This window comes from Chrysemys picta, chromosome 1, assembly GCF_011386835.1.
Source record: "Chrysemys picta bellii isolate R12L10 chromosome 1, ASM1138683v2, whole genome shotgun sequence".
In the NCBI taxonomy this organism is placed as follows: Eukaryota; Metazoa; Chordata; order Testudines; family Emydidae; genus Chrysemys; species Chrysemys picta.
Window position 1 is genome coordinate 7,091,720 of NC_088791.1, and position 574,495 is coordinate 7,666,214.

A 574,495-nucleotide genomic window follows, 5' to 3' on the forward strand; every position below is an offset into this window, starting at 1 on the left:
CATTGAGGCCAAGAAACTAGTAGGATTCAGAAAAGCATTAGACATTTATATGAATAACATCACAGTTATGTAAGAAAGGATAACAGTATATAAAGGATGTAAGCACTGAATCTTTTCGGCATAAGTCAACCACTAATGAAAAGATTAGGAAGAAGCTTCCCATATGGGCATTTGATTGCTTAAAGGTCAATTATAGGGGTTTTACACTTTCCTCTAGAGCATCTGATGCTGGCTGCTATGGGAGACAGGAGACCAGATAGAGCTGGGTGACTAATGTATTGCAGGTATTTGCAATTTTTTTCTTTTCCCTCTCCCACGAATAATTATTAGTAAATAATTTTTCCATCATTCGATCAGCTCTAATATGGCAACTGCTATTAATAATTATTTTATTTTTTATTATTTGCATTGTCGTAGCCCCGGTCATGGATGAGGGCCCCATTGTGCTAGGCACTGTACAAACTTAGAACAAAAAGATTGGTCAGGCAGCTGCTATGATCAGACCTATACTATGGCCTACACAGTATGCACAGAAACAATGGTCTCAAGTTGCAGTGGGGGAGGTCTAGGTTGGATATTAGGAAACACTATTTCACTAGGAGGGTGGTGAAGCACTGGAATGGGTTACCTAGGGAGGTGGTGGAATCTCTATCCTTAGAGCTTTTTTAAGGCCCGGCTTGACAAACCCTGGCTGAGATGATTTAGTTGGGGTTGGTCCTGCTTTGAGCAGGGGGTTGGACTAGATGACCTCCTGAGGTCTCTTCCAACCCTCATCTTCTATGCTTCTATATCAGTGGTTCTCAAACTTTTGTACTGGTGACCCCTTTCGCATAGCAAGCCTCTGAGTGCGACCCCCCCCCCCCCCATAAATTAAAAACACTTTTTTATATATTTAACACCATTATAAATGCTAGAGGCAAAGCAGGGTTTGGGGTGGAGGCTGACAGCTCATGACCCTCCCTCTAATAACCTCGTGATCCCCTGAGGAGTCCTGACCCCAGGGAGAACCTCTGTTCTATATGAATAATAACCACCAGTGGTATTATTCATATAGAATATGAATATGCATCCGACGAAGTGGGCATTCACCCACGAAAGCTTATGCTCCAATACATCTGTTAGTTGTAAAGGTGCCACAGGACTCTCTGTTGCTTTTCACCAGTGGTATGGTGGCTTCCCTCTGCTCAACTACTGCCACAAGGCAGGAGGGGACCCCATGAATGCTGCCCTAGCAGAGGTTGGTTTGGGACATGCCCCCCGCCTTACCACCCTAGCTCTAGATAGATACCAGCCTCACAGCTGAACAGAAGGTTCTATGGTTGTTGAGAGTTCAGGACTCGGCTGCTGATTGCTCCTGCCTGATTCCGTACTGGCGCCCGGAGGACCAGAAAGAGTCGAGCGGGGCGGTTCGAGGACCTCGGGTATCCATTGCTCACGTCTGTCTCTGCCCCTCTCTTTGGTGACGTCCCCCCTCTTTCTCTCCACCTGCCAAGAAGTCGGTCTCCTATTGGCTCTGACTATTGAAGGCCGCTGCTGATTGGCCTCTCCGTGGGAGCAAGCGAGCGAAGCCCTTCCATACTCCCCCGGCGGCGGCGGAGGGAGCGGGCCGGGGGCGGAGTCGGAGCTGTGGGGGGGAGCGGAGTCGGTCGGGCCATGTCGGCGGCGGAGGGCGGCTGGGACGGGAACCGGCGGCGGGGGGGCGCTGGAGGCAGCGGCTCGGGCGGAGGGTGCAGCGGGGACGGGCCCGGGGCGGCGCCGGCCGGGGGGCTCCTCAACCGCTTCGTCCAGCTGCCGGGCAGGCCCCACCTGGCAGGTGAGTCCGCTCCGGCCTCCGCCACAGCGCCTGGGGCCGCTCCGCGCCCAGGGGGTAGCGTCATACCCCCTTCCCCCCCGAGCAGCTCCGAAAGGGGGAGGCCTCTAGGGGGGGGGGCGACCCCATCTGGGGGTCCCTGATAATGGGGAGGGGGCGCCCCACTGCCCCGGGACTGCCCCGCCCGGGGGGTGTCTCTACTGCCCAGAAAACGGGGTCACGCTGGGGCGCGATCGGCTTGAAAGGGGCTGGGTCTGACCGTGCTGCCCTCATGGGTCCCTCCGTCCTACAGCGGACCCAGGCCTCCCATCCTCCCCCCTGGGCGCTGTTGGGGTCCCGGTTTCACAGCCGGGTCCAGGGAAGTACTGAGAGGTCCAGTCACTTGCCCAGGGTCTCTCACAGAGACGGAGTCAAGCCCTTTAATTGCACAAGCTGTGAACAGTGTGTGTCTGATCTCGAAGGTGCTTCGCTACTGTAGTGATGGACCAAGGGAAGTACCTGGTTAGGAAACCAGACACTGAAACTGCCCAGCTGGAAGTAGAATCTATAAACCCTGACTTTAAGACTGCTCTGTCTTTGGCTACAAGATCATTCTTCCCTTGTATTTGTTGTTAATGTAATTGACATTGATTTTGATGATCTCTTTCTGATGCCAGCAACATACAATAGTAACATTGCGACAGGGTTGTGTGATCTGCAAATTTACGTGTAAAGGATGTTGCATCTACCAAAGGATGAGTAAAGCTGCTGCTAATACCTTCACACATACTACCATCTAAAAGGCCAGCTCTTGTTTTTCATAAATATTTTATTAAACTTCAAAATCAGCTGTACCAAGTTTGTCTTATAAGAAAATCACATAAATTTGGTTCCCTTTAGGAAAAGGAAGAGATAATATACTTGTTTGTTTCAGTTGAAACCAATTTTGCCTAATAATATGAAGCCACTAACTTCCATTGATTTCAGTATCAGGGGGTAACCGTGTTCGTCTGTATCCACAAAAACAACCAGGAGTCTGGTGGCACTTTAAAGACTAACAGATTTATTTGGGCCTAAGATTTCATGGGTAAAAAACCCCAAAAGCTTATGCCCAAATAAATGTGTTAATCTTTAAGGTGCCACTGGACTCCTTGTTGTTTTTATTGATTTCACTTAAATGCGTTGGGAACCCTTGAGATACCGTTTGGAGGACAGTTGTGATAACCTACTCAGTGTGATCCCTATCAAATGTTTCCATTCACAGATCTCAAATGTTGGCGGGAATGTAACTATTTGCTTTGAGTTATTTGTCCATCCACCCAATTTGCATCTTCTCTCTCTACCATGACATCATTGGCCCTGCTTTAACTGCCCTGGATTTCCATTAAGTATGGTGTGATCCTTTTTGTGCAGAGATCATTGACATGAATTTATGCCAAAGAGCTCTTAGAACACTGTGGAAGGTGGCACATTTGCTAAGGCTTTGCAAACCTTTCTTCACCTTCAGTAAGCCTGGTGTTCTGTATTATTTCACAAAAAGAACAGGAGTACTTGTGGCACCTTAGAGACTAACACATTTATTAGAGCATAAGCTTTCGTGGACTACAGCCCACTTCTTCGGATGCATATAGAGTGGAACATATATTGAGGAGATATATATACACACATACAGAGAGCATGAACAGGTGGGAGTTGTCTTACCAACTCTGAGAGGCCAATTAAGTAAGAGAAAAAAACTTTTGAAGTGATAATCAAGCTAGCCCAGTCCAGACAGTTTGATAAGAAGTGTGAGAATACTTACAAGGGGAGATAGATACTCCTGTTCTTTTTGCGGATACAGACTAACACGGCTGCTACTCTGAAACCTGTATTATTTCATACAGTGTGTGTGGTGGGTGTTTTTTTTGCTGGGGGCGGGAGCTAAATTTCAGAAGTCAAACTAACATAACAAAAGTGAAAGTGCCCTGGGCTATTTTCTATTCCTGGCTCTGCTGTTGACTCACTGTGACCTGTGGAAAGTCTTAACCTTTGTGCCAGTGTCTGCACCTATAAAATGGGGATGTGTTTCTCTGTTGAGATCCTTTCAGGAAAAGACTGGGGGGAGGAAGATGAAAATTGTACTTCTAAAAGTAACTTGTTCAACAAGGGAAAAACTCTTTGAAGTAATAAAGTAAAAACTCTTTAAAACATATTGTAAAAGGATTAGAAAAAGAGTCCTACTGTCTACAGAATCTGTGCGCACTCCGGCGGATCAAAGCAAGTTCAATATAACCCGGTTTCACCTATAACGCGGTAAGATTTTTTGGCTCCCGAGGACAGCGTTCTATCGGGGTAGAGGTGTATGTCAGAGAAGCAAAAAGGATTCATTTTTCAAGTCAGCTTTAACTGTTAAGCTACGAGTACAGCTTTTGCAGTTGCTGTATGGACTGAAATATCGGCTCTCTTAACACGGGCCCGATATTTCAGTCCATACAGCAACTGCACAAAGCTGTACTCGTAGCTTAACAGTTAAAGCTGACTTGAAAAATGAATCCTTTTTGCTTCTCTGACATACACCTCTACCCCGATAGAACGCTGTCCTCGGGAGCCAAAAAATCTTACCGCGTTATAGGTGAAACTGCGTTATATCGAACTTGCTTTGATCTGCCGGAGTGCACAGCCCTGCCCCCTCCCCCCCCGGAGCGCTGCTTTACCACGTTATATCCGAATTCGTGTTATATGGGTCGTGTTATATCAGGGTAGAGGTGTATAAAGAAGGCCTGAGGTCTTAAAAGGAGGGGGGTGGGTGAGGGTTTGTATGTATGTGGGTTTTTTTTCTTGGAGGATTTCTTTGTTGCGGGTGGGGAGTATGAGTTCTTGCATCTTAACTGAATGTTTGGCACATGGAGAAAAATTGTCTGTGTTAAAGATTCAAGTTTTCGCTAGGCATGGGAGATTGAGATATTAACAAAGAAGAGTTTTAAATGGTCTGATGAAAACGTCTTCCCTTCCTCTGACTTACTTGGCTTTCACTTTCTTGTGATGACACTTCACTAATTCAGTAGTCAACATAGTCTTCTGTGGCAGACACGATCTGAATGTCTAGTGTGTCTTAAAAAGAAATGTCAAGCCTTTCAGACTCGCTGTATATGGCATAAGGAAGGAGGAAAATACTTGTTTGCAGGTCAGGTTTAACATTCACGATACAAATTCTTCCCTTTCCCTCTTTTTAGACCCTAACTTTACTCCTGCTTATTACTGTATTTACTTGGTCATTCTTTTTGTAACTAAGCATTACATATACTGCCGGACATGCTTTATGACAGGATGCAAGCAGTAACCTGTATGATCTGAAGTTTATTTATATTTGGGCATTTGCAGGTGGAATGGGATTATATAAAATTTGTGGAAAGCAACTTAAAATATTCTATGCAATGTTGCATTTTTTTAAGCAACACAAACACAAGCTTTGGGTGAAAAATTTTCCTCTTTCATGCACTGGTATTCTGAAAAAATGCAATTCATACATAATGAGAATTCTGATCTAAATATCCTATTAGAAAGATTCTTGTGTGTGAGGCTTATGGCCAAGCTGATCAGTCAGTCAACGTTGTTTTCAGAGGTTTCCTTTACTCTTAATGCTGGGATATTGTGTCCCCTATAGTCATGTAACTGTCTCACTAATCGTGGATCACTACTCAATGATCAACTGCACAACTTAAAAGTTGCCAAGGTGTCCAGCTGTGATGGAAAGTTTGGAAGATGAGAACTTTGAGGACCAGAATGGAGAAATAAACATGTTCACCAAATCTTGAAGTGCTGCTTCTGCAGCCTGATCTAATTCAGTGGGGATAGACATCTTAGAAATACCATAAACAGAAGAGACGGTTACAGTTTCTTAAAGGCATGACGTATTGAAGCAGGAAGGAGAGGAAGTTGAGTCTTAGGCCTTGTCTGCATGGGACTTTTGAACATGTTTGAATTCTCTTGAATGGATTTTAACTAAAATAGTTTCAAACTTGGTTTGTCTGGCCACTGTTGAAACTGCCTTAAAAAGTGAAGGTGGGATCTAAAAGTCAGTATCAATTTGCCCTATAATTGGTGGTTGGGAGGGCTAAAACTTTGGATTTGTCCTCTGTAGGGGTCCTACTCCAAAGACCTTGCTGATGTCCTCCAGCAACAAAGAAGGAAGTTGGAAATTCCACATTTTGAAAATGTGGGTGGGGAAAAGCGTATTGAGGGCATGTTTATGCAATGTAAAGAAGCAGTAAAGAGCACAAACAATTTTTACTTTACAATTCCTTTTCGAGAGGATACTACAGCTGGAAGACTAGGATGAGCAGTGATGCAAGTTGTGAAGGGAGATGGTGGAATTGCCATCCTTGGAGCTATTTGAGGCAAGCCCCAGACAATTGTCTGTCATGCTCTAGGAATAATTATATCCTGCTAGGCTGAAGGCGGATTGATCTAAATGATCTCTTAGATGCTCATTCCATCCCAGATGAATCTGAGACTTGCTTGTAAAGTATAAAGGATTCATAGTTGTACTTGGAAACAGTTTATCCATAGGAAACCGTAGACTGACATGACATAGTTGGGGATCCATATTCGAATTATCTTAATATATTTGGACATTGGTCCCTCACAAGAAAGCCTTCAGATGTTTCAGATATAGCTTAACTCTCCAGTTAAATGTCCATATTCCTCATCAGTATCCAGTTGTTTGTTGGATACAACTTTAGGCAAATGGGAATGAAGTGGAATGTGAATACTGAAAACATTTGCATCATGTGACACTTACTAGGCCTGAAAATGAGGGTTTAATGCTCTTTATCAGTGTGTGCTGTCTTTAGTTGGGAGTCCAGCAGCCTCTTTTTGAATTCTTGTGATCTCAGTTTTGGCAGTCTTCCCATTCCAGGCTGGCAAAGTGTGAAACTTACTTTTTATTTCACTGACCGCTCTAAATGCTTCGACTGGAATACATCCTGGATGTTGATCCATTTCAGCTCAAATGCACGAGACTCTTGTATTCCATCAAAGTGAGGAAACATTTGTAGCTTTGTTTAAAGCAACTAAAACAGATTAGAAATTTCACTAGCTTATACAATACTGAGAGCCTGTATCTGGGTTGCTTCTCTTACAGCTTTTGAGTGGCTGCCCTCCCATGCTTCTATTTCATCATGGAGTTGCTTTAAGAAACTCTCCATTTCCTGATAGTTCAGTCTCTGGATATACCAATCTTTTACTTTTGGGGCAAGTTATCGAACAGTCCATCATCTAATAGTGGAGGAGTCAGCTAGACCTGGTCTAACTGAAGATCATAGTGCAGCACTTCAATTTTATGTTAGTTGGAACAAGTATGATGGCACCTGGGGTCCATTTATGCTAGTGTCTTTGTCACAAGCAGGCAACACATGTGGTAGAAATCAGCCTAGAGCTGTCTGTGTGTTGTGACTGCAGATAGCAATCAGTGGGATACGATTGCATAAAGTGGTGCAGTATTGTTTTTCTGACCTAAGTACACCTCTGCTTCGATATAACGCTGTCCTCGGGAGCCAAAAAATCTTACCGCGTTATAGGTGAAACCGCGTTATATCGAACTTGCTTTGATCCACTGGAATGCGCAGCCCTGCCCCCTCGGAGCACCGCTTTACCGCGTTATATCCGAATTCGTGTTATATGGAGTCGTGTTATATCGGGGTAGAGGTGTATTGCTCAGTTTCAACAAGCCATTTACAATGCTGGGTGGGACAGATTAGTGGTTTGAACAGCTCGTCTGGAAAATAGTGTATTTCACCACTAATAAACGGTTCCGATGCCTTTCGTGAACTTAGTTAAACTGCCATGGTCATAATCCTCGATTGCCTTTTTACGTGTCCGAAGAGGTTTTGTTCTCTACCTATAATGAATTCATAAGCATTTGCAAGTCCCATACTGCACCCCAGCACTGTTTTGTGCTAACTTTCTAAGCGTCGTGATATTTAGAGCACCCACTTCTGCCTGCTCAAGCCTTTCAGCCTTGAAAAGTTAATTGAAAATAAGCATGTTGCACGTGTACAACATGCCTTTGAAATGCTTACCTTGTTCAGATCTAATGAAGCCATAGCTTGTCCTCGAGAGTTAAAGACAATGACAGCTTGCGTTGGACGCACTCTTCACTGCAAAGTTAACTTTAGTGTTGCCTCAAACTACAGTCCTGTCGACACACACACAAGCCCTTAACTCAGGCCTGGTGGTGCTTTTAACTTGATTTGGCAGGCCCCAGAGGGAGGATAGGCTAAAATATCAGTGAACACAACTTGTCGGCTGATAACATGACCACTCTGTAGTGTAGATGCAGGCTACTGCTGCTCATCCTCCAGCGCTTTCCCACGCTTTCCCCCATGTGCTCATAAAAGACAGACCAATTCGCTCATGATTTGCGGAGGGAGAATTCATTGAGTAGTAACGTTTATTGCAACACACACAGCCCCGGGATGTGCCCCGAGAAGTCGCACATGAATGAGTGCAGCGCTGGTGGAGATGCAGCAACTTGAGTGCTGTAGCAAACAGTGTGGTTGCTCTGACTCAAGCTAGATAAGCTCAAGAGGAGTAACTGGAGTGTAGATAACTTGAGTTAACTGCAGTGAGTGAAGATGTGCCCTACGAGGGAGTTGGTCGCATGTGTAGAGAGAGTTCTTGTGGCCAAACTTGACGCAACTTAATGGGGAAGATGTTTTTCAAATGCGCAAATGGTAGCTTGAAGCCTAAGTGCTATTGACTTTGAAAATCTCCCTCTGTCTTTCTGGGACTGTAACTACGGTGATCAGATAGCAAGTATGAAAAATGGGGACACTTTTTTTTTTCCGGGCGGGGGCAGTATAGATACCTATATAAGACAAAGCCCCTGTGTCATAACTATAAAGGGAAGGGTAACAGCCCTCCTGTGTACAGTACTATAAAATCCCTCCTGGCCAGAGACTCCAAAATCCTTTTACCTGTAAAGGGTTCAGAAGCTCAGGTAACCTGGCGGACACCTGACCCAAAGGACCAATAAGGGGACAAGATACTTTCAAATCTTGGGGGGGGGGGGGGGGGAAAGGCTTTTGTTTGTGCTCTTTGTTTTGGGAGAGTTCGCTCTTGGGACTAAGAGGGACCAGACATCAATCCAGGCTCTCCAAATCTTTCTGAACAAGTCTCTCATATTTCAAACTTTTAAGTACAGCCAGGCAAGGCGTGGTAGTTTTATGTTTGTTTTCTCAACTTGTAAATGTACCTTTTACTAGGGTATTTACCTCTGTTTGCTGTACTTTGAACCTAAGGCTAGAGGGAGGTCCTCTGGGCTCTTTAAGTTTGATTACCCTGTAATGTTATTTTCCCTCCTGATTTTACAGAGATGATTTTTACCTTTTTCTTTAATTAAAAGCCTTCTTTTTAAGAACCTGATTGATTTTTCCCTGTTTTTTAGATCCAAGGGGGTTGGATCTTGAGCCACCAGGAGTTGGTGGGAGAGAGGAGGGGGGATGGTTAATTTCTCCTTGTTTTAAGATCCAAGGGGTTTGGATCTGTATTCACCAGGGAATTGATGAAGAGTCTCTCAAGGCTACCCAGGGAAGGGAATTAGCACATTGGGAGTGGTGGCAGCGGACCAGAGCTAAGCTGGTAGTTAAGCTTAGAAGTTTTCATGCAGGCCCCCACATCTGTACCCTAAAGTTCTGAGTGGGGAAGGAGCCTTGACACCCTAATATTGGGATGTCTGCTCAGCCTAACCATAACAGGTAGACCTTACTGGCTGCTACTGACTCTTATCTCGCCCCTATTCTTTTCTTTTTACATACTGTAGCTTCTTTCAAAGGCGTAATGAACAAACTGTCAAGTGAATTGTCTGAAACCTACTGTCTATGCAATAGATCAAAGCAAACCACAAGCATTTTGTGTCACGTACACACAGATCTGGATAAACTCAGTGGATTGTAGGGAGAGGATGTCGAAACTTGAGAACTAGAATTCCAATTTCGGGAACTGCTTCTGTACCACAATCCTTTCTAGGCCAGTAACTGAGTATCCAACTAGAGAAGGTGAGTGAGGTAAAATTCTAAAATGCACACGGGAGGGGTTGGAAATGAAACTGGTGTGATTTGTTTGCAGGGGAAACGTCTTTGTTTAAGCCTGTGAAAATAAAACAGAACAAAAAGCATTTAAACCCTCCGCTTTTGCTTCCACGTTCAGAGGAAAACTGCCCCCACTTTGATCACCCCTCTGGTAAGAGTGCTCACACAACAAGCCCTTTTTACTATGGTGTGGCAGTTATTTTTTTAAGCAGGTCTTCTTAAAATGCATTTAGCACTTCTGAGCCTAGAGCTGTGGGCAGCCATCTTGCTGAAAAGAATGTCACCTGTGACTGGCATCCTGAGGGCCCTATGAAAGAGACACTAAACCAGTCTCCATCCTGCTTCACCAGTCGGTTCTGACAGCTTAAACCATTGCTACTCGGTGTTCAAGCGAGTTTAAAAACGGATTTAGCCTCGCCTGCCTGCCTGCAGCTCTAGGCTCAGAAAGAACTGTATTGAGAAGCCTTGAAATGGGTGTTATTTGCCGTGACAAGGAGTTCTTACCATGTGAACAGAATGAGTGCAGCTTTCCTTTAAAATTGGACACCTGTGGAAGTTCCATTTGCGTGTCTGTTCTACTTCGGGTTCCAATAAAACCTGATAATTTAGAGCAATAATATGGCTGCCTTTGCATCGCTCTTAGGCCTATTTTTTATTCCTATTCTGGGATTAAACTCCACCACACTGCATTAGAGTTTGCTTGTTGACTAATTTCTAATCCACAAGACTCTTGATCGGGAGTATTTTTCATTCTCTGTTTACAGGGCTGGTAAATTGCCCAGACACCTGATAGCTACAGGGTAGTAAGATGTAAGTAGAGTGTCCATCTGTGAAGCTTGGGTAATAACCTGCTGAGAAGCTTATCCCTCTGGCTGATGGGAAGACAGTGTGTGTTGAGACTCCTATCAAGGTGCTGTCCCCTGGACCCTGCTCAGGGTCTCCATCTTCTCTATCTGGCTGCAGCTAGTTGCTGGCTGGGGATGAAGAAGTCACATTTCTGGATTGGACAGAGCTTGCCGGAAAGAGCTTTATTCCTTTCCCACATCGTGCCTCTTTGGGGAGAAGGGGGTGTATCCTGTTCCCCAGCAAATAGCTCCAGCCACTTGCACCTCGGCTCTTCCCAACAAGGGGATGAAACAGATGTGATCCTTATCCGTTTCACTTCTGTCCACAGGGTTCTGAATAGCAGCCGTGAAACTGACCAGGTTCTTGTCTGCTTCAGTCTGCTTCTTGGGACAGCTAAAGCACAGTAGCCATCTCGAGTCGTCTCTCCACAGATTTAGGAAGAAAGCACTGCATCAGTTCCCCCTGTGACGATAACTACCCAGGCACTAGGCTTCGTAATTCCGTTTAAGAACAACAAAACTTAAATTCTGCCGAAATTGATGGTTTAGGCCCCTTTCACTCACTAAGAAAAGTTGAATTTGATGGTTGGTTAATTATTGTTGTGTTTCAGTTAAGCTCTGCTTTAACAACTCAGCCCTGATAAAGGGACACTGACTGGATTTCAGGCACTTGGTCTCAAAAACTAGATTAAAGTGGCCTCTCTTTTGAAAATGAAAATCCTAATGGAAGAGTTAAGGGATACTAGGCAAACACCATATAGTACCTCTTCCTAAATCCTAAATAGGGGAGAGAGCGTTAGCTTATGTGGCACTTATACAATACTACTTTATTGTATAAGTCGGGCCAGTGGCAGGATGCCAGCGTTTCTTTTCCTTAGATAAAAAAGATGATAAAATGGAAGGCAAATTCCTTTGTCCACTAAACTTGTCTTGCTGCTCTGCCTGAAGTCCCTCTTACCGTACATTTTTGCTGCTTGTCTTCAGTGGCTGAGTTGCTTTCTTTGTGCCTTGCAGTTCAATTATATATGAGCAAAATTATATAGCGCGGTTGAAATATGGGTGGGAAAAAATCCAGTTGACTTTAGATTGCAGTCACGTCATGGAGAAGTGACTTGATTAGTCCTATCTTAGAACCCTTTTGAGGTATGGCCATGTGGCAGTGTTTCAATGTCACGCTGTTTGCCTGGATTCTTCTCCTCTGAAAGTCCCTGCTGCCTTGCTTGGTTTTATGTCAACCAAATTAGCTTTGGAGCCTTAAAACTGGGAAAGCAGAACTGACAATCTGCTCTGCTGTGCAGAACTTTGTACTTTGAAGCCATTTTGTGTAGCTGACTCTTCTTCCTCCCCCTCCCCCAAGTGCATAACATTTCAATCACTTCCTATTCTGATATTCATTGCATTGAAACTAGCAATATGCTTCATATACTCCTTGCATAATGCAGGTGACGGGGTAAAAATCAGTAACTTTATATCCGACATCTCGTACTGGAGTTTTCCCCTCTCTCATTCTCGGGTGCAAATTGATCTAAGGCTTAGCAGAAATGGTGTTTATCAGAGGGGTATGAGTCAGTTTATAACCCATTGTATTGTAATATCATACCATCTTTTCCCGGACTTCTGAGAGTAAAAAGGGCTAGTACAGTATGAAGGATTGGTTGCCTAAGGAGCCCAGGCGGGGAACATTCTTCTCTCCGAAGCCTTTGGCTTCTCATATACTTGAAGCAGACTTCTAAGCAAAGTAAGAGGCGCTCCGGGTTCCCCAAGCGTTACCTGTTTGCATAGAGTGGAAATCCTCCACTTTAGCTTCCAGACTACTGCTCTAAGAGGATTTGCTAAAAGGAGCAAAGGAGATGGTGAAGTGGCTCTAGTGTAAGTTTCAATTATTGTCAGCTGGTGGGGTGGGGGTTATATTACTAGAGTACCCAGAGGAACCAGTCTGAATGGAGATCCCCATCGCAGTGGACTCCATCAATGTAGTAAAAGGAAGTGCTCTGCCCTAAAGAGCTTTCTAACTCCTTCACAAAAGACAAAGCAAACAGGTAGATACTGTCCACAATGGAGAGGGCGTGGGTGAGGGATAATAGGAATGGGAACGCAGTGGTACCCAGATTAGCAATGTGTACCACAGATAGGAGTCAGGGTGATTTAAAGATGCAAATGAAAAGTTTAATGAGTAGCTGTATAGTCTGAAATGGAACTGGCAAGAACCTATTTGGATGGTAATGTTGGCTTCTGATGTCTTTTCCTGATTATCTTGGCAAATGAATCACTCTCTGTTTTTAATCTCTTTATGAGAGTGAGATCTTGGAATGACTCATACAGATACACCTCTACCTCGATATAACGCTGTCCTCAGGAGCCAAAAAATCGTACCGCATTGTAGGTGAAACCGCGTTATATTGAACTTGCTTTGATCCGCCGGAGCGCGCAGGCCCGCCCCCCCCGGAGCACTGCTTTGCCGCGTTATATCCAAATTCGTGTTATATCAGGTCTCGTTATATCGGGGTAGAGGTGTATGTGGATCCAATCCTGCTGTTGCTTATTTATGCAGAATTCCCATTAACTCCATTGGGTTCTGCATATGCCTAACCAAGGATGGAATTTGGACTCCAGTCTATTTGTATCTAAGCACTCCCTTGACTTCCTGGTTGATCTGTAGTTAATCCGGAGCTTTATTATGTGTTTTATCTTACTAACTTTAAAGGTGACCTGCAAAGAATGTTTGCTTTTTTTCGTGATTGCTTTATGATAGTCAAAAGTTTGAGATTTTAAAATTTTTTCTTTTCTGCTTGTCTTTTACATACAAATACAGGTGGTTTATCTTCTTATTTTCCCTGGAAGACTCTATGGACAAATGGAGAGATGGTAGGATTATGATATCAAAAATACCAAAGAAGTAAAAGGGGAAGTGATATTTATTCAAGCGCCAAAATCAATTTAATTCAATGCCTGACAAGCAGTTGAAAGACAAGTTTTTTTTGTTGTTGAAAAGATTCCATGCCCTGGACCTTCCAGTTGAGGGCTGAGAACTCCCATTCCAGTTCTGTGTCCTCTAAAGAAACCTCCAGCAAAAAAGTGAACAAGGAAGAGAAGATGCTTCTGACATTAAACAAATGAATCAAACTCCTGTTAGACTGTATTCAGTATAAGCCAACCAAAAAGGATCGATGTTTCAGTTTTTCCCTTTGCAGATCACCTTTAAAGCATCAGATAATCTTAATTAAATAAATTAATGTAGATTTGAGGCCAATAGCCTTTTGGTTACTGACTTAACACATGTATCAGGTGACTCTTGTTTGTGCACTAACATTTGGTATAGTTTCTTCATTGGCTAATAACATTATATTGAACAAGGACAGCAGTATTGTACAGGAGGCCAGTCCTGGTAGGGAATTATCTTTCAGGTTAATGATGGCCAAAATGCATCCTGTATGCAATTTTTAACTTACCACTGTTTCATGCAAACCTCTTACTTTATTCAACACACATGCTGGTGTATGTTACTCAGCTCTGCAAAGCATTGCAAAGTTACTGTAAATGCTTTCTTTGCAGTTCCAGAAGCATGAAACCTTGTCAGCAATGCAGAGTAAAATGTTAATAGTGGGGGGGAATTGAAAAGGGAAGTTGGTCACATTTGTTGTATTTTACTCAAGTTTGGGTCTCAATACCTGGAAGAGATCTGACAGATGGATAAAATGGGAGCCATGTCTGTATCAACAGAATTTGAATGAATTTGGCTTGATGTTTATTTGGTAATATTTGGTTTTGATGTTTATTTGGTAATTGATAATAAGTGTGGATCAAATCCACTTTTTCTTTGAGCCATTCTGACTCCAGTGCTGAGATCACGTCGCTAAACCTATATGTTCACTAAACCAAACTTAACCAGTTGACCTGGATGAGCGTCACACGTTAATCCTGTTGGCGCTGTAACATAGGGCATGTTAAAAATACATACCTGCATCAAACCATTCCAATGATTTGCTGTAGGGATACAAAGGGATCTTTTAACAAACTGTCACATCTTATGTTAATTTCCATAATGCTGCCAAATTCATGAACACATTGGAAAGACAATTGGGGCTGGTGAACTTGAGATGTATTCCAATAACTGTAGTCCATTTCTGATGATTTCTCCCTGTGGGGAAGAGATTGATTAATACAGATAACTGAAAAACATGATTCAGAATAGTATCACCAGGATCTCTCTCATCAGTCTCATACACACTTTAAAATACACGTGCCACAGATGGAGCTAGTGACAAGATTTTTTTTTACCAATTCACTGGGTTTTATCCCCCACTTGCTGCTCATTGGCTTTGTGTGAGCGATGACTGCTATGAAAAGCAGTTTGATTCCTAAAACCGCATAAAACAGCTGATGAGTTTTAGCCACAAGGTGGCAGCACTCCACTACTGATTACTGAATTTGATCAGAACAAGTGTGCACAATAGTTGTACCTTAATCTGTCAGACTAGGAACCAGTTTAAGCACATCTGCTTCTTTTGGGTGTTAAAACCTGTTAACCTTTCTGGGCTGATAGTTTGCACCATCTTTAGTGATAATGCTTTATATTTTTCTTGATGCTTAACTTGCTGCTGCTACTGTTATTGCTGTGTGTATGTATCTGACTCATTGCTGGTAATTGTGGTAACAGGCTCTAAGAAGAAAATACGATTGGTCCTAATTAGACGCTTCCCTCGGTCTCGTCCCATCCTAAAGGTCCGTAAGAGGTCTTTCAGAGCAGGTGGGTGGCGCTGATCACAGATCACTGTGTGGGTGATGGGAACCTCTTCTAAATTCTGCGCTTTCCAAATGCTGCGTAAGGAGTGCTTGTGGTTTTGGTGTGTATAAGCACAGGTGTTTAAAGGTGTGCTTGTCCATATCTGTATGTTGCTTGTTGATCTGACTTTCTAAAATGGGGAATTTTGTGAATTGCAACTTCAAAACAAGAGCACTTTTGTACTCTTGCCAAATCACCTTGTATGTGACATCTATCCTGTGTAGAAAACTGATCATTGAAACACACTAGGTGCAGGTCTCATGATGACTCGTACATGTGCCGTAGGACCCCTGCTTCATTCAGCAAATGGGCAGTTATTCAGTGTTTCTCTTTACTCTCCATATTCAGTATCAGGCCCCCGGTCTCATTTACTGTACACCATCCAAAACCTGCACTGAATACAAAATTAGTAATTTCCTCTTGGGCATTTCTGTGTCGGTCTCCCCATAGTATTTGTGTTTCAACTTCATTAGTGCTTATATCCTCATGATGCTCTTGTGAGATTACATGGTGACATTCCCATTTTGCATGTGGGAAACTGAGAGATTAAGGCCAAAATTGCAAAATTTCCTAGAAGCTGCTAGAAAAGTTCAGCCCACAGATGGAGCATCTTCAGTAAAGAATGTTTGGGGAGTTTAGCTGCTAAACTCTGACTCTCTGAGCATGTGTGAACTGATGTTTTTTCAGTTTAACTTGGTCAGATTTGGGCAAATTCTCACAGGCACGGAAAAAGGCACATGCTTGACCCCAGGGTGACCCTCCTGCCAAACGTCATCTCCCTGTGCCAAAAGCATGGCGGCACTACAGCTTCTCAGCGATGGCTGGAAGAATTTTTTTTTTTTAAGGATCAAACACTTCCCCTACTCTTTTTCTTGGAAACAGCTGAACTGTTCTAGCTGAAACTTACATATAGAAAAGCCCAGAGGCGAACACCTAGCGTGGGAAATTTCAACTTGAATGGCTAAAATTAAGTAAAGTTATCAGACCCTGGTTTTTCTTATTTATAAAGGAAAGTGTCAGGCAATCTGAGCTATAGGTGATGCTATCTTCACTGCCTATACTAGTTTCAGCACGCTGGGACTTGGCTCTTATATGGGTGTGGTTCTTGTATGTTCAGCTCCAGAACATCTGACTGCTGGAATAAACTGGTCCACTGAGTTAGAAATGCAAATAAAAGTCTTTTCCCTGAGTAACAGCCCTTTGCTTATCCAGAGTGATGTTGGAAGAGGGGCTCCTGGGAAACTCTTTCTGCTGTTAGCTTTCCTAGGATACGTCTTCACTACCCACCGGATCGGCGGGTAGTGATCGATCTATTGGGGATCGATTTATTGCGTCTAGTGTAGACGCGATAAATCGATCCCCGATCTCTTTGCCACTCCACCGTGGCGAGAGGCGGAAGCGGAGTCGACGGGGGAGCAGCGGCCGTCGATCCCACGCCATGAGGACGCGAGGAAAGTCGAACTAAGATACGTCGACTTCAGCTACGCTATTCTTGTAATTCTAGGGATTACCCCCCTCCCCCCCCCAGTGTAGACCAGGTCCTAGAGACAGGTGGCTCTGGGGATGTTTTGAAAGCAGCAGATGGCGATGCTTACCAATGGGCATTTCAGGAAAATGGTGGAGTTAGAGAAGCACAACTGGCTATTTTAACCACATCGTCTGTGGCTCCAGGTCATGAAGAGGAAGCATCCTGTCTGGTCATAGCTGCAAGACTGGGCCTGATTCTCCGTGTGTATTGAACTAAAACAAGCTGAGCGTTATGTTCTGATCGCTTGTCCATGGGCAGTGACGATTTCAGGTGTCACTCTCCAGTAAGAATGTGGCTGTCCCAGGTCTTAGCCTGTGGTCTTTAATCTATCAGGAAGACGTAAAATTGCTGCTGTCTCTGCCACCGAGCTTATTCTGTTTGGTGCTATCCCTCCTCACCCCCACATTTTAGCCCCTAATCTGAGAGGGATTCATGTGTTGTCCTGTGCTGGGGTTCCCTTCCGTGTGAGCGTGGAGTGATGCACAAGGGCAAAAGGGGGAGCACAGGAGAGTGACTCTGAACCGGCGTTAATGACAGCTCTGCTGCGTGGTGGCAAAGTTGTTGCTGCCTAGTAGTAGGAACGAGGCCTACGCAGAGCATGTAGATCCAAATTTTATTTGGCACCAGCATGATCTTCAGTATGTGGGGTCATCTTGGATTTGCCCGCACCCTGCCCTTTTTACCTTCTGCTATAGGGAAGGTGCAGGCATGCGAAGATCTTCCAATTGGGGAGGTGCGTGTCAATTGCCTACCCTCTCATGTAGCCTGTGTTCTCTTGGGTTCCCTACTGTGCTCCAGGCAGTATTAAGGCCTTTGTGTTGGTCTATCAGGAGATTATTACTGTGCTGTTCTGAAGCTTAATTGACTACTGTTTAACTTAGTTCCATAGATGTGCAAGGTGCTTTCCAGGCACACACACAAGCGACATCACAGACACACACAAGCGACAAGTCCCTGCCTGAAAGCTTGCAGTCTAGACACAGCCCCGCAGGAGCTAACGATAAAGGGTAGTGTAGGAATTAAAGAAGAAGTGAGGCTAAACCATGGCATGTTCACTGTTCCCTCTCAGCATTTTAATATAACCCTTTGGGGCAGTGTCCGGAATGAAACCCGAAAAAGGGAGCTCCGAGGAAGGATTTGAAAGATCATGGAGGATGTCCGATGTATAACAGAGCGTCTGAATAGGCAAGGTCTGATTGGACGAATAGGGTAGTCTAGGATGAGGTGTAACCTGCAGGCCCTTGAAGACAAGGTGTTGAGAGAAGACCTTTGCAGAGAGACGGAACTTCTCGTAATGGAAATATCAACTCCTTAGCATGTGCATGCACACAAAAAAATAATAAAAATTGCCGTTTAACTCTAGCTGTTCCAGTTGGAAGCTGAAATTTCATCCACTGCAGCGTCCGCCTTTGATCCCCCCAAAACGTTCAAACCTAGCTCCTTCCTTCCTTGGCTCCCCAAATCTTGCTGACCCTGTTTTCTCCACTCTGTGTATGCTTAGTAAAAATAACTTCCTCCTGCTGCAGGTCACCGAGCCCCACCAGCAAGGAGCGGCCATCGTTGTGTAGCAGATAACGCCAACCTGTACGTGTTCGGAGGGTATAACCCGGACTACGATGAGTCTGGCGGGCCAGAGAATGAAGACTACCCTCTCTTCAGGGAACTTTGGCGATATAACTTTGCTACAGGCGCATGGCATCAAATGGGCACCGAGGGCTACATGCCTAGAGAACTAGCATCCATGTCACGTGAGTACGGGAATTCAGTTACCATGTGTGAAATCTGTTCTAGCGGAATGCCCTAGTGCTGTGCAGATCCATCTGTGTAAAGACCACGTGGTGTAACTAGAGCACGAGAGAGAGAAGCGAGAGAGCTGTGCTCTGTTTTGACTCTCCCACGGACTTGCTGTGTGTCTGTGGGCAGGTCACTAGTACTGTCGCCCTCTTTCATCTTACCCACCTGCTTCCTAAAGGGCCTGCCATAAATCTAAAATGAGGAGTGATTTCTGGGTGCCCAACTTGAGGCAGCTTGACAGGGCGTGATTTTCAGAGGACTGGTGCCCAGCGCTTGCTGAAAATCAGCCCTCTTAAGGCATCCAAAAATTGACCTCCCAAAGCACTAGCTGCCCTTGAAATTGTAGGCCCCTGTCACCATAGCCTCCTTACCTTTCTCCTGTGCAGCACTCCGAGATCTGCAGGTGACGAGCACTCAATTCTGCCTTCCCTAAACGCATGCCTGAAATGTTAGCTCTTCGTCCTCTCAACAGAGACAATAATAGCGCAGTCCCTTTCTGTTCTCCCGGCGCGGCACGTGACCCAAACCTGTGCTCCTTTTTCCTAGTTGTGTTGCATGGGAACAACCTGTTGGTATTTGGCGGCACCGGGATCCCATTTGGGGAGAGCAACGGCAATGACATCCACGTCTGCAATGTGAAGTACAAGCGATGGGCCCTGCTCAGCTGCCGAGGGAAGAAACCCAATCGAATATATGGACAGGTACCAAGGGAAACCTAGGGTGCAAAAGGCAGCCCTTATTAAGTAGCCTTCTAATGCCCCAAATGGATGGGATGCAACTCTGCCCCACTTCGCTTAGAAGATATGCATGTGCTAAGCTACCTGTTCATTGGACGTTCAGTGGTTCTTTGTCTAGTGCCTTCCCCTTCCCCTCTGCTTGTGGCCAGGACTGTTGTCCTTCGAAGGGTGTGTCTACACTTAGAACACTACAGCAGCACAGTTTCAGCGCTTCAGGGTAGATGCTCACTACAGCGACAGGAGGGGTTCTCCCGTTGCCATAGGGAAATCCACCTCCCCAAGAGGAGATGGTGTGAGGTGGACAGGAGAATTCTTTCGTCGACCTCGTTGTCTACACCGGGGGTTAGGTTGGCATGGTTACGTCTTTCCGGTGTGAAAAATCCACCCCCTGAACGACAAAGCTATGCCAATGTAAGTTCCCAGTGCTGACCCGCCCTTACATTTTGTCAAAGATCAAAAGTCTAACAGAAGCTTGTCGGTGGTAGAACAATAGGAATCGATGCTTGGAAGTTTTTAATGGAAGTGGATTGGCCAATGCAGTGTTAGTGCATCAAAGTCGACCAATGGAAGGGAGCTTCTGTGGCTGTTCTTTGTCAGTTTCTGTGGTATGGAAACTTCAGAAGATTTAATGCTCACAAACCACAATGTCAGATAGTAAAGTCTCTCTGTAACACATCTAATATTCTTATTTGTAAGCCACTCTTGCGGTACCACTCGTGAGAAATCTTGAGTTAAATAGCCTGGTATAGATGAGTACAACCTATCCCCTTATGCACACACATAGCAGATGTCATCTCCGCTTGCATCTAGGTACTGTCCCCAAGTGAGGGATGTAGAAAGCGTATTCACCGTCCCCAGCTCGGCACTCGCTGGGCTGCAAGATACTGCCTGTGTGCCAGAGAAGTGTCCACATCTCTGCTACTGCCTGGGATCATTTGTGCTACCTCCTTCTTGACCGCACCTTTGCCCAACACTGTAAATGGATGGACATTTAACACTCTGGAATTGTAAAGGCTGCCTTGTCTGCCATCTTGCATGCGTCGTTTGCCATGCAAAGGGTTTTCATCCTCTTCACTGATACGTGCTAATTATATGTCTGTGATAAAACGCTCACCATTCTGGTCTCTGGTCATCCCAGTACAGATTCACAAGGTTAATTGTGGTTGGACTTCAACGTTCAAACAGCCCCTAGTGCACTGATCTGTCTTTTTGTGCATTCAGAACTCAGCAGCTCTGAGTGCCTTGCTTGCTATTCAGACTGTCGCTTTCCCTCTTTGAATCCTTCCACATGCTTCATTTTGCCTCTCATATCAAATTTAAGCTTCTCGATGTGACAGTGGGAATGTTCTGTAATATTTTTTCTGAAGCTGGTGTGTACCTCAGTTTCCCCTATGCACTGCAGGGTTACCTGGGGGTAGAAAGGGTGGTTTGCTCTTTGCAGAGGCTCAGAGAGACAGGTTGGAATGGCTTCTAGCTGTCTGAACTCTAGGTCCCATATCAGTGGAGTATCTGAGAAGACTGGTAAATCCAGTCATCAGGACTTTAATACCTAGCAACCAATGACCTTAGATGGCCCATCTCTCTGCAGGAAGCCAAGCAGTGTTTGCCCAGCTGGAGAACAAGGACTGGGAAGGCGCTAGGGGGTGGTTAAGGGTTGGCTGCTGAGGGCTTCTGGGGACACACACCTGAACTGAGACAGAGAGAGGTCAGATGGACTGTGCAGGAATTTGCTTTTCTCTGTGCTACCCAGTGACTTCCCTATGCCATGTTCCTATCGACTAATAAACTCTTCTGTGTTACAATGCCGGGTTAGTGACACTGCAAATGCTGATGGAGGAGGTGCTTTGCTCCCTACAATTGTACAAGTCTGCCTCAGTTGGACTCACTAAACGGAGCTCCCGCTGTGCAGCAGGGCTGCTGATGGCCCCGATGTCCAGTCTAAGGAGGCGGGGAAGCTCTGGAGCAAGCGAGAGACCCCGGAGGTCTGGCACACTCAAGGGGTTCTGCCTAGAGACTGTTGGGGCCGGAGCACCAATCTTGTGGATCTGTGATACTCTTCTTCCCTTTCATATTCTATCGCTGCTCTCATTTCTTACCACTCTGCCAGGAATCCTGGCTCATGCGGGAGGGAGACCTCAATGGTTTGAGCATTGGCCTGCTAAACCCAGGGTTGTGAGTTCAATCCTTGAGGGGGCCACTTAGGGATCTGGGGCAAAAATCTGTCTGGGGATTGGTCCTGCTTTGAGCAGGGGGCTGGACTAGATGACCTCCTGAGGTCCCTTCCAACCCTGAGATTCTATGATTCTATGCTCCCCGTCGCTCATCTTTGCCTTCTCCCATGCTGCGTCATAGGCTCAGAACTCCTTTATCCTCCACGCGCCAGGTGCCCCTCTCCTTTCAAATCCCCTTCAAACTCCCTCCTGCTATAAAGCCTGCATATGATAACGTCGCCCTAGAGTGCGCTTCCGGATAGAACCAGTGCAGTAGGGGTTGCCTATTTAAAATGTAAGCGCCTCTGGGTAGGGCTCGGTATGTTGGTGATTAACTGCTGCCGAGGGACAAGTCTGGAGGGCCTTAGCGCTCCTCTAAATTGAAAAACCTTGTTCTAAAACAACTTCTTAGAGGGTTGGGATAGCTCAGTGGTTTGAGCATTGGCCTGCTAAACCCAGGGTTGTGAGTTCAATCCTTGAGAAGGCCATTTAGGGAACTGGGGTAAAAATCTGGGGATTGGTCCTGCTTTGAGCAGGGGGTTGGACTAGATACCTCCTGAGGTCCCTTCCAACCCTGATATTCTATGATTCTGTGATCTTCTCTCCTTCCCTTTGTTGGGACTCTTCATGCAAAAATGTCATTAGTCCCCATTCTGCAATGACTGACTAGTACTGAGCAAGTGACCTGCTGGGTTTATGTGGCTTTCTCCAGGAAGGGGCCCTCATTTCCCCATGGGGAAGCCACCTCCACTTGCTTTTATCCTACCCCCATTTTATGGGAAGTAGCTACCTGTCCACATCTACAGTGACTCCATTAGGCTCTGGTGAGCAGCTCCTGGCTGCCTCTTCCCCTCCTCTGCTGCATCCCTTCTGGAAATGTGGTTTTGTAAGTGATAAAAGGCCAGTTTTCTAGCGTATGCGTGGGTCATGAAGAGCAGGAAATCTCACCTTCCTTCGCTCACTGAACTAACACGTCACTTCTAATAGGCCTGCCTTCTTTCTTTCCTTATCTTCCAGGCTATGGCTATCATTAATGGATCCCTATATGTTTTTGGAGGAACAACTGGTTACATTTATAGCACAGATCTACATAAATTAGACCTTAACACTAGGGAATGGATACAACTGAAACCAAACAACATGCACTGTGACATGCCAGAGGAGAGGTGAGACGCTGCCGTTTTTATATTCCCTGCGAGCTTTCGTTTGTTCCAAGATGCACATTTTGAAAGGAAATAGATGATAGACTTGATATGAAAAACTACTCTCTGCTCTAATGGCAAATGCATGATCTCAAGAGGGCTTTGTGACTAGGGAACACACTGTAACTTGTCTGAAGTGGGGAAAAATGGAAAAAGCTAATGGACGTGTTTATTAGCAATAGTCGTGTGTGTCTGAAGACTTGCACTTCTGGTGTATGGATCCCATGAAGTATGTGGCAAACGCCTCAATCTTGACACTAAAACTGGACTGCACAACACTAGAACAGTTGCAGGGCTCTGTGCTGGCTGATCGGTGAAGTGTGGGGGAGGAAAGGAGGCTGTATGTGACCCATCTCTCATCTGATCCTGTAATGTGATGTCAGAGATCAGAAGAAGATCAAGCTAGTTTTATGCAGGACAGTTGCAACAATACCTTACTTCTCTCAGGGTTTGGGTTTGCTGCCTGGGTTGCTCATGAAAGATCCCAAAGCACCCAAGTAAAACTTCTGCCACTAGAGACTGCTTTAGGACAACAGAGCTAGGTTGTATCGGCCTAAGCCACTCAAGCTAGTCATGTTTAGAATAGCTTTCAGTTCTGGACTGCAAGGGTGTTATTAACTTCTTGTGATGCTGGCTTTGCACCCTCAGGTACAGACATGAAATTGCACATGATGGTCAGAGGATTTATATCTTGGGAGGTGGAACTTCCTGGACTGCTTATTCCTTGGATAAGGTAAAGAGATCAAAATAAATAAATGAAAAGACCTAGGCATTTGGCAGTGGAGGGGTTGAGACAGAGCAGAGCACAGTCAGCACTCTCTCTTCATCCCCAGCATGCCATCCTAGTTTGACACTAGGGAAGGTGATAAGAATTGGGATTACCAGAAGAAGGGAGAAGAGCCTGTTATAAATGTACTCCTGGGGAAATTCGGCGCAACTATGCACATGCAGAATTCCTGTCCCGCGCAGATTTCTTTGCTTCCCTGTGGAAAAATGTCTTTCTGATGGGGAAGCAAAGGGAAGCCACAAGAGCGGTCACACGCCCTTCCCCAGCAGCACAAGCGCGTTGTTTCGGGCACCCGGAGCAGCCCACAGATTGGTAAATCATTGCGGGGGATGCCCTGCTGCTGGACATGGACCTCTGGGGCAGGCCCGGCACTTGCGCTGTGTCAGGATCGGGTGCAGCCTCACTGCCGAGTCCATGTCCTGGGGGGCGGAGGAACTGCAAGGTGATCTCCCACCTCTGTGCAGCCGGTCGCCTGTGTTCCCCACTGCCATGCTGGAGCCTCCCGAGTTTATTTATCGACAGATAAAATTTGCAGAATTTTTCTTTCTTTTGGGCGGCGAATTCCCTCAGGAGTATAAATGTCTGCATAATTTAAAATATTGAATTGTGAAGGAATGAGTTTACTACCAATTTGTTGTGGTGAATCCCAAATTAAGAAGTCATTTGGTAGATTCTCAGCAATCACAACAGTTTCCCAAAGTAACTTGTAGTTCTGTTGATAAGGATCAACTTCTTGACATGGTTAAAGAAAAATGATGTTCTGCTAGAACAACTTTCCAGATGTACTATATGTGCCAAACTAAGGCGGCATTGATTGGAATCATTAAAAGGAATTGAATGATATTGGGATTCAGGCGTGTGTCTGTCTGACTGTCTCCTGTACTCCTTCTGCCCTCTGCCCCTGACTTGTGCTCAATTTCTAATGGTAAATACTTTGTCTTCACTTCTTCCTCTTTTTGTGGAGGAAATAGGTTTTAGATGCCAAGACACTTAATGGACAGGGAGAGGACTTTAAATGATGCTACATTTTCAAAAACTTCATATTTGTCACAGTTCAAATGATTTATCCTCATCTCCCTGTTCTTTGTGCTTCGTATCTTTCTTCCTAGATAAGTATATCTTGATGCAACTAACTACTGCTGGGAGCGGGGAGAAGGGGAAATTGTTTTTAAACAATAGAAATGTAAGACTGATGTAGTTAAACTCTGTGCTTCTTTCCTTCAACCGTGGGACTCTTTTTTCAGACTAGATACAACTATTACAGACTGTCAAACTTGTGTGTTGTGATGATGCTTTTCTGCCTGGATTTTATTGTGGGCACTGTTTTGTGATATCTCTTTGTGTCAAAACCAGGGTGAAAATTATTTATAGTGGCTGGCAAAGATAAACCATGCTTGGCACTGCGTATGGCAGCTGAAGATAGTTTCCTGATGCTCTAACGTGTTGCGTACCCTCAATTCTTTCTGCCGGCAATGGGACTGAAGGGTGCTCAGCACCAGACCAGGATTGGGTCTCGTGCCGGTAGCTCCCTCTCCCTATTAATTTTATCCTGACAGCACCGTATGAGCTAATGTGTCACCTTTGTCCTTCTTAAGATCCATGCATACAACCTTGAAACAAACACCTGGGAGGAAATTGCAACGAGACCTCATGAGAAAATAGGTAAGTTTGGGACTGCAGACTTCTTACTCTTTTATGTAAACAGGACGGCAGGGAAGATTGCCTCCTAGTAGCAGATGGCACTCAGAAGTTCAAAGCCTTTTGTAACGCTGCCGTGTACGAACAGGCCTGCTGTACCTAACTCCGCTCACGTCCTTACTCCAGCAGCTGGCACGAAGCGTTCTGAAGTCTTTTTAGCAGTTTTAACCTTGTCGTAAACTGGTAGAGTTGTAGTGGGCAACCCATCCCCAGAGCCAGAGCGGCTTGTCATTTTCCCCACTCCTCCCAGAAAAAGCATCCCCCCAACTTCTGGAGTCTCCCAGCCCCTTTAGCAGTAGGGATGATCCTAGCTTACAGATCCCTGACTCCTGTCATCCAGAGATCACAGCTGGAGGTGGGGATCTGAGAGATCTTCTCCCCTGCCCCTGGAAAGTGGATTAGACTCACATTAACCACATTGGCCCTTGTGGGGGAGGGAGAGTAGCTACTGCTGAAACCTGAAAAGTGGAGAATTTGGAAATTATGAACATGGCAGCCATGTGGTGGGCATTTTAAAAGAAGGGAGAGGAATCTTTTTTTTTTTTTTCCTCCCCCAAGTGAAGGAACTGGCTTATATCTGTATGACCCAGCACTGAGCTGTTCCGTGGCATTTAGATTTCTCAGTTTTGATATTTATGACCATGCTCTCTTTGCAGGTTTCCCAGCAGCCAGAAGATGCCACAGTTGTGTACAAATAAAAAATGGTAAGAATAGAAATTGATCTGTTCCCATGCCTCATGTACACTTAGAGAACTTGCCCCAGCAGTGGTAAGAAATGGGATGGCCTGGTCTCTGTAATATGGGAAATGCTGTCTCAGATCCTACAGGAGACCCAAAGAAAAGCAACATTCAGATCTGTGTGTGTGTGTAATAAAGGGCCCAATTCAGCAAGGTATCTACCATCTTCTGTGGGGTTGAGGACACAGCACCTCGTGGGATCAGCACCAGAGACTACAGTTTATCAAAAACCTTAACTTTCAGTGTCAGTGAAGTGCCACCAGCAGGAAGCAATACTACACATAGTAACTAAACTCTCTTGTGAACATCTTTGCTCAGTGGAGCCAGTTGGATGCAGCTTAAGGAGTGTCTCTTACTACTTCCGGTCATTTAATTTCTGGAAAAGAACATACTTCATTTATTAGGAATATGATTCTGAAGAGTCCAGAGCTATAGTGCAGCATATAAACTACTATCTTAGGCCTGGTCTACACTGCGGGGGGGGGGGGTTTCGATCTAAGTTACGCAACTTCAGCTATGTGAATAATGTAGCTGAAGTCGACATACTTAGATCGACTTACCGCGTTGTCTTCACTGCGGTGAGTCGACTGCTGCTGCTCCCCCGTCAACTCCGCTTGTGCCTATCCCAGAGTACAGGAGTCAACGGGAGAGCACTCGGGGATCGATTTATCGTGTCTAGACTAGACATGATAAATTGACCCCCGCTGGATCCATCACTGCCCGCGGATCCAGCAGGTAGTGTAGACGTACCCTTCGGTGGTGATTCGTCTTTGACTGTATTACAGCCTCGATATAGAGCAACACGTACGGTAGCCTTGAATATATACAGCACTTTACAACATAGCCGATAACATGATCCACGCTTACAAATGAGAGTCCTGCCTCCCATCTGTCATTAACCTCTCTGCCCCAGAGTCAGAACTTTGAAATGGAATCCTTTAGTGGTAGAATCATTTTGGGGCTTATTGGGCACAGGGGCCTTTTCATGAAATCTGTGTGCGGTGAACGGATTAGATTAGATTAACAGACAGTAGCAGAATTGAGCCTGGAACTGCTCATGCGGTAACAAATGAGAGGCCATTTTATAAGCTTGCAAAGAAAACGCATAGAGCTTTCTTGGCTTGTGGTGGTGGAGGTTTCTGTTCTCTTCTCCCAACGCTCTCCAGGTGATCTCGCTACAAATCTTACTTGGCTCCATTGCGGAGTTTGCAAGGTAGCCTTGGCGGGGGCGGAGGGCAAGCATATGAGATCCATACTCACTCACTCCGTGATGAGCGTTGGCCTACAGCCTGTGAATTGCCTCTGACAATGTTTAGATCCTTTCTGTAGCCCCAGCAGTCCATGTAACACTTCTGCACTCCTAGTTCGGCAGCCACACAAGCTGGTTAAGTAATGACTCACGTGCAAATTCTGAAGAAATTAAAGTCAAAATAGTGACCTTCGACTTCCAAATCTTTCAACCGAGGCTTACGTGTTAAAAGAAATGGGAGCCAAATCAAACCACACAAATAACCTAGTCTCAGGTTGATTAAGCCTTTTTTAAAAGCAGCAACCCTTGAGCATGGGTGCTGCCCTCACTTTGCAGGCAGGGGTGATTCTATCTTGTACCTCACCACGTAAGCAACTGCTGTACTTGCCGTCTGGCTGTTGGGGACACACGTGGGCTGGGAGGTGGTATGTGGATAAGTGAATGGGAGGGGAGGTGTCCACGTTGATCTGTTAGCTCTGGTCTCTACTGGGATTGTTCTGAGAAGCTCTTTATTGCTCACATTGATTGTAAAGTGGATGTTCTTTCTAGAGGACCAGTTGCTGATTTCAGGTAGTGTGTGTACCGTAACTCTTAAATGAATTAGCCATGGCCGATCATCATGCTAGATTGGTCTCTAAGCATTGTGCGGTTGTTGTCCCTCTTCTATAGATGTGTTTGTCTGTGGGGGATATAACGGAGAAGTGATATTGGGAGACGTCTGGAAGCTGAATCTTCAAACTTTCCAGTGGGTGAAACTCCCAGCTGTCATGCCTGAACCAGTTTATTTTCACTGTGCTGCTGTCACACCGGTAAGTGGCTGTAGTCTCTCCCTCCCCTAGGCCTTGTTAGATATAACTTAATTCATGCACTTACCTATTCGGACACTTGTGTGGGTCTGGAATATAGATTCCAAGGCGAGAAGGGACCATCGTGATCATCTCGTCTGACTTCCTGTGTAACGCAGGCCAGAGAACTTTCCTGCTAAATTTCCTAGAGCAGAGCTTTTAGAAAAATATCCCGTTTCGATTTAAAAATAGCCAGGGATGGAGAATCCACCACAACACCTGGTAAATTGTCCCAATGGTTAGTTACCCTACTGTTAAAAACATACACCTTTATTTCCACTCTGAGTTTGTCTAGCTTCATCTTCCAGCCATTGGCTCATGTTATGCCTTTCTCCGCTGGATTGAAGAGCCCGCTATCAAATATGCGTTTCCCATATAGGTACTTCTAGATTGCAATCCAGTCAGTCCGCAGCCAGGCTCTGGCCTTGACAGGATTCTAGCTTTACAATGCATGGCATGGAGCCATTGGCATCAGTAAAGAGGAACATATTTAGAGGCTTAAACAAAATCCAGTGTACAGGGGAGACTAAGGCCAGAGTTGAGTTCCTGCCTTTTGAACAGGAATTCCCTGTCATTCTGACCGTATACCCAGCGGGGTGGTCTCTGGCTGCCACGGCACACAATGCGGTGCTTCCAGAAAGCAGCGATGCTGTTCTAGTCTTCAAACTGCGTTAGCCCAAAGTAATGATTCTTCTCTGCAAAAAGAAGAACAGGAGGACTTGTGGCACCTTAGAGACTAACAAATTTATTAGAGCATAAGCTTTCGTGGACTACAGCCCACTTCTTCGGATGCATATAGAATGGAACATATATTGAGGAGATATATATACACACAGACAGAGAGCATAAACAGGTGGGAGTTGTCTTACCACCTCTGAGAGGCCAATTAATTAAGAGAAAACAAACTTTTGAAGTGATAATCAAGCTAGCTCAGTACAGACAGTTAGATAACAAGTGTGAGAATACTTACAAGGGGAGATAGATTCAATGTTTGTAATGGCTCAGCCATTCCCAGTCTTTATTCAAACCGGAGTTGATTGTGTCTAGTTTGCATATCAATTCTAGCTCAGCAGTTTCTCGTTGGAGTCTGTTTTTGAAGTTTTTCTGTTGTAATATAGCCACCCGCAGGTCTGTCACTGAATGACCAGACAGGTTAAAGTGTTCTCCCACTGGTTTTTGAGTATTTTGATTCCTGATGTCAGATTTGTGTCCATTAATTCTTTTGCGTAGAGACTGTCCGGTTTGGCCAATGTACATGGCAGAGGGGCATTGCTGGCACATGATGGCATATATCACATTGGTAGATGTGCAGGTGAACGAGCCCCTGATGGTATGGCTGATGTGATTAGGTCCTATGATGATGTCACTGGAATAGATATGTGGACAGAGTTGGCATCGGGGTTTGTTGCAAGGATAGGTTCCTGGGTTAGTGGTTTTCATGAATAAATTGGAATATGACCAGGAGGCTGCTAGACAGCTCTCTAACACCACATTCTACAGGCCATTATCCTCTGATCCCACTGAGGATTACCTAAAGAAACTACACCATCTGCTAAAAAAACTCCCTGACAAAGCACAGGAACAAATCTGTACAGACACATGCCTAGAACCCCGACCAGGGGAATTCTATTTGCTACCCAAGATCCATAAACCTGGATATCCTGGACGCCCCATCATCTCAGGCATTGGCACCCTAACATCAGGCTTGTCTGGTTATGTAGACTCTCTCCTCAGACCCTACGCTACCAGCACTCCCAGCTATCTTCGAGACACCACTGACTTCCTGAGGAAACTACAATCCATCGGCGATCTTCCAGAAAACACCATCCTGGCCACTATGGACATAGAAGCCCTCTACACCAATATTCCACACAAAGATGGACTACAAGCTATCAGGAACAGTATCCCTGATAATGTCACAGCTAACCTGGTGGCTGAACTTTGTGATTTTGTCCTCACCCACAACTATTTCACATTTGGGGACAATATATACCTTCAAGTCAGCGGCACTGCTATGGGTACCCGCATGGCCCCACAATATGCCAACATTTTTATGGCTGACTTAGAACAACGCTTCCTTAGCTCTCGTCCCCTAACGCCCCTACTCTACTTGCGCTACATTGATGACATCTTCATCATCTGGACCCATGGAAAAGAAGCCCTTGAGGAATTTCACCATGATTTCAATAATTTCCATCCCACCATCAACCTCAGCCTAGATCAATCCACACAAGCGGTCCATTTCCTGGACACTACTGTGCTAATAAGCGATGGTCACATAAATACCACCCTATATCGGAAACCTACTGACCGCTACACTTACCTACATGCCTCCAGCTTCCATCCAGGACACACCACACGATCCATTGTCTACAGCCAAGCCCTAAGATATAACCGCATTTGCTCCAATCCCTCGGATAGAGACAAGCACCTACAAGATCTCTATCAAGCATTCTTAAAACTACAATACCCACCTGCTGAAGTGAAAAAACAGATTGACAGAGCCAGACGAGTACCCAGAAGTCACCTCCTACAAGACAGGCCCAACAAAGAAAATAACAGAACACCACTAGCTGTCACCTTCAGCCCCCAACTAAAACCTCTCCAGCGCATCATCAGAGATCTACAACCTATCCTGAAAGATGATCCTTTACTCTCACAGATCTTGGGAGACAGACCTGTCCTCGCTTACAGACAACCCCCGAACCTAAAGCAAATACTCACCAGCAACCACACATCACTGAACAAAACCACTAACCCAGGAACCTATCCTTGCAACAAACCCCGATGCCAACTCTGTCCACATATCTATTCCAGTGACATCATCATAGGACCTAATCACATCAGCCATACCATCAGGGGCTCGTTCACCTGCACATCTACCAATGTGATATATGCCATCATGTGCCAGCAATGCCCCTCTGCCATGTACATTGGCCAAACCGGACAGTCTCTACGCAAAAGAATTAATGGACACAAATCTGACATCAGGAATCAAAATACTCAAAAACCAGTGGGAGAACACTTTAACCTGTCTGGTCATTCAGTGACAGACCTGCGGGTGGCTATATTACAACAGAAAAACTTCAAAAACAGACTCCAACGAGAAACTGCTGAGCTAGAATTGATATGCAAACTAGACACAATCAACTCCGGTTTGAATAAAGACTGGGAATGGCTGAGCCATTACAAACATTGAATCTATCTCCCCTTGTAAGTATTCTCACACTTGTTATCTAACTGTCTGTACTGAGCTAGCTTGATTATCACTTCAAAAGTTTGTTTTCTCTTAATTAATTGGCCTCTCAGAGGTGGTAAGACAACTCCCACCTGTTTATGCTCTCTGTCTGTGTGTATATATATCTCCTCAATATATGTTCCATTCTATATGCATCCGAAGAAGTGGGCTGTAGTCCACGAAAGCTTATGCTCTAATAAATTTGTTAGTCTCTAAGGTGCCACAAGTCCTCCTGTTCTTCTTTTTGCGGATACAGACTAACACGGCTGCTACTCTGAAACTGATTCTTCTCTGAACATCAGTCGCCTAGTCTAGAAAAACCAACCCACTGCTGTGGGCTTGCCCCACTGAGGGACTGCAGGGAGTTGAAGGCGAGCAGGTGTATAAGTGTCTTGAGGGGACATTCACGGCGTTAAGTGGGAAAGCATCAGAACGCAACCTCCAAACCTGTTGGGCAATCCAGGAATTAGAAATCCTGGATCAGCTGTAGGATCCATTCCTAACGAGCTATTGCACAAGGATGATTTGGAATCGTTTAAATGACTCACTGTGACCAGGGATTTGGAGCAATCAAATTTTTGAATTGCTATGCTCCGGCTCCGCTCCAGCTCCGGGCAAAAACCTACTGGTCCGCGCTCCAGCTCCGGGCTCTGCTCCAAAGCCCTGACTGTGACACAGTCTTAAAGGGACACTCTCGGGACTTCTGGTGATATTAATACATGTTATTGTATTTGTAAGATTCTCTTACAGGCTTTACCTTTCTAGCTTGTCTCTCTCACCAATAGAGGTTGGTCCAATAAAAGTACCTCACCCACCTTGTCTCTCTAAGCTTTACCTTTGTCCTGGTCATTCATCCCTTAGGGTACGTCTACGCTTTCCTCCAGGTCCAGCGGCAGGCAATCGATGTTCTGGGATCGATTTATCACGTCTGGTCTAGACGCGATAAATCGATCCCGGATCGATCCGTCAACGCCGGTACTCCGCTCGGCGAGAGGAGTACGTGGCATCGACGGGGGAGCCTCCCTGCCGCGTCTGGACCCGCGGTAAGTTCGGACTAAGGTACTTCGAATTCAGCTACGTTATTAACGTAGCTGAATTTGCGTACCTTAGTCCGAAGTGGGGGGTTAGTGTGGACCAGGCCTTAGACATAAATCTGAGTGACTTTAGTGGGACATTTGGGAATAATGGTTGCAGGAATAGGCTCCCCTATACGTAATCTGACAAGCTGTCTCTTCTAATGGTCCTCAAAATTACATCGCTTTTCTAGATCAGCAACATTGGTGTCCGTCCCATCCCCGGAACAGGGTAGAAGTTGTGCTCTCTCTGCTGGCTCATCAGTAGCACAGCACATTATAACTTTCCTTGAAATCCGAATGACTCCTTGGTTCTAAAGATCAAATAGAAATGTAGGGCTGGAGCAGCCCGCAAGAGGTCAACTAGTCCATCCTCTCACACTGAGGCAGGACCAGCTATGCCTAGACCATCCCTGACAGGTGTTGGTCCAACCTGTTCTTAAAAACCTCCAATGACGGGGATCCCACAACCTCCAGTGCTTAACTAACCTGATAGTTGACAAGCTTTTCCTAAATCTCCCTTGCTGCAGAGTAAGCCCATTGCTGCTTGTCCAAATGCTTGGTTCTCTCCAGATGAGGATGGCAGGGTTCTTCTGAGAAGCACATGAGCTTCAGAAGTGTAGCCCCACACGTGGTAAGCTTAGTTCTGTGTGTGAACATGAGTAACTTCCCTCTTGTCCTGTTTCCACCCAGGCTGGCTGCATGTACGTCCACGGAGGGGTGGTCAACATCCACGAAAACAAACGGACTGGCTCCTTGTTTAAGATGTGGCTAGTAGTCCCCAGCCTCCTGGAACTGTCATGGGAGAAGCTGTTGGGATTCTTCCCTCATCTAGCAACTCTTTCCAGATCGCAGCTTTTGCACCTTGGCCTCACACAGGGACTCATTGAGCGATTGAAATGAGAGCTCTTCGCTGTTCTCACTCTGCCCTAGAAACACTAAAGAGACCCCCCTCCCTCCCCCGCCCTTTATGGATGCCGCTGCTAAGGAGACGGGAGGACCCTGCTCTCAGCGCCTTACTCAGCAAATACATCGGATGCCTTTCTGTGAATGTTCATTTGGCGTTTATGGAAATTAGCTTTTTATTTATGGATCTCTCTAAATACATCGGGAACGAAGATGCTGTTCAGAACTCGTTCAGAACGTCCAGCCACCAACCTGCTGTTAGCACATGCCTGTAGCCTAATAAATGCGGGGAAGGGGCTTAGAAATTGTCACCGCTCCTGCTTACACATGGTGTTTAACTGATTGTTTCTAAAGATGCATTTAACTGAGTAGGAGCCGCTGATGGCAGCAATTCGACCACATGCTGAACGAACAGTCCAATTCCCCTTTGCTCACAGCAGCATCCGTCCTCTGAATGCCCAAACTGGCTCTGCCACTGTATAGCATTCACTGCCTGAAGACTTGCATGTGTGTTGTGGGCATGTGATCATCGTCTGTGAGTTCTGGGAGGTGGCTGGCACGTGGGAGCAGCAAACAAAGACGGCCTGCAGAGTTTAAAATTTCGGCGCAGGGTGTAGTGGTTTGAAGCAACAGTGTAATTGTTCCTCACCTTTTCATATTGAAACGTCTGCCTGGAAGGGTGGTTAAAAATCGCCGCTTACGGACTACTGTGTAGTTTTCTCTAAACAGGTGGTGGGAAGGGGCAGTGTGTTCTGCTGAATCTTCCCATGTTGCACTCTGAAAAAGCTAACCGAGGAAACTTACCACATCGATTTTAAAGCTGTCTTTATCCTTAAGTATGTCATGCCCTCTGTATTCAGGGGCTAGTCCATCTGTGCCAACTCAACATTAGTTACCTAAGCATAACTTGGTAGCCTGTTTGGTTTTTTTCTCTCCGGCATTGGAATTTTCTCTGAGCTGCCTGTCCAATGCTTTGTTTTATTCCTTTTGTGTGGGGCTTTTTTTTTTTTTTAAACTTCTGTTGTTTTAGAAACGTGGGGAGAGGAATAGCTTGTCTCTGGCATTGCTGTGAATGCGGTTCGCCTTTCTACAAAAGCGGGAAAGGAAGACAGGTCGATTTCCTGGGCGGCTTTCTCTTCGTGCTCCGTGTGACTGTGAACCCAGCTCTAGAGCATGTACATAACTGGCCATCAAACGTGGAGCAGCTGAACGAGGCTGAGGCATTGGGTTTGAACAAAACAAGTGTATTTCTAAGACCATTTTTGTTAAGTGCCTTTTTTTAGTAGTTTTTCCAAATGACTCTTCCCCCCCTCCAATGTCTAAAGCCAATTGTAGAGGTTCTGCTTTTCTTTTAAGAGGCTGCGGTAGTTAAATAAATCCCAAGAGCAAACCCCGCAGGATGGATCTGAAGGCTGATGAGTCTCTGTAGCTACTGTTGCACTCCCAGCTCCACTGCTCAGTAACTACCTAATATCTGTTGCATTGCAAAGTCCCTAAGTTTCCTTTGCTGATTCCCTTGCCCCGTCATTTTGGGTCAGGATTTTACCATAATTTAGCTTCTTCCTTTCATGGGCTCAGCGAAATAAGGGACGTGGTAGCTTTTCAAATGTAAACGTCTTTCAGTGCCTTGTAATTCAAACCCTGTTTGTTTGCTCTGTGCTTTTAATGCTGTTAACCATGCTGTATGTCCGCCCCCTTTAGTGCAGTTTATCAGGATTCTATCAGCTGCAAGGAGAAGCTAGATGTCTTCTGAGCCTGCAGGATGGCTGATAATATCCATGCAGAGACCTGCTTAAGACCCCCTATGTGGTTTCTCCTTATGCCCAGGTTGGATGCTGCTAGCGTCACTTGATGGCCAGCATGTTGGCCTCACGGTCTCCTAGATTTGTTCTAGTCTCATCAGTCTTCAGAGGAGGATCCCCATGGGCAGAATGTGTTCGTCCAGGGCATGCAACGGCGTTTCACTTCACTTTCTGTCCTCTCTGCGGGTACCAGTCTGAGCGACAGCAGCTGACGCTTCCACCCACTGGCATTGCTGCACGCTGCTGTCTGAACTGAGAGCTCCTGATGGAGCTGGATGTCAGGGACCAATAGCCAGATAATCTCATCGGTATCTAGCCGTACAGGTTCTGTGTGCAGGTGGCTGTTTTGTAGTAATGTTGCCTAAGATGTCGAGCTGGTGAGCCCTCAGTTCCTGAGCTCCCAGTCCCTTTTCAGTGACCAAGGCTGCCGTGTGTGAGAGAGCTCACAAAGACGTTTGAGGCTCTTCTCCTAGCCCCACTCCAGAAAGCTCTCTGGAGGCCTGACCCAATGCTTCCGTTCAGCTTCCATCCACTTGAGACTTTCCCTTTGGCCTTATTCTGGTGGCTCTCGTCTTCTCTTGCAAAGATCTCACGTCTACACCAAGCCTTAGGGTCTCCCGTTTGACCAAGAGCATCGTGTTCGAGTGGCTACGTAGCACAAGTGCTGGCTCCTTCTTCCCCAGTGCTTCTTCGCCTGAGCGCTCTTCCACTCCTCCAGCAATTCCAGAGGCAGCGTGAAGAGGGATGTAGTGGATCTATATACACGCACACTCCTGCTCTAGTTGCTCTTGTCAGCTGCTTTACGTTGGCCTTCCTAAGAATGTTTGTGATGTGCCTTGCCGATGCCGTTACTGACTTAAAGCGCCACTGGAAGCAACACAAATCTACCCCTGCCTCTTGCAGTCGTTGTAATCGACTTTCACTACTGCAAGCTTCTTTTACCGCAGATCTCGAAGCGCAATACGGTCAATGCGACCAGATGGCGTGTGGTATGTAGCGTTTTGGTGAAGCTAAGACGTAGGTCCCTACTGCACTTTGAAACTTGGGGTCATGTTCACTTACCTCTTCTACACTAGCTCCCGGGGCTACAGCTGAGGACCCTCCTCTCCCAGTGACTTCCGTGGGAGTTGGCTCATGCTAAGAACATCAGGGATTGAGCCCATATCCTCCTCTCCATCGCAGACTGATAGTCTGATCTGTTAATGCTTTGATGGTCTCCCTGCATCTCCTTCCGCTTCCTCAAAATAAAATGAAGCAACAGTGATTCTCCACTTGAGAACAGTAGTCTCATCTGAGTTGCTGAAATCGGAGAACTGTATCCTTTATTAGCACTGTACTTTCCAGTGAGCTCTGAAATGTGACTGGAAACCCACCCTGCAATACTGGGTATTTCCAACCATAAAACTAGTGCTTGTATGTGAAGGGACAGGGTTAAGACGAGTCCTTTAATCTGCTGAATAAGAGGACTTGAAATACTGCAAAACTAGCCGCATACTGCCGAGAAACATTTTTCCCGCATAGTAAAATAATTGTGGTTGAAACACTTTTATATCAAACGGTTTCAGCTCCATTTTCCTCTCCCTCCTATTGCTGCTAACTTCCTTTGCTTGGTCCTGCTGCTTGTCAGGAGAAAACCTCCTTTCCTGTAACTGTCAACAGAACAGGCTCTCTTCCCAAATTCCAAGCCTCGTTTGCCGCCTTGATGGGTGAGCTGTTTGGAGCAGTTTTGTGTAGTGGCTTAAGCGTTTAAAAGCGAACAGCAAAGCTTTACCAACCAACCGAGTCTGTAAAGCGGGCCTGCGCAGGCTTAAATAGAGACCTTGTGTTTTATAATCACAGGTCAGTAATTCTTGCCTGGCATTTCCACGGTCCAGGGTTCGGTTCCCCTGTGGTAATTGACAGCTTCACTGTGCTGCCTGAAACAGGTGACCCTGTTCTGGGACAAACACAGACTCTTGAACTCTCGCCACCTCCCGATGACTGTTTTGCTTTTTCGACTGTGCCTCTTTAAAGACTCGCCGTTCCCCTGTGAGCTCCTGCTTGTTTTCAGCTTTTCTGGTTTATCTGGAGGATTGGAGTAATAAAAGCCATCATTGTCTCTAAGCAATATGAACTTTGTCACATTAGAAAACGGCCTGGTACCAAACGCTGTGAACAGCTGGAGCAGGGCCTGTTTTGGGGGGAGTTCTACGGAGCCTGATAAAGAGTTAGTGGCATTGTACACGGGGAGGATACGTTCCTGCCACATCTCCGTGAAGAACAGATTCCAAGCACTGCTCTTGCTCTTCCTTCCCAGGGAGGTGGGACAGTTTCCCAGTTTGCTTTGTTTCAGGAGATAAGTATTGCTGCTAGGCCAGCGGAGGCAGATAGACTGGCTAATTCAGTCTCCGGTAAACGCCAGTTGGTTGGTGCTGTTTCTACATGTTAGGAGCGAATAACCCCCAACTCCTGGGCTTTGCCATTGCTTAAAGAACCAGGGTTGTAAGCGTTGCAGCCTATTTCTTCCCCCACCCCCCTCAAGTGATGCAGAGTTCCCCCAGCTAACGGCTTGAGTGTGGATTGGGACTCAGCACCTCTGAAGCAAGCCTCTGATGTGTAAAACAGGTCCAGTGTTGAAGTCCTTACTTGGCTTTTCCTGCGGGAAAAAGCCCTGAGTAATGACCGCAGGGTTCGGTCTCCTGTGTAACTAAAATAACCCAAGTCCTAAGCATAGGTGACCGTATGCCAAAGACTTTCTCAGAGCCGTGCTGTGACCATTACAGCTCCTCTGAATGGAGGTCTCCTGGGGAAATAACGAGAGATGCTGTCATGTCGATCTCTTTACATTCCAAGTGTGTTGCTTCAAATCCTGTAGGTGGTTCCCTTGGAGCCAGGCTGACTAGCAGTTACTGCTCTGCTCCAAGCAGGCTCTGCCTCGACTTGCGTCTCTGGGCAGAAACAGTCGAGTACCAGAGCCCTGGAGAGCGCTGGGCCAACGTGCATTCAGCTCTGAGGGGATTGCTACACAACCCAACGCTCTTCTTTCCTGCACTGATATTCCAAGCCTAGAACAAGGCAGGATGCAGGAGCTGTTCTCCTTCCCCCCCCCCCCCCCATGTTTACAACGCGTGCTGGCCATAGCGCTCTTGCTGTAAAATGTCTTGAGTTCTCATCACCCAACACGAACTCAATTGCATGCTCCCTCTCTCTGCCTCGATCCGTTTATTGCCACTTTAACTTGGGAACTGAGCCTCGTGGGTGAGGGGGGAACTGTTAATGTGATTTTTTTTTTTAATCAAATCTGATGCTTTTTAATCGTCCACTGCATTGTCCCTGTCCCCCCTTTGATCAAAAGCCATCGGCAGCCAGTTCTAGACACTAGTAGACCCAAGGGCAATGTTCTCGTGCTATTCGGGATGGATGCAGCGTCCAGTGTGAAGTTCCCCTCGCCGTAGGGGACGAACAGGGGGAAAGTCTGCTGTGTAAATGCAGTTTCTTTATGTGGTGTTGAGGTGTGAACTAGTGCCCTCTTTCCGGGGGGGGAGCGTTTGGCCAGCCTCTGTGTTTGCCTGACATTGTTGGTGCACCCCAGTCCTGTTCATGTGTTTAGTGTGGGAGTCTGCTATGCATGCAGTAATTGGTGATCACCCCTTCTTTCCCCGTGCCAACATCCTGTGCTGTGAAGCTGTGCTGGGTTGGCGGGAGGCCGAAGGGCTGACCAAGAGATGTACTTGCCTGTATTTATGGACCTTGTCAGTGTTTTGCTGTTTTTTTTTTTAAAGATCCAATAAAAAAAAACCTCTGTCCAAATCACATGTTTTGTCCCTTAGCCTCTCCTTTTCCTCTGGTGTTTGCCATTTGTGTTGGCTCTGTCTCTACCCTGGCCAAGTGTGCAGCATTCAACTCAATCGCTTCACAGCAATGGACCCGTCGTTGCTGTGTTGAGGGAGATGGGGTAGATGCTAAACCCATTTCTTACTGAGGGATTTTACGTGCCCTATAGCACCTTTTTATCCAAGGATCTAAGCACACAGCTCTTGAGAGTAGGGTTAAAGTGTGTTACTCAAGGACAGCTCTGAAAGCCGCTTCCTATATCCCAAAGTTTGGTTTCCTACTTTGGTTGAAAACCTAATATGAAACCCCCCCATTGCCTGTCCATAGTGGCCCCAACCCTCCTGGTATTACCCTTTTATTAAGTATGCTACTAGCATCCATTACGGATTTAGGACAGAAGCTAGTGTTGCAAGATTAGAAATAATTCTGCATTGTTTAAAGTTGCTTCTAGTTTGAACCTCATCAGTCTGAGTCCTGATGCAGTCTTGCTCCATCCCACTGTCTTGCATGCTAATATCTGCACCTGCTAATAAATATCCTTTTAAAAAAATCTTTCAGGGCTATTGCATTAATAGCACAGTCCCTTGCAACCAACCCTCTGAATGCGCCTGTGAGGTAGGTATTGTCCCTATGTGGCTGAGACGTAGCCTGTGTGAAAGCAGAATTGGGAGTGGAGGAGTCCTTGTCTTTAAATCCTTTAAGGCCTCACCCTTGCTGAGATCTAGAAGCTACCAGGGCAGAACTCAACTACTCTCTGGGAACGAATCAGTGGTTTGCAGTCAACCTGGAAGGGCATAAGGAGTGGGGTCTTGCAGGAATTGGTCCTGGGTCCGGTTCTCTTCAATATCTTCATCCATGAGTTAGACAATGGCACAGAGAATACGTGTATAAAGTTTGTGGACAATATCACGCTGGAAGGTTATAAGTGCTCTGGAGGACAGGATTAAAATTTAAAATGATCTGGACAAACTGGGGCAATGGTCTGAAGTAAATAGGATGAAATTCAATAAGGACAAAGGCAAATAACTCCACTTAGGAAGGAGCAATCCGTTGCCCACATACAAAAGGGGAAATGACTGCCTAGGAAGGACAACTGCAGGAAGGGATGTGGGGATTACAGGCTAAATGAGAGTCAACAGTAACGCTGGTGCAAAAAAAGCGAACCTCCTTCTGGGATGTATTAGCAGGATTGTTGTGAGCAAGACACAAGAAGTCATTCTTCTGCTCTACACTGCACTGATATGGCCTCAACTGGAGCATTGTGTCCAGTTCTGGGCGCCGCATTTCAGGAACGATGTGGACAAATTGGAGGAAGTCCAGGGAAGAGCCACAAAAATGATCTAGAAAACATGACCTATGAAGGAATATTGAAAAAAATTGGTTTTAGCCAGCAGAAGCAAAGACTGAGAGGGGACATCCGTTTTCAATACATAAAAGGTTGTTACAAGGAGGAGGGAGAAAAAAATATTCTTAACCTCTAAGGCTAGGAGAAGCAGCAGGGGGCTTAAATTCCAGCCAGGGAGGTTGAGGTTGGACATTAGGAAAAACTTCCTGTCAGGTGCTTAAGCATAAGAATAACTTGCCTAGGGAGGTGGTGGAATCTTCATCACTGGAGATTTTTAAGAGCAGGTTAGACAAACCTCTCGGGGCTGGTCTAGAGACTAGTCCTGCCATGAGTGCAGGGAACTGGACTAGATGCCCTTTTGAGGTCTCTTCCAGTCCTAGGATATTGCTTGTGTCACTGAAGCATATGCTTTAGTAGTCAATGCAGTTATCTTGTTTCCTGAGTCTCACCAACATTACACTAGATCACCCTAGTTTTCCATGCATGTACTTGTGCATTAGTGCACATGCAGAAGTGCTGGCAAGGCTTGTGCACTACTCCATGGGTGTAGCCTGTGCTGGGCCACTGCACCCATGCAGCTCCAACGTGGAATGAAACTGCTGCAAGTCCGGTTCCACTCATGCAGGGAGCCCTACAGGGCCCTCCCCCAATACTGCTGCCCATGCTACAGTGACAGTTCTCACCACTAGTGATCCCCTGTCACGCAGAATTCACGCAAGCCTGACAGGTGCCTTGGTTCTTTAATCCCCCTGCCAGAGCAGCAATGGCAGAGACCCCCTCTGAAGTGAACTTTGGGTAAGCACTACAGGAGCAGGGAATTTGTTTGCAATAAAGCAAACTTAGTGCTGGAGGTTGCACTAGGAAAGTGCTGGCTCTAGCAGCTGGTAATGCCACTGAACTAGCCCCTGGCTCCCTCTCTAGGGGCTTTAACAAAAAGCCTCAGCCCATGAAAAAAGGAGACCTTGGGATGGAGAGGTGGTGTTGTGGCAGATGCTTTTTCTCTTAGAGAACAGAAGACTTGCTAACAGCTTTGAAGAGTGAAGGCAAATCCTCTGTTGGTTTGTGGGTGGGAGACATTGACCTCTAGTGTTACCTTGCTCATTCACAGTCAAGCCTAGAACTTGAGTTAAGTGACAGGCTAAATCCAGCCCCTGGTTGGTTTGTTTAAGGCAACAGCTGAGAGGATGTGGAGTGATTTATAGCTGCTGGTCTGTACTTCCAGTTCACTCAAAGGGGCTAGAGCTCATAGCCCTGTAAGCCAGCCCTGCTTTGTCCCACAGCAGCCCATGGAAGGCAAGAACCAGCTGTGTAACAGCAAATCAAAGCCATGTATCTTCAAAGAGTCTCTGTACTGAGCATGCTCTATCCTAGGGCAGCAGGGGGTGAACCGGACATTCCCTGCACTTGCTTCTGCCCCTGGCCCTAGGAACTGAAAGCGATTACTGTCTCTCCTGTGCTCAAGGCTGCCACACAACATGGAGGAGGGGAGGGAAGAGAGCTAGCAGCACAAGCCTCCTGTAGTAAGATGAGGCCCTGAAACACAAACTCTTGTGTCTGAGGCCCGAAGCCTGAACCAAAGTACTTCCAGGCATTGCTAAGCAAAAGCTGGGCTGTGAGCCAGAGGCAGGCCCCGCTCACAGAAGTTGGAGAGAAGAGGGTTGTTAGAAGCAGGTGCATTCACACGTAAGTGCTAATAAGAGGAACTTGTGCCAAGATGGCATCAGAACACTCCACAGAGATAACAAGGAACAGGCAGGTGCATCTTAAAGACGGGCAAAAGGACAGCATGATGGATAGATCTGTTTGAAACATGATCAAAGGGGAGACAGCACCCTAATGAGCCAAGGGGCTGTACCTCAATACATCAGTAGGGATGAGTAATCTGTCCTGTAACTGTATAAAAGTAGGTCCCGGAGTGCGCATCTTTGTCTGGCCTACGGAGCAGTGGATAGTCCCACCACTGACTGAGCTGGTCCATTGCCAGGGGGCACAAATTCGTAGTATGTCTTGTAGAGTCTACAGGAAACTATTACTGTGCTTCGTTGGACAATAAACCTGGCTTGGTTCCTTCGTACCTTACTAGAGTCTGTGGTCTTTGGAGGTTCTCTCGGGGTCTGCGGTGTCAGCGATCTGCGCAGAGCCGGGGCAGCACACAGAGGGAACACATACGCAGCTGACTGTTATCAGCATCGAACAAGAGCAGAGCACCACAGCAGTAGCTACTGCCAACAACTCCTTATAGAACATCAACATCTCCACCTTCCTGTCAAACCAACATCCCAGTCTTGTGGTTGATCCAGAGGACATGAGCCTGCTCCTCTTACCAGTACTATTAGGGCAAGGGTGAGTAAGGGTGTGTTGTGCATGTAAAGCCCTGAACAAACCCTGATGATCGGGGGGGGGGGGGAAGGAAAGGGGTCAATCTGATTTTTTCAGATGCTCCAGGGGAACCAATTGGGGAAATAAATCCTTTTAAAGGAGCAATTTGGGATGTAAAGTCAAGTACCCCAGAGAAGGAAGCTTTGGGTGCCCAGACATTGAGTGTTCTGGACTGGAGCCCGCTGCACGGGAGTAGTGTTTTGTCCTCATTCGGTGAGTAGGCTCAGGACTTATTTACCACCCGGTCTCAATACTGCACTGACTCATTTCCTTCCCAGGGTGCTCTAGCACTCTGACCCCACGGGCCCTGCTTCCAACATTATCTTCACCTTAGCCCAGGGAGGTGGCAGTAGCCACATGGTAAACCTAGCGACCGACACATGAAGGCCAAAGGGTCCATTAACTGCAGGCACCCTCCGGAGACACCAAGAGCCTGACGTTGCTGCATATTTAACCCAGGAGGGCTAAATCCCAGCTTCATGTGCTCGGAGCGCTCAGGCTCTGTGGAAGTCTAGCCCCAGCTGCTGCTGTTCAGTTTCAGCGTCTAGCATCCTGCAACAGCGTTCCTCGAGAGGCACGGATAGACGCTCCCTGCCCCAGGTCGATAGGCACAGTGGAAGGCCGGGAGGGTCTGATTTGAAGCAAGCCAGGCTTGAGGTTGTGGCCCAGTTTTGAACTACAAGGGAGCAACTCGTGTCAAGCATGCTCTTAAAACCGAAGAAAAGATACCCAAAGCTTAAGAGCTACAGCAAGCGCTGGGTTATTTACCCCCCAGCCCACAGCTTTAGTGCTAACGCAAGACAGCTCTGCCCAAGCGTTGCTGCTGCAGTTGGGGCACAGGCTAGACCCACCTTGCTAGAGCAGGGAGGGAAGGTTTAAGAAAGGGCTCCTCACAGAGAAGCTGAGTAGGAAGCAGTAGATTGGAGCCAATTGGCTCCAGCAACAGAGTTTAACTAGGACGCACATGACAGAAGCATCTGTTCTAGCCCCTTCTGCCTTCGTCTGTACTAACAGAGGAAGAAGAGAGACTCCTAATAGAGGACAGAGGCCTTGATTGATGGAGGGATATTTACTCCAAGGAAAGGGTCTCTTACCCGTTTGCTTCTGCAACCTCACATGGGTCATGCTACATGGAGAAACTGTGGGTACGGCTTCACTACCCACCGTATCAGTGCGTAGCAATCGATTTATCCGGAACTCCACCAGAGCGAGCGGCAGTAGCGCAGTCGACGGGGGAGCCGCGGCCGTCAATCCCGCACTGTGTGGACCCCAGGTAATTCGATCCAAGATACGCAACTTCAGCTACGCGAATAGCGTAGCTTAGGGTTACCATACATCCAGTTTTTCCCAGACATGTCCGGCTTTTCGGCAATCAACCCCCGTCCGGGGGGAATTGCCAAAAAGCCGAACATGTCCGGGAAAATGCCGGCCGGGCACTTCCCCTCCCACGGCTGCTCTGCTCCTCCCCTGACTCTTCGGCTCTGTTTAAGAGCCGAGCGCTACGGGCTTTAGGCAGCCCCCATACCTCCAGACCCTGCGCCGCCGGAGCCCGGGAGGGGAAGTGCCCGGCCGGGGGCGCAGGGTCCGGAGGCATAGGGACTGCTTGAAGCCCAAGCGCTACCGGCTTCATGGTTTGCTGGGCAGCCTCCAGACCCTGCGCCCCCGGCTGGGTGCTTCCCCTCTCGGGCTCCAGCTGCGCTGGGGAAGCGCCGGCCGGGGGTGCAGGGTTTGGGGGCTGCCCGGCAAACCGTGAAGGCGGTAGCGCTCGGGCAGCCCTTTTCGCATGGCTGGGAGTGGGAGGGAGGAGGGGGTGGAGTTAGGGTGGGGCTGGGGTGGGAAATGGGCAGGGGCAGGGCCAGGGCCCCGTGGAGGGTCCTCTTTTTTTATTTGTTAAATATGGTAACCCTAGCATAGCTGAAGTCAAAGTATCTTGGATCGATTTCCCCCTCCCCCCCCCCGTGTAGACCAGCCCTGTGAACATCAGGCCTAAGAACCTGTATTGTCCCTGAGTAGGGTAGTGGCATGAAGAACTCAGATAGGTCAGTCAACTACAATTTCCCACATCCCTGCATGTGGCTGGCTGCAGAGACCCTTGTTTGCCCCTTTAGACACAGGACCAGACCAAGCTTGTACAAAACTGCTTTAATCAGTACAGTTGGGAAAAAACAGGGTTCATTTCAAGTTACAGCAAAAAACCACCTGTGTTATTTGTACAGGCCCGAGTTAGAGGTGGCCATGTCCATGACAATCAGGTAGCATTCTATCCTGGGAGGACAGGAGACAGCTCTTTTCAGGTCTGTTTCAAGACTGGTGCCCTCTCCAAGGCGCTCTTTCCCAGCAGGAGAACAGTGCATCCTTCGGAGTCTAAAAGGAGGACTCTTCTGTTCCTCAAAAACCTTTGCCAACAACAGATTTCCCTCTAGCCACACTCCCACACTGAGCTGCACTTTGGTACACAAGGACGCTTTCTGGCATTAAGGCTTCTTCTTGGGTTAAGAAGGAGTGACCAGACTAGCAAAACACCCCCCTTTTCCAGTGCTTAGCAATTCCCAATTCAATCCCATCTTTTAAAACAGCTGTTGATGGAAAAACAAACTCCGGTGGCAGGTTCTTTAGCTTCATGCAACAAAATGGTTTTAGAGTAAAACCAGACCAGCCGAGTCCCTGAGAAACACTCCACATTTCTTAACAGAAGCTGCCCTGGCAGGGGAGCCTTCTCCCAAGATGAGAACACAAGGTCCATGGAGTCAGGCCTCAGCAGCCAGCAGGGGAAGGAGCAAAGAAATACACAGCTAGGAGGATGAAGTAGACCATCACCAGCACTGTACCTGGGGGAGTGAGAACCGCCATGGTTAGGAGCTAGAGGGCTGGAATCACACACACACACTCAGCAGTGAACAAGATTTGGGAAGGTGGGTTTTGCACTAGATGGAGCAGCTGCCAGTCTGCTCAGGACAGAATCTGGAAGTTCACACTGGGACAAGTGCTCCAGGTGGTGAAACCACACTGCATCTCAAAGTTAAGGGACAGTTTAAGCCCACATTTGGGAGCCAGGTAACAGCAGGTCATGACAAAACCCTCTTTGGAGCGGCTTCCTGTGGGGATTGAGTCATCTACCAGTTAGAAGAATCCACTTTGCTCCTGGATTCTACCACTCCTGGGACAACAGACATAAGTTCCAGTTACTGGGCCAGTTAACTGCGGACACCCACCACATCATGAATGATCAGGTGGTCTGGAACTTCTAGTGGGGAGATTAACACGAATGAAAGGGCCTCTCTTGACTCTGCTCCCAGGGTGAGATTGCAGTTAAGACTTTTTAAGCTTAGAGCAAATTGGATATGGAGTCAGAGACAGACATGGGACACAGCAATACCCCTTCTACACTGCCAACCCCTGTCCCTGAAGGAGACTGCTCAGGAAGCGTGGAGACGTTTGTGAGCGGCTATGGGAGGAGTTGTATAGGATTAAAATTCTCACGGGAGGAGAAGACTGGCCCACATGGACGGTTACCTTGGAAGTAGTCACACTTGCCATCCATGAAGATGTAGTTCATGAGAACCACGCTGAACATGCTGGAGTAGACATGGAGGTCACTGAAGACCAGTATGAAACCGGTAGGCTGTGGAAAGGTAGAGAGCAGCTTTTAAACCCTTGGCATGTCCGCCACGGTTACGCCCTGCAGGGACAGTCGCAGTGAATTCAGAAAACTTGTTCTGCCCATTTAGACAGTCCCAATTCCTTACCCAGAGACTCTTGAAAGACTGTTTTCCACCCACGGGCTATACACTCCACCTGCAGCGGTGTGGACAGCTATGCACATAGTACAAAAACCCTCACAGGAAGCTTAGTATTTTAAAGTCAATGATCAGGATAAAAAAAATGTATTAACCTGCCACGTTCCCAATCCCTGTTGGACAGGGGGGAAAAAGCCAGGTTTTCATCACTCTTGCTAATACGTGTGAACCAGAATCTCAGCTGTCCCATCTGCTCCCCTTTAAAAAGCTAATGAGCATGTTAGAGACAGTGAGGGAGTTAATTTGACTGTGCAGTCAGCCCACTGCTTGCGACACTGGGGACTAACGACTGGCTCTCCAAAAAATCAGAGATGCTGGTGGGGGGAACCACACCGTTCCTGCGCTAAGGCTCGCGTAGCTCAGTCGCACCATTTCTCCAGTACCTTTCGCCAACACTAGCACGATGTTCCTATCTGAGTGACCGTCCCAGGCGTGCAACCGTCCCGAACCCCTGCAACCAGGGGTACTTCCTCCTGCCCCAAAGCCCCAGTGGCCACTAGCAGAGTGGAGAAACCAGTAGGAACCATGAAGTCTGGCTCCAGCTCCGTTACTTACGTAGAAGATTGTGAAGAGCACCAGGATGGGTATCTGCAGCATGCAGACCTGGACAGCAATACAGCTCCCAATCTCAATACTAGGGAGGAGGAGCAGACACACCATCAATTAACCTGCCCTCGAGGCTTCTAACACAGCATTAGAGTTGTACCCCTCTCCAAGAGGAGGGGTTAGACCGCCCGCAGAGCCCCCCGGATCATCATCCAGTGCAGGCACCTTAGTTCAAGTGTGATAGCACCCGGCATTTCACAGACTGGCTCTTCCAACACCAGAACAGCAAAGATTTTTTTTGCTGAAGTGTGATCTTAAAGTAACTTCTCGCAGAAGTTTTTAGAGCCCAGCGTGGAAGAGGAGGATCCGTTTCATTATATTGCACTCTGCCCGCTCTGGTCGCAAGTTTGAGGGGGCCCAGCTTTCAGGAAGGGGCAGCGCTGTGTACCCTTGAGCAGTGCGGGAGGGGCATGTTCGATTTCAATAGGAAAAAAATGATTTTTTGGGATCAGTTTCCAACATGGGCTGCAGGCCAGGTAAATCCTGTCCCACGGACTCTACTAGGACACCTTCCCACCAAGGGACCAGTATGAGATGCAGTGCACCAAGAAATACCCAGCAGCACCTCTCAGGCTGGCCCTGCTTCGTGCATCTCCAATTGCTGGGAGGGGGAGATCTGGGATACTTCACCCTGGAGTTTGTAATGGGCCGTTTTAGACATTTAAGGCTCTAGGAAGACTGGACCCGCTCTGCTTAAATAACCTGAGACAAGGAGCAGATGGCTTTCCCCTAGATACCCTCCTGAGAAGCCAAGACTTTATTACAGCGAGCAGTGGAGAGCTACCGACACCTCCACGTGGAAATCCACTGCTGGCCAACACTGGAGAGTCACTTGGTGCATCAGATTAAGTGGTCCCCACGGTCAACTCCGGACAGGGGCAGCTCCTGGGTGAACTAGAGCACTAGGCACATGTCCCAACCTCTCAGATCATTAAAGGGAGTTTCCTGCTAGGGAACACGGTGACCAGTTCAGCATCTATCCACTTGCTCTATTTGAAGCCATGGGCTAGGACTAGCCTCTGGCAACTCACGCCAGCTACTGCAGAAGCCCTGCCAGGTTCAGGGGACTCACTCACCTCAAGCTTAGGTTGTTCTGCAGGGCGAACTGGATTCCATTGACTAGCTCAGGGAGCTCGGGCACCATAGCCAGCACGGTCACCCCAATGAAATACTGCCAAGGAGAGCAAGAGAGTCATCACAGAGCTAGTGAACGCCACAGCCACGCCAGGGCTGCTCTCTGTGGAGCAGCGAGCTCCCGTTACCTGTAGCTATCCCTCACCCATCCCTTCCTACAGAGACCGATTTCACAGCCTTTCAGAACATTAGCTCCTTGGGGGAGTTGCTATCCTAGAGTGGGCATAGAGCCGAAGCAAAGGGCCCCCAGGGGAACAGGGCATGAAGTCGTGTCTCCATGGGGTTCTACGGAGCATCCTCACATGGCAAGTGCACCCTTCAGAAATGCATCCAACCGGAGGGGATACTACATGAACAATGGTGACCAGCTCGAGTCCCCCCCTGCCCTCCAGGGGTGAGAGCACAGACTGCTATCTCTAGAGGCTATTTCCCCCTCCCCACCTGGCAGGGCAGGCACTCTGGTACAGAAGAGAATGAGATAAATTCATGGAAGATGGGTCCATCAATGGCTACTAGCCAAGACAGTCAGGGATGCAACCCCAGGCTCTGGGTGTCCTAAGCCAACGGTTCTCAACCTTTCCAGACTCCTGTTGCTCCACCACCTATGGCGGAAGCCAGAGCCCCACCGCCTGCAGCGGAAGCATGTAACTTAGCTTTGCGGGGCCCTCTGTGGTGTGAGGCCCCAGGTAATTGCCCTGCTTGCCACCCCCTAAGGCTGGCCCTGCACTTGCAACCCCCCTAAATCGGTCCCTTGACTTTCCTGGGGGTTGCAACCCCCAGGTTGAGAAACACTGATCTAGAGGAATTGCTGTACCCCTGGAAGACCTCTGCGTACCCCTAGAATCATAGAATATCTAACTCCCTGCTCAAAGCAGGACCAACTCCAACTAAATCATCCCAGCCAGGGCTTTGTCAAGCCGGGATTTAAAAACCTCTAAGGAAGGAGATTCCACCACCTCCCTAGGGAACCCACTCCAGTGCTTCACCACCATAGAATATCAGGGTTGGAAGGGACCTCAGGAGGTCATCTAGTTGTACCCCTGGTTGAGCGCCATCGTCCTAAGCCTGACTGCCAGAAGCTAGGAGTAGACACCAGGAGATGGATCACTTGATGATTACCTGCTGTGTTTCAGAGGGAATGAACATCTGGCATTGGCCACTGTCAGAAGACGGGATACTGGGCTAGATGGACCATTGGTCTGACCCAGTCTGGCCGTTCTTATGATGAACTAGCCTTCCTGGTCCGACACAGAACATTCAGTGCACTCGCCCCATTCAAACCCAGTCATGTGACTAAACGCTGTCAACTCTCCCGTGACGGAGCCGGAGGCTTCCCCTTCAGAAGTTCGGGCGTCAGCAACCCCGGCTTGCCTGCCTGTCAGGGAAGGGGCCAATGCAGGGAGTAGAGACTGAACCTCATGGGAGCCTCATGAAAGGGAGCTTGAAAACCACCACAGCCCAGCTCTCTGCAGAGAGAGAGAACTTGTTGGTTAAGGCCTGTATTAAGTCCAGGTTTTTCCTGGTAGTCACGAAGCAGCCCCAGATCCAAACCTACCAATCAACCCGGTTACATGGCCCATCGGCCGAGTGTCTGGCAAGTCCTTTAACTGGGGCCGTCGGGCTGGATTCCAAAGGAACGCCGTTCATCGTGAGATCGGCATCGGGCCCTAGAGCCTGATCTGGGTTTGAGGCTTAGCCCCATGTATTCCAATCCAGGCTTTACGGGGCTACTTCTCCATGCCGCTGTGGTTCCCTGCAGGGTGGTGCAGCACCACAGGCCTGTGGACCTGGGCAGGCAGAAGGCTCCTTACCTGAGACACGGTGGAGTTCGTGAGGATGGGGCTGATGTGCTCGGTGGCTAGGTCAGCGCAGGCGGACATGCACAGGGTGGAGAGCAGGAGAATGATCAGGGCCCTGCAGCGGGACCAGTGGACCACGGCGCTGTGATGGTGACCGGGCACTAAAGAAAGCCAAGAGGCATGTGAGCAGAGACCCCCCTAGGCACAGACCTGGGCTCAACCATAGGAACAGGCCCCATCTACCCATCCCCACTCAACTGCTGCAGCCTCTTGACATGATCAGCTGTCCCTGGGTTGGTCCTTCCAGGGAAAGGGAGACATTACTGCCCAAGCTTTGCTCCCCATGGGTCTCCAGTCTGCCTTCAAGGTCTGGGGGTTAAAGCCCCTGCATCCACCCACTGCGCTACTGAGGCACTTCCACAGCACCCCAGGGCAGGTTCCAGATACCAGGTCCCACCCCCACCTTGTGCACAGAGCCAGCGGCCAGGCCAGGAATAGAACCCAGGAGTCCTGGCTCCCAGTCCCCTGCTCTGGACAGCAGAGCGCACAGAATCCATCTCTCTGTACTGGGCCAGAGGAAAGGTCAGCCCAGCGCTCTGGGCCGGCCGCGGTGGGGACTTACTGTGGCAGTCGCTGATGTGAATGTCGTAGATGTGCGAGTGAGTCTTCAGGGTGAAGAAGAGGCCGATGAGGTAGGCGGCAGGAAGCACGAGGGACACCGTGTACACCAGGGGCCTGCAACACACCAGAGCTGCAGGGAGCTGGACGGAGAACCCCCTGCTTCCCCCCTCCCAGCAGCTCCTGGGAATTCGTCTCTGGCCCTTCCCCAAGGGGGGGCGGGGGGAGGGGCTTGCTGCCTTTGGCCAGGCTGGTTTCAGTCACTCTACAATGACTGGGGGCGGGGGTCAGAATATCAGGGTTGGAAGGGACCTCAGGAGGTCATCTAGTCCAACCCCCTGCTCAAAGCAGCACCAATCCCTAACTAAGACGGGCGTTACTGTCCGTGCCCCCCCCCGGCTCGAGGTGCTCAATCCTCAGGGCTCTGGCAGCCTCCAAAGCCAGTTGGCTGCTAGATGGTTTTTCCACCTGATGTCCACCAGAGGCCCTTCCCCGCCCGCTTCTCTCCACTAACCCTTGGTGTGCCAGGCCTTGCTTTTGCAGCCACCCAAGGGGATGCAGCAGATGGGGATGGACCTCATCTCACACAAGCGGCCCCCGAGGGGGCTAAGAACACCCTCCCTGGCCAGGAGCCCTGCACGCTGAAACAACTTGCTGGAGAAACCCAGGGTCAGAGTGGCAAGTGCTTTACACAAAGGAGTTGGCAGAGCAAGCAGCAGTCAACAGCTGAGCTGGGCCATGGGGAGGGAGCCCTAGGAAGGATCAAACCTTCCTCACCCACAACGCCCTGTAAAGAGCCCCCCTCCCAAGTACTATCCGATGGGAATCGGAAACTTGGCCATTACATTAACATCTCCATGCGGCACCGGGTCATCCTGCTCTAGCATCAATGGCGCTGCAGAGATAATCGGGCCCTGTTGTGTCCATGGCTGATGGGACTTAGGGCTGGGGGTTCAGCTAAGAAGAGAGCAGCACGTGTTCCCCAGACACTGGAGACAGTCATTTCCCCCCAGGAGACAGGTATTAGGCTACAGATGAGACTGAGACCACATGGGTAAGCCAGTGGCAGAGCCCAGGATCAGCCCCTGCTCCCGTAGGGGAAGCTGGCTTGGACCTCCAGACAAAGCACCGAGAGAAGCATGAAAGCAATGGAGCGTGGAAGGTGCTTGGGCATCCCATTAGGGATCATCACAGCTCTCATGTGCTTCTTTAGTGGGGCCAGGGCTGATCCACTATGTCCAAGCAACAGGACAGACGGTGAGGCACTTACTGGACGTGTTTGTAGTACAGGGTGCCATTGTTCTCCATCTGAAAAAACAAGAACCACAGGACCGTTTGGTTGGTTCCAGCAACACACTGATCTAGTCTCACATGCTCAGCGTAGGACGGTTTATGAATGGAGATGATACACCGAAGCCATGATCTCCACGCTCACCCCCGTCTCCCTCCCCACAGATGCTAGGGAACAGCAATTCGTTCGTCAGACTGGAGCAGAGCCCCACGCAGTGACCAGGAGAAATGAAGGTTACTTACCTGTAAACTGGTTTCAGAGTAGCAGCCGTGTTAGTCTGTATCCGCAAACAGAACAGGAGTACTTGTGGCACCTTGGAGGCTAACATTTATTTGAGCATAAGTTTCGTGGGCTACAGCCCACTTCTTCGGATGCATAGAATCTCTCACACACACACACACACACACACACACACACACACACACACACACACAGTTGCCCTACCAACTCTAAGAGGCTAATTAAGATGAGCTATTATCAGCAGGAGAAAAAACACAAAAAACACTTTTGTAGTGATAATCAAGATGGCCCATTCCAGACAGTTGACAGGACGGTGTGAGGATACTGAACATGGGGAAATAGATTCGAGTGACTGATAGGAAAGACAGAGGTACTGCTGAAACTACCCTGGAGACGGGAACAGAGTCCTAGCTGAACAAAGACTGAAGCGGTGCCTTGCCAAACCCTGCATCCACCAGCAGCCAAATCCAGAGCCTAGTGCTGACTGGAAGCGGGCACTGAAATCCAGATCTCAGCAACTGGTGCCCACCTCAGCTGAGTGAAGGAAGCAGCCACAGCTCTAGTGGAATCTGGTCCAATTGAAGCAGGGACGGGAACTTTTTCTAGCGTGTAATACTCAGCAGTAGCCTCGGAGGAAAGCGTGTGCCCTCTGTCCTTAGCATATGAAAAACTGAAACAGTCTTGAGGTTTTATGAAGACTTAGCAAGAGAGGCGTCTGACGAAGTGGGCATTCACCCACAAAAGCTTATGCTCCAATACTTCTGTTAGTCTTAAAGGTGCCACAGGACCCTCTGTTGCTTTTTACAGATTCAGACTAACATGGCTACCCCTTTGATATATGAAGACTTAGTTCTGTCTGAATAACAGGTGAGAGCCCTTTTAGCATCCAATGTATGGAGGACAGATTCTCCTTAGAATGTGGCTTGGTTGTAGGGAGTGAAAGTGAATACAACTGACTGATTTAATCGGAGGGGGAAGAAATCTGATGTCATCTTTGATAAGACCAGGTCTAAGGATCAGGTCTAAAGATTACCTTGTCCTTGTGAAAGGTGGATCAGCCATGAGTGCATTCAGTTCACTCATTCTCCTGGTGAACTTAATGGCAATAATGAAGGCCTTGAGATAGTTAAAATGATGAAACAAACACTCCGCCAATGGTTTGATCAGAGATTGTTTCAACGTGGTCACAACCAAACTGAAGTCTCAAGAGGGCAGGGTCTAACAGGAGGCTAGACATTTGATAAATCTCTCAAACTTTTTAACCAAAACATGAACAAAGCAGCCATCTACAGTCAACTAAGTAAGATACATGGAGATGGCTGCAAAATGGACCTTTAAATTATGAGTTATGCAACCCTTGATTTTTTTCCCTTTTCAAAATACATTAAGCATTGACGAAATGAAAACAGAGCTAGGAGAATCAGGACTTCCTCTGCATCCTTGCCTGAAATCTGGACCACTTTAGATGGTAGCAATTTCTGGTGGACCATTTTTTAAGAGTTAACTAGTATGTCCTGCACAGATGAAGAACACAAGTACAGACTGCAGGTCCAGGTGAAAAAAAATCCTGCTCCCCAATTGGGACAGGAGGCAGAGGGAAGTGCATAAAGACTGCCAGATAGCTGAAGGAGATTGTTAAACCACCTGCCGAGAGGCCAAACCAGTGCAATGGAGTATCATCCTGGCCCTGTCCTGACGTGTCTTCTGCACCAAGGGAAGTCGAGGAAAGGCATACATCAGACACCTCCTCCAGTGCAGCAGGAAGACATCAGAGAGAGAGATGTTCCCATGACTACACTGTTGAACCTTACTGCGAACAGGTCCACAACACCTAGAAGATAAGGTCTGAAACAGCTGATCCTTCAGGAGCCACTCATGCATTTAGGAGCGGTCTCTGCTGAGGCAATCCCCATTTGTTCTCCCCAGCCAGATATAGGGCTACAGGACAAATGTTGAGGCAGAAACACCTCTGCGCACAAGGGGGTGGAATGAGCACCCCCTGCTTGTTGAGATGTTGCATTGGCGGTGTAACGCTCATGACTGCCTGCACACCCTTCCCTTGCAGATGAAGAACACACTGAGACAGATGAACTGCTCTTAGTTCCAGTACACTGATGTGCAATGTTCTTTCAAGACGACCAGGACCCCCAAATTGTTAAGTGACTCAAGTGCCCCACCCCTGACCATTGATGCAGCTGGAGTCAACGTCTGGGATGGACCCATAGAACTGAACTGCACACCCTTGAGCGGGTTTGTCCTGGCTGGCCACCAGTCTAGCAAGACCACGACATTCCAAGACATGGTGATCAACTGAAGACTGTTCCGACTTGAACTGTAGGCCTGGGACATCCAGTGCTGAACAGGTCTCATTCTCAGACAGTCAAATGGAGTCCTGTAGGTAGTGGCTGCCGTAACCCCCCATGAGACCCAGGAAGAACTTTATCAAAGATTCAAAGTTGCCCTACACAGAGGATAGACATTTCTCAGAATGAGACAATCTGTCCCCAGAAAAAAACTCTCCCTTCCGAGTCCAGTATGGCACCCATAAAAGAAATCCTGTGTGTAAGACAGGATAGTCTTTGGGAAGTTGAGGAAAAATTCTAGGTCTAAAAGGGGGGGGGGGGGGGGGAAGTAGACCACTTGTGGTGATTATGGGGCTCAATGGGCCCTCGCGCACAACAGCTATCAGTAGCCAACTCTCCAGGTAAAGGTAAACAAAAATACCCTGATTCCTCAGATGTGCTACCACCACAGACAGGCATTTTGCCAATACCCTGGGTGCTGTGGAAAGGCCAGATGAGAGCACCCTGTACTGGAACTGGTGCCCGGCCATCACAAACAGAAGACTTCCAATGGTTTTGTCAAATCATGACTGGAAATATGCATCTTTTAGACAGAATCACAAGCCAATCCTTGACCAACAGGGAACGGATTATGGAGGCCAGAGTCAGCATATGGAACCAAAAGCTTCTAGATGCTCTTAAAATTGGGAATTGGCCAAAATCTTCAATTCTTTCTTTTGCACCAGAAAGATAACCTGGAGTAAAAACCTTGACCCCTCTAGTAAGCGAGAGCCTCCTTGACAGCTCCTACCAGAAGCAACTTCTCCATGCCTGCGAGGATTGCCTTGTGAAAGGGGTCCCTGCAGAGGGATGGGTAGGGGGAGTTGGGAGGAGGCAGTCTTTCCAGTTGAATGGCATAGCCCTTTTCCATGATCTCCAAGACCTGTTGGTCTGATGTAACCTGCTTCCAGGTGTTGATGAAGTGGGCTAGCCTGCCTCCAAAGGAAACGGTAGAAGAGAGCTGGTTGGTTGGTTCTTGACTCTCAAAGATCTCACCAAAACAGAGGGTGGACTTGTCTGGGATGAGGATGCGGGGCAATTTAGATTTGGAACCTTGTTTGAAAGGCCTCTTTCCAGAATGGCTCTGTGAGGCTGCACATTGTTGACATGTGACTGGATGACTGAAGGTTGGGGTAATGCTGCCTCCGGTATCGGCAAGAGGACTGGAGGGCCTCCTTCGAGTAGATGGCATCGACCCCAAAGATCGAGCTGTTGATCTCATCTCCTTTAATTTTTCCAATGGTCTTTTCACTGAAGAGACCCTCCACTCCAGAAGGAAGCTCTCCCAGCTGACTTTGAGCGTCCATAGGTAGGAGGGGAGGATCAAAGCCATGCATGCCCCTGATGGTCACAGCTGACGCCAATGCTCTGACATCAGAGTCCAAAGCATTGAAGGAAGCCCTGAGGGAGTGTCTAGCTACATTCTGACCCTCCAATAAGATGGCGTCTACCGGCTGTGTCCTGCCATCAGGCAAGGCCTAGAGAAAAGCAACACTTCCTCCCCACATAGACTGAATTGGTAATGGGCCAGAACTGTCAGATAATTTGCCACCCTAACACTGAGGGATGAGGAGAAGCACCACCTTTCTCCCACTTCCCCCACTGTAGCTGTCCAGACCTCCTGTTGCTGGCAGCAGCCACCACCAATGAATTCAGCACAAAAGCAGGTATGGAAGTAAGATTCCCTTCAGAAATATAGTTAATTTGCTTTTAGAGATGGGCTGTCAGTGGGCCACGCAGAGGTGGCTGGCCCTCATAACTCATCCAGGATGGGCAGCAATATCCTACTCTTGGCAGTGGCACGGAGGATGTAAGATATGGAGAAGTCTCTTCCTCCAGTACTGCAGGGAGGTTCGAGTGGACACCCTGGGATGCTTTAAGTCATAGAAATGCATAGCATCCCCAGAAGGCGAAAAGGCTGATGCCACCCCCACATAGGTCACAGCCTCACGATTAGGTCCTAAAAGCTCCTGTCCAAAGAGAGCAGCTCTCTCTTCATCCCCCTCAGACTGAGTCCCAGCTCTCACTGTAGCGTCAATGGAACTGGGGGAGCAGGATCGGAGGATCCTGGGCTTTCAGATTCTTTGCAGATGAAGTGTCCCCTCTCCATCCACGTGGAAGATAAGCTGGAGAGGACCTGTGGTGGTCCCCCACTAAGGCCCCAGGACTGCCAAGTCTGCCCTACTATTGGGTGTCAGGAACATGCCAATAGGGGCTGGACCAAAAGGGTGGTCAGAACCTCGCTGCAGGTCAGTTCTTCCTCTATCCTCCTCCGGGAGAAGGTCCAGGTCGGGACCCGAGAAAGCGTACCAGGGATAGTAACCGATGCAGAGGGAGGAATGGGGATCCTGCTCTTTGCTGAGGCCCTGTTGGAAGCCTGAGAGGAGGGATGAGAAAGGTCCAGGGAAGAGCCAGCGGGATCCAGTCTCTTCTTCCTAGGAAGTGACGAAGGACAATCTTGGAACCAAGGATACATGCCTCCTTTCAGGAGCCATGCGCCTTGCACCAGGATCCAAGGCATGCACCAGAACTGTGCGGAACTGACAGACTGGATCAGGAAACGACTGCAGAGCCAAAGGTTTGGCCACAGTTAGATCCGATGGCCCATGTGAGCTCCTCTCTTCAGTGACTGAAGCTGGAGGTGGAACAAGTCTCTGCTTTGGAACTGTTGTGGCCTTATCAAAAATCAGATGGAATCTGCTAGCAGTTCTGGTTCCCACGTATCAGAGTTCATGCTGGCTGTCTTGCTCCTATGTGGCTTTTTCCTCCGTCTCAGATGCTGCGGCACCGAAGACACTGATGGTCCTAATTCAAAGGCACTGCTTACACCCATCTTCCAGGCAACTGGGACAGACTCCAGTCCTGCAGCTGCAATGTTAGGGTCAGATTGCTGTGAGGCAAGTGGTACTGAACTGGTCCTCGACCTTTCTTCTGGAACCAGAACAGTGGGATCCAACCACCCAGCCCTCAGTTCGGCCACACGACGCCTTGGGGCTTGACTGAGGGCTGCCGGAACGGAGTCCAGCCCAGACAGGGGCTGTTGCTTCTTGGAACCCTTCAGTCGGCTGGAAGCGGGAGGAGGCCACCAGGACAAAGGCTGAACATTTAGACTGTGAAGCTGAAGTCTGAACGGATGCAGAGGGTAGTGTCGAGGACTTCCTGAAGCAGAAGGAGTTGCAGATGAATTTGAGGAACTATTGTGGTCCTCAGACCCTCTTTCTGGAGATTGGGCACAAGATGGCAATAGCATGGGATCGGAGACTCAAGCTGGGTTGAGTTTGCAGTTATCAAAAGGATTATTCTCCCCTAAGTTAGCTGGGCAGGCTGGAGACACTGATCTGGAATCTCACAGAGCCTTTAGAGTCTTACAGAACACTTAGCTCCCCAAGAGGAAGCAAGGAGTCTGGGTGCATGCAGTGGAGAGAAGTGATCAGATTAATAAGAGACCTCCCCATTCCATGTGATCTCAGTATATTCTTTCCTCAGCAGCCTCAGGATGCAAGCGAGGAATTAGGAATGCCAACTACCAGAAGCTAAGAACTGGACCAACCTGCTCTGTAACTCTGGCTGGCACACTGGAGTGTTTTGAGTCCTGAAGGTGCACACAGAACACCCTCCACGCACAGCTCAGTCCTCAGTGATTAGTTACCGCCGAGCACAGGAAAGTCTAGTCAGGAGTGACCACCAATGCACCACAAGGAGTTGGCCTGTAAAGATGCAGACCTCCAAGATGCCTCCACCCTAGAGGTGGCTGCATTTTGGTGTACAGGACCAGTAGTTTTGTACAGCATTTGTGCTGTCCAGAAAAGCAAGGCCCTCCTCTTCTTCTTGAGCAGCTGCCTGCTGATCAGGAGTGCAGGTTTTGCTAGTTACTTGAATTCAGAACATACCGTACACCAGGCATCACAGAATGTCATGGCCTAGCAGGGGACACCCCACCCCCAACGGGGTCCTTCCTGTTCCCAACCCCACCTGGAAGCCTCTGTAATGCACGAAGACCACCCATGTTGCAGCAGCCACCAATCTCACCTGGAGGAGTCACTGATTTGCAGAGAAGTCTGGCCCTTGTCGGCTACACCCTGCCCCCATCAAGGGGACAGGCACTGCTAAGCAGTCATGGGCACTGCAAGCATGAAGAGGCCAGGGGTCAGGCGGTAGATCCCCTGTATGGCTGGGCAGTGGTATCTACAGGTCACCAGGCCCATGAGATGTGGCCTGTACAAGAGCGAATACATGTAGGTGTCCAGGGTTCCACCTACCAGGTCAAAGTGGCAGTTCTGGCAGAGGTAGTGTCCCGCTGGACTCTGGGTAATGTTCTGGCATTCACCACAGACCAGCCTCCCATAGACTTTGGAGAACAGAGTTGGAGCAAACACACCTGTCAGGGGAGAGAAAGGTGGGTTGGAATGGATCCGGGGGGTTTCACACCACACCGTCGGCTAACACTGGCGACGAGACCCAGGGCAAGAGGAAGAGGGTGCAAGAGACACCACACTTCCGCTGGGAAGCTGATCAAGACTTTGGCCACATCCGGCTGCAGAGACTGAATGAACTGCAGAGCACAGAGTCCCACTTCGCTGCGGGCCAAATAAGTGCCGATTCTCCTCTCCAGCAGCTGGCTAAGAGGAATTCCCGCCTATCCCCCCTCCATCTGGCCACCATGCCTGGAGACGGGCCATTAGGGAATAACAGTCCCTTTAATAGGTTGTTCCCAACCCACCAGAGCCCAAGAACACACATCCTCTGTCCAAGGAACAGTACACGCTTCCCCACCAGTGTGCTCTGACCATTCCCCGAGGGCCCCACTCCCTACACAAGAGTAGAGTTTGTGTCTATTCAATCCCTGGCTTTTTGATAAAAGGCAACACATCCTGACTGCATGGCCACTCTGAAGTGGACACCTGTCCGCTCCCAGGACCTAGGCAGAGCCAAACCCATTTTATGCCAGCCAGCTGGATGGAAGTAACCCCCCTAGGAGTCAAGGTGTCCAGTACCCAGGGGAAGTAAGAGGGGCGATACGTCCTGCTCAGGGCACCCCACCTCTAGCTCGAGGAGCTGCTTTATGCACAGGAGGGTGTCCCACGCAGCTCCCTGGAACTGTGGGCACCTCCCTGCAATGATGGGCTGTGAGCAGTGTGCAACTCCAGACTGTCCCAAATTTGCAATGGGCGCTGCCAATCGAAGGGACGGAGCAGAGATGGAGCGCCACAAAACCAGCCTGAACCTAGGTCATAACCCCCAGGGGATGTGCACAGGGTACATTTATCCCTCAAGGCTGGAGCCCTGCAGCAGAGCCAGGCTTCACTGGAGAGGCCTTGAGATCGGAAGATGGGGACAGCCTGTAAGAGACAGGCATGGTCAGTGCATGTGGCCAACACGTTCAGGTTAGGAGACGGTGCATTTCTGTCTCATTTCTGTACCCAGGACTTCAGCACATGGCCAGTTTCTTGCTTACCTCCCACGGAGAGGAAGAGCAGGGCAGAGCTGACGCCTGCCGATCTGCTGTTAAACCTCTGCTCCTGGTGGCGGATGCCTCCAATCACCATGCACAAGCCCTTGAAAGGAACAGGGGACGCTCAGTTATCACGCCTGAGCCTTGGGCCGCTTCAGCTGAGGTGCATTTCAAACGGCAGAGGTGGGCAAACTACGGCCCACGGGCCACATCCGGCCTGCGGGACCGTCGTGCCCGGCTCTTGAGCTCCCGGCCGGGGAGGCTAGACCCCGGCACCTCCCCTGCTGTCTCCCTCCCCTGCAGCCATGCCGCCGCACAGGCTGCGCTCTGGGCGGCGGAGCGGTGCGCTCCTGTCGAGCAGAGCGGCAGCGTGTCTTGCTCCGGCCGGTGTGGCAGCCAGACATGCTGCTCTGAGCAGCATGGTAAGTGGGCCGGGGGGGTTGGATAAAGGGCGGAGGGTCCCAGGGGGCGGTCAGAGGACAGGGAGCGGTTGGATAGGGCAGAGGTTTGGGGGGGGGGGGTGTTGGATAAGTGTGGGAGTCCCGGAGGGGGCCTGTCAGGGGGCGGGGCAGTCAGGGGACAAGGAACGGGGGGGAGCTGTGGATTGGCTGGAGGTTCTGAGGGGGGCAGTGATGGGGTGGGAAGTGGGAGGGGGCAGATAGGAGGCAGGGGCCAGGCTGTTTGGGGAGGCACAACCTTCCCTACCTGGCTCTTCATACAGTTTTGCAACCCCAATGTGGCCCTCTGGCCAAAAAAAAAGTTTGCCTGCCCCTGTTCTAAGAGGAAAAAGGTCGGCCGGGGGCGGGGGGGCGAGTCTGATGGCAGAACTACCAGAAGCTGCCCGCTCCGACAGCGGAGCCCGGAGCACAGCCCCAGGCCACGAGCCTCCAGCCAGACTCACCGGCACGAGGAGGACACAGCCCAGCAGGGTCCCCGTCAAGGCCGACTTCACAATCTCCTCGTAACACTTGTTCCCTTCCCGGGAGCCCTTGATCAGCGCCGTGATGTAGAAGGTCAGCTCTATGATGGAGCCAAAGGAGGCATTCACCACAGCCCCCACCGCAAAGTTACTCTGAGCTGAAATACTAAGTCACACGAAGGCAGGGGGTTAGTGAGCAGAGGGAGGCTGGAGACAGATCCTGGGTGGAGACAATCTGATGGATCATTCAGCGTGAGCAGGAGAATTCCGGCTACTGGTGCAACCTTCTATATTGGAGCCACCTGGCTCCCAGCCCTCACAAAGGGACTTTAGGGCACGTCTGATTGTTTTAGGGAGGGTGCCGCCGTCCTCTACAAATCTGTTCCCCAGCAGGGCTGTCGTTACGCCCCTTTGTGCTGCACGCTCAAGCTAAACAGGGCAGCACTGAAGTGGAAACCCGAGGACCAGCCAAGAGCTGCTGGAAGTGGGGTCACGTCAGTGGCTCTGCCCGGTGCTGGGGGTCCTGGGCTACTGGCTGTGCTGCCGCACACGTGGCTGGACAGCTTAGCGTCATCTTGGCAAGCTTTCCTGCCGCGGATACCGCATGCAGCCGCCCTTTCTAGAACAGCCTGTGGGGTTAGTGTAGGAGCAGATTAGGGTATTATGGGGCCCTGGGCTAGAGCAAGTGGGGGCCCCTCCCCACCCATTCCGCCTGCAGTCCCCCCCCTGCTCTGTCTGGCACTCCAGCCGGGGCTTGCCCCACTCCGCCTGGAGTGCTGGGCGGGGGGGTGGAGTGTGACAAGCCCCTGCACCCCAACTGGAGCAGGTCTGGGCCCATTTTTCCAGGGCCCCCAGGCATGGGCCTTGTTGGCCCAGTGGCTAATCCGCCGCTGCGTAGGAGGGCTCCATATTCCACCCCAGAGACAGCAGGGGCAGGGCCTGGATACAGAGCGATGAGCCAGCTACACACAGTGACATTCCACCGGGAGTCCAAGAATCCCACGGGGAGCTCATGCCTTCAGCTCGATTGCACAGCCTGCTTTGCCACAAGAAGCCCATGGCCTATCACAGGAATGATCTGCTCAAGTAGCAACCAGGACCCCTCCCAGCAAGGAGGGTGTGAGATTCGGGGGGGAAGGGGAGGGGGAAGAGAAGACAAGGAGAGTCACGTTTTGCCCTGTTACGCCGTTCGCCGGCGAGATGTCACAATACAGCTTCAGAATGGGGAAGGAGGGGAATTACACAAGAGAGATTGTTTTGAACCCCAGCCCCCTGCCGGATGTGGGAGAAGGCGTGGCCTCACCTGGCGATGGCCATGCCGATGTAGTACGAGAGGGGCATGATGGAGAGCAGCGAGAGGGTGAACTTCACAGGAGAGCTGGTGAAACGATTGTGGCTGTCGACGTAGCCCAGAACCAGAGTCACGATCACGAGCGGCAGCAGGTCTGCGCGGCGGCCGGTCAAGGGGCACTTCCCGGCAATGTTGGGGCACCCATCACGAGGGCCAGAGCGCCTCGCCCGGGGATGTGCTTTGCCTCCACATCCCAGGAGGCAGGTTAAATAACCTGGGCAGGAGAGTCCATGTAGATGGACTGAACCCAGATCTCCCAACACCCAGGCTTGGTCCTTAGCCATGAAGCCAACGCTCACGTTTTTCCTACTACCTGGCCATGCCTCATTGTCAGAGAGCGCAAGTGTCTGCTGAGCACATGTACAACGCTCGCACCTCTGCCAGCCTCCATCCAAGGCAAGGTCCTTCTCCCCTAACCCCGCACTAGGCATGCCAGCTGCTGAGAGCTGGCTGAAGGATTGCCTTGAGCTCATCAGGGATGTGTGGAGAACACCAGAGCACAGAGGCTGCATGCACGCCTCTGCAGGAGGTTCCTGTATGTTCTCAGGGCCTCCATATCCCTTCTCCGCCCCAGGGGAGCCCTGGGCCGCCCAACCCGCGTTACCCAGCAACACCGGCGTTTTCCCAATGCTGGCACTGGACCCAGGCAGCCGTCTGAAGGATACTGACAGCGAAGACGTTGATCCCATCCACGGCATATTTGTAGTAATAGGCATTGACGGCCCGGTAGCAGCACAGGACCACTTCGGCCTCCAGCGGCACTTCTGTCTGCGGGGTCAGAGAGCCCAGGCGTTAGGGTGGTTTCTAATCTGCAGCCAACCTCACTATTCTCGGCAGTGCTGGGAGAGATGTCTCCAGCTGAGGCTGCCGAAAGCTTCCCATTTCATGGCGTCCCCCAAGGAGGGGAGGATTGTTCGGACAAGGGGAAATGTCAAAGGATTTGCTGGGCTCTCCCCTGCCCTCCTTTGTGGGATGGAGGCACCTTTAGCGAGGGTCTTATCAGAGCCGCTTTACTGCGCCAGCCAGAGATCCGGAGCAGGTTGGTCTGGAACCCTCTGTGCTAGGCACGTCCACTGGCTCAGCCCTGCGCTCACCTGCACCAGCGTTGGGAAGGGGACACTGCGGGTGGCTTGAAGCCGACCATCCTCCAGATCGCCCTGCTGGCTGCTTCCCCACCAGGCCAGCCTAGCTCTGCACGAGAAGAAGCCAACCCACCCAGCCCTTCCGCAGCTGCTCTGCCCGCTCCTACGTCCAGGAGGTTGGGAAGCGGGGCACTGAGCTAAGATGAACGCTCCTCCCATGCAGATGGTGCTGTGGGCAGACTGCTCTCCTCACCCAAGTCTTCCCAGTCCAAACCCCCCCGGTACAGGGATGGGAAATGTTAGCAAGTAGTGGGCCACTCTCCACATGCCAGGCACCCCCCTCCCAAGGGGCAGGCAAGAAACCTGTTACAGTCACTGTGGAGCCAACCTTCCTCATCTGCTGGATGTGCACGTGCTCGGGGGCCAGGAGCAGGACTTTGGTGATGGTCCGAGCGTTCATCTTGGCAACGGGGATGATGAACACGAAGAGCCAGGCGATGAAGCAGACCAGGCCGTGGGCAAGAGCGAGGACCGGGTAGCCCAGCAAGAGCCAGATATAAGTGTTGACACGCCGCTGGTGGGAAGAACGAAGGAAGGGCTGCGTGAGCGGCCAAGGGGAGTACCAAGCCAAGGGAAGACGCTTCCAATCAGAAGCCGTCGGGGCTGCCCAGCGGATACTCGGATCTGCTGGGGCATCAGCACAGACCATTATGCCCATGGTTCAGTTATAGGGACCGTACAACTGGAGACCACCTACTGGCATCCTGTTCCTCCATCTCCTGGCCCGGGTAGTATTGGGGCCAGAGATTCAGAAGCCAGAGACGTTTCCCTGCTGGTTCTTTCCCATTCCGAGAGGGTATTCGGAGTGCCGTAGGACTGCACTGATAGGGACCCAGCAGCGTGAGCCAAGCCACAGCTGATCCAGAGTAGGAAGGGTCATGCCTATCTCCCATCCGCTTGTGGGGGCATTTAGAAGAGGAAGGGGACCCCAGCGCCTTCTGGCCTCTCTGCTGAGGGAGTCAGAAGCAGGCACCTCCTGGGCCGATCGCTGGGGAGAGGTTTGTGCCAGACTGAGCTGTCCACGCCAACAGCACAGGGAGCAGCTAGGGATGGAGCGTCTCCGACTCCTCCCTCCGCCCCATGCGACACAGGCGCGGGGTACACGGGGAAGGGGCCTTACCCAGTGTGTGGCGTCCGCACGGCTGCCGGGCTCCTGCGGAGGGCCGGGCGCCATCTCATGGCGGCTGAGCAGAGGGGTGCTCTCCTTCGCCTCGTTCACCTCCGAGATGACTTCACATTTGTTGAACTTGATGCTGCACTTTCGAGAGTACGTCCTGGTCTAGGGGACGGGAGAGCAGGTCTTCAGAGAGGGGCAGAGATTTGGGGCCGGGGGGAGAGTATGGGAGGGGACATGGAAGGAACCTCCCCCGAGAGGCGGAGATGACTCCGCCAGGAGCAGAGCGGCTTTCACTTCTGCAGAGGCTGGTACTGGAGGCCGAGGCTCAGGGCCTGCTCCAGCTCCCTTTGCCGTTTTACAGTCGTTCTCTGCAGGTCACTGGATTGCTGCCTCATGCCCCGAGCTGCATTAGGCACCTAGGCAGGGGGATCATTCCCAACATTGGCCCCTTTTCTGGCCAGGATGTACGGGGCAAGCAAGCCAGCTTCCCCTGGAGAGGGAGGGGGCAGGGAAGAGTCTATGCTCCTGCAGTTTTGTCAGCCAGTTGGCTGGGGATCCCCAGTTCAGAACTGGGCAGCGACAGGAAGCGGGTTGCTCATTTTCCACCCCGCCGCGCCCCTCTACCTTCTGAATCACTTTTCCAAATGGCCAGAGAAAATACCCAGCGAGGTCCCAGCACAGCTTCCCTGTGGGGAGAAAGGAGACGGCAGTCACCCCCGGAGCTGGGACGTTTCCCCTTGCCCGGCCAGGCGCTCCCTCTGAGCCAGAGGCAGCGGAGGGGGATTATGGAGGCTGTCCTGGGGGATGGGATTTGCCCAGGTGGAAGGGAAGGTGACCTGCCCTCAGTCACCATGATGAGTGCTGGGTGGAAGGAAGCTCACGGCTAGCTAGGAAGCGCTCCTGCACTTTAGCCTGGCTGTTTCTGGGGAGAGGCGAGGCAAGACGGACAGGGTCCAGGAAACAGGATTCTTGCACCAGAAGCAAACTCCCTGCAATAGCTGCAGAGCTCAAATGGGGGCAGAGCATCCTTCAGGTCTTTGGTCAGGAAACACCGACTCCTTCCCCCAACAGTTCACCCTGGGGCTCCTGACGCAGGGCCACCAACAGCCTTTAGGTCAGGGGGTCCTACTACCCACCAAGAAGGGAAGAGGAGACCAGGCATCCAATGGAAACGAAGAATTACCCAGGAAGCCCATCCCATCCCTTCTACCGCCCTCCCTTGTTGCACTAGGCTGCCTAAGCCTTTCCGGGGCCCTTGAGAATAATAAGTGAAGTCCCAGTGGATGGTGGCCCTTGGCCTTTTCATCCACACAGTGACCGATTAAAACTAGCCACCCCAGAAGAGAGGAAACACCATTTTACGGAGGGGGAAGATGAGCAGGGTTCGGTGATTTGACTTCATGCCACAAGGAAAGTGTGATCACAGCTGTCGGAGTAGAACCCAGGAGTCCTTGCATTCAAGTGGTGACATACAACTTCTCACACATCCACGAAGAGAAGATAGAGGTCTGGAGGCAGGTTTGGGAAGCAGGCTTTGGGGGAGAGTGGTCTCACTGCAGCAGGGTAGTGAGATTTGTCCCCTGGATGTTTTAGGTAAGAGTTTCACAGCAAGTTCTTTTTCTGCCTACTTATCATTTGAGAGGGATGAATCTTGGAAGTTGTGCTCACTGCCTGAAGAATTAGAGGGAACTTTACATTTCTGCTTTTAGGCAGCTGCGTACCTTAACGTAGGAAATTTCACCAATACAAGGTTCAGGCCAGCCAGCCGGCCATTAGATCAACTAGTCTGACCTGCTGCACAACCCAGACCAGATTTTATCCAATACACCTCTACCCCGATATAATGCCACCCGATAGAACACAAATTCGGATATAATGTGGTAAAGCTGCGCTCCGAGGGGGGCGGGGCTGCGCACTCCGGTGAATCAAAGCAAGTTCGATATAACGCAGTTTCACCTATAACAAGGTAAGATTTTTTGGCTCCCGAGGACAGCGTTATATTGAGGTGGAGGTGTAATTCCTGCATCAAACCCAGGAACTTGTCCTTGAATTAAAGTGTCTCTTTTAGCAAGAGACTCAGTAATGAGTTAAAGACTAAGTGATGGAGAATTTACCACATCCCCAATAAATCTGTCCCCATGGTTAATTACCATATATACTCGATCATAAGCCGGTTCGTTTATAAACTGACCCTCCCCAAGATGGATAAATAAAAATAGCAATTTTTTTTATAACCCGTTCATAAGCCGACCCTATAATTCAGGGCTCAGCAAACTTTGGCTCCCAGGCTATCAGGATAAGCCGCCGGGGGGCTGAGATGGTTTGTTTACCTCGAGCGTCCGCAGGCACGGAGGTAAACCTAAGTAAACAAAGTGTCCCAGCGCGCCAGCTGCTTGCCATGACAGGCTGGGACAGCAACTGGTGGGGAAATTTTTTGGTGGGGGGGAAGAGAAGCTGGGAGGTCAGGGGAGTAACCCCTGTGACCACCCCCCACAAGACCCCACCCCTAGCCAGGGACCCTCACACTCTCCCCATTCCATCCCTTCCCACCTTATCTGGGGAGGGCCAAGGGAGATGTCTCCGGCCTGGCGGGAGCTGCTCCGGCAGGCTGGGCAGCACGGCCGCAGCCGCTCCGGCGGGCCAGACCGGACAGCGCGGCTGCAGCATGTTCCAGCGGGCTGGGCCAGGCGACACGGTCGCGGTGTGCTCCGGCGGGCCGGGTGGCGCGACCACAGCCTGCTCTGGGGGGCGGGGCCGAGCGGCACGGCTGCAGCTGCTTCGGAGGCTGGGGGGAGAGCAGTGTGGCCAGAAGCGGAGAGACTCTGGCCCCACCTCTTCCCTTCTCGCGCTGATGGCTGGGCTGCCTCTCCTTGCTCCCTTTGTCAGGGGGAGGGGCTGTGTCCCACCTCTCCCTCTCTATAACCGTCCATAAGCCGACCCCTTTCTCTGGTGCTTCCCTTTTTTACTAAAAAAGTTTGGCTTCTGAATGATTATATACGGTACTAAAGGGCTGCAAGTTCTCAATCACCCGGAATCAAAGTTATTGGATGTCTTACGTTGCCTCCCTATACCTGGTGTTGCTCTTGTTTTCCTCCCACAGATGTGATCGAACGCTCTAAGGCGTGGGAAGAATTCCATTTTCGTTGCGTTTCTACAGCAGCTAGCACAACAGGGTCTATGACCTGGGCTCCTAAGCACTGCGGCAATACGTTATTAACCTAACACGCGGTTTATTGTAACCCAGTGTTCCATGAGAACCGAGCTGGGTCTAAGAAATGAAACGGCTAGCACAGATCACTGGCAGGGATCGCATTGTGTGTGTCCGGTGCACAATGGGCCCTGGCTTCTAGGCCTATGATAATACACCTCGCAGTTCAAGAGTCTCCGCAGAACGCACCGTATGGAGCTCCCAGTACTGTGAGGAACATCAGGGCAGAAACCAGGAGATAGAGGAGGGACAGCCACCATCCAAACAGCAGCAGGTAGAGGATGTTCCCACACGTGACTGTGGAACCTGGCAAAGAGAAGATATAAGGATTGAGGGAGTGACCTGTGGAGAAACTAAGGGGTAAGTTCTGACGAGCCCAACTGAAGGCTAGCCCAGTTGGTTTCGGAGTCATCAAGTCTAATTCACCAGGACAAAATTCTGGGTAAGGAGCTGGATTAGTAGCCCTAGAGACTGAAGTCCTGCTTATCTGCTAGATGTGTACAGCTGGGCTTGGGAATCCAATCACTCCCTCCCCACAAACAAGTGAGGAACACTGCCTGACGGATGAGGCGGCTAAGCCCCCACGCTGCAGAATTTAAGCACTCCCTTTTGGATGTTCCCACTCTTGTATCTACAAAGCTAAAAGCCTGCAACTGTGATGTGATGCCGTGCAGTTTTCCAGAGTCTGCAGACAGACTTCTCTGGTACCTCGGCTGCTGCTCAGCTCAGCTTTGCCCAAGCAGCCGCAGGACATTAACTGGACTCGGGTCTGTTTGACTGCTGCTATTCCAGAGCCCTTAAAGCAGCAGTGGAAGAGTTGTGTGGATTTCACTCTGCGACTGAGAAGAGGTGGGAGACAGACAGTGGCAGAAGTGGTTCATGAGTAAGGAGGATTCTTCCCCACCCCCACCCCAAGGCGGAGAGGGGAAGTTAGGGTAGCTGGGATGAGAGGAAGAGCTCTCTTCCAGCATAAGAACGACCATACTGGATCAGACCAATGGTGCATCTAGCCCAGGATCCTGTCTTCTCATAGTGGCCCATGCCAGATGCTTCAGAGAAAATGAACAGACCAGGCAATCGCGTGATCCATGCGGTCATCCACTCCCAGCTTCTGGCAAACAGAGGCTAGGGACACTCTGAGCATGGGGTTCCATCCCTGACCATCTTGGCTAATAGCCATTGCTGGACCTATCCTCCAGGGACTTATCAAATTTTTCGAACCCTGTTACAGTTTTGGCCTTCACAACATCTCCTGGCAATGAGTTCCACAGGTTGAAAGCAGGCAGGCTTTGTATTTCAGACACCTGATAGCCACAGGCAACAAGGGGGGAAAAAGCCCCTGATTAGGATGCACCAATAGCACCCCTCTTTCTCTGTAGCTGGGGGACTTTTGTGGGGAAGAAAGAGGGGTCTCTCCTGGGCGGTGACCTCTATTTCTGCAGATCTCTGCTGCCCTCTTACCATTTTTGTATCCTCCTCTGGCCAAGGAACTTAGCTCCAGGCTAGTAAGCCCCCAGGGAGTTCTTCTGAGCTCCAAGGTACAGCATGGGTAGCACCACCACCTCCCCCACAATCCCTGCCACTGTCTTCAACCCTGGCCCAGAGGGAACTCCGCTAGGACAGGAGAGGTGGCCATCTGCCCATTCCGTTCTTGGCTTCTCTGCTGAGACTGCCAAGTAGCACCAGTTTTGGGGACTCTTATTCACTAGGAGAGGGACCAGGCTCATTCCCAGTTCACTGTTTGACTTCAGAAACAGGAACCGCACGAGTGACGACGCTCGTTACACGAAATTAAAGAGAACAGTCACCAGAGGGAAATGCCTGCAAGTTACATGACACTTTTAAAATAGCCACCATGAGAAAGGATCAAATTAAACGTATACCCCAAATTAACAAACAGTCAGAAGGCCAAGAAATGCCACCATGGCTAAACAGAGGCAAAAAGGCATCCTTTAAAAACTGGAAGTCAAACCCTACTGTGGAAAATAGAAAGGACCACAAATTCTGGCAAATCAAGTATAATTAGGCAGGTAAAAAAAAAAAAAAAAAAAAAGAAAAAAAAAAAAGAAAGTTGAAGAGCAACTAGCAAAAGACTAACAGAAAAAAAATAAAAAATTAATTACATCAGAAGCAGGAAGCCTGCCAGACAATCAGTGGGGCCACTAGACAATGGAAGTACTAAAGGAGCACTCAAGGAAGACCAGGCCTTTTCGGAGAAACGAAATGAATTCTTCGCATCAGTCTTTACTGCAGAGGATGTGAGGGAGATTCCCACACCCGAGCCAATCTTTTTAGGTGACTAATCTATCGATCACTTCAATCTGGGACAGTTCCTCAGAGTGGTCTTGGAACAAATTGATAAATTAAACAAGAAGAAGTCACCAGGACCAGATGGGATTCACTTAAGAGTTCTGAAGAAACTCCAATATGAAACTACAGAACTACTAACTGTGGTATGAAACCTATCACTTAAATCTGCCTCTGTACCAGATGACTAAAGGATAGCTAAATGTAATGCCAATTTTTAAAAAGGCTCCAGAGGCGATCCAGGCAGTTACAGGTTGGTAAGCCTAACTTCAGTACCAGGCAAACTGGCTGAAACTATTGTGAAGAACAGAATTAATCAGACACATTGATGAACACGATTTATTGTGGAAGCGTCAACATGGCTTTTGTAAAGGGAAATCATGCCTCACCAATCTACTAAAATTCTTTGGTGGGGAGAGTCAAACATATGCACAAGTGCAATCCAATGCATATAGTCTACTTGGACTTTCAGAAAGCCTTTCATGGAGTCCCCTCACCAGAAGCTCTTAAGCAAAGTAAGCTGTCATGGGATAAGAGGGAAGGTCCTCTCATCAATCAATCACTAGTTAAAAGATAGGCAACAAAGGGTAGGAATAACTGGTCAGTTTTCAGAATGGAGGGAGGTAAATAGTAGGGTCCCCCAGGGATCTGTACTGGGACTAGTGTGGTTCAACATTCATAAGTAGTCTAGCAAAAGGGATAAAACAGTGAGGTGGTAAAGTTTTCAGCAAATACAAAATTACTCAAGATAGTAAAGTCCAAAGCAGCCAGAGAAGAGTTACAGAGGGATCTCACAAATCTAGGTGACTGGACAACAAAATGGCACATGAAATTCACTGTTGATAAATGCAAAGTAATGCATATTGGAAAACAATCCCAAATATACATATGAAATGGGGTCTAAATGAGCTGTTACCACTCAAGAAAGATCTTAGAGTCCTTGTGGATAGTTCTCTGAAAAACACCCATTCAATGTGCAGCGGCGGTCAAAAAAAGCTAACAGAATGTTAGGAACCATTAGGAAAGGCAAGACAGAAAAATATCAGACCATCTCTATATAAATCCATGCTTTGCCCACACCTTGAAGATGGTGTGCGGTTCTGGTCACCCCATCTCAAAAAAAAGCTGTATTAGAAACGCAAAAGGTACAGAAAAAGGGCAACAAAAATGAGTAGGGGTATGGAACAGCTTCCCTGTGAGGAGAGATTAAAGAGATTGGGACTGTTCAGCTTGGAAGAGATGATGAAGGGGAGATGATTGAGGTCTATAAAATCATGAATGAGATGGAGAAAGTAAGTGTTAGTTACCCCTTTGTTTAACACAAGAACCAGGGGTCACCCAATGAAATTAATAGGCAGCAGCTTTAAAACCAAACACAAGGAAGTACTTCTCCACACAATGCACCGTTAACCTGTGGAACTTGTTGCCAGGAGATGTTGTGAAGGCCAAAAGTGTAATTGGGTTAAAAAGAATGAGAAGTTCCTGGAGAAAAGGTCCTTCAATGGCTTTTAGCAAGATGGTCAGGGATACAACCCCATGCTCTGGGTGCCCCAAGCCTCTGACTGCCAGATTCTGGGACTGGATGATAGGGGATCGATTACTTGATCAATTCTGTTCATGCCCTCTAAAGCATCTGGCCACTGTCAGAAGACAGGATGCCAGGCTAGATGAACCACTGGTGTGGTCGTTCTTATGTTCTTAGCCACCAGGAGGAACTTGGGTCCCGGACTTGAGCCAATGCTCTGGCTGGGTAGGTGTTCACAGGCACGCACTGCGCTGTTAGCTGAAGTGAAAAGCTCTTACCCTGTTACTCCAAGCAGTGGGATCCATGACCCAGGAGCTGACCTGCACTGCTCAGCTCAGAGCCAGATGCAGACAGCTAAGGCCCTCGCTCCCAGCCTTTAAAGGAACACTAAGCCCAAAGGGCAGCATGCCCTCTATTTCCAAGACATGGGCAAACACTCCCCTAAAGTTACATTGCCCAGTCAGGGAAGCAGTCACGTAAGCAGTGGGAATGCGGCACATTAGCTGATTAGTTAACTAATGTCTCGTACAATGCAGAGAAGAATGTGGGGGGAAAAAAATCCCACCGTGTTTAGTACAAACATTCTGCTGCGGTCTGTAAGTCCTTGGAGGTGCCATTTCTACTTGCTACGAGAGCCACAGACATGCCCCATTTCCTTTGGGGGCCCAGGACACCATCCATCAACAGAGAGCGAGAGTCTGTCAGAGTTGCAGGGCAGCGGTCACCCTGCTGCTGGTCTTGTGGGCAGGCCTGGCATATGGTACGTTATGAACGCCGACATGATGGCCACCACTGCCTTCTGCTGAGGGCAATCAAGTGCTTCCCTTTGGCGGGAGGTGGTCTTAAGGAGGGTACGCACAGAGGCCTGGATTTGGAAGCAGCGGCCCCCACTCGATGGGACTTTAAACATGAGGGCCGGGTCAGTCTACAGGAGTTTGCTACTATCACCTACCAGATGTGCTGACCAGTTAGAGGCTTGATGGATTCCAGACGCCCCGTGCTGGCCTTGCAGATAAACAGGATCAAAGCAGAACTCTCAGAACTGCTAGCTGCCAGGGAGTGGGGGGATTTAGAGATGCCCTTACCAGAAAGGGGGAGGGCAGGCAGGGCATCATTTCCTACCTATGGGGCTTTTCACGACGTTCAGATCGGAGTAGAGCTCTTTCACGATTTCCGACCGGTCTTCCCAGGGCCTGGCTGTCACGTGGCTCTTCCATTTCTTAAACCCAAACTGCGAAGCAGAGAGAGACAAATAAGTCAGACCCCAGGCGACGGCACCTGTCCGGTGCTGCCGTTCCAGAGAGCACGTTCCACTCCTTCCAGCTAGTGGAAGTGCTGCAGGTGGTTTCACAAGGAAGCTACCAATAGGAATTTTTAGAAGAGGCTCTTCGGTTGGTAGGAGGTTACTTCCCCCCCCTCCCACTGGAGACCATGTTATTGTGTCTGATCAGCCCCCGCCCAACCTCAGCACACATGGGATGTGTGCAGTCACGTGACAGTGAAACTTGCTATTACATTGCAGCCATAACAAACACAGCTACGTCTCCTCTGCTCCCTAGGAGGCGATCATACAGGAGCATACAGCTGGCGCTACTCGGACTGACTGGGGAGCCGGAATGCCAGGCTGACTCCAGAGATCAGGATACAGAGCTGGGGAAGGACTTCTGGCTGGGGTCTCATTTCCATGAGGGCAACCAAACATCAGGATAAAGTTGTCTGGGACTAGCAGACTGAGACCAGCCACCAATCTAGTAGGGACAACTCCCCTCTGCTCACACACCTGATGGCACCCCAGAAACCTCAGTCAACTTCTTTACTGCCCAGCCTGGATGAGAAAGGCAGTGAAAGATCCTGTGTGTGGTCAACACACAACATCAACAGTGAATACCAGAGCCAGTTAATCCTCGCTAACGAGGACAGACAGGGTATCTCTACACTGCAAAGCGCCTGGGTCCACTGACCCAGACTTGTGGGGCTCGGGCTGTGGGATTACAAACAGTGCAGATGTTCCAGGTGAAGGGAAGAGGGTCTGAGCCCAAGTCAATTGAGCTGGGCTCAGACTCAGTGCCGGGGGTTTTTCTTTGCAGTGTAGATGTACCGAAAGGCATTTAGCCTTCCTGTGACATAAGGGGGGGGTGTGTAAAAATCCAGACCCCAGAATTCCCTGGAGAAGGGCAAGGGGGGGGGGGGGAGATTTTCCCCTACAGAAAATTTGGCCAGTTCCAATTTGGACTCCGTGGCCTGAGTTACCTGTATTGTCTTTTGGTAAGCGAAGGCAGCGAGAGGTTTTAGAATTGGAGGGAATTTCAAAGTTCCCCACAGCACAGCAGAAGGATGGCCTAGTGGCTAGAGCACGAGCCTAGGACTTGAGACCCGGGTTTAATTCCCTGCTTCGCCACAGACTCCCTGCGTGATCTTGGGCATGACCTTTACACTGTACCTCAGTTCTCATCTGAGAGATGGGGGACAAGAGCCCTGCCCTACCTCATGGCGCATTGTGAGGATAAGCTACGCAGTGAGGTGCTCGGGCACGAAGGTAACTCGGGGTCAGAAAAGAACCTCATGCAGAGAACATTGGTGCTGTCTCCCAGCTGCTGGTATTAGACACAGGTTACATGCATTTCCCACTCCTAAACTTCATGCACCCCCAACCTCCTTCCAGCTGTCGTTACTTCCCCATCTACAGCCATCAGGACACAAGACCTTGACCCCCTCAACTAAAAGGGGGACAAAGGCAAGTGAGAACACCCAGATCTTCAGTAGTTTTTGCTCCCCAGTAGCAAACGGACTACAAAGTGACATTCAGTTGCCTACAGGTCCTTAGCTTTGGGTCAGACTTTATAAACCCAATGGAAATTGAACATGATGTTGCTTACACCCATCTAATAATGTGCTTGTAGCCAACATATGCTGATGGGGGAGTAATGGATGGCGTAAGGCCGGGCCTACATTACCGACGTAGGCAAGTATAACGCCATCATTCAAGGGTGTGAAAAATCCACACCCTGGAGCGACGTAGTTATAATCGGCCTTACACCGGGTGTAGATAGCGTTCTGGCAATGGGAGAGTGTCTCCCGTTGACATAGCTACCAGCACTCGGGGGCAGGAGGGAAAGAAGGGGTGGAGGACCTACGTCAGAGGTGGGCAAACTACGGCCTGCGGGACCCTCCTGCCCAGCCCCTGAGCTCCTGGCCCAGGAGGCTGGCCCCCCGGCCCCTCTCCTCCTGTCCCCCCTCCCCTGTAGCCTCAGCTAACTGCGCCGCTGGTGCAATGCTCTGGGCGGCCGGGCAGCATAGCTGCTGAGCCGTGACCTGACCTGGTGCTCTGGGCGGCACGGCTGTAGCGCTGCCAGCCACCAGTGCTCCAGGCAGCGTGGTAAGGGGGCAGGGAGCAGGGGTGGTTGGATAGAGGGCAGAGGAGTTCTAGGGGGTGGTCAGGGGTGGGGGTGTGGATAGGGGTTGGGGCGGTCAGGGGACAGGGAGAAGGGGTGGTTGGATGGGGCAGGGGTCCCAGAGGGGCAGTCAGGAATGAGAGGAGGGGTTGGATGAGGTGCTGGGGGTCTGGGTGTGGTCAGGGGACAGGGAGTGGTGGATGGGACAGGAGTTGCAGGGGGTCTGTCAGGGGGTGAGAAGCAAGGGGGGGGGGGTCAGATAGGGGTTGGGGGCCGGGCCACAGCCTTCCCTAACCGGCCCTCCATACAATTTTGGAAACCCGATGGGGCCCTCAGGCCAAAAAGTTTGCCCGCTCCTGACTTATGTCAATGGGAGAGGTTCTCCAGTTGGTGCAGTAGCATCTTCACCGATATAAAATGCTGCACTGTGGCAACTGTAGACCTGCCCTAAGCACGCCCCATTTATTCAGGCGTATTATTTTATAAACAAAGCATGCCCCATTTGTTGTTTTATAAACAACGCTTCTGTATGAAGCGAGAGAACTGTGTGAGGTGACGGCGTCTCAGAAGCCAGCTCCTTTCAGTAACACTTTGGCACCACCAACATTATAAGACTGAGGCCAGAGCATTGTCACCCATCTGAAGTACAGAGTGCCCAGAACAAGCCTTTGGAGTGCCCGCCCTGGTGTTGATTTGTTCCCATCCAGTCTGGAGCTGGTGACTGGTTGCTATGGAGCATGCAGCAGATTCCTCACTCACGGCTTTTTGATGAAACACCTATTGGTCATTCCCAGCTAGCTACCATCCCAGATGAACCTTACCCATTCAGTGCAGAGGCAGCGTCAGCAGCTCTAGACCCACCCAGGGATCAGCAGTCAGGGCTACTTTGCTGAGGTCCTCCAGATTATGTTCAACTGAAATCAATCCAGATTAACGAGCAAAGGGGGTGAGAAAATTACGATTTTACAGAACGAACAATGGTTGGTTTTCAGGCGCATGACTCGCCCGTTCTGCAATTTAACGCAAGTCAGAAGGTTTTATCATAAGATCGCTGCTTCCCCAATGGAAGGGCCATCAATTTGCACAAAGTGAAGGCTCTGATCAGAGCTCCGTCATTCATCAAGATGTGGGGGGTGGGAGGATTTGGGGGGGATGGGAGGGGAAAGTAGTGTTTTGCTCTGACAATCCTAACCTTTGCCACACCTAGGGCATCTACCCTTCTGTTGTATTCTGCGTAGGTTCATACACCCCCACACCCCACCACAGCATCCAAGCAGCTACCAGCAGGCCATTGAACATGACTAGTGTGTCCCGTGTGGTTTGTTCTCTCCCCCAGGGGGAGAATTGTGTGATCAATGCAGGGTTGGGAGAAGTTGAGCCATTCCCAGATCCAGGGTGGTTTTGTATTTTATTGGCCAATGGGTGGCTTTTCTCTACACCCGGGAAGGCAAAGCACCATTGCTGTCGAGCCTGGGAAGGAAGAGAGTGGCCCCCATATCCACCACTGTGAGGGAGATCGCCTTTGCATGCATCTCAAGCCCCCAAAGTTTCTCCCAGAGTCCGCACTCTCCAGCATGCTCAGACAGAGTGGTGACTGGTTCCATGAGTCCCTGCACAGAAGGTCCTTGCTTTTGCTCACCAAGTGACCTTCTTTGCTCTTCGTCTATAAGCAAAGATGCAGATGGGGTGGAGGTCAGAGCAGGACAATAAACTCTTCCTTTGGCCGGTTGGCCTCTGCCTCACCCCTTTGGCTTCCCACAGGGTATGAAGGTTTCCCCGTCACTGCCAGGCACCAGCAAGCGCCTAACCCCACAAAGGGCGTCTTTGCTCCCCTAGGTCTTCTCTCAGTTAGCACGCTCCTACCGTCCATTAGCCTGGGGCAGCTAAAACCTTGATCTAGACAAGTGAATTTAGTTATTGACTATCTGGAGAAGCTATTGTCCTGTGCAGCTCTTGGGCTGATTGACTTGTCCAACCCATGGCTGAAGAGGAGAACATGCCTCCAACTTCAGTTTCCGCGTACAAGGTGACCGGTGCCGCATGTTGCTTTTCAGAGCCCTCAACGTGCCAGGCACAATGTAGGAATATAGGACCATGTTAGATGTGGGTGAACTATGGTTTTAAATTGAGGTGGGATATTGGCATAAGCAACAGGCCCAAAGCATGTGACCAAAATGGCCAAGGTCATGAGAAAGAAGAGGTGTTACACTTGTTGTGACCCTTAGAAAGAGAAGAGAACTGATTTAATTTAAGGTTCAGGCTAAGGTAACCGAATTAAAACATGGTTAATTGGGTACCTGGTTCAGTAAATTGACCAAATAAGAAATGCCTTCATCTTGCTTTAGCTAAGGCCCAAGGATTGGCAATGACATCACTTGTTTGTTAACAGGTACAGAAAAGTAAACTCTTAAAAAGGGTTCATCGCTAAATACCCACCTGACCAAGTGGAAGCCAAATGTTTCTAAGCACTCCTGGGGTTAGCCCATTTGTAAGTATCTTGCAACAGAAGCATTTGATCTAGTTGCATGTAGTGAATTGCTTATTAGTTAGGCACATTTAGAGCAACTGTATGAACAGCTTTCGGCCTTTGGATTGAACAAAGAAAATATGGTTAAATCGGTGTTGCAGCGATACCCTCCATAAATAATCATCATAGTAATAATTGCAACACGTGATCTATGGGAGAGAGGCAGGTGATGCGAGTCAGAAAAGGTATTTAGCAACGCTGCAGGCCCAACATGCAGGTCATGGCCACTAACAGTAGAAGAAACATTTAGGAGAGACACTCAGGCAGGAGGCCAGTTTTCAGCCTCAGATCAGCCAGATGGGCCCCTGGGAGTCACGGTGAGATCAGCAGCATGGGCGTAAGGGGAGCAGAGGTTTAGAACCATCAGATCACCCCGATGAGGCAGTGCTATTATCCCCATTTCACAGATGGGGAATGAAGTTTAAAATTAGAGAATTAAAGTTAGCTTGAGTTTGGTCAAGGAAACGTGTGTGTTGTAAAGAAAGGCCCTGACTAGCAAGACGCAGGAAGGCTTTGATAATAGTTATAAAGCCAGAAAGAATGAAGTAGGGTGGATGTCTGGCTCAAAGAATAACTAATAAGATAAGGGGAGGTTTCTAAAAAGGCCTCTGACGGATAGGGTTAACTGCAAATGATTTAAAATCAAACCAAGAGAATCGGTCTTAAAATGAGCCAACATGGCCCTCCCCCAACCCACACACCAGTGTTAAAGCCGATGTGACTCCAGGTGCAATGGGAAAACTGGTGAACAGCAAGAAGGAGGGGAGGAAAGACCTTGGGAGGAATGGAGGTTGTAAATCTTATCTGGATTAAGACTGGAAATCAGAGTGAACGGTCTCAGATTGGTTTTTAGCTGAAGTGAGTCATTGGCAATGACATCACTTGTTTGTTAAAGGATATACAAAAAGTAAACTGAAAGGGTTCATTGCTAATACCTGCCTGACCACACTGGAGCCAACCAATATGGGTCAGAACAACCCTGGTTTTAGCCCATTCGTCAATCTCTTGATCAAGTACTTCTAAATATGTTTTGTTACTGTCTGGATGTAGTAAGTTGCTTAATAATTAGGCTTTTTAGAGCACCTGCAGAACATACCATTTGGCCTTTGGATTTAATAAAGAAATTTATGGTTGGCGCTTTCCCATATTAATTTCAATTATAAATAATTCCAGCAGATGGGGAACTAAGGCACAAAGGTTAAGTGACTTGCCCAATGTCACAAGAAGAAGTCTGTAGCAGAGCAGGGAATTGATACCAGGTCTCAAGGCCTAGGCTAGTGCTCTAACCACTGAGCCACCCTGCCTCTCAGACACCAGAGTAAGATAACCAACCCCAGTGCTAGAGCCTCGTTGCAGGAGGGGGTTTTTACAGACTAGGCCCCTCACAGAAGCAGCTGACGCAGTGGCCACACTTCTGTAAGGAACAACTGCACTGAGCGAAGGACAGAGCCCAGTAGCCACAGCGGAGAACAGAGAAGCACTTTCTGTGCCTAGCTTGAGAGCATATGTGCCAGCAGAGAGGTTGCGGCACTCATGGAGATTCTGTCTTTCAGCCACCAACGCATGACCCCAAAGGGAGGGGGGGGGGGGAAAAACGACACAGAACAAACCTTGTAGTTGTTGGAGAGTTTGTTGGCTTCCACCTCGTTCTCTGCCGTGATGGTGGTTTTCACCAGGCAGCCGTCACAAATTTGCACCTCGTCAGAGAGGTGCTGGCAGCAGGCGGGGGTCGAGATCACTGCGCAAGAGATCAGCGAGGAGAAGCACAAGATTTAGACACACAGCAGCCCCAGCCAGCGTAGAGCTGCCCTGTAAGGATCCTGCAGAGATCAGGCATGTCCGTCCTGTAGGGAGCTCAGAGCTGGTACAATATTATTTCTTTGCATTACCATAGTACCTATGGAGTCATGGCCAGGACCCCATTCTACCACATGCTGTACAGACACAAAACACTAAGACAAAATAAATTTGCCAGTCTCAGCAAGAAGAATGTGCCAGCATCAGTCTGCTGCTACTTGAAGGGTGAAATTAGTCAGTCAGTCACCCTGGGAAGACGGCTGATGGGTATTTGGGTGGGTGATTCTAACCCACCAGTCTCAGCACATCATGATAGTCCAAAACAGGCATCCTACCAAGTACGGTGTATTCGATCCACCTGTTTAAGACGTTTACCACGTCTACTACTTCAATCAGGGAGTAGAAGCAGTGCCATGTGTGGTAGACACTCAAACCACGCAACGCTGTTCTTCCAAACCAGTGGTTCCCCACGCTGTGCCCTGCTGTACATCAAACAACCCAGAGCGCTTGCTGGGGGTGCGTGGAGAGCTGGCAGCCCACCAGGTGCTGGCTCCCACAGCTAAATTGGATAAGAGATGATGAAAGAGCCATTCCTCAGACTTTAAGGCCAGAAAGGAGCATCAGGATCATCTAGTTTCACCTGCTCAGTACAGGCCACAGAAACCCACCCATCCTCTCCTGTGGTAGGCCCCTAACCCTGCAATTTCATGTGCCGGTTCCTTTAATATTCCTGGATGGAGATTTTCCAGGCCCCCCAATTTGATCCCATAAAACACTTTTTCTATGAATTGCTAGAGTTGTCACTGAAACTAGCAGGAGAGGGGGTCCCTGAGCCCCATCTCTCTTGGACAGGCGGTTCCCTGCTATGGTGACGTTTGAGGACCCCCCGCCACGACAAACAGTTCAACACAGCCACGTTCCCAAAAGTCACAAGTAGTTTGGAAAACATGTAACAGAAACGATTCATAGCCAGTCCTTCCAGCCAGTCTCAGGAGTGAACGAGAAGGGACAGGGGAGCCCAGTCCCCCTCTGGGGCTTTAGTGAGATGCTGCTGTGACCAGAGAGAAGGAAAAGGACTAAACCAAGCCGATATGAGAAACAACAAAGAGCTGATGATGCATTTGTCAAATTCAATATGCCCCGCAGGGGAAGTTACCAAGAGAGAACTGCGGGGGGTTGTACCCAAGGTGTATTATTATTATTAAATCGCAGACCCTAAACACCCCCTGAATGAGGTCAGCATTCCCATGGTGGGCACAGGAATGGCAGGAGAGAGGTAAAGCAGCCATGGCCGAGCGTTCTTGGCGCAGACTGTGCCTCGAATAGCCGCTTTTAACGTAGAACTGTTTAACCCTTTCATTGCTGCTCCCCCTGTTCACTGAAATCAAGGGAATACCACAGTGTTCTCCCTACAGCATTCGCAAGTAGTCCCTTGGCAAGAGCATTATTCCTCCTAGCTAGATGCAGGTCATGAGAGCACTCCTTGTCTGAAGTCTGCTCTGGCCCAGCCTCACACTCACTATTTAAACATTGGGGTTTTTTGCAACCAGAGACCAGTCTCCGCCCCCCAGTAGTGCTAGGTTAGCCTGCCAGTAGAGGAATGCGTAACAAGAAGTTTTATTTCAAGATCTTTGATGTTAGAAAACCCTGAAGTTCTTGCTATTACAAATAAGCTATACTCAGCACCACCATGCTAATATAACCCATCTACGACAGTAGGATTTCAGGGGACCCACCCATATAATGAGCCCAGGACTCCTGGGTTCTGTTCCCAGCTCTCCCATCCACTTGGAAGTCACTCTATGCCTCAGGTCTGCTCCTCTAAGAGAGGGCAGATTGCCTCTCCTCATGCCCTGAGAGGCAGGCATCACTTGTATTTGCCAAGCACTTAGATCCTTCAACCAAAGGTGCTAGGTGAGTGCCACAAGGTTTTGGTGTGTGACCCAGAGCTGGAGAAGATGGTCACAGACGGACCCCTTTGCACTTGGAGTCTCCCTGGCATTCCCTGGGCTATCTGCACAGTTTCTGTTGCAGTGCATTTCTTAGCTACGGCGCATCAGCCACCCCATCCTCTCCTCTTAAGAGGGACTGAATGAAAAAGGCACCAGCTAGAACCCTTTCCCATTGCCCCCGAGGCCAACTCCGTGCAGTAACCCCAGCACCACTCCAGGTGACCCTTTCAGCTCCGCTCACCTGGCAGTATCCTGGGGGTTATTATGCTGTGCTGATGGGATCCCGAATGCATGTCCCCAAGGTCTCCATTGTTGTTAATGGCAGCACAATGCCGGTCACACAGCGACCCTCGCCGATGAGGGTCGACCCGGTGCTCAAATTCCTTGGGGAAATCTGAAACGGATACGGTAAAGGGAGAGTGAGCGAAGGAGCCAGTCCCCATCGGGGTGCAGTGCTTCTAAGAGGGAGCAGTTATGGATGCCAGACTGGCAGAGTGTCATTATTAGGAACAGGCAGGGTGGGGAGAGAAATGCTGAAGGTGAGACACATGGACAGAGCGGGAAAAAAGGCCAAATCCGAAGAGACGATGGAGGAGTTTCTCTATGACAGCAAACACCTGAGGACTTTTTCCAATGCTGCATTCTGTCTGGCTCATCTTGCTTAGGGCAGCCTTGGGGAAGGCACCCCATTTTTACAGCTCTGTGGACTAACACAGCAGCCACTAGATGTATCAAGGAGGAAAACTCAAGTGGGAGGCAGGATGTGTGTTACATGGAATGTTTGCTTCCTGCTGGGTTAGAGTGTAGCAGCCGTGTTAGTCTGTATCCACAAAAAGAACAGGAGTACTTGTGGCACCTTAGAGACTAACAAATGTATTAGAGCATAAGCTTTCGTGGGCTACTGCCCACTTCTTTGGTAGCCCACGAAAGCTTATGCTCTAATAAATTTGTTAGTCTCTAAGGTGCCACAAGTACTCCTGTTCTTTTTGCTGGGTTAGAGGCAATGGTGGACTAGCTGTTTCTAGACAGGGGTAATCGGAAGGTTACCTTTGGGCAAGGAAAGGGGTCCCAGATTCCACCCCTCCCCGCAGACATTATAAAGCCCCCTTGTTTTCGTTCAGACCTTGGCAGGTTTGGCCTAGATAGATCTGTTTCAGGGTGGGCCGGGAAAATTCGACTATTGCTGCCACCCGAGCAGAGGACCGATCAAGCAATACAAAATTTCCAACCAAGTTATACTCTCACCCAACGAACAGTCCCAGTGTGAATCAGATGACAGCCAGGATAACAAAACACAGCTCACAGGGCTGGTTTGGAAGTGGCTTCACATGATCTTCACCAAACTAATCAATTATACCATCAAGGTTACACCAGTTAGACAGATACAGTCCTGGGGCTTCAGAGACAGCGCCTGGAGCTGGTTTAACCCATTGGTCACCTCCAACAGCGTATGGCTTTCAAATCGTTTCAGTTTCCCCTTTATGTTTAGGGTATCGATCCTCTTCCCCCACCCTGTTTGTTGGCGAAAAGTGCTAGGTAAAATCAGTTTCCAGGGGTGTCAAAGGGCAGATCGGGCTCCTTTCCAGCATGCACCCCATCTACCTACCTTTAGGTGCCAAAAAAGGAGACCCCAAAGTTGGCATTGTCTGAACCTGCCCTGGGTCCCCAGAATCTCTCTACACACAGAAATATTGCTTGACTGCCCTTTGCAGCGCCTAGCTCTATATTGTACAACACTGACCCGTCCTCCTAAGCCCTACTGGCGCCCCTGCCTTCAGCCTAATAAAATCTGACTACACATCTGGTCGTCTGAGTCAGAGCTATTCATGCTTTATAACCGCTTCTTTCAGGCGCTAATACAATAGGGCAGCTTAGCCGGACAAAGAAGGGGCACGTCCAAGATAAAGCCATACATTTAAAGCTTACTTGTGAATGGGTTAGATAATGGAACCGAAAGAATTTTTAGGAGTCGAAGCTTATTTTTCCACCAGTGTTGCCAACTCTCACCATGTTATTGACGGTCTCACCGTTTTTAGATTTTTTTTCCTTAAAGACCCAGCTGCTGGAATCATGCTATTGCCCGAAAAGATCAGCTTTCATTAAAGTTTCTGGTCCTTACGGTTGCAGATAAAAACGTGCAAATTCGGAGCTTGTGCACCCTAGAGACTGGGGGGAGGGGAGGAAGAGAGGGGGCGAGAGAACTAGAAGGCAATTGAATAACTACAAAATATTTTTAAAAATCTCACGATTCTTAAGCCAATGCCAGGATTGTTGGCTGTTTGGGGTTGGCAATACTTCTGCGCTCATCCTCAAGTCTCCTAACTAGAGGAGCATTTACATTTCTCTTACAGACACAGTTCTGCTTAGACTAGGGTCACAGCAAGCACCACACCCAAGTTATTTGTTGTTCCCCAACCGCAGTACTCCACGGATGGACCATACACTAAGCTCTCCAGGACTAGGCCCAGCCCTTGCACCTAACAAGGGGGGGAAGGCGGGCTACCTACCAGATGCAAACAGGTTTCACTCAAAACACACAGCAAGATACACTCGCTCAGCCCAAATATTATATTCCAGGAAGGCTTATGCACCCCATGCACAAACACAGCCTCAGTTCACGGTTCTCCTACACTAGCAGGACGCCGCGCTAGCATCCAGCACGCTGCAGGGGAATCGGCACCTCATAGAACTTTTCACCGGATTTCAGAGGTTATTATTCAGGGTCTGTAAAGCCTCAGACACGCCGGAGATTGGGGACCTGAATGAAGCCAGCGTCAGTCACTTTTCTAGGGCGCAGGGATTTATTTATACATTACAGAGGCTGGCCAGCAAATAGAAACAAGCCAGAGAATTTTTTTTAAAGCTAGGGCCAGCTGTTTTCCGCCTTGCTCTGCCCAGGAGAGGCTCTGGGCGGCATCACTGGAGCCAAGATTTAGCCTGGCTTGGCCTCAGAGCCCCTTGGGCCGGGGCTGCAGCAGCCCTGGTTTTCACACCCCCCTGTTTTCACGCACACCGGCGGGGGGGGGGGGGGTGCTGGGAATAGGAGGCAGCAGGTGCGGCCAGTGGCCAGCTCGGGGGCCGGCTAGTGGGAGCTGGATTCCCCCCTCGTGCACCTGACAGCGGCTCGCCGCTTAGAGGCCGGGCTCGCCCCGTGCTTGCCCCACCCCAGCGCTAGCTGCAGCCAGGGGCCCTTTGGGGCGCCCGGCACGGGGCGGGGGAGGCTCTAGGGGCGCAGCGAGCTCCCCGCGGCTCGCACCCAAACACCCGGCCCCGGCGGAGGCCTTTCGCGGAGCATCCCCGGCTCGCAGCGCCGCCCTGCCCCGGGCCAGGCAGCCCCCGCCGCTCACCGAAGGTGTCGTGCGTGTAGCGCCGGCGGCGGCCGGGGTCCGACTCGTGGGACATGGCAGCGCCCGCGCCGGAGAGGAGAAGGCGGCTCCCCGGGGATCAGCACGTGCGGCGGCGGCCGGGCCCGCAGCGGGGGATTTAAAGGGCAGCGCGGAGCATGCGCCTGGCACCGCCCCCCCTTCTCCGTCCCCGGGATGAGAGCGGGGGGGGGGGGGGGGGGGGAGAGGAAATGTTTGCACCCAGCTCGGCCCACCGGGGTGCGGAGTCCTAGGGATGCATGGACCCTGTACTCCGCTGCTGGGTGCACGGAGCTGCAAGGGATGTGTTTACTTTGCACACACCCCCCGCCGGGTGCACGGAGATGCAAGGGATGTGTTTACTTTGCACACACACACCCCCGCCGGGTGCACGGTGCTGCAAGGGATGCAGGGACCCTGCACTCCGCTGCCGGATGCACGGAGCTGCAAGGGATGTATTTACTCTGCACCCCGCGCCGGGTGCACAGAGCTGCAAGGGATGTGTTTACTTTGCACCCCCCCCCCCGCCGGGTGCACGGTGCTGTAAGGGATGCATGGACCCTGCTCCCCGCGCCGGGTGCACGGAGCTGCAGGGGATGCCTGCACCCCGCCCCCGGGGTTCACTGACTGGAAGATTGCACTCCCTCTGCACCTCCCGCCGCGGGCCCGGAGCCCCAAGGGATTGCATGCACCTTGTGTCTGCCCCGGGTTGCAGAGCTGAAGGGTTGCAGTAAGGTAAGGGATTGGACTGGGCCAGCCCACTCCCCCGGGGGCATGAGCTCCAGGGGATTCACGCACCCTGCACCTCCCCCTGGGGTGCGTTCCCGGGGGTCCAGCTGTGCAGGCACCTTGCACCTCTCCCTGGCAGGGAGGAGGCCCAGGAATGCATGCATCTTGCACCATCCCCAGGAGCGCCTTCCTTGAAGAACACAGGGCTGTTGCCAACCCTGGGCCTTGGAAAATCATGAGTCAGACCACCACCACCCCCCAATAATGAAATTAGCTTAAAAATCATTAAGATGTTTTTAAATGAAACGTGGGTTCTCTTATTTCCCTTCTGGTTTCTGAGCCTTTAGGGTGCTCTCAGGGCATACATCTGGCTGAGGGAAGGAGCCTCTCCGGGGGGAGGGGCCCACAAGGAGGGGCTCCCCTGTCCTCCCCAGGAGCTGGGGCTGCCCCTGTCCGCCCGCCAGGGCTGCCAGCCGGAGCCCAGGAATCAGCACCGACAGCAATTTCTTAGTAAAGTTTTTAAGCCTAACTCATGATCGTGACTCAGGCTTCATTCTATTTAGAACTGGAGTGACCACCCTTTCGAAAAGCAAAGCGGGACACATGAAGGAGCCCCCTGCATGGGCGGCATGTATAGTAGGCTGGGGGAGGCTGTGCCTCCCCAAACAGCCCCGCGTGGCCCCGCCCGTGCTCCACCCCGAGGTCCCCTCCTGCTTGCCACTTCCCCCTTGGCCCCAGCCCGGGCAGGCGGCTACTCTTCTGGGAAGCGGGCTAGGGCTGGGGCTAGGTTGGCTGGTCTGTGGTGGCTGGGGTTGCCTGCCCTTTGCTCGGGGGGTTGGGACTGGGACTGGGGGGGCGGCACTGCCTGCCCAGCGCTCTGGGGCTGGCGGTGTTCAGGCAGCCCGGCGGGGTGGGAAGGGCAGGGCCTTGGGCAGAAGGGGCTAGCCTCCCCGAGCCCATGGTTCACCCACTGCCCATAGGCCCCACCCCTCTCTGTGGCTATGCCCCCTGCTCCTCCTTGACTACTGGAGCCCCCACGCCCCAGCTAGGCTAGGAAGTCAGAGCCGCCCAGGATGCTGTGGGGAGCCCCAGACCCTCCACCTGCTCTGGGCAGAGACCAGGGTGCCCAAGAACAGCCGCCGGCCTGTGCCTTTGCCCCACAGGACATGCTACCAGTTTCTGGCCTGGCAGGAAGAGAAGGAACATGGGCTAATACCCCCCTACCACCACCACCACCAGGAAGCATGAATTTGGGTAAAATCTGAACTATTCATTCATTTGGTGGATAATGTGTCCAATCCTTTGGGATTGGTAGAACTTTTTATATGATGAACAAGATTTTCAGTAATACTTATATTTGACTTGGTTGTCTGGGTGGAAGCCCGAGGCTGGGTTGCTTGAAGGGAACTGTGTTTTGGCATCTGGGTAACCAGTAGGGTGTTGTAGAAGCTGTTTTGTTGCTGGTTTGGCAAATCTAAGTACAAGAATAACCACTGGTTTTGGGGATTGTCTGCCCCATTCTTTGCAGGTTGCCCTAATTGAACAAATCAGCGTGGCCCCCCTGGGACTCCAGTCAGAGAGTCAAGTATCAGAGGGGTCGCCGTGTTAGTCTGAATCTGTAAAAAGCAACAGGGGGTCCTGTGGCACCTTTAAGACTAACAGAAGTCATAGACTTTAAGGTCAGAAGGCACCATTATGATCATCTAGTCTGAGCTCCTGCACAACGCAGGCCACAGAATCTCACCCACCCACTCCTGTAATAAACCCCTAACCTATGTCTGAGCTATTGAAGTCCTCAAATCATGGTTTAAAGACTTCAAGGTGCAGAGAATCCTCCAGCAAGTGACCTGTGTCCATGCTGCAGAGGAAGGCGAAAAACCCCCAGGGCCTCTGCCAATCTGCCCTGGAGGAAAATTCCTTCCCGACCCCAAATATGGCGATCAGCTAAACCCTGAGCATGTGGGCAAGACTCACCAGCCAGACATCCAGGAAAGAATTCTCTGTAGTAACTCAGATCCTACCCCATCTAATATCCCATCACAGGCCATTGGACATATTTACCTGCTAGTAGTCAAAGATCAATTAATTGCCAAAATTAAGCTATCCCATCATACCATCCCCTCCATAAATTTATCAAGCTGAGTCTTGAAGCCAGATATGTCTTTTGCCCCCACTGCTCCCCTTGGAAGACTGTTCCAGAACTTCACTCCTCTGATGGTTAGAAACCTTCGTCTAATTTCAAGTCTAAACTTCCTGATGGCCAGTTTATATCCATTTGTTCTTGTGTCCACATTGGTACTTAGCTTAAATAATTCCTCTCCCTCCCTTGTATTTATCCCTCTGCTATATTTATAGAGAGCAATCATATCTCCCCTCAGCCTTCTTCTGGTTAGGTTAAACAAGCCAAGCTCTGTGAGTCTCCTTTCATAGCACAGGTTTTCCATTGCTCAGATCATCCTAGTAGCCCTTCTCTGTACGAGTGCCCATTTGAATTCATTCTTCCAGTCACAATGAAACAGTCAGAAGAGTTTACAATCTGAACAGACAAGAGAAAGGAGAACAGAAAGGGACAGAACATGACAGCAGAGCAATCAATGCTTGCCGTGGTATGGCGTCTGCACTGTTCACCCAGGAAAAAAGGCGCGAAACGGTTGTCTGACGTTGCTTTCCCGGAGGGGGAGGATATACCCAGAACCACCTGCAACAATGTTTTTGGCCCCATCAGGCATTGGGATCTCAACCCAGAATTCCAATGGGCGGAGGAGTCTGTGGGAACTATGGGATAGCTATGGGATAGCTACCCACAGTGCAACGCTTTGGAAGTCAACGCTAGCCTCAGTACATGGACGCACACCGCCGAATTAATGTGCTTAGTGTGGCCGCATACACTCGACTTTATACAATCGATTGCCAAAAATCGAATTCTGTAAATTCGGAGTAATCCTGTAGTGTAGACATACCCAATGTGATGGAGGCAAAGTTGTCTTGTCTGTTTAGTGGACGTTCTTATCTCAATTAAAAAGCAACAGAGGGTCCTGTGGCACCTTTGAGACTAACAGAAGTACTGGGAGCATAAGCTTTCGTGGGTAAGAACCTCACTTCTTCAGATGCAAGACTTGCATCTGAAGAAGTGAGGTTCTTACCCACGAAAGCTTATGCTCCCAGTACTTCTGTTAGTCTCAAAGGTGCCACAGGACCCTCTGTTGCTTTTTACAGATTCAGACTAACACGGCTACCCCTCTGATACTTATCTCAATTGGTTTTAGCAAGGGGCATCAGGACTCTAGTGAACATATGGCCATCAAGGACATGATTGGTTCTTTACTTTGCACACTAGGCCATCTGGAATGTCGCAGTGACCGCAAGGAGAGGTCCAGATGCTCCTGTTCCAAACACACAGGTGCCTATCACTTGAGCTAAGGAGAGACTCCATTAGTTGTTAGCAGTAGCGGTGCTAAGGCACTGCATGATTATTTTGTGGCTCTCTGCAACACCAGTTAGGAGCTCACCTGCACTGCTAGGAAGGCCTCTGCATTGAAGAGGGGAGGGATAGCTCAGTGGTTTGAGCATTGGCCTGCTAAACCCAGGGTTGTGAGTTCAGTCCTTGAGGGGGCCACTTAGGGATCTGGGGCAAAATCAGTACTTGGTCCTGCTAGTGAAGGCAGGGGACTGGACTTGATGACCTTTCGGGGTCCCTTCCAGTTCTATGAGATAGGATCCTTAGTTATATGGAGATATACCTTTCTGCCCGCAGCCCTCTCTGTGATCAGAGTTCTGATCAAACTGATGGGGCCAAATTCGCTGGTATAATGCCACTAAAGTCAATGGATAAACTCGGCCTGTGGACTCGCTGAGAGCCACAGGTGGGTCTGCAGCCCCAGCTGAATCTCTCTGAGCTAGGAAGACTTTAGAGCAGCCAGTAACCTGCCAAATTCACAAGCTTCTGTCTTAAGAAAGCAGAACTGGTTCCAAAAGTTGGCTCATGCAATCTGCAAAGGGGCTTGCTCCTAATGGCAGGCACTTTTGGTGACCATGTTACACGTCCCTAACAACGCTCTAAAAAGCCTAGAATAATACATACCCTTGGCCAATAAAAAGGGCTCTCTATGCAAACTGCATTTTAATTAGTGCCTACCTTGTTTTTATTCCTAAACAGGACAAGATGGAGCACGGAATCAGATGTTAAGAGAAGGAAGATTAGGGTAGCTGTTCCATCCCATTGGCAATGTTCAGATTACCACTAAACCAGCCATCAAATCATGTATTCCACTATTGCCCACAGCTAGTTCATGTGAGTTCATCCAGATTAGATTATAGGTGTTCCCCATAGCTTCTGCTGCCTCCACTATAGGGGACATTCAGCGCATTTTGTTTATGAGACAGTTCCAGGTGTACCCAGGAAATACACATGGATGCAGCAAATACATTCAAGATCGTCGCACATCAAGTCAATAAACAAAAAGTCAATCCTGCAAAACCCTACACTTCCACTTGCTTGGGAGGAACAAGTTATTAGTTTTTCCAGCATGATGATTAGGGAAGTTGATAGACATGGCCTAAAACTCCAGATCTACACTACATTTATGTCAGCAAAACGTACGTTGCTCAGGTGTGTGAAAAAAAGCCACTGTGTGCACTACCACCAAAATAGCTTCTCCCGCCAACATAGCTACCGCCGCTCATTGAGACAGGTTGATCTGGTTTTATGATGTCAATGAGAGAACTCCCCCCAGTCAGCATAGAATGGCTACACGAGCGATCTTACAGTGGCTTGCTAGTGTAGACATGGCCTAAATGTTCATGAGACTATTGAAAGACTAAGGTAAGGAAATCAGTTACTTCATCTAGGGGAAAATGACTAATCCTCAGCATATGACATTAGAGAAGGAAGAATCAAGTCCCATTCAAGTACTTTAAAGCTCCATAAAGACCGCTCTCCAGTTGTAATCCTAAAATGAGGCTGTGTGAGAAAACCACTGCTAAAGAGTGGAAGTGTCAGGTTAGCAGTAGAAAGCTATTTGAAAAAAGTTAATGCTTGAAATGCAATATGAATACAGGTGTTTTGAGTACTCACGAGCCATTCTAATTGCAGTACAAGAAATTGGCTGGTGAAAAATTAAAAGGAAGCCTATGTTTGGAGTAAAAACAGATGGATTATTAGCAACCACCCAACTCTCTTCTTGCAAAGGACTGAGTCACACCTGTGTACAAAACACTGGGTATTTGTGTATGAAAGACTTGTTTGCAACTGCATCTGACAGGCTCTGCTCGGACCCACACCTGTTACTTTGTAATGCAAAGAGAAGTTTAAAAACACTAATCATAGTGTTTTTAATAGATGATGTTTTAATAGTAATAAATGATCAAATTAAATGTATACCCCAAATAAAAAAATAGGAGGACCAAAAAATGCCACCATGCCGAAACAGAGTAAAAGAGGCGGTTAGAGGCAAAAAGGCATCCTTTAAAAACTGGAAGTCAGATCCTGCTGAGGAAAATAAAAAGGAGCATAAACTCTGGCAAGTCCAGTGTAAAAGTATAATTAGGCAGGCAGAAAAGAATTTGAAAAAGCAATTAGGGCCTTGTCTACACTACCGAGTTTTGTCAATGCGAGCTACGCCGATCAAAGAGCGGGGTAATTACATCGCTTGTGCACGTTCACACAATGTTCCTTCTGTCAGTGGAGCATGTCCACAGTTGGTGCTCTAGCATTGACAGTGAGAGCAGTGCATTATGGGTAGCTATCCCGCTGTGTAACTCGCCACCTTCTGCAGCTAGAAGTTGTGAGAAGGTGGAGTGTATCGCAGTGCATCCTGGGTGCGGGCTCAACATCCCATGATGCCATTTTTTCTGTCCCATCATTCCAGGGGTTTCGGACTGTGTTTCGTGGCATTTTTCAACGGCCCATTTATTGTGTGCCAGCCATCTTTGTCTGAAAGGATGGCTCCTGCATTGCTCTCTACTGTTGTGGTCCCTGTTATAAATACATGGCAGCTGGTCATGCAGTATATAATGAGCACCCAATATGAACAGGAATCAGAGTTGCCTGACCTGCTGCATGCCACGGAAAGAAACACCACCAGATTACTTTTGGCATTCATGGAGCAGTTGCACACAGTGAACTGTCACTTTGGGGCTTGGGAAACAAGCACTGAGTGGTGGGATTGCATTGTTATGCAGTCCTGGGATGACGATCAGTGGCTACAGAATTTTCAGATGCGGAAAGCCACCTTCCTGGGACTGTGTGCGGAGCTCGCCCCAGCACTGTGGTGGAAGGACACCAAAACGAGAGCTGCCCTCTCGGTGGAGAAGCACGTGGCCATCTTCCACATGGCAATCGCAACTCCAGACTGCTATCGGTCAGTCACAAATCAGTTTGCAGTCATGAAAGTCCACTATTGGGGCTGCATTAACGCAAGGGTGCAGGGCCATTAATTGCATCCTGCCACAAAGGACTGTGACTCTTGGAAATGTCCACGAAACAGTGGATGGTTTTGCGGCAATGGGATTCCCTAACTGCAGTGGGGCAAAAATGGCATACATATCCCTATTTTGGACCAAATATTGTCTAGACCATACTCTTAAATATCTCCAGAGATGGAGATTCCACAACCTCTCTAGGCAATTTATTCCAGTGTTTAACCATCCTGACAGTTAGAAACTTTTTCCTAATGTCCAACCTAAACCTCCCTTGCTGCAGTTTAAGCCCATTGCTTCTTGCTCTAGCCTTAGAGGCTAAGACGAACAAGTTTTCTCCCTCCTCCTTATGACACCCTTTTAGATACCTGAAAACTGCTATCCTGTCCCCTCTCAGTCTTCTCTTTTCCAATCTAAAGAAACCCAATTCTTTCAGCCTTCCTTCATAGGTCATGTTCTCAAGACCTTTAATCATTCTTGTTGCTCTTCTCTTGACCCTCTCCAATTTCTCCACATCTTTCTTGAAATGCGGTGCCCAGAACTGGACACAATACTCCAGCTGAGGCCTAACCAGAGCAGAGTAGAGCGGAAGAATGACTTCTTGTGTCTTGTTGCAACACACCTGTTAATACATCCCAGAATCATGTTTGCTTTTTTTGCAACAGCATCACACTGTTGACTCATATTTAGCTTGTGGTCCACTATAACCCCCTAGATTCCTTTCTGCCATACTCCTTCCTAGACAGTTTCTTCCCATTCTGTATGTGTGAAACTGATTTTTCTTCCTAAGTGGAGCACTTTGCATTTGTCTTTGTTAAACTTCATCCTGTTTAACTCAGACCATTTCTCCAATTTGTCCAGATCATTTTGAATTATGACTCTGTCCTCCAAAGCAGTTGCAATCCCTCCCACTTTGGTATCAGCTGCAAACTTAATAAGCGTACTTTCTATGCCAATATCTAAGTTGTTAATGAAGATATTGAACAGAGCCGGTCCCAAAACAGACCCCTGCGGAACCCCACTTGTTATGCCTTTCCAGCAGGATTGGGAACCATTAATAACAAGTCTCTGAGTACGGTTATCCAGCCAGTTATGCACCCACCTTATAGTAGCCCCATCTAAATTGTATTTGCCTAGTTTATCGATAAGAATATCATGCGAGACCGTATCAAATGCCTTACTAAAGTCTAGGTATACCACATCCACAGCTTCTCCCTTATCCACAAGACTCGTTATCCTATCAAAGAAAGCTATCAGATTGGTTTGACAAAATTTGTTCTTTACAAATCCATGCTGGCTATTCCCTATCACCTTACCACCTTCCAAGTGTTTGCAGATGATTTCCTTAATTACTTGCTCCATTATCTTCCCTGGCACAGAAGTTAAACTAACTGGTCTGTAGTTTCCTGGGTTGTTTTTATTTCCCTTTTTATAGATGGGCACTATATTTGCCCTTATAGTCAAGAACAGAATTATCAGACACCGAGATGAACACAATATGTTGGAAAAGAGTCAACACAGCTTTTGTAAAGGGAAATCATGCATCACCAATCCATTAGAATTCTTTGAGGGGATCAACAGATATGTGGACAAGGCTAATCTAGTGGATATAGTGTACTTGGATTTTCAGAAAGTCTTTGACAGGGTCCTCACCAAAGGCTCTTAAGCAAAGTATGCAATCATGGGATAAGAGGGAAGGTCCTCTTCATGGAACAGTAACTGATTAAAAAACAGGAAACAAAGGGTAGGAATAAATGGTCAGTTTTCACAATAGAGAGCGGTAAATAGCAGGGTCTTCCAAAGATCTGTACTAGGACCAGTACTGTTCAACATATTCATAAATGATCTGGAAAAAGAGGTAATCAGGTGGCAAAGTTTGCAGATGATACAAAATTACTCAAGATAGTTAAATCTAAAGCTGATTGCGAAGAGTTACAAAGGGATCTCACAAAACTGGGTGACTGAACAACAAAATGGCAGATAAATACAAAGTAATACACACTGGAAAACATAATCCCAACTATAAATACAAAATGATGGGGTCTAAATTAGAAGTGAGGTTCTGACCCACGAAAGCTTATACTCCCAGTACTTCTGTTAGTCTCAAAGGTGCCACAGGACCCTCTGTTGCTTTAAATTAGCTGTTATCACTCAAGAAAAATATTGGAGTCACTGTGGATAGTTCTTTGAAAACATCTGCCCAGCATGCAGCAGCAATCAAAGCAAACGGTGTTGGGAACCATTAGGTAAGGGATAGATAAGACAGTAAATATAATGCCACTATATAAATCCATAGTATGCCCACACCTTGAATACCATGTGCAGTTCCAGTCGCCCAATCTCAAAAAAGATATTCGAATTGGAAAAGGTACAGAGAAGGGAAATAAAAATAACCAGGGGTATGGAACAGATTCCATACGAGGAGAGATTAAAAAAACGAACTGTTCAGCTTGGAAAAGAGACAACCGAGGGAGAATATGACAGCAGTCTATGATATCATGAGTGGTGTGGAGAAAGTGTTATTTACCCGTTCACGGAACACAAGAACCAGGGTCACCCAATGAAATTAATAGGGAGCAGGTTTAAAATAAACATAACCAAGTTCTTCTTCACATAACACACAATCAACCTTTGGAATTCATTGCCGGGGATGTTGCGAAGGCCAAAAGTATAGCTGGGTTCAAAAAAGGATGAGAAGTTCAGGGAGGATTGGTCCATCAATGGGTATTAGCCAACATGGTCAGGGGTACAACCCCATGCTCTGGGTGTTCCTAAGCCTCTGACTGTCAGATGCTGGAACTGGACGACAGGGGATGAATCACTTGATAATTGCCCTGCGCTGTTCATTCCCTCTGCAGCATCTGGCATTGACTCATCAGAAGACAGGATGCTGGGACAGATGGACCATCGGTCTGACCTGTTATGGCCATTCTGATGTTCTTAAGTCAATAACAAAGGCTATGGAGAGGTTTAGGAAGAAGTGAACAAAATGCTTTTTAAATGTAAAACCATCATTGACAGACTATTGTGACACAAAGTAAATACATTTTGAAATACGGTAGTTGAAACTCAGTACCTTTGGAGAATTTGAGTATCTCCTCCAAGAGTAGAAGGCATTACTAACATTTAATGCAAAACCCTGCACCACTGCAGGCAATAGAGATGTCTTATGTGATGTACAGGAGATCCCAAAGTCTAGGTGGATTTTCAAACATACAAGAAACAGTGCCTGTTCTCCAAAGAGCTCACACTCTAGAAAGGCACTTGAAACATGTATTAACCATCTCATGTCTCAAACCAGCCATTATTAGCAGTTGGTTGTTGGCATCAAGTTGTGGGTCTTGAGAAGTGACTTGAAATAAGAGACGTGGTAATGGTCTCGCAGAGCCCCACCTACATAGGGCAGTGGGAAGAACGCACAAAGGACAGCTGTAGAAGCAAGCAAAACAGGCAGTTGACACTGGAATCGTCCATGTAGCAAGAGAAATGCTCTTCAGCTACTGAAGGAGAAACGCCTATGTTCCAGTTAGATTTTGTAAAAGTGAGCTCTCTTTTAATTATAAATATAATTTAAAAGCAACAGTGGAAAGTTAGTGCTGCTGAAAGGTGTTGGCTTGAGATCACTGGGGCCTGAGCCCTCCCTTTAGCCACACAGCAGGCAAAATAAGCAGAGTGAGCGTTCCTCATACTGCCCGATTCCTGCTTTAGCGGGACCTCATTTAGGGGTAAGAGGAATTCACTCTCCATAGCAATTCATTTGTTGGTCTCTCCTCTGAGGTTGCCAACAAGGGGTCAATTAGCATTTACTTTTCTGTGGCATGAACACTCATTCTCTAAGAACTAGACTGAGGTCATGTTTTTAATTAAGGCTACCAGAATTTTATTAGCAATCTCAGCTTTTTACTATCATACTTCACCTTTTAATTGGAACCCTCCAGTGGCTAGATCAATGGTTCTCAACCAGGGGTACGCATACTCCTGGGGGCACACAGAGGTCTTCCGGGGGTACATCAACTCATCTAGCTATTTGCCTAGTTTTATAACAGGCTACATAAAAAGCACTAGCGAAGTCAACACAAACTAAAATGTCACACAATGACTGGTTTACCCGGCTCTATATGCTATACACTGAGTACACTCTTTATATTCCAGTTGATTCATTTTATAATTATATGGTCAAAATGAGAGTCAGCAATTTTTCAGTAAGTGTGCTGTGACACTTATATTTTTATGTATGATTTTGAAAGCAACTTGTTTTTAAGTGAAGTGAAACTTGGGGTACACAAGACAAATGAGACTCCTGAAAGGAGTACATTAGTCTGGAAAGGTTGAGAGCCACTGGGCTCGACGACTAGGCTACACTGCCTGCATAATATTTGCACTCGGGACAGTAGGCGCTTTCAGTGGAACAGTGGCAGGCTGCAAACAGTTAAACAAAATTTGGTTGAGCGTTCTTCTATAGTTTGATCACTAATATTGCCTTTGCATAGCGTTTTTTTTTTTTTAAATACTAGATATAATACTGGATATAATATCCAGCCCTTGGATATTACTCCTGAAGAACTTATTTGCTAACTTTGTTCAGATTTCAGACCAAAAACCCAAGTGAATTTTGAACTCTGCACTTGTTGTTTTTTTAAGAAGCTTCTACAACTGTGTCTACTTCTCTCTTCTGTCCCCAAACAAACAATCTGAAAGTTCATAAAGGAAGAAGCATGTGATATATTTTAGCACTAGAGGTGTTAGAATTGTAATCGTTGAGTTTCCTGCTGCTGGGCTGTCTCACCCACAAGGTATGTGCAGTCTTCAGGATGGAAGACAGAGCTACGGTCTGCCTTCAGTTACCCTTGAGCTTCAATGAGAATTGCATGCACCAACATGAGAATGATTGTTACCAGACTAAACCAATTTCCTTCCGACCTTAAATAAATGCCACTCAAATAGTAATTCTGTCAGTTCTTTGCCACCTGTCCTAAGCAAAACATGCCACATTACTGTGAAGTTTAGTTACTCATTGCTACAGATAAACTATCATGCAGACCTGACAGTGAATTGTATAATGCAGAAATAAGTCTCAAACTAGATGATATGGGATGTGTAAACAGATTTGGGTGACAAAATATGCCATTTGTTATTGCACAAAGCCACACACAAATGTTTAACCAAATGAACCCATTTAATACAGGCACCAAATTAACCATTGTTAACAGTCTGATCTCCAGGAAGAATTCATACCTTCCCCTTGGGGAAGTTGTATCTTGAATAAGATGCAGTTCTGACAGACAATGGCAGTAAGTTCGGCTTATGCATTAAAAAAACCAAACAGTCCAACTGAGATAATGAATGGTAATTCTGCTGAGCATAGTAAAAAGGACACATTTCCAAACCCCTCCCCACCGGCTCTCGTCTAGATAGGCAATCCACAGTTCAGTAAAAAAATGAAAACAGTACAAAAGAGTGTAAAACTAATATAAATCTAGTGTATTCTTCACAAATCTAGCCAGCCAGCTCTTTTTTTGAATCCTGGAGGAATACTTTCAGCAGGATTCCACAGAGCATCATCGTTGGCAGTTTAACACAGTGACATCAAGGTCTCAATTTTCTGGTCATTGTGGGTTAAAAGGGTAAAATTAAGCAGGCCACTCGGCCTTAACCTCATGCCTTATGACAAGAGTCAGAGAAACAGGAGGATCCTTAACATTACCCCTACCAGAGGGCTTCTGAAATTGTCCCCACAATATTTTTGTTTTAAAAGAAGAACCTTTAGCACACATTTTTAAAATTGCCTGGTTACCAGGATTTGCAATGGATTCTTCATCCCTATAGGGAAAAACCTTGGCATACATGTAGGAATCCATTTTGTTTAAAACAAGTTTAACTCAATTTTTTCCAAGGAGCAACTAGTCTGCATTGCAAAGCAATTGCTTATATAACTGTAAAACAAACAAACAAACAAAAAAAACATGTTGGGTTATTGAGGGACACCCCATCACTATACATACTAGAGCAGAACATCTTTTTTCTCAAAAGAAGGTGTTGGCTGGTCTGAGGATCTAAAGTGACGTGCCCCCATACAGAATAGGAGTTCAAGTCATAAATTTGATTCTTGCTTTTGGGTCATTGCTATTTGCAGCAGGCTGGAAAAACCAGCAGAGCCTCAACTCCCTCCAATGACTAACGCTGGTCAGGTTTGTCCTTGGTTATAAAGAACTTCACAGCAATATGGGGGTGGAGGAGAGGATGTCCCTTTGGACTCCTAGGACATCCTGATTTAAGTGTAAAAATTTTGTTCTTTTGCAGAGACACTGAAGCTATGTTCCATTTTAGAGTAAATTTTTTACAGCTCAAACACCTCTAAAATAGGGGATGAATACCAGAAACACTAATGTGAGAACCTTTTAAAAAATAAAGGACGTTCGGGCAAGACTTCAATTTCAGTCAAGACATCAGCAACGTTTTGTTGCCCCAAACACACTCAAATTTAAAAGATATTGGGTTATTTTGTTTAAAAAAAGATTCATAAGAATATAGTCTAACTGATGTGTAGGGTCTGAAGTTTTCTTTCACTTACACCTTCAGTGCAGTCACTTTAAAAGTGTGGTGGTGCCACAAAATCCCACTACACTGGTCCTCCAATGATGGTTAGCCACAAGCCTTTCTGCATAAGCCGAAGAGAATCCTGGTTATGTGGCATTTCCTGGTGCATGTGGATCTTCTACTTGGCCACAGTGATTTTTGTACTTGGCAGTGACTGATTTTTCAAGGGGCAGCACTGAAGTAACAAGTACCAAGCAGCGGTGTACAACCTTAGTAGGGCAGTCCAAGTTGCACTGTAGTATTCGATCCTGCCATGTAGATGAGATGCGCTCCCAATTCATTCCCCAAGCTGGCAGGGGTACAGTTGAGTTGCTTCTAATTCAAGTATCAGCAGTGATGGCCTCTGGAGGGCAACTCAGCCAGAAGAATGGTGAAGGCTTTTAAAGTAGGGCTTGTGAAGGTGGGAAGTAGTAAAGAGACATCTTTGAGCAGTAAGAGCTGGTAGGAGTATTTCAATGCTGGAAGCATGTTCTCATGCGAACTGTGTATTGAATGGAAACGTATCCTATGTTCACAAGGGTATCACACTAGTACATCGTTGTAGGTTTATGTTCAAGGCACAAGGGTAATAAGCTGTTCAGTTATCTCAGAGATGCACAATTGTTTCTCACTATGTGAAGGTGGAGGCCATCCACAGTGAACCATGATGTACTAGTCTCCCAAGATCCACAGAACATTCACTCCTGATAAGCCAAGATTTACTCGCCTGCAAAGACAAAGTCATAATAATAAAATAACAATAAGCACAAACCTACATTTAAAGGAAAGTTTTGTTATAAAAGAAAGTTGCCAGGACAGGTTGCAAGCCCCTGACTCCAGCAGTTCTTTCAATCCCTACCAAAGGTTCCTTCTATTTAGGAGTTGTGCTTCACTATGAACAGAGTACAACCCCACAGGAATTAAATGGGAAAGTCTGGACTTCACTTTTATGCCAACGTAGGCACAGTTGCCCTCAACATTTCTTATACTGCTCCAAAAGCAAAGTTTAGTGGCTAATGATGGCATCTACTTATACCTATATTTCTCGATGGCAGTGGATTTCAGGCCAGGATCTAGCCAGGCAGTGACTAAAGAGACCAATATTCTACAGTTTGCGCTCCAAAAGATGGTCAGCCTGCAAAAAAATGCAACTCTTTTTATGCACCTAGAGGCTTATACAAGCAGCTTTTAAAAACAAATTTGTATTTCATTTTAGTGTGCTAACTTTCCTTGCTTAATCAATTTGATACTCCTTAGAACTCCCATAATTTAAGTGCTCCTATCCCAGATTTCTGTAGGACATAAGGGTGCGTGATTCCCCATAGTACTTTTTTTAGTGCATTTAATTGTCAGTCCTCATTTGCTGCCCTGAATTAGTCTTTTTAGGAACCGAGAAGCTTGATTTTCCCCATGGAAGTTCAGAGTAAAGCTCTTGTGTTTGAAGAGCTCATCCTGAAATGCAAACTTTTAGCTGTTCCTGGAAAGTGAAAGTGGAGTCAGGTTTTTAAGGTAGATTTATATCCTTGTTCATAAGGAGAAAAGGGCCCTCACACCTCCCTGTCTCGTGCTCGAGGAGAAAGAATATTATTCTGTATTTCTGTTAGAAATGCAAATGGCAAGGTTTAAGTTATTTAACATAAGAGTGTAGAAGGCAGTCAAAAGAGAGCATTGCGGGGAGTGAAAGAAATAGGATGTTCGCAGACCGGCAAGAAATTGCCATACAGTGAAGAATACAGATTGTTTCTACAGGAACTTACGATCAGTCTACATGCAGCTAAACTGCTTATTTACAACAGGGAATGTTACGGTTCTCAGCCTGTATTCAATGGAGGGATTCATGGCACTCTATACCTACCCGAGCATCCCAGATTCTTTTGTCTTTATGATGCACAGGAACATAAGCAAGGTATGGAACATGTTGTTTCTGCCCTGAACGCACCGGAAGAGAAGAGGGTGAAGATTAAGTAATACATACAATATTCCGTCTGAAAGTTCTGCACAATTTCTTATTTAAAAGAAAATACCCTTCACTTCCTGTCCTAAGCTTTTGTGTAATATGGCTTTGCACTGTTAAACAGCTGTCACATTCCACTCCAGAGGTGGTTGCACTTCACTGGCAAGATGTCATTATGGAGTTTGTATGCTGACCTGCAAAGTATTTTGAGATGAGAAACTGCTATAGAAGGGAAACCATTACCAAAGGAATAATATTATGGGCTTCTTCCTCATAATGAACCTCCAGGACTTAAGTTAGTTTTGGGACACTGCTTACATCCTCCAGCTGGGCAAATGCAAAAAGAGAAAATTTGTGAGGCTGGATTATGACCTTCCACTCTTAAGGACTAGAGGAATTGATGATCATTTCTGAAACTAGGGCTCAAGTTTTGACCAGGGATCCAACAGCATCAATTTAAGCTTTTGATTCTGGGAATGGTAATTTTTCCAACACAGACTTTTGCTGGTAAGAGACATGAGATCTGTGGCACCGAAGAATTAACATAGACCTCTAGGGTCTAAGTTATTTATTTTAAACACTAGCAACTTATCAAAAGAACATGCAACAAGGGGAAGATACTGCCTTCGGTACTCTACTGAGACTCTTTATGGTAATGGTGTTATTTAGTAGCAACTTATATGCCAAGGGCTATGACTAGATCAAGGTAACATGTTGCCTTGTACATTGCACTGACCGTTGCTATATTCAAAGACAATTTCCCTGTCAATAAACCTGACTGCTCAAAAAAGATAACCAATCAACATCAGTTAGAGTTTCAGAATGTATGTAGCTTCCTTGAGGTATCAGAAGAAAAGCACCATGTTCATACCTTGGGCAGATTGTAGACTTGGCACTGGTAGATAAGCTCATAGTGGGGAGGGTTGATGGTGCTCTGATGGATGCAAATCACATTCTCATTTGAAACATCTATGAATAGAAATTTAAGAGGTAATATGGACATGGAGGACATGATCCAAGCAGTCGATCCCAGCAAACAAAGGGACCAAGGATGCCAATACCTGGCTTATCTGGTGTTTGAATGAAGTGTTGTGAGGTAAATGTTTTGCCATCAGGATATTTTGGGTGAGGAGGCAGCCTGGAGTCAAGGTAAGTGCAGAACACGTGCATAATGATCTGAAGAAAAAATTAAATCAGAATTTAGTGCCCATCAGACAGATTGTAGAACCAACTGCTACAATAAAGCGGTTAATCTTTAACAGTCTTAGATACTCGTTACAGAATCCAAGGGACAGTGATCCTATTGCAGCTTTGACTGACCTCCAGCAAATTTAAAAAGGGACAAAGCAGTGGAGTGCTTTAACCACTCTCCTCGGTGGCCCAACGCTTGACATTGGCCAGAATATTTATGTAAGATGTTGACAAGTCAAGGTTCATCTGTCAGCTGAACAACGAGACGTCAGCCACAATATGGCACATTCCTTCCCTTCCAGAGATGGCTGTATGCAAAGTTGCAGAATTTAGTAGCGAACGTGGGCCCCAAACCAGAATATTTATTTTAACTCATTCCCTCCTCCCCCATTAACTTGAAAGGTTTGATTGAGATTGACAGATTCAAACCAACCATGGTTTGGCAAACTGTATACTCACACATTGAGGTTTTTGTAAAACTTAAGCCCACCTCTCTGTCTGAATAAGTACGCCCTATATACGGGGAAGGGTGCTAGAACCAGTACTCAATGTTAAGGTTCTTACAGTAACAGTCATATTGCATATACTACAATTTTGCATTTGTTGACTTTTGTCTTGAAGTTTTCAATTTTAACATTTCCTCCATATACATTTAATATATTTTAGACTAGTAACTCATTCAGGGGTTTACAGAAGTTTAGGAGGATTTGTGAGAACTAGTCTTGTTTTATTAGTATTTAGATATTCAATACAGTCTCCAATGGCATCTCATCTCGCTGTTTGTCGGAGGGGGAAACAAACGCTCAATTACAGGATGTGATGTCCGACCCCATGACTACGAGTGCTTTCCCTTAAGAACTGGTGGGTTCCTACTTGACTCAAGGCAGGACTTCAGCTATCTTTTCTTGCACAGACAGCAAGAAAAATAAATCCTCAGAATTGTGTCACTCAGCTATGTGTCATTATTCTTTGTATCTATGTTATGTCAGTTTTCTGACAACTGAAGTGATATTTTAATTCACTATTTTCAAGTACATGTTACTGTTTCTGTTGAGAAACACTTATCCTCTGACCTTTCAGGTTGCTCGGCTGAGCCACACAGAGTCTCTAACTAGATTATTTACTCCTTTGAGTTAGTCATTTAGGATTTAAACAATATTCAATTAAATGGGCACAAGGCCACTCAATCCATGTTTATTATTCTTTCATGTCTGTTTACTTTGCAATCTGCTTTGGAGAACTGAAATTAGACATTTAATCAAGGTGAAGTCATTTAATAATTTGTTCCTGTATTGGGAATTATTTTATAGACGATTCATTTGAATGCAGATGATTACTTATTTGTGTCTGAATGTAGAAAAACAACTGCAGTAGAGAGGTCAGAGCGGTTGTTTTTCTACATTCAGACACAGCTATTCAACAGGCATTTCAATTATGTCTAAATAAGAGTGACGTAAGATTAAGATACACAACAACATTATTTTTGTGATCTATATGGGCTAGATCTGGTTTGCATAATTCTACCAAGTAATCTCACTGAGTGCAATGGGATTACTTGGGTAAATGAGGCATGCAGGATTTGGGATCATGTTCCTCAAGAGATTCACAAGCTGTATCTCTACTTCGTATTCCTACTACTAGCACTGAAAAATAATGCGTTTTAAGTCTCATCAAACACAACTATGCAAACTTACAGCAGAATCAGTGGGCAAATCAGTATCCCATTTACGGCCTTTGAAGTCCCCTCCTCTGTTCCATCGGAATGAGCTCATGCATCCTCCCTGAGAAAGTTCTAAAGGCAACAGAGTTTATATGAAGTTATTTTGGGGCAAGGTTGGAGATGGAAGTGGAAGAAGGAAATCTATTATGTCTGTTTCAAACATCATGCATATTTATGGTGCTGTATACATGAGAAATGCATGCAAGAAACACTTGCAAGGCAAATTTTAAAAATCACCATCAGGATTTAAAAAAAGATTTAAATCCTAAAACTCATTTTTATTTGGAATGAAATCAGGGAGTGATAAAGTAGTAAGAGAAGAGATTGATTAAATCCAACAATAAGCTTCCAGGACACACATTTCAAAAGGTGAATGAGTGACAAAGCTTTTGTTTTAAGAGTATTGTAAATTATATTAAGATCCCACATCATTAAGTCACTTTAAACAAGAGTAGAAAATCACCAATACTTGGGTCACAGCAGGTATGAAGGAGGGGCTGCTTTTCAAGTAGTGGAAATACACAAGTTCAAAGGTCTTGTTGACAGTGTTCAACATCACTAACACTTGACGCATGAGAACTGTAATGAAGCACATTTTAAGTGTGCATAATGACCATTTACCTTTGATCCTTTCAACCAAATATTCCTGGTTTGGTGTAAGGTCCAGGTACTGCACTATAGTGTTCAGCGTGGGGATGAGTGGAGCTTTAACAAGAGCGGCTTGTTTCAGACTGCTAATACTGGCTTCTGCAATACAAAAGAGCACCAGCACATATGATCTCTGGCCATAGCAGAACACTGAACATCCTCACTTACTCAGTCTGTTAATGAGCTTCTATTACAAAGAATTGACACATTCTGTTCCGCTTGCTTGCCTGTTGCACTCTGAGAATCTGGGTCCTAGGAATAGTTGGCACACTACATCACTACTGATGTTGCCAAATACCAAATTCTGATCCTAGAGAAGTTTACTCCTACATTTACTTCACTGGGAGAAAGATTGAGTCTGTATTATTTACATCATCCTAGCATACAAAACATGCTAGGCACCACACATACAGGAAGACCGTCCCTGTCCTGAAAACCTTGCATCCTATGAGACAAAAGACACTTATACTGGTGGAAAAAGGGGATACGACAAACTTTCTAGTGTTGCATTTGACTAAATATATAGCAGATTCCTAACTGCCTCTCCATCTAGCCATTATTAGTTGGTTAATTTCTCATACATGTCACAGCAGAAGTGGGTTTTAAGGAGAGATTAAAGCTTAAGTAGCCTACAAAACAGAAGGCCAAATTCTGCTCTCAGTTAAATTGGTGCAAGTTTGATGTAACAATGCAAATAAGTGGAATTACTTCAGATTAAACACCAGTGTAACTGAAGATAGAATCCAGGCTAGCAGCTATAAGAGCATCTAACAGTCAGAGATCAAACACCAGGTTATTGTCTTATTAAGGGATTTGCCTCAGGAGGCTCAACTGGAATGAACACAGTCCTCTCACTGACGCAGCTGTAACAAGATTCCTGTGTTTCTGCAATTCTGCACCTGTAGAAGTTGCTGTATAATCCAAGCTCTCTCATAAAAAAAAAACAAAAAACTGTTTCTAGTTCTTAAGGTTGCAAAGAACACTCTCTTCTGTCTGGAAGTTTTCATCCTGAGCACAGGTACTAATGAGAACTGAACCAAATCTATTACAGTATCTCCATACAGTACCTCCAATCTGCAACTCTGGACACCCCATTCTTCTCAGCTGAGTGCTCACAGAATCAATCTCTTGCACAAGTGGCACTAAAATAGTCTCGTTAATCCACTAGAAGAGGAGAGAAAGGTAGACAATTAAAAAGATAAGCAGCAACAGGATGTCTGTGTGAAATGTTACTATACCCTAATCAGTATCTGAATTACTGTTATGACTGCAAAGTAAAAAAGGTGAACAACAAACATTTAAGGAAGCAGAAGAGATATACAAAGTTATTAAGTAAATAGACTATCAGGCTATGGTAGGATTTGAATGACTATTTTAAAAGTTCAATGAGTGAGTTCTAGATAACATTTCTAGACTATGATATAGACTTTTTGTATGGTGAGGGGAGTAATGGTATGAAGAGCAGCAAGTCATCCACAAACACTTAATTTATGCTTGCATGTGTCCATAATTCCCACAGACTGTTTTAAGGAAGAAGGGTGCCGATAGAAATATATTATTTGTGAACACTTGAGCTTTTCATGGATATTATTGGCTTAACAAACAAACATGCCTGGGGAGTGCCATGAATTCCAACAAGCAGTGTGTTGAGTAGTTTGTTATTTGATTACCTAATACTTTTACCTTGAAGTGTAGTTAGGTCTGCAATAGCAATAGCAGAAATAACAGTTCTTAAAAGTCAGATTACGTCAGGATTGTCATTCTAACTTTTCAGCCGTTCAGACCTTTTGGAAAATTTTAACCTTGGAGATGGGATTTTCCATGCTTCAGGTCAGCCCAGGTGAGTTATTTTGAAATGTTTGAGGAAAACAGAGTCAGCAGGTTGAGTTGTGGAAAAGGGAAAAACAAGTCTACCCATTTTCATTGGTATGAACTTTACAATTTGAAGTTTCCAGGATGTCATAGCACAAAAGTCAGCAAGTGCAGGAGTTAAGGTTGAACGTGTAACCTTAATATCGCCCCCTCGTGAGCATGCTTTGTGTTAGTTGCTAGTTACACAGCCATATGCTAATCCTCAAATACACTCTGTAGTTCTTTCTACAATCTTAGGTTCACATGTGGCAACTCAATTCCCCCCTGCCCCACCATTCTAATATAATACAATTAGATCAAAAAGCAAGAGTTCTGTTACAAATCAAAGATCATTAAAGTATTACACCCTACCAAGTTTATACCATAGCTGAGTTCCATTAAGGCTGAGGCAAATGATGATGTACTCATGTATTTTCCAGCTCTGAGTTCCGCAGAAATAAGGACAGGATACTAAAATATTAGATTCTAAAGAGCAATGATAGGACTTACATTTCTGAACTTAGCTGTCCATGAGTCCACATGATTGAGTAGCTGTCGATTCATTATCACCCTCAACCAAACCTAAAAAGTTAAGTAGTTTAAGAGACTTATTGCAAAGATGTAGGAACCCAGCTGAACGCAATACGGCTTTTAGAGGCCAAGCCATCTTATTGATACTAATTATATCGTGCCCATCATAAGCCCCAGCTAGGTTTTAGAATGTTCATATCTCACAGGGCATTTCATGAGGACTATATACCAGTTAGTTTAACACACCAAGTCCAGATGCACTATTTTGGTACCCATAGCTATTTGCATTAGGATAAAACTGGTCTAAGCTAATAGGATTTCTAGAAAAGGTTTAAGTTAATGGAAAGTTACACTAAATCAGTGTGCAAGGTAGAGAAAAGGGGTAACATTTAATTAAAAGACAGGCAAGTTAAGGGCTACTCCTATTGGCCACACTAAAGTCAGATGTGCAGTACTCTTCTCCATGTGTCTCACAAAATCCACTGAGCACGTACAGGTGAAACAGAGGATTTTCAATATACATTCAGCTGCTTGAAATGCACAAGATGCAGTTAATTGTTACTGTTATAAACACTTTTATCCATAGTATAAAATGGCAGAAGAGAAGATTTCTCATCACTAAGTCCAAGAACGCAGTTAAACTACTAGTTTTTGAACTCCAGCCTGAACTACTATATCTAGAATTGTTATATATTACTACATAATTAAGGTGTTTGTGAGAAACTGGTTAAGACAGGAAAAGGTTAAATCTGTGTTTATTGTTTCCCACCACTGCTCACAAAATGAATACTAATAAACTATAAAATTCTATACAGCGGATATATCCCAGAAGTGTTTGGTCAGAAGTCACTTTTTTACCCCAAACAAATTTATAATTGCCCTCTCCTGGTGAAAGTAATGTACAACGAACTAGTTCAGATTGAAGTTTGGAATATAAATTTGGAGTAAGAAAATACTTGTATAAATTATACGAAGGCAATTCAATGCTATGGGATTTATCGCCTCTCTTTCCAGTAATGTGAATGGGAGACGCATCCAAATCCTTGCAGAAGATTGCAAAATTCACAACTGTCTCTTTTTCCCTCGAGTTTTCTATTTACCTCTTCCGCAGCTTGCTTAGAGCTCAGATCAGCTTCATCTTTGTGAGCTGATGGGGCTTGGGACCTGCAGGCCAACTGGTACTGGAACTTCCTCAGCATCTGTGCGTAGTCGCCCATGGAGCGGCTGTAGTTCCAAAGAGTCGGACTGCTGGAAGGAGAGCTGGAATCTGAACTCCCTGAAATTATCCATTCAGTAAACAAATAATTACTCCGTGTTGATTGCCAAACCATTTTTAAGCAGTGTGAGGTTCCTGTACAGATGACAGGTCAGAGCATTTAGGCTTTGACTGGAGGGACGCCATCCACAAGTTGCGATGACCCAAATGCCAAACTCAGTCTATGTAAAATATTATTAGTCACTGTCATCTCAATAATAAAAAGTGTCTTCAGGACACAGGTTACCTGCAGGTTACTTGGCATCTTGATCTGAGATGCCGTCTCCACAGGCCACACCTCTTGTCAAGATGAAGGCCCTGGCTCTTTACTGTAGGCCAGTAAGTCCTATACAGATATACACCTCTATCCCGATGTATCAGAATTCGTGTTATAACGTGGTAAAGCAGTGCTCTGAGGGGGGCGGGGCTGTGCACTCCGGCGGATCAAAGCAAGTTCACTATAACACGGTTTCACCTATAACGCAGTAAGATTTTTTTGGCTCCCGAGGACAGCGTTATATCGAGGTAGAGGTGCAGTTTGTCATTTATAGACATCCATGAGTTGTCTCCAGAGTGTCAACAGCTGTACATTTCTATCTATAACACAAGGCTTTATTCTCTGGAAAGTTTCCCCAAGGCTTCTGTGTTGCAAAGGGCTGTAGAAGTCATGGAGCTCAGCTTCACATCTCACTTAGACTATTCAGTAAAAGACTTAACTTGTTCTGCATCAGTCTTCAGATTGTGCCTTCTACAGGGATTTGTTAAGAGGTGGATTCTGTGCAAATGACTTAAGTCCATGTCATTAAGATTGGCACAGATGTGCCCCTTACACCAGAAGAACTGGAGTACCATCCCACAAATGCATTTAAAAAAACAACTTTTAGACCAAACAGAGCTACTGACTTACCCAGCTGAACTCGATGTTGCTTCTCTTCTTCACTTTGAAGGAAGCTGTCCAAGGATTTTAGGTCTGTCATATAGTCTTCTTTGCCAATAGGGGAGTTATACACGGTTGGCGAAGAACGGTACCGAGACCTCAGCCCACTGCTTTCCACTGGTCCAATGCTGGTGGGGTATGGTGAGCCACCAGGAGAGGGATTGAAGCTGGATACCTGTGGGAAATAGAGTGAGTGATTGTGTTATTTTGTAAAGCTGGAATTCTATTTATTAGTTTCAATTTGGAAACAAAATGAATGTATTTATCCTCATTTATCCAACTTGTTATTGCATTGCTAGTTACTGTTCAACTAGACGCCACTTTGGCTTTCGTATGTTTCAGTTGCTGGTTGGTTTATTTAAATTCTTACTGCATCACCTGCCAGGTGGTGCAAAGTGAAAAAAATGCCATCACCAGTGGGAGACTGGAGAATTCCTGTTGGGTAAAATTTTACACCTGCTGTGCAAAAGGGGTAAATAAATACACAAGGGGAGCAAGCTACTGGAGAATCAGGTTCTGCAGTGTAGGGCACAATACAAGCAATCTAATAAGCAAATTCCAACTTGCTCCATTGGGTTATCAAGGCTATTACCTTACTGTAGGTGCTGTTTGGTGAGTAGGTCACAGCAGTGCTATAAGAACCGCCGCTGCCTGACAAAGCCTGTAGCTGAGGGCTGTACCCAGTCATGCAACCAGTGGCAAACTTTGGGCTGGTATTAGGTGAGCGGGATGGGCTGTAACTCAGCACGCTCTGACCCAGGATTGGAGGAGAAGGGGTTGAAGAAGGGACTTTCTTTGTCACTAGCTCACGGGGCGGAGTTGTTTGTACTGCTGTAATAAAAAAAAGCAGAATTAGGGCTGAAGGAGCAGCAGTCTGGATAATTTTTTTTAACTGTTATTTTATTTCTTTACTATCTTAAGAAAATCCTACACTGAGACCAGAAAAGGAGATTTGAAAGAAATCTCAGACCTATAAAATTCAGCAGCCAAGTCACAAGCATAGAAACTAGAGCTGTGAGAGTAAAAGAACGGTCTTGTGGTTCGGGAACTGCACCGCCACTCAGAAGACTTGGGTTACATTCTGCCACAGGCACACTGTGTGACCTTGGGTGAGTCACTACACCTCTGTGCCTCAGTTCTCCAGCTGCAAAGTGGGAATAAGAATACTCTTTCTTCCACCCTTTATCCTACCTATTTAGACTGAAACCACTTCAGGGCAGGGATTATCTTACTATGTCTTTATATACAGTCTAGCTCAACAGGGCCCTGATTTCAGCTGGGACCGCTAGGCACTTTACTATTACAAACATAGCAGTATACACAAATAATAGTAACACACATAATGAGAGACCTATTAAGTCACATCCCTATGGTCAAGGAATGAACATTTCCTATTCTTTATGAGGTTGTTCCTTATGGATGGACCCTGCTGTTTTAAAACCCTTGTACTGTGCCTAGATACAACAGCAAGAGAGTGCTTTGCACAGAGCACGATTATAGGCATATCTAATTTAAAATTTCTCTAGTAAGGAGCTTCAGTCAGGTTCTTTGAGAAAGTTTCCCTTTTTAACTTCATTTTATTAATCCTACCTATACACACCATCTCCAAAGAGTTTCAATACTCATGGACTGATATGTTCCCTTCAGAGTTTAGTCAAGTTACACATACTTGTTTTAATCTTTGCACATAAATCAATCACACTACGCCACAATCGTTACTGATGTTTTTCTATGCTCCTGATCTTTATTGATGCTTTCCTATGAAGTCCCTCCAACCTGATGGCATCTTTCTGCAATCAGAGGTCAGATTGGTCGAGTGTGGTAGTAGTGTATTGACATTCCACATTTGGTACATCTACTTTGTCATGTTCTTCTGTTTCTTAGAAATTTGTTTAGAAACTCAAAATATTTTATGAAGGGACTGACGTTTAGTTTGTCATTTTTAGACTTTGCATTAAGGTTTCTCTCTAACATGGCTATTTTTACCCAGTGTGTAGATTACTATGATGACTGATTTAACCATAAACCCTCCATCTGCGCCTCCTCCCCAGTCCCACACATAGGGGACTACGCCCTAGCCCATCCACGATAGAGTTTGAACTTCTCTCATTGCTTTTGTCTCCTACACTCCACCATCCACCCTTTTCTCCTGTCTTTTTTTGTTTTGTTTGTTCTTTATCATTATTGCTTCTTCTCCTGTTCCCTGATTATCTTCCCTCAAGTAATTTTTTGCTAATTCCCCTGGCTCCCCCACTCTCTACTGCTCTAGATCAGAGGTCAAAGATGGAAGAGACACTATGAACCATTTAGATATATGCATTCGTTTGCAGAAGTTGGAAGCAGTGATACAGATCCATAGATTAAGGACAGAAGGGTCCATGCGATCATCTACTTTGACCTCCTAACACTGGCCATATCATTTAACCCAATTACCCCATTGCCAGTGGTTCTCAAACTTTTGTACTGGTGACCCCTTTCACACAGCAAGCCTCTGAGTGCGACCCCCCCCCCTTACAAATTAACACTTTTAAATATATATATATATATATTTAACACTATTATAAAGGCAGGAGGTGAAACAGGGTTTGGGGTGGAGGCTGGCAGCTTGTGACCCCCCCCATGTAATAACCTCGCGACACCCTGAGGGGTCACAACTCCCAGTTTGAGAGCCCCTGACCTATACTGACCCCAATAACTTGTGTTTGACTGAAGAATATCTTCCACAAAGGCATTCTGTCTTGATTTAAAGACATCAAGAGAGGGAGAATCCACCACTTCCTTAAGTAGTTGGTTCCAAAGTCAGTCACCCTCACTGTTAAAAAGGTGCTCCCTATTTCTAAGTTAACTCTGTCTGGCTTCAGCTTCCAGCCATAGGTTCTTGTTATGCCTTTCTCTGCAAAAGTAAAGAGCCCTTTAATCACTCAATACTTCCTTTCATGAAAAGCAACAGAGGGTCCTGTGGCACCTTTGAGACTAACAGAAGTATTGGGAGCATAAGCTTTCGTGGGTAAGAACCTCACTTCTTCAGATGCAAGAAGTGAGGTTCTTACCCACGAAAGCTTATGCTCCCAATACTTCTGTTAGTCTCAAAGGTGCCACAGGACCCTCTGTTGCTTTTTACAGATTCAGACTAACACGGCTACCCCTATGATTCCTTTCATGAAGTTACTGATACACAGTAATCAAGTAACTTCTTGATCTTCTGAATTTTCATTCCACTTCACCTAGTTACCCCAGCTGTAGGGAAGGTGAAGTCAATCAAAATGCTCTCTGAATCAGCACTCCTACCCTTCAGAAGTTATTGACTGCATCTCTCTTCTTTTTCTAGACATTTGTCCTCGTTTGGAGACCCATGCGAGGTTGAGACCTATGACAGTCTGTTCAGAAGGTTAAACATTTACAAACTCAATTGTAGACACCATTTTAAAGAATACTGCCAGAGATAACTTACATGCATTCTGAAGCCCAAGAAGGGTCTGCTGTCCAGGACTCATAACTAAGCTAGTTGGTGCCACCGTGTATTTGAAATACCTCCAGAAATCAAATAAGGCATTCAGACTGAACAAAGATGCAAGTGCAAGTTCTAGAACAAAAAAACAAAACAAAACAAAAACCATTATTTTAACAAGTTAGTTCTTTATATTTTAGAGTGTTCTTAAATTGCTCACCATTTACAACATCAATAACTTAACATTTTATGCTGTATGCAGTGTTGTTGTAGCCATGTTGGTCACAGGATATTAGAGAGACAAGATGAGTGAGGTAATATCTTTTATTGGACCAACTTTTTGTCTCTGACTCTCATGTTGTTTTCCCACTCTACTGATATGAACACTATCATGGTAAAAGTTACTGTATATTCTTTGTACCATTTTGGAAAGATGAATTATTCACCAAAACTAAATTAAAAAAAAAAGTTTACTAAGTACATCAGAAGCAGGAAGCCTGCCAAACAGTGGCACCTCTGGACAATCAAGGTGCTAAAGGAGCACTCATGGAACACAAGGCCATTGCAGAGAAGTGAAATTAATTCTTTGCATCAGTGCTAACTGCAGAGGATATGGAGGAGATCCCCACATCCAAGTCATTCTAGTGAAGTGACAAAACTGAAGAAATTGTCCCAGACTGAGATGTCAGTAGAGGAGGTTTGGAACAAATTGATAAACTAAACAGTAATAAGTCACCAGGACCCAATGGTAATCACCCAAGAGTTCTGAAGGAACTCAAATATGAAATTGCGGAACTTCTACTGTGGTATATAACCTATCACTCAAATCAGCCCTGGTACCAGATAATTGGAGGATAGCTCATGTAACGCCGATTTTTAAAAAAGGATCCAGAGGCAATCCTGGCAATTACAGGCCGGTAAGCCTAACTTCTGTGCCAAGCAAACTGGTTGAAATTATAGTAAAGAACAAAATGATCTGACACATAGATGAACACTACATGCTAGGGAAGAGTCAACACGGCTTTTATACCAGGAAATCATACCTCACCAATCTATTTAGAATTCTTTCAGGAGATCAACAAGCATGTGGACAAGGGTGATCCAGTGGATATAGTGTCCTTGGACTTTCATAAAGCCTGACAAGGTCCCTCACCAAAAGCTCTTAAGCAAAATAAACAATCATGGGATAAGGGGGGTCCTCTCATAGATCAGTAACTGGTTAAAAGATGGAAACAAATGGTAGGAATAAGTGATCAGTTTTCACAATGAAGAGAGGTAAATAGCAGGGTCCCCCAAGGATCCTGTGCAGTTCAACATATGTGTAAATGATCTGGAAAAATGGGTGACTTGTGAGGTGGCAAAATTTGCAGACAATACAAAACTACTCAAGATAGTTAAGTCCAAAGTATGGATGTAAAATGTAGATTGTGAACGTAACGATTAAAACGGTTAACTAATATAATTTTAATAGTTTAAACGGGTACTTTTAAAAACGATATTTACATTCCTAGCCCAAAGCTAACTGCAAAGAGTTATAAAGGAATCTCACTAAACTGGGTGACTAGGCGACAAAACGGCAGATGAAATTAGCTGTCAATAAGTTCAAAGTAATGCACACTGGAAAACATAACCCCAACTATATATACACGAAGTGACGAGGTCTAAATAAACTGTTACGGCTCAAGAAAGATCTTGGAGTCATCATGGATAGTTCTCTGAAAATATCCACTCAATGTGCAACGGCAGCCAAAAAAACTAACAGAATGTTAGGAACCATTAGCAAAGGGACAGATAATGAAACAGAAAACATCATAATGCCACTATATTAATCCATAGTACACCAACTCCTTAAATGCCACATGCAGTTCTGGTTGCCTGATCTCAAAAAAGGTACATTAGAATTGGCAAAGGTACAGAGAAAGGCAACAAAAATGAGTAGGGGTATGGAACAGCTTCCATATGAGGAGAGATTAATAAGACTGGGACTGCTCAGTTTAGAAAAGAGACGACTATGGGGAGGGGATATGATAGAGGTCTTTAAAATCATGAATGGTGTGGAGAAGGTGAACAGGGAAGTGTGATTTACCCATTCACATAATGCAAGAATAAAGGGTCACCCAGTTAAATTAATAGGCAGCAAGTTTAAAACAAACGTAAGGAAGTACTTCTTCATACAATGCACAGTCAACCTGTGGAACTCGTTTCCATAGGATGTTGTGAAGACCAAAAGTGTAACAGAATTACAAGTTCATGGAGGATCAACAGTTATTAGCTAAGATGGTCAGGGACATATTTTATGCAAGAACTTTGGAGACAGGTTTTATATATTTGAGACTAATATTTTAATCATACAAGTGAATTAAAAAAATCACATACATAAACAAAGGGCTGCTTTATAAGCTTCACATTCTTTAGAGAAAGTAGATTTTGGAATCTAGACCAGCTGACATCTCTAAAAGTTACAAGTGTAACTCCACCATTTGAAAAAACAAGTTATGCTTAAAGGGCTGTAAATCAATACCCAAGTTAGCTTAGTTTACACTTAGTTAACGTGGTGTTATATTTACATATCAACATGCATGACATGATAACACATCACGAAGTTTAAGGAATCTGAAGCAATTTCCCCTAAAGCTGCGACATGCTTTCATTTTCATATCATCCCCAGGTTCAGAACAACCTACAACTCCCTCTCCTCAAATCCAGCCTTTTCGAAGGTTTGCGATCACTGATCTCTTACGTGTCTATTCCCACTCTTCATTTTCATCCTTTGTTAGTTTCATATCTCTCATTTAGACTGTAAGTGTCTTGAAAAAAAGAGCTTTGTCTAACTACTACAGGAAATGTAAAGCACACCTATAGCACCACGTAAAGCCTCAACACACATGCAACTTGATCTAAGATAACAGATAAGCCTTTTTTGCTGCCAGTTTGTCACAGGAGATAATCCCAGACAGATCCAAACTGGACATGGGAAGTCAAGTCCGATTTCTGTATGATCAAAAAGCGGGTTGAAAATTTTCAAATATCGACATAAAGAAAACAACTTATGTTTCCTCACATAAGTAAACCATCACCAAGTACAATCACTTACCAATATACCACAGTGGCCAGTATGTAATGTTATAATATGAACTTATCAGTTTTCCAGTCCTGAAAGAGAAAAAAAATTGAGTTGGCATCTCTCTGACTCACAGTACATGGAAATATCTAGGAACATAATGACATCCTTTTATTGATTAAGTTTTAAAACAGTTAGGGAACTTACATTTCAGTATAAATCATGCCTGCAACTGACACATTAAGGAGTCCCCAAGCCAAAACCACTTTCCTGGCTTCAGTCTCTTTCCTCATCTTGATGGTTCTGTCAATGAGGGAAGTAGTTGGACTCTGTTCCCCCTGCATCATCTGTAAAGAGAGAAGCATAGGGAAAGACAAGAATGGAGATATTTATATAGTGTCGCTCTCCTTCAGCACCAGACTAAAGAAACGTTAAACAGTCCCTAGGAAATTGCATTTAGGGAGTTCATTTCTAGTTACAGATTAATATTTAATAGTAAACAGCATTCAGAACTTTTGGGGGGAAGGAGGGGAGTTTTTTTAACATAGCTCTGTGAGCATTCTGTGAGCATTCTCTACTCATTAGGACCATAACTAACACTGAGCTACTTTTACCATTTGGGTGTGGGGAAGGAAAATCTACCCACACAGGACGGAGGGCCAGATTCTCATCTCACTCCAGTTTGATAATAGAGTTAGTCCCAATATGTACTGGGTAACAAAGCAGAATCAAGCCCAGACTATCAAATTCCTGGAAGTTAATATTTTTCACATTACAGACATGCTTAAAAAACACCTTTACCCCCAGTTTTTGTGGATAAAACATGGGGGGTGGGGGGAAGTCACATGGATTAAGTAACCATTCAGTACATTTTTGAAAGCTACTGTCCTTTAGTAAGTGATAGGCAAGATTTTTTTCTCTTCTAGTCTGTGCGGAGTCATAGGGATGAGAACTTTGTAAGATCCTGCAGTCCTTTTGTACAGACGCTTCCCTTTCACTTTAATGAGCACTACTGTACATACACTGTTGGACTGAGAACTGGCTAGTGCACTAAAATACCGCCTCCAGGGTGGATAAAAATCAATGATTTTTTTAAATCTGATTTTTTTTTATTTAAATCGGATTTTTTTGATAAAAATACTTTTTGAGGAAAAAAACCTATCTAGATACATTATAGCTCAAAGATATCTCATCATGGAATAGGGATTAGAAATTCTAATTCTATAGTATGAGACAATATATTAATGTCATGTTTAAGAAAAGTTTTGTAAATGATTTCCAGTAGTTCATGGATTAGGGACCAAATTTTATGGGGTTCCACAGGCTTCTGTATAGATTATTTAGGTTAATCTTTCTATCTACCCAATGGGACTCGGTGCTCAGTCTAGATGATACCATCAGAGATGCTTAGTTTTGCAGTTCTCAAACTGTGGATTTGTCTCTCCAGAGGTAACATGCTTGTTAACAGCAAACAATTTTTTAAAATAAATAAATAATATATAGAGGTGCGAATTAACAGACCTCAGCTCTGTTGTCCCTCTACAAATTTGTGTACACAGAGTCAATCCCTTACCTCTCTCTAAAAGTGCAAAGTTTCAAAAAGTTCAATGAATAGAAGATTGTTGGGGGTGAAATAGACCTGGACAAGGAGAAGAGGTCTGGAGATAAATGTGAGAAGCGAGGGACATATGCTTGTTTTGTTAAAATATTATATGTTTGATGTTGAAGGAAAAAAATCCAGAATACTTAATGCTGTTGTTTTAGTTAAATAAAACAATTTAAATGTCTGTCTGGTGATGTTCTCCTCCTAATACAGCATGGCAAGAAAATCCTCCAAATATTAATGATTAATCTGTTGAACTGGAGATAGTTCACCTCCCAATGACTTCATAAATATCTGCTTCAATTACCTTTGGTAAATGAAATAACCAAACAATCATTCATTTTTTGATATAGCTTTAAAACTAATCTGAAAAGTTTTCAAAATAAATCACTGTTTAAAAATGTATAGCGTGTACCTTCTAAAAAGGAAACCTACATATATCTCTGAGTTGTGAAGAATATATATTAAGGTTATAACCACCAACAAGAATGCACTTTTATGTAGAAAACCATGATTAAATCGAGTCTTCCATGATTTAAATCAAATCCACCCTGACCATCTCCATAGCTCACTATGTTTGCGCATGAGAATACTGCTATACTTTGAAAATCTGACTATTATTAACACCCATAACCCTCCACTACAGTTAACCTTCCCTCCTACAATGGCCTGCTTAAATATTTGTTATGCTCCCATTCAAAGATGGAGTATATAACATGTAGAAACTGGGACAAATGTGTTCACTGAACTGTTATTACATACCAATGAATCAGATTGCATACCAATGAATAAGTTATTACATACCAATGAATAAGTTGCAGCTTAATGGTAAAATACTTGAACATTTCAGACAAGCAGCTTCACACTTTCTCCCATGCTGCCCCTAATGCTTGGGAGCTACTCTGTATAAACATCCTCAAAGCTATTTCATTGTTCTCTTTCAAACTCTCCTTTGCCATGATGCCTACCAAACACTTGACAAGTTCGGCTGCTGGCATGCTGAGGCCACTGTACATCACACTGACCAATTTTGTCTCAGGGTTGGTCTACACTTGAAACACTACAGCAGCACAACTACAAGCTTCAGTGTAGCCACTCAGTAGAGTGACAGGAGGGGTTTTCCCATGACAATAAAAAGCAACAGAGGGTCCTGTGGCACCTTTGAGACTAACAGAAGTACTGGGAGCATAAGCTTTCGTGGGTAAGAACCTCACTTCTTCAGATGCAAGTAATGGAAATCTCCAGAGGCAGGTATATATCAGTGTGGAGATAACGAGGAAGGGCAGTATCTAGGTTGACCTAGCACTGTCTACACAGGTGGTTAGGTCTGCTTATCTACATTGCTCAGGGGTGTGGATTTTTCACCTCTGAGCGACGCTGCTCAGTTGACTTAACTTTTAAGTGTTCCCCTAGCTCACTGTTTCCTCGTACTCCCCGGTCTGTCTATATCTATATATTTTCTCTCGTCTCAGACACTTGCTACAGCCACATAAGGGCTTTTTCCATCCTTGTAGTAAACCCACTTCTCTGAGAGGCAGTAACTAGGTTGACAGAATAAATCTTCTGTCAACCTAGGAGCATCTACTAAGGGACTTAGGTCAGTTTACTTACATCTCCTAGGCGAGATTTTCACACCCTTGAGCAATATAGCTAGGTTAACTTAAGTTTTAGGTGTAGACCAGGCCTTAGACTGTAAATTCTTTGGGACAGAGACTGTCTTTTTGTTCTGTTTATACAGCACCTGACATAATGGGGCCTTGGTCCATGACTGTGACTCCTGAGCGCTATCTACAGTAATACACAAAACGGTAAGACAGTGCTTCCCGTTTCCCAGAGCTGTCAATCTGCAGGACACCCTTGGGCTGTGCAGATCAGCTGGGCCCCTCTGTACTGCACAGCTGTATCTACACTAGGGACATTAACCACTGCTGCCAGGGGGCAATGGATCAGGCCCACTTTACAGAGCGGGAGGATAAGCCAGAGATTGCATCTACACTGGGGACATTAGTCTCCACTACAGAGGAGTGCCAGCGACAGATCAGCCCCACTTTTCTGCGGGGTGCCCGGCACAGAGGCTGTGTCTACACCATGGACGTTAACTACTGCTGCCAAGGGGTGCCAGCGACAGATCAGCCTAGAGTGACCAGATGTCCCGATTTTATAGGGACAGTCCCAATTTTGGAGCTTCTTCTTACATAGGCACCTATTGTCCCCCACCCCCGTCCCGATTTTTCACAGTTGCTATCTGGTCACCCTAGATCAGCCCCACTTTACTGGGGGTGCCCAGCAGAGAGACTCCCTACACTAGGGATGTTAACGGCTGCTGCCGAGGGGCACCGGATCAGCCCCACTTTACTGGGGGTGCCCAGCACAGAGGCTGTGTCTACACTAGGGATGTTAACGGCTGCTGCCGAGGGGCACCGGATCAGCCCCACTTTACTGGGGGTGCCCAGCACAGGGGCTGTGTCTACACTAGGGATGTTAACGGCTGCTGCCGAGGGGCACCGGATCAGCCCCACTTTACTGGGGGCGCTCAGCACAGGGGCTGTGTCTACACTAGGGACGTTAACGGCTGCTGCCAAGGGCGCCAGGCACGGACCCTCACGAGGGGCCCGCACTGGCTGGAGGGGGCGTGGCCGGTGCCTCCCCCTATCGCCGCACAGGGGCGGGGCCACGCGCGGGGCCCACCCAGCGCTCCCCGTGGGGGGAGGGGCACAGAACCGACCCAGCCCCGGGGGCAATGGGGAGCGGGGGGGGAGCAGAGCCTCTCACCCAGCCCCTCCCCCTCCAGTGAGCAGCCGGCTCGTGCTCCCCAGCGGAGGAGGCGGGAGGGGCTCGCACCCCGCCGGGGAAGCGCCCCCCCCCCCCATGGCGCGAAGGGGGCCGGGAGCTCCCGTCTTCCAACACTCACCCCGTCCGCGTGAGGAGCCGCCGGCATCAGGCGCCCACGCCAGTCCCCACTGGGCTTGCGCCGACTACGCGCAGCCGCCGGCCGGAAGCGAAGCCCTTCCCAAAGGGGAGGGCGGGGCCTGTTGCCATGGGGACGGGGAGACGGCGCGCTCGCGCAGCCAGCCGTTGCTCCTCCCCTCCCCCCAGCGTCTCCGCTGTCCCGTTTCGGCGGGAACGTGTGTGAGGCGCGAGGGAGGCGGGCGAGCAGCCAGCGCGAGCCGGAGCGCGACGCCGAGGCCAGCGTACTTCCGGCCGGCAGTGCCCCCGTCCACTAGCGCCTGCGCCGCCTCCCATCCCCGCTCCTGTGACAGGAGTGAGGCGCGGGCGCGTGGCCATAACGGCTGGGGGCGGCGGCACGGTAGGGTTGCCAACCCTCCAGGATTGGCCTGGAGTGAGCCTCCCGGAATCGGCATCAATCTCCCGGTGACTATGGAAAGCGGGCCGGGAGATTTCAATGGGATATTTCAAAAAAAATGACATTGTGGCATGTTTGGGAAAAAAATCTCCCAGAATCGCTTCGGTCATCATTGGGAACCCTAACGGTGATACGTCAGCATGGCAGTGGTGCCTGGCTCTAGCAGTACGGCGCCACACGGTTGTTGCCAGCACAGGTGTGCTCGAGGACAGCAACAGCGGGTTCGTTGTCCGGTGTGCTTCGCGCCAATAAAGACACCAGGGGGAGAAGCAAACAAAGTTTATTTGGGATCCCAAAGCGGTGCAAGGAGACTGGCAAGTCTCAAATCAAGCACATTAACAGGAACAGTTTTTCTTCTTTTATACATTTTGCAGTTAAGCCTCACCCCCCCCCCCCCCTTTCCCCTCTAGCCCTCCCTTTCTCCCCCCCCTTCCTCCCTCTACCCCTCCCATCCCTGGTAATAGTTAAGTCATTCTTGGCAGCTATAAGCCTAGCTTGTTAGTAACTTCTTTAAACCATTATCTTGTCCTTTTTCCCTTCAGCCAGAAACATGCAGGCCTCATTATTACTGCTTGAGCAGGGGGTTGCACACAGATAACTGGTTGCTTACATATTCCAATTGCACCTGGCTTTTGAGGTTGATTAGAGTTTAAACATGGAAGGATAGAGTTTGGTTCACTTAGGCCTAGTGTAGGAAGGCTTCATTGACACTTAGTGGCCTTCCACCCTCCCGAGTTACCTAGGGTGAGGCCTAGTGACGTCAACAACTCCCTCCTTTGAGAATACTCAACAAGCTTTTGGCTGAGTTTTCTCATATTCCGTGGACAAGATATGATTAAGTGCTATGAAGCTGGGGTTTTCAATGAGAGGGTATGCCGGGATTTTTGAGGAACGGGGGGCACAAAGCTTACGGAGGAGCATTTTAAAACAAGCAATTAGGAGGAGGGTGACCAGGCACAATACCACACCGGTGAGGAGGAGACGCACAAGGCCACCCCCCAGTCCTCCTAGGTTGGGCAACCAACTTCAAAGGGAATCGAAAACCGTGGGTTTCCTTTCCTGGGCCTTCCACTGCTTGAAAGCCTGTTTGGCCGACAGGACGTGCTTGTTAATGTCCTGTGAGTTTTCCGGGACATAAGTACAACATTCATTCCCAATAAGGGCACACACCCCACCCTGGAGGCTAAAACATAATCTAAGGCCTGTCTGTTTTGCAGGGACAGCAACCGGAGCTGGTATAGCTCTGAGTTAAGGCTCTTCTCTATGGCCAAGGTTTCATTGGCGAATGTGGTGAGAAACACAGAGAGCCTATGATAAAATTGGGTTAGCCGTTCCACCCCATAGGATGGGAAGAGGATCATACCCAACCTGTCTCCTTCCTTAATGGGCTCTGAGGTGGCATACAAAGATTTATGCTGCCTGGGGCAGCCAGGGGTTGTCCCTTAATGCATACTGGGATTCAATGGTACAGTTTTGTGACAAGGGGGTGCCCGAGGTATTTCTTCCCCTACTGAACCATCCCCAACAGATATCTGACCAATTTTGGGGGACCACCCTCCAGGGTAACCCTGCTGCGTGGTGCAGGATTTGGGAGCATACTCAACAGTTAGAGAGGTTAAACTCTTGGGCAAAGCAAACCTTCAAGGACTCATATGTGTTTGTTTCCAAGTTAGTAGGGATCCCTTTCCAACCCACATGTGCCTGGGGGGAAAACGGGAGGTAACGAAAGGAGTGTCCCTATGGCAAAGAGTACCACTGTGGCAGACCCTGGACCTGAACTCATGCTGGGCAGGTGACCCTAGGGCCTAACAATTACAATTCCCCAAATACCCACAAAATATCAATTACCAATAGTAGGCAGATTAAAAACAAAAGGACCAGGCCACCAGGTTAGGCCGGCCCTGTGAGAGTAAACACAACCAATGCTTAGAGTTTTCACGGGGAGTGCGCTGCGACTGTCCAAAGAGACCACAGGGCATTCCCAGCAGGCCTTATTGTCTTTTGAATAACAGTTTAAGTTTCAGGTCGTCGCTGGTAGTCCTTTTCCGTAGGCTGGACGGTCCACCGTTCAGGAGCGGGCACTGCCTTCAGACGGGAGTGATTGAATCCAGTTCTTGTGTCCCTTGACCTTTGCTGCTGTGTGGGAGACCAGCAGGACGGTGTGGGGTCCCTTCCACTTCTCTTGGAGAGGCTTGTCCTTCCAGGTCCAAATGAGAACGGAATCGCCTGGCTGCAAGGAATGGACAGGGGCATCCAGCAGGAGAGGCTGCAAATCTCTGGTATACCTGTGGAGAGAACAGAGAACAGCAGACAGAGAGCACATGTACTGAGATAAAAAGCCACACCCCATTTCCCACTCCCCTGCCAGAACCGGTGTACCATTCATAGGCCATGCCCTTCCAAACATAATCTCGAAGGGACTGAGCCCTAACCTGCCCTTTGGGAGAGCGCGAATGCGGAGCAAAACAAGGGGTAAGGCATCAGGCCATCCGCTGAATCGATCCACCAAGACGAAAAGGTATTTGAATCCTTGGGTCCGGGGGAACTCAGTAAAGTCTATTTGCCAAACCAGCCCCGGGCCTGGGGTAGGTTCCAGAGTGGCTGATGGCTCTGACACTCCAGCTCGAGGGTTGTTCTTTTGGCAGACTAGACATTCAGCCTGTACCTGGGAGGCCAGGGGTGTAAGAGCCTCCCTGCCAGCGTATAATTCTTTGTTTCTTCACCCGGGTCAGTTCTTAATGTCTTTTGTAGTCAGGAATTCCTGGACTTTGTGGTTTCAATGAAGCAAGTGTTCCTTCTTCTCTTTTCCTGAAACAGTGTGGTTCAGCATCATACAGGGGAGAGGTTACTAGCACATCACCCTGTCTTTAAATAGGCTTATCATCAGTCAGAGAGTCCTCCCGAGGTGGAGGGGTCTTTTTACAGTGAGAAGCCTGGGTCCAGGTGGGCAGTCCTTGGTACTTCACAGCGGTGTTGGTGGTTAACAAGACTTGGAAAGGGCCTTTCCAGTGTGGAGCCAAAGCAGTTTTTCGTTGATGGACCTTACGTAGACTCAGTCTCCTTGTTTCAATGAATGGCAGGGCTGCTAGGGTCTTTGGGTAGCACTTCTTTTATCTGTGCGAAAAGAAACCTAACACATTTCATTAATGCCTGACAGTGTTTTGCAGATCTCATAGTTGCTTGGGCACATTCAGGCCCCCCCTTTTCTTGGCTGTCGGCCAAGTCTTAGCTCTGGGCAGTGTCCTTGGATGGTGCCAGCATCTTATCTTTGGACTGAGCTTGCTAGCTATATTTTTTCCCTCAGTTAACTCGTTCTGTTCTTTTTCCTTCTCTCCTTGGCTTCTTTTAACTTACAAAGGAAACTTCCACTCTTCACTCATACACCTTTTCCCAACAATGAACACATACACGTTGCCATTATCCAGCAAAATAACTTCTATACAGAGCTTTGGAGCAACAAACCAGGACGAGCACACCCACTTTTGAGGAGTCCAACAAAGTTCAGGAGGCTTACAGTGGCTTTAAGACAAGGGATGAGACCCACAGCAGCCATTAACAAGTCATCCACATATTGCAGGAGGAGGACCCTGTCCTCATTGTCCCACTCCTCCAAGTCTCTGGCCAGGGCCTGGCCGAAAAGTGTGGGGGAATTTTTAAATCCCTGGGCCAACACTGTCCAGTAAAGCTGCTTTTTAACCCTCCTTTTGTCTTCCCACTTGCTCCACTCTGGGGCTTGCATGTCTGAGGGCTCAATTGCAAGGGTCATTATCCAGGCATTCTCTGCAGGTAAGGTGAGGTTTATTTCATCTTGGGTGAAATGCAGGGTGGCTCCTAAGCAACAAAGCAGGTCCCGTCCCAGTAGAGGTGTTGGACAATCAGGGAGGTAAACCAGTTTGTGAGATAGAGTTCTGTTTCCCAAAGCACATTCCACTGGGGCATATACTGGGCACTTGGTTCCTTTCCCTGTGGCACCCACCACAGTGAGGGACTCTGACACAGGCAGCTGCAGGGGTTGGTTTACGGTGGTTCGTGCAGTAAACCCATGTTTACTCGGGGTTCCAGGGGCAGGATAGTCCGTCTCCCCTGACACTCCTATTCTTGATCCTCCGCTGCCATCATAGGGGTACCTTCTCTTTCGGGGCACTCATTTTTCCAATGTCCCTCCTTTCGGCATCTGGCACACTGGTTGCGACCCAGACGCCTTTCCTGTGAGCCAGGGCGCCCACGCCCATGTCCTCTCATTCCCCGGCCCCTTCCACCTTCCTGGAATTTTCCCCTGCCACCAGCCTGTACTGCTGCGACCATCATTTTCGCTTGCCTCTTTTCCTTTTCTTTAGACACAACCTGATTACTCTCCACCTCAGACAGCAGGGTCCGCATAAGGACATGACAATCATCACAGTCAGGCTTACAGCTAGCCAGGCACCCTTCAAAGACCAAGATAAACTTGCTTGGGTTCGTAGAGAATTCCCCTGCCTGTGCCTTAAAGGCTGCTAGGTCCAACGGGTTAAAAGGCACATGGGTGTAAACCTGCATAGTAGTGGCCTGATTCCTATCTGAGCCATGTCTGGACACCACGGTCTCAGTGATCAACGGATAAAATTCCACCGAGGGGGCAATCTCGGGGACCTGAGACACCTTGTCTTTATATGGTGGGGGTGTGATAGCCGAAGGGGACACCGGATCTGCCATTACAGCTGTGGGGGGGTTCTGGGGACTAACAATAGCTACTACCGAACCTGTCGGAGTCAAATTACACTTTTGCAAAATATCTAACCTATCTCTTAGCAACATAAACAACTGTACATACATATGTTCATTCCATTTACCCGTTTGCTGACAAAACAGAAGTAATTGAAGGATCGTATTATAATTAAGTGATCCTTCCGGTGGCCACCTTTCCTGGTCCTCTAGCTGATATTGAGGCCAGTCTACTGTACAGAAGCTTTTCAGTTTACTTTTAACCAACGGATCCGATCCAAACACTTTCCAGTTCACCAGAATGCATTCCAAGGGTGTACACCTTACCCTGCCTGCCATACTCTGTCCCTGCCCCATAGGGAGACACTGGGCGTCCCCAGGTCATAACAGGTAGACACTGGGCGTCCCCAGGTCAAGACAGATAAAGTCCCCACTGGACTTTTCCTACCTTATCCAAGGGTCCGGTTCCCCACCGTCGCCCACAGCTGCTTCTCCACTAGTCGAGCGCGTTGCACCGTTGTGCCCTCCGGGGTCGACCAAACCACGTCTCCGCCGAGGCCCCCAGTAAAGCCACCGGTGCGCGCTGGGCGTCGGTCGTCGCCGCAATCTGTCAACCTCCGAGAGGGGTCCGGGCAAGGCTAAATTTCAGCCTCGAGCCCCACGTTGGGCGCCAAAACTGTTGCCAGCACAGGTGTGCTCGAGGACAGCAACAGCGGGTTCGTTGTCCGGTGTGCTTCGCGCCAATAAAGACACCAGGGGGAGAAGCAAACAAAGTTTATTTGGGATCCCAAAGCGGTGCAAGGAGACTGGCAAGTCTCAAATCAAGCACATTAACAGGAACAGTTTTTCTTCTTTTATACATTTTGCAGTTAAGCCTCACCCCCCCCCCCCTTTCCCCTCTAGCCCTCCCTTTCTCCCCCCCTTCCTCCCTCTACCCCTCCCATCCCTGGTAATAGTTAAGTCATTCTTGGCAGCTATAAGCCTAGCTTGTTAGTAACTTCTTTAAACCATTATCTTGTCCTTTTTCCCTTCAGCCAGAAACATGCAGGCCTCATTATTACTGCTTGAGCAGGGGGTTGCACACAGATAACTGGTTGCTTACATATTCCAATTGCACCTGGCTTTTGAGGTTGATTAGAGTTTAAACATGGAAGGATAGAGTTTGGTTCACTTAGGCATAGTGCAGGAAGGCTTCATTGACACTTAGTGGCCTTCCACCCTCCCGAGTTACCTAGGGTGAGGCCTAGTGACGTCAACACGGTGACACGTCAGCGAGACATTGATGCATTGGCGCATGACTGTAACACAACTGTGCCACACAGTGACACGTCAGTGTGACTGAAGCATTGGCGCCTGGCTGTAACTGTACAGCGCCACTTCCACACGGTGACCCATCAGCGTGACAAGAGGCGCATTGGCACCCGGCTGTAATGGTACAGCACCACATTGTGACACGTCAGCATGACAGAGGCACATTGGCACCTGACCATAATGGTACAGCGCCACATGGTGACACGTCAGCGTGACAAGAGGCGCATTGGCACCTGGCCATAATGGTACAGCACCATGTGGTTGACACATCAGCGTGACTGATGTATTGGCACCTGGCTGTAATGGTACAGCGCCACATGGTGACATGTCAGCGTGACTGATGTATTGGCACCTGGCTGTAACGGTACAGCGTCACATGGTGATACATCAGCGTCACAGTGGCACATTGGCACCTGACTATAATGATACAGCACCACATGGTGACATGTCAGCATAACGGTGGTGCATTGGCGCCTGGCTGTAACGGTTCAGTGCCACATGGTGACATGTCAGCATGATGTTAGTGATACATTGGCACCTGGCTGTAATGTTCCGGCACCTCATGGTGATACATCCACGTGACATTAGTGAAACACTGGCATAAGAACATAAGAGTGGCCATGCTGGGTCATTTAGCAATGGTCTATCTAGCACAGCATCCTGTCTTCCATCAGTGGCCAATGCCAGATGCTTCAGAGGGAATGAAGAGAACAGACCAGTTATTGAGTGATCCATCCAGTCCCCGCTTCTGGCAGTCAGAGGGTTAGGGACACCCATAGCATGGGGTTGCATCCCTGGTCATCCTGGCTTACAGCTATTGATGGACCTGTCCTCCCTGAACTTCTCATTCTTTTTTAAATCCAGTTATACTTTTGGCCTTCACAACATCCTGGGGCAAGAAGTTTCACAGGTTGGCTGCACTGTATGAAGAAGTACTTCCATCTGTTTGTTTTAAACCTGCTGCCTATTAATTTCCTTGGGTGATCCCCTCATTCTTATGTTATGTGAAGTGGTAAATAACACTTCCCTATTCACTTTCTACACCCCGTTTATGGTTTTATAGACCTCTATCACAGCCCCCCACAGTTGTCTCTTTTCTAAGTTAAACAGTCCCAGTCCTTTTAATAAAAAGAAGAACAGGAGGACTTGTGGCACCTTAGAGACTAACAAATTTATTAGAGCATAAGCTTTCGTGGACTACAGCCCACTTCTTCGGATGCATATAGAATGGAACATATATTGAGGAGATATATATACACACATACAGAGAGCATAAACATGTGGGAGTTGTCTTACCAACTCTGAGAGGCCAATTAATTAAGAGAAAAAAACTTTTGAAGTGATAATCAAGATAGCCCAGTACAGACAGTTAAAGAGTGTGAGAATACTTACAAGGGGAGATAGATTCAATGTTTGTAATGGCTCAGCCATTCCCAGTCCTTATTCAAACCGGAGTTGATTGTGTCTAGTTTGCATATCAATTCTAGCTCAGCAGTCTCTCGTTGGAATCTGTTTTTGAAGTTTTTCTGTTGTAATATAGCCACCCGCAGGTCTGTCACTGAATGACCAGACAGGTTAAAGTGTTCTCCCACTGGTTTTTGAGTATTTTGATTCCTGATGTCAGATTTGTGTCCATTAATTCTTTTGCGTAGAGACTGTCCGGTTTGGCCAATGTACATGGCAGAGGGGCATTGCTGGCACATGATGGCATATATCACATTGGTAGATGTGCAGGTGAACGAGCCCCTGATGGTATGGCTGATGTGATTAGGTCCTATGATGATGTCACTTGAATAGATATGTGGACAGAGTTGGCATCGGGGTTTGTTACAACCTGTTCTTCTTTTTGCGGATACAGACTAACACGGCTGCTACTCTGAAACCAGTCCTTTTAATGTTTTCTTGCATGTAAGCTATTCCATGTCCCTAATCATTTTTGTTGCCCTTCTTTGTAGTTTTCTCAGTTCTGTTCTCATATATCTTTTTTGAGATGAGGTGACCAGAACTGCACATTCAAGGTATGTGTGTACCATGTATTTATATGGTGGCATTATATTTTTTGTTTTATTATCTGTCCCTTTCCTAATGGTTCCTAACATTCTATTAACTTTTTTGACTGCTGCTGCACATGGAGTGGATATTTTTCCGAGAACTATCCATGAAGACTCCAAGATCTATTTCTTCGGTAGTAACAGCTAATTTAGACCGCATCATTTGATATGTATAATTGGGATTATGTTTTCCAATATGCATTATTTTGCATTTATCAACATTGAATTTCATCTGCCATTTTGTCACCGGGTCACCCAGTTTTGTGAGATCCCTTTGTAATCCTTTGCAATTAGCTTTGGACTTAATGATCTTGAGTAGTTTTATATTGTCTTTAAATTTTGCCATCTCACAGTGTTACTGGAAAATTTGGATCTAATTTTATTAAGCCAGTGATGTTACCTAAAAATAAAGCTTTTGATTTTAAACCTTAATTTATAATTTTTCCAACCTGGTAACCAAGGTTGTGGTCCACCCTAAAGGAATTTCCAGGATATTACCAGGGTGCTTCTCTCTATTATACAGAGGGCTCCCCAGAGTAAGCTAGTCTTGCTGATCCTTGAAAGGACAAGGATACAGCCCTCCGATCAAGAATAGGCACACAAGCAGTAATTTCTTCGAAAACAAAAATAATATTTATTTAGAAAAATAATTGCAATGTTAGATAAATCAGGAAAACATAGAAATAAGTATGATAAAAGTTACAATTAAAAAAATGAAGCGGCATCGCAATAAAGACACAGACTTTATAACAGGTTTCAGGGTAGCAGCCATGTTAGTCTGTATCGTCAAAAAGAACAGGAGTACTTGTGGCACCTTAGAGACTAACAAATTTATTAGAGCATAAGCTTTCGTGGGCTACAACCCACTTCTTCGGATGCATATAGAGTGAAACATATATTGAGGAGAAATATATACACACATACAGAGAGCATGAACAGGTGGGAGTTGTCTTACCAACTCTGAGAGGCCAATTAAGTAAGAGAAAAAAACTTTTGAAGTGATAATCAAGGTAGCTCAGTACAGACAGTTAAAGAGTGTGAGAATACTTACAAGGGGAGATAGATTCAATGTTTGTAATGGCTCAGCCATTCCCAGTCCTTATTTAATCCTGAGTTGATTGTGTCTAGTTTGCATATCAATTCCAGCAGGGGCAGCAGGACAGGCTGGGACGCAGACACCTCCACCGCGCCTCTCGCCGGCCCGTTTCACTTGCCTGCCTGCCTGCTGCTTAGTCCAGTGCACGGGGCCGCCAGCGCCAGCCTGACGGAGAGTTCCGGCAGCCAGCAGGACCCAGCCGCAGCAGAACGCCCCAGCATCGGCCGGCTCCGAGCATGCACGCTCCGCCTTACTTTCACTTCTAGGTTCCGGCTGCCGGCCCCTTGCCAGCTGGGGTCCTGGTGGCCAGCAGCCGGAACCCCCAGAGCAGCGGCGGGCTGAGCGGGGCCAGCGGCTGGGACCCCAGAGCAGCAGTGGGCTGAGCGGCTCAGCCTGCTGCCGGTCTGGAGTTCCGTCCGCCAGCTCCTGCCAGCCGGGGTTCCAGCCGCTGGCCCCGCTCAACCCACTGCCGGCCCAGGTTTCCATCCATCCAGGCCAGCAGTGGGCTGAGCGGGACCGGCGGCCAGGACCCTGGGCTGGCAGCGGGCTGAGCAGGGCCGGGGCCCCGCTCAGCCCGCTGCCAGTCTGGGGTTCCGGCCGCTGTTCCTGCCAGCCGGGGTCTCAGCCGCCGGCTCCACTCAGCCCGCTACCGGCCTGGGGTTCCCTTCACCCAGGCCGGCAGCAGGCTGAGCGGGGCTGGCGGCCGGGACCTCGGCGTGCCATTAAAAATCTGCTCGTGTGCCACCATTGGCATGCGTGCTGTAGGTTGCCGACCCCTGACCTATAACATTTAATTAATTCAGCATATTATACTTAACTATTTACACTAACATACAATAAGTGCTGATCTAAGGAGGGGAAGATCTCATACACACCACAGGTATCCAGTTTTATTTACAGGCGAAACTCATACATTCTTGGATCGTAAATAAGATTAGACTTACACAAACACCACAATTCCCTCTGGATCATCTCAAGGTCCTTCTGCTCTGTCAGAGAGTGATGACTACTGGTGGCTTCTCTAGTTTCTAGGCTGAGATACCTCTCTCGCTGCTGCAGTGTCTCAACTGCTGAGGAAGAGCTAATTCCCGAGACAACCAGCAGGAGGCGCCGCGCTGGTGAGTCGTCATCCGCTACAGGTAGTCACTAAAATATGCTGTGAGTTGCGGATCGCCCAGATATTAGCTCCCCAGAAACAACAAGGGAGGTAACCCACACCTGGGCAGGTGTCAAACCAGCATCAACAGCCATTGTCCAGCAAGGGAGTTACAATTCAATGACTCACTTGTGCAAGACCACAACAGGGGAATTGCCCAACCTTGCCTGGTGGCTCAGCAATGCCCAGATGTGCTTGGACTTATGTTCTCCAAGCACATGGAATGAGGATATAAAATGGGGCAGAGGCTGCATAGTTTATCCTTTCTCCTCTCCCTCCTACACTGAAGGCAATGAGGAGAATAATGGAGCTGAGGAGACTGGTTCCCAGGCTACCAGGGAGAGCCTGCATATGTAAGACTGTAACCAACCTGCAGTATCCAGCGGGGTGAGAAAAACTGCTTAGTCCAGATATTGCCTAGTTTAATAAGGTTGAGAATTTAGACTGTGTGCTTATCTTTTATTTTCCTTTGGTAATTACTCTGACTTTTGCCTATCACTTATAATCACTTAAAATCCATCTTCTGTAATCAATAAACTTAGTCTAGTGTTTATCCTGACCAGTGGGTTTGACTGAAGTGCTTGGTAAATCGGCTCAGGTTACAAAGGCTGGTGCATTTCCACTTTCCATTGAGGAAATGGTGAATCAATTAATAAACTTGAATTGCTCAAGAAAGGGTCTGGAGGAGTTGCAAGATAATATATTCTGGTGGTACAAGGCTGGGAGCTGGGGGGATTTGGCTGGTGCCTTTCTCTGCGTGATTTGTGAGCGGCTCTGGGAGCATTCATACAATCTGGTTGGGTATGGGGCTGCGTATGTGGTTGTACTGAGTGGTAACAGCATCTGGAGGGGTTCGCTGCTTGTCACCAGTAAGTTACTGACAGAGACAACCCAGATTAGTGAGTTAAAGGGGCACAGTCCCAGGTCGCACCCTGGCAATCCTGTCACAACACCATTTTGAGGTGAGAAGACTGGGTGGGAGTGGAAGACTGGGACATTAAGGGGAGCAGCAACAGAGAGAGGAACAGTGTAGGGGGGACCCAGAACTGCAGCTGACCATCAAACACATATTTAGCAGTAGCAGCTGTGCCAGCCACCCAAAGACAGGAGCAGTGGGTGCCCACAACAGGCACATAGTAAGAAGAGACTGTTGCCCTGGGGAAGGGAGGAAAGAGAAGAAGGGAGTGGAAGATGGAGCTATAGAGCCAGCCCATCGGGGTGGTGATCAAAGGGTTTCAGATGTTCTGGAAGCCCTTCAATCTTTGATCCGTTTCCCAAACATCGGAACAAAAGCAACAGAAACATAAAAATGAAAACAGAATTATTGTGCGACATTAGGGGCCCAATCCTAGGAGGCACTGATTTTCCTGAGCTCCCATGAACTTGAAATGGAGTTGAAGGCACCCAGCACCTCACAGGAACAGGTCTAAAAACCTAAACACATAAAGTTTGGAGCAAATGCAACTTCACAACATAATACAATAGGTCTTCTTTGTGCTTAGATTACACATCCATGTTACTATGGTTTCAAGAATGTCATCAGCATGTTCTGACCACTTCTTGTGACAGCTCTTGAGACAAATAAATGTCAACAATAGGTTACCAAGGTACCACATGATGCATTAGAATCCACCCTGACCTCTTTCATCAGATTTCCTAAGAGAGAAACGACATTGTGTTGTGTCTTAATCAACTAAACTCAATGGGATTCCCTTTTCTCTATTTTTGGTGGCTTTATTTACATACTGGCCCTGTAGAGGCCATCGCCTGCCAAGAACCAGATTACAAGGAGTGTGACGGGGATGATGAAGACTTTTGTGGGATTGTGGGGCAAATCCTGCTTTCATACTGTATTGGCATTTTGTCTATAACTTTCATCAACAACGCTTATAATTGGGTAAGAGTACTATTTTTTAATTGATTTTACCGTGGCAGTGCTTTGAAGCCCCAGTCAGGGATCAGGACCCTATTATGCTAGACCCTGTATGCATAAATAACAAAAAAAACTATCCCTGTCCACAGAGTTTACAATGTAAGAAGATATTTTATTATTATTAATTACTATGCTCCATCAATGCGCTTGACATCCTCCAATGCAAAGAGAAAACATGGTCTTTGCTCCAAGGAGCTTATAATCTATTATAAACAGACAGCCCAGTTCAGACACAATAAACAGGGGGACCACTAGGCAGTTGAAGATCCTGATTCTAATTTTGCTTACCCCTGTGTAAAAATCAAAGGTATCTCCTTGGAAGTCAGTGTTGTAAAACGGGCACCCAGCAAATGAGATCAAACTGACGATTCTCCCAGTGGTGCTGATGACTCTTTGCATATAATGGGCCAAATCCTGAAGTTCCTACACATTTCTTACTCAGGACTTTTCAAAGAGGCTGTGCGAAGAAGATGCATGTGAATGAAAGCTGCACTGGGGACAGTGGAATGCCCCAATCTTTTTTAAAAACAGTGTGTTATTTATAATAATTGTTAATCATCAGTTACTACTCATAAATTGTGCTATGAGGGGCTGAACTGGATGGCTCAAAGGAGTGGTAATGGATTTTTATCCTTCACCTCCACATCATTGGTTCAAGTCCAACTCAAGTTTGTATTGAAAGATGTTGCCACCCAAAAACTATCTGGTGGCCCATGAGAAATAAATGTGGGGTCTCAGTCCAGTTTCCAGTGGACAAATGTTCTCACCACAAAGCTCATTATCACTTATTATCCCTCACCCTTATTGTCAGTCTCAGCACAAAGGCCAAAGACATTGAACACTCCTCCCATCACTAGAAGGTTTCCTCCTGGTCAGTGTTGAGGCTCAACAGCAGGGCAACATGGAGAAGTTTGCACTGCTGCTGCCACTGCTATATGTGTCCTATATGAATAATCGACTTTATTCTCCAGGACAGTCAGGATGACATCTTTCACTAGCCCACTTAAGAAACAATGTTGTACATTGTTGCAGTATCCATTGAGTAGAAATTATTAAAAATCCTTCTAAATAGCAAACTCTATACCATTTATTCATGTTTTTCTGAAACACAGATTGACCAGAAATGCCGAGATGAAGGACTACCTTCTGGCAAAGGGACTAGCAAATCAGAAGGTAAATTTGAGTTCTATTAGGCTATCAAAAGGGTTTTAAAAAGAGAAATAGTGGACTGAGGATTAAAAAGTAAATGTGATCTCTAAAGAGAAGCATTTTTGGTTGTAAGGGGGTCATAATTCTTCTGTATGAAGCATCAGTGAGGCCCCACATAGAATAATGGGAAAAATTCTCTCATTTATATATGTGTAAATCCAGAATATCTCCACTGAACTGTATGAACTTCACATGAACTCCAGCATGAACAGAGCTGAATTTGATCCAGTGTGTACAGATTTGGGTATCTCACCGTTAAAAAGATAGTGATAAAATAGAAAGAATACAAATAAATGCAAAAATGATGATCAACAGATTGGAAGCTCTGATGTAAAAGGAATCATGATTAAAGGACTTAAGTAATTGTAACTCAGGGATAGTGTGAATGTGGCCGTCTAACTCCTGGGGAAAAGAGAGGCAGACACTGCTTGTGCAGGATTCATTGTTTTATTACAGACAGGCTGTTGTTCAGCTTACAGGATACACTGCCCTCCATGCTAAACAATGATTCCCTGATGCAGGAATTGCCAAGTTTACCTGTAGCCAGCTACCATAGGCTGCACCACCTGAGTACACACAGGCAGGCTGCCTGCAAGTAAGAAATGAGGAATGAGACAAATCTAATCAAATTTGGTTTACAAGATGCATCTAAGCCTTTACTTTTACCTATCCATGATCCTCTTCAAGATCCTCCCCATATCTCTGCTTTGCCACTGCCAGTGTTATGCAATGATTAGGTATCCTGCCTTCTCCTCAGTTCATGCACAGCATCTTCACTACTACAAAATGAGAGTGGTTGCTGGCCTGCCAACCATGGGAGACTGGTTAATGTCTGGCAGCACAGATTAGCAGGCTCTGAATCCATGCGGATATAACATGGGCAATGAAGGGAGCTGTAATATTGCTCTAAGGAGACACAGGTTCTCTTGCCCTGTTTTTAAAGGAATCAAGTGAGAAGAGAAGGTAGGAGGGAAATTCACTAGTGGTGAGTTCCAGGCTCTAGTGGAAGAGCGTGCTGCTTACCTATCCTTTGGAGGGAGAGAAGGAGAGTTTGCTCCTCCTGGAACAGACTGGATTCAGCACCCAAAACCCATGATCCATTGAAGGCCAAGGCTGCCCATGTTTTGGCCATGTGTTTGCACAATGCTTCCTTGCCATGTGTCCTTGACTGCTGCTGTCCTACAAGCTTCTGTTTGGGTGTGTGGAGGTGATGGTATAGCATGGTGGGGCAGCAAGTGTACATGAATACAGACAGGATCTCTGCCTTAGGCTCCCCTTTGTCTGAGAAAGTGAAAGGGAACCTCATAAAGAGGAGACCTATTTTCTAAGTTGATTAAGGACGTATTACAAGAAGCAGTGGCCTTAAACGAAAGCAGGGCAGGTTAGGATTAGACCTAAGGGAGGTTCCTCAAGGGACGCATGGCCTACCATGTTTGGTGTTTTTTAGCTATATGGATGTGGTCTTTATCCACTGATGTAAGCTTTACCCACTGCTGCCTGTGAGGATATATTTTTATATCAGGTTTGCCTACTCTCTATCAGCCTTCCTAGCCCTTCAAAGGAAGGAGAACCAGAAGGCACTACCACCATGGAGTAAGGGTCACTATGGGGCAAAATTAGAAAGGCAAAGGCACAAAATGAGCTCAAACTAGCTACGGGAATAAAGGGAAACAAGAAGACTTTTTATCAATACATTAGAAGCAAGAGGAAGACCAAAGATAGGGTAGGCCCACTGCTTAGTGAAGAGGGAGAAACAGTAACAGGAAACTTGGAAATGGCAGAGATGCTTAATGACTTCTTTGTTTCGGTCTTCACCGAGAAGTCTGAAGGAATGCCTAACATAGTGAATGCTAATGGGAAGGGGGTAGGTTTAGCAGATAAAATAAAAAAAGAACAAGTTAAAAATCACTTAGAAAAGTTAGATGCCTGCAAGTCACCAGGACCTGATGAAATGCATCCTAGAATACTCAAGGAGCTAATAGAGGAGGTATCTGAGCCTCTAGCTATTATCTTTGGAAAATCGTGGGAGACGGGAGAGATTCCAGAAGACTGGAAAAGGGCAAATATAGTGCCCATCTATAAAAAGGGAAATAAAAACAACCTAGGAAACTACAGACCAGTTAGTTTAACTTCTGTGCCAGGGAAGATAATGGAGCAAGTAATTAAGGAAATCATCTGCAAACACTTGGAAGGTGGTAAGATGATAGGGAATAGCCAGCATGGATTTGTAAAGAACAAATCGTGTCAAACCAATCTGATAGCTTTCTTTGATAGGATAACGAGTCTTGTGGATAAGGGAGAAGCGGTGGATGTGGTATACCTAGACTTTAGTAAGGCATTTGATATGTTCTCGCATGATATCTTATCGATAAACTAGGCAAATACAATTTAGATGGGGCTACTATAAGGTGGGTGCATAACTGGCTGGATAACCGTACTCAGAGACTTGTTATAAATGGTTCCCAATCCTGCTGGAAAGGCATAACAAGTGGGGTTCCGCAGGCGTCTGTTTTGGGACCGGCTCTGTTCAATATCTTCATTAACGACTTAGATATTGGCATAGAAAGTACGTTTATTAAGTTTGCGGATGATACCAAACTGGGAGGGATTGCAACTGCTTTGGAGTACAGGGTCATAATTCAAAATGATCTGGACAAATTGGAGAAATGGTCTGAGTTAAACAGGATGAAGTTCGACAAAGACAAATGCAAAGTGCTCCACTTAGGAAGAAAAAATCAGTTTCACACATACAGAATGGGAAGAGACTGTCTAGGAAGGAGTACTGCAGAAAGGGATCTCGGGGGTTATAGTGGACCACAAGCTAAATATGAGTCAACAGTGTGATGCTGTTGCACATAAAGCGAACATGATTCTGGGATGTATTAACAGGTGTGTTGTGAGCAAGCCACGAGAAGTCATTCTTCCACTCTACTCTGCTCTGGTTAGGCCTCAGCTGGAGTATTGTGTCCAGTTCTGGGCACCGCATTTCAAGAAAGATGTGGAGAAATTGGAGAGGGTCCAGAGAAGAGCAACAAGAATGATTAAAGGTCTTGAGAACATGACCTATGAAGGACGGCAAAAAGAATTGGGTTTGTTTAGTTTGGCAAAGAGAAGACTGAGAGGGGACAGGATAGCAGTTTTCAGGTATCTAAAAGGGTGTCATAAGGAGGAGGGAGAAAACTTGTTCACCTTAGCCTCTAAGGATAGAACAAGAAGCAATGGGCTTAAACTGCAGCAAGGGAGGTCTAGGTTGGACATTAGGAAAAAGTTCCTAACTGTCAGGGTGGTTAAACACTGGAATAAATCGCCTAGGGAGGTTGTGGAATCTCCATCTCTGGAGATATTTAAGAGTAGGTTAGATAAATGTCTATCAGGGATGGTCTAGACAGTATTTGGTCCTGCCATGCGGGCAGGGGACTGGACTCGATGACCTCTCGAGGTCCCTTCCAGTCCTAGAGTCTATGAATCTATGGATTACAGTGTGGCTAAGCTATTTTTCTTCTGTTAGTTCCCAGGGACTCTGTCTGCATGCGTCACAGCCGCTTCAACGTCGGGGATTTCCCCAGCAAGTTCTTCAATGGGAAAAACAAAAAGCACACCTGCCAGTCCGCTGATCCTGCCCTCGATTCAGAGATGGCCGCAGCCTGGGCCTATTTAGAAAGCAAGCAAGCAAGGTTCGTCTCAAAGGTCAGCCTGCAGACTGTCTGTGATAGCGACTCCTCAGACATAAATAGCCAGAACTTGGATTCAGGGGCATCCTTGGGGAAGGAAAATGAAACAGAATATATCCCCACCACAGCTAGCCTCAGGCAGAGAAAGCTAGAACTACTGAAGCTCAGGAATACGGGGAGCCACTGGATCAGCGAACAACCCTGCCTTCACTGCAAAGCCAAGAGGACAAGAAAATGGCTGTCCCAGCATTTCTTTAATCCCATGCCACCTCCTCATGGGAAGAGCAGTTCCTTAGAAGAGGATTCCTCCAGGGGTATCACCATGTGACTTGCCTTCATTTGAGCTATATTTGGGTTTTCGTTTGCTTGAAGCCACTGCACTAGGTAGACAGAACCTGTGTGAAAACACAGCATGGGAGGGTTCAAGGAAATGACTCATTTCAATAAAACTTGGCTACAGACAATAAATATACCCAGCACAATGTGCTGGCTAATGTATGTATAAGAGTGTGCTTATTTAAAAATATAAATATCATTGCCTTGGCATGGCTTAGTAAAGACATCTCTTTCCACAGCAGATGTAACACAGGAGTTCCTCCATCTTAAGTACAGTTGGACAAATTCATTGAGGAACTAAGCCGAACTTCTGCTGAGTACCAGGGTGCAACAGGGCAAAATGGCAACAACCGTAGTTACAGGAACAGAGCCACTGCAATACAGAAGTGAGCCATACTTGTGAAAGGGGGTAGGGCCAGGCTGGGCAGAGCATACGGCAGTGGAGCTCCTATGCATTTCCAACAGGCATTAAGGCTGCCTCCAGCGCCCCTGGGGGAAACACCATCTCCTTCTTGAGGGCTGAATCTCCTCTAGGGCACATAGAGCTTTGCAGGCAAAGCTTTGAACTTGACACCTTCCTGTGCCAGCTTTGCTGAATTTGGCCCAGCCAGCTGCCAATTATCACAACATCAGAGTGCAAAGTACCCTTAGAGGAGAAATTACATCCTTATCTGCCCAACTACCTTGAGAGTTTTGACATATGTGGGAATTCAATCATATGGGATTCAGATACCACTTTAGTTGAAGAGGGGGGCCACGTCAGGCCCCATATATAAATATGGTCTTGCTTGCTAGATCATCGGTCTTCTGTTTCTGGATAACCCTTCAAACATGAGGCTGATTTTGTTTTTCAGCGCCCTTGCTGGGGCTGCCTGGTGCCTAGAAACATTTGTTGGGTGAGTTACATTTTAATAGAAGATCTCTGATTCAAAGGCCATGTTATTCTAAACCCTTTTTATCTTTGAGTACCTTAGTTTAAAAGGTTTGGGGCACATACTTTGCTTTTCATTAGCTAATTAGTTTTCACAAAGTACCACCTTGGCTTTTTCTGTGCATCTCAGATCTTTTATTGAGAGGGATCATGAAGCTGTTTTGACATCTAGTGATCCAGAGGAAGGACTAAAATCCGTATAATGCACTTAATTATACAGTACATCTAGAGCTGTAGAGGGCACAGCAGTTTGGTTCTCAGGGGTCTGAGGAAACAATTTCTTTAGATTGATGAGTTCACAAGAGAGTTGGGATCATGCTACAGAGTTTGGGGTGTGGATTGATCCAAATTTCCCCAATGTTTAGGTTTACCTGGGATTTTGCTTCATCTTATTATAGAGCTAGGGATCAGCCTCAAAAGTACGGATCTGGAAGTGGATCAGAATCTCACCACAAAGTTTGAGAATGTTTGGACCCATGAGTTCGGTTTGGCTCATTATAGAAATAGGATCCCTTAAGGAAAACTAGAATCAGGTTCCAGATCCAAACTTGCCCAGAGCACAGGGGTGCTGAGATTCAGGGTTCTGATTGAAGCCCATCTCTTGTTTCTCATCTGATTGAAGCCCAAACCTCCTGAAGTCCCTTGAGGTTTGCTTTGAATTTTGAGGAAGCCCAAAAATGAAAAGTTAAACTTAGTTGAAACTTCCCAGTTTCACGCGGTTTTGATTCAGAACCATCATCTGGCCCCATGTTCACTAAAAAGTGGACCAAGAGTAGCTCCAAACGTTCATGAACCTCACAAAATAGTCTGAGTTTAACCCCAATCCTGGCCAAGGGTTGTTCCTTCCAATCCCAAAGTTTTGCACAGCTGAGCTTCAACTATGTTCCTCAAGCATGAAGATTGATAGCCTCTGTTAATTTTTATGCTAGGTACGTTCCTGAAGATTCTTTTCTCTCTCTCTCTTTTTTTTTTTTTTGGAGTATAAATGTCTGATCTCTTTCAGAACCTTACTAAACAATTTGTATTATAATATTTTACAGCATGAGGTTACACAGCTTTATTCACACATTGCATTAAAATATGTGCTTTAAGCTTGTTGCCTTTTAATCTCATTAAGTGTATAAGAACTTGACTAAAATACAATACAAAATCTGATGGATGTCTGCTAGAATGTGGGAAATAGACATCAGATCCCAAGTGAACAAACATCCATACATCACAAAAGCCTGTTTAATTAACACATAATTTGCAATTTTCTTGACAGCCTAAGTAGAGTGGCCAAGGATTGCTAGAAGCCTGGATACTTCTCTCTCACATTAAGGGTGGTTCAACCAGATTTAAAGTGAGGTATATTAGCAAGGGAAACTTGCACTGCTGATGTTTTCCCTGCTGTATCTGTTCTGTATAAGTTTCTACTGTCTGACTGGAACCCAATGGACAATAGAAAAAAAGTAAATACTAGTCAAGATAAGAGCACCACTCAGCTGGCAGGTTTGCACTATCAGAGATGCAGACCTCCCAGCTGTAACAGCAGAGCTACACGGGGACATGTACTGGGCTCTATGATTATTATTATGATTTAATATTTATATTACAGTAGCTTGTAGTGGCTCCAGTCAGAGCCCCATTGTTCTAGGTGTTATAAAACACATTCAAAGATTCAGTCCCTGCCCCAGAAAAGCTTAAAATTTAAGAAGACAGATCACATACAAAGAGGAAAAGGGGGAGAAAGAAAGATCAAATAAAATAAATGCAAAATGACTCTCTTTTGGTCCATCCTGGAACCTTGTCAGCCCTGAGTTTTCATGAGATTATTGGCCTTTGGGACGCCTGTCTTTTGAAGTTGGAGACAAGAATGGAGAACTGCGTTATATATAACATCAAACTGTAGAGCTCATTTAATAGATTCATAGCTTCCAAGGCCAGAAGGAACCACTCTGATAACACTGCTCTACAGCCAAAATGCTTCTGAAATAAATGTAGTCAAACATTACTAATTCTGGGTCACTGAGATCGAAAATGATGCTTAAAATTGTTGATTGGCTCTAGTTTTCCAGATATGCTATTGGGTCAGTATATATGCCCCTTGACATGGGAATGGCGGAGGATAAGTGAGTTATAAAGGGAAGGGATCTCAATTTAAACCAGAAATCACTAAAATATATCTTTGACTGGATCTATGAATAAATCTATGACTGGGTTTGGACAGTACTTGCTTTTTAGGCAAAACAATGAATGATGCAATCTGAAGCTGGTATTGCATCAGACATGATATGAATTGCATCATGTTATTCCTAGAAGTCATGGATGATGCAATCATAACGAAGCTTACATCACTCTGCTGAACAAATTGCCCTATATCAGCTCTAGAAATCATACAGTGTCATGCTCTCTTATTTGTCAGTGTTTGATTTTGCAAAGGGACACATTTCTGTTTAGCCAAAGTGAGCAGAGATGCCTCGTACGTGTGTGAGCAGTGCAGATAACTGCTATGTTTGTGGTGAAGTGACTTTTGCATCACGAAAGCACAGTATAACCACTATGGTTAAAAAAGCCTATCACCTTTATTTTGACTGCAAAATTGGAGATCAGGACAAGAGGTGGGCCCCACACATATGCTGCAACACTTGTGCAACAAATCTTCACCAGTGGTTGAACAGGAACCATTATCAGCCACATTTGTAATCTCATCAAAAAATAACAGCAAATTAATCTGACAAAATCTATTTTCCACAAACCCATTTGGTAAGATTTATTTCATTTTTTGTAGCGACCAGGTTCTTCGGGTGAAGGCAAACAGTGAAGAAGAGATTAACAAACTACAGCTGTTAGAAACACTGGAGCATCTTCAGGTGTGTCATTACACTTTCTACAGGCATTTGTTAATCTTTCCGCTTGTGAGTTCTTCAGGGCAGGGATTGTGCCTAACTTTGTTTGTTTGGAAATTGTTTTCACAATGTGGGAACTGCCATAAATAAATAAAATAATAATAATAATAGTATAGAATAATAAAAATGTCAGGCTGTAGGGGACCTCGGGTGGTCTAGTCCAGACCTCTGCACTGAGGCAGGACCAACATCCCTGACAAGTGTTTGTCTAACTTATTCTTTAAAAGTTCCAATGATCGGGATTCTACAACCTGTCCTTAGTCCAGTGTTAACTACTCTTATAGTTAGAAAGTTTTTCCTAATATCTAACCTAAATCTCCCTTCCTGCAGATTAATCTGATTACTTCCTGTCCTACCTTTAGTGGACATGGAGAACAATTAATCACTGTCCTCTTTACAACAGGTCTTAACATATTTAAAGACTGTTATCAGGTCCCCCCCTTAGTCTTCTTTTCTCAAGTCTAAATAAAAGCCCAGTTTTTTTTTTTACCTTTCCTCATAGGTGAGGTTTTATCATTTTTTGTCACTCCCCTCTGGACTCTCTTCAATTTGTCCACATCTTTCTTAAAGCGTGGGGCCCAAAACTGAATACAGTACTCTAGCTGAGACCTCACCAGTGCCAAGCAGAGTGGAACAATTGCCTCCCATTGTTACATATGATACTTCTGTTAATTTACCTCAGCATGATATTTAGTCTTTTTCACAATGGTGTCCCACTGTTGGTTCATGCTCAATACAAGAGGCATGATCTAGTAGTCTTAGCCCCATCCTGGAAACAGGAACTCCTGAGTTCTAATCCTGTGTCTGATTGTGCCTGACCTAAAGCAAGTCACTTTAAACTAGGGTGACCAGATGTCCCGATTTTATAGGGACAGTCCCGATATTTGAGGCTTTTTCTTATATAGGTGCCTATTACCCCCCATCCCCTATCCCGATTTTTCACACTTGCTCTCTGGTCACCCTACTTTAAACCTCTGTGTTTCAGTTTCCTCCTTTTAAAACCGGGATGATAATATTTATATACTGGTCTTCTATTGGCATTATGATAATTAATGAATGTATGTATTGTGTTATGAGGAAGATAAGCATGATGTGAAACACTAGGCATTATGAAGAACAGGAGTACTTGTCACTACACTTGGACCACAGCTCAAAGAGCCAGGAAGTACTTGTGGCACCTTAGAGACTAACAAATTTATTAGAGCATCAGAAGTTCAGAAGTGGGCTGTAGTCCACGAAAGCTTATGCTCTAATAAATTTGTTAGTCTCTAAGGTGCCACAAGTACTCCTGTTCTTCTTTTTGCGGATACAGACTAACACGGCTGCTACTCTGAAACCTGTCACTAGGCATTATAGATTTTATCACCATTGATGAGAACTTCTCTTAAAATTAATCTATTGTATTTATTTGTATTATATACATGCAAGATAAAATAGGCAACACTATAAAAGAAGCAAAAGCAACACTCATAGTATCATATAATCATCTATATATGGAGCATTTCTTGAAACTATAGCTGGTGAGGGGAAAATACAAGACCGTCATAATAGATATGGTACTAAATCTCCTGTCACTTATGCTGCTGAAGGGCTGTTGAAATCAATGAAAATGCCAGTTTTTGTCTTTCCAAGGTCCTCTGTTACCCTATTTGTGAAGTGAGGACAGTAATACTTATATGTTGCAAGGGTGTTGTGAAGCCCAATGATGATTAGTGATTTGAGAGTCTCAGATAATAGAATATGCTAAAGTGTGAAGTGGTGCAAAACCAAAGGTGTTATCCCAACTTGGGGGAGTTAGAGATTTTCAGGGCTTCTTGAGAGATGTTCCCCAAAGTCCATTTTTCTGAAATGATTCCCTGATCTGTATTGTTTGTCTTCTCTTCAGCTTGATTTCTGGCTACGCCCCTCAAACCCAGCACTTCCTGTGGATATTCGAGTCCCCTTTCCCAGTCTCCAAGCAGTCAAAGTCTTCCTGGAGTCCCACCACATCGAGTACTCTATCCTGCTTGAAGACCTGCAGGTAGACAAAAGTACTTCACTGATGCGTGATTTATCTCCCTAATCCCTGCATTTATCCTCATTGATGTTATTTATAATAAAAGCAATACACAGCACTAAAGATTCCTACCTCTCATAAGCCTACCTGTACCAATGCAGGTTTCCCTAAATCTTGTGAAAGCCAACTACAGCTCTCACAACAGGTACCAGATCAGTGATGCAGGGTCTATTTAAGTTCTTCCTTCCACATGGATAGGCTTCCTTTTATTATTCTTTGTAGACCCTGTATTTAGCTATTAAGAGTCTGACTACATTTTTCAAGAACGACGTTGGCTCCCCTCAAGTTACTAGAACCCTACATCCCAGTGTGAGAAAAACATCTCTGTTAGGCGTTGAACCGCGGGACTCTTGACAAGCAGTATTTCCAACAGACCAGCTAAATCACTGTTAACTCTTTGCAGTAGCAACCTTGTTCCTTTTTCAGGAATTCTGACACTATCCCCATTCAGCTTAATGAAACTTAATGTTGACCATTTAAATGCGAACAGTGTGACCTATTCCACTGCCGATGAGTTTAGTGGAAACATCCAGCTGTTCTGCAGTTGTGTCTGGAGTCTGACACCTGGGACACAGCTCGTGTGGAGTGCTGCCACTTCATTTCCCAATTCTGACACTTGATTAAAATCCTACCGAAGAAGTTGGCCTTCCTCACAGATTTGAATTGCTTGGTTTAGGTCATAATAGAGGAAGAAAAGCAAGAGATGGTCAACAATCAACGAAGGGAACGTGGCACCAGTAATTTCAACTATGGAGCTTATCACCCCTTAGAAACTGTAAGTATTTCAAGTTCAGCTCTTTGGGAGAGAGATTATTTAATTCTGTCCTGCTTTTGCATGTTACCTCCACTCAAACATTCTTTGTAAGTATGTTGAATTCCTTCTTGGCTTCCTTTCTGCATTCTCCACAGCAGTTTTAATATCTCAGACCATTGCAAGTAGGTCAGTTGTGTTTTATAATGGGTTTATTTAGGACTCATCGCATTGAAGGATTACTCTCAGTTGCTAAAAGGTAGGAATATTACAAGCAGGTGCTCAAACCTCTCCACACAGCTCTGCCAATACTTTGCATTTCGTTACCCCTGTTATTCCAGTCCAGGGCCCACACATAGCTCTATCAATGCACTTTAATCCAGGCCTGCAGCATCTCCATTCCAGCGCTGGGCTTCCACATTGTTGGGCTGGATCTAGTTGTATGCATGGTCTGTTTTGCTGCTACAGGAACCAGGGTACCAGACTAGATGGAGCAATGTCTTGCAGGTCCTATTTTGCTACATTATGTGGCCTCCTCTGTGTTGATGTACAGCTATTGAATGTCACACTTATTTTAGACAATAAAAATGCTAGGTGTACGGTCTCATCAAATTAAAATGTGTCTGATTTGGATCTCACGCTGTTTTGGTTTTTTTTACCAGCGTAACTCTATTGACTTCTGTGGAGTAACTGCAGATTTACCTTGGGATGAATGAGAACAGAGATAGGCCCACTAAATGCACCAGAAAAGTGATTTTATACAACTTTCTTCCATGTGACGTTGGTTGTGACTGGCAGTGTGCGAGTTCAGTGTCAGAGATGACAGACTATCTTCCACGTTGCTCTAATGATCAGTCTGGAGGTAGAGTGTTAGCCCAATACCAAGGAGTGAGGGCTCAGGTCCCTGCTTTGGGAGAATGGCATCAAACAATACCCTACAGTGAACCCCCTTTTCTGGCCTACACACAGAGCAATGCTGGGGGCTTTAGAGGAAGCCAATTCTAGCCCTTCTCAGCTAAGAAAGGTCTGCTGTGATGCAGAGCTTTTGAAGGCAAAAATTGGGAAGTAAGGGGGTGAAGAACGAGGGGATCCCCTTCTCAGAAATATGTGGTCCAAATTGCTTTTGTGTAGGATCTTTTTTATAAACTGCACCCCAAAATGCTTTGCAGAATTAGATAATTTCACATCAGAGATAGATAATAGCTGAAGGAGAGAAAAATGAAGCTGTACAGGCAAGAGAGAAGAGAGGCGTTTTGTGACGGTGGAAAGTAAATGGGAAGTAAAGTGGAGACATCCAGGCAGGCAGCAAGCACTACAGAGGAGAAAGCTCTCGCATCAACACAAGGATTAGCATTAAAATATTTGATAGCATATAAACTCTGTCATTATTTTAAATTTTAGATTTATGCAGCATTGGACGACCTTGCAGCTGAGTATCCCAGCCTTGTGAGCAAACAGAAGATTGGAGAGTCTTATGAAAAGCGGCCCATGTACGTTCTCAAGGTATTGTTCCTGTGAATGTAACAACAACTTTACATTTCTCTAGCACCTGTCTGTACAAAACGTCCCAGAACATCTAGAGAGAGAAATCACTCCACCCACCACTACATTGCCACCACTGCCGGTCGTTAATGGGACAGCTGTTCAGCAGAACTGAGCAACCTTTTCAAAAATAACTTTGCCAAGGTGCTACTGCAGAAGGCGGCTTTATGGAATTAATCACATTTGAATTTGGCCAGGGCCTTCGGCCAACACCCTGACTCTTGCAAAAAAGTATTATGGGATCTTTACTCACTGCAAATAATGAGAACTTTGTGTTTATGCCTCAGGGACTTCAGTACCTTTGAAAAACTGGAGCCTTGGTTTGCAAAAATAGAAAAAAACCTGACTCATTCCAGATGTTGGCTTTGTTCAATTTATGTTGGTCCAAATGGGAAAGCCACTGTCATGGGTGAGACTGAGTCGCTTACTTAGCTCTTAGGTGGCACCGTGCCAAAGATGCTCATTTAGAATAATGATACATATCCTTAATTTTTGGAGGATCCTGGCTGACTTAACAACAGATATGAATAATGGGCACATTTGGGGCTGGTGAAGATATTATGTGTATACACAGCGGCTTCCTCATCAGAAACAGAGGAGGACAGGGAGCAGATGCTGTAGCAAAAACTGCAAATGACAAAGTTAAGTCAATGAACTGGTAAATCTGGCAAGTTTACCAGCAGCATTAAGGCAAATATCCCATCACGGGGTCTGATTCTCCACTCCATTACACCAGTTTTATGCCACACAACTTCATTCAGACCCATTGCTTTTCCATCATTTCCAATATTTCAGATGGAAAAAAGAGTGGGATAGGAAGTGAGAGGACTCGCGCTAGTGAGTGTTTTTAAAGTTTATGTTTCATTTTGCAGTTCAGCACTGGAGGAACCAACCGTCCTGCCATTTGGCTCGATGCCGGTATCCACTCCCGAGAATGGATCACCCAGGCAACTGCACTGTGGACAGCTAAAAAGGTTAGTGGATTGACTTTCTTTTCTCCTGGGATGGCTACTGACTATTATTGATTGATAAAATATTTAAAAGAATACATTGCCTATATACAGCACCTTTCATGAAAAGATACCAGAATGGTCTACTGTATATACTTTACCAACCAAGGTTTATAGGGATTGCTTCACCCACCCATGAAATACACCCACTTCTGGGGTGGAACGTGGCAGCTGTTTAACACTGCACCGAAATTTAAAACAGGTAGTGAAACATGCTATATTCAATTGAAACTGTAAGGGGAATTTTAGGTCAGAAAAATGCAATTTGGTCAGGACATCAAATTTAATAGCCCTACTCTTGTGAAAAGACACATGGGATCTTTAACAGCAAATGTCAGTAATTCAGTTTTATGTCTCATCTGCACTTCCAGCAACACACTGACTCCTATCACTACATTGAGACATTAATTCATTATTGCCTCTGAGAGAAAAAACAACACAGAAAAAACTGTGAGAAAACAGCTTATTCATAAATCTGCAGTATATTTTACACAGATCAAGGGCTTGATTCTCCATTCTGACTTCTCAGTGTGTTACAGCCATTTTGCACTCGTTTTGCACAGGAATAAATGATTACGTGGCATGCAAGGCAGAAGAGAATCAGGCCCTAGATGTTCTTTTGTAGATACATTTTTATTTCCTTTCTACTTTGAACTTACTGTAACCCAGCCAGAATTAGGTACAGTATTAGCATTGCAAGTATTCTATAATGATCTAACATAACCCAGAATCAATTATATTGATTTTTACATAGTTAATAATGCTTTACTTGTCTGTAGCACTTTTTATCTAAAGATCTCAGATGGCTTTACAGCAATTTATTTTAGTCTCATAGCTCTTCTTTGCGGTAGGTCAGTCTTACTAGCCTCATAACTAATGGGAAACTGAGGCACAGAGAGGTTAAATGACTTGCCCAAGGTCTCACAGTGAATCACTGACAGGGCTGAGAATAGTATCCAGGAGTCATGACTCCCAATGCTGTGCTTTCACCACTACCTTACATCTGTACAATTACATATTGTTTAGAGACAGTCACACCAATATGATAGATGACGTACCAACAAGACAGTAACTTTTAAAGTGTCTCTTATTCGTCATCAAGTTTCAGGGCTCACCTTCCACTGAAATGAATAAGGGTGGTTCACACCCCTCAGAGCTATTGTTTCAGTCTGCGGTCTCAGAGATAAAGAGTCACACTGGGAAGGTTATCTTTGCCAACAGAAGGGCCAAAAAAATAAATTATTTTAAAATGAGAGCATAAATTCCGCTGAAAATGACTAAGTCACCAGAGAAATGCAGCTGTATTGTACACCCCAACCCTGCTTACCCCAACCCCAGTACATAACTGTATGAGCATTTGGGGAAGAAGCGACTCTGATAAGCATGTTGGAATGTATTTTATCTCTGCTTAGATTGCGTCTGAGTATGGGAACAATCCATCTGTCACCTCCCTGTTAAACAGAATGGACATTTTCCTGCTGGTTGTCACAAACCCTGATGGATTTGCATTCACTCATACCAATGTGAGTAACCACGGTGTGATTACATCCCCATTTCCAAACCGAACCAGGCACTTCTGGAAGCTGGGCGGTGATCGGCCATGCCATCAAAAAATGGAAAGTTTTGTTTTAGAAAAACACGTTCAGCAGATACATATTTAGCCTTGTAAAGGTAGATCACAATAGGGTAGCGTCACCACAGAGACCTACTGAGCCATCTAATCCATCATTGTTCCCTCCTGGATATTCACCAGTGCTTCCACTGCTCCCCTTGGTCCACCCCCCGAGCCAGTCTAGCAGAAGTCACGTTAGGCTTCTCTCTTGCACTGATAGATTCATAGATTCCAAGATCAGAAGGGACAATTGTGATAATCTAGTCTGAGCTTCACTTACAGCTGAATGGTTGCTATTTCTGACTGGAAGCTTTAATGAAATCACCAAGCTTTGCGCCTTTTGAATCCATTATGTTTCTTTATTTCAGAATCGTATGTGGCGGAAGACACGTTCTAAGAATTCTGGGAGCCTGTGCATTGGAGTTGATCCAAATAGGAACTGGGATGCAGGCTTTGGAGGTAGAAGAAGAGTTTTCATCTACAGTTGTCACTACCAAAGCTGTTTCCCTTCCATGTACCTAGTCACAGGGGAACGAACAATCTAGGGCTTTTTAAAAGTGACATGCAAAATATAGGCATCTGTAGCATTATAGGGCTGAATGCCCAGAGTATGTCAGGCTAAACAGGGCATCTACACATTTACTAGTTCAAAGGAGTTTTTGCTTCGGTTTCAATATGGTCTAGCTCTGCTTGGATCAATGTCTCCTTCGTCAATGTGACATCCCTCCCAGCATGCACTCTGCTGAGGGATGTCACATCAATCACTGACTCCCTCTACTATTGGCCTCTAGACAGTCAGGTAAATGCATTACACCTCTACCCCGATAGAATGCTGTCCTCAGGAATCTTACCGCGTAATAGGTGAAGCCGCGTTATATCGAACTTGCTTTGATCCACCGGAGTGCACAGCCTTTCTCCCCTCCCCTCCTCGCCCCAGAGCACTGCTTTACTGTGTTATATCCGAATTCGTGTTATATCGGGTCGTGTTATATTGGGGGAGAGGCGTATTTACCTGGAGGCCTGGAAGGATTCTATTTGTTGCTGTTTTTTATAAAATAAGATGGATAAGATCAACTATTTTCAATTTTCCTCCTGTTATTATTGACTTATATTTCTACATCAGCTTGGAAGAAAAAAGTCTAACAGCTCACATGTTGTATGGATCAGATTCTGATCTCTATTATACTAGTGTAAAACCAAGGTAAAACCAGTGGAAGTACTCCAGGTTTACAATGGTGTTACTGAGATCAGAATCTGGCCCAACGGATGTAGAAGCCAACATCATGAGAGATTCAGAAATAAAATGGTAAAAGCTGATAGTAATCGTATTTCATAAGAGTAATTTCTTGATGGATTGCCAGGGAGCAAAAGAAGGCCTGAGTTATCTATCCATCGTAACAATGTGTCTTTTTCTAATGTTCACCCTCTCAAAATACTTTTCTATCATCTATCAGTCTGTCAGGCCTTGTCCCTGAGAAAAGATCTGTTGCTAGAGTTTTCACTGTACAGTATTAGGCACCTTCATCTTTGTGTCAATCTGCATTGAATTCCCTTGAGTTATCGTTTTACAGATTTACCTTTGATCCTCACTTGCACCAACAGGCCCTGGAGCCAGTACCAACCCCTGCTCTGACTCTTACCATGGACCCAGCGCCAACTCGGAAGTGGAAGTAAAAAATGTTGTAAACTTTATCAAGAGCCATGGGAACATCAAGGCCTTCCTCACCCTTCACAGCTACTCTCAGCTTCTGTTGTTCCCCTTTGGGTATAAGTGCACCAACCCTGCTGACTACAAAGAGCTGGTGAGATACAGCAGCTTCTTAACCCTAAGCCTTTCTCTGTCCTGACTGAGTTGTCTAGGATGACCAGACAGTAAATGTGAAAAATCGGGACGGGGGGTGGGGGGTAATAGGAGCCTATATAAGAAAAAGACCCAAAAATCAGGACTGTCCCTATAAAATCGGGACATCTGGTCTCCCTAGAGTTGCCTTTCATATTTTGAGTGTTAGCCAAGTATTAAAATGACATTTTTAAGACAATAATCACGGGCTAACTTCTCCCTTACATGGACCAGAGCAACTCCATTAAACTCAATGTGGCTCCTCAAGTATGAGTGAAATGAGAATCTGGCCCCATACACTATCTTTAAAATCTGATCCCTCCCTCCTTCCTTGTTTTGCTTATGGTTGTGACTTTGAACATGTCTCTAACATACACATTCTTCAGGTGGTCTTTCTTGCTTACACCGCTCGTCCATCTCAACAACCGATCATTTGCTCATGTTTCTTCTTTGTTGCCCAACACTCAGTGCCATAAGTTAAAACTGGACGGACCACTGTTTTATAGACTTTGCCTCTTAATCTTACTGGTATCTTCCTGTCACGTACTACACCACTTATCTCTCTCCATTTGATCCTAGCTCTAATTTCAGCCTCCATTTCCCCATTTTCCTGGATTCTGGAACCCAGATACTTCAAACTTTGCATTTTTGGTATTGTCTGACCATCTACTTTCAAGGATAATTCTTCAGTGTTCACCTGATTGAAATCACATACCACCCTATTCCCAACACAGAACACTCACACACATTGGGTCTAGTCCCAACTTCCTGGTTCTCTTTAAGTATGAGAACATCCTCAGTTCCATTAGATAGGATAAAATAATATCAATATGAATATTTTTAAGAACTACACACCGCGTATGTGTCAAACCATGCGCCAACCACTAACTCATGGGAATTTGGAAGAAACTTTCCCGATGGGGAGATTATACTATAATTATCCACGGGGCTTTCTTGCACTTTCCTCTAAAGCACATAGTACGGGCCACTACCAGCCATGATACCTCCCAAAATATTGTAAACATGGTGGATGCTGTAGCTAGTGTCCCGCTATACAGCAATTCAGACTTTAATAGATTCAGTACCACTAATTTTTGGTGGGTGAGGGTCAGCTCTAAACCAATTTGGATATTTTCTTAAATGAGGCTTGGGGTAGAAACTCTCCCCTGTTTTAGTTTGAACGTTTAATCTTCCTAATCTGACTTCTTCCTGACTCTTCCATGATCCCTCTAGGACACCATGGGGAAAGCAGCTGCCAGTGCTCTGGCTTCACTGTATGGCACGACATATAAAGTTGGGACCATTTGCTCAACTATTTGTAAGTATTGAGCAGTTCTGCATTTGATGGGCTGTAGTGGGGAGAAGGGTCCACTCCTCCCTCCTTAAGGTGGGGACTTCATCCCACTAGAAGGTCCATCCTTGTAATGATGGGTCAATGGGATCCCTCACTAATTGCCAACTGATCCCCCACAGGCTGACCTAATGTCTGACCCACACCAACGTTACCTTTATAGGGCCCACTCCCAGAAATTCAGTGCAGTCTGAGTAGTGCACACCCAGCCCTAGTAAGCCCCTTTGCTTCCTCATAGAGGACCCAATCCTGAAAGGTACCAAGCATGCTCATCTCCAGTGGACTCCATCTACTAGCTAGCACTGGTGCACCTGGACACAAACCAGCTCACCTAGTGTGGTTTCTCTCTCTCTCTTCCAGACCAAGCCAGTGGAGGCAGTATTGACTGGTCCTATGATTATGGCATCAAATACTCCTTCGCCTTTGAGTTGCGAGACACAGGTCGCTACGGCTTCCTTCTGCCAGCCACTCAAATCATCCCTACTGCAGAAGAGACCTGGCTAGGTCTGCTGAAGATCATGGAGCATGTGCGAGACAATCAGTAATAGAAGTGGGGAGGCAAATCAACAGTATAAAAAGGATGAAGCCAACCGTCATTTAGAAAACAAACCCCAAATCTGATTCCTTTGTACTTATGTAGTAGCATATTCAGCTGATGAAAAGCCCTGTGTATGTTCAAACTACTGTGAGATGCATCTGTCTGTAAAGATTCCTTGCTGCACATCTCTTGTCCCTGCCTTTGCTTTTCCATCTATGGAATTCTTACACAGTGTTAAAATGTTAGGACCAGGCCAATATTCTGTAACAGACCCTTTTGTGGTTCTTCAGAAAGAAACACAGGTAGCAGCCTGTGATTAAAGCAAGAGTAGACTCGTAGACTTCAAGGTCAGAAGGCACCCTCAGGATCATCTCGTCTGACCTTCTGCACATCACAGGCCACAGAACCTCACCCACCCACTCCTGTAACAGACCCCTAACCTCTGGCTGAGTTACTGAAGTCCTCAAATCATGGTTTAAAGGCTTCAAGTTACAGAGAATCCACCATTTACACTAGTTTAAATCTGCAAGTGACCCAGGCCTCATGCTGCAGAGGAAGGTGACACCTCCCCCATGGTTCCATCAGAATAGGGTGAAAAATTTGACTGCCATTATTATTGGTAATTGTGCCCAGTCGGGCAAAAATACAGGCCATTTACCAGCTAGGTGAAGAGGCCGGTGGGGAGACCTGCACTGGGGTGGAGACAGGAATGTGGTGGGACAGTGACAATGTGGCGGGAGGAGGCTGCTTGTGGGTTCAGAGAAGATGGGAATTATTTGCCTTGGAGAGGAGGAAACATACGTCCTATGGGCTGTGCGTTTGGCACAGCATCCTGGTCCGGGTTCCAGCAAATCTGTCTCTGTGTAAAACAACTTCAATCTAAGCCTCTATCAGTTACTCCCAGGATCTGAATTTTTAGCTCATGTCTCCCAATTGCTAAATCCCCAGCACCAGTATTAAACTGCCTTCCTACCCATGTTGACAATCCGGTTTGTACTTTTCACCTGACCTTTCTTAGGTTTCCTCAACGTTTCTTCTTTTGCAATGAAAATAAAACTAACTTCCTTCACCTGCGTTCAGAACTGCGATTCTGCAGACCCGGCACCATCTCTCCTGCTGATATCCCGTCTATGGGGCAGCAACGAGCACTGCGGCTAGTATCCCAGACAGGTCTAACAAGGGCCTTATATTTGAACTGAATGACAGCAGTAATTAGCACTTATTCTTTGTAACCAGCTAATCAATCCTCACAACACCCTTGTTACACTTGGGAAACTGAGGCTTGGGAAGGTTAAGGGCCACATTTTCAAAAGCAGCAAAGAGTCCTGTGGCACTTTATACTTTTCAAAAGTATCTTCTACCTTTGGGGTCCCAGTTATAAACACTGCCTGATTTTCAGTGCTGATGCGCACTTACAATTGACGTCAACTTATCCAGGGGCCTACATTTAGATTTAGGGGCCTAACTTTAGGCACCCAGGTTTGAAAATGTGGTCTGGGTGATATCACTTATCCATCACCGAAATGCAGCTGCATCTGAGGTGGAGCGTGATGGATATTCTTACAGTCTGGCAGTGTATGGGGCCATACAAAGACACAAGGGTCTGGGGAAGAATTCCCTAGACACAGGAGTATGTGTACAGGGCACAGTGTATGGCTGACCTGCACTGCCCAATGCTACTCCCCCTCATAAGCCCCAGGGCGGGGGCAGGTTAGGGGCACAAGGGGATGGTGTCAGGGATGAGAGGGGGAGTAGCCGTATCACTGAGTACTACTGGGGTTGCTGTGCAGACCATAGGCAGCCTGGGGAAGCTGCTGTAAGTCAGAGAAACAGAGACATTTGTTTTCACTTACAACTTAGTCTCGTCAGCAGCTCAGAATGCGGAGGGCACAAAGATTGTATATTTACACTCTCTCCATGAGCAACACCTTTCAAGAAGCACAGCCTAGTATCTAGCCCTTCACATCTATAATCATGACAGGAATATGGTGCTAGCTCTCCCAGCCTTCTGAGCTAAGAAAAGAAAATCCCCCAAATCTCTACAGAAGTTTAAAAGAACCAGAATGCATTACGCATCCAAGATCTGTACATAGAAACCACCATACTCACTACTGAAAAAATAAACACTTATACAAGCTTCCAGACTTGTGGGTCCCTCCATGTGATTACAGGTATTTAGAGTTAAACCAAACCTTTTTGCATAACCATCCCTTATATTTCTATAACCCCTTATCTAGAAGAAATGGGCCCTCAGAGACTTTACAGAATGCATATAAAGAAGAAATACAGCTGTTTTGGGGTTGAAGCAATGCACACATTTATCAGCTGCAATGACACTGCACAAGAGCTTAGGTGGGAAAACAAACTCTTCTCCAACCAAAATTGCAAGAGGCCAGAATGTAAATATCCTCTATGGGAATGTGATAAGACAATGCTGCTAACATTTGTTCTCTTATGGAACTCACAAAGGCCCTTTAACTGTTCCATGTGGTTGCAGGGTGGATTTATGTCCTAGCAGAAAGACAAATGAGAAATCTTCAGTTTATGGTCTTATGCCCTAAATTTATCCTCTCTGGTGAGAACTGGGTATAAAATGCCACATTCCTCAAATGCGACTTAGCATTTAGATTATATTAAATCAAGCTTTTACAAAACCTAAGGCCAATAGCGACGTTTCAATGAAATTTAAAATAAAATCCAGTGGAAATAGTTTTCTTTTAAAATAGATATAGACTCCTGTGCAATACACTGGACTGGTGTATGTGTGTATGTGTGTGTGACCCTCTAGTGGCTAACACACCTCAAGAATAAGAGCTTCCTACTTCCCCACCAATGGAGTTACTCCTTCAATTCAAGTGCCAAGGGGCATGTGCATTTTGTGTTGAAGCTCCAGTGTCGTCCCCTTGCTGATTGCCACAGGCCTGGTCTACACTACGAGTCTGGGTCGAATTTCGCAGCGTTAAATCGAATTAACCCTGCACCCGTCCACACAACGAAGCCATTTACTTCGACATAAAGGGCTCTTAAAATCAATTTCTGTACTCCTCCCCGACGAGGGGAGAAGCGCTGAAATCGACATTCCCGATTCGAATTAGGGTTAGTGTGGACACAATTCGACGGTATTGGCCTCCGGGAGCTATCCCACAGTGCACCATTGTGACCGCTCTGGACAGCAATCTGAACTCGGATGCACCGGCCAGGTAGACAGGAAAAGCCCCGCAAACTCTTGAATTTCATTTCCTGTTTGCCCAGCGTGGAAAGCTGATCAGCACAGGTGACCATGCAGAGCTCATCAGCACAGGTAACCATGCAGTCCAAGAATCAAAAAAGAGCTCCAGCATGGACCGTACAGGAGGTACTGGATCTGATCGCTGTATGGGGAGATGATTCCGTGCTAGCAGAACTACGTTCCAAAAGACGAAATGCCAAAACATTTGAAAAAATCTCCAAGGGCATGATGGAGAGAGGCCACAATAGGTACTCGCTACAGTGCCGCATGAAAGTTAAGGAGCTCAGACAAGCGTATCAGAAAACCAAAGAAGCAAACGGACGCTCCAGGGCAGAGCCACAGACATGCCGCTTCTATGCTGAGCTGCATGCAATTCTGGGGGGGCCGCTATTTACCCCACCCCTGACCGTGGATTCCAATGAGGGGTCAGTCTCAGCCATGCCTGAGGATTTTGCGGACGGGGAAGATGATGATGAGGATGAGCTTGCGGAGAGCACACAGCACACCGTTCTCCCCAACAGCCAGGATCTTTTTCTCAGCCTGACTGAAATAGCCTCCCAACCCTCCCAAGGCAGTATCCCGGACCATGAAGCCGTAGAAGGGACCTCTGGTGAGTGTACCTTTGTAGCGGGGTGAAAGCCCGCTTCAGCCCTGAAGGGGTTGGAAAAGCCCTGCAGAGGGCTGGGGCTGTGTAAAGGGGCAAAATCCTGGCTGATTGGGGAAGTGGCTGCAGCTGGGGCCACACCCCAAACTGAGCCATTCAGCCTTATAAGAAGGCCAGGATAGCCAGAGCAGAGGATTCTCCCTCTGACAGGAGAGAGAGACAGGCCTGGCTGCAGGGAGCTCACCGGGAACCTAGAGTGAGGCAGGGCTGGGGAAAGGCCTTGGGGGCTGGGAAGCCCTAGGCCAGCAACTCCCCAGGCTGCAGGGCCTGGTCCTAGGCCCATATAGGTATTGGGGTTGCAGAGGGGCAACCTGAGGGTGGGTGAAGGCAGCCAGTCCAAACCCCTTGTTGCCGGTGATGATTGGCTGATAGACGGCAGTCTGCCCCAGGGTGTGAGGGCTAGATGGTGACTGGCAGTAGGGATTCCCCTGGGATAGGGGGTTGGGGTTCCCCTGTGTGGGGAGACCAAGAGAGAGAGTGGGATACTGCCGGGGGGCAGCACCCAAGCCAAGGGCACTGGGGTCTGGGAGGGACACAGGGGGCCAATGACAGGTGGGACACCTGGCCTGCAGAGGGCGCTCTGGATGCTGGTGAGCTAATTCCCGAGACAACCAGTAGGAGGCGCCGCAGGGGTGAGTCCGTGCCTGATTACAACCTTTGTAAATATAAAATATGATATAAAAGCAAGCGTTTTTTAATGATTAATTTGCCCTGAGGACTTGGGATGCATTCACGGCCAGTACAGCTACTGGAAAAGTCTGTTAACATGTCTGGGGATGGAGCCGAAATCCTCCAGGAACATCTCCATGAAGCTCTCCTGGAGGTACTCCAAAAACCTTTGCAGAAGGTTTCTGGGGAGGGCAGCCTTATTCTGTCCTCCATGGTAGGACACTTGACCAAGCCATGCTAGTAGCAAGTAATCTGGTATCACTCCATGACAAAGCCTGGCAGCGTATGGTCCTGGTGTTTGCTGGCGTTCAGACAACAGCCGTTCTTTATTTCACTGTGTTATCCTCAGGAGAGTGATATCGTTCATGGTAACCTGGTTGAAATAAGGAAATTTAATTAAGGGGACATTCTGAGGTGGCCGTTCCTACTGGGCTGTTTGCCTGTGGCTGAAAAGAAATCCTCCCCGCAGTTAGCCAAGTGGTGGGGGGGCCCATTGGCCAATATTAAGATGCAAAATGTGACCTTGTACTGAACGTGAGGACAGGAGGGACACTTGAGAGGAGAGGTGGCGGCAGGAAGATCAGAGGAGGCAGAATGCAATGCTGGGGCTACTGCTGGATCAAATGGACATGCTCCGGTGTCTGGTGGAGCTTCAGGAACGGCAGCAGGATCACAGAGTGCCACTGCGGCCCCTGTTTAACCACCCTCCCCAAGTTCCATAGCCTCCTCACCCAGACGCCCAAGAACGTGTGTGTGTGGGGGGGAGATGCTCCATGCACCCTGCCACTCCACCCAAGTGGACAGCCCAAGCAACAGAAGGCTGTCATTCAACAAGTTTTGAAGTGGCCTCTTCCTTCTCTCCTCCCCTCCTCCCACACCTCACCCGGGCTACCTTGTCAGTTCTCTCCCTATTTTTATAATCAATTAATAAAGAATACATGTTTTTTAAATGATAGTGACTTTATTTCCTTTGCAAGCAAGCTGTGATCGAAGGGGGGAGGGTGGGTGGCTTACAGGGAATAAGTCAATCAAGGGGGTGGGTTTTCATCAAGGAGAAACAAACAGAAGTGTCATACCGTAGCCTGGCCAGTCATGAAACTAAGTCTCTGATGTGCAGCACTTCCTGGTGTGCTCTTCTAATCGCCCTGATGTCTGGCTGTGCGTAATCAGTGGCCAGGCGATTTGCCTCAACCTCCCACTCTGCCATAAAGGTATCCCCCTTACTCTCACAGAGATTGTGGAGCACACAGCAAGCAGCAATAACAATGGGAATATTGGTTTGGCTGAGGTCTGAGCGAGTCAGTAAAGTGCGCCAGCGACCCTTTAAATGTGCAAATGCACATTCTACTACCATTCTGCCCTTGCTCAGCCTGTAGTTGAACAGCTCCTGACTACTGTCCAGGCTGCCTGTGTATGGCTTCATGAGTCATGGCATTAAGGGGTAGGCTGGGTCCCCAAGGATAACTGTAGGCCTATCAACATCCCCAACGGTTAATTTCTGGTCTGGGAAGTAAATCCCTTGCTGCAGCCGTTTAAACAGATTAGTGTTCCCGAAGATGCGAGCGTCATGAACCCTTCCCGGCCAGCCCACGTTGATGTTGGTGAAATGTCCCTTGTGATCCACCAGTGCTTGCAGCACCATTGAAAAGTACCCCTTGCAGTTTATGTACTGGCTGCCCTGGTGGTCCAGTGCCAAGATAGGGATATGGGTTCCATCTATCGCCCCACCATAGTTAGGGAATCCCATTGCAGCAAAGCCATCCACTATGACCTGCACATTTCCCAGAGTCACTACCTTTCGTAGCAGCAGCTCAGTGATTACTTTGGCTACTTGCATCACAGCAGCCCCCACAGTAGATTTGCCCACTCCAAATTGATTCCCGACTGACTGGTAGATGTCTGGCGTTGCAAGCTTCCACAGGGCTATCGCCACTCGCTTCTCAACTGTGAGGGCTGCTCTCATCTTGGTATTCTGGTGCTTCAGGGCAGGGGAAAGCAAGTCACAAAGTTCCATGAAAGTGCTCTTACACATGTGAAAATTTTGCAGCCTCTGGGAATCATCCCAGACCTGCAACACTATGCGGTCTCACCAGTCTGTGCTTATTTCCCGGGCCCAGAATTGGCGTTCCACGGCATGAACCTGCCCCATTACCACCATGATCTCCAAAGCTCCGGGGCCTGTGCTTTGAGAGAATTCTGTGTCCATGTCCTCATCACCACCTCCTCGCCTAGTTTCGCAGGTTCTGGTTCAGCATAAACTGCACAATAATGTGCGAGGTGTTTACAATGTTCATGACTGCTGTGTTTTAATAATATTTTAAGATATACCTATTTCATAGAACTGGAAGGGACCTTGAAAGGTCATTGAGTCCAGCCCCCTGCCTTCACTAGCAGGACCAAGTACTGATTTTTGTCCCAGATCCCTAAGTGGCCCCCTCAAGGATTGAACTCACAACTGTGGGTTTAGCAGGCCAATGCTCAAACCACTGAGCTATCCCTCCCCCCACCCCCGACGTTGAGCTGAGTTGAATGGGTTCCATGCTTGCCATGGTACGGCGTCTGCACAGGTAACCCAGGAAAAAAGGTGAGAAACGGTTGTCTGACGTTGCTTTCATGGAGGGAGGGAGGGAGAGGAGGACCTGACGACATGTACCCACAACCACCTGCAACAATATTTTTTGCCCCATCAGGCATTGGGATCTCAACCCAGAATTCCAATGGGCGGGGGAGACCGCGGGAACTATGGAATAGCTATGGGATAGCTACCCACAGTGCAACACTCCGGAAGTCGACGCTAGCCTCGGAACTATGGACGCACACCGCCGAATTAACGTGCTTAGTGTGGCCGCATGCACTCGACTTTATACAATCTGTTGCCAAAAATCAAATTCTGTAAAATCGGAGTAATCCCGTAGTGTAGACATACCCTTAGTGTCACTGTAAGTGTCTATCTACACTGGAGCATTAAGCTAGTGCATGAGAGTCTGAGAGTGAAACATATCCATCGGTTTTTGAGTGAAATGTAACAACTAAACAAAGAGCAGAAATGATAAAAAGTAAGTTAGCTTTTAAAAATTTGTTCCGTTTTATTGTTCTCCAGTGTTGTTAGTAGTGCAGGGAAGGAAATGTGTTTATTATATGACAGTGTCCCTTCAACCCGAATGGGACAACTAAAAATGTAGGGACAAATCTTGGCTCATGCAATCGCATTGACTTCAGTGGAGGTGCAACCCCTTTTCACCAGAGCTGAATTTGTCCTGAACACCAGTAATATAACTAAGCCATATGACTGGCACACTGCATGCTCTGCTCCCACCTCAGACTCATTTGGAGCAGCTGCTTGGTGGTGGCCCTGTTTAATCCAAGCTTATTTCTCCTGGCTTGAGAACAATCTGAGGGCAGCTCATGGTCATGGATCCAAGCCACATTAAGGACCAGAGATTAGTGTTTTCTTCCTCTGATGTAACAGTTTGTCAATCAACATGTATCAGGCTTATCTGTGTGTCCTCCAGCGTTCCCAGCAGCTGGTGGGTTACTCACTCCCTTCCCATGTTGGACTGGAAGACAAATTCATGTTTTGTGAAAGAATGTAATATTTATTCAGATTTAAGGGACATAAGACCAGTGCCTGGAAATTAATCAGGTGGCACATTAGATAGACAGATAAAGGGATTCACTACTGGATTGGTAAAGGATTTTTTGCCCATCAAGCTGTGGCTACATTAGGCTCATCTCTCTGCTTGGCTAGTACTGCAATCTCCAAGCCTGGTTGTGTTCTTAAGGTATTGTGACCCTTGGGACTGCCACCTGATGTGCTGAGATTACCTCTGAGCCTGTTTTCTCTGCCAGTTTGGGCCTCCAGAACCCTGACTGCTTGAGCCAGACATGCCAGTCTGCTCCAACACAGACTCAGGGTCTGAACCACGCGCCCCAAAGCTGCAGACTGAATTGAAAACAGCTTAAGAAGTGTTCCTGTCTCCAGCACCCAGATACCCAGTTCCCAATGGGATCCAACCCCGAATAAATCCATTTTACTCTGTATAAAGCTTATACAGGGTAAACTTATAAATTGTCCGCCCTCTATAACACTGATAGAGAGAGACGCACAGCTGTTTGCTCCCCCAGGTATTAATTACTTACTTTGGGTTAATTAATAAGCAACATTGATTTTATTAAATATAAAAAGTAGGATTTAAGTGGTTCCAAGTAATAACAGACAGAACAAATAAGTTACCAAGCAAAATAAAACAAAAACACGCAAGGCTAAGGCTACTACAGTAGGAAACTAAATGCAGGTAAATCTCACCCTCAGAGATGTTCCAGTAAGCTTCTTTCACAGACTAAACTCCTTCCTAGTCTGGGTCCAGCAATCACTCACACCGCCGTAGTTACTGTCCTTTGTTCCAGTTTCTTTCAGGCATCTCTTTGGGGTAGAGAGGCCATCTCTTGAGCCAGCTGAAGACAAAATGGAGAGGCTTCCAGGGCCTCTTATATTCTCTTTCTTGTGGGCAGAAACCCCTTTGTTCTTCTGGGCAAAGTCACAGCAACAAGATGGGGTTTGTAGGCACCTGGGCAAGTCACATGTCTATGAATGATTCAGCTTTTTGCAGGCCAATGCCATTGTTTACATGTTAGTTTGAATGTTCCCAGGAAAGCTCAGATGTGGATTGGCATCTCCCAAAGTCCATTGTCAATTAAGTGTTTCTTGATTGGGCACTTACTGAGAATAGTCCTTTCTCAAGAAGCTGACCAAATGCTTCACTGAGGCTACTTAAAATCAAACACATCGAGATACCAGTACCTAGCCAATAGTCATAACTTCAAATACAAAAATGATACACACATACAGACAGCATAATCATAACCAGTAAACTACAACCTTTCCATAGACACCCCACTTGACCTCCTCTGTACAAGATCTGGTGCAACTATAGGACCCTGATTGTAACAATGATCTATACGGTCACAATTCATGTCAATAACATCACAAGTGTATCTGTCCCTCTCCCACTTGTGTATTCTGTGCTTGTACAGCACCTAGAACAGTGAGGTCCTTGTCCATGTTTAGGCTCCTAGGTAATACAAGTGATAAGAAGGTGCCATTTTTACACTGTCACTCTTCACAACCAAACTTCACTTTTAAACCTTCAAAGTAACTCTTGTAAACAAGTATTGTAAAGGACTGGTGAGTGTGTGTGTGTGTGTGTGCGCGCGCACCACCACCCACTTGTGAAGTGTTTCTCAACCTTTTTGATACCAGGGACAGTGTTTAATTTGTGCCAGGGCTTGCCAGTGTTGAGCGCTGGCACCTCTAGGCTTGGCAGTTCATCGCCCCGGCACCTCTGGGCCAGCTGCATCAGTTCTGAATGTAAAAAAATTGCTTGAGCCCCAGCACCTCTTTCATTACAAATTAAACACTGACCAGGGTCCGGCTTGCTGCCTTCCTAAACTGTGTCAGGGAGATCTCAGGGACCAGCGCCGGTCCACAGACCGGTCGTTGAGAAACACTGCTCTGGGAATGTAATCTGAACTGTTCAGCTGTGTGTCACAAACCTTCTACTATCAACAGAGATCCTTGAGTAGCAGCACCATGAGCCTTTGTTTGGAGCAGGATAGTCTTGACGTGAGTTCTATCCCTGCCCTGGCCGTGAAGGTCCAAGTGGCCACAGTGACAATGATGAACTTCTAGGTGGGTGTGATGTTGTTACAGTGTGTGCAGCACACGTGAAGTCTTAGGTGGCGACGGATTTGTTATCACATCAATTTTAAGCCACCAGACTTCTGTTCTTGAGCATGAAGAACTGTGTCTGTGGCACTCAGCCTGCAGTCCTGCCCCTACTGATGGGAGTTAGGGGAAACAGCACCTCAGAGAATGGGCTGACCTTGCACTATCTCAAAAATAACATTGCAAATACCCACGGTGATGACTGGTGAGAAAACATGCAACAGTTACATCATGCAAAGCTTGTTTTAGGAGAGCTTGTCACAAAGTCTGAGGAAGGTGTTTGTTGGCTCAGGTGTGCAAGTCACATGCTTTATTTTCCTCTCCAAACCAACAAACACATCCGTCCCTGGGAAATGGTTTTGATTAATTTGTTTGCCGCATTATCGCTGCCTCTGTGCTCAGAATGGAGCCGAATAACAGCCCCTGAAAGGAAGGGTCCTTGAGAAAGTATAGTTGGAAAACCACAATATATAGGAAGTGGGGCTGAGCGACAATCTCTCATTGCTGACCATGAGGGGGCTTCTGGTTTTTGGTGTTCTTTTCGCTGCGGCCTTCAGCCAAAAGCTCTTTGTGGGGTGAGTACAGAGCGACTCAGGGGACTGGATGGTTCAGAGGATTGGTTATGAGCTTGGAAGCATTTACCCATGTGTCCGAACCAGCCTGTGCAGGAAGTGTTTATTTCCTGATGACTACTTGGTGGTCTTTGTGGTCTCACCCCATTTGCTAGTGGGCAGGTGCCCACACTGCCCTGTCGGTCTCATCAGAAAAGCCAAGAATTGAAGACACCATGGAGAACCCACTATCCTTTCCCCGTAGAAGTGGAACCTCCAGGTCCTGTCTGAAGCACACTGGCAGAATGATATAGGGATGTCTGCACTCCCCTGGCCTGTGCTGTACTTTTCCTGGAGGTAAACAGACAATTGAAATCTCCAGGGATATATATTGGTCAGCTTTCCCCAGCACTAAAAAAGGACAATAACACGAGCTTCCCCCACACCTCCCTCTGATAGTTATGAGCTGGAAAAAGGCTTTGGGTGGAGGATTATCAAACAATGTTTCTGACTCTGAATGTAGGGAACAATTTCGTACTTGCTAAGGAATAGGCAATAGATTAGATGACCCATTAGGTCTTTTCCACCTCTAATTTTCCCTGGCCAAATATGGCAGACCTACCTCAGGACTTCAGTGGGAGCCTTGTCTGAGTAAGGACTGAATAGAGACTTCTGGGAAACTGAAGAAGCGAAGATCTGTCCACATGGCCTCTGAAGCCTGAAGGACCCTTCTAATGGTTCTTCTGATGGCAATACCTAGGTTTGCTTTTTCAGGTAAAGAAAAGTTTATATACTCAAAGGCTCTTCTTATGTGTTTTGCACACGCAATGCTGGAGTGGACAAGGTGTTTTCTAAAATACCTTTCTCCTGGCCATGTCATTCAGATTTAATTTGGAGCTGAGATCCTCTAAGAACAATTTGGAACTAATACCTTCTTTTAGGATAATAGAAATTAGAAATGAAAATGACCTATGGAAAACAACCTTAGATAATCTAGTCCATCTCCTTGTGGAGGCATAATTATTCCCTTCAGTGTAATCTCCGGTGTTTCACAAAGTCCAGTTTTAAATATCTGGAACAATGAGGTTTCCACCACTTTCCCATGGGAGATTATTAGGAAGACATGGTTTAATTTATCATGACATCTATGCGCCATGAGATCTCATTGGCTGTTTTAAATCAGCCTGTTTTTTTACTACGTGCCCTTTAAAGATAATCTGAAATAACTCCAAAAATATTCTAGGCAAGCAAAGTTATGATGGCTGATTTGTGATTAATCCTGTTGTCCCTGAGTCCTAGTAGATGTCAGCCACCTGATAGATACTTTCTAGCTTTCTGGGAAGGTCTCATGACAAAAGCAAAGATTTCAATGCCCATTTGAACTGTATCATTTCTGGGCCATGAGGGTATGTTGTGATCACTTTTGTGATCAAAATTGTGAGTTCGACTAAAAACTGAATGTAAGTTCATAAGATGTCACAATAACTGGTAACAAAGAAAGTTGATGGGAAAAGGTATGGAAGGGCGACAGACTGAATTAGTCCAAACAAACAGGACTCCTGATATAACTCAAGGACTGTGTGAAGATCTTGCTTGGTAAACAAGAAAAGTGTAGAACCAGATACCAGCGAACCAAAATTGTTGTGTTGGAAACTAGGCCTAATTGGTGGACAAAATGAGGGGGATGGGCTATTCTGCCCACCATGCCCTTTGTGGGGCCTTAAAGAAAGACTTAGAGAGAAAAATTGGCTATTGGAGCATCATATTCACCATCATGGCAGCCACCTCTGGGACCCTGGGCCTTCATCATCCTAATCCTGAGGGATGTCCTGACCAGCTGGGGCCAGAGAGACGACCCAGATGACATCACCACCTCTATTGGTTGAATCCCAACCACCACCTGAGATGAAACGGGACTGGACTTTAACAAGAGCAACAATATCTCAACCGCAGCCCATCTCAACTATCTTCTCCTTTCCCCCAAAAGGACAGTTATCACCATCTTTGATACCGTCTAAGACAGTGGTCTCCAAACTTTTTTGATCGCACACCCCTATCAGTTAAAATTTTTTGAGCACACCCCCCCTGCCGCGCCGAAGCAAAAAAAAAACCGCTCAGACTCCCGCCCGAACTGCTGAAGCAAAAAAAAAAAAAAAAAAAGCGCTCCTCCTGCCGCACACCCCCAAGGATCCTCTTGCATACCCCCTGGGGGGCGTACACCCCACTTTGGAGACCACTGATCTAAGAGACTGTCAAACAAGGGGGATTTTCTTTCTAAAAACTCTCTCCAGCTAAATGGGAAGGAAACAAGGGATGTTGTTAAAATGAAAGCCTTACTTAATACTTTACGTTTCCAAGTTTTCCCTTCTTTTCTGTATCTTTATTACAAGGTGAAAAGGATTTTTAATTATGTGTTTGCCCACCCAGTAACAGGCCCACTGACGGGGGGAGGGGAGAAAGGGGGCAATTGCCCATGGGCCCAGGCGATTTAGAAGGGCCCGGGTGGGCCGCAGGGCTCCTAGGCGCATGCGACCGCTCTCGGCCCTGCGCTTTGGGGTGCCCCATGGGCCAGTGCGATTGGACAGCACAGTCGCTCCCGAAAGTGATGGATTCGTCATTTCCACCCCAGGCCCTGCCCCCCCCCCCACACACCCAAGGACGGCCCTGGCCCTGGCCCTAGGGCCCGGAATTGCTGTGGGCGGGCCTGCCCGGTAATAACCAGACTGAAGTCTCTGTATACCAAACTTTGTTTAACACTGTTAACATTGGACAATGACGAGGTTATCTTAACACCTTTGGCCCATTTATTCCATCTAAATTAATACAACCGGTAACCCCAGCAACTGTTCTCTCTCCCATCACAGCCCTCTTGGTCCTCATGCCAGACCTCTAATCTGCTTGTAACATTTTAAAACTTCTGTACATGCCTTAACTCCTCATCATCTGACTAAGCCTCCAGACCTCCTCACATCAAATCCCACTGTAAACTTCAGCACGCCACTCCGATACCTTTGCTGTTAGCCCATCTGATCTGTTGCTGGCTCTTCGTCATCATTCTTGTCATCTTCTGTCTGTTCTTGTTGCTTTGTCTTCACCAGAGATCAGGTTCTCCGCATCAGGGCCAGCAGCGAAGAGCAGATTGCATTACTCAAGGAACTGGGGGAGCTGGAAGACCTTCAGGTAAGAAATGAGGGAGACACTCTCTGTAATTGTGAGCTACAGCCATACCACCTTGGGCTGTGATCTCCTCTACTGTCAGGTGGTAGGAGGGTCAGAACTTGCTCATACTTGAGTAAGAGCATCGCTAGAAAAGCCAGAGCATTGCTGGAAGTTAGTGATTCTGTAGACAGCAGCCTTGCCCCCTCTATCAATGCCCCTTTCCAAGGCTGAAAGAATTGGGCTTGTTTAGTTTGGAAAAGAGAAGACTGAGAGGGGACATGATAGCAGTTTTCAGGTATTTAAAAGGGTGTCATAAGGAGGAGGGAGAAAACTTGTTCACCTTAGCCTCTAAGGATAGAACAAGAAGCAATGGGTTTAAACTGCAGCAAGGGAGGTCTAGGTTGGACGTTAGGAAAAAGTTCCTAACTGTCAGGGTGGTTAAACACTGGAATAAATTGCCTAGGGAGGTTGTGGAATCTCCATCTCTGGAGATATTTAAGAGTAGGTTAGATAAATGTCTATCAGGGATGGTCTAGACAGTATTTGGTCCTGCCGTGTGGGCAGGGGACTGGACTCGATGACCTCTCGAGGTCCCTTCCAGTCCTAGAATCTATGAATCTATGAATCAATGCCTGAGCATGCAATTAAGGGCAACATGATGTAGCAAGTGCCATCTTACAGATTTAAAATGGAGATCCTGGCCACTTGTGGTTGCTAAAGACCTGTTGTCACTTTTCTCAAGAGCTGGGGAACTAATACCAGTGGTTTACCAGGTAATTCAATTCTGCAATCTCGAATTCCCCCTCTTCACTGAGATATTATTTGTTCTTCTGCACTTTAAAACCTCAATTGTTGTGCAGTGTTTAGAGCTGGACTAATGCTGCCCAAATTATTTTGAATTTTAGAATCTATTTGCTTCTTCTGTGTTGACCCTTTTTCATGTTGGCTTCCTGAGACTATTCTAGCAGACAAGTTTACTGGCTGGAGCAGCATTCTGTGAGCAAATATTGCAGAATATTCGTACAAAGCAGATTTTAAATTTGGAACTATGAGCATTTGCACTGGAAACCTGATCTGAAGAGTTAAATAAATCCAATCAGGGAACAGAAACAACACCCAGTGGCCTGTATGTCCATTCAAAACAACTCAAGTCCCAAATAGTGACTATTCAAAGCAACCTTCACAGCAAATGATTCAGAAGTGACTCATAGGCCAAGATATGTGTATATAAAACATCCATCGAATAATAGTGAATGAGGAACAAATTTGTAAAAATCTTGATCTGTTCATGAGCAATTTGCAATTAGAAAAAAGGGCTAAAGTAAATGAATACATTATTTGGGAATAACTCACCTAGCCCTAGTAGTGTTGCTATGTTTTGTTAAACAGCTGCCATGTTCCACCTTAGAGGTGGCTGCATTTCAGTGGCAACTGAAGTCATGTGTGTGTGTGTGTGTGTGTGCGCGCGCGCGCACCACTTTGGGATCCTTAAGGATAAAAGGCACTATATAAATACAAGATATCATTAACTAACATGACTGGCTGTGTTAACTAAATTCACTTGTATCGTTCTGCAGTGTCTGGAGAGCTCTAGGTAGAGCAATACAGAGCCTTGGATGGAGTTAACCTTGCTTTTCTTTTCTAAATCAGATTGACTATTGGCTTAGCCCTGCCCAGCCTGGTCTCCCAGTGGATGCGAGAGTCCCCTTCCGTAGCCTCCAAGCAGTCAAAGTCTTCCTGGAGTCTAACACCATTCCGTATACAATCACGGTAGACGACGTGCAGGTAGGGACTCCTACAGCGTATAGGGCCATGTGCAAGAAAGTAACCTCACCACCCTGGGTGTGGTCTGAACTGGGTGTGAGTTAGGTGAGGAAAGACAGACAGAATAAGAAAAATGCTGAACTGGAAAAACAGAATCTTGTCACTAGACAGGTGTCTGCATCACAAAAAAATGTCGCTGCTCCTGGAATGAAGTGTCCCCTTTGGGGGCGGAAGGTGTTCAGCAAAGAGGACAAGGAGTGAATGAGATGGAACTACCATCTCATCCCTGAAACTAGCCCCTCCGGTTCCAGGGTCTAGAGTTCACCCCCAGGGTATTGGGAGGGAAGCTGCTGCCCTTGCTGTTCTTGCTCTGTTGATATGTAGGGGCCTTCATTCTCCAGCACTTATCATCAGCATTAAATTCGTCAACACTTTTTTGTAGGGCGGAGATTTGATCTGAAGGGCAATTGAACACCGAGTTTTAAACTGAATGTTTAAAGCTGTTCTTTGTATATACGTGTACTAGTTTAAGTACATGTGATAGCGCCCACTAGTGGTTGACCTCACTGCCTATAACAGCTTACTAGACAGACTTCAAGGAGGTAATCCGTGAGCTTAACTGCTAGGGGCCTGTGCCTCTAATACTGAAGGGCTCAGGTTCAGTTCCCTCTGGTGTCTGTATTTATGGGGCCATAATACATTCCATGTGGGAAAACATACAAATGCTCCCCTCTTCTCTGTACATGGTTGTGTTTTTTTAAAAAGGAATTACTGGATGAGGAAAAAGAGGCCATGATGGTGTCCAGGAAGTTCGAGAGAAGCAGCAACAGCTTCAGCTTCTCCTCCTACCACACCATTGAAGAGGTACTTTCCTTTGCAGCATGTTCTCTTCGTTTCCTTCAGGGAATGTAGACAGAAGGTCAGGCCATATTGTGGTCGATTCTGTGGCTATAAATACGGCCTCCTGCTGTAGGCGTTTAGTGGAGAATTTTGTTGGGAGATCCTCTCGGGGGGGTTACCCTGAAGATATTCTTTTCTTCTAGGTCCCTTCTGCCCAGACTGGAAGCAAAACTTCCAGCCAGGAGACCCAACCATCATTCCTTTCTGCCTTTGTAGCTAGCTACTTATTCTCCCAGCAGTTACCTTCTCTGCCGGGAGACCCATTTTGCCTCATCTGTGGATCCAAAGTTCAGGTGTAATCAGAGCACCGGCTTCATGGTGGAGGATGGAACCTTGTGTGACATCAGTGTTCTCACCAATTGTCATACAGTGGTCCTCAGAGGCCTCCCGGAATCCTTCAAACTGGCTCCCGTGTTGCTGTGTGGGAGGACCCAGGGGAATTAATACAATGGTGTAGGGGGGCTTCTGGCATCCAGGTATAAGAGGCAAAGCAAATCTAATCTAGTGGAAGACCCTTGATGTGTAAAAGATCAGGGTCTCAATGGCTGTGGGCACCTGCTGCTCACCACACGAAGGCTGGGAACCCCTGTGTTACCTGAGAACAAAGAATGAAAACTGTGACCTACCGGGGGACAGTTCAACCCAGTGGGGGGCTGTGTCACCCCTGCCCTGCAGCCTTGCGTGCCTTACAAGGCCTTGCTGAAATAGCTCGCACCTGGGCTGCTCACAAACAGCCTTCCAACATGCGAGTCACACCCTGAGTGTCTGTGTGTAACTGCAGCCTGCCAGCCATACTTTGGCCCTCACCAGCCTGGGTTATACTGCAGGATGACCCCAACACACCCCCAGACCCAGATTTTTGCCCATAAATGTATGTCCTTATTGCCCAGCCCTCTCCTGGACAGCTAGGAACTAGGAGACAATGAGTCTGTGTGGAAGGATGTTCCCTGCTGTTTTTTCCCACTTGTTTGAGATTCCTTTGTTTTTCCTTCCTGCTTGATGATTCTGTTTACTGTTTAAATGCAAATTAAGGCAAACATACACTCCTTTGGTCAAGACAGGCCTGTTTGACCAGTTTGATGCTCCGTGAGTTTTGAACATCGTACAGGGAAATCTTATAACTTCACATACAATGTTGCCACGTATATTTTATCAGGACCATCCTGGCCAGCAAATTATGAGTTTTCCAATTATACCTTACAAGGCATACCTTATACAAAGATAAATACACTGGTGTGTAAGGTGTGACTGCAGGGGTGTATTCTGTCACAGAAACCCACAAGGCCGGTTTAATGTGCATGCACTGACTACTCTTCCTTTTAGATCTACAGCTGGATGGACAATCTTGTGACTGAAAATCCAGACCTGGTTAGCAAAATTCAGATTGGGCAGAGCTATGAAAAGCGACCTCTTTATGTGCTAAAGGTAGGTAGTGCACGTAACGCTGATCATTCAATATGACAACAAAGCCCCTCAGAACGAGTAGTCCCATGGGAGTCAACAGAGCCTACACACATGCTTAAAGTTAAGCATGTACTTTAGTGCTTTGCTGAATTGGAACCAATAGCTCCAGGAAAACGTATTCGTACCACACAGTGGATGGTACATCCATCCTTCCCCTTACTCAAATATCTCACTAGCACAGTTTAAGAATTTCCAGCAAAGGCAGAGAGTTAACTTCACATAGATTCTGGCGCAGTCTGTCCACAGGATAAATCTGTAATAGGGCAAGGGGGAGCAGCAATGGATGGTATATAATGAGGAGCAATGGAGAGACATAACGGGCAGCTGAAGCACTTTTTCTTAAAACCAAAGTGATCAATGTCAGATATGATTTAAAACCCTGAATCAATGAAAGAATCTCTGGGTTTAATAATCATCAGGAGACTAGGGAAAAGTTACTAAAATTACAGCTGACTTTGACGGAGAGATTAATCCAGGCGAGCTCAGAAGAAACTGCACCAGCAATCCAGAGAGGGAGGGATTCTCTGATACCTGGTTCCATAAAATCTCGCCAGCCAGATATCAAATGATAGGCATTTACACTATCAGAGCAAACGCCTGACTCCGTATGTAACATATATGCATAAGTGTACGTACTAGCCGATGCCTAGACTGCGGTTAATATAGGCATGTTCTGTTTGCTGACTTCTCCTGCAGTTCAGCACAGGAGGCGTTAACCGTCCTGCAATCTGGATTGATACTGGCATTCACTCTCGAGAGTGGATCACCCAGGCGACCGGAGTGTGGACTGCCAACAAGGTAATCATAGAACCATAGACATGTAGAGCTGGAAGGGACCTCAAGAGGTCATCTAGAACAGCCCTCTGGCACTGCGGCAGGATTATTTATACCCGGTGGGATTATGGATACTAGTAATACTAAATATATCTAATGCCCAACGAGTTGAGAGATGGCAGAGTCAGACTGAGGGTCAGTGAGAACAGAGCAGATTCATAAACTCTTCATAATGACAGAGCTATATGGGACCAATCTCTAGGGGTGAGAGGACATAACTGAACTGCCATCTCGTTCACTCTCCATATCCCACTTGATCTCTTTGCTGAGATGGCAGACAAATGGGTCAATTAGCACCTGCTGGTGATTTGGCAATGTGGACCTTTGTTCACTAGAAAGTGGACTGAGACCCACCAGCTAATTCATAGATTAATAGAGAAAAATGCCAGAAGAGACCATTAGATCATCTCATCTGGTCTCCTGTATATCACAGGCTGTTAAATTGCACCAAGTTGCCCCTGTATTGAGTCCAAAAGCTTGTGCTGCACTAAAGCATAACTTGTGTTTAGATAAATCATCTCTTCCACAAAGGCAACCAGTATTGACCTGAAGATATCAAGAGATGGAGAATCCCCCACTTCCCTTGGTAGCTTGTCCCAGTGGTCCCCATCACTGTTAAAAATGTGTGACTAATTTCTGATGTGAATTTGTCTGAAGCTGGGAATTGGCAACAGGGGATGGATCACTTGATGATTACCTGTTCTGTTCATTCCCTTTGGGGCGCCTGGCACTGGCCACTGTTGGAAGACAGGATGGTGGGCTAGATGGACCCTTGGTCTGATCCAGTAGAGCCATTCTTATGTTCTTATGTCTGGCTTCAGCTTCCAGACAATGGTTCTGCCATTTGTGACGGGTTGGATCACAGAACCCCGCTTGGGAGAGGCCAAGTGATGTGCCAAGACTACCTCTGCCCCTGCTTTCCTGCCCTGCCAGCTTGGGACTTCAGTGCCCTGCCTGGTTTGAGCCAGACTCGCTAACCTGCTGCAAACCCAGACCCAGGTCTGAACCACGTCCCCTAACAGCTGTAGGCTTAACCTGGAAGCAGCTAACAGAAGTGTTCTTGTCTTTAACACTCAGATGTCCAACTCCCAATGGGATCCAAACCCCAAATAAATCCATTTTACTCTGTATAAAGCTTATACAGGGTAAACTCATAAATTGTTTGCCCTCTATAACACTGATAGAGAGATATGCACAGCTGTTCCCCCCCCCCCCATGTATTAATACAGACTCTGGGTTAATTAATAAATAAAAAGTGATTTTATTAAATACAGAAAGTAGGATTTAAGTGGTTCCAAGTAGTAACAGACAGAACAAAGTAAATTACCAAGTAAAATAAAACAAAACACGCAAATCTAAGTCTAATTCAGTAATACAACTGAATACAGATAAGCTCTCACCCTCAGAGATGTTTCAATACGTTTCTTTCACAGACTGGACGCCTTCCTAGTCTGGGCCCAATCCTTTCCCCTGGTACAGCCCTAGTTCCAGCTCAGGTGGTAGCTAGGGGATTTCTCATGATGGCTGCCCCCTTTTCTCTGTTCCACTCACTTATATATCTTCTGCATAAGGCAGGAATCCTTTGTCCCTCTTGGTTCCCACCCCACCCCCTTCTCACTGGAAAAGCACCAGGTTAAAGATGGATTCCAGTTCAGGTGATGTGATCTCATGTCACTGTAAGACTTCATTGCCCACTTGCCAGCACACATATATACAGGAAGACTTACAGGTAAAACAAAGCCATCTGCAGTCAATTGTCCTGGTTAATGGGAGTCATCAAGATTCCAAACCACCGTTAATGGCCCACACTTTACTTAATTACAATAGGCCCTCAGAATGATATTTCATAGTTCTAGTTTCAGATACAAGAGTGGTACATTTATACAAATAGGATGACAACACTCAGTAGATTATAAGCTTTGTAACAACACCTTACAAGAGACCTTTTGCATGAAGCATATTCCAGTTACGTTAGCATATTTTCATAAAATCATATAGAGTGCAACGTCACACCATTCTCCTAATGTTATGCCTACTCTCATATAATCACTCTGTTTTGTACTGTTACCCTTAATAGATCAACTCTGGTTAGTTGTTAGGACCTCACTCTGTGAGAAATGGGAATTCAGGGTAACTCAGACCTTCTCTCCATGCAGATAGTCACTGAATATGGCAAGGATGCCTCGCTGACTGCCATCCTGGACACCGTAGACATCTTCTTCGAGATAGTCACCAATCCCGACGGGTTTGCTTATACACACAGCACAGTAAGTGCCTCTGGGGGAAGGAGGAAGGAGTGGAGGGAAGAGGAGTTCTCACTCCTTGTCTGCATGATGAATACACGCAGGGCTGCTTTCAGGCACCAGCCATCTCAGGCCCTTCTTGGGGCATCGTGGTTTTTTTGGGCAGGGTGGGCATCTCTGTGGTACTGCGCTGAGTCAACGACCCTTCTGCAGGCCCTGTGTATCTCCTTCCCACCCCATCAAGCCCTCTCTGTGGTTTCTGCACGTTGAGATGAAGGCTGAGCATGGGCTGTGCAGAAGAGCAACTGAGCCAAATTAGGCCTCTCTGAGGCCTACCGGCTCGTGCCCCCAAGTGAGGTAACTGCTTCACAGTCCAAACCGCATCCCATTGATTTAACCGGCAAACTCTGCTCCCTTCTGCTCTGTTGTGTAATAACTGAGCAAAGATGAAAATGACTTGAGACTCGAGTGACCAGATGTCCCGATTTTATAGGGACCGTCCCGATTTTGGGATCTTTTTCTTATATAGGTTCCTATTACCCCCCACCCCCATCCCGATTTTTCACACTTGCTGTCTGGTCACCCTACTTGAGACCCACCTGTTAACATCTTTCCATTAATCAAACCACACGGTCCCCCTTGCTTTTAGAACCGCATGTGGCGGAAGACCAGGTCCATCAATGCTGGATCTTCCTGCCGTGGCGTGGACCCCAACAGGAACTGGGATGCAGGCTTCGGAGGTACAGAACGGTCATGGGCATGTCAGATAGTTATTAATCCCTAATGTCTGTCTTTTTACTGGGAGCACATGGAGTCATAAAATCATGGGACTGGAAGGGACCTCGAGAGGTCCCGTAGTCCAGTCCCCTGCACTCAATGCAGGACATGCGTTGGGATTATCATTAGAGCTCACAAGACTCCTTATATTAAAGACATGAAATATGTATTTATTATTCTCTATTTCAGTGGAGTGGTAAGTTCTGCTCTGTTCAGGAAATGGAATCATCTGCTCAGGTTTCTGTCGGACAGGAAGTCATTATTAGCATAGGCGCCGACTCTGTGGGTGCTGCGGGGCTGGAGCACCAATGGAAAAAAAATAGTGGGTGCTCAGCTCCCACTGGCAGCTTCCCCGATCAGCTCCTCTCCCTCCCCTTCCAACGCCTCCCACCCGCCAGCGGGCCCCGCCGATCAACTCCTCCCCTGCCCTCCCAGCGCCTCCCACCCGCCGCGGATCAGCTGTTCAGCAGCGTGCAGGAGGCGCTGGAGGGGAGGGGAGGGGAGGAGTGAGGGTGGGGCTTACTCGGGGGAGGAATGGGGTGGGAAGAGGCGGGGTGGGGGTGGGGGGTTGGGGAAAGGGAGGGAGTGGGGGTGGGGCCTGTGGCGGAGCAGGGGTCGAGCAGCCCCCGGCAACTCAGAAAGATGGCGCCGCTGACAACTTTCCAATTTTTCAAAACTGGACACTGGAGGTCTCTCCGGTCACTCCTTGCCTCCCTCCCCCGTCGCTCCCTTGCTTCCCACTTCCCCAGGGACTCACCTGCCACCTGCAGACCTGGCTGGGAGGAGCTGTCAAGGAGCCTGCCCGCCCAATTAGGGTACAGAGGAGTGTGTGGGGGGGTCAATCCCCAGAGCGAGGGGTCGGAAAGAGCTGTGGCCCTGGGAGGCTGAGAAGCCGCGCCGGGCCATCACGGGCAGCGAGCCCGGCTGCCAGCCCTGCTCCCCGAACACTGTCAGGATCCCTCCCGCTGGCAGCACCACTACCTATCTCTCCGCTCGAGCCGGGAGCCAGTCCCTCAGACTAAGCTTCTCTCCATCAGCTGAGCTCCTCCAGAAGCAGGTATTCTTCCTGCCCTCCCGGCGGCAGAAGCAGGTTACTGCGGTAACCGGATTTTTGGTGTCCAGTCAGCAGTACTGACCGAACACTGCACAGGTCCCCTTTCGACCGAACTTTCTGATAGAAAACTGGACATCTGGCAACCCTAGAATATGGATTCTCTAATCAATTTGTTCTTAAAGCCACGTACTAGTATATGCTACATATGAGTTACCTAGATCACTACCTTAGTACCACAATAACACACAATTCTACCACCGCTGGTGACTAATGCAATATTGCATTATTTTGCAGGACTCACATAATCTTATTAATTCCTGTTTTCTGAAGGGAGTTTAGTGGCGTTACATTAGAGGTGATTCATCACTGCGCCGTCTCTTTAAAACGCTGGCACATTGTCTAATGAAGTGAAACAGATTCCGGATTGTTTGCAAATATCAATTAGAAACCTGGGACTTGTCCCGTTTATTACTGAGGAAATAATCTTCAATTCTGTTGGGTTTTTTTCCCCCTTAGAAAAACGAATGTTTTACTCACCCATGCAAATGCCCATTTTTCACAAATCTGCTGTCTTTTCATTTGCCACCCCATGTGTTTCATCACAGGCCCTGGTTCCAGTAGCAATCCCTGTGCAGAAACGTATCACGGACCCTCCCCTCACTCTGAGAGCGAAGTGAAATCCATTGTAGACTTCGTCCTGAGCCATGGCAACGTGAAAGCCTTGCTCTCCATCCACAGCTATTCCCAGATGCTGTTGTTCCCCTATGGCTACAAGGCAGAGCCTGCTCCTGACCACCAGGAACTGGTGAGAACAAGCTCTCATGAGGGCTAAAACAGCTGAGTGCGAGGGCCTGGTGGCTCCGGGGCTTGGATGGATACAAGGTACAGCTACACTGCAGTTGGGAGGTGTAATTCCCAGCTCGGGGCAATAGGTACGTGCGAACTTTGATTGAGCGAGCATGTTAAAATAGCAGTGTGACCACGGTGGCCCTGTCTGAGATCCTAGGTATCCACTCAGGGGGGTGGCCTATGCTGCCACGGTCACACTGCGATTTTTAGAGTGCTTGGCCCCAGCAGAGCTAGCACTCCTACGTCTACCCAAGCTGGGAATTGCACCTCCAGGCTGCAGTGCAGACGTACCCATCGAGCCTAGCTTCAAAGCTGGACCCTGGGGGTGAGTGAAACTCACGGCCATCTGGAAGCTGATTCTGAAACGGGTTGGCGCTCTCAGCCTCTTCCTAATGGACAGGAATCCCTGTCATCAAAAGCACCAGCCTGGTTGCCCTCTCATCAGCCTGGCAACAGAACAAACGGGCCTGGAGGCTGTGCTTACCTCTCTGCCAGAGGGGTGGCCCACCCCACACCCCCTCCAGCTCTGCACTCAGGCCCAGATCCACAAACGCTTTTAGGCTTCTAATTTAATGGAAATTAGGTGCCTAAATACCTTTGTGGCGCTGGGTCTGAGCCCCTTGGACAGGGCAGGGTGGGAGAAGCTGTCCATGATGCACCTCTTCTAAGGACAGATATTGGACTTTGGTCTTCAGGGCTAGATTTCCTCTGGGTGGCATCCACTGACTCCTTGGATTCCTTCTGGGAGCAATGGGCATTGTCCAGGCAGGGCCGGCTCCAGGCACCAGCCTACCAAGCACGTGCTTGGGGCGGCACCTGGAGAGGGGCGGCGCTCCAGCCGGCCAGGAAGAGCGGGGCCATGGCCGGGCTCTCCGCCCTCCTCTTGGCGCTCCGGCCGGTCGGGGAGAGCGGGGCCCCGGCTGGGCTCGCCACCCTCCCCTGCAGCGCTCCCCGCCGTGGGGCCGGGGGCGGCAGGAGGCTTTTTTGCCTAGGGCGGCAAAAAAGCCAGAGCCGGCCCTGTGTCCAGGGTTCTGTGCTCGGTGTCCCTCATTTTGACTCTAGGGCCTGCACCCCCATCTCTGTATGTTCATTTTTTGTCCCCATATTCAGTTCAATTCTGGGTTCTGTGGCCCCTCTCTCATCTGGGGGGGCGGGGCCCTTCATTGCTTTGATGAGCTCCGCCCCCCATCCCAGGATTTAAATAGACTAATCCCATTCACTAAATGTGTGTGGATGCTGCTGTTCCATGAAGGGAGGGAAGTATTCAAGAACCTCCCAGCCTTTCACCTCTTACTCTCTTGTTTGCAGAATGATCTAGCCAGAGAGGCAGTGGCTGCCTTAGCTGAACTACATGGGACTAAATACACCTATGGGAGCACGATCGACACCATCTGTAAGTGGTTTGTCAGTCAGGCAGGGCTGGGCAGAAGACGACTCATGTTCTTCTTCACTTTCCGTCACCAAATAACTAATGATGCATGGTTCCCAGCAATAGTATCTCGGACGGAACTATTGTGAACTGTCTGCCCACAGCACATGCCTTAACTGTAGTTGTACCTGTGAATTCTGGGACTACTGAAGCACCAGGGCTCAGAATTCGTGCTGGGACCATGTGCACCTGGGTGACTTTCAATTGCAAAACACTGCATTGGGGAGCGGGGAGGGGGGAGGTGAACCAGAGCAGTTCCAAGGCATGTGGCTTTCTGTTCACACTGGGACTGAATGTTTGTAGATTGCATATATTCAGGGGGACCTGAGACCAAGACCAAGACTTGCAACCCACAAGTACCGTGGATACTTGTGCCCAGGGCCGGTGCAAGGAAGTTTTGCGCCCTAGGCGAAACTTCCACATTGCTCCCCACCCCCAGCCTTGCGGCAGCTCCCCACCCCCCCCTCCGCCCTGAGGCACACCCCCCCACGCCGCGGCAGCTCCCCCCCCCCCCCGGGAGCCGTGCAACAGCTCCCCAGCTCACCTCTGCTCCACCTCCTCCCCGAGCACGCCGCCCCCGCTCTAATTCTCCTCCCCTCCCAGGCTTGTGGTGCCAAACAGCTGATTGGCGCCGCAAGCCGGGAGAAGTGGAGCGGCTACTGCGTGCTTGGGGAGGGGGTGTAGCAGAGATGAGCTGGGGTGGGGAGCTGCCGCACGGCTCCCCGGGCTGGGAGGTGGGGAGCTGCCGCAGAGGGGGTGCCTCAGGCTGGGGGGGGTGGGAGCTGCTGCAGGGCTCCCCACCCCAGCTCACCTCTGCTACGCCCCCTCCCCGAGCACGCCGCCCCCGCCGGCAATGACAATAATTGCATGGAGCGGCCACTGCGCTGGGAGAGGGAGTCTGAGCCGCACGTGTCAGCGCGCCGCCGGCAGCCCAGCCCAGAAACGCTGTAAAAAAAATATTGGGGGCACCGCTTTTTGGCACCCCCAAATCTTGGCGCCCTAGGCAACCGCCTAGTTTGCCTTAATGGTAGCACCGGCCCTGCTTGTGCCAGGCCAGGTCTGTTGTGAGCAGAGGAAGGCAAAGCATGGCACACACCACCGCAGGCCCAGAGCAATCATTCCTTGCAATCCCTTTACACCTTGTATAAGCAGAGCCTGAATTTTCCCGCTTTGTTCACATGTCAGTCTTGGTTCCAACGCTATGTCCTGGGTTCTGTTTCTTCCAGACCAAGCTGATGGCACCACTATCGACTGGAGCTACGACAACGGGATCAAGTACTCCTACACCTTCGAGCTGCGAGACACTGGCCGCTACGGCTTCCTCCTGCCAGCCAGCCAGATCATCCCAACAGCTGAAGAAACGTGGCTGGCTCTAATGAAGATCATGGAGCACGTCCGGGACAATCCCTATTAATCTAACACATCATGAACAACAGCGGCAGAGGGCAGGTGGTTAAGCCAATGCATGGGGGTTAGCGTCACATTAAATAAAGGATTCAGCCTTGCACTAGATAGTTACACACTTTTTTTTTTCTATTAGGAAGCTCTTATTACCAATGAAGAATATCCCTTGCCCAGGTCTCTTTGTGAGTCACCATCCCAGAGTGTGTTATAGGCTTGCGAACCATCCCGGTTTCACCGGGAGACTCCCGGAATCAGGCTCTATCTCCCGGAGGCTAGTGAAGCCAAACTGGGAGATTTTAGGTGCTAAAACTCCGGCAGCACAGCGGGGCTAAGGCAGGCTCCCTGCCTGCCCTGGCCCTGCGCCACTCTCGGAAGCAGCTGGCATGTCCCTGTGGCCCCTGGGGGGGATAGGGGGTCTCCACGTGCTGCCCGCGCCCCAAGCACCGACTCCGCAGCTCCCATTGGCTGGGAACTGCAGCCAAAGGGAGCTGTGGGCATGGTACTTGTGGGCGTGGCCAGCATGCAGAGCCCCCGCCCCTCCCCAAGGGGTTGGACATGTCAGCCGCTTCCGGGAGCTGTGCTGGGCCAGGGCAGGCAGGGAGCCTGCCTCAGCCCCGCTGCACCACCAACTGGGAGCCGCCTGAGTTAAGCACCTCCTGGCTGGAGCCTGCACCCACACTCTCTCCTACACCCCAACCCCAGCCCAGAGCCACCTCCTGCACCCAAACTCCTTCCCAGAGCTTGCAACCCACACCCTCTCCTGCACTCCAATCCCCTGCACCAGCCTAGAGCCCCCTCCTGCACCCAAACTCCCTCCCAAAGCCTGCACCCCAACCCCCCGCCCCAGCCCAGAGCCACCTCCTGCACCCAAACTCCCTCCAAAAGCTTGCACTCCTCACCCCAACCCCCAGCTCTGAGCCCCCTCCTGCACCCCAACCCCAGTCCAGAGCCACCTCCTGCACCCAAACACCCTCCCAGAGCCCACACCCCAACCCCCTGCCCCAGCCCGGAGCCCCCTCCAGCACCCAAACTCCCTCCCAGAGCTTGCAACCCGCACCCTTTTCTACACCCCCAACCCCTTGCCCCAGGCTCAGCCTGGAGTTCCATGCCACACTCCGAACCCCTCGGCACCAGCCCAGAGCCCACACCCCAACCCCCTGCCCCAGCCCGGTGAAAGTGAGCGAGGGTTAGGGGAGAGCAAGTGACGGAGGGAGGGGGAATGGATTGGGCGGGGCCTTGGAGAAGGAGCGGGGCCTCAGGGAAGGGGCGAGGCAGGGGGTGGGGCAAGGGTGTTGGGTTTGTGTGATTAGACAGTTGGCAACCCTACTTCCATAACGGCCGAGACGAGGCCAGGACTTAGGGTGACAGGAGAGGGCTCTGGGCTGGTGCAGGGGATTGGAGCCCCGTGCTGCAGCACAGGCTGTTATTAAATCTGGGAGCTAGCAAGCCGGAGGGAACCCTAGGGTCTGTCTGTGTCCACCTGCCTCGATAAAAAATCCTTTATATATAACGCAGTCCTGGCTCATTTTTTTCACAAGAGCACTACAAACATGGGGGGAAAGTTACCCCCGCTGGAGCAATCGCCTAGCTAAATTACTCAGACTATAATTAATATAATAATCTCAAATGACAATAATAGGGATTGGCCAAGTTCTAATTTGATTTACGCTGGTGTAAATCTGGAATAATGCCATGGCAGCAACCCTGGCTGAACGCTGATAATGACACGGGAGGTAGGTGCCGTGTGCTAGAGATCAGGTGTTCCCCAAATGTGGGCCTCTCACAGGGGAGGAGAAGAACCACTCCAAAACACATCTGATACCGGCCATTCACCTTCCCTTTGGGCTCTGCCACCGGATATGTCTGGACACAAAAGATTCTGTTGTGTTCCCCTGATCGCAGGGTGATCACTGAATAAGCACCACGAAGTCTTTGGCCTTGGCTAGACTTGCAGATGTACAGCGCTGTGAGTTAAACCTGACTTCGTGCAGCTGAGTAGGGAGAGCGCTGCAGTCTGTCCACACTGACAGCTGCCCAGCGCACGGTCGTGGCCACTTGTGCGGCAATTGCAGCGCTATTGGGAGCGGTGCATTATGGGCAGCTATCCCACAGAGCACATTTTCCCATTCTGGCGCCATGGGTTGTGAGAAGGGGGCGTGGGTGCGGGGGATTCTGGGTCCTGTCCCAATGCCCCGTGATGCATCGCTTCACATCCCAGAAATCCCTTTGTTTCCGTCCACCTTTGGCGCCATCTTTCAACGGTTTCTGTGCAGCGCGATCTGTCTGCGGGAAATGGAGTCCGAACTGCTGAGGCGTATGCTGACGAGTCTCGCCAGCATGTCACGTCTGGCTGTCGAACTATTCCTTAAGATCCAAAGTGAGAGTGAGGGTGAGAGTGAGGAGTCCGACGATGCTATCGAGCCGCGTAACGCGTACGACACAAAATTGCTTGTGGCATTCACGGACATGCTCAGCACCGTGGAACGCCGCTTTTGGGCTCGGGAAACAAGCACCGAGTGGTGGGATCACATCGTCATGGAAGTCTGGGATGACGAGCAGTGGCTGCAGAACTTTCGGATGAGAAAAGCCACTTTCATGGGACTGTGCGAGGAGCTCGCCCCCACCCTGCGGCGCAAGGACACGAGATTGAGAGCTGCCCTGCCAGTGGAGAAGTGGGTGGCTATGGCAATCTGGAAGCTGGCAACTCCAGACAGCTACCGGTCGGTCGCAAACCAGTTTGGAGTGGGAAAGTCGACCGTTGGAATCGTGTTGATGCAAGTTTGCAAGGCCATTAATCGCATCCTACTCATAAGAACCATGATTCTGGGTAACATGCAGAAAATAGTGGATGGCTTTGCACAAATGGGGTTCCCTAACTGTGGAGGGGTGATAGATGGGACGCACATTCCTATTCTGGCTCCACCCCACCTAGGATCCGAGTACGTTAATCGGAAGGGGTATTTCTCTATGGTTCTCCAGGCGCTTGTGGATCACCGTGGGCAGTTCATTGACATTAACACAGGCTGGCCCAGAAAGGTGCATGACTCATGCATCTTTTGGAACACTTGGCTGTTCAGGAAGATGCAGGCCGGGACTTTTTTCCCAGAGCGGAAGATCACGGTAGGAGAAGTTGAAATGCCCATTGTGATCCTTGGAGATCCCACTTACCCGTTAATGCCATGGCTCATGAAACCCTACACAGGGAGCCTTGACAGCAGCAAGGAACGGTTCAACTACAGGCTGAGCCGGTGCCGAATGACTGTGGAGTGTGCCTTTGGCCGTTTAACGGGCCGCTGGCGATCTCTGTATGGGAAGCTGGACTTGGCCGAAAACAGCATCCCCGCGGTTATATCCGCGTGCTGTGCCCTCCATAATATTTGTGAAGGGAAGGGTGAAAGCTTCACTCAGGCATGGACCTCCGAGGTTCAACACCTGGAGGCTGAATTTGCACAGCCAGAGAGCAGGGCTATTACAGGGGCCCAGCGCGGGGCTGCAAGGATTAGGGATGCCTTGAGGGAGCAATTTGAGGCTGAAAACCAGCAGTGATATCTGGTGCCCTGCACGGGAGTGAAGTGCAGTAGTTCCAATCTTTAGGAATCAGTGACTGCTTAGCAGACAAGCAGACTTGCAGTGCCTGTTTATTTCCTGGGCTAAGGAGTCTTTTACTTTATGCAATAATAAAGAATGTTTTCAAAGCCAAAGAATCCATTTATTGACAAGAAAAAAAATTATTTATTGAAAAGAAACAAGGGGGTGGAGTGGGGAACAGTGCAATCACAGATTCGCGTATGTCCTGTCTGGTATGCTGTGCAGTGAGTGCTGCACTTCAGGATAGCTATACTGCATGGTGATGGCGGTTGAGTGCAGAAAGTAAGGGTCGTGGTTTTCAGGGCTGGGTGGTGAAGATACTGGTGTTGGAGGCAGCGGGTGGCGTGAAGAACACGGAAGTTGGGGAAAGTGGGTTGGAGGTAACAGTGGGGCACAACGGAAAGAGCTTTGGGATAAGGGCTGTAGGAGGGGTGGCGTTTGCGTTTGCGGTACTGCTCCTCTTTCTGCATGGCTACCAGCTCCTGGATAGCGTCTGCTTGGCGCTCCAGGATGCTTATGAGCCTATCAGTGCTTTGCTGCTGGTGCGCTGTGTTTTCCTGGCGGATCCTGCTTTCTCTCTCCCTCCAGTCCTGTGCTTTCTCATTCTCTTTAATAGATTGCCGCATCACTTCTTGCAGCATGTCTTCTTTGCTTTTTCACGGTCTCTTCCTGAGTCTTTGCAGTCTCTGAGCAGGCGATAAGAGGGACGGCTGAGGTCTCAAGGTTGATGCAGCTGTATAGGCAAAATGCAACATTTAACAGAGGCAGCATTGTTTATACCAGTCAGAGTAATGATTCCCCCCGCACTTAAGGAGTAGAAAACACACAGGGTCTACATAATAGCATAATTTTCCCATCCGAAACAGAGCACACACATCCCATGGGAGCCTCAAAATGGTGAGTAAGGGGGACTGATTGTTTCAGGGCTGCACTGTCCTCTGGGTTTCTGTGCCTTGGAGAGAGCCAACAGCTTCAGGGGGCACCTACACTGAACACTGTCCCAACATTTTCCACAGGAGTTCGTCCTGGACGATATCTCGCTGCTGAGGGTGACCTGGGAAGCAAGGGAGGGTCTTCTACTGCAATGCGGCTTCCGCCCTGGCCCATATGCAGCTTGCCTGTGTGCAGCAATGGTCCCCCCGCCCCTCACGGCACAGTGGCGCGGACACATTAGCCTGGCTGGGACAAGGACAACGGCGGCTCTCCCGATAAACCTGCACAAGCGCATTGCACACGTTCTGGATGAGACATTCGAGGAGATTACCGAGGCCAATTACCGCGATGTGATAAACCACATCAATGCACTATTCCGCATCTAGGCATGCATGCCTAACCCTCCTCTCCCAAAGAGCCCGCTCCGAAAAAATTCCTTCCCGAAAAAAAAACCCGCTTACCGGGAACCTGCTCTTCTGTTTGTCCTCCACCAAGTACCGGCCGCTGCGACTGGCTACCTTCCTCCTGGCTCGAGAAGAGCTCCTGGCTGCATGGCTCCAGGGATTCCGGGGTGTCTCCATCTGGCCCACCACCATCACTCCCGTTTTCCTCCTCCTTCTCCTCCTCCTTCTCCTCCTCTTCCTCCCCCCCCCACTGGCTCTGAAGTGTCCATGGTGGTGCTCGGAGTGGAGGTGGGGTTAACCCCAAGTATCGCATCCAGCTCTTTGTAGAATCGGCAGGTAGTGGGGGGAGCACCGGAGCGGCCGTTTGAGTCGCGGGCTTTGCGGGAGGCACTCTGCAGCTCCTTCACATTAATCCTGCACTGCAGGGCGTCCCGGTCATGGCCCCTTTCCATCATGTCCTTTGATACCTTCCCGAAGGTATCGTAATTCCTACGGCTGGAGCGCAGCTGGGACTGGACAGCTTCCTCCCCCCAAACACTGATGAGGTCCAGCAACTCGCCATTGCTCCATGCTGGGGCTCGCTTGGTGCGTGGAGGCATGGTCACCTGGAAAGATTCGCTGACAGCACTCCACACCACGCCGGGCTGAGCAAACAGGAAGGGGATTTTTAAAATTCCCGGGGAATGTAAAGGGTGGGTCACATGGTTGGTTACCTGAGGCCAGGGCAGTAGAGTTTGAACTGATGACCAGAGTGGCTAGAACAGGCATTGTGGGATACTGCCGAATAATTCTGGAGGCTGTTCACAGCGCATTGGGTGGCCACACTGGCGCCAGAGCGCTGCAGCGGCAGCGCAATACTCGCTATTCCTCTCGGAGAGGTGGAGTACGTGCAGCGCTGCAATCACGGAGATACAGCGCAGCAAATGCCTTGCCAGTGTGGACGGGGAGTGAGTTACAGCGCTGGGGGCGGCTTCACAGCGCTGTAACTCGCAAGTGTAGCCAAGGCCTCAGTTAACTGAATCTAGTAAGGCTTTCTGGAGCTGACCATGAACCTGTAATGCCTCCATCAGAACACCAGAGGACCTGCCAGACTTGATCAGACCCGAGGTCCATTTAGCCCCCAGTACCCTGTCTCAAACACTGAGCAGTACCAGATGCTTCAAGGGAAAGTGCAAAAAAACCCTGTGTTATGATTGCAGCACCCACATAGAAAGTTAGAAACAAAACATACAGACTTTTCCCAAAAGGTTGCAATGTGACACTATTTCTAAGAAGCTAGCACTCTAAAGCACAACAACCAAATGCAGAGAGAGAGAAAACAGGCTGCTTCCCAAGGCTGAGAGCACAACTCAACCCACTTTGCTCCAGTCTGGCTCTTCTGCAGGCTGACTGGGGAGCCAGACCCAGACCACACGCTTCCCTACAGGGCCCCCCCAGCCTGCAAGCAGGACCAGGAAACCCCTTAGAGCTTAAAGTGATGGCGTGTAATTTTAACAGTTTTCAATACACCACACCTGCAGTCAGAGGGCCCAATTTCAGTAGAGACTGGTTTAAGCCCAGAAACACGAGCTTTTATATCCCTCCATAAACTCTTCATTTTAGTATGAACTATTCTAACTGCATAGTCATAGACAGTGTGTGACTGCTGCATTTGGGGAGGCCTGCTCCCGCTCAACCTCCTCCTCTGAGACCCCCCCAAGCTCCACCTCCATCCTGCCCCCTCCCCTGAGCCCCCCCGCCTACTGCTTGCACCTCTTTGTCCCCTCCCCTGAGGGCCTCCTTCACCTGCCCGCGGGGGGCGGAGAGGCGTGGGCAGTGGGGGCCTCGATGGAAGGGGCGGAGCGGGGACAGCAAGAGACAGAGTGAGGGCGGAGTCTCAGGGGGAAGAGGTGGAGCGGGGGGTGGGAAGAGGAGCAGCAGGGGCGGGGCCATGGGAGAAGAGGACGAGCGGGAGTGGGGCCTCGGGGCAGAGCGCAGCCAAGGCCACGGCCCTGGCACCCTTTTAGTGGCATCACTCCAAAGGTGGCAGGCCAACGCGCCTCCAAAGGGCAGTGCACCACATCCTGGTTGGGGAGGCTTAGCTTCCCCTGGCCTCATATACCCGCCGCCACCATGTGCATGTTCTTGCTAGCCGTATAAATGTCCAGTCCCTCTTTCATTCTTGCTAAGTTCTCGGTCTCAGTGACATCCTAAATCACGACATCCATTTTTCCTTCCCTACGATTAGGCTGAAATATAAGGCAGGTTTCTGCAGCCCATCCCTGCCCCTGTAAAGCAGACGTCTCCAAAGCCCTCCTAACTGAAAAGCACAATGGTGCCCAAGCATCTTGATTCTGCGTATTGTTTCCCTTTCATGAGGGGCTTAAATGAGACCCTTACGGAGCCTTTCTATTGTTTCGGGCTGCCTGCAGGCTCCAGAAGGTAACCCTGCATTGCTCACATATGGGTCATGGCAGGGAGGTTTCCTTTGCAACCAGGAGATTTTTTTTCCCAGTGGAAGTTTGTGTTCTGGAGCGCAATTCTGTGGCAAATTGCAGAATACGAGGGACCTGCACATCGGTTAGTGAATTACGGGCAGCACACATCTGGGGAAGGGGGGCGGGTGGAGCAAAAGGGACAGTTTCCCCTGGGCTCCCCGTTTCAGAGGGACCCCCCCCACAAATGACGGAGGCGTGACCCGGCCAAATTTGAGCAAGAGTTATTGTGACCGGGCACACAGGGTTGCAGTGCCGTTCAGGTTTGGTGCCCTCCATGGATAGTGCGAGGAGAGACTTGACTGCCCCAGATCCCCTAGTCACTGCTGCTGGTATCATCACACCAGGCCCAGAGCCCAGAGGTTACTATGGAGATATAACTATCTCATAGAACTGGAAAGGACCCCGAAAGGTCATCGAGTCCAGCCCCCTGCCTTCACTAGCAGGACCAACTACTGATTTTGCCCCAGATCCCTAAGTGGCCCACTTAAGGATGGCTCAGAAATACCGCTCCACCAGCAGTAGGGCTCAGGAAGAGGTGGGACCGAGAGTGCCCCTTGGGCAGAGCCACCCCATCCCTGCAGGGAAGCCAGCGACCCCACAGTCTTGGGCCTTCTCTGCCCCTCCCAACGTCTCTGCTCTTCTTAAACACTTTCATCTCCATGGTCTTTTTTTTGGAAAGGGGGGCCTCAGTTTCAGATTTTGCCCTGGGCCCCCCCAAAACCTCTGTGCAGCCTGATGAACACCCCCATTGGACTAGCACTGCCCCATTAGGGTCCCTCCGTAATGAGTAGTACCGATGATTTTTGACTCCAGCAGCACCGGCCTCCTCCACTCAGTGAGCTAAAGAAGACAGAGAATAAATTGAACCTCTGGAGAGAATGTACATGCAAATTGCAATGGGTGTGTGCGTGTGTGTGCATGTGTGTGTGTACATGCAAATTGCAATGGGCTGTGTGTGTGTGTACCCATGCAAGTTGCAGTGGGCTGGGTGTGTACTGGGTGTGTGTACGTGTGTGTCAGTGAGCTGCTGCCCTCTACTGGGAGAAACACAATATCAGAGCTGACCAAGGCTTTTCAACGAGCTGGCCGGGCTACTACAGGGTTTGAAGCAGAAGGTGGTGATTTCTGGTACTGACCACCACGCCGAGGCAATTACCTGCTGCCCATAGGGCCTGTCTGTACATGGCCATGGACTGATACAATCAGGGCCGGCCTCAGGGGAGGGCAATCAGGGCAGTTGCAGTGTCAATTTCTGGGCATGCCAAATCACTTTCCGGTGGTGTGGGGGTGGGTTGGGATTTTAGGGTTAGGGTGGGGGGGGATGGGGAGCACCAAATTGGGGTGGGGGGGTTTCCTCAGCTGTTCGGGCGATGCCAAAAATGTTTTCCGCATTGGGGGACAAAACACCAGGGGTGACCGTGGCTGGATCCCATATGAAGCTGCGCTTGCATGATCACGGCACATGCCGCAAATAAAATGCAGCTTCAGCACCCTAGATCCAAGCTAAGCAGGGCCAGGCCTGTCCCCTACGTGTGCGACAGATCTCTGGCCACCCAGGACTTCACACTCATCACTGTACAGCGAAGAGCGAAAAGCGGATCTCGTAGAACCCCAACAGTATGGGGCCCACGATGCACAGCTGGGCTTTGTTGAGTCCCTAGTAAGGCAGCTACTGGAACTAACGGAGCGCTCCTTTAGCTGGTAGCAGTAGTAAGTCTCTGAGGCGCTCTGTGAAGCCAGCAAATAGAGAGTAAAACAACACGAGATACACAAAGCCAGAACATTACATGGTAAGGCCGCCTCTTCCCCAGGGGGATCGTGTTGACTCCCCCTTTCCCCCTTCATGGTCGGGGCAGATCACAGGTTCTTCCCCTCCTCCAGTTTAACAGGGAACCTCTACCCGCTACTCCGACTAACCCCTTCCACACACGGCCCCCTCCGCCCACCCAACTATCTGAACGCCCTGTGCCTCCAAGCTGGCATGCTGCAGGAATGGGGGGCAGCCCTGTTTCCTCCTGCCTGCATGCTGCAAGCAAGTGGTGGGATTGCAAAGCGAGGGGCCCAGGGTGTGTGCGCGGGGGGGTGGAGCTGTCATTCCATCCTATCGCGCTGAGGCCACCACAGCGTTGACAAATATTGCCACTTTTCCAGGTGGCACATTCCCTGGGCATCAATCAGGCGGGAACAGACAGTGTCGGCGCTTTCCTGACAGGGCAGGGCACCGAGCCATGGGAAAGAGGCCGGCTGGGGAGGCAGGGCTCTGTTGACACATCCTGAGAGCCGAGCTGAGGCACAAGGTTACAGCTGGAGCCAGCCCGGGGCAGGAGCAGTATTTAAAATGCCTCCATCTCCCAGTGTGCACCCTGCTCAGCTGAAAATGAAGGGGCTGTTGGTGTTTGCTGCTTTCCTGACCGCTGCCTTCGGCAGGGAGACCTTTGTCGGGTAGGTAGATGGAAGTTTAACCTGCAGGGATCTTCCTCCTTGGCTGGGTTTGAAGTTACCGTGTGGCCTTGCAAGTTGATGTGACAGAGAAGTTAGTGAAAGGGGTAGTGTCAGGTCTGGGGGGGTTTCAAAGCCCACCCCAGCCGCAGGGTGAGCTGCAGCTGGAAGGAGATTTCCTTCTTTTAGCAGAGAATGTGCTGCTTGTAATCCAAGCTGCGGAAAGGGAAAGATGGATCAAATGCTAATGGAACAGAGCAGGGGTGAGGATCTGCAATGTGCACGTGAGCTCCCTAGAGGGAGCTCAGGAGGCAGTTGGATAAGAAGGGATGGTAGGTGAGGAGAAAAGTCGTGTTTTTGCTTGAAGAGGGAATCCAGTTTAACTTTGTCAGTAGCTGTTATGAAGAAGCAACCCACAGCGCTCCAGCCACTGCAGGATGATCTAGGGGCATCGGGTCCTGCCTCAGCGCAGGGGGCTGGACTGGATGTCTTCATGAGGGCCCTTCCTGCCCCACTTTGCTGTAATTCTATGAACTGCAGCTGTACTGAGAAGTGCTGCGGGGGGATATTGCAGGAGGGTGTCTGCTAGCTTCAGTCCAAGCACCACTGTGTGCCCGATATTGGGGTGACGGGTGTCTGGGACAGACCCTTTAATATAGATACTAATGAATGAACTAGATTATACCGAGAGCAACTGGTACTTTCAGTAGATCCTCATCTCAGGGAATAGCTGGCGACATAAGAATGAAATGAGACGAGCATTCTGTCCCAGGAAACGTTTTGAATGGAAGACGTTACAAGTATAGAAACATAAAATGATAGCCACACCGAGCTCTTACGCATCTTTCATCATCAAAGGGCTTTGCAAAGGAAGTCAGCAGCATTATCCCCATGTTACTAATTGGGCAAGTGAAGGAGTTGCCCCAGGTTAAACAGCAGCCCAGAGCCAGGACTAGAATACAAGTCTCCGTTCACCACTTTATCCATTAGGCTACATGTCCCTGTGATAAGGGCCAATAGACACCGACTCAGTGTCTATAGACATAGACACGGGCTTGTTTAGTCTGCAAAAGAGCAGAGTGAGGGGGGATTTGATAGCAGCCTTCAACTACCTGAAGGGGGGTTCCAAAGAGGATGGAGCTCGGCTGTTCTCAGTGGTGGCAGATGACAGAACAAGGAGCAATGGTCTCAAGTTGCAGTGGGGGAGGTTTAGGTTGGATATTAGGAAACACTATTTCACTAGAAGGGTGGTGAAGCACTGGAATGCGTTACCTAGGGAGGTGGTGGAGTCTCCTTCCTTAGAGGTTTTTAAGGTCAGGCTTGACAAAGCCCTGGCTGGGATGATTTAGTTGGGGTTGGACTAGATGACCTCCTGAGGTCCCTTCCAACCCTGATATTCTAGACTCTGTGGATGCTCCGGGACTGGAGCACCCATGGAAAAAATAGTGGGTGCTCAGCACCCACCAGCCACAGCTGTTTGGTGGCACCCCTGATCAGCTAATCGGGGGTGTCTAGGGGAAAGGGGCAGAGCAGGGGTCGGAAGACGGGGAGTGAGGGCGGAGCCTTGGGGGAAGGGGTGAAGTGGGGGTGGGACCTCGGGGAGGAGCAGATAGCTAAATAGCTAGATAGGCCCCACGTTGCAACTCACTAGACTCTGTCAGGTTCCCCTTGTGGGGTCCCTCAAACGGAATCAGAGAATCATAAAAGATCAGGGTTGGAAGAGACCTCAGGAGGTCATCTAGTCCAACCCCCTGCTCAAAGCAGGACCAATCCAATTAATCTCCTCCTCCTCCCTAGCAACGGGAATCCAGTGAGAACCAGGCTGGCATTGGCTGGGTCTACACCCGGGGGAATTCTGCGCCACTGCATACACACAGAATTCATGTCCCCTGCAGATTTCTTTGCTTCCCTGCAGAGGAAAGTTACCCTACTGGCGCTGGGGCTAACTCTCTTTCAAGCAGCACTAACTCCTGCTGGCTAAGGAGGGCCTGGTGCCGTAGAGCATGGTGTGTCACCTGCCCTTCCCGCAACCCCCGATGGAAACCCCCTCCACATGGAGCCCCAGAGGAGGGAGGCCAACAGGGATGAGGGAGCTGGGGTTGGTGCTGTAGGTCAAAGTCTCCATCCCCTTCATCCCAGGTGGGGGGTCTGCAGGGAATAGGAGCTGCGGATGCCGTATAGCCGAGAGCGCAGGAGAGAGGGAGCCTGCCTGAAGGGCAGAGGCACCATTTCAGATTTTGGTGGAGGGGAGCAACTTCAACCTTGATTCCAGGGGCTACGGGCACCTGAAAACTCTAGTTTTTTGCAGCTAATAACGTAGAAATTAGCTGACTGGAACATTGTATCTAATTCCTATATAAAGAAAGAAAATTAAATAAATATTAGACCCACTCAGCTCTAATACTAACATGTTCTGACATATTGTGTCAAGTCACTTAAGGCAGTGTTTTTCAGTCCGTGGGTCAAGACGCAGTACTGGGTCGTGGCATGTAAGGCACTGGGTCGCCTTGCTCTGGTCAGCACCGCTGAGCGGGCTGTTAAAAGTCCCGTCGACGGTGCTGCCCGGCTAAGGCAAGATAGTGCCTATCTTTTCGAACACCACGCTGTGTCCCAGAACCAACCAGCAGTGGGCCCGGCTTCTAGGCTGGGCTCCACACACTGCCCCCACCCCAAGCACCGGCTCCACACTCCCGGCCAATGGGAACTGGGGAGGGGGGGTTGCCTGCAGGTGAGAGTCGCACGGAGCCGCTTGCGCGCCTCCTCCTAGGAGCCAGACCTGCTGCTGGCCGCTTCCGGGGCTCAGCGTGGTCCGTGGTGCACCCTGGCTGCGCCGCTGACTAGGAGCCCCTGGAGGTAAGTCCGTGACCACGCCCCAATCCCCTGCCCCAGTCCTGAGTCCCCCCAAACCTGGAGCCCCTCCTGCACCTCAAACCCCTCATCCCCAGCCCCCCTCCTACACCCCAAGCCCCTGCCCCAGCCCTGAGCCCCCGCCAAACTGGACCCCAAACCCCTCATCCCCAGCCCCCCTCCTACACCCCAAGCCCCTGCCCCAGCCCATAACCCCCGCCAAACTGGACCCCAAACCCCTCATCCACAGCCCCAGCCCAGAGCCCTGACCCCCTCCCACACCCCAATCCCCTGCCTGAGCCCCCCCCAACCTGGAACCCCTTCCTGCACCCCAAATGCCTAATCCCTGGCCCCACCCCAGAGCCTGCATCCCCACCCCAGAGCCCTGACCCCCTCCCACACCCCAACCCCCTGCCCAGAACCCCCTCAACCCCTCATTCCCGGCCCCACCCCACAGGCCTCAGCTCCGCACGCCAACCCTCTGCCCCAGCCCTGAGCCCCTCCCACACTCCAAACCCCTCATCTCCAGCTCCGTTGGGTCATGGACAGCAACGATTTTCTTCAACTGGGTCCCCAGAAAAAAAAGCTTGAAAACCACTGACTTAAGAGACCCTGGTTAGGTTTAAAAATTTAATGTATATTCTTACTTTGCTACTAACTCTTGAATACAACAATTGAAATAATTGTAGAAAATTCTAGATTACTTTCTATCACTTTTTCGCAGTTCACCAAACTTGGAATAGATCATTTAACTGTTGGCAACATCCTACTAGGGCAAGGCCCTATGAGTTTATACTGCACCTGCCTCTAGCTCTACAGTTGTTACCTCACTACAAATAATAGACTAGAAACTGACTTTAAACAGGAGTGAAACTGACATTTTCAAGTCACTTTCACAGTATTGCCATCCCCAAATGTTCAAAAATCATGAATCGGGCTCACCAAAAATCACGAGATTGGCTTTAAAAATCATGAGATTTTGTAAAAATAATAGATTTTTATTTGACTTCTGCTTTTTGAGCCTGTAGGGGCACTGGGGGTCACATCTGGGAGTGCTGTCTCCACAGCCACAAGGGATAGAAACTTCATTTTTCTTTAAGAACGAAGGCTGAAATCAGCACATATCCACTTGACTCCAGGAGCTGGGGCTTTAAGGAAGACAATAATTATCATGAGACTCCTGACAAAATCATGAGAATTGGCAGTACTGCTTTCACTTCTGCTTAAAGGCTAACTACTTTCCTGAAGAGCCTTAAACACAACACTGCAGCGACTGGGTTGCAGTTCTCACAGGAGACTATTTAAAACCAAACACCAAGAAAATTCCACATTTTAAAGTTGAGAAAAAAATTGCGACTTCTGAGGTAGATCAGGCCCACTGCAGGCAAGAAAGGAAAATAAACAGGCACAGAAGCTCTGGGCAGCTCGTCCTCTTGAAAAAAAGTTGGAGGTTCAAATCTTCTAGTCCTTAATTAAGTAAATTGCCCTCGGTGCTTCCACTCATAGACATTAACATGTTCTCAATAACTATACACTTCATGCTTAGATATCTGAGCCATCTTACCCAGGGCTACGCATCTTCTACGCGTTGGCTCAGGGATGACGTTTTCGGGTATATGCTGAACAGTGCTGAGCACACAGTTGGTGCCCAGCGAATAATACAAATCATGACGATAATCGTCGACTTTATGGACTCTGTGGATGTAATTTCTGTTCTTTGTTCTGGAATGGGCCTGGATACAGCTGAAACCCTAAGAATTTGCGACCTAAACACAGCTGATGCTCATACGACACTTTCTCGTTCCTTCCTTTTCTTGGACTCGGAACAAAAAATGACAAAACACAATGGTTTTCAGTTAAAATTACAGAGCAGGCATTGCTCTACGACCCAGCCCGGGGCAAAACTTGCCACCCCTTGGGGGTTAAATGATCTCCTCTCACCTGACTCTCATTCTCTCTCTTTCTTCATCCTTCCTGACCCCTGTGTTGCTTTTCATGCTTTCAACCACGACATCCTTCCCAGTCGGCTAGGACTGTTTGCTGGAGTCTCAGAGAACTGGCCTGCTTGGGGTTGATCCCATCTATCAGACTCCTCTCTGTCTGCAGCACCTAGCAAAGAGATAGGCTGGTCCAGTGGATAGGGAGCTAACCCTGCAAGACATGGGTTCTATTCCCACCATGGACTTCCTGTATGACCTCAGTGTGGGGCTGGCCTTAGGGGTGAGCCGGCTGGGTGACTGCCCAGGGCACTGTTCTAAGGGGATACCTCCAGACTAGGGGGTGCCCCACTGTCCCTGACCTTGGAGCTGCTCCTGGAAGCCTGTCTGCTGATGTACATGATTGTGATCAGTAAACGTAAATGCCAAAATTATTAGAAAAATCAATTCTCATTCTTAATAAAAGAGAGGGGGAAAAAAACACCTTAATCATGTGTGTTAAAATTAAGTCAATACATTTTTAGTGGAGTGGAAAACAATTGACTAAAATATTGTAGCTAATGGCGGTAACACAGAGTGTGTCTGTTAGAGAAAGTAGGCAGATTTCATTTATTTTTATTTCTCTCGCCTAAAGAGAGCGTACGAAGTATCAAACGTGTGCCTCTGAGATCCGTGTTAAAGTTCCAGAAATGATACCTCAAGGCTTGGGATTGGGAATATCTTGCTGTATTATCTCTTGATTCTTCTAAATTTACATATACACTTAAAATATGGCTGTAACTGGTGTGTGTCTATATTTTTTCTTTCTTTATATGGGAATCAGATACTGTGCTCATGTCAGCTAATTCCTAAGTTATCTGCGAAAAAACAAACAATCCCCCTGCCCCCAACCCTTGAGTTTTCAGATGCCTAAGTAGCCCCTAAAAAGAAGAACAGGAGTACTTGTGGCACCTTAGAGACTAACAAATTTATTAGAGCATAAGCTTTCGTGGACTACAGCCCACTTCTTCGGATGCATATAGAGTGGAACATATATTGAGGAGATATATATATACACACATACAGAGAGCATAAACAGGTGGGAGTTGTCTTACCAACTCTGAGAGGCCAATTAATTAAGAGAAAAAAAACTTTTGAAGTGATAATCAAGCTAGCCCAGTACAGACAGTTTGATAAGAAGTGTGAGAATACTTACAAGGGGAGATAGATTCAATGTTTGTAATGGCTCAGCCATTCCCAGTCCTTATTCAAACCGGAGTTGATTGTGTCTAGTTTGCATATCAATTCCAGCTCAGCAGTCTCTCGTTGGAGTCTGTTTTTGAAGTTTTTCTGTTGTAATATAGCCACCCGCAGGTCTGTCACTGAATGACCAGACAGGTTAAAGTGTTCTCCCACTGGTTTTTGAGTATTTTGATTCCTGATGTCAGATTTGTGTCCATTAATTCTTTTGCGTAGAGACTGTCCGGTTTGGCCAATGTACATGGCAGAGGGGCATTGCTGGCACATGATGGCATATATCACATTGGTAGATGTGCAGGTGAACGAGCCCCTGATGGTGTGGCTGATATGATTAGGTCCTATGATGATGTCACTTGAATAGATATGTGGACAGAGTTGGCATCGGGGTTTGTTACAAGGATAGGTTCCTGGAATCACAGTTAAAGTTGCCCCACCCTCCCCAAATCTGAACCGGCGCCCCTGGTGAGCCGGGAGTGGCCAGAGGGCTGCGGGAGGGCCGTGGGCTCTGGCAAGACGCAGCCCCTGTGTGACAACATGAAGGCCACCTGGAGCCAAGTGGCGAGCACCAGGCACCATGAGGCACACCAGCAGGGCAGAAGTAAGGTTGGCGATACATCATGTTCCATTACTTCCGCGCTGCTGCGGGCGGTGGCGATGCCTTCACAGCTGGGTGCCCAGCCAGCAGCCCCCGCTATCAGAGCACCCGGGGCTGAGCTCTGGCACCTCTTTCAATACAAATTAAGCACTGGGGCCAGGCAATGGGGCCCAGAGGTGATGGGGGGATGGGGAGTCCGAGGGGGCCAGGGGTAATGGGGTGGCATCAAAATACAAGTTTGCCCAGGGTACCATTTTCCCTAAGGCTGGCCCTGGTCCAGTGCCTTAGGGACAGAGTTTCAGAGATTTTTAGGCACCCAAAGGTGCAGCTAGGCAGCTAGTGGGGTTTACAAAACACCTAACCTTCTAGGGGCTTTTGAAAATCCCACTAGATGTCTAAATACCTTTGAAAATCTGGCTGTTAGTCTCTCTGTGCCTCAGTGCCCCATCTGTACAATGGGGATAACAGGCCTGCTCGACCTCAGAGGGGCTGCGAGGAGAAACAGGTTAGACATTGTGAGGCGCTCAAGCACTATGGTGATGGGGCCACATAAGTACCACAGGTAGAGTGGGAATGTCTCTGTACCCCTGCTTGCCCTTCCCTGGGTTTAGGCCCCGTTCTTTTCACATACACTCCTCAAAACTCCCTCTTTCCTGAATGTAAAATTGGCTCAGAGGGCTTGGCTGTATTTCTTGTGTGTCCCTGTCAACACCTCTTCACGCCCTGCAGAGGGATTCCTGTTTTACAGGCTCATCTAACAACTTCCAGATCCTTAATTTAATCACCAGCCCTTTCTTATCTTAATCACCCTGCCTCTGTTTGTAAGGAAAATCCTGTCTGCCTGCCCCAGGGGCACAAACTGGGAGCCGCACCTCTCTTCTGGGAACTCACACTCCACAGTCCCGCTGTGCTGTAGTTAAGAGCGCTGCCTGGGAGCACTGCCTGTATGAAACTTGGGGGTGGGAGCCCCCCTTGACCCTCCAAATGGTGCCCCTGCTGAAGGGACCATCTGCAGCAGAGGCAACATGCTCTGCACTAGGACATCAGTGGGCTACCTCCTGCCGCCCTTACTCACGCTAACATAGGGTTACCATATTTCAGCAAGCAAAAAAGAGGACGGGAGGAGCCCCGCCCTAGCCCCGCCACTGCCCTGCCCTAGCCCCGCCCCTGCCCCACCCACTTCCCGCCCCCCTCAGAACCCCCAACCCTCCCCCCCGCTCTTTGTCCCCTGACTGCCCCCTCCTGGGACCCCTGCCCCTAACTGCCCCCCCCCAAGACTTCACCCCCTACCTAAGCCTCCCTGCCTCTTGTCCCCTGACTGCCCCCTCCTGAGACCCTCCCCCCAATCCTAACTGGCTACCTAGGACCCTACCCCCTACCTGTGCCCTGACTGCTCCAACCCTTATCCACACTCCCACCCCCAGACAGACCCCTGGGACTCCCACACCCCATCCAACCACTCCCCACCCCCTGACAGCCCCCCCCAAAACTCCCGACCCATCTAAACCCCTCTGCTCCCTGTCCCCTGACTGCTCCGATCCCTCTCCCCACTCCTGCCCCCTGACAGCCCCCCCCAGAACTCCCAAACACCCCCCCCCCCCGCTCCTTGTCTCCTGACTGCCCCCTCCTGGGACTCCTGCCCCTAACTGCCCCCCCAAGACTTCACCCCCTACCTAAGCCTCCCTGCCTCTTGTCCCCTGACTGCCCCCTCCTGAGACCCTCCCCCCAATCCTAACTGGCCACCTAGGACCCTACCCCCTACCTGTGCCCTGACTGCTCCAACCCTTATCCACACCCCCACCCCCAGACAGACCCCTGGGACTCCCACACCCCATCCAACCACTCCCCACCCCCTGACAGCCCCCCCCCGAACTCCCGACCCCTCTAAACCCCTCTGCTCCCTGTCCCATTGACTGCTCCGATCCCTCTCCCCACTCCTGCCCCCTGACAGCCCCCCCCCAGAACTCCCAACCCCCCCCCCCCGCTCCTTGTCTCCTGACTGCCCCCTCCTGGGACCCCTGCTCCTAACTGCCCTCCACAACCCCACCCCCTACCTAAGCCTCCCTGTTCCTTGTCCCCTAACTGCCCCCTCCTAAGACCCCCGTCCCTAACTGCCCCCCAGGACCCTACCCCCTACCCGTACCCTGACTGCCCAAAACCTTATCCACACACACCCCAGAAAGCCCCCCCCCGAACTCCCGCCCCCGCTCCCCCCCCCATCTCTTGACTGTCTCTCCAGAACCTCCCTGCCCCTTCTCCGACCCCCTGGTCCCCTTGTTGTTGGCCTTCGGTTCGCCTAAGGTCTCTCTGGGAGCTTGCTCAGGAACTGTCTGAGCCGTTCTCCCGGCACGCTGGGGAGCAGTGGGGGAGGAGCTCCAGACTGCCGGAGGCGAATGCAGGGAGGGAGGGAGTGATCTCTGCTGCAGGGGGGAGGAAGGACTCTCTCTCGCTGTCGGAGCCCCATATAAGTGGCACCATCCGGCTGCCCTGTTAGCCGCGCGTGCTCTGTATGGGGGGGGGGGGGAGGAGGGAAGTCCGGACATTAACAAATTCCCCCCGGACGCTATTTTTAGTTCAAAAATCCGGACATGTCCGGGGGAATCCGGACAAATGGTAACCCTACGCTAACATCCACATTATTAGTCACTAGCCCACTCCTGCGCCCCTTACTCAGGCAAAGCTCCCATAAGGGCTGCACGTATCGGAGATAAGCGTGTTAGTCTGTGTCCACAAAAGCAACGAGGAGTCCGGTGGCACCTTAAAGACTAACAGATTTATTTGGGCATAAGCTTTTGTGGGTAAAAAACCCACTTCTTCAGATGCATGGAGTGAAAATTACAGATACAGGCATAAATATATACTGGCACATGAAGAGAAGGGAGTTACCTCACAAGCGGAGAACCAAATGTTGAAGGCCAATTTAGTCAGGGTGGATGTGGTCCACTCCCAATAATTGATGAGGAGGCGTCCACATCCACCCTGACTAAACTGGCCTTCAACATGTAAGGTAACTCCCTTCTCTTCATGTGCCAATATATCAGGGGTTCTCAAACTGGGGGTTGGGACCCCTCAGGGAGTTGCGAAGTTATCACATGGTGGGGGTCGCGAGCTGTCAGCCTCCACCCCAAACCCCGGTTTGCCTCCAGCATTTAGAATGGTGTTAAATATATTGAAAAGTGTTTTTCATTTATAAGGGTCCTAGGGGGCCAGTTAGGATGGGGGGAAGGTCTCAGGAGGGGGCAGTCAGGGGACAAGGAGCAGGAAGGCTTAGGTAGGGGGTGGAGTCCTGGAGGGCAGTTAGGGGCAGGGGTCCCAGGAGGGGGCAGTTAGGGGACAAGGCACAGGGAGGCTTAGGTAGGGGGTGGGGTTCTGGAGGGCAGTTAGTGCTCATTTATAAGCACTCAGAATCTTGCTGTGTGAAAGGGGTCACCAGTACAAAAGTTTGAGAACCACGGCAATATATATTTCTTCCTGTATCTGTAATTTTCACTCCTTGCATCTGAAGAAGTGGGGTTTATTTACCCACGAAAGCTTATGCCCAAATGAATCTGTTAGTCTTTAAGGTGCCACCAGATGCCTCGTTGTTTTCATAAGGGCTGTGTAAACACTGCATCTGGCACTCAGGGTTTGGCCCAACTGCTTGGCTGAATTCCCTCTAAGCTGTGTGGCCGTGCCGCAGCCTATTATGCACTACGCAGGCACTCAGGCTGCAGCCGGGAGAGATGCCCCTCCCCGCCGTCCCCAGCCCAGCCACGGACCTGCTGCAGACAGGGGGGAGGCGTCTATCCCGTGGCCCCAGCCCCGGAGCTGCTGCAGCCAGGGGAGTGGTGCCTCTCCCCCACAGCCCAGGTGCTGCTGCGGGGAGAGGGATCTGGGGGGAGTCCTCTCTCCCCGCCATAGCCCCGAAACACCCTCCTGCACCCCAAACCCCTCATCCCCTGCCCCACCCCAGAGCCTGCACCCCAAGCCAGAGCCCTCACCCCCCCAACCGTCTGCCCCAGCCCTGAGCCCCTCATCCCCGGCCCCACCCCAGAGCCCACACCCCCAGCTGGAGCTCTCAGCCCCCCACACGCCAACCCTCTGCCCCAGTCCTGAGCCCCCACCCATATTCCGAACCCCTCGGCCCCACCCCCGCCCCACGAGTTTTGTTATGTGCACCAATATGGAGGTGATGGTTCACACATTTGTGTGATGTGTCACATAAAAATCATTCCCCACACGTGAGGGGAAAAATTAGAGGGCACACTGCTGCTGGGTCAGGCCCCTAGAACATTCAGAAGGGGTCTCTGGAGTCCCCACGGGGACGCGGTCCCCGTTCACTGGGTTTCACATGGCTGGCTGACTGTCCTGTTGTCGTGTGTGCCTTCTAATCCTGGGATGTGAGCGAGAGCGACAGGAACAGAGGAAGGATCCGTCTGGATCTGACCCAAGGCCCATCCAATCCAGAATCCCATCCCTGACAGTGGCAGATGCCTCAGAGGAAGGTGTAGTTACCCCACAGTCACAGACGTGGGGTAATCTGCCCCTTGCACCCCAGGTTTCATCCTGGTCTCTAAAGCTGGTCTACACAGCTCGTGGCAGTTGAGGTGACAGACTTGTGGGGCTCGCACTTCTGCTCTACAAATAGCTGTGGAGATATGCAGCTTAGGCCGGAGCCTGGGCTCTGAGGCCTAGGAAGTAGGCGGGCTTCCGAGCCCGAGCTCCAACCAGAGTCGTAACTAAAAAGCGTTGTTCGCACGGCTGTTTTTAGAGTGATTGTGCGAGCCCTAGTTTGCTGACCCAGGCCGGGAAGCTTGCTGCTGAGGGCTGTGTAGACATACCTTAATAATTAAGGGTTGGCTTAAGCCATGAAGCTTGAGGTGTCCCAACCTTTCATAACTTGTGTTGTCATTAATTATAACTCTGGGTGTTCTTGGTATCCGTAGGAATGTGGGTTTGTTACGTGAGTGTGTAACTCTCGCTGGTGTGGTCAAGGGGAGACCATCCCTTTGCAGCGCAACCAGACATCAGTGGGTTTGCCTGTGAGACTACTCCCGTGTGAAGTCCCAGTGTAGTTTAGTTTGCTGGTGCTGAGTGGTGGGGGTGTATTAAGAGCCCAAACTAGATGATCTGGTCCCGCCTCGCCTTTAACTCTATGACTTTATTGCCTGTGGAGTTACCAACAGTAGGGTCTTACTGCTAGAACTTGTTCCTGCTCGGGGCACGACTCTATTTCCTTCTATAGCTTGGCCAATACCAAGCACACCCGTGGCACTCGCTGAATGACTAATGCTCCTGCATGGTCCATATGATAAGGCATAGGGCTGAGAATCAAGATACCTGGGTGCTAGTCCTGGCTTGGCCACTGAATTCCTGTCGGACCCTGGGCAAGTCCTCTCCTGTCCAGCGTCCCCATCTGTAAAATGGGAGTAATGGAACTTACCTGCCTTTGTAAAGTGCTTTGTGATCTGAGGATGGGAAGCCACACACAAGAGCTAAATAGTACGATGCCTAATGATGTCCATCACATAGACCACATTCGAACATCCCAACTGAAGGGTGTGTGAACCCCTCGGCGTTCCATTGCTTGCTCCAGTCTCACTTCCTTCAAACTCTCCTCCACGATCCCCAGTAACGCCTCTCCATCTGCACAGGAACCAGGTGCTCCGTATCTTCGTTGCCGATGAAGCCAGTGTGGAGAAGGTGAAGGAGCTGGAGGAGCTGCAGGAGCTACAGGTAACGCGAAGGTGCAGATCAGCCATGTCTGAGGCCTCTGTTAATAAGGCCACCAGATTAATAGCCCTGGGGCCAGGAGGCTGCTAACGATCCCTAGAACTGGTACCACATGGGCCCGTAGCAATATGGCTCTACCCTGGCTGGGAGGGACCATCTCTAGAGGAGTTCAGTCTCCAGAGCAATCCAGCCCTTGGCCTCTGCTGAGACTGCCAGGAAAGGGGAACAATTAGTGTCTGTTGTGATGGTGAACCTCTGGGTGTGCAACCCCCACATGGCTTTAATCTAGAGATGGGATCAGATCCAGAAAAATGTCTCATGTGCACCCCCAGGGAGGAGGTTTTTGGAACCGGGGCTCAAGTGTGGCCCATTATAAAGGGAGGGGCATGTTAGAAATTGGAATCCATCACTAGGTTCAGACTTCAAACACGCCCCCCAGAAGGGTTTGGGATCTGTGACGGGACCCCCGGGGTGCAGCTTGGAACTGGGGTACCGTTCTGCCCCCTTAACTCTCCAGCCTGGGCTGTCTCTCAGGATGCTTTGCTAGTGTTAAGCAGCAAACCCCTCCAGGCTCTGTGATCACTCAGCACAACAGCAAGTGGAGCCCCATGCCCAGTTAGATTGCGGGCATGCTCCCAGAGCCACTCACGAAACTTCCCTGGGTCACAGCGATCTCCCCGGTGTCGTCTTGTGCAACTGAGTCGTAGAGTCAAGCAGGCCCCATTGTGTGGTGCTTGTGCAACAGTCATTGCATTGTAAATCCCTTGATTACAACTCCCCTGCTGATTAATGGTCACTGAACGCCCGCCTGGGAGTGGTTCGCCTCCTTTGTATGTCACTAGCCAACTGACAATGTATTTCAGTAGCAACCATACAGCAAAATCTCATCACTTGATACACACTAATGCTAGACATATACAGGACAGTGGGTTTCAGCAGATCATTCATATGATATCTTCCATGACATGCTTTGTATAAAATATGTCACAATTATATGGCAGGGCTGGAGATGGGGGTTGCAGGGTGCTGCTTTGAGGTATAGAGTGCCACAAGATCCCGACTCTGATCAAAACGGAGACAAAAATTTGCAACTGAAATGGCTGAATTTTACTAATGCACATGTCCCTCACTTAGCAATTATATTTGCCATTCACCTCTTAATACCTCTCTTCATCTCTGGAGGCACCTAGTAAGCTTGTTCAGCCCTTATGATAGCTCCATCTCACCTCAAGATTGAACCGATTCCTTCCCCTGTCTTTCCAGAGCTAAAACCCTTACACAACCACTAGGTCCTTCATTACGTAGGGACTTCAGGAATTGCCCCTCATTGAATTACACTGGGGAAACATCTCCTGATTTCATGCAACGAAATACCCCTGCAGTGCACTGAAAAACACCCCTGGTTGGCTGACAGGTCCAAATATTTCTAAGACTGCTGATGGTTATTTGTTTTGTCTTTGTTCAAAAAAGAACTAGATAAGTTCATGGAGGACAGGTGCATCAATGGCTATTAGCCAGGATGGGCAGGGATGGTGTCCCTAGCCTCTGTTTGCCAGAAGCTGGGAATGGGCAACAGGGGATGGATCACTTGATGATCACCTGTTCTGTTCATTCCCTCTGGGGCACCTGGCATTGGCCACTGTCAGAAGACAAGATACTGGGCTAGATGGCCCTTTGGTCTGACCCAATATGGACGTTCTTATGTTCTGATGTTCCTTGCCAGCTGGATTTCTGGAGGGGACCTGGAAGCCAAGACGTTCCTATAGATGTACGCGTTCCCTTCGCCAGCCTTCAAGCCGTCAAAGTCTTCCTAGAGTCCAACGGCATTCGCTATTCCATCCTGATAGATGACCTACAGGTGAGTGCTGGATGTGCAGAGGACTAGATGCTCTGCAGAGAGGGGTGGGTCAGGAAACCAGAGATATTGCATGAAACTCACTGTGACCCTGTGAGTTATCTCCAGGGCCAAAGTCTCCTCCTAAGTTACACCAGCTCGACTCCTTTGTGTTTGAGGATACAAAGCCAAGTTCTGCCGTCTGTTGGATCCATGCTTTCAAGTCCACAGAAGGCAATAGCCTTGCACGGGCGTGTAACTGAGAGAAAGTTTTGGCCATCGTTTTTAAGGGCCTGGTGGTGAATCAGGAAAATAACAAGTGAGTTTGGTCAAGAGCTAAATTCAACTGAGCCTAATTGAAATTCTCGAGGCAAACCTGAGAGCTCATTCCGTTGAAACTCTGCTCACGGGACAAACGCTCATTGGATGATCAGATCCTGAGAGCAAGGAATCAGACTGAATAGAAAATGAGAAAGGATTTGGCCCAATAATTGTAACTTGTAGCCATTTACAGGGGGAAGCAGGTGCACAGAAATGAAAGGCACGTTCTCCTCGGTATAACCAATGCTCTTTCTTCTCCAAAGCCTGCCTGCTCTTGGTGATGCCTCTGCATGACTAGTCCTTCCTAACAGACTCTTCTCCCTGCCTCTTCTAGGCGCTGGTGGATGAGGAACAGACTCAGATGATAAGTCATCATTTCATGCCCCGGTCTGTGGAGACGTTTAACTACGCCTCTTACCACACTCTGGATGAGGTAACGGCCGGTGCTCACCCATTGACATGTGACCCACGAGGGTCTGAGAGGCGCATTTGCAGAAGGAGAATATGAGACAGGCTTTCACCATTGAATAGGCCACATGCACCCTCTCCACTTAGGGCTGCCACGCAAAGCAAAGCCCATGGGTGGGCACACACTTTGCATTGTGGGAAATATGCATTTTGGAATTGCTCTCTCTGCCGTGTTGAGGTGCTAGGACACTTTGGAGGCTGATTTTAAAGGCTCCAGACTGGCTGTGATGGGTGCACCCCGGGGTGCCACCTGAAACTGGGGTACCCCTGAGCCCCCTGACCCACCAGCCTCGGCTCTCTCTCACACTGTACTGCTGTGACAAGCTGCAAAGCCCTCCAAACTTCCACCTTCACCACCTTCATATGGGTAGGAACACACCCCGCTGCAATTACATGCAGGGCTCTCTAACCACCAGCCTCCCAGCCCAGGACCCCAGAGCAGTACTGTCCTGCCCTGGTCAAAGCTGGCCAGCATATGGGTTTAACACCCGGTCCGTCTCTCCCTCAATGTGAAGAGGACTATGCACACTTGTGGTAACCAAGCAGAGATTTTCCCCAAGCACTCCAGTCAAAGCTCACCAGTTTAGATTAAAACAAAAACAAGTTTATTAACTACAAATGATAGATTTTAAGTGATTAGAAGTGGTAACAAACTGATCAAAGCAGATTACCTGGCAAATAAACAAAAAACGCAAACTAAGCTTAATATACTAGATAGACTGGATATGAATTAGTAGATTCTCACCCTAACAGATGATACAAGCAGGCTGCAGATCCTTAGGGGACAAGCTGCATTTGCTTTACAGCTTGGAATCCCCAGGCCTTTCATGCATAGGCTAGAAATCCCATTAGCCTGGGTCCAGCACTTTCTCCAGTTCAGTCTTTGCTCCTCGGGTGTTTCCAGGAGTCTTCTTGGGTGGGAAGTGAAGAACAACAGATGACGTCATTTCCTGCCTTGTATAGCTTTTGAATATGGCGGGAACCCTTTGTTCCAAAGCTGGTTCCCAGACCAGTCTGTGGAAAAATACTGACATCCCAAGATGGAGTCTAGCATCATGTGGTCTGGTCACATGTCCCTGTAGAGTCATAGCAGCCATTACTTGCAGGCTGTCTGTAGCGTTCTCAGAAACGCTCACCAGGTAGGAGATAAGCTTCTCCTAAGGCCTATTGTTTTCCCTAATAGCTCATTGCCCTGAATGGGCCCTTCCCCGCCCAGCTATCTAGACTGAAAGCATCTTGTCTAGTGGGCATTACCCAGGTGTAACTACATTTGAAATACAGATACATAGTCAATATTCATAACTTCAGATACAAAAATGATACATGCATACAAATAAGATAATCATAATCAGCAAATCATAACTTTTTCAATGACATCTCACATGACCCATCTTGCATAAAATGCATCATAATTATGCCATAATCATATAATAATAATATCAAACTATGAAGAATATGGGGTGCAGTGTCACACCGGCTTCTAATTTTTCACCCACAATTCATTGCATTTTCGATGTAAAAACAAAAAGAAAAGATATCCACTTGCCCATATCATCTGAGACTTTCTGGCGAGAACTGCAGTCGGATACACAACAGCAGCTGGGCAACACAAGGAAGAGTGAATGAAAGTCCCCATTCAAAGATTTCAGCAAGCAGTTTAGTTAGAAAGATCTCCTCCTGGGCAGCTATATACAAATGGCAAATATTTGTGTTTAAAGTTTGGTAAAGGGAAGATAAGGATTGGATAGCCCCTCCCCACGCCCTATGTCATGGATCAGAAAGCCCTGGAGTCAAACTAGAAAATAGTCCCAGGGGTTATCTGAAGCAAAGGGAGTGTGGGGCCAACACAGGTGTACACCAATCTGCCGTTTAGACCTAACTCCAACGTCCTCTTTATACGCCAGATCTACGACTTCATGGACTTATTGGTCGCTGAAAATCCAAACCTGGTCAGCAAAATTCAGATCGGCAACAGTTACGAAGGCCGTCCTCTCAACGTCCTGAAGGTAAAGTCACAGGGGGTAGACACAGGGCCTGATTCGGCTCTCACACCGACTTCTTGTCGATGTACCTCCACTAACCTCAGTGGAGTAACTCCTGATGTATAGCAAGGGAGAAGAGACTCAGCCCACATACTCTGTGTAAACACACAAGCTCAACCCCTACTTTCCGTTGCACCAGTGTAAATCCGCAGTAACTTCACTGCAGTCAGTGGAGTTACCCTGGTGAAAACCTGGTGTGAGCAGTAGGATAATCTAGCTTCCTTGTTAATGAAGTTCTGCCATTGCTAGTTAGCAAAGAGGCATTTACTTCCTAAATATCACCACAGAGATTCAGCAAAGCATATTTACCCCTCTCTTGCTCTGCCCCCTGCCAGCTAGTCTTTCCTGGGGAATATTTTAATTGCTTTCAACCCCCCTTTCTGAGTTCTGGTGGACAGAGTTTGCCCCATGATGGACTCTTCTATTATCTTCCATGGGACCAAGTCAAGCCTTGGCTGGTGGCCTTCCAGGAGAACCCAGGGAATGGGATTTGTGACTCATTAGGTGATTCCCTAGAGATGAGATTTTTCCTGCAAAAAAATTTAGACAAAAATGACATTTTACTTTGGAAATGTTTGAGTTTTGGTCAAAACAACTAAAAAATCTAGGACAAACCTGGAGGCTTTTTGTGAAAATTTCCTTTTTGTCAGAAAACACATTTTCCGTTGAAAAACTTTTGATAGACATTTTTCTGCCAGGTGTGTGACTCAGTTCTTCCCTCTGAATCAGTGCTAAGCCAATGCCCTGGCATGACATAGAGGGTGCTTGTGCTGCTGGAGATGCCGTCTTTTGGATGAGACGTAAAGTGGTGGTCCTTACCCCGTAGGGTCATTAAAGATTCCCACAACACATTTTGCAGGGGTACAGTCAGTAACCCTGGTGCTGTGGCTAAATTCCAACCTGGGTAATTAGTACATTCTGCTGACTTAAAATTCCCCCCAAATTGTTTGCCTCCTTTCATAAACTACAATCTAGTGCTGTTGCTATGTTCCACCCCAGAAGCAGCTGCATTTCAGGGATGAGTGAAGCAATATACAATACAGTGTATCTATCAAGAGCCATAAGGTCTGGTCATTATGGACGACGGCTCCTCTGGGAATATATGAGCTCCCTGTTCCTAAGCATGATGTCATTTAAAAAGGGGGAGGGAGATCTCTGAAGCTCAGAGACATCTGGTATGGCATAGACTCCCTGAGGGGTTGCCTGAGCAGCATTCAGATCCGTGGTACTAAAGGATGGGGGAGCTGCACTGGAGAACATCAACCCCCTGCATCTTTGCTTTTCCATGCAGTTCAGCACTGGAGGAACCAAGCGCCCAGCTATTTGGATCGACACCGGCATCCACTCCCGGGAATGGATCACTCAGGCCAGCGGAGTCGTGTTTGCAAAGAAGGTACCACCTGCGGTTTCAGCTGAGAATGGCACATTCCAGGATGAGGGATGAAGAGAGACATGGGACCCCACTAGCTGGGATTAGGGTGACCAGACAGCAATTGTGAAAAATCGGGACAGAGAGTGGGAGGTCATAGGAGCCTATATAAGAAAAAGACCCCAAAATCGGGACTGTCCCTATAAAATCGGGACATCTGGTCACCCTAGCTGGGATGTGCTTGACCTAGAGGCAGCATCAAGCTCACCTGACATAGTCATGACAGCTGAGAGCTGGTGAAGTCGGTGGTGCTACTTCTGTGAGAGGGTTGGGCCCTAGCGGAGGCAGGAATTGTGCACGGAGGCCAGAAAAGGGTGGAATAAGCTCCCCGCTCTCTTGAAACAGGCCCCCAAAATTGCAGGGTTTCACGCCTTGCCGCTGGCGAGGGATAACGGGCCAGGTTCTCAGCTGGCGTGAAGTGACAGCGAAGTGATGCGGGCTGCGGCTCTGGCCCTATGAGTGCAATGAAGCCCAGTGTTAGAATGACTAATGTGCCTGGGCCTCAGGGCGTCTCTTCCTCACCTGTGCCTCCCTGTTCAGATTGTTGACAATTACGGCAAAGACCCCTCTCTTACCTCCATCCTGGACAACCTGGACATCTTCCTGGAAATCGTTACCAACCCCGACGGCTTTGCTTTCACCCACACCAAGGTATTTCTCCTTGGCCTCCTTAGCCGGCCTTTATAACAGCGATCAGATCTCTGGCTCAGGACTTCCAGGCAACAAGTTCATGAGCGGAGGGGGAGGGAGGCGGGGGGCTGGATGGGGAGTGCCAAGAGGGGTCCCTGCAGCTTGGTGAGCCATGTATTGGGTCCTGATACTCTATTGCTTTAGTGCTATGTAATGGGAGCCATTTCTACCCCCCTGGCACATAGGGCAAGGCCCACACAAAGGTGAAAGGCCATGGAGAATCACTGGAGGCCACAGCGCTTGCTTCAGTCTTAACAGGGAAGAACTTGCTGTGTGGGTTAAAGACTCAATTGGACCTTGCTGGGTCAGGGGAAATTGACTATGAGCCTCTGGATTTAGCTATAACAAGATTGTAGGCACCTGAGTCTCCATAGCATTATTGTTTGATATCTGTATTACAGTAGAGACACCAACCAAGATCAGGATACCAATGTGGTAGCTGCTGTACAGACACATAGGGAGAGATGGAGCCTGCATCGAAGAGTTGGCCAAGACAGGTGAAGGGTGGGAGTGGAGAGAGAGGGAGAATTATTTGCCCAATAGCAGAACCTAGAACAGAATCCAAGATTCCTGAGTCCCTGTCTAACACCCTATCTCCTGCTCTCCTCCCACGTTTATATTGGTGGAACTACACTGACTTCAGAGGCGTCACTCCAGTTAAGCAAGAGGAGACTCGGGTCCCTATGTGCCTAGAGAACAGACTTTCTCGACACCAGTGCGGTGTGACCCATCGGCCCTAGGAGACGCTAGCCTCACTCAGCCCTGTGGAAAGGGCTGTTAGCGTGCGGCCCTGGCTGGCCCCCTGATAAACGATTCTCCCCTCTGTCCCAGAACCGCATGTGGCGTAAGACCAGGTCCATCAGCTCTGGGTCGGCCTGCATCGGCGTGGACCCCAACAGAAACTGGGACGCGGGTTTCGGAGGTACGGTTTTCCTTTAACCGCTCCTTGGGGGCATTTACGTGGACTCCCCTGGGCCCAGGGAAGGAGAGAGCAAAGGGCCTGGCCGTGCTATCCATGGCTGGTTAATGGGAAGATCTGGGCTCTCTCCTGGGCTGGCCTCTGCAGCGAAGGAGCATCTTCTATTGCTTTGGAGTAACTTCAGCGCCAGCCCACGTGCTTGCTGTGGGGGAGGGATCGCTCGGTGGTTTGAGCATTGGCCTGCTAAACCCAGGGTTGTGAGTTCAATCCTCGAGGGGGGCAAAATCAGTACTTGGGCCAGCTCCAGGGTTTGCGCCGCCCCAAGCAGCGCAAAAAAATAAAAGCTACGATCGTGATCAGCTCTACCGCCACCGCTTCAGTCTTTGGCAGCAATTCGGCAGCTGGTCCTTCGCTCCGAAGTGAGGGACCTGTCGCCCCAAGCACCTGCTTGCTGGGCTGGTGCCGGGCCTGCCTGCTAGTGAAGGCAGGGGGCTAGACTCAATGACCTTTCAGGGTCCCTTCCAGCTCTATGAGATAGGTATATCTCCATTCTCCTCCGCTGCAAGGAGGGTCAGGGGGAGATTGGGTCTTAAGGGGCAGGGTGATAAACAGAAAAGTAGGGCATTGCCAGAGAATTTTGTTCCCAGGAGAGAGCCTGGAAGAACCTGAAGGGAACTGAGCATGTGGCCTAATCCATGTCTCCCTCTGCCTGGGATATTCTCACCTGGAGTGCTTTAGCCTATCTCTAAGTGGGAGAGGGGAGTTCAGACGACAGTTGCCAACTTTCTAATCGCACAAAACCGAACACCCTTTCTCCGCCCCTTCCCTGAGGCCCCGCCCCTTCCCTGGCCCTTCTCCAAGGCCCCGCCCCCGCTCACTCCATCCCCTCCCCTGTCACTCACTCTCCCCCACCCTCGCTCACTTTCACCAGGCTGGGGCAGGGGGCTGGGGTGCAGGAAGGAGTGAGGGCTCCAGCTGGGGGTGTGGGCTGTGGGGTGGGGCAGGGGATGAGGGGTTCGGAGTGCAGGAAGGGGCTCAGGGATGGGGCAGGGGTTTGGGGTGCAGCAGGGGGTGGGGGCTCTGGCTGGTAGTGGGGGGCTATGGGGTGGGGCTGGGGATGAAGGGTTTGTGGTGCAGGAGGGGACTCAGGGCTGGGACAGGGGGTTGGGGTGTGGGAGGAGGTGCAGAGTAAGGACTCCAGGAGAGAGTTTGGGGTGCAGGAGGGGGCTCAGGGCTGGTGTAGGGGGCTGGGGTGCAGGAGGGGGTGCAGGCTCTGGGAAGGAGTTTGGGTGCAAGAGGGGGCACAGGGCTGGTGTGCAGGAGGGGATGCGGGGGGTGGCCTCTGGGCAGCACTTAACTCAGGCGCTCCTGGAAGCGGCCAGCATATCTGACTCTGAGGTGGAGGGGTGAGGGGGCTCTGTGCGCTGCCCATGCCCACTCGGAGCGCCCATGGCTGCCCCTGCACCTAGGAGCCAGAAATGGCGGCCGCGTCCGGGAGCTGCGCAGAGCCAGGGCAGGCAGGAAGCCTGCCTTAGCCCTGCTGTGCCGCCAACCAGACTTTTAGCAGCCTGATCAGCAGTTCCGACAGGAGCAGCCAGGGTCCCTTTTCGACCAGGCAGGGCCGGCTCCAGGCACCAGCGGAGCAAGCATGTGCCTGGGGCAGCACATGCTAAGGGGCGGCATTCCGGCCATTCTTGGGGCGGCAGAGTCCGGGCGTTTGGGTTTTTTTTTTGCGCTTCGGCAGTTCTGGCAGCGGGAGTCTGAGCCGCCTTTTTTTTTGCTTGGGGCGGCAAAAATGGTAGAGCCGGCCCTGCGACCAGGCATTGCGGTCAAAAACTGGACGCCTGGCAACCCTAGTTCAGACTCCATGGTCCCTTCAGTCCCTGGTCTCTGGTTTGCCAGTGGGCGTGGGGAGGAACTAGTTACATTGGTGATGTGAAAACTTGGCTGCTAGAGACGAGGAGGAGACCCCCAAATTCATTCCACCTGGGACACCAATCAGCCAGTAGCCGCAAAGAGTTTTTGGCTTGTGCTGACTGGAGATGGAAAACTCCCCCCCGCCCCGCCCCTTACTGACCCTTCAAGCCACTATGTTTCTGAAGCAAAGATACCCTCTTTCCGCTGCAGGGGCCGGGGCCAGCAGCAACCCCTGTTCCGAGACTTACCGTGGCCCCTACGCCAACTCGGAGAGTGAGGTGAAAGCCATCGTGGACTTTGTGAAGAGCCATGGGAACATCAAAGCCTTCATCTCTATCCACAGCTACACCCAGCTCCTCTTGTATCCCTATGGCTACACCAGAACCCGGGCCGACGATTACCAGGAACTGGTAGGGTCTTCCTCACACCCTCAGGGTGAGGTGACTGCCGGGGGTATCATCTTTCAAAGTGGGGCCAGAACGATACGAAGACTGTGTGGTCACTCGACCGCAGAGCCGGCCTGAACCCCTCCACCCCAGCTGTGGATTTTCTCCCCACATGGGTTTCTCCTCCGTAATCACATCCCCTTTTCTGCTCACACACATTTTTAATTCAAAGGCCTCTCTGCTCTTTCTCCGTGGCTGCGTTGCAACCAGAACAAAGGGGTTTTGGGGCTCAGAGGAGCCAGTTGCAAATGACTCAGCAGAATTTAGGGCACCTCGCTGGGAGCCTGCAACGACCCAGCTAGGCTGCTGAGAGGGGGGCATTCAAAGGGGTGAGTTGAAGGAAGAGCCTAGGAAACGATGGAGGACGGGCAACAAATCCCATTCTACCATAAGGCAGAAGACAGCTGTAATGCACTGGCTCAGCATGTACCATCAATAGTGCCCTCTAGTGGCTGAAGCACAGGAGGGTAAGAGTCCAGCTACTGTTGCAAGCAAACGAGATCCTCCTTTAGCTCAGGTAGCAGGTGCCTCTGCTCTGCTTTGGAGCCAAAGGTCGTAGGCCCCACTGAAGTTGCGCGCGTATGGTTTAGTTGACCCGTGTCTCTCAGGTGGGGCACTAGGTGACATTGTCTGTCTGGTATAAGCCCTGAAATGTCAGTCAAACCTGAACTCAGTGTTCAAACGGCGCCATAATCTGCCTTCTCTATTGGGCAGAAGGAGGAGTGCCCAGTACCCACAGGAGGGAGGGAAACATAGGGAGAGTCCCTGGAGGAAAGAAGGGGAGCTCTTGCAATGCCATAATACCAGGGTGATGGGCAAGCAGGAGCGACTTCTGCAGGAGAGATCCACTCAGCCCTGGTCGGTTATATATTCCCAACACTGCTCTGCTTTATTTTTCCAGCCTTTGCATTTCTTCCCCCTGGAAAGATGCAACAAGCTGCCAACCACCCCTGCCCCAATCTGGCATCCTGCCCCCGCCCCCTCTGAGCACAGACACCACTCACATCCATCGTGTAACTCATTTTTCTCCCCTTTGCATTTTTCTCCAGGATAATATTGCTAAAGCTGCGGTCGCTGCCCTGTCTTCCCTCTATGGCACTCAGTACAGATACGGCAGCATCATCACAACCATCTGTAAGTTGCTGGGGATGACCTGGTCCCTTTAGCCATGGCAGGTGGGGGAGGAACCAGACAGCTTAGTCACTCTACAGGAAAGTACAACCACTGCGAGAGCCTTTTCCTAGGCCAGCCATGCCAGAAAGCCAGTCCCCACTGTCCAGCTGCTAGGAACGTTGTCACTCACATATCAGACCGTTGGTCCCTCAAGCCCCTGTAAAGTCCAAGGACATCCCCATCAGATACCTGACCAGGACGTCAGAACAACTTAAAAAAATGCCGCCCTAGTCCATTCTAGTTTTCACACTGAGCCCAGTGCACGCTGGGTTAGGATTTTGGGGGTTCAATCAGTGCTGTGTGAACACGCTAATGCGGTGGCAGTATGATGGGTGTCATGACTCAGGCAGTCTCCGTCCGTTGGTACAGCCACACCACAGATGCAGCATCTTGCCTTCAACGGAGGGCAATAAGTGGTACTTCAAAGTAAGGCAACCTGATCTTCATAAGGCGTCTGGCCAATGGTGCAGCGAGTATGAGAGCGCCTCTGTTTGACCACTCCAGTAAGAGTCTAAAAGAAGCTTTGAAGGATTCATAGATGAAGGCCAGAAGGGACCATCCATTCCAGTCATCTAGTCTGACCTCCTGCATAAACAGGCCACTGCTAGAATTTCACGTAGGGCTTGTCTTTACTACCGCGCTATATTGGCGATGCAGCTCTGCCGATGTAGCACGTGTGGTGAAGACACACCACGTCGATGGGAGAGCGCACTCCTTTTGGCGTAATTACTCCACCTCAATGAAAGGCGGAAACTATATCGGCAGGAGACGCTCTCCCACCAACATTGTGTGGTATAGCTTTAAGTCGGTGTAACCTGCGTTTCTCAGGGGGGTAAGCAGTAGTGTTGATAAGCCCTGAGTGATTTCTGCATCCAGCCCATATCTTTCGGTTGAGCTAGAACACATCTTTGAAAAAAGGACACATCCAATCTCTCCATCGCTAAATCAAATCTACCACATCCCTAGGAAAGCTTGAAGTCTGCTTTCTCCACTGTAAATGCCACGTTCTAGCCAGGGATGCAGGCTGGAGAAACCCACGTGTTTTGTCAGTGAGGCGAGTGGAACTTGGGCTTTCCCCACTCTTTGTAGCCTCTGTAATTTATTCTTTGAGCGATATGCCTGTGCCACAAGGCTCAGATCGAAACCATCCTGCTGTTCACAAAACTTGCACTGTGGGTTTTTTAGATCATCATCTAAGGACCAGCAGCAAAGTTTAAACCTCCTTCCCCAAAGTTTGGTAGATGGAGGGTGATGTAGGCCCCTAGTTCTTGTTTTATTCATTTGGTGTAAGTAACTGAGAGCCAAACACTCACCCTTGTTGCAAGGACCCATGCAACAATTTGCTTCTTGTATTTTTCAGCAGTGACATTTAAATGGCCTTATAACTGTCCCCTTCTCTCCGCACCCATTACTAATGCTAGCCTCGTTTGTTTCCTTTTGGATGTGTTTCCTGAATCTAGATCAAGCTAGCGGTGGAACCATTGACTGGACTTATAACCAGGGCATTAAATACTCCTTCACTTTTGAACTGCGGGACACAGGGCGTTACGGGTTCTTACTGCCTGCCAACCAGATCATCCCTACTGCCGAGGAGACATGGCTGGCACTGATGACCATTATGGAGTACACACGGGACCATCCCTATTAAAACAGGACACACTGTGAGCTCAGTTTACTTCTCTGGAGGAATCCAGTGAGTGATTCAACTAGCCCAAAACAATTAAATAAAAAAAAATCGAATGAACAAATAGTGTTATTTTTCCATCCTGGTTTAGATAACTTTAATGGATTCACTTCAAGTCCATCCCCAAAATCTCTCCAAAGCAAAGCAATTGTCTTGTTTTCCTTATGTGGTGGCCTGCACAAGTACAGCTCATAATGCTGACATCCCTGCCACTAGTTTTAGACCCATGGCAAGAAAGCGGGTGGCACGTTTCCCCTAAGAGCATAGGAATTGCCCTGCCAGATCTTCTGTTTCCATGGATAAGAAGGTTCTTTAATGTCCCTCTAGAACAGCCTCGCTATCGTTTCTCCCATCCTTCACCTGCACCTCCTCAGGAAATCTCCCCTCCATTTTATACCTTAGACTGAACACATCTCTATCCTGCAGAATGCTGCATCCTTAACTGCAACAGGGATGACTTATTCTAGGAAGCCCATGGAGGGGATGTGACGGGTTGGGTCACAGAAATCCCCTTGGGATTGCCACTTGATGTGCTGAGACTACCTCTGAGCCCGTTTTCCCTGGCAGCGTGGGACTTCAGAACCCTGCCTTGTTGAGCCAGACACGCTAGCCTGCTCCAACACAGACCCAGGTCTGAACCACACCTGCAGACTTAATTGAAAACAGCTTAAAAAGTGCTCCTGTCTCTAGCACCCAGACACCCAGTCCCCAATGGGATCCAAACCCCAAATAAATCCTTTTTACTCTGTATAAAGCTTATACAGGGTAAACTCATAAATTGTTCGCCCTCTATAACACTGATAGAGAGATATGCACAGCTGTTTGCTCCCCCAGGTTATAATTACTTGCTCTGGATTAATTAATAAGTAAAAAGTGATTTTATTCAATATAAAAAGTAGGATTTAAGTGGTTCCAAGTAATAACAGACAGAACAAAGTAAATTACCAAGCAAAATAAAACAAAAACACGCAAGTCTAAGCCTAATACAGTAGGAAACTAAATGCAGGTAAATCTCACCCTCAGAGATGTTCCAATAAGCTTCTTTCACAGACTAGACTCCTTCCTACTCCGGGTCCAGCAATCACTCACACCGCCGTAGTTACTGTCCGTTGTTCCAGTTTCTTTCAGGCATCTCTTTGGGGTGGAAAGGCTATCTTCTGAGCCAGCTGAAGACAAAATGGAGGTGTTTCCAGGGCCTTTTATATTCTCTCTCTTGTGGGCGGCAACCCCTTTGTTCTGCTGTGCAAAATCACAGCAACAAGATGTCTGTAGCCACTTGGGCAAGTCACATGTCTATGAATGATTCAGCTTTTTGCAGGCCGACGCCATTGTTTGCATGTTAGTTTGAACGTTCCCACGAAAGCTCAGATGTGGATTGGCGTCTCCCAAAGTCCATTGCTAGTTAAGTACTCCCAATTACTTGAATAACCCCTTCACACTATGTTGACCAAATCTGCCTTATGTGCTTCCTACAGCAAACACTTTAAAATACAAGCATAGAACCAACGCTCATAACTTCAGATATAAAAATGATACATGCATACGAATAGGAAGAATATATTCAGTAGATCATAACCTTTGCAAAGATCTGTTACATGGCATATCTAGCATAAAACATATTCCAGTTATGTCATATTTACGCTCATAAGCATATTTCTATGAAGCTTTATGGGGTGCAATGGCACAGGGGAAAAGGAATAATTCCGCTCCTTGCTGTGCTGTTTCTGTCTCTAGTGATTGGGCATGTAATGTTAGGACTCTTAAGTGCTACTGGCAAAGAGAAACCAAGCTACAGTGAGTTACAGGCCCATTGTTCATTCCACACAACTCACGTGAGCTTGATCATGCCAAGATACAATTCTTTTCAGTCCAGTTTTCCAAGTGACTTTATGACAGCTGGAAACTTATGTTGGAATCCAATCACTTATCAGTATCCTCTGTTATATCAAGGAAGAGTGATGTCCACAGAATGTCCTGGGAGACAATGCAGGGGCTAACAATGGACTGATGAGAGTCTTAAAAAAAAAATAGGTGATAGTTTTTGATCTACAACGAGCCATGCATCATCTAAAACATACGTAAAGGACTGAGCTTGGTCCCATTGGGTCTCAAGGGAGCAAGACTGGAGCCCTGCTCTATAACAGACCCGAGAGCTGGCTAGATCCTCTACTCTGCTGGTTCAAAGTCAGGGCAGGCTGGCAAAGGCCAAGAGTTATTAAGTGTGGTAGCCCACATGGTGCAAACCGGATGGGCTCAGTTCTTAATGGGCAAGCCCACATCTCACAAATATCAGAGAAGTAAATCCCTCTCTCACCCATAAAAAGAGGTTGCTATCATTTAGGGCTAAGGCACGTGGGTGGGCAAAGCTTGCACTGATCGTGCCTGTGCTGTGTTTTTTTTAAATGCTAAACAGAGGACAGTCTCCGGCACCATCCTCTCCCCACACCCACTATCAATTCCCTTGCTACACTGTGGGGCTGGAGCAAAGCCCGAGCCAAGGCCTGTTTTGACACCCTGGCTCTGCAATTATTGCCCCACACTATTACTGCCCCACACTGATTTTTCTGTTAAAAAAATAAAATAAAGTCAATTAAAACAATACTCAGCCATGCTGCATCATTTGCTTTTTATTGAATCAAACAATTTAAAAACCAGAAGACTCTACAGAAATCTATTCCACGCCCCTCCCCCCGAAAACAAAACAAAAGCACCCGCCTAATCATATGACACAGTTAAGCTAAGATGCAAAACATATGAACCCTCAAAGACAATAAGAGGATAAGAAGATATGTTCATCAGCTCTTCCTTCGATGCACAGGATTAAGATGATCTTAAACAACCCTGACTGGCTCGGACTCTTCCTCTGATGCAGAAAAGAGTTTCCTAGTAGCCCAGGGCAACGGAGGATTTCAGATCCTAGTACTGTAGCTGGATAATAAAAAATCCTTTGCCTCACAATCGCTATTTGATTTCAGCTGAGACACTCTATCCCTCCCCTCCCCTCCGATTTTAGTGTGTGTGTGTGTGTGTGTGTGTGTGTGTGTGTGTGTAACAATTCTTTTGAATGCGTGCACGCTTTAGATACCTCGTATTCACACATAAAATGTGTTCTTTTTAAGTTGCATTGGTCCCAGTGTTTTAAGCATGTAACTAACAAACATTCTCTTTATTCCCCCCCACACACACACACACCTTATTTTAAACATTCAACAACATTGACCAGATGCAGCAATTTTTAGGGGCACAATATTATTGTCAATTGTCTTAAGCAAAAAGCTGATTGGATTCTGTACCCAAAAAAGTTCAAGCTCTTATTTCATGATAGCGCGAAAAAGTCAGACTCTTACCGCCTGGAGGGGAGTGATGAATGCAGCCCATCAAGCTAACATGCAAACCAGCAGGAGTCAGTTTTTGCCTGGATGTTCAAAATGAATAAAATACTTCACATTTTTATGACACCTTCCTAATATCAAGTAAAATCTTTTCAAAGCCTGAAACAGACATCAAATAACAAAGTCTTATAGCACCTCTGTGAGGTAAGGAAGGATTATCAGTCCCATTTTACAGATAGGGAAACTGAGGCAGAGAGCAGCTAAGTGACTTGCCCAATGAGTAAGAGCCAGAATGAGAACTTGGGAGTCCCAGGCTCCCAGTTCTGGGATCCGACCACCAAACCACACTTTGCTCTCCAGTTGACTCGCAATGTCACTGATCAGTAAATAAAAGACAAGCCCATCAGAGTTGGCAAACGCCATCACCTAGCTGGTTCGTTAAACATAAATAAATTCACAAACAGACCAACAAAACCTTTCGTACCAGAAACCTGATAACATAAGTCAGACTATGTGAGAGGTAAGACCAGTTAATACGAGTGTAAAACTTACTGAGCAGATCGCTTGCTATGGTTAGGCAGAAAGGAGAGAGAGATAGTACCTCACATTCACCGTCCCAATTCAACTGGTCTTGAAATCCCGCCCATCTGACTAACCCAACTGTCCGACACACACAGAAGTCAACTCTGTAGAAATCCAGTGCATTGGGCTACCCTTGGACAGTCAAGGATTTGTACAAACTTTTCTTTCTGAGTAATTAAAATGGAACTTCCTGGATTTCCCTGGGAAGTGGGGAGCTGTAATTTATGAATTGGGATCAGCGTTTGTTACCTATAAAAATACATATATTTAAAAACGTATACAAATGCCAAATGTGGCGTAGGGTCTTAGAAGTGCTTGGAGCAAGATATACTGGGTTAGGTGTTGGCTGGCATCTGAAACCCATTAATGCCCCACTCAGCAGGTCCTATCCAGAGCCCCCTTGCATATTTAATCCTTGCAGAGCGTGGGAATCGTTCGTATTCATGGGAGCGGTGTGTAGAAGGCGGCTTTCCTGCTCAGGGCTACCACATGTACACACATAGACCACCTCCGAGAGTCTTTGGTCACATCCTTCTCTGGAGGAAGCCAGATCCAGGTGGCCAGCTTACATCTGCATCCACGGGGCGGTCAGCAGTTTTTGTGGCACTTGCCTTTATGCAGCACCCAGATTGCATGTACTAAATAAAAATTGGTCTGTCAGTGCTAAAAGGTGGAAACGAAAGCAGGGACTTTTTGGCCGGCCACAGGACAACAAAGCCTCTCTCAGAAAGGTGAGACTCTGCCGTTTGCAGGGAGCCGCCTTCCCACACATTCCATGTCCCAGTGCCACCCACTGGTTCTCCAAGGAAGGAAAAAGAAGTGACTCTATTTCCAATCTTTACACCACTTAAAGACATGCTGCTGTTGGCGATACACATACAGTGGCAGATTGCTACAGAGGAGGAATAAGATCCAAGCAGGGCTTATCCTGCACAACGCCAGAGAGGTGTGTTCTTCAGCTTGGCTTTTGAAGGTCACTAGCAGCTGATGACCATCCACAGTTCCACTGAAGCGGATGGGAACTGAGGGCACTCGGCACATTGCAGGGTCAGGCCCTAGGCTTTGACAGCGCTAAGCAGGATCAGCATTAGAGCAGCAATCCCTGGCCACTGGGAAGTCACCCAAGCAAGCAATCCCTCTTTCTAGGAGGATTCAGATTAAGAGCCTTGAAAGAATTACTTCCATGGCTTTAACTGCTACCTACAATTGACATAGTCAAGGGTCCATACCAGCCTGTTAGATGAGCGCTGACCCCACTCTACTAACACCCTCTTCCCTCCATCTAAACTCACCAGCAAAAATCGCAGCTCATCCCCCCATCATTTTCCAGTGATGGAAGCAGAAGTGTAGACAGGGTGCAGGCGTGTTGATCACTCACCCTGCTCGGAGTAGGGGGAGGCAGCACTGTGGTAATATGCCAGCACCCTGTGTAAACTTGCACGGCCGCTATTGCTACTTCCAGCTGAGCGCGATCTGTGGTGAATTATGGGCCCGATTTTTCTGGTGTAGGTGAAACCGCAGAGGACAGCGAGCTTTAAAGGACAAAAAAAAAAAATTGGACTAAATTCAGCCAATACACTAGGTAAAAAACTAGAAAGCAGGGTCCACAAGTGGCTGTCCCGAGTCCCCAAAACACAGCCTATGTAGGGTGAAGACAACGCATCAACTCGGTTTCTACTGCTAGTGGGCTCCAAACAACTTCTAGCCAGCCACCAAGGAAATTGCAAGCATAAGCCAATACTGCTGGCTTGGGAGCCTTTGTGTTTGATTACGAGGCATTTTAAGCTTTGAAACACATTATATTCAAATCCTCAGGCTCCCAGAAAGTCAGCAGATTCACGGCCTCCAAAATTCTGGGCAGCCTCCACCACCAGGGAGCCTTGCTGGAATGTCATTGTGACTACCGGGGACGGTTTTTTCTAGTCCTGCTAACGACAAGGAAGTTGTGATGACGGCTGCTGCAGAGAGACGGCCGTGCAATACACAGCAATAGTTTCACGCCTCCACTAGTCAGTTAAGGTGCAGAGCCCCTCCCTACTCTACTGACCAAGACCTGCTGCCACAAGCGCCATCAGAGGAGCTCAGCAGAGCAAGTTTGAGTTCTGCCCCTTGACCTTATTTGAAGGTGACCCATATGCATCGTGGAAAGCAGGCTCATGAACATCTGCCCTTCAGACTGTCTAGACCAGCGATCTTCAGCTTGCAGCTCAGAATAGCTGCGTTCACCACTCAGAGACCCACATGCCAGGTGGGAGTCTGGTCTCAGGCAGAGCGAATGAGCATTGTTCATCTCGTGCACCCCATAGCACCCCGACATACGACTCAGCAGAAAGCAACTCACTGACCAAACTGGCTGGAGAAGCCAGGATCCTACCAAGCATCCAGGAACACTCTCTTCTCCCTCACGCCCAGCCATCAAGATGGAAGCAGAAGACACCAATGTTGAGAAGAACGACTGGGAGTCACCAGACAATGACAGGAAGGGCTGTGACAAAGACCTCACAACAGATCATTGTGTGATCAGTTCACTCAGCACTGCAATGTCACGAGGAAAATATCACCACAAAGGACCAGGACATTCCCCCAGAGTCACTCTGTGGTTCCCTTTGCTACTCCAGTCACCAGCAACCTGGCTCTGCAAGCAGAAATTCACTGGGAGAGATTGAAGCGGGATGAGTCGGCTCCTGCTGTGAGCGAAGTCAATCAGAGTTTTGCTCAGCCCATCTCAGCATCATGACCAAAGTTACCTTCTAATCTCATTTACAAACCAAGAAACACATTGTAACGTAGCTTCGCTCAGAAGCGGAGCACTACACCACAGCCTGGAACACAGAACAGAGCCCAAAGTACTCAGGATGCTACGCGGTAAAAGATTTCAAATGCAAAAATATGTTGTAAACAGTTCTGTGGATAAAGGGCCACTGTCAGGTGAAACGTCATTCTGTACATTCTTTACAAGAATGCCCTTATTACAAACACTCTGGACGGTTAAAAAAGGCGTTTTTGGCATCTTGCTCACTTGTCACCAGTTGTGCTGTTCGTTCGCTCCGTTTCTCTATTTCAACTAGACATCAAGACTTTTGTTTACAGACAGCGGCTGGTCTATCCACCTTTCAGGTTCTCACGTGCTTGCATAGCGCTGCATTACTAAGATCCCAAAACCCCGGGGGAATATTTTCTCAGAACACAGATTCCACCGGCATTTTTTAAAGTTATAGATTTCATGGCCCCACTTCTGTGGGTCAGGGACTTGGGGGAAAAGTTCATTTTCACAAAACAACTTTAACCCTTTAGATCAGTCTTGGAAAGTTATACCTTTACTTCTTCTACTGAATGTCAGCCTGCACCCCACCCCTCTTGCCATTGTTAGATCATTGGTTTATTTTTCCTCTTTGCAGCTTCCTAAAATGACAAACGGGATGTACTGATCAGGGGTTCCCGGAACCGGGACATTCGTTTATTCAACTGAAAGAGACACTGGCTTTACTTCCAGGGCTTGTTCTGGAGGCTGCTGCTGCTGAAGGAGCGGGTGGCGAGGGAGCCTGCCGGGCTGGCGGTGGGGAGGTTCTGGGTGCTCCGTACAGCCGTTGCCTTGGAATCTCGGCCTGAGGAAGCACGGCTGAGACGGCCTGGGGGAAGAAGAACAGAAACCCATGGGATTTTGTGCTGAACTATCGGACAAAAGGGTTTTGTTTTCCTCTGCCGATAGCTGGGTTGGGGCTGATGGGAGATGCTGGGGTACAGATACAACCTGCCCTGTCATTTTTAACTGCGTCCAGACAGGCAAAGATACAGACCAGGTACCTAACAGACCTTTCACGCTCCCCTAAAGAGCCAGCGGCCTGCCACAGAGGGAACATCCAGACATCCGCAGCTGGCCTGTGCCAGCTGACTTGGGCTCGCGGGGCTGTTTAACTGCAGTGGAGATGTTCGGGCTCAGCTGGAGCCCGGACTCTAGGACCCTGAGAAGGGGGAGGGTTGCAGAGCTCAGGCTGCAGCGTCTACACTGCAGTTAAGCAGCCCCCAGGAGCCAGAGCCCGAGTCAGCTGGCACAGGCCAGCTGTGGGTTTCTAATTGCCGTGTAGACATACCCTGAGAGGCAGGCTGTGTGTGTGGAATATGCAGGCCCAGCACCGAGAGAGCTGGACCTATCACACCACACTACAGCCCCAAGCCTGCCCAATGCCAGCATGAAGGCGAGGCAGTCTGCCTGTGTAACCCCGACACCTCCTGGGTGTGGTGTTCTGTCCCATCTAGCGGCATCGAGATCGCTTAGAGAGAGATTAATGAGTCTGCTCTACAGCCTTAGCTAACAGCCAGTTGGATTTTGGCTCATGCACTAAGCTCCCAAGGTCCCAGGTTCGATCCCGCCCGCCGACGACCAGGGTCTGTCGGGTTGCACCTGCACTCGGGAGGGGGAAGGGATGAAAAAAAGTTCTGCACAGGGGGTCTGAGGTGATGGTGGGGCATGACTGCCATGGCTATGTTTGTTACCACCCACGCAGTCTGTGCCCGGGTCCACACCTTTCCCCAGCAAACCCTCCCACACCATTCTGGGGCCGCTAAATCCTGCACGGTGTCCCCTCATCACTGCCCTCGGGCTGCTGTTAGGAAGGTTTAATCCTCTCCGGCGCTCGGGAGCGGGCTAGGGATGCTCCTTGCAGAGCGCAGACGGCGATCTGAAAGATATACACCCTGCTGATCTGCTGCCCCCAGCATCCCTGTGACAGGCCTACACCCACACAGGCCTTTCACTAGTGCGGCAAGTACCTGGAGGAGAAGTGATACAGCAGTGTTTTAGCAAAAGGCCTGAGGAACTGGGAAAACCAGGAAATTGTCATAAGGCCTCATGGGTACTATGCAGCGTGGCACGTGCCTTCCAATCCCCTCGATTATTTTTAATAGTCTATGGGACAAATCCTGAAGTCCTTACTCAGGCAAAGCTTCCATTGTCTTCAGTGGGAGTTTTGGTGCTCTATGAATACACACAGAAAAGCCCCTGTCCACAATGGGATCAGCCTGGCACATTAGGGCACAGGTCCTAGCCTACAGTCCCTGGTCGGTATGAAAAAGCACTTCCTTTCCCCGGAGATCTGGTATAAAATGGTGCTGTAGCCAGCGCAGGGGAAGTCTATGGAAGTTTTGCAGGCACAAGGCCCTCGGGGGCAGTCCCATTGTTTGTCAAGGGGTCTTACTGGCAGTATCTGAGGGGATCTGCTCCTCTTCCAGGTAGTATTCTATCTTTTGTAGATCTTCTGCAGTAAATCTCCATTTATTCTCAGCACGTGTGGGTGTCCCTCTTGGGGTGGCCCTTTTCCGGGCAGATCCAGTGTAGGTTGCCAACTGGCAAGACGTTGGGAATGAGCCAGTGACCAGTCCTTCAGGGACCTTCTGTGCAAGGACCTTCAGGCCTGGAGACAATACAGATCATACGGTTAGTGATCACCAATTATTTGCAGTGATTGGTCAGACTCTTGACTTAACTTTCATCTCCTGATCAGAAGTGACAGGAGGAGAGCTACTGATAGTACTGCTCTGGAACTATGGGGTGAGGCTCAGGAGACACCTATATAGAGGTCATTCTTCTCAACGGCTGGAGCATTTTGAGTCATGTTCCAAGAGGTACCGAGCTCCCTCGACTGCCACAGGTTTCAGTGGAAGTTGTGGACGTTCAGCACATTGCAGGATTAGCTCCTAGAGGTTGCTCTTGGGAGCAGCAAGTCTCACGAAGCAGCTACAAGATGCAGGCTCTCCAAAGGGCTTTGGAGACTGCAGCATATTTGCGTATAACGCAAAGCATCTTATCATACTCGCTCTTCAGGAGGGCACTGATATAAGGGATGTTAATGAAGCTAAGAGAGCCAACCTCTGCCAGTTTTCCTAGGTCCTGAAGCGATGGGCTCTTTAGATTTGCTTAGCGCACCCAGAGGCTGGACGTCTCAGGCTGTTCTTGGTAAAAGCTATTTCCATAGTGTTGACACTATAAATCGTGGAATCGAAGTGGGGCCTCAGTGGTGGGATGGATTGGACACCAGCCTTTCACCACTGGTGACTTGGGTTAAAGAATGACCTATTTTAGGGCAAGTGAAAACCAGTTGCATGATCACATATTATCCCCCCTACCCTTGTTTACACCAAGGAGATCATTCCCGCGGTTACTTTAGCACAAGTGCCTCTCCAGTGGTGCTAGCAATGGCAGGGGCAGCAGTATGTGCAGGGCGTTCTTCCACCAGCCCTAGAAAAGTGGGAGCATTTGGTACAGACCAAATATCAGCGTGAGTTTTTTTTTTAAAAGATCCCACGTCCTCTTGACCTGGTCTGAGCACGGTTGGCTGTCACAGGGGTAAGAACACTGCAGTCTAGCACTCCCAGCGAGTGAGAGAATTCCTTAAAATCCTCAATGCAGACAAAGCCTAGGAGACACTTGCCAAAGCCAAGCCAAATGGATGGCAGTCTCTAGCTAGGAGAGGCCCAAGACTGGAACAGCCATGGGTTTGTTGGCCAGGACTGTAACACACAGGCAGAGCCATGTATTTAGCTCTAGCCCCACATCTCATCATTTAATTCAGGCAAGCCTCGCCCCCAACTCTCAAGTTTAAGCCAAGTCCCCACATTTATGATGCAAAAGGAAATCCCCCTCACCTCCAGATAACATGAATAAGTTCTCAAAGCCTCTCTCACACATGGTAGTGGCAGCCTGGCTGGCTAGTCTCTCATCATCATCATACAGGATGATAATCTTCCCATGAGCATTTTTCTGATAGGCAGAGATGTTAAAGATCCTGTATATTTTTTATTAAACTTAACAAGAATTTGATGTCTGATGTCATCTGCTTGATGCCACATAAGTGGCAGAGACAAGTTGACATGATTAGCCTGGGGATTACATGAATGAGAAGCTGGATATGAGTCAGCAGTGGGCCCTGGTTGCCAAGAAGGCTAACGGCATATTGGGCTGCATTAGTAGGAGCACTGCCAGCAGGTCAAGGGAAGTGATTATTCCCCTCTGTTTGGCACTCGTGAGGCCACATCTGGAGTATTGCGTCCAGTTTTGGTCCCCCCACTACAGAAGGGAGGTGGACAAATTGGAGAGAGTCCAGTGGAGGGCAACAAAAATGATTAGGGGGCTGGGGCACATGACTTACAAGGAGAGGCTGAGGGAACTGGGGTCAGTTAGTCTGCAAAAGAGAAGAGTGAGGGGGGATTTGATAACAGCCTTCAACTACCTGAAGGGGGGTTCCAAAGAGGATGGAGCTCGGCTGTTCTCAGTGGTGGCAGATGACAGAACAAGGAGCAATGGTCTCAAGTTGCAGTGGGGGAGGTCTAGGTTGGATATTAGGAAACACTATTTCACTAGGAGGGTGGTGAAGCACTGGAATGGGTTCCCTAGGGAGGTGGTGGAATCTCCTTCCTTAGAGGTTTTTAAGGCCCAGCTTGACAAAGCCCTGGCTGGGATGATTTAGTTGGGGTTGGTCCTGCTTTGAGCAGGGGGTTGGACTAGATGACCTCCTGAGGTCTCTTCCAACCCTGATATTCTATGATTTGAAGGCAGCCAAAAGGTTTGGGCTTGAACTCTCAACTAGCTGCCTATTACCAAGCTAGAATGCTTCCCCCAGCCCCATTGAGTCTAGTTTTGCAAGTGGATGGGACTCTTAGTCAAGGAAAGGCAAAAAGCACTTTCTCATGATGGGGCTCAAGCCCCGAGAGTAATCCTAGAGTCATAGGCCTGGTCTACACTAAAAAGTTACACCACTCAGAGGTGTGAAAAATCCACACCCCTGGGCAACGTAGTTAAGACAACCTCTTGGGGAGCTGAATTACCTATGCCAATGGGAGAACCCCTCCCGTCTGCGTAGGTAGCATCTACACCAGGGGTCTCAAACACGGCCCGCAGAGTTATTTGCTGCGGCCCGCCAAGCTCCCTGCACCCCCCCTCGCCCCCCTCGAGTTATTTCCTGTGGCTGCAAAGCTCCCCTCCCCCGCCGCCCCCCCTCTCCCCCAGCACACTGTATCCCGGCTCCTCTGCCTCCCTCAACGCGCTTCCCACCACAAAAGCACTTTCCAGGAGGGAGTGGGGAGGAGCAGGGAGCCGCGCGCTCAGGGGAGGAGGCGGATCAGGGGCAGGGATTTGAGGAAGGGGTTGGAATGGGGGCGGGGCCGAGGGCAGCAGGGGGCGTGTCAGTAATGCGGCCCTCGGGCCAATGTACTAGTCCTCATGTGGCCCTTGTGGTCATTTGAGTTTGAGACCCCTGGTCTACACTGTAGCATTTCAGGTGTAAACAAGCCAACAGAATTTAAGGCCAGAAGGGACCACCAGATCACCCAGTCTGACTTCCTGTATATCACAGGCCATCAACGCCATCCAGCCTCTGCCACACTCAGACCAACCACCAGAGTCAGACCAAAGTATTACAGCCCTCAGGAGACTAAACCATTGTGTGTCACAGGCAGCGAACAGGAGGGACCGAGGTGCACCAATGCCCAAGGTCCTTGCAATGGCAGGGAATTGATTTAGTGAGAGATACCCAGATGATCCTAGCAACTGACCCATACCCCATGCTGCAGAGGAAGGGGAAAATCCTCAAGGTACCTGCCCATCTGACCTGTGCCACCACCCTTCTGCTGGTTAATGCAGAAACACAGAAGTTGGCAGTAAGGAGTGAGGTCTACACACAGCCATCCCTTCCCTCTGTGGGCATAGAAGTCAATAGCCTGGGATATTGCCCACTTAATCCTAAACTCTCCAGAGAAAGGCTAACCCCTGCTGTGGGGAAGTCAATGGAGCTCCATTTAATGCCTCATCCAAAGAGTGCAGCACTGCAACACCAACAGCGAGTAGCCGCCCAAGTTGTTCAAGTCTTGGTCCCCACGTCAGCACAAAATGGTCTAATCCTGAGAGCCGCAGCGCGCACACAGCTCCCACTGTAGTCAATGGGCTTTGCAAACGACAGGTGCTTCGCACCTGCATCTTACAGCTGTAACACAGAACCCTAACATCAGGAAAATCACCATCAGCATGGGAGGGCCCCATCGTGCCCCCCCTTGAAGTCCCAGATAAACTCCCATTGAATGTACTGGGAGCAAGAGTTGGCTCTGTGATCAGCCAATGCAGAAGTCATGGAGTTCCTTTGCCAAAACACTGACACTCCAGAGCACCCACGTTTTAAAAAGGATACGTATTCCAGAATGCTATTCGTATAAGGGTTCATGGTTCTAGACAGCGTTGCGATAGGGTAGGAGTGAGCTGCAGATACAAGAGAAAAAAGGGTTAGGGAATGAACACCTACCAAACAGCCTAGATGAAGTGACCTGATTAGGACCTGTCAGAGTACAGAGGCCTGGTTCGCAGTGAAGAAAGGTTTAATTTCAGCTCAGTTCCTCCCTTCTCCTGCCCAGGTGCTTTGGGAAGAGAGGAGGAGAAGATATAAGACTGGCTGCTTGGGAGAAATAGTGGAGACAATGTCTTTGGGGTCTCTCAAGCTAAGGAGTCCATCCATCATCCCCCCCCCTCACGCCCCACCCTGCCAGTTTCCTTTTCTGCTAATGTTGGTTTCTTTCGTTTTCTTATCACAGACACTGAGGCTGTCTCGATTTTCATTTTGCAGGGACAGGCTATGCCAATATCTGAAACTCTGGAGCCAGATGGGAGATTGCGAGGCACAATTATTGCCTCCTGATCTTGGCTCTCAACAGATGGGAGCTCACACTCCACAGGCCCACCTCACCTTCAGCTGGGAAAGGACAGTGTCAGGGCTGGGCTCTGCTGTCGGGGACACAGGCTGCATGTTTTTGAGTGTGAATCAATCGGCAGCCACTCTTCACTCTCCTAGGTAGTTTGTACTCGCGGTACCAGTTACCCAGGCAGGGCTGTGCATGGGACTCACCACAATACACAGTGAAATAACAGTACTTCTGCTGCATTCACTGGGGCCCATCTTTGGGGCAAGAAGTGTTGAACATATTATCCAAGCAGTTGACACTGATCCAGGTTCAGAGAATCCTGCAGTGTTCCCCTCCCTTACCTCCAACGATATGACATTGGTCATACGCATCTCGATCTCGTACGTCAAGCAGCAGGAACGGGCAGTCGGGGTAAGGCTTGTCTTTAGCGTTAGTGTCTTTACCATTAGCATCAGGTTTCTTCCGCAGGCTTTTGTCTATGTCTAGCTCGCCTACACCACTGATCACACTACAACAGGAAAGAAAGCAGATTATGATGCAAGATCTCCTTCTCTAAGCACTTCTGTTCCTCTGTATTAAGATCAGGATACGTTTCAGTTTCTTTCTGATCCATTCACAGCCTAACACAACAAGTTACCACATAAGACTATTGAAAAGTTGCCACCTTTCTTCAAAATTCATTAATAAACTTAAAGGAGTCAAGTGAACAGCTAGAAATCAGATTTTCCAATTTTTCCTTATGATTTCTTCTTTAAAAAAAATCTAGGATATTTATTTTCACAGGTTCTGCACTCCACAGTCCCAGTGGCTGGTCTGGGAGTACTCAGTACCTCTGAAACAGAGCAAGGCCCCTTTCACAGAAGGTTTTCTGAAAGATTGTGCTGCATCATTTGCTAAGGGGAGATTGGTTAAAAGTTCTAGTACTTCAGTAGGTTACCAAAATGGAGATGTTGGTAATCGGTTCACAGTAAATTATTTGCCTGTTCTCTGCAAGCAGCATGCTGCAGAGATTGTGTATGCCATCACTAAGCTGTAGACGAGATGCTCAAGAGTGAAGATCTACATGGTGATCATACCACAGGGTTCTATAAATAAAAAATAATTAATGGAGATATCCCATCTCCTAGAACTGGAAGGGACCTTGAAAGGTCATTGAGTCCAGTCCCCTGCCTTCACTAGCAGGACCAAGTACTGATTTTGCCCCAGATCCCCAAGTGGCCCCCTCAAGGATTGAACTCACAACCCTGGGTTTAGCAGGCCAATGCTCAAACCACTGAGCTATCCCTCCCCCTTATTATTATTATTTTTATTTAAGGGACCACATCTAGAAAAGAAGAGAGCTCAATTTCCATGGTCCAATCACTAGCACTTCCATTAAGACCATCAACAAGGAAACATTAGTTTAAAGTTTGGTGGTGGCAGTTTGTGATGCAGATTCTTGAACAGCAGGATTTGGACTGAGTCACACAATCTCATTTCAGGTCAGTCATTGGACAGCTGCCAGATGGTAACAGCTTCCAGTCACTACCATTCAGGCCAGGATTCAAACCTGAAAAGCTCTGCCTCCCACTGCAACCCCAAGCCTGTGGCATTAGGATTTCTAACTCCAAACCTAATATGCTACTGGGGACATTTTGCAACGACTAGAAGTGCAACAATGAATTATTTGCAAACAAATACGTCTGACAAAAGATGGTGTTCGAGTCACTTGAGATCTTGCTGGGATTAGCTGTTAATTGATAACAGGTTCATGAAAACAGCCATCTACAGTACTAGAAAGACTGAGACGTCTTATACAAGACATTTGGAAGGGACAGGTGGAGTGTACCACAGTTGGTAGGGAAACAGGAGGAATATAGTGGGTGGGGGAGGAAAGCCATTCTTTGTGCATTGCTATCAGGTACCTCTGCAGAGTAGACCGATACGATTCCCCTGCTCCCGTGTTGTTTATAAACAGGACTGGACTGGCTGGCTTCTCCGTGGGGCTTCCTTTCCCGTTAGTCCCAGCTGTGAGTTCAGCATCAGTCTCTGAAATAACAGTATCACCATCTAAAAGGGCAAAAAGGTAATGGAAAAGTAAGGTGCTTGTGGATGAATGACTCATATATTTGTAAACACAAAGACCAAATTCCATTCATGGAAGCATGTGTGCTGCAGGATTTGGTGCTTGTTATTAATCTCTTACATTTAAGACACTGTGCTCTCTCAGAGGATCCCGAAGAGTCATTAAAAACAAACAAAATGTAGGCACTGGTCCTCAACCAAACCCCAGATCTCAGCATGGCTGAACTTGGGAGAAGTTTGGACCTGTGTCTAAATTTTACCGTTAGTACTCCATCTCTGTAAAGGGACAAATCAAAACCAGGAGCCAGATATCTCAGAACACTAGGAGAATTTTGCATCTAGACCTGGATTTTGTAAGCCATATTAGATACAAGGATCCTTCTCTCACTACTGAAATGAGGCGCCCTATGGCAACCTGCAACACTAAACAGGAGAACAGGGGGTTGGGGGGGGAATGCTCCGTTTTTTTGTTTCTTGTTTTTTTTTTTTAAGGAAGCTTGAAGGGAAGGGTGTAAAGAAGCACATATCCAATAGAAACTACCAGGAGAATCAACCAAACACATTCTGTACCAGAGAATTATGATCACAATAGTAGGGCCAGCACCCTAATCTTTCTAAAAGAGGCCATGTGATCATTAATGGCTCAGGACCTCCCTTCTAAGTATTATCCAAAAAGCAATACCTTCTTCAGTAATAAAAGGGCTATGTACTGGGCCATCAATATTACTCCCAAGAGTGCCATAGGGGAAGTTTCCCATCCAAGAACTGACCAGATCCAAACCTGCTTAACTTAATGAGCTCATAGCCCAAGGCAAAATGGCTGCAGACTAAAAACTGAACTGTTTTTCTCTCCAATTAGACAAAACTCAGCAAGTTGTCAAGTGAGTTTGCGAGCATGATGTTTTCTAAGACACTGAACGGCACAATCCGAGGACACAGCTCAAGTTCAAACCCTGGGATCCAGCGTGTCTCATCATCCCTACAATAAATATCATGATAGTACCTTCCAACTTTTGGATCTCCTCAGCTGACACTTCCAATGTTTCATCAGATAGCGAAGCAACTTGGATGACCTGTAGGAAACAATAATAAACCCGGTACTAGTGTCTTGTTGGAGCGGGGGCAGCAGCACTGGCTTTTCAAATAATCAGAGCATTCTGCGCATCAGAACACAGGGAGAGAGGACATCCCCTCTGTTGGGCCAAGGTCTCGAATGTGACTCCATGCCCCCACGTCACACAGAGGTCTCACATCTTAATTAAAACAAAAAGCCACTCGTCTTTAGAATGAAGAGACCCCAGATAATCCATAGACGTATCCCTTAAAGATCGTAGCGTGTTCTGACATTTATAGAACATTACCTCTAAGTTGTGATCTACACATTGCAGAGCCCTCACTAGCTTAGCGAAAGAGTTATAGCATTAATCTGCAACCATGCAAGATGCCTTATTTAATATAAATATAATATAATAATTCATAAATTAGGGGCCAACCCTACACGCCTTACTCATACATGTAATCCTATTGAAGGCAGTGGAACTAATCATATATAATGATTGAAGGAGGGGGCCTCTACCAAAGCAAATTTATGTTCTGCTTTAGGAAGGGGAGGGTAAGGAGTCTTCCCTTCCAGGTTTTTACTAGTTACCTTGGCCCATGCTCTCTGGCTTCTGTACTTTCTGATCATGCTTTGTTTCATTTTTTAATATTTTGCTTCATTGGTATGTTGCATTTTTCCACAGAAACACACAAAAACCTCTAAACATAACAACCCTCCAGCCTTTTAGAGTTATGATTTCAACTGGGCATTACATGCGGTGACTGCTTTGTTTAAACCACTATCAGATCACATGCAAATGATATTTTATACAGCCCCAGTCATTAGGGAATCTCTAAGCACCTTACGAAGGGAGCATTATTATTACAAACCCATTTTACAGATGGGCAGAACTGAGTGTTCTAAAGCAGTCACTAATTCGGAAGCTCCATATAAGCGCTGACAACGCAGAGTTTCCATTGACTTCAGCTGCAGCAAAGGGTGCTCAGCACCTCTAAAAGTTATGGCCTAAGTGATTTACTTTATATAAAAAACCAAGTGTGCAGAGGGGAACAATGGCAACAGCCTGTTCTCCAGAAAAAGCTTCAAGTGCAACAAAAATAACATTAGACACAATACAAGAGTGGGGCTAACAAGAACCTAATCACAAGCAGGCAGTTTTCAGAAGCCAGCTGGAAAAGGGTCATACGTACCAGCTGGGCAAAAGTTGTCACTTTCAGCCTCTTGAATAGCTCATCTTTTTTGTATCTGTAATCTTTAACAAAAAGAGAGTAAGTATGTATTTTCCCACATCCATTCACAGCATCAAAATGATGAGAATTAGCGAGCGCCATTATCGCACAACCCAACCTATATAAAGAGTCTAGAATTTCTGGGTGACACAGGCTGCTGTCACTGATGGGAAGGTCAGAACAAACCTGAAGGTCCAAAAGAATGTACACTTAGGACAGATCCTGCCCTACTTACTCTAAATACACATTTCTTGAGGGAGGTTTGCTTGAGCTATTTCCACTACCCCAGAGTAGGAAGAGTTCACAAATTCAGCATTCCTATGGCAGGTATGACAAGAAAGGACACTGCACCAGTCAGACTCTTTCCCCACAAGTCCTCCATTAACTTTGGTGTGCTAATCTCCCCTGCTGTTCGGTTTCAAACCCATTGCTGCTGCAAAGCCTCTTAAGCTACAGACAACGTCCCTACGACTTAAATGTTTATCCCATGCATTGTTTATAGCAGAGTTAGATCATAAGCATTCTGAGCTAGGGAATGGGTCTAAGTTTAAGACACTGCTGTGTACAAGTAATAATTTGCATACTATAACTGATTGGTGAAAATGCTTCAGGTCTTCCCTACTTTATTTTAAATAAAAGTCAAATCTGGGACCCCATTGGTTATGTCAGTATGACTATCTACAGAAGGGTGCGATTCTCGCGAGGCACTAGAGTACAGACAAGTGAACACTATATAGTTCTGATGGGGATACCGCATTCAGGGTTGGAACCCTTGTTACCAGAAAGATATTGGACTAATTGTACGAAAGGACAAGGAAGGCTCTCAAACAGCAACAAAAGTGATCAGAGGGACTGACTTATGAAGAAAGATTAACAGAGCTAGATATAGACCATCTGGCTAAGAGGGGCAATAGAACAGTGGACAAAGAAGCCTCCACACAAAGGAGGGGAGAAATGATTTAGTGCGGTACAAGAGGAGTAGCGGGGTAAAGGTAAGAAAGGAAAATGTAAGATGAATATCAGGAAGAACTTCTTGATGTGACTCTGTTAGGATGTGAAAGTCTCCCAAGTGAAGCTGTAGAAGCCTCATTCCTTGGGGCATTTACAACTAGACAGGACAGAGCACTGGAGACTGTCCAGTAAGGAACAACCCTGCACTGGCAGGGGGGGATGCACCAGATGTCCTAATAAGGCTTTACCTTCTCTAGGGTCTGCAACTGTTACAAAAGATTGTGCGCACAACTTTTTAAACACTCAAAACCCATGTTTCTTTCCCTCCTCCATACCCTATGGGCTGAACCAAAACAGGTCCAATCATTCCTCCATTCCTTTACTTCTTCCCCACTGAAGCCACAGGTCAGGGAACGATCGTCAGAAGAACGTTAATCATTTTAAGAAAATGTCTCAGAAATCTCACTCTAGCTGGGGACTGATAATGGAATGCAGACCCTTTATTAAATCCAGGCTGCTAGGGACTTAAAATTGCTACCATCTGTGGACTATTCCATGGTTTATGTGAAGGAGTTTGCTGGGTCTCAATCCAGATCCCAGCAGACACCACAAGATCACCAACAGATTTAGTACTACTCAGCTCTCTTGCTGGCATCCTCTCAGTTGAGGAGACTAAGTGGGCCATGGAGACTGAGCTCCCCTCACAATCCATAGGTCCTGGCTACATATGGAGTGGGAGTGGGGAGAAGTCTTGCATTGCCAGTGCCTATAATTGCCCTGTGGCTAAGAATACTTCAGTCTCCAGGGCACCTTTCAGCCTGACGGTCACATAAAACAGACCCCATGAGCATCCCCACCAGCTTTTGCATACACACTTTGAAACAGACATTCTCTATCCTCGCTATTTGCTTACGCTCAAACACACACTTCCTGGGGGAGATTTGCCTGAGCCATTTCCACTACTCTAGAGCAGGAAAAGTCCACAAATTCAGCATCCTGCCCTACATGGGATCTGTTAAACATGGAGAGTAATTACTAGGTGCTAAGTGCCCCATATTGGTCTGTGCCAAAGTAGAGCAGAAAAAAAATACAGGTGTAAAACCCTGAAACCCTCTTACAAAGGTGACCATGGGATCCATTAACGTGCCTTCAAAACCTTGGTTATCAAGTTTCATATGAAAGATCTGCACATAAACTAAATCCTGTGAAATGAGCCACCTTAGACACAGGGTGACCAGACAGCAAGTGCGAAAAATCGGGGGGGTAACAGAAGCCTATATAAGAAAAAGACCCAAAAATCGGGACTGTCCCTATAAAATCGGGACATCTGGTCAACCTACTTGGACATATGAAAGACTGGGATGACCACTGTGGTTCCAGAGAGACTAGATGTTTCAAGCCTTATGCTGAGACCATTAAGCCACCTCCTGCACCGCCATTCTTATTAGCCAGAGTCCTAAACACCAATATGACTCACGAGTAATAGAAACATCTCTTCTGAACAGCCTGCTTCTCTTGCCTGATGCAACAAAACTCAACCCCCCTAAAGTCAATGTCACTTGTCTCCCAAGGCTGAGATCCCCAGCCATGGCTCTGAGATAACCCCTCCCTCAGTTCAGTTGTCTGGATGAAAGAAGTGAAGATAAAGCCCAATTATAGTTTAAGAAAAAGGTTTTGAAGACTTATGTATAAAAGTCAACGGATCCTTATTTTTTGAAACCTAATGACTAATAATTAAACATTGCAACTACTGGATAGTGTTTAATCTTCTTCAAAACCAGGTTTATTTACAAAAAAAAAAAGCAGCTGTCACAAATCTTGACGACTTAGTTCTACCCCCTAGCAGTTAGTATGAGCTCAGAGGACTATCACTTTTACCAAATCTGTATCTGAATTGGAGCAAATCATATCAAATATTTTGTTGGGGATTTACACTGAACAGCAGAAAGCGCAGGAAAATGCTGCTTCTCGTTGCAATATCAACATTACGTACCTGGCTCTGACTCGGAAGATCCATTTGGATTTTCTGACATTATGAATCAAGGATCTGGTATTAAACTGTAACTGTCCTGCTGAAGATTTACAAAGCCCTGTTTCCCTGGGCTTCAGCAATGAGTGAAGCAATATATATTTAAGAATGGATCGGATCTTGCAGCAGCTTCTCTCAAGTCTCTGCTTCAAAGGACTAAAATCAGAGTTTCAGCTATCTTACCAGTTTTGATTTTCCAGCACGTTTACAGTATTGAGTCTGACTCTCTCAAGTTACACAAGAGACAGAGAATTGACTGTACTAGGCATCTGATGTTGTGTCCAACTGGTATCATCTATCCATGAGAAATCAAGGGGAAAAAAGTTTCTAAATTGCCCAGGAACACAAGGTGCCCATTCAGCAGAAATGCGATGAGAAAACCGCTACTGTACTCTAGAATTGGGATTTAAACAAGAAGCCTTCAGCACAAAAGGAAATTAGATTCACAGCACAGTTTAAAACTGAAGGCAGCAACACAACAAGATTTGTGGTACAGATACCACTGGACTGCCTTTGCTTTTTATATACTGAAATCTTAGTCAATTGATCAACAAAGAATATCGTGAAACAAGATAATTTTCCTTTTCGTTTTACCAAGAGACTCACAACTAAAAACAAAGAAGAGGGAGCAAAAAGTGAAAGAACATTTTTTTACCAACTCAGCTACAAACACTTTTGTATTTCAGATATGTGATCTCCCTTGTAATTTAAAACTTTATGATGTTAAAGGAACAGCATAAAACAGTTTTAAAAAACCCTGAAAATGGACATACAAAATCCTAATGACCTTAGCGTTTGGTGACTTTTTCTTCACCTCTCAATAAAAGCAGGGTTATTTGGATTTAAATAATTTTCCTGCCTTCCCATGCATTAACAGCAGTGCTGGAGATTGAGAACAAGAAAGCAAAACTGACTAGAAATAGAAAGTGACAGTGACTAGTCTAGTTTCATTGGCAAAACTGAGTGAAATGCAACAGAAAGACACTAAGTGGTGAGGAGTAGTTAGGGTTTCATCAGCTTCAAAATCTAAAGAGTTAAAATATGCTGTGGCAAATTCACCCCATAATAACTCCACTGACTTCAGGGGGATTACACAGGGATGAACACGGCTCATTTACATTTTAACAAAGTGTCCTGTTAAAAGTCTAAATAGATCAGAAACAAGGCCTCAAGGTCAAGCCCACAACCAGCTGAAGTAGAAGCAAAAGCCATTTAACTCTAAAGATATTATAGATAGTTCCTGTAGAGCAGGTTCTCAAAATGGGGGTTGGGACCCCTCAGGGGGTCGCAAGGTTATTACATGGGGGGTCGCGAGCTGCCAACCTCCACCCCAAAGCCCGATTTGCCTCCAGCATTTATAATGGTATTAAATATATTAAGAAGTGTTTTTAATTTATAAGGGGGGGGGGGTCGCACTCAGAGGCTTGCTATGTGAAAGGGGTCATCAGTACAAAAGTTTGAGAGCCACTGCTGTAGAGAGAGGTCTTTTAGTTATACCATTTACAATCGGCTTAGGTTGACTATGGTTAATACAATTGCATTCTACCACTCCTGGGGAACAGTTTGTCTATCATCCCTAACATTGCCTTTACCGGATAGAAAGTCATTGGCAGACCTGTCCAAGTGTGTGTGATGTCACCTTCTAGTGGCCGTGGTGTACAGATAATCCAGAAAAGCAAGGGCAGGAGAAGAAGAAGAGAGAAGGAATTATTATGGTTTGATGGAGAAGAAGAAAAAGACAATTTCCAAGATTTTGGGAGAAGCGAGAGCAAGCCAACATACCGCCTAAAAACAGTAGTTTGGGCATAAATAACACACTTCCTTCTAAGTCTGACCAGGGTGGCTTTAGGAATAAATGTAGAGAGCTGTCTACAGCACCACAGGAACAGTATTGGATTACCAAGATCCCTCATCACCAAGTCAGTCCTGAACTGGTCTTTTCCATCTGCAGAATTCTTTGTACTTGGTCCCTCCCTCCCACAATCTGTCCTCATTTGTCCTCAGTAATACGATGTGCACCAGGCAACTTACTGTTTCTGGATGAGCTCCCAGAACTCTCTACTCTGGTGCTTTATCTAAAAGCCTAACTGTAAAGGATTTTGATGATCATATTGCTTGATGCAGAAACAGGGTAGATATCTAAAAGAGATTACGGTACACTATCTCTGCACCGCACCCTCAGAATCCTCACAGCGCCTATTTATAGTTAATGGGATTTGGCCACAGGTCCCAAGAGCAGATTACACCACTCGCTTCCAAAATGAAGGGGCCAGGATTCACTGTGCAGCGTTCAACAAACCCCTTGAGTTAACCTCCTCTCCCCATACGTTACTCACTTCTCTTGATCTCTTCCAATTTCTCAATGTATTTGGTCAGGCTGTTTCCTACAACAGAGAACAAGCACTTTGTAATAGATTGTTTTTATAATACGAGTTTTCAGAACATGAACGCTTAAACACTTATAAAGGGAGAAGACTGGATTCTAGCAGCCTAGCAACTCTGGGAGAAGCAAGGCTTGCACCAGCTCTTCCCTTACCATGATGAGTCCACCCAATACCAAAAAGGAACGAGGAAGGAGTTTCTCCTCTTAATAACCATCGCTCACGATGAGGGGTCTAACCGAACAGCCAGGTCAGACAGAAAATGGGCTGAACTGACTCAGGCAGTGCTCAGTAGGTCCAAGCCTGTAAATACTTGGGAGAGGATGTCTTTGGGAGGATCAGTGGCTAGCAGGAATCCAAATTGTTTTGCACAACCTTATTTTTAAAGGGTGTGTTTAACTGCTATGCAGTAAGCCAGTGAGCATTCCACTTAATTTATTAGCAGGAGTTGCAGTAAAGTGATACAAAGGCATCGACGGTCTGCCAACCAAAACAGCAGCACGCTTAAAAGCGCTGAGAGGGCTTGTTTGTAGTCTGCTGGTTCCACCCAGAATTCCCCTGCCAATTAAAAGCACATGTGGTTTGGGCAATACTTTGCAGAATGGAGAAGTGATCTTTACAAAGGATGTTATTTGGGACATCTACCATGTGATTAGAGGAGGGGACTGGGAGTCACAGTTTTGGGGTTCTATTCCTGGCTCTGACTCCTACTTCTAAGCCGTTTTCTCTCTCATTACTCTGTGACATAGGGGTAAGTATTACTGGGAAAGATTCTGCTCTATTACCCCAGTGTAAATGCAGTGTACCTTCCTTGACTTCCAGAGTTACTCCTGATTTACACCAATTAATGAATCAGAGTTTTCCCCAATACTACTTACCCCTACCTCACAGAGGGATTGAAGCTTAGAGGTTTCATGTCTCAATTTAGAGTCTAATGTTTCTTGGGCAGGAACTCTGTCTTTCAGTATTCAAGGTGTGTTAAGCACTACCATAACCTACATCAGGGGTCGGCAACGTTCGGCTCGCGGCTCGCCAGGGTAAGCACCCTGGCGGGCCGGGCCAGTTTTATTTACCTGCTGACGCGGCAGGTTCAGCCGATCGCAGCCCCCACTGGCCGTGGTTCGCCGTCCCGGGCCAATGGGGGCGGCAGGAAGCCGCGGCCAGCACATCCCTCGTCCGCACTGCTTCTCGCCGCCCCCATTGGCCCGGGACAGCGAACTGCGGCCAGTGGGGGCCGCGATCGGCCGAACCTGCCGCGTCAGCAGGTAAATAAACTGGCCTGGCCCGCTAGGGTGCTTACCCTGGCGAGCCGCGTGCCGAACGTTGCCGACCCCTGACCTACATAGTTTATAATCAATATCTTAAGTGTCTGGAGCTCCTCGGATACAGTCACAGTTTATATTATGTCAGACGGAGCAAGGCTGATCTCTACCAGGAGAATATTTTTTAATTTCATTCAGAGGTCTGATCTCCACCTGAAACGTAGGTCGAACCAGGTACATTGCTTGGGATGTGAAAAATTCACACCCCCGAGAGACGTTGTTAAGTTGACCTAAGCCTGAGTGTAGACACCACTAGGTCCATGGAAGACAGCAACTGCCTCTTGAGGAGGTGGATTAACTATAGCAATGGAAAACCGTTTCCGTCGCCATAGCAAAAGTGTCTACACTACGGTGCCAGAGCTGTGCCACTGTAGTGTAGACAGAGCCATAACCTGAGGGCTGGTCTACACTACAAAGTTAGGTTGACTTAACTGCATTGCTCAGGCCTGTGAAAAATGTCATGCCCTGTGCCATGTAATTAAGCCAACCAAAGCCATGGAGTAGGAATTGCTAGGTCAATGGAAGAATTCATCCATCGACCTAGCTACTGCCTCTCAGAGAGGTGGATTTACTACAGTGACAGAAGAACCCCTTCCTTGGCTGTAGAGAGCATCTATACTACAGTGCTACAGCAGCACTTAGCATTTCTAGTGTAGACATATCCTGAGATGGACAGGGAGCCACTGAAGGTTAAGCAATATAGGCCTGTTTCCAGTGTAACCCGGCTGCTGCAGTCTAGATCCCTTAGAGGAGCGAAAGGAAGAATATTAACAGGGCATTTGCAACAGTTAAGATAAGAAAGCAATTAAGATACAAATAGGGATTTAGATGAAAAGAGGCTCAAGAAGATGACTAAGGGCTAGTTTACACGGGCAGCACTTTAACATGGCTTGCGTAGTCGTGCAGGTTTCAGAGTAGCAGCCGTGTTAGTCTGTATCTCCCCTTGTAAGCATTCTCACACTTCTTATCAAACTGTCTGTACTGAGCTAGCTTAATTATCACTTCAAAAGTTTTTTTCTCTTACTTAATTGGCCTCTCAGAATTGGTAAGACAACTCCCACCTGTTCATGCTCTCTGTATGTGTGTATAGATATATCCTCAATATATGTTTCACTCTATATGCATCTGAAGAAGTGGGCTGTAGTCCACGAAAGCTTATGCTCTAATACATTTGTTAGTCTCTAAGGTGCCACAAGTCCTCCTGTTCTTTTTGTAGTCGTGCAGAGCTCTCCCAGCACTCTTAAGAAAACCCACCTCCATGAGGGGCATTCCTCCCAGCGTTGGTGCACTGTCTACACTGGTGCTTTACAGTGCTGAAACTTGCTGCACTGGGGGGGGGGGAGGGCGTTTTTTCACACCCCTGAGTGAGAAAGTTGCAGCGCTGTAAAGCGCCAGTGTAGACAAGTCCTAATTCTGGAAATATCTTGGAGGTTCTGATGTGGGATTTGAAACAATAGAGATGAGTTGGTGGAGGAAAAGAATTGGGAGATGAGGTTAGATTTTTAGATTTGCTCCCAAGACAAGGTCTGAGATGGGCTGAAAAGGTAGATAAAAAGAGCACTCATACCCAAGTCAAAGAGTTCAGTCTTTGACGCATTTGTTAACTGGAAATATTGTGTGGTCAAGAAGTGACTGTGTGAAATTTGGGTCCTTTTAACACAGGAAAATCTGAAGAAATTGAAGACCCATCCCCTTAGCCTGGCATTTAGTTAATTCTTTACCTGCCTTTTGTTTTGTTTCTTACATTGTGATAATTTAATAATTTCTAGCATATTATACTCATTTGAAGGAGATGCATTTGGGAGTATCTGCCCTAGAAGCAGCGTCCAATAACATTTCATAATGGGAAAAGATAAAAGGACCAAGGTTAAATTCTTAAGAATCTAGAGAAGGAGGACAGTTCCATCAATGGCTATTAGCCAAGATGGTCAGGGATGCAACCCCATGTTCTGGGTGACACTAAGCCTCTGAATGCCAGATGCTGGGACTGGATGACAGGGGATGGATCACTTCATGACTGCCCTGTTCTCCATCATGACTGCCCTGTTCTGTTCATTCCCTTTGAAGCATCTGGCATTTGCCACTATCAGAAAACAGGATACTGGGCTAGATGGACTATTGGTCTGACCCAGTATGGTCATTTTTATGTTCTTATGAAGAGGAAAATGAAAAGCTGAAACACAGGGCCAGGAATCAGGAGAACTAGGTTTTAGGCCAAGCTCTGCTTCTCTGATTCACCGTGACATCTTGGGCAAGTGACTTAAGTGCGCCGTGCCTCAGTTTCCCCCAAACATAAAATGGAAATATTTGCTCACCTACCACACAGGGAGAGTTATGATGATCAGTGTTTGGACAGCAATTTGAGAACATAAATAGCTAAAGATTATATATGATCATAACTTCTATAGTCAGTCACATGGTAACTCATCCCGCCTGCTCTCCCTCCCCCCAGTTGTGCATTTACTTTAGATTTGCTCCCAAGACAAGGTCTGAGATGGGCTGAAAAGGTCGATAAAGGGACTTTAGAAGGGATGACTGTGATCTAGTCTGACCTGCAACTTCTAACACATGCCATACATAGAACTTTCCCAAAATAAAGCCGGTTTGAACTAGACCACATATGTACACTAGTGTTATGACTACAACTCAAGAGTTTTAAAGAACCATCGAACAATAGGTAGAGTCTGGCTATTAAATGACAGCTAAGATAGAGGAGAGGGTAACAGGACATATCTACACGTATTCAAATGGTGAAAAAACAAGGCAAGAAAATAACTTAGGATGATCCAATGAGGCATAACTAGTTATAGTGGAATGAAAATGAAGTAGCAAAAGTTTAGGTTGTATAATCAGGAAAACAGGCACCTATTAGCTAATTTACAAGGGCAAGTGGTGGATGCATCATTACTTAAGACATTTAAAAAATCATCAGACAAGTCACATGAAATGCACAAAAAATAATTCTGTGTTAGCAAGGAAAAGGATGGGGAAATGGAAGGGGAAAATCTAACAGGGGCCTTTAAAACACTAGCTTTAATTTCAAATCATGGGTAAAACAAAAGCTTCTGTAAAAAGGATACACTAGAAAAGTCAGGCCCATGAATTTTACTGAGCATTGTTACATCAGGAGTCTGACATCAATGACAGTCAGTTGAGAGGCTCCAATTATGACCACAGATTTGAAGTTATTTCAGTGCAAATTTTAAATAGCTGGCTGAATACAGGCAGTTAGACATGTAACATAACACATGCTGGTATAGTTTGACATCTGATTAGCGGATTCTTACACAAGGCGATATTTTCACTTACCTGTGTCAAGGCGAGATTTTATGTGTTGATATTTAGGATTCTGTGGAATTCTTTTGGTCAAACACTGTTTAGGGGGGAAAAAAAGACAGGCCTTGACTATGTAGCCATGTATTGGCTGCAGGTGCTGCAGCCCTTTAGTGAGACTGCTTCAACCAGTCTCTCCAGAAAGACCCCTAAACAGCTGCAGAAAAAAAAATGCGTATGGGGGGCCACAGAGCTGGGCCACCACATCCCCTACAGATCTCTAGAGCCAGAGAAAGCCAGAACTCATTTTAAATGGCTACTGTACCTCAGTCAGCTGGCAAGCTTATTTGATGGTGAAACACCCCCAGGCCCCTCGTCCTGGGGTAGAAGAAGGAAAACCCTTTAACCTCTCAATTTCCATTTCAGGACCTTCCCTCCACAGTATAATTGTAAAATCTCAACGCAGAATTTCTCCCCCTCACCCATGCAAAGAGGCTGCAGCACAGGGGCTCCACCCTCCAACATCCCCCCCCCCAACTGGCAATTTTCATCTTCCCCCCCCCCGAAACCTCTCCCGGCTCCTCTAGGGACCCCTGGGATTCCCGCCTGAACCTGCTCCCACCTCTAGCCCCTCTCCCGGGATCATCCAGCATCACCCCCTTGACCTGAGCGCCCCCTCCCCAGGGCTTCATTTCTCACCCCCCCCCCCGACCATCCAGCACCAGCCCCCCCCCCCCATGGGATGCGTTTCTCACCCCCTCCAGGATCGGGTCCAGCACTAGGATCGGGCCCAGCACTACCCCCGGGGCCAGCCCCCCCCATTCATTTCTCACCCCCCCCCCCCGACCAGCCTCCTCCCAGGGATCCCCCCGCTCCGCGCTCTCACCTCCGGGTCCCCGATGCGCCTCCTTCCCGACATTTTTTCAAACTGGCAGCTGAGCCGTGACACCAGCCCCCAGCACCGCCCCCTCCGGCTCGAGCAACCCGCCCCCTCCTCCAACAACCCGCCCGCCCATTGGCCGGCCGCCGGGCCCCGAACCAATCACGTGCTCCCTTGCTCGGGGAGCGGGAGGTGGGGCCTGGCACGCGCTGACAGCGATCAATGGTAACCTGGCAACGCGGGACGCCGCCGCCGTCGGCCGCATTGTGCAGCCGGGCCGGCGCGCGCCAGGGCGGGCGGCTGTCTCGCGCCGCGGCAGAATCGCAGAGGGCGCCCTGCGCCGGGGACCCCGCCCCCCCCCCACGAGCGGCTCGCGCGCAGCTCTCGCGGCTGGACCCGGTCCCGGACTCGTCCTCCCTACGGACCCATTGCAAACCCCCTTCCCCGCCGCTCCCCGCATTACAAACCCCCTTCCCCGCCGCTCTCCCCATTGCAAACCCCCTTCCCCTGGGCTGCCCCCCGCCGCTCCCCCCATTGCAAACCCCCTTCCCCGGGGCTGCCCCCGCCGCCCCCCCCATTGCAAACCCCGTTCCCCGGGGCTGCCCCCCGCCGCTCCCCCCACTGCAAACCCCCTTCCCCCGGGCTGCCCCCCGCCGCTCCCCCCACTGCAAACCCCCTTCCCCGGGGCTGCCCCCCGCCGCTCCCCCCACTGCAAACCCCCTTCCCCGGGGCTGCCCCCCGCCGCTCCCCCCATTGCAAACCCCCTTCCCCGGGACTGCCCCCCGCCGCTCCCCCCATTGCAAACCCCCTTCCCCGGGGCAGCCCCTCGCCGCTCCCCCCACTGCAAACCCCCTTCCCCGGGGCTGCCCCCCGCCGCTCCCCCCACTGCAAACCCCCTTCCCCGGGGCTGCTCCCCGCCGCTCCCCCCACTGCAAACCCCCTTCCCCGGGGCTGCCCCCCGCCGCTCCCCCCACTGCAAACCCCCTTCCCCGGAACTGCTCCCTGCCGCTCCCCCACTGCAAATCCCCCTCCCTGGGGCTGCTCCCTGCTGCTCCTCTGCTTCCCAACCCCCTTCCCCGGGACTGTCCCTGCTGCTCCCACCATTGCAAACTCCCTTCCCCGGGGCTGCTCCCTGCCGCTCCCCCCATTGCAACCCCCCCTCCCAGGGGCTGTCCCCCGCTGCTCCCCCCACTGCAACCTGGGGCCCATTTTGTTCAATATCTTCATTAGTGATCTGGAGGATGGTGTGGACTGCACCCTCAGCAAGTTTGCAGATGACACTAAACTGGGAGGAGTGGTAGATACGCTGCAGGGTAGAGATAGGATACAGAGGGACAAATTGGAGGATTGGGCCAAAAGAAACCTGATGAGGTTCAACAAGCACAAGTGCAGAGTCCTGCACTTAGGACGGAAGAATCCCATGCACTGTTACAGACTAGGGACCGAATGGCTAGGAAGCAGTTCTGCAGAAAAGGACCTAGTGGTTACAATTGATGAGAAGCTGGATATGAGTCAGCAGTGTGTCCTTGTTGCCAAGAAGGCTAACGGCATTTTGGGCTGTATAAGCAGGGGCATTGCCAGCAGATCGAGGGACGTGATCATTCCCCTCTATTCGACATTGGTGAGGCCTCATCTGGAGTACTGCGTCCAGTTTTGGGCCCCACACTACAAGAAGGATGTGGAAAAATTGGAAAGAGTCCAGCGGAGGGCAACAAAAATGATTAGGGGGCTAGATGACCTCATGAGATCCCTTCCAACCCTGATATTCTATGATTCTATGAACCCCCCCTCCCTGGGGCTGCCCCCTGCCGCTCCCCCCACTGCAAACCCCCCTCCCTGGGGCTGCTCCCTGCTGCTCCTCCGCTTCCCCTGGACTGCCCATTGTGGCTCCCCCCACTGTAACCCCTCCCCCCAGGGCTGCCCCCTGCCGCTCCCCCCATTGCAAACCCGCCTCCCCCATTAACACTGGGGGCTGCTCCCTGTGTCCCCCACATTGCAAACCTACATCACCCGCTAATACTATGTGGCTGTCCCCAGCAGCTACCCCTCATTTCAACTGCAAGCCTCCCTCCATCTCCTTTGGCTACTCCCTGCAGCACCTCCACCTCTTTGCAAAGCTAACTTATCCCAGTGATCTCTTGTGATTACTCCCTGGAAGTTCATCCCATTGCAGGCCCAGCTGGCCCCATCTCCTGCATTTCCCTGACACTGGTAAACTCAACTCTCCCTTCCTTCCCTTCAGCTGCTCCTGGCAGTTCCACCCATTGCAAACCCAGGCACACCCAACTCAAATGGGTGCTCCCTCCAACACCCCTACTTGCACCCCATAATCTCCTGCAGTCAGAATTTAGCCGCCTGCAGATCACCCACTAGAAACCAACTCTGCACCCATCAATTAAACTACTAAGGTTACATCCTGCACGACCACACCCTCCATCCACACTCTCCCCCACAGGTCCAGCCCATACAACGAAAGCCTGTGTATAATCTACTGGGAGGAACAAATCTGTCTGCCCCAATTCCAGTCCCCCTGGGCTGCGTGAGCGCTTTTGTGTTCACATTCGGCGTAGGAGAGACTGAAGAAAGAGGGGAGAGAAAACAAATCCAATGGAAATAGAAAATGGAGGGTATGGGGGGGCTAGAAAATTAAAGAGAAACAGGCTGTTAAAAATGAGAAAGTGGGAAAGAAAAATTCTACTGAGGAAGTAAACACACTTCATATATCACCTACAGAGCCACATACCCTATATTTGAGCCAGCCCAGTTCTTGGGAAGGGTTATTCTATTCCTATCACTTTGCACAGCCTTCCCCTTACCTAGAAACCCAACTGAACCTCCCTGGGAGAAACAACGGGGAACAAAAAGGTGTGCAAACGAGGTAGCTTTGTAGACTTCCCCTAAGAATCATTCCACTCTGTTGGGTCCTGGCAATTCTAACCAAGTCCTTGACTCCGTGTAATTTCATGCCTGTTCACCTGGATTATTCACTGGAAAAGGAGGTGGGCAACAGGGCACCAGAGCTGGTACCTGGTTACAATAAGAATGGTAGAGATTCGAAAGTACGACTGAGATGTTAAACGTCTCATTGGCAGCACATAGCAAAATCCTTCTTCCTGGAAGAAGAAAAGACTGGAAATCAGGAGTCTCGTTTTCTTCCTGGCTCTGTCACAGATGGAGTATAATTCTGGTCAAACAGGACTGTTTGTAGGTGTCCAATCTGGGCCTGATTTTTAGGGGTGCTCAGCACTCGCAGCTCCAAATGAATTCAAAGCAGGGTAGGAGTGCTCAGCCCCTGCGAAAATCAGGGCCCACCTGTCTCAAATTTGGCACCCAAAATCAGTGGTCGCTTTTCAGTCTGTGTCACCTGCAAACTGTGGCTAATGATACTTACACACTTCAGAAGGAAGTTGTAAGCATTAATTCGCTATGGGCCTAAATTCAAACGGGAAAGACTCCCACTGACATCCTGGGCTTTGGACCAGACTCTGATGTTTGAAAAATTCTTTGAGATCCTCAGATGAAAGGCATTCTATACAGTAAGGGCAACATATTATACTATTCTAGGGAGATGGTTTAAAAATCCAGGTCCCCCCAGATTCTCCTCTTGCACAAAGATCTTAGTAAAGATTTAACTAATTTATATTTTAAAGCTTCTTAATAGGATGAGGACAGATTTGGCACAATGGCCATCAAACCACTCCAGACTTGAAGGATCCCACACTTGCTTCTGGCCCGTCACTGAAATGAAAATGCAAAATAAGCGCAACTTGGCAGATTGGAATGCTGGAAAGTTTTCAGTTCTTGATTTTCCATTCAGCACTGCCAGGCAAAACAGATGGTTTCCCCTTCACTAATTTCCTTTTCTTACCAAATTATTTATCTTTGACTGGGGTTTCTTCCTAAACATCCCAGCTAACAATACTTTGCGCTGATATAGCACTCATGATGTGAGGATTTCAAACTGACTTACAAACTCTCAATCAGCCACCCAAACCCTTTGTGAAGTATCTATCTAGCTCAGAGGTGGGCAAACTATGGCCTGCGGGCCACATCCAGCCGGTGGGACCCTCCTGTCCGGCCCCTGAGCTCCTGGCCCGGGAGGCTAGACCCCAGCCCCTCCCGCATTGATCCCCCTTCCCCTGCAGCCTCAGCTCACCCTGCCACCGGCACAACACTCTGGGCGGTGGGCTGCGAGCTCTTGCCAGGCAGCGCAGTGATGTGGCTGGCTCCAGCCGGGCGGTGCGGCTGCCTGTCCTAGTGCTCCGGGCAGCGCGGCTGTAACGCTACCAGCACAGTAAGGGGGCAGGGAGCAGGGGGGGTTGGATAGAGGGCAGGGGAGTTCGGGGTGGTGGTCAGGGGGCGGGGTGTGGATAGGGGTCGGGGCAGTCAGAGGGCAGGGAACAGGGGGGTTGAATGGGGGCAGGGCTCCCGGGGGGGGTAGTCAGGAAGGAGGGGGGGGGTTGCATGGGGTGGTGAGGGGCAGGGGTTCTGGAGGTGGCCAGGGAGAAGGGGTGGTTGGATGGACAGGGGTCCTGGGGGGCAGTCAGGAATGAGAGGAGGGGTTGGATGGGGGGGCAGAAGGTCCGGGGGCAGTCAGGAGACAGGGAGGGGTGGATGGGGCAGGAGTCCTGGGGGGGCCGTCAGGGGGTGAGAAGCAGGAGAGGTCAGATGGGGGCGGGGCCGGGCAACGCCTGGCTGTTTGGGGAGGCACAGCCTCCACTAACCAGCCCTCCATACAATTTAGGAAACCGATGTGGCCCTCAGGCCAAAAAGTTTGCCCGCCCCGATCTATCTTAAGGGTTTTCTGTAGTGCTCAGCACCGTCGTATCATAATGTCTAGGTGCCATTTTACACATGAAGAAACTGAGGCATGTTTTGCCCCGGGGGCACGGAGTGAGTCAGTGAGAGTGAGACTGGAACCCAGGCGTCCCTAGCCTCTGTACCAACTACTAGACTGCACTGCTTCACCATACTGGCTTCTCCCAGTCTCCCCTCGGCTTTCCAGTCCGAGGATGCTATGCTTTAAGAATAACAATCCCTACTTCTATGCAGCACCTTTCGCTGCAGAGAGCTTTAAAAACGAAGAGCTTCATTCTGCAGCAGCCCTTGGCATAGTCAGTTTTCGTCATAGGTGTGTCGCGGTCCGGCGGGCTTCATGCCCATGAGATCCAACTTCCCGGCAGACTATCGCAGAGCAGGGCAGATACCCCACGCCGGTGGCCTGTTCTATAATCAGATTTCACCAACCCAGTAACAAATGTGAGCTCTTGGATCACTGTAGCAGTCTTACCACGGTGTCACAGACAGTCCTCTCGGGCACTCCAGTCTGCCTTGCCACCCAGGCAAGCTGGACTTAGTGATAGCTGGTTGCTATATACCAAAAATCACAAAATATTCAGGTTGCTCCAAGTCCCAAGAAACCAGTCACTCACAGGCACCAACTCTGTGGGAGCTCCGGGGCTGGAGCACCCATGGGGAAAAATTAGCGGGTGCTCCGCACCCACCGGCAGCCAAGTTCCCCCCACCTCGTCTCCTTCTCACCCCCCTCAGCGCACCGCGTCCCCGCTCCTCCCAGTGCTTCCCGCCCCCTGCCGCCTAACAGCTGTTTGGCGATGCTTAGCACTTTCCTGGAGGGTGGGGAAGGAGCGGGGACGTGGTGCGCTCAGGGGAGGAGGCGGAGAAGAGGCGGGGCAGGGACTTGGGGGAAGGAGTGGAATGGGGGCGGGGACTTTGGGAAAGGGGTGGAATGGGGGTGGGGAAGGGCGGAGCCCGGAGCCGGGCAAGCACCCACCGGGCAGAGGGGAAGTCGGCACCTATGCAGTCATCCCAGATCAACTTGTACCTTAGATCTCACACCAAACACAATGCTCACAGCCAATCCTATAATAAACTAACTAAGGATTTATTAACCAAGAAGAGATGAGAGACTTATTTACAGGTTAAAGCAGGCAACGTTTATGCACAAATGAGTTAGTCTATGGTTCCAAAAGGGGACAGAGATGCAGTAATCTGTCCACTGAATGTCTTTTAGGGCTAACCCAGGCCAAGCAGCATGGGGATCTCTTTGCTTATGTTCAGGGTTGCCAACCCTCCCGGATTGGCCAGGAGTCTCCTGGAATCGGCCTCAATCTCCTGGTTGCTATTGAAAGCAATCCAGGAGATTTTAATAGGTGAAAAGTCTGGTCAGCGGCGCAGCAGGGCTAAGGCAGGCTCCCTACATGCCCTGGATCCATGCAGCTCCAGAAGAGGCCAGCATGTCCGGCTCCTAGGCGCAGGGGCAGCCGGGGGTCTCTGCACGTTGCCCCCACCCCGAGAGGTGACGCCGCAACTCCCATTGGCCAGGGACTGCAGCCAATGGGAGCTGTGGTGCTGGTGCCTGCAGGCAGGGGCAGTGTGCGGAACTGCCTGGCTGCCCCTGAGCCTAGGAGCCACAGGGACATGCCTTCGCTTCTGGGAGCTGCCCGAGGTAAGCACCGCCCGGCTGGAGCCTGTACCCTACACCCCCACACACCCCCCAACCCAGCCCTAATCCCCCTCCTGCACCCAAACTCCCTCCCAGAGCCCACACCCCGAACTCCCTCCCGCACCCCAACCCCCTGCCCCAGCCATGAGCCCCCTCCCACACCCAAACTCCCTCCCAGAGCCCACACCCCGAACTCCCTCCCGCACCCCAACCCCCTGCCCCAGCCATGAGCCCCCTCCCACACCCAAACTCCCTCCCAGAGCCCACACCCCGAACTCCCTCCCGCACCCCAACCCCCTGCCCCAGCCACGAGCCCCCTCCCACACCCAAACTCCCTCCCAGAGCCCGCACCCCAACCCCTTGCCCCAAGTTCAGCCCGGAGCCTCCTCCCGCACTCCAAACCCCTTGGCCCCAACCCCCAGCCCAGAGTGCGCACCCCCTCCCACACTCCAACCCCCTGCCCCAGCCCGGTGAAAGTGAGCGAGGGTGGGGGAGAGCAAGCGACGGAGGGAGGGGGGATGGAGTGAGCAGGGGCGGGGCCTCGGAGAAGGGGAGGGGCAGGGGCATGGCCTCGGGGAAGGGGTAGGGCAAGAGTGTTTGGCTTTGTGCAATTAGACAGTTGGCATCCCTTCTTATGTTTAGGGATCTTTGCCAGCATAAAAGAGATTGCGTTTCTCCTTGCCAGGGATTTTTATCCCCTCCACTCCAGAGTCCAAACTGATGGGATGAGCTCATGTGTAGGTCTCTGCTTCCTGCAAGGAGTTAGGAGTGCAATCAACAGGGCCTCTCTCCTTTGATGCTACACACTACAGTAGAACCCTGTTTATCTGACCCTCCGTTATCCAGCTCTCCATAACGGAACCGGCAGCGCACATAGGTCCAGAAGTGGGTGATCTCTCCTGTGACCACAAGATGGCGCTGCAGCTTCGCACTTTCCCATTCTCTGGATTATCCAATTTTTTGATTATCCGATCTGGCCCTGGTCCCAATTAGATCAGATAAACGGGGTTGAAGGTACCTCATTTGCCTTCATCTTTTATGCTGGACAAGCCCTTTACCTTAATTAATGTTTCTTTTCCCGTTTGGTGGAGTTACACAATTACAGAGGGTTACAATGCAACCACTTACACGTAGGCTATAAAGGTTATAAGTGAGATCAATACATGCAGTATCCTACAAGCATTTTATAAAGTCTAAACATATCAATTTAACATATAATATCTATTTTGATAAGGGTAACACACAGGTAAACAAGACTGGTTTCCAGTTATGCATTTGTCAGTGTTCAGTGAGGCCTGGGGCCTTGGCATGAGTTGACACCTGACCTGCCTGCATCACAACAGGAGTTGCCAGATTGCATCAGACCCAAGGTCCATCTAGCCCAGTATCCCGTCTCTGACAGTGGCCAGCACCAGTCGCTTCAGAGTATGGTGCAAAAACCTTGAAGTAGCAGATGTGGGATAATCTACCTCCTACATACGTTCTCATTCTGATCTCCAATAGTTAGAGACTACATAAGCCCTGAAGCATAAAGTTTAATATCCCTTCCAAAACTGTTATTGTCATTAATTATGATAACTCTGGATGTTCTTGACATCCATGTAAATATCTTCCAATGGAGATGCTACGTAATTGGTTCATACATATAGGGATTATGTCACCTGCTACTGAAATGCAGCCACTTCTGGGGTGGAAGGCCAATACTGAAACAGACAACTAGCACACCTCGAGGAAGAAGGTGAAGTGGGCAGGAGGAGACTGGAAGGTGGACTGGGGGAAGCACCTTAGAGCTGGATAGAAGGACAATGACCTAAAATTCATTGAAATGAATAAACAAGTCTCTAGTGGCTAGAGGTCTAGCAGATGTTTATAAGGAAGCTGCATACAGAAACTTTTCAAATACTGACAACCCATTAACTCTTGAGAAAAGTGCTGGGGGTCTGTAATAGCCACAAATGTCAGGACTGCTGTTTTCTGTCCAATCTGTCAGACAGCAGTGCTCGCATCACACGATGTGGGGAGGCCGGGTCATCAGATCTTAGTCACAAGAAATAAGTCCTCATTTGGTAATAACTCACGCAAGGGATATGCTCCCTGAATTGATCTGAAGGCCTCTGCCCTCTGGCCAGTCCTTCAAGATACAGTTCTGTCACAACGTCTGAAAGAAATTAGCCAATTAATGACCATTTGACTGATATTTGGGGATAGCTGGGAGTTCGCTTGGGAGGAGTTCCCACAGAGTATTGTGGAAGCTAGAATTCAGGTTGTGATGGAATGTCTGCCGAGACTGATCAAGCCCTCAGATCGCTACCCCTTCCTATTTCTCAATGTGGGCACCAATGATACTGTCAAGAATGACCTTGAGTGAGTCACTGCAAACTACGTAGCTCTGGGAAGAAGGATAAAGGAGTTTGAGGCGCAAGTCGTGTTCTCATCCATCCTCCCCATTGAAGGAAAAGGCCCAGGTAGGGACCATCGAATCATGGAGGTAAATGTGTGGTTACGCAGGTGGTGTTGGAGAGAGAGCTTTGGATTCTTCGACCATGGGATGTTGTTCCAAGAAGAAGGATTGCTAGGAAGAGATGGAATCCACCTAATGAAGAGAGGGAAGAGCATCTTCGCAGGCAGGCTTGCTAACCTAGTGAGGAGGGCTTTAAACTAGGTTCGCCAGGGGATGGTGATCTAAGCCCGGAGGTAAATGGGGAAGTGGGATACTGGGAGGAAACACAAGGAGGAGGGTGTAACACTGAGAAAGTAGGGCAATTGGCTACTTATCTTAGGTGCCTGTACATGAACGCAAGAATCCTGGGAAACAAGCAGGAAGAATTGAAAGTCCTGGCACAGTCAAGGAACTATGACATGACTGGAACAACAGAGACTTGGTGGGGTAACTCACATGACTGGAGCACTGTCATGGATGGGTATAAACTGTTCAGGGAGGACAGGCGGGGGAGAACAGGTGGAGGGGTTGCATTGTATGTAAGGAAGCAGTATGATTGCTCAGAGCTCCAGTATGAAACTGGAGAAAAGCCTATTGAGAGTCTTTGGGTTAAATTTAGAGGCGATAGCAACAAGGGTGATATCGTGGTGGGCGTCTGCTATCAGGGGCGGCTCTATGTAGTTTGCTGCCCCAAGCACGGCAGTCAGGAGGCTTTCAGCGGCGCGCCTGCGGGAGGTCCGCTGGTAACATGGATTCAGCGGCATGCCTGCGGGAGGTCCGCCGGTCCCGCGCCTTCAGCGTACCCGCCGCCGAATTGCTGCTGAAACCGCAGGACCGGCGGACCTCCCGCAGGCATGCCGCCGAAGGCAGCCTGACTGCCGCCCTCACGGCGACCGGCAGGCCGCCCCCCGCGGCTTGCTGCCCCAGGCACGCGCTTGCTGCGCTGGTGCCTGGAGCTGCCCCGTCTGCTATAGACCACCAGACCAGGAGAAGGAGGTAGACGAGGCTTTCTTCGGACAACTAACAGAAGTTTCCAGATCACAGGCCCTGGTTCTCATGGGGAAGAGCAATACAGCAGTGCACAGACACTCCAGGAAGTTTTTGGAGAGTGTTGGAGACAACTTCTTGGTGCAAGTGCTGGAGGAACCAACTAGGGGCCGTTCTCCTCTTGACCTGCTGCTTACAAACAGGAAAGAATTGGCAGGGGAAGTAGAAGTGGGTGACAATCTGGGCAGCAGTGACCATGAGATGGTTGAGTTCAGGATCCTGACAAGGAAGAAAGGAGAGCAGCAGAATACGAACCCTGGACTTCAGAAAAGCAGACTTTGACTCCCTCAGGGAACTGATGGGCAGGGTCCCCTGGGAGGCTAATATGAGGGGGAAAGAAGTCCAGGAGAGCTGGCTGTATTTTAAAGAAGCTTTATTGAGGGCACAGGAACAAACCATCCCAATGTGCAGAAAGAATAGCAAATATCGCAGGCGACCAGCTTGGATTAACAGAGAAATCTTTCAGAGTAGCAGCCGTGTTAGTCTGTATCCGCAAAAAGAACAGGAGTACTTGTGGCACCTTAGAGACTAACAAATTTATTTGAGCATAAGCTTTCGTGGGTTACATCCCACTTCTTCAGATGCATAGAATGGAACATATTGAGGATATATATATATATATATATATATATATATATATATACACACACACATACAGACAGCATGAACAGGTGGGAGTTGTCTTACCAACTCTGAGAGGCCAATTCAGCAGTTTCTTGTTGGAGTCTGTTTTTGAAACTGCTGAACTCGAATTGATATGCAAATTAGACACAATCAATTTAGGTTTGAATAAAGACTGGGAATGGCCGAGCCATTACAAACATTGAATCTATCTCCCCATGTAAGTACTCTCACACTTCTTATCAAACTGTCTGTACTGGGCTATCTTGATTATCACTTCAAAAGTTTGTTTGTTTTTTCTCTTACTTAATTGGCCTCTCAGAGTTGGTATGACAACTCCCAGCTGTTCATTGTCTCTGTATGTGTGTATATATATCTCCTCAATATATGTTCCATTCTATGCATCCGAAGAAGTGGGCTGTAGTCCACGAAAGCGTATGCTCAAATAAATGTGTTAGTCTCTAAGGTGCCACAAGTACTCCTGTTCTTTTTTAGAGAAATCTTTGGTGAGCTTAAACACAAAAAGGAAGCTTACAAGAAGTGCAAACTTGGACAGATGACTAGGGAGGAGTATAAAAATATTGCTTGAGCATGCAGGGGTATAATCAGGAAGCCCAAAGCACAATTGGACTTGCAGCTAGGAAGGGATGTGAAGGGTCACAAGAAGGGTTTCTACAGGTATGGTAGCAACAAGAAGAAGGTCAGGGAAAGTGTGGGCCCCTTACTGAATGGGGGAGGCAACCTAGTGACAGATGATGTGGAAAAGCTGAAGTACTCAATGCTTTTTTTGCCTTGGTCTTCACAGACAAGGGCAGCTCCCAGACTGCTGCACTGGGCAGCACAGTATGGGGAGGAGGTGAGCAGCCCTCCGTGGTGAAAGAACAGGTTAAGGACTATTAGAAAAGCTGGATGTGCACAAGTCCATGGGGCTGGATGCGATAGCAGAGCCATTAGCCATTATCTTTGAAAACTCATGGCGATCGGGGGAGGTCCTGGGCGATTGGAAAAAGGCAAATATAGTGCCCATCTTTAAAAAAGGGAAGAAGGAGAATCCGGGGAACTACAGATCGGTCAGCTTTACCTCAGTCCCTGGAAAAATCATGGAGCAGCTCCTCAAAGAATCCATTTTGAAGCACTTGGAGGAGTGGAAGGTGATCAGGAATAGTTAACATGGATTCATCAAGGGCAATTCATGCCTGACCAACCCAATTGCCTTCTATGATGAGATAACTGGCTCTGTGGATATAGGGAAAGCAGCGGACGTGATATATCTTGACTTTAGCAAAGCTTTTGATACAGTCTCCGACAGTATCCTTGCCAGCAAGTTAAAAAAGTATGGATTGGATGAATGGACTGTAAGGCTCAATATCTAGTTGGCAGCCGGTATCAAGCGGAGTGCCCCAGGGGTCGGTTCTGGGACTGGTTTTGTTCAACATCTTCATTCATGATCTGGATGATGGGATGGATTGCATCCTCAGCAAGTTCGCGGATGACACTAAGATGGGGGGAGCGGTAGATATGCTGGAGGGTAGGGATAGGATCCAGAGTGACCTAGACAATTTGGAGGATTGGGCCAAAAGAAATTTGATGAGGTTCAACAAGGACAAGTGCAGAGTCCTGCACTTAGGACAGAAGAATCCCATGCACTGCTACAGGCTGGGGACTGACTGGCTAAGCAGCAGTTCTGCAGAAAAGGACCTGGGGATTTCAGTGGACGAGAAGCTGGATATGAGTCAGCAGTGTGCCCTTGTTGCCAAGAAGGCTAACAGCATATTGGGCTGCATTAGTAGGAGCACTGCCAGCAGATCAAGGGAAGTGATGTTTCCCCTCTATTTGGCACTGGTGAGGCCACATCTGGAGTATTGTGTCCAGTTTTGGGCCCCACATTACAGAAAGGATGTGGACAAATTGGAGAGAGTCCAGGGGAGGGCAACGAAAATGATTAGGAAGCTGGGGCACATGACTTATGAGGAGAGGCTGAGGGAACTGGGCTTATGTCTGCAGAAGAGACGAGTGAGGGGGGATTTGATAGCAACCTTCAACTACCTGAAGGGGGGTTCCAAAGAGGATGGAGCTCAGCTGTTCTCAGTGGTACCAGATGACAGAACAAGGAGTAACGGTCTCAAGTTGCAGTGGGGGAGGTCTAGGTTGGATCTTAGGAAACACTATTTCACTAGGAGGGTGGTGAAGCACTGGAATGGGTTACCTAGGGAGGTGGTGGAATCTCCATTCTTAGAGGTTTTTAAGGCCCAGCTTGACAATGCCATGCTGGAGCCTCCACATTTATTTGACAAATAAAATTTGCAGAATTTTAAAATATTGTGCACAGAATTTTTATTTTTTTGGCGCAGAAGTTTTAATTTTTTGGTGCAGAATGCCCTCAGGATCTCTCTCATTAGATGTACGGCTCAGCCTAGGTAAACTACAAAGGGTGCGTCCTCTAGTTATTAGGCCAAGTCTACACTATAAAATGTATAGAGTAACTACATCGCTCATAATGGGGGACTTCTGTTGGGAAAATAACACAGCAGGGCACAGATTATCCAACAAATTCTTGGAATGCAAATTTGGAGACAACTTTTTATTGGAGAAGGAGGAGAAAGCGACAAGGAGAGAGGTTGTTCTAGATTTGATTCTGACAAATAGGGAGTAACTAGGAGAGATTTTGAAGGTGGAAGGCAGCTTGGGGGAAAATGATTATGAAATGATAAAGTTCATTATTGTAAGGAATTGTCAGAGGGAAAAGAGCAGAAGAAAGTCAATGGACTTCAAGAAGGGAGAGTTTAGCAAATTCGGAGAATTGGTAGGTAAGATCTCATGGGAAGCAAGTCTAAGGGAAAAAAGAGTTGGCAGTTTTTTAGAGAGACATTATTAAGGGCACAAGAGCAAACTATCCCAATGAGTAGAAAAGATAGGAAGTATGGTAAGAGACCACCCTAGTTTAACCATGAGATCTTCAACAACCTGAAAATCTAAAAAGAGGCCCTTAAAAAAATAAGAAGAATGAATATATTAAAGCAAGTATCAGAGGGGTAGCCGTGTTAGTCTGGATCTGTAAAAAGTGACAAAGAGTCCTGTGGCACCTTATAGACTAATAGACGTTGATTCATTAGCAGTTTTGTAAGCAAGACACAAGAAGTAATTCTTCTACTCTATTCAGCTCTGTTAAGGCCTCATCTGGAGTACAATTTCCAGTTCTGGTCACCACACTTCAGGAAAGACGTGGACTAAACTGGAAAAAATCCAGAAGAGAGCAACAAAGATGATTAAAGGTCTAGCAAATGTGAGCTATGAGAAAAGCTTGAAAAAAAAGTTTGTTTAGTGTAGCGAAGACTGAGGGGGAACATGATAGTCTTAAAGTATGCAAAAGGTTGTTATAAAGAGAAAGATGTGAAACTGTTCTTATTATCCACTGAGGATACGACAAGAAGTAACAGGCTTAAATTGCAGCAAGGGAGATTTAGGTTAGACGTTAAGAAAACCTTCCTAACAATAAGGGTAGTCAAGCACTGAGACAAATTATCTAGGGTATGTGTGGAATCTCTGTCACTGGGGGTTTTTAAGAACAGGTTAGACTAATACTTAGTCCTGCCTCAGTGCAGGGGACTGGATTAGAGGAGCTACTGAGGTCCCTTCCAGTCCTACAATCCTATGATTCTATGCCTAGAACGAAGAGCTGCAACTGCAGTCTGCATCCCAAGTGCAAAAAGCTGTTGCCAGCAGCATGGTGCACGCCTGGTTTTAGACAACGCGATCAGATCACATTCCATTGGACACCAGACTATTTTAGAAAGAAAACATTGGAAAATATATCCTTAAGGCCTGATGACGTTGCTCCCACTAAAATCAGTGACAAGATTCCCTATGACGTCAATACAGTCCTTGTTTGGAATACTTGTTGAATTGCTTGTTTGACCTGTTAGGCAGTTTCCCCCTCAATCTCTTCAAACAGTACGTATACACGGTGCAAATAGCCAAAGCTTCTTCATGGTACGTGTACAATGAAAATTAACTCCACTCCCAGGGCAAAACTGCAGTAGCAGACAGTTCCTGCACAGATTAGTTTGCCTGATGCAAAGAGTTAAAACCAGCATACCTAGTACAAAGAACTGTAGCAGCAGGATGAGTACAAAGACCCACAACTGTGGAGGGATGTCTGCACACCTCATGCAAAAAACTGCAGCTCAGCTGCTCAGGGCCGACGGGGGGGGGGAGGAGGGGAAACAAATTACCGGGGTCTGGCGGTCTGGAAGGGGGCCTGAGGCCCGGCTTCCCTGGCTTCGTTGGGCCTGTTTAGCCGGTCCGCGCTCGCTGGGGGGCCCGAAAAATTTTTTTCACCGGGGCCCGAACCTAGAATCATAGAATCATAGAATCTCAGAGTTGGAAGGGACCTCAAGAGGTCATCTAGTCCAACCCCCTGCTCTCGGCGGCCCTGCAGCTGCTAAGGGTTGCATGCAAAGACCTGCAATAGGAGAGGTGTGCATGCAAATTTAGGGTTACCATATTTCAGCAAGCAAAAAAGAGGACGGGAGGAGCCCAGCCCTAGCCTCGCCCCTGCAATAGGAGAGGTGTGCATGCAAATTTAGGGTTACCATATTTCAGCAAGCAAAAAAGAGGACGGGAGGAGCCCAGCCCTAGCCTCGCCCCCGTCCTGCTCTAGCCCCGCCCTTGACCCTCCCACTTCCCGCCCCCCTCAGAACTCCCAACCCTCCCCCCCGCTCCTTGTCCCCTGACTGCCCCCTCCTGGGACCCCTGCCCCTAACTGTTCCCCAGGACTCCACCCCCTACCTAAGCCTCCCTGCCTCTTGTCCCTTACTGCCCCCTCCTGAGACCCTCCCCCCATCATAACTGGCCTCCTAGGACCCTACCCCCTACCTGTACCCTGACTGCCCCAACCCTTATCCACACCTCCACCCCCAGACAGACCCCTGGGACTCCCACACCCCATCCAACCACTTCCCACTCCCTGACAGCTCCCCCCAGAACTCCCGACCCATCTAAACCCCTCTGCTCCCTGTCCCCTGACTGCTCCGATCCCTCTCCCCACTCCTGCCCCCTGACAGCCCCCCCCCAGAACTCCCAAACACCCCCCCCTCCGCTCCTTGTCCCCTGACTGCCCCCTCCTGGGACCCCTGCTCCTGACTGCCCTCCAGGACCCCACCCCCTACCTAAGCCTCCCTGTTCCTTGTCCCCTAACTGCCCCCTCCTAAGATGCCCCCACCCTAACTGCCCCCAGGACCCTATCCCCTACCTGTACCCTGACTGCCCAAAACTTTATCCACCCCACCCAGAAAGCCCCCCCCCACAACTCCCGACCCCTCTCCCTCCCCCCGTCTCTTGACTGCCCCCTCCAAAACCTCCCTGCCCCTTCTCCGATCCCCTGGCTCCCTTGTTGTTGGCCTTCGCCTAATGTCTCTGTGAGCTTGCTCGGGAACGGCCTGAGCCATTCGTCCCGTCCCGTCCCGCTGGGGAGCGGGGGAGGAGGAGCGGGGTAGGAGCTCCAGACTGCCGGAGGCGATCTGCGAATGCAGGGAGGGAGGGAGTGATCTCAGCTGCAGGGGAAGCGGAGGACAGGCTCTCTCTGGCTGTCGGAGCCCCATGCAAGTGGCACCATCCAGCCAGCTGCCCTGCTAGCCCGCGTGCGCTCTGCATGGGGGGAAAGTCCGGACATTTACAAATTCCCCCGATGCTATTTTTAGCTCAAAAAGCCAGACATGTCTGGGGGAATCCGGACGCATGGTAACCCTATAAGGCCTACTGCACAGAACTGCAGCAGCAGCAGGATGCAGGAAAAGGCCCGCATGACTAGTGCAAAGAGTTGCAGCTGCTGACGGATGCATTCATGCAAAAATCTGAAGGCCTCATGCAAACACCTGCAGCAGGAGATGGATGCAGGCAAAAGTCTGCAGGCCTCGTGCAAACACCCGCAGCAGCCGAGAGATGCAGAAAAAGCCCTGCATGCCGAGCGCGCCAGGAGCTGTACCCGCAGCGATGGCATAGATTTCCAGTGCGAAAAGCTGTTACCAGCATCAGGCATTCAGGGGGCAGTCCCCTTGCAACCAGAGCTGCAGAAGCCTGCGCAGTACCACCGCGCCCCAGCAGGGGTCGATGGCGCCCGGCCTTGGTTGCGGGACTTTCTAGCCACGCTGGGGAGGCTCTATGGAAGGGATGGGCGGCCTGGTGGGCCGCGCATGCGCACTCCAACGCCCGGGGGGACCGCCCCTGTAGCAGCATGGAACCCGCCTTCCGCCCCCACCCCTGAGCCCAGGTAACGGGGGTGCGACGCGCGCGCGCCCAGGAGCCCCTCAGCGGGGGCGAGGCTCGGCTCCTCTGTCCCGGGGGGCGGGCCCCCCCCCGGAACATGGGCTGCCCCTTGGGGGGGGCTGTGTCCTGGGGAGGGGCGAATGGGGGTGTCTCTGCCCCCTGGCGGTGATGGGGTCGAGGAGGGGCTGTGCCCCCGGGAAAGGGGGCGTGGAAAGTGGGGGGACGCTCTGCTTCCCAGAGGGGGAGGAGTATGGGGGAGGGGCTTAATAGCTTGGGGGGGAGGGGGCTGGTGGAATTGCTCTGCCCCCTAGAGGGGATGGTGGGGGTGGGGGGGCCTGTGACCTCTGGAGAGGGTGCCTGGGGGGCTGTGCCCCTGTCCCCATAAGTGAGGGTGGGGTCAGGGGGTGGCTGTGTGCCCCCAGGAGAGGGTGCATGGGGGGGGCTCTGCCCCTCCCAGAGTGAGGGTGGAGTTGGGGGGAGGTTGGGCCCCCTGAAGGGGGTGCATGGGGGGCTGTGCGCCCGCCCCCAGAGGTGATGGTGGGGTGGGGGAGGGCTGTACCCCCTGGAGTGAGAGGTGAGGCTTTGCCCCATCCCGAACTGTTCTGACAGCATTTTGTTTTTCTCTCTTGCTAAATACTAAGCCCTTGCTGTTGTAAAGAGAAGCTCTGTGCAGGACAGACTAGGGACCTATTGATAATTGGTGCTATAATTGCACGGTTACACTAGCGTTCTGAGAGAGACCCCGCAACATGGGGCTCTCTCTAGGGGCCTCTCTAACTCGGTGTGGGTCTGGTTTGGGGTCTGTGTAAAGTTAATTATTTATGCTTTTGTTTGCATTTTTAAGACCCTTTTGTAGATTCTGCTGAATGCATGTAACATTGAATAATGTGATAACGAAAGGCTAAGACTCTCTCTGGAAGCTGAGAGGATTCTTTGGCTGACAGGATCCAAGAACGTGTGGGGAGAACCAAGCTTAGATATTGTGACTATAGTCTTTGGCAGCTTTACGTTTACAACCCTAACTTCTGCCGTAAGAGAAAGCAGCCTGCAGAAATGTGTCAGTTTTTGAGGAGTAATTTGACATTGTACTGGTCACTTTCAAATAACTCACTGGATTTTTAAATGGATGTAAGCAATTTATTGTTCAGTTCTGTGATATAACCTTACGCAAGACTGATTTTATTTTCGCTCAAAAGACCAACAACATAACAGTTCTAGCATTTTGTTGATGGCTTAAATAAAAAGATCACAATTACATTTCCCTTTTGTGTCCCATTTTTGATGTGCTGCACTTTGGGCAGCCTTAAGTGAAAGAGAACAGTGTTTTTTGCTTTATCCTAAGTGCACACGGATGGTACAAAGGAAGCTTCAACAAAACCTCCATAGTCCTGAAAAGCCTTCAGGGAAAGGTTGGTTAAAACTGATTCTCTGTTGCAATCCCTCTGCTTGCAGTTGTTTGCTTGCTTTTATTCCACAATGGCAATTGTGTGCAGTAATACAAATGAAACAGCATGCAGGGCTGGCCTTAAGGCAGGGCAACATGGGCCCTCACCAAGGGCACCGTAGCCAGTGGGGGCAGTAGCCTCCTGATGCAGAGGCAAGGGGCTTGGGCTTCCCCTTTCTGCCTGCAGGGTGTGGCAGGAACACCCTGCTCCTGAGCAGAGGCCCTGCTTACCGTTGCTCACCGCCCCACATGGTGTCTCTCTCAGCCTGGCTCCTAGTCCAGCCTCTGCACTCTGCAAACCGGCTCTCCCCTCCCCTCGCACCCCCACTGTCCCAGCCCCGCTGTTCCTTTTTCCATGGGCGGCCTGAATGAAAGCCAGGAGCTGGAAGTCACCATCGTCTTCCAGGTTGGGAAGGGACTGGGAACTAAAACTCTAGGGCAAAGAAGAGACCAGTAAGTCTTAGGGGGTCCTGACCCCCAGCCCCCAGGGGACCCATCCCTGTGCCCCCAGCTCCTAGCCTGCCCCAGGGGACTCCTCTCTGTGCCCCCAGCTCCTAGCCCCCCTCCATGCCCACACAGCTCCCAGGAGGCTCCTCCCTCTGCCCCACAGGTCCCAGCCTCCCAATTCAGGCCCCCCCCATTCTCCCCTTTTCTCAGGGTGTCCCTCATGTCTTCAAGGTCCCCCTCCTGTATGCCACACTGTGACCCCACAGTTCCCCATGCTCCTCAGCTCTCAGGGGCTCCCCCTTTATCTTACTCATTCCAGAGAGAGGTGTTAGTGCAGGGGGTTGGAGATATTTCAGGAGTGAACCTTCCACCATCACCACCCAACCATTTTAACCTCTCCCAATAACCCCCTTCCCAGGGACTGGGGAGGGGTACTTGAATATTGGGAATGCTCAGTATTGGGGTGGGGAGAGGTCTGCCCTTCTGGAGTCCCTACGTCACTGCCCCCCATCCCCACACCAATGTGATTCGATCTATACACCTCTGGTTCCCTCCCACCTTTCTGGGGCTCTCAAGTCACCATGTGCCCTTGCCACCACAGCCCTCTGGTGCCCTCCTGCCACTGTGCTGCTGCCCCTTGAGCTGCCGACCCTCTGGGGCTCTGGCAGAGAAGCTGGATGCCATGCTGAGGGGGGGAGGTACAACTGCCCCAGTGCCTGCTGACCCTGTCAGAATGTGACAGATCACTTGCTATATTATCTTGGCTGTCCTGCTCAACAACCAGATGAAGGTTCCCTGTAGCACTGGCTGGAGGAGGCAAAGGGTTGCTGTGGGGTTTCCTATGATGCCCGTCACCGTGGCATCCAGATGTGACTCACTGCAGGGCAAGACCGGCCCTGCGGGTGGGTGACGTGGTCAGGGCGGTGCTGTGGTTAAGAGCCAAGAAGCAGAGTGGGCCTGGATTGCAAATTCATGGATGGGAATTTGGAGCAATGGGGTGGGGATCGAGTGGGGAGCCTGGGAAGGCAACTGGGGCTAGGGGCACCAAAATACAAGTTTATCCAGGTGCTGTTTTCCCTAAGGCCGGCCCTGTAGCATGGGCTATTGCAGATCAACATTGAGATGCTTTGGAAGAAGTGTGTATGGGAAATCCCAGTATGAATAGCACCGGCTGCTGCCCTGTCAGTCTTGATGTGCACTGGTAGAGCTGGTTTCAGAGGAGCAGCCGTGTTAGTCTGTATCCGCAAAAAGAACAGGAGTATTTGCGGCACCTTAGTACTCCTGTTCTTTTTACTGGTAGAGCGGTGTATGAAGCTGGGCTGGAATAACAGGAGATGCTGCAAATCGCTCTAGATTTAGGTGTGTGGGCAAAGCTCGGGGTGTGTGTGTGTGTCAGGATTTGGAATAACATCAAGTGCTGCAGATTAGGATTGAGATGCATGCATGTGGATTCAGGACTGGAATAGCAGTGGCTGGTGCCGGTCAGGGCTCAGATGCATCGACAGTATGGGTGGGCTAGTAATCAGCAAAACTGGACTAGCCCAGGGTTTTGCTAGTCAGAAGAACAATGTGTGCTTGGTGCATTTCTTTTCTTTGTTTCAGTGTGGTGTCTGTGTGAAATCCAAAACTGAGGGTGGAGCCCAGCACCTTTGTAAGAATGTCATTATTAAGAGGATTTTCTTTAAGTGTTGTATATGTGTGAATTAAATTCTCATGTCAGTGAGGGAGCTGATTGTGGTGGCTGGAGGTTGACATTTTTGTTAAGATCCCAAAGTAGATAAATAATTTCAAGTGATATTTATAGAATTTCTACAATTATACAGAATGGTCACACAATGTAGATGTTACAAAGAAGGCAATCCTGCTCCGATTGAAGTAAAAGGCCCATTGACTTGAGAACAATCAAAAATGTGGAGATTTGAGTAACTGAGAAAATTGAATGATTCACAATCTGTGTGTGAATTTAATGCTTGTGGAAGCTGATGGTTTGACAGTTCTGGGGTTTGGCAGTCCTTTCTCTAACCCCAGAATAAATACAGTTGTGGTGCAAGCTTTCCCAGAACCATTCCACATGTGTGCCTCAAACACCTGATTTGGAGGCACCAGGGGTTAGGGGACCATGTAATCTTCATAGCCCATTGAGTCCTTGGTCTCTAGGCTAAAATTGGCACTTATCTGGTTGGCGGCTGTTGTAAGGTGGTGGTGTTATGTAGATACTTGACTGACACACCAAACTCATTTCACACAAAAAGAACAGGAGTACTTGTGGCACCTTAGAAACTAACAAATTTATTAGAGCATAAGCTTTTGTGGGCTACTGCCCACTTCTTCGGATGCATATAGAGTGGAACATATATTGAGGAGATATATATACACACATACAGAGAGCATGAACAGGGTGGAGTTGTCTTACCAACTCTGAGAGGCCAATTAAGTAAGAGAAAATTTTTTTTTTGAAGTGATAATCAAGCTAGCCCAGTACAGACAGTTTGATAAGAAGTGTGAGAATACTTCAAGGGGAGATAGATTCAATGTTTGTAATGGCTCAGCCATTCCCAGTCCTTATTCAATCCTGAGTTGATTGTATCTAGTTTGCATATCAATTCCAGCTCAGCAATTGTGATATAAGGCATAGAGATGAACATGATGTAAATGCCTAGAAGAATACCAAACCGGCAAACCTTTGATTGTTGCCAACCTGGGTTGAAAACCCTATGAAGTACAGAACTGCACTACTGATCAGAAAAGGATTGTATAACCCTGGGAGCAGTCAGTCTGGCCTTATGGTTGCTACAAAACTGCTTAGTTTTGGTCTGAGTTGCGATTCCCTTACTAGTAGTTTTGTGGAAGGCTTTCAATTTTAACAGCAGCAGAAAGAAAGGTTTCAAGACTAATATATCTTGGTGTCTTGAGAAGGTGAAAAACAGACACTGGTGGAAAGACGTGGTTTGAGGGTGAATTTCCTGGGGAATGTTGGGTAATCAGAGCTTTCAAACTAAACCAGTGGGGTGTGTCACAATGAGGCAGACACAGAAGGCTTAATGCAACAGTGCAGTCTTTCAGATGGGCAGATCGTGCTGTGTTTGCTCATTCTGTGTTCGTTTTCTCCTGCAGGATGAAAGAGTGGTGGATTCAGGTGGGGCTGCTGAGTGTACCCCTCCTTGCTGTCTACCTGCACATCCCTCCGCCTAAGCTGTCCCCAGCCCTTCACTCATGGAGGGCGTCAGGAAGGTACTTCACGTACAAGACCCAAAACATCTTTTACAGAGGTGAGGAGTGACAGGGGAGTGGTGCATCCACATGGAGCTTTCTGCAGCACTGAGGAGATCCTGTGTTCCTCAGCCTGGGGTGCCAGACTAGCAGACAGACCTTTGCACTGTAACTGAGAGCTGCCTAGCTGCAGCTGCTGGGCCTTCGCTATCCTCCCCCAGGTGGTGCTACAGACGGTTTCTCTCTCCAGTGCTGCCGGTCTGTGCCACCAGGCAATACTAGAGAGAAGCTTTGACAGCACTGGGAGAGAAGGTTGGGGAGGAACATATGGAAGCTGGTGGCCTGGCACAGAGTGGAGATCCCCTGCAAGACACGCATGGGGAAGAAGGTGAGGGAGGGAGACACTGAAGAATTTAGGGGAAAGTAAAGAAAAAGGCATGCTGGAAAAGCACTGGAGAATCAAGGAAAACATAGACACTGGGGGGAGATAGGGAGCAAAAAAAAAGCAAAAAGTTTTAAAATAAATACATAGAAAAATAAAACAGGGGTGTGGGGAGAGAGACAGACTGACTGGAGACAGACTGGACAGAAACAGGTGCAATGGGAACATTTGTACTGGGATGTGGCCTGAAGGGGCATGCGGATGCCAGTCCTTTGTGAGAGGGGAGCTAAATCTGGGTTGAAACTATGGCAATGATTGAATAGAAGATGAGGGGAGTCCTTGTTCCTTAGCTCTTGAGGTGTTTTCTCTCCACACTCCACTGAAATGGAGTGGTCTGGCCGCCTTATATTAAGTGGCAAATGTAAGTCAGTTAATTCACTTCTGGGGGAATGGACCATGGGTCTAGGACCAGGGTTGATATCATTACTATTAAATATTTATATTGTGGTAGTACCTAAAGGCCACAAGCAGTTTGGGTCTTATTGTGAAGTGTGACAGGGCCTAGTACCCCCCCTCTAGGCACTGTGGGAGCAGATGCTGGGGGTTGTGGGTGCCTCTGATAGCCTGGTTATGAGTAGCTGAGTGCAGGATAATAGTAAGAAAAAAGTTGTGACCCCCCGTTGCTGGGGTATTTAGTCAGTGTTGGGATTTTGCCTGCACTTTTTGTGCTCAGAGGGAATTTTTGGAGCCACGATTAAGCTCTGTTGGAGAAAAACCTGGTTCAAAATATGTAACTTGTGTCTGAAGCTGTACAAACTTGTGCTTTTATCCCCTTGTATTTGATAAGCTAAGCTGGGACCGTACTTGCTACTCCTGAGGGAATTCTGCGCCAAAAAAATAAAAATTCTGTGCACAATATTTTAAAAGTCTGCAAATTGTATTTGTCAATAAGTAAATGTGGAGGCTCCACCATGGCAGTGGGGAGCACAGGCCACTGGCTGCATAGAGGTGAGAGATCACCCTGCAGTTCCCCACCCAGGACACGGACTCGGCGATGAAGCTGCACCTGACCCTGACACAGCACAAGGGCTGGACCTGCCCCAGAGGTCCGTGTCCCGGTCTGTGTGCGGGGGAGATCTGGATGCAGGGGTAGGCTGACCAGATAGCAAGTGTGAAAAATCGGGATGGGGGTGGGGGGTAATAGGAACCTATATAAGAAAAAGCCCCAAATATCGGGATGTCCCTATAAAATCGGGACATCTGGTCACCCTAGCAGGGGGTGAAGCTCAGTGGGGTGGGAGTTTGGGTGTGAGGAGCTTGGGGGGGTGGGGGTTCTGGGTGTGAGGGAGTGAGGCTCAGCAGGAGGGATCTGGGTATGGAGGGGTTTGGATGCATGGGGGTTGGGTGGACAGGGGGTGGGCCTGACCTGGCCCCAGTGGGGTGTCTGACCTAGGACCATCCAGGGCATCCCCATCCCCCCACAGCTCCCCCCTGCAGTGATTTACCTCTCCACCCGCTGCTCCAGGTACCAGAAATAACATGCCTGCGCTGCTGGGGAGGAGCATGTGACCGCTCTTGTGGCTTCCCTTTGCTTCCCCATCAGAAAGTAATTTTTCTGCGGGGAAGTAAAGAAATCTGCATGGGATATGAATCCTGTGCACGTGAAGTGGTGCAGAATTCCCCCAGGAGTAGCTTGCATCTGACTCCTCTCAGGAACAGTTAGGTCCGGCAGGAACTGGAAGTGGTAGGTTTACTCAAATGGCACACTTGCGTTTGTGGGCTGTTGGTGTTAGGCAGCACTGTGTAGTTGGAGGTGCTGTCGTTTTGGATGAGACGTAAAAACGATGTCTTAGCTGCTTGTCATTGAAGATCCCACAAATCCCTTCTTGAGAGCAGGGGTGTTCGCTCTAAATTATGGCCAAATTGCAGTTTTAAGTACAGATGCTCACAATATACTTACTTCCCAAGTCTTCCCCGTGCCACAGTTGCAGTTGGGAGCAGTATTTTTCTCCACTTCCTGTCCTTAACCTGCTGCTATGTGCTGTGAAACAGCTGTCATGTTTTACCCAAGAGATGGCTGCATTTGAGTGTCTGATTCCTGGTTTCCCTATCAGTTTAAAATTTGTGTAGTGCTTTGGGATCATTCAGAATGAAAGGTGTTATGTAAATGTAAGATCGCTCTCATTGCTCCCAAGTTGTCTATGTACATAGACTGGATCAATAGCCTAATGTGGTGAGCCCCCACGTGATGCCATTACACCAACAGTGTAAATGCACTCCTCTGCGAGGCACCTCTGTCCAGCTCTTAAGGAACAGTAGGCCTTGTAACAGGTTTTTGTGCAAGCTGAGAAGTCTCTGAATGGCAGTCTCGGGGGGGTTGTCTGTGTGTTAAGGTCTAAGAATGGTTACTGTGAGGGAGGCTTTTCAGCTGGAGAGATCTGATTTTTTAGTGTTCAGAAACCAGCAAAACTCTTCTCAGGAGCCTGGAACACACAGCTTGGTTGATATTACTGTTGGGTCCCTGATATGTTATCCTGTACAGCTGTTTTAAAGTTTAAAGAGAGAGCCTCCTTGGAGTGTAGCGCGCCTTGCTGATGTCCTGTTCTCTCCTCAGATTCATCAGGTGCACTCGGCAGTTCCGATATTGTGGTTCTGTTACACGGCTTCCCAACCTCCAGCTATGATTGGTACAAGGTGAGGGGACCAAGTAAGCCCAAAGCGTGGACTGTGTGAGTAAAATGGGTGATTCTCACTTCCCCTGGAAACGAGAGGGGAATCTCTAAGGGAGGAATAAATGGGCCTGTCCGACTAGTGAGATCGATGAATAACAGGGCTTCCCTAGTTTGTGGCAAAGTTCTTGTTTTGACTCCCCCAGCCCACTTCGCTCTTTTTTCTCATAGCCAAGACTTTGCCCTTGGTGAAACTTGGCACAATTTGTCATTGCTTTGAAAGTGTGGCTAAGCCATCACCTACAAGACCCTATATAACCTTCTTTCCACCTACCTATGTCTCTGATATCCCTTCCTCTCCCTAAATTCTTCCCATTTCTCTCTTGCCACTTCATCCTTCATCTCACACCCTTTTTCAGGCCTTTTCTAATGCTGCTTCCCATGACTGGAGTGCTCTGTTCTCTGCCAAGTGCCCTGCCCCACTTCAGTTCTCTCCTTAAGACTCACTTTCAAGCATCCCTTCTACTCATTATTAATCCCTTGGCCCTTCTACTCCTAAGATTTTTATTCTATGATTTATTTTGCTTGTGTGTTCTTGGGGGCAGGAAACTTGTCTTAGATCAGATAACAGCGTTCTGCTGTATAAATTGTGACTGGGGCCAGATCCCATAATCAAACATTCGGATAAGCCAAAGAATGGGAAAGTGCAAGGCCGCAGCGCCATCTAGTGGCTACAGGAGAGATCACCTGCTTCTGGACTTGTGTGTGCTGGTTGTTCGGTTAATATGGAGCGCCGGATAATGGAGGGTCAGATAAACAGGGTTCTTTTGTACTTGTAAAGAATGATGTCAGTTTCCCATGCTGTGTAAGTGTTTGGTGGTAATAAATGTGGCATTCCTGGGACCAGATGCTGGATTTTGTAAGCTCCAAAGGGAGCAAAACCCATCTCTGGCTACACATGGATTCCATGATGATGGGGGCAGCTTCTCTCAACTGGCCTATATGAATATTGGTATTTTCTTTTAAAAATAACTCCATAAAGGCCTCTCGCTGGGAGGCGCAGCTGTCATCTCAAAATCTGAGTCCTTTCAAATACTCACATTTTTGGGAGTTCAGGGGCACTACCCTTGTAATGGATGAGAAGGTGGACTTCCCTGTTGAGTGATCGTGGTATCAGTTTGACAGGTTCTGAAGGCAATTCCCATATGGTACATCTGGCCAGAGGATATAGCTATAGAACTGGGTCTTACGTTGGATGGAGAGGCAAACCAGAGGGGAACCTCGGGATCTAGCCAATATGGCCTTTGCAGGGAGAAACCCAATCGTGGGGAATGGGTGAAATAACTCTTTAGAAGATCTGTTGGCTTTTGCTGTCATGAATATACTGGTTATAATGATAACTCAAATCCACTGCAGTTCAATTTATGTTTGCAGCATGTGTGTCTGGGAGGAGCTTTAAGAAACTACAGTGTAGAACTAACAGACGTATAGGAGCATGAGCTTTCGTGGGTGATGCATCCGAAGAAGTGGGTATTCACCCACGAAAGCTCATGCTCCTATACGTCTGTTAGTCTATAAGGTGCCACAGGACTCTTTGCTGCTTTTACAGATCCAGACTAACACGGCTACCCCTTTGATACTCTACAGTGTAGAACTGTCCATCTTGGTGTGTAGGCCTCAGAGATATGAGTGTAGCTGCTCTTATGTTTTCCTCTCTTTCTCTTACAGATTTGGGAAGGGCTGACCCAACGATTTCAAAGAGTGATCGCTCTGGATTTTGTAGGATTCGGTTTTAGTGACAAGCCTGTAAGTGGTCCTGACAAATGATTGTGTAGTTCCTTTTGGAAAAGGAATGTAATGATGAAAGTGCATCCAGACCAATGGCATCACACATGCCTGTGCCTGGGAAGATGGATTTTATTTACTGTGGATTTTAATGAAATCGGTTCATTTCCCAGGTTGCTTTCTGTCTTTATCCACTTGCATTTTTTTCAGGATGCAGTGTTGTTGTAGCTGTGTCGCTCCCAGGATATTAGAGACACAAGGTGGGTGAGGTAATATCTTTTATTGGACTGACTTCTGTTGGTGAGAGACAAGTTTTCAAGCTTTCACGGAGCTCTTAAGCTTGAAAGCTTGTCTCTCTCACCAGCAGAAGTTGGTTCAATAAAAGCTATTACCTCACCCATCTTGTGTCTCTAATATTTTTCAGTAACAGAAATAAAGATACAATTGTTAGAATATGATCGGTGTTAAAATCAAACATCAGAACTGGGACATGATGCAATGTTCTCTAAAGTGACCACACTCCACTGAAGTGTTGGCTGACCTCTGTAGAATAATTTTGCTTCACTTGTCACGTTAGGCAGCTCTGACTCTGAATGGTAAAATGCTGGCAGAGGGTTACTAGCTTGTGGTTACGCTAGTGTAATTGTAACTTTGCAAACAGATCACTGAGTGAGTATGATCGTACTTAGCTCTTCATCTTCAAAGAGCTTTACACACACTAGGTAATCATCACCTTCTGTGAGTTGAGTTTCATTATCTCCATTTTATAGATGGGGAAACTGAGGCACGTGGCGGTAAAATGATTTGCTCAAGATGTCTCAATAAATCAGCAGGAGCCTGGACTAGAATCTGAGTTGTTGGCTGTCAGTCCTGGGCTTGTGTCATGCTTCTGCATTTGTCCATGAGCACTGGTGCTCAGTTGTGTCCAGGCACTGAACTTGGTCAGACTGGAACTGCCAGGTGGGCTTTTCCAAAGAACCTGCATAGCGATATTCCAGCTCTCTGTAACTAATACGATAGAAGTGTATGACATTGCTCTCACTGGAGCTGCTCTCTTGCTTTGCTTTTTAAACAGAGGCCCCATCGCTATTCCATTTTTGAGCAGGCCAACATCGTCGAGGGGCTGCTGGGGCACCTGGGTCTCCGAAATCAGAGGATCAACCTCCTGTCTCATGACTATGGAGACACAGTTGCACAGGAACTGCTCCACAGGTCACTGGAAGCACTAAAGCTCTGAATGCTCTTCGTCGTCCTCCTAGGGTTTAATTCTCTGAAGCTAAGTAAAAGTAAATGGTGCAGAGCCCCCTCTTTCCCCATCCCACATCTGAGATTCAGGGTGACAGCAGGAGGTACCAGTGCGATACCATGCTGATGGATGCAGTAGGATAAGAACCTAGGTAGATAGATGGAGGGAAGCTGATAGCCTTCAGTGGGAGCTGTGTACACGATACAGTAGAAGAGTCTTGTCTAGCCATCTCCAAAACTAGGTGCACAACATACTCTTTGTCTTTGAGACCTGGAGGCTTGTCAAGGATGTGAGGATTGAACAAGGCAAGTCTTTACAAGCCAAGAGCATCTTCTGTCACTATTGACCAGGGTCTGTGTGAAACCACAGGGGATGGTTCTTCACAGATGGAAGGACTCTACCTAGGGTAACACTTTTCTTCCTGTCAGAAATGTTCGCAGCAGCTGATAATGCTTTGCCTTTCACCGTCTCACCTCAAAGTAGGTGGCAAACATTAAGGATTTGGCCTTGCAACCCCCCTATGAGGAAGGGAGCAGATAGAATGCCCCTCTTGTAGATGGGGGAAATTGAACCAAAGAGTGGCTGAGGGATTTGTCTGAGGGCAAGTCACTGGCAGAGGAGGAGTCAGAACCTAGGTTTCTTAATGTGCAGTCCCTTGTTCTAATCAGTGGATCAGGCTCCCGGTGGTTGGGAAGTGCTGCAAGGTGTAACTTCCACACAGAACTCCTTAACATGGGGTGGTGTGGCATCTCTAGGTACATGTCAGATGTCTAAATGTGTGTGCATTGTATGAGCATTTAAGGTTTTTTTTACAAATATTTATTACTTATTTAGTACAAACAATTTAGCAGTGTGCTGTGCGCTCCCAGTCTAACCAGTTAATGATATGAGTGGAGGAGGGTGGGTGGTAAGCATTGCTGATTTTTTTAACTAGTCTAAAGTGAAAATTATTCAGCAAATAGAACATCCAGTAGTGCAAATCCAGTGTGCCTATTTTCTGTATCCCTCTTGAGATCCAGGGAGAGAGGACTTTCCCCAAGGCTGCTGAGATCATTTCATAAAGCACGCATTAGAGAAGGCCTTGTTTACTCTCTCAGCAGTGATTATTGCTGTGTGAATGAGCTGTACAGTGAAGGAGAGCTGTAGGGAGTACTTTGACACTGCTGTTCCTATGCTACTTTTGAAATCGCGTCTCATGGGTGACTTCGCATCCTGGATTACGTTTTAATAAATGGTGATATTACTGCAGTCTGTTGGTCAGTCACTTCTTGGAATTGGCTGAGAATCGCTCCAGTTTAATTCAGCCTTGTCTTTTGTTCTCCAGGTATGAACACAATAAAACTGGATGTGTTCTGATCAACAGCCTCTGTTTATCCAATGGAGGTAACTGTTATGCTTAGAGTAACGTGATCTGTGCAGAACGAATTGGTGGGTCTTGATCCACTTCCCTGATATTGGTGCCTACATCACCATTGAGACTAACTGCTCCTTTTGTTGGCAGTCTCATCACCGTGCCAAGGGCTGAATGAGCAATAGAGATTTAACCCCCCTCTGACCCACAGAGGGGGTCCCTCCAGGCCAGGGATTAGGCACACTGGTGTAGCAGTGGGTGGACGCTTTCACTGCTCTCCCTTTTCTATGGGTTAGTGGAAGGTTTCAGTGCTGTCAGTGCAGGACCTTTCACAACACTAAAATTCACTCTTAAGTGGGGAAAGGGGGGGAATGGCTGGTTATAGAACATAGGAAGGCTGATTCAACTGGACAACAGATACGTCTCCCGCCGTTGTTTTATTAGTAGCAGATTGATCCTGTTCATGCAGCTTGTAAGGGCAGACGGTCTCTATTGTGGCACATTTCTGAATGGTGCTGCCGCTGAGCAGTAAGAATTTCTTTATGACATGTTTTTTGGCCACTCTTTGTGAGAGTAGGTGCCTGTCCTGACTTGGCTGGTTCAGTGCCTTGATGGCATTTGTAGCCTATAACAGTGGCATCGCCGCCTCTGCCATGCACAAAAATAAATTCTCTTAAGAGGTGTTTAAAAAAAAAAGATTCAGTCATCCCCATGTAAGGTATTTGTATCTGGCTGTCAGCAAATGCATTCACTGAGGCTGCACAGGTGGGGGGGAGACTGGGAAATGTCAGAGCACAATTAAGTAACTGCAGTGTCTGTTTTCTGAAACACTTTCAGGTATTTTCCCAGAAACTCATTACCCCCGGTTCATTCAGAAGGTGAGCTGCTTTGGTCTCTAGTTCTATGAAATCTGGACTCAAGTATCGCGAATAAAACTTCTAGGCATGAGTTTGAGTGTGTGCCGTTTTTTTGTCCTAGAATGTGTCCTTTTCCAGCTACTGTAATTTGTTGGCTTACTTAAAATTACTGCATGTAAATGTTTAGGTGCAGTTAAGGGGGGAGCAATTATTCAGGCCACGTCTACACTAGCGAACTCCCCGGTGCAGCTGCACCTCTGTAAGATCACTCGTGTAACTGCTGTAGGCCGATGGGAGACAGCTCTCCTGTCAACATCATACAACCACCTCCACGAGCGGCAGTAGCTAGGATGGCTCTGAGCAGCAGCAAAGGCAGGCATTGGAACTCACTGGGGGAGGGGTCAGAGAAACAGATGTCTCCCCATTGCAGCAGCCAGACAGCAGGGGGAGAGGTAGACGAGTGGACACCTTCACTCTTTGCAGTAACTAGCAGGTTCTGGGGTGGGAGGCTGGAAAGAGGGACTGGAAATGCTCCTTTTCCGTACAGTAACAAGCAGGTGGGACTTGGAAGGGGGAAGGGATTCAGATTTATCAAACACCGACTGTCCAGGTGCTGATGTGAAAGATGGAGCTTCTGGTAGGAATCCCATCACCTTTCCCATTCTCATTAGTGATGGGTGAGCTGCTCACCCGAACAAGGCTGCTTATCCTTCCCTGACACCTCCTCAAAAAAAAAAAAAAAAAATCTTATTGCCTTCTGGTTACTAGGTGCCTAGTCATTTTCTCAAGTCTTGGCCTTAGTGTCTTTGATCTGAGGTTCAAATGGCCTAAAGAGATCAATGGCTGAAGGTGCTTTGGTTCTGTGTGTTAATAACTTTGAAAAATCTAGCAGTAATAATGGATTTACTTCAGTGATTGTGGGGAAATGCTGGTTCTGTAAGACTGCTGGCTCATGGGGGCCTGGTAGCTCTGTAGGAAAGGCCCCCTGAACAGGCAAGGAGTCATTGCTGCCTATATGGCATTTAATGGCGTTTTTCTCCTTTCTTCTGCCAAAGATTCTCAAGGATGGTGGCCCGCTGTCCCCCATCATCACCCGGCTAATGAACTACTACTTCTTCTCAAGAGGGTGAGTTGGTGTTCTGAGCACTACACACACTGTAGGGGACAACCTTGTTGTGCCAAGTGTATAGATTAGGTAGGAGTATAACCCAGGAAACGCTCACTTGTATAAAAGTATTAAGTCATGCATCCTCTATAGGCTGTAGTTACTAGATGGCTACTTGTTCACATATACTTGAGCATGTTCCATCCAGTAGAGGACAGTCGCTCACCGTCGTTCCATCCAGTTCATCGGTGGTAGGCAGATGCACCATATTATGCTGAAGATATTCTGAAGTTGAGACAGACTTTACTTGGAAGCACTGTTCATGTCTAAACAACGTATTTCCCTTTCTGATTTGGTGCCTTACACTAGGTCCCACAACATTGTCCTAAGAAAACTAGAAAAATGTGGTTTTAGATGAAATTACTCTAGAGTGGGTGCAAAACTGGTTGAAAGACCATTCAGAGTCATTATCAATAGTTCAGACTGGGGGGATATATCTATTGGGGTCCCATAGGGGTCCAGTACTATTCAGTCTTTTCATTGATGAATTGGAGAATGAATGGAAAGTATGCTTATAAAATTTGTGGCTGACTCCAAACTGGGAAGCGTTGCATGGACTTTGGAGGACCGTGTTAGAATTCAAAACGAGTTTGACAAATTGGAGAACTGGTCTGAAATCAACAAGATGAAAATCAGTAAAGATAAGTGCAAAGCAGGAGGGAACAGTCAAATGCCCAACTACAAAATAGGGACTAACTGGTTAGGTGGTAGTACTGCTGAAAAATAGCTGTGGGTTATATTGCATCACAGACTGAATGAGCCAATAATATGATGCAGTTGCAAAAAAGACAAATATTATTCTGGGGTCCATTAGCAGAAGTGTCGTATATAAGACATGGGAGGTGATTGTCCCGCACTGGTGAAGCCTCATCTGAAGAACTGTCCAGTTCTGGGCACCACACTTTAGGAAAGGTGTGGACAAATGGGAGAGTCCAGAGGAGAGCAACAAAAATGATTAAAGGTTTAGTAAAGCTGACCCGTGAGGAAAGTATAAAAAACCTGAGCATGTTTAGTCTTGAGAAAAGACGTCTGAGGTGGGGGCCTGATAACAGTGGTCAAATGTGTTAAGGTTTGTTATAAAGAGGACCGTGATCAATTGTTCTCCGTGTCCAGTAAGCTAGGACAAAAAGTCCTGCAGCCAGGGAGATTTCGGTTAAATATTAGAAAATACTTTCTAATTATAAGGGAGGTTGTGGAATCCTGTCATTGGAGGTTTTTAAGAACAGGTTGGATAAGCTCTAGATTTACTTGGTCCTACCTCAGTGTATGGGGCTGGAGTAGATGACTTTTCAATGTCCTTCCAGACCTATATTTCTATGATTATTTAAAGATGCTGCCTGCAAACAACAAATATAACCCCTTTAAAGACACATCAGTCAGGACTTGGAACAGGAAAAGTCCCAGGATTCCCTCATCTGTAGCCACACAGAGTTATGGCTTAAGCATTAAGGGTGAAACCTTCACCTTCCTGAAGTCAGTGGCAGTTTTGCTATTAACTTCATTAGAGCCAGGATTTCACCCTAGGTTCAGAATGCCTAGATCAGGGCTCTCCACACAAGATCACTTTTTGAATTTAAGATCAACCCAGGATCTACCCCCCCCCCGAGTCCCCACCCCGCTCACTCCATTCCCCCCTCCCTCCGTCGCGCGCTCTCCCCCACCCTCACTCACTTTCACCGGGCTGGGGCAAGGGCTTGGGGTGCGGGAGGGGGTGCAGGCTCTGGGCTGGGGCCGAGGGGTTTGGAGTGTGGGAGGGGGCTCCGGGCTGAGCCTGGGGTAGGGGGTTGGGGTGCAGGAGTGAGGGGTGCAAGCTCTGGGAGGGAGTTTGGGTGCAGGAGGGGGCTCCGGGCTGGTGCAGGGGATTGGGGTGCAGGAGGAGGTGAGGGGTGTGGGATCTGGGAGGGAGTTTGGTGCAGGAGGGGGCTCCAGGCTGGGGCAGGGGTGTAGGAGGGGGTGTGAGGTGCAGGCTCTGGCCGGGAGGCGCTTAGCACAGGTGGCTCCTGGCCTGCTGTGGCCCCACGCCGCTCCCCGAAGTGGCTGGCTGTTGGCACGTCTCTGTGGCCCCTGGGAGCCGGGGACAGCGCGCGGAGCCATCTCACTCCCCCCCGCCCCCGCGGGGCCGCAGAGACAAGCCAGCAGCCAGCCGCTTCTGGGAGCTGCGTGGGACCACAGCAGACAGGCAGCTTACCTGAGCCCCACTGCGCCGCCAGACTTTTAGCGCTGGAGATCGCGATCAACTGGCAGAGGCTCCAGGATCGACCCGTCGATCGTGGGTGACCACTGGCCTAGAGCCATTTGATCCCACTGGGATTTGACTTCAGATGCCCCCTTTCTGTGGTGGGTCCCATGCAGTTTACTAGGTTGAGGTTTTTCAGATGTGACCTAAATAAATGAGATTTCCCTCTTTCCGCTCACCCCCACCACTCAGCAAGGACATTAGAGATGCACAGTTGGTTTTCACACTATTACAATGCTGTTGTACTTGGTTTTCCAGCACTGCATGGGGATTGACAACAACAAAATGACTGTCCCCTCCCACAAACAATTCATTGAAATTAGAACAAACATTTCTATTCACATTAGATGCTCTGAAACACCTTTCTTTTCCCCACTTCGGGATCACTGCTAAATTTGACACTGTCCTTTTAATTTGGATAATTTGGGGTGCTCCAAGATTGTGTATTTTACAAACGAATCTTGTAATCATTTGACACTTTTGCCCTGAAACTAGTTTTTGTGTCTGGTATTAAGTGATGTTATATCCTGTTTATTTCAGGAGGGGATACACGCTGTAAAGATCTTCATGCCTCTCTGAATTTGTTTTCAGACTTGGAGCAGTCTTTGGTCCGTATACGCAGCCTTCAGCGGCGGAATACTGGGACATGTGGACAGCAATCCGGACAAATGATGGAAACCTTGTGGTTGACAGGTATGTGGCTCTCTAATTTCCTTGCCTGTTGATGTCTCGCACCAGCTCATCCCTGTATTTCCAAACTGAGAGCCATGGAGCACTTACTGGTGGTCTGCAGAGAGCTGCCTGGTCACATAAGAACACACGAGTGGCCAATGCCTGGTGCTTCATGGGAATAAACAAAACGGCATTTATCGAGTGATCCATCGCCTGTCGTCCAGTCACAGCTCTGGCAGTCAGAGGCTTAGGGACGCCTGAAGCGTGGGGTTTGTCACTGATCATCTTGGCTAATAACTGTTCTCCATGAACTTATCTAATTTTTTTTAACCCCCTGGCAATGAGTTGCACAGGTTGACTCTGCATTGTGTAAAGTAGTACTTCCTTATGTTAGTTTTAAACCTGCTGCCTATTAATTTTATTGGGTGGTTCTTGTGTTATGTGAAGGGGTAAATAACACTTCTTTACTCACTTTCTCCACATCATGCATGATTTTATAGACCTCTATCATATCTCCCCCCTTAGTCATCTCTTTTCTAAGATGAACAGTCCCAGTCTTTTTAATCTTTCCATCTATGGAAGCTATCCCATTCCCCTAACCATTTTCGTTGCCTTTCTTTGTACCTTTTCCAATTCTAATATCTTTTTTGGAGATGAGGCGACCAGAACTGCACACAGTATTCAAGGTGTGGGAATACCATAGATGTATACAATGGCATTCTATTTTGTCATCTTATCTATCCCTTCCCTAATGGTTCCTAACATTCTGTTAGCTTTGTTTGACTGCTGCTGCACATTGAGGAAATGTTTTCAGAGAACTGTCCACGATGACTCCAAGATCTTTCTTGAGTAGTAATAGCTAATTTAGACCCCATCATTTTGTATGTATAGTTTGGATTATTTTTTTCCAATGTGCATTACTTTGCATTTATCAACATTGAATGTCATCTGCCATTTTGTTGCTTAGTCACCCAGCTTTGTGAGATCCCTTTATAAGACTTCTTAGGGCAGGTCTTCACTACGGGGGGGGGGTCGATTTAAGATACGCAAATTCAGCTACGCGAATAGCGTAGCTGAATTCGACGTATCGGAGCTGACTTACCCCACTGTGAGGACGGCGGCAAAATTGACCTCCGCGGCTCCCTGTCGACGGCGCTTACTCCTACCTCTGCTGGTGGAGTAAGAGCGTCGATTCAGGGATCGATTGTCGCTTCCCGACGAGACGCGATAATTCGATCCCCGAGAAATCGATTTCTATCCGCCGATTCAGGCGGGTAGTGTAGACCTAGCCTTAGTCAGCTTTGGACTTAACTATCTTGAGTAATTTAGTATCGTCTGGAAACTTTGCCACATCGCTGTTTACCCTCTTTTCCAGATCATTTATGAATACGTTGAACAGCACAGGTCCCAGTACAGATCCTTGGGGGGCCTTGCTATTTACTTCTATCCATTTTGTAAACTGACCATTTATTCCTGCCCTTTGTTTCCTATCTTTTAACCAGTTACTGATCCATGAGAAGACCTTCCCTCTTATCTCATGACAGGTCACTTTGCTTAAGAGCCTATGATGTGAGACCTTGTCAAAGGTTTTCTGAAAGTCCAGGAACACTGTGTCAACTGGATCACCCTTGTCCACCTGCTTGTTGACCCCCTCAAAGTATTCCTATAGATCGGTGAGGCATCATTTCCCTTTACAGAAGCTGTGTTGACTTTTCCCCAACATAGCCTGTCCATCGATGTGTCTGATCATTTTGTTCTTCAATATAGTTTCAACCAATTTGCCCTGGTACTGATCTTCGGTTTACCAGCCCGTAATTGCCAGGATTGCCCCTGGAGCTTTTTATAAAAATTGGCCTTACATTAGCTACCCTCTTGTCATCTGGTATAGAGGCTAATTTAAGCGAAAATTCACATACCACAGTTAGTAATTCTGCTGTTTCACATTTGAGTTCCTTCAGAACGCTTGGGTGAATCCCCTCTTGTCCTGTTGACTTATTACTGTTTAATTTATCCATTTGTTCCAAAATCATCTCTATTGACCCCTCAATCTGGGACAGTTCCTCAGATTTGTCACCTAAAAAGAATGGCTCAGGTGTGGGACTCTCCCTCACATTCTCTGGAATGAAGACTGATGCAAATAATTCATTTAGTGTCTCCACAAAGGCTTTGTCTTCCTTGAGTCCTCCTCCAGGCAGTGAAAGAAGACCCTGAATACCTATAGAAATAGCTGGAATCAAGGAGGAGAGGCTAGGCTATCTGTACTAGCCAACGTAGCTGTTGGCATGTGGGTGTTGCCCAGCTATAAATGGGATTGAGGTTTGGAGAGGAGCTGGGCCATGCAGTTGTGAATGGGGAGGGGAGGAGGTGGTCCACAGGAAGATCTGAGGCATGGTCCACACTGTGAAAGAATTTGACAAGCTCTGCTCTATAGGAGTGGTAAAATTGCATGAACATTCGTGTGGATGATGGAAAGTACCAAAGTGTGATCTGGGGGCCAGGAATGCCTGAGATCTAGCTCTGCCACTGACCTTTTTCTGTGGCTTTGGACAAGTCAATTTAAACTAGCCCAAGGGGGGAAATGGGCTTGTGCTTTTTTTCTTGCTCATGTATGATGTATGTAGCTTGACTTTATTTTTCTTCAGAATAAGTGAGGGGGTTCCTGCTTGTGGTTTACCTTTGAATAACGGCTGCCAAGTTTGGTCCTCCCTGGTTTGGTTGGAGGCTTTTCTTGGACAACACAGAGATGTGGAATGGGAGCTGTCTTGGCCCTCAGTTTAATCAGTAACGGGGAAGGGAGTATTAAATCATCAATGCAAGAGCTTTTCTTCCAGCTGTTTCTTCAGGAGGCGTTTGAGTCAAATACGTGTTAATGAAAGGAAACAAGCAAAAGTTGTAATCAGAATAAAAATCACCTCCCTCCTCAGTTAATTGGATTTCACTTCTGTGGTATCTTCGGCATAAATCTATTAGTTCTCTAGTCATGCCTAGTGTCTTCTAAGAAAAATGTAACCTCCCCCCCCAAGACTCCCTCCTCCCCCCAAGAAAAATACCCTTTTTATTAATAAAATTAGTAAATAATCCCTTTCAGGCCTTCAGTGTATATATAATGAGGAAACAAAATGGGGAAGAAACCCAATGACTTTTTCCTCTGCTGCTCATCTCTAACTACTGTCTCATTTTCTACATCTAAGGAATGGGGCTAATACATACTTCACTCCCTTGACGGCAAATAAGCCAGTGTCTGTAATGCACTTTGAAGATATATTAAGTAGGATGATAAGAGGGAAGAGGAAAAACAACCTAAAGGAGACCTTTGAAAGGACACCGTTAAAGGTGCCTTTCCTAGTAAGTTACGTTTGAGCAGAACTAGCAAATTTGCACCTGTACTAACGTGTGTGTGTGTGTGTGTGTGTGTGTGTGTGTGTGTGTGTGTGTGTGTGTGTGTAGCTGGAGTTCTGCACACTTGGCACATGCATTGCAATATATTCCTGTCACGTCTCCTTAGCATGCAACTTGATTCAGCATTTTAACAAGAAATTCAGTGCAGAAATCTCTCCTGTCGCATTATGATTGAATGTTCATTGTGCATTTACCTTCCCAGCTGAACGTTGCTTTGTCACGGTGCCTGCGTTGCCCGTCCCTGCTGCGGTGTACTGCGTGCCTCCATTGCTGGAGGACGGAAGAACCAGACTAACTCTCTAACCATGGCCCAGATAGATTGCCTTCAGTAAATGGGAACTGGCTATACTGCAATTGGTTGTTTATAGTAAATCTAGCTTCTTTTAGTAGGATTTGAGCCCTGACCAAACGAGGAGGCTGAAAGAGGATTATTGGGATTGGCCCAGATGGCTACATTATCCAGTTCTGCTAGTTAAGTCCAATGCAGCCAAGACAAGGCAGGGATGGGAGCAGAGTGGGTTTTGTGAGCCAGGTTCATAGTCTAGAAACCCCATTCACATCTCCTGCCCTGCATTAGGTACTGAGGACTTTCCGTGGATTTTGGCCGATCGTGACGTGAATTTTGCACTCCCTGGCGCTGTATGTTCAGTAAACCTAACTAATGTGGATGTCCATGGTTGGATGGGTCTCTGCAACCAGAACAACTGGAAAGCTTGTTTTTAAAATGCAAGTTTTAGTTCCTGTAAGAAAATGTTGTGGCCTTGTAAAACAGCATTGCAGCTCTCAGATCGAGAGCCCTGGCTCTGAGTAGCTGGCTGTCACTGAGAGGAGAGGGGTTTAGAAGTATTTGGAGTTAACGTTTTAACAGTAAGAGAGAGAGATCCAAATATTGTGATTATATTTCCTCTCTCACACGCCCTCTCCCTGTGAAGGTGCCTTACTACCATGTCCTCTTCTGTAGTAAATTGAAACCACTTCCTACCCTGGTGAAAAGGCAACACAGAGCCCAGTGTACTGCCTGTAACATGAACCCCAGAGTTTTCAGATCTGTCTGCGACTCCGTTTCCTCCATTGAGGCAGTACAAGAATGCCAGCACAGTAGAGAGATCTCATTTCAGATGTTGGATTCCTAGTGTTGCATTGATGGCTGGAATAGAGCACTTGGGGTTTTTTTTAAAGCAGCCTTGTGGTAACCAATACTGTGAGCTCAGTTACTGCCCTCGGCTTGCAGCCCGGGGGCGTGTGAGGAGGGAGTTGGTGCTTCACAGTGGTAATCAAGCTGCATATGTGGAAATGATAGTTGAGTCTGGTACGTTTAAAAGCAGGTTTGTCCTTCTGTAATGTGGAGCTAAAGTACGTCAGCAGGGTCGGTTGGTACCATTATCCCCATTTACTGTTGGTATCACTGAGGCCCAAGGTCCAGTCCCATGACTCGGGCCTGGTCTATGCTACAGAGTCAGGTCGACGTAAGGCAGCTTCTGTCGACCGAATTATGTCGGTGTACGTGCTACAGCCTTGTTCCTGCTGACGTAAGTGCCCGACAAAAATCCTAACTCCACCTCCACGAGAGGCGTAGGGCTTATGTCGGTGTAGTTAGGGCGACACAGTATCTGTAGACGCTGTGGGTTATGTCCGCAGTCATTCTTGTCAATTTCATGGCATCCTGCTGGAGCTGTGAAATTGATAAGAAAACCAGGTTCCCAGCTTGGGCTGTCATCCCAGGGTAGGTGGGGGCTTAGAGCCTGGCTGCCGCCGGGCTCCCTGCTCCCAGCCAGGCTGCTCCCCAGTCTCTCTGTTCCCCCCACTGGGCTGCTGCCTGGACTCCTGCCTCTGGCTCCGAGCTGGGCAACTGCCCAGGTTCTCTGTTCCCCGCTGGCAGCCCGGCTGCACTGAGGCTCCTGGCTCCCTGGGTTCCGGGTAGGGAGCTCCCTGAATCTTGTTGGCCTGGAGAACTAATGCTTGATGTGGCCCAGCAGAATTCAGTGTAGGGCAGCTTTGCTCTTTGGTCTCAGTCCAATCCTAGGGGACACATGACCACAGCACACCATGGCAATCTCAGCAGAGAGACCAAGGCCTGTGTGGCCCTGGAGACAGAAGTTCCCTCTACCATTTAGAGCTGGTTTCTCCAGGGCAGGGTTGAGACGTGCCCTCTGAGCAGTAAGAGGGATGCCTGCGCCTATTCTGGGGACAGAAGATTTCAGTCTCCAGGCTTCTGAATCCAGCAGCTTTCACCAGCACTACAGAATCATGGGGAGAGGCGAAGAGAGGAAAATGCTGCTCTTCGGTTACCTGCAGCCTGTCCAGGTAACTGACACAGATTCCAATCTGATTCTGTGCTGCTGTTGGATGACAGGATCGTGGGCAGGTCTTTACTGCTAATCCTTGTTAGACCAATTCTGAAAGTGTGGGCTTAAAATGTCCCTTTGTTTGATCAAGCCCTGTCATCTCTCTAATAAGTCACTTGTTCTTTAGTATTTTACAGTATATAAATCAAAGAAAGAAGCACAGAGACCGTTGGGTTGGGGCTCTGACATCCACCTCTGTTCCATGTAAGTAGGAAATAGTTTCCTTTAAGTTATTAGTTTGGGAAAATACCTTGACCAGTGTCGTAACTGGCCTGCAGAGTCCAAGCCTCCAAGCACAGCACTTGATGCAAGACCTTTCCACTTTCACACTGGGACCAGCCAGGATTTTAGTCCCATGTGACACTGGAGTGTATGTTTGCCCCCTTGCAGGACTGTCCCTTACCGCTTGGATTTTTTTCTACACATCCTTGTTGGAGTTGCCAAATGCAGGGACTGGGACCCAAGGGCCCCTGCTGGCGTTGCCAGGATATCAGCCCTGCTTGCTGTCTACTGCTAGTTGTAAATGCCATGGCAAAATGGCAGAAGTGAGTTCTTGGAAGGGATTTGAATGAGCCATGGGGGCGATGTGGTGAAGCGGTTTAGGGAGGGCCAGTAGTGTGGACGCATGCACAGACGGGAGTGGGAGAAGGGAACAAAGGCTGGCAGCCGTGGTCCAGGGAGGGGAATGAGTGACAGAGCCTGGAGTGCGAGGACAAGGAGCTTGAACTTGATCCACAGGCACTGGGGAGCCAGTGGCAGGATTGTAACCAGTCTAATTCTTGTGTAAGCCAATTCCTTTGAGGCACCTTAGATCCTATTGCAGATCTCGAACACCTAGTGGGGGTGTCAGGTTTGCCCTGAAAAGCCTAGGCACTCCTCACACTTGGGAGACTCTTCAGGCCCCCAGGAAAGGTTGGGTGCTGTTTGGGGTGGGGATGTTCATTTCAAAGGAACCTGCCTTGAAGATAGAGAAGTATCTTCAATCTCCTCTAGCGCTTCCTGTGACTTTATTGTAGGTCATTTGTTTAATCGGATTAGTCTTGTTACGTGGGGAGGAGGGAGCTTGCTGAGACAGTTGCTTAGCTGGGTGTAATGTGCTTTGGGGAAGGACATTAGGAATGTTACAATCCGACTTAGTGTATTCTCCCAGTGTATTGTCATTCCCCGCCTTCAACTGCTCTGTTAAACGGCTGCAATATCATCCCCCAGCCCCCTGAGATGGCTGCATTTCAGTGGAGGGTGGAGAACCTCTGTGAACCCCACATCTACCTTGGAGGATTTGAGATCCACGGGGGAAAAGGGCTAGAGCAGTGCAAAGTATAAGGGAGCTGCCCTTGGCAAGGAAAAATGAGATTCCTTTAGAGCTCTGGGGGGCATCTGAAGCTGCTCACAGCGTGCTCGTTCTGGACTCTTGAACTAGGGCTGAGGAAGTCAGGCCTGGGCTGTGCTTGGGTTTGGTACCAGTACTATTATGGTTGGGGGGAGACTTTTTTTTTAAACTGATTCCAGTTAAAGCAGTAAAACGCCTACTGGCCACAGCTGCTTTGGTACAAAGGTGCCTTATACTGGGATAACTTGCTCTCATCCCTGTACAGAAATAAGCGTATAGCTCAAGAAGGCACCTTTATACCAAGAACTGCACCCACCCTAAGGGGGTTGTGCTGCTTTAACTGTCTTGGTATGAAGTGTTTACCGTCTATATGGGCAGACAAGCCCTTAAGGGCCTGACTTTCCTCTTCAGCGTGCAAAGGTCTCACTCTGAGTTTTCACTTGTGTGCAGTCTGTGCACTCAGCCCAGCCTTGCAGGTTACACTTTGACTATCTAGGGGGAAACTGCAAGGCACATGCTTGACACAACTAATCAATCCTGTCACTTTCAGGAGCACTGAACTCTCACCCCCCTCAAGTCCTATGTACAGCTAAAGGAACGAGAAGTACTTGTGGCAACTTAGAGACTAACACATTTATTTAAGCATAAGCTGTGTGCCCGATGCCTGCTGTCCTGGCCACCGCCCAACCTAGTGAACAATACCCCCTCAGACTACTTGTAAACATTCATTGTGCCTTTTTGAGAATATACTTTCAAGGCAGAAAGGTTCTCGCATCTTCAGTGCTGCTGGCTTTAATGAGGGATTTCTTGCATGGGTAAAGGTACTGTGCATGTGGACAACTTTGTGGATGGAAGCTGTTTGTGTTCTTCCCGTTTGCAGTGCATCTAATCTATGGGCCCTTGGATCCCGTGAATCCATATCCCGAGTTTCTTCAGCTCTACAGGTCAGTCTCATGGTCACATTTTTGATGCAGTGGCTGCTTTATTGAAAGCACTGGAAGTCACCGGTTGCTGTGGTAGTTTCAGTACTTCTCAAAACACCACTCATTTTAGATGACTTGAGTTTAGGATCTGAACTAATCATTCATTTGAAAATGACAGCCTTAGACTTTTTTTCATCTCTGTATGAGATCATGAAACTTTTCAGAGTGTTTCAGTACCTAACCAGGAATAACTGGAAATCTCCCTGGGCTGAATGTGTATTTGTAAAGAGAATTTAAGTTAGTTTGGAAGAATCTGTCAAGGGCAGATGAGAGTTCCAGTCTGGTGGGGATTCAGCTAAGGAATAGATTTGGGATAAAATATAGTCTGAGCAGGAGCTGAAATTTGTAATTGATCTAATGACTAGGATTGTTCCAGCCCTCCCTAGTAATGATTAAGTAAAACATGCCTGAAAAGTGTGAGGCCTTTGCTATAAATTGAATGAGCAGCTCTCTTCCTGGGGTTGTTTCTGGCAGTGGATGCTTTAGTTGGGCTCTCACTCAGTCTAAGGGACATCGGACTACCCTAGAACCCATATGGTATATCATCAAACTACAACCCAGACTGTAAGGCAGTGGTTCTCAACCAGGGGTATATGTACCCCTGGGGGAACACAAGGGTCTTCCGGGAGTACATCAACTCATCTAGCTATTTGGCTAGTTTTACAACAGGCTACCTAAAAAGCACTAGCACAGTGAGTACAAACTAGGGCTGTTGTTTAATCAGTTTACTCGTGATTAACTCAAAAAAATTAATCACGATTAATCGCAGTTTTAATCACACTGTTAAACAGAATAGAAATTGAAATTTATTAAATATTGTGGATGTTTCTACATTTTTAAATGTATTGATTTGAATTATAATACAGAATACAAAGTGTACAGTGCTCACTTATTTGTAATAAAAAAATATTTGCACTGTAAAAAAAATTTTCAATTCACCTAATACAAGTACTGTAGTGCAGTCTCTTTATCATGAAAGTTGAACTTACAAACATACCATGATGTACAAAAAAACTGCATTCAAAAACAAAACAATGTAAAACTTTAGAGCCTACAAGTCCACTCAGTCCTACTTCAGCCAATTGCTCAGACAAATAAGTTTGTTTACACTTGCAAGAGATAATGCTGCCTTCTTCTTGTTTACAATGTCACCTGAAAGTGAGAATAGGCATTTGCATGGCACTGTTGTTGCCGGAATTGCAAGATATTTACGTGCCAGATGCGCTAAAGATTCATGCATCCATGCGGATGACGGGTTCTATTTGATAACGATTCAAAGCAGTGCAGACTGACTCATGTTCATTTTCATCATCAGAGTCAGATGCCACCTGCAAAAGGTTGATTTTTTTTTTTTTTTTTTTTTGGTTTCAGAGTAGTTTTTGGTGGTTCGGGTTCTGTAGTTTCCACATCAGTGTTGCTCCACACCTCGTCCCTCTCAGATTTTGGAAGGTGCTTCAGAGTCTTAAACCTTGGGTCGAGTGCTGTAGCTCTCTATAGAAATCTCACATTGGTACCTTCTTCCCGTTTTGTCAAATCTGCAGTGAAAATGTTCTTAAAACGAACAACATGTGCTGGGTCATCATCTGAGACTGCTATACCATGAAATATATGGCAGAATGCCGGTAAAAGAGCAGGAGACATACAATTCTCCTCCAAGGAGTTCAGTCACTAAGTAATTAATGCATTATTTTTTTAACAAGCATCATTAGCATGTCCTCTGGAATGGTGGCCGAAGCATGAAGGGGCATACAAATGTTTAACATATCTGGCACGTAAATACCTTGCAACACTGGCTACAAAAGTGCCATGTGAACGCCCTGTTCTCACTTTCAGGTGACATTGTAAATAAGAAGCAGGCAGCAGGATCTCCCGTAAATGTAAACAAACTTGTTTGTCTTAGCGATTGGCTGAACAAGAAGTAGGACTGGGACTTGTAGGCTCTAAAGTTTTACACTGTTTTGTTTTTTAGTTCAATATGTAACAAAAAAATCAACATTTGTAAATTGCACTTTCACAATAGAGAATGCACTACAGTACTTGTATGAGGTGAACTGAAAAATACTGTATCATTTTTACAGTGCAAATATTTGTAATAAAAATAATATAAAGTGAGCACTGTACACTTTGTATTCAGAACTGTAATTGAAATCAATATATTTAAAAATGTAGAAAACATCCAAAACTATTTAAAGAAATGGTATTTTATTGTTTAACAATGCAATTACTTTTTTAATCGCTTGACAGCCCTAGTACAAACTAAAATGTAATGCAGACAATGACTTATTTCTATGTCCCTACTATACACTGAAATGTCAGTACAGTATTTATATTCCACTTGATTTTTTTTGGCACAGTGCCTGGCAAAAACTACAGGAGTGATATCAAAGCATGCAGCCTAAGTGTGCGATAATGTAATGCCCATGCTACTGGAGGTCCCCCTTTGGTTAAGAATGGCCACACAGGATCACAAGAGATCTTATTGCAGTTGTAGGGACCACTCCACCTCTTGAAGCTTAGTCCGATTACTTGTCTACTCCACTCCCTGTACTTCAGATTTGGTGCCTGCCTCTCTATGGAGCATGCAGTTACTAGTTGTTGCATTCTTTCAACAGGAAACTGCTTCCTATGTCTACAGTCTCTGTTCTGGATGACCACATTAGCCACTATCCACAGCTTGAAGATCCTATGGGCTTCCTGAATGCATATTTGAACTTCATCAACTCCTTCTGAGCAGCAACGTGGTCTTTCCCTCTCATGCTTTGGCTCAGTGTTGTTTACTTTATGAGCCAGCGTGCTTTTATTTCCAGACCTGACCCTTAACTTTCCTGTTCTGTGCAGAGTGACCTTTGGGTATGTTAGACTACTGTATATGTGTAAGGAACTGAACCTTTGAACACTGGGAAGGATTAACCTAAAGGGAGGCGTGAAAGAACGTGCACATCCAAGGGAAGTTACAGGATACGGATAGTAGTTGCTAGGCCAGAGGGCACAGTTGGGAACTAGTGGTGGGGAGGAGGGATGGCATTGCTAATCATGCTATTCCAAGACTCCTTTCCTGTCCTTGGGCCAGAAGAAGCCCAGCGTATCCCAGGAAGCCAGTACCCCATTTGCAACCACATGCCAATTAGTTTGTTTCCAGAACAGTAAGCGGCACAGTAGATCCTTCTCTTCTCTGAAAGTGCATTTAACTGAGCTACTCTATAGACAAGCTTTAAAATGGGAAAATACCTACATTATAAAGATGTAAACTAATAATTAGTTGGCAGGCCTTGTTACCTAATTCTTCCTTTGAAGGGCTTGTCTACACATTGACTATACTGCTCTAGTTAGGGCAGCAAAATCCCCTTCTTGTGAATAGTTATACTGTGGTGTGAGTGCTCATCTTGGTAGAACTGTCTACAGAAGGGCTTTTACTAGCACAGCATCTCCCCTGACTAACCCCGTTGTGCCAGTAAAATGTAAGTGTGGAACAGTCCTAAAAGGTAAGTTTCCTTAACCACCTAACCTCTGTTATTAGTACTCCACTCCATAATGCAATAACAAGGTGCAAATTAAAATGCATTGTAGCCTCACCAGTGTGTCTTGGAAGAGATGTGCTCTACTGTAGCATAAAGTCAAGAGGGCTCTTTACTTGAAGTGTTATTTTCAGATAAATTGTGTAGTATACACATAGGATTGTTAAGCTAAGACTGATTGCCAATATGAAAGCAATAACTACCTAAAACCACAGGGAATTATAAAAGATATTAAAAACAAGTTTAAAAAAACCTGAAGTACTGGCTATGCTGAATACAGAGACTTTATGCGACCTCATACTACGGAAAGTCGTATCTTTCCTAAAGAGTTGCAAGTCCTCCCCTTAAAAGGGACCGTATTTAACTCAATTTTAGGCTGAAGGTTCAGAACTGAAGTCATGTCATACTTCTAAACTTTAGGTGTTTGGTCCAACATTGAGGTTGTATGGCTTTCACACAGCACCAGAGGCAGAAACATTACAAAATTGATTGTAAAGCCAAGTTGGCAGGGGGACTGAGAATCACTGCTTTTTGCAACTTACCAGATTTCTAGTTTCTAGCATCCCATCAAGAGGAAAGGTTTCCAAGATGGGCTGCTTGTGCTGTACTGAACTGAGATTTATCAGTGGTCAACCCAGCTGGCAGAGTTATTCTCCCGAGTGATCAACAATACTATACTAGCAGTTGCTATGGCAAAACTTTTAAAGATTCTATTTTATTAGCAACAATTCAACTAAAATTCCACAACTTGAAACTGGAATGATCAATGTTTATTTTCTGTTAATAAAAATCCGTTTTGACAAAAGTCTGATTCCAGTTTGGTTTTATCCCCTACCAAGTCTTGTAAGGTCCACAGATGCAATCAGTCAGAGGAACATAAAACTGATGACCAGGGTGGGGGTGAGACCCAGCATTAAGTGTATGTTACAGAGACGAGCCAGAGCTGCCATTACTGCAACCTCATACAAAATGACAAAGAATAAAAACTCCATGCAGAAGGTCAGACAGGACAGAGTCAGGCTGTTTGAGATCCTTGAGGTGAAATTCCCCTGCGGGTATTAAAAATAGCATGACTTAGCCTACAGAGGCTAAGATGACATCTACTGGTGTTTCATCCTTGCTCCTGACAGTCACCTGCATGGTCACTCCATCTCCTAATGCCAGCCTGGATCTCACCAGCACATCATAGCCACCTCTGTACACACCTGGGGACAAAGAGCAGGATTTTGCAGAGTAGATTAACAGTGAAATAGCTCCAGTAGTTACCCTTCAGTGACTCAAAGCCCAACCTGTGAACCTGACAGCCGCAGCCTAGATAATGCAAGAATTAGTTAAAGCTGCAGCCACCTACAGAATGGAGCACATGCTTTCAGCCCAGTAACAAGATTCAGACAGACACCCTCCTTAAAGACTACTAATGTCAAATAGATTCAGGTTTAAGATGCGTGACACAGTGGATTAAACACAGGGCTAGCACCTGAAGCCCAGGCCACTCCAAAGAGGTAGTGATCATTCCTGCTACATGCCCATAAGCAGAGCTGCTCTGGGTTCCAAGCCACAGCTGAGAAAGGAAGAGCCTGTCAGGACTCACTGTAGCCTTTCCTCCTACTGCTGTGCCCCTAGAGACATTAAAACAACCCTGGAGAATTACCCTTTTTCCTAAGGGTTAGGGCTCCACGCAGAACTATGGATTGTGTTCCAAACTTCCATTGGAGGCACTAGGAATTCTGTACACAGAGCAGATACAGAATCTGACCCCTTAGAAGTAGATACTATAGTTTTAATGCAGTTTTGTATTTTACTGTTAATAGAATAAGACAGAGTAGAAATAAGCTGAGTCTTTCCAATTTCATGGATCCCCAAAATGTGTGAGGAGCGGGGAGTGTGCTCACCAAATACAAGTGCCTGGAGTGGTAGGGCAGGTTTTTACTGAGCAAGAAGGTGCACTAGGAAACAGAAGTGCTCTGGGGTGTTCTGGCCTGCCCCTGGAGATGGGTAGGGAGCTTAGTTTAAGCATCTTGGCTGCAGGTCCTTTCACAAAGGGGTTTAATACACCCTGCTGACAAAAAGCAGCAAGGAAAGAAAGGATGGAAAGGTCTAGTCTGAGGTGCACCTAACACAGCATCCTGTAAAGGCAACATGCTGTTGTACATAGTTCTGTAATCCATTCTCTCTCAGTATTTGAGAACACAATCTCTTGGCCCCCGGGAAATTGCAGTGTAATAAGTTTGTGTTGCAAAGGAGTATGGAAACAAACTCTTCAGTGGTGGATGCTTACCAGCTAGATACAGCGTGTGGGAATTTTTGTTCTCTGGCACTTTATCGGACCTCTCACATGGCTGCATGCCCAGGAACTTGATGATGTTACCGACAGCTTCTGCATTGAGGTTTAAAGAGAAAAAAAGGTTATTTTCACAGTCTGTTTACATTTTGATGCCAAGTTTCCTGTGAAACTTTAATTCACAGTTAGAGAACATGTTCTGAGCATAACTTAGGGTTTAACCAATCTAGCTCATTAACTGGAGTGCGAGGCCTCCGGGACCTGCCAACCTTTCCTTACCTCCTCCCCCATCACAAATAGTCACTGAAGAGTGCAACTTTCCCCCAAGCCACTACTTTTCAGAGGGGAGGTGCAGTTTCCAAACCCATCACTGCAGCACACACAGCCATGCAGCTGCCACACTCTGGGTACTCAAATTTACCAGGCCCCAGAAGGATCTAAACTAGCATAAAAAGTCTTTCCCCGAACACCGCAAACATTGTTTCCACAGCCGGGCAGAGTCCCGTCTGGGTTACCAGGGGGAGAAGGGATCATCTCACCATCAAGGGTTTTAATTGAACTGAGAGCAAAGGTTTCCTCTTTCTCAAAGTCATCGCCTACTTCCTCCCAGGCAGCTGCGAAGTTGGGCTTTAGGACCTTCTGAATATGATCTGACACGGTTACCTCCAGATCTTCCAGCTGGCGGAGAAACGAGGGAGAATTTAGGCTGCCTGGAATCACACACAAAAGGATCTTCACCTTATGGTACGTCTAACACTTGGAGCTGGAGGTGTAATTTCCATCTCGGGCAGATGTACTCACACTAGCTCAGATCGAGCTAGTGCACTAAAAACAGCAGTGCAGCCTCTGAGGCGGGGCAGAGTAGCTGCCTGAGAAGGGTCTCAGTTGGGACTGTACTCAAGGCGGCAAGCCCATCCGACTGCTCACAGCGCCACAGCAACACTTTATTTTTAACTGTGGTCAAGCTAGTGTGGTAACGCACATACAGCTATGCAGCTGCAACTGTCACCTCCAGCTTGAAGTGCAGACCAACGCTTACAGAGCGGGGAGGAAGACCGCAGCATAGGCTACAGTGATGACTGATACAGCTCTAGTACACTAGACTCATTTCACAGGATAGCTGCAGTTTAACATGTGCATGAAGGCCCTAGAAAGTAGAGGCAAAGTAATGCTTATGGGATTTATTAGCAAGGCTTAAGACTTTTAAAACAAATGTGAGTGAAATGAGCTCCCTAGTAGAGGTGCCATCCAAGAAGCATGCTCAATTACTACAACTGGAGGTCACGTTCTAGATCCTATGATAAATCTAGGGGAAGTTACCTTGCAAGAAGCCAAGAGCACAAGGGAAGACTGAGGAGTTACTGTGTATGTCAACACATGCACCTCGCTGAACAGAGTTAAGCCACAGGGAGCTTCTAATCTAGAATGTAGACATGACACAAGAAAGAGTGCAGGCAAACAAAATAGGGCGGGGGAGGGTTGGACAGGGTCCCTCAAATAAGATTAAAGTATACAAATGGAGTCACCGCACAAAGATTTGGCAGAAGCGAGGTTTTAGGAGGGATCTGAACAAGGCAAAGGGTGAATAGCTGGAACGATTTCGGGACGCGTTCCAGGCAGGAGGGTAGGAGAAAAGAGTGGGGGGCAGGGAAGACACAAAAGGAGACTACGGCAGAGCGATGAGAATCCCACAGGGACAAGAAGACACGTACACTTTAGGTGCGGCAAACAAGACTGAACTTACCACATATTCATCGTCATAGCCATCATCCTCTGGCACCCCTGTGTTTGGGTTGCAGTCTCGGACTGTAAATTTCATTGTGCAGCTGAAAGTACAAGCGACTGGGAAAAGGGGAGAGGATCAAGAGCACGTAATTTCTTTTGTCTAAACTGTGTAAATAATTAACTTTGTATCATTTGTAATTTGTTAAACTGTTTTTCTTTCTGTTTGGAATGGGCCACATAGGGCATCGCCACCATTTTGGGCACCAACAGGACAATGGGTGGGGCTAAGACGGGGGTGGGGCCTGTTATGCTGAGACATACAGTGACTGCATTGATCACAAACTTCTTTGAGAATAGGAGTGAACACACCGTTGAATTAATGCAACGGTCAGAATGAGTTAACCAGAAGCCCTCCACCTAAGACCGGGGTTGTAAACGCACCCAGGAGTTCAGACAGAGGGCTTTTGCTGAGAATTGGGTGTGGGGTGGGGTGGGGTGGGGTGGGGTGTGGTGTGAGAGAAAGCGCGAGCAAGCGCAGAACACACAGAGAACAGACAGACCAGAGAGAGAGAGAGCGCAATGTAGCCATATGGAAGGAGCAGCTGAAAGCACAGCAACTGACCCCGGAAAAAACCTGGGTAGAGGTTTGTGGGTCAGGATGTGGGCAGGCTGAAAGAGTGTTCTTGGTGCTGTGAGCAAAGGAAGCTTTTTCGTGCCATTTGATTCCTTCTGCATTCAAAGTTGTAGGGCTTTGTACATTCTTTGTTTACAAACAAAACTGTGTCAAAGAAATACCTAGCCACAATTTCTACTCCCAGCATTCCCCAGGGCCCCAAACTCTGGCTAGCTGCTCGGGTCGAAAAGGGGCAACATTAGGCTGATTCTGCTCCTGTGTTTAGTTTCAGGCTGTGTCCATATTTTCCAGTTTGCTGCTTTGATAACCTCAAAGCAACAACCTCAGTTTCCCCTTATTATTAACTGCATTGCTCCACCTCCTTTTACATATTTTTCTTTCAATCATCCAGTGTAGTTGTATGTATTTCAAAGTGTATATATTATTTTGACTAACTGTAGATCCTACACAAACACTGGTGACACTGACACTTGAAAACAAAAACAAAACAATGGTAGAATCTAACATGCAAGACCTACAAAATTAACACATTCAATGCAAATCCTAAGCACCTAGCCAGCATTTCTTTGAGAATTCATTCAAGTGGCCGACACATGCAAAACATTATCCTTCCATTTGGTACCTGCAGTGGGATCATCCTGGGGCAGTCGGACGAGAGTGTAACACATGCCCGGCTGGTTGTAAGAAAGGCTGGCTGCTGGGATAGAGCGAATCACATCGTAAGCATCCGACGGTTCCATCTGCACAGTGACCCTCTCTAGTAACTGGTCATTTAGGGTGTTTGTGCAGTCGAACTGCAAGAGTGAAGCATAAAAAAGCAGGGACTTGAGTGCAGCAAACACTTTTCTATTAAAGATTTTCTGAAATCAGCTACCGTATTGCTGTAAACATGGAGAACATCCCACCTCATTACCAATCATGCTCTCTGTGGTCCTGATGGCAGGGAGAACTCTACAGACTGACTCATGTCTCTCGCACTCTTGATTTTCAGGACAAGACTACTCTTCACTAGCCTAGAAGCAGAAGACTGGAGGTCTCCAGGTGTCACAAATACTCAATTTGGTCACCACTACCGCTCCCACTAGGACAGGATGTTCTTCTCCAGCACACACAATGCAATTATGGAATACCCAGTCTCTGAAGAGTCCCTTTGGAACACCAGCAAATGTACTTGTCTTACCTGGAAAACCATATGATTAGTGAACACGTGCTTTGTACAGCAAACAAAGTATTCTGTTTCTGCCTCTGTAAGCTGAACTGGCTCAGATGACTTGAATAAGGGACCCAAGCTTTTAAATTCGGGAATGGCAGCCAGTTGCTCTGCACAGAAACAGATGAACAGTGTTAGACGCCTTTGGATGACAGGTTTGAGAATCGCCTCCTTCCCTACCAGTGGTAAAACACTTGGCACATCCACACCTCCCTCCACAGGTCTTTGAGCATTAGAGCAGCGGTGCCCACACTTTTCCTCTCACGTCCCCCATTTCCCCCAGTAATGGCATGTGTCCACACCTGCCCAGGCCAGAAATGGAGTCGCAGCCAGGCTGGAGGCTGGGAATGGAGCCACAGCCAGAGGCAGAGAGCGGGGGCCAGTGGCCGAACTGCAGCCAGGAGCAGGGCCGCAGCTGGGGCCACAGCTACGACCGGGGGTTAGGGGACAGAGCTGGAGCAGAGCTGGGGGGGCTCCCTCCGGGCACCCCTTCTCCCCCCATGAGGGCTGACCTGGGCCCTGCTGTGGCCCCCAAAACGTTCCTCTGTACCCCCCTAGGTGGGCATGTCCCACAGTTTGGGGACCACTGCATTGGAGACCCCATTGATCTCCCCTTCCCATACCTTGGAATATGTCGTGGCGGGACGGAGCAACTTTCTCAGGCTTGCTGGCCACTAGTGCAATTTCTGCAAGAAGAGAAGCAAAGATACTGTGTTGTAAAGCTCCTCAGACTCCTTTCAGGCCCCATTAAATCTCCCCTACAGATTCACGAAGCAGTCATGTGGGCCACACATTTTACTGCCTGTTGTTTCTCATCCAATTTTTTGCATACACTAATCAAAGCATCACCTCTTCTCCTCACAATCTGCGACCTCCCAAGAGAAGAGAGATTAATGAATCATGGTAACAGATCCCCACCCTCAGTCAGGAATTAAACGCTGTTGCCATCACCAAACATATTAGGAATGCAGGTCTGACTTTGATTCCACGACTACTCCAGCTATTGGGCATAATACAGCAGCGGAGCTATGTTGTATGAATACAGTATTGCGTACGACAGGCCACCATTTCTCATACGGCACCAGATTACTGTTACTCTGTTCTCAGGAGACCATATCATGAATCTGATTCCAAATCATTCATTTCCCCCAACCTCCAAGATCTAATGGATAGCACGAAAGAAACACTGGGAGATCAGAAATGCATTAGGCATGAAACAGAAAACTGGCAAAACCATTTTAAATATGTTTGATTTATATAGCTCTTCTAATCTGCAAAGATCCAGAAGCTGTTCATAAATGATACACACAGCAGCTCGGACGTGCATGCGCCTCAGGGGTAGAAGGCAGCAGCAAACACTGCACTAGAGTAAGAGAGAGGAACCTGGGCCAAAGAGGGTGGGGCAGGCAAGCCACTTCTTCTTATGGAAAATGCCCTGCTCTCCAATGTCAAGGAGACGCAAACAGGACCGCATCAGACCAAACACACCAGGAGTTAGGTGGTATTAACTGTATCCATTTCCAAAAGGGGATGGCTGTGCTGACCCCGCTGTGATTGGCGCATGCAACTTCGGGAAGTCCCCCAGTATTGGGATCATAACCTTGATGCTTGGTCTATGAAGCCAGCCCCTTCTCTAGTAGGTGCTATTTAAAGGAAGCCTGAATATTACCTGCTTTCTGTTCAAAGATTGGTGCAGTAGCTAATGGAACTGTCTTCATGTCAAAAGGCTTGTCAGAAGGCTCCAGTGTGTACTGGTGCAGGGCCTTCTCCATCCCAGGAACGGAGACTGTCAACCCTGCAAAATACAGGTGATTAATACAAAGGGTGTCTGCTTCACATTAGAAACTACAAGGTCCAGGGAGGAAGCAGAACATACAGTGCTCACTATACTGGTAAGAATGTAGGTCTGTCTGCTTAACTGGAAGCTGCAGAACAGTCCCGGAGTTTGATCATCAGGCCTGTGTCTCAACTACCTCTCTTCTGAAACCACACAAGGAAAGCTTTAGAGAGAGCTTAAAGCTCCTCTACATCCTTTCAGTTGGTTTGTGTCAGTGAGTTGGATGCATGGAACAGACTGGCACAAATACAATCCGGGTTTAGTTTAAAAGAAGATGGCAAAAAGCATTTTTTAACCCCACGGTGAGCAGAGCACGAAAATGCCTTCAGATGTTAAAGAGCTTCAAAAGTCTGCTCTGAACAAGGCAGTGACAGAAAACTGGCGCACAGAGGGCACCTGAGGACTGAAAGGGTTGACATGCAGCATGAATACATCCTCCTAGGAGTGGCAAACTGTTCTGAAAATACACTGTCTTAATAATAAACCCTTTGCGCATATAACATTTCATCCAGGGACTTAAAAGCACTTTACAACCAACCCCCAGTCCCTTAACCAAGATCGCCGTTTCACCTTACTTGCTGTAAAATGGGGGATAAGGGCCTTGTCCAAAGTCACACAGCACATCAGTGCTGTAAACAGAACCCAGGAGTCCTGTCTACCACTGCCTATGCTCTAACCACTAGACAATACTCCCTCCGCAACTATACATTATGTAGTATTCAGATACTTTACTCAGAAGTGTTAATGCCACATAGTGTTTGGCTCTGTTCATTCCAGGCATCCTGACTGAAGTTATCAAGGCTGCGTTGGAAATGACTGCTATTTGTAATGGAATCAACCCGGAAGATGATACAACTCTAACATACAAGAAGAAAAGTGCAGTTTTCTAGGATGAGCAGTGCTGTATTCACTTCCATTACCAACCATTAAAGATATAGGCAGCGTTCAGTGCAATCTGTCTCTGCTGCAGCACGTTTAGGTAGAATGTTGCTCTGTCACGAACTTCGTCATCGCTGTCCATCATACACCTGTTTGGGGAATGAGCGCGTTGGGGTCAAAATAGCTCAAAAACCAGCACTATGGAAGCAACTCTGCGCTTGATACTGCAATGCTAACCTAACCCCTCCGATGGATTTACAGATTACCCTCACACAATATTATAGTTGTGATCTATGTAAATACTCCATGCCATCCCCCATCTCTAAAATAATAAATCCAAGTCTGTTTAGCATAGTAATTCACTTGGCTTTCTTGTGCACACAAGAGTCTTCTCCATTACGTATACGGCAGTTAGTTCAAGTGTTCATACTCAAGTGCAACGTATCAAAGGAACTGAGGAGATCACCAATTGGGTTGTTACCCTGTAAACCTGGGTCAGGTTACATAGAGAACACACCTGCAGTTCATATTTTGGGGCTACTGATTCTGACAGGGGTTTGTAGCTGAGGCCTGGCCTGACATGAATAATTAACACATGGAGGGAGGCCTCATTTTTTGGAAGATAGAATTAGGGACATAAATGAATCATCAGGTTGAAAACAGAATGTTTATGCTACATAAGATAAGTAAATAGGTCAGTAGGCTAAGTTGACAGAATGTCTGAGCCAGCTAAGATAAGAGAGAGAACACGCAGTGAATTATTTAATATGAAATAGATTATCTAATCTCTACATGACTTGTTAAGAGGAAGTCGAACCATGGTCAATGCATGGACAACACATGGTGAACAGGGATTGGTTCCTGCAAAGTAATCAAGCCAATCCAAAAACGCGTGATGCAACGTGAGGTGTAATGTATAAAAAGGGAGAAGGTTTCTATATAACTTTGGAGCTGTGATGTACCCTGCATCCATCCCCCCTGCGTTTGAGTCTGGTCAACTCAGCATAGCACTGCTGTATGCCAAACAACGATATCTGAGAGATGAAGGCTGGAGTCAAACTGAGTTCTTGGGAAGCCGAGCAGAAAGACGGAATCCCAACAGGGTTTTAAAAAGCTTTACTGTCAGATACATGAACCAAATCAGAGGGCACAGAAAGGGGACACGTACGTCAACATGGCCATCAAGTCACCTTTTAACAAGAATTCAGTTCTAGGTAGATTACAATTACTACTATATACACATGGTACCTTTCACCCCACAAGACCCTAAAGCACATTAATTACCCATTGAATCGCTGCCCACCACTGAAGTGAAACATGGCAATTGTTTTAAAATGCACAGCAGTGCTACATACGTGTAGGTGACTGTCTCCAAGTACAACTGACTGTACAGAGAATATTAAGGAGGCTGGATGGTTTTACTGGAAAATGCACAGGACTGGGAGCCTGGAACACCTGAGTTCCAATCCTAGCAGTCACTATTTGGCCTTGGGCATGTTACTTAACCTAACAGAAAAGTGAGTTAATACCTATTGCTTCATGGGGAACAAGAGCAAAAACATTTGTAAGTCACCCCCTAGGTGTACTACCCACAATGGAATGTTTTAAGAATGAGTTAAACACCCTTACTTTTCATAAAAGAACCACAAGTTTACATGACTCCAAATGGTCAGGACCTGTTTTGAGAGTCACTCAAAACACCACAACTTTGGTGTCCCAGTGTTCCCTAGCACCAGGAGTGACTCAAAGGGAATAATGCCACCTACCGACTCCATCTCCTGTTCAGCATATTGGTTCACTTCTATTCAACTAGTGACTTGGCTTGACCCTATTTAGAGTATTAAAGAACAAAGCACATGCACTGGCATTTACTCTGCTCACCTCTGCAAAAGCACCAGGATGCTTGGAAGAAGGCTCTCATTCTGGGCCCCAAACTTCGCTAATGCACTCACAGCAGCTGGATGAGAAAACAGAGGGGTAGGAAAGGTGTTCAATCTGTAGCCAGAAGCCTATTCCAAAACATGCACAGAGGATTTTTAAAGCAAGCATGTATGCAATTGTCCTGAAGCTACGATCAGGGAGGTTTCTCTTAAAATCTGTGCCTCACCAATTGTAGACTCTCACACAAGTGGAGAAATTGCCTTTTAATTCTATTTAAAGGATGTTTCTTCAATACTAAAAGGCACCTGGCCAACAACCCTGGGGCCTGTCCTTCAGTAACAGAAGAGGGACAGGATGGGCAGCACCAGTCCAATCTTCCTCTGCATCATACCTCACCACCCCGCTTTGCCTCAAAACACTGCTAGATAATTCTTCCAGAACTGAGGACAGTTCCGTCTCCATAGCACATTCCAATCCTTGGCTGTTCTGGCACTTGCCGTCATGGGTGCAAATACACACATGCCCATTAGAAAGTACACTGAAGCAAGCTCATTTTCCAAAGGTGGCAGTGACTTTCCTCACTATTGCCCTGGGCCACCAGATTGGAACCAATGACTTCGAGATGAAAGGCTCAGTATCCCAATACCTACCCCTAAAGCAGCCAGTCCAAGCGAATAAAAAAACCCAACTTAATTTGACTTCAACTCTGGCGTTGAGGGAGCTTTATATACGCAAAGGGGAGAATTCAGCTCTTTATTAAATTTCACTTTTGAAGATCCTTCTGACAGAAAGATCTGTGGCTACTCTGCTGAAGTTTCTGTACAACGGATCTGTGTTGGGGTGTTCAACCCACACAAGGCTTACTGGGGTGAAGGTCGCTAGCTGTGTCAATTGGCTGCCCCTGGAGGAGGAACCTGGGAGCAGGGCATTACACAGGATGCTCAGCTGGACTGGAAGAGGAGGAGGCTGTAGAAAGCCCAGGAGCTGAAAGCAGAAAGAGGCTGTAGGGGCGTAGTCTGCAGTCACTCCCACGGTGAAGGGAGGTGTTTGGGAGTACCCTACAGTCGCTCCCTGGGAGGAGGGAGTTTGGGTTGGCAAACCCAGGGAAGGGGGAGAGCCAGAAAGGTAGGAAAAGCTCAGGGGAAATGCAGCAAGATATGGGTTAGGGCCGACCTTGGCTGCTGCTGAGAGAGCCCCTGAGCTGGAACCCGGCGTAGAGGGCGGGCCCAGGTTCCCCTGCCAGCCACTGAGGGAGTGGCACTGAGAGGCAGTGAATGGGAAGGCTGCCCAGGATTGCTGGAGAAAGACTTTGGTATCCCGGAAGGGGAAAATACGTGAAGTGACCTGGCCGGAGGGCTGAGTCATGAAGAGGCAGCAGCCACCCATGGAGCGAGAGTGGGGCTGCAGACCCAGAGAGAGAGGCAGAGGACGGCAAGCAAATGCAGGTAGGGGCATCAACCAGGCAAGCTATTCCCCAGAGTGACCAGGAAGAGGCGCCATTCTAGCAATGAGTGACGCATCCCATGACAAGGTCTTTATGGCTCCCATCGGATGCTCCGTATCTGGTCCCAGGCCTCAGTGCTAAAACAATGCCACTCAGAACAGGATTCAACACAATACACTCTGTTTCACAACAGAAATGTAAGCTCAATTTTAATTCCCCTTCCTAACATACTAACTCCTCTACTGGCTCAGAGTGAAGTGATCTAAGGGGTAGGAGTATATCCCACTCTGATCTGATTGTGGAGAGGGGAAGGTCAACTGCCTTTAAAAACACAGTCTAAAGATTCTCTGTAGGGGAAAGGAGTGCAACAGATTTCAGAGGAGAGTTCTTAGAAGAAAAATCACTTTTCCATAGAAACAAAAAAGACACCTACTTCAAGTCCTGAATAGCTCGGCTTTTATGATGCCAAGTCTGACTTGTACAGACACATGCATCAACTTAAAAGAGTGGGTAACATTTCTCCTCCTTACTCATTGTCACTACTCTACCTTTGACATTTATGCTCACAAGGGAAGAGCCAGAAGCTAACAACTATATATAGCAGATGATGATCATGCCCCTTAGAGTAGGAATATTTAGCATTCATGTTAACATGACATGAGAAGAGTTAATGCAAACAGCCAAGAGCAATCCAAGAGCAGGCACACTGGGAGACAGTTATGGACTGTTCCTTTAGAGCACCCTCCCACCCCAGCACCCAGACGCCGTGTGCGCACACATGAAGCCAATCAAGTATTTAATTGTGTAGCTTACCAGCTCTCACTGCTTCGTTCTCCAGAACTACCCTGTTGAAGATGAAGCGGATGTACTTGGATGGAGATGGGGTCCTTGGCCCTTCTTTGCCCAACAGGTGGAGTATCTTTGTGGCTAGAACCGTGTGTTCACAATCTTCAATGAACTCACAGAGGTGAGCCAAGCCCGATTCCTTACTCTCAGGATTCTCCTCGATAATGCTGATTATACAGTCCACAATGGCTCGCTTGTACTCAAAGCCACCCTAGGAGGGAAAAGGAAAGGATGCTTATCCTGCAGGCGCTGCTCAGATGCAAATGCAGCCCTTCATTGTACAAGAACAGGTGCCCATTTGCCCTCACACTATGAATACAGTTTCCCTCCATTAAGGAAACAAAAGTGTTCATATACACACAGAATCAGAGGAGGAGGAGGAGGAGGAAGAGGAGATGGGCTGGGTGTCCTCATAGGTCCTTCCCAGCTCCCTGAGGCCAACGCAGGGTTGTTCTTGATAATACATTTTATAAATGTTTATCCAGGCCAATTTTTGATGTACCAAGCGATTATGTCGGCTGATCTGAAATGTGGCAAAGTCACATATCAGATAGCTCATGAACCGAAATAAGCAAGGTCTTGTTCAGAAATATCAATCAAACCCCACTGATGCTGTACAACCACCAAAGGAAAACATTAAGAACATATGATTCCCCCTATACCACCACAATTACGTGCTAGTAACTACGTAAGAAAGGCTTTAAACCTACATCATCCCTGAGCATGTTGGAGAGGAAGGTCATCATTACAGTGTGTTTCCGTGGGTATTTCTGGCACAGAGCACTGATGGCCTGCACGACCACCACCTGCAAGACAGAAGAGGACACAGGACTTTAGTATCGTGCATTAAGTTCTCTATGAGACGTAAGAAGCATCTTGCAGACACACCACCTCAAGCTGTGATCTTGCCAGATACAAGCTCAGCATTCAGACAGGAAAAGCTAGGTGCTAGCGATTCAGAAGGTGGCACTCTTACCTCCAGCTCGGTACTGAGCCAACGTGCCAGCATGATGCTGGGCACTGTGATGCTGGAGAAGCTGTTTTGCGTTGTAAGTCATTGGCCTCCCCGCTTAGTAATGGGAGATCCCATAATGCTTCTGGGCAGGAGTGATTTTCTACGAGCCTGGCCCAATTCCAGTTTGGGTAATTGTGTTGTGTTATACACATTCCCTCTGCAGTTTCAAGTGATTCTAACATTCATCCCCTCCTGTCTTACAATGAGTACATAGGTTTGTTGTTCATAGGTAGACAAAAACAACAAGGAGTCTGGTGGCACCTAGGTAGACAGTTGACACATCTGAGAGAGAGAGTGTGAGTCAATTCCTGTATCATTATAATGGGTGTCCTCTCGTGCCCCATGGGGACAAATTAACCAATGATGTTAAGAGGGGCATCTCCTGCAGATCTCTGCCTCATTCTGGGGTCCAGAGAAACAGTATGTAACTATGCTATTAAAGACTGATTGGAAGTACACAGGGGGCGGAGGTTAGAATGTGTCGGCAGCCTTCATTTTGGTATTTCCTGACTGTCGAATGACTAGCCTTGGTATGTTTTTTCTGGAATCTGATATAGTTTAGAGACTGTGTGAACTATCAGACTACAAAGTGTGCTGGGGTACACCCGGGTCAGATGTGCTGGATATACATAAGGATCATTCTCAAAACTTAAAACCACCCTTCCTCTCACAAGACCGTTACAATCGACAGTTCCTTGCTACAGTGGTGCTTAGAGTGCATTGTAGTTCAGTCAACAGCAGACAGTCAACTGCATGCATCTGATGAAGTGGGCTGTAGTCCACAAAAGCTTATGCTCAAATAAATTTGTTAGTCTCTAAGGTGCCACAAGTACTCCTGTTCTTTTAGCAGACAGAGAGTTTCTTGTCCCATAGGATCTTTGGGAAAAAGGAAGAGAAGCAGAAAGGTGGCCCTCTGCTTTTAACAGACTGCATCTCAAGAAATGCCAGCTGGCTCCATGGTACAAGACTAAATGATTGAAGGATTCTCTGCAACTGGAAAAGCTTCACAAAACAGGAGGAGGAAAATCTGCAGTAGTAAAGGTCAAAGGCCTCCCGTGCCTCACCTTAAACTCATCTGATATTTCTGACACAAAGGAGGAGATCTGTTTCATGAGCCTGTCTACGCTGCTCTCGCTCCCTGTTTTCAAGAGTGTGGTGATGGCCAGAGTAGCGATGCTGCGGTTTGAGTCAGTAATCAGGTTTTCCAGGTCCAGGTTGCAGGCAGTTACTGCGGATGGGTGCTTCATGGCCACCTGGAAAGAAAGTAAATCTGGCAATAATATACTAGAGCAAGGATCAGAACATGTGCTTTCTGTTCATTCATCAGGGCCTAGTGCTTACAGAACAAACTGGCCACATATACATAGGCCATGGCTGTCAGCAGGGACCACACCAGAGACCCCTTTGAGCTTCAAACACACAGGCCTCAGGCTCTCACTTGAGCTGCAGAAATAACACCTTTAACTGTAAATAGCAGGTAGTTACAACTAGTGGAGCCAGCAGTAGAGGGAGACCTGGTTCCATGTCTTACGCCAGCGCAGGACACTTGGAAGGGTTGGTTCGTGTTGTAAGCACTGGTGTTGCTCTATTTATGTGTTCCTAGTCTTTGCAGTTTGCCAACTTGAAATCAGGCCAGATTACTGCTTTACTCACCCCACACTCTTCCAATTCAGAAACTATATACAGGCAGCCAAATCACAAGAGTTAGAAATTAATGCTTTGTACCCCAAACTTCAGAATCCCAACAACTTTCCTATGGTAGAAAGCACTGATTTACAGCCATAGCAGATCACAAGTTATCCAACTATAAAGGTGTCAGGAGTCCCTTGGTCCATAACTGAGCATCATTAGCCTGACTACTATCGGATAGCTTTTTGTTGTAGTGGAAGGCTGATCTATCAGCATGAAGAGACTGCTCTTACAGTAATCACATGAGTAACAGCCCTACTTCCTTAGGAAACATCTTTCCGTACAGAAGTTTGGTTTCCTTCAATGCTTTGCTTTGCACACCAAGATTTATACCTGAACACTTGTTTAAGAGATCTCAGAAACTCACCTTGTTAAGGGTCCTTACAGCTGCATATCTCAAGACAGGTTTGGGAGAACTACAGAAGAGCTGTAACACTGAAAATAAAACATTTAGAGAAGTGACTTATGATGCAGGAGTTTACAGAGTAGTGTGTTTCAACAGACACTGGCTTCCAATGCTGCAAATCCAGACACTAACATGCTTGGGAGAAAAGACCAATAATCCTTGTGACCAGGATACACTTCAAGAGCGCAGCAGAGAACTACTTCAGGTGACACACAAGGGGTAACAGGTTCTGGATGATGCAGGAGAACTACCACACTCCAGTACATTGAGAGTGAAACACACAACACACAAAAAGAAGAACAGGAGGACTTGTGGCACCTTAGAGACTAACAAATTTATTAGAGCATAAGCTTTCGTGGACTACAGCCCACTTCTTCGGATGCATATAGAATGGAACATATATTGAGGAGATATATATACACACATACAGAGAGCATAAACAGGTGGGAGTTGTCTTACCAACTCTGAGAGGCCAATTAATTAAGAGAAAAAAAAAAAACTTTTGAAGTGATAATCAAGCTAGCCCAGTACAGACAGTTAGATAACAAGTGTGAGAATACTTACAAGGGGAGATAGATTCAATGTTTGTAATGGCTCAGCCATTCCCAGTCCTTATTCAAACCGGAGTTGATTGTGTCTAGTTTGCATATCAATTCTAGCTCAGCAGTTTCTCGTTGGAGTCTGTTTTTGAAGTTTTTCTGTTGTAATATAGCCACCCGCAGGTCTGTCACTGAATGACCAGACAGGTTAAAGTGTTCTCCCACTGGTTTTTGAGTATTTTGATTCCTGATGTCAGATTTGTGTCCATTAATTCTTTTGCGTAGAGACTGTCCGGTTTGGCCAATGTACATGGCAGAGGGGCATTGCTGGCACATGATGGCATATATCACATTGGTAGATGTGCAGGTGAACGAGCCCCTGATGGTATGGCTGATGTGATTAGGTCCTATGATGATGTCACTGGAATAGATATGTGGACAGAGTTGGCATCGGGGTTTGTTACAAGGATAGGTTCCTGGGTTAGTGGTTTTGTTCAGTGATGTGTGGTTGCTGGTGAGTATTTGCTTTAGGTTGGGGGGTTGTCTGTAAGCGAGGACAGGTCTGTCTCCCAAGATCTGTGAGAGTAAAGGATCATCTTTCAGGATAGGTTGTAGATCTCTGATGATGCGCTGGAGAGGTTTTTTTTCTCTTAATTAATTGGCCTCTCAGAGGTGGTAAGACAACTCCCACCTGTTTATGCTCTCTGTATGTGTGTATATATATCTCCTCAATATATGTTCCATTCTATATGCATCCGAAGAAGTGGGCTGTAGTCCACGAAAGCTTATGCTCTAATAAATTTGTTAGTCTCTAAGGTGCCACAAGTCCTCCTGTTCTTCTTTTTGCGGATACAGACTAACACGGCTGCTACTCTGAAACACAACACACAAGCACTACACAATTCAAGTCAGTTTCATCCACAGCAGATGCTGAGAAAGAGATACACCTTGAAGAAGCAGGGGCAACTAGAGAGAGAAGGATGTCCAGTGGTCCGCACACATAGCTTGGCTCTACTGTTAGGGCATTTAAAGGTTCTAGTCAAATATGTATTGCTATGTATCTCCTCATACTGTTACATTCACCATCCATGAACAGTTTCCTAGTCTCCCAATTCAATTAAAATTTCACCTCCCAGTTTTCAGCTTATTTCAAACACCACCTGGAGTTCATATCTATCAATCCACCCTCCTCAAAATCTTCCTCTCTCCCCTGGCTTCCCTCAGTCAGGGAGAGGATAAAGTACTCAGTCCCTTTTTGGTGACCAGCCTCTTGACCCTTCTCTCCAAAGCCCAAGTCATTTCCCATCCAATTGTTTCTAATTGAGGAGAGAGTCAGAAAAAAATTACAGTTGCAGATATGTGAGAGAAAATGTATTCTTATTAGTAGTTAATATTTTAGTGTATAGGTATAATAGACGTTACACTTCAATTTCTTGGTTCTGTGTTCTGCCACCTTGCCTATCCTTAGCCCTACAGTATGACAAACCAAACATACCCTGATCTCCTTCACCTTTAAAATATCTTAGCCAACAAATATTGCAGCAATAAAGTCTTTCCAGAACATCCCAGCAGCAGAGGGCACAAAGGGTTCATTCCTTGACTGACCTGACACAGCTGGAGCCAGCTCCCTTGGTGTGCAGTTTGGAAGATGGATGATTGCAGAGGCAGCTTCATAAATAACCATCTCATGTTTATTTCGCAGGCAGCTCTCAATGAAGTCAAACAATGGACTTTCGTGCCTGCCAACGAAATGGAGCGCACATAATTTCCAACAGAGGCACTCTTTATTTCTTAGTAACATGATGAAATGTTTATAAACAAGTTCTGCTGTGACACTACATGGATCTCTTACCTGGGAACAGATATGCAAAACGATTTTTTTTAACACTAAAGTCATAAGTTACAGTATTGACTCTGCTAGAACATAGCTCAAATCATTCACATTACCATGTTTCCCTACTTACAATACTAGACTAATTTTGGATACCCAATAGCACACTATAGCATGGTTCTAATAGCTAGTATATTAATCTCTAAATTTGTCCAAACACCCATTCAATCTTTAACAAGTCAGGGATACATTTAGGTGGAGAAACATCTTGATATTTATTGTAGGCCACATCCAGTAAGCAACAATTTTCACTGATAAAGGACCTTCAATCCAGAATTTAAAGTCCTAAACAGTACAACCTTTATTCTACTCGGATGACAAATCAGAGCTGGAAAGAGACCTCTGATCAACCAGTCCATCTCTCTGCCAGTACAGATAGATTCTTAATGGATTTTTTTATTGCTGTCTAATCTTGTTTTAAGCGTCCCAAATACACCTCTACCCCAATATAACGTGACCCGATACAACACGAATTCAGATAAAACACAGTAAAGAAGTGCTCTGGGGGGGCGGGGCTTCGCACTCCGGCAGATCAAAGCAAGTTCGATATAATGCGGTTTCACCTATAACGCGGTAAGATTTTTTTGGCTCTCGAGGACAGCGTTATATTGGGGTAGAGGTGTAGCAGGGGCTCCCCAATTCCCTTGGGAGACTCTGCCACAATGAAAAAGCACATGGTCAGGAAGCTTTTTTTTTTTTTTAAAATTCAGTCTAATCTATCCCTTTACTCCTAGTTACACTCTGTTGTTACCCCAAGTTGTTTCTCTATTCTTAGTATTTATACACCACCGTATTTTTAGATGGTTGATTCTCCTCTTACCCCTCTTCAGACTCTTTCAGAAGCCGGCTGGCAATTCGGATCAGCATGCAGTATGCAAATTGAGATTTCAGTCCAGATTTGGTGAATTTATTCAGCATCTTGGAAACTGCAAGGCGATCATTCTTCCTGAGGTGGTAAAGCAGCCCCAATGCATGATACTACAAAATCAGAGGGAAAATAGGATAAACATATAAGGACAGTCCCTAACAAAAACTAAATACCTTAAATACATGTTCCCTTAGGAAGGATTTGATATTATCACGTTTTCCGAGTGCCACAAGTAATCAGACCAGCTATTTCCTAAAAGTACCTTGTCATCTTTATATGAAAACAAGTTACTCACAAATGACTAGAACTACAGTTCCAGCTGTTCCCACATGGTCCTTAAGGGTAAGGCTGTCAGAACCAGATATTAGAGAGGGAAAGATCTATAAAACCAACCTGTCCACCACCCTGACAGGGCTTGCCACTGGAACATCAAATGTACCTGTTTACAAAACCAGGCTGCATAGAAATAATACGTGCATTTCCAATGCACCTTCTATCTGAGGGGCTCCCAACTGCTTTACAAACATCAAATAAGCCTGCAAATACCCTTGAGGCAGTTAAGTATTATCCCCATTTTATAGAGTAATCCCAAAGTGGGATTGCTTTATTTTGCCTTCTAATTACTGCCCAAGCTTCTTCTCCAGAGTAGATTAATTTATATTACGGCTGTCAAGTGATTAAAAAAAATGAATTACAATTAATTGCACTGTTAAACAATAATAGAATACCATTAAAATATTTTTTGATGTTTCTACATTTTTAAATATATTTATTTCAATTACAACACAGAATACAAAGTGTACAGTGCTCACATTATATTTATTTTTGATTACAAGTATTTGCACTGTAAAAAAAAATAGTATTTTTCAATTCACCAAATACAAGTACTGTAGTGCAATCTCTACCATGAAAGTCAAACTTACAAACGTAGAATTATGTAAAAAAACAAAAAAAAAAAACAAAAAAACAGTATTCAAAAATTAAACAATGTAAAATTTTAGAGCTTGCAAGTCCACTCAGTCCTACTTCTTGTTCAGCCAATCAAGTTTGTTTACAATGCAGGAGATAATGCTGCCCATTTCTTGTTTACAATATCATCTGAAAGTGAGAACAGGTGTTCTCATGGCACTGTTGTAGCCGGCATTGCAAGATATTTACGTGCCAGATGCGCGAAAGATCCATATGTCCCTTCGTGCTTCAACTACCATTCCAAGGGACATGCGTCCATGCTGATGATGGATTTTGCTCAATAATGATGGAAAGCAGTGTGGACTGACATGTTCATTTTCATTATCTGAGTCAGATGTCACCAGCAGATGACTGATTTTTGGTGGTTCGGGTTCTATAGTTTCCGCATCAGAGTGTTGCTCTTTTAAGACTTCTGAAAGCATATTCGACACCTCGTCCCTCTCAGATTTTGGAAAGCACTTCAGAGTCTTTAATCTTGGGTCGAGTGCTGTAGCTATCTTTAGAAATCTCACATTGGTACCTTCTTTGTGTTTTGTGAAATCTGCAGTGAAAATGTTCTTAAAATGAACAACATGTGCTGGGTCATCATCCGAGACTCTTATAACATGTAATATATGGCAGAATGCGGGTAAAACGGAGCAGGGGACATACAATTCTCTCCCAAGGATTTCAGTCACAATTTAATTAATGCATTTTTTTTTAAACGAGCGTCATCAGCATCGAAGCATATCCTCTGGAATGGTGGCCGAAGCATGAAGGGGCATACGAATGTTTAGCATATCTGGCACGTAAATATCTTTCAATGCCGGCTACAAAAGTGCCATGCAAATGCCTGTTCTCACTTTCTGGTGACACTGTAAATAAGAAAGTGGCAGCATTATCTCCTGTAAATGTAAACAAACTGGCCTGTCTTAGCGATTGGCTGAACAAGAAGTAGGACTGCATGGACTTGTAGGCGCTGAAGTTTTACATTGTTTTGTTTTTGAGTACAATTATGTAACAACAACAAAATCTACATTAGTAAGTGGCACTTTCACAACAAAAAGACTGCACTACAGTACTTGTATGAGGTGAACTGAAAAATACTATTTCTTTTGTTTATCATTTTACAGAGCAAATATTTGTAATAAAAATAATATACACTTTGATTTCAATTACAACACCAAATATATATGAAAATGTAGAAAAAACATCCAAAATATTTAATAAATTGCAAATGGTTTGCTATTGTTTAACAGTGCAATTAAAACTGTGATTAATTTTTGAGTTAATTGTGTGAGTTCACTGCAATTAATCGACATCCCTAATTTATATCAAGGCATAATAAATAGCTGAATCTGGAAAGTCACAAATCCATAGTTGTAAATGTGCATTTGGGTAAGGATCTAAATACCAACTGTTGTCAGCTCAATTATGCCCTAAATCTTCAATGATTATTTTTACATGTCCTAGCTCCCTGAGAGACTTATTTAAAAACTGTCCCTATACAAAAAGAAGAACAGGAGGACTTGTGGCACCTTAGAGACTGCATTTAGCCGTATGGAGTGGAAATCCATCAACCTCATGAAAAAACTCGTACAGATACAGACAGACATCATCTTCCTTTCCAAATGCAAGCAGATGGACATCATACCAAAAGGACTAAAGGTAAAAAATCCATTACAATCTAATGCTCTAATAAATTTGTTAGTCTCTAAGGTGCCACAAGTCCTCCTGTTCTTCTTTTTGCGGATACAGACTAACACGGCTGCTACTCTGAAACTCTGTCCCTATACAAACACACAAACAGATCTCTTAAAAAGGCCAGACTTAGGGTCTTTCCAGTAGTCCTGACAGTAAGTTTTCTTGACAAAAAAAAAAAAAAAAAAGAGATGTAGGGATTTTTTGGTTTGATCCATTGAGATTAATCCCTGAAAAGATTTCAAATTCAAAACAAAACTCCTATCTGGACTGGTCACGAATTCAGCAAAATAAGATCCCAACCACCAGAGAAAATTACTGGGGAAAATGTAGAGGTATATACCAAACTGCACATATAATTAAGAAGCTAACATTGTAAGTGTGGAGAAACTGCATATAGTTTTTTTTAATACTCATTTTTAACCATTTCCTAAAAAAGAAAAGAATGACTATTTTTGCTGAAAGTCCATGTGTTTGTAAAAATTGTCCATTAGTTTGAATGGCAAGTTAGAGGCAATTTTCTAAGTGTAATCACGTTGACTGGTGTCATGAATTTTACTAATTGCAATAATTAAATGATAATTGCTTCAATAACTTAACATTTTCTGCTACTTACAGTGATTAGTGACACTGAATGAACAAATGAATAGGGTCCTGAACCTGTAATGTGTTGCATGATGATGGATCCCTTCACTCACGCTCTCCCACATAAGTTAATAGACATCTGCCCACATCACATGGCAGGATCAGGGCCTAAGGGTAGTGCTTCCCGTTATTTAAGCATTGTTCTATCAGCTAAGTTAAGCTCTGAAATACGGACTCCATGGACTTATTAAAAAAATTACAGAAAACCACAAGCATGGTATAGCATGTTTACAGCACTCATGATACACCAACCTTATGCTCGGAAACATACCTGCACCATGATGTTGTCACTAGAAGCAGCTTCTTGGGCTTCGTTGATCCACCGTTTGACCACATCATAACTTATCTTCATCATGTGCTAGGAGTAGAAACAAAGAATAAACTAACCAACGACACTGACTTTTACTAGCACCTTTTTAATAATGATAATTTACTGGGAAGTTTTAAGAAAAATTACTAGCATAAATCATGACTCTGATGAGTCTAGGACTCTGCTCCAAGCCATTGAGACAAAGCGATAAGATCCCCTGCAATAACTAATTTGTATTTTGCATTCTGTTAAATGTTGACACCTGCACATAAAAGCAACTAAGAATTGGGGGCTTTTGTTAATGTTTGAAAGAGAGGAGAAAGCACCCTACCCCTTTTGCCCCATAAAAAGCTTTAATACTTGCCACAAGTTCAACTTTTTGTTCTAACTTTCAAGGCCCTGCACAACTCTATTCCTGCCTACCTATTGGGCCTTGTGTATCATGCTCCTCCTCTCTCTCTTTGCTCTACTGAAGACACCAGCCTTATTTCCCTACATGTCCTCCTCCCACTGCCTTCCTTACATGCATCTCCCAATCCCAAGGACTGCTGCCCTGGGCTGAGGGAGTACAATGGGACCCCGCTGGGGCCATCGCTTCCCCCCAGCACACAAAACTGCAGTGAGATCCTCCAAACTCTGGGGCACTAGGACCCATGTGATGCCTCCCCTCCCACCCATGTGGGTTGCTGAGAGGAACCAGCCAGAGTCTCTAGCTGGTAGGGGCAGAACCAACCAAAGCAGGGACCTTTGGACCTCTGCACATTCAGAGAACTATACGGTTTTAATTGGCCTTTCTTTGCCCTGCGCTGATTGGCTGTTTGCACCAACCTTCTTTCTCCCTCACAGTATATTCACCTCAGCTTCACTTACCAGCTGCCCCTCTTATCCTCTTCTCCCCTGCCCTGTCTCCCTCATACACCTTCCCTTCTGCTTTCTTTCCATTTACTTGATCCCCTTCTTAGTAAAATCACATACCAAAAAATTGTGGAACTAACCTGACATTTGCAACCAACACATAGAACTCACCAGCAGAGTGAACAATCACTTTCCCCATACTGAGTGTCTGTCTGTCTATTTAGCCTGTATGCTCTTTGGGGCAGGGACAGTCTCCCACTCCGTGCTGGTACAGTGCCTAACACAATGGGGCTCTATGCTTGGGTGGCTCTTAGGCACTACCATAATAAAGATGTTAAATACAAAATACAATACAGCGAGTCAGGCCCTCACCCTCTTTTTCCCCCTGCACCACGCCAAGCACCTTCTCCCACCCAACACTGCTTAAGAGGAGGAGGGAGGGAGATTACAATACAAATATAAAGCTAATTCCTTTCTCCTATGCTCCCAATGTAACTTAACCCTACAGTGCAAGACGAACATAGAGGGGACATCAGGCCAGAGCATCTTAGTGGTTGTACAGCACCAAGCATGCTTGTTGGTACTTAAATAATAACAGAATTGATAAACATTTCTCATTTATTCAGAGGCACAGGTGGGCGCAGCACTTGCAAACATGCAGGGAGACCAGGTCCCTGCCCAGAGGAGCTAATGCTCTAAATTAAATCCAAACACGAAATGAGCTATTAAGATATGGAATAGAAGTAGTTAGTGCTAAGGAAGAAGCTTGCTTGGGGCATGGGACGTGAAAGGCAGAAATCAAAGTAGGAGAAGACAGGACTAGGCAAAGAGAAGGGGAATAGGAGGAGGAACAATAACTAAGATGTAGGCAGGGCAGAGCTATGCATAGAACACACAACCCTTCCCTGTCATAACTAAATAAACCAGATTAATGTAATGCTATTTCTGCACTTACTAAGGAAGACACTAGAGCCGAACTCGATACACTGGGGACTTTATCCACAATGGCCTGCTTCATGTACCTCTCAATGGCCTGCAACATTGTACCCTATGAAAGGAAAGAAAAGCAACACGTGATGTTCATTTCTGGAAGCAGGATGTGACCAATGCACTAACCAATGTAATTTCAAAGAGACACAAAAATATACATAGTATTTGCATATATTTACAAATACAACAAAGGAACAGAACATGCACCTTGAAGATGGCACCTTCAGGCTGCTTTAATGACATTACAGACAATCCTTGCAACACGCACCTCTGTGAGGTAGCCAAGCAGAGTGTGCTTGCTCCCCAGAAGTTAAGATGACCAAAGCTACAGAGCAAGGCAGTGTTGGAGTTGGAATTAAAACTCCAAAATTCTTGTCTCCTAATCCCATGTTCCTCCTGCGAGCCAAGCTGCTTCTCTGTGGAGTTAGAGAGAAGTTTTGGCACATCTTTTTGAGTGTTAAAACTAGATCTAAACCTGATTCTTTAAAAACAGTTTCACCCAAAGAGGCTGCTCATTACTCCCACAGGACATTCTGCAAAAGAGATGTTCCTCTTTTCCAGACCCACCCAAACTGATTCTCCCCCTCACTCATGGGGTTGTTCTGTACTTACATCAGTGATTCTGCAGAGAGCTCTAATTGCCGGGCCTCGGTATACATCTTCCTTCCCAGTCATGTCTTTGGTCAAACTAGAATAATTAAAACAGATTGTTAATATCATCATCATTATTATATTATTAAATATTTATATTATGGTACCACATGCCTTCTAAAAAACATAGCTTGTTATTTTTATAAGCCATCATTCAAGTTATCACCATGTCATTGCTAAGACCCACTATTGGCTAGACAGCACCTGTGAGTCATTTGAAAATTATTAACATTGGCGCTACAGAGCAAAAGTACACAAATCCATAATACAGAACCTAAACTAAAAAGATTCCATTACCATAAGCCTAGGACTTGATTTTTTTGGACAAGATTGGCTGTCCTATTGTATTCCTGTTTCCTCTAGCTCCATGGATTTTGACACTAAAAACGACATGCTTAATGGCTAATTTGTTAGATTTACTAGTCAAAAATATTACTTCTTTCCAACTGCCAAGCTACCAGTTCTATCTAGGATCTGAAAATCTGTCTGGCTCTTACATTAGTTACATACAGTAACAAAGATTCTGTGGCCAGAACCTGACACTTCTGTTGATGAAGTCAGTCAGACTATAACCCATTTCAATCTCCCACAGCTGCAGTTATGACAGGGAGAAGATATGCTTAGCAAGAAATAATAATTTTATGCTTTAGTCACTTTTCTGGTTACAACCACAGCTTAAAAGAAGTTAATAGAGTTCACTTTGTAGATCTGATGATGTAGCTGATTTCATACAACATGTTTAGTTTCCCTGGCTGTCCACTTTATACAGATCAGGGAGCCAACCTTGTGAAAAATGCAGCAGCTGAAGTAACAATACAGTAACATTTAATTATTTGCTTTAGAAACCTGTAGTTGGATTTTTCTAATACCTGCTGGTGACAATGATGACATCCTCAGAAATGTTGGCCATCTCTTTGATAGTAAGGTAGCACATTCTTCTTAAGGTTTGCTGTGGGAGTTTATCACAAAAAGCATTAAGACTTGCCTACTTAGAAACAATACTTAACTCTAGTTACTATACACAAATACTCCTCCCTCTACCCTCCAATTATATGATCTTAAAAATAACACTAACCACTGTAGCAACTTTCATAGAACACTGCTTATACAGAGACTAGAAACTTGGAAGCTACACACTTCTGCTAACAGGGTTCCCGCCATGTTTCATGTTATTGCCCAAATCCATAGAATAACTTGGCTAGTACAATATGCCTGTCCACACTGGTGAGGCAAACTACGCTAGAATACAGTTAGTTTAGCCTGTATACTTCTGATACCAGCATACAATTTTTGTGAAACTTGCTAAAGTGGTTATTCATTTTTCAAGGTTAAATTTTTTGGGGTATTTTAATCTACAGTAGCTAGAGTTTTAACAGAACAAGTTTTGACCCTTCATTATAATTAAGTTAAATCAAAGCGATATTACTTTAAATGGGACCCTCTGCAGATCATAGAGAACAGCAAGAGGTTAAGCAATAGGTTTCACTGGTTAGCCATGACAGAAATCACATTTTAAACTGTTCAGTACCAAGATAGTCGCTCGGTATTACTATGTATTATAATGTAATTAGAAACTTTATAATTTCTAATTACATTATAATACATAGTAATATCTCAAACAACAGTTGTGTATTATGTATGTAATTATTATGTATTATAATGAATTAGAAACTTTATAATTAATTAGAAACTTTTCAACGAGACTCCCCATTTCCAATTTTCAAATGGAAGAAATATGCATAAAAGATCAATGATTTACACTCTAAATAGAACTATTTTAAGGCAAATGATGAAGCCTAATAGGCTCACAGTACAAGAGAAATTGGTATTGCAGAATCTGGATTTAAGAAAGGTCACAAAAATCTGTCATTTGTGATATTTTGCATCTGGGCAGAAGCACTCTGAAGCACCTGACACTGGCTGTCAGAAGATGGGATACTGGGCTAGATGGACCATTGGTCTGACCCAGTTTGGCCATTCTTATGTTCTTATAAAGTTGCTTATAAAACTTTCCCTATACACTATAAAAACCAGTAAGTTAGGATTCTAGCAGAGATGAAAGACACCCATCAGACTCCGTCCACCCCCTGAGAAGATACGATTTTCCCATGCTTCCTCAGAGAAAATTCGGTTACTAACCTTCCATAACTGTTGTTCTTCGACACGTGTTGCTCATGTCCATTCCAATGTAAGTGTGTGCTCGCCCTCAGCACCACCGCTGGAAAGTTTTTCCCTCAGAGTATCTGTTGTGTTGACTCTGTTGCCCCCTTAAGTCGTGCTCTCAAGCGCCAGAATAAAGGGCCCTGCCAACCCACCACTTCCTCAGTTCCTTCTTGCCGACTAACTCCGACAGAGGGGTAGGAGGGTGGGTTTTGGAATGAACATGAGCAACATATCTCAAACAACAACAGTTATGGAAGGTTAGTAATCGTTTTTTCTTCGAGTGCTTGCTCATGTCCATTCCAAAGTAGCTGACTGCCAAGTATGTGTAGGAGCACCAATAAGTCCCTCGCTGCTATGAAAGCCTGCAGTGTCAATGGCACTAGTAGGTTCATGGGGCTCCGGTGCCTCTCTCGCACTGGTGAGTCTATCAGTGCCGGACTCAACAGCTCCCGTTCCAGGACCAGAATCAATGGCGTGGCATAGGATGCCAGTGCCACAGGGTGGCCCGACCCAGGTCGCACCCTGACAGTATCCCTCTGTGGCGCCAATCTCAGTGTTTGTGATCAGCCTGACACTTAGGCACCGGCGATGATGAACAGTGCCTAGTATCTCTTGCTGGCGCATCTTTCCTGGGCCCTGGAGATGCTTGAGAGTGCTGGGGTTCCTTAGACGCAGTCGGAGTCTCTCTCCTGGGAACCGGAGATGGGGAATGGCACCGGGTGTCTCGAAGTCAGGCTGGGGTGCTCCTCACCTAGGCTGAGGTACTTGGTGCCGAGTCCGAGTGTGCTGGCTCCGATGGAGGTCGGAGCATTGTCTCCCGGAGGACAGAGCGAAGTCTAGCGTCCCTATCCTTCTTGGTGCAAGGCTTAAATTCCCTACAAATCTTGCACTGCTCCCGCACATGAGCTTCATCCAGGCACTTAGCGGGGTTAACTAAGTGAAATTTACTGCTAAACTACAATCAACTATATACACCAAGAGTAGAGAGATTCCACTGGAGAGTACTTGCAGAAGTAAGAACGAAACGCAGTTCCAGCAACTGTCACGGGCTGAAAGAAGAAACTGAGGGGGTGGTAAGTCAGCAGGGCCCTTTATACCGGCGCTATGAGCGTGACTCCAGGGGCACCGGAGCTGACCTGACAGGTACTACTGAGGGAAAAAACTTTCCTGCGGCAGTGCTTGGGGCGAGCACACACCTACGTTGGAATGGACATGAGCAAACACTCGAAGAAGAACATATCAGATATTAAATGAATACTACATACATCTTAGCCAAAAACTTAACCCAATGCTTTGAGAACATTCTAATCCCTTTACTTTTAGCAGGTTTACCCATGAGTCAAACTCCTTTCTAAGGAATGCTGGATCTCTAGTCTGTAAACAACACTGTCTTAATTTTGAGAGGCAAGAAACTAAGGCCCATATTGGGTTTTCAAATTGAGCACATTCCTCTATCTAAGGTACTTATATCAGAGCAATGGGACCATATATGAACACCTCACAATTTCTGCTACTATTAGAGGTTCACAAAGATCCCACTGAGGGTACAACACAGCCAAAAGCAGGTGAAACATTTTTCCTTAAATACAGAGACTTACATCATTAGACTGAAATAATCTGGTCATTGCAAAGAATGCTTCTGTGGCTTCAGTAGTTCCAAAATGTTCACCCTAAGGATAACATGCAAGCAGCAGTTGTTAAAGACTAATCAAAACTTAACTGTTCAGTAGTTTTCTCTTTTTAGCTCTCTCTCGTCTATAATGCCCACTTAGATCCTTGGACTCCATCCTCTGTCTCTAAACCTTTTTCTTTTTTAAAATCTTTTCCCCATTTTAGAAACACTCCCTTCTTCACCTTGTGTTTCTTATAGAGCACAAGACAATCTAATTATACTTTTTAATGTAGCTTGTTTCAACAGGAGCATCATCCATGATACCTGCAAAGTAACAGGAACAGGGTTTGTTAACCTGTGCTCCTTCTGATGTCTTTATAGCAAAAGGGGTTATGGCTTTTGTTTTAAGTTTTTGTCAACTGAGAAGAGGAGTCTCCTAGGATTTCCCCAATACAAACCTGTGCTGATTCAGATACAGCAGAACATGTTGGACCTTGTAATCCCTGCTGGTCACACCAGTATTAAATAGTGCCCCCTCAGTCCATATTTCATGTACTCACAGACATTTAGGTATCTAAGCTAAACATAATTCCTCAACATGGATTCCAGTTCTCTACATAGGCAAAGAAAGAACCATGTGACAGTCATTACCCAACCATTTTACCATTCTTACTCTTGTTTAAACATGGCTATTTCTACAATGTAGAGAAGGCTGGTTCTGGCTAACATGGTGTCACTGTAAACAGGCATAAATGGGATAGAGCTCCCAGAAGTCTATCATAAAAAGTCTTAAAAGCTTCAGTGAGCTATGTCTCATCTCCACCAAGGAAAGCTGAAAATCAAAACTAAGATCATAACATTATATAACAGGGTTCAATTTCTGTTACCCTTAATAAGCTGCCCTCTAGACGGATAGCATAAGATACAAGTTGTTTTGCTATCGAAGTACAGTAATTCTTTCATGCTAAACTTTTTTTTTAATCAGAAAAGACTAACCCTAGGTGTGTGTTTGGGTTAGGAAGATCCACTTACCTGGTTCAGTAAGTAAAGGATCTTGGTAAGTATATGCAGACATCTTCGTGGATTTATGGGAGTCTCATTAAAGATGCGAGCCTGCAGACACAGCAGAAATATTGCATTATTGCATAATTCATTGGTAACAATTTACCAACTCACCCCATGGGATCAGGAAAACGCATTTCACCCAAGCAGTCTTATTGTATACTACACCATAACATGGATGCCAATTAATAAAAGCACTTAGCTGAAAAATGGACTCAGTTTTAGACAGATGGCTGTGAAGTGATTTGAACCAGGGACTGGATCTCGGGCTCCTGGGTTCTAATCATATAGCCCAGGGGTCGGCAGACTTTCAGAAGTGGTGTGCCAAGTCTTCATTTATTCACTCTGATTTAAGGTTTCACGTGCCAGTCATACATTTTAATGTTTTTAGAAGGTCTCTTTCTATAAGTCTATAATATATAGCTAAACTATTGTTGTATGTAACAAATAAGGTTTTTAAAATGTTTAAGAAGCTTCATTTAAAATTAAATTAAAATGCAGAGCCCCCCGGTGGCCAGGACCCGGGCAGTGTGAGTGCCACTGAAAACCAGCTTGCGTGCCGCCTTTGGTGCACATGCCATAGGTTGCCTACTCCTGATATAGCCAGTCAGTGGCAAAGCTTGGGCATTTCTATTAATATTGGATGTCTTTGGGTTTTCTTTATGTCAGTTTAGTTTAGATTTTAAAAGTTTCCTTTCCAGCATCTGCAACCAAACACTGAAGCATTGTAGTAGTGCAAGGGAACCTGACAGTAAAATTAACTAATCTACTTTCACATTTATAGTTCTTTACATCCAAAAAAAGAGCCCCAAACACTTCACAGACCATATACATATAACTGCACTGACATATAGCTAACCACCTCTAGGGTACACAGATGTAGCCAGGTGAAGAACTACTGAAAAGCATGCTGCATGGCATGACAATAGGGACACAGAAAAACAGCCTCTTCAGTAAGGGCCACTGGATCTTTAATGTCCATGTAAATTAAACGGGTCCTCTGTCTTCCTGGGTCCGATCTGAAAGATCCCCACACAGTAAACTGCATGTGCACTCAGTTTATTTTATCTACCCTGGAAGGATTAACTGACCATGCACCAGTTTTAACCACTGGCTGCACAAACTCCAGGTACTTCAAACTTGTTGCTTAGGTCACTAGTGCATCCAGCCCAAAGCTATAACAACTTTCATAATACACTTTCTGTTCATACCTCTTGAAGGACAGCACTCTTCTCCAAATGCTGGAAGGGATTGGAGCCACTACCTAAATAATAAAACAAATCATTGATGGTTACCCACATGCTAGAAGTCATGGAACTGAATACACAGAATGCCAGCTCTTAAACTTCCACAAGCTATCTCACCATGAACCCAGCCCCAGTGTCACCTCCAGCTGTAGGAAGGGTAAAGGTGCTTGCATTTCTACCATGGGTGCTTGTCCCTGAATACTGCTTATAAGCTCCATCTTTTGTATCAGCTTCTGGATAGCATGTACCTGGCAAATTTGAAACCCCAGCCCCCTCTACCTGCTAAAAAAAAAAAAAAAGTAGTTTTCTGGTGCCTTCTCCCCTACCCCCAAGACTTCTGGTTGCTACAAAAAGGGGACAGGTTTCCATTCATCCACCACCAGGACCACCCTTAACCTTTGCTTTTTAGATCATCTTCTCTAGCTAATAATCCCAGTTCTTGCCTCCACAGGAGGAGTAGTCAATAGGAGGACCGTGGGCCAAATCCAGACTGTCAGATGGTTTTGAACGGACTCCAAAATCTTTTTTTGACTTATTATTGTCATTATTGTTATTTTTGTATTATTTTCTCTGGAGTCTGGACTTTGACCAAGAAATTTGGACTTTGAATAAAAAATTTTGACTACCCCTGCTCTACTGCTACTAAGGGTATGTCTACACTGCAGTTAGACACCCATGGTTGGCCTGTGCCTGCTGACTCAGGCTTGTAGGACTTGGGCTAAGGGGCTCTTTAATTGCAGGGTAGACATCGGGTATGTCTACATTGCAATCAAAAACCTGCAGCTGGCCCATGCCAGCTGACTCGGGCTTGTGGGGCTCAGGTTGCAGGGCTGTTTCATTGCACTGTAGACTTCTGGGTTCAGGCTGCGAGGGTCCCAGAGCTCCCACTGCAACCTGAGCCTGGAAATCTACACTGCAATGAAACAGCCCTGCAGCCCCAGTAAGCCCAAGCCCAAGCCAGCTGGCCCAGGTGTGGGTTTTTAAGTGCAGAACTGTATAGATATACCCATTGTGACTTAGGCTGCAGCCTAAGCTCTGGGACCCTCCCACCTCCCAAGGTGCTAGAGCCTGGGCTCCAGCCCAAGCCCAAATGGCTACACAGCAATTAAACAGCCCCTTAGCCAAGCCCAGTGAGCCCAAGTCAGCTGGCAGGGGCCAGCTGCAGGTGGCTAACTGCAGTGTAGACATGCTACTTGACACCAAGGGTAGCAGGCAACTGGTAAGACTCTCGACAGTTTCATTGCTGTATAAAGGGTTATGAAGAGCAGAAGTAAAATTGTGCAGTCTTGTTAATTCTACTCTGCTGTTTGTTGGCAAAGCTCAGAGGAACAACAGTGGCAATGGAGCTGTGTCTGCAGACTTAGGAGATGACAGTTCCCTGTTGGAAGATTATCTTAAAAACTAGGTCTAGAAAAATTTGCTAAACTAACATTTAAATTCTGAAAAAACTCCTGGCTTAGCTCCCCCTAGCCACTCATGAAAGCTTCCCACCCATGAGTAGATTTATTTTCCAAACTCTAGCATAATTGTCTACATGTCCACTAGACCACAAAGAATTTTACACCACCAACTGAATGATCTGTGTAGCATATGCACGTTACCATGGTAATGAGCACATAATAGACAGGGTACTTTAATTATGATGGTGCGTGTGGTATAGATGGACACGGTGATTTGGGCCCCAAACTCATTTCCTTCTCGGCCTCACTGCCTAGGGGCTGCCAACAAGATTGACTGCAGTTGCCACTCTTGCTATGTTTTATTTTCATGATGTTGACTCCTGCACATTAGAGAGACAAGGTAGACAAGAATATTTTTTATTGGACCCACTTCTGTTGTGGGGATAGACAAACTTTTGAGCCACACAGAGATCTTCTTCGGGTCTGGAAAAGATACTCCCAGTGTCACAGCTAAATACAAGGCGGAACAGATGTGACACCGTGAATACCTTTCCCAGACCTAAAGAAGAGCTCTGTGTAGCTCAAAAGCTTGTCTCTCTTACCAACAGAAGTGGGTCCAATAAAAGACATTACCTCACCCACCTTGTCTCTCTAATATCTTGGGACTGACACAGCTACAATAAGAACAGATATAACTTAGTAGATAATGTTTGTACTTCACGGTCCAAGAGACACAAACAAGGCTTTCATCTCAGGGCCAAAAGACCAAACACATCATGACACTCGATCATAGTCTTTGATAGACCGAGAGACTACCTACACTGCATACCTGCCCAGTAGACTCATAGACTTTAAGGTCAGAAGGGACCATTATGATCATCTGGTCTGACCCCCTGCATGCTGCAGGCCACAAAACCGTCCCTACCCTTCCCTTGACTCTGCTGATGAAGTCCCCAAATCCTGTGTTTTAGTGACTTCAATTGGCAGAGAACCCTCCTGCTAGCGATCCCTGCCCCATGCTGCGGAGGAAGGCGAAAAACCTCCAGGGCCTCAGCCAATCTACCCTGGAGGAAAATTCCTTCCCGACCCCAAATATGGCGATCAGTAATACCCCGAGCATGTAGGCAAGAGCCTCCAGCCTGACCCTTGTTAGCCATTATACCATTTACCTACCATTGCTCGGTATTCCTCAGCTAATATGTTTTACCATTAAACCATTCCCTCCATAAACTTATCTAACTTAATCTTAAAACCAGACAGGTCCCTCGCCCCCACCGTTTCCCTCGGAAGGCCGTTCCAATATTTCACCCCTCTGACGGTCAGAAAGTAGAAGTGAGACCAAACCATGAATGTGACAACAGCTTTATTCGGAACACCGAATGCTATTTTAAATTTATTATGAAACAGTTTGAACATCACAGTTCCTCCAGCCCAACACACTGATGGGTTAAAACATAAGAACGGCCCATACTGGGTCTGACCATTGGTCCACCTAGCCCAGCATCCTGTCCTCCACCAGTGGCCAGTGCCAGATGCTTCAGAGGGAATGAACGGAACAGGGCAATTATTTCCATCCTGTTTCCAGTCCCAGCATTGGGTAGTCCCAGGCTTAGGAACACCCAGAGCATTGGGTTGTTTAGCAGCGTTAATTTGACAGCACCCCTCACTAGAAACAGACCCAACTGGTTCATATTTCTCTTTGGCTATGGAGAACATCCCAGCTGTGACCAGCCTGTTCCACACATGGCATTGCAGCGTTTCTCACGCGCGGCCACCGTGGGATCTTTCTGTGGCCAGAACAGCCTCCTGGATGGAGATGGGGGGGAGGAGGGGAGGAACAGCAGCCCCTCCCTGCAGTGCCCAGCTGTTGCTCCTGGCTGCCTTGGTGTTTGCTGGTGTAACCCACACACCTCTGCCTGTGGTGCTCTGTCCCATCTCATGGCACCGAGACCACTTACAGAGAGAGATTAACGACTCTGCTCTACAGCCTTAGCTAACAGCCCGTTGGCTTTTCGCTCCTGTGGTAGCGGCTCGTGCCCTCAGCTCCAGCAGTCCCAGGTCCGACCCTGCCCGCCGCCGACCCGGCTACCCTGGCACCGCCAGCCGGGGCTCCGCAGCCTCCTGGGGGGCTCCGGGCAGCACCTCTGCGGACACACGGGCTCACCGTGGGCGCTCCGCGGGCTTTGGCCCAGGGCGGCGGGGCTCGGGTTGGGAGACATTGTCAGAGCCGCCACCAGCCCCCGCAGCCCCCGAACCCCTGTCCTGCGCCCCCCGGGTAGGGGCTACACCTGCGACACCGCAACCACCGGCACCCAGCGCACTCGGGACCAGCGACGGCCCAGCGGCCCCACACGGCCCGGGGGGGGGGGGGAGTTAGGCCCCTTCGCTCCCTATCCGACCCCCCCGGGGAGCGGAGGCGCCGGGTCCCAGCAGGAGACGGCCAGGCCAGGCCCGCCGCGCTCTGACTGACGGGCCTGCCCGGAGCGGGGGAGCGGCCGCGGGAGCGGCAGGAACCGCAGCGGGCTGGACACGCTTCCCCTGCCCGCCCGGGCCGCAGCCCCACGCCCGTACCGGTCTCCTCGTCCTTCTTGTCGAACTTCTTAATCATCTCGGGGCCGCCCGCTCGCTTCCCTCAGAGCCGTGAGCCACCGCCGGAGCCGGGAGGGAGCGCCCGCCGGAAGGCCCGCCTCCCAACCCGGCAACGTGCCCCATGACTGGCCCGTAGAGCCGCCATTCACCGCGTAGCCACGCCCCCTCACCGCTCACCGCGCCCGACGCCTTGTTCCACGCCCCCTTCCAGCCTGGCCGCAACCAACCAGGTCCGGGACACGCCCCCTTCGCTCTCAGGAAAGTGGTGGGGGGAAGTTCCCATTTAAAGGGACAGAGCCCATATTTAGCAAGCTTCTCCCCATAACCCTGTTCCTCTCTCAATGAGCTTCGCTCTGGAGGTGCAGCAGGGCTGGCCTCAGGTGCCAGACTGGGGGAGGGGCGCCACTAGGACCCAGAGTGTAGAAAATGGTATCTGCTGCTGGTGCATCTGTATTCTCTCTGCTCTAGATGCACAGAGATGGTGGAGTGCTGTGCTGGAGGAAGGAGGGCACAAGAGACGTAACAGGCAGGCAGGAGAAAAGGGGAGAGGGAATAACAGAAAGCAGCAGGAGCTGCAGGGAGAGAGAGGAGGAGGAGCCTCTTATGTACCTCTCTGGCACCCCCAGGAGCCTGGACTGACTAACACCAGCTTCTCCGGGAGCTTCCTGTTTCCTGCTGCTTCCCTGAACCCACTTGAGAACAGGCAGCCAACTAAAGTAATAGGATCCAGTTAGGCCCCTGCGATGCTGATATCTTCCCTCACTCAGGCTCTGTTACCAGCCTGCTTATTTGTCCCCTTCAGTTGAGTGCTGAGAGCCACTCTAGCTGGCACAGAACAGCAGTCATGAGTGAAAGAAGAAAACGCCCCTCTGGGGCAGCATTCAGAAAAAGAAAGAAAGCAAAGGAAGCTTTTCTATCTAAGCAGGAAGGAGCTCTCCTGAGAGGCATAGACACAAATGTTCACGGTGAGCCTTCCAGCCCCAGTGAGGATGTGAGTGGTGAGGAGATGCCTGATCTTCCCGTTAGTCAGAGTGCAGGTGACCTGGCAGTTACTGCAGCATCCGTATCTCCAGCTCAAATGGATGCAGGGCTGGCTCTAGGTTTTTTCCCACCCCAAGCAAAGAAAAATTTGGCCGCCCCCCCACCCACTTTTTTTTTGGCTTTTACACATGTTTGAACTTTGCAGGGTTTTTTTTTTTTTTGACTGTTTAAAATTTAAAAAAAATAAAATAAACCAGAATTTGTAGTTAGTGAAATAAAACAATTTCCTACTCGTGTACTCATTTAATTTTAACAAAATCACACAATTTGGGTTCAACTATACTCTGTAATGAGCTCCCACGGCTGGGAGCAGGGCGGGCTGGGAGCTGCTGGAGGGAACCCGGGACACCCACCACAGGAATTGCTAGTAAACATTCCAACACAGCTTACCAACGTAAAAAAGATGGCCGGAATGCCACCTCTGGAAATGTGCCGCCCCAAGCACATGCTTGCTTTGCTGGTGGCTAGATCCGGTCCTGAATGGATGTAACCATGCACATTCCTGAGGAAAAGTGTAGATCAGAGAAGAGTGTGGTGGAGGCGCAAGAAACAGCTGCTGATGAGTTTAGTTCCTTAAGTCTAAATGATCCAGGACTGTGAACCCACTTGAGCAGTAGCCTGAGGGACTTCCTTGTACTGCATGGGCCACAGCAGGTGAAAAACTTCATGTTCCCCAAAGACAATGAAAATAAAAGTTTCCATCCAACACATTACTGTCATGAAATCCCCAATGGTGACAAAGTGGGGAGGCCATGGCTTATGTACTCACAAACCCAGAATGCTGCATACTGTTTTTGTTGCAGACTCTTCCAGTCTAATGTTCCAGCCACATTGGGTTCTACAGGAACAAAGGACTGTAGAAATCTGGCATGCCATGAAAAGGCAGCAAATCACCAGAGAACGTTCCATAGGTGAAAAGAACTTGAGATGAGACTAAGGTTAAAGGCCACTATAGATGATCAGCATCAGGAGATTGCATCAGAGTCTCTTTACTGGCAAAATGTTCTGAAAAGGCTCATTGCCATTATGAGAACGCTTGCTACCCAAAACCTAGCACTGCGTGGCACTTCAGATCAGCTGTATGTGCCAAACAATGGAAACGTCCTTAAAATTGTGGAGCTGATGGCTGAGTTTGATGCTGTACTCCAGGAGCATCTAAGAAAAGTCACCACCCAAGAAATGTACACACACCATTACCTTGGAAAAACAATTCAAAACGAGATCATACAGTTACTGGCAACAAAAGTTAAACAGAAGATTGTGGCAGATCTGAAGTCAGCAAAGATATTACTGTGTTATTCTGGACTGCACACCTGACATCAGCCATACGGAACAAATGACTTTAATGGTGCGTTTTGATAATATGCACGATATTGATGCGGGTGATTTAGGTGATGACCTGAAAGCCCTTTCAAGATACATTTCAGCAGGATCAACTCCAAAGGCTGTTCTGGAATATATGTGAACAAATAAGATGACCGCCCTCTTTCCAAATGCTTTTGTTGCTCTGCGCATACTTCTAACACTTCCTGTAACAATTGCTAGTGTAGAACACAGCTTCTCCAAGCTGAAGTTAATAAAAACACATTTATACTCCACAGTGACACAGGAGAGGCTGGTCGGCCTTGCAACCATCTCAATAGAGCATGAGCTGGCCCCGACTCTGGACCTTCAGGAAGCAGTTCAAATCTTTGCAACCAAGAAGGCACGGAAAGCACCACTTTGATTATTCAAACAGATAAAAATGCCAGTGTTTACTATGCAAACAAGAAAAGTTACATTTGCTGTTCAGGCGTTTGAAAGTTAAGTGTTACTTACAATTTTTGAACAAGGTATTTTAAGTTGTTAGTTCTCCTTTATTGGGGTAGATAGCAGAGCAGTACCACGAGAGGAGTAAGCTGTAAGACTGTAATTAAACCACCCCTTAATGTTCTCTTTGTTAAGCTAAATAGATTGAGCTCCTTGAGTCTATCACTATAAGGCATGTTTTCTAATCCTTAATCATTTGCGTGGCTCTTCTTCCCCTGTAAGGAGTTCCCCTGTAACTGTGCACCCCACTGGCATGCTGGAGCCTCCACCATTTATTTATTGACAAATAAAATTTGCAGAATTTTGCCAGAATTTTAAAATATTGTCTACGGATTTTTAATTCTTTTGGCACAGAATTTTTAATTTTTTGGCATAGAATTCCCTCAGGAGTAAGATGTATAGATTTACATTTAGCCGTATTAAAACACATATAATTTGCTTACACCAGTGGTGCAAGTACGGTGGTACGGTCCTGTACGCCGTATCAGTAAGATATTTATAACCGGTACGGCGTACTGGAAAGACACAGAAGGAGCCCGCCCCCAGCCCTTCCACTCAGCTGCGTCTCCTGAGTCCTGCCTGGGGTCTGTACAGCAGCCTCGCTGGAGGACAGCACTGGGGGGGTGTGCTCAAGGCGGTACAGCTGCGAGGGCGGAGCTGCCTGGCGGCCCCAGGTTTTGCTGTTTTCATCACTGTGGTTCCCGGGAGAGCAGCTCCTCTGGCGCAGCTGCTGTTCTGCCCTCAACCCTACCCTCTGGCAGGGCTACTGTACAGACCCCAGACAGGAGGACTCAGGAGACGCAGCCCCACGCCGGCAGCTCCTCCAGCACGGCTGTACCACTCCCAGACCAGCCCCCAGCCCTTCCATGCAGTTGCATCTCCTGAGTCCTCGTGCCTGGGGTCTGTACCGCAGAAGTCTCTGGCACAGCGGCAGGAGGACAAAGCCCCCCCCCCCCCCCCCGACAGGTAACGTGGGATGGATGTGGATCATAGGGAGGGGACTAGGAGAGCACAGGGGCCCCAGGCTGGGTGGGGAGGAGTCACATAGGGGGTCATGTGGGGAGGTCATGTGCCCCCCCGTGTGTCCCTCCCATGAGTGCAGCGTACTGGAAAGAAATTATTTCTACTTGCACCACTGGCTTACACCCAGTTTACCAAGAGATCTAGATTGCTCTGAATAGGGTGACCAGACAGCAAGTTTGAAAAATCGGGACGGGGGTGGAGGGTAATAGGCGGGGGTGGGGGGTAATAACAGAGAGTTGTTATTAATGGTTCCCAATCTTGCTGGAAAGGTATAACAAGTGGGGTTCCGCAGGGGTCTGTTTTGGGACCGGCTCTGTTCAATATCTTCATTAACGACTTAGATATTGGCATAGAAAGTACACTTATTAAGTTTGCAGATGATACCAAACTGGGAGGGATTGCAATTGCTTTGGAGGACAGGGTCATAATTCAAAATGATCTGGACAAATTGGAGAAATGGTCTGAGGTAAACAGGATGAAGTTTAACAAAGACAAATGCAAAGTGCTCCACTTAGGAAGGAAAAATCAGTTTCACACATATAGAATGGGAAGAGACTGTCTAGGAAGGAGTACGGCAGAAAGGGATCTAGGGGTTATAGTGGACCACAAGCTAAATATGAGTCAACAGTGTGATGCTGTTGCAAAAAAAGCAAACATGATTCTGGGATGTATTAACAGGTGTGTTGTGAGCAAGACACGAGAAGTCATTCTTCCGCTCTACTCTGCTCTGGTTAGGCCTCAACTGGAGTATTGTGTCTGGGCACCGCAGAGTTCTGGGCACCGCATTTCAAGGAAGATGTGGAGAAATTGGAGAGGGTCCAGAGAAGAGCAAAAAAAAAAAAGATATCAAGTTAATTTGATGGGATCTATGTTCCATAAACCCATGTTGATACGCATTAATTACATTACTTTCCTTTAGTTATTAATCAAGTCCCATATCAACTGCTTCATTATCTTGCCGGAGATTAATGTCAGGCTGATTGATCTTTAATTACCCGGATCATCCCGTTTACCCTTGTTAAAAAGTGGCACAGCATTAGCTTTCTGCCAGTCTTCTGGAACGTCCCCACTACTCCAAGACTTACTGAAAATCAACATTAAGGGTCATATTCAGGACTAAGGCCACAAAGCTGTGCTGCGTGAGATGCGGGGCAGCCCTTCCGACTCGGCCGTGGGACTGTGATGCACCTCTCCCCTGCCCTCACGGGGTGATGGGGTGTATCAGCCCTGAGACAGAAGCCTAAATACCTTTGGGGATTTGGTGCAACCAAGGGAGGTATTGGCATGATGTATTAATAAGAAGACCTTCTTAATGTCTGACTAATTTTGGGCTTTGTCTTCACTAGGGAAAAAGTGTGGTGTTTTACCACATGTTGACTATCACATGGATTGATGATTAGCTTGTGGTAAAAACCTAGTGGGACAACTGTCAGTAGACTTTGGTAAGAAATCCAAGATGGAGTTCTTAGTGTATCCTGCCCACAGGTCTCCACTGCGATGGGAGAAATTACAATTCCATCCTAACCTACCACATCACGCTGGCGCACTCTGACTGTTCTTTCATGGGGTCATTTACAACATCTGCAACCATAACCTCAATATTGAGTGTCCCTCCTACCCTAACCTGAACAAGCTGAAAGCTCAGATGTTGTCCTCCATCACTGCTTCCCTGAGGTTTGATGGTGCTTTGAATGTGGATCTCACTGAATTCCAAACTAACTTGGTGCCTTATCCCTGCATACACTTCTCCATCACTACCTATGTGCCCATAATTTTGGCAGAAAAAGCTTAGAATGAGCAGCTCTTGGTGCCTGAAATCACCAACGCTTGCTTTGAGTTCTCCAACCAGATGGTGAAATGTGACCCTCACCGAGGCAAATACATGGCTTGCTGCCTGCTGTACCGGGGGGATGTGGTGCCCAAGGATGTGAATGCAGCTATATAGCAACCATCAAAACCAGGAGGTCCAACTAGTTTGTGGACTGGTGCCCAAATGGGTTTAAGGTGTGCATCAACTACCAGTGATGTAGCTGGGGGAGACCTGGCTAAAGTTCAGCTCTTCTTTCAGGTTTGGGAAAGATACTCCAAGCATCACAGCTAAATGCAAGATGGAACAGATGTTCGGAGTATCTTTTCCAGATCTGAAGAAGAGCTCTGTGTGACTCGAAAGCTCTCTCACCAACAGATGTTGGTCCAATAAAAGACATTACCTCACCCAACTTGTCTCTCTAATATCCTGGTTCTGACACAGCTACAACAACACTGCATACACAGGAGGATATGACATACTAACAGTATCTGCTTAACATAGCTTACCTCTCCTGAGTTGTTCACTGTTTTGGCCTCTTGTTCACTTTTAACCCAGCATCTCATCCCACCTTCTCAACAGCATGCTCTTGGTGGAGTCAGTTAAGACACTAACATCTTGTCAAACCTCTATTCTACAGCAGGCCTCCCCTGTGTTATGACTAAAGTTAAGCATGCAGTCTGTAAGACATCTTAAGCCTTGTATCTTCTTGCAGTTCACCATTGGAAAAGATGCAATGCTTTCAAAATTCTTGAACCAAATGTAGTATTTCCATTCTATGTTTTGGGTGTGGGAGGACAGGGGGAAGAAGTGAGGGGTATTATTTAGGGTGACCAAATGTCCTGTTTTTATAGGGACAGTCCCGTTTTTTGGGACTTTTTCTTATATAGGCATCTATTACCCCCCACCCCTTGTCCCATTTTTTCACAGTTGCTATCCAGTCACCCTAGGTATTATTCAAACTCTCACATTCATAGATTCCAAGGCCAGAAGGGATCATTGTGATCATCTAGTCTAATTTCCTGTATAATACATGTCAGAGGATGTTCTTGAACTAATTCCCGTTTAACTAGACCATATAATTTAGAAAAACTGTCAGAGTCTTGATTTAAGTTTCCACCAATGGAGAATCCAAAACACCCCTATCTAAGTTGTTTCAATAGTTAAACAATCAGAGTGTTGTTGTTTTTTTTAAAAAAACATTGTCTTCCTAGGCTGAATTTAACTAGCTTCAACATCCAACATGCATTGGATGTTCTATCTTTGGCTGCTAGATTGCCCCCTACTCAAACTTTTGTTCCTCATGTAGGTATTTATGTTAAGATTTCTTCTTCTGTAAATGAGGGTGAAATGTGTTAACTCCCAGTGTTGCTATTTTTTTGATGTACTTCTCCCCACCCACAAACAAAGCCCTGGAGGGCTGGAGGACTAGAGCTATTTTATGAAACTGGAATCCGAACAAGTGCTCTGGGAGTAGATTTTCTTTCTTATAAAGAATGTGAGATGCTATTGGGAGCTCTGCCAGTCATGGGAGTTGACTTGGCTAAAGAATTCAATGTAATCCTAATGGCTGACTGCTGCTATAACAGTAAAGATGGAGCTGACAGTGCCCCCTTCTAAGGCAATGTTCATAGCCCAACAACTAATATTTTGTAACGACCCTTGTTCTTGGTCCCCCAAACATGTGCACTGCAGCATCATTCTCCACCGTAAACCCCAAATCATGCAACCTCTGTTAAAAGGTGTCTTTGCAGGGGGCAGCTGAAGTGGTTTGATGGCTGCATTCATCCAAATAGCAGGGACTCAATGGAAAGCTTTATTTGGAACTATCTACAAAAGAATTGCTTACTACCCACTGCGAGACTTTCCCACACTTGAAGCTGTTTTCCCCTGGTACGTTGACAGTGGGCTTTGCTTCAAAAAGGGAGGAAAGAGTTAATGGTTCCCACTGGCAGCTTGTTTCTCTTGTGGGCTTGCTGTTCTTTCTTGGAAGGGATTGCACTTCCTTTGTATCTACAACAAAGCACAAGGTGTTTCAGAGGGAGACAGAGTACACGAAAGGCTGATATACAGGGTGGCTCCTCTCTTCTCCAAATTATTCAGAGGTACCTTTTTAATCCCTTTCCTCCTCCCCTCAAATAAACCTCAGAGGGAGTAGGTTACAACTGGAGTCAAGAGCTTGCGGTACACAGACTAACTGGAGTTATAAATATACCAACCAATAATGCTTTGGTTGGGAACATACATTTATACGAGCCTTTCAAAAGTCTAATCAACGTTTACCAGCCCAAGTTCAAACACTACTTCCCACCTTCTACTGTGCTGTCTGGGGAGGGCAGTGGGAACAAAGGTGTTCTTTCTTGGGTTAAAAGAAACAAATTCAAAGTGGGTGAGTTGAACTTGGCAAGGCTGGGTAACACACAGAGCTAGCATCGAAGTAGCATACAACTTTTTGGCCATGTTCCCATGCTACCAGTGAGTGTTAAAGTCTCTTTTCTACTATTCCATCTGTCTTAGGTATTTATATGACCCCCATTAAAAAAGTATGCATGCCTCTCAGTCTTCAGTGTATTTAGCCTCACAACGTATGGGGAATTGAGGCACAGACCAACTAAGTAACTTGCTAGGGACCTGGACTCAGGTCTCCCAGTGGATTGGGCATTAGTCTGGGAGATGGATCATCCTTCCTCTCTGTTTAGGATCCTGGCACATCATGCTGTGGCCTCTTGTAGCAGTTCTTCCCCCATGAAGGCTCTAAAAGGGTTGATCCTGGCAGCATGGCACAGGGTGCAGCTCCTTGTCACAGCTCCAGTGGAGCACTCCCTCTTGATCACTAACCAGAGTGCTGAGAGGGGATCCAGCTATTGAATCCCCAGGTGTTTTAAGCCCATAGGGTCTAAATGGAGCCAAGGCACTGCCAGTGTCTTAGAGCTCTGGGGACCCTCTCAGGGTGCAGATCTTCTTTCTGACACCCTCTTACAAACCTCCACTCGAAGATGTGAGCTCTCTGGGTTACTTCTTCAAGGAGGCATGGGATAGGTTTAATGCTTAACACATACAACTGCTTTGCATGGGATTCTAAAACCCTATTGCTATTTCATAGCATGAGAAATACAGAGATCTATACAAAAATAATAAACCCTACCCTGCCTCAGTTTCCTCACCACTCCAGAGCATTCTTTAGGATGGGGGTCTGAGCTGTTGGGGGCCACCCAAGGTCCTTCAGCTCCAGTGCACGTCTTGGTTCTGCGACACATTTCTTCTCCCCATAGCTCACCACTGCTGACCTTGGCCACGCCAGCCCCTTCCTTCTTCCTGCCCAAAACTTCCTATGATCTCTCCAGGAGTCTTCCCCCCCCCCAAGAGTCTTTTTATAAATTGCTCTGTCACCTGTGTCTCTTCATTCTGCTCTTTATTATTTTCCACTGTCCAACCCCCCCAGCTAGCCCATTGTCCCACAGTGCTGCACCCTGACAAGGCAGTCATTGAGTTCCAACATCATCCCTGGTCTGACAAAGACATGACACATCCCTGCCAGCCCTGCCAGGTGGATTCCACATTTACCTAGAGGTATTCTGTGATACAGCAGTTTTCATACTAACAACTTCATAATATTATCCAGAAGTCGTAAGTTGTACAGAACAGAACCCTCAAATCATCACGCCCCCTCTATCTCCTCCCTTTGAATCACTCAGTCCTTTAGTGACTGTTCCCTCCTCTCAGGCTGGGGAAGAATCCCAGAGAACTGCTGGCTCTCCTTCCTGCTCTGATGGAAGAGGGTGCAAAGTGCTCTAGGGCAGTGTTTCTCAACCTTTTTGATACCAGGGACTGGCTTGTTACCCCCCTAAACTGCGTCAGGGAGATCTCAGGGACCGGCGCTGGTTGAAAGACCAGTCGTTGAGAAACACTGCTCTAGTGCATGGGACCACATTACTGAGGCTCCTTTCCAAACACCAGCTGCTACACAGAGGAGAGTCCTACTGATTTTCTGACCTCTGAAAACTTGCCATCAAAGCATGGGAGAGGGGAAACCCATTAAGCTTATCTTCCTAGAGGACACTCTGGTCAGCAGAGGGATTCCTGCTGGTCAGCTGTCTTCAGAAGGTGGATTGTCAGGAGGAGACCCCTGCTGGTGTTTCACCTAGACAGTATTTTAGTTGATGGGGAAGTCGTAGGCCTTGGGACCTTTCTTGGCAAGAGTTCTGGTTATTAGGTGCCTGGCTTTGTGCTTCTGAGGAACTTAGGTTGGGATCTGAGCTTGAGGAGATCAAATGGTACCTAGTGGGAGCTTTGAGATAAGGGGTCTGGGATTTGAGGAGGGGAGAATTAGAGGAGGGCAGGTGTGGGATGGAGACAAGGGGCATACTTACTTGCCAAGGGAGGCCACAAGGCCCCAAATTTCCCCATCAGCTGACTTGGACAGTAATTTGATATAGGTTAGGAAGGAAAACCTCTGGGGAACAGCACCATTTGAAGGTTGGAGGAGTGGCAACTGGTCTGGGAGGGAAGTGGTACAGTATCTTCAGGAGGAATTAGTTGTATCAGCTTGATGTTTGCAAATAAATTGACATTACTGCGATACATAATATGCTGGACTACTTCTTGCATGGCTGAAGAGAGATGTGGCTTATCAAACATTTAAGTAATGGAAGGGGGGAAATGAGCCTGTGTAACATGCTTACTAGTGGGTTGGCACATGCACAGGCATTGGTACTGGTGCTGACATAGCACAAGGGCCGCTCTTCTCATGGTAGTTTACTTTCTGGACTGTGGACAAACCCAGAACAAGAGCAGCTCTTAGATACATCAGCTCCATAAATTGCCCCTGTGAAAAATGTAAACACCAAGAGCAAATCCTGTACACAGCTACTCAGCTCTGGTTGTGTTTCTGTGGAAGCCAAGTGCATCACCCAACTGTAATGATTCAGTAATCTTTCTTCTTTTTAACAGAGGAGGGTTGGGTGGTGGGAGCATCTATCATACTTCCCTCTCCTCCCACCCAGACATGACCCATACCTACAAATGGGGATAGGGGAGGGAGGGCAGTGGCTTGGGCAGATGCTACTGAGCATGCTCAATACAAGCCAAGCAGCAATTCTGGGTGGGGGCATGTGTGGTAACTTCTTACCTAGTCTAGGGAAAGCTTGAAAGTGGAGATGGGGGTATAGCTTTAGCAATCGCCTCTCAGCATAGCTTTTGGAAAACTGTCCTTCAGTCTTAAAATCAGTGTCTGTGGAAAACCTGCTGTTTGGAATGGAAAAACGTACTCAGAAGAGCTGCACCAATTTATTCTTGAAGATCTCTGTAGCGAGCCCAAACACTGCATGGCTCAGTAAATGATATTGCTCTAAGACAGAGGTCCACCAAGTGTGGGGTGTGGCCCCCTAAGGGGCACAGCAGGGCCTGGGCCAGCCACCACAGAGGCGGGGAGGGAGCGCCACCCAGCCCTTCCCTGCCCCCAGCTCTGCTCCAGCTGCATCCCCAGCTCCTGGCCCCATCCCCAGTGTCAGTGCGGCTCAGCTCCTAGCCCAGTGACAGCCCCCAGCCTTGGCCGCAGCTCCATTCCCAGCTTGGGGTTGAGGCTGAGGGCAGGACTGGGAAAGGAGCTTCACCAGGCGGCGTGCCTGGCTTCTGGCCCCCACCAAAGCCCAGCTCACACCCCCGCCTTCAGCCTCGGTCCCACTCCTGGCCCCAGCCCCCCCTCTAGCTGTGGCCCCAGCCTCGGCCCCATTACCCCTGCTTGTGTCCTCCCCACGAGCCGCGGCCCCGGGGAGGCTGGGGAGGGGCGTGGACAGGGGAAAGTGGGGGCCCAACCCTCAAGTTTGGGGACTGCTGCTCTAAGATGAAGCATAACCCAATGCAAAATTCCTCTAGTGCATTAAGGGGTAGCAGCCTACTACTGCTGCCAGCCAGTGGAGTTATTCCTTTAGCTCAAGTCCCTGCGGTGCTGAAGGTCCCTAGTGGAATCCCTGTTGACAACCCATCTGGGGGAGGGCCTTGCACTACAGAAATTGTAAGTACAAGAAATTGTGCTGTAGAAAACAATACTACACTAACTCAGGGTGTGAAGGACTGGATGGTACCCTATAGGTCCCAATGATATAAGAATGCAGAGCTTGGATGTAATGACAAACCATGCAATCAGGGCCAAAGCATATGTGCAGAATTGTTCTCTTTGGCCACCTTGAATCATGCAAATAATTTTTTGCTGGTGATTAAATTTAACACACACATTTCATCTTCAAAACACTTTTTCTCCCTCCTCCATGGTAGCTTAGAGCCTTGCTACCTGTCCCAGGCTCGCTCCAACCTGAGAGTCACTGGAACAAAGAAGATACTGTAACTGTTCAGTCTAACAAGATGCACGTCTGACCCTAAGCACCTCTGTTTTCACACCCTACACCCTACTGCAATGATATTTGTACAACCTGTGCCTTGTGAGATATCATTTGAAAACTAACACCACACTGGTCAATAATATCATTGTGGGATATGTGTGACTATGCTACATATGGAGTTATGGATGTCCTCTGATTTTATGTTTTAAAGTCTGTATTTGAACACAACAGAAGCAGGACCGTCCAGATCTTGAATACAAATGAAGCCGCGTGACCAGTAACAATGGAATTACAATTTACATAGGCAGTAGATAGAACCATCAAAGCTCACAAAGCGGTTTGGGAGTCAGTCTGTCTAGATCATTGTACCTATTGGGTTCCAGGAAGTGGGTGGGCGGAAGCCCCCACTGCTAAAGGATCCACCCCCAGCCTAAGGGGAGGATCCACAGGACCTGAAAACCAACTGATTTTGGGGGACAACTAGGAGTGGTTACCCCGCTCCTGGCCTGAAGGGCTTAAAACAGCCAGGGAGAGGGCTGTGGCAGGGAAAAGCTAGGTTGATTGAGGAAGTAGCCGGAGCTGGGCTATGCCCCAGTCAGGCCCAGCTGGTCCCTATAAAAGGCTGTGAGCCAGAGGCCCAGAAGAAGTCTCTCTCTGCATTCAGGGAAAGAAGGGCCTGGCTACAGGGAGCTTAACCAAGTGCCTAGGGTGGAGCAGGGCTGGGGAAAGGCCAAGGGAGCCAGGGAGCTCTGGCCTAGGAAAGCCCCAGGCTGCAGGCCTGGTAAGGCCTATTAGGTACTGGGTTGCAGGGGGCAGCCCATGGGTAACCAGAGGCAGCAGGTCCAAACCCCTTTGCCTGTGATGAGTGGCTTATACTGCAGTCTGCCCCAGTGAATGGGGGGTTAGATAGAGATTGAGCAGTAGCCTAACATTGAGGTGAAGTGGGGATAGCGGGTGGGGGTTCCCCTGGGAGGGGGAGACCCAGAGCTGTGAGGGGTTATTGCCAGGAGGCAACACCCCAGACAACAGGGCACCAGGTCTGGGAAGGACATGGGGGCCAAGCAGTAGCAGGACACCAGCCTGCAGAGGGCGCTCTAACGGCTGGAGAGCTAATTCCTGAAGACGGCCAGCAGGAGGCGCTGCAGGGGAGAGTCCAGCACCCTTACAATCATAAAGAATTGTGTATTTGCTTGGCTAACCAGCGTGGTCATCATGCAGACACAGTGAAGGCATAGTTACATAAAAGGTAAACAAAGCCATCAAGCTAACAAGCGGCAGACGTAATGACTCATCTATCACTGGGGGATGGAGACTGCACCCCCAGGAAGCCTTCCTGCTTCTTGAAGCAGGGTCTCATGAACTTTAAGAGAGATGCTTTTCAAAGGTTTACTGGACTATAAAGAGAGGGGCAGTGAACCCCTAAGTTTTCTTCCACTTAAGAAGACAAGGGAAATCAGCACCTCATACTTCTGTGGAAGGTCCTGACTGACGGATGGTCAGCCATGGTGGACCAAGAGTAATTGATGAGCAAAACCATTTTAAACAAAGACTGTACCTTGCTAGATTGTTTTAGACTATTAGATGCAGGTTTTCACTTGTAGTTCTTTTATTTGGCATCATTCAACCTATGTCCTCTCATGAATAAATTTGTTTTATTTTAATCTAACCCCCCCCCCCAGTACTGTGTTTGAATTGAAGTGATTGTTAACTCCAGCTAATGTGGCAAGCTGCTGGGTATGGTCTCTTTAAAGGAACAAACAAACCTTATTATTTCTCTGAGTGGTTGAGGAGAGGTCTGAACACTTCAAGTAGATGGTTTTGGGGAAATTCAGGACTAGGGGTGGGTGGGTGTTGGGTTCATTTGGCTAGTAGTAGGCAGAGACCAGCATGTGGCTGTAGTGTAATAACCAGGCTGATGGAATCAGAATTAATGAACCATGGCTGCTTGTCACACAGACATTTAGCACATGCTTGTATGCTGGCGGGGAGCATCTAGACTAGTGAGCTAAAGCAGCAGAGCATTTTAAAGCAGCTAGGGATACGGGGCAGGTGGTGACACAACCTCTCACTGGTCTGGATTGCACCTCAACATGTGACACCATGTCACTGGACTGACAAGGACCAGCGAGCAAAGAAATGGGGCATTGACTTCACCTGAACTGCAGTGATTTCCCAACCTTTCCCTCAGCAAAACTTGTGTCTGGTCCAGTCAGCTGGTTCTGTTGTGTCTTCAGTGGGGGTAAATGAAGCTGACTCCTGGCATCGATCCCCTTTGGGAGAAATGGAAAAGAAACAAGATCTGCCTACATGTAGGTTGCAAGGGGAGTCCTAAAAATTGGCCCGTAAGAGGAGAGGCAAATGCCTTGCAGTCAGCAAGGAGAACTTAAGAAGGTCATGACCCAGGGAAGAGAAGGTGTGTTAAGCAGGAGTCTCTCAGAGAAAGTAAAAGCAAATACAGTGAATGCTCAAAGGTGGAGAAAAAGGCTGAATTGTTATAAAGCCAAAGATTGTGTATTGCTAATGACAACCTCAAAAATAATGAGTCAGGCTTGCAAAAATCGTGAGATTTATTTATTTTTAAATCTCATGATTTCAAGTCCATGTTGAGTTCTCTTTAATCTGTCTTCTGGTTTCTGCGCCTTTGGGGTACACTTGCTGCATGTTTCTAAGGTTTTCATTTGCATCCATGAGGGCTTGAAACTTACGTTTTGAAATATGAAAGTTGAGATTCTCATGTAATTGTACGAATGGAGGAGCTGGGGCATTAGGAAAAACACCAAATATTTGAGACTCGTGACAAAACTGAGGATATTTCATTCCAACTCCTTGTCCACATTGCTGTCCAACACCACATGCTCAATTAAAAATTCCTGGCACCTTTGCGGTGCCTTTCAGACAAGGATCTCAGGCCCAGTCCTCAAAGGTATTTAGGCATTTAATGCCTATTGAAATCAAAAGGAATTAGTCACCTAAATATCTTTGAGGCTCTGGGCCTCAGTGCTTTCCAGCCAAACCACCAGTTTTACTCATTTGCTCTCTCTTGATGACCAGTTCATGCAAACATTTGAACCTGTGTGTTGTTCACAAACTGGTCACTAAGACTATTTGCTATTGTGGTATTTGACTGCTGACCTATATCACATGATGTTGTTCCTGCTCCCTGATTGGAAGACCACATGCAAATAAATAGGCAGGACGTGTACATGAACAAAAACCTGGTCATGCCAAGATTCATGAACAGCAAATGAAAACAAGCATTGATATGGTGAAAGAGAAAAAGTATTTGGAACCTTAGTGTTTGCGCGAACACACACACACACACACACACACACACAAAGTGTATACACTTTTACTCCTAGAGGTGGAGAAGGGAAAGAAAGAGGTATGGGGGGTAGTGCTGTCTTACCAGTTAACTTTTGGGAAGCACTTAAATACTATGGTGGTGGGAGCCAAATAAATACCTAGATATTTATGTTTAGCTACATATCAATATTATCTCTATTTTACAGATGGAGAAAATGAGGCACATTAGATTAAGTGACTTGCCCAAAGTCACATCGGGAATTAGTGGTATTGATAAGACTTGATCCCAAGAACCCTGACTACCCATCCTCTGCTCTAATCATTGGATATTATTACTTCTTCATCATTAGAGGTCCAGGGTTGCAGCTTTGAAGTCTCAGCATTACAAGGACCATGTCCTTTCCCAGGTTAAAAATTAGCAGTGAAATGTTTTACCCTTCCTAAGTGCTCTTTGCAGAAAAACTTCATGGGGGTGTCCTTTCTGTGACTGAAATTCAGGTCAGGAAGGGGATTATTAGTCACGATCAGTGTTGTCTTGTCTTGATTGAACTCTGAAGATCTGCACATAAGTTTGATGTATCTCTTGCGGCCATCGAGATAGTCTTGAAATTTAGCGTCAGTCAGTGGCACAAAGTACTTCGCCTGTACAGGGGCAAAGTGGGATGTCTGGGTTAGAAGTGCCACCTCCCTGTATCCCAGGATATAATTGCTATTAAATTCAATGAAAACTGCATTTCAGAAAAAAATTGCTCCCCACTGCCGGACAGAATGAAGCCATGGTGATACATACAAACATCACACATAAGAAGCCACTAACTGCCTCCTTATGGGTGTGTAATGACCCCCAATAACCTCCACATCAGTGCGGAGGATCACAGGGTTTGAACCTCAGAACTTTAGTACTACAGTTAAGCATTGGAACAAATTGCCGAGGGAGATTGTGGAATCTCCGTAATTGGAGATTTTTTAAGAGCAGGTTAGACAAACATCTGTCAGGGATAGTCTAGATACTTAGTCCTGCCTTGAGTGTTGGGGACTGGACTATAAGACTTCTTGAGGTTCCTTCAAGTCCTTTGATTCTATGATACAACATAGACCACTTGAGCTAAGGAAGAAACCCCCTCAGCTGAGATCAGTAAGAGTCTTATCTACTAGTGAAGCAATTAATAGAGGGGAGACACATCACATAGATTCTGGATCAGGGGAGCAGACCATGGTATTCAATACTATATGTGAGACAAAGGTAACATCTAACTGTGTCAGGTTGGCTGGGAATATATTAAGCTTGACTTACACAGTTATATTTGCTGCAAGAAGTTACAAGGTGCTTTCCATCTCTGGCATAGTAACTCAGGCAGGAGTTCTACCAGGCTGTAGGGGACTCACACCTATTGTTACTCACACCTTCTTGTCAACTGTTGGAAATGGGCCATCCTGATTATCACTACAAAAGTTTTTTTTTCTCCTGCTGCTAATAGCCTACCTTAATTGATTAGTCTCGTTATAGTTGGTATGGCAACCCCCATTTTTTCATGTTCTCTGTGTATATATATCTTCCTACTGTATTTTCCACTGCATGCATCTGATGAAGTGGGTTTAGCATACGAAAGCTTATGCCCAAATAAATTTGTTAGTCTCTGAGGTGCCACAAGGACTCCTTGTTCTTTTTTATGATGTCAACACTTGCCCAGGGGGAACAGGACCCACAGCAATAGGCTTGTAATGCTTGAATTTTAATGCTCGTGTAGAAAGTAGTGTTGGTTACAAAGTGGTTCACTTACCAGTTTGGGATGGTAACAATACTGCTCCTCATTTTGTAGAAAAAAACGGCTCATGTTCTTCTAAATCAAACTATGAAATTAAATAATATCATTTATTATCTGGATCCCCAAATCCCTCTTCTCATCAGGCAGAGCAGTGCTAATATGATAGCCACTATCTTAGCCAACAGACAGGGCATTTTACCAGGGACTCCAACACAGAAAACATGAGCGACTACAGCTTGAGCTCTAGTCAATATTTTATAGCTGCTAGTTGCAATGATTCATATCCTCTGTGGATCAGGCACAGCGGGAGATCGGTAACACAGGTCTGTCGCATCTTACATGCATTTAACATGCGCGATTTCAACTTTACGCAGTCGGCAAAAACAAAAACAAAAAAAAAAGAGAAAAACAACAATTTTAATACTATACCTGTAGTGTGGGCGATTTTGCCCGCCATTGAACTCAATGGAGTTTTGGCTATACGCGGTTTTCGCTTTACGCGCTAACCGCGGAACGGAACCCCCGCGTAAGATGAGACAGACCTGTACACACTCACCAGTAGGCTACACTAGCCTCTGTGGCTACAGTGTTCAGCAGACCAGGCTAGCAATGTAAATATGTCCACCTAAATTACTGCCAATGGTCAAGACATTTTTCTTCTGTTTAAGAAAACCTTTGGTTACACTTTATATTATGGTTCCATTAATAAGTAGGTTACACCTGGGTCATAAATAATTAGATGTTTAAATAAATGATTAATCAATTGCTATAAATTGATCAATAGGTTGCTTACAACCATAGCTTACACCTTTTGACTCCTTCTTCTTTCCACTTCCCTATCTGGAGTTGGCGACTTTTATAGCCTTCTTACAAAACTTATGATTGTATCCCAGACTATCATCCAGATTGGTCTCTCTGAGGTTGGTTTATATCTGGTCCATCTATTAAGTCATTAGTCTATCAAGTCTCCCCCTTGGTTGTCTTCTATCCCACAAATGTTGCAAAAGCCATCCAACCAATATAGCTCTCAGGTTTCTGCTGCATGTGACCATACCAACATAGCCTATCTTCCCTCAACTTGTCTTCAATTGGAGCAACCTGCATTAGGCCCCTTACAAACCTCATTTTGTTTCCTATCATGGAGTGTCCAACCATTTGACCAATTCAACGGAGGAGAGCATACTGATTGCCAAGTCTTTGTTCCATAGATTAAGATAGAATCTATAAAACTGTAATTCGACCTCTCTTTTAACTTTATAGGCATATTTTTGTCACAGAGAACTGAGATCAGCTCAAGTCATTTGCACCAAGCAGCTTTAGTACAATGCCAGGCATCTCTAGGGCTAGGTCTACACTACCCGCCTGAATCGGCGGGTAGAAATCGACCTCTCGGGGATCGATTTATCGCGTCCCATCGGGATGCGACAATCGATCCCCGAATCGACGCTCTTACTCCACCAGCGGAGGTGGGAGTAAGCACCGTCGACAGAAAGCCACAGAAGTCGATTTTGCCGCCGTCCTCACAGCGGGGTAAATCGGCTGCGATACGTCGAATTCAGCTACGCTATTCACGTAGCTGAATTTGCGTATCTTAAATCGACTCCCCCCTGTAGTGTAGATGTACCCTAAGGAAGGCATCATTGTCAGCAACCGTTGATCCTAGGTATTTAAATTATTTCACTCATCTAAGCTCTTCCCTTGTGATATCTTTAGGAGGTATCCTCTATAACACCTTTGACTGATGTGTATAAAACCATCTAATGCACACCCCACACACACACACTACTCATGTTGGTACCAAATTTTAAAATGTGCATTAATCATTTATTAACCCTTTACAAACTATTTAGAAATGGAAACTTAACATAAAGTGTGATCAAACCTTCTGTCTAAAGTTAATATTTTCCCCATCATATTTTACAAACAATATTTATATGGAAATGGATCTTTGTTTCTTTGCCTTTCATCTACTGCTGCCTATTATACTATAATCTTTCATTTATATAGCATCTTTCAACTCAAAGGATTTCAAAGCACTACACAAACTGTGTATGTCACAATCATTTCACTCACCATGTAGGTATGGCCACCTCTGTGGTGTAAGGTGGTGGCTGTTTAACTGCACACAGCAGTTTAGGACTGTAAGGGTTTGTCTACATTACCTGCTGGATCGACGGGCACCTCTTGATCCAGCAGGGGTCGATTTATCAGGTCTAGTCCAGACACGATAGATCGACCGCTGAGTGCTCTCCCATCGACTCTGGTACTCCACCAGGGCGAGAGGTGCAGGCGGAGTCAACGAGAGAGCGTCAGCCGTCAACTTACCGCAGTGAAGGCACCGCAGTAAGTAGATGTAAGTATGTCGACTTCAGCTATGTTATTCATGTAACTGAAGTTGCGTAACTTAGATCGATTCCCCCCCCCCCCCCCAGTGTAGAGGGCAACAATTTTCAATCATTATTGACCTATGCTGCATTCAAACTTGTGATCTATAGGCTAGATTCTATGCCTACTGAAGTCAATTACAAACTTTCATTGACGTAAATGGATCAACTGCTATAAGTGAATGATTCTATAATCCATCACAAATCCCTTGAGCTATCCAGTCCACTCAGATTTTATTAAACTTCTTTTATCTCCCACAATATAACAATTCTCCATATATTAACCGAATTCTAACCAAAACACGATTGTCTTTGAGAAAGCCGAAAGACATTGGCGTAATGTACCTATGAGGACATGCAGGGAATGTCATAGTTCCAGGGGAATGAGAAGACCTTATGGCTGGTGGTTTGTCTATTTTGAAAATGTTTATGGCTAAACCTGATGCAGATCGGATGCCAGGGGGTGACTTGGAACATTGGTTACCCTCCGGTGCCATTTCTAAATCAGGGATTATGACGTTCCTGTACCATCTTTTCTTTGGACCTTGAAGACAGTGGTGAGGTAACATCTGCTAGTGGTGAGAACCAAGAACTCCTGAATTCTTATTCCAGCTTTGCTAGTGGTTTATGGTGTAATCTTGGATAAAGTCACCTAACTCCTCTCTGCCACCATATCTCCATCTGTAAAATGAGGATAATACCTACCTCATGAATCATAGAATCATAGAATATCAAGGTTGGAAGGGACCTCAGGAGGTCATCTAGTCCAACCCCCTGCTCAAAGCAGGACCAATTCCCAACTAAATCATCCCAGCCAGGGCTTTGTCAAGCCTGACCTTAAAAACCTCTAAGGAAGGAGATTCCACCACCTCCCTAGGTAACCCATTCCAGTGCTTCACCACCCTCCTAGTGAAAAAGTTTTTCCTAATATCCAACCTAAACCTCCCCCACTGCAACTTGAGACCATTGCTCTTTGTTCTGTCATCTGCCACCACTGAGAACAGTCTAGAGCCATCCTCTTTGGAACCCCCTTTCAGGTAGTTGAAAGCAGCTATCAAATCCCCCCTCATTCTTCTCTTCTGCAGACTAAACAATCCCAGTTCCCTCAGCCTCTCCTCATAAGTCATGTGCTCCAGCCCCCTAATCATTTTTGTTGCCCTCCGCTGGAAATAATTAGTTAAGATTGGTAAAGCACTGATGGCAGGACTAGTTGGAACACATGAACCTACAGGCAGAGAGTGAAGGATAGAGAGGGACATGGACTGACCTTAAATCATATTTCCTTCATCAGTATATCACCACAGTATCTAAAAACTGTGGAAGAGGAATGATGGCACAGTGATTAGGGCACTAGTTTAGGACTCGGCAAACCTGTATTAAATTCCCTGCTTCCCACAGACGTCCTGTGTGACTCGTAGTGTCTCCGTGCCTCAGTTTCCCATCTGTAAAATGGGGAAAATAGGTCTGCCCTACTTCACAGGTGGTTTCAGGGTAAATACATTAAAGATTGTGAGGTGCTCAGATGCTACTGTGATGGGAGCCATGTACAATGAGGAGGATAGACAAGGAGTTACTCTTGCTCATGGCCGCAGTACTACTTTACACTGCTCTCAGGGAGGCAAAACATGACTTGTAGAGTGGCTGTTTCTCATACCCGTCCACTCCCTTCTTCTGTCTCCCCCACCCCCAGAGTACATCGTCTCTCCTCCAAATGGTGCACAGCTGAGCTCCAGCATAGTGGCTGCAGGGGCCAATGGCTGCTCACACAATACTCATTGAAGTGCCTGAGTAAGGGCCGGGTGGGACTGGCCCCTTTGCATTTACCGTCTACTACAATGTGTCCACCACGCCGTACAATCGCAAAAGCAACTGCATTTTAGCCACATTAGGTTCTCATACAGGTGCTCCAACCAAAGGACAATATGGCTGTTTTAACAGCCTTTGGCCTTGTCCAAACCAGCCAGCCAGCCCTTGGTATTACCCAAGCTGGCCTCAAGCAAGTTTAAAGTGTTTGCAAATGGGCTAGTGTGAACACAGGGAAGGCGGTTTCCCTGGTAGAAAGAAGCTGCAACTTCCTCATAAATAGTAGGCCAGCAGCACCCAGAAAGTGATGACACTGGCTAGGGTGAGAGCAGAGAACATGCTGGTTCAGGGCATTGCCTCAGCAGCACCCACCAGCAAGGCTCAGGGAGCCCAGACCAAAAATGAAAGCTAAACCATGAGGGAGGACAGCAGCAAGACTACCTACTTTCCCGCAGGGTGAATCCAGCTGCTGGGGGTTCATGTAATTTACAGTTGCCAAGGTAGGTGGGGCCATACACCTCTCTCTAACAATAAGTAACATGTTCCTCCTCACCTGCTGGTCAAACAACACTGAATGGGCATTGAACAAGGGTGTCTTTCAGGTGCTGCCCCTTTAAAAGGAAGCAGCTGGTCTGTTGGGGTCTGAAAGTTCATTCCATGGCAGTTTGAAATAGCAGGTGAGCAGTTCAGACAACAGAGGGAGGAGCAAAAACTCCAGAGAGAAAAATAGAGGCTCCCGGGAAAAGAATTCAGAGGGGAAATAAGAAAAAGAGAGAGAACTCAGTTGCTGAGAAACCAATTGGATGATGAAAGGTGCAGAGCCCAGAGAGATATTTGAAAATACAGTGGGAGACCAAGGGAAAAGGGGGAACACAGAAAAAGAAAATGTCTGAGGGCCAAATTTTGTCTTCATTTAGACCCCACTTAAGTTAACAGTTCCACGAGGGTAACTGACAGAATTAGATTATACTTACTTGGATTTACTCATTTTTCCTGGCACATTTAAATAACTTTGCTTCTTTTTTTAAAAAAAATCTCCCATATCCCTGTATTTTTAAAACAGAAATGAGCACTGCTGAAAAGTACCAGATTGCCAGCTCGGAAGTCCTATATTTATCCATGTAATATGGACAGGCCCAGGAACCAGCAGTACAATCTTCCTCATACTATTCCCCAACCAACCCCTAGGGAGGAGGAAATATTTCACACTAGGCATTGGATTTTATGCTGGGAAAGCCACTAAAGAGGCCAAAAAGTATCTGTTGTGTTGCTGATATTTGTCATTGTGCTGGGGATGTGGACATGTGCCTGGAGGCAATTGAACCGAGAACCTCCAATGCATTTATCCTGTTTTGATGTAATACAGGTATAACACACGTCATGGGTGGCTCTCTGACTTCCAGTAGTGTCTGGAGCACTTTGACATTTATGAATTTGATTCTGGCTTTGAGCTGAGGGAGAAAAGGGCCTTTTAAATCCAGCTGTCCCAGGTTCAATCCCTGCCTCTGGCACCTCATCATATTATTACACAATGCAGAGACCTCCGAGTCCGGGGGGGAGAGGTTGTTTTGACTCTCTCACTTGTTTACTCAGAGACAGAATGTTGGTCCCAGAAGGTTCTATGACAGTTGGAAGTGACAGTTCCAGCCCCACCTGCAGGGGGCGGTTCTGAGCCAAGAACACAGCGTGAAATGCCAATAACATTACCTCAGAATATAGGGATAGTTGTGACCAGTTTATTTCATGCTGGCTTCCAGGCCAAGATTTGCTCACTAATGTCCGTCTCTAGGCTTCATGCATTGCTATTTCCACAGATGTGCCAGCCTTTGATACAACAGTGGGGGAAACTGATTAGGATTAAAATTTTGCCTGATCCTGGCATAAGGATTCCTATGTATTAATTCTCTACACCCCTTGCTTCCTGCTACTCAGAATAATGCAATTGTGGACAAAGCTTGTGACGTTAGAAGGAGACTTGGTCCTGGAGCCAGCAGCTTCAGACCATTACAGCATCAAATTTTCATGGGAAAAAGTAGTAGATAGTGATTATGGCCTGGGAGTGCTTAGATAAGAAGTAAGAATGTCCGTAGTGGGACAGACCAAGCTGTTGCAAAAAAAAAAAAGTGAACATCATTCTGGGATGTATTAGGAGGAGTGTTATAAGCAAGACACGAGAAGTAATTCTTCTGCTCTACTCCGCGCTGATTAGGCACCACATTTCAGGAAAGATGTGGACAAATTGGAGAGTCCAGAGAAGAACAACAAAAACAATTAAAGGTCTAGAAAACATGACTTATAAGGGAAGATTGAAAAAATTGGGTTTGTTTAGTCTGGAAAAGGGAAGACTGAGGGGGGACATGATAACAGTTTTCAAATACATAAAAGGTTGTTACAAGGAAGAGGGAGAAAAATGGTTTTTCTTAACCTCTGAGGATAGGACAATGGGATTAAACTGCAGCAAGGGAGGTTTAGATTGGACATTAGGAAAAACTTCCTGTCAGGATGGTTAAGCACTGGAATAAATTGCCTAGGAAGGTTGTGGAGATTTTTAAGAGCAGGTTAGACAAACAACCTGTCAGGACTGGTCTAAATAATAGTCCTGCCATGAGTGCAGGGGACTGGACTAGATGACCTTTCAAGGTCCCTTCTAGTCCTATGATTCTATGATTTTGGGGGCCTCGCTGTTTTATTTTAAACTTGGCTTCTCATACTAAGGGAAGGATTTGGAACTAAAATCATTTGTTGCTATGGAAAAGTAAGAATTTGCCATATAGTTGCATGATGGATGTGAATATACATTTGAATAAAGGTAGAACTTTAACAAGATTTGAATATGCTGACTTCAATAACATTACCCACTGAGTGTGTCGTCAAGTGGACTACACTATATGGCTATCTGCAGGTGTTGGGGCTTCTTGTATTTCCATTGAAAAAAACCAAGGACAAATTAAATGTACATAAAGCTTATGACATTTCAGGTATGTCCCCTAACAAGAGGAATGTTCATGCAGAATTTCATATCAATGAGACTGCATTACTAAAATCACAAATGGAATAAAGTTTGATTTTCAATCTCAGGGCAAACTTCATTGGAAGTAGAACCTCAAGAATCAATGAGTATTTGAATTTGCGTGGGAGCATCAAATAGAATTAGTATAGTAGTGATGTATGCAGTGTAGTTATAGCTGTGTCAGTCCCAGGATACTAGACAGACAAGGTGGGTAAGTTCATATCTTTTGTTGGACCGACTTCTTTTGTTGAGAGAGACAAACTTTTGAGCTGCACATTTAGCTGTGATGGTTGGTGTTCCTTTCCCAGACCTGAAGAAGAGCTCTATGTAGCTCAAAAGCTTGTCTCTCTCACAGATAGAAGTTAATCCAATAAAAGATATTACCTCACCCACATTGTCTCTATGGTTGCGACTCTCTATAGTTTGAGTCGCAAGACTGAGGTCCCAGTTATGCTGGTATGCCCTGAATGTGATATTTGGACATTGGACTATAAACTATGAACTATTTCTGAAGGAACTCTTTGCAACTACAAAGCTCACCATCCCTGCTATGAATCTGCACCTAAATTAATTGAACGCATGTCTGCATGTATCTTGATCTTTTTACCATACTCTCTCTCTTTCGTTTTTTAATAAATTTTAGTTTAGTTAATAAGAATTTGCTGTAGTGTGTATTTGGGTAAGATCTGAAACATTCATTAACCTGGGAGGTAATATGTCCGATCCTTTGGAATTGGTAGAACCTTTTTTTTTGTATGATGAAATAAGATTTTCAGAAATCATCATATTTGATGCAGGGCCGGCTCTAGGTTTTTTGCCGCCCCAAGCAAAAAACTTTTTGGCTGCCCCCCACCCCAGCCCTGGGCTCTTACCCCCCACACCAGTGCCCCCCACACCCGCACCCCCTGCCGCCCCAGCGCTGGACTCCCCCCCACCAGTGCTGACTCCACCCGCTCCCCCCCGCCTCCAGCCGGTCCAGCACTGGCAGGGTCGGGGTAAGCAGCGGGGCTCCCGGGCCGCGCCTCAGCCCAGGGTCCCGCCAGCCAGGGCTCCCACCTCCAGGACCAGCCGGGACCCGGGAGGGCAGAGCCAGGGGACCGCCCCTGCAGGGGGCTGAGGAGCCCGGGCAGGGTAGCCCCAGAGGGAATGGAGCCCCAGAGAGCGGGACACGGGCCCTACACGGCAGCGCCCCGCCCTCTATGGCCCCACTGCTGCTGCTGCTTCTGGCCACCCTGCCGCATTCCCTGGGCGGCTTGGGCCGCTTCACCCAGCCCTGGCTGCGGTGTTGGGGGGCGGCCGCCCTGCAGGCAGCTCCATGTGCCCCGCAGGGTAGCCCCCAGCCTGAGTGTCCCCCGCTCGGAGCCTGCCTGGCCCAGTCACAAGGTGCGGACGCTGGTCCCCCGCGACGCGAACTGCAGCGGCCCCAGGGCGCCCCCCGTGCACAACGTACTGCCCCAAAGCAAAAAAAAAAAAAAAGATGGCCTGAATGCCGCCCCTGAAAATGTGCCGCCCCAAGCACATGCTTGGTTTGCTGGTGCCTAGAGCCGGCCCTGATTTGATGTGGGTAACTGGATGGAGGCCTGAGGCTGGATCACTTTAAGGGAACTGTGTTGTTTGGACTTCTGAGTAACTAGTAAGGTAATAAAGAAGCTGTTTTATGCTGGCTTGGTAAATCTAAGAGTATGTCTACACTATGAAATTAGGTCAATTTTATAGAAGTCAATTTTTAGAAATAGATTTTATACAGTCCATTGCCTATGTCCACACTAAGCGCATTAAGTCGGCGGAGTGCATCCTCACTACCGTGGCTAGCATCGACTTACGGAGCGGTGCACTGTGGGTAGCTACCCCACAGTTCCCGCAGTCTCTGCCGCCCATTGGAATTCTGGATTAAGTTCCCAATGCCTGATGGAGCAAAAACATTGTCGCGGGTGGTTTTGGGTACATGTCATCAGTCTCTCCTCCCTCCGTGAAAGCAACGGCAGACAATTGTTTCACGCCTTTTTTCCTCGCAGACGCCATACCACGGCAAGCGTGCAGCCCGCTCAGCTCAGCTCACCAACACCGCCGCTGTTGTGTCCTGGGTACTTCTGTCAGCAGACGGTGCAGTAGCACTGCTAACTGTCATCCTACACCACTTTTGCTGCAACTCTGCTCCGCTGCTATTGCCTCGATAGCCAATTTCTTCATGTTGTCTGTCATGGGCTCCCGGATACGTGTGTTCTTCCTCAGGAACTGTGCGTGGTGCTAACTGTCATCCTCCACCACTTCCGCTGCAACTCTGCTCTCCTGGTGCCATGAATCCACCTCGCAGGTCCTCTCGTTGTTCTGTATAAATATCGATTCTTGCGGCATCTGTCGTCATCCACCGATTCCGCTGCAACTCTGCTTTCCTGTTGTCCTTCAGACGCCATACCACGGAAAGCATGGAGCCCGTTCAGCTCACCACTGCTGTTGTGAGCATTGTAAACACCTCGCGCATTATCCTGCAGTATGTGCAGAACCTGCAAAAGCAGGCGAGGAAGCGACGACAGCGCAAACACGATAGTGATGAGGACATGGATACAGACTTCTCTCAAAGCACGGGCCCTGGCAATTTGGACATCATGGTGGTAATGGGGCAGGTTCATGCCGTGGAATGCCGATTCTGGGCCCAGGAAGCATAGTGTTGCAGGTCTGGGATGATTCCCAGTGGCTGCGAATCTTTCACATGCGTAAGGGCACTTTCATGGAACTTTGTGACTTGCTTTCCCCTGCCTTGAAGCACAAGAATACCAAGATGAGAGCAGCCCTCACAGTTGAGAAGCGAGTGGTGATAGCCCTGTGGAAGCTTGCAATGCCAGGCAGCTACCGGTCAGTTGGGAATCAATTTGGAGTGGGCAAATCTACTGTGGGGGCTGCTGTGATCCAAGTAGCCAACGCAATCATTGAGCTGCTGCTATCAAGGGTAGTGACGCTAGGAAATGTGAAGGTCATAGCTTTATGGGGATTGTCTGCCCCATTCTTTGCAGTTCACCCTGAGTGACCACAGTTGGTCCCACTAGGACCCCGGTCACAACATGGGAAAGACCTCATTTAAAAAAAAAAAACAGAAGTAAGGAGGGCAATTAATTAGCAGTCTAAAAACAAAATATTTATGCTCCCTAAAATAAGTAAATGGGTCAGTAAGATGAAAACCAAAATGTCTAAGCTAACCGAAATAGAGGGAGAACACCCAGAAAATCATTTACTACAAACAAAACATAGTAAAAGCTTTGTTATCTGGAATGGTTGGGGAAATGGGGGGTGCTGGTTAGACAAAGATTCCGGTTAACTAAGAGTTATACTTACCAATGGATTACCAATTTTCAAAGAATTAGAATTCAATACAATTAACAAACATTCCTATTCTTTCCCTTTTCAAGACGTGGACAAATATCTATTTTCTGTTTTAATGTCAACACAACTGTCTTATTCTTCTCTCCTTTGCTTTTCGCTGGTATTTTGGATGCCATAATGGTAGGGTGGCTTTGATATTTTATGATAAACATAGGACAATACACCGAGTAATAAACCGACCAATCACAATGGCAGATACAAACGGAAAGAACAGCATTCGGCTCTTCTTGGATAACTCGAGCATAGTCCGTGTGCTCTCGGAAATACCTGGGTCCCGAATAGCTTTGGCATCAGTCCCAGTTACTAGTTTGAAGATTTGTATTGGGAGATATCAGAAATGCTGGTTTCCAGAGCTTTCCAGTTGGTAAAGTGCCAGATAACAGCAAAGAAAATAAATACAAAATGTAAAAAGAAGGTTAAAAAGTAGGTCAAGCGGGAACAAACATGCCCAACAGGGATTCGCTTGGTTTACAAAGTAATCAAGCCAAGCCAAAAATATGTAACACAACGTATAATAAAGAACAGGAGTACTTGTGGCACCTTAGAGACTAACAAATTTATTAGAGCATAAGCTTTCGTGGGCTACTGCCAACTTCTTCGGATGCATATCATGCAGTAGCCCACGAAAGCTTAAGCTCTAATAAATTTGTTAGTCTCTAAGGTGCCACAAGTACTCCTGTTCTTTTTGCGGATACAGACTAACATGGATGCTACTCTGAATCCTTCCTTAGAGGTTTTTAAGGTCAGGCTTGACGAAGCCCTGGCTGGGATGATTTAGTTGGGGATTGGTCCTGCTCTGAGCAGGGGATTGGACTAGATGACCTCCTGAGGTCCCTTCCAACCCTTATCTTCTATGATTCTATGATTCTATGTAGAGGTTTGCTGTGTAATTTTGGACGTGTGGTCCGCCCTATGCTCATTCCCTGTGCTTGGGTGTGATCAACTCAGCGTAGCTTTGCTGTAAGCCACATAAAGGAACCAGAGTGACAAAACTCAAGTCAAACTAAGTTCTTGGAAAACCAAATAAAAAAGAGCTTGGGGGAACCCCAAGAGAACCCAGGTACATTGGACCTAAAGTGAGGGCTGTTCCTTGAAATGAGGGGTAGTTGAGAGGAGCAGAAAAACAGTAAATACCCCCCCACACACACCAGGAAGAGAACTAGCTTTAAGGGTGGGAGTAGGAAGTCAACAGCCACTCAGTGGCACACTCCATCCACTCCCCCTCCCTACCCCATGGGGGAAGTGGCTGAGAGGAGAGAATCATTCCCTGGCTTCAGTGAGAAAAGCAGCTCGGGGGAGAGCAGAGAATTGCTTAACAGCCCCCTGACCATTGAGAGAAGTAGCCGCAGTGGGGGGCTGTGGAGAGTCACTTAACTCCCCCCCATCCCCAATTAGAGTAGCAGCTGTAGGCGTGGGGAGCAGAGAGCCGCTCCGATGCCTCCTGGGCGGGGGCAGAGTCCCACTCAACAGTAACCGGGGTATTAAGCTTTGTACTCGTGACCCAGCTGATGGGACAGGCCCCAGGAAATAAAGCTCAGATACCTCTTCCCAACAGGACTGCCCAGAGGATTCAGGGGGCCTGGGGCAAAGCAATTTTGGGGGCCCCATCCAAAATTGCAATACTCTAGAATACTATATTCTCGTGGGGCCTCTGCAGGGCCTGGGGCAAATTGCCCCACTTGCCCCCCACCCCCTGGGTAGCCCTGCTTCCCAACACTACTGCATGCCACACATCTATTACAGTGATTTCTCCAGTCCCACCACTGGGTGTGCTACACTGTGGAAACCAGCAACTGAGCAGGTGAGATTTAAAGGTGAAATATACATAGGGCTGGCTAACCGACATAAGGCCTATTGCTGGGCAAATCAACAGCTACTAGTGGACTGCCAGGATTTTGGCGCTGGGAGGACTGGGAGCTTTCTGTGAAACTGGAGCCTCCTGCAAGCTGAGCGAGAAATCACATCTGAGGTTTTTGTACATGCTGACCGGGGGGCGTGGGGCCCTCTGCAGTTGCAGTTGGGTTCAATGCACCTCTGCAGCTTGATGCCTGCCTGACCAAGCTCTTCTTGAAGTGGGGGGATCGCAGCTGAGCTCAAAGTGTTGTGATTGAATTTACAGCTCTCTCAGTACAGTGCAGAGACAGCCTTGATATGAGGTATGCTGCTGCTCATCGGAAAGAAGTGATCATTGTAGGAATTATTATATTGTAGGATCCAGATATTGTACTATCCACTATCTAAATGTATGAGCCATTTCACAGAAGGCAAAGAGAGACACTGCACCCACCCTGCAGAGTTCATCATCTAAAGATGGGACACAAGTGACGGTGACAAAGAGTAGGGAGGACACGGGGGAAGAAGGGTGATGGTTGCAATTGCTCAGTTCAGGCATCTAGTGCACATGCTGGCTGTTTTGTGTATCCAGAAATGTAAATAGTAGATAACTACTATAGGCATCTGAAGTGTAGCAATCTTTTAGATAACCTAATGGGTTTTATTAACTTACTTGATTGTAACCACCTGGATTTATGCATCTCTGTTAACTATCCATGCCCACACAGAGTTTGCCAGGATCACACAATTATTTTTATTTTCACAAGTGTATCTCCTGTGCATTACGTAAGTTTCTGCAATCTATATACACAGTCTAAGGATATGCTGAACTAGACAACTAGTTATAGTGAGTGATTCCATCTTGACGGTGAATGTTGGAAAGTAGATTAATGACAGCTGAGGGAGGAGGAAAAGACAGCACTATTTTTAGGATAACTTTTCATTAGTAGGTCACAGAGGCTCCTTATAGAAAAGTAAGTGAACCCTCCAATCACTCAGGAGACAAAAATAGCAGTGTGTGACCTCCTAAGTGTCTCTGAAGTGTAAGAGATTAACTTTAAGTAGGTTGCTCAATGAATCTGAGATCATTTTTTAATTACTGTGTTTATTTTTCTTGGCTTGGAAACCTTGAGCACTGGTTCAGGAAAATGGAAGTTGAAGCACAAATAATTAGTAAAAATCTAGGTTTTACTAAAGAATTTAAAACGCCACCATTTTGAAATGTTAGCAAAGTGGGAAACATTCATTTGTATCCTCCTCTTAGCCCAGTGAAATTACATCACATTACATCACACCAGTCAAATCAGAAGTGGCACATACCTTACCCACTCTTACCCTTCAAAATCAATCTCCGCCAATGAAGCTACCCTTGATCACCTGCTGCTCCCATGAGCTCCTACACATTTTCTCCCATGATGCCCATTATATTTGGGAAAAACTCCCTGTCAAAATTAGCAAAGCCACCACCTTACCCTGTTTTAAATCTCCACTTCAAACCTGCTTTTGCTGGGATGCCTACAAACTGCTACTGTCTGTTTAGGCTGTTAACCACTTGTGTCTACTGAGATCAGTCTTACGATTAATTTATTAAAACACACTAATTCTATATACTCTTATCTGCCCCTCTCACCCCCTCCTCTTTTTCTGTTTGTTCATCTAACCCATATTGTCTAAATCCTCTCTTGTGAACTCTCATGGGCAGGGACTGTCTTTGTAGTATTTGTGCATGCAGTGTCTAGGATAAGGGGGCCCTGATCTTTTTCCAGGGTCCTTAGGCACCACTGCAATAGAAATAACAACAATAATTGATTTTACTGACTTCTCCCAGGCAGCCTCACTGCTGTTTAATCCATGTACTCTATTCAGGAACAACATTATTGTGATTAACACTTTAAAATACCAAGGGCTAGATGAGATATCTTTAGCTCTCAAGACCTTATGGAGTGTCTAACACCCTTCCCTTTACTTCACGGGGTAGTGAGAGATGGTGGGGCAGCTGGGTGACCCAGGGACTAACCTAATCTAAGGGATCATATATTAATGATGAATATATTGACAGATATGGGTCAGATTTAAATTTGTGCAAGCCACCAGGTGAAATTTCACATGTGAATACTGAGCCAGATTCTAGCCCCTGCTGGATTTCACTTTGGTTGATTATAGGGGCCATTAAGGAACCACAGCCGTCCAATGTACCCAGTCATATACTGCTCTGTATGCAACTCCTGGCATACTGTTGTATCCCTGGTAGTGAGTGGGGATATGCCAGGGTGGACAGGGATGTGCTGAGGCAGAAAGGGGAGAAGCGATAGTGCTCAGTCCTATGGCTATTCTGAGCTACAGAGCAGCCAAAAGCCAGTCGTGGGCAGGCTGCCATGAATTAGAGTACAAGATTTAGGAACATAGGATATAGGACTGGAAGGGACCTCCTGGGTCATGATGTCCAGTCCCCTACTATGGCAGGCAACCCCGTCATGTAATCCTACTCATAAAGTTATCAAGCTCCATCTCAAAACTAGTTAGGTTGTTTGCCCCCACGATTCCTATGGGGAGGCTGTTCCAGACCGTCACTCCTCTGACGGTTAAAAACCTTCTAATTTCCAGCCTAAATTTATTCAGTTGTCCCAGAGCTGCTCCAACTTCTGCTGGGGGTAGGGTGACCAGCTGTCCCAATTTTATAGGGACTGTCCCGGTATTTGGGGGGTTGTCTTATATAGGCGCCTATTAACCCCCACCCCCGTCCAGATTTTTCACACTTGCTATCTGGTCACCGTAGCTGGGGGTCCCAGCAGCCCCGTACACATACAGAATCTGGGTGGTACAAGGGTGATTTTAAAGGGTTGTGTGACTCAGGAGGCAGCTCTTCTCTGACTCTAGCACTGAGTCTAGTCCTGTAACGGTAACAGAATTATCAGTGCAGAAGTATACAGAGTAGCAGCCGTGTTAGTCTGTATCTGCAAAAAGAACAGGAGTACTTGTGGCACCTTAGAGACTAACACATTTATTAGAGCATAAGCTTTCGTGGGCTACAGCCCACTTCATCGGATGCATGCAGTGGAAAATACAGTAGGAGGATTATATATATATATATATACACACACACACAGAGAACATGAAACAATGGGTGTTACCATACACACTATAAGGAGAGTGATCAGTTAAGGTGAGCTATTATCAGCAGGAGAGAGAAACAGTTCTTTTTCTCTCCTGCTGATAATAGCTCACCTTAACTGATCACTCTCCTTATAGTGTGTATGGTAACACCCATTGTTTCATGTTCTCTGTGTATATATATATCTTCCTAATGTATTTTCCACTGCATGCATCCGATGAAGTGGGCTGTAGCCCACGAAAGCTTATGCTCAAATAAATGTGTTAGTCTCTAAGGTGCCACAAGTACTCCTGTTCTTTTTGTGGAGAAGTAGGGATTCCTACAGTTAAAGTTCCCCATGACTTTTCATCACAATTTATAACTGTTTTCACTTGTTTATAACTTTGACAAACACCAACTGTTTAGGCTGAAATATTCCATGTTTAGTCCCTGGCTCAGGTTGGTTTTGTTTTTTGTAAATTTGAACAGAATCAGTATGGCAGTTTTTAAGAATTGGGTAAGTGAAAAATAGATATTTTGGCCATTGTTAAATAAATAGTAAAACGTGTAATTAAAGACTGTCATAATGCATATGCACAGAGGGGTCAAATTTATACGGTTGCACAAGCAGTCTTAATTCTGGCATTGCCTAACATCTGAGTACTTGACTTTGCAACCTGTGTGTTCTTTTACCATAGGTTTGTTTGTTTTTTTGGTATACTACTTATCTGGTCATTTCCCTATTTTTTAATACTTAGTTTTTATTTGACTGTTCTTGTTTTGTAGATTGTATAAGGGTTGTGTTAATCACAGGAGCAACCTTAACTCTCATGAGTGTTTTTGCGTGAGAGTATCTATATCTAAAATTCACTGTGTAAGAACAAAAGAAAGTAGATCAAGTTTTGGTGCTATAGATCAGCCTTGTCAGTGCCAAATGGTCTCAGATGTTTTCATAGTACGATCCTCATCTTTTTTTTGTGATTAATGTTTTCATAAGGAAACAGACAACGAAAAGTACAGCTTATGTATATTTCCAAATACTGCACGTTTCGCTATCCAATAGAATTATGCAATTTTACAACTAGGCAAAGCTGCAAGCCTCGACTACAGAACCATATAACACTACACAGACATAATATGTTAGGGTGGGACAAACAGTAATAAAATAGGAGAATACATATATGAATAGACAGGAGAGGGAAGGACGGGACTGGGGGTAGGGGAAAGGGGAGTTAGGTGCATTGGAGGTTTTTATCCAACTGTATTTAGAAACAGGGTCCAAATTTCTTTGAATTCATACGCTTGTTCTCTGTGGTGATAAGTTATTCTTTCTTTGGACTACTAACGCAGACAGGTCTGAAGACCACTGCTCTATTCTGGGCATAAGCCTACTCTTCCCCTTCTGTAAAATCATGCTCTTGGTGATCATTGCAGCCATTAAGAACCAGAATCTTTGTAGCATAATCCACATCTTGAGAACAAATTTGTTTTGCGAACACCTCCCTGCCCCTCCACTTATGTGTGAATCTCCTTCTCTTCCCTTTGCAATCATATAGCAACCCTATAGCAGCTACAGCAACTGCTTATGTGGAAAATATTAGAAGGTCCAAAAAAACAATTTTTTAATTCCAAAATTTTTGCAGGTCAGGGAGGAGAGTTTTTTTGACCTGCTCTATTATATATATTCACTGAGCGAATGAGGATAGGTTATACCAGGAGGATGGGGTTTGTGGTTATGTTACAGAGATAACATAGATAATTGCATCCAGGAATCGTTCTCTATATTTTTGCATAGATGAAGTAGAGGGGAAGGACAGTCCAAGGGTTAGGGAACTGATTTGAGACATGGGAGCCTTGGCGTCAATTTCCTGCTCTACCACAGACTTGCTGTGTGACCTTGGACAAGTCACTTAGTAACTCCGTGCCTCAGTTCACCATCTGTACAATGAGGATAATAGCATTTACGTCACAGGCAGGGCCGGTTCCAGGCACCAGCGAAGGAAGCAGATGCCTGGGGCGGCCAATAGAAAGGGGCGGCATGCCCAGGTCTTCGGCGGCACTTCGGCGGTGGATCCTTCACTCTGTCTCTTCCTCTTCGGCGGCACTTCAGCGGCAGCTCAATCGGTTTCCTTTTTTTTTTTTCTTCGCCACTTGGGGCAGCAAAAAAGCTGGAGCTGGCCCTGCTCACAGGGGTGTTGTGAGAATAGATATAGTAAAGATTAAATAGTTGTAACCCTTCTGCCAGGTGGAGCCAGCAGCAACAAGGGCCGGGTTCAGTCTCTAGGGGTTCCTTTTCAACAATACAACACAAAACCGGTTTGAGCCCCCACCCAGTGACCTGGGACAATTACACACCACCCCCTGGGTGCCTGTAAGAGGCAATACTTCCCCTCTTGCCAGCACAGAGTCTGAGTGTAGCAAAACCTTTTAATAAAAGGAGGGAAGTAACTCAGCATTAATTTGGGAAGACACCACAACTAGGGTTCATAAACATAAACCATGAGCAAAAGACCCACCCCGAAGTAAGTTGGGCAGTGTCCTTTTCCCCTCAGGGTCTTAAGTCCAGCAACCCAAAAGTCCCTTTAACGTGCCTGTCCCTTCTCTGCACCCCACTCACAGTTGCTGTCCTTGGCCAGTGCAGTCCCAGAGTCCAGAGGCTCATCCACAGAGGTCACCTCCCACCCTGGGTGGAAGGAGGCACCTTACACACTCCACTGCTCAGGCACTTGCTCGTCACCCCAACAGCCAATTGCTACACCTCCTCTGCAGAACTCTGCTCTGGCCCTCTTCACCAGCTGCATGCTCGCACCTCTGTGCTGGCTGGCCACTCACCAAGATGTCTTCAAGACCCCCCCACTTAACACAGCTCTCAGTGATTTCAGCTTGTTAGTGGGGCAGCCTCTTGAAATAGAGACATTGGCTAAAAGGAGATCTAACATTTAGACCTAGGTATCAATGATTTCAACTCTGCTGCAATAACAAAACTCTCAACTAAGTCTAAATTAGCCCTTCTATTATACCATGAAAGGCTCAAATGATCCATCCATCCATCCATCCATCCATCCATCCATCCATCCATCCATCCATCCATCCATCCATCCATCCATCCATCCATCCATCCATCCATCCATCCATCCATCCATCCATCCATCCATCCATCCATCCATCCATCCATCCATCCATCCATCCATCCATCCATCCATCCATAGGTGCCTGTTCCCACTCTCTTGGAGCTCACAGGGCTCATGTCCCTTACCTAGCGAGTGCCATTGAGTTGAGGGTGAGTCCCTCCATTGGGGTATGCCAGGTACAATTCTGCTGCCCTCAGTTCACACAACAAAGATAACAACACTTTATTACTCCTGCCCCAATAACAAGGAGACTGGGGATCCAACACCAGCCACAAGTGATCATTTGGGCAAGCAATCCCATCATACTGAGCACGTAGGCAGGGTGGGTGTGTCCATGCAAACGAGATCAGCTCCTGAAATCCTTTTCCACAGCTCACCAGTAGATATCAGGGAAGAGCTCATTCAAACTCTGCTTACATAGTAAAGACCATATAAGTGCCTGAGATAGTTAGAAGACATAATGGAGACTTATGATGCATTAATAACACTAGTGGGCTTTGTTGTCAAATTTAACATCTTTGTTCTAATTTTATCTTAACAACAACAACAAAATACCATCAACCCATCAGAGAAAGAGGCTTCAAGGTTCATAGCCACAAACAGGACACCCCTCCCTTCCCACCGCCCCCCCAAGAGGCTGGTGTCTAAATCTGAGGTCTTCATTGCATGTTGCTGTGAATCTTGTTGATTTCAGTAGCGTGCCAAATGCAGTTCTCTGATGGCTAACTTCCTTGTTGTGCATCTCATGCAGAGCAGCAGTGTGTGATATACTTCAGAGAAGACTGGATCCAGAGATGAAAGTAAGCCGGACTGGCTTCCCCAGGCCGGCGATTTAAAGGGCCTGGGCCTCCCGGCAGCGGCCGGAGCCCTGGCCCTTTAAATTGCCACCATAGCCCTGCTACCAGAGCCCCTGGGTGGCGGAGGCAGCTCAGGCAGCAATTTAAAGGGCCTGGGGCTCTGGCCGCAGCGGGGAGCCCCGGGCCCTTTAAATCACCACTGGAGCCCCGTTGCTGGAGCCCTGGGGTAGCAGTGGCAGCCCAGGGCTCCAGCGGTGATTTAAAGGGCCTGGGGCTACCGCAGTGGAGCCCCAGGCCCTTTAAATCGCCGACGGAGCCCCAGAGGCTTCCGGCTGCTGCCGCTACCCTGGGCTCGGGGCTCTGCTTTAAAGGGCCCGGGGATTTAAAGACCCTGCCTCTTTCGGTTGAGGCCACGCCTCTTCCAGTTGAGGCCATGCCCCCTGCTCAGGACTCTGGTGTACTGGTAAATCCTTTAAATTACTTTCACCCCTGGCTGAATCATCATAAAATGCTACCCTGGTGACTGTTGATTATCGTAAAGGCAGTACATGGGGTTTGTTATCCATGGGTGAATGACTATTCTGTCATTTTGTCTTTATAGGCCACAAGACTAAGTCATTTCTAAGAGATGGAGGGAACAGCTGGTTTTCTGGTTCTAAAGTTGTGGTAATCGCTGTTTATGCTCATATCAGTGGGAAGCCAACTTAAGTTTCTAGTCTTGGGGCTGCTTAGTGGAGACTCAGGGCTTGGAGAGCGGAGACTGAGTCAGACCCACACTGGATACACATTTCCATGAGAGAGGTACCATTATGTCAGATGTGCAAGAGATCCACTTGCATGGGAGAATGGAACCCAAGGAACTTGGGTGTAGGATGAGCAAATCTAGCATATGATCAAATGAAAAAGTTATCAATAAATCATTCTGTAAAAGACCAATAGGTACTGGACACCGGAGCCAGGTCAGGTTCACTTCCCCTCCTTCATATACCCGCTCTGAATTAGGCTAATCTGACTTTGCTTTACCTCTGTGGGAATTTAAGGGAGATACTGTGTGTTGGCCACTATAGGGCGCTCATATTCTATGAATGTTACAATCTAGTACTGAGAGAGACAAGGTGTATGAGGTGTGACGTTGCACTCTATATGATTTTATAAATATATGCTAATGAGTGAATATAAAGTAACTGGAATATGCTTCATGCAAAAGGTCTCTTGTAAGGTATCATTACAAAGCTTATAATCTACTGAGTGTGGTCATCCTATTTGTATAAATGTATCACTCTTGTTTCTGAAACTAGAAATATGAAATATAACTCTGAGGGCCTATTGTAATTATGCAAAGTGTGGGCCATTAAAGGTGGTTTGGAATCTTGATGGCTCCCATCAACCAGGACAATTGACTGTGGATGGCTCTGTTTGCAGGCAAGCCTTCCTGTGAGTCAGACTGGGAGGAATGAAGGCTTGAAGTCTTACAGTGACATGTGATCATGTCACCTGAACTGGAATCCATCTTTAACCTGGTGTCTTTCCATTGAGAAGGAGGGGGTGGGAACCCAGAGAGGAACAAAGGATTCCCGCCTTATGCAAAAGATATATAAATGGGTGGAACAGAACAAAGAGGAGAGCCATTATGAGGAATCCCCTAGCTACCACCTGTGCTGGAACAAGAGTTGTACTGGGGAAAGAATTGTGCCCAGGCCCGGAAGGTGTCCAGTCTGAGAAAAAAACATACTGAAGCATCACTAAGAGTGAGATTATCTGTATTTGGTTTGATTAGACATAGATTTGCGTGTTTTATTTTATTTTGGTTAGTGACTTACCTTGTTCTGTCTGTTACTACCTGGAACCACTTAAACCCTACTTTCTGTATTTAATAAAATCACTTTTTACTTATTAATTAACCCAGAGTATGTGTTAATACCTGGGTGGGCAAACAGCTATGCATATCTCTCTATCAGTGTTATAGAGGGCGAACAATTTATGAGTTTACCCTGTAGGCTTAACTGAAAGCAGCTAACAGAAGTGTTCTTGTCTTTAACACTCAGGTGCCCAACTCCCAATGGGGTCTAAACCCAAATAAATCTGTTTTACCCTGCATAAAGCTTATACTAAGTGATCCTCCCTCAAGGATGACTCTACAGCACAGGGAGAGTTCATGGCAAAGTTGTGGATCCTTATGGATTTGGTGGATGTGGGGAATAATTCATATCTTCAAGACTTAGGGTTGGTCTACACTGAAAACGTACATCAGCATAGTTACCTCTCTATGGGGGTAAATCCACACTCCTGATAGATGTAGCTATGTCAACCTAATCCCTGTTGTAGAGTACGCTAGGTCAACAGAAGAATTCTTCTGTCAACCTAGCTACTGCCTCCCCGGGAGATGGATTAAGTACAATGGGAGAACCCCTGCTTGAGAACAGGAAATTAAGAGGGAAATGCACATTAAAAATAACTGCTAAAAAATGATCGCTCCTTTTGATCCATGTGCTAGGCAAAAGTTCAGGTTAAGCTTTAGTTTACTGTAGCTGAACTAGTTTGTCCATCCCGAATTAAAAGGTTTGCTGGTGGGTAGGAAAGCATATAGGGCACAATGCTGTCACCCTTTTTTGATCTACGCAACTGGTCACATTTTGGGTCCCTAAGGCCGTTCCAGTTGAGACTTTAAACTGGTGATAGGTATTTCTTTGATGTAGTTGTGTTTAATTAAAAAGAAAGAACAAAGTCCTGTGACTCTGAGTGCAGAGGGAACCAAGAGCAAAAGGACCAGTTTCTTAACTTACAGCCCCAAGCTCTCTTTAGGTAACAGACCCAACCTTCTAGCACTTAGAAAGTAGGGTGATACCAGGCTCCCAGCCCTCTGTCTTCCAGATGGGTGGGGCTGTTAAAAGAGTGTGACAAAAACTCCTATTAAACTGCTGAGTGTTCCTATTAACTCGGTGCTTTTATTCTATTTATGTGTTAGCAGGAGCTGAATGAATTCCCCCCTGGCACCTAGCTGGGTGGGAGGGAGAGGGGAAGATTTCAGGAGCAAACTGTATTTACATGAACACAACTATTCTGCTTAGATATACAGCAGTGTTGCTCAGGCTGATGTTGGGTCACAAATCACTTTAGTACTGAATGCAGAGGTAGTGAATACTGTTACCAATATTGTTGTCATTACTGTATGAATAAATGGGAGCAAAACTGTGCTTAACCTGCCCCAAATGAGGGGGTCACCCTCAGCTGAAAGGACCTTGTTAAGCCAGGGGCTCGAATGCCAGAACCCTGTGAAAGTAAAAGGGGTGGGGATGGGTGTCCCAACCAGAAGATATGGCTACTCTTCAAGGGTCCCCTCTCTGGTTTATCTGGTTCCTCCCCACTGTTCAAAGAAAGAGCTAAATAGGTTTATTAGGAGCCTGTTATTTTAAATGCTCAATCAGAGATCAAATCAGTTATGTTTCTGCCCAACCTACTAAGAGCTAAAAATCACTGAGAATTAAAATCACTTGAGATGGGGTAGTGTTTCTACTCAACCTGCAAAGACCTGAAAATTACAGTACTCAGAGACTGATGTGCAGAGGTCACGGCAGGTGACTGACAGTTGGCTGGTGAATTAATGGCTGGTGAGGTGGTAAGCCAAATGAGTAGCTGGTGAGGCAACGAGGCGCCATGGCTGGTGGGACAGCCAAAGCAAGTGCTCAGATGGTGGAGCAAGCAATATGTGACCGGGGTCCCCGTGAGGGCCAGCTATGGTCACGCAATTAGGGTGAATTGCAAAGAATGGGGCAAACAACCCCCAAAAAGCTGGTGGATATTCCAATACTTAGATTTACCATAACAGCATAAAACAGCTTTTTTCTTACCTTACTAGTTACTCAGAAGTCCAAACAACACAGTTCCCTTAAAGTGATCCAGCCTCAGGCCTCCATCCAGGTACCCACGTCAAATATGATGAAAATTTCTGAAAATCTTATTTCATCATATAAAAGAAAAGGTTCTACCAATCCCAAAGGATCGGACACATTATCACCCAGGTTAATTAATATAATATTCCAGATCTTACCCAAATACATGCTACAGCCAGTTCTTACTAACTAAATTAAAATTTATTAAAAAACAAGAGAGAGAGTATGGTTAAAAGATCAATGTACATACAGACAGGAGTTCAATTCATTTTGATTCAGATTCATAGCAGAGACGGTGAGCTTTGTAGTTGCAAAGAATTCCTTTAGAGTTCAGTTCATACGTTATAGTCCAATGTCCAAATATCATATTCAGGGTGTACCAGCATAACTGGGACCTCAGTCTTGTGACTCAAACTTCTCCTGATGAACCTTAAGCAGATCTGAGATGAACAGGATCAGGACCCAAGGGTCTTTTTAGCATCCACTTGACCACACAGTCCTGGTTAAACAATAGGCTTTTGATGTAACCTTCACTTTTTAACCACCAGTAATTAGTTACACAAATTAACATAGGGCAATTTATCTATTAGGCAATCTATTACAAACTTCAAAGAGACCGTCGTGGAAAAAGTCACCCACGCATTGATTTTAGTTCACAGACTCAAGCCTGAGGCCATTTTATTGCAATACATACCAACGCGTTGGGGTAGCAGTCTGAAAACTACCACACCCAATCACAACTCACAGGCTGCCTTTATTCTTACAAACCGCAAACATAGTATGTCATTTACAAAAATAAAAGAGTTGGGGTCTGTTCCCTTTCTCGGTACCTTCCTCATTATTTTTCCGAGAATTGGGTGCATATTGGGTGGGGGGCTTCTCAAGAAGCCTGATGCGGTTAAAACTTGGCACCAGCTAGGGTATGTTCTTGGAAGAGTGCATGGTACCTTCCGGGGCGTTATGGTCAGTGTATCGGGGAGGGGTTGACAGGACACCCAAAGAAGGAGCGTGATTAGTCAGTTTGCATTTAGCTAGAAATTCGGGGAGGTCGCAGAGCACCCAGAAGAGAACCATGATTAGCTACCTTGCATTTAGCTGGAATCACGGGCGCGGGGGGGGGAGAGGGGGGTGTCACAGATCACCCAAAGGAGAAGCTGCATTTAGTCAGTTTACATTCAGCTAAAGTTACCTATTGCTTCACACAAGTGGTTATTATATTTTATCAGCCATGAACATATTTCATAAGTGCTGCTGGGGCTTTTTATTCTTTCCCTCCTTGCCCCGCCCCCCTCTGGTCATGACCCTTGACTGACTTTGGCAGGAGGCTGTGTCACTTAGCCTAGTTCCGGCTTGTGGCCTGCAGGGCGGGCCTATATGACGAGTCTTTGCCGATGTTCTGATCAGTGCAAGGGAGGCCAGTCAGGCCTATTCCCCCACAAGACATATAGACAATGACATTATTTTACCCAAGATTCATCCAAATGTTAATATTCCCTTTTGATCTCTGAATCAATAGTTACAGTGACAGACAGGAACTGTCTTTTTAGGGATAGCATCTAAGATACACACAATTAGTTGATTGTGTCTAGTTTGCATATCAATTCCAGCTCAGCAGTCTCTCGTTGGAGTCTGTTTTTGAAGTTTTTCTGTTGTAATATAGCCACCCGCAGGTCTGTCACTGAATGACCAGACAGGTTAAAGTGTTCTCCCACTGGTTTTTGAGTATTTTGATTCCTGATGTCAGATTTGTGTCCATTAATTCTTTTGCGTAGAGACTGTCCGGTTTGGCCAATGTACATGGCAGAGGGGCATTGCTGGCACATGATGGCATATATCACATTGGTAGATGTGCAGGTGAACGAGCCCCTGATGGTATGGCTGATGTGATTAGGTCCTATGATGATGTCACTTGAATAGATATGTGGACAGAGTTGGCATCGGGGTTTGTTACAAGGATAGGTTCCTGGGTTAGTGGTTTTGTTCAGTGATGTGTGGTTGCTGGTGAGTATTTGCTTTAGGTTGGGGGGTTGTCTGTAAGCGAGGACAGGTCTGTCTCCCAAGATCTGTGAGAGTAAAGGATCATCTTTCAGGATAGGTTGTAGATCTCTGATGATGCGCTGGAGAGGTTTTAGTTGGGGGCTGAAGGTGACAGCTAGTGGTGTTCTGTTATTTTCTTTGTTGGGCCTGTCTTGTAGGAGGTGACTTCTGGGTACTCGTCTGGCTCTGTCAATCTGTTTTTTCACTTCAGCAGGTGGGTATTGTAGTTTTAAGAATGCTTGATAGACTTTGCTACAAATGGAAGTGCTACACAAAAGACTGAATGACCCATCCCAGCTATTAAACATTTAGTATTACTTCTAACAATATAGGTTTGCATTTCAAAGTTCTAGCCTATTTAGCATGAATGGCCCTAATTATCATTCCCATACCTTTCTAACATGACTTTAAAGGTGGGCTTTGGGTCATTCAGCCTGCAAACTGTTTAACCCTTTCTAGCCATGCGTCATACAAGGTGCCTTCTTTCCTGGGGAAGGAGGTGAACTCACACAGATGCACCTCTGAACCCTGGGTCCTCTCTGACCAAGGACAACCCCTGTGAGTAAATGTGGTGAGAGAGCAGAGAGAGGCAGAAGGCACTGCCCCACACACTCTGGGATGGGTGTCCTTCTCACAGTTTTATGATTATGAATCCTGCTTGTGGCATTTTCCCTAATCAACATTGGGTCACTTCCCTACTTTCATTAAAAATTTCTTTTCTACACTCAGACTCTGTGCTTACGAGTGGGGAAATATTGCTGCTCAGAGGTGTCAAGAGGCATAGATGCCGACTCCGTGGGTGCTCCGGGGCTGGAGCACCCCCAGGGAAAAAGTAGTGGATGCTTAGCACCCACCGGGAGCTCCCTGCCCCGCCCCAGCTCACCTCCACCTCCGCTCTCCCTCCACCTCCTCTCCTGGGTGCACCGCGTGACTGCTTTTTCCCCCTGGCTCCCAGCGCTTGCACTGTGAAACAGCTGATTTGCACGGCAAGCGCTGGGAGGGGGAACGTGGCACGCTTGGGGAAGCGCTGGGAGGGGGAACGTGGCACGCTTGGGGAAGAGGCAGGGCCGGGGATTTGGGGAAGGGGTCCAATAGGGGCAGGGAGGGGGCGGAGTTGGGGCTGGGACTTTGGGGAAGGGGTTGGAATGGTGGTGGGGCAGAGGTAGGGAAAGGGTGGAGTCGGGGCGGGGGGCATGAGCACCCACCAGTGCCAGGGAAAGTTGGCGCCTATGCCAAGGGGTAGTGTGTGTGTAATTTCCTCAGGTTACTAGATGGGGGGAGGGATAGTTCAGTGGTTTGAGCATTAGCCTGTTAAACCCAGGGTTGTGAGCTCAATCCTTGAGGGGGACATTTAGGGATTTGGGGCAAAAATCAGTACTTGGTCCTGCTAGTGAAGGCAGGGGGCTGGACTCAATGACCTTTCAAGGTCCCTTCCAGTTCTAGGAGATAGGATATCTCCATGAATTTATTATTATTTTATAAGCTGGTTCTGTGTTGTATTGTTGAAAAGAAACCCCTAGATATTGAACCCAGCTCTAGTTGCTGCAGGTGTCACTTGGCAGAAGGGTTCCACATGCTTTAACTTTTCATTTTGTTATGAGCTGGGTGAAACCTTGGTAGGGGCTGAGTTAAAACCTTGTTCAAATTAATGCACACGTGAAGGACTTCTCCCACTGCAAATGCTTGTAATAAACAGTTAATGGGGCACACCTAACCCAAAGAATCAGCACGTGTCTGGCTCAAGTCAGCTGAGTCGGGACCCCAGGGACTCAGGGTGCAGGGCTAAAAGTCTTCATAGACATTTGGGCTTGGGTTAGAGCCCGAGCTCTGGGACTCTCCCCCTTCACAGGGTCTCGACTCCCAGCGCTTGGGCTCCAGCTCTAGCCTGAACATCTACACCAGGGGTCGGCAACCTTTCAGAAGTGCTGTGCCGAGTCTTCATCCATTCACTCTCGTTTAAGGTTTCGCGTGCCAGTCATACATTTTAACGTTTTTCGAAGGTCTCTTTCTACAAGTCTATAATATAGAACTTAACTATTGTTGTATGTAAAGTAAATAAGGTTTTTAAAAAATGTTTAAGAAGCTTCATTTAAAATTAAATTAAAATGCAGAGCCCCCCGGACTGGTGACCAGGACCCGGGCAGTGTGAGTGCCACTGAAAATCAGCTCGTGTGCCGCCTTCGGCATGCGTGCCATAGGCTGCCTACTCCTGATCTACACACAGTGATTTTTCAGCCCAGAAGCCTGAGTGCCCTGAGCCTGATCTGGGCCACCCACATGGTTGTTTTTTTTATCCCTCATACAGTCTTCCCAGTCGGTGGAGGGTTCAACTGGGTAATTTGATTGGTGGGTGTGCTGGGGCGGTGAGAGAACAAGAGGCAGAAAATAATAGCGTGACCCTAGAAAAAGCGAGCAAGAGAGCTAGTTGCCAGTGCCCTCCCTCTGCGCACCAGATGCTTGGTTCTACGTGTCACCTTCCCCTCTAGGCGCTGCAAGGGAGGTAACTTGGATTCACCCAGGTGCCGGAGGGCTGGAACCAGGTGCCACTGGCCCTTGGGCTGCTGCGAGTCAAACTGTCCCCTCCCCCCTCGCTGGCAAATGCCCCTGTCCAGGTTGCTGCGACTTTAATGCGAAACCGAAAGCGAAAGGCACCGAATCCACTGGAATTAAATTTCCCCAAACTCTTCTGCGGACTTTTCCAGGCGCCTGGGGCGGATCCGCCGAGCCGGGACTTTGCGCCCTCACTCACATGCCCCCCTTTCTGCTGCCTTTCGGGGCTGAAACGTCCCCAGCCTGATACCCTAATGAAGCTGCCTACGTCCCGGCCCCAGCCGCCGCCGCCGGGGATCTGACCCTGCGCCCCCGTCCTGGAGAGGCTGGCGCCCTTCCCTAGCTCTTCCCATGCCATGGCCCGGCTGCTGCTCTTGTTGTGCGGCAGCGTCGGGCTCCTGTCCGCCTGCACCAGCGCGGCCGCGCTGCAAGGTAAGCGAGAGAGCGCAACCTGCCAGCCGCTCCTCCTCCTCTTCCTCCGGAGCGCAGGAGCGCGGGGGGTGGGGGCGGCTGCTGCTGGCGGGGGACGAGGCCGCCCCACCAGCCTGCGGTCCCGAGCGGAGACCATCACCGCCAGCCCAGCGTAGCTGGAGATGGGGGGGCTCAGGTGTGCGGCGCGCCCTGGAGAGGGAGCGCACGGGGAAGGAGCCACCTCCGTGCGCTCGGGCCATGTGCGCGCTTGGGGAAGGAGGAGTCGGCGAGCCCGGGGGCACCTGTAGCCAAGCCGTGCGCTCTAGAACGAGCCTGTGCGCGCCTCCGAAAGAGGAGAATTCCGTGCGCTCCTCTTAAGCTCCAGCTCCGAGCCGGGGGACGAGCGGGGAGGCCCAGGCCCTTCCTGCAGAGCTGGCGTGACTGTTGTTGCCCCCCGTGCGGTCCCTCTGGGCAGCTGCACCGAGAGGGGAACCAAAGGACCAGCTCATCGCTGCACAAAAGGAACAGGGCACCGGGACCGTTCCCCTCCTGGTAGCCCCTTACCTGGGCCATCCTTACATTGGGTCACCCCAAAAGTGTGTGTGTGAGGGAGGGGAGGAGACAGAGCCATCAGCCTTCCCTCCCTTCCCCCCAGCCAGCCTAACAGGGCGTCATCTGCAAAGGGAGCCCACGCTACACCCGTCCAAAGGGTGCCACAGTGGGAACATTCCTCCTGTGCACCAGGGAGCTTTGGGAACCATTGTCCCCTGCTGAGGCACTGTCCTCTAAAATGCCTTCTGGGACAGGGCTGTCCATTCAGGAAGCACTTGCCTGGGTGCTAGCCTCCTTAGTGGGGTGGAAAAGGAGTCCACCGGGGTGGCAGCAGAAGCCCTTGGTAGGAATTCTGGGGGAGCCCTTTCCCACCCCTTTAAGGAAGCTAACACCCAGGAAAGTGCTTCCCAAAGGACTGAAAATCCAAAGGTTTATCTTGCAATTTTTCTATGCCATGCATTCAGATATGGGTGCTGGTGTGGGAGCCTTCTGGGTACCTGATGTTGAACCAGTGACCAGTATATTGTAACATATTTGTGCTGTAGGTGACATACTGATATGGTACTGACCTCATGCATGCCCTATATGCAACTTGCAGGCTTGGGGCTATGGTCTGTTCAGACTTCAGGGAGCACTATGTCCAGCTAAAAGAACGGGAGTACTTGTGGCACCTTAGAGACTAACAAATTTATTTGAGCAAAAGCTTTCGTGGGCTACAGCCCACTTCACCAGATGCATAGAATGGAACATATAGTAAGGAGATATATATACACATACAGAAAACATGAAAAGGTGGGAGTTGTCCTACCAACTCTAAGAGGCTAATTAATTAAGAGAAAAAAACTTTTGTAGTGATAATCAAGATAGCTCATTAGAGACAGTTTGACAAGAGGTGTGAGAATACTTAACATGGGGAAACAGATTCAATGTGTGTAATGGCTCAGCCATTCCCAGTCTCTATTCAAGCCTAACTTGATGGTGTCTAATTTGCATATTAATTCAAGTTCAGCCGTTTCTCATTGGAGTCTGTTTTTTAAGCTTTTCTGTTGCAAAATTAATCACAGAATATCAGGGTGGGAAGGGACCTCAGGAGGTCATCTAGTCCAATCCCCTGCTCAAAGCAGGACCAATCCCCAGACAGATTTTTGCCCCATATCCCTAAATGGCCCCCTCGAGGATTGCCACCTTTAAGTCTGTTACTGAGTGGCCAGAGAGGTTGAAGTGTTCTCCCACTGGTTTTTGAATGTTATGATTCCTGATGTCAGATTTGTGTCCATTTATTCTGTTGCATAGAGACTGTCCGGTTTGGCCAAAGTACATGGCAGAGGGGCATTGCTGGCACATGATGGCATATATCATATATATATATGTCCAGTAGGTATTTGCTGCTTTGAATCGGGTTCTTGTTTCTTTTTCTGTTGTTGACTTTGTTACGGTAAAAATGCACAGTACGTCTGATAACGCTTGCCAAGAGCAACGCTCCAGAGCAGCTGGTGCTCCGGGACACAGCAGAACTGATGTGGCAGGTGGAGCACTGTTCCACATCAGATTTAGCACCCGTGTTTGTGCACATCCACATCTCAATCTGCTGACTTCTACTTGTACCCCTCGATCTTACCTCAGCTTTTCCATGTTACTACCGGTCGGGACATTTTATTTATTGGTGATTTTTTTTTAAATTTAATTTTCATAAAGAAACCAACAAAAAAAATCATAAAAGTAAATGATGTATAGCTTGAATATGTTACCAAAGATAGCACATTTCGCAGGATATCTAATACAAGTATGCAGTTATGCAACTCTACAACGTCTTAACTGCATTCCCTTCTCTTTCACACTTTGTGACACTCTACCAGCTTCTGTTGATGCCATCAGCTGTTTTAACCTTTGTACTGTACCTAACAAAGATCTTTCACTTGGAAGCTGATTCCCCTGGTTAAATGTGCAACCAGCTTTTTGGTGGACTGTAAATAAGGGGCATTTACCGTAATTACCACTCACTGTATGAAACCTGGCTTGAAATCAGAGCCACCGGGCACTGCGCGCATTGCATATTTTCTAGGATTTGATGGGAGAAGAGAATCCTCTTTCTGGAATACATTTAGGAGCCCCCTGTAATCACTTTCCCACCCAAAAGGAGATGAGTTGGATGACACTTTGAATAAGGGGAGTCAGACTGCGGTTGGCCCCGTGTGAGTGCGCAAAGGGGAGAGGGATGTCCTTGTGCCCCTACACAGAGCCAACCATAGTATGAGTGGGCAGCATTGGACTGGGTGAAGTTAGAGCAGCTAGTCTCCTCCAGGCGGAGGGAGAGGGAAAGTGTGGGCCATCCTGCTGCTTTCTCTTCCCCACCACAGTCAGGTGCAGAGCTGAGCTCACACCGCGTTGGGCAAAAGGGTGGCAGAATTGTTGCTGCCACGTGACCTCTGCTCATTTCCTTTAGCCTTGTTAGTCTCATTGTATGATGCGCTACCAGAAGGATAGTCAGCTCCTCGGGTGATGAGGACAGTGTAAGAACCTCTGTAGATCCGAATAGAATAGATCCAAGGAGAACAGTGGGTGCAGCTTTCTGACGCTGATATTTAGTTACTGGAGTGCGGAGAGGAGGGAAATATTCAGGGAGCAAACAGTGGAGGAAATAGGGGGTTTTGCTGAAAGACGTAGACAGCTAGCTGTGAGTAAATGTTTCAAACTGTTATCATGGGGGATGGAGGAAGCCCAAGTAAGCTGAAACCAAGCTGGGCCCACTTGCCAAAAGGAAATATTTGCACATTCCTCCTCCATACCCCCCTGTGGAAGTGATTTTAAACACTTTTTTGTAATTAAAACATACTTCGGAAACGTAAGGGCCTCAAATGCTGGAGTCACTTACACCTGGGCAAGGCCACTGGCCTAAATTCATTCATTTCTTTCCATTTATAAAAGACAGCTACCTGGACTCTAGACACCTCGACAACAATTTTAAAGGTTTCAGAGTAGCAGCCGTGTTAGTCTGTATCCGCAAAAAGAAGAACAGGAGGACTTGTGGCACCTTAGAGACTAACAAATTTATTAGAGCATAAGCTTTCGTGGACTGTAGTCCACGAAAGCTTATGCTCTAATAAATTTGTTAGTCTCTAAGGTGCCACAAGTCCTCCTGTTCTTCTTTTAACAATTTTAAATGATCAGAGATAAACATCCAGAATAGACTGGCTTTACTGCCAATAGTCTGTACAATAGTCATATAAACAATCCTCGACAAACCAATGTCCTGAAGTTTGGCAGGGGGTTAGACTAGCGGACCCTAGCGGTGACTTCTAACCTTACGGATCTATGATTCTAGCAGACTGCATAAACGTTCTTAATCCACCTTGCCCAGAAAATCCTGGGGGAAACAAGATCAACCTTTCTAGCATGTCCTGGAGTTCAGAATAACTAGGAAATGTCAGACCAAAGAGAAAAGCAAATTCTATAGTTCAGGAACTTTCCTGGAGAGTATCAGAGGGGTAGCCGTGTTAGTCTGAATCTGTAAAAAGCAACAGAGGGTCCTGTGGCACCTTTAAGACTAACAGAAGTATTGGGAGCATAAGCTTTCGTGGGTAAGAACCTCACTTCTTCAGATGCAAGCTTTTCCTGGAGAAGTTCTCAAGCGTCTCCTTCAAAGGTGACTTGCAAAGGATTAGAAATTGGGTTTGTGCTATTTTGCTTATGTATAAAAATGGCCTGTAAAGTATTTTTTCCTCCCTTCTTATTGCTTTTTTAACCTTAAAAATACCAGGAATATTAAGTCTGGTCATCTCTGGTTTTGCCAGAGGACTGGTTGAGAGCCACCAAGATATGTAATGAATGCTTTTTCAGCCTTTAATGGAAGGGGCGAGGGTTCTGCATCATTAACAAAAGAGCTTTTCTCCCAAGTGTTTTAGTGAAATAAGTATTAACATAACTAAAGAGCTTTATATAGTGTAAATAAAAACCATGTCCCCTTCTCAATTAATCCGATTTAACTGAAGCAGACAGTATCTATCTGTCAGAAATATATGAAAGGTTTCAGAGTAGCAGCCGTGTTAGTCTGTATCCGCAAAAAGAAGAACAGGAGGACTTGTGGCACCTTAGAGACTAACAAATTTATTAGAGCATAAGCTTTCGTGGACTATAGCCCACTTATATGCATCCGAAGAAGTGGGCTATAGTCCACGAAAGCTTATGCTCTAATAAATTTGTTAGTCTCTAAGGTGCCACAAGTCCTCCTGTTCTTCTTTTTGCAGAAATATATGAGTTCTTCAGTTGTCCACAGTAGACCAGCTCTGAATTTATAGTATAAAAAAAACAACAACACAGGGGAAAAACACCACCGAAAACCCTTAACTGCTCACTTCTCCCCTACCACACACACATTGCTCAGACCATATTTATATATCAAAGAGGGTCAAAGCCCCTAGATTTTTCCCCTTTGCTGGTCATCTTTAAACCGGGGATGCTGTTAGGTCTAGCTGCCCCCGGCAAATCATTGGCAATTGGCCAAACATATAAATACAAGCTGTACAAGAGAAAACAGTGACAGGTGACGGCCTCTGTGACTGAACAATGCAATAGAGTGTTAGCAGCAGCACAGGCTTCCCCTACGTTGCCCTAGCAACATGCCTCTGTCCTGACTGCAGTGGACCAGCTCTGGCCTTGGCTACACCGGCCATTCACAGCGCTGCACTTGCTGCGCTCAGGGGTGTGAAAAAACACCCCCCCCCCGAGCGCAGCGAGTACAGCGCTGTAAAGCGCCAGTGTAATCAGCGCTGCACGCTCGCTCGGAGCGGTGGAGTACTTGCAGTGCTGTGAGAGAGCTCTCGCAGCTCTGGCGGTGCGACTACACTCGCGCTTCAGCGCTGTGAATCCGCGAGTGTAGCCAAGGCCTCTGGGGTGAGAATAGTTCAGGCTCCAGGCATATTCAGTTACTGGCCCATTCTGCTGAGATTGCTCACGAGCATGCAGAGTCGAGGTGAGACTGTGGATTCGAGCATGCAGAGTTGTGATGAGACTGTGGATTCGAGCATGCAGAGTTGAGGTGAGACTGTGGATTCGAGCATGCAGAGTTGAGGTGAGACTGTGGATTCCTCATGGAATTTAGGAACCGATTCCAATCTCAACTTGCACTCGTATTACACCAGCGTAACTGCATCGACTTCAGTCGTTTGACACTTGTGACGCATGGCTAGAAAGGGTTAAACATCCTGCAAATAAATAACCCGCAAAAGACATGTGGGGAGATAATATTTGTGGTTTTGGGCATTTACATATGTATGAGAAGGGTGGACCAGTGTAATCTATGCTGTATTCTGATGATTCAGAGGTCAAAAGAAGATCCTAGCATTTAAATGAATTGTAAACATGGGATATCTCCGTATTCATCTCTCTTTGAAACGTACTGTGAATGGTGGAGGAACAAGCAAATGGCCTTATGTTAATTCTATAGCTAAGTACCGGCGATAGACCTCCTTCGAAGTCATCCTGATTACCTTTTGAACTCCAACTTGTCAAAAGACATGAAATTGTATAAAAGATCCTTGGGTCCTGATTCTGTCATCTCAGATCTGCTTAGTCTTCATCAGGGGAAGTTTGAGTTGCAAGAGTGAGGTCCCAGTTGTGCTGGTACACCCTGAATGTGATATTTGGACATTGGACTATAAACTGTGAACTATTTCTGAAAGAACTCTTTGCAACTACTAAGCTCACCATCTAGGCTATGAATCTGAACCTCAATGAATTCAACTCATATCTGTATGTATATTGATCTTTTAACCATTCTCCCTCTTTGGTTTTTTAATAAAGTTTAGTTTAGTTAATAAGAATTGGCTGTAGCGTGTATTTGGGTAAGATCTGGAATATTCATTAACCTGGGAGATAATGTGTCCGATCCTTTGGGATTGGTAGAACCTTTTCTTTTATATGATGAAATAAGATTTTCAGAAATCATCATATTTGACGTGGGTACCTGGATGGAGGCCTGAGGCTGGATCACTTTAAGGGAACTGTGTTGTTTGGACTTCTGAGTAACCAGGAAGGTAATAAAGAAGCTGTTTTATGCTATTATGGTAAATCTAAGTATTGGAATATCCACCAGCTTTTTGGGGTTGTCTGCCCCATTCTTTGCAGTTCACCCTAACTGAGTGACCACAGCTGGCTCCCCACTGGGATCCCGCTCACAACACTACTGTGAGATCAGAATCAGGCCCCATGGATTTCACAGCTGTAAACACAGTTATTTAAACAGAGTCTGGTTAATTTCTGTAATTTCAACCAAAACACCTTTGACAGTAGTTGAGCAGTATACTTTTGAAGCATTCACTCACCAAAAATGAGCTGGTGTTATTTAGCTAGGGCATCAGCCTCTAGGACTCAGGAGACCTGCGTTCTAGTCTTGGCTCTTCCACTGGCCTGCTGGGTGACCTTAGGCAAGTTACTGCATTGATCTGTGCCTCAGTTTCCCCACCTGTAAATTGGGGATAATGATACTGACCTCCTTTCTAAAATGCTTTGAGATCTACTGATGAAAAGCACTACATAAGAGCAAGATGGTGGTATTATTGCTTTCCTTTCAGTCCAGGGTGAATCAATATGTGTAAAGCACACTGCGGTGTTATACAGCATTGTGGGTGTAAGTTTGTCAACGTGAGGTCTAGGAGAGCTAGAGAAAGCTTTCCAGAGTCCTTAACTACTTTGGTGATAAATTCTCCTAACTCAGATGTTCAAATGGTATGTTCTAGTGTCAATTAATAAATAATAGTACTTAGCACTTTCTGTGTATAGGTTCCAATGTGCTTGACCAAGGAAGGCCAGTATCATTAGCACCATTTTACATGTGGGGAAACTGAGGCACAGAGAAGGTAACATGACTTGCCCATGGTTTGTAAGGGACTAGGGCATAGACACTCTGGCCTAGCAGTCACAGCAGGGCTGATGGCCACAAGTCAAGGTTGGCTACGAGGCAGTAGTCAGCAAGCTGGGATCAACAGGCAAGAGTCAGAATCAGAGAGAGTTACCAGACTGGAATCTGAGACTAGAGATCAGAAAGCAAGGCAGCACAGTCTGGCATCACAGCTAGCCAGAAGTCTGCATGTTACCCATACAACTTCCTACCCCACCCTCCAGGGTTAAATAGTGAGCATGGGCCAATCAGAAAGCCACAGGGTGCTGTTGCTCTGGCCTGTTTGGGTGATATGGCCAGTGCTCCGGGGCTTTTTTTCTATGTGATCTGGTGGCAATGTAGGTACCTCAGTTGTCCTGGGCTCGTAGACTTGGGTTCTAGTCCCATGAATTCTCACATGGTTGCTGAAAACTGACCCCCAACCAAGTGCTGCATCTATTATAGAAGGGAAGTAGTGTTGTTCACTGGATCATTCATGTGCAGCATACAAAGAAATCCATCTTAGAGAATTTTTCACTTGACCACAGCTCAAAGAGCCAGGAAGCGTGCTACACTAAATGCAGACATCTTGATCGGCTACTGCCTCCTTTCTGTCCGAATCTGATATTCAACTTATGATGCCCTTGAAAGATCACTGTGAGAAAGGAATAAAATGAAAGTGTATTTGTACCATAAGAATCTCAGCGTTTGTGAGGAAAACATCTGCAATTGTGATGTATAAATATTTTCAAGTTGATTGAAACGCCGTATCACTGAGAAAGAGTTAATGCACCAGTGGGTTGATGGGAAATCTCAGGTGACTGCCAATGAGGCATCTGTGTTCTTAGCTCATTGTTATTTAAGCCTTGAGATATAGCGGGCTTTGTCAACAATAATGCACAAGAGAGGTTGCGATTATGACATCATAGACATGGTTCTTTCACACTCTGTTGGGAATGTGCTTAAAGGCTTGTACATCCCGTTGGTCAACAATATGCATCTTTGACAATGAATTCCAATGTAAATAAATATGAATATATAGGTTGCAGTATTTGTGATTCTGGCGTTTCCAGTAGAGACTGGAAGCTTCACCAAGATCAGGACCCTATTCTGCCACAGGTTGCATGTATGAATCACTGTTCTGAAGTGATTACAATCTAAAGTAGACAAGACAGAATTATTATCTCTTCTTTACAGACGGTGAATTAAGGCCCTTCTTCAGGAAAGCAATTAAGCATGGGCTTAACTTTAAGCCGAAGCTTAAATCCCATTAAAGTGAAGCATATTCTTAAGTGTTCTCCTGATCAGGTCAGGGAGATTAAGTAACAAAAGGAAACGATGGTAGAGGTAGAAACTGAACTGAGGCCTGCTCTTCACTAAAAAGTTAGGTCATGAAAAATCCACACTCAAGAGCAACATAGTTAAACCGACCTAATACCGAACGTAGACAGTGCTAGGGCAATGGAAGAATTCTTCTGTTAACCTAGCTACCGCCTCTCAGAGAGGTGGATTACCTCTGCTGATGGGAGACCCCTTCTGGTCAGGTCAAGTAGTGTCGCTGAAGCATTTTGAGTGTAGACAAGCCCGTAGGCACCGAGGCAGTGGTGATGTAAGCCGTTGCCTTACATCAATAATTCCACTGTCTTAGACACCCCATTCCACCCCCTTTATACAAGATTTGGTGCCACTACAGGACCTTGGTTGCAACAATGATCTATACGGTCCCAGTTCATGTCAATAACGTCACACCCCTGCCCTGGTTTGGCAGTTTGTTTGGCAGTTAAAACACAGACAGAGATGCAGGGCTAACCTGCCAAAAATCGTTCCGCCGCAGCATGCGCCCGGGAGAACATTAACTGCATAGCATGCCAGGTTGTGTCTAACAGAAAAGCAGTAGGTACACCAGCTTCATGCCTGTTCTTGTCAGATAGTGGAAAGCATTCCAGGGAATTCAAAGTTCACAAGCTTTGAGCCACGGCAGGGTGAGTGTTTCACTCAGCTGATCAAATATTAAACAGATCACTCAGAGCCCTAGTGCTCACTTGGGCTGTATTTTGTTTTTGGGGGTTTTTTGGTCTTTGAAAATATAATTAGGGATTAATTAGTATAATTTATTGAGCACCATCAGAGTGCTCAGCATTTCATAAATATCTAAAGATAGTCTCTGCCCTAAGGTGTTTAGAATCTACTGCAGGCATAAGACTAAACACTTTAGACACGTAGGTTTCCTGCCACACTGCGGGAGCGAGTGGTTGGAGAGAGCAGTATTGGCATGTTAACAGAAAGGAAGATGACTTATTATACAGTAGCAGCTGCTGGAAACCCAAGGTAGGCAGAGAAGGGATGGGATGGGAGCCAAAGCAGATGACTTCCCATCCTCAAACGGAGCTGCGTAATAAAGCATTTGAGCCGACTCCGGCTATTGTTTTGGATGTTCAAACTTGTTCAAAGTGGCCAACGTTTTACATTGCATACTGTCTGGGAACATTCAACCACAAGTGATGAGGCTCAGTGCAGGAACAACTGGATGAAAGTCAGTGGTGTGTGTGTGTGTTGTGTTATGCAGGATCAGACTAAATTATCATAATGGTCCCGTAATGGGGGGAACTCATTGCTGGTGCGCCCCCTCGAGCCAGGACACAGCGTTGCAGGCATTCCCCCCTGGTTATCAGTGTCTCTCTTGGGCTGCAGCCTCCATTACTCCCGCTCTGGAGTTCTGTCTGTGACGTTGTGCAGTCTATATGGTTTTATAAAAACATGATAATACGTGAATATAATATAACTGGGATAGTTTTAGAAAAATATGGTAAAAAGTGAATATAACGTAACTGGGATATGCTTCATGCAAAAGGTCTCTTGTAAGGTATCATTACAAAGCTTATGCATCCGAAGAAGTGGGCTGTAGTCCACAAAAGCTTATGCTCTAATAAATTTGTTAGTCTCTAAGGTGCCACAAGTACTCCTGTTCAATCTACTGAGTGTGATTATCCGATTTGTATAAATGTATCACTCTTGTATCTAAAACTAGAAATATAAAATAGAACTCTGAGGGCCTATTGTAATTATGTAAAGTGTGGGCCATTAATGATGGTTTAGAATCTTGATGACTCCCATTGTCTGCAGATTTCGGAGTAGCAGCCGTGTTAGTTTGTATCCACAAAAAAGAACAAGAGTACTTGTGGCACCTTAGAGACTAACAAATTTATTAGAGCATAAGCTTTCGTGGGCTACTGCCCACTTCTTCGGATGCATATAGAGTGGAACATATATTGAGGAGATATATATACACACATACAGAGAGCATGAACAGGTGGGAGTTGTCTTACCAACTCTGAGAGGCCAATTAACAAATTAACAAAGCCCGATGCCAACTCTGTCCACATATTTATTCAAGTGACATCATCATAGGACCTAATCACATCAGCCATACTATCAGAGGCTCGTTCACCTGCACATCTACCAATGTGATATATGCCATCATGTGCCAGCAATGCCCCTCTGCCATGTACATTGGCCAAACCGGACAGTCTTTACGCAAAAGAATTAATGGACACAAATCTGACATCAGGAATCATAATACTCAAAAACCAGTGGGAGAACACTTTAACCTGTCTGGCCATTCAATGACAGACCTGCGGGTGGCTATCTTACAACAGAAAAACTTCAAAAACAGACTCCAACGAGAGACTGCTGAGCTGGAATTGATATGCAAACTAGATACAATCAACTCAGGATTGAATAAGGACTGGGAATGGCTGAGCCATTACAAACATTGAATCTATCTCCCCTTGTAAGTATTCTCACACTTCTTATCAAACTGTCTGTACTGGGCTAGCTTGATTATCACTTCAAAAAAATTTTTTTCTCTTACTTAATTGGCCTCCAGAGTTGGTAAGACAACTCCCACCTGTTCATGCTCTCTGTATGTGTGTATATATATCTCCTCAATATATGTTCCACTCTATATGCATCCAAAGAAGTGGGCAGTAGTCCACGAAAGCTTATGCTCTAATAAATGTGTTAGTCTCTAAGGTGCCACAAGTACTCCTGTTCTTATTGTCTGCAGAGTCTTCCTGTATATGTGTGTGTGTGTGCTGGCAAGTGAGTAATGAAGTCTTGCAGTGCCATGTGATCATGTCACCTGAACTGGAATCCATCTTTAACCTGGTGCTTTTCCAGTGGGGGAGGGGGGGTGGAAACCCAGAGGGACAAAGGGTTCCCGCCTTATGCAAAAGATATATAAAGGGGTGGAAGAGAACAAAGGGGAGAGAGAAGCCATCATGAAGAATCCCCTAGCTATCACCTGAGCTGGAACAAGAGCTGTACCAGGGGAAAGAATTGTGCCCACGCCTGGAAGGTGTCCAGTCTGAGAAAAAGCTTACTGAAGCATCTCTGAGGGTGAAATTATCTGTATTCAGTTTGATTAGACATAGATTTGCGCATTTTATTTTATTTTGCTTGGTGACTTACTTTGTTCCGTCTGTTACTACTTGGAACCACTTAAAACCTATTTTCTGTATTTAATAAAACCACTTTTTATTTAGTAATTTACTCAGAGTATGTATTAATACCTGGGGGGAGCAAACAGCTGTGCATATCTCTCTATCAGTGTTATAGAGGGCGAACAATTTATGAGTTTGCCCTGCATAAGCTTTATACAGGGTAAAACGGATTTATTTGGGTTTAGACTCCATTGGGAGTTGGGCATCTGAGTGCTAAAGACAAGCACACTTCTGTGAGCTGTTTTCAGGTAAACTTGCAGCTTTGGGACAAGTGATTCAGACCCTAGGTCCGTGTTGGAGCAGACGGGAGTGTCTGGCTCAGCAAGACAGGGTGCTGGAGTCCTGAGCTGGCAGGGAAAGCAGGAGCAGAGGTAGTCTTGGCACATCAGGTGGCAGCTCCCACGGGGGGTTCTGTGATCCAACCCATCACACTGTCTCCTTGTGCAGCTTCTTCCTTAACCCACTACTAAGGAGAGCCCCTAACAGCTTCTCTTACAGCCCCCTGACTCCAGAGTCTTCCCCCTACATTGATTCAGGCCCGTCTTCATGGAGCCCCCTCCTCCTCCTCAACTGGGGCTGATACTGAATTGAGCCTGACCCCACCACAGCTACCTCCACCCCAGGTTAACCCTTCATTTGCCAGCGTAGGGCATATGCCGCATCACAGCTCCCTTCTGGCCTTAAAGTCTATGAAGCGAGTGTCTAAAGCAGGGACTGGAAGTCAGGATTAGGGTTGCTAACCCTCCAGGATTGTCTTGGAGTTCCCAGGAGTTAAAGTTTAATCTTTAATTAAAGAGTATGTCATGTGATGAAATCTCCAGGAGTACATCCAACCAAAATTGGGAACCCTAGTCAGGATTCCTAGGTTCTTCTTCAAGTATTTGTCCATGTGGATTCCACTCATGGTGACCAGGCATCCTACGGGCAGGAGCTGATAATGTTTTCACCAGCATTGTCCGTTAGGGGCTGTGTGCATGCCCCACCTGCCCTCCTCCTCCCCCTCCCAAGGGCATAAAGGGAGGAGCGATCCCAGATGCTCCTCAGTTCCTTCTTTCTACCACTGGCAGCGAGTTGGAACAACCTCAGTGTCCCCACAGTTACTCGAGGTAGGCTTGCGACATTGTGTTTAGTGTTGTGACTGTACTTATTTTATTGTTGCTGGTTAAAGTTTACTCATTTAGGCTGGTGGAAAAAAGTATCTATGGTTTTCGATAAGAGTTAGGTTAGAGTAGTACCGGTATCGGGGTTTATCAGCCTCCTGGTTGAACCTAGGTTGCCCCAACATGAGACCCGGCAATTCCCTTGATTGACGGACACATTCGGTGTCTCTTTTGTTTCAGGGAGAGCCCTATCCCCACAAAGTGTGTGACTAATCGGTTATGCCCAAAATGCACACAAAAATCAAGGGCGACCCATCTGAGACTTTTCGGGATGGAAAAGTCTGTGAGGGAAGCATGTGATTTGGGAGTGATCCGGAGAGAAGAGATGCCTGCCCCTTCCTAAAAACCTCATGCTTCTAGTTCTCCATCTGCAAGAGACATTGCTCTGGGCTCTCAGGGATTGAAGAGAGCTCATGCTTCATCCAAGAGCTCAAAGACTGTATCTCAGAAGCCCTCGGAGCAGTGAGGCACCCCTGTTGTTTGTGGAAGAAAGAAGCATAGCTGCTTCTCAGCGCCAGTCCACACCTCTGGTACTGAGCAAGAAAAAGCCATAGATCACTGTAGACTCGACTAGTTCTGCACTGGGGAAGCCAGTACATGAGATGTCAGTGAACTCAGCACCAATCCTCACCGAACAAAAATGGTTCCCTTGGAACAACTATTGGCACCGAGGATCATGGGGATGTTTGTTACACTCTCATCTGGGGTATCGATAATTTAAAAATCCTGTGGCACCAGCCAGAACACTGGCACTGACTTACCCAGTGCCGGTTCATTTGGTACCACTTCCCACCGCGCACAGGTTTCTGGTACTGACAGTTTCAATAGGGGTGTCCTGCACTGCCCCAGCGGCACTCAGAGACCGCCTGAACTGGAATCTGCTCTCCACTGTTTACAATCTCAAAATCCACCTTGGGTCCTGGTAATACAGATCTCTCTTCATCCACCTGAGACTCAGAGAAAATCTGGGAGCCCACCTCAGAGTCTCCAAGATCTCAGCTCCTCCTATTTAGCTTAACAAAGAGGTGACTTGATTATAGGCTGTAAGTACCTCCATGGGGAACAGATATTTAACAACGGGCTCTTCAATCTAGCAGAGAAAGATCTGACACGATCCAATGGCTGGAACTTGGAATAAGGTGTGATTTTTCAACAGTGAGAGTAATTAACCATTGCAACAATTTACCGAGTCTTGTGGTGGATTCTCCATGACTGACAATTTTTAAATGAAGGTTGGATATTTCTCTAAAAGATCTGCTCTAGGAATTATTTTGGGGAAGTTCTATGGCCTGTGTTATACAGGAAGTGCGACTAGATGATCACAGTGATCCCTTCTGGCCTTGGAATCTATGAACGAATGAATCCTCCGATTGAGGAATTTTCATCATCCTCTTCCTCGGCCGCTTCCAGCAGGAACCTTTTCTCCTGGTCGCTCCAGAGACAGGGACAATCATAAAAGAGATTCTCATCACAATCCACTTCCACAGAGGTCATGTACTTGAAATTCCCATTCTTCTTGGATGCCACCTCACTGGTCAAATTATAATGTATTCTTATGGCTTCTAGACTCGGCCATACAAGCATTCATGGGCACACTCAGTATCTTTGCCGCTTCTAGTCTCCTCCTTCAAGAGCCTCAGGGCAGGTCTTCACTACGGGGGGGGAGGGGGGGTGTCGATTTAAGATATGCAAATTCAGCTACGCGAATAGCGTAGCTGAATTCGACGTATCGCAGCCGACTTACCCCGCTGTAGGGACGGCGGCAAAATCGACCTCTGCGGCTTCCCGTCGACGGCGCTTACTCCCACCTCCGCTGGTGGAGTAAGAGCGTCGATTCGGGGATCGATTGTCACGTCCCGACAAGACGTGATAAATCGATCCCCGAGAGGTCGATTTCTACCTGCCGATTAAGTCGGGTAGTGTAGACCTAGCCTCAGAGAGGATGCCATTCCAGAGGAGCAGCAACTGCAGAATGAAGGAGAGGACATGGGTCGACAAGAGGACCCATCAATGCCTTTATATTTTGCACCCTCCTCTCTGGATGAAGAAGTGGTTTTATCTGTTCCTGATATCACTGAGGGCTGTAAGGCATTTCAAGACTTCCTCAAAAAGATAGCAGAAGCCTTGAAATTCCTCTTTAGAAAGCCTGTAAACTATTTGATATCTTACAACCAGTCTCTCAGGGTTGCATGCCCATAAATGAGGAAATTTTGGATCCGGCCAAGGATGTATGGGCTACTCCAGCCTCCATCCCTGCCCCATCTCCAGTGCATAGGGCACCTGTACACCATGAGTGGGATCTCATGGACAGACCATCTCAAAGAACCAAAGTAACCATTTTTTCTAGTCCTTCCTCTCCCAGTAACTTACAAAATAATCTTGGGTAACTCCGTTTTTCAAAAGTGTCTCGTAATTTTAGTTATCCACCTTTAGACATTGAGGTTTGGATTTTCAAAAGGACCTAATGAAGTTAGGCATCCAGCTCCCAGGGAAAGTCACCTAATTCCCTAGGGCTCCTTTGTGTATCTCAACCCTCAGACCTTATTTGCCCCGTCTGGCACTTCACGTAATCATTCACACCCATGCACAGTGGATATAAAACACAACCAATTCAGAATTCTCCCCTCACTGATACAAATGGGAGTGTTTTGAACCTATTTTGCACAGATACAAAAAAATTCACAAGATGCACAGCAGCGGAGAATTGAGTCCCTGTGGCCCGAGTTTCAGAAAGTTGCATCTGCAGTTCCCAGTGGTGTGATGTGTTTATCTCCTCTGAAAATCAGACACTGTGAGGTGTCTAAACTTGGACATTCAAAAACACAAAGACCCAAAATTAGAGGCCACTTCTCTCTGTCCCTCAATTTACATATCTGTAAAATAGAAATAATAATATTATCCCGTAGGACTTTTAAGGCTTAATTCATTAACCTTTATTAATTGGTTTGAGATCCTTGGGTGAAAGGCTCTGCCTAAGGGCAAAGTGGGCATTTACTGTGATTTTTTTTCATTATACTTGGAGAGGGAGAATGGGAATTTTTTCCTTTATGCTTTTCTGCAGTATTTGTTTTACTGCAGTTAAAACTATTTGGTTGTAGCTCCAAGATCAAGTAAGGTCTTGTCCTGCAGAAGAAATGTGTGACAAATACATCTTAAGACTAAGGTCTTAAACTTTTGAGAGAGATTTTTATGCAGTTAACAGTCCAGTCTTTTGCAAATGAATTATCTTGGGGATCCAAGGAAGTTTGTGCACCTAGATAACGATGAGAAAGACTGTAAAATGCAAGCTGAAATGATACATGATAATGAACTTGAGGTTCACAAGATACACTTCATGAAGATGAGGAATTGGGGATGCAAAAATATGCTTTGTATTGGCTCCCAAGGACCCATGTGAAGTCCTCACGAACTGCACCAGTTCAGTTATGCGTCCAAAAATTCCTTTGCCTATTTTTCATGTCTCCTCCCGATGTGCAATCATAATGATACTTTCATCTGGAATCACTTTCATCCCTCGAGTCCCAGCACGGCATATCCCTCCCTTCCGGCAACCCACAGCAACTCATGCTGATCCTCCCTTCCTGAAGTCCTTCCCTCCCACACTGCAGGATCTTAGCAGCTCCTGGCACTACTCCCCAATTGTGGCCAGATCCACTCACTGCTCTATCGCTTTAGTTCCCTCCTCTACAATTTCTCCTCAGAGGCCTTATCAACATTAGGAATATTGACAAGCGTTTTTCTTCACCCGTGCAGCTCTGCTAATTGTAGCAGTGTTAGATGACCGTGGTAAAAACATCTGTCTCCATCAGTACTGCTGCACGGGTGCAGAAAAACTCCTATGGATTTTCCCAGTGTACATGCACCCAATGTCCCCTATTAGTTAATAAAGCTACAGGACTTCAGACTGGAGTGAAAGTAACTTAACGGACTTACTGGTATGCAGGGCAGCTGGGGTCCTGGGCATGGTGTGTGTGGGAGGGGGGCGGCTCTGGGCCGCCAGAAGAGACGGGGCCTCGAGCAGAAGGCTGGGGCCAGAGCTGCCTGCTGTATGAACTCTTCAGCGCTGCCTGGCCCGCGCCGCCCGAGGCTCCGGCAGCGATTAAAAGGGCCCAGGGCTCCGGCCGGTGGCTCGGTAGCAGCAGCGGCGGCCACGAGCCCCGGGCCCTTTAAATCGCTGCCAGAGCCCCAGGGTTTCCGGCTGCCGCTACCGGCCGGAGCCCCAGGCCCTTTAAATGGCTGCCATAGCTCCGGGGTAGCGGTGGTGTCCGGGAGCCCCGGCTCTTTAAATTGCCACCGGAGCCCTGGGGTAGCGGCGGCGGCCGGAAGCCCTGGGGCTCCGGCAGCAATTTAAAGAGCCAGAGGGTAGGCCCGGGCCCTTTTAAATCGCTGGGCTCCAGGGCAGCTGTCCCTTCCTTCCCCACTCTTCCCCCCACCCCCATCAGCAGCCCTGCTGGTAAGGTCGGCAGTGTACTGGTGGACACTTTCTTATCGGTACGCCAGACCAGACCGGACCGGCTTACTTTCACCTCTGCTTCAGACACATGAGAAGACACTCTGCTCAGCCTCCATGCATCTCTGTTCCTATTTTCTGTGGTCGTGGGCTTCTCCTTATGGCACCCCTAAAAAAGCACTGCACATTAGATATGCATCCAGCAGTCCTGCAGAATCCACCATGGCCCTGGTGCATCTCACTGCTTTAGCATCAAACCTTGAAGGCTTTGGCTGGATTCAAATCAGGGGTTGGGAATGAGGTGTGAGGTTGTTTCCTTTTCCAGCTGAACCAGTTAACTCAGCCTAAGTCCTCTTTCTTTTTCCACGCCTCCTTCTCTCTTTGGGCCTAATCCCAGGCCCACTGGCATTTATGGGCATTGGATCAGGCCCTTAGTCTCTCAAGAAGGAAAGGAAAATTGTTAGAAAGTGGCCATGACTGCAGTGACGCAGCACACTGAGATTATGTGGAATCCTTTGGAACTGATAAGATATCAGTGGAACTGTTATGAAATAGTCCTTGGAACTATTTTTCAAGTTCATATCCTTACATATGTGCACCTTGGTTTGGTCGAGTATTACTTACACACCTTAAGGAATGCCTCCCTGGGCCCAGGGTTCTGAGCTGCCAGCCGTATGAAGTGTGAGTTTACATCTGGGGAGAAACCTAACTGCACGTCTTTCCCTTTGGGAGATCTCCTCCGCATTCATGACCCACCGAGATAGCGGACCTTCTCTGGGAGACCCAGATTTTCCAAAGTGGCCTCTAATTTTGGGTGCCTGGATTTTTGGGTGCCTCATTATAGACACCTGGGGCCAGAACCGACATGTAGGGAGAGGCATACAGGGTTACATGCCCCTCCCCCCATCAGATTTGCTGCTTGGCTTGTATTGAGCATGCTCATATAAAATGAGCATGCTCAGTGACACTGTTGAAGCCAGCTGCCCTCACTGTGCTCCCTCTCCCCACACTATCAGTAGGCATTAGTCATCTCTACCTTGGGCTCCAATTTTCAGAGGTGCTGAGCACCCACAACTCTACTTGAAGTCATGGGGAGCTCTGAAAATGCTTTTCATATCCTACAAATAGTTGCCAGTTACAAAGGAAGAAAACAAGAGCACTGTAAAAACAGTGGGAGTCCCAGTCTCATTTTGGGAATTCACATATCAGTTACTCATAGACATAAACAACCAAATTCAGATGCTTTTGTATTTCCTGAAGTGAGCAGCTGCGTTGCCTTGATATCAGTGGTGCTAAAAGGCCAAACAACTCACTGATGTTGAACAATGAGTGTTTAAGATAAAATAAGAACAGGTCAGATTTAGGCCTCTCCCAGGTCAAGAACGTTAATTTGTGCAAATTGCTGTGGCGCCTGGGGGATTCCCAGATAACTGATGTGTCCATTCTGGGGGAGGGCAGCTTTGAATTTCAACATAGGAGTTGAGCCAGGAGAGGCTGTGGACGTTCTGAATATAGGCAGACTTCATGTCTCCAGAAGCCATGCTCCCTTTCCAACCCATGGTGGAGTTTAGAATCAACCTGGCCCAATGACTTGCTTTTAGAAAAGGAATCCAGAAACCTGAGTTCTGCCATAGGCTTAAGTTACTTGATTTCTCTCTGCCTCATTTTCCCAGTCTGTAATACGGGAATAAAAATGTTTACCTACTTCATAACGTTGATATGTGATGCTTAATTTATCAATCTTTGTTACGGACTTTAAGATCATTGGGTGGAAGGCGCCATAGAAGAACAAAACATGGTTCTGCACAGTATATTGTCTTTTCTCCATGGAGAGCACTTTGCAAATTCATTTCCAAGCTGCACAGACTGGAATTGGGAGAGATGGACCTTGGAGAGGAGGTAGAGGAGGATCTAGCAATAACCGAGACAGGAAGAAATAATCAGCGGGCTAAGGATTTCAGCAGGAAGAAGTAATACCAAAGACAGCATTCCAAATTTCCCACTGCCACTCAGAGCAGTCAGTCCCTAATGAGAAACATGGACGGAATCTGTAAGGATGAGTCATCATGGGACACTGGCTTCAGCCCATTCCAAGAAAGCAGGTGACCAGTTCCCAGAAAAACATCACCAGAATTAGCAGTTCCAACAGTGATACCAAGGACTGAATGGTCATTGGGTCTTTCTCAACCCCAGCAGATCCCTCCCTAAGGCACAACTGCCACTACCTATGCTGTCCCTCTCCTGTGGATAAACAGAATAAGTGAATGACGTGAAGTGAATAATAACGAATAGATTTAAACATGAATAAACAACACCAGTTATTTAAATGAATTATCCCAGGGCAGGAACAATCCACTTGCTATGCACCAGAAGTAGGATCCGTCTGACACCACTGGTGTCAGGACTTCCCATACAGTTGTTCTAGCTCCTGAGGGAGTCTACTGGAGCCAGTTAGCACATCTGTAGCCTTTGCTGCCTGAAAATATTTTTCCAAGATCTGGATTTACATAAGAAGGTAAGAACGGCCATACTGGATCAGACCAATGGTCCATTCTAGTCCAGTATCCTGTCTTCCGACAGTGACCAATGCCAAGTGCCCCAGAGGGAATGAACAGAACGGGTAATCATCAAGTGATCCATTCCCTGTCCCACATTCTCAGCTTCTGGCAAACAGAGGCTAGGGACACCATCCCTGCCCAACCTGGCTAATAGCCATAGATAAATTAATGGAGGATAGATTCATCTAGTTCTTTTTTGAATGCTGTTATAGTCTTAGCCTTCACAACATCCTCTGGCAAGGAGTTCCACAGGTTGACTATGCATTGTGTGAAGAAATACTTCCTTTTGTTTGCTTTAAACCTGCTGCCTATTAATTTCATTTGGTGACCCCTCATTTTTGTGTTATGAGAAGGTGTAAATAACACTTCCTTATTTACTTTCTGCACACCAATCATGATTTTATTTGTTTTCTGTGTCTTGTACTGCATCACATGCGCTGTTTTCAGCATAGTCTGTGAAATGGTGTCTCCTTCTATGGCAAACTGCCTCCTTGCTTTAAGGTGTGTGAGTAGCACTAGAAATACAAGGCTTGCATAATCAACTCTAGCTACAGACATTTGTTTCAAATGGACATTTTAGGATATTAATTCTTTTACTGTCTCAAGATTTTCCACACATCGCTGATGTTCAAGTTATCCATGCTGTCATCTGTTCTGGGAACAGCACTGCTAATGTCACTAGCAAGTCCTACTTCCAAAACATGACCAGTTTCACCTTTGAGGTCACAATGTGACTTCAATAGGAGAGCAGTCACTGAAAGCTCTTGTCATTTGCAGGCTGTTCAGTAACATACGTGGAATGGGTTTGATGGACTCTAGTGGACAGGGCCTCATCTAATGAAAACCATCACCACAGTTGTCAGTAATTTGCATCTTTGTTGGCAATCTCAGCTGACAGACCGAGGATGAGTGGGTCATGGTGAGCCTTCCAACTCCCACTGATGGGTTAGAGCATAAGCTTTCGTGGACTACAGCCCACTTCTTCGGATGCATCCAACATGGACTTCTTCGAAGAAGTGGGCTGTAGTCCACGAAAGCTTATGCTCTAATAAATTTATTAGTCTCTAAGGTGCCACAAGTACTCCTGTTCTTCTTTTTGCGGATACAGACTAACACGGCTGCTACTCTGAAAACTGATGGGTTGTGTCACTGCAGAGATTGGCTGTCCATGTTGGATGTTTGGCACAGTTTTCCTGTAATTTAACATGACAAATTCCGCTCTGGCTTTATTTCTTCTCATTGTTTAGCTCAACCAAGAATTGATGCAGGCCAATGCATTTCACTTATTTCATTTGTCATGAATTCTGTGTTGCAATTTTTCCGGTAACTTAGGGGTGGTAGAACATGTGTTGGAAGATGGGTCAGGAGCAGTTTGGAAGTGGTGGTGTCTGGACTCAGCATTTGGTAATGAGTCATCTCTCTTCTGCCTGCATGCAATCATTTTGCAGTTTATTTTCTGCTCCCCCTAATATCAGCAATTGGAATTTATTTGGAAAATGTAATAAAAACAATGTGGAATGCCCAATTTGACTCAGGCTGCATAAACTTATTTTATCTCTGACTTATTCTGGAAACTACTGTGAGCACCACCCCATCAGTTACAATTCTTCCCTGCCTTCATGTCAGGTTCTGCAGTGGCAGGGGACGGTTGTGTATAAAGTGTTTTCTCTTATTTGGATTTCAGCTTCTTTGGATTTGATGGGCTCAGATAGACTCTGGTGGAGAGTTGGGGTAAGGTCTAGGTAGTCGCTTTCATAGTATGTAATGAAGAGATTGAAGAACAGCATGGTACGTGATCCACTAGACGTTTTGTAAGCTTTCAGCAATCCCATGTCTTGGCAAGGGAATCAATAGTACTGACTTGGACTGGGAAATATTTGGTCAGGTATTTCATGAAGCCCACTCCTAAAAGGAATATAATCAGAAGCAGTAGACAGGGCTGGTATTATTAAAGTTGCCCAACATTTCCCATTATAAGTTACCTATAACCTTGCCAGCTTTTAACCAGTTGAACTGAATGGAAAATTTCAGCCAAAGTGGCTCAACCATTTCCAAGCACAAGGCTAGAGAGAAAAGTATCCATGGTTAAAAAAAAAAAAAAAAAACTTGGATGACCTTTCCTTTGAAAAGTTCTAGTGCCCCCATGCTTTGGAGCAAGGACTTGAAACGTGGTGGGATGTGGCCTTTGCATCAGGGATGTGCTTTTTGCCATCACCATGAAAATTTGCCCAAATTTATGAGCTGTGAGGGGTGGAGGGTGGGAGGGGGAATTAAAGATCAAGATTTCAACTGGTAAGATCTCCAATGAGTCCTTACAGCTCCTAGTGGGGTCTAGACTACACATATGCCATATCCATAGATGGACTGAGCATACTGCATTCCTCTCACAGCTCCCACCCTGACCAGACTCTGTGTGTGCCACCTTCAGAGTGACCAAGCATGGTCCAGCCCAAGGCTACAGGATCAAAGCCAGTTTTTCCCCATAAAGGCTGCCTCCAGTTGCTCCAGCCCAGGGACCAAAATTGAGATTAAAAATAAAAATAAAAAAATTAATGGAGATATCCTTTCTCCTAGAACTGGAAGGGACCTTGAAAGGTCATCAGGTCCAGCCCCCTACCTTCACTAGGCAGGACCAAGTACTGCTTTTGCTCCAGATCCCTAAGTGGCCCCCTCAAGGTTTGAACTCACAGTGCTGGGTTTAACAGGCCAATGCTCAAACCACAGAGCTATCCCTCCCCCATAAAAAAAAATTGTTGGAAGGGACCTCAGGAGGTCATCTAGTCCAACCCCCTGCTCAAAACAGGACCAATCCCCAGACAGAGTTTTGCTCTAGATCCCTAAATGGCCTCCTCAAGGATTGAATGCATAACCCTGGGTTTAGCAGGCCACTGCTTTCACCACTGAGCTATCCCTCCCCCCTGAGATCAGGGAGCTTGTCTCCTGTGCTCTCAGTAACCCTGCTGTTGTCACAAAGGGAATGTGGAGGAGGAAGCCATCTGATTTAAGTGCAGAGGGGACAAGTGCCAGACTGGTGGGAGGGAAAGCAGCAATTCAATTAAAATACACAAAAATAGCATTTTAAAACTTAAAATAAAACTACCATAAATGTTCTGGTTAATGGGGGGGGGGGAGAGTAAGTTTATCAAAATGTGTTTAGCATTTAAAACTGATTTATTCAACAAAAGTATTATCTGTAGGAAATGATTTTACCTCATTGCTTCTAGTCACCATGTACTTCAAGATTTTAGAACTAATAGACCTCATCCTGTCCCCATCTTGTTTTTATTCATAGATTGAAAGAGGGAAACGAACTTTCCTGATTTTTCAACTTGGAATGAATTAGTGACGTGCTAGACCAGCTTTGATGGCAGGGAAGTGCTACAAATCTGATTTAAATTAAAACAATTTAATTGTTAAAAAAAATTAAGCCAAGCACTTATAAAAAAAAATTGATTTTAACACTTCAGCCTTTGACAGTGCAGTACAGTCTTCTGCAAGTATAGAAAGAATATTTTCTGGGTTTGGCCCAGAGCAGCTTGGTATTGTAACATTTCAGTAACATCCCTAATACTGTTTTATGACAGTAGGATAATCTTGCTTTTGGATTCTGACTTTAAAGTTTTAGTTTTTTTAAATCAGAGTCTCATTAAAATCATCTCTCAAAAAAATTCTGCCTCCCTTTTTCTATCAACAGTATAGCCATGTACAAATAGAAGCCTTATTCCCCGTTGTATTCATCCTGTTTCACACAGTGTTTTACAATCCAGTATGAAGTCACAACATACACTATTGCTACAGCATAATTTGATTCAGAGTTTGTGAAGTCTGTGGCAAAGTCAGGAACAGAACCTAGGAATCCCAATTCCAAAACGTATGATCTAGTGGCTATCCCTTGTAGTGCAGGGCTGCCCTTTACGTATAATAAGAGGAAGTGAAATTAATGCTGGTGGAAGATGCCAGATTGATAGTCCTGCTGAGCAAAGTCCAGGATAATAGGTACAGCATACGCAGGAGCAGTGCAAGTTTTCTACACACTACCCTTATCACCGTTCTCCAGTGAACTCAGTCAGAAATGAGGTTAATTCAGACGTGATGGCACACTCAGTCCTTGTCCTCCCTGCAAAGTGGATAAAAAAAGGACCAAAGCAATAAGATTGTTATATTTGAGTACTTTAAAAAACTATTTAATTTTAAATGTGAAATTATGACAACCTATATTAAGGTCTAAACATTTATGATAATCTATTAAAACCATTTAAATTAAAAATATTTAAGATAAGATTTTTGCAGCTGAAGTTTTAAAGAAAGTCAAGCTAGTGAACTGGTGGAAGTCATTAGCCAAGCACCTGAAACCAGAGTTTGTTGGAGTCCTAGATCAGCAATTATTTGTGTTACTGTAGCGCATAGGAGCCCCAGTCATGGACCAGGATCCCATTGTGCTAGGCGCTGCACAAACACAGAACAAAAACAACCGTCCCTGCCCCAAGGAACTTACAATCTAATTATAAGCCTCTTCTGCAAATACAGAAAAACATTTTCTTCATTTCAGTATAAACTAGTTCAGTTCAATGACTAGTTCGTTCAAGGTTGAGGAACTGATTGGGAGATGGAAAAGCAGGGAGCTTGTTTTCCTCTTTCAGTCTGTGAATATGAATTAGACGTGAGATGAGATCTACTAATTCTAGGATTTTGAAGGACGTGGTGACTGAACAAAATCAGTTCAATTCACTAACTGCAGATAAAACTTCCTTTATTTAATAAATCAGTTTTTCATTTAAAGGTGTTTTCATAAGAAAAATGTTTATGTATGCAGCACATTTAAGGTAGTTTTATTTAAGCAATAAACAACTTTAAAGTGCTGGTTTTATGCATTTTTAATGGAATTCCAATTTCTAGCCAAATGCAGCTTGTTCACAACTCATGAGTAAAAAAACGACTCACCATTTTCTAATGTAATGAAAAAAGTAAAGCTTCAGAATTTGAATAAGTGCACTCTAAGCGGTATATAATTGCTTAAATAAATGTGTACAGAGATAGCGTATCATCCCGATTAGCAAAAAGTAGCATCAAATTTAGCGTTAACGCTATGTTTAATTGCAAATCAGCATATTTTAATGGTTACCAAACATTGGGGGGGGGGGGGCGGAGGAATCAACCTTTCTTTCGGAAAATAACTAAAAAGTACAAATGCAAAGCAGGATTAAAATCAATTATTTAAATCGCAGTTTCCTGCTGCCTGATTTAAATCATGATTAAAATTGCTTTGATTTAAATCAATCCACACTGCTACTCTGTTGAAGCTACCCACAGGGGCACTAGTGAAAGCCATTTGAAGTAACAATCCTTGCACCAGGAACTGGACTGAAAGAAAGACCAGTATCATTTCACCATCATATGGTAAAAGCTTTCAGCCTCTACTAACTTTAACTGGATTCAGACCTAGTGATGAAAGAATAATAAATTCTTATAAAGCTGAGGGTGTCCCAGACAGTGAAGTCCATTTGCTACCCAGTTTCAGAAAGCAGAACATTGTTAGTGTTTTCGTTTGTGCTCTTGTTTGCCTTCCACAAACTAATTGTTTCCTGACAACCAGGGATATAATGTCAGCCTGTACAGAAAACCAGTCATTGAATTTTCCAGTGTGAAACCGAAAGCATTTTTAGCAGTGCACGCTCCTTAGTGCTGGCATGCTAAATGTCAGATTACACACCCCTTGTTCTGGCACCATAGTCAGCATTCCAACATGCAAGCAGGCTGTTTTGTATGGTTGGGACCTGGTGCAGGAATATAGTGGGAGGAGCAAGAGAAAGTGTAGTTCTACAGTGCAACTAGAAGAGTGCCTCCTAGCCCGGGCAGCAATAGTGCAAGTAGAAATCATTTCTTACTGGTACTGCACTCATGGAAGGGACACAAGGGAGGGCACGTGACCCTCCATGTGACTCCTCCCCACCCCCAGCCCCCACGTTCTCCCCATCCCCTCCGACACCCCCCTTACCAGTCTAAAATTTTACAACTGCAACTGTTAAACAGATGCAGTTGTAAAATGATGCTTTGGGCCCCTTCTGCCACCTGTACTTCCAGGTGTCCTTGAGGATCCAGCAGCACCCCAAATTGAAAACTTCTTAAATAAAAGGAGGCTAGGAAGGACAATCACCCCACTTCCCTTAACACACTATCAGTGCCTCCCTTATGTCCAAACTAAGCTTGCCTTTTCCTAGGTATTGCTCTCCGCCAGGCACTAGGAACGCAAAGATGCTGCACCATCTGGGTTTGATGGAAAAGAGGCATAGAACTGTGTGTGCCATGTACATCTTGCTAGAACTACAGCCCACATGGTTTTATTATTTTCCTCAGCATGACATACAGGAGGGGCACTCACAATCAGCCTGGCAGAACATGCCTGAGAACTGTCTCTGGACAGAGAAGCAATTGATCAAAATCACATTCGCTGATCTCTTGGGACCAACTCCTGTTCCCGTTGAAATCAAAAGGAGTTTTGCTATTGAGTTCAATGGGAACAGGCTTTGACATTTGGAGAGGAAAGAACAAAACCACTCAAGCAAGGGCTATGTTGCTTATACCACAGGTATCAAAGGCTGCTGACTCATGTGAGGAAGTCAGCAGGCATCTGATCTTTGTTCATTGCAAGGGAGAAATCAGCCATCAATAAGGCTAGAACGGTCTCTGTACCATATCCAACTCATAAGTCCATCTGCAAAGGGTCAAGGAAATATGAAGGTTCCAGATTACCTTAAAGTCCTCAGTCCCCTGGTTAGAATGCTCCCATTAGTAGATGTTCATAGTCCAGAGGCTGGAGCAGGAAAGAGGCAAAATGGAGATGTTTCCAGGCCAGGGCCTTTCAGCTTCTGCCAAGTGCCACGTAAAGGGAAATGTGTTCTCACCGTGAAAAAGGGTGTTTGGAGTCACATGGGCAAGTTACATGTTCATCCCCCCACCCATATTCTAGTTAGAACAGTCACAAAAAGTCCATTCAGTGTAGACAGGCGTTTTCCAGGGTCCATTGTGAGCTAAGTGTTCCTTAATGGGCCATTCGACTTGATTTGTCCCTTCATATGTTGGCTAAATATCTGGTGGGCTTTACCACAGGAGCAAACATAGCTAATATTCGTAACTTCAGATACCAAGATGAATATACATGCATAGGAATAGCGTAATCATAAGTACCGGCTATTTCACCTACATGCCTATTCCCAAAAGAGTTTCTGAAAAATCACACCACGTACCTGAGACCCTCTGTGCCAGCACCATGCCCCACTGGAGTTTTGTTATCTGTTATGTAACAACAGCGATGGAGCCAGTGACATGACTCTGTTTAGCCTAAAAGGGCCAGGTTAATTTGAGCTGTTCAGGCGTGACTGCCCCTTTAGTCAGTGAGGGCACTGCCTGGCACACGTTCAGGTTAATGGGCTTCAGTGTTCCTTTGCAGTTAACCTTTTAATGTTCATAAACCTGGTATGTGCTGAGGTGGTTTAACGCATAGCACAGGTTTTTAGGTTTGCAAATCTGTGACCCTCTGCCTCTTTGAGATGTTATTATTTTTTCGCTGGTCATAATGTGGGAGGGTCTCCTCTCCGCCCTCTGCTCATGAGGTTATGTATGTGTCTTGTAGAGGGCAGAGAGGAGACCCTCCCACATTATGACCAGCAAAAAAATAACAACATCTCAAAGAGGCAGAGGGTCACAGATTTGCAAACCTAAAAACCTGTGTTATGCTTTAAACCAAGTCTTTCCGGTACCCCGTACCCGCTAAAAATCTCTTGCCGGTACTGCATACTGGAGAGTACCGCCCTATATCCACTACTGCCAGGTAGAGAGACACATGGCATGCTAAAAACAGCCATGTGAATGTTGCAGGACAGGCAGGGGCTAGCCACCCGAACTCGGACCCAGGGCGTCAGGTGGGCTGGTACCCAGGCAGCTAGCCTGAGCCACAACATCCACACTACACTTTTTAGCGCACTAGCTCGAGCGGAACTAGTGTGTCTGTGTACCTGGGTAGGGAGGCTTGCTACCATCTACAATGTAGATATACCCATAAACCTTGACACTGAGGATACAAACTTGGATGACAGAGAGGCCAGTGGTGTTGCTGCAAGTTACTGAGAAAGGAGTGCAGCGGACGAGAAATCCTGTTAACCGCTGTGTTCACTTGGACAATGCAAACGTTTGGTCACTGCTAGAGTGCGCATGATGCAAACTACTGACGGGAAGCACACAGATCCATCTGGATCATCAAATCCTCGTCAAAAAATGCTCACTCTCTCCAGAATAACTCTCAGAATCATGTCAGTGGACGCTGCTGTTGTGCAGAGAGACGCTACGGAGTAGGACTGAGTAAATTTAGTTCCTATTTAAATGCATGGGCAAGCCAGGATGGTCAAAATCCTAAGTTCCATATTTAAAAAGAAGTTACTTTACAGTTAAACGGTAATTTAACTACATTTCTGGTTATTTTAAGGTAAATGAAGCCATTTTAAAATCAATCACATTTATAAAAAAAAGTAATAGAACTTCCCGTATATCTTTGAAGGTCGCTGCTTTGCTGTGGATTTAAATGTGTCCGTTTTCTCGGTCCTACCCTATGTCATCCCGCAGTCAAAATGATGGCTGCTTCCAATTGGCTAGGTGAGCGTTATATCTGAGACCCTGAATTTGTTTTTGCTTACCAGTGAATTGCTCTTCTTTGTCATTAGACAGGCTTTTCATTGACTTAAGCGGCATTGTATCAGGCTCAAAGTGATTAGCGTCTTACCTAGAACTTATTCCAAGTGTTTAGAAAGAATAGAGGAAACTGTGATGGGAAAGAAGCAGAAGCTGATGCTAAAAATAAGTACATCGTTTATCTGAATATTTATCTTCCAAGTCCACTTCCTCTGGCATTTGTCTACAGTAATTTCTGACAGGAACATCGTAAAAGGGTGATAAAACAGACGTGATGGCAAAAGCTCTTACAGAATATTGGGCTTTCACAAAGGTTGGGGTGGTAAATCTAGTGTCCTGGTAACTACAGTTTGGGTCATTACATTCTGACAAGCTTTAAAAAAAACCCGGTTCTCCCTGTGCTCTGAGATGGAGGAGTTACGTGGTACAGAGCCGTATGCAATCCTGATGTGTGCTCTTGAACCCTGGTAGCCTGTGTCTGCATATGATTCAGCTTTGTTACTAACCTGCCAAGTCGTTGTTGTGCTAGACAGCGATTAAAAATTAGTTCAAGCCCAGCCTGCTCTTTGGCACCGGACTGACAGCAGAGATACCATGTCACGGGGGGAGAAACAAAGAAAAAGCCCATGCTAAACGGCCTCTCTGTTTTTAAATGAGGCAACACACAACTGCAAAGGGCTCATCTTCTTGGTCTCCCAGCTCCTTTCAGTGCTGAAAGGAGGTTAGACTAGATGACCCTTGCAGCCCCTTTAAACCAATGGTTTTATGATTTTATGGCTCTGTGAAAAAGGCAGTAAGGAACTGGTAGTTTTATGATCTCCTTTCAAGGCACTGGTTCTGCTGACAGTGATAGGAACTAGTTGTCTTAACCAGAACATGCTCATAGGCACAAACAAATGTATAGGTCACAATACTCCGCTAAATCTCTGGAAATCTCATTGACTGCAGGTATAGACGCCTTCCTGTCCCACCTGGCATTTCCGATTTTGCCCCAGCTTTCTACATGGTGCCTAGAACCTCAGGTCATATTCCACTCCCAGATATGCAAACACAAACCCCACTGAAGTCAATGGCAGAGAAATGCACATCAGCAACCCAGTTGATTTCTATATTTAGCAGTCTCAGCACTGAGACACTAACTCAAGAATGGAACTTGCCAAGAGCAGACTTGTACGTTTCCAGCTACAGCATAACTCTCTGTGGCTGAGCACCCCGTCCGTAAAATGGGAATATAATAGCACTTTTTAGCTCACAGGGATGAAGAAATTAGGAGCCGCTTATAGAAGCACCTGTGGTAGGCAGATTTCAGCGGGAGTAGGATTGGACATTGTAGCAGTGACATCTACCTAAGCGACTGCCTCAGTTTCCCCTCACACTGGTTTGTTCTCTCAGCCTTCCAGCATAGTTCAGTGACAAGACCTTCCATCTAAGGAAAAAGAGTCCACCCTCTCCAGGTATCAGTGTCCAAACACACAAAAAGCAAAAGTAATTTTCCACCCGTCTCAGGCTGGCCATAACCTTTCCTTTTTGAGGATGTTTTCTCGTCAACACTGCTGTCTGCCCTCTGGCTCGACTCGGCTCAGCTCTCAGTCCTTCCTGCATTCTGTTCAGTTCAGTCTCTTCTTCTCCTCTCGCGAGCATATTTCATCACAACGCATCTTTAACCCTCACCCAACACTAATACTGTTATTTCATTGGTAATCTAACAATACAAATACCAACCACCTTTTAGCAAAAAAGTGTGAAAATTATGTACATTCCCATTAATGAAATATATTGATAAAACCTGGACGTGTGTGCCTATATTCCTATTAAACTCCACGTCCAATACTCTAGCCTGCAAACAATTTCCTGCCCGGCGGGGTAAATTCCCACTGAATAACAGTGAATTCTTCTTGGAGTGCTTGCGCACGCCCATTCTAATGTAGGTGTATGCGCACCCCGAGCACAGCTGCCGGAATTTTTTCCCTTAGTGGTATTCATTGGGTCGGCTCCAGCGCTGTCTGGTGTCGTGCGCTCATAGCGCTGGTAGAAGTGGCCCTGCTGACCCTGCTTTTCTTTCAGTTCCTTCTTACCGCCCATGATAGTGGCTGGATCCTCATCGCTTGCCTTAGGCAATCCTCCTCTCAGTGGTTTTCTCCAATTGTAGTGTAAATAGTTCTTGTAGTTAGTAGTTAGTTTAGTTTTTTAGTAGCTTTTTGATCGTAGACGGCTTGGACGCTTCCGTCCTTAGATAGAGGGGTTGTCCGCTTCCCCGGTACTGGGGCATGCCTCGGTCGCCAGGTTTTAAGCCCTGCCCTTCCTGCAGTAAGTCCTCTCAAGAGCTGTCTCAAGTGCTTGGGGGAAGCTCATAGGAAAGACCGCTGCCAAATCTGCAGGGATTTAAGCCCCGGACCAAGAAGGACCAAGCGGCGCGACTGAAGGTCCTCCTCATGGAGACAGCCTTAAGACCTGCCTCAGAGCCACGCTCGGACTCGGCACCGAGCACCTCAGCCTTGGTGCAGAGCGCTCCTCTGATGCCGAGAGTCCCGAGCCATTGCTCATCTTCCCCGGTGCTTAAGAAGAAACACTGCAAGCACCAGGAGAAGAGCCGGTCCCCGGTGCCAAAGGCCAAAGGAGACAGGGAGAGAGCGAGACCTGTGCCGGGCCACTTCCATTTTGCAAGGTAGGTGGCTCTGGTGGAGGGCCTTCTACTGCCCAGTAGGACCTCACGGACTGGCTCCAAGCAAGCTTACTCCTCCAGATTCAGCCATGGAGCGTGCAGGCCATCAGGTGAAGGGAGGTGAGATTCAGGTGCAGCAGCCGACCACGATCCCAGGATATCAAGTCCAGGTGCAGTGGAAGCGGTAGTGGTATCTCCATGGACATGCTAAGAGGGTGGAGAACCAATGTTGCCTGGGGTACGCCAGGGTTATGAGGATGACTTGCACCCGGTCTCGCTGGATCTTCATCAGAACCTTGTAAATCAGCAGGACGGGAGGGAATCTGTAGTAAAGGTGTCTTTTCTGTGTTAACCAGAATGTGTCTGTGAGGGACCCTGGACTGTGACCATGCAGGGAGCAGAACGGATGGCATTTCCTGCTGTTGTGGGTGGCAAACAGGTCTAGAAGGGGAGTTCCCCACCGTTGGAAGATAACTCTCACTATGTCTGGTTGGAGAGACCACTCGTGCTGAGAGGAGAAAGACATGCTGAGGTGATCTGCTAGCGGGTTCTGTGTCCCCGGAAGATAGGATGTCTCTAGACGGATGGAATGAGCAATGCAGAGCTCCGACAGGCAGATTGCTTCCTGATACAACGTGCCATCCTGTCTGTTTATGTAGAACATAGCCATCATATTGTCCATGAGGAACTGAATGGATTTCCCATCATGTGAGGTAGAAATGCTTTCAGGCTAGACACACTGCCTTGAGCTGCCTGACATTGATGTGAAGGGAGAGTTTTTCTTGTGACCGAATCCCTGTGTTCTGAAGGACCCTAAATGGGCTCCCCAACCGAGGGCTGATGCATCGGATACTATGACAAATATGGTTGAGGTCTTGAGAAGAGTACCCCCACGCATACCGTGTGGCTATCCAGCCACCATGTCAGTGAGTTGAGGAAATGTCTGTGGCCAGAGAAGATGGAGATAAGCATCCTTTAGATTGGGGGCGGCATACGAGTCCCCAGGATCCAGCGAGAGAATGATGGGAGCCAAGGAGACCATGCAGAACTTTTAAGTTTCTTGAAATATTGGTTGAGACAATGCGGATCTAAAATGGGTCTGAGACCCTCTTTGGCTTTAGTGGGAATTGAACCTCTTTCCTCTCATACTAAACAGAGCCGCGTCTACAGCTCTCATCCGAAGGAGGGGTTGGACTTCTTGTTCCAACAGATGCTTGTGAGAAGGTTCCCTGAAAAGGAATGGGGAGGAGGAAAGTGGGGTAGATAGAAATTGGATGGTGTAGCCCAGTTCTATTGTGCTGAGAACCCAGTGGTCTGAGGTGATCTGAGTCCAGGCATCCAGAAAGTAGGAAAGGCAGTTGGAGAACAAGGGAGCAGGATCCGATGCAGAGGGGATTTCAATGCTGACCTCGAGCCTCACGTCAAAACGAGTGCTTCGAAGATCGCAAGTGGCTGGGTGCGGATTGAGCAGGATCTGCCAAGGATAATGGGGGAGGGGGTCTGTGCCTAACCCCCCTGCTCTTTCTCCTCTGTTCGTCCTGTCTGGCTGTCTGAGGGAAGTAGCAGCTTGTCTGCTGCAGCCAGTCCTGCTTCCTTGACCCTGCTGGGACATAAAGTCCCAGGGATTTCAAGGCTGCTTTGGAGTCCTTGTGGCCATGCCTCTTCGCTCTGAGAAGGGCGATGATCCCCCAAATGATGCTGAGACTTGACCCTGCAGGGAGCCAAGTACTGGTAGGGTGAGAAGATCCCTGGCTGCATAAATAACTGGTGCCCCCACATACTGAGGGGCACCAGCTAAAGGGGAGGACGTGTGACCTCCCCATGTGACTCCTCCCTGCCTCACCCCCAGCCCGGGGTCTCCGTGCTCTCCCTGCCCCCTCCTCACCCCATGTTATTTGTGTGTGTGTCGGGAGGGAGCCCTGTCCTCCCGCTGTGCTACCCCCACTCCATGGCATGTTCGGCTGTGCAGCAGCCAGACCGGGGCAGGGATTGGGACTGTCTCCAGCCTCGGCTCGGCTTCCCGGAAAGCCGTTGAGCGAGCTGGTGCCCGCTCTCCCCCTCCACAAGCTCTGTGTACAGGAGCAGCTGCCTGGGAGAGAGCCTGGCTGGGAAGGGGGCAACGGCAGCCCGGGGACAGGAGCCGACTCCGAGCACGCCGGGGAGGGCGGGAGGGCTCCGGCTCGCTTGGCCACTGTCCCCAGAATCTGAGCCTGGGCTGGGGCAGTCTGCTGCTCCCGCAGCCAGGGGCTCTCCCCGTCAGCCCGGATGCTGCACTGCACCGGGCAGTGTCACAGGCAGTGCAGCTGGAAGAAGCTCTGGCCCTGCCCCTTCTCTTCTGGCTCTGGCCCTCCCCTTCTGCTCCCCGCCCGGGCCAGCTGCTGGGGGAGCACTTGCCCCTGCGGCCCCCGCTCCCCCCGAAGAGTCGCGCATGCCTGGCCACTGCGAAAGCTTCAGTGGCGGATGGCACCGCAAACTGCTGATGCATTCTCTGCTTGGAGGTCGCTCCTGTGCGGGCGTCAGAGGGGCTGGCCGCGGCATCGGAGTTGCAGGCCCCTGACAAGGCGCTGTGTCGTTCCTTCCAAAAGTTAGGCAATCTTTCTGCCGGTGTTCTACCCTAAACCGTATGCAAATAGAGGATCATTGGATGGATCCACTTGTTGGATGTTCAGCTGGCCCTGACTTTCCACATACAAAGGACCAAACAATTCCACAGATCCACTCGGCTGTTCATAGCAATAGCGGAAAGAATGAAGGGTCTCCCCATTTCTGCACAGAGAATCTCCTCGTGGATCACTTTGTGTTTCTTAGTGCAAGTACCGATTCGGGAGATCTGCAGGGCAGCCACCTGGTCGTCAGTTCGCACATTCACAACACACTATGCCACTACATAGCAGGCTAGAGACGACGCCGGCTTCGGCCGTGCGGTCTTGCCTGTCCTTGATCTCCGAACCCACCTCCTGTGCAACTACTTGGGAATCACCTACGCTGGAATGGACATCTGCAAGGACTTGAAGGAGAAAAAACAGTTATTAACCTTTCTGTAACTGTCGTTCTTTGAGATGTGTTGTGTGTGTCTATTCCAATACCCACCCACCATCCCCTCTTTCAGAGGGATAGGTCAGTGGTTTGAACATTGGTCTACTAAACCCAGGGTTGTGAGTTCAATCCTTGAAGGGACCATTTAGGGATCTGGGGCAAAAATCTGTCTGGGGATTGGTCCTCTTTTGAGCAGGGGGTTGGACTAAATGATCTCCTGAGGTCCCTTCCAACCCTGATACTCCATGAAAAAGAAACTGAAGGGGAGTGGGGTTGGCAGGGCCCTTTATACTGGCGCTATGGGCGCGTGACACCAGAGGCCACCGGAGCTGACCCAATGGATACAACTACGGGAAAAAATTTTGGCAGCTGTGCTCAGGGCCTGCACACCTACATTGGAATGGACAGGTGCAACCCATCTCGAAGGACAACAGTTACAGAAAGGTTAATAACCATTTTTTCCCCCACAAGGACACACTCTTCCTACAAGACAGGTGTAATTTTAAGGCTACAGAATTACACCCCATTATTCTCACCAATAAGCACATTGAAAAAATACTGTTGATTGATAAATATATTCGAGGATAGCAGTCGTCTTTAAAAGGAAGTACTTGGATACTGGAATCAAGTTGACAAGAATTAAAACAAAAGGAAAAAATATATTTCAGATGAACACAATTCCAAAGGTGACACTTTTTAAAACGGTCTCAGTAATCCATAGTCAGTGTTGAGATGGTGCTTGTTGCAATGAGCTAGGCGTTTCTTTGATGAGAGCAACAGAGCCAGCTCTTCAGCCTTGGGTCAGTGCCCAGAAGCACAAAGGGAACATAAAACTGCCTCCACAGAAGCAGTTGGGGATTACCCTTAGCTAGGGGAATTCTCCTGTATAGTGGAAAACAAGCCATTCATTCAATCGCTGCTTAGGGGAAATCCTGAGATGACTATGTGATGGAGCAGGACTAGAGTACATTTTGCTCTGGCAAACGTGGGCCAGTGGAGTGGCCTTTACCCCATGGATGCTTGAACTTTTACTGAGGGCCACCTCATCCCCCAGCCAGCCTCCCTCAATCAGGGGTGACAGAATGGTGTTTTAACTTCCCCTCCACCAGCTGCAGGAACTTGGCCAACCTGAGGATCAAGTTTGTGTGAATATTATTATGCAGGCACACTGAAGGTTTATGGTGCCCTTAACTATTTGTTCCCTAGCTGTTAAGTGCCTGGATTTTGCAAACAATGGGACACATAATTGCAGCCCTGTTACTCAGCAATGTGAACTAGGTTTGGAAATGACGTTCTTTGGTTTGCGAATTTTAAAAAATTGCCATAAAATCTTGTGAAATTAGAAAAGGAAAGGGGAAGTCCAGCATGTTGCAACCCTCGTGGGGGCTGCATGTCACTTCTTGGTAACGCTGAGGAAGTGGTTTGTTTCTGTAGTTTATAAAAAGGTGGTTTTTGTGTCCTCTAGTCACACACACATAACAAAAGCAATGACTATCTGCTGCCGTGCATAGGTGTGTCCATTGATAAGAAAAGCTCTCTGACCCGCAAAGCACGCCTCCTACCCTCCCCCTCTAAACCTGCTCAGTGTGTGTCTGGGGTTAGTGTGGGGACAGGGGCGTCGTGTTCAAATGTGCTGATGACCCCCAGTTCTACATTGTCATGGATTATTCAGCGTACGGATGAGACTGTGGGCTTGATGAGGATCAGCTCAACACAGACAAGGTGGAGAGAGACAAGCTTTTGCGCTTACACGGCGCTCGTCTTAAGGTCTGTGGGAGTGAGCTCTGGGAAGTGCGAAAGCTGGTCTCTCTCACAGTATCTGGTCCAATAAAAGAGATTACCTCAGTCATCTTGTCTCTCTTTCCTATAGTTGTTTACAGTCTGGATGTGTTATTCGATTCTGAGCAGACCTAGAGGTCTAGCTAGCAATTGTGTCCTAGATAGTCATCTCCCCATCTGTGCATGGCTAGAAGAGCATGTTTTTCTCTTTTCAGATGTGGAAGTTGCTACAATTATCCATGTCATTGTCGCCTTTTGATTGGATCAGTGTGGCGCAGTGTCCATAGGGCCAGGCACTGGGACCACCTGGAGACAGAAGCTAGTGCAGATCATGCCAGCGGGAAAATGCTCACATCTGATTCTCAGGGATTGTGTGCCTGGAATGGCTTTTGCTGGCTCCCAAGGGAGTGCGACTCAGCCAGCCGCAGCCAATGAATGGGTTGTTGCGATGTGTGGCCTGTGGGCAGGGGTGAAAGTAATTTACAGGATTTACCGGTACTGCCGGAGTCCTGAGGGGGCGTGGCCTCATCTGGAAGAGGCGGGGCCTCTCAAGATTTAAAGGTCCTGGGGCACCTGCTGTGGCTGGGAGCCCCAGGGCCTTTGAATCAACCCAGCTGCAGAGGTGGCTGGGAGCCCCCGGGGCTCAGGGGCAAATTAAAGGGCAAAACAGAGCAGGGGAAGTAGAAGAGGGGACTGACAAAAGCCAAGCAAGGAGATGAGATAAGGAAATAGAAAGGAGGAGAGGGAGCAAAGAGGAGAAAGTTGCTGTGCTTAGGACAGATCTCCGATTTCCATTAGCCAAGTGCCCTCTCTTTTCTCTTCTCAATCACTTCTTTCCATGGCAGGCTCTTAACTGCACTGCCTCCTTTCACCTCCCAGCCTGATCTTTCCATGTATCAACTGTTCAAGTTTGACTGCAAGGCCCTTGGCACAAAGCTCCGAGCGCGTAGGTCTCTGCCGTATAATGGGCACCCTTGTGGCACGGCTGTAGGCGGAATAATGATGATGCTCATAGCTGAGCTCCTCGGACTGGAAGCTGAGAGAAACTGAGAATTAAAACCTCCCTCTTACGCAGGGAACCGGAAGGAGAGCCGAGCAGGGCGATCCCCTGACGCACAGGGAAATTAAAAGAAAGTCTTCCCGGCATATCAGTCACCCCTGCAATAGAACAAACATACACATGCCAAGAATGTATGTGGCTTGACACTGAAGCTGCAGCTATAAACCTATAGGGCCAATTTTTTCTGCCTAACATCTCTTTCCTATACATTCACACAGCTCAAACTCTCATACATGTGTCATCATCTCATGTCTTGATTACTGCAACATCCTTCCCTCTGGCCTTAATAAATGCAATCTTGCCTCACCCTTATCTATTCAGAATGGTGCTGCAAAGAGCATTTTCCTAACCCAACGCTTTGACCATTTCACCCCTCACTTTGCGCCCTCCACTGGCTTCCCCTTGTCTATTCCATCAAACAGAAATTACTGGTTTTCACTTTCCGGGCCCCTCACGGCATAACCCCACCCTACCTGTGATCTTTCATTCATTCCTGCTTCTGATAGGCCCAGCCTCCATTGCCCACTTGTTACATTGTCAAATAAACACCTTCATGCTTTTTCCCATACTGCCCCTCATGCCTGGGAGGAGCTCCCCATAAACACAGAATCATAGAAACATAGGACTGGAAGGGACCTTGATAGAGACCCTAGTCCAGTCCCCAGCACTGAGGCAGGTCTAAGTATTTTCTAGACCATCCCTGACAGGTGTTTGTCTAACCCGCTCTTATAAATCTCCATTGACAGAGATTCCACAACCTCTCTAGGTAATTTGTCCCAGTACTTAATTACCCTGACAGTTGAGAAGTTTTTTGTAATGTCTAACCTAAATCTCCCTTGCTGCGATTTAAGCCCATTGCTTCTTGTTCTGTCCTCAGTGGATGAGGAGAATAATTTATCCCTCTCCTCTTTATAACATATGTGAAGCCAGGGTGTCTCTACAGTGCGCTTACTTGCCATGCACTGATGTCCTGTAGACCAGTGGTTTTCAACCTGTGGTCCTCGGATCCCTGTGGGTCCGCAGATGATCTCTAAGATTTCCAGAGGTGTCCGCACGTCCATTCGAAATGTTTAGGGGTCCGCAAATGAAAAAAGGTTGAAAATCACTGCTGTAGACAAACTCTTACACAACTGCTTTATAGAAGCGGTGCCAGCTACCTGTAAGAAGGACCCTGGATATCAAGATTGCACACAGCACGCTTAACGCTGTGACACAATAACTAGAATATAGTTACATATTTATTTCAATGAAGAGTTGACTACGTTCTTTGTTCAGGACTGACAAATTGCATGCAATAATATCTTGCTGCCAATGGAAATACAAATAAAACCTTCACAATGGTTTGAAGAAAGCTAATAAGCGCTCTCTCCTCATGTCCCTGCTCAGTCTTCTCTTCTCCAGAATAAGCAAACCCAGTTGTTTTCAATTTTTCCTCAGACATCATGTTTTCCACACCTTTGTTGCTCTCCTCTGGATTTTCTTCAGTTTGTCTGCATCTGTCCCGAAGTGTGGTGTCCCCAACTGGCAGAGTACTGCAGTTGAGGCCTTATCAGTGCTGAGGCGAGCAAAAGAATTAGTTCTTGTGTCTTGCTTACAGCACTCCTGCTATACATCCCAGAATGATGTTTGCTTTTTTTTTTGCAACAGAATTACATTGTTGATTCATATTTAGTTTGTGATCCACTATGACTCCTGGATCTTTTTCTGCAGTGCTCCTTCCTAGGCAGTCATTTCCCATTTTGTATGTGTGCAACTGATTGTTCCTTCCTAAGTGGAGTTCTTTGCATTTGTCCTTATTGAATTTCATCCTGTTATTTGAGGCGATTCCTTCAGTTTGTCAAGATCGTTTTGAATTCTAATCTTGTCCTCCAAAGTGCTTGCAACTCCTCCCAGGTTGGCATTGTCCACAAACTTTATAAGTATACTCTCTAGGCCATTATTGGGGGCTGGGGCACATAACTTACGAGGAGAGGCTGAGGGAACTGGGGTTATTTAGTCTGCAGAAGAGAAGAGTGTGGGGAGATTTGATAGCAGCCTTCAACTACCTGAAGGGGGATTTCAAAGAGGATGGAGCTCAGCTATTCTCAGTAATGGCAGATGACAGAACAAGGAGCAATGGTCTCAAGTTGCAGTGGGGGGAGGTTTAGGTTGGATATTAGGAAACACTATTTCACTAGGAGAGTGGTGAAGCACTGGAATGGGTTACCTAGGGAGGTGGTGGAATCTCCATCCTTATAGGTTTTTAAGGCCCAGCTTGACAAAGCCTTGGCTGGGATAATTTAGTTGGTGTTGGTCCTGCTTTGAGCAGGGGGTTGGACTACATGACCTCCTGAGGTCTCTTCCGACCCTAATATTCTGTGATTCTATGATTAGCTAAATAATTGATGAAGATATTGAATAGAACCAGATTCAGGACACATCCCTGTGGGCATCTTCTTGATATGCCCTTTCAGCTTGACTGAACCACTGATAACTACTCTCTTGGTGTGGTTTTCCACAAGAGTAACCCATTATCCTCCTTCGAAACCCTCCTTAAAACTCTCCTTTGTTGTGACGCCTTAAAATTAAGCTGCTGGTATAGAGACCACTGCTGATCATGCTGTCTGTCTCCATCTGTTGTCTCCTGTCTTATACTTAGCCCTGCTCCAAAGAGCTTACAATTTATCCTGTGTTTATACGGTGCCTAGCACCACGAGGAGGTCTCCTAGGCACTACAATAATACAAATAATAATAGCCAGATTCATTTCCTAGCTCAGTTCCTCTGTGACCTTTGGTCTAATCATTTAGGGCAGTGGTTCTCAAACGTATTTGCTCGCACCCCCTTTCTTTGTGTCTGGAGTAGTTTACGCCCCACCCCACTCCCGCCACACATGTACAAATACCGATAAAGAAAAATCAACATGCAACTCACACTAAATGGTAAAACCGGGAAGGCCTTGATTCAGAGGCAACAATCCGTGGTAATAAGAGCAAAAGCAAAAGTGCGATGGATTGATTGATGCTTAGAATTCAGTGTGCAGACTGCGTCGTAGCTAGGGTGACCAGACAGCCAGTGTGAAAAATCAGGACAGGGGGTGGGCGGTAATAGGAGCCTATATAAGAAAAAGACCCAAAAATCAGGACTGTCCCTATAAAATCGGGACATCTGGTCACCGTAGTCGCAGCAAAGGGATTAACATACAGATGGCAACGACTTTGTATCATGCCAGGCAAGCTTAACAGAAATCCATCAAAATGCACAGCGCCACCTAGAGTCAAATGCACAGCAAAGTCTGAGGACCTGATATGTCTGGAGGGATCAGCTTTGCTAGCTAGTCATTGCTGTGGGTAAAATGTGCACAGTAAATTCCCCCCCCCCCCAAAAGCTTCTCACACACCCCCAGAATACATTCCACACCCCCTCAGCCTTCCCCCCCTCCAGTTTGAGAAACTCTGATTTATGGGGGGGAAATTAAAGCACCTATGTGACTCCCATTCACTTTCAGTGGGACTTCAGTTCCTAACTCACTTAGGTGCTTTTGACAATTTTACTTAAGTGATTTCTCCAAGGGTCATCCAGTGACTTTGTGACAAAGCCACGAATTGGGCCCAAAGCTCCAGTCCGGTGCCTCTACATAGGTAGAGCCCTGCAAATCTGCAGATATCCACTTTATAACCACGGGTATCCGCAGCTGTGGATGTCCCCAGACCATGTTTGCAGATCACAGATTAGATGCAGATATAGGGTGACCAGACAGCACGTGTGAAAAATCAGGATGGGTGTGTGTGTGTGTGTGTGTGGTGGTGGTGGGACTGTCCTTATAAAATCGGGACATCTGGTCACCCTATGCAGATACAAATTTTGTATCCGTGCAGGGCTCTATAGATAGGAAACTTATCTTGCAGGTGGGGGCCCAATAACCCATCCACCTCCTCTGCCCTGATTCTGCCACCAGTGTGTCAGGTAGTATTAAGTGGGTGAGGTCCTGATGCACATTTCCGATCTCAAATAAACCCACCAGATTCCAAGGAGCATATTTCACAGACATTCACACAGGACAAGAAACATTTTTGGATATGAAAACAAACACAGATTGGATCTGAAATAGAGTGTTTCAGTCTGCAAAGGTAGAGAAAAAATCCCGTAGAGTTCACTGAAATATCCAGAGCCTCATGAGTTCTCGCCTTCTGTCTCTGTCTTCAAAGAAAGCTGGATAATTTTCTTCAAACCTTGGCGAGGATTTTATTTGTAGTCTCATTGTTTGGTAGGGAAGATGTTATTGCATGCAGTGTGTCGGTCCTGAACAAACAAAGAACGTAATAAACTTTTAATTACAGCAAATATTTAACTATATTCTAGTTGCTGTGTCACATGTTGCTACATTAAGCATGCGACGTGCAATCTTAGTATCTGGGATCCTCCCTCTAGGGGCAGGGGAGGGCAAACTACAGCCCACGAGCCGAATCCGGCCCATCAGGGCTTTCAATCCGACTCGTGGGATTGGCAGTCCCGTGGCACAGCGGGGCTAAGGCAGGCTCCCTGCCTGCCCTGGCCCTGCGCCGCTCTTGGAAGCGGACAGCACCACGTCCCTGCGGCCCATGAGGGGCGGGGGCAGAGGGCTCTGTACGCTGCCCTCTCTTGCAGGCACTGCTCCCCGCAGCTCCCATTGGCTGGGAACAGGGAACCGCGGCCAATGGGAGCTTCGGGGATAGTAGCCACAGGCGAGGGCAGTGCACAGCGGAGCCGTCTGCCCCACCCCACCCCCAGGAGCCACGGCTGGACATGCTGGCCACTTCCGGGAGTGGCACGGGGCCAGGATAGGCAGGGAGCCTGCCTTAGCCCTGCTGCGCGCCGTTGCCACCCTGGAGCCGCTCGAGATAAGCGGTGCCAAGCTGGAGCCCGCACCCCAAACCCCTCTTGCACCCCAACCCCCTGCCCTGAGCTGCCTCCCACACTCTGCACCCCCTTCTGTACCCCAACCCTCTGCCCTGAGCCCCCTTCTGCACCCCAATCCCCTGCCCTGAGCCCCCTTCTGCATCCTGCACCCCTCCTGCACCCCAATCCCCTGCCCTGAGCCCCCTGCCGCACTCTACACCCCAACCCCCTGCCCTGAGCCCCCTCCTGCACCCCAACCCCCTGCCCTGAGCTGCCTCCCACACTCTGCACCCCCTTCTGTACCCCAGCGCTCTGCCCTGAGCCCCCTTCTGCACCCCAATCCCCTGCCCTGAGCCCCCTGCCGCACTCTACACCCCAACCCCCTGCCCTGAGCCCCCTCCTGCATCCCACACCCCTCCTCTACCCCAACCCCCTGCCCTGAGCCCCCTCCTGCACCCCAACCCCTTGCCCTAAGCCCCCAAACCCCTGCCTTGAGCCCCCTGCTGCACCCCTCCTACACCCCAACCCCTTGCTCTGAGCCCCTTCCTGCACACCGCACCCCCTCCCACACCCCGCACTCTTCCTGCACCCCAACCCCCTGCCCCAACCCTACATGCATGGCCCCACATACAATTTCCCCACCCAGATGTGGCCCTCCGGCCAAAAAGTTTGCCCACCCCTGCTCTAGGGGCAGCTACACAAAGCAGTTGGGTAAGAGTTTGTCTATGGGACGATAGTGCATGGCAAGCTAGTGTGCTGTAGAGTCAGATCCTGTCTTGCCACGCACGATCATCCCATGTAGACAAGCCCTTGGACTAGAAAGTGCACATATGTCCTCTAGCTCTTGTTAATACAGAGATCGCCTCTTTAAGTTCTTAAAGGGCATGTGATAAAAATGGCATCTGGAAGTTCTATGTTTATTGTGTCTCAGACCCTGCTTCAGGAAAGTACTTAAGCACATGCTTACCTTTAAGTATGTGCTTAATTCCAATTGTTTTCATTGGGTTTTAAATACGTGCTTAAAGGTGTGCACGTGCGTAAGTGCTTTCCTGAATTGAGGCCTCAGTGACTCCAAATCAGACGTTCTCAGTTTGCACGTAACAAAAATGGTTTCCTAACTGCTGGCCCTGCAAACTCCAGCTGGGCCCCTTCTGATTCTCACATCAACAACAACAAAGATCCCGTCATCAGAATGTAGTTAACAATTCCATAGATGATGCCCAAGAATCCAACTCATTCTCCCATTGGCTCGTCAGCACTAACAGGTGTCGGTAACGGTAAAGATTTGTTTTGGTCACTACAGTTAGCAGATATGTTTCTAAGTATTCATAGGGAGCGGCTCTGCTAATAATAATGTTCTGGTTTTACACAGCCAGGGTTCAGAATAAAGCTACACTTTAAAGAGCCTGCAAACCCAGTTACTCAGTTACTTCATTGTAATAGGCATTCAGATACTAGAGTGATGTGGGACATATAAGTTCCTAGACAGATAAAGTATCAAAGGGGTAGCCGTGTTAGTCTGGATCGTTAAAAAGCGACAAAGAGTCCTGTGGCACCTTATAGACTAACAGACGTATTGGAGCATAAGCTTTCGTGGGTGAATACCCACTTCGTCAGACGCATGTAGTGGAAATTTCCAGAGGCAGGTATAAATATGCAGGCAAGAATCAGTCTAGAGATAACGAGGTTAGTTCAATCAGGGAGGATGAGGCCCTCTTCTAGCAGTTGAGGTGTGAACACGAAGGGAGGAGAAACTGCTTCTGTAGTCGGCTAGCTATTCACAGTCTGTTTAATCCTGAGCTGATGGTGTCAAATTTGCAAATGAAATGAAGTTCAGCAATTTCTCTTTGAAGTCTGGTCCTGAAGTTTTTTTGCTGCAGGATGGCTACCTTTAAATCTGCTATGGTGTGTCCAGGGAGGTTGAAGTGTGGAGCACAAACCAATGAGGTTAAATTTAAACTCAGGAAAACGAGAGGTGTCAGAAAAGTCATTCTCAAAATTCCCTAGAGTAGGATCAGGAGGATGGGTGGGTGGATGCAGTCCACTATGTTACAATGCCCTCATTGCCCCTGGGCATTATGCCATCTGCCCTCCAATTTCTCCTCAAGACATACCATGCAGTATCCAGCAACCATGCCTCCTTATTGTGAATATTTCTCCATTTCCTGCCTGGCCAGAGTTTCAAAGGCTCAGCTCTCAATGGGTCAAACTCTTTTGAAAATCTGGTCACTGACTTTAGTGCCTAAATGGGATCTGAGCTCTTCTGAAAAGATGGCCTTACTTACAAAGCAAAACAGCAGTGTTTCGTCTTTCTGTTTTCATGACAGCGGAGCCATAGTTTTTTCCCCTTTGTAAGAGATATTTTCTAAGTGCCCTAAAGCTGCAGCTGATTTTGAGGAACCACAGTTCGGCAGCCTTAAACATCACCCTCTAGCAGTAGATGATGTTGGCTATGTTTTCTCCTTTTGGTCACAAAGCAAAAATGCTGAACTGATTTGAAACAGATGCATCACTTTATTTGTGTAAACATATAAAACAAGCAAAATTCCAGAGGAAGAAGGATGGTCTTCTAGTGAAGGCAACAAACTAGGAGTCAGGACTCCTGGGTACTTTCCCCAGCTCTGCCATGGACTCCATATGGATGAAACTTAAGTGCTGGTCCTCTTCCGAGCGGTGAATTTCACCCTGTGTGACTTAGGGCAACTCAGTCTTTCTGTGTCAATTTCCCTGTTTGTAAGTAGGGTAAATAATACCGACCAGCCAGTGATATTGAATATTCATTCATGTTTGTAAATCACTCGGAGATCTGCTGCTCTGGACGAGCAAAGTATCATTAGACCCCCAAGGAGGGATCTCTCCGTGGTTTGAGCATTGATCTCCTAAACGCAGGGTTGTGAGCTCAATCCTTGAGGGGGCTATTTAGGGATCTGGGGCAAAAATCTGTCTGGGGATTGGTCCTGCTTTGAGCAGGGGGCTGGACTAGATGACCTCCTGAGGTCCCTTCTAACCTTGATATTCTATGATTCTATTCATATTAGCGGTGGAAGAGGGTTCTAAGACCCAGTAATCATCCCCTAATGAACACACACACAGTAGGGATACAAAGCTTCTTCACCAACCAGATCATTATGCCACTGCAGAAAGTATGTACAGTCTGAAAAGATATTGTAAAAGGCCCTGATGGTGCAGTTGGATCCGTGCCGAAGGGCCTCTGTACCCACACAGAGCTCCAATGACTTCAAGCCAATCCACCTCTGTGGACGTGTTTAAAGAGGCTTTTGTTAAAAGTACCCGCTTTCGTTTTTACTTTCAATACTGGGTTCAGTTGTTTTCATTCCTTTGGACTATAAGGCGTACTTGCTGAACTGCCAAGACAGCGAAAACAGGGATTTAAGCCTTTTAAACATTGTTTATTAATGATATTAAATACAAACAGTTTAAAAGCATGGGCTTTCAACAAAGACTGTTTTGAGCAGCACAGAGATATTAAAATATTTTTGTTCTAAAATGGAATTATTGAGGTTTTTAGATTTACGCATTTTATAAGCAAACCTGTATAATAATTATAATATCACCTAACTCTACTATAGCACTTTGGGATGTGCGTTCATTAGTAGTACATACACACACAAAGCTGGGGTATATTGGCTCTCTGCACGGCTACATCTAGCTTTAGTGTGTTATTGCTCACATGACGGGCCTGGTTCTGATCGCACACAGTTTTTACAATAGTGTAACTCCATTGCTCTCAGTAGATTTACTTTTGATTTACACCCGATCAGAATCAGGTCCAGAACCTGCAGTTTAAAAACAATGGTGATCGTCAAGGCTGTGAAACAAACCTGCTCCAGTCTGAGAGCAATTCAACGTTTCTCTGCTATAGTTAGTAGAATTAAGCAAGAGGATGGAAAGAATTTGAAAACTGGGCTATGATCAAAGGAAATCAGAACCTTCATACCCGTGTAGCATTTTCGTAGCTGGCAGAACCAAATGCTTCAGAGAAAGGTACAAGAATCCCACTCCTCTCTCACTCACACCCACACCCACTCACACACCCACAGAGCCACAAGGTCTAGGACCCAGAATGCTTTGTGTCCAGTTTGTGTCATCTGTCTGTTTTGATCATAAGGAACTTAAAGGAGGGCTAGTGGGCAGGAGGGATAGCTCAGCAGTTCGAGCATTGGCTTGTGAAACCCAGGATTGTGAGTTCAATCCTTGAGGGGGCCATTTAGGGAACTGGGGTAAAAATTGTCTGGGGATTGGTCCTGCTTTAAGCAGGGGGTTGGACTAGATGACCCCCTGATATTCTATGTCTTCTATTGGCTCTTGTAGAGGAGCATTTCTCAATCTTTTCAGGTTGACAATGCCTTACTCTGAGTCAATTTTTGGACCAGCTTATGTTTACTAAAAAGAACAATGAGTTAGAGTTGGTATGGCAACCCCCATTTTTTCATGTTCCCTGTATATATATATATATATATATACAGGGAACATGTATATGTATATATATATATATATATATATATATCTTCCTACTGTATTTTCCACTGCATGCATCTGATGAAGTGGGCTTTAGCCCAGGAAAGCTTATGCTCAAATAAATGTGTTAGTCTCTAAGGTGCCACAAGTACTCCTGTTCTTTTTGCAGATACAGACTAACACGGCTACCACTCTGAAGCTTATGTTTACTGTAAGAGTACAAAAATGTATCCATGCTAACAATTAGCCTGTGTAACTTATTTGTGAGTGTGATTTGAAAGGTTGACAGAGAATACCTGACCTTGAAGGGTAAGAGTTTGCAGGGAATGAGGGAAGCCAGATTTTCTTTTGCTTTAGAGAAATAAAATTTGCAACACCTCATGATCCCTCCCTCCCCCCGTTACCTAGTCTAACCCTCTCTGGAGGTTGTGATCTGTGGATTGAGAAACACTGTTGTAGGCATTTAACAAATAATAATACAGCAAACGTTCTACTGGTGAACAATGCCCATTTCATAAATATTTGACGTAGGCCCTCACATCAGGAATGTATTGAAGCATGTACTTAAGTCCATCCCTGTTCGGCAGAGCACTCAGCTGGAAGCAAAACACATGCTTAAGTGCAGTGAACAAAAGCATGTGTGAAGCACATGCTTAATTAAGTCCTTTTCTGAATAGGGTTGTGCAGCTGAGTTGTTGACATAGTCCTAATTATCTTCAAAGCATTAGATTGCCATTAATTATGTCTCCCAGCAACTCTGGGCAGGAGGGAAGTATCATTATGCCTGTTGTACAGATGGAGGCAGTGGTTTTAAGTGACATGGCCGAGGTGTCATGGCAACTGGCTGAGCTGGGAAGAGAACTCAGGAGCTCCATACTTGTGTTCTGACCACCAGAGCACACTTCAGGCTCCGAGCAAGTTCTCAGGACAGCCTCTAGCATTGTAAAGTTTGGGCTTCTCTGCAACAGAGCAAACCTAAAGGCCAGGTCAGATATATTGCACCCAGTAGAGGGCAGCAAGGAGTACATGCGCACGCACACACCGCGCTAGCCAGAGACATTTTTCGAGTTAACCACAATATTTAAAATATTGTGCTGTGATCTTTAGCCTTATAAATTTTTCCCTCTCGGCTTGTATTTTTTTTCATTTCAGAAAGATGCAGCACACCAAAGGAGGTCAACAATGCAGATGTTACGGTCGGCAATAATAATCTGTTGAATGCCAGCCTCCGGTACACATGCAAAGATGGTTACAAAAGGAAAGCTGGGACATCCAGTCTCATTGTGTGTGTAATGGACAAAGTCACCAAAACACTCCGTTGGACCGAGCCAAATCTACATTGTATTAGTAAGTACCTGCTGTCAGTGTGGTATGCTGCTGTGCTTAATGCTGTGACTAAATGTAAGGAATGCAGTGTCAGAAAATTATGGGCAGGAGGGTAGACAGAAGTGACTATCAGTTAGAGGACAACGATCATTCTAGAATTGTGCTGCACTGGGATGATACTGAGTCCAATAGATCCCTGGGTAGATTTAGATGTGGCTGTGCCCAGTTACACGAAGGATACGTATGGTCCATTGTGTTCAGCAAAATATGAACTAAGGGCCAAATTCCGCAACATTGACACTGAGTAGCACCCACTCATGCAAATCGTCCCATTGATCTCAACGCTCGGGGGAGTAAGCACTCAACCCGCGCAGGATCTGCAGAACCTGGCCCTCTGTAAGTAGGTGAGAGGGATGCCTATGCAGTGTAAAGTGGTCTCAAATGTTTGTGCTTGGGACACAAGGAGAGATCCAGCGCGGGTTTAGGATTTGCCATGGAAATCAAAGCACTGGCCAGTCTGGTGTGGTTCCTGACTCTGGCAGCGGCCAGCGTGTGGATGTCGGAAAGGCAAAAAACCCCTCCAGTAATGCACCTAGACAATTACGCCGTGTTGTGGGGAAATCACTGCTGGTTTGTGAGGCACCTGAAAAATTGGACTCCATCTGAGAGGCTGTGGCATCCCTATTCTGCACCTCTCCACACAGTCGCCGCATGCCTGATTCCCCCAAGTTCCTCAACACTCATGTGGGGCCCACCGGAGATAATTGGAGTCTTTCCATTGACTTAATGGAGCCCCACACTGCAAAGAAAGGTCTCAGTGTGTTACATGCTGCTCTCAAGACTGACTGGCACAACATTACCTGCAGGTATTGAAGCTAGCAGGTATTGAAGATACCTGCTAGCTATCTTCAATTTTTAGGTAGAGATACGGGGTTGAGGAGTTCTACCTTGCTAGGGCAAAGATAATTCCGGTTGTTGTGTTGGAGCGGTGTGATCTAGTGAATAAAGCAGGGAATGGCGTCAGAACTTCAGGGTTCTACGTTAACCATCGCCTTGGGCAGGTCCCTTGCTTCCTCTCTGTCTCACTTTCTCTGGTTGCTGCTAATAATTCCCTACCTGAGGCTTCATTTAGTCTATTTGTAAAAGTGCTTTGAGCTTTGTGGGCAAGGGGCACCATGGAAGGGCAAGGTATTATCACTCCTTATAACCATATCACTGCGTTCTTCTTCGAGAGATGTCCCTGTGGGTGCTCCACTCCAGGTGCTGGTGTGTCCCTGCACCCTGGCTCGGAGATTTTTGCAGCAGTACTCGTACCAGCCACGCATGCGCAGAGGCAGCCCCCCGCTGTGAGTCTAGCTTAACAGTACGCATGCGTGGCCGGTCTCCTCAGTTCCTTCTCTACCGTCCCCGGCCTGAGACGGAGCTCAGCAGACTCGCTAGGAAATTCCTTTCTCTTGTTACAATTACCCTTCTAGTTAGTTAGTTTGTTGTTAGTTACAGTTAGTTACCATTTTTATTAAAAAATATATGTATATATCCTGTCAGCGGCAGCGGCTTCAGACATGCCTGGCTCCACAGGCTTTAAACGCTGCTCAAACTCCAGCGACGCTATCCCGCTATCAGATGGCCACTCATACTGTATAAAATGTTTGGGGGAGACCCACATTCCTCAAAAATGTGCCCACTGCAGAAAACTCAGCTCCAGGGCATGGAAGGACAGGGAGCTTAAACTGAAAATGCTCCTCCTCCGGAAATCCCTAGGAGCGGCTTCAGACCTAGGCGCTGATTCCGGCTCCACTGCCCACCACAGCCCCCCCGCCTCAAACAAACAGAAGAAATCTGATAAGAAAGGGCACTTTACCTCAGCTTCAAAGGAAGCCCTGAGACACAAGCCCTCCCCGGGCGGATCTACCGCTTCCCTGCCTGTGCTCCCCCACTTGAGCACATTTGACAAGCCGGGCTCCTCCGGCACCGCGCGAAAACCGCCTGAGGCGGCGGCGGCGCGAAGCTCCGGTGCCGAAGCTTCAGGCTTTCAGCTGCCTGCCTCTCTTCTGGCACCGTTCGACACCGCGTCCGTCGCGGTGCCGACATTCCACACCCTGCCTAACCCCCTGCAGGCTGATGCTGCCCTCCCGGTACCGGCCACGGCACCGGCACCCGTGGAACTGATTGGCAGTGAGCCAAGAACCAAAACCTCGGCTCAGAGGAATGTTCCCTCATTGCAACTCCCTCCTACACATCCTTCACATCACGCAGGAGCCTCACCACTTCACTTCACTCAGGCAAGAGATCTGCTGGTGTCACCTATCCTGCAGTCTCCCCTGCTGAATGCCAGTTTCTCTTCGATGGCAGAGTCAGGGTTTGAACAGTCTTCCTCCAGTGAGGAGGAAACTGGACCACAGGAGGGTTTTTCTCCGTATCAACCCTCCCGTCCCCAGACCCCAGTCAACAGAGGTTTTAGGAAAATTACCTCAGCCTATTCTCAGGATCCTGCCCCCTGGGGGGGGTGAACACCTGGATGGCACCACCTATGCCCTACCCACCACCATGGCAATATTGGGCACCATGGGCATCGTATCCTCGAGAACACACGCGCTACACCACCTCAACCAGGCGCAACACCGATCTAGCACCACCACCTGACGAACCTGCCAATGACACCAGACACCAGGCAGCACCGTTACACTTGCAGGATCAATCAAGTCAGGCTCCTATCCCAGTAGAGCCAGAGGTTACGCCTGAAGAAGCCTTACTTCCCCCTCCTCCAACACCGACAGATGACTATGCAAAATTCCAAGACCTCTTTAAAAGAGTTGCCAGTGACTTGAGAATTAACTTGGAGGAAGTCCCTGAGCAACAGCATGAGCTAACGGACATCCTACAGCCCTCTTCTTCCTCTAGGATCGCATTACCAATCAACGTAACCCTTTTAGAACCTGCTAAGTCCATCTGGCAGACTCCAGCGACATGCCTACCGACCTGTAAGCAAGCGGACCGGAAGTACTTCATCCCTTCTAAGGGCTCTGAATTCCTTTTTACCCATCCGGCGCCAAACTCGTTAGTAGTAGACGCAGCGAACCAAAGGGCCAAACAACAGTATTCCCGCTCCACCCCAGCCAACAAGGAAAGTAAACACTTGGACCTCTTTGGTCGTAAAGTATTTGCATCCTCGACGCTGCAGTTTCGTATAGCTAATTATACTGCAGTTCTTGCAAAATATGACCACAGAAACTATAATAAGTTCATGGACTTTATTGACGACATCCCAGAACAGAAAAAACAACAATTCTCAGCTCTGGTTTCCGAGGGACAAATCATATCACGTACCGCTCTTCAAGCGGCCCTCGATGTAGCCAACACTGCAGCAAGATCGACCGCCACAGCAGTGGTCATGCGCCGAGGTTTATGGCTCTCCTCCTCTTTCTTTCCTTGAGAGGTCCAGAGCACCATTGAAGATCTTCCCTTTGATGGTGAAAAACTTTTTGCTTCCGCCACGAATGACGTGCTTCACTCAATGAAGGACTCAAGGGCAACCCTCCAGTCCTTAGGTCTCCAGACACCTACGACCAGAAGACGGCAATATAGATACCAACCTTACTAACGTCCACGCTACCCCCCATTTACACAACACTCCCATAGACCACAGGAGCAACAACAACAGCAACAACGCCAGAGACCAAGATTCCAGTGTCGTTGTCCCAATTCGACGGGGATGCCTCAACCCCCTCCAACTAATAGGCAGATTTGAAGCTTTGGTCGAGGGTTTAGAAAACAGCGTTCCCACTTCAGCCAGCACACATATCTTTTCACACCGCCTACGACCATTCTCCCACCAATGGCAAAACATTACTTCCGACAAGTGGGTCATAGAGGTGGTTACAATTGGATACGCCATCCCCTTCCTCTCCTTGTCTCCCACCCACCCACCCTCCCCGTCCCTCTTCAGGGACCCCTCTCACGAGCAACTACTCCTCCAAGAAGTGCAACATCTCCTTCAACTAGGGGCAATAGAAATTGTGCCAGAATGACACAAAGGGAAGGGTTTTTACTCCCATTATTTCTTAACAGAAAAGAAAACTGGGGGATGGCGACCAATCCTTGACCTCAGGAGGCTCAACAAATTTGTCAAAAAGCAAAAGTTACTCTCACCACCATAATCCCAGCGCTGGAGCAGGGTGATTGGTTTTCAGCCCTCGACCTACAGGATGCCTATTTTCATGTGACTATACACCCGGCCCACAGACGCTTCCTACGTTTTACTCTTGGCTCAACACATTTTCAATACAGGGTTCTTCCCTTCGGACTGTCCATGGCACCCCGTGTCTTTTCCAAGATCCTAGCCGTAGTTACTGCCCACCTCAGAAAACAAGGGGTCGTAATATTTCCTTACCTCAACGATTGCCTCCTCAAAGCCTCAAAGTTCAACGAAGCTCTCCGATCCACGCGGCTTACAGTCGATTGTTTCCTATCTCTAGGCCTGCAAATAAACAAAGACAAATCCACATTATGCCCCACCCAACATCTGGAGTTCATAGGGGCAGACCTCGACTCCCGGACAGGATTGGCATCTCTTCCACCCGACCGCTTCAACTCCATAAGCCGACTGGTCACAAAAATTCGCAACAGTCCCCAGGTGACTGCCCGAGACTGTCTACAAATACTAGGTCACATGGCCTCGTGCACTTTCGTCATCCAAAATGCACGCCTCTACATGAGGTGTTTCCAAGCGTGGTTGGCCACGGTTTACAGACCGAATGTGCACTCTCTAAACAAGACTTTTTCCGTACCTTTCCGAGTCAAAGATTCTCTACTGTGGTGGACTGTTCACTCCAACCTCTGCTCTGGAGTCCCCTTTCTTCAGGAGGCTCCATCCCTCATACTGACTACCGATGCATCTCTGACTGGCTGGGGTGCACACATGTCTCACCACACAGTCCAGGGGATATGGTCTTCAACCGAGACCTCTCTGCACATAAATGTCCTAGAACTTCGAGCCATTCGCAATGCGAGCCGTCATTTTCTTACACTAATCAGGAATCACCAAGTACGCATAATGACAGACAACATTGCATGCATGTTCTATGTAAACAGGCAGGAAGGAGTTCGATCCCACTTGCTTTGCACAGAGGCTATGAAGCTCTGGAATTGATGCATTGCAAACAACATCCGGGTATCAGCTGCCTATTTTCCCGGAGTGATGAACACCACAGCGGACGAACTAAGCAGACGCTTTCCATGGGATCATGAATGGGAGATAGACGAGAAAACCATTCACAACATATTCTGCATTTGGGGTCACCCAACCATAGACCTTTTTGCAACTGCAAAAAACAAAAAATGTTCCGACTTTTGCTCCAGAGCGGGCCTGGGCAAACATTCCCTGGGAGACGCATTCATGATCCCATGGCACCGAAACTTACTCTATGCGTTTCCCCCGATACCGGTTCTCAACAGGGTCCTGATAAAAATACGAACAGACCGGGCCAAGGTGATGCTAATTGCCCCGTCGTGGCCCAGACAACTGTGGTTTCCGTTCCTCACCAGAATGTCGATTCGACCACCAATCTCGTTGCCTCTCCTCCCGAACCTCCTATCGCAACAACGCGGCCGATTTCTCCACCCCAACCTGTCCATGCTTCACCTCAAAGCCTGGTTCCTACATGGTTCTCCCAAAGCGAACTAGATTGCTCTGAACAAGTTCAAAGAGTGCTCCTACATAGCAGAACACAATCTACTTGCACCACCTATCTACGAAAGTGGAAACGATTCACACATTGGTGTTCAGCTAAACAACTTTGTCCCACGTCGGTATCTCTCTCGCTCATACTTGATTATCTATTGGACCTTAAGCTATCCGGCCTTTCTTTCAGCTCCATCAGAGTCCATTTAGCTGCTATTACAACTTTTCATGACAAAATTGATGATACTTCTGTTTTTGCTCACCCAATCACCAAGCGTTTCCTCAAGAGACTCCAAGCCCTATACCCAGACATTAAACCACCTACCACCCTGTGGGACCTTCATTTAGTACTATCTTGCCTAACTCAACAACCATTTGAACCCCTAGCCACATGCTCCCTTTTACACCTTTCGATGAAAACAGCATTTTTAGTGGCAATTACCTCCACCAGACGGGCAGGAGAAATAGCAGCTCTTATGGCAGACCCACCATATACGCTATTTTTCAAAGACAAGGTTACCCTCAGATTACACCCCAAATTTCTTCCTAAGGTGCATTCGTCATTCCACATTAATGAGCCGATACACCTACCAACCTTTTTTCCGAAACCACATGCGAACTCGTTTGAAGCTACAGTGCATATATTAGATGTACGCAGGGCCTTGTCCTTCTATTTGGATAGAACCAAACTGTTTAGAAACTCTTCTAGACTTTTTGTCTCCATCACGGAGCGTTCCAAAGGTTCTCCTATTTCTACCCAGAGACTTTCAAACTGGATTTCTCAGTGCATCCGGTTGTGCTATCAGATGAAGAAGGTTGCACCTCCAGACGGCATCAGAACGCACTCCACTAGATCTCTGGCTGCCTCTGTAGCATTCTTATGCAAAGTTCCCCTGGCAGATATCTGTAAAGCATGGTTGGTCCTCTGAACACACATTTGTTAAACATTATGCCCTTACTCAAGGCCCCCTTTCTGATATATTTGGGCAGGGCTGTACTATCTACAGCATTCCTATCAGATCTGAAGTCCCTACCTCCTTGAGACACACTGCTTTTAAGTCACCTGGAGTGGAGCACCCAAAGGGACATCTCTCGAAGAAAAAGAGGAGGTTACTCACCCTGTGCAGTAACTGACGTTCTTCGAGATGAGTGTCCCTGTGGGTGCTCCACTACCCATCCTCCTCCCCTCTACTTCGGAGTTGGGGTAGCCTCCGTTGTAGAGAAGGAACTGAGGAGATTGGCCACGCATGCGCACTATTATCCTAGACTCACTGCGGGGGGGGGGGGGGGGGGGGGAGAGGCAGCCTCTGCGCATGCGTGGCCAGTACGAGTACTGCTGCAAAAATCTCCGAGCAAGGGCTCAGGGACACACCAGCACCTGGAGTGGAGCACCCACAGGGACACTCATCTCGAAGAACGTCAGTTACTGCACAGGGCGAGTAACCTCCTCTTTTCTTTCACCAGGGGACCCTGCTCTACCTCCTGTAACTTCCAGCCCCAAACAGACAACATCAGCACCTAGGACAGAGGCGACTAGTCTTGTCAGCAAAGGTAAGCTCCCTTTACTAAAGAGAATCCAAGCTTTTCTTTGCTTTGAGTTTTTGGATGGTGGGGGGAGAGACTGAAATTCAGGCGTTGATTTTTCAATTAGATACAGTGGACCAGATCCTGAGCTGCTGTAAATCAGTGTGGCTCCACTGAAATTGGATTAACACCAGCGGAGGATCTGGTTCACTATTCCTCCTCCTTCCCTGTCCTTGATGGTTGTGGCTGCCGTGGTACTTAAACATACCTAACATATCATTGCCAAATGCAGGTGTTTAAAGTTAGGCACCTAAATCCTTCGTGATAGGGACCTGATTTGCCAAGGTGCTGAGCAACCTCATCTCCCATGGGCTGAATCGAAAACCAGGCCATTTTTCACAGTGCCTCGATGTGGGTTTCAGCGGCTAATTCAAGCCCCCGTGTTTGAAAAACCTGGCTGCAGTGCCTGACTCTGATCTCTATTATCTCATCCTCCTCCGCCCTTCTCTGTTGTTTACTACACTCCTTTGTAGTGCCTCATTTTAAGTCAGATTGTCAGCTTTCAGGGTAGGGACTGTCTCGCACGATGCGTTTATACCACATCTAGCACCACGGGGCTTGCCCCTGACTGGGAGCTCCACTACTAGAACCTATGACAACAACAATATAAAATAATCTATTAAAAAGTTAAATACATAGTTGACTATATTATAAAATAATATGTTATTGTTATTACACCTATTCATCTTGTAGCCCAAAGACAAGAGTGCTCAAATGAGATATTCACCCAGGGAAGAATTATTCTGGGTAAGAGACATTCACATGTTTAGTTTTTAAGGTCTCAATTCAGGATGGTCCTTAAGCATATGCTTGTGAGCAATCCCATTGATTTCAAAGTTAGGCAGCTGCTTATACACCTGCTTGAATCGGGACGTAAATAACTAAAATAAAAACAACAGTTCATTTGTCTTTCAAATGTGCCTAAGAATGTATTTAACTACTTGCTAGAATCAAAGACTTTTACACCATCTAAACCACCAGTAACTGCAGAGATTACCACAGTCCCAGTCATGGCCTCCACACCATCCTATGAAAGGGAGATCACTTCACCACTAGCAGGCCCCGTCTCACAGCTCAGGACTGACAAGCCTTCACGGGAAACACTTGCACCAGCAACAACTGAGATCAGGTCATCAAAGGGGCCTGCTTGCGTGAGCACGGAAGACACAACACAACGGCGCACCACAGCCACGCAGGACACACACACGTCCCAGCTCTGGACGGATGAGCCATTGTTGGAAACAGTTACAACAGAAGGAGATTGGTCAACAGCAGTGCCAACCAGTGTGACCACAGGAGACTCAACACAGCTTCTCACCGCAGTCACCCATAACACTAAAGGTTTGTCACCAACCAGTCCCTAGTATTCTAACTGCCTGGGTCAAACTAACCTGCTAACAACGCTACCTGCTGGGGACCCTGCTTAATCACTTCAGTATCACCTAGTACATCAGAATATTCATAGAGACTGCATGCACCTGCTGCCTTGCCCACACACACACGGCGCCACTTTAACTCAGGTTTTGTCTACACACAGAAGTTGAGCTGGTTTAACTTAAATTGGTTTAAAAATACAATTGAGTTAAACTGATACAAACCCCAGTGTGGACACATTAATCTCAGTTTAAATCTTGTTTATATCAGCGTAGCCAGCACCTGTAATTAAGATGTAAATAAAAGCATCCTATTCCAATAAATTAAATTCAGTAAAAATATCAACTTACAGTACACTGAAATCATATACTCTTCATTGGAACTAAGTGTCCACACACAGATCTGCACTGAAATAACTAAAGCTATGAATTAAAACCAGTTAAGTTATTTTGGTTGCAGTTTGCATATAAACAAACCCTTACAGGTGCAGTCTAAACTGAATTAAGCCCATTTAAAAATCAATGTAAATGTCCACACACAAAGTTGTACCCGTTTAACTAAATTGGTTGAAAAGCCCTACCTGTCATGCTGATCAGTATTGTCTCATTGTTCCCTATTGCCCTTGTCTTGTAGTTAAATTTTAAACTTGCTGGGTAGGGAACCGTCTTTTGGGTCTGTGTTTTTATAGCACAATGAGGTCTATCGGTGAGCCACACCTGGTGTCCCTTGGCTCTGCCACAGTAGAAATAATAATGCTCAAACCAATGCAAGTTTACGTCATTCTTATTTCGGTGTAAGAATGTCTTATTTCAATTTGTTTAATCGGTTAAAAAGAAAATTGGATTATGCTAAAGTGAAATAAGTCCACAATAAGAATAGCATCACTGGGTTTTGCACCGGGTTAAATAAGCCGATGCAACTTCTGTATGCAGACAGCTCTGTTCCATCCACTTCTTCCTTGTTGGGATTGATACAGCCACTAAAGAAAAGCATGAGTGCTCCATTATATCAGGGAGGTAACTGTGCTTCCGCTAACCAGGCAAAGGAGGAAACCAAGCCCCGCTCACTTCCTTTCTTACTGTTGCTTCTGTAATACCAATACAAAACTAAATGCAAAGCACTCATGCAAACGTTCATATGAAACCTGGGTACATGGCAGCTGCATTTCAAACTTGGGTGCATACATGAAGCCTCCTTTCAGAGTGACTGGACCTCTTGTAGGTCCCATTTGTTTTTATGGGAACATCTCTGACAATCAGGCCATTAATTTAGGTACCTGAATATGGATCTAGATCAGGGGTGGGCAAACTTTTTGGCCCGAGGGCCACATCTGGGTGGGAAAATAGTATACGGGCCCGTGAATGTAGGGCTGGGGCTGCAATGTGCAGGCGGTGGCTCAGGGCAGAGTGTGCGGAGTTCAGGAGGGGTGCGGCGGGGGCTCAAGGCAGGGGATAGGGGTACAGGACGGGGTGACAGGGGGCTCAGGGCAGGGGGTTGGGGTGCAGGAGGGGTGTAGCAGGGGGTTGGGGGCTCAGGGAAGGGGGTTGATGTGCAGGAGGGGGTGCGGAGTGCAGGAGGGAGCTCAGGGCAGGGGGTTGGGGTGCAGGAGGGGTTCGGGGTGCGGGCTCCAACCTGGCGCCGCTTACCTGGAGCAGCTCTGGAGTGGCAGCGATGCGCAGCGGGGCTAAGGCAGGTTCCCTGTCTGCCCTGGCCCCGCGCCGCTCCTGGAAGTGGCCAGCATGTCCGGCAGTGGCTCCTGGGGGTGGGTGGGACAGGCGGCTCCGCCGTGCGCTGCCTTCACCTGTGGGTACCACCCTGAAGCTCCCATTGGCTGCAGTTTCCTGTTGCTGGTCAATGGGAGCTGCAGGGGGCAGTGCCTGCAGGCGAGGGCAGCGCTTGGACCCTCTGCTCCTTCTGCCCCCAGGGGCCACAGGGATGTGGTGCCGGCCGCTTCCGGGAGCGGTGCAGGGCCAGGGCAGGCAGGGAGCCTGCCTTAGCCCCACTGTGCCACTGCAATCCCGTGGGCCGGATCCAAAGCCCTGATGGGCCGGATCCGACCCGTGGGCTGTAGTTTGCCCACCCCTGATCTAGATGTCTACCTGGAGGCACCCAAGTGTGAACAGCTTGGCCTAATTGCAGTGACCAGAAGGGGTAGATTTAATAGAAAAACCCCAGTAGGCAAAGAATGGGGAGGGCCCAATGATTTGGCCCAGTCTAGGCCTTGGAGAATGGGAGAAAAGAACAGTTAATCTGTCCTTAAATGTGTGCACCATTTCTTGCTGCTTCATTCTTCCCTCCGTTTCATTCCTCCCTTCTTGTCTCCTCTTCTAGCCTTTTAATATTTTCTTTTCTTCTTTTTCTCTCCTTTTTATTGTTTTCCCCTATCCTCCCATTTTCCCCCTCTCTTCTTTCCAAGGTGCTACACGTCGAGCTTGACTTTCTGATCTCCCCACCCATCCGCCCACAAATGCGCCTACTGGGTCTCCCCAACTCCTCCCTCATCGTCTTTCACCACCCCACCCCACTCTCTGGGTCCACACCTTGTGGGTCTTGAAGCCTCTTCAGCCCCACTGGGTTGCTTAGACCCTTCGTTCTTTCACCCTCCTCCAGCTCTCTCAATTCACACTGTATCTCTGGGCCTCCTTACTGTCTCTCCCAATCCGTCATATAGACGAAGACAACAGCATCTCTATACCTTCTGCACTGGCCTCAGGGGTGGGGAGTTGTGAAGCGGGCCTGGAAAGGAGGAGGAAGAGGAAGAAGAGGAGCTGCCCGTCCCTAGTCACGCAGTACTCCTCCAGCCCTGTGTTCACATCACTGGGCAAGGGGCCTAGGCAGCGCACATTGACCCAGCCACCTCAGCTGAGTAGGAGTGAGGCACACTAAATCCTACCTCACAAAAGCCTGCGGAGATACCTCAGCCCCAACCCAGCTAGCTAACCAAGCACATTAATAAACTTGCCTGTTCGCCTTCATGTCTGTTTGCTAATCTGCAGTGCCCCCTGTTGTTCTCGTCCTGCTCCCTCACTTCCCCAGCTCTGCCAGTTCACCTCAGTCACAATCCACAGTTCCCCTGCTACTCCACAGCGCTCTGCCAGTTCATCTCAGCCCTGACTTGCAACACTTGCAGCCATTCCAGCCCCGGCCCTCTCAAGCAGCCACAGCCAACCCTGCCAGACTCCGAGGTGGTCTATAAACGGACCCCGGGGACTAGGATGAAACATCAAAACAACTCCTGTCCATCTGTTACTTTGGCTCAGATGTAAATTCAAGTCCAGCAGCTATGATCTAAAGACACCTGTCCATAGTGCTGACCCACTGCACTGTGGGCCTCCCCATCGCTACACCTGCTTGTTTTTTAAAGTATGTCTCTAGGTAGAGCCAGCAGGAAAAATGGGCTAAGTCCTTCTAAATCAGAAACAGCACTTCTCTTTGATATGTGTCTGAGTACTGTCAGTTTTCCTAGCTTATAAGGGAAGAATAAAAGGCAGAGAATATGGCTCTGCAAGGGGAGGCTGGATCTAGTTTTTATTCTGAAACAAAATTGAGACATGGGAGATCCAGATATGGACCCTCTCACCACAGTATCTGAGCATCACTGAAACCAGATCTCCTGAGTCTCAGTCCAGTAGCTTCATCACAAGACTTCCCTTCCTCTCTTTCAGTCTTAGTAATCCATTCATGCTAGGAATGAATTGGGTTGTGCGCAGACATATGGTGTGACTGGGATCAGACTTTAGAATCACTATGACGATGCAGAACTGTTTGGCTGACTCACCCTGACAACCCACCCGTCTGGTCTCACTAGCTACACTCAGGACTATAAGGGATTCAGCATCTTCCCTGGTGCAAAAGAGAACTAGAGGGAAGAGAGGGAGATTCTGCAGGGAAAACCCTTAATTATCCTGTTACATGAAACACTGTAGACAGCTGCAATCCACAGGACCCTGGGCTGGAACCCAGAGTAGAGGGTGAACCCTGGTTCCCCCCACCCTCCCAACTCCCTATTTGATACAAGAGGAGGTGACCTGGACTGTGGGTCCCAGCAGAGGGAAAGGTCCCTGGCCTGTCCCCTGACCCACTAGGTGGGTCAGCAGAGACTGCGGGGATTGTTTTCCTCCCTTTCCCCATGGCAGCCAGTGATGAGGTTAGCTGAGTGAATGGCAGGTTTGAGCCACTAGAAAAAGTGGCCAAACTGAGGGCTGCCATGAATCTCTGAAGTGAGCAAATCCACCAATAAGCACAGAACCCACCAAGGCAGAGGAGGAACTTTGTCACAACTGGTGTTAGGAGTGGGATTTGGTGTGCACAGCACGGCGGAAGAAGGAGGGTGTTATTAAAAATAGGAAGAGGGGGTTTTTTGGTTTGTTTTTTTCCCCTCACCACAATGGATGACGTAGTGCGGGCATTGATACAAACCACGGCTGCCCAGCAGGAGGCTACCCGTGTCCAGGCAGCCGCCCAACAGGAGGCAGGGCGGCTGCAGCAGATGACCAATTGCCTGTTGATGGACCAGGCCGCTCAAGACCGTGCTGTGTTGCAGGAACTTGTAAACCAGGTGAAGGCCCTGACAGAGCTGAACCACAGCAATGATGAGATTCGGATCATACAGGCCAGCAATTGGCTGCAGAAAATGACGCGGGAGGATGATGTAGAGGCATACCTTCTGGCCTTTGAGAGGACAGCCCTACGGGAGGCCTGGCCTCGAGATCAGTGGTCTGGCATCCTTGCCCCATTCCTGTGTGGGGAGGCCCAGAAGGCCTACCATGATCTGCCTGAAGAGGCTGCGGCAGACTACCCCCAGCTGAAAGTAGAGATCCTGGCCAGATCTGGGGTAACGACTGCAGTGCGGGCCCAGCGATATCATGAGAGGAGGTACCAGGAAGACAAAACCCCGCGCTCCCAATTATATGACCTCATCCATCTTGCACGAAAGTGGTTATGAACTGAGTCCCGGAGTCCGGAAGACATACTAGAGGTTCTGGTCATTGACCGATACATGAGGGGACTACCGCCAGACCTTCGCGCCTGGGTACGCCAGAATGAACCCTCCATCTACGACGAGGTTGTCGCCCTGGTAGAGAGGCGAAGGATGGCGAGGGAACTGACCCGATCACTTAAGGAAGAGGCACCCCGGGTTAAACTAGCAGCACCAAGCCCCAGAGCTCAGGCGACTGGGCCCCAGAAGGGCCCAGGTGGAAAAAGAGAGAGGCTGAAGGTCCATCAGAGGCCACAAAGTGTCGGAGCACTGAGGGGGAAGAGGATCGGGATGTTAGACTGCCCAAACCGAGAGACCGGGGAACGCCTAGGGCCCCATACAGATGTTACTCCTGCGGGGAGTGGGGACACATAGCTGCACAGTGTCCCAATGCTGAGGAGCCTATGCAGTGTAACCTGGGGAACTGGGCAGATCCATGCTCCCTAATCCACCTTGTAGGGGTCTCACTAACCCCACATATGTACACCAGACCAGTAAAACTAAATGGGGTAGAGACCACGGCACTGGTTGATTCGGGGAGTGCTATCACACTTATCTCAGGGAAGCTTGTGAAGCCTAGTCAGCTGCTGCAGGCTAAACGTACGGGGATAACATGTGTCCATGGGACAGTTAGTTACTACCCCACCATCCCAGTAAAAATTGAAATCCAGGGGAACACCACTGAAGTAGCAGCAGGTGTAGTCCCTAAACTCCCACACCCGGTGCTCATAGGAGGGGACTTTCCAGGATTTGGAGACTTACTCCCAGTAGGGGGATTGGAGACGGGGAAACCTTGAAGTTAGTGAGGCATTCGCAGTAGACTGTCAATCCCCAGTCTTCTCTGAAATATCCCCAGATTTGGTCTCCATTCCCAGGCAGGGTAGAAAGACGAAAAGGGAAAGAAGGGCAGCTAAGTCCTTGGGGACCTGGATCCTATCCCAGGGACAGAGAATCGTCCTTGTGGGCAGGTGGACCAGGGTAGCTGGAAAGGAGGCTGCCCTGGAGGAGGAAATGCCTGAGCCTGAGCCTGACCCCCACCCTAATGTCTCTGAACCAGGAGAGGCAACAGAGACTGGCCCCCTAGAGCTCGGGCAGATTAGCCCCGGAAGAAAAATTTTTGGACGGGCCCGAGCTGAAGACCCAAGGTATGACAACATTAGGAAGAAGGTGACAAAATAGATGGGGTCCCCATGGAAGGGAAAACCCAGAGACCAGGACCCGACTTCATAATGAAAAAGGATGTCTTGTACCGGGTTGCACCAGTACGGGGCAGAAGGCACAGCAGCTTCTCGTACCTCAAAAACACCAGAACGCCGTATTAAGCCTTGCCAATCATCATCTTTTTGGGGAGGATTTGGGGGTAGAAAAGACCCTGGCACGGGTCCTACAACAGTTCTTCTGGCCCGGAGTACATGAAGTGCAGAGGTACTGTGCCTCCTGCCCGGTATGTCAGCTGCACTGTCCCCGTCCTCACCTGAGGGCACCTTTTGTACCCCTTCCCATCACAGAGGTCCTCTTCGAGTGAATAGCCATGGACCTAGTGGGACCCCTGGAGAAGACGGCCCGGGGCCACCAATATATACTTGTCATTCTGAACTATGCTACTCGCTACCCAGAAGCTACACAGCCTCTAAAACGATAGCCAAAGAGCTGGTGGGGATCTTTGCCTGAGTGGGGCTACCAAAGGAGATATTAACAGACCAAGGAACCCCATTTATGTCAAAGCTAATGAAGGACCTCTGTACTCTTCTCCATATACATACCCTGAGAACTTCAGTCTATCATCCACAGACCGATGGGCTGGTAGAAAGGTTTAACCGAACCCTCAAGGCTATGATAAGGAAGGTGGTAAGTCGGTACGGGAAGGATTGGGAGACCCTACTACCTTACCTTATGTTTGCTATCTGGGAGGTACCTCATGCCTCAACTGGGTTTTCCCCCTTTGAATTATTATACAGGCGCCACCCCTGTGGCATACTAGATATCACCAAAGAGATCTGGGAAGAGGAAACCAATGAGGGGAGAAGTATAACTGAACATGTATTGCAGATGTGAGACCGGATCGCCCGGGCCACCCCTATTGTATGGGAACATTTGGAAAAGGCGCAGGAGGCCCAGTGAACCCATTACAATCGCCAGGCAAAAGTCCGACAATTCCAACCAGGGGATCAGGTGCTGGTGCTGGTACCCAGGGCAGAAACCAAGCTTCTGGCCCAATGGCAGGGGCCCTTTCAGGTGGTTGAACCCATGGGGGAAGTAACCTACAAGGTGCGGCAGCCAAGATGCCAGAAACAAGAACAGATTTATCACATTAACCTCTTAAAGCCTTGGCACCAGTGAGAGGCATGTGTGGTGGCCCAAGAGACCCTGATCCAGGAAAATAACCTACATGAGCAGATCAGGATATCCCCTGATCTGACAGCGAACCAGAAGAAGGAGGTAACTGAGATGATCAACCGGTACCAGGACGGGTTTTCAATCAAATCAGGCTGGACCACCGAAGCGTATCACCACATTATCATAGACCCTGGAGCAAAGGTAACTTTAAGGCCCTACCGGGTCCAAGTGGCAAAAAGGGAGGAGATCAAGGCAGAGGTAAAAAGGATGTTGGAGCTGGGAGTCATCGAAGAGTCCCATAGTCAATGGTCAAGCCCAATTGTGTTGGTGCCCAAACCCAATGGAACCACTAGGTTTTGTAATGACTTTTGCCGGCTGAACGAGATATCCAAATTCAATGCATACTCCATATCGATGAGTTAGTTGACTGCCTGGGCAATGCCTGATTTTTGACCACCCTTGATTTAACAAAGGGATACTGGCAGATTCCCCTTGCCAAAGATAAGACGGCATTCTCTACACCAGAGGGTCTGTTTCAATATACTGTTCTTCCTTTTGGACTGCATGGAGCACCTGCCACCTTCCAGCATCTTATGGACAAGCGTCTGCAGCCCCATACCAGTTATACAACTGCGTACCTGGACGATGTGATTATTCATACCCCCGACTGGGAGACCCATTTGAAAAAGGTGGAAGCGGTTCTGGACACGCTAAGACGGGCTGGCCTTACAGCCAAACCCGCCAAGTGTGCTACAGGGCTAGCCGAGGCTAAATACCTTGGCTACATTGTAGGAAGGGGCATAGTCAAGCCCCAACTGAACAAACTGGAGGCTATCCAAAATTGGCCCCGGCTGAATCGGAAAAAGTAAGTCCGGGCATTCCTGGGTGTGGTGGAGTACTACCGGCGATTTATTCCCCATTTTGCCACCTGATAAAAGCCCGGGGTCCAGACACGGTGAAGTGGACAGACGCTGCAGAGAAAGCATTCATGGATCTACGGACAACCCTCTGCAGTAACCCCGTGCTTATATGTCCGGACTTCAATAAAGAGTTCATTTTACAAACAGATGCACCTGAAGTAGAATTGGAAGCTGTCCTGTTGCAGATGGTTGGAGATGAAGAACACCCGATCTTCTACCTCAGCAGGAAACTCCTCCCGAGAGAGCAGAAGTATGCAGTGGTTGAGAGAGAGTGCCTTGCTGTGAAATTGTCCATGGAAACACTTCGTTATTACCTACTGGGAGGACAGTTATCCTTGTGGCAGATCATGCACCCCTCCAGTGGATGCAGTGAAATAAAGAGAAGAACGCAAGGGTGACCAGATGGTTCCTATCCCTACAACCTTTCCAGTTCACCATACAACAGCGGTCCAGAAGCCACCATGGCAACGCAGATGGCTTGTCGCGGGTACAGTGCCTGACGTCCCAAGTTGCCCAATCCCATGGTGTTGAGCACGGGGGGGAGGGGAGGGGGAATATGTGACAGGGTCAGGCCAGATGGCTACAGGAGAGTGATAGAAAGTAGATACATTAGCCTCAGATTAAGCAGGTCCCTTTTCCCTGAGTAAGATAATGGGCTGTTCCAGAACAATCAGGAAGTTGCTGGAACCAATTATGGCAGGCAAGCTTATTAGGACACCTGGAGCCAATTAAGAAGCTACTCGAATGAATTAGGGCCGGCAGGCTAATCTGGGCACCTGGTTTAAAAAGGACCTCACTTCAGTTAGTGAGGTGCGTGCGAGGAGTTGGGAGCCAGAGGCGCGCGAGGAGCTGAGAGTGAGTAGGCGTACAGCTGGAGGACTGAGAAGTACAAGCGTTATCAGACATGAGGAGGAAGGTCCGGTGGTGAGGACAAAGAAGGTGTTGAGAGGAGGCCATGGGGAAGTAGCCCAGGGAGTTGTAGCTGTCATGCAGCTGTTACAGGAGGCACTACAGACAGCTGCAGTCCACAAGGCCCTGGGCTGGAACCCGGAGTAGAGGGCGGGCCCAGGTTCCCCCCATCCCCCCAACTTCCTATTGGATACAAGAGGAGGTGACCTGGACTCTGGGTCCCACCAGAAGGTAAGGTCCCTGGCCTGTCCCCCAACCCACTAGGTGGGTCAGCAGAGACTGTGGGGATTGTTCTCCTTCCTTTCCCCATGCTGGCCAGTGATGAGGTTAGCTGAGCGAACGGCAGGTTTGAGCCCCTAGCAAAAGTGGCCAAACTGAGGGCTGCCGTGAACCTCTGAGGCGAGCAAATCCACCAAAAGTGCAGAACACACCAAGGCAGAGGAGGAACTTTGTCACAGTGTGTATGTTCCAGGCTAATCTTTAGGTCTCCCATGTTTGATTTTAATGCTGAAGAAATTAGAAATCGAAATGATATTAAAATAAATGAAATGTGACATAAAACAAATAGGCAGCACTGGGCCCTGGCTTTAAACAGGACATTACTAAATTTTCATTTAAGTATTCACTCAACCTCAGTCTGGTAGAGGAAGAAAGGGAAACATTTTTGTCATTGAAAAAAATATGCATATTTTCCCTTTTTAAAATAAAATGTCAAAGTTCAAAATTTGTCAAAGTTTCAAAAAATTTCATCTCACTGTACAAAACGGATCAGAAAACATCAGGGGGAACACCACAAAAATCATTGACATTTTTCCCAATTTTGAAATTCACAGATTTTTTTGAACAGCTGTAATACTCACGGAGAAATTCTTAAAAGGGGTGCGGGGGGGGGGAGGGGAGGGAAATCTCGAAGGTTCTGTGGAGATCTACGTACATAGCCTTACCAGGACTTTAAAACAATCAAAATAGAAATAGCCCCTGAAGAATTCATCCCAGGTTTTGCATGAGCCCCACTGCATGCTGGGCAAGGAGGTGAAGTGCTGTGCCCTTTCGATCTGCAGTTTGGATGTATTCACAGAGGTGTAGATTGTGCCTGGTAAGCGCTGCAGTGAGGCCAGCGAGGAGCTGCATGGCTTCTGGAGCAAGTGCAATCTCTGTTGCCCTCCTGCAGAGGTGCAGCATGCTTCTCCCTCGGTGGCCAGCCAGCTCTACTATGACTACTGTATCCTACTGGTGCAGTGAGGGAGCCAGGGCCTGTCATCTCTCTGCCCCCTTCCCAACCTCCTTTGGGGTGCTAGCAGCCCAAGGCCACTAGGAGGAAGTGACTCCTGTGCTCAGGGGAGGGAAACTGCAGGAGAATGGGGTGGAAATGTTCTTGCCAGCATCTCTGTCTTCTAAGTACCTCCGTAGGGGCCAGGCACAATTGGCCTTAATTTGTTCCTTAATGCAGAATCAGAAGGTGAAATCCAGCCTTAGTGTCAGGGTCAGAACTTTGTTGGAGTCACTGGAGTTGCAGCCATGGACACCGAGGCCTAATTTGGCCCTTAACCCATGAATTCAAGGCTCTCAGAAATGACACACGCCAGGCACTAATTTAAGGCCGCCCTCCTTCTTCCTCTTCTCACCCCCAGCCCATGAGTCACACACTGCAGCGCTGCATTTGGGTTTGCTTGGCTTACAATGTTGCTTTGCAGCTTTTGGAGGGGCTGGCGATGTGGGCAGGAGGGAGGTGTTGCTTACTGCTTGGGTGGCGTGGTAATCCAGCTGTAAACATCCATTCTTCCATGTTCTTTTACAGTTTCCGCCCGAGTTATGCTCTCTTCTGTGGGTAAGAACTATTCCATTAAGGTTTACAGTCTATGAATCTGAGAGGATGTGGTTTGTGGTTTGGTTTGTTTCTTACACATCAGCAGCCAAATTCAGCTCAGGCTGAGATTGCATCAAATCCCTCCTGCTAGGCAGCATCAGATCGGCATGGTAACTGGATGGGAGACCCCTTAGGACAGGGGTGGCCAACCTGAGCCTGAGAAGGAGCCGGAATTTACCAATGTACATTGCCAAAGAGCCACCGTAATATGTCAGCAGCCCCCCAGAAGCTCCCCCCAGCCCCACTCCCAGCGCCTCCCCCTCCCTCCCCGCACTTCCCAATCAGCTGTTTCCTGGCGTGCAGGAGGCTCGGGGGGAGGGGGCAGGAAGGGGTGGATTGGAGTGGGGGCAGGGCCTGTGGCAGAGCCAGGGATTGAGCAGTGAGCATCCCCTGGCACATTGGAAAGTTGGCGCCTGTAGTTCCAGCCCCGGAGTCGGTGCCGATACAAGGAACCGCATATTAACTCCTGAAGAGCCGCATGTGGCTCCGGAGCCACAGGTTGGCCACCACTGCCGAGGAAGAAAATCCGGTGTGCTGCAGAAAGCAGTGCTGGCAGGGTACTAGGTGGTCATCTTAGCTCCCCATCATAGCTGAGCCAAGGTCCAACCAGGGTGGGAGGGGCACTATCTACTGGAAGAGTCATCTTGCAAATGAGATGTAAATTGAGGTACCAGCTCACTGGTTAATGAAATAAAGATCCCTTTGGCACTTTTCCCCCAAGAGCAGAGGCGTTTACTAGAATTCAAATTTGGCCAGGACACCAGGGGTCTGAGATGTAGATGTCACCTCGTTGGTCTTTATTTTAAATACAAAAGAGTTTCGTTTTTCTTTTCTTCTCTGGCAGGGTTTCCCATGTTGCTGACCGTTGTAGCTGTTGTATTATGTTGTGTCTGGAGACGGCGAGTGTAAGTTTTCCAATAACGTAATTACATCATGATGCAGTACCTGTACAGCTACGTTGCAGGAAAGAAGCAGCCTGAGATTTTTCAAAACCATGCAGGGAATTTAGACGCATAATTCCCATTAACTCGTACAAGAATTGTGAAACTGTGCATCTATATCCCCTAGGCAGCGTTGACAATCCCAATCATCGTCTGTTTCTCCAACTAACTGAGACTATAATTACATTTTCACTGGGGACACATCGGTTAAGCTGCCGATAAGTACTGATGAGTGAAATTCCCCTTTGTGCTGATGGTTGTCCTAAGTCTTATGCAGCTCTTAAATTCTGCTTACGCCCTCTAAATAGGGGTTAACTGGAATTTAACCGGGGAACAGGCTCTGTACTGGCCCTCTACACGTGTGTGAAATTCACCTTGATGCTATTAAGACAGTTTCCAAATTGCAGGATACCTGGAACATTGGGGCCATCTCTTGTATTTTTAAATATTCTCCTATTTTATCATCAGTCTTTTATGTTTTATTATTTAAATTTTTAAAACAAAACCTACTTACAAGGAGTCCTACCACAGCCTTGGCATCGTTTTTAGTAGAACACTTGGTCAGACTAGATGATCATAATGGTCCCTTCTGACCTTAAAGTCTATGAGTCTAAGAGTTCAGAAGAGCAATAAAGAGCAATAATTATTTAAGGGGCAGTCAGTATTCATTAGTAATGAAAGGCCAAAGATCCCATTTTTAAAGAGGACTTTAAAACCCTGCCTCCATTTTTGTGCCTATAAATAGCTGCATCCATACTTAACTGTGGCAATAAACACTGTCACTGAGACAGCTAAGTGTCCAATTTGTGAACCCAGTCACACATGTAGGCAAGTCAACACAGGTGTAAGTGAAATGTGCCCTCAAAATTGGAGGTCACTTTTCAAAATTGAGCCCTACATCTGCTAGAGAGAGAGAAACCTGGAGCAGAGTTCTGTTATGCAAACATTAAAAGATAATTCTTGCCAACATTGGCTTAGCTGGGGTCACGGTAACCATCACTTATTTGTCGTGTGTAAACCTGACAGAGGGAAGAGAATTATTTAGGGTTGTACAAGGGGTGAAACGAAATGATATCTAGAAGGGAAGATTTAGCCAGAATAGCATCAGGAAACTCACAACAAGTTACAGAGCTACTGAGATTGTGAAATAGCCTCCAAAGAAATGTGGTAGGAGGCCTGTGGCATGAATCATTTAAAGTTAGACAAGGTAGAGCACTCACAAATATAGTATACTGAGATCAGCGCTGTCTTGAAGGGATTGTAGGTGGCCTGAATAAACTGTTCAAGTAGGTTTTTTCCATCTCTAATTTCTGTGGGCTTGATTCTCATTTAGAATCATAGAATATCATCTAGTCTAACCTCTTGCTCAAAGCAACTAAACCCCCAAATGGCCCACTCAAGGATTGAACTCACAACCCTGGATTTAGGGAGGCTAATGCTCAAACCACTGAGCTATCCCTCGCCCCTGTCTTTACACTCAGGCTCCTTTATAACTCACAAATGTCATAACTTACACCCACTTCAAGATGCCGTTATGCTTCTGGAGCTGTAACGAAGCCCTAGTGTAACGAAGAAGCCCAGAAGCACATCCTGATATCTAATTAGTCAATAATCAAAGACTGAGACTGTCTGTGATTGATGTGTTTCCCTACTGACATTTCACATTCCTGGTCAGCGTTTTAGCCCACAGACTGCATAGCAGATGCCTTTAGCGTGCAGTCACCAACATTTGCTGATCCCATGAATTTTTCCTTTTGCAGCCACATGAGGCAACAATACACAATACCTGTGATAGCCATTCCCATGACCACAGAAGAGTCAGAAGAAAGGGATGGAACACCACCAGAAGACAATGGTTCAAACGGTCCAGAACAACGAAGTGAAAGGACAGAGATGATGTCATCATCTTGTGTGACATCGACTGGTTGAACAATAACACTTAGTGAAATCAGTGCATCCGTTAAACTTGAAAGGGGAAGGGATCCTTGCTGCTCACAAAGACCAACAGGCCAGTTGCATTAGGCGCTGACTTGTCAATTACCGCATGCTGGCTACTCAATTTGAGATTGGAAATACAGCCTCATTTCTAAGCTGTGGCAAGCGGGCAGAAAATCTGATTTCCTGGCCCACCATTGTTTCAAAGAGAGGACAGGAATTGTCTCATAAACCTTACTACATCCCTGCTCTGTTCTTTGAGCTGAACATCCTGTACCCATCAGAGAGTGTCTAGACAACTTGGACATATCTTTTAATTCTTATTTTAGTGAATGGTTGCTTTCAAAAGAGAAATCACACAGATGTTTAAATGCCCAAGGAGAACTGTCCACGTGGAAAGTTCTGAAAAAACGTCAGGTGGCCTCTTATATGCAGTGTAAAGACGACGCCAGAGAAGAAGCGGTTGGTGATCTGACAGTGAAGAACGCAGCTTAGGACCACCTAGGACCCATACAGAGAGAACATAAAGGTGAGCTGCAAAACCTCTTTTGGATATACTTAATTCATCAAGAAACAAACATTGGGCCTCATTTTCAGATGCCCAGAACGCCTGCAACTTCCATTGATGTCATTTGGAGTTGTGGGCGGTCAGAACTTCTGAAAATCAGACCTAATGGGTGAGTACTGCTGCATCTACTTGGATTTTTAAAAACTAGTTTCATTTTTACATTTAAAATAAGGATTTAAAAAAAAAATCTCCTAAAATAAATTGAAATCAGTTTGAGCAAGCGTAGACGTTCGCCCAGATGCTTCCTGACAGCGGTAGGTCCATTCATCTGTGGAATAGCGTTCCAATGAAAGTATTGGAATCCCCACTGTTCAGTCATTTGAAACTAGACTGCACACGGCATTAGGAGCAATCTGGCCCTGCCAAACAGAGATGAACTAGGAGACCTTATCTCTAAATGGAACAGAAGAAAGATCCAGAGAAGGGAAACAAAAAATTAATGGAAGCATAGAGAGGGGAGGAAGCTGCCTTCCTACATAGAGAGAGAAGGACAAGCCCTTCGTCTAGAAAGGGGCAGAATAAGAAGGGATATGATGGAGGTATTTAAAACAACAGAGAAGGTCAGTCAAGCACTTAGGCCCTTTCATATAAATCCAAAACAAGAGGGAACTTGATGAAATTAAAAGGCACAAGTTTAAAGCAGATGGAAGGATATAACCTTTGTTGTCATACATGATTTGGGTGTATCTTAGGTACTTATTTGCCCGCCATCTGTAGTATCTGAGCACCTCACAATCTTTTATATATTTCTCCCAACCCATCTGTGGGGTAAGGCTGTGCTAATTATCCCCATCTTACAGAAGGGGAACTGAGTCACCAAGAGACTAAGTGACTTGCCCAAGATCACATAAGAAGTCTGTGGCAGAGCCAGGAATTGACCTGGCTCAGATGAGTGCCCTAATCACTAGACCATCCTTACCCGCTGAGTTCCTGTGTTGCTCTTGCAGGATAGTGAAGAAAAATGCATAGTAAGAACTGGAAAAAGAATTAGAGCTGTCTCTCCTTATACATAGCACCTGCAGGTGCTCTAGACAGGGTGACCATGATATGGGACAGCCATCCTCATGTTTCAGGGCCATAAACTGATCGCTGGTTGCAGTCAGAAGGAAGTTGGAGCAGTTCTTATTCTGAAACACGATTTGGACAGTGCTGTAGGGCAGGGGTGGGCAAACTATGGCCCACAGGCTGAATCCGGCCTGTCAGGGCTGTGGATCTGGCCCGCGGGATTGTCACCCGCTGGAAGCCGCCGGCAGCACATCCCTGCGGCTCCTGGTGGGGGGCAGAGGGCTCCATGCGCTGCCCTCGCCTCCAAGCACCACCCCTCACAGCTCCCATTGGCTGGGTACAGGGAACTGTGGCCAATGGGAGCTTCAGGGGAGGTACCCGCAGGAGAGGGCAGCACGCAGAGCCCTCTGCCCCGCCCCTTCAGGGACCGCAGGGACATGGTGCTGGTCGCTTCCAGGAGCGGCGCGGGGCCAGGGCAGGCAGGGAACCTGTCTTAGCCCCACTGCGTGCCACTGACACCCCAGAGCCACTCAAGGTAAGCAGCGCCAGGCCGGAGCCTTCACCCCGAACCCCTCCTGCACCTCGCACCCCGATCCCCTGACACATCCCTCCCGCACCCCAACCCCCTGCCCTGAGCCCCCTTGTACACCCTGCACCCCCCTGCACCCCAACCCCCTGCCCTGAGCCCCCTTGTAACCCCACACCTCCCTGCACCCCAACCCCCTGCCCTGAGCCCCCTTGTAACCCCGCACCCATCCTGCGCCCCAACCCCCTGCCCTGAGCCCCCTTGTAACCCCGCACCCATCCTGCGCCCCAACCCCCTGCCCTGAGCACCCTTGTAACTCCACACCCATCCTGCACCCCAACCCCCTGCCCTGAGCCCCCTTGTAATCCCTCACCCACCCTGTGCCCCAACCCCCTGCCCTGAGCCCCCTTGTAACCTCTCACCCATCCTGCGCCCCCTTGTACACCCCGCACCCATCCTGCACCCCAACTCCCTTGCCCTGAGGCCCTTCCTGCACATCGGACCCCGTCCCACATCCCACACTCCCTCCCGCACCCCAACCCCCTGCCCCGGCCCTACATTCATGGCCCTGCATGCAATTTCCCCACCCAGATGTGGCCCTCGGGCCAAAAAGTTTGCCCACCCCTGCTATAGGGCGTACCAAGGCTGAGCACTGAGTCCCAAACGTGTCATGTAAAGTGAGGTGGGGTGTGCTGTGGAGAAAGACAGATAGAGAGGGCCTGGAGACCTGCATCCCGGTGAGTCAGACAGTCAGGGAAGGAGACAAGAAGTCTGTGGAGTACGCACTGCTCTGTCCGTGAAACAACCACACCCCATCTCTACTCTGACCCGCCAAATGCCTTTGACAAGCACGTCCAATGTTATCGCCTCCAGCTGCCCAAACCTTCATGCATCTCACCCCACAGCAATCCCCACCTGACTCTGGAGCTGCCCCAGAACAAGATTACACCAGCCATTTTGTTCCCTGCATGTGTCAATCTGTATGGACCTAAATCATTCATCAAAGCAACATTTTAACTTTGTCCAGCAGTGACTGAACAGACACCCTACAATCTTTTCTCCCCTCAGTTCCATGACCTCTGTTACCCATTCTCTTCCAGACAGCATTTACCTACGAAGCCATCAAGTGAAGAACACAGCTTATTTTCCTGCTGCTACCAGCAAAATCCTGAGTAAAGAGCAAGTCCGAGAATCAGAAAACTCATGTCTAACTATTTTGGGGTCAGCCATGATCGTTTGCTCAGGAATCCTTCAGAAACACGTTAGAATCTGATCCCAGGTGCATCCAGAAGACAAGAGACAGATGTCCTTTGGACCACACCACCACCAGCATAGCACTTTTACAGATGTTACCAGACAGTGGCCATTGTAATGGAAATATTTTACATTGCCGTTTTCCCTCCCAGGGAAGGCACGTACCTATATTCTGGGGGGCTGCTTCTCAAATAGCCCCCCTACTCCACCTTGGACCAGTCCTCAGCCAATCCCTCATGCTGTTCAATACATTAACACATGGCTTTGCAACACTGAATCTAATAAATATTTTTATAGACAGTCGCTGCCACTTTGTACCTTTAGTAAGACTAGCCGGCGTACGGGCTGGGGAGTTGGTAAATAGTGGTATACTCAAATGGGGGAGAAGGCTCAGAAGCACATGTTTGGGGTTAGTCAATGCACAGAGCTGAGTCCCTGGGTCCCTTCATGCCATGCACATTCGCAGATAGAGAAATTATTAATCCAGCTCAAGGAAGACAGTCTCCAGGAATAGCTAAAAGCAATAGAGTCCCAATACACCAGCCTACATCTGCACCCATGGAACTTTCTCCATATCCACCCTCCCCATCCTTCCCATCCACCCTCCCACATGAGGAGGAAGTTCCATGGGTGCAGATGTATATATAGTTATATAGTTCAGAGACATTTGCACCAGAGTAACTATAGCGATGTAGTTACACTAGCACAAGCCCCTGATGTGCTGCACCAACGTAAAGCAAGATTTAGACCGACACATTGCTGGGGTAAGCTCTGCTTTACAGTCTGCAGCGTGTCTTCACTAGAGGTTTGCACTGGTGTAACTCCAGATGTATCGATGCCCGCACTGATTTCTCTAGAGCAGGCAGGGCCATAGGTCACCTGGAAGTGCTGCTGACTGTTCCAATTCTCCCCAAACTGCACAACGTTCACCAGCATTTTAAAAAAAAAATAGAAAAGACGGTTACTCACCGTTGTAACTGTTGTTCTTCGAGATGTGTTGCTCATATCCATTCCATTAGGTGTGTGCGCGCCGCGTGCACGATCGTCGGAAGATTTTCTACCCTAGCAACACCGGCGGGTCGGCTGTGGAGCCCCCTAGAGTGGCGCCTTCATGGCGCTGAATATATACCCCAGCCGACCCGGCGCCCCCTCAGTTCCTTCTTGCCGGCTACTCCAACAGTGGGGACGGGGGGCGGGTTTGGAATGGATATGAGCAACACATCTCGAAGAACAACAGTTACAACGGTGAGTAACCGTCTTTTCTTCTTCGAGTGCTTGCTCATATCCATTCCATTAGGTGACTCCCAAGCCCAACTTAGGTGGTGGGGTCGGAGTGAGACATTGCTGTGTGCAAAACCGCTGATCCGAAAGCAGCATCGTCCCTGGACTGCTGCACTAGTGCATAGTGAGCTGTAAACGTGTGGACTGATGACCAAACCGCCGCTCTACAAATGTCCTGGATCGGAACTTGCGCCAGGAAAGCAGTCGAGGAAGCTTGGGCCCTCGTGGAGTGAGCGGTGAGGTGCGGTGCTGAGACACCTGCCAGGTCATAGCAAGTCCGGATGCAAGACGTAATCCAGGAGGATAGGCGTTGTGAGGAGACCGGTGAGCCTTTCATTCGGTCGGCCACTGCAACGAAGAGTTGCGTCGTCTTTCTAAAGTGCCTTGTGCGGTCAATATAGAAGGCCAGGGCCCTGCGTACGTCCAGGGAATGCAAACGTTGATCCTGGCGAGTAGCATGTGGTTTAGGATGAAAGACCGGGAGAAATATATCCTGGTTGATATGAAAAGGAGAAACCACCTTAGGGAGAAAGGCAGGATGTGGACGAAGCTGCACTTTATCCTTATGGAAAACTGTGTAAGGGGGCTCGGATGTAAGCGCCCTGAGTTCAGAAACGCGCCTTGCTGAGGTGATGGCTACGAGGAAGGCTGTCTTCCAGGATAGGTACAGAAGTGAACAGGTGGCCAGTGGCTCGAATGGAGGACCTGTGAGCTTGGAGAGAACCAGGTTGAGGTCCCACGTCGGAACGGGCTGACGTTGTTGTGGGTACATCCGGTCTAAGCCCTTGAGGAATCTAATGACCATCGGGTTAGAGAATACCGAAGACGCGAGTTCCCCTGGGTGAAAGGCTGATATAGCGGCCAGGTGAACTCTAATTGAAGATATCGCCAACCCCTGCTGTTTTAGGGAGAGGAGATATTCCAAAATGAGAGGAATAGGTGCCTGCAACGGGGACGTGGCTCGTTGTTCGCACCAACAGGAGAACCGCTTCCACTTGGCCAAGTATGTGGTCCGTGTTGAGGGCTTCCTACTGCTCAGCAGAATCTGTTGGACAGAGTGCGAGCACTGTTGCTCTGCCTGGGTGAACCATGGAGCAGCCACGCCGTGAGGTGGAGTGATTGCAGGTCGGGGTGACGCAGGTGGCCATGGTCCTGAGAGATGAGATCCGGGCATAATGGAAGCGGGATCGGTGTCTGAACCGAGAGCTCCAACAGTGTGGTGTACCAATGTTGTCTCGGCCACGCTGGGGCGATCAGAATCACCTGTGCCTGGTCTCTGCGCAATTTGAGCAGTACCTTGTGGACCAGAGGAAACGGAGGGAAGGCATAAAACAGGTGGTCTTTCCAGGGAAGGAGAAACGCATCCGAGAGGGAGCCCGGAGCTCGACCTTGCAGGGAGCAGAACACGTGGCACTTCCTGTTGTCTCGAGATGCAAACAGGTCTATCTGGGGAAACCCCCACTTCTGGAAAACGGAATGTATGATGTCCGGACGGATAGACCACTCGTGTGTTTGAAAGGACCTGCTGAGTCGGTCCGCCAAAGTGTTCTGGACTCCAGGGAGGAACGATGCCGTGAGATGGATTGAGTGGGCGATGCAGAAGTCCCACAGGCGAATGGCCTCTTGGCATAGAATTGACGAACGTGCTCCTCCTTGCTTGTTGATGTAAAACATGGCAGTGGTGTTGTCGATGAGAACTAACACACAGCGGCCACGTAGGAGATTGAGAAATGCCTGGCACGCCAGGCGCACCGCCATCAGTTCCCGAACATTGATGTGCAGGGCTAGCTGGGGTGCAGTCCACAGGCCCTGGGTATGGTGCTCGTTGAGATGGGCGCCCCAACCCAGAGATGAAGCATCTGTGACCAGGTGCAGAGAGGGTTGTAGGGCGTGAAACGGCATCCCCTCGCAAACCACATTGTGGTCTAGCCACCATGTGAGGGAGGTCAGGACCGAGTTCGGGACCGTGACCACCATGTTCAGGCTGTCCCGATGTGGGCGGTATATTGATGACACCCAGGTCTGGAGTGGGCGAAGCCGAAGTCTGGCATGCCTGGTTACATACGTGCAGGAAGCCATGTGACCTAGTAGGGTAAGGCATGACCTCACCGTGGTAGTTGGGAAGGCCTTGAGTCCTTGAATGAGGCTCGTGATGGTGCAAAAGCGATTGTCTGGCAGGATGGCTTGTGCACGTCTGGAGTCTAGAACTGCGCCGATGAATTCTATTCTCTGGGTAGGTTCTAGAGTGGATTTGTCCTTGTTGAGTAAGATGCCCAACTTGTTGAATGTGTGCACTATTATGTGGACGTGAGCTCGAACTTGCTCTTTGGTGCGACCGCGTACCAGCCAGTCGTCTAGGTACGGGAACACCTGTATCCCTTGCCGACGAAGGTACGCTGCCACGACAGCCATACATTTCGTGAACACTCTTGGGGCCGAGGATAGGCCGAAGGGAAGGACTGCAAATTGGTAGTGCACCCTGCTTACCATGAATCGCAGGAAGCGTCTGTGAGGCGGGTAAATTGCGATGTGAAAGTATGCGTCTTTCATGTCGAGGGCGGCGAACCAGTCTCCAGGATCGAGGGAAGGGATAATGGCCCCCAGAGAGACCATGCGGAACTTCAACTTTACTACGAATTTGTTGAGTCCGCGCAAGTCCAAGATAGGTCGCAGACCTCCTTTGGACTTGGGAATGAGGAAGTAACGGGAATAGAATCCCCTGCCCCTTAACTCCACTGGAACCCCCTCTATGGCCCCCATAGCAAGGAGCGTGGAAACTTCCTGTATAAGAAGTTGCTCGTGAGAAGGGTCCCTGAAGAGGGACGGGGAAGGGGGGGAGGAGGGGGGGATTGAAGAAAACTGGATAGCATATCCCCTGTCCACCGTGCGAAGGACCCAACGGTCCGAGGTTATAAGGGACCAGGCATGGTGGAAATGGGAAAGGCGATCCCGAAAGGAGGGGGCTGGATCCTGGGGGATGACTGGGGCGCCGTCCTCGACCGCACCTTCAAAAGTTCTGCCTGGGGCCTGAAGGTGGTCTAGGTGGCCCCTGGTTCTGACCGGGTTGAGGGCCGGTCCACCTTCTTCTACCACCTCGCCCTCGCCTCCGGGCCGAGTCCTGTCTCTGACGAAGCGGGGGGGGTAGAAGCGCTGAGGCTGCGGTCTAAATGGCCTGCGCTGAGGGCCCACAACATGCATCCCCAAGGAACGCATGATCGTCCTGGAGTCCTTGAGGCTCTGCAGGCGAGAGTCCATCTTTTCTGAAAACAACCCTTGTCCTTCGAAGGGTAGATCCTGCAGGGTTTGCTGCAGTTCCTGAGGCAGACCCGAAACCTGGAGCCAGGAGATCCTCCGCATAGCGATACCTGAGGCCAGGGTTCTCGCAGCAGAGTCCGCTATGTCTAAGGAGGCCTGTAAGGAGGTCCGAGCCACCTTCTTACCCTCCTCTACCAGGGCTCCAAACTCCTCCCTGGACTCTTGGGGAACCAACTCCTTGAACTTCCCCATAGAGTTCCAGGAGTTAAAGCTATAGCGGCTCAAGAGCGCCTGCTGGTTAGCCGCTCTAAGTTGCAGCCCCCCGGCTGAGTAAACTTTACGGCCGAATAAATCGAGGCGCTTAGCCTCCTTTGATTTGGGCGCTGCGGCCTGCTGGCCGTGGCGCTCCCTTGCGTTCACTGATGCCACCACCAGTGAACACGGCTGGGGGTGGGTATACAAGTACCCGTAGTCTTTAGACGGGACAAAGTATTTCCTTTCCACCCCTCTCGCTGTGGGTGGGATAGAGGCAGGAGTCTGCCATATCGTAGATGCATTGGCTTGTATCGTGCGGATCAGGGGTAACGCCACCCTCGATGGGGCATCCGCTCCGAGGATATTCACGATCGGGTCGTGCACCTCCACTATCTCCTCCGCCTGCAGGTCCATATTACGGGCCATCCTACGCAGAAGATCCTGGTGAGCCCGAAGATCTATTGGAGGTGGACCTGTGCACGATGTGCCCGCCACTGCCTCATCCAGAGAGGAAGAGGAAGATGCCTCCGGTGGAACAGGATCCAAGGGATGGTCCTGGTCTCCCTGCTCCTGGGCCGGAGCATCACCTGTGCTTGGGTCCAGGGCGTCAGGTGGTGCGGACACAGAAGCCTCCATGCCCCCTGGCGGAGGCCGAGAGATGGTGGACTCCGGGGCCCTTCTGGCGGAGTGACCGGAGCGAGAGGTCGAAGCAATTGGAGCCCCTTGCGCCTGATGGTACGCCCACGGGGTCCAAAACGACCAGTGAGATGGGCCATGAGAATGGTCCTCTGTTATGTCCTGCCAATGGCCCAAGTCCTGTTCCTCGGCTTGCCCCTGAGGGGGGTATGCCGATCTCGAGAGGTCCTCCGAGGAGCGAGACACCGATCTCGATGGCCACAGCGGTGCCGAGAGCGTCGAGACGATTCCCGTGGGCTGCGGTGCCGCACGGTGCCGGTCCGGAGATGATCTATCTCTACGCGGTGCCGGCGATCGGTGCCGGGACCGCGACCGGTGCCGATGACCTCGTCGGTGCCGGGAGTCGGATCTGGACCGCGACGAGGACCTGGAGTATGCCCGGTGCCGGGAGCGGCCTCTCGACGTCGAGCGTCGACCGTAGCGGTGCCGAGAACTACGTCTCGACGTTGATCGGTGCCGACGATCATAGCGGTGCCGAGACGTAGAGCGGTGCCGCGACGAAGATCTTGGCCGCGAGTACAACCGGTGCCGAGGTGATATTCGGCGCCGGGACTGCGAGCGGCGTGGGGACCTGCTTCGGGACCTGGATCGGTGCCGAGGTTCCAGCCCTTGCGATGGAGGGCGCATCAAGGCAGGTTTCCCCCTCGACTGGACCGGGTGAGTCAACGGTGCCGTCGGTGCCGGTGGTTGGGGCGGTGCCGGCTCCGTGAGAGCTATTAAGTCTCTCGCCGCCGCGAAGGTCTCTGGAGTCGACGGGAGGCACTGTATCACCGCCGGCCTCGGTGGAGACGCTATCTGTACCGGACTCAACGGCCTCGGCGCCGGAGTCGACGGTGCTGGAGGCACCTGTTTCCGGTGCTCCACCGGCGGACGCGGCTCTACCCCCGGCACTGGGGGAGCCGGCGTCTTCGGCACGGAGGTCCCCGTCTTATGGGCTTTTTTATGCCCTGGGGATAATGACCGGCGCCGAGGCACTTGCTGTGCTTGCGGTGCCGACGAGGTCCGGTGCCGGGGAGGCTTGTCCGACGCCACTCGCGTGGTCGGCATCGCCGGTGCCGCCGGGGGACTGCGCACCGAGGCGCTAGGTGCCGGGGCCTGGCTTGTAGATGGAGCGTCCGGACTAAGTGCCGCCTCCATCAGGAGTTGCCGGAGCCGAAAGTCCCGCTCCTTCTTGGTCCTTGGTCTGAAGGCCTTACAGATCTTGCACTTATCTGTTTGATGGGACTCTCCCAGGCACTTCAGACAGGAGTCGTGCGGGTCGCTCGTGGGCATAGGCTTAGCGCAGGAGGCGCACTGCTTGAAGCCGGGAGCGTTGGGCATGAGCCCGGCCCCGCGGCCGGGGGAGAAAGGGGGAGACGACCCCCTTAATCCCCTGAACTACAATAACAACTAGAACAACTTTTAAAACTATTTAACTATTTAACTATAACACTATAACTATAACTATAACTATAACTGCGATGACTAACTAAGCTAGGGAGAGTGGAGAACAGCTAAGCAGTGCTCCACAGTTCCAACGACCGTCAGGGGCGGTAAGAAGGAACTGAGGGGGCGCCGGGTCGGCTGGGGTATATATTCAGCGCCATGAAGGCGCCACTCTAGGGGGCTCCACAGCCGACCCGCCAGTGTTGCTAGGGTAGAAAATCTTCTGACGATCGTGCACGCGGCGCGCACACACCTAATGGAATGGATATGAGCAAGCACTCGAAGAAGAATCATAGAATGTCAGGGTTGGACGGGACCTCAGGAGGTCATCTAGTCCAGCCCCCTGCTCAAAGCAGGATCAAGGAAATGGTAGCGTGGGAGTCAGGCCTCAGGGTCCATGTCATCTGCGGGGAGCCTCCAGCGAAGGCCTGTCTACAGGAGCGTCTGCACCCTGCTTACTTCTTCATGGTGGATAAAGAGGCCATGAAAGGTTGTCTACCCCCCCCCTTGCTTCTTTCTTTAAACTTAGAGATGCCAACGCTGGTGTTTTCTGATTTTGCTGGGGGGAGGGGTGTCTCAGGGTACATATGGTGTTAGCTCTCCCAACCAATGAATTTTTAACATAGACAACTTTTCTCCAAAATCTTACTCAAGCATTGCATTACAGTCAAGTAGAACTACAGAACAACCCTAAGACCGTTAAAAGAACAGGAGTACTTGTGGCACCTTAGAGACTAACAAATTTATTAGAGCATAAGCTTTCGTGGACTACAGCCCACTTCTTCGGATGCATATAGAGTGAAACATATATTGAGGAGATATATATACACACATACACATACTTACCTTGTAAGTATTCTCACACTTCTTATCTAACTGTCTGTACTGGGCTAGCTTGATTATCACTTCAAAAGGTTTTTTTTTTTTCTCTTACTTAATTGGCCTCTCAGAGTTGGTAAGACAACTCCCACCGGTTCATGCTCTCTGTCTGTGTGTATATATATCTCCTCAATATATGTTTCACTCTATATGCATCCGAAGAAGTGGGCTGTAGTCCACGAAAGCTTATGCTCTAATAAATGTGTTAGTCTCTAAGGTGCCACAAGTACTCCTGTTCTTTTTGCGGATACAGACTAACACGGCTGCTACTCTGAAACCTAAGACCGTTAAACACTCTGAATAACAATCCCCTCCCCTCTCAATGGCTCGTTTTCACGCTTGGTTCTTGGGCTGTCACCATTTCACTAGAGCTCTACTAGTCTTCCAGCCTAGACAGGGCTTGAATGTATTAAGTCAGCGGTTCTCGAACGTCACTGCACTGCCACCCTCTTCTGATAACAAAAATTACTACCTGACCAGCCTGGGGCAGTGGAGCTGGGGCTTCGGCTTCAGCCCCAGGACCCAGCACGTCTAACGCTGACCTTGGCGACCCCATTAAAATGGGATCATGACCCACAGTTTGAGAACCGCTGTACTAAGGAAATGGCAATTTTGGGGTGGGAGGAGGAGAAATGAACAAAAGAAAATTTTCAACCCTCATTTATACACCATAAAGTAACACAATAGGGACAATCTTGGGGTGGGTTTTTTTTTTTTAACCCTTTATCCAGTAGGCTAGGTGGGAATGACTTGAGACCCTGAAGAGATTCCAAAGTGGGTTGGAGCGGGGGGGAGGGGACTGTAATTCTGAGATAATTTTGCTGTATGAATATTTTTGAGCTTCGATACAGTACCAAGGCCATAAATGCCCTACAAATACAACAACACAGATTATTATAAAAAGAAGAACAGGAGTACTTGTGGCACCTTAGAGACTAACAAATTTATTAGAGCATAAGCTTTCGTGGACTACAGCATATACATCCGAAGAAGTGGGCTGTAGTCCACATTGCAACTCAGGCTAAAGCTCGAACTCTCAAGTCCCATCCCTCCCCACCCCGGCTTGAGAACCTGAGCTCCAGACCAAGTCACAACACCTGCACAGCTCTTTTTAGCACGCTAGCGCAAGTCCCACTAGCACTGGTCTTTGAACCCGGGCTGGGAGGTTCACTCCAAGCTGCACTATAGACATACCCTAAGGGGTTTGATCCTACAAAGTGCCAAGAGCCTCACGAAGCACCGTAGGTACTCGGCACCTCGCAGGACAGAGCGCCTTGTGGGATTGGAACCTAAACCAGCTAGACCAGGGGTGGGCAAACTTTTTGGCCCGAGGGCCACATCGGGGTTGCAAAACTGTATGGAGGGCTGGGTAGGGAAGGCTGTGCCTCCCCAAACAGCCTGGTCCCTGCCTCCTATCTGCCCCCCCCCCACTTCCCACCCCCTGACTGCGCCCCTCAGAACCCCCAACCCATCCAACCCCCCTGCTCCGTGTCCACTGACTGCCCCCTTCCGGGACCCCTGCCCCCTATCCAAACCCCCTGCTCCGTGTCCACTGACTGCCCCCTTCCGGGACCACTGCCCCCTATCCCCTATCCAACCCCCCTGCTCCGTGTCCACTGACCACCCCCTTCCGGGACCCTCCGCCCCTAACCACCCCCGGGACTCCACCCCCTATCAACCCCCCCGCTCCCTGTCCCCCAATTGCCCCAACCCCTATCCACACCCCCACCCCCTGACAGGCTCCCCGGGACTCCCACACCTATCCAACTCCCCCCGTTCCCCGTCCCCTGGCCGCCCCCCCGAAACCTCTGCCCCATCCAACCACCTCCTGCTCCCTGTCCTCTGACTGCCCTCCGGGACCCTCTGCCCCTTATCCAACCCCCCCGCTCCCCACCCCCTTACCATGCCACTCAGAGCAGCAGGAGCTCGCAGCTGCCCGGCCCAGCCGGATCCAGCCATGCCACCCAGAGCGCTGGCAGCATAGCGCGCTGAGGCTGCAGGGGAGGGGAGGCAGCGGGGGAGGGGCTGGGGACAAGCCTCCCTGGCCAGGAGCTCAAGGGCCGAGCAGGATGGTCCTGCGGGCCGGATGTAGCCTGCGGGCCATAGTTTGCCCATCTCTGAGCTAGACATGTAATTACTTACCGTCTTTCTTTTGATTTGCCACAACGTGCCTCACCTAAAGCACTATGGTCTTCATGTATTAACATGCCCACACATGACTCTATACAAGACAGTAATAAATAGGCAAGCCTGCCAGAAGCGACCCCTACATGACAAACTCACCGAGCAGACACCCTGCTTCTCACACTGGCGCTTACAGTATGGGGGTGTGTGGAAAGGGTTAACTCCAAGGTTGAGGGCCCCGATGGAGGAACACCCAGCCAGGGCGCCTTGTCTATTTCAAACCAAGGGTTACTTCCAAACTGAGCAAGAGCTGTTGGCACAGAGGGAGAGAGACATTTTGCACCTAGGCAGGTCCCAGGCCGTCTAGAGCAGGGGTGGGCAAACTACGGCCCGCGGGCTGCTTGCGGCCCACCAGTCCTTTTTATCTGGCCCGTGAGCTCCGGCCAGGGGCTTGCTGCGCTCCACCTGGCACTCCGGCCGGGGGAGCGGGGCCGGGGGTTTGGCCGCGCTCCGGCCAGGGGAGTAGGGCCGGGGGTTTGCTGCTCTCTGCCCAACGCTCCTCAGTGATGTGCAGTCATTTTCAGCACCATCTTCAGGGAAGATTCTGCACGCAAAATGCCACATTCCTCAGGTATGACCTCACCACCCCTCCCTGTTTCCTATGGCCCCACCCTCGAGAGCCTCGAGTGGAGGGAAACCACCCAGGGCCGCAGCTGCTCCTGTCTGGGTTCTTCTGCATGTGGCACAGCTGCCTTGGTGTCACACTGCCAGCAGGGCCTGTAGGAGTCCCTGGTACCACCCCGTGAAGCCCCCCGCGCGCCACCCCTCATGAGTCCTCTCGCCACACCGTAGTAAAATCCCTTATTATATACAAACTTGTAATGAACACAACCGTGCAAACAGAACTCAAAGTACAACAGTAAGAACTTTTTGGGGGGGAGGCTGGGGCATAAAGTTACAGGTGAGTTTACACCTGCCTCTTCTTGTCCACATGGGTTCTGGGATAGAGCGCCATGGCTCAAAATTGTCAGGGGCACTGACGCCCAGCAAATCCAGGCTAGAGAGAGGGCCCAGTTTTCTCACAGTACTGCCATCTTGTAAAGCAGCAGTTTGAAATAAGGGCAGCAGTTAGGATTTTCTTTTCCCTTTCAAAAATGAGTGCTGCAAAAAAAAAAAAAAAAAAAAAAAAAAAAAGTAGACAATGAGTGTTGGGTTTTTAACAAAGAATGGAATACAAAACATTTTTTCACAAACGTGAACTCGAAGGCTGTGTGCCTGATTTGTCAGGAGAGCATCGCAGTTTCAAGGACTACAACTTGAATTGCCATTTTTCAACGAAACATCCTAATTATGGCAGCAATTTAACAACTGAGGAAAGGGCAAGAAAAGTTGAGCCACTTGCCACAAACTTAAAAACTCAGCAAAATATTTATGTGCGACAGGCTGCAATTCTGGAAGCCGCTACAAAGGCAAGTTACGTTCTGGCCTTTAAAATCGCTAAACAAAATAAGCCTTTTGATGAAGGGGAGTTTTTGAAAGAATGCGTGGCTGAAGTTTCTGGCATGCTGTGCCCGAAATACCAGAACAAATTTGAGAACATTAGTTTGTCACAAAGAACTGTTACTCGCTGTGTAGAAGTGATTGATGAACATTTGGCTTCTGAGTTGAATAAGGAAGCACAGGGCTTTACATTGTTTTCATTAGCTCTCGATGACAGCACTGACATTAAGGACACAGCACAGTTACTGATTTTTGTCAGAGGAGTTAACGACAAATTTGAAATCACAGAGGAATTTTTATCAATGGAATCAATGAAAGGCACATCTAAGGGATCAGATTCATATGAGAGGATGTCTGGGTGCCTTGAACATCTGAAACTCTCCTGGAGTAAACTGGCAAATGTAACCACAGATGGGTCACCAAATTTAACAGGGAAAAATGTAGGACTTTTAAAAAGAATTCAGGACAAAGTAAAAGAAGACGACCATGATAAAGAGGTGATTTTTCTGCATTGTATTATACATCAGGAGGCCCTCTGCAAAAATGTCCTGGACATTGATCATGTTGTTTGCACAGTAGTGAAAATAGTGAACTACATAAGAGCGAAGGGACTTAATCATCGGCAATTCATTTCCCTTCTTGAAGGCACTGCCGCCGAACACCAGGACTTACTTTATCATACAAATGGCGGCTGACTCAGCCTAGGAAAGGTATTGAAGTGAGTGTGGGAGCTCAGAGATGAAATTCGCACTTTTCTGGAGATGCAGGGGAAAGAAAATGATTTCCCCGAATTAAAGAATTCAAATTGGGTGTGCGACCTCGCTTTTGGTGTGGATACCTTGGCACATTTAAATGAACTTAATGTAAACCTGCAAGCAAAGAATGTGTTTGTACACGTTTTGTATTCTAGTGTGACAGCTTTCAAAGCCAAGTTAATCTTGTTTTCAAAACAAATTAAGGACAAAGTGTTTGCTCACTATCCAACACTGAAATACCTGGAAGTGTCACCAGAGCAGAAAGAAAAATACAGCAAAATTTTGAGTGACTTGCATGGGGAATTTTCTCATTGATTCCCTGACTTTGAGAAGATAGAGAAGACACTGGAGCTGGTGTCATGCCCACTGTCATTTGACTACAAGAAAGCCCCACAAGAATTATAACTGGAGCTCATTGATCTCCAGTGTGATTCCACCATGAAGGAAAAGTACTGTTCTGAAAAACTGGATGAGTTTTATGCCTCCATGAGTGAAACAAAGTTCCCAAATATCTGCAAGGTGGCACAGAAAATCCTTGTTTTGTTTGGCTCCACCTATGTGTGCGAACAAACATTTTCCCTGCTGAATTACAACAAATCTCGCTACAGATTCCAGTTAACTGATCAGCATCTCAGCTCGGTAGTGCGGATTTCCACAAGAATTACACCGGACTTTGATGCCATTGTAAAAAAGGGTGACCAGCTGCATTGTTCACATTAATCAAAGGGGGTGCGGAAAGGCGTTAAGTTTGGTTTAATTATTGTAATACATTGTTATGATGGTATATTTATAATAATAAGTAAGGCTTTATGTTTATTTCCACTAAAATGTATCTTTATTAAATTTGAATATCTCTGAATTGTTAATTTCGTGACCGTTCTTGGCCCGCCATGAGGCAGTCAGAGGGCGGGAAGTGGGAGGGGGCAAGGGCCAGGCACAGCCTTCCCTACCCAGCCCTCTGTACAGTTTTGCAACGCCGATGTGGCCCTCGGGCCAAAAAGTTTGCCCACCCCTGGTCTAGAGCTTGTTACATGTAATGCCTTGTTAGTACCTTTTTAGGGCATTAACCCTTTGAATCCTGATGGTCTAAGAATTCTCAAATGAAAAGCCTTTAGCTCTTTCCTGGTAGCTTGAGCTACTTAAAAGAAAAAAATAGAAGCCCCCCCCCCCCCCCCCCCCCCGGTTTAGTAACATTCTTGGAGTGATAACTGCATAAAATGCTGAAATCACATTAAATGTTAAGGAAAAGGGAGAAATTGGGTTTAGTGATTAATAATAGGATAGAATAAACTCTATTGTTCCTGGGAACTGCCTGCAGCCCTGTCAAAATGAGCTTTTGCACGAGTTTAAATTGCTTGAGTTACTGGAGATCTAAGTTTGCTCTACAGCCCAGACCCTAGTGCGGGGCCAGTAACCTGAGCCCTGTGGTGGGCAGGGCGGCAGCTGAGACCCCAGACATACAGGTGACAGCTCGGACCCCTGTCCTTGTTAGACAGGTGAAGTTGGCATCTAGGGCTGAGTGAGCAGGGGCCACGCTGTACATGGGGGGTGGTCCAAGCTAATTTGTCCCTTGCAGGGCACCCTCATACGGACGGACCTCATGGCGGAAGAAAAGCTGTTTGCGAGCCAAACCGGCCGGAAGCACGTTGTAGCCAGTGTAGCAGTGTTAAGGTGCCTCAGTAATTGTCATTCTCTCCGGAGAAAGGGAAAAAAAAGTGATCCGAGTAACTATAGGCCTATTAGTTTGACATCTGTAGTATGCAAGGTCTTGGAAAAAATTTTGAAGGAGAAAGTAGTTAAGGACATTGAGGTCAATGGTAATTGGGACAAAATACAACATGGTTTTACAAAAGGTAGATCGTGCCAAACCAACCTGATCTCGATCTCCTTCTTTGAGAAGGTAACAGATTTTTTAGACAAAGGAAATGCAGTGGATCTAATTTACCTCGATTTCAGTAAGGCATTTGATACGGTTCCACATGGAGAATTATTAGCTAAATTGGAAAAGATGGGGATCAATATGAAAATTAAAGGTGGATAAGGAACTGGTTAAAGGGGAGACTACAACGGGTCATACTGAAAGGGGAACTGTCAGGCTGGAAGGAGGTTACTAGTGGAGTTTCTCAGGGATCGGTTTTGGGACCAATCTTATTTAATCTTTTTATTACTGACCTTGGCACAAAAAGTGGGAATGTGTCAATAAAGTTTGCGGATGACACAAAGCTGGGAGGTATTGCTAATACAGAGAAGGACAGGGATATCATACAGGAAGATCTGGATGACCTTGTAAACTGGAGTAATAGTAATAGGATGAAATTTAATAGTGAAAAGTGCAAGGTCATGCATTTAGGGATTAATAACAAGAATTCTGGTTATAAATTGGGGACACGTCAGTTGGAAGTAACAGAGGAGGAGAAGGACCTCGGAGTATTGGTTGATCACAGGATGACTACGAGCCGCCAATGTGATATGGCCATTAAAAAAGCTAATGCAGTCTTGGGATGGATCAGGCGAGGTATTTCCAGTAAAGATAAGGAGGTGTTAGTACCGTTATACAAGGCACTGGTGAGACCTCATCTGGAATATTGTGTGCAGTTCTGGTCTCCCATGTTTAAGAAGGATGAATTCAAACTGGAACAGGTACAGAGAAGGGCTACTAGGATGATCCGAGGAATGGAAAACCTGTCTTATGAAAGGAGACTCACAGAGCTTGGCTTGTTTAGCCTAAGCAAAAGAAGGCTGAGGGGAGATATGATTGCGCTTTATAAATATATCAGAGGGATAAATATCAGGGAGGGAGAGGAATTATTCAAGCTTAGTACCAATGTGGACACAAGAACAAATGAATATAAACTGGACATCAGGAAGTTTAGACTTGAAATTAGATGAAGGTTTCTAACCATCAGAGGAGTGAAGTTCTGGAACAGCCTTCCAAGGGGAGCAGTGGGGGCAAAAGACATATCTGGCTTCAAGACTCAGCTTGATAAGTTTATGGAGGGGATGGTATGATGGGATAGCCTAATTTTGGCAATTAATTGATCTTTGATTATTAGCAGGTAAATATGCCCAATGGCCTGTGATGGGATGTTAGATGGGGTGGGATCTGAGTTACTACAGAGAATTCTTTCCTGGGTGCTGGCTGGTGAGTCTTGCCCACATGCTCAGGGTTTAACTGATGGCCATATTTGGGGTCGGGAAGGAATTTTCCTCCAGGGCAGATTGGCAGAGGCCCTGGATGTTTTTCGCCTTCCTCTGCAGCGTGGGGCATGGATCACTTGCTGGAGGATTCTCTGCACCTTGAGGTCTTTAAACCACGATTTGAGGACTGCAATAACTCAGGCATAGGTTAGGGGTTTGTTACAGGAGTGGGTGGGTGAGATTCTGTGGCCTGCGTTGTGCAGGAGGTCAGACTGGATGATCATAATGGTCCCTTCTGACCTTAAAGTCTATGAGTGCTGTTTTGCTTCAGTGAGACTTGAGTGAATCTTCTCATTTTCTAGTTTGTTGGTTGTTAGCAGTCTCTCTGTGTTATTTTTATTAGACCTTTTGTACACAAGTTCAATGGATAAGTGGCTGAAAAAGGAAAGTGTAAAAATGCAAGAATCAGCTAGTGTTTCCTCAAGTCCACAGTGTGGAAAATCTACGTCTAATGATCATGATGGCCCTGGAAAGTCACTTATAAAGAAAAGAAAATATGACGATGATTATATAAAATATGGCTTTACATGCTGTCAAGGCTGCTTCCCCACTCTGAACTTTAGGGTACAAATGTGGGGGCCTGCATGAAAACTTCTAAGCTTAACTACCAGCTTAGATCTGGTCCGCTGCCACCATTCCCAAGTGGATTCCCTTCCCTGGGAAGCCTTGAGAAACTCTTCACCAATTCCCTGGTGAATACAGATCCAAACCCCTTGGATCTTAAAACAAGGAGAAATTAACCATCCCCCCTCCTTCCTTTCACCAACTCCTGGTGAATACAGATCCAACCCCCTTGGATCTAAAAACAAAGAAAAATCAATCAGGTTCTTAAAAAGAAGGCTTTTAATTAAAGAAAAAGGTAAAAATCATCTCTGTAAAATCAGTATGGAAAATAACTTTACAGGGTAATCAAACTTAAAGAGCTCAGAGGACCTCCCTCTAGCCTCAGGTTCAAAGTATAGCAAACAAAGATAAACACTCTAGTAAAAGGTACATTTGCAAGTTGAGAAAACAAAGGAAAACTAACACGCCTTGCCTGGCTATTTACTTACAAGTTTGAAATATGAGAGACTTGTTCAGAAAGATGTGGAGAACCTGGATTGATGTCTGGTCCCTCTCAGTCCCAAGAGCGAACGACTTCCCAAACAAAGAGCACACACAAAAGCCTTCCCCCACCCAAGATTTGAAAGTACCTTATTGGTCCTTTGGGTCAGGTGTCAGCCAGGTTACCTGAGCTTCTTAACCCTTTACAGGTAAAAGGATTTTGGAGTCTCTGGCCAGGAGGGATTTTATAATACTGTACCCAGGAGGGCTGTTACCCTTCCCTTTATAGTTATGACACATGCACTGATGATCAAGAACGTCCAAAACCACTGTGTGTGATTTGTGGTGATGTTCTAGCAAACAGCAACCTCAAACCTTCTCTGTTTCGGCGCCATTTAGAAACCAGGCATCCTGCACAACGCGACAAGCCTGTTGATTTTTTCAAGCAAAAATTAGCTGAGAGGAAAAGTGACATTACCAGTTTTATATCCAAAGCAAGTTCTGATAATGAAAATGCACTTCAAGCGTCATATCGTATGAGCTACCGAATAGCCGAAGCCCATACCATAGCAGAGAGCTTGATTGGTCCATGTATAAAAGACGTAGTTCATTGCATGCTCGGAGAAAAGGCTGCAAAAAGGATTGACATGGTACCTTTGTCCAATAATATGCTGTCACGAAGAATTAATGACATGTCAAATAATGTAGAGACCACAATTGTACATAGAGTGAAAAATAGTCCATATTATCCTATACAGTTGGATGAATCAACTAATGTAGCTTATCTAGCTATTTTGCTACTGTTTGTATTTTATGTGAATGAAGGTATGGTTGAAAAAGACTTGTTGTTTTGCTGACCATTGGAAGAACATACAACTGGAGAAGATATCTTCAATCTGACTAATGCATATTTTCAAGAAAAGGAAATAGATTGGTCTCATTGACTAGGCATTTGCACTGATGTGGCCACATCAATGACGAGGAAGTATCCTGGATTTGTAGCTCGAACAAAAAAGGTTGCATCAAAAGTCTCTCTTGGACTCATTGCAGCATACATAGACAAGCACTCGCAACAAAATGCATGCCTGAGGGACTGAAGGAAGTCCTGGACAATGCAGTGAAAATGGTGAATTTCATAAAATCACGGCCAACAAATTCCAGAACATTTCACATACTTTGTAAAGAAATGGGTAGTATACACAATTGTCTGTTGACCCACACCGAAGTTAGATAGCTCTCACGGGGCAAAATCCTTATGCGCTTGTTTGAGGTTAGAACGGAAATCCTAGTTTTTTTCAACAGCCACCCTTTCCACCTTGCCAGCTGTATAGAAAACAATGTCTGGCTTCAGAGCATAGCTTATTTAGCAGATATTTTCTCAAGAATTAATTACCTAAATTTATCTCTTCAAGGCCTCAATATAACAGTTTTCAACGTGCAAGAGCGAGTTGAATCCATGAAAAAGAAGTTACAGTTCTGGGAAAGTTGTTTGGAAAACAACCAAACTGAGTGTTTCAGTAATCTTCATGACTTCCTGGCAGAACATAAACTTCAGTTGGATCAGTGCACTAAAACCAATATAATTGCACACCTAAAAGGACTTCGCACAACTTTCAGGGAATACTTTCCAGCTATGTCAGGCAAAAATGACTGGATTAACAACCCTTTTGATGATACCACTTTCTCAACACAGATATTGAACACTGAGGAAAAAGAGAAATTGATTGAGATCTCCTGTGATTACAAACTGAAAAGGAGTTTCAGAAATCTGTCATTGATCAACTTTTGGCTGAGTTTAAGAAACGAGTACCCCCTTCTGGCAGAAAAAGCTGCTGCAGTTTTGTTACCATTTTCAACAACATACTTATGCGAGAAAGCGTTTTCCTTGTATGCACATCTGAAAACCAAATACAGAAACAGATTTGATGCCGAACCAGACCTGAGACTTTATCTTTCTCCAGTGGTTCCGGACTTCCAGGAGCTATACAGAGCAAGCAAGCACATCCATCACGCTGAGGAAATTTAAACTTAAATCCCTGGAAATATTCATTTTTAGGAGGGGGTTCATAAGATTTCACAATTTAGTGAAAGAGCTTTCGCAGGCTGTTTAAGTTTGGGAACCACTGCTCTACAGGGACAGCACCTGCCACGTCTGTTTAACGGTTTCAAAGGACTGTTTTTATTTTGTGGGGTTACAAAACCACCCCCACTATTAGTTCCGAGGCAACAAAACTGCACAGGACTGCGAGTGGCTGGGAGTGAAACGCTAAGGCCTCTGCTGATGCCTAAGTTGATCCCCTGAGAAAGTGGGTGACATTTTCACACAGCCAGATTTCCAGCTGCAGCAATCCTCCCCTTGATCGCCCAACCTGATGCAATCCCCTCTACACAACAGAGACACGTCTCGACCAATATAAATGGGCGCATCCCTTTACTCCAGCAGGCTTGCCTAGTCCTTTGAACATTTTTAGATCCCTGGGTGCTTATGACACCGTCCTCCTAAGCAGTCATTTGGATCAGGGCCGGCTTTAGGAGCTGCGGGACCCGATTCGAATACCCAGCGGCGGTCCAGGTCTTCGGCAGCACTTCGGCGGCAGGGGTCTGCTCCGGGTCTTCAGCGGCACTGAAGGATGCCCTCCCCCCCCGCCGCCAAAATGCCGCTGAAGACCCAGAGTGGACCTCCCGCCGCTGAAGTGCCACCGAAGACCCGGAGCAGACCCCCCCACCACCGAGGTGCCACCGCCGGGTGAGTAAAAAAAAATTTAAAAGGTGCCTAAGGCGCGGGGCCCGATTCCGGGGAATCGGGGGAATCGCCCTAAAGCCAGCCCTGATTTGGATTGCTTTCAGAGGTTTGGAGGGGGCACGAGGGGGTAGAATGCTAGCAGTTTAAGGATTCAGTTCTGCAAGGTTATCCACTGTGCAACAGCTGCTTCTCTTGTTGGCTGCTAGATTGCTACATGCCTCATTCACATGCCTCCAGGGCAGGGAAAGCATATTACCCTGGGCGAGCTACTGGGTAAAGTGATTCTGCAGTACACAGTGGTGAATGACAGACTTAATGACAGAGACTATTGGTATGGCAAACAGAGCATGATTCACTCTGAGGGGCAACAGAGTGCGTCACAGCTCAACGACAAGAGCAAATATCAAAAAAACAAGACCTTTCCTCTCATGTTAACACTCCTTGCTGCCAAACAAATTACTCTTTGCACCTGTCCGGCACCCCAGGGGCCCGCCTCAGCACTATCTTGGTTTTAATCTCAAATGCATCACCCCTCCCATAGATAAAGCTTTGCGCAATCCTCCAGCTTGTTAATCTACAACAAGCCGTTTCTCAGAAGCTGTCCCAGCCCATCTTCCCTGCCAGCCCCCTAGCACCTTGCCAGGGGGGAGGGATAGCTCAGTGGTTTGAGCATTGGCCTGCTAAACCCAGCGTTGTGAGCTCAACCCTTGAGGGGGCCATTTAGGGATATGGGGCAAAAATTGGTTGGATGATTATCTTGGGGATTAGGTCCTGCTTTGAGCAGCGGGTTGGACTAGCTGAGGGCCCTTCCAACCCTGATATTCTATGACTTTGAGCAAAGTCAGCCTTGTCTTGTAGTTAACTCTATTGTCACTCCAAAAGGAGTTAGAAGGGCCCGCAAGGGTCATCTAATCTACCCCCTGCCAAGATGCAGGGTTTGGCTCATCACTGTGGCTCATTCGAGAGCACTTGACGAACTACACACCTACCAGCTAAGCTTGGGGAGCAACTGGCGCACCGTGTTGCATGGCTGAGTGAAGTTTTGGCCCAGGATATCGGCGCAAACCCTTCTCTCTCATACAGGGAGTGTTGTGGGATCTTTCATGTGACTGTCAATACACGGGGGCTGACATGACAACTCTGTTTTCAGGGAATCAGCCGAAACGACCACTACAGGATATACTGCATGTGCTCAGTTGATCTGCTAGAGCCGGGTCTAGGGGCTAACATTTGTAAGCCTGGGTGACTGTGTTTACACACCACATAGGCCTGATTTTCAGAGGTGAGGCCCAGTCACAAGTCCCACTGAAGCCAATAGGAAGTTCAGTCGACTCAGGCAGCACTAGTGAAAATTGGGCTGTTTATTTAGGTGTGTAAATATAGATTTAAGTGACTAACGTTAGGCAGCCACTTGTGAAAACGTTGGGACCCAGAATCTGCTTATAGATCTGGCAGGTCCCAGGCCTTCCTTAAAATCACCACCTTACAGCTCGGTGGAGGAAAGCTATTTTACATAGTATTGGCCGTTGTAATGTCTGGGCTATAGGGTCTCCCCCTCTGAGCCTTGTACAGCATGACTCAAGGTAATCTCACTTTACAAAAGGAGATGTACAAAATACCACAGTGCCAGAGAAAGGATTCAAGCAGCTGTTAGGTAAAATAGACTATAGAGAATATGGTGGTGGTGGTGGAGGAATGTAATAGAGTGGGTTTATTGGCCTGTGGTTAAGATGACTGGCATAACTTCTTTGTCGCTTTGCCAACATCTCAGCACATAGTTACATGTGCCGAGACTACTTCCTTTTGAGGGTATGAGTCACCCAGTGCAAGGAATGAAGCGCATTCTGCAAAAGATAATAAACATACTATGACAAGAAGTGTAAACCCTGGGACGTGTGGCAGCAGATATGAATATGCTGCAGGCAGAGCGGCACACACGCCAATTATTCCTGCCCTACAGACAGCTCCTGAAATAGTCACGGTCTTTGCAATGCACATTTTGGAACTGGTTCTGCTCAAGTCAGCACACCCGCTGCAGGGAGTTGACAGTGCACAGAACTGGAATTCGATTTCTTCCCCTTCACCTAGGTCAGTGGTTTTCAACCTGTGGTACGCAGACTATGTCTAAGAGGTCCAAAAAACGTTGATGTTACCATAGAACAATGGTTTTCAACCTGTGGTCTACAGACCCCTTAGGGTCCACAGACTATGTCTAAGATTTCCAAAAGGGTCCACGCTGCCATTCAAAATTTGTTAGGGGTCCACAAATGAAAAATGGTTAAACCCCCTGATCTAGATACACATCCAGGTACTTCACTATGTTCATTACCTTTCCCCAGGGTAAATGAAGTCACTCACCCTTGATAAAAGAGGGATATCTAGACACATTAAATTCTGAGTCCCCTAAATCCATAGGGTTAATAATGGATATATTATATAGGTGCTACCTGAATTCCTATAGACAAATAAGATGCACGACTGCCCCTTATAAAACGGTGCAGTGGTGGCCCGAGCTGGAACATGATTTGCTGTCCACAAATTGCTATAACTACCTCTCTTCTCTTTACCAAAGGTTTCCGCATAAATTGGTGCCATGTTGTATGCCCACTAACAAGTTAAAAATCACCTTGTTCTTTTATTATTTATTTTGCGGTTGGACCGGTCCTAGAAGCTCCAATCACAGACCCGGAATTCATTGTGCTAAGCAAAATACCGATTCAGATCCCACCTTAGAGGGTTAACACTGGAAGACTATTCAGAGAAAACACTACTTGTTCTCTAGTTTATCTTAGGCCTGGTCTACACTGGGGGGGGGGGTGTCGATGTAAGATATGCAACTTCAGCTACGGGAATACCGTAGCTGAAGTCGACATATCTTATTCCAACTTACCTCCCGTCCTCACGGCGCGGGATTGACGGCCGCGGCTCCCCCGTCGACTCCGCTACTGCTGCTCACTCCGATGGAGTTCCAGGGTCAACAGGGAGTGCGTTTGAGGATCGATATATCGCGTCTTAACGAGACGCAATATATCAATCCCCGATAAATCGATCGCTACCCGCCGATACGGCGGATAGTCTGGACGTACCCTTAGATGTAAACTTTGCCACTTGCGTTCCATTTGGATGGATTTTTCTCTGTCACTTAAGAATTCCTTTCAGTTTCTGCCAGCCCTCGCGCCAGGCTGTTGTGTTTATGAAGCAATACAACGGTGAGGGATTCAAGTCATGCCCTTCCACCCCCCAAAAAAAGTGTTCTTTAAATTAATAATTTGAACAATTGCTCTTCATACGGAGTTACACAAACCCCCTTTCTTATCCCAAACCATCATTTAGGACCCAGAGAAACTGACTGTGCCCAATGACAGGGTCGCTTCTAGGTTCATGGCCAACCACAGCTGACTCCTTGGTCAGGTGCACAGGACTAATGGGTTTTATTTGGCTATCGCCCCCTTCAGGCCCAACACCGCCTTCAGCAGTAGTGCTCAATGCCAACGAGCAAGGCACTGCTAGCACAACACAACCGCCGGCCTGCCTCAGGCCTACCTTCCCCCGGGTAGGCCGCAATGCCTTGAGCTGTTTCTGGCCCCAGCCAGGCTCCTCTCACAGAATGAGGTCTGCTCACCCTCCCCACCAGCCCCCCCAACTGACCCCTCTTAACCCCTCCTTCCAAGCCTGACACTGCTTGCAGGGTGTAGCAGGGTGGGGCTGACTGAGCACACGTCAGCTTATTAACCCTTTCCCGGCCTGTGTGGGGTTTGTATATTCCGCCACGCACCCCTTTGAAAATGATACTGTTCTGGGGCTATAAAGTGACCTAGTTTTTGTCTAAGTCCTATTCAACACACTTGCAATCACCGGGCCTCAGAATCAGTAGCGTAGCTAGGGGGGAGCAAGGGGAGCGGCCTTTTTAATTTTCATACTCACTCGGCGCCACTTCCGAGTCCTTCTGCTTCTGGGTCTCACTTGGCGCCTGCTCCAGCCCCTGCTCCGGGTCTCCCCCATGGCCCCTGCCCCTGCTCCATCCCACCCCCCAGCCCCCTGAAGACTGCAGCCAGGCCCGACCCTGCACTCACCGCATGGTAAGTGGAGCGACCCGGCCCCAGCCTGCTCCGCTCCCCTGGCTCCCAGCTGTACCGCCGGCAAGTGCTGGGGGGGCGGTTCACTGTTCCCCCTCCCCTCAAGCCTGGGAGCCAGTTCACAAACTTGAACAAACTTGAACTTTGTTCAGAAACAGTTGAATGTTTCTTGTTGTGAGGAGCTGTCTATTTTCTTTATTGAAAAGAGAATCTGACCAGACTTATGATCTCTGTGGCGGCAAAGTCATGTCTGGTACAGACAAATGTGAATCTTGGCTGTTTGACCATAAGCCTCTGTTATTCATGGAGGAGCTAGAGGTGCTTGGGGAGCTCTGAGCTATGAGTTGCCGACTTGACCCGTGTCCTGCCAGGCTGGTAAGATCAAGTAGGGAAGTACTGAGTCTGTCAATCCCTTCCTTTGGTTGGCCCTTGCTGAAGAAACCTTGTATAGTAAGTGAAGGCCCTGATAAAGGCCCAGTATGAGGCCTGAGGCCTGAACTAAAGTAATGGTCAAGACTTCGCTAACATAAAGCAAAGTTAAGCAGTGAGCCAGAGGCAGGCCCTGCTCACAGAAGCTGGCAAGGAAAGGGCTGATGTTGCATAAATATATATTCACCTAGCAAAGTTAAAGTATAAACATGGTACCAAGACATACCATACGGGAACATTCCACAGATAACATGGAACAGGCCGACCCATCCCAATGACAGGGGCAAAAGGGTAAAATGATGGATAGAGTTGTTTTGATCGAACCAACATGTACAAGGTGAGAGGCGGCACCTTACTACGTAGAGGGGTTGTACCTTGCTACGTAGAGGGGTTGCATCTCAATACGTCAGGAGTGATGTGTAACTTGTTTGTACCTGTGTATAAGAATGTATCCCTGGGGTGGTGTCTTTGTCTGGCCACGGGGGCAGTAGAAAGTCCCGCCACTGAGCCGGGTCCTTGCCAAGAGGCACTTTCTCATAGTATGCCCTGAATTAGGCTAAGAAACCTACAGGGAACTGCAATTGTGTCCAAGGTCGCAATAAACCTAGTCGACGTGACTTTGCATCTTACTAGACTCTGTGGTTATTGGGGGTTCTCGTCGGGTTTGCTGTGTCAGCTATTTGCGCAAGGCTGGGGCAGCACACAGAGGGAACAGACGCACGCAGCCGAGTGATATCAACATAGGAGAAAGCAGAGCACCACACCGGTAGCATCTGACAACAATCTGGATATTTAGATAGCAGCAGTGGCCAAGAATAAAGTTAATCTCTGTTTACGAAGAAGGTTGTTAACTTTTTTCCTAGTTACATATGCAACTTTAGCGCCCTCATGGCCAAGATGGAGTCTGGTCTGCAGGCAGCTCTGGCCAAGAGAAGGCGCGCTCAGGAATGCAACAAGAAAAATCTCTTCCACCCCAGGGGCACCTGTTACAAACCCCCCAGAGTGAACACACCCACCCACAGGAAAAGTACAGTGGATATAACAAGGGAAAGATTTATTTACAGAAGGATGAGAGGAGAAACACAGCAAGGGGAAATATAGGAGGAGCAGTAGAACAGGGCCTGCATCCAAGCCAAGGCCCCACGGGCCCAGCGGTAGCGCAGTCTTGGGTGCTCCTGGTCGTCTTCGGCGCCTGTGAACTTTCCCCAACAAACCCCTCCGGTGCCCTCTTCTGCCGCTCTCTGCAAAGCCGCACAGAGCGGCCACCTCCCCATTTAACTAGCTGCAGCCTCCCTCCTTGTTCCCAATGCAGAGTCCCAAGCCCCAGTACTCACAGCCCCATGCAGCTCTGGGCAGCCGTGATACTGGGTCCAGCTCCAGTCTGTCCTTCTCGGGCGATTCCTCCCTGCCATAGTGCTCCTCCTGGCTCCTGTCCTGGGGTGTCCCCGATCGGCCGCCCTGTCCTTCCCAGGCTTCAGGCAGGTTCTCTGCTGCTCCCTTTGGGAGGGCCTGCAGGCTGCTCTCCCTCGCCCTCTAAGCTCCAGCGCCACCCCCTGGGATTTCCCTCCTTTTTTCTTACGCTCACCCTCCCCCTAGGAAAAAGATTTAAAAGGGCCCTGCTCTCTAAACCCCAAAGGGGTTACACATATCTTGCCATGGTCCATGCCTGATGGGAGTCTTACGATGCACTGTGGTGGCTCAGTCACAGGGAGAGACTGTGGTGCATCATGGTAGACAGTGTAGTTGGGGAGTAAGGCACGTAAAGGAGAAAGGCAGCATGAGGGAACTGGAATTATAACTTCCTTGAGACGCGATGGCTGCTCAGTTGGACACAAAGATTGAAATATTTCATTTTCAGTCAACATTTTTGACTACACCGAACCAAAATTAAAATAAAAAGAAGAACAGGAGTACTTGTGGCACCTTAGAGACTAACAAATTTATTAGAGCATAAGCTTTCGTGGACTACAGTCCACTTCTTCGGATGCTATGCACATATTCATGTTAAGCATGCGTCATTCATACCAGGCCTCAGTCACCTATACCATATTACATGGATATATGAATCACAATGTATATTGATGGGATATATATATATATATCCATCCCAACATCCCCCCCTTGATACATGATTAATGCCATAATTATTGTATCCCTTTATAATTTTGCAAGCAATTCAATTATATATATATATATATATATATATATATATATATATATCACTTGCTCCAAAACGTCTTGTCGCTTTCTTATTCAGCAATATAAACATAGCATAATAAAGGTTAACAAAATCATTAACACAAAGAATATGACAATAGAATGTAGCATTAAATTTAGAAGAGCTGTGAAACTGAGAGACCATCCTTTAAAAACATCATACCAATGAAAAATTGCCAATTCTTCCCCTTCTTTCTCCAATTTTAATATTTGACCATTGTGGATCAAAATGTTTATTTTTCCCAGCTGAGCAGACTTAGATACATCTTTTCCATATTGATGAAAGCGAAAAAGTCAGGCAATCAATTTTTCCTATTGTTTCCAATGTATTCCCAAATCAAAGGACCAGTCCACATCTTTTGGTTCCCAATTTCCTTTTTTTTTAAAAAGAGGACCTCGGTAAATAATTCGATTAATAATGACCTCTGTTACATTACATTTACATGACTCAATTGGGCCTTTTACTGCCATACTTCCCCAAAATACCTGTTTTTCAGCGGTTACCACACAAATACACCCGTTGCCTAAATCGAACACTCTTGTGTCATTAGAGGCTAAATATTGTATGGTACATTGTCTGCTTGAATGGTTCAAATGACATCCCTCTAGGAACCAAGTTAGTTGTGGGCAAACTCATTTACTTCGTCCCCAGTCTTCACAATGTTTCGTTAATTTTACTAATTTATTATCTTCTTCTTGACTGAAGTGTGTCCCACTTACTTCTATTTGCTATAACTTTTCATTAATAATTATTGACAACACCCAGGCCTTTGCTGCTTTTCTTTGCGTCCCTGTGTTGTGTAACAGCATTCTGCCTTTCCACTCTCCCCTCAGAGTGGCTTGATCCCAATTAAACTCCATATATTTCTTCCATACTGCAATTCGTTGATTCCATATATGAGGATCTTTGTGTGAGGGGTTTGGTCACAGAGACTCCCTTGGGCCTGTCACCTAACATGCTGGAATTACCTCTGAGCCCATTTTCCCTGCCAGTTTGGGACTCCAGACCCTGCCTTGTTGAGCCAGACACGCTAGCCTGCTGCAACACAGACCCAGGTCTGGTCCATGCCCCCAAACTGCAGACTTTAACCAAAAACTGCTCAGCAGGTCACCTATCTCCAGCACCCTGACACTCAGTTCCCAATGGGATCCAAATTTTGCTCTGTATAAAGCTTATAAAGGGTAAACTCATAAACTGTCCACCCTCTATAACACTGATAGAGAGATATGCACAACTGTTTGCTCCCCCAGGAATTAATCACTTACTCGGGGTTAATTAATAAGCAAAAGTGATTTTATTAAGTATAACAAGTAGGATTTAAGTGGTTTCAAGTAATGACAGACAGAACAAAGCAAGTCACCAACCAAAATAAAGCAAAACACGCAAGTCTAAGCCTGAAACTGATTTCAGGTACTATCTCATGCTCAGAGATGTTCCAATAAGCTTCTTTCACAGATTGGACTCCTTCCTAGTCTGGGCCCAATCCTTTCCCCTGGTACAATCCTTGTTAGTTCCAGCAGACATCTTAGGTGGAAAGCACGGGTGTTCTCATGATTGGGACACTTTTTGTTCTGTTCCACCCCCCTTTTACCTCTTTGGCACGAGGCGGGAATCCTTTGTCTCTCTGGGTCCACACCCCTCCTTCTAAATGGAAAAGCACCAGGTTTAAGATAGATTCCAGTATCAGGTGACATATTCACATGTCCTATGAGACCCCAGACTCCATTCTTCCAAGACTGGCTGCACACACCCAGGAAGGTTTGCAAGTAAACAGACCATTTACAACCAATTGTCCTAGTCAATGGGAGCCATCAAGCTTCCAAACCACCATTAATGGCCCACATTTTGCATAATTACAATAGGACCTCAGCGTTATACATCACATTCCTAGTTTCAGATACAAGAATGATACATTCATACAAATAGGATGAACACACTCAGTAGATTATAAGCTTTGTAATACCTTACAAGAGACCTTTTGCATAAAGCATATTCCAGTTACATTATATTCATACTCAGAAGCACATTTCCATAAAACATTATGGAGTGCAATGTCACACTTTGAACCACTCAAAAGGCCATTGCCCATTACTTAACAGATTAACCATTCTCTCTATGTATTGTATGCCATAAATTTGTGTCTATACACATCGTATTGCTAGTACAGTTTTATTGTCAATCTCAGACACACCAAATAGATTTACATTTAGAGACATTTTCAAGGCTTGGGCTTGTTTCAACTGGAGTTCCACACTTCTTATTCCTTGTTCCGATAATGCACCAAAATTTTGTGTCACATGTGTCTGTATAGCCCCCAAAAACTTACCCAAAGATGACATTTTCCCTTGTAACGTCTCAATATCAAATGAGTTTAAAACTCCAGCTCTATCACCAATACTACCTATGATATATTCCCCTATACCTCTCTTATTTCATATAGTCCTGTCTCCCCACTGTTGTTGCCACACTTGTAAACCAAATCTCTTTTTCTCCGAGGCTTAACACTTCATCTACCAGGGGTGCTTCTTCAACTAACTTCGGTTTCTGGAAGTGGGCATTCATGCTCCTCTCCTTCCTTCAGGAGGGCATACGGTAACATCATTGCTTGTCATTCTCCTAAGTAACATCTCTGCTAGTTAACATCAAGGTCCCTTGGGCCATCCTGGCATTCAATACTCCTTTCCCCTGCAGTTTCCCTGATAAAATATACTTCAGGGAAGAGTGAGAGGTTGTGCCAGTAGTCAAAGCAAAAGCTTCAATGGCCCACACAGCAGCTAAACATTCTCTTTCACAGATACCAAACTGCTGCTCCGTAGGGGTTAATCTTCTAGACTCATATGCTACTGGTATTAACTTTCTGTCCATTTCCTGCATTACTTGTTTTAAATGACAGAAAGTGTTTTCTTGTTCGGGCTCCCACTCCCATTCTACTTTCTTTTTTAGTAAACGCCACAAGGGTCCAGTTATAGCGGCAACATTCCAGATGTGTTTCCTTAAATAGCTAAACCCTCCTAACATCACCTCAACACGTGAGAATCTTCTGGCCTTGGTAAATTCATTAATGATTTCACCTTTTGTTGATCTACCTGAATTCTTTGTTCCCCTAGGGAAATAATTCACTCTCCTCTGCACTAGCTGGGCTCTCTCTTTATTAGCCTGGAAACCCGTTTCCTGGATGAGTCTCAGCACTTTTTTAGTCCGCTCAGCAGTCACCTCCTCTTCAGTGTCCCCCCACACTAATATGTCGTCTACATATGAGGTGACTTTCTCCCGATCCTCTTTGAATAATTAATCCAACATTCGCACCGCCTGGTGGTGCGCAATAGCCAGAGTGCAGTGTGGGCCCTGGGGAATTCTTTTTAAAAAGTACTGTTGTCCCTTAAACTAAACGCAAAGCGGGCCCAAGAATTGGGATGCAATGGGATAGCGAAAAAACAATTTGCCAAATCTATGACAGAGAACCATTTAGGGGACCCCTGTATTCTTGCCATCATACTACTATTGGTGCCATGGGGGGGAGCTTTATTAATTTATCTAAAATCACTGTCAATCTCCAATCTCCTAAGGCTTTTAATACGGGCCAAATTGGGCTATCGTATGCGGACTTCCCCTTTTCAGTCACTCCCTGTTGTTCTAACGATTCAATTATTTTCTCAATTCCTGCCTCTGCTTGCACAGGAGATTTATGTGGTCTCTGTGGTGGCATTTCGTCCCCCACAATTTTAATACACGCTTTGATTTTACCGCATTCTGCTTTATTCTTAATCCATACATCGGGCAACTCCTTTACCCATATCCTGTTGATCCAATATAATCTTCTCCACTGTGTCTGAAGCACATGTTCTTGGAATGTACCCGGGTGTCAGGACACTTTCGGTCCAGCTGGGCACACACCACAGAATTCCATGAGTTAAATCCAAAACTAACCGATTCCTCTTCAAAAAAGGAGTCCGCAATATTACTGGCTCAGCTGCCTGATCTATCTGGAGCATTTGTTCTTTACAACAAAAATCCCCCACTCTCTCTGGGTATAGCTATTTCTACTGAAGGATACTTTTTTCCTGTCACTCCTGCCCCAATAAAGGAGGCTGCTGTAATGATCTCTGACACATATCGAGTCAAATCACAACCTCTGTTTACAAGATTTACACCCACCCCACTATCCAATAGGGCATCTTTGGGGCCATTATCTCCCACAATGACAGTTGTCCTAGGCCTCCCGTTTGAATCCCATCGTAATCTCGTTACCATCTCCCACTCCTGAGGGCCCATTTCCAGTGGGAGCAACTTGTCATCGGGGCTTCCCTACAGAGCAGGTTTCTCTGAATCCTCAGTTTGCACAGCTACAAGCTTTTTCTGCTCCTTAAACATTTCTTTTTCCATCCTTTGCATTTCTTTGATCAATTCATCAGTATGGCTCCCATTCCACTTATCCATATCGACTCCCCTCAATTTCAAATACCTCCAAGTGATATTCTGAATCACATCTGCTCCCTTCTGGGGCTCATTTTGATGATTCCGTCCTCTACCTCCTTGGGGTGGGGTGTTTTGTCCTCTACCTTGACCTCTTTCTCTCTCACGGTATCCTGATCTATAAGCACTCTCATCTGAATATGTTATTGCTTCAACAAAAGGTACTCTGGGTTTCAATCCTTCTACCTGGCTTCCCGCTTTCATCATTCATTGGCATACTATCCAGTGCATCCATAACAATTAACCCCTCATCCAGGGCTGCTTGATTCATCAAATTAGTAGACACAGCTAATAAATTTCTGTCCAATCCCTCAAACACATCATTCCAAAATCCCCTCCGATTCAAATCAACTGCCATCAGACAATCAGCTGTGACATGTCTGGTGACCTCCATCCTGGAATTAGTCACTGGTTGTATTTCTCCAGCCAATAATCCCCATGTTATTCTCCTTAACAGGTAATCCCTGGGTGAGTCTCCAAGCTTCATGTAATCTGCACTGGAGAACACCGTCATGGGTCTTTGATCTATCTCTTTCCCTAACCGCATAATAAATCGTGGTATCAATTGGTGTGCTTCTGGCTGCCTGTCCAAAGCATTTTTCACCTGATCTACTGCCTGTCTAATCTCTCCAGTGGTAGCTGCCCTGATTAACCGATAAGATTCACTCATATTTAAGTTCTCTTCATTCTGCCCACTGTACTAGCTATGTAGCTACATTTTTCATATTTGCTAGGCCTAATGACTTTACCATCAACTGTAAGTATGACTAACTCGCAGGAGTTATTTGTGTCTGCTCTGACCGTATTGCCCCCACTGTATCCTTAATAGCGATGTCCCTTCTATCACTGCTACCAACTTTTCTGGCTTAGGCTCTCCCGGCCAGTTTCTTATTTCTTCCCTCAACTTAGTATAAAGCCAGGTTTCAGAGTAGCAGCCGTGTTAGTCTGTATCCGCAAAAAGAAGAACAGGAGTACTTGTGGCACCTTAGAGACTAACAAATTTATTAGAGCATAAGCTTTCGTGGACTACAGCCCACTCGAAGAAGTGGGCTGTAGTCCACGAAAGCTTATGCTCTAATAAATTTGTTAGTCTCTAAGGTGCCACAAGTACTCCTGTTCTTCTTTTTAGTATAAAGCCCCTCTCGAGGTTGGTCAAATTCCCTTTTGACCCCCTCGCGGATCCTCTCCAAACCAAATATCATTGGAATCCAAATCTCTCTTTTTGACACACAGTCTCAACTTGCAGCTCCTGTATTTTCACTTGCTTTTTCAATGCTGCTATAGTTTCCTGGCACCCACCATGAGAAAGGCTAGTAATCACCTCTTCCGTTTCCTTACGCAAATTTCAAATGAACTGTTTCATTCCTATCACTTGATGGTCTAATTTATCTTTGTCTGCTTTAATCTCTTCCCAATCCGTCATTCTTTTCTCCAATTCCCTATTTTGTTTCCCCATTTGTTCTGAGTTTACAATATCTGTGCCTGCCTCACTTCCCGCTCCAAATTTTCCTGGCAAGTTTTGAAATTCTCTTGTAATATTTGTAACGCTGCACAGATTCCCCCGTTACATGCAATTGCCCTTTTCACAGCTTGCCACAACAGCCATACTACAGCTGTTTGCTTTTTACTGGCATTAGGCTTGTACAGCTGTACATATTTCTCAAACATGTTTTCTAAGGTATCAAATATTACATATGGTTCCACTGCACCTTCCATCCAAATGCAATAATCTCCTTCTCCAACAGAAGAGGCTTTAACTTTAGTCCACTGGGGTGCCTTTCCCATCCCTTTACTTCTCTTCTTAAACAGTGTTTTAAACATTATTAATTACACTACCACCACATGGTATTTCCCCACGCGTTTTTTTCTCTCGCAAATTTCACAAATAAAGAGTCACCCTTATTAGTCTTAAATAACTGTAAGACCCTGTCATTGAAAGACCGCGTCTTGAAATCCAGCACTCCTTAATATCTCCCCCCGTCCCGCATTCTCCACCACGTTAGACCCGCAATAGAGGTCTCCCTATGGGATGGGGTGCAGACAGATACCGGACAGTGTTGATATACAATACTCTAAATGCTCTTTATTGATTACAAAACAAAACCTTACTCACTCCACCTTCACACCCAAAACCTACTATACCAGAGTCCAAAGGTCAGAATGGTCCTGATGGCCAGTCGAGATGCCTTCTGGTCATAAGATCATAAGATGCGGGGAGCCGGTGAAAACCACATCTATATCCACACAGGGCTCTGGATCAATAAATCTCCAGTTTGCAGAAATCATAGACAACCATTTATAGTCCATTCCATCGCATCATCAGTTCTTTGCCTTTGTTTACTAGGCCTTCTAGCCACACAATTCCAAAGAGACAATCCTGGGTGGGCCACCATGATCCAAGGCATGTCATATCCTCCAATTCTTATACAATTTTATATCAGTCCAGCTGGTGTCGTTTCCTTTTCTACTGATTCTCCATATTTTTCCCGGAAAATAACAAGATTGGTTTTGCACAAATAGTTCTTGACCTTAAGTTCTTGTTTCGGTTGCCAACTTGCAACACACATATTCATGCCAAGCACGCATCATTCATACCAGGCTTCAATGGGCTCAGGGCTGGGGTTCGGCCTTCCACCGGGCAGCACTTGCCTCCAATGGCTCCCGGTTGGCAGTACAGCGTGGCTGCCGCTAAGGCAGGCTCCCTGCCAACCCTAGCCCCCACGCTGCTCCTGGAAGGGGCCAACAAGCCCCTGAGGTGCCTGGCGGAGGGCGGGAAGCACATGGCTCCGCTCCCCCACAGCTCCCATTGGCCACAGCTCCCCGTTCCTGGGCAGGCAGGAGCAGCGTGCAGAGGGAGACCCCTGGTCCTCCGCCCCCGGGGCCATGCTGGCCACTTCCAGGAGTGGCATGGGGCCGGCAGGGAGCCTGTCTTAGCGGCAGCCCTGCTGCACCACCGGAGATCGGGATCAACTGGGAGATCATCTAGGATCGACTAGTCTATCACGATCGACCAGTTGGTGACCACTGGTTTAGGCTATATATATAAGCTATATAGACCACTGGTCTAGGCTGGTCTAGATATATCACATGTACTGCTTCCCCACCCCCATCCATTAAGCTTGTTACCCTGTCAAAGAAGGGTATTAGGTTGGTCTGACATTATTAGTTCTTGACAAATCTGTTGACTGTTACTTATCACCTTATTTTCTTCTATGTGCTTACAAATTGATTTTTGATTATTTGCTCCATGATCTTTCCTGGTCCTGAAGGTAAGCTCACTGATCTGTAGTTCCCTTGGTTGTCCTTATGCCCCTTTTTATAGATTGGTACTCTATATGCCCTTTTCCAGAACTTGGGTATCTCTCCTGTCCTCCATGAGTTTTCAAAGATATCTGAGCTAATGGCTCAGATATCTCTTCAGTCAGCTCTTTGAGTATTCTAAGGTGTATTTCATCAGGCCCTGCCTTCTTGAAGACATCTAACTGATCTACATATTTCTTAACTAGTTCTTTTCCTATATTAGCCTCAGATCCTACCCCATTTATGCTGATGTTCACTATGTTAGTTGTCCGATTGCTGCTAACGTTTTTGCTAAAAACAAACAAAAAAGGCATTTAACACTTTAGCCATTGCTGCATTTTCTGTTATTGTCTTTCCCTCTGTGACGATGCGGTTCTGGCGGAACCCAACTGAGAGTGCCAACTCAGGACAAATTGCTCAAACAGGGCAGTTATAGCCCAAGGCTGGTGTTTTTCCACCTCTAAGGCAAACCAAACCAGCCAGACTAAGAGAACTTCGGTCTCACCCCACTGGCTAACCGCAAGTCTCACAAGCAATTTCCTTAGACACTCCAGTTTCCCAGTATCACCACCAGTACCACTCGTTATGGGGACAAATGGTTATGAAAACCAATACCCAAGTAAAAGAGAAAAGGTTCTCCTGATCCCAAAGGACCAAGCCCCAGACCCAGGTCAATATACAAATCAGATCTTACCCACAAATCACGCTGTTGCCAATCCTTTAGAATCTAAAATCTAAAGGTTTATTCATAAAAGGAAAAAGATAGAGATGAGAGTTAGAATTGGTTAAATGGAATCAATTACATACAGTAATGGCAAAGTTCTTGGTTCAGGCTTGCAGCAGCGATAGAATAAACTGCAGGTTCAAATCAAGTCTTTGGAATACATCCCCAGCTGGGATGGGTCCTCAGACCTTTGTTCAGAGCTTCAGTTTGTAGCAAAGTCCCTCCAGAGGTAAGAAGCAGGATTGAAGACAAAATGGAGATGAGGCATCAGCCTTATATAGTTTTTTCCAGGTGTAAGAACACCTCTTTGTTCTTACTGTGGAAAATTACAGCAAGATGGAGTCTGGAGTCACATGGGCCAGTTCCTGCATACTTTGCTGAGTCTGAAGGCATATTTGCCTTCTCTCAATGGGTCCATTGTATAGCTGATGGTCCTTAATGGGCCATCAAGCGGGCTAGGCAGAGCTAATCCCAGCTTGTCTGTGATGTCACCCAGAAGCATTGCATAAGTTTGCCATACAGACAGTGTAGAGCCAATATTCATAACTTCAACTACAAAACTGATACACACATATAGACAGCATAATCATAACCAGTAAACCATAACCTTGTCTTAGACACCCCATTTGACCCCCTTTATACAAGATTTGGGTGCCACTACAGGACCTTGGTTGCAACAATGATCTTTATGGTCCCAGTTTATGTCAATAACATCACACTCTCCTCATTGAATAATAGGCCTACTCTGTCCTTGGTCTTCCTTTTGTTTCTTACGTATCTATAAAATATTTTATTGTTACTTTTTATGCCCCTAGCTTCTTTAATCTTATTTTTTGCCATGGCCTTTCTAATTTTGTTCCTACATACTTGTGTTTTTTTATATTTATCCTTCATAATTTGACCTAGTTTCCACTTTTTGTATGATTCTTTTTTTGAATTTCAGGACATTGAACATCTCCTGGGTAAGCCAGAGTCGTCTCTTACCATTCTTACTATCTTTTCTACACATTGGGATAGTTTGCTCTTGTGTCCTTAATAATGTTTCTTTTAAAAACTGCCAAATCTCCTGAACTTTTTTCCCCCTTAGACTTGCTTCCCACAGGATCTTACCAACCCATTCTCTGAGTTTGCTCAAGTTTGCCTTCTTGAAATCCATTATCTTTATTCTGCTGTTTCCCCTCCCACCATTCCCTAGAATCATGAACTCTCTCATTTCATGATCACTTTCACCCAAGCTGCCTTCCACTTTCAAATTCCCAACCAAGATCTCCCTATTTGTCAGAATCACACGGAGAACAGCCTCTCCTCTAGTTGATTTCTCCACCTTCTCTAATAAAAAGTTGTCTCCAATGCATTCCAAGAACTTGTTGGATAATCTGTACCCTGCTGAATTATTTTCCCAACAGATTTCTGGGTAGTTGAAGTTCCCCATCACCACCAAGTCCTGTGTTTTGGATGATTCTGTTAGTTGTTTAAAAAAAGCTTCATCCAACTCTTCCTCCAGGTTAGGTGGTCTATAGTAGACACTTATGATATCACCCTTGTTTTTTATGCCTTTCATCCTTACCCAGCAACTTTTGACAGGTCTGCCTCCCACTTCTATCTCAAATTCAGTGCAAGTACACCTCTACCCCGATATAACGCTGTCCTTGGGAGCCAAAAAAATTTACCATGTTATATTGAACTTGCTTTGATCCGCCGGAGCGCACAGCCCCTCCCCACCCGCAGTGCTGCTTTACCGCGTTATATCTGATTTCGTGTTATATCGGATCACGTTATATCGGGGTAGAGGTGTATAAGGAAGGATGGTCCAGGGTATAAGGTACTAGCTTAGGACTTAGGGGACCAGCAGCCTTCCTGTGGCACCTTGGGCTGGCTTGGTGCCTTTCTAGAAGATATGCTTTAGCCAAACACAAGTTATTGGCCTCAGTACTAGGGTGACTGGATGAAATTTAACGGCCTGTGTTATAAAGTTCAGACTAATGATCTAATGGTCCCTTCTGTCCCTTAACTCTACGAAAGTCACTTAAGCTTCTCTATGGCTCAGTCCCTCATCCGTACAAAGGGGATAAGAGCACTTCCCTATCTCAGAATGGTGTTGTGAAGATAAGTTTATCAAGTACTGAGGCATGCTCACATACTATAGAAATAGGGACCAACAAGTATCTCTATCGATAGATAGTAGCATATGTCAATGTTAGCTGGAACTCACAACATGCCTGGGTGTTATGGGGCCCCCAGGCTGCAACCTGGAACTGTGGGATTGCTGTGCCCACGTAAGCAACAAACCAGGCTGGAGGGTTATGATGCTTTGCCAGTGATAAGCAGCAAACCCCTCCAGGTGCTGTTGTCACTCAGCCACCAGCATGCAGAGGCACACCCGGCTAAGTTGCATGAAGACTCCTCCAGCCATCATGAACCAAACACAGGGAAACTTCAGCAAATCTTCCAACCCCCCAGCCTCGCACTCCAGACGTATACTGTCTTACACTGCTCAAGACCTTCTCTTGAACAGTGAAAGCTTATTAATTCACACTTAATCAAAGGAAAGTGAATATGCACAGCGTTTGTAACCTGTGCATATTTCCCAAGCACTTTAGACAAACTCACTGATAAGGATAAAACATTAAAATAAGTTTAATAACTATAGAAAGATAGATTTTACGTGATTATAAGTTATAGGCATAAAGGTAAGAGATAGTTACCACAGAAAATAAAAAGTAAGTATACAGTCTAAATCCTAAACCTTATTAGACTAAGCAGTATTTGGATCGAGCAGTTTTTCTCACCCCACTGGATGTTGCAGGTAGGTTACAGTCCTTAATACACAGGCTCACTTTCCTTCTCAGCCTGGGACCAGTCTCCTCAGTTCATAAGAACAGCTGTATTGGATCAGACCAAAGGTCCATCTAGCCCAGTATCCTGTCTTCCAACAGTGGCCAATGCCAGGTGCCCCAGAGGGAATGAACAGAACAGGTCATCATCAAGTGATCCATTCCCTGTCGCTCATTCACAGCTTCTGGCAAACAGAGGCTAGGGACACCATCCCTGTCCATCCTGGCCAATTGCCAGTGATGGACCTATCCTCCATGAATTTATCTAGTTCTTTTTTGAACCCTGTTATAGTCTTGGGCTTCACAACATCCTCTGGCAAAGAGTCCCAGAGGTTGACTGTGCGTTGTGTGAAGAAATACTTCCTTTCGTTTTAAACCTTCTGCCTATTAAATTCATTTGGTGACCCCTAGTTCTTGTGTTATGAGAAGGAGTAAATAATATTCTCTTATTTACTTTCTCCACACCTGTCTTGATTTTATAGATCTCAATCATATTCCCCATTAGCTGTCTCTTTTCTAATTTAGTCTTATTAATCTCTCCTCATACGGAAGCCATTCCATACCCCTAATCATTTTTGTTGCCTTTTCCTGAACCTTTTCCAATTCCAATATATCTGTTTTGAGATGGGGCGACCACATCTGCACACAGTATTCAAGATGTGGGTGTACCATGGATTTATATAGAGGCAATATGATATTTTCTGTCTTATTATCTATCCCTTTCTTAATGATTCCCAACATTCTGCTCGTTTTTTTTGACTGCTGCTGCACACTGAGTGGATGTTTTAGAGAACTATCCAGGATGACTCCAAGATCTCTTTCTTGAGTGGTAACAGCTAATCTAGCCCCCATCATTTTATATGTGTAGTTAGGATGGTTTTCAAATGTGCAGTACTTTGCATTTATCGACACTGATTTTTTTCTGCCATTTTGTTGCCCAGTAACCCAGTTTTGAGAGATCCTTTTGTAGCTCTTCACAGTCTGACTGGAACTTAGCTATCTTGAGTAGCTTTGTATCTGTGATGTTGCACTCTATATGATTTTATGAAAATATGCTAATGAGTGTGAATATAATGTAACTGGAATATGCTTCATGCAAAAGGTCTCTTGCAAGTTATCATTACAAAGCTGATAATCTACTGAATGTGTTCATCCTATATGTATGAATGTGTCATTCTTGTACCTGAAACTAGAAATATGAAATATAACTCTGAGGGCCTATTGTAATTATGCAAAGTGTGGGCCATTAATGGTGGTTTGGAATCTTGATGGCTCCCATTAACCAGGACAATTAACTATAGATGGCTGTTTTACTTGTAGGTCTTCCTGTATACCTGTGTGCTGGCAAGTGGGTAATGAAGTCTTACAGTGACATGTGATCATGTCACCTGAACTAGAATCCATCTTTAACCTGGTGTTTTTCCATTTAGAAGGAGGGGTGGGAACTCAGAGAGGGACAAAGGCATGATTTCACTTTACAAAAACCATGTTGACTCTTCCCCAACAAATCATGTTCATCTATGTGTCTGACAATTTTGTTCTTGACTATAGTTTCAACCAGTTTGCCCGGTACTGAAGGCTTACCAGCCTGTAATTTCCAAGATCATCTCTGGAGCCTTTTTAAAAATTGGCATCACATTAGCTATCCTCCAGTCATTTGGTACAGAAGCAGATTTAAATGATAGGTTACAAACTATAGTTAGTAGTTCAATTTCACATTTGAGTTCCTTCAGAACTCTTGGGTGAATACCATCTGGTCCTGGTAACTTATTACTGTTTAGTTTATCAATTTGTTCCAAAACTTCCTCTAATGACATCTCAATCTGGGAAGTTCCTCAGATTTGTCATCGAAAAAGAATGGCTCGGGTGTGGGAATCTCCCTCACATCCTCAGCTGTGAAGACCGATGCAAAGAATTCATTTAGTTTCTCCGCAATGGCCTTATCATCCTTGAATGCTCCTTTAGCGTCTCGATTGTCCAGTGGCCCCACTGGTTGTTTAGCAGGCTTCTGCTGTACTTAAAAATGTTTTTGCTATTACTTTTTGAGTCTTTGGCTAGCTGTTCTTCAAATTCATTTTGGCCTTCCTAGTATGTTTACTCTTTATTTTCCAGAGTTTATGCTCCTTTCTATTTTCCTCACTAGGATTTAAATACCACTTTTTAAAGGATGCCTTTTTGCCTCTCACTGCTTCAAGTCTTTGTCTTCCTAATGTTGCTGCCTTCAGCGTAGGTGAGGGAGTAGAGAGGTAATCGTGCATGATGCCATGGTCCCTTATTTTCATAGAATCATAGAATATCAGGGCTGGAAGGGACCTCAGGAGGTCATCTAGTCCAACCCCCTCCTCAAAGCAGGACCAACAACATCTAAATCATCCCAGCCAGGGCTTTGTCAAGCCAGGCTTTAAAAACCTCTAAGGATGGAGATTCCACCACCTCCCTAGGAAACGCATTCCAGTGCTTCACCACCCTCCTGGTGAAATAGTGTTTCCTAATATCCAACCTAGACCTCCCCCACTGCAACTTGAAACCATTGCTCCTTGTTCTGTCATCTGCCACCACGGAGAACAGCCGAGCTCCATCCTCTTTGGAACCCCCCTTCAGGTAGTTGAAAGCAGCTACCAGATCCCCCCTCATTCTTCTCTTCTGGAGACTAAACAATCCCAGTTCCCTCAGCCTCTCCTCATAAGTCATGTGCTCCAGACCCCTAATCATTTTTGTTGCCCTCCGCTGGACTCTTTCCAATATTTCCACATCCTTCTTGTAATGTGGGGCCCAAAACTGGACACAGTACTCCAGATGAGGCCTCACCAATGTCGAATAGAGGGGAATGATCACGTTCTTCAATCTGCTGGCAATGCCCCTACTTATACAGCCCAAAATGCCGTTAGCCTTCTTGGCAACAAGAGCACATTGTTGACTCATATCCAGCTTCTCGTCCACTATGACCCCTAGGTCCTTTTCTGCAGAACTGCTACCTAGCCATTCGGTCCCTATTCTGTAGCACTGCATAGGATTCTTCCGTCCTAAGTGCAGGACTCTGCACTTGTCCTTGTTGAACCTCATCGGGTTTTTTTTTGGCCTAATCCTCTAATTTGTCTAGGTCCCTCTGTATCCTGTCCCTACCCTCCAGCGTATCTACCACTCCTCCCAGTTTAGTGTCATCTGCAAACTTGCTGAGAGTGCAGTCCACACCATCCTTCCGATCATTAATAAAGATATTAAACAAAACTGGCCCCAGGACGGACCCTTGGGGCACTCCGCTTGAAACCGGCTGCCAACTAGACATGGAGCCATTGATCACCACCCATTGAGCCCGACGATCTAGCCAGCTTTCTATCCACCTTACAGTCCATTCATCCACCCCATGCTTCTTTAACTTGGCGGCAAGAATAATGTGGGAGACCGTATCAAAAGCTTTGCTAAAGTCAAGAAATAACACATCCACTGCTTTCCCCTCATCCACAGAGCCAGTTATTTCATCATAGAAGGCAATTAGGTTAGTCAGGCAAGACTTCCCCTTGGTGAATCCATGCTGACTGTTCCTGATCACTTTCCTCTCCTCTAAGTGTTTCATAATTGTTTCCTTGAGGACCTGCTCCATGATTTTTCCAGGGACTGAGGTGAGGCTGACTGGCCTGTAGTTCCCCGGATCCTCCTTCTTCCCTTTTTTAAAGATGGGCACTACAGTAGCCTTTTTCCAATCATCCGGGATCTCCCCCGATCGCCATGAGTTTTCAAAGATGATGGCCAATGGCTCCGCAATCACATCCGCCAACTCCTTTAGCACCCTCGGATGCAGCGCATCCGGCCCCATGGATTTGTGCTCATCCAGTTTTTCTAAATAGTCCCAAACCACTTCTTTCTCCACGGAGGGCTGGTCACCTCCTCCCCATACTGTGCTGCCCAGTCCAGCAGTCTGGGAGCTGACCCTGTTTGTGAAGACAGAGGCAAAAAAAGCATTGAGTCCATTAGCTTTTTCCACATCCTCTGTCACTAGGTTGCCTCCCTCATTCAGTAAGGGGCCCACACTTTCCTTGACTTTCTTCTTCTTGCTAACATCACATTTTATACCCTCTGTCCATGTGCCTGGAAAATACTAGCCCAGACATGGTCCTGGTGGACCTTGAGTCACAGAGTTGAGCAATCCCCATTGTGTGATGCTTGTGCAACTCTCTTACAGAATTGTAAATCCCCTGTTTACAACTCCCCTGCTGATTAATGGTTGTTTAATGCCCGCTGGCCTGTGGGTCACCTCCTTTGTAGTCTCTGGAGAACTAGCAGTGTGCAACTCCCAAACTCAAAACATATTTCAACAACCATACAGCAAAATCTCATAACTTCATACACACTAACGCTATACATATTTTGACAGAACAATGGGTTTCAGCACATCATGACCTTTCATATGATATCTTACATAGCATGCTTTGTATGAAATATCATAACTACATATGAATGATGAATATGGGTGTTCCAGGGTGCTACTTTGAGGTACAGTCTGTCACACTGGGGTATTATCCCCATTTTACAGATGGAAAAATCTGAAGCAGAGACTTGCCCAAGATTAATGTCAGAGTCACAATGAAAACCCCCAGAGTTCTTAGCTCCCAGTCCAATGTTCCAGCCACTAGATCAGGGGTCGGCAACGTTCGGCACGCGGCTCGCCAGGGTAAGCACCCTAGCGGGCCGGACCAGTTTATTTACCTGCTGACGCGGCAGGTTCGGCCGATCGTGGCCCCCACTTGCCGCAGTTCACTGTCCCGGGCCAATGGGGGTGGCAGGAAGTGGCGGGGGCCGAGGGATGTGCTGGCCGCGGCTTCGCGCTGCCCCCATTGGCCCGGGACGGCGAACCGCAGCCAGTGGGGGCCACGATCGGCCGAACCTGCCACGTCAGCAGGTAAATAAACTGGCCCGGCCCGCTAGGGTGCTTACCCTGGCGAGCCGCATGCCGAACATTGCCGACCCCTGCACTAGATTCTACCTCTTTCTCCATTATATGTAATCTGAACATCAGTAGCACCTGTAAGAGCTGCAAATGTTAGGAAGCAAAGACTGAATACACAGACAAGTTATTTAATGAATAACCTATATGTCAGTGAATAGATGTTAATAATTCTCATGTATTTTCTCATTTCAGACAGTTTAGTTAGTTACGATTAATATGGACAGGCACACCTGATCTGGTATCATTTCACCCAGGAAGTTTTGTGATATGGGAGGCAAAGGTCACAATTTCCATGCCTGGATACAACATCTAAGTGATATCATGACTATCTAGATCAATTGGAGAGTTTAGTCTCAATTTTATGCCACATCACCTGCCACTTAATTCACTCACTGGGTAATTTGATCAAAACCTCTGGAAAGAAATTACATGTGATAATTTGATTGCTACCTATAGAAAATTGCTATTTATTGCATAGGGAGGGGGCTTATATTCTAAATGCAAGAGTAGATAAAGAAGGCATGGGGTAATAAGAGCCGGCAATGCCAAGATGTATTATTCAGATATTATTGCTGATGTTTTCAGCACTACGTTATTCTGAGACTCTCTACTGACCACACGGAGAACAAGTCCAGCTGCTTATTCCAAACAAACAGCAAGGCACTTCCACCTGCACAGTGGAAGTTTTATAGTTACTTCAAGCTGGGAAAAATATTATCAACTGTATTGGAGTAATGCCTAGAGGGCCCATCTGAGATTAGGGACTCTGTGTGCTAAGCAATATACAAACACATAATATTGATATTGAAAGTGCTCTGGAGCAGAGACTAAAAGGTGGATGGCGAAACAGAAGCACAAGGGAGTGAATGAACTTGTCAAAGGTCACACACCAGGTCAGCGGCAGAGCTCAGGTCTCCTGACTTGCAGTCCAGTGCCTTAGCCATTGGACAACACCACTGGACTGCAAGTTCATTCACTCCCTTGTGCTTCTGTTTTCCCATCCACCTTTAGTCTCTGCTCCAGAACACTTTCTTGCTGTAGTAGACAAAGCCTGGAGCACTGGGCCTCGTGCAAGATTTAAGGCCTGAACCAGAGGCTGGGAACCAAAGTCAGGCCATGTATTAAAGCAGATACTTACGAGATCACTGTTCAGTCACCTTGATCGATCGGTCCATCAGCCCTCACAGAGAGAGCGCCGATCACAACATGCCATTTATGTTGTTCTAGCCAGTCTTTCAGTCACCCACTGGCCAGGGTGTCAGTAGCACTGGACACCCAACCAGCATAACAGCCCAGAACCCCTGAGATCTGCCAGCCTTAGCCTCCCAAGTATCCAGGATTACAGGCACACGCCACCGCACCCGACTTGCTGTTCAGTACATGAATTTAATAAAGCTGGTGCTAGCTTACTAGGCATTAGATATTTACATAAATATATTTCAGTTAGTACAGATATATTCCAATCTAATACAAGATAAGACGGTTTGACAAAATAATGAATAAGGATGTTTTATCCACGATATTAGTCATGAAACACCTAAGGTGGTACGTAAATGGTTTGTCTCAGTCTATAAATGTCAGGTTACCTTGCCTGAACCCTTTGTCCAGCCTAGGGAGATGCAGAATGTCCCACTGCTACTGAGCTGAGTCCCTGCCACTGGGCATTCATGTGTTAGTGTACCCGTAGACATTGATCCTGGAAGCGAGTACTGTGTCTCGAGGACAATAAACCTGGTTGAGCGCCTTCACCACTGAACCGTGCCAGTGGTCTTTCTTTATGAGTAACATTGAGGTCTGCTGAATTAACATGCTACAGTATCTGCTAATACAGATAACATTGGAGCTCCAAGGACAGAAGCATTAAGCAACCTGAACAGTGTTACCAAGGCAATGAGATTCCAGCCTTCAACAATTACCTTGGGCTGTGGTAAATGCAGTTCTTTCTTTGTTTGTTTTTTAAAGCATCTACTGTGTTTGAGTGTAAGTGGTACAGATTACCACCAAATAGCTCATCGTCCAAATCATCTAGCTACCTTATGTAGCAATGTACAGGAAAGATGACAATATAAACAGACTTAGCCCATACTTGCTGTCACTATATTGCATTGGTTTGCTAATTTTAAAACCTCGCTTTTATCTCCAGCAATATCATAAATACTAGAAAGCAGAAGTTATTTCTGCCAAGCACAGAAATCCAACATGGGGTTCAACACCATGTTGTAACAACTGGGCCTACAAATTACCTTAACTATAAACTCAATAGTAATAAAGTTTATGAAGTATTGCAATAACCTATAACAATAAATGTTGATGGGGAAAAGGTGCAAACAGGAGTCACAAAGATTAGTCGGAACAAAAAGAGCTGCTATTATAACTTAAGGACTGTGTAAAGGTTGGTAAACAAGGGAAGTGGGGGACTGGAAATTAATTAACCAAAACTGGTGCGTCGGAAAACAGGCCTAATTGATGAACAAACTAATGAAGGGATGGGTTCCGCCCATCACTCCTTTTTGGGGTCTTTAAAAGAAGAGTGTCAGAGGGGTAACCATATTAGTCTAGATCTGTAAAAAACGACAAAGAGTCCTGTGGCACCTTATAGACTAGCAGAAGCATTGGAGCATAAGCTTTCGTGGGTGAATACCCACTTCGTCAGACGCACGAAAGCTTATGCTCCAATACTTCTGTTAGTCTATAAGGTGCCATAGGACTCTTTGTCGCTTTTAAAAGAAGAGACGTTGGTAAGGGAAGTGGAAGCGGACTATGCTCACCGTATTTCTTCTCCTTCCTTTCTCTCTCTCCTTTTTCCTTCTGTCTAATAAGAGTCTGGTTTAGCTGGTGAAGACTATGTTTTTCAACACGGCTGTATGCTTGTGACCAGAAAGAGGCAGCTAAACACAATGTTCCAAACAGCCTGCTGCTGGTCTGAATTTGTCAAGTCTCCAAGTAACGACAAGACCGTGTGTTCTGCCTGTATTTTTCCAGCAGTGAGGCTGCAACTGAGAGTCAACACCAAACCCACAAGCTACATTTTCTGGCTCTGCTGTTCTTCTCTCTCCCTTCTTGTATGTGCAAAAAGAACAGGAGTACTTGTGGCACCTTAGAGACTAACAAATTTATTAGAGCATAAGCTTTCGTGGACTACAGCCCACTTCTTTCGAAGAAGTGGGCTGTAGTCCACGAAAGCTTATGCTCTAATAAATTTGTTAGTCTCTAAGGTGCCACAAGTACTCCTGTTCTTTTTGCGGATACAGACTAACACGGCTGCTACTCTGATACCTGCTTCTTGTATGTGTTTGTCTTGTTTCATCTCTTAGGAAACACAGAGAGACTTTAACAATAGCCCAAGCCTATCTCAACTATTTTCTCTTTTCCCAAAATAGGAAAGTTACCACCATCTTTAACACCATCTAAAAGACCGTCAGACAAGGGGGAGGCTCTTTCTAAAAACTCTCTTCAGCTAAAGTGAAAGTGAATGAAGGATGTTGTTAAAATAGAAGCCTTAATACTTTATTTTTCAAATGATTTTTAACCATTTCCCGCCTTTACTGTATCTTTAATAAAAGGTCAAAATAATGCTTAATGGTGTATTTGTCATGGTACTACACAGGCTGAAGTCTTTGTATATCAAAGCCCCAACCTTGTTTAACGTTGGGCAGCGACAGGGTCATTTTAACACCTTCAGCTCTGGGCCTATTCCATCTAAATTAATACAACAACCCCCATGTCCCATGTGAAACATCCACTGCTGAAGTCAGTACCATGTCCCAAAGGCAGAAGGGTATCATACTGCAGTCCTGGGGTGAGGGAGGAGGCCAAAACTGGATTAAATGTTCTTTCCAGAGACTGACTAGATACAGTACATTCCTTTTTTACTTTAACTAATGCAGTGCTGCCATCTAGTGACCGGTTATCCATGCACTGCAGTCAAGAATTCCTTTTTAAGCTCATCTAGAAATTAACACGGACTTAAATTAGTTCAAGGTGCCACTGGATGGGGCCTCACCGCTCATCACAGAAAACTGTGCTGGAAACTGGGCCTGTTAGTTAGGCGCTCCCTTGTTTAAAACGATGGATGCTGCCACATACATGCTAATGACCTTGTGCTTCCCTAGGGCCTTTCACTCTGAAGGGGCCCCTGGTGCTTTACAAATGTAGCTGACTGATGTACCAGCTAGACACAGGGCTGGTCTACATGACTGCTTAAATCGAAGCAACTTACATCGCTCAGGGGTGTGAAAAAGACACCCCTTCTCACCCTGATCGACTTAAAGCGCTGTCCACACCGTGCTATGTTGGTCGGAGACGCTCTCCTGCAGACCTAACTCGGAAGTGGAATAATTATGCCAATGGGAGACCGCTCTCTTGGCATCTTCACCAGACGCGCTACAGCTGCGTGGATGTAGCACGGTAGCGTAGACTGGCCCAGAGATCACTTCATCCCTCACTGGGATGCAGCTGCAGAAAGCAGCAGCTGTTTGATCAATACACAGCACTGTTACATGGCCTTACGGACCTGGGAGCAAGGAATACTTTTTGTAAGCTGAAGCTGCAGGGGGAATTTAAAGGTGGCAGGATGTAATCACCCCATCAGAGATCTGCCCTCTTATGAAAGGCAAAGGATTTTTACAGATAATTCCTAAAAGCAACTGGGGGTGCGTAAACTATGTAACGAAAGGGCAATGAGAATGTACCTGTGTATCTGGTGGTTCCTTGCAAGCTCTCCCCTGTTCCACTCCTCTCTACCTCCAGTCTGTCATTCTAGCACTTAAATGACTTCTCTGCTTCTCTCTGGGACGTCAGAATGGGGGGGAACCAGTGTGTTGCCATAAGGCACATTGTATTCCAGAAACAAAGGCAAACCTGCTATAATGATACCAATTGGAACCAGATCACATGCTCTCAGAGACCGGACACGGAAAAGTTTCAGACAGACATTCTCTGCTCAAGTTAGGACCAGATGAAAACAAGAAATTAATCTAGAATCATCCACATTTGTCCGGGTTAGGTGGACAAAGTAAGTCGGATGCTTTGGTGCTGTAACAATTCTAGAGTAAAAAGCCCAGAAGTAAGTGTGTTCCTAAGAGGGATAATCTTGTGTCTTGCTTCTTCAGATACAGGGCTAAATCCATCATTAAAGCAATGCATACTGTGCTTTCATCTCTAATGGGATCTTCAGTAAATAAATACAATCAAAAACAGCTTTTTCTCCAATTAAAAAAAACCCCACTGTTTAATATAAACAGGCTTCTGTTTTTATTACGTACTTGATCACAGCATAAGACACTCTGGTTCTCTACGATCATCATCCTGAGGTTTAAATGAAGAACTGATTTTGTTTGTTTGTACGGGGAAGAGAGAACCAAGGATGAGAGAAAGAGGCAGAGATGGAGAGACTGGGGAACACCCAAAGATTACATGTTAAAAAAAACAGACGTTCTCGACTTGATGCACGGGAAGTCAGCTATTCCTCCCCGGAGATGAGATTAGCCCTATGAAAATTAACTCCAGGAATGAGTTCTTTCATTAGTAATAAAATGCTTTTACATCATCTCCCTTAGTTTTGCATGTTCGTCTCAGTTTGCCCAGTGACCAGAATGCATTGGGATAAAGCTTAAATATTGCAAAAAGTCTGGGCAATCATAAAAGCCAGTCACCTGAATGTGCACCACTGACAGAAACTAGCCACCCTGAGGGGCAACATGTGGGACAAGCGTGCCAATGTTCAGAAAGAAAATCTGTCAAGTCCAAGTGCATCTAGTATTGTACAAGTTACGCAGTCCGGGTTTCTTACAGTGAAACGTAATAGACAGCCACTTGGAACATACATCGGCCACGGTACCCTCTTGTAACAGAAGGATAACCCCAGACCTTATTCACAGCGTCCTCATGAACAGCTCTTGTCTTGTCCTTCTTCTGATGAGCTTGTCCAAGGACCATCAACTTCATTTCTTCAAGGACCTCAGTAACAATACAGAGATGCTAGCTACAGACCTCCTCACTTCCAACACGTCGGAGCCCGATCTAGGACATAAAACCAACCCCTTCCTGTTTTCAAAACAGGTCATAGAGGACAGCAACGTGCCTCGGAATTTCTAACGCTTCATCGACGACATCCATGGTCAGGACCAGCTCAGGTGAAACAGTTAGCTGTGTCAAGGGGCCGAGACGCTGCTGCACGCAAGCATGGCACAGGTAGCCACCTTGGTCTTTGCTGCCATTGCTCTGTGGGAAAAGGACCAGTAGGAAATTGTAAAAGGAGAAGGATTGGAAAATACAGAGTCTCTGCCTCCCCTCCCTCAGACATACTGGGCCATTGAACTCAGACACGGGATGAAACAGGAGTTGGGGACATTGCTGTTGATTCAGATCCAGTGTGTTTGGTATCTGTCACCTATTTGTCGCTAAAGAAACCCCTTATAAAGCAGCCTGCGATAAAAATTATACATGCAATTTCATTATACCGGGGCCTTATCCAGTGGGGGTGATGAGGGCAGGAGGGCTCAAGGGACAGGTATATAGCTATGTACTTGTATGGCTCCTATCACAGTGGTATCATGCACCTCTCCGACATGGTTAATGAATGTTTTACTTCCCCACCTTCCTGGGGAGTCAAGTAAAATGATCTCTGTTTACAGAGGGCGAACTGAGGCACAGAGAAATCACGAGCCCGTTCCTCAGCTGGGGTTAAACTGGCGCTGCTCCATGGACGTCAACATAAGGCTCTGTCCCACAGTGACTTGTCCACGGTATCGCACCAAGTCTTTGGCAGAGCTGGGAACTGATCCAAGATCTCTGGAGCACCTTAACTCCAAGGCCATGCTGCTGAGATAACAAATGTCTCATCCAGGTTCAAACCCAGCCCTGTTTGGTAGGGGTCAAGATTATTCTATTTATCAACCATCGTCTATGGGAAAGGAAGTGGTGGGTCCCAGGCCAGAAGGTAGGTGTCTGCATCACACACAACAACAAAAACACACCCACAACTGGCACAAACTGAGCCCATTTTAATTTTTGGGTATGTCTACACTGCAATTTAAAACCTGCAGCTGGCCCACGCCAGCTGACTCGGGTTCGCAGGGCTCAGGCTAAGGGGCTGTTTAATTGCAGTGTAGACAGTCAGGAGCGGGCTGAAGTTCAGGCTCTAGGACCCTGCAAGGTAGGAGGGTCCTACAGCTTGGGCTGCAGCACAAGCCAGAATGTCTGAGCCTCACGAGCTGGAATCGGCTGGCACAGGTCAGCTGTGGGTTTTTAACTGCAGTGTAGACATGCCTGAGAAGGCAAGGCTGGAACGAGCCATGAAGACTAAAATACCCCTCAGAAGCCTAGAGACCAGGACAGGGCTGAGTTACAATGGTGGATGATGGCTGCCTTGTGCCTGTCCATTTTGTGCACAGGCAGATCTCATCTGCTACTTCTGTGATCATGGCTAAAAGCATGGGTGGCAGGTATCGTAGGCAGGGGAAGGTGTTGTCTTCCCAAACAGCTTGATGTCCCCCTGCCCTTGCTCCACCCCCAGTCCCCAACCTGCCTGCTGTTCCCTGAGACAGGCAGGTTGGGGGCTGTGGTTCATCCCCGAGGCCGCGCCATGGTGCCCGTCCTCCTGGTGCTGGGGCCACGCCGCCTGCCCAGCGCGAGGGCCTCTCTGGCTGTGCCACCTGCTCTGTGCTGGGGCTGGCAGCTTGGCCGGGGGACACATTCTGGGATGGGGGGGCCAGCTGGCCAGAGGTTGGGCCCAGCAGCGCAGCCCAGGGAGGCTGGGGCATGCCGGCCGGGGGTTGGGCTGGACGGCACCGCCCGGCTCTCCAGTGCTCCAGGGCTGGGGGCGTTAGCCTGGGGCAGGGGCCAGCGAACAGAGAGGGAGCTGGGCTCCAGTGGGCGCCGAATGGGTGGGGTCTCGGGCGGAAGGCGGGTTGGGGGGGCTAGCTTCCCCAAGCCAGGGGTTCACCCACCGCCCATGGCTAAAAGGCTGGTAAGTGACATCTCCAGGGCTATCAACCTGGCACATTTCATTGGCACCAAGGTCACAAAACACAACTAACAAGCAGAAAGGAGAGCAGAGAGAGATGAGACTTACGTAAGCGAGGGGCACTTTCTTCATGGTTAGAATCGAGTCAGCAGGCACAGCATTGTGGCACTGTGACACGGAACAATGAATTGCCCCTTCCTTTAAGGCCTCACTAGTCAACTCTGGCCGCAAGAAATACTCCTGAAAAGGGAAAGAACAAGGCGTGCGGTGAACTCAGGGCATCGGAATGTGTTGTGAGCAACATTAGAGCTTAAAAAAAATATCCAACCGCAAAAAAACACTTGAAAGGAAGGAACTGGAACGAGACTATGAGGCCTGGACACGCAGGAAAGGGAACATATACACTTGTGGTGAGGGAGAGAGGCAGAATCAGATACGAGTCTAAAAGCAGTAGTTATTCATCACTGAAGCTGCACTTAAAACCACAACATCAGGAAACGGGAAGGCTAAGAACCAAATATCTCCTCAGTTACTCTGGACCTAAACTGGTGTAACTAAGAGGAGAATTCAGCCCATTGTTCAGGGAACAATATGAATCTTAGTTTCCCTCCTTACTATATAATTTAACTGTCCTTTATTCTGCTCCTATCCAGTCACCAGACCTCCTAAACCCCTCAAGCATGAGACACTTTAGCACAGATGTTATGGGGAGTGTAGTGAGGTGGTGTGGTTCCCCGCCGCCCCGGAGAGAGACGAGCCCCTCCGGACACCAGAGTGGGCGGAGCTAGTGAGCTCTGAGCCCGCCCCTCAGAGGGTCAGAAGGTGCCCTGGAAGTATAAAGGCTCAACCTCAAAGCTCACATTCCTCTGGCCTAGGCCGCAACTGGGAAGCGCCAGTGATCTGCGGTCTATGCAAGAACTGGCCCGATCTGCCCTGCGCTCGCTACCCCGGCACTTTGAAAAATCAGCGCCTATGGTAACATCCCCCTCCATCTGCTCACAGATCTAAGTTACAGTCACTTTGCCATGGCATGTTTAACTCACCCCAGCCAAAGTCAAAAGATATTCCAGGGACTTTGTCATTAACAGATGCTTTTTGGCACGAGTCACTGCAACATACAGCAAGTTCCATTCATCTTCAGCAGACATGTCTAGGCAGAGATTAGAGAGAAGAAGTCAGGAAAAAAAAAAAAGTGTTACAAGATAACTGATAAAACTTCAGAATTTGTTCTGGTATTTCAGCTAGTTCTAATTCACTGCTGAATTAGGATGAACACTTAAAACAAGAGCTGGGTATGTCACAGAAATATGGTTGGTGTCTCTGTTAAGAAGGAGATAATATGCAGAGTAGCATGGCTGCATGGTATCCTGCCATGTGTTTGTTACACAATCATGACAGGACTTGTGTAAGACCTCAGTGACAGCAAACAGAACCAATATTCTCTCCCCTTGGGGCATACACATTCGTTGCTGATCAAAGCAGGAACAATGCATGTTCCCTGAGTGATGAACCTGCCCTTACGTGCCAGGCCCATCTCCCAAGCACAGACTTACACAAAGGAACTGCACCACAAGTGAGAAGTCAGTGAATGACAGCAAGCTTGAGAGGACATTGCTAGGTACAGCCAGAGACAATCCCAAGCATACCTCCAAAGAGTGCTGACTGATGGGGGAGTGCCAATGGGCCACCCTATGCATCACCTTTCCCTTTAGGGAAAAGAATGGTTCCAGTATAAAGGATCTCCCTTACCAGTGATAAAGTGAGGCAGCCTCTGGAGATTATGCCTGGCACAAGGGACTTTCATAAAATCATCTGCAACCAGCACAGTATCAAACTCCAGGCCTTTGGCTTTGTACACGGTGCCTACCACATAATCTAGAACCAACACACATCAGGGAACAAGGGCGGGGGGAGAGAGAGAGAGAGAGAGAGAGACAGAGAGGATATCAGCCAATATATCTGTACTGCTGTTTTTATATCTTGTTATTTACTGAACACTATGTACAGATTAACTTCCTATGTTCTGCATTTATAGTTTCACTTGCTTTTAAATGTGAACTGGAAGCCAGACAGAATGGGGGGAGTAATATCTTTTATTGGACCAATTGCTGTTAGTCTAATAAAAGATATTATCTCACTTACCCTGTCTTGCCAATATCCTGGCACCAAGACGGCTACATCAACACTGCAAACTGAAAGCAAAGCAGAGAGAGAGGGAAAAATCCCCAGACCAGAGCTCCTCTCCTGCACTAATCCACTAACCCATTAACGAGGACTGGCCCCCCAAGAAAATGCCCAGTTGCCTCACACCCCAGTCCAGACCTGAACTTAAACAAGAATGGTTTGTTGTATTTTGATAGTCCACCAGTATTCTTCCAGAAATCACTGCAAATTTAAGCCAGTATCCAAGATAAGGCATTAGGTCAGACTGCTAGATCCCAGGAAATACTGACTGAATCCTCATTCAGCTCCAGCAGAACCTCACTTATCAGTACTCCAGTGGAAAATTCATTCTACTGTGACCCCAGGAATGTCCCAGAAGGAGTTGTCTTATTCCTTCCTGGGCGCAAGACCATCTTGGACCAAGTGCACTATTTCTGAGGAGCAGGGGGAAGTGAGGTTGGATTAAAAAAAGGGAAACAATTTCCTTCTTGGGGGAAAAATACAAAAAAGGTGCGTTTTGCTTTACCTGCAAATGCTATATTTGATACGTGACTGTTCTTTATCCTCGCCACCAGCTCGGGAATGCGGACATTGTATTTCTCCACTATTGTGATCTTCACCTCAAGCTCCCTGTCTTCAGTTTTGGCTGCATAGTTCTTTAAACCCTGGAAGCCATCCTTTTCAACCCACTTTTTGATAAAGTGGTCATCAATTTGGAGTTTCACTAGTGAGAAGTGCATTGGATAATGTCAATACACAAGAAAGGCACCATTGGTCGCATTTTTAACTTCAAAGTAAATGGATATAGAGAGAGTAGGGGAGACTGGTTGGAGAGAGCACTGGACTAGGACTCAGGAGACTTGGGTTCTATTCCCAACTCCAACCCTGGCCTGCTAGATGAGTTTGGGCAAGTCACTTCACTGTGCCTCAGTTTCTCCATCTGTAAAATGGGCATGATGATACGGACCTCCTTTATCATAAAGCACTTGAGTTATACCGATGCAAAGTTCTATATAAGAGCTAGGTATGATTAGCAGTAGCAAGTGTCTCAAAAAAACCTATGTTTATTATTTTTCTAAATGGTAGATGTCCTTTTGGAGATACTGGGATACTTTTAGGTAAGCAGAACAGTTTATAGGGTGGATTCTTACAGAAGTCAAGATATTCTTATAGCTATGAAGATGGCCAGTGATGGAACAGTGGTGATGAGCTGAAATGGATATGCCACATTCTCTTTCCTGACAGAAAGGATTTCCTGTTCACAAAGTGCAAGTTGGTGGCTGTACTGGAGGAAAAGATTCTTGGATTGAAGGGACAAGTAGAGACGCTGCTGAAAATCAGTGAAGCTGAGGCTTTCCTAGACAGCCAGGTTTGGGAAACAACAGGCTCAAGGGAGCATGACGCTTGCCAGCCAGGAATCGGAGAGAGAGGAAGTCAGAGAGGAGGCCTGGTGGTTCACAACCACGAGACGCAGGAGATCATGGCAGCATTCTACATGGCTGGAGAAAGAGGACTGGGATGAATTCCACACAGCTAGTAGCTTTAAAATCAATACCAGGTCCTCAGCGTGGAAACTCTGGAAAATACCTCTCGAGATCCAGCAGCTCCAAGGAAATAGGGAGATGTACAGGATACGCATGTGGATGGCAGCTCAGCCTAACATGTAAGAAAATCAAGCTAACTCGCAAAGAGTTCTCCAGCTACCCAAGGAAAACAGACAATCCTTACTGGAGATTCAATACTAAAAAGAATCGGAAAAAGGGGGACAGGACGACAACAGGATAGTGGGCTGAGACACAAGACTCCACTCTAAAATTGGATAAGTACTGAAGTCAACAGGCAAGGATCCACTGGAGATGGTCCATATAGGCACTAATGACCTTGTGTTGTGGAATATCGCCCGGATCGTAGATGACATCAGGGAACTTGAAAGCATGCTGAAGAAGAATGTCCAGGGAATCTTCTGAGAGATCTTTTCTGTCCCACACGCGAAGAAAGACCAAAGGCAGAAGATTCTGGAAGTGAACCCCTGGCTAGGTAAGCCATGGAGGGTTTTGGTTATATGGAACACTGGTCCACCTTCTGTGGGGCATAGGGGTTGTATAGTAAGAATGGCCTCCATCTCAGTAGAAGGGGACCAATTTTCTCTAGCTAGCCTGTTCCCAGGTAGTCAGGAGAGGATTAAACTAATAGCAAAAGGGGAAAGAAGATATGAGTGCTCAGCACAAAAATCGAGATGTTGAGAACAAAATTAATCAATGAACCAAAGGGCACGAAAAGAAGAAATTCCTGAATTGCCTGCACACCAATGCTAGGAACCTGGGTAATAAACAAGAGGAATTGGAATTGCTCATTTAGAAGCACAAATGTTTATCTCGTTGGTATTCCTGAAACCTGGTGGGATGATTCGCAGGACTGGAATGTTAAAAACAATGGTTATAACCTACTTAGGAAGGACTGAGTGGGCAAAAGGGAAGGGGAGTGGTCCTCTATGTCAAAAATGGCATTACCTGTTCCCGATTCACTGATAACTTGGAAGAAATGATCTTGAATGCTTATGAATCAATGTCCTAACAGATAAAGCACAAGATGTGGTATTAGTTGGTGTCAACTACAGACCACCAGATCACTCCAGGAGGATTACCACCTCCTAGCGCACCTATCGATAAAGAATAGGAAAAAAAGCTGAGTGATCATGGGAAATTTAAATTTGAGTGATATATGCTGGAGGTCTCATGCTGCCAGTGCTAAAACATCCTTGGAATTTCTAAACATTATAGATGACAATTTCCTAACTCAAAAAGCACTCCAGCCAACACGAGGGAAATCTTTATTTGGACCTTGTCCTAACACACAAACCACAGAACTAGAAGTTAATGGTAGCATAGGTACAACTGATATGACTTGATCACATTTATAATGTGTGAACTATTTTGAATGAGATCAGCTGGAAGAATTTAATCAGAAAAACATGAATGATAACTGGGACTCATTTAAGAACACCTTATTAGATGCCAAATAAAGCACAATTGAAGAAGGCCGGCCATTTAAAAAAAAACAAAAAACAACAGCCTGGTTTAGAGGGGAAAGCAGTTATAAAAATAAATAACATAACATAACAACAAAAGGAAGAAAGGGAAAGTTGATATTAATGAACATAAATCAGAAGTTAGGAATTGTAGGAAACTGATAAGGGAAGCAAAGGGACATAAGTAGAAGTTGATGGCTAGTAGAGTTTAAAAGACTCTTCTTCTTATTGTCCTTAAGTATATTATGAACAAATAGAACAACGGTACTGGTCTATTACTAGATGGAAATGATAGAATTATCAATAAGAATGCAGGAAAGGCAGAAGGGTTCAATAAATATTTCTGTTCTGTATTTGGGAATAAAACAGATTAGATAGTTTTATCATATGGTGATAACAATCTTTCCATTCCATTAGTATCTCAGTAGGATGTTAAACAGCAACTATTTAAGTCAGATATTTTAATATCAGCAGGACCAGACAACATGCATCTGCGAGTTTCACAAGAGCTGGCTGAGGAGCTCACTGGACTGCTAATCTTGATTTTCAATAAGTCTTGGAGCACTGGGGAAGTTCTAGAAGGCTGGCAGAAAGCAAACGTTGTGCCAATTTTTAAAAAGAGTAAACAGGATGACCCTGGTAATTATAGGCCTGTCAGCCTGACATCTATCCCGAACAATATATGGAGCAGCTGATCTGGGACTCCATTAATAAAGAATTAAAGGAGGGCAATGTAATTAATGCAACTCAACAGGGGTTTATAGAAAACAGATCCTGTCAAACTAACTTGATATCTTATTTTTATGAGACTACAAGTTTGGTTGATAAAGGTAACAGTGTTGATGTAATACTTTGACTTGACTTTTTGATTAAAAAATTAGAACGATATAAAATTAACATGACACACATTAAATGGATTAAAAACTGGCTAACTGATAGGTCTCTAAATGTAATTGTAAACGGGGAATCATCATTGAATGGGTGTGTTTCCAGGGGGTTACCAGAGGACTCAGTTCTTGGCCCTACGCTTCTAACAATATGCATTTTAATATGACTAAATGTATACATCTAGGAACAAAAAATGTCAGCCATAATTACAGGATTGGGGATTCTATCTGGGGAAGCAGTGATTCAGAAAAAGATTTGGGGGTCGTGGTGGATAATCACTGAACATGAGCTCCCAATGTGATGCTGCGGCCAGAAGAGCTAATGCGATCCTGAGATGCATAAACAGGGGAATCTCAGCTAGGAGTAGAGAGGTTATTTACCTCTGAATTTGGTACTGATACAACCGCTGCTGGAATACAGTGTTCAGTTCCAGTGCCCACAATTCAAGAAGGATGTTGATAAATTGGAGAGGGCTCAAAGAAGAGCCATGAAAATGATTAAAGGAATAGAAAATGTGTGTTATAGAGATACATTGAGCTCCTTGAGTCTGTTTAGCTTAACAAAAAGAAGGGTAAGAGGTGACTTGATTACTGTGTAAGCATCTAAATGGGGAACAAATATTTAATAATGGGCTCTTCAATCTAGCAGAGAAAGGTATAACAAGATCCAATGGCTGGAAGTTGATGCTACACAAATTGAGACTGGAAATAAGGCATGAATTTTTAACAGCGAGGGTAAATAACCATTGGAGCAATCTACCAAAGGATATGGTGGATTCTCCAACACTGCCAATTTTTAAAATCAATATTGGATGTTCTTCTACACAAGATCTGCTGTAGGAACTCTTCTGGGGAAGTTCTATGGCTTGTGTTACACAGGAGGTCAGAGTAGCTGATCACGATGGTCCCTTCTGGCCTTGGACTCAATGACTGAATTTATGAATGAATTTAGGGTGGGACAAATCACATTTTTAACTTATAGACAGCCAAGATCCATGCAGTTTAACCCAATCACATAGAGGTTATGTTCTTACACGAAGGCACTTCTCCTAATGGCTCATATTCTAAAGCCACTCCCATGTTAAATGCTGCAACTAAGTTTCCATTATAACCCCTGATTAGCTCCCAGGATCCACCTAACATCAATAAACAAACACTGGTCAATTAGGTCCAAGGTGGAGGTAGTTTGTTGTGGGTTTGTTTGTTTTTTTAAAGTGAATTGGACAATGTTTTTCTGAATGACACTCTAAAACTAAAAAAGGTGTTGACCAGCGTGCAAAATGTCTAATAAATACCTCCATTTTATGTCAAAGAAATGGAAATGACAGAGATAAAATAGTTTACTGGACTTTTCTAGTTGAGACCAAGAATCTCAGGATCTGGAAGTGTAAACTGTTCTTATGACGTTAGATTCCACATTTCCACGGCACCAGTAGAAACACAGAAATAACCATCACCGATAGCCGTTCCCATCTCACAACCACCCAGAAGCTGAACAAACAACATGATCCCCAGTCACACTGAAGTGAAAGAGGTTTACATGCATCAGCTGGAGCAGTTGGAGATATGGTAGAAGCTAGAAAAGTTAACACCACGGTACATAACTTTAGGGGAAGAAGACAGGAGAATATACTCACATCTCACACGGGCCTCTTCAGGTTGAAGGAGTTTCCAAATATCATGAATTTTGTCTAGTCCAAAATTTTTAGGCCCCTAAACAGATAAAGATTCTCTTAAAATTGACCTAATTGAAGGTTATACTTAAAGTTTACAAATGAGCTAGTTTCCTGCCAAAATGTATCAGATTCACCAGCATGCAAATAGAGAAAAAAACTCAAAAGACTCAAAGGTGAAACTATATTCCTAAAGTGCACACTATAGAATGCATGATCAATATGAAACTAGAAAGAAATAATCTAGCCTAAAACTAGTGGATGATCCCAAATGAGACACACCAACCAACAACACACAGAATGAGCAATGGAAAACAAAATCCCAGCTGGTCATCATGTTTTGTGGCCAGGAATGTATTTTGTGGATTAGTTTGCATTAGAACTGGTTGGGAATTTTTTTTATCACAATGATTTTTCAAGAAAATGCAGTTTCAATTTAAAAAAAAAATTCTGTGGGAAAATGTCAATTTTGCAGTAAAATTTTGATTTTCCAACAATTTTCAGTTCAAATAGAAATATTTCTGTTTGTTGAACTGAAACAAAATATTTCATTTCAAGTCAGTTTGATATTAAATTGCATTTCCCCTATTTTTCCTCCATGGAAGTTGTAGTTCTGGGTGCTTCATGACTCTATTCTCTCATATAGCCTTGGCTCCATAGCTGGACTTCATCTCCCATGATGCACCACATGCTGTCCCCTCTGAGCTGTAGGATGCATCATGGCAGTCACAGGACCATGGGGCATCATGGGAGATGGAATCTGGCCAGAGAGCCCAGCTAATAGGGAAGAATGAGGCCATGAGTCACTGGAACTACAACTCCCACGAGACAGCAGAGCATTAAAGGGAACTGCAGTTTGATGTTGCAATCTGATTCAACAAACCAAAAGGAAACAGTTTTGATACTGATGAAACCTTTCATTTAAAAATCAAAAGTGTCAAAACAAAACATTTCCTCATTAAGATTTTTTTTTTTTTAGTTTTTTGTTTCAGGAAATTTTGGGGCTTTTCAGTCCAACTCAGGATGCAAAAATATTGACACATCAGAATTTCCCATGGGATAGTCATTCCGATTTTTGCTCAGCTTTAGTTTACAGCTTCATGACTAAAGGAAGGACAAGATGGTCTAGTGCTTACAGCACAGGATTGAAATTCAAAAGATCAGAGTCCTATTCCTGGCTCTTCCACAGACTTGTTGAGTAACCTGGGCAGGTCACTTAACCTCTTTGTGCCTCCAGTTCCCCACTGGTACAATGAAAATAACTCCCCCATTTTGCATAGGGATTGGAGGGCCTTAATTCATAACTCTTTGTAAAACACTTTGAGTGCTTCAGAAGGATTGTGCTATTAAAGTGCACCTGCAAAATTTGAGCATGCAACAGCATGAATAAATGTTTATGCTCATACTACAAGTGCACACACACTTTTTGCAGATGCAAAATTAGTATGAATTTTGAAAACATGACTCCCAGAACTTTTTAGTCATCTGTATCTGCAGACCTGAAAAAAATTCTACACAGAGATAAAATGCAAAAAAATCAAACACCTTGTTGATACTACTAGTACCTGTTCAGTTATTATTATGAACACTTTTTCTGGGTTTTACAAAATGCTCAACAGATGAAAGCCAGTAGCCTCCTGTGACAACAATTTGAAAATTAAGAAAGTTAACTGAAACCACAAGAACTACATCAAAGCATTTGGTGCTGGCTTAACTCTGCTTTCACTGAAGTCAATCGGAGCTTTACCAATGACTTCAATAGCAGTGGAGTTAGGACAATGCTGAGTGCACTGATATGCACCGATAACTTTTACAGACCGACGTACACCCAGAGAAGCTTGGGAATTAAGAGTTAGGTTTAATACTGCCTCCTTCACAGAAGTATAACTGAAAATTAGGTGTCACTACAGATGGGCACGCAGAGTTCATATAGGTCCCAATGTTCACAGCTTCACCTTGATCCACTATAATACCTTTTTCCCATTAGTGAGAGAGTAGCTGCTCTCACCATGAATTAGTTTGCTTCATGGCTTACTAGATAAATTCATGGAGGACAGGTCCATCAATGGCTATTAGCCAGGATGGGCAGGGATGGTGTCCCTAGCCTCTGTTTGCCAGAAGCTGGGAATGGGCGACAGGGGATGGATCACTTGATGATTACCTGTTCTGTTCATTCCCTCTAGGGCACCTGGTATTGGCCACAGTCGGAAGACAGGATACTGGGCTAGATGGACCATTGGTCTGACCCAGTGTGACCGCTCTTATAGACTCTGGAGGGTCTGGGACACTTACTTCAAGACAAGAGTTTATACTTGTGACTGAAACTGCTTAGAGAGAGGACGACTCCCAATTAGAGTCATTTCAATGCCCCCTCCCCAAGAAGCTTTCACAGCTTCCACATACAATGTAAGAAATCTGCCCTACCCCAAGCAAGTGTATTTTTGTTGGTCTCTCTCCTCCAGTAATTGTCACTGCATTCTCAAACACATTCAAATTGCCCCGTGATAAGAAAGCAGTCTTTCCATTCGTGCTGCCTCTGACATCACCTGGGAGATGGAGAAAAGGCCCAGTAAGTCAATGCAAGAAGAAAAGCAGTATGAAATTATTTTTAAAAAGCATATATTATTATTATTTGTATTGCAATAGTGCCTAGGAGCCCCGGTCCTGGATCAGGACCCGTGCTAGGCGCTGTACGAACACAATTTAATTTCTTACCCTCTTGATTTCCACCCACTAACATCTTATTCCGGATTTTCTTGCAGACATCCAAGATAGTAGATCCAACGTAAGCTATTTCAGGGCCAAATCTGAAACTCTACAAGATGGAGCAAAGGAAGCAGAGATCAGGCAAACAGAAGTAATTTCCCATGTACTTTTGGTGTGGGATTTACACCGGCTTATGAAACAAAGCTGACCCACTTTGATTAACGGACAACATGGGACGTTTTCTTGCTGCTGGCTCTTGGAAGAGGCACGGTCATTCCTTTGTAAATTTTAAACTGAGGTAAGCATATTACTGGAGAGAACGATGGGTCTTCAGCACCGGAATACGCATGTACACACTGCCCAGTCTTACCTGTGTGAGATAGAAGATGTGGGTGTGTGGCACTGTGAAGAGCGCATTGACAGCACCTCGGAAGGTATAGATCTGTTGGTGTGGGTCTCCTACAAAGATTATTCCACAGGTCTGGGACAGCACAATGTCCAGGATGGCTGCAGCAAAAAGCGAAGCATGAACGAAACTCAAAGGGACCCGCTCGCCAAACCAAAACAAACTTCACGTGGTTAAGAAAATGGCTCCAGCCCAAACAAGCAAGTGGGAAATAAGCAAGGCCTTTAACCACATCACTGATAAGAAATTATTAGAACATATTGATGGTTCTGTGGTTAAGAAACTGAACTGGGACATAGGACGCATGGGTTCAATTTCCTTCTCCACCGTGGACTCCCTGTGCGACTACATTAGGCAAAAATCACAAACTGTGTTTTAGTTCTCCAACTGTAAAGCCAGAACAATCCTTCCATTTCCCTCACCCCCGCCACTTTATCGGTCTTGTTTACGGAGACCATGAGCTCTTCAGCACAAGGATTGTCCCCTATGTGTTTCTATAGGGCCTAGCACAGGGGAGGGCAAGCTACAGCCCACAGGCTGGATCCGGCCCGTCAGGGCTTTCAATCCAGCCTGTGGGATTGCCAGCCCTATGGTGCAACGGAGCTAAGGCAGGCTCCCATGCCGCTCCCAGAAGCGGACGGCACCACGTCCCTGCGGTCCCCTGAAGAAGGGGGGGCGGGGTGAAGGCTCCGTGCGCTGCCCTTGCCTGCAGGCACTGCCCCCCACAGCTCCCACTGGCCGGGAACGGGGAACCGCGCCCAATGGGAGCTTCAGGAATGGTACCCGCAGACGAGGGCGGCACGCGCCGGAGCCGCCATCCCCACACGACCCCCAGGAGCCACTGCCGGACATGCTGGCCACTTCCAGGAGCGGCGAGAGCCAGGGCAGGCAGAGAGCCTGCCTTAGCCCCGCTGTCACCCCGGAACTGCTCGAGATAAGCAGCGCCAGGCCGGAGCCCGCACCCTGAACCCCTCCTGCACCTCACATCCCAGCCCCCTGCCCTGAGCCCACTCCTGCACCCCAGCCCCCTGCCCTGAGCCCCCTCCTGCACCCTGCACCCCAACCCCTTGCCCTAGCCCTACATTCATGGCCCTGCATACAATTTCCCCACACAGATGTGGCCCTCGGGCCAAAAAGTTTGCCCACCTCTGGCCTAGCACAACAGGGTCCTAATCTTGATTGGGGCCTCAAGGCACTACTTATAAATAATACTGATGATGCTGTACAGAAATTGAAGGCATTTGTGAAAAACATAACCCCCCACCCCATGCGCCCCCTTTACCCTCAAACAACCAGTTCCATATGTGTGGGTTAGTGATCTGAGCACAAGCATAGAAACCAAGTTCCCCTCCTAGCTCAGTTACCAATGCCCTCGGTGTCTTTATTTCCCTATTGGGGGCACAGGAATAATGGGGTTAATTAGGTCCTTATTTGTTCAGATGGTCTCCTGCCTTAGTCACCTGGCGTGCAGTCTTGTGCTTCATCCACAAATATGGCATCATAGGCAAAAAGCTGCGGCTTCTTAAGCTGCCAAAGCTTCAAATACCCTGGAAGAAGGATCAGACTATCAGGTAATTCAGATGTAAAATTACTTTCAGTTTCATGAGACACTATCAATCTGAAATCCAGTCAGTTTTTAAAGAGTGAATTAAAAGCAGTTTCTGTGGGTTGATACATATTATTTATTTGCTCCTGTACGCTGCCTTCTCCCTTGCTGCTTGCGGAAGACAAACCACCAAAGGGGAAACTAACTACAGTTTCTGCGATTCTGACCATACTCCAGGAACTAGCGAAGGCACACAAGAGCTGTTTGCACAAAGCAAACTGGGAAAAGATAGGTTTCTTCTCCCTCTGATTGCGGTCAGTAAAAGCCATCGCAGGTGTTACTATTTTTGCTGTTTAAACTGATGATGTCCCTTTTAACATCTGTACTCTCTGTGACAACATACCATCCGATGTCATTTTGCAATTCAGTTCTGTATTTCCATTTAGCATTTTCATATTGTCCCATATCCGTCTTGCTTCTTCAATAATGATCTGGAAAGAAACACCAGAAGAATCCAGGTAGATTTTCATGCACAAAACTTCACTCTCAGCTGCCTCAAGTACTCTGGTATAACTGAGATGACCAATCTATAGTCTGCGGCATGCCTAATCACATTATCCCTCCTCTGGTATCCCCAATGACTCACCTATCAAGCTTCAGTTTCTCACACAGCCCTGAAAGATCATAGCCATTCTTCCCCTGGCTTCCATCTCTGACCTCATCTCCTGACATATTTCCCTCCTGTGTGGACCCTCCACATGGCAAACAACACTGAGCTCCCCCTGCATGGGGAACTCCCTCCCCAAAACTTATTGGTTAAATCTGTCCAATCCTAATTAAAATCGCCCAAAACAACAGTTCTATAGAGCAGAAACTCAGGATACGCATATGTCAATCAAGAGTCACCATGTGACCATTTTGCTGTAACACTTTTTCTTCCTCACCAAATCCTCTTGTTTGTCAGCCATCATATCTAAAACGTAGGCCCCAATTCTGCAAAAAAACTTGTGCATGGGAATAGTTCTACTGGCTTCTAAGGGTGAATGGGAAGTTCCGTCTTCATGCCTATTCATCCCTTGGCCTCTCTGGTAAGTTTGCCCATTAGTCCCAGCTGTACAGCCTGGTTTGCTTGTGTGGTGTAGGCAACGTTGGGATAACTGGGCCCACAAATGTATCCTAATTGTAAGCTCAATTGTAAAAAGTGAGTGAAAGTTCATAGAAGGTCGCAATAACCGATTACAAATGTTGATGAGAAAAGGTGCAAAAGAGAGAGACTAAATTAATCCAAACAGAAAGGGCTACTGATATAACCCAAAGACTGTGTTAAGATCATGCCTGGTAAACAAGAATGGCGTGGGACTGGAAATCAATAGACTACGCTTGGCACGTCAGAAGTTAGGCCTGATGGGTGAACAAAATGGGAGGATGGACTACTCCACTCATCACCCCTCTTTCGGGGTCCTTAATAAAAGATTTTTGGGGTAGGGACTGGCAAATCGATTGGTGGAATTCCGGCAGGAGGGGGAAGGCCATCAGGCCTCTGTCCCACTCCACTCCAAGGACACTGTCCTTCATCCAGGGATCCCAAAGGTCACTGCATCCATGTGAAGTCCAGACCCTGACCTACCAGCGGGAACACCTGGTCCTCATTGCTGAACCACCTTTACTATCCTGTCTCTTCTTCCCCTTGCGTCTGTTTATAAAAGCAGGAAAAGTAACCATCCTTTACATCTCTAAACTGAGCAACAAAACTAAGCCTTTCCTCCACACTTAGAAGGGTTGTCCAACAAAATAAGGGACTCTAGCTGATGTCCGTTCTTTAAAATGGTCTTTTAATAAATGCTGATTACGTTTGTCACATGTAATCATTTAATTTCAATAACTTGTTTTAGCTTTTTCCCCCCACCACCCGTATTTTAGTTGATAAATTCCTAAATTTTGGCATCATATTCTTAGAGTATGTCTAGGGTAGGAACACTACAGTAGCATAGACACTACACTGATGGAAGGGGTTCTTCTGTCACTACAGTAAATCCATCTCTTCGAGAGGCTATAGGCAGGTCAAGGAAAAGTTCTTCCACCAACCTAACGATGTCAACACTGGGACTTAGGTCGGCTTAATTACATTGCACAGGGCATGAAATTTTCACAGCCCTGAACAACGTAGTTAAGCAAATCCAGCTTTGTAGTGTAGACCAGCCCTTTGTGTGTTTGCCATGAAACAAATCGAGGTGTCTGTATATCCAACTCCAAACCTTGTCTAACACTGTTTAATGTTGGATAGTGACAGAGTCATGTCGCCACCTTTAACTTTTTGGGCTTATATGTTTCAGCTAAATTAATATGCCAGCACTTGTCACTGGGAACTGGATTGAGTCCAGTATTTAATTCTCAACATGCAGTCATTTAGTAGCCTCTGTGAAATGAATTTCAGTCAGCCAATTCTGACCAGAGGTGGATTTGAAATGGTGATCTAGAGGTGGAAGACTCATTATCTCATTTCCAGACCCCATTTATTGAGGGTTAAAAATTGTGCTTTACAGGAAATAATTTGAAGAACTTAAGTCCTTGTGAAAATTCATTTTATCAACTGACAGAGTTTTGGCCTCTAGAAATGAATCTCTATTATGTACTTGGATGACGAAATCAAAAATTACGTATTTGAAGAAATTAACATGTTAAGTGATCATTATAGGCATTCAAAATATTAAAAAAACAAAATAAAAACTAAAACCCTGGTTAAAAATAAACCTGTTCTAGACTCTTCCTAAATGTTAAAATGATGTGATTTTAACAAGTGTATGGATGGGTTAAAACACAAGACTCAAATAAAAAGTCCAGCCAAACAACTAACTACTGCCAAAGTTTTGTTCAGCCATACAGCTACTTTTAAACACAGTAAATGAACTGTATTCTTAAGCCAGAACTGGCCCTCTTAAATCTATCCAGTTATTTTTATACCGTCAACACTGTAGTAGTGGAATGCCTTCCAAATATTAACAGAAATACATGGGATCTCAAGTTTCTCCCTCTGTTCCTCATACGTATACTGAGTCTGGTCTAAACCCACTGGAAAAGTCTCCCAATGACTTTAAAAGACTTTGAATCAGAGCTACGATGAGTTTCTTGTCTCATCTGCTGCAAGGGGATCACACAAGGAAGACATATTCCTTTTTCATAGACCAACCCAGGGGAAACAAGAGAAATGCATTTGATTGGTAATTTCCGACTGCTGAATCGTAAGGACCACTGTATCACTGGAGTCTGTTTTAATGCACGTTCCACTCCTTCCCAGCTGGCCTCTGGCCTCTCCATCAATACTCACTTGCTTCTCTTCTTCACAGACTAGGACCCTCATGCCGTGTGTATTTTTGCACCATATGGGGGTGTGCTCCACCAATATGAATTCATCTGGAGAAGCAAAAAAGCTTTCAAGCGTCTGAGTGACTGTCTTTGCTCTTACGAAGAGAGATTGTCCCATGCGATGTTTGAGGATGAAGCTGATCGTGTAGGGTGACAGGTTGGAAAAATTTAGTTTGCCTTTTTCATTATAGCTGTGCCACAGACAAAAAAAATAATAATAACATCACATTATTAGTTTGCACGAAAACGTATCTGAGAAGTGTCGTAGCCTTTCCTTCTATTACTAACGCTCAAAGGAGCAAAGAGGAGCTATCTATGGTATTTATATGGCCCTCCCACATTACCACAGATCTGGGAACCTCACAATCCTTAATGTATCTACCCGCACAACAGCCCTATGATGTAGGGAAGTTCTATTATCCCCATTTTACAGATGGGGAAAACTGAGGCACACAGAGAGGCTAACTGACTTGCCCACAGTCACATAAGGAATCTGGGGCAGGGCAGGGCATTGAACTCACATCTCTGGAATCCCAGCCTAGCATTACCACCACTGGGCCATCCTATACGAAAGAATTCAAAAATTGCTGGTTGCAAACTGGTTTAAAGATGACATGTAAGGGGTTGAAAATTGAGTGCCAGCCCTTGTTTGCTTCTTCCTGATATCTAAGAAGTCTGGAAAGGCTATTTCAAAAGAAGGGCTCTTTTTCTTCCACACCTTTTACCTTAGAAATACCAGGGCTGTCAATTCTAGTCTTCCATGTTTTGCTGGAGGTCTTTATGGAGGACCTAGATATGTTGATTTGGTGTTCACACAGCCCTTGACTGAAGGAGTGGAAGATGCTGAATTTTTAACAAAAGAGGTTCTCTTTCCAATTGTTTATTGAGGCCTTCGGGTTAAACAAGTTTTTAACACACAACAAAAAGCCTTTAAACAGTCTCAATAAAAAAAAAAAAATCCCCTCCCTGCTCAGGTCTTGTCTATGTTCCAAGTTGCTCTTGTTTATCTTTAAACCAGTTTAAAACTGATTTTGTTAAACCAGTGCAAAACTGTGTGGGCTAAAGCTCACTCAGGCCTTGGCTACACTTGCAAGTTAGAGCGCATTAAATCAGCCCCCGGCGCCTTAACTCCTGAGGTGCCCACACTGGCAAGGCACTTAGAGCGCTTGGACTCTGCAGCTGGAACACTCCTGGTAATCCACCTCCACGAGAAGCATAGAGCTTGCTGCGCCGGGGCTGAAACGCCCGGGTGTCAGTGTGGACGACGTGTTGCATTACTGCGCTGTGATTGGCCTCTGGAAACATCCCATAATCCCTTGAAGTCAAGTGGCCACTCTTGTCATTGGTTTGAACTCGGCTGCAGGCATGGGGATAACCCCTTTCAAAGCTCCGTTTCCGACAGCCGGCATGCTTATCTGCTCCGGGACAACGCAAACCATTACTGTGGAATGCTGCTGCTACCGAGGCAGGCGTGGGGGAGGAGGGGGACTGATGTCAGAGTTTCCCCCTGCTGCTGTCTTGAACTTACAAGACAGCATGAGGACACACACTCTCTGCCCCCCAAAACACAGTCTCTCCCCCTACATACACACAACACACTGCCTCATTCCACTCCCTGCCCATTTGAAAAGCACGCTGCAGCCACTTACAGACTGGGATAGCTACCACAGTGCACTGCTCTCTGGGGCGTTGCAAGAGCTGCTAATGTGGCCACGCCACTGCGCTTGCAGCTGACAGCGCAAACAGACAGCAGTGCTTTCCCGGCTGCCGTCTCCAAGGGCTGGTTTAACTCCCGGCGCTCTATATCTGCAAGTGTAGCCATGTTTAAACAGCATTCAGAGTGTGTCCAAACAGGACTTTGCATCGGTTTAACTGAATCAGTTTAACTAGCGGTGTGATTTTAAACTGGCGCGACTTTCAATATAGACAAGGCATCAAAAGCCAATTCAGGAAAGCACATGTTTAATTTTGAGGATGTGCTCAAAGGGACATAAGGCAGTCTGATTATATAGTTTCTCTAGTGTTTTAATCCTATCAGCAATCCATTCATAGGCTCATCCAAGAAGAGACAGGGAAGACCAGACACAAATTTCTAGCGTAAAAAAAAACACCACAAAAAAACAAAAAATCCCTCACAGGTCTTCTTTAAACCTCAAAAAGGAGCAACGAAAGGGACTTTTTTTTCCTTTTAACCTCACAAAACAATGAAAAAGAAATATAAAAAGTGATGTCCCTAAACAGAAATGCAATTCAAATAGGATGTTTTGCAAAATTCCCTGCAAGATGCCCAAGGCCATTTCTTTTATTCACCCTTTTTAAATACCTTAAAGATTTCTATGCCAATTTAGTGCCCTTCAAAGTGTGGCATATATTATCCAGGAGGCAACAGTGCAAACTTCCCCCATGCACTGCCATCGACTGATATAGATTCATAGATTCTAGGACTGGAAGGGACCTCGAGAGGTCATCGAGTCCAGTCCCCTGCCCGCATGGCAAGACCAAATACTGTCTAGACCATCCCTGATAGACATTTATCTAACCTACTCTTAAATATCTCCAGAGACGGAGATTCCACAACCTCCCTAGGCAATTTGTTCCAGTGTTTAACCACCCTGACAGTTAGGAACTTTTTCCTAATGTCCAACCTAGACCTCCCTTGCTGCAGTTTAAACCCATTGCTTCTTGTTCTATCCTTAGAGGCTAAGGTGAACAAGTTTTCTCCCTCCTCATTATGACACCCTTTTAGATACCTGAAAGCTGCTATCATGTCCCCTCTCAGTCTTCTCTTTTCCAAACTAAACAAACCCAATTCTTTCAGCCTTCCTTCATAGGTCATGTTCTCAAGACCTTTAATCATTCTTGTTGCTCTTCTCTGGACCCTTTCCAATTTCTCCACATCTTTCTTGAAATGCGGTGCCCAGAACTGGACACAATACTCCAGCTGAGGCCTAACCAGAGCAGAGTAGAGCGGAAGAATGACTTCTCGTGTCTTGCTCACAACACACCTGTTAATACATCCCAGAATCATGTTTGCTTTTTTTGCAACAGCATCACACTGTTGACTCATATTTAGCTTGTGGTCCACTATAACCCCTAGATCCCTTTCTGCCGTACTCCTTCCTAGACAGTCTCTTCCCATTCTGTATGTGTGAAACTGATTTTTCCTTCCTAAGTGGAGCACTTTGCATTTGTCTTTGTTAAACTTCATCCTGTTTACCTCAGACCATTTCTCCAATTTGTCCAGATCATTTTGAAGAATCATCCTACAGCTCTGAGACTAATTCAGTCCTTGGTTTCTCTGCTGACCATAGAGGAAGGCGCTGGCTGGTGGCCTACACGCTGAGATTCTGAACAGCACACTGCTCTATGAACAGGGAAACGAGAAGATTGCTACTTACTATTTGCCGACATTCGCGTACGCTAACGAATGGAAAGTCTTGCACATAACGTTAGGGGGGAAGACACTCTTTCCGCTCTCCACGATGGCCTTGTTAAATGCCACATACAGAAAGCGGAGATGGGGAAACTTCTCTGCATACTTGACCAAAGTCGAGGTCTTTCCCGTACCTGAAGAGTTAAAGAAAGAAAGGTGTCCTTGTGTCAGAATCCTACCTGTATTCCCAGCATTTCTCTCCCATCAGGCTCTTCATCACCCCATATCATTAGCCTAGCCTGCGCAATGTGGTTGAGATTTTCAAAGCCAACTAAGGCATTTAGCCAACCAACCTCCAGTGAAATTAATGGGAGGGGCATGGCTAAGTCAGCTTTGGAAATCTCAACCTGTAGCCACAAATGTTATGAACAGTTATAAAATCACGCAGTACTTTTAGAACACTCCAGCTAACCTATCTGACATGAGAACCTTCTGGGAAAATGAATTGCACCTGTTGTCTAGACAGGTGGCAAGCTGAGCTTACTGTCTTGTGTGGGTGTGTTGGAACAGATGACACCCCACCAGCCAGTCAGGGGCTAAGCAACTCCTGTGGTCACAATCAGACCAAACTCACGTGGCAAGTCAGGCTTGGAGGCAGGCGCTCAAAAGGGAGGACCTCATGCAGTTGAGGCGGCACTCAGAAGCAAGCAGAGCCAGGGGCCCCAGACTGAGACCCTGTGCCTTGCAAACGCTGCCTGCCTTGGCCCTTTAAGGAAGACGACGGGCCAATCCGTTTTTCTGTGTTGAAGCCCTGTTCCCAGATTCAGCCCCAGTCTTTACTTGCACTGAAGAGTGGGAACCTCGACTGCCTAGGGGGCCTGACAGATTGCTTCCCTCTCCCTGGCTCAAGGAAAAAGGCTATGGGAGTATTTTCCTGTTGTCGGGACTGCTTTCTATCCCCCAAAAGGGGACGGATTCCCTAAAAGGCACAGCTAAAGGACTGTCCCCCAGACCCAGATCAGAGGTTTGCAGCTACGTAGAGAACTATGCATGACATAAGCAAAGTGCCCTCTCTCACCCCCAGGGGGCGACCTCAGGACGTAACATTTCACAATGTGCTCGTCACCCTCCCCCACCCCTTTTCTATTATTTCTACCTATTGCATCATATTATCCTGGTCTGTGTGCTCTCCAGGGCAGGGGCTGCTGTATTTACCTGTTTCCATAGTGCCTAGCACAAGGGAGCCCTAATCTAAAACTGGCACTACTGCGATACTGCTACTAAGAGCGAGGTCAAAAATGTATTTCCTTTTATAATTTACTGCCCTTCATTTCTTTTTTGTGCTATTATAAGACACCCACTTTTATTCCACTTGTATGAGGAGCTAGAGTTGTGTACAAGTAGTCTGAAAAGCTGCTTTATTTCCTACCCACATGTTTATACAGGTGTTTGATTTCTATACAAAAAAAATCTACCTCTTGATTCATTTTTGTTAGCGGTAAGCAGTGTTTGCCATGTGTACCTCCTCAGCTCCAACAAAGGAAAAACAACAGAACTGGAGTTTGCTTAATTGTCTAATAAGCCTTTTTTTTTTTTTGGATAAAGCATCCCTGCAACTTGTTTCACAGTCAGCTTTCTTACCTGCAAATGCCATAATTTTCACTACTTGACCAGGCAAGATTGTGTGGTTTAGGATCCTTTGCTGTTCGTGGGTTAGTTTTATGTCCAGCTTATTACTAAAAATAAAATAAGAGCAAAATAATTATTTTTCTGTGTTAAAATACACAACCGACAAGGAACATACAGCAATGATGTGCCTGCGCATGGAACTACAACGCCCTCCTGTTGGAGAGGCTGGACTGGGGAGAGATAAGAGGCAGCCAAGTCAGACAGGAAAAGGCTACAGCGGTATAAGGCCAGAGATAACAAGGGCCAGAAGGAGGGTTGTAGCAGTGGGGACCATGCAGAATGGGCAGATATTGGAGAGAAAAAAAACAACATGACTGCAGATGGGAAAAAGAAGGGGTGTGACCTTGCATAAGGTCACTCGGGAGCCTTTAAGCCTAAGTCACTCAGGTGCGAAGTTCCACTTCCAAAAACGACTTCAGCTCCTAAATCTCACTGAAAAAATTCAACGGGACTTCGGCTCTTTTCAACATTTGACCTTTAACCTCTCTGTGCCTCACCTCAGTTCCCCCGCTATAGCATGGGGGATCGTTATCCTTTATCTCGCAGAGAAGCTGTGAGGTTTAATTAATGTTTATAAAGCAATTCAGCATTTCAGTGTTGTTTTTATAAATAAAAATATAATTAATTGTAATAACCCTACCCAGCAAACTACCTTTTTCCAGAAAGTTGGTGTGAGACACCAAGAGGAAATTCCTCCATCTAGGTATATCCTGCTGATTCTTCCAAAGCCATTCATTAACAAATGACTATTCCCAGAAAACTCCCTTTCTACTGACTGCAACTGTGAAAGAACCAGAGTTAAATGAAGATTTCTGGGCACGGGAACGGAACTATGGGCTGGGAAACAAGAGGGTTGAATCCCACATGTTCAAAGTATCTATGGAATTCCCATCACCTTACCTGTGAGGTAGGGCGGTGCTATTATCCCCATTTTACAGATGAGGAACTGAGGCACAGAGAGGCTAAGTGGCTTGCCCGGGATCACCCAGGATGTTTGTGGCAGAGCAGGAATTGAATCGGATTTCCCAAAGGCCCAGACTAGTACTCTAACCACTGGACAATCTCTCCTTTAAGTAGCAAGGTTTCAGCGACTTATATCAATACAGATGGCAGGATGACGTGGGCAAGAGATATATCAGCAAATGTCTGATGGCTGGTTTGCCATCTCTTGAATAAGGAGGCAATGATGATAAACATGCATTTATTAAAATTATTTTCTTTGTGGTAGCAACACGAGGGGTTGAGGCCCCATTGTGCTAGGCACCACACACACAAAACAAACAAGCTTTTCTAAAGGGACCATCAAGCTTAAATTAGCCCAGCCACACTCCCTTCATCCCCCAAAACATCCCCATGGACAGGGAGGGGGCAGGAGTCTGCCCCAGGAACTTGGGGTGATAACAGTCATTTTAGCCAGCAGTAGTCATGTTATAGGCAGATAACTGTGTTTAATAGATGTTTCTTACCAACTGCGGTCATTGTAATGAGTAAACACCCCTCATTTTAGTAAGAAAAATAAAATATGTTGAATTTTTATAGCTTATGGGTCTGATTCTGCTGTCCCTCTGTTGCAGATTAATGACACTCCAATGAGACAAAGAAGCTACTCTGAGGCCAGTGAGAATGAGACTCTGTAAACTAGCCCTTTCTGTGAAGTGTTTGCTCAGTCTCCAGGACTTTACAGGGATCTGTGTATTTGGCTCTCTCAATTAGCTTAAATACATGAGCAGTACCTGGGCCAAGCGCCTCTTCCACAGTTTGAACTGGGTGTTTCCAGCTTTGTCGTCTTAGTAACAGGGCAAGAGTTCTCCATCAAATACAAGCAGTAGAAAATACTGTAGTGAAACCTTACAGAAAATATAAAGACAGGTAACGAATCTAATGTAAGAGGATCTTTAACAATGCTCAATTAAATGTCAGTTACCTCCCTTTGCCCCTACAAAAGACCCCAGAAGCTGTTTATGCTGCCAATAAAGCAATATTTGGAGAGCTCGCTAGCTGACTTATCCAAAAAGGTGCCAGACTGGACCAGAGGACTTCAAATTTGTTTCTGAGATGAGTAAAACTGCACACGGAAAGATAACATAGCACCTCCAGCAATAAAGAGCTGAAGGCGCTGAGGAAAACAGCCAACCAAGATCATTCCTGTTTCAGTGGACAGACTGGAGATTTCCCATCACTATATAACAAAGTGTCCTAAGTGGGCAGCATTTGGGATATTAGCCTACCCAAAATTTTCATCAGAAGTGTAGACAGCCATCACTTACACAAACAGAAGAACAAGGCAGGCCACAAACATTCAAATGAGTCTAAACAGGGAGACAACATTATCATTTAAAGTGCTGTTATAGTCTGAAAAGTCAGTGTAAAAGCGGCAAGGAGGGGCTCCCTGTTTACTGCCGCTCATGGACCCAAGAGCAAGTTCGCCCACCTTGTAAAAAGATTATCTTTATAACCATCCGCTCCACAAACATAACCAAGGATTGGCGAATCAAGCTGAGTCCTTTCCTTCTCATGGGTCAACACCTGTAGTAAATATTCTGCAACTGAAGCCTAATTAATCACCCCGTTGCTGATATCTGAGTTATACGAGAATCCAGATCACTCGGAATAATAATCACAGATAGCATTTTACATTATGTCTACACGATGCTTTGATTAACGAATTAATCCTTGCGACACCCTCAGAAGGTGCATTAGAAAATGCAGGTAGAGATGTGAAGTGACTTGCCCGAGGCTACGTGGTGAGTCAATGATAGCTGACTGAAACTCGTAACTTTCCTTAGGGTATGTCTACATTACCCGCCAGATCGGCGGATAGCGATCGATCTATCAGGGATCGATTTATCGCGTGTAGTGTAGACATGATAAATCGATCCCCGATCGCTCTCCCGTCAATTGCTGAACTCCAGCTCGGCGAGAGGTGGAAGCAAAGTCGACAGGGGAGCCGCGGCCATTGATCCCGCGCCACGAGGATGCGAAGTAAGTAATTCTAAGTTGATCTACGATCCGTCGACTTCAGCTACGCTATTCTTGTAGCTGAAGTTGTGTATCTTAGATCGATCCCCCCACAGTGTAGACCAGGCCTTAGAAACTCACTGCTTCTCATAGCTGGGTTAACTCTGCTGTGCTAAAAGGAGCAGAAACAACAACTTGCTTTCATAACTGGGATAAGCAACGAGGACTCCAAATACACATACGTGGTTGATCTGCTGTGTATGGAAGTATTTGTTTTATACAGTCACTTTTCTGAAAATAACAGCACTTAAAAACCACCCTGAACTACTAATATACTGGACTCTTAGCTGCTGTGAACTAAGTTCAATGGGGCAAGGAAGTGCTCACAATAAATAAGCATTCCAGCTGCAGATTTTCATTTTAAGATAGGAGACTCTCTCCCTCCTCACCTGTTACTTATATTGATGCCCTTCTCCCTCATTGCATTCAGCAGTGTGGCCATACAGTACAACATCTCAGTGATGTCCAGGACTGAAAGGGTAGAGCTGGGTCTCCTAAGACAAGCCATCAGCTTCTGGATGTCACGAACGCCATCAGAGAAGAGCACAATAGCTGCCATCACGGCCCACACGTTCACAGCCTAGAGAGGGTGATGGCAAAAAGAAGAATGGAGAGAACCAAGAGGACTGCACAGTTTGTCTACTCAAGGCGTTGGGGGAGGAGGGAGAGAGAGAGGCAGGCATTGTGAAAAGATCCCTGTGATTATTAATAGCATCAGTAACAAATTTCCTCAGCCAATCCCCCCCTCTGCCCCCCCCGACTATTTAACATTTCCTATTTACGCTAACAACTTATCACCGGCAAATGCTTTTCTTTAGGAAAACCCTTTATGCCCATTGCCCACAAAGTAAAATGTAAGACAACCCCCCCCCCGCCCCCCCAAGGAACGTTTAACCTACCCCCGCAGTGCCCTCTAAATCAGGCAGTCTCTGGATGATGCATATTTCTGCCTTGGTAAACAGGTGGTGCTGCTTCAAGCATCTGAGAACTGCTTCGGGGTCCATTCTCCGGGTAGCATTGGAGGCGGCCATATACCTGTGAAGAAAGTGCCCAAAAGTCAAGGAATGAGTTAGGTCATCTACAGTACCATTAAGCCTGCCCCGTTGTGTACCCCATTTAGCCTACAGTATGCATGTAGCCAGATGGGCTCGATCCCACCAGGCGCACTCTGGCTCCGATCTAGCAAGGCACCTAAGCAGGTGACCAGTTCCTAGCCTCATTGACTTCCAGGGATTAAAAAGTGAAGCACGTGCTTAAGTACTTTGTGGGATCAGGGCCCTGGATTGTAAACCCTTCAAGGCAGGGATCGTGTCTTCCTGTATGTGTAGACGGCATGTAGCACACTGTGGGCGCTACAGGAGTATAAATGATAATGCATAGGGAAAGGAGATGAGAGGGAGCTGTGATCCTCGCAGCCATTACTGCTAATAATGAGGATGGCCTGTGGAAATCCAGCATGCACTGATCAGAGAAAAGATCACTTCTTTTACACGTTGGGTTTTTCAGTCTCTCACATCTTAAAAAAATCCCACTACTTTTGACCCCATTTACTTCTCCAACTTCCACCTCATCTTCCTTCTCCCTTTCATATCCAACCTCACTGAATACATAGTTTACAAGTCACAGTCTGGAGTTCCTCTCCTCCACCCTCTCCAATCTGGCTTCAGGCCCAGGCGCTCCACTGAAACCACTCGCCAAAGTCTCTTAAGACCTCTTCCTAGACAAAGCTGAGAACCAGTACTTCAGCCTCAGCCTCTTTGCTGGTCAGCTGCTTTGGAGACCATTGACCATGCTCTTCGTCTTGCAATCATGTCTTCCCTTGACTTCCATGACTGTCCTCCCCTGGTTCTCTTCCTCCTCCTTCAATTGTTCCTTCAGTGTGTCTGTCGAAGAATTCTCCTCATCCCATCTCCAACTTTCTGGGGAGGTTCCACAGCAGTCTGCCTCCCCCTATACCTTATTTCTGGGTAATCTCATCCACAAATGCAAATTCAGACACCATCTCTATGCTGATGAGTCTCCGACCTACCTCTCTACTCCAGCCCTGCCTCCTTTTGTCCACATTAAAACTGTGGCCTGTCTCTTTGACATCTCCTTGTGGATGTCTAGACATCAGCTAAAGCTCAGGACAGCTAAAACAGAGCTTTTACTCTTCCCACCACTCCCTTCCTGGTACCTCTTTTCTCAATCACTATGGACAACACAGGGTGGATAAAAATTGATGATTTATTAAAAAACAATTAAAAGTCCGATTTATTTATTTAAATTAAACACTGGTTTGTTTTTAAAAAAAAATAAAAAAAATTAAATTAAATTTGAAATTGACAACCTATTTTAAGGCCTACATTTATTATAATCTATTAAAATCATTTAAAATAAATACAAAATATAATATTAAGCAGAAAAAATGTTCGCTTCAAACCACTGAAGTCACCAGCTAAGCACCTGGAACCAGTTCGTTGAAATGCTAAACCAGCTTTTGACAGCAGTAGCCTCTTCTACAGGTACAGAGAGAATATGTTCTTCTTATCTGTTTATTCAGCTAGTGCAGTTCACTGACTGGTTGATTCAAGGTTAAGAAATCAGTGGGTGTTGAAAAAGCAGGAAAGTTTGTTTTCCTCTTCCAATCTATTAACAAGAACTGTGTGTGAGAGGATGAGATCTACTAGCTTCAAAATCTTGAAGGACGTGGTGACCAGAAACAACCAATACAATTTGCTAATTACAGTTCATACTTCCTTTGTTTAATAAATCAGTTAGTTTTAAATGAAAAACATGTTTTGGTAATCTTTTTTCTTATGTACCCAGAACATTTAAAGGTTACAAAATTAAAATGTTGTTTGTGCCATTTTAACTGAATTTGAGTTTCCATCCAGTGAGAGTTTAATGAAAATCAAAAGTAAACTATTAATCTAATAAATAGAGGTGCATCATTCACCATTTACTATCATAATAAAAAAATAAAAATTAAGAATGAATATATGTTAAGGTAAGCTATGTAATTGTTTAAATAAATGTGTATAGATATAGTGTATCAAGACTAGCGAAAAGAAGCACCAAATTTAGTGTGAAGGCTATATTTAGTTGCCAATGAATATGTTTTAATGGTTATCATTTGTTAACTAAGTATTGGGCACTTAATTTTAACCCTTAGGATTCTGGACCAGCACTAAATAGTTACATCCAATTGGTTGGCATGTCTGTCTAGTTGGCTGTTTAGTGGTTTAATGGTTATCAGCCAATGAGCATCAACCTTTGCTTAGGAAAATAAAGTACAAATGCAAAACATGATTGAAGTCGATTTAAAATCAGTGTTTGCTGGTTTAAATCATGATTAAAATAGGTGACTTAAATTGCTTTGATATGAAATCAACACTCGCTGGTGCACCACCATTGTGCCTGTCACCCAGACCTCTCTCTAGGTTCTCAGACCCAGGCTGTATTTAAATCTTGCAGACTCTTTCGGGATATCATCTCTAACATATGGCCCTAACCATCCACACAGCTCAAACTCTCAGCCAGGCTCTCATCATCTCACGTCTCAATTACTGCAACATCCTTCCCTCTGGCCTTGACAAATGCCATCTTGCCCTGCTCACATCCATTCAGTATGGTGCCACAAAGATAATTTTCCTAGTCAATCGCTTTGACCACGTCGTCCCACTCTTTGCAGCCCTTCACGGGCTCCCCCTTCTCTACTGCATCAAACACAAGCAATTACTCTTCACTTTCAAGGGCCTCATGACCTATTCCTCACCCTACGTATCATCTCTCATTTGCTATCTAGATGTCAACTTTCACCTCCAATCGGCCTTTCTGCCAGCCTCCATTGCCCACTTGTTAATATTTTCCCATGCTGCTCCTCGCACTTGGGAGGAGCTCCCAGCAATCACCTGCAAAGCTAACACATTCTCTTCCTTAAAACTCTCCTTTGCCACGTTGCCTACAAAACACTTGACAATGGTTAGGCCCCTGGTGTGCTGAGGCCACTGCCTACCATGCTGAGCTATACTGTCTCATTGTTTCCTTGCCTTCCCCGTCTGTCTGTATCCATCTGTTATCTCATACTTAGATTGTAAGTTCTTTGGGGCAGGAACTGTCTTTTTGTTCTGTGTTTGTACAGCGCCTAGCACAACGGGGCTCTGGGCCGTGACTAGGATTCCTAGGCACTACTGTAATACATGTAATAAATAATAGTAGCCAGAAAATGGAATGATTTGGAAATTTAGAGCATCACCTCTAGGTTATCTTTTTATGGCATAAAAACTTGAGTGGTTAAGGCATCCGAGTAAGAGAAAATGGAAACAGGAGATTTTTGGGTGGAGTGGGGAGAGCGAAGGCGGCATTTTTTGCCTAGCCCTGGAGGTCCACTGATCATTTTTACTTCTCATAATTAATTCCTCCTCCCCCCTGCACACCTCAATCATGTGAAGCAGGTGGTAGATATGTGAGAGGAAGTTAATCACCTTTCTTGGCAAAGCACAGCATAAAATGAAGGCAAACCTACAGCAACAAACTGGCAACAGGGCAAAGCACCGCGGGGCTGCATCCCCCACCTGCTGACGTACAGCTGTAAAAATCACACGATGAAACAGACTCACCTTATAAATCCCAGCATGCACTGATCCTGCTCTTGGGTTATACCGTAATGATCCAGAATCCATTCAACTGTGAGCAGAGCCTGGGCCTCCTTCATGAGGTACTGACGATACAGCTTTTTCCACAGGACAAACTAAAATGCAAATCAATGCCCCTTATCTGAACAGCACCTTACAACCCAAAACACTTTATAAACAGGCTTCTTCTGACAAGCACTAAGACGCAGCATTGCTCCTGGGGGAGACATGTAATATCAATTTAGCAAGACCCAGCAGCTTGATAAAAACAAGCAGGTGGCTCATGATGGGGCAAAAAGAAGATGGAGAAAAAGGAGGGACGGAGGAGGAAAGAGTGAAAATTCCTGCTCCTTGCAGTCTAAGGACTTGTCTACGAAAGGCTTGTTTCTCTAGAATTTCTCACTATAAGTACTCCTGGCTTAACCACACAGGTGAAGCACCAATGCTGGCAAGCCACTATCAGCCACCCGCATTTTTAACACTGTCACTCAGACCTACTTTGAATAGGATTAGAAAATATAGTGCTTCAGACATCCTGTGGCTCTCTGGAGCCTGTCCACACGAGCCCTCCCACTGTAGCTACCCCTTTGGGTAGACAATGCTAAGGGCTCATCATCTCTTACTGTCTCCAAATCTAAAACAACTCCCAACAAGTTCATCATTATTTATTATTTGTACTGTGCGGTCACGGACCAGGGCACCAGTGTGCTTGATGCTATACAAACAAAGAACTAGAAGATGGTTCCTTGCCTCCAAAAACAAATGGCCTGCCTGTAAGGCAAGTGATAATAGGTGGATGCAGGCAGATGGGATAGTGCCTGGGAACAGTGAGATAGCCAGTGGTCACAGTGCACGAGCTAACAACAGAGGGATCGTGGCAGAGGGCAGTTTTAAGGACAGTGGGATGGGCCTTGCAGATATTTACAGACAGCTTCTCCAAAGCAGGTGGAGCCCACAGAGGAGAAAGCACAAAGGTAACGGTTCAAAAATGTAACCGGTGGCCGATGAAGGCTGGAGCCACTGACCTGGTGGTGGTGGTGACGGGGGCAGGAATTGAGGATGTTCAGTGTCACCTCCTAGCAGACACTTGGCACCCCACAGACAAGGCTTCACAAAAGAGTGAAGTAAGGGGGGTTATGGCGATTACTGATGGGATAGATAAGTGGATTCAAAGGAAGAAAGAGAGAGGTCACTTAGATAAGGGAGAACGTTCCTAGTGCATCAGCAAGAATGGGACATGATATAAGCAGCAAAAGAATCTGGATTAAATCAGTAAAACAACACTCTCACCAATGGATCACTGATAATCTCTCTCCAGCGATGACACACCAAGCTCAGGTTCAGACAGAGATCAGTCACAGGGAGGAAAGCAAAGATAATGCTCAGGACTTCATTGGGCAGCTGGTCAATGTGTCCTTGGGGTTCTTTACCGCATGAAGTCCCTAGGAGCCCAAAATATGAATCAGGAATTGGATCAATTTCTATGACATCAGGGTCTTGTCTGATTTGTGTGTCCCCTGGAAAATACTTGAGGGAACTGTCCATCGTGGGCTTTTTGTCAGTCCCACCACATCTACTGTCTTCTGTATAATTGCTCCCAGCTCCTTCTGAGCAGAGAGGCCGTTTCCTAGAGGCCACAGGACCCCAGGGAGCCGTTTTAGCATCTCCATCACATCCAAGGAGGGCACAGTGATCCTCCAACCCCTCGTCCATGAAGAAGGAATCCAACGACTCTTCTTCATTGCTTTTTGCCACTTTGTTACCGGTGGGTGGCCTCTGACTGACTTTGAAGTAATCAGTGATGCTCCTCTGATGACCCTGTCCTACAGCAAAGACAAGAGGAAAGAACATGTGGGTATCCAATGCCTGAAAGCCTCTAGGAGCAGTTAAAACAAAAAGGCAACATGCTAACACCCCACTACTCCCTGCCCCCCACCATGATCTTTACACACAAATAAATACATAGAAAGATGTAATTTCTACTTCACATTAATTATTTCCTCTGAACAGACAAACACGGTGACAAAGGAAGGAAGCAGAGAGATAGGAGGATAAATAAAACCACTGTGGTCAACCTCTTAGATCAGCATAAAGCCCTTCCTGCTGCAGTTTACTTTTCAGATTCCGGCGAATAAGAAAACAAGTTGAAACAACAGTGAAGCCGCAAACTGTTCTAAGCTTAATGTGAAAAATCGCAGTATAAAACCCTAAATCACCATTACTCAAATGTGGCCACCAGCGGATTTTTTGCAGCCATAACAGCCTCCTGGACAGAGACTGGGGGGACAAAGCGGAAGTGCCACCCTGCAGCGCCCAGTTTTTGCTCCTGGATGTGCTCCCTTGATGTTTGCTGGCACTGCCAGCAGGGTTCAGTGCCCTGCACCGTGCAGCCTCCTTGGGGGCTCCAGGCAGTGCCTCTGGAGAACATGGCGCTGGTGTGCACGGCACCAGAGAAACCTGGGGCTCCGCAGGCGGACGATGAGTTCCTGACCTTCCTTCTTGGGGGTGGCGGGGCTCGGGCTTCAGCCCCGCGGCTCCCACTTCAGGCTTCAGCCTGAGGCGGCAGGGCTCCAGCGTGGAAAAATTGTCAGAGCGGCCACCAGCAAGAGTCGGTAGGCGCACTCTGAGGCCACCAAAATTTTGTTGCGAGAACCCTGACCCTAAATGGAACAGGCCTTAAATACTTATTGAAATTTTAAGAAAAGAGATCAAAATTTTTAAGAAAAGTAATAAAGCTAATTACCAGCCACCCATTGACCTGACTGCAAAAAGATTATAGCACAGAAGTGAAACTGAAAGTATACGATGGACTCGACCCTCAGCAGCCCGTCCTTTCACTAATACAGCAACCCACACTAGCCAAACCCCTAGAGGTGCACTTCACCTAAGCAATCATATTTTTGGTTTGGATATTAGCACGTAACTATGCTGACATTAGACACCATTACTGGTCCACACAAGTTCCATACTCTTCCTAGTCTGCAACTCACAGCCAATTATTTTGTGCTTCCTAATGTTTAATCAAGAGGCAGTGTTGGAAAAACAAACGGGGCCAAGATTTTCAAAAGCAATTACTGATTTTGAATGCCCAAGTTGGCACACCTTAAAGGGCCTGAGCTGAGCACCCAAAATGTAAAGCATCCAAAAATTACTAATTTTTCAAAAATGACTTGGCTGAAGACATGTATTCAGAGTCTACAATGGAAATGAAGCACGATCCAGCAGTTAAGAACAGAGAATCAGGAGCCCTGAGTTCTAGTCCTGACTCAGCCGCAGACTTTCCAAAAACGTTTAAGTGACTTAGGAATCTAAGTCTCGCTTTCAAAAGCAACTTAACCACTACTCAGGCTCCCAAGCACCTAAATCACTTTTGAAAATGAGACTTGGACGCTTTCGAAACGTGTACCCCATGTGTGGAAAATGGATAGAACAACAGTTCCCTAATTCACAGAAAGGTTGTGAGGATTCATTAGTTAATGCTGTGAAGTGCACTGAGATCCCTGAATGGAAGGTGCTATAGAGCAGTGGTCTTCAAAGTGGGGTGCGCAAGAGGATCCTTCAGGGTGCACGGCAGGAGAAGCGTCGCCGTAGCAGCGCCGCCGCTTCGGCAGTTCGAGCGGGAGTCCCTGCGGCGCAGCAGGGCAGGGCCGGCTTTAGGCCAATTCCACCAATTCCCCCGAATTGGGCCCCGCGCCCAGTGGCAGGGCAGCCAGGGTGGGGACAAGTGGCCGAGAATCCCTTCCCTGGCTAGAGGCTCCTTTTTAATTTTTACTCACCCAGCAGCGCTCCGTATCTTCAGCGGCACTTCGGTGGCGGGTCCTTCACTCACACTGGGTCTTTGGCAGCACTTCGGCGGCAGGTCCTTCAGTGCCACCGAAGACCCGGAGTGAGTGAAGGACCCGCCGCCGAAGACTAGGAGCGCCGCCCGGTGAGTACAAGCCCCACGTGTTTTTTTACGTGGTTTTTTTTTAGTCATCCCTGCCGGGGCCCCGTCAAAACTGTTTGAATCGGGCCCCGCACTTCCTAAAGCCGGCCCTGCAGCAGGGGATGCGTGCTCAACATTTTTTACGGATAGGGGTGCGCGATCAAAAAAGCTTGGAGACCACTGCTATAGAGTATTAGCCAACAAACAATTAGAGAACTAACTAAATGAGAATGCATATTAAATAATGAATATCCAAGAGTATCTCCATAACTGCAGATGCTGCAGTGTCTCTCAATTAGGGCTGCCATGTGCAGCAAGCAGGCTGGTCTAATGCGGCTGGTGAGTGCAGCTCAGCTTTTCAAAGCAAGAGAAAGGCAGGAGACATTTGGAGTCGGTGTAAACCAGGACTTAACGCAGCCCTGGTGTGGGACTCGCCCTCCTTGGGAGGAGAAAGGATTCATGACTCTAGAAGTAGCTCTCTCCTAAGTCGCTCGCCATTGCTTACTTAGGCCACTGCTTAAGTACAGTGATACCAAAGGGTGATTACAATATGGATCAATCAACTTCTTTCATTGTGGACATTCAATTAGACCTCCTCCACTGCTCTTCCCTCAGTAACTGCTCACAGTAATTGGGGTTAAATTCCACCCGTTGCACAGAGGCAATAATTAACAGCTCTCAGCGCTTAACCTGTTTGGAAACACTGTACCTTCTTGCTGTCTCTTGGTTCTGTACGTAGGGTAGAGGCCCCTGTTTAGATCTCCGCTCGCCCGTCTTTGACTGAAAGGCTGCGTCAGGGAAGATGAGCCTTCTCCGCTCTGGCTGAATGCTTCACAGTCACTGGCTGTAAGGTGCTTTCGTTTAAATGCTCTCACTGTCACCAACATGAAAAGAAAATTGCACGGCTGTTCATTCAATTAAGTTTATGTTTATTTTCAAGTGACATGCTGTGCCTTTGGTAGACTGCGACAATCAGTTCATTAGGGATCAGTTAATTTATAAAAGCCCTGTGGGATGATCCCCACATCTTAGCCAACGTACTCTCTTTCAGTAGCCTATGCAGAAATTTATACAGAGCTTTGAAGATATACTGTAGAATAAAATACATCATCATCAAGACACTTTGCAACATTCAAAGCTATGTGGAAATTATAAAGTTTACACAATAACTTCACTCCTGGTGTCTAATTCATCACTGTACAGGACTTTGGGATATCCTCCGGTATGAAATGGCTACGCCACTGTAGACAGCTGCTATAGCGACAGAAGGAGTTTTGCCAATGCTGTAGTAAATCTGCCCCCTGGAGAGGCAGTAGCTAGATCAGTGATCCCCAACCTTTCTTGTCTGGCGGGCACCAGACGACGAGTCACTGTGGACCATGACCGAGAAGCGGCACATCAATAGGCGTCGTTGCCGAAATGCCGCCGACAAGCAGCATCATCCAGAGGCATCACCGCCGAAAATCGGCAGCATTTCGGCGGCGACGCCTCTGGATGACGCTGCTTGTCGGCGGCATTTCGGCCGATGCTCGTCCGCCGGCCAGTACACGGACGCACATAGATGCCCTGGTGGGCGCCATGGCGCCCGCGGGCACCGCGTTGGGGACCACTGAGCTAGATCAACAGAAGAATTCTTCCATCAACCTAGTGGCATCCACACCTGGGCTTAGGTTAACTCTGTTTCTCAAGGCTGTGAATTTTCCACACCTCTGAGCAACATAGATAGGTCAACCTAAGTGTACAGTGTAGACCAGGCTCAAGTCTAGGGATCTGGTTACAACAGAAAAAAACTGTAATGTAGATGAGTCTTCAAGCCTGTTGCACAAATGGGCTAAAGCTTTGGCTATATCCAGGACATTAGGCCGGTTCAACTTCTACCTACACGCAAAATCTGAAAACTGGTAACTGGGCGCCCTACTCAGATATATTTGCAGTGTAGCTCTTATCTTTACTGTTGGCAGTAAACTAGAAAACCTTGTGAGCAATTTTAAAATGTTATACTGTAAACAGAAATGTGCAAGAACACATCTATTTTGATAACAGGGACTGTCAAAGATAGATGACCTAACTTCCAGTTACAGAATTATGAGTTAAGATCTAAAATGACCACGTGCAATAATGCTTCCAGCTGCACTAAAAGCATCCATCCCACACTGATCACTTGGCTTCAGTTTTTAGTACTTCATTATATCACACGGTAGAGAATGAGATCCCATCCCATAAACCGTACCCAGGATATCTATGAAGCCAGTAAGTGCTTTTGGTTTACATTAGCATCAAAAGGTCAAGTCATTTTCCTTCACTTCTTCCTCTGCCTCAGAGCCATTACACACCACTAAGAGCTTTAGCAACGACCCCTGGGGTTTTTGATGCCTTATACACCTCTACCCTGATATAACGCGGTCCTCGGGAGACAAAAAATCTCACCGCGTTATAAGTGAGACTGCATTATATCGAACTTGCTTTGGCCCTCCCTGTTCCTTATTCCCTGACCGCCCCCTCCAGAGACCCCCGTCCCTAATCACCCCCAGGACCCCACCCCCTAGCCAACCCCCCTGTCCCCTGACTGCTCCGACCCCTATCAGGCACTCATCAGCAGCAGCGGGAAGCGGAGCAGCCCGGCCCCAGCCGGCTCCACTCCGCCAGCTCCCAGCTGCGGCGCTCCGCTTCCCGCCGCCAGTGAGTGTGGGGAGGTTGGAGAAAGGACGCCCTCCCGCACTCCCCGGCGGCGGGAAGCGGAGTGACGCGGCTGGGAGCTGCTGAAGTGGAGGGGGCGGGGGCCGGGCTGCTCCACTTCCGCTGCTGCTGGTGAGTGCGGGGAGGATCCCTTCCCCCAAGCTCCCTCCACCGAGCAACACGGCTGGGGCCAGGGCGAGGGAAGTGGAGCGGGCTGCTCCCGGCCGCCCCGCTAATCCCCCAGGCCACTCTGGAACTGCGGGGCCCCCAAAAGTGCTCCCCCACAGCTCCTGCCCCCCCGACCCAGGGGGAGCCCCTGACCGCCCCCGAGACCCTCTGCCCCTTATCGAACCCCTCGGCCCCGACACCCTTAACACGCTGCTCAGAGGAGCGTGTCAGAGCTTTACCACCTTGTATGTGAACCTGCGTTATATCGGGGTAGAGGTGTACAACCAACACTTCACGCCCCAAAACATACCAGAAGCAAATGTCTAAGGAAGAAAAAATGATTTGCTCAAGATCAGATGCTTCTGAAAAATATTCCAATTAAAAAAAAAATTGTTTCTCTCTTAAAAGGAGAGTGGACACAGAAGTCAAAGTAGGGAATGCAAATACTTCATTAACAGGAATACCAATTTTAATTATTATTTTAAAATCAAATCATAGCATTTTTGCTTTAATGGTTGAAAATCTTAAAGATCCCCATGCTATCATAGCTCAGTGGTTTGATCATTGGCCTGCTAAACCCAGGGTTGTGAGTTCAATCCTTGAGGGGGCCATTAGGGATTTGGGGCAAAAATCTGTTTGGGGATTGGTCCTGCTTTGAGCAGGGAGTTGGACTAGATGACCTCCTGAGGTCCCTTCCCGCCCTGATACTTTAAAAAAGACCAAAAACTGAATAAAGCCCCCCACCTTGGGAAAACTATCCAGGGCATTAATTCTCCAATTCAGCACCAAGGTTCCTATAAGCATTATCTATTCTACATGCCTACTGCGCTCTCTCTCCCCGGTCCCCAAAGCAGACCCCACCCCCGGGGCCTATCCCTGCCCTCAATGTAGACTCCCCCCAACTCGATCCCAGCCCCGAGTATAGACCCCCTCCATACGCAGCTCCTATCCCTGCCTCCACCTCAATGCAGACCCCGATCCCTGCCCCCAATGCAGATCCCTTCACCCTGATCTCTGCCCCCAGTACAGACCCCTCCCATTCCAGGCCCTATCCCTGCCCCCAACCCAATGCAGACCCCGATCCCTGCCCCCAATACAGACCCCTCCCATTCCAGGCCCGATCCCTGCCCCCAATGCAGACCCCGATCCCTGCCCCCAATGCAGACCCCGATCCCTGCCCCCAATGCAGACCCCTCCACCCTGATCTCTGCCCCCAATACAGACCCCTCCCATTCTAGGCCCTATCCCTGCCCCCACCTCAATGCAGACCCCAATCCCTGCCCTCAATGCAGATCCCTCCACCCTGATCTCTGACCCCACTACAGACCCCTCCCATTCCAGGCCCTATCCCTGCCCCCACCCCAATGCAGACCCCGATCCCTGCCCCCAATACAGACCCCTCCCATTCCAGGCCCGATCCCTGCCCCCAATGCAGACCCCTCCACCCTGATCTCTGCCCCCAATACAGACCCCTCCCATTCCAGGCCCTATCCCTGCCCCCACCTCAATGCAGACCCCAATCCCTGCCCCCAATGCAGATCCCTCCACCCTGATCTCTGACCCCACTACAGACCCCTCCCATTCCAGGCCCTATCCCTGCCCCCACCCCCATGCAGACCCCGATCCCTGCCCCCAATACAGACCCCGATCCCTGCCCCCAATGCAGACCCCTCCACCCTGATCTCTGCCCCCAATACAGACCCCTCCCATTCCAGGCCCGATCCCTGCCCCCAGTGCAGACCCCGATCCCTGCCCCCACCCCAGTGCAGACCTCGATCCCTGCCCCCAGTACAGACCCCTCCCATTCCAGGCCCGATCCCTGCCCCCACCCCAATGCAGACCCCGATCCCTGCCCCCAATGCAGACCCCTCCCATTCCAGGCCCGATCCCTGCCCCCACCCCAGTGCAGACCCCGATTCCTGCCCCCAGTGCAGACCCCCCGCCCAGGCCCTAGCCCCGCCCCCGGACAGTGTCCGAGCCCCGCCCGAGCCGAACCAGCCTCACTCTGGTCCCGCCGGCGTTCGGAGCCTGCCGGGGCCGCTCGGCTTCCCGACACCGAACTCCTGCTCGCGTTACCGCCCTGGCTTCCCGGGATCCCGCTCCCGGCAGCCGCCTGACTGACTCCGCCGCGCGCCAATCAGAGAGCGCGCGGCCGCAGCCCCATCCAATGAGACTCGTCCTGGCTCGGTGAGGGGCGGGACGCGGCCAAGGGACGAGCGAAAACGTTCCCAGAGTTTGTTTACTTCCCCCCCTGCCGCCCACCCCCGCGTCCCGTTTAACCTTCGCGGGGGGGCGTCACGCTGGGGCTGCCGGGAACATCAACAGCCCCGCCCGCAGGTCACACGCCGTGATGTCATCGCAACGTCACCCGTAGTTGTGACGTCATGCTGATGTCATGTGACAGTGTCAGGCTGCGCCGCGGCGGCCTCGCGCGGGGGTGACGTCACCCAGCAGGGGTTGGGGGTGGGGCGCGTCACCTCGGCAAAGCCCCAGGGACCCGCAACGTCTGTGTAAATAACGCCCCTCAGGCGGGTGGGGCCGGGTCACACGGGGTGCCAGGGCCCGAACGTCTCTCGACGGGCCGCTGCCCCGCTCCGACAGACCCCCCTCCAGCCCCAGCATGCGGGGGGCAGCCTGGTCACAAGGGGCAATCGAGGGCAATGGGCTGAAGGTGCTGGCACCGGGAAGCGATGGCCCCTCTCCTGCCACCGCCGTACGTTGCGGGGGGCGTTAGGCTCCCATCGGACGCGGCCAGCAGTGGCCGTTGGGGGAAGCCGGGTGCCAGACTAGTCCAGCCAGTAATAATAATACCTCGCTCTTTTCCAGCGCGTCTCATCAGTAGATCTCCCAGCACTTTACAAAAGAGGTTGATATCCCCATTTTACAGATGCAGAAACCAAGGAACAGATTGGTGAAGTGACTTGCCCATCATCACCCATCTGGCTACCAGCAAGGCAGGGACTTGAACTAAGGTCTCCAAAGTCTACAGTTGCTAGGGTGACCATATTTCCCAAAGAGAATACGGGACGCCCTGAGCTGCTCGCTCGAGGGCCTCATCCAACCCCTGCTCAATGCTGTTGTCCATCACTGGAACCCTGCGGGCCCCCCCTCAGGAGGCTGTTGCCTGTTGCTGGAACCCTGCCAGCCCCCTCCACGACATGCTGGAACTGTCCGCCCCACCTCCTCCCCTAGGAGGGGCTGGCATCTCTTTCCCCTTTCCCCCCACCGCATGTTCCACCACACCGCACTTTTTTGACAAAAGTGGGGATTTGTCCCATTTGCTCTTGCCAACTGATCAAGTTGGCAAGAGCAAACAGGACAAATACCTCCTTTTGGGGAAAAAAAGTCAGGAGGACCAGGACAGGGCTTAAAAAAGGGACTATCCTGGCCAAAATGGGACATATGGTCCCCCTACCAGTTGCGGCTCTACCCACTAGCCTAAAATAAAGTGTCAGGGCAAACACTGTTTGTCCACAAGAAGAAGACAGCTTGTATAAGGGGAACGAATTCAGTGCAGCACAGCCCTGCAGCAGCAGCTATAGAAGCCGTCAGTGGACTCTGGTGTGTCCGATGTGAGCTTTTAATCATTTTAATGTGACTCATGCAAGTAGCTTGGGTCTTTTTCATTTTGTGTAGCTGATCCCACAAGCTTTTTTAGCTTTGTTAAGATAATAATTTTATGGCTGAGTGTTGAAAAACCTGGTATTAAATAATAACTGCTGTCTTTATGCATAAGATCCAATACTGACTTATTTACTGCATCTTCAGTTCAGGTATGGGAGGGAGCATTTTTATTTATAAAAGCTTTTTTTATGACACTGATTGTAAGAATTTCTTATCCACTTAAGTTTCCCTGCCCACTTAGGAACCTCCACTTGCTCACAAACATACACCGTCTCTCGATATTTTCCTGTGGACATTTTAACCCGGTGATGTCAGATATCAGAGACTTGCCACCTTCGATTCACTTGGTGAGAGACACCTTTATTTTGGATTTATATTAAGACTGTTTTTATGATAATAGATTTTCCAATTAGCCTTTAAAATCTCATCATTCATTTTATTTGGAACTCTCTCTGTCCCAAACCTGCTTGTTGTTGTTTGTTTTCATGTCTTAGGAACCACACGTTTCTCTATGGCTGAAGCAGAAAATCAGAAACAACTTCTCAGGCTGATTCAAGAAGGCAGGCTAGACGTTTTCAAAGAGGAGTTGCAGAGAGACAAGGAAATGAGCAAGGAAGTGAGGCGGAAACACTATGGGAAATCTGGGGACACGCTACTGCACTATGCAGCCAGGCATGGTCACCTGAATGTTCTGACCCATTTAGTAGAAGCCTTGGAAATGGACATCGAGATGTTTAATAATGACTACAAAAGGCCCCTCCACGAAGCAGCTTCCATGGGTCACAGGGACTGCATGTTGTATCTGCTGGATAAAGGTGCAAGGATAGACTGCTTGAAAAAGGCAGACTGGTAAGTCACTGGCTTGTTGCACTGTAGGATCTGGCTAGTGTTTGAAATGTGTTTGTGGAGGGGAGGGGGGAAAGCATTGTCTAATAGTTGGCACATAGGTCCAGGAATCATAATCAATCCAGATCTCCCACTGACTCACTGAATGACGCCAGTCAAATCACTAACCTTCTTTTGCTTGTTTTTCTGCCTTTAAACTCTAGGGTGCCCAGATAAAAGAATGAGTGAATGAGAAACTCATGGGCAGATAATAATACCTACTTCTGAGTGGTAAAGTGAGCCTTAATTAACTGATATTTGGAAAGCACTTACAATGGCTAGCACAATGGGGACCTGATAACACAAATAACGATACGGTAATACAAATAATAATAATATTCTCAGATGAAAATTGCTATATAAATGTAAAGTATTCCTGCAAGGGAATGAATCAGGTGGTGGAGGAACAGGATTTCCATCACATGAGGCAGCAAAGAATTCTCAGTTAATATTTAAAGTTGAAATTAGAACATGAATAGGAGGCACTGACCTAATCCTTATCATTATAAATCATTAGTCAGTTTAGTACTCCTGACATTGACGTAATAAGGGTACGTCTATACCCAGCCGCTAGTTCGGCGGCTGGCAATCTAACTTCTGGGTTCAACGTATCGCGTCTTGTCTGGACGCAATAAGTCAAACCCGGAAGTGCTCGCCGTCGACTGCGGTACTCCAGCTCGGCGAGAGGAGTACCGCGGAGTCGACGGGGGAGCCTGCCTGCCGCGTGTGGACCGAGGTAAGTTCGAACTAAGGTACTTCGAACTTCAGCTACGTTATTCACGTAGCTGAAGTTGCGTACCTTAGTTCGATTTGGGGGTTTAGTGTAGACCAAGCCTTAGTGAGAGTAGGGGAAGAAGATACTTGTCTCACATAGCAAATCTAGATATGTTGATATCTTTATATTCCCATGGCACCTTTCATTCCTACAAATTCCAAAAGCAAGAATACATACTTGTATTTCCAGCCTCTGGCCCTGGAATGCAGTTGCATTGGGATTGAAGATGCATACCAATCAGTGGCTTTTTGCTAAACTATGCATAGTATATATAGAGAAGATTAAATCTCTGCCTACTTGAGAATATATCGTGCTTTCTGTCAATGTCAAAGAGTTTTGTCCCATCTATGCTAGCAGTTAAATTGTTAAATCATTGCTAATATCAGGTTAGTGTGGTAAAAAGATAAATGTAAGAAGTAGTATTGGAAAACTTCCTGAAAGTGAGATCTAGTATTCCCTTTATTTATTTACCCAATTACTAAACTCTCTGGGGGCACAGATACTATTCATGCCACGCATGACAAAATTGGGGGGCAGGGAAAAGATTCACCCTTAACAAAAATATACATCCACTCACCCCATGCCCCAGTTTAAAACCAGAGACCTGATCTACACTTAAAATTTATACTGGGTAGCCGTGTTGGTCATGGCTGTGGAAAAACCACATCCCTCGTGACATAGCTATGCTAACCAAATGGTCAGTGTAGACGCAGCTATGCCGAAAGAAGAGTGCTTCTGTCAGCATCTTACAGCAAAAAAACTTCAGGACCAGACTCCAAAGAGAAACTGCTGAGCTCCAGTTCATTTGCAAATTTGACACCATCAGATCAGGATTAAACAGACTGTGAATGGCTATTCAACTACAGAAGCAGTTTCTCCTCCCTTGGTGTTCACACCTCAACTGCTAGCAGAGCACCTCACCCTCCCTGATTGAACTAACCTCGTTATCTCCATACTGATTTATACCTGCCTCTGGAGATTTCCATTACTTGCATCTGAAGAAGTGAGGTTCTTACCCACGAAAGCTTATGCTCCCAATACTTCTGTTAGTCTTAAAGGTGCCACAGGACCCTCTGTTGCTTTTTACAGATTCAGACTAATACGGCTACCCCTCTGATACTCTGTCAGCATTGTTAATGTTGTTTGGGGAGGGGCTGTTCCTACACCAGCAGAATTCCTGGTTTGGTCAGGGTACGTTGCATCTACAAGAGGGGCAATGCCAGCATAGGCTCTGTAGTGTAGATATAACCTGAGAAAATTGCTTAGACTCTTTATGCTGTGAAAATGGTGGAGGTCTCTTTGTTTGGGACTTTGAAAACAAGGCCAGACAAAGTTCTTCAGTTTGTAGCGTGAGGAACGATACAATACTGCCAGGAAGATGGAGCAGGTGATGTCTTTTTCCATCTCTAACTTGTGTGGTTCTTTACCTACCACTGGACACCACATGCAGCAGGGGGTATGGAAATAAGTGGAGAATTTTCAAGATTTTAGTCTAAGGGATTTTTTCCCTTCCTTTTGTTATACATTATGATTTATTATGCACCCATTCTTTAACAATAACGCTGATTGGCCTGTATTTGGTCAAAAGTTACTTACTTCACTCAAGCCAATGTCACGTTATAGTCCCTTAAACTGGCATGTAGGTCAGTGAAGGTGCAGCTAAGGATGACTGTGTGGCAGCAGCCCAGGCAGCCAAGCGGCAGTCTTCTGCTGCAAATTGCATGCAATTTGGAGTAATCAGTCTTCCATGGAAGGAGCTGGGTAATGCAATGGTCTTGCCAGGACTAAGGCACAGACCGTATATGACTATACAGCATGCCCTCTGAGATGCCAGACTGCTTGTAGCAGCTGTTAAAATAAAGACACCATGTGTGGCTCCCTAATGGCATCAAAGAGGAGGTGAGATTGTAAAACGAAAGAGAAACATTCTAAGGATGAAGAGAGAGAGACAGCCTCCAGGGTGTCTGCCCTAGATTGAATTGAAGAAATCTCCCAAGAATAAATAGGTTATAATCCCATCCTGGGAATAAAAGGGAGAGAGGATTTAGTGGAGTGTGGTTCAGACTTGTCAATTCTTCATTATGTTAGTGTTTATATGGTCCAGTTAGACTGAATTTAACACCTCATTGAGCTGAATGTGGTGCTGCCTGGTAGGGATGGCACCTTTGCTCCTGCTGCTGTTTGTCTGGAGACATGTTAGTGCAGCAGAGGATTAGTTTAGGTTGTAAACTGCTTGGGGACAGGGACTGCGTCTTTTGATCTGCTTAGAGCACACGAGAATGCTCAAAAAGTACCCACTGCAAGGGTGAAAGAAATACTAGGAGACTGCAAATGTAGGGTCCTGACCCTGTAATCACTAGGCACGCTTGCATGTGAGTAGTGCCATTGAAGTCAATGGGATTACTCACATGTGTAAATTAAACATGTGCATAAGTGAGTGCAAGAATCAGATGCTAATCAGACGGTGCCCAGAGTGTGTCCTGATACTCAAATGTGGACTGTGGCAGCGGGGTGAAGCCACAGCTGATCAAAAAACCTCCTTCCTTGGAGGTTTTTAAGGCCCGGCTTGACAAAGCCCTGGCTGGGATGATTTAGCTGGGAATTGGTCCTGCTTTGAGCAGGGGGTTGGACTAGATGACCTCTTGAGGTCCCTTCCAACTCTGATATTCTATGATTCTATGAAATGTAGTTTATTGCAATTACATTAAAAAATGGGCGATACCATCAAATCAAATATTATTACAGTTGTATGCACTTATTTTACCTACATATAAAAGGAGGGTCTTGCTGTTAGGACGTCAGACTGGGTGTCAAGCTAGGTGGGTTCTGTTCCTGACTCTGCCAGATTTGCTATGGCCTTCAGCAAGTCACACTGTATCTCAGTTACCCCATCTGTAAAATGAGAATAATAATTCTTTACTTCTCTACTGGACATAAGTGTGGTCGTTAATGCTTATGAGGGACGCTGAGATTCTCAGATGGAGGGGTCACAATGTTAAGTACAGGTAGTCATTACTTTTGTTATATAGACCAATTGGGGGTGGTCCTCAAGGCCTTAGGAAGATGCCAGTGCGATCCACAGTCTTAGCAAGTTTTCACACCACAATGTAACGAGAACAGTCTTGAATGTTTAAAAAAAAAAAAAAGTATGAAGAATCACACTTGTGCTGATTGCCCCGCATAAGTATCTCACTGTGAGGCTAGCGCATATTGACTTGGAAAAGGGGTTTGTCCAATTTGTGATTTGTTATCTACAGTCCCCCCTGTCGATGCTGATGAAGGGAATGGGACAGTAGGGGGTAAAAAGTACTGATCTGACCGGCTGCAGCTACAACAGAAAATCTCAAGTACACACTGCCTTTCTTTTCTCTGTTATTTTAGTGGAAAACAAGAGTGTGTTGTTATGCCAATATGCACATAAAATTGATTGGTTGCTTCTGATGAGAAGATTTTCCAGTGTCAGCCCTTTGGCTCTTTCTCTGGTTATTCTGCTGTAGCAATGTTTAAACTGGTTTAAACTCACTTGGGCCCAAGTGGTACAGCCAGCCAGGGTGCACAGTGAACAAACTAAGTGAGAAAATGGTGCTCTAGAATCTGTCGTGAGTTCATATGCTGCACCTGTATAGGCATGTTGATGATCAGCCAAACCATCCACATGTGGCATTGGGGATAGAATCCCGGACTTCGATTTCAAAAGCACCTCGATCGCTTGAACTAAAGGAGATCTCCCCTAGCTTGTAGTGGCTTTAGTAGGTCATCTGTCCTATCTGTAGGCTGGCCGCAAGAGGATAAGATGATAACACCGCGTTTACTAGGTCCATAATCCTAGTCCACACTGGCTGGCCAGACTGTCATAGAATCACAGGCCAGAAGGGAAACACTAGATCAGCCAGTCTGACCTGCTGTATGTCACAGGCCACCAACACCATCCAGCACCCTCAAACTAAACCAACAACCAAAACGAGACCAAAATATTGCAGCCCACAAGAGACTAGACTGTTTCATGCCATAGGCAGAGAACAGGAGGGACCTGCTGGAGGCCCCTGCAAACGCCAGGGAAATGATTGAATGAGGTATACCCAGATAATCCTGGCAAGTAACCTGCACCCACACGCTGTGCTAGAACCCTCTTTGGCCACAGCCAACCTTAAATCTTGCTTCAAACTCAGTTGTTACAGCAATGGAGTCTGGATCGTAACGGGCTAGCTGTCGAGCAGCTGGTGGTATAATAAAGATGCATTGTGTGTTTATTCTCCCTTCTCTTTTTGAGGACTCCTCTCATGATGGCTTGCACCAGGAAGAACCTGGAGGTGATTAAAGATCTCATTGAGCATGGAGCAAACCCGTTGTTAAAGAACAAAGATGGCTGGAATTGCTTCCATATAGCAAGTCGAGAGGGTGATCCCCAGATCATCCAGTACTTGCTCACTGTGTCTCCGAGCAGCTGGAACACAGAAAGCAAAATAAAGAGAACTCCTCTGCACACGGCAGGTATGGACCCTACTTCTAATGGCCCCAGAAGAGTTTGTGTCATTCAGGGATTAGAAGCGCATCAGGCTATAATTTTTTATCACTTGCAGTTGCCCCTAAAACAGCAGTTTTGATCTGTGCCTGTGTGAAGGGTGATAATGTATTCCTGCTAGGGGTATGAATAATCAGTGTTGGGGCTGTTACTAAACTGGGAGCATACTTGGATTAGCATGCAGGCCTGATTCTCCACTGCCTTGCATGTTGTATAGTCCTTTTACACCTGTGCAAAGTGTGCCTTATATTCTAATAACATTAGTCATGTGCATGGTAGGGAGTGGGGTCTAGTGATCGGATCCTCATTCTCTCACTCGCTGTCCCCTAACAGCTTTGTGCCACAGTTTAACAATCTGTGAGTGGGGATAATACTTACCAGGCCTCACATGAGTACTTTGAGGATTAATTAACTAAGTGCCCCAAAATTTTATTAATGCAGAGTTAAGGTTGCCTGGCTGTGTCTTGTGCCCTTCCAGAACATTGAGTTCAGTTACACTCAGACCTCTGAAAACCAAGAAATGAACAGTTAAGGTTCACATCACCGCCACAACACAACCTTAAGTCTGCCCCTCTGGAGCTGGCAATAGCCCCTGGGAATGGGTCAGTAAGGATGGTGCAAAACCTAACAAACAGCGAAGGGAAATGGTGGATTTTCCATCTCTTGCAGTCTTCAAGTCAAGCCTTTCTGGAAGATGCTAGAATCAAACACAAGGTATTAGATGCAACACAGCCGTAACTGTATGGAATTCTCTGACATATGTTCTATAGGAGGTCAGGCTAGTTAATAGTCCCTCTGGCCTTAAAATGTATGAGTCTAAAATAAGTAGATATGAGGAAGGACTAAGAGAACATGCCATCGTTGTTTGTGTTGTGTTCCATAGATTGGAATTCCAGCATTTAATGTGCAAGAGCTGCAGCTGCATTCACTGTGTGAGATGTACTGAATGATAGAGGGACCAGTTAGAATAGCTTGGCAGAGCTGTGACTGCAGTATGACAAAAGGCCACGTGTACCTTCTGGTATCAAGTATACCTTATTTCAGTGCTGAGCTCTGTAGGCTGTGTCAGGAGCAGTACATAGGGGTCTTCTTGCCGTGGGGACTGTCAGCAGGGTGGTGGTCTCTGGGGCTTAGGGAGGGGCGAGTGAAGGCCATGTATCAGAAGGAATCCTCAAGGCAAGGGTAAAGGGGTGGTAACATTTATCAAGTCTAGGGTCGTTGGTGGGGAGTGGGTCCGTGTTTGAGTGTAGGCCCAAGTGTAGTATAGGTAGCTCCAGTTTGCGACACTTGAGCTAAACCTGAGTTTTGCTTTAGCGAAGAGAAAGTGTTAGTTAGACTTTGTCCAACGGTGCTCACGTGCTCTGTTCTCAGTGTTCTGCAGAGTGCTAGTGTGTGCTATGGGTGCACTAGATCATCACTCAAAGAGAGCAGACAGCGTAAGGTTGCCTTGTGGGGGTGGCTTCCACCTTCTGTACTTCCTGGATTTCTGAAGTTTGTTTGCTTTCCTTTAACTCTTCATTTCCTGGCTTTCAGAGGTTTGAATGCAGCTGAACTAAATATTCTTGAATCTCACGAGGCACCACTGGGTGACCATAACTCTGCTCCTTGCCACTCCATGCCCCTGGTAAGCTTGGCAGGGGTGTGGGGAGGTGGGAAGATGGTGTGGCTGTCAAGAGTACACATACCAGCTGGAGGCAGGAGAGGGGGGCAGGAGAATGGAAATGCAGATCTGGGCCTGGTGTATGGGGAATGAGCTCTCATGTCCTGCAGCATAACAGACTCAGGTGTGAAATCGCCCATTCCTCTCAATGAGATGTTGTCAGCTGAATGAGACCATCCCATAGGAGATGAATTTAACCTGTTACAATAACTCCTTACCCTGGTCTCAGCACTGTCGGAGGTATCTTCGAGCCTGCCTGTTCTCAGCTCCCAAGCACAATCTCAGTGCTGTGTGTATGTGCCTGTTCCATGCACCGAACATGCCTGTTCCCAGGTCCCCATCCTGGTCTCAGCACTGGGGGGGCATGTTTTGTTTGAATGGGGGACAGAAATAGGATGTGTGGATATGGGGAGGTGGGGGAGGGGACAGAGTTGAAAGCCCCACACCCCCTATTGTATAGTTCTGGCCCCTCCTCCTTTCCTCCCTACACTCCCCTGCACTGCTCTGACCTCCCTTTACCCCAGAAGCAGCAGCACTGGGGGAAGGGTGAGCCTCCAGCCCCTTCCCCGCTGCTGGAGGCAACTTGGGGAAATGGGATGCTCTGCTTCCTCTAGATCTCAGCTCACATTGGGGGGCAGAGAGAGCGGCTCCGTCCCCCCCCCCAAAGAAGCAGGGCCCTGTAGATACTGGTTCACACATGGGGGTGCCCAGCTCTCCCCAGGGCTGGGGGTTGCTGCTGCCCCAAGCCCCCCCCCCATTTGTGTGAGGTGCATTCCCATTTGGCACCCAGCTGTCGTCCTGAGAGATGTGGGTGTGAATGGGAGACATCACCTACCTACCCCACCACCACCCCGCTCAGCAAGGACAAGAGAAACGTCTAGATACCCAAATTAGCTGTCAGGATTATGCTGGGCCCTGAAGGCACACGTAACAAAAAGATAGTCTCTGCCCCAAAGAATTTGCAATCTGAGTATAAGACAAGACAATGGGTGGGTACCACAAAAGACAGGGAGCTCATTGTGACTGATCAGTGCTATAAACTGTGGCCACAACACACCAGCTTCATTGTTCGACTGTTGCTATTACAGGGTTGCCAACTTCCACAATTTTATCATGGCCCTAGTGATTTTGGGGGTGAAAACTCAGCAAAAGGTGCCAACTCGTGAATTATTCAGAATGGCTGCCATCTCCTATAATTGTCCGGGGGCTTAGCTTTGAAGCCAGCAAGACGGCCGCTATTTCCCTACGGTCTATCTCCACGTGGAAGGAGGCTACCCTTAATAAAGTTGGCTGCCACCTCCCACTGTTTCCAATGAGATAGAAGCCGTGCCCACAGGCAGAATGGCTGCCACAGTATGGCCCAGAGGGCTGGATAGAAGAACACAGGGACTGTGAGGACCAGCAGAGACACTGTGAAGGGTGGGCGAGGAGAATGATGAGGAGCAGGGGGCAGATTTAGGGGTTGCAGATGAATGGGATGCAGGGGAAGGCTGAGAAGGGAGTTGCAGGGAGGAAGGCTGCGGGCAGTGCAGAGGAGTGGGAGGAGCAAAGGAGTATGGGGGCAGGAGGGAGGCTGAGGGGGTGGAGAGAACAGTGATGGGGCAGGAGATGGAGGGGATTCAGTGGCAGCTCCCCAGCTTGGGGATGATGATGGAGATGATAAAGGGAAGTCCTGTTCCGGCAGCCAGGGGAAGGCAGTGTTGCCACCTCTCGCAAACTGATCATGTCACAGGATTTGGGTGCCTGCAGGATAAACTGTTGCAGTGACATGAGAAACTCTGCTGATCTTATGATTTTCAGGGCTGGGCACAGGGGCAGAACTCTGTGAGGGGACCTTGGGGCTAAGGTCCTGCCACTGAGCCTTGCCTTCACGGCTCTACACCAGTGAGAGAGTCCTAGGGCAGCTGGAGGTGGGAGATGGGAAGTTGCACTGCTAGGTCTCAGGTAGCGAGGTCCCAGGGTAGCGGGAGGCAGGGAAGTGCTGCTGCTGTATCTAGACAGAAGACAGTAATAGGAAATGGATGGCAGTTCCCCTGTCCTAGGGATGAGACAGAAGTCTCCATCTGGGCAGCCAGGGAAAAGTGTTCATTTTTGGGGAGCATTAGAGGTTGACTTTTCAACCCGAAATTGTCACACACATATTGGCAGAGGAATAGAGGGAAGTTAAAAAGTTAAACGACAGACTAAAAATCTCATGATTTTTTTCAATTTTGTGATTTTTGAGGGTCTGACTCATAATTTGTCATCTCTTGAGATTGGCAATGCTGCTATTAAAGCTAAGACTATCATTTGTGTGCAACATATGCTGAGAGCCCTTCTTCAACTGCAGTTCTGTGTTTGGTTGTGGGACCAAAACATTTACGGTGTTGTCCTGCTTAATCAAAATGAGTAAATAACCTGATATTAGCAGCTGTGAGTTTGGTTTTATTATATGAAGGTGGCCTACAAAGGAAAAAAAATAGGGTTCCTCCCCCATTTTGCTGCAATATCATGTATTAAGAAGGCCAGAGAGGATTTTACATTTGCAATTCAGATCCCTTTTACCATGGGGTTTTTTCCCTAGGAGACTGGATGACTGGAGATGTGCTAAGTGCATGTTCCTAGCATGCCTGTTCTCAGCTCCCAATAGTCAGTGTGTTGTGCATGGCACAGTACCAAACATGTCCAGCTGAATTATCAAGGAAGCAAAACCTGAGCAACTGAGAATGGAAGGGAATATTTTCCAGATTTCTTAAAACTCTTTGTTCTGTGCTAGTCTTGCTTAGCACCTATTTAACTTAAAGGCCTAACAAAATGGGAGAAAAAAATCTGTTTGTTAAGATTCAAAACACAGACACACACTTCTGTTCAGGGCAAACAAAGCTTCCACGTCACTTCTCTCTCCTGTTTTGTCTGGAGAGTCCTTGGAGGACATAGAGACGGTTGGATATTCCTGATACGGCTCACATAAAAATAACAAGCAGGAAAAGGTTTTAATTAAGAATCTTTCAGGGCTTCTTTATACATCACAAATAAGCCCAAAGGGGCACAGACCCAGTTATTTTTCCTTTGTAGGTGGGAGGAAACATGAATTACCATCCACTTCCTCTCTCTCACAGCAATGCACGGCTGTTTTGACGTAGTGAAAGCACTTCTTGAGCGGTAAGCCGGCTTCCTGTCCTAATTTTTTTGTGAAATTTAACCACACACACACACACACACACACACACTCTTTCTCCCTTCCCTCCTCCCGGCCCGCTCCGCTTCCATTTACAGCACACGGCCTGCTTGACTAAACAGACACCGGGAACATTGATGCCATTTAGAAATCCCAGCTGCACGTTTGTAAGCCCTGAGAACCTATCAATTGCCTCTCACTTTTCACAGCTGATTATGGTGATTTCAGATGTATTTACTCTCCGGATTGCCTCAGAATTCACTGTGACATAGGCCCCAATTACATAACCAGGCTGGGTCTTTAGGACAAGGAGAGAACCATCTGGGCTTAGTGTAATTCCTCTGGGCTTGACTGAGCCCAACTACTGCATTTGTCTGCACCAGTGAGACCCACTGTTCCACAATGCAGGGGTTCACCCTGAGATGAGGGCACCACCTTCTTTCTTGCTTTCCGCCAGGGGTAGCTGTATTTTCTGCCTGGGGCTCCATACGGTCCTGGCCGCGGAAAGTCTGCTGGGAAGCTGCATTGAATCATTCTGGCCACACTTCCTTCCTGACCAGTGTTGCCCACTGTTGAAGCTGCACTTGGAAGAAGGGAGGCTGTAGCCATCTCCATCCACAGCCTCCCCAGTATCAGACTTCACACCCCTCCCAGCCCCACTAAACCCCTGGTTTACAATTGGCATGGGGTGGATTTGACCCACTGTGTTGTCATTGGGCCAGATTCTCAGTTTTGACTCAGTCTTTACTCAGGTTGAATTCCCATTCACTCCAGTGAGAGTTCTGCCTGAGTAAGGTCCTTGGGATTTGGCTCGCAATAATGATGTATGTAGCGCCATGTTTGGGGCAGTTCATCCCTGTGCCAGCCCATGGCCTGCGCGCCACTTATCTCCCATAAAAGTTCTATTCGGAGACTTTAAGTGTGATGTAAGTGGCGCATAGACCTTCTGCCCCTCTTATGCCTGGGGGAGAAATTCACCCTGCAGGAATTGAGCCACACAGCTCCCTGCCCCAAAGAGCTCAAGGTCACTCTAAAGACACATGCCAGCACCCAATACGATACAACATAGGACAAAGAGAGAGGGGCAGGTGATCATTTTAGCTGGAATGCCTCACGTACAGATCTAAAGCCTTCTGGTCAAATATAATGAGACACTCCAGCTACTGTGCACTGCTCCAACAACACAAAGCAGCCCAAGCGCACCAGTCTCAAGCACGTGTTTTATGATCTTTCCAAGGTGCGCGTATGAACCTGATAGCAGGGACAAATGCGGAGTGACTCCCTTTATGGATGCGATACAGAACGGGCACATCGACATAGCCCAGCTGTTTCTAGAAAAGCATGAGGTATGGTGTCAAGAGACCCACATTGCCTTTTCTCCAGGTTCCGGATACAAAACCCCACCCACCAAAGAGAACAATATTAGCTCTTGTACTTGTATGAGGCCATATCTGGAGGACTTTACTCAGGCAAACTCCCACTGAAGCTAACACAAGGACTGAGTAAAAAGTGAGTGGTGTGGCTAATGATGGTGATTCCACTAAAGACCAGAATGTGTGCCCATGACTCCCACGGGTAAGCTGCTACCAAGTTATCATTGGCTCAGTGGGGCAACTCATGAGTATCAAGAAGGCCTTCACAGCCTGATGATCAATACTTAGGCCCAGATTCCCCAAGATATGTAAGCACCTAACAACCAATGATTTCAGTGGACGCTAGGTGCCTAAGTACTTTTGTGAATCCGGGCCTTAGAGCTTTACCTCTTCGGAATGATTTGTATAAATACTTGCTAGGTAACAGACCATCACAAACACTCCTGTGACATAGGGATGCAAGTCTCATCCCCGTTTTACAGATGGGGAAACTGAGGCACAGAGTGGGTAAAGTGACTTACTTGCCCAAAGCTACAGAAGGAGCTGGTGTCAAAGCCGAGATTAAAACCCAGGCATTCCTGGCTCTCTAGCCTATGCTTAGAACATACATGTAGAGTTTCTTCTGGCAGTAGATTTCTGAGGACCAGTAGATTTCCTGCTGTGGCTGTGTAGGAAGTGAACTTTCTCTACCTATAACAGCTATAGCTCCCAGTATTGCTTCCCAATGACCTCTGATTTCCTTCTAAAACAGAGGTGGGCAAACTACAGCCTGTGGGCGACATCCAGCTCGCGGGACCGTCCTGCCCAGCCCTTAAGCTCCCAGCCGGGGAGGCTAGCCTCCGGCCCCTCCCTTGCTGTCCTCCCTCTCCTGCAGCCATGCCACCGCGCAGGCAGCGCTCTGGGCGGCAGGGTTGTGCACTCCTGCCGAGCAGCACAGCAGCGTGTCTGGCTCCAGCCGGGTGGCGCAGCTGCCAGACATGCTGCTCTGAGTGGCATGATAAGGGAGCAGGGGGGTTGGATAAGGGGCGGGAGGTTTGGGAGGGGCAGTCAGGGGACAGAGAGCAGGGGGCAGTTGGATGGGGCAGAGGTTCTGGGGGGCGGTCAGGGGACGGGGAACGGGGAGGGGAGGGTTTGGATAAGCATGGGAATGCCGGGGGGCCTGTCCGGGGGCGGGGGTGTGGATAGGGGTCAGGGCAGTCAGGGGACTGGCAGCAGGGGGGTTGGGTAGGAAGTGGGGCCCCGGGGGGCGGTTAGGGGTTGGGGGTCCCAGGAGGGGGTAGTTAGGGGACAAGGAGCAGGGGGGTTTGGATAGGTCAGGGGTTCTGAGGGGGGCAGTCAGGGGGCGGGAAGTGGGAGGGGTCGGATAGCGGGCGGGGGCCAGGCTGTTTGGGGAACCTTCCCTACCCGGCCCTCCATACAGTTTTGCAACCCCAATGTGGCCCTCGGGCCAAAAAATTTGCCCACCCCTGTTTGAAAAGGATCATAGGGCTGTTGTTAGATCCAGTTGTATATTCAAAATAAGAAACATTTCATTATTTATGTACTGTTGTCAACATCGACTATGAAACCCTCAAAGAATATTTTAAAATCGAATTTATTTCTCACAGTGTGTGAGGTTGGTTTACATTTGCATTTCTCACCGCATGGACAATGGGAAGAGCCTGTTCGTTTTCTAGACAGTTTCATTTCTGGTCCTCGTGCGCAAGCTTGGTGCTGCAACGTTTGGATGGCAAGTGCTAAACAGGCAGTTCTGCCAACTTCCAGTTTTCAAAAATCAAGCGTTAGGCCCTCCAAATCAGGAAATGGGCTTAAGAACCATCAGATTTTTTTTAAAAAGTTGTCAGGAATTAGGGTTTGCCGCTGAGCCTGGGACCAGCTGGCTCTCCCTCCCTAGTGAGCAACAGAGGCCTCGCAGCTGAAGCACAGGTGGCTTGCAGCAGAATCACTTGATTAGCCAGACAGCCCAATTGGCTGGAGGAACCAACAGATGTGCTCTTAAGCCCGGCAGCAGCATTAGGCCAATGGCTGCTCAGTGCACATGCCTGAAAGCTGTGATCGCACCTGTGCCAGCCCTGCTCTATCCTTGACTCTGACTTCTAGTTCTTGACGGCCACTGCTCCCACCACTAGGCCTGACTGCTGCTGCTCGAGCCATTGGGCCTAACCACGCACCTCCTGGTCCGTGACAGCATTAATGCATTTTGCATTCTTTTTACTTGCCTTCTGGTCTTCAAAATTTTCTATGCTTACCATCAAAGCAAAAAACATACTTGTGTTTTAAATGAAAGCTGTTCACATGACTCCAGAAGCTGGGGTTTTAAGGAAAATACTAAATATAGGCACAAGACTTGCTATAAAATTGTGAGACCTGGCAGCTCCGAAAAGTGGAATGTTTGTTTGTCTTAAACTGGTTCAACTGAAATTTAATGAAAAGAAATAATGGAACAGTATGATTATGATTAAGTATAACACACATGCCTAAAGGCCCTCATGAGAATTGGGGCTCCTTGTACAAACACATTTGCAAATCCAGATTTGACTTGACAGTGTCCCTTTACGTGTTGGGACCAGATTCCATTGATTTGCTAGATGTTTATCAAAATATCAGCATACTGCGAAATGACCTTGGTGTAGCTAGACTACTGTGTTGCATGCATTTGGAAAGACAATGGGCCTGTACTGGTTTTATAAAGGTGTAGCTTTATTGCTGTCAATAAAGTTTCTCCTGATTTACACCAGTGGAAAGGAGAACTGGGCCCAAAAGCCTTTGCTAATCATTTCCAAAGCTTGGTAAATGAGCTGATGCAACTGTACACACACAGGTTTTATACCAGCATTACGTAATCCTGCTGGACTAGGGTGAGTAATTTTTTTGATGGCCGGTTAAAATATCATGTGTTTTCATTATGGTCGTTGTCATAGCAATGGCCGGACATGTCGTTTGTACACAAGTTGGCAATCGTTCACGGCAATTTGGTTCCTTATTTCCCACCCGCTAGGCCTGTTATACAGCTGCAGATGCAGTAGGTGCTCAGCCGTTGCACCAGGCAGCAGTCACGGCCCAGGACGAAGCCATCCGCTTCCTTGTCTCTGATCTCGGTGTCAATGTCAATGAGAGAGCAACGTCAATCCAACTCACGGCGCTACATTACGCAGCCAAGGTTTGTTTCCTTTCGATTGCTCCCTGTGCAATGCGGCTGTAAGCTGGCATGCCATAAGAGAGATGATGGGGTATGTCAGCATGGTCTTTGCCCTGAGTGCCATCTGAAGACTGGCTCAGTTAGTACCGTGCAGAATGGTACAACTTCTGCCATGGGCGGCGGGAGAAACCCCCCTTTGGGGAAGCTAGCCCCCTGGGCCCACTCCTTCCATCCGAGGCGCCCTCCCGCCAGAGCCCCGAGCGCCCTCCCTTCCTTCCCCACCATAGCTGGAGGAGCCCCGGCCGGCCCACCTCAGCTGCACTGGTTGGCTCGAGCCGCCCCAGGCCGCCGGCCAGCCCGAACCCCGAGCTCCAGGCCACCGGCTGGAGCTGAATCCCCACTGGCTTCAGGGGAGAGGGGGAGCGAGGGCGGGGCCTGAGGACAGAGCATGGGCGGGGCCACGGCCTTCAATACCTTCTGCCCATGACTTCTGCCATATACAGGAGTTGCCCTGTACACACCATAGGAGTTGCCCCCCCAATCTGTTGTCTGCAGGGGTCTGTACTGATGTCTGCTAGTTGAAGGGAGCCAATGGGAGCAGTAGGTACCTAGCACCTCTCAAGACCAGGAGTCAGCAGGGCTGACCTTTGGCATGTATGTTTGCTTGAGGTTCCCCTTGGTCATGGACTGATTCAGCCGCTTAATTTGCCAACTCACCAGTAGTTGGAGTGGAGATGGAAGTAACCCAGGGCTTGAATTTCCTCCTTATCCTCTTCCTGCCTCCCTAGCAGTTTGGGACCATGCCCTAGCAAGTTATTAGTGCAATTATCAATTTCAGACCGTAGCACGGTACCCTACTGAAACAGCCACAGTGGTGAGAGGGGAAGCCCTTTATGCTGATAGGTTGGGTTAGATTCTGGCCAGACCCTGGGCAGGTGTACAAGGTCTGAGAGGCGACAAGGAGCTTCCCACACTCCCATTTGTGCCCCTGGCACAGGGGCTGTCTTGATTTCCAATAAAGGACTAGAGTGTCCTCTCCTTCCTACTACACCTCTGTGCCCCTAGGAGGTGAAAAGGGGGAAGGACGGCCAGGTTGTGGATGGGCTATGGCTCTTTGCCCACCCTCCCTGCATCAACCAGCAGTGCTGGCTTGGTCATACTGTACTAAGAGCGGTGGCATTGTTGCTTCACCATTGTGTTCTACCCAGGAGCCGGGAGGCTGTCATCTGGAATCCCTCCTGGGGGCTCAGGAAGTACAGCCCTGCTGCATCCCTTCTATTATTGTGTGTGTTTGCAGCAGCCCCCAGGATGTGCTAAGTGCTTTCTAGCCACACAAAGAGGGATGGTCCCTGCCCGGAGGAGCTCACAGGCTCAGGAACTCCAGCACGCAGCTTTGAGGGCACAGTCTGGATGCTTTATCCTTCTTTTACAAATGCATCAATGGCCCTTACGGAGACGAGTAACCTTATTCTCCTCTATCCCCTCCCATCCCATCACCTCCATGGCAGGGTGGCTCCCACATAGGAGGTCTTTCTCCCAGCTTATCCGCCTTATTCACTGAGAAATTATGTTGAAAGCCCTCTTGGCTGCCAGGGCTGCATTTCATAGCGTGTGTTTGTGGGGGGTGAATGTAAATGTGCTTTGGAAAAGATCCCCACTCTGCCATGGCAAACAGCTACACCGGCTGATCTGCAAAAACGTTTGATGGTTTTTTCTTCCTCTCTGAGAATCGGTGTCACTTGCACTGTGCAGCGTAATTTCCTTTAGGGTTTTTTTTTTTTTTTTTTTGCATTTATAAATACATTAAAATCAAATTATGCTTTCAACTCAATTTGCTGCTAAGGCCATTGTAGCTAAGCCATCTGCTAGCTCACGACTTTTATTGCTGTCGGTGTGTGCCTGCAGTAATGCACTGGGTGCTGTGAACAGGGGGAATATGCAGCTTATACAGTCAATGGGAAAGGGGAGGGGAGGTACAAATACGGGCTATCCACATCCATGCCGCAGAACAAAGCCTAATTAGCAAGGGGTGAGGAAGAAACAGCCAAATCAGATGCATTATTTAGGGGAAATGCAAGGGTTAAATCTTCCTCTGAAGCATCCAAAATTGGCTACAGCCAGAGAGAAGATCCAGGACTCGATGGATCATTAGTCCATGTCACTGAGGCAATCTCTGTTCTTCTAAGATTCTACAAATCTCATAGAAATCCTTTGGAAAATGCCAGTGCCCTACGGGCCAATGCCAGTAGATAGCAAATCCAGCTCAGTTGGAAGCTATTAATAAAACATAGGTCTCTGAGCTAAAACGCACACACCCACTAGTGGCAATCCTAGACTTCTGTAGCAATCAGACCAGGTTTCCAGTATGGGAGAAAACAGGTTCCTAATGAAGCCTAATCCTTTTAACAAAGCATCAGCGGCCAGTGTTTGTATTGTTAACAGTAAATCAGGATTCTAGGGCTGATTGGCCCGCAGAGGATAAAAGCAATTTGATTCAGGCCTGGTCTACAATTTAGGTTGACATAGCTATGGCACTAAGGGGTATGAAAAATCCATAGACCTGAGCACCATAGCAATGCCGCCCTGACCCACAGTGTAAACACAGCTAGGTTGATGGAAGGATGCTACTGTATATCTAGCTACCATTGCTCATGGAGGTAGTGTTCCTACGGTGACAGAAAAGCCCCTTCTGTCCCTGTCGGCTGTGTCTGTGCTATGGGGCTGTGCAGCTGTAGTTAGGGTGACCAAATGTCCCGATATTTGGGGCTTTTTCTTATATAGGCTCCTATTATCCCCCACCCCCGTCCTGATTTTTCACACTTGCTATCTGGTCACCCTAGCTGTAGACCCTGTAGTGTAGACATGGCCTTAGTCATTCGGTCATAGCGATGGTTGGAGGGGAAAGGCAAGATCAGCTGATACCTTAAATGCACTAACATGCTAACAAGAAGCCTCTTTAGACCTTGTCACTAGGGGTCATTCTACATGAGCTCTCCTGCCTTTGCTAGCATGGCCCTTTGCTAGCATGTACTGGTGATAGAGCAACAGTGGGAAAATTCTTTAAAATCCTCAGAGCAGACACAGCCTTTCAGTCCTGGAGCCTTTGAATTCCACTTGGCATGCCAGTTGAACGCTATTGAATAACAGGACTGGTGGCATTTAGAGGCTCCAGGATCCTGGTGTATTTTGCAGGAGGATCTTCCAGGATTCACCATTGCCCTGCTATGGTCTCCCGGCACTGCTGTGGCAGCACAAAGGGACAGTGAATATAGCTTATGTGCTAGTCCAGGATTCCCCCTGCATAGGTAGAATTGCTGAGTGGCATAGAGCTGTCCTAATAGCTCTGTATCTGTGTGGGAGATGTTCCTGGGGAAGAGGCGATGTGGCAGGAACACAGCTGTGCTTTGGCAGTCTCTGGCTGCTCTTGGGGATATTGGCAGCCAAGTACAACTTACTGCTGCTCTAAGATATGCCAGGGGCTGAGGCAGACCCTGGTTGGCCCCAGGATCAGGGAGCCGCAGCCCTCACTTCTCTGCTCCTTGACTGAACACAAGAATCTGCACCCGTATCTATAGCTCTCCACAGGTTTGCCAGTTTGCTTATGGTGGTGCTCATTGGCCATATAGCAAGCTCTTATAAACATTGCTTTACAGAGGAATTTTTCTATTCCCAGTCCTATAGGTTATATTAGGCTCACAAATGAAAGATTTAAAGGGCTGGTTCTGCTTAACAATCGTGCAACCGATGTGTTTGTGCTTAAAAATGCAGGAAGGACATACAAGTACCGTCCAAACGCTGTTGTCCCTCGGCGCTGATCTACATGCTAAAGACGGGAAAAGTCGATCTGGTAAGGCCCTCTGGTAGGTTGGTTGGTTGTTGTTTCTAGAGCATCAGTACTGCAGAGGGCAATTTAAAAACAGGTAAGAAGACAGGATCCCTGCCCCTGAAAGATCACAGCACAGTGTGTTTAATGCCTAATCTGCAACCAGTGCCAGATGTGTGACTTGTAAATGAATAGTAAGTGGAATTTGGATGCAAAGCTAGTCAGCGCAGTAATTGCATTGCGTTGGCAATGTCATCTGTGCACAATAATAAACGAGTCACCCTTCGGATTAGTGTTTCTAAAAATGAAATGGTTTTCAACGCAGCCAAAACTGGCAACTCCTGGCTTCTCCGGAGTGATCAGGTTGGTCTAAATACTTGTTTTTAGAATCCTCATGAACGATCCCCTAATCAGCCAGTCAATCAGTCAGTCTCTTTCTCTCTCCCACATATGCTCTCTCTCCCAGTCTACACATAGATCAGATGTGTTCAGACTCTGTTACACTCACCTGCCCGGGTTACAGTGCAAGTGGTTCTGGTCACCTGTACAGCAGCATTTTTTCCTCCATGCCCTTGAGTCAGCCACTCTTGTTCATCCACTCCTTGACGCCTTACTGTATTAGTATCGGGGCGTTCTGGCTTAATCTGGACCTCTGTCCCACACTGGCTCAGCTGTTCGTGCTAGTGACCGAGGATTGTGGGTGTCTGTCATGTACTTTGGGGTATCCTCCTGTACAGAGAGCTGTGAGGTGCTGAGTGTCTCTTGCAAGATGCTGAACATCCTCAACTCCCAGTTGATTTGAGAGCAAGTGGAAGGTTCTTGGCGTCGAGCAGTATTGGGCCAAGAAAGGAGGCAGGCAGACTGGCTAACCTAGCTATCCGGACAAAGTGCAGACAGGACCTCCTACCAGTACAACAGCCATGCTAGAACCCAGTTAAAGCCCGCTCAACACGCTGCAGGCTTGCTACGCTGCAAGACTGACACATGGTCAGAGCGATCCCTTGGGTTTGGCAAATCGGGGTGACTGCTCCGGGCCCCACGCTTCAGTATGCGTGTGGGAGGGGCGCTAGGCCGGCCCAGGGGGGGTGGGGTTAGGGGTGCGTGGGGGGCCAGGCCAGCCCGGGGGGGAAGGAGTTAGGGGTTCGGGGGTTAATGGGGGTCCTGGTGCCGGCAGCAGGGGTCGGGCCCACACTCACCAGCAGGAAGTGCGCGTTGTATTTATTTTTCTTGCTTGGCCACTGTTGCACCGGCTGCCACCGTCCTAATGCCAGCGCCAGGCTGACCCCATCCATTGCCTTTCCACCCTGGAGCCCCTCCCTTTTCTGGGACCCCCCAGCACAGGGGGGCCCCTCACCTCTAGCACAGGTGCCACCCTGTGACTCTCTGTCGTCCCTTGTCACCCAGCACTGGTGTCCCTTCCCCACACCAGATTTCACCTGTATAAAAAATGTTAGGGGGCCTATACAGGCTTATTTGTCCCAGGTCCCGCAAACCTCTCCTCCCCCCTCCCCACACACATGTTACGTTGTATGGTTAGGGACTGCGTGCCAGATCTGCAACTGATCCTACCTCTGCATAGCTCCACTGAAATCAATGGAGCATCTAGCCATCAATGTACACCGGAGCTGATCCTGTGTGTTCCATTCTAGCCCCACACACAGTACAAATCTTTTCGTTCCTTGCCAAGACTCACTGGGCCAGATTCTGTAGGTTGCTGGGGCCAGTCCCCTGTTAAAGTGGCAGCCATCGATTGGAGGATCTTGGATTGTCCTTCCTGCTAGTGACATTGTACAGTGATTAGGCGGATGGTGCTTTATTTGAACGTGGCAGCTCCTTACTGTGCAAAACAAACGGAAACATTCTTATTTCATTTCCCACTGTCGTTGTCTGCCTCCATAATGGACGCAGCCGTGCCGTTTCAAGGCCCACCACTGCAGAATGCAGGGCACTGATTGCATGTGATAATTGAAAAAGGAATTAAAGTCATTGTTCACCCGTGGCCAGTTTTTCCTGGATTAATTCCCTTTGCTGGGAGTCTGACATTTGCGTTGCATATGAAATACAAATCCCTGTCTGCGGATTTCATTTCCATGTCAATGTCCTGTCTCCTTACAGCCCTGCACATGGCCTGTGCGGGCCAGCACGCGGCCTGTGCGTGGCTTCTCCTGCAGGCTGGATTGCAGGACTCCCTGGACGACACTGGAACATTTGCACGGCAGCTTGCCAAGAAACCGGACGTCCTACAGCTTTTCAAGGGAATAAATGTTAGCACATGAAACTGACAGAGGAGAGAATAAAAGTTTGTTTTCAGCATCACTGTTTTGTGTCGTGCCAGATAGAACTATTAACAAAGGGCCAAATCCTGAGGGCCTGACTCAGGCAAAGACAATGGGAGTTGTGCTGAGTAAGGACTGAGTAAAAGAGCTCATTGGAAATATAGTAGGAATAAAGCTACATACGAATGTCTCATATTAAATAGATTTTGACCCCAGGGTATAATGGGGATAATACACTCCATAGGATGGGACTTACAGACACTTGTATAGTGCTCCATCATCATAGGATCTCTACCAGTCCCCACACCAGCTATTTGGTTGCTGGGTTGGTTCACACACACTTAGGCCTGGTCTACACTAGGAAATTAGGTCAGGATAACTAGGTCACTCAGGGATTTGAAAAATCCACACCCCTGAGCAATGCCATTAAACCGACCTAACCCCTGGTGTAGCCAGTGCTCCCACCGACCTAGCTGCTGTCTCTTGGGGAGGTGGAGTACCGACGCTGACAGGAGAACCCCTGCCGTCGGTGTTGGTAGCAGCTTCATTGAAGCGCTACAGTGGCACCACTGCAGTGTTTTAAGTGTAGACAAGTCCTAAGTATCTCTTTGTCAGTCTGTATTGCGCAGAGGGGTCCACATCTTAACTGGGGCCTTTGGACATCACTGTAATATAAATGTTTAATAGTAATAGTGCTACAATTGGATGGCTGTTCGATGGCCTGTATGAAATGAGCTGGTGGGACCTGGCCAGTTTCTGGTGGGACAGCACAAAACCACTGCCACAATTGGCAGCTGTTACAGAGAGGCCAAGGGTGGCAGAGAACCAATTACCCTTTCCCCTAAGAAATGATCCCCCTCAACCATCTAGCTCAGGATGGAAGAACATTGGTGAGTAGCATGGGGAAGCTTGCACAGCCCCTGCCCGTGTGATATGCTTTCTGTGGAGCGGGGCCTGAGCCAAAGCCCGTTGAAGTCAACAGAAATATTGAAGACTTCCACTGGCCTCTGCATCAGGCTCAAAGAGAGAAATACATTATCCAAGACATGCATTCATAGATTCCAAGGCCAGAAGGGACCATTGTGATCCTCTGATCTGACCGCCTGTATAACACAGGCCCTTACAACATTTGCAAAATAATTCCTAGAGCAGATCTTTTAGAAAACATCCAATCCTGATATAAAAATGGTCAGGAATGGCGAATCCACCACGACCCTTGCAGTCAATCTGACACTTCTCACCACCATTAAGAAATCCTCCTCTTTGAAGTATTCAGGAAATAAGCTGTATGCTTAACACTCTCCTTTTAAGCTTCTGACAGTTTGGGATAGTCATAAACGCTAGAGCTACTGTAGTTTAGATTTGATATTTTTTGTTTTTAAAGCCTGTAAAACACGCTCATTCTGGAATTAGATAGGAAGCATCAGAGCAGATGCTGTCTAATTTCATGGGAGGGAGGATGGGTATAAATGCACATCCTCATTTCATGTGTAACCCTTCTGCCAGGTGGAGTTAGTACCAACAAAGGCCGATTTCAATGCCTAAGGGATTCTCTTAACAACATAAAATAGAACCGGCTTGAGCCCTCACCCAGTAATCTGGGAAAACCAAACACCACGCTTGGGCACCTCTAAGAACGATACTTCCCCTCTCACAAGCACTGAGTCTTTTTGCAACAAACTAAAACTTTTGTTACAAGGGAAAAAGGAACCCAATGTTAATTTGGGAAAACACCACAACTGAAGGCAAATACCCATCCCACAGAGCACTAGGCACTGTCCTTTGCCTCAGTTTCTCACTGTCAGTGCAGTTTCTATGTAACCTTTCACTGTTTCCTCACAAAAGCTAAGGCTTAGCTCCTAAACTCATATAGGAATCACCAACAGGGACTTTTAATTGAGTCTAATCAGCTCTGTTATTAAATCTGGAGTGGAACAGGTCAAATGGTATCTAGGCCTCCTTAGGTAGAGTCCCCAATAGCATATATAAATATTTACCACCACCACCCCCATCTCTTCTTTGTTAGGGTTTGGCATCCCTACCCCCCTGCTTAGCAAGTGAGGTTCAGTTTAGGGTGACCCCCTTAATTAGGGCATGTTAAGCACAGGTCTGCTGTCGTTTACTCATACAATGAGAATAACAATATTTCTATCACCCCTGCATTCGAATACTAGAGTGATTTGTAACCCAAACCAGCCAAAATTGATCATTCTGGCAAAGCAGCTCCATCATGCTGCGCACTGAGGCAGAGTAGGCATGTCTATGCAAACATGGCCTGCTCCTGAAGTCATTGAAGTTGTCAGAGGAGATCTCATTCAGGCCCTGCTTCCCCATGTAAGGGCATAAAGAACAGGATTCTGCAACTTGTTTAGAGCAGATGCTAAAAGAACTGTAGCCAGATGTGTTTTGTTCTGCTTTACTTTCAGCGCCAAAATCCTGCGCCTGTTGGAGTTAATCAGGCCACAGTTTGTCCCAGAATATGTGTTACAGAAAGCATGTGAGTCGAATACTGAGGCCTTGGCTACACTGGCAATTCACAGCGCTGCACTTGCTGCGCTCAGGGGTGTGAAAAAACACCCCCCCCGAGCGCTATTCCCCTCGGAGAGGTGGAGTACTTGCAGCGCTACAGCGCTGTGAATCCTCGAGTGTAGCCAAGGCCTGAGCTTGGATGTAGGTGTGGAATTCTCAGACGAGCCATCGGGGTCCCTGTCGGCAGAACTCGGCCCAGAGAGCCTGATCGAACTCCCACTGAAGTCAATGGAAAGTCTCCCATTGACTCCAGTAGAAGTTGTCAGGTCCTAAATTAGCAGCAGTTTCAGGGTGGGATCCCATTCTTCATTAAGTCTTGGATTATTGATCACACTGAGTGCCAACCCCGCAATAATAATTTTGGAATATTTCTTACAATGAAAAGTGTGCTTATAAATATGAGAGGGAGAAGGTGGGTGAAGTAGTATCTTTTACTGGACCAACTTCTGTTGGTGGAAGGTACAAGTTTTCCAGCTACACAGAGCTTTTCCTAAGGTCTGGGGAAGGAAGCAGAGTGTCTGAGCTAAATACAGGTTGGGACAGATTGTTAAACAGCAGGGGTAACACATACTGGAGGTGGTCACTTGAAATGAAGTGAGCAATTAGGGGTTAGAGTGTTATGCATAAAGGGTTTGAAGTGGGCCATTAAGGGTAGCAGGCAGGGTGGTTTGTTACAAATTTTATTGTAATGAGCCATAAAAACAAGTGTCCCTGTTAAGTCCAGGGCTTTTAGTGTCTAGCAGAGTGAAGCATGTAAGTTCTCCGGGGTTGCCTTTTGAAGGTGCTGTGCGGGTTTCCTTTGAGGACAAGTATCGAAAGATCAAATACGGATTGTTTGTGGAAAGTGTTCGCCCACGGGTGGTATGGTGTTTTTGTCTGTTATCATTATATATCCTTACATATATTTCCTTCCTTAGGAATAGAGCTGAAATTGACATGTCGGTATTTGTTATATGACAATAGTACCATATCAGTCCCAAACCTTTGTGGACTAGAATCCTTGGATGATGCCACTGTCGCTCTGAAATAGCCTTTGTAAACTAGCTGCTGCAGTTGCCACCACGCCAGTGGAGACAGCCCAATGCATTATGGGTTTCTCTTTTGTAAGCGCCATACAAATAATGGCTCCAAGGTGTCTTGAGGGTTTTTTTTAGTATATTTAAAATGCAAACACCTGGGATAGGACCCCCCAAGAGAGGAAGGGGAAGTTCCCCACCCACATGACCTCCCCTTAATTAGTTATACAACCCACACACTCTACCATAATCTGCCTGGCAACAAGGGACCCTCGAGAGAGACATTATGAAGAAGAAACTTTAAAATGGTTTCAGAGTAGCAGCCATGTTAGTCTGTATCCGCAAAAAGAACAGGAGTACTTGTAGCACCTTAGAGACTAACAAATTTATTTGAGCATAAGCTTTTGTGGGCTACAGCCCACTTCATCAGATGCATAGAATGGAACATATATGGAACTTTAAAATCTCTCTTCTGTGAAGACGTTTGTACTCTAGGTGGCTCTTTAACATTTCAGCCCAATCACGCGGCTCTGTATGAGAAGAATGGGTGTGTATACAAATGGGGACGTAGGCACCGATTCTGCTACCTTTACTCATGCTGGGTAGCACTTGACTCCACACAGTCCCATTGATTTCAGCTGGAACGACTCCAGCTGTGTGAGTAAGGGTTTATGCATCTGGGGCCAGATGAAATAAGCAATATTTAGGTGCCCAGAAATGCAGATAGGTGCCTACTGCGATTTATGCTTTATTAGATGCCAAGTTGCATCCTTTGGCACCTAAATACCTTTGTACTGAACCCTGCAAGCTGCTCCATGGTAGTGGAAGGGTCTGCAGAATTGCCAGTTCTCACAATTTTATCATGAGTCTTGCGATAGTTGGGGAGGGGGGAATTTAAGCCCTGGCAGCTGGAGTTAAGAGATTACTTGAGAATCTCTGCTTTTATTTAAAACAGGACATTTCTAGCCCTCATGGCTGCAGAGAAGAGCTTGAATACGTGAAGTAAATGCATCCGGAAGGCTCAGAAACTGGAAGGCAAAGAGACCCACCTTCCCCAACATCTATGATTTTAAAAATCTCATGTTTTTAGAGCTGATCTTGTGCTTTTGGGGCCTGACTCATGATTTTTGAACACTTGACATTGATAATACTGGTTCTGCACCTCTGGATCGGGGTCTAAGGAGTTAAGCTCCTTGTATAAAGAAAAGATAGAATAACTTGTCTCTGACAAGTCTCAGAGGGGTAGCTGTGTTAGTCTGAGTCTGTAAAAAGCAACAGAGGGTCCTGTGGCACCTTTGAGACTAACAGAAGTATTGGGAGCATAAGCTTTCGTGGGTAAGAACCTCACTTCTTCAGATGCAAGGGCAATGTCTCTGGCAATATTTATCATTTATCCTTCTTTTGACTCTTTGTCTTGATATTTCATCCAATAAAAAGATGCACAAACTAACTTGTCATCATTTGTACAGGGTCCGCTATATGCATTAGAAAGCAAGTAACCACGATACAGCTGCACACCTCGAAAAGTAGACAGCGGAAAACCCACCTTGGATTCATTAGTATTACTTATATTACTGTAGTTTGTAGGAGCCCTACTCATGGATCCATTGTGCTAGGCGCTGTACAAACCCAGAACAAAAAGATGGTCTCTGCCCCAAAGGGCTTACAATCTAAGATAGATTTTTGTTTTACAACCCCATATTGTCTTGAAAGGCCCAAATCCTGGGCCCACAAAGTGGGGGCCATAGAATCAAAAGGAGTTTAAAGGCCAAGGATCTGCAGTTCAGCGGGGATTAAAGGAGTGAAAACCGGGTGGAGGGAGATTGATGCTCTGTGGAGAAAGCGCTGTGTCGGGTTTCTGTCTGTGGATCACTGTTTGGGAAGAGCAGACAGGAGCAGGGCCAGTGGGCTGATGCACAATGTGGTTCTGCTGGCACAGGACCACATGGTCGGGCGGGGAACATGGCGGCCACATTTTATATCACATCAATCAGCTGTCGTCGGGACCATGGTGCAGCTTTGCTGCTGCCTTGAGGTGGGAGGGGTCATTCCAGCTCCCGCCTTCTACAATTCCTGCGTAGTTCTCCCCCTGCACAGTTTTCCTCTGGTTTTGCTGGCGGCGTGATCAGGATTGGAGCCAAAGTGCATCTTTACATAAAGCCCTTGGGCAAGGCTGTTGTATATAGCACCGCCTGCCATTGTTTGATGGCTCCTTAAAAATATATAGAGCTTGAAGGACAAATCTAGAGCATTCACTTGGCTTTATGAGCAACCATACACTTCCGATAAGCTTTCATACCGGGACAGGTTCGTCCCCATTATTTCTAGAGACTCAGCTGCACGCTGAAATCCAGTGTTCCCAGCTCTCATGATTTTGTCATGAGTCTCATGATCATTACTGTTTCCCTTAAAGCCCCAGCTCCTGGAGTCACATGGAGCTGTGATGATTTCAGTCTTAAAGAAAAAGTCAGTTTACAGCCCTCGTGGCGGTGGAGGAAGCTTCAAAATGTGACTCCAGTGCACCCTAAAGGCTCAAAAAGCAGAAGGCAAATCAAAAGAACCCCACATAGGGTGACCAGATCAGCGCTATAAAATATCGGGACGCAAGGGAGGAGGGGGGCAAAAAAAAGGGGGGGCGGAGCAAAAAAAAATAAATAAGGAGTTTCAAAGGGGCCGGGGGCCTTAGCAGGCCCCAGCCGCGCGCGCTGCCCTCCTCACAGAGCCTCCCGTCCCCCGGCCCGCCACGGGCATATGCGCCGCGCGGTGGGTCCGGGCGGGGGCAGCGCGTAGTGGGCAGGGGCCGGGTGGGCGGCGGGGGCCGAATCCCCACTGCTGCTGGGGAGCCCTGCGCCTCTCCCTCCCACTTGTGGCTGCGGCTCCTTCCCGGCGGGACGTGCCTCCCGCCGCCCCGGCCACATGCGGCGCGCGTCCCCCGCACCTAGTCTCCCTCCCGCCGTGAAGGAGCCGCTGGACGCGCGCCGCATGTGCCCGGGGCGGGCCGAGGGGCGCGTCCTGCCGGGAAGGAGCTGCAGCCGCGAGCGGGAGGGAGAGGCGCGGGGCTCCCCGGCAGCAGTGGGGATTCGGCCCATGCCCCCGCGCCGCCCACCCGGCCCCTGCCCGCTCCGCGCTGCCCCCGCCCGGACCCACCGCGCTGCCCCGCAGGCTGCAGGGCTGGAGCAACCTCCAGGCTGCGCTCCCAGCCCTGGTGTGCAGCAGCCCAGGCAGGAGCCCTCTGTCGCGGCGGGGGGCTCAGAGCTGAGCCCCCCCGTCTCCCTCCCTTGCTAGTCCCCCTTTGCCCGCCCAGTGCCTGGGTGCCGGAGCTGACTCACCAGCTCCAGGATCCAAGCACCACCGCCACCCCCTCCCTCCAGGCTTGCGCCGCCATGCTGCAAGCCTGGGAGGGAGGAGGAATGCTGCGTGGTTGGGGAAGAGGCGGGGCCAGGGTGGGGATTTGGGGAGGGAGCCAATGGGGGAAGGAGGGGGCGGAGCCGGGGCAGGGGGCGCGAGTGCCAGAGCAGAGGTCAAAATTTCTTGTTTGTCTAGTGTCCTGACCAAACATTGGTCGGGACGCGGGACAAAGAAGCATATATCGGAACAGTCCCGATAAAATCGGGACGTCTGGTCACCCTAACCCCACATCTATTATTTTTACATAATCTCATGATTTTAAAGTCAGTCTCATGATTGTTGGTAAGCCTGACTCATCATTTTTGAGCATTTGGGGTTGGCAATCCTGGAAATCCTTTTGCTTTTTGCATGGTCTCATTTATGGCACTTGGTCAACAGCGTGGTGCAAAGGTGGGTTCAGATCCCGGGTCTGCTGCTGACTTCCTGCGAAACCTTGGGCACATCGCTTTACATCTCTGGGCCTGCTTCCTCCTCTGTAAAGCGAGGATAATATTTTCTTACCTCACCGGGTCGTTGTGAGGATAAGCTGACGGAAGTGTGAGGTGCTCCGATACTACGCACCAGTACCGGAGAGAATCTTGGCAATGCAGGGATTTTCCAGTATTACTGACGGAACTCTATTATTAATCATGTTTATAACACTAGGGCCTAGCCCAATCTGTTCCACCTAGTATTTAGCTGTGACCCCCTGAGTACATTTCCCAGACCTTGAGGAGGTCTTGTAGCTTGAAAGCGTGTCTCGCTCATCAACAGAAGTTGGTCCAATAAAAGATATTACTTCACCCATCTTGCCTCTCTAATACTCAAGGACACAACCAGTCAGTGGCAGAACTGGAAACACAACCCAGGCCTCCTAAGTAACAATCTGGTGCCCTACCCAGCGGAACGTGCGGCCTCTCCGGGCATGTCGACACATACAGCACTGCGGTGGCGCAGCTGCACTGTGTCTGGTGAAGACGCTCTATGCTGACGGGAGAGAGCTCTCCCGTCGGCATAATAAAATCACCTCCGCGAGCAGCAGAAGCTGTCGGCGGGAGAAGCTCTCCTGTCTGTCCACACCGACGCTTATGTCAGTGTAACTTGTGTCGCTCGGGGGGTGGTTTCTTCACACCACTGAGCAACAAAAATTATGCTGACATAAGCTGTAGTGTATGCACATAAGAACGGCCATACTGGGTGTGATCGGCGTTGGCCCACCTACCCGCTAGGGGGCGGTGGGGAGCTACGAGGTTACTGGCTGGCCTGGGTCACGCCTCCATCAGCGGGGAATTAGCGGCGGGGCGGCCGCCAGCCAGAGTCTGTAGCGCGCTCCTCAGGCAGGGGAGCGCCGGCACAGGTCAGTGGCGCGCCCCTCAGGCCGGGGAGCGCCGGCACAGGTCCCGGCATGGCTCGGCCAGGTAGGGGAACGCAGGCCCACCCTACACCACTGCGCTCCAGCCCAGGGCCCTGACAGTGGCAGAACGAGGGTCCCACCACTGGGTCAGCGGGGTCGTCCCGCTACATAGACTCACCACTGTGCAGCTCTGTCCCTGGGCTACTTCCTACCCGATTGCTCGCCCGAATCCCTCTGGTCCCGCCGGTGCGTCGGGGTAGTCCGCTGCTGGCAGCTCCGGCTCCCCCTCAGGCTCAGGCTCCTCCAGCTCCTCTGGGTACTCGGCTGCTGGCAGCTCCCGCTCCCCCTCCGGCTCCTCCAGTTCCTCTGGGTACTCGGCCGCGGGCAGTCCTGGCAGCCCCAGTCCGTCCTCCAGGTGAGGTTTCCACGGGTCCAGGGCCTCCCCTGGCGTGGCAGCAGGGTCTGAAGGGAGCAGCCCGCGGTCTGTGTCTGCCTCCCTCCCTGGTGCCACCCTAACTGAGCTAAGGGCCCCGCCCTTTATACTTCCTGTTCCACCCCTCCCCTTCCGGGGGGTGGAGTGAGCTTGGGCTGGCCCCGCCCACTCAGGCTGAGAGAAAGGCACTTTACCCTCAGGTTCGGAGGGAAGCCACCCTGGCTCCCTACACTGGGTCAGACCAAAGGTCCATTAGCCCAGTACGCTGTCTTCTGACAGTGGCCAATGCCAGGTGCCCCAGAGGGAATGAACAGAACAGGTAATCATCAAGTGATCCATCCTCTATTGCCCATTCCCAGCTTCTGGCAAACAGAAGCTAGGGACACCATCCCTGTCCACCCTGGCTAATAGCCATTGATGGACCTATCCTCCATGAACTTATCTAGTTCTTTTTTGAACCCTGTTAGAGTCTCAGAGACATAGCCTCATAATGGTGAAAATGCATCCTGTAATCTGATTAGACTGTCTTCATCATTGACAATAGAGATTGGCTCAGGATATCTAATCAAGGCCTATCACTGGGTATTTGCAGGCACTTCTCCAGACCCCTTTAACCTTCCCTTAGAGAGTTACACGGCTTTGCATTGAGCGCTCCTGTAGCACAGGCATCATCCATTAACGTTTTCTAGGGGGACAAATGCGGTGTATATTCTCAACCTCCTGAGCGCTCCCGGCCTGTATTCTGTAGCAGAGACAGGCTCTCATTAGCATTCCATGCGTGTCAGCATGAGAGTGTTTAGCTCCGTGGCCTTCAAACCCAGGCATTTCTGCAGTGCAACATTCTACCGAACTCATCTGTATCTAATCCTGCTCCTGTCCCTACGCGACTGGAGCGTTACAGCCCATAGGGATCGTACAGACAGCCACCAAGAGTTACTTTATTCTGTTAAAAATGCAGTGGTGTCTAAGTGGTTCAAATTACAGGCCTGTAACACTCAGTGATATCAAATATTCCTGAGGCTTTAATGGCAAAGGCCAGGAGGGGGTTGATAAATGGGAGACAGGCAGCAGACAGCGATAGGGACTGTGGCCTGGCCAGATGAGACAATCAATGGATGTCAGAAAGACTTGACAGGAGCGAGTGGAGGTTTTGTATTTGAAGCATTAAGGAAATTCAATCTGGAAGCTAATTTCTTCGAACAGAGTAGAATCCTCCCTGCCACCAGCTGCTCTCAGCAGCACCCAGTGATACCATATGACTTTTATGGGCTATTTTAGACCTACTCTGCCTCTCATTAAAGACACTGGGAATCTTTTCATTGACTTTAATATGAGTTGGGTCGGGTGCTCACTCAGGAAAGCACTTAAGCCCATACATACAGCTAAGCACCTACTTAAGTCCCATTGACAGGAATAAGATTTCAGCACATGCTTAAAATTAAGCACGTACTTAAGAGCATGATTGAATTGGGGCCTTAGGTAAAATAAAAATGAAGCCAGGATACTTGTTGGGATTATATCCCTGCTCTTGAAAAACCTGTCTTGTGATTTATCATCAGTACAGTAGCCCCTGGAGCCCCTGATCAAATTGTGTCCCACTGTGCCAGGTCAGTATCTTAATTATGCATCTGATCAGAGAGATGGCACCTCCATTTGCACCTCACTGGATTTTGGTTTGGAGACATTCGGAAAGAACAGTGCGAGCTATTGGATCATCACGCAACACTGCATCTTCTTGTGACGTCTCTTATCCCACGGCGCCCATCTCTGTATAGCTTGAGAGCTATTAACCAGCACTCCTCTTGAGGGGATAATGCTTGCAGATAAATGTAAGCACGTGAAGGGACAAGACAATTGTTCTCCCCTTGTTGCCGCTACATGTCTTTATTTTCTTGGCTCAAGTAAAAGTCAAGATATAAAGAATCTTGGGGCTGTTCAGTCTGGAAATGCTCATCCCCATAAATACTGATTGTCGCTTTGCAGACAACGTACTGCGGACAGTTATCAAACTGATAATCTCATAGCAGGGTATTCAGGGACGGGACGCTGGAGTTTGCAAAAAAGACCTTCCCCGTGAGAGCTTCCAGAGAATTTGTTACTTTTTCTCGTGGCTGCGTAGGCCTCAGTAGCAGCTTGGAACATATGTCGGAGCAGTGGTTGGGAGACTCTTGTGGGGAATCTGACAAAGGCAAGAGAACAAAGGTTGGAGATTTACACAGTTTGGCTCACATTCATAGGCTATGAAGCTAGGACAACTGGCACCTTCTTTTGTTGCTCTGGGTCCAAATTTGTCACTGTTAGGGTACATCTACACTACCCGTCGGATCGGCGGGTAGCGATTGATCTATCGGGGATCGATTTATCACCTGTAGTGTAGACACGATAAATCGATCCCCGATCGCTCTCCCGTTGACTGCTGAACTCCAGCAGTGCGAGAGGCGGAAGCAAAGTCGACGGGGGAGCCGCGGCCGTCAATCCAGTGCCGCGAGGACACGAAGTAAGTGATTTTAATTCGATCTAAGATACGTCGACTTCAGCTACACTATTCTTGTAGCTGAAGTTGCATATCTTAGATCGATCCCCCCCTCCGCCCCCAGTGTAGACCAGGCCTTACTCTGATGAGTAACAGAGAGAATTTTTCACTTGACCACAGCTCAAAGAGCCGGGAAGCAAACGGTCCCACTGAAGACAATACCTAGCCCTCATCTAGGGCTTTTCATCTGTCAAGCTCAAAGCACTTTCCAAGGGAAGTCAATATCATTATCCCCATTTTACAGATGGAGAAATGGAGGCAGTGAGGGGAAGTGATACGCCCAGGGTCACTGTGACAAGATTTGCCATCTTAGAGCGCCCCCTCACAGCAAGACCCAGCCCTGTGGCACTTCCACCTCAGCTTCCTCACAACCAGAGGTGCTGAGTTTTTCTTTTCCCCCAGGGTGCTCCACCCTGATCTGCCCTGAGGCCCCGCCCCCACTCCATCCCTGTCCCTGAGACACCCCGCCTGCTTGCTGCTCTCTGCCCTCCTCCAACCCCCTCCTTCAGTCGCCAAACAGTTATTTGGCATCGCCACCAATCAGCTAATTGTGGGTGCTGCCAAACAGTTGTGGCTGGTGGGTGCTGAGCACCCACTATTATTTTTTCCATGGGTGCTCCTCTGCTCACAATGATCTGCAGCCTCTTCCTGCAATAGATGGGACTTGGCCCTCTGGCCAAGCCACTGTACAGCATTTAGCCCCTTCTAGGGCACAAGAGTCCCATAGTCCAAGCCCACAAATAGTCTCACAAGGAAGATCTCCAACCTCACTGGGCTCAACCTTCAGTTCCCTTCTCGCAGCCCGGCTCTCTCACACTCCCACCACCAGCGCCTGGCCTCCAATCAGCCCAACCATACATGTCAGATCTACCCTCCTACCAAGGGCCTCTGGCCAGCCATAGCAGTCAGCCAGCTCCTAACTCAAGCCCAGCTTCTTGCCTCACATCGGAGCTCCTGTCTGCTCTCGCCCATCTAGCACTGAATTGACAGGCTTTCTTCCTCAGTCCCCAAGTGCTAATCCAGTCCACACTCCTCTGGCTCCTCTTGGGCTCCGTCTTTACCACCCCAGGTTCCTCTCGACCCAGGTATCCCCAGCTCTCACATCCCAAGCCCAACATCAAAACACCCTGTCCACTCTGCTCCCCAGCCAGTACTTGACTGTGGGGTTTCTCCTCCTTGTAACTCCCATGCTTTGCGCAGGGGTAGCCAGGCTGGGCGAACTGAACAGGCCTGACCTGCCCCAGGCCTCCTGGCTTCAAAGTTAGCCACCCAGCAAACCAGTAGCAGAACCCAGGTCCCTCAAGTCCTAGTCTACTGCACTATTCACTAGGCTACACTGCCTGGAGAAAGTAAGGTGCTTCTCGACACAAGTAACAGGATCAGAAACCGGCTGAGAGCAAAGTACTGCTCAGTGCAAATAAGGGTGGCAGAAATGAGGACTAAATGAACACAGCACAAACATTAACTCTGAAAACATCATTGAAACTGAAATGAGAAAACACTTGGCACCATGGGAAGATATATTCATAGTCGTGTGCACACAGATCACCGACCCCAAGTGTTCAAAAAATCCCCAATCAGGCCCCCCAAAATGATGAGATTGGTTTTAACATCATGAGCTTTCCAACAATAATAATAAATGTGGGGTATTTTTTATCTGCCTTCTATTTTTTGAGCCTTTAAGGTTCATGTTTTCTCAGTAGCCGTGAGCGCTAGAAAGTTCCTTTAATAAACGCTGGTTTCAGAGTAGCAGCCGTGTTAGTCTGTATCCGCAAAAAGAAGAACAGGAGTACTATATGCATCCGAAGAAGTGGGCTGTAGTCCACGAAAGCTTATGCTCTAATAAATTTGTTAGTCTCTAAGGTGCCACAAGTACTCCTGTTCTTCTTTTTAATAAACGCTGAGATTCTCCCATAATCACATGACTCCCGGAGTTCAGTCTTTAGGAGACTGTCATATGTTGAGACTCGTGATAAAATCGTGAGAGTGATCACCAGGGCAGATGGAAGGTGGGCTGGATAGCTCAGGGCCTTGGTACTGGGTTAACTAGCCTTTCTGGGTCTGCGTTGCCTGTTTGAATCTAACCCACATTAGTGGTCATCAGTAACAGTTACCTTCTCCAGCAGGGCCAGGACTGAAGCAGCTGGAGTGAAGGGTCACCAGGTGATCATCAGACCGTACTTTTTTCTCATTTTATATCTAAAATGTAGATTGTGCTTCGTTAAAAGGAAGGGATGGAGTTTCCGGCATGAACATGCACAGAAATGCCATCCTTACATTTTGATTCACCTTCATTGCAAACTTGTATTTTTATTTTTGTATGTAAACATTCCTCTCCATTGCTGCAAAGCCAAACCCTGTGGGCCCGCTCCTCAGCCAGATATCAGTGAAACTCTGCCAGTTTCCACCAGCTGGGGATCTGGTCTCTGGTGTCAGTTCATGAGAAAGTGAAATTGACTAAACAGAAAGTGAAAGTGCTCCGTGGAGTTCCACTATTCAAACTGAGTGAAATACAGGAAGTAAAGATGAATATTGAAAAAGTACATTTCTTATTTATATTAAAGAAGCACCCAGTGGCCCGAACTGAAATTAGAGCACTATTGTACTAGCCACCGTGTGGACACATAAGAAGAGACAGTCCCTGCTTCAAAAGCTTACAGTCTGACTAGACAAAGGATGGGAGGGGAAACTGAGGCACAGAGGGGTGAAGTGATTCGCCCAGGGTCACCCAGCAGGCTCGTGGCAATGCTGGGAATACAACCCAGGTGTCCTCAGTCCCAGTCAAGTGCTCTCTCCAAGAGATCACACAATGTTGCCAAATTTTAAAATATCTTTTCACTTTCAATCGCCCTGTGGCTTATTTGTAACACACGCCAGCCACTTAAACACACACATAAGGGCCATGACTTTCAAAGAGGAGGGCCTGACATTAAGCACCTATCTCCATAGTTAGATATCTAAATAGTCATTTACGGTAGTTATCTCTCTCCCATTACTGTTGTACCTGAGCGCCTCACAGTGTTTAATATATTCACCTTCATAACTCCTCTGTGAGGTAGGGCAGTGCCGTTAGCCCCGTTGTACCATTCGGGAACTGAGACACAAAGGGGATGTCTACAGCTTGGAAACTCTGGGTACGTCTGCACTGCAATTAGACACCTGCAGCTGGCCAGTGCCAGCTGCCTCAAGCTCGCAGGGCTTGGGCCAAGGGGCTGTTTCATTGCTGTGTAGACTTCCGGGTTCTAGGACCCTGCAATTAAACAGCCCCTTAGCCCAAGCCCCACGAGCCCAGGTCCCACAATGCAGTGTAGACATACCCAGAGAGACTAGGTGACTTGCCCCAGGTCACAGAGAGCAAGATAGTAAACCCGGGTCTCCCAAGTCCAAGGCTCGTACCCTAACCATTGGGCCACCCTCCCTCTCCACTCATTAAAAAAACCGTTCGGCACCTTTCAATCAGACCAAATATTTAGCTATCTCAGTATGGACGTAGGCTGTTCATTTTAGGCCTCTGTTTTTGAAAACCATGGCTTGCTCCTTCATGTTGATGTTGCCTTTCTAACCACATCCTGGCTGTCATGCACAGGGCTGAACGGAAGAGCACAGTTTGCTGCCTTTATGTGGGGTTTATTGGCTCAGAGGTGCCCTGGAGTAAAACAATTTTAAAAGCAGTTCAAAGGCTATATCAGCCCATGCATTTAGGCCCACGTGGAAACAATCCTCAGCATTACGAGGAAGGGATCAAGGGAGGCTCAAGTTTGGATCGCTTTAACCGTGTCTGAAAACATGGGTGGGTTTCTTGGCATTAAGAATTCTTCTGTGTGGCCCTTTATTCAGATTTCAGATGGCTGTACTGACCTTTTCTCTTTGCATTCATCCTCGGCTCAGCCTCTCCATGCCTGCTGGGCAAACGCCCCCACAGTCCTTTCTCTCCAGCTCAGATACACAGCTGCATTCATTTCTGACCACACTTGCCAGTCTGACACACCCGATCCCCGAGCTTGTTGAAACCAATAACACATAATCAAATAGGCTGAGACACATTTTCCCTTGCTTTACCTTAGCACTGACATGCCGTAGGAACCTGCTCTTGATGGTTCTTCATCAGAATCCTGATAGTTACAATGGCCTGGTGATTGGGTGTTACATTTTATTCAGATCAATTTATCGTCATTGTTTCTCTGCTATGGGCAGAGAAAGCTGCTCCCGGAACTGGAAAGTGCAATTCACTCAGCTGTGACTATTACAGCCTTCCTGGCTCTCCTGGGCCTTGCATTAATGATCCAACGTACAGCTGAGGATCTCGAAGCAATTCACAAATATGCAAGCCTCGATCACCCCCTCCTGTGAGGGTGGAGCCTCCGAGGATGGGGTTTGGGGGTGAGGAATCTCCATCCCCCCAGGATCTCTGCAGGTACTAGGGGATCCACATGTAGCGAAGACCATCCATGTGGAGGCCCTGTGCCTGTATCCCAGCTCTGGGCTCCCCTGAACCTCCCTCAGCTCCCTGACAGCATGGCTCCTTGGCATCTTCAAAGCAGTGCACCCAACTCCCCCAAGAGGCAGAACATGGCTATGGAAAAGTGACTGCCGCCTCAAGTCTCCTGCATCAGCTGCAGGCATTCGCTGGTCCAACCAGCAGTAACCTCCAGGTGAATGTCCCCCGGGGACTCCTTTTGGACACATGGTAGCATGCCCCACAGCATAGCATGCTCCCTATTCCTCCCACTATAATCCTGCACCCCAGGGCCACTGAGCCCCAACTCCATTGAGCTCGAGCAGAGAGGCCTCCACAACGTCCAAGGAAGTGAGGAGAAAAATATCGGGGAGCCAGTCCACCCCTCTTCTTTGGCACCACCAGCCTCTGCCCAAGCGGGGCCCCCTCCATATTCCCAGAAGCAGAGAGGGTCACAGTTCAGAGCACCTGCACCTGTATTCCCCCTTCGTAGTCCAGTAAGGGCACTCTTAGGTTTCTGCTCCCCAGCTGTCACCTCTTTTGGGGAGAGCCCCACATCTCTCCCCTTTCTGACTGGGGGCTTTCCAGGCTGCACAGTTCCCTGCCTACACTGTATTCCCAGCAAGCCAGACTGGCTAGGCTGGCCTGCATCGGTGCAGTGCTTACTCTTTGAATGCTATGAACAACGTAATTGCCCACAGCTGTAAGCTACCGCACAACCTTTTCTAAGCAAGCACATTTATTCTTAAAGTGAAAGCATTACAGAGAAAACATATTAAAAACAATAAGAGAACCTACCTGGATGATAAGAACCTTACCAGAGATCTCCCCCAACTCCAACAAGGGCTCTGGGAAGATCCAGTCCTTCAAACCCCACAAGGGGGTTTTCATGTGGTTACAAGTTCATAACAGCTTTTAGCTCAGAACATGCACCCCTGTGCATAGGTTAGCCTTCCCTTTCTACAGCTTAGGTCCTCGATCTCCTGAGAACGTGAACAGGTAATCAGCAGAAAATGGTTCTCTCCTCAGGGCATAGCTTCAAAAGATTGGGTCTGGAGGTGGGAATTTGCATTTACCTCCCCCCCCCAGGTATTGACTATGAAACCCTCTTAACTTTCAAAGGGGTAGCCGTGTTAGTCTGGATCTGTAAAAGCAGCAAAGAGTCCTGTGGCACCTTATAGACTAACAGACGTATAGGAGCATGAGCTTTCGTGGGTGAATACCCACCTCTTCGGATGCATGCATGCATCCGAAGAGGTGGGTATTCACCCACGAAAGCTCATGCTCCTATACGTCTGTTAGTCTATAAGGTGCCACAGGACTCTTTGCTGCTTTTACATGCATGCATCCGAAGAGGTGGGTATTCACCCACAAAAGCTCATGCTCCTATACGTCTGTTAGTCTATAAGGTGCCACAGGACTCTTTGCTCCTCTTAACTTTGTTTGTCCCTAAAGTTCCTTCTTGTCTGGCACATCGTCTTCTGAAGCTTGTAACACTTCCCAGGGTTTACATAGGCCACGTCTCCCCCTAGAGAAGTTATACACAATCCCACAATAAAGCATAACCTTTGCATTTATAATACAACGGTCTCCTAGAAATATTGCCGGAAACTCATGTTTTGAGAAAAAACAAGCAGGCTCTTGGCCAAGAATTAATGCAATTCTGTGGCTGAGTAATGAGAGACCCACACTTCTCTGAGACTACTTAGATTATGGCCTTTCTGGGGCAGGGACTGTCTTCTGTGATTTGTTGGTAGCACCTTGGGGCCCTGATAATTGACTGGAGTGCCTTGGGCAGCGATCCCCGTACTTTTGAGGGTCGCCCCCCTTACCCCTGTCCGCACTTCCTTTCCCCCTGCCCCTCCCCGAGCCGGAACTGGGAGTGAAGACGTGACTCCGGGGAGAATGTGGACAAGGGTAAGGGGGCTAAGGTTGGGGCTGCAGCTGGGGGTGAATCTGGGGCAAGGAGCAGGCCGCGGCCAGGGGTCCAGGCTGGGGGAGGGGAAGGGAGCGGAGACACAACCGGGCTGCGGTGGGGGCCAGCAGCTGGGCCTGTGGCCAGGTGTGGCTCCGCTCCTGGCCTCGCTCCCAGCCTCGGTCCTTGACCAGGAACAGAGCTGTGGCCAACGGCCGAGGCTGGGGGCTGATGTGCGGCTGGGAGCAGAGCTGCACTGAGGCTGGGGCCAGGGCCAGGAATGGGGCTGGGAGCCGGGGACGTGGCTGGGGGTGGGAGCAGAGCTGGGGGTGTGGCAGGGCTGGGTGGCACTCCCTCCTTGCCCCCCATGGGGGCTCACCTGTGCCCCACTGTGCCCCCCCAGGGACGTTCCTCCATGCCCCCCTAGGGAGGCACACCCCACAGTTTGGGGACCTCTGGCCTAGGCACTAACCTAGGAGAAATCAATAATTGCGAGGTTTCAGAGTAGCAGCCGTGTTAGTCTGTATCCGCAAAAAGAAGAACGAAAGCTTATGCTCTAATAAATTTGTTAGTCTCTAAGGTGCCACAAGTACTCCTGTTCTTCTTTTTTCAATAATTGCGATACACTTGTTCTGTTAGTCACCATCTTAGAGCCTTCTCCATTTATCCCTAATGGACAGGAAATGCCATCCTCATCCTAGGAATTGGTAGGTGGTGGAAACTCCTCCGCACAAAAATATGTCGCCTGACCAAAAAAAACCCAAAAAACATAAAAACTGCTCCACCTTGTCTATCTCAAGGGCCAAATCCTGGTTTTATTGGCATCAGGGGGATTTTTGCCATTGCCTACAATGGGCTCTGCAGTCGGCTTCAAACTATTAGACATATTTTATACAAAAAAAGCCCAACACTGAAAAATATTTTCTAGACGTGTTTGACAAGATTCAGTGTAAATGGGAGACAAGTGGAGGTGACAACTGAGAAAGTAGACGTGAGTGGGAAGTGAAAGCGACACTTGAAAAGGGAAGTACAAATAATCTATTATTATAATAGCCGCATTGCTCTGATTAAGACTGAGCGGCTGTGCTGTTTCCATTATAAATCTCTCTTTTCAGGGCTTGGAAACCCAGCTAGTCAAAGTTTGAGCTGAGCTGAAATATGGCAGGAAAAAAACCCTCACTCCAGGAATAAATCTATCATTTGGTGTGCTGATCTTTCTAGGCGGTATTTAAAGGCAAACAAAATAAATTAACATTTTAATGGTCTTTTATATGGCAGGAAGGGCAACTTAGTGGATAAGGTCCTGGATTCAGACAGAGTCTTACGGTGTGACCTTGGGCAAGTCATTTACTCTACCTGTGTCTGCGTTCCCCATCTGTAAAATGGGGATAATACTTCCCTATCTCTCAGGGCTGTTGTAAGGATAAAATCCATGGATGACTGTGAGGAGCTCAGGTACTCCAGTGATGAGGGCCACATGTGCAAACAGAGCCAACCTGATAGTCCACGTCTTAACACTTGTGATAAATGAAGGGAGGGGGGTAGCTCCCTTTTATGGACACCCAGCCAGCCAGTAGCTATAAAATCCCTCTCAGTAGCTGTTTCTCTAATTGCTCTACCCATAAAGGGTTAAAAAGTCTCACTGCTATGCATAGGTAAAAGGAAGGAAGTGGGCACCTGGCACAAAAGAGCCAATGGGAAGCCTAAAACTTTTTAAAAGTGAAAAAGACTCCCCTTTTGTCTGTCTGTTGTTCTCACGGGGAGAGGTGGACAGGGCAGCAGCTATGCTGTAAGAAGCTTGGGCCAGGTATGAAAAGATCCTAGAAATTATTCATTTGAAACCCCAGATATGTAAGTAGATCAGGAAATGTCTAGGAAGATGTGATTAGGTTTATCCCTTTTATTTTGTTATGGCTTGTGAATTCCTCTGTGGTAACCCCAGGTGCTTTTGTTTTGCTTGTAACCTTTAAGCTGGACCTCAAGAAAGCTATTCTTGGTACTTAATCCTTGTAGTTGCTCTTTTAAAATCTAGCACTAGCCTGAGTTCCCAGATGTATTTTCTTTCTTTTTTTTTAATTCATAAAATTTACCTTTTTTAAGAACAGAATTGGATTTTTGTGTCTTAAGAGGTATATCATAGAATCATAGAAGATTAGGGTTGGAGGGGACCTCAGGAGGTCATCTAGTCCAACCCCCCTCCTCAAAGCAGGACCAACAACATCTAAATCATCCCAGCCAGGGCTTTGTCAAGCCAGGCTTTAAAAACCTCTAAGGATGGAGATTCCACCACCTCCCTAGGTAACCCATTCCAGTGCTTCACCACCTTCCTAGTGAAATAGTGTTTCCTAATATCCAACCTAAACCTCCCCCACTGCAACTTGAGACCATTGCTCCTTGTTCTGTCATCTGCCACCACTGACAACAGCCGAGCTCCATCCTCTTTGGAACCCCCCTTCAGGTAGTTGAAGGCTGCTATCAAATCCCACCTCACTCTTCTCTTCTGCACACTAAACAAGCCCTGTTCCCTCAGCCTCTCCTCGTAAGTCATGTGCCCCAGCCCTTTGATCATATTCATTGCCCTCCGCTGGACTCTCTCCAATTTGTCCACATCCCTTCTGTAGTGGGGGACCCAAAACTGGACGCAGTACTCCAGATGTTGTCTCACCAGTGCCGAATAGAGGGGAGTAATCACTTCCTTCGATCTGCTGGCAATGCTCCTATTAATACAGCCCAATATGCCATTAGCCTTCTTGGCAACAAGGACACACTGCTGACTCATATACAGCTTCTCATTCACTGTAATCCCCAGGTCCTTTCCTGCAGAACTGCTGCTTAGCCAGTCGGTCCCCAGCCTGTAGCAATGCATGAGATTCTTCTGTCCTAAGTGCAGGACTCTGCACTTGTCCATGTCAAACCTCATCAGATTTCTTTTGGCCCAATCCTCCAAACTGCCTAGGAGTCTGGACCCTATCCCTACCCTCCAGCATAACTACCTCTCTCCCCAGCTTAGTGTCATCCGTGAACTTGCTGAGGGTGCAATCCATCCCATCATCCAGATCATTAATAAAGATATTGAACAAAACCGGCCCCAGGACCGACCCCTGGGGCACTCCTCTTGATACCGTCTGCCACCTAGACATCGAGCCGTTGATCACTACCCGTTGAGCCTGACAATCTAGCCAGCTTTCTGTCCATCTTATAGTCCATTCATCCAGCCCATACTTTTTTAACTTGCTGTCAAGAATGCTGTGGGAGACCGTATGAAAA

The 574,495-nt window shown here is 47.4% G+C and overlaps 13 protein-coding genes, 1 long non-coding RNA gene and 1 pseudogene across 46 annotated transcripts; 8 read left to right on the top strand and 7 right to left on the bottom strand.

The window, feature by feature from the left end:
- Positions 1-1,577: 1,577 nt before the first annotated feature.
- KLHDC10 (kelch domain containing 10) lies at positions 1,578-39,085 on the top strand. 2 transcript variants are annotated; one of them, XM_008174065.3, is made up of 10 exons: positions 1,578-1,813; positions 15,361-15,450; positions 18,541-18,762; positions 19,355-19,509; positions 22,773-22,921; positions 23,606-23,690; positions 25,340-25,406; positions 26,099-26,146; positions 28,099-28,238; positions 33,279-39,085. In XM_008174065.3, exons 1-10 carry the CDS (start codon positions 1,654-1,656, stop codon positions 33,486-33,488), a joined length of 1,326 nt encoding a protein of 441 aa, XP_008172287.1. In that variant the 5' UTR covers positions 1,578-1,653; the 3' UTR covers positions 33,489-39,085. The 2 variants fall into 2 exon arrangements, with proteins under 2 accessions (XP_008172287.1, XP_042698191.1); XM_042842257.2 differs by lacking the exon at positions 15,361-15,450 and having other exon boundaries at positions 1,581-1,813.
- Positions 39,086-44,957: 5,872 nt separating this feature from the next.
- LOC101943326 (uncharacterized) lies at positions 44,958-84,882 on the bottom strand. The gene is made up of 20 exons (XM_065552263.1): positions 84,694-84,882; positions 81,588-81,740; positions 79,208-79,335; positions 72,801-72,909; positions 68,036-68,152; positions 65,263-65,324; positions 64,642-64,800; positions 63,850-64,035; positions 63,045-63,147; positions 62,332-62,473; positions 61,011-61,194; positions 60,113-60,212; positions 58,917-59,035; positions 52,055-52,092; positions 50,789-50,901; positions 50,179-50,327; positions 48,310-48,404; positions 47,183-47,261; positions 46,344-46,452; positions 44,958-45,658 (listed from the first exon to the last, which is right to left on the bottom strand). Exons 1-20 carry the CDS (start codon positions 84,746-84,748, stop codon positions 45,585-45,587), a joined length of 2,274 nt encoding a protein of 757 aa, XP_065408335.1. The 5' UTR covers positions 84,749-84,882; the 3' UTR covers positions 44,958-45,584.
- Positions 84,883-97,011: 12,129 nt separating this feature from the next.
- Positions 97,012-119,846, bottom strand: TMEM209 (transmembrane protein 209). Its single transcript, XM_065552467.1, has 15 exons — positions 119,541-119,846; positions 115,234-115,373; positions 115,060-115,118; positions 111,969-112,100; positions 109,110-109,348; positions 108,488-108,692; positions 107,426-107,601; positions 106,305-106,376; positions 105,011-105,107; positions 103,917-104,042; positions 103,270-103,367; positions 101,446-101,560; positions 101,256-101,353; positions 100,286-100,359; positions 97,012-99,157 (listed from the first exon to the last, which is right to left on the bottom strand). The coding sequence occupies exons 1-15, from the start codon at positions 119,565-119,567 to the stop codon at positions 99,103-99,105; spliced, it is 1,713 nt and encodes a 570-aa protein (XP_065408539.1). The 5' UTR covers positions 119,568-119,846; the 3' UTR covers positions 97,012-99,102.
- Positions 119,847-120,257: 411 nt separating this feature from the next.
- Positions 120,258-468,882, bottom strand: LOC135972807 (uncharacterized). Of its 2 annotated transcripts, none has more exons than XR_010589333.1 (2): positions 468,009-468,882; positions 120,258-122,278 (listed from the first exon to the last, which is right to left on the bottom strand). It is a non-coding gene; the product is annotated as an uncharacterized LOC135972807 (long non-coding RNA). The 2 variants fall into 2 exon arrangements; XR_010589334.1 differs by lacking the exon at positions 468,009-468,882 and adding an exon at positions 125,143-125,946.
- On the top strand, positions 138,079-152,159 carry LOC101942769 (carboxypeptidase A2). The gene is made up of 11 exons (XM_008174061.3): positions 138,079-138,353; positions 141,159-141,240; positions 143,162-143,296; positions 144,009-144,107; positions 145,485-145,586; positions 146,498-146,599; positions 148,048-148,158; positions 148,616-148,706; positions 149,850-150,049; positions 151,321-151,405; positions 151,799-152,159. The coding sequence occupies exons 1-11, from the start codon at positions 138,289-138,291 to the stop codon at positions 151,981-151,983; spliced, it is 1,257 nt and encodes a 418-aa protein (XP_008172283.1). The 5' UTR covers positions 138,079-138,288; the 3' UTR covers positions 151,984-152,159.
- LOC101942494 (carboxypeptidase A1) lies at positions 162,774-178,754 on the top strand. The gene is made up of 11 exons (XM_005281304.2): positions 162,774-162,838; positions 165,913-165,994; positions 167,624-167,758; positions 168,503-168,601; positions 169,961-170,062; positions 170,798-170,899; positions 173,092-173,202; positions 173,828-173,918; positions 175,615-175,814; positions 177,167-177,251; positions 178,514-178,754. Exons 1-11 carry the CDS (start codon positions 162,774-162,776, stop codon positions 178,699-178,701), a joined length of 1,260 nt encoding a protein of 419 aa, XP_005281361.1. The 3' UTR covers positions 178,702-178,754.
- LOC101950052 (carboxypeptidase A1-like) lies at positions 188,349-213,829 on the top strand. Its single transcript, XM_008174077.4, has 11 exons — positions 188,349-188,535; positions 200,784-200,865; positions 202,586-202,720; positions 203,352-203,450; positions 205,390-205,491; positions 206,819-206,920; positions 207,497-207,607; positions 208,478-208,568; positions 210,693-210,892; positions 211,978-212,062; positions 213,562-213,829. Exons 1-11 carry the CDS (start codon positions 188,432-188,434, stop codon positions 213,747-213,749), a joined length of 1,299 nt encoding a protein of 432 aa, XP_008172299.2. The 5' UTR covers positions 188,349-188,431; the 3' UTR covers positions 213,750-213,829.
- Positions 214,648-242,678, bottom strand: CEP41 (centrosomal protein 41). Of its 2 annotated transcripts, XM_024110609.3 has the most exons (11): positions 242,576-242,676; positions 241,726-241,789; positions 237,050-237,097; positions 231,695-231,756; positions 230,448-230,517; positions 229,285-229,429; positions 227,722-227,888; positions 226,876-226,943; positions 224,342-224,456; positions 222,895-223,110; positions 216,395-221,328 (listed from the first exon to the last, which is right to left on the bottom strand). In XM_024110609.3, the coding sequence occupies exons 1-11, from the start codon at positions 242,606-242,608 to the stop codon at positions 221,183-221,185; spliced, it is 1,134 nt and encodes a 377-aa protein (XP_023966377.1). In that variant the 5' UTR covers positions 242,609-242,676; the 3' UTR covers positions 216,395-221,182. The 2 variants fall into 2 exon arrangements, with proteins under 2 accessions (XP_042698192.1, XP_023966377.1); XM_042842258.2 differs by lacking the exon at positions 237,050-237,097 and having other exon boundaries at positions 214,648-221,328; positions 242,576-242,678.
- On the top strand, positions 258,643-295,087 carry MEST (mesoderm specific transcript). 7 transcript variants are annotated; one of them, XM_042842260.2, is made up of 13 exons: positions 259,313-259,408; positions 260,249-260,813; positions 264,410-264,564; positions 267,502-267,581; positions 269,285-269,362; positions 270,417-270,553; positions 271,912-271,970; positions 272,776-272,816; positions 273,851-273,921; positions 276,788-276,889; positions 282,740-282,816; positions 284,823-284,886; positions 287,538-289,245. In XM_042842260.2, exons 3-13 carry the CDS (start codon positions 264,411-264,413, stop codon positions 287,653-287,655), a joined length of 981 nt encoding a protein of 326 aa, XP_042698194.2. In that variant the 5' UTR covers positions 259,313-259,408; positions 260,249-260,813; position 264,410; the 3' UTR covers positions 287,656-289,245. The 7 variants fall into 7 exon arrangements, with proteins under 7 accessions (XP_008172278.2, XP_065408409.1, XP_065408422.1 ...); XM_008174054.3 differs by lacking the exon at positions 260,249-260,813 and having other exon boundaries at positions 259,254-259,408; XM_008174056.4 differs by lacking the exons at positions 260,249-260,813; positions 282,740-282,816 and having other exon boundaries at positions 258,643-259,408.
- COPG2 (COPI coat complex subunit gamma 2) lies at positions 289,193-323,982 on the bottom strand. Of its 2 annotated transcripts, XM_008174058.4 has the most exons (25): positions 323,741-323,982; positions 319,734-319,786; positions 318,493-318,573; positions 317,447-317,518; positions 314,555-314,634; positions 313,647-313,722; positions 313,000-313,092; positions 311,151-311,237; positions 307,538-307,695; positions 306,432-306,565; positions 304,249-304,316; positions 303,257-303,445; positions 301,888-301,983; positions 301,539-301,700; positions 301,145-301,388; positions 298,888-298,963; positions 297,052-297,155; positions 295,960-296,085; positions 294,914-294,976; positions 294,261-294,400; positions 293,703-293,874; positions 292,466-292,563; positions 291,261-291,399; positions 290,719-290,817; positions 289,193-289,645 (listed from the first exon to the last, which is right to left on the bottom strand). In XM_008174058.4, exons 1-25 carry the CDS (start codon positions 323,775-323,777, stop codon positions 289,515-289,517), a joined length of 2,778 nt encoding a protein of 925 aa, XP_008172280.1. In that variant the 5' UTR covers positions 323,778-323,982; the 3' UTR covers positions 289,193-289,514. The 2 variants fall into 2 exon arrangements, with proteins under 2 accessions (XP_008172280.1, XP_008172281.1); XM_008174059.4 differs by lacking the exon at positions 301,539-301,700 and having other exon boundaries at positions 323,741-323,888.
- LOC101949783 (tubulin alpha-3 chain-like) lies at positions 325,292-329,732 on the top strand (annotated as a pseudogene).
- Positions 331,255-337,280, bottom strand: TSGA13 (testis specific 13). The gene is made up of 3 exons (XM_065551282.1): positions 337,267-337,280; positions 334,567-334,682; positions 331,255-331,451 (listed from the first exon to the last, which is right to left on the bottom strand). Exons 1-3 carry the CDS (start codon positions 337,278-337,280, stop codon positions 331,255-331,257), a joined length of 327 nt encoding a protein of 108 aa, XP_065407354.1.
- Positions 368,655-445,951, top strand: IL15RA (interleukin 15 receptor subunit alpha). Of its 6 annotated transcripts, none has more exons than XM_065552504.1 (8): positions 368,656-369,181; positions 416,963-417,157; positions 424,281-424,367; positions 425,349-425,741; positions 428,191-436,746; positions 437,630-437,690; positions 439,487-440,190; positions 442,861-445,951. In XM_065552504.1, the coding sequence occupies exons 1-5, from the start codon at positions 369,106-369,108 to the stop codon at positions 428,208-428,210; spliced, it is 771 nt and encodes a 256-aa protein (XP_065408576.1). In that variant the 5' UTR covers positions 368,656-369,105; the 3' UTR covers positions 428,211-436,746; positions 437,630-437,690; positions 439,487-440,190; positions 442,861-445,951. The 6 variants fall into 6 exon arrangements, with proteins under 6 accessions (XP_065408570.1, XP_065408576.1, XP_065408561.1 ...); XM_065552489.1 differs by having other exon boundaries at positions 368,657-369,181; positions 425,382-425,741; positions 436,717-436,746; XM_065552479.1 differs by having other exon boundaries at positions 368,658-369,181; positions 436,717-436,746.
- Positions 468,883-490,397: 21,515 nt separating the features above from the next.
- FBH1 (F-box DNA helicase 1) lies at positions 490,398-531,222 on the bottom strand. 6 transcript variants are annotated; one of them, XM_065552529.1, is made up of 21 exons: positions 531,183-531,222; positions 526,237-526,401; positions 522,893-523,425; positions 521,588-521,718; positions 517,886-518,021; positions 517,376-517,566; positions 515,702-515,815; positions 513,921-514,015; positions 512,305-512,473; positions 508,869-509,097; positions 505,947-506,034; positions 505,458-505,544; positions 503,962-504,098; positions 503,601-503,700; positions 503,310-503,431; positions 500,850-500,925; positions 495,824-496,021; positions 494,884-495,009; positions 494,178-494,284; positions 493,243-493,374; positions 490,398-491,390 (listed from the first exon to the last, which is right to left on the bottom strand). In XM_065552529.1, exons 1-21 carry the CDS (start codon positions 531,205-531,207, stop codon positions 491,220-491,222), a joined length of 3,132 nt encoding a protein of 1,043 aa, XP_065408601.1. In that variant the 5' UTR covers positions 531,208-531,222; the 3' UTR covers positions 490,398-491,219. The 6 variants fall into 6 exon arrangements, with proteins under 6 accessions (XP_065408601.1, XP_065408625.1, XP_065408616.1 ...); XM_065552553.1 differs by lacking the exon at positions 531,183-531,222 and adding an exon at positions 530,376-530,503; XM_065552544.1 differs by lacking the exon at positions 531,183-531,222 and adding an exon at positions 529,116-529,251.
- On the top strand, positions 530,464-553,642 carry ANKRD16 (ankyrin repeat domain 16). Of its 13 annotated transcripts, none has more exons than XM_065552624.1 (9): positions 530,464-530,558; positions 531,198-531,237; positions 532,490-532,844; positions 537,926-538,146; positions 542,936-542,978; positions 544,232-544,340; positions 547,366-547,527; positions 551,275-551,366; positions 553,445-553,642. In XM_065552624.1, exons 3-9 carry the CDS (start codon positions 532,507-532,509, stop codon positions 553,596-553,598), a joined length of 1,119 nt encoding a protein of 372 aa, XP_065408696.1. In that variant the 5' UTR covers positions 530,464-530,558; positions 531,198-531,237; positions 532,490-532,506; the 3' UTR covers positions 553,599-553,642. The 13 variants fall into 13 exon arrangements, with proteins under 13 accessions (XP_065408696.1, XP_065408678.1, XP_065408724.1 ...); XM_065552631.1 differs by lacking the exons at positions 530,464-530,558; positions 531,198-531,237 and adding exons at positions 531,841-531,943; positions 532,237-532,342 and having other exon boundaries at positions 551,275-551,353; XM_065552564.1 differs by lacking the exons at positions 530,464-530,558; positions 531,198-531,237 and adding exons at positions 531,855-531,943; positions 532,237-532,342.
- Positions 553,643-574,495: the final 20,853 nt, after the last annotated feature.

What these genes read in the sequence shown, in the direction of transcription:
- CEP41 (XM_024110609.3), bottom strand. Translation starts at nt 242,608, where the DNA reads ATGTCGGGAAGGAGGCGCATCGGGGACCCGGAG. An exon ending in GGCGCATCGGGGACCCGGAG is followed by an intron (nt 241,790 to 242,575) that starts GTGAGAGCGCGG and finishes CCCCCTAAACAG; the next exon opens with TGTTTGACCAAAAGAATTCC. An exon ending in ATTGGAAGAGATCAAGAGAA is followed by an intron (nt 231,757 to 237,049) that starts GTGAGTAACGTA and finishes TTTTTGTTAAAG; the next exon opens with ATTACAGATACAAAAAAGAT.
- LOC101950052 (XM_008174077.4), top strand. Translation starts at nt 188,432, where the DNA reads ATGCCTCCATCTCCCAGTGTGCACCCTGCTCAGCTGAAAATGAAGGGG. An exon ending in TCCTGATAGATGACCTACAG is followed by an intron (nt 202,721 to 203,351) that starts GTGAGTGCTGGA and finishes TGCCTCTTCTAG; the next exon opens with GCGCTGGTGGATGAGGAACA. An exon ending in CAGCATCATCACAACCATCT is followed by an intron (nt 212,063 to 213,561) that starts GTAAGTTGCTGG and finishes TCCTGAATCTAG; the next exon opens with ATCAAGCTAGCGGTGGAACC.
- LOC101943326 (XM_065552263.1), bottom strand. Translation starts at nt 84,748, where the DNA reads ATGTCCCACGAGTCGGACCCCGGCCGCCGCCGGCGCTACACGCACGAC. An exon ending in CTGTACTACAAACACGTCCA is followed by an intron (nt 50,902 to 52,054) that starts GTAAGTGCCTCA and finishes GGTGTGTTGCAG; the next exon opens with GCCCCTGGTGTACACGGTGT. An exon ending in CAAGTGTGACTACTTCCAAG is followed by an intron (nt 45,659 to 46,343) that starts GTAACCGTCCAT and finishes TCACTCCCCCAG; the next exon opens with GTACAGTGCTGGTGATGGTC.
- FBH1 (XM_065552529.1), bottom strand. Translation starts at nt 531,207, where the DNA reads ATGAGACGCGCTGGAAAAGAGCGAG. An exon ending in TGCATGCTGGGATTTATAAG is followed by an intron (nt 518,022 to 521,587) that starts GTGAGTCTGTTT and finishes CTTTCTTCACAG; the next exon opens with GTATATGGCCGCCTCCAATG. An exon ending in GGCATCAATATAAGTAACAG is followed by an intron (nt 515,816 to 517,375) that starts GTGAGGAGGGAG and finishes ATTTTCTGTAAG; the next exon opens with GTTTCACTACAGTATTTTCT.
- ANKRD16 (XM_065552624.1), top strand. Translation starts at nt 532,507, where the DNA reads ATGGCTGAAGCAGAAAATCAGAAACAACTTCTCAGGCTGATTCAAGAA. An exon ending in CGCTACATTACGCAGCCAAG is followed by an intron (nt 547,528 to 551,274) that starts GTTTGTTTCCTT and finishes TTAAAAATGCAG; the next exon opens with GAAGGACATACAAGTACCGT. An exon ending in CGATCTGGTAAGGCCCTCTG is followed by an intron (nt 551,367 to 553,444) that starts GTAGGTTGGTTG and finishes GTCTCCTTACAG; the next exon opens with CCCTGCACATGGCCTGTGCG.
- LOC101942494 (XM_005281304.2), top strand. Translation starts at nt 162,774, where the DNA reads ATGAGGGGGCTTCTGGTTTTTGGTGTTCTTTTCGCTGCGGCCTTCAGC. An exon ending in GACCTCTTTATGTGCTAAAG is followed by an intron (nt 170,063 to 170,797) that starts GTAGGTAGTGCA and finishes CTTCTCCTGCAG; the next exon opens with TTCAGCACAGGAGGCGTTAA. An exon ending in CTGGGATGCAGGCTTCGGAG is followed by an intron (nt 173,919 to 175,614) that starts GTACAGAACGGT and finishes GTTTCATCACAG; the next exon opens with GCCCTGGTTCCAGTAGCAAT.
- TSGA13 (XM_065551282.1), bottom strand. An exon ending in TCAAGCTTTCCCTAGACTAG is followed by an intron (nt 331,452 to 334,566) that starts GTAAGAAGTTAC and finishes GCTTTGTTGTAG; the next exon opens with ATACAAAGGAAGTGCAATCC.
- TMEM209 (XM_065552467.1), bottom strand. Translation starts at nt 119,567, where the DNA reads ATGCCGGCGGCTCCTCACGCGGACGGG. An exon ending in CTGGCCACTGTGGTATATTG is followed by an intron (nt 112,101 to 115,059) that starts GTAAGTGATTGT and finishes TTTTTGTTCTAG; the next exon opens with AACTTGCACTTGCATCTTTG. An exon ending in AAGTCTACAATCTGCCCAAG is followed by an intron (nt 100,360 to 101,255) that starts GTATGAACATGG and finishes CGGTGCGTTCAG; the next exon opens with GGCAGAAACAACATGTTCCA.
- LOC101942769 (XM_008174061.3), top strand. Translation starts at nt 138,289, where the DNA reads ATGAGGCTGATTTTGTTTTTCAGCGCCCTTGCTGGGGCTGCCTGGTGC. An exon ending in TGCCTAGAAACATTTGTTGG is followed by an intron (nt 138,354 to 141,158) that starts GTGAGTTACATT and finishes CATTTTTTGTAG; the next exon opens with CGACCAGGTTCTTCGGGTGA. An exon ending in GACCATTTGCTCAACTATTT is followed by an intron (nt 151,406 to 151,798) that starts GTAAGTATTGAG and finishes TCTCTCTTCCAG; the next exon opens with ACCAAGCCAGTGGAGGCAGT.
- COPG2 (XM_008174058.4), bottom strand. Translation starts at nt 323,777, where the DNA reads ATGATTAAGAAGTTCGACAAGAAGGACGAGGAGACCG. An exon ending in GCTGGCTCCAGCTGTGTCAG is followed by an intron (nt 304,317 to 306,431) that starts GTCAGTCAAGGA and finishes TTTTATTTTCAG; the next exon opens with TGTTACAGCTCTTCTGTAGT. An exon ending in CCACACGCTGTATCTAGCTG is followed by an intron (nt 289,646 to 290,718) that starts GTAAGCATCCAC and finishes CTTTGTCCCCAG; the next exon opens with GTGTGTACAGAGGTGGCTAT.
- MEST (XM_008174056.4), top strand. Translation starts at nt 258,975, where the DNA reads ATGCATTCATGCAAAAATCTGAAGGCCTCATGCAAACACCTGCAGCAG. An exon ending in CCAGCTATGATTGGTACAAG is followed by an intron (nt 267,582 to 269,284) that starts GTGAGGGGACCA and finishes TTTCTCTTACAG; the next exon opens with ATTTGGGAAGGGCTGACCCA. An exon ending in GGAAACCTTGTGGTTGACAG is followed by an intron (nt 276,890 to 284,822) that starts GTATGTGGCTCT and finishes TCCCGTTTGCAG; the next exon opens with TGCATCTAATCTATGGGCCC.
- IL15RA (XM_065552479.1), top strand. Translation starts at nt 369,106, where the DNA reads ATGGCCCGGCTGCTGCTCTTGTTGTGCGGCAGCGTCGGGCTCCTGTCC. An exon ending in GACTAGTCTTGTCAGCAAAG is followed by an intron (nt 424,368 to 425,348) that starts GTAAGCTCCCTT and finishes ACTACTTGCTAG; the next exon opens with AATCAAAGACTTTTACACCA. An exon ending in AGTCACCCATAACACTAAAG is followed by an intron (nt 425,742 to 436,716) that starts GTTTGTCACCAA and finishes GTTCTTTTACAG; the next exon opens with TTTCCGCCCGAGTTATGCTC.
- KLHDC10 (XM_008174065.3), top strand. Translation starts at nt 1,654, where the DNA reads ATGTCGGCGGCGGAGGGCGGCTGGGACGGGAACCGGCGGCGGGGGGGC. An exon ending in AGAACTAGCATCCATGTCAC is followed by an intron (nt 18,763 to 19,354) that starts GTGAGTACGGGA and finishes CCTTTTTCCTAG; the next exon opens with TTGTGTTGCATGGGAACAAC. An exon ending in TTGTGTACAAATAAAAAATG is followed by an intron (nt 26,147 to 28,098) that starts GTAAGAATAGAA and finishes CCTCTTCTATAG; the next exon opens with ATGTGTTTGTCTGTGGGGGA.